General features: G+C 44.5%; 7 protein-coding genes across 24 annotated transcripts; 3 read left to right on the forward strand and 4 right to left on the reverse strand.

Moving 5' to 3' along the window:
- Window positions 1–54,625: 54,625 nt before the first annotated feature.
- CALB1 (calbindin 1) lies at window positions 54,626–79,514 on the forward strand. The gene is made up of 11 exons (XM_084849167.1): window positions 54,626–54,881; window positions 55,686–55,762; window positions 60,931–61,005; window positions 70,992–71,075; window positions 71,172–71,228; window positions 74,003–74,080; window positions 75,291–75,346; window positions 76,095–76,134; window positions 76,245–76,298; window positions 76,427–76,498; window positions 77,962–79,514. Exons 1-11 carry the CDS (start codon window positions 54,800–54,802, stop codon window positions 78,073–78,075), a joined length of 789 nt encoding a protein of 262 aa, XP_084705293.1. The 5' UTR covers window positions 54,626–54,799; the 3' UTR covers window positions 78,076–79,514.
- On the reverse strand, window positions 79,508–103,462 carry DECR1 (2,4-dienoyl-CoA reductase 1). Its single transcript, XM_084849166.1, has 10 exons — window positions 103,370–103,462; window positions 102,081–102,280; window positions 101,674–101,731; window positions 101,438–101,524; window positions 97,811–97,958; window positions 92,197–92,296; window positions 89,814–89,886; window positions 85,915–86,061; window positions 85,074–85,136; window positions 79,508–84,309 (listed from the first exon to the last, which is right to left on the reverse strand). The coding sequence occupies exons 1-10, from the start codon at window positions 103,442–103,444 to the stop codon at window positions 84,250–84,252; spliced, it is 1,011 nt and encodes a 336-aa protein (XP_084705292.1). The 5' UTR covers window positions 103,445–103,462; the 3' UTR covers window positions 79,508–84,249.
- A 4,782-nt stretch (window positions 103,463–108,244) lies between these two features.
- NBN (nibrin) lies at window positions 108,245–166,641 on the forward strand. 7 transcript variants are annotated; one of them, XM_084849170.1, is made up of 16 exons: window positions 108,245–108,371; window positions 111,447–111,580; window positions 113,635–113,783; window positions 116,806–116,965; window positions 117,902–118,005; window positions 122,495–122,612; window positions 124,016–124,206; window positions 125,719–125,816; window positions 129,307–129,460; window positions 131,086–131,367; window positions 132,031–132,484; window positions 135,114–135,200; window positions 135,783–135,938; window positions 136,707–136,820; window positions 138,536–138,585; window positions 166,536–166,641. In XM_084849170.1, exons 1-16 carry the CDS (start codon window positions 108,335–108,337, stop codon window positions 166,624–166,626), a joined length of 2,379 nt encoding a protein of 792 aa, XP_084705296.1. In that variant the 5' UTR covers window positions 108,245–108,334; the 3' UTR covers window positions 166,627–166,641. The 7 variants fall into 7 exon arrangements, with proteins under 7 accessions (XP_084705296.1, XP_084705297.1, XP_084705298.1 ...); XM_084849171.1 differs by lacking the exon at window positions 166,536–166,641 and adding an exon at window positions 145,854–148,767; XM_084849172.1 differs by lacking the exon at window positions 166,536–166,641 and adding an exon at window positions 145,854–148,767 and having other exon boundaries at window positions 135,114–135,182.
- Window positions 152,168–168,540, reverse strand: OSGIN2 (oxidative stress induced growth inhibitor family member 2). Of its 2 annotated transcripts, none has more exons than XM_084849178.1 (6): window positions 168,111–168,540; window positions 163,669–163,823; window positions 161,585–161,721; window positions 159,713–159,904; window positions 158,601–158,692; window positions 152,168–156,430 (listed from the first exon to the last, which is right to left on the reverse strand). In XM_084849178.1, exons 1-6 carry the CDS (start codon window positions 168,152–168,154, stop codon window positions 155,383–155,385), a joined length of 1,668 nt encoding a protein of 555 aa, XP_084705304.1. In that variant the 5' UTR covers window positions 168,155–168,540; the 3' UTR covers window positions 152,168–155,382. The 2 variants fall into 2 exon arrangements, with proteins under 2 accessions (XP_084705304.1, XP_084705305.1); XM_084849179.1 differs by lacking the exon at window positions 168,111–168,540 and adding an exon at window positions 167,624–167,974.
- On the forward strand, window positions 168,384–425,470 carry LOC146346798 (uncharacterized). 10 transcript variants are annotated; one of them, XM_084849181.1, is made up of 9 exons: window positions 168,384–168,674; window positions 168,819–168,889; window positions 231,252–231,325; window positions 232,769–233,018; window positions 237,443–237,630; window positions 245,592–245,888; window positions 273,761–273,817; window positions 282,781–282,819; window positions 283,995–285,213. In XM_084849181.1, exons 4-9 carry the CDS (start codon window positions 233,014–233,016, stop codon window positions 283,997–283,999), a joined length of 591 nt encoding a protein of 196 aa, XP_084705307.1. In that variant the 5' UTR covers window positions 168,384–168,674; window positions 168,819–168,889; window positions 231,252–231,325; window positions 232,769–233,013; the 3' UTR covers window positions 284,000–285,213. The 10 variants fall into 10 exon arrangements, 1 of the variants encoding a protein (XP_084705307.1); XR_014790068.1 differs by lacking the exons at window positions 231,252–231,325; window positions 232,769–233,018; window positions 237,443–237,630; window positions 245,592–245,888; window positions 283,995–285,213 and adding exons at window positions 417,510–417,576; window positions 424,686–425,470; XR_014790072.1 differs by lacking the exons at window positions 237,443–237,630; window positions 245,592–245,888; window positions 273,761–273,817; window positions 282,781–282,819; window positions 283,995–285,213 and adding an exon at window positions 242,978–243,286 and having other exon boundaries at window positions 231,255–231,325.
- Window positions 193,603–234,897, reverse strand: LOC146346799 (Y+L amino acid transporter 2-like). Its single transcript, XM_084849180.1, has 10 exons — window positions 234,818–234,897; window positions 219,699–220,220; window positions 213,454–213,579; window positions 212,270–212,414; window positions 211,941–212,064; window positions 208,918–209,021; window positions 201,246–201,342; window positions 196,852–197,001; window positions 194,806–194,989; window positions 193,603–193,972 (listed from the first exon to the last, which is right to left on the reverse strand). The coding sequence occupies exons 2-10, from the start codon at window positions 220,201–220,203 to the stop codon at window positions 193,881–193,883; spliced, it is 1,527 nt and encodes a 508-aa protein (XP_084705306.1). The 5' UTR covers window positions 220,204–220,220; window positions 234,818–234,897; the 3' UTR covers window positions 193,603–193,880.
- Window positions 238,292–287,755, reverse strand: RIPK2 (receptor interacting serine/threonine kinase 2). Of its 2 annotated transcripts, XM_084849176.1 has the most exons (12): window positions 287,695–287,755; window positions 286,722–287,571; window positions 273,601–273,754; window positions 272,696–272,851; window positions 268,765–268,922; window positions 266,116–266,165; window positions 265,363–265,524; window positions 257,167–257,252; window positions 256,907–257,002; window positions 249,352–249,442; window positions 244,958–245,125; window positions 238,292–244,027 (listed from the first exon to the last, which is right to left on the reverse strand). In XM_084849176.1, exons 2-12 carry the CDS (start codon window positions 286,949–286,951, stop codon window positions 243,687–243,689), a joined length of 1,692 nt encoding a protein of 563 aa, XP_084705302.1. In that variant the 5' UTR covers window positions 286,952–287,571; window positions 287,695–287,755; the 3' UTR covers window positions 238,292–243,686. The 2 variants fall into 2 exon arrangements, with proteins under 2 accessions (XP_084705302.1, XP_084705303.1); XM_084849177.1 differs by lacking the exon at window positions 265,363–265,524 and having other exon boundaries at window positions 286,722–287,755.
- Window positions 425,471–576,716: the final 151,246 nt, after the last annotated feature.

The following is a 576,716-nucleotide window of genomic DNA, read 5'->3' on the forward strand; positions in this document are numbered from 1 at the left end:
GGTCCTAATACAGATCCCTGTGGGACCCCACTGTTTACTTCCCTCCATTGGGAGAATTTGCCATTTATTCCCAGTCACTGCTTTCTGTTCTTTAACAAGTTACTGATCCATAAGAGGACATGTCCTCTGATTCCCATGACAACTAAGTTTGCTCAGGAGTCTTTGGTATTTGGGGTTTGTACTTGGACAAGTATTAGGACACTTACTGTTAATTAAAGTCTCAAATGAAATGGATTATTCGCAATTGCCCCCAAAGTGGACTTTTTAAAACAAAAATGCAACTATCTCAAAATAAATTACTCCTTTGTGCTCCGGGAACATGGCAAAGCACAATGGCCAACAGAGCTCTGTTTCATGCCAGAAATGGGTTTATGTTGACCCATGTATATCTGTGCTGTTTTTGAATGCCAATAAAATTGTAGCCAGAGTTTAAGCACATTACCTTTTTCCAAAGACTGAGGTTGACCAAATATCTAAGAACTTTGTGCAGTTTTCCAAGTAGCGAGTAGAATTCCATTGTAATGTCCTGAGAGCATCCCATGGGGCAAAGTCAAAACATTTGATGAGGCTTTCAGAAAGTGGGTAGAGCCAGACTGATCTCCTCCCTTCCTTGGTGCTTGATTTCGAAACATCCTTTGATCTGGACACCCTGGGGCTGGCCCAAGGTATTTTGCTGCCTCAGACAAAGGACAAGATGGCACCACCATCCCACTCCAGGTACAAAAGCCAGCCAGACTGGCAGTTGAATGTGCAACGCTGGTGATGGCACAGTGCTCTCCACTGGACCTGCAGGGCAGAAGGCTAGCTTAGGGAATGCAGGACAGGTTGCATGGCACACACAGCTTTGTCCTCTAACACCTCGCTGCGACCTCCCAGGATCTGCTGCCTGAAGTAGCTGTCTCAGTCTGCCTCATGTTACGGTTGGCCCTGATTCCTCGTGTGTGGAGACTCTCTGTAGTTACTCAGCAATGAAAGAAATGCATTCTGCAGCTCCTCAAAGGCATTTTCCTATATTCTTTCAAAGTAAGAATATGTGATCATTGTCCGGGGTTGAGCCCTGGCCTGCAAAATAGATTAAAGCTGTAATCCTCAAAACACTCAACAGGGAGCAATCCTTATCGAACACAGTGGGACTTACTTCTGAATAAATATGCATAGAATTGTGCTGCATGGCTGCAAACCTATGCACACTTTCTCACTTGTGAGTAAGTCTCAGTGAGTTTAAGTAAGCCCCATTGAACTCACTGGGACTTACTTCTCTGTAAACATGCTGTGTGCCCTCTCCTTCCTCCAGGATTGATCTCATTATTATGAGATGGTGGTCAAGGGGCCAACACATGGAGCTGGTCACACACCCGATTTGATCTTTTGCTCCAGACAGGAGAATGATCCGTGGGTGGAGGTTTTATCTGCCTCCACATTGTCATGGACAGATCACTGTCTGGTCAGGGCTGGTACCCACCTCTGCAGGGGTAGAGGACCAGTTAAGATGGTCCACCCCCGAAGGCTGATGGATCCATTGTGATTCCAAAATGCCTTGGGGGGTTTCTTGGCTGGTGCCGCCACCGGCCCTGTTGAGTCCCTGGTCTCTGTGTGGAATGAAGATCTGACCAGGGTTATTGACATAGTCATTTCTAGATGTCCTCTCCTACCTGCTTCCAAACAAGCTCCATGGTTTACAGAAGAACTGAGGGAGCTGAAGCAGCAAGGAGGATGACTAGAGAACCAATGGTGGAAAACTTGACTTGAATCTGTTGTGAGGACACAACATTGGGATCATCTGAAGACCTATGGGGTGGCGATGCGTGCAGTGAAGATAGCTTTCTACTGTACACGTATCGCATCCTCAAACCTGAACCCAGCTGAGCTGCTCAGGGTGGCTAGGGAGCTGAGTCAGCCCCCCCCCCCATACACATTGAATCCTTTCTTAGAGCCTTTGGTAGCTCACTGTGATGCCCTTAATAAGTTTTTTGTGGATAAAATCTCTCAGATATGAGCTGACTTGGATGCTGTCGTGGGGTCAGAAATCAACAATGGGGTGTCCAGCAATTCTGCTTGCATGATTAAACTAGATCATTTTCAGCTTGTGACTCTTGAATGTGGATAAGCTGCTTGGTTTGGCCAAAAAGGCAACTTGCCCTCTCGATCCCTGCCCATCCTGGCTTGTAGTCCAGGGAGGGGAGATGGTAAAGCAATTCTTGCTGAATATTATTAATGCCTCTCTAAGGGAAGGTAATTTTACATCGTGCCTGAAAGAAGCAATTGTTAGACCCCTTAGACTTCAATAATTATAGGCCAGTAAGTAATTTACCATTTTGGGGCAAGGTAATCAAGAAGGTGGTGTCCATTCAACTCCAAGAAGTCTTGGATGAAACTGATTCCCTGGACCCATTTCAGAGCAGCTTCAGAATCAGAGCAGGATACACAGTTGAGACTACCATGCTCACCTTGATGGATGATCTTCACCTGGGAATAGATGGGGAGAGTGCATCCTTGTTGATTCTTTTGGATCTCTCAGCGGCATTTGATACCATCAGCCATGGTATCCTTCTGGATTGCCTGAGGGAGTTTGGGGTCGGGGGCACTGCTCTGCAGTGGTTTTGCTCCTTTCTCTCAGGACGGATCCAGATGGTGTTGCTCGGGGATAGTTGTTCCTCGAAAAAGGAACTGTTATGTGGCTTTCCCTCAGGGCTCCATTCTATCCCCAATGCTGTTTAGTATCTACATGAAATGGCTGGGAGAGTCATCAGGAGGTTTGGAGCCGGGTGTTATCAGTAGGCTGATATCACCCGAATCTATTTTTCCATATCATCTTTATCCAAGGAAGGTATGACTCCTCTGAATGACTACCTGAAGTCGGTAATGGGCTGGATGAGGGAGAACAGGCTGAAGTTGAGTCCAGGCAAGACAGAGGTGCTCATCATGAAGGGTCCTAATTCAGGTATTGAGGTATGTCAACCAGTTCTGGATGGGGTTGCGCTCCCCCGAAGGAGCAAGTTTGTAGCTTGGGGTGCATCTTGACCCAACCCTGCTCCTGGCACCCCAGGTGGAGGCAATGGGGAGAAGTGTCTGCTATCAACTTCAGCTGATACGCCAGCTATGCCCATTCCTGGAACGTGTGGACCTGGTAACGGTGGTGTATGCACTGGTAACCTCTAGGCTTGATTTCTGTAATGTGCTGTACTTGGGGCTGCCTGTATATTTAGTTCGGAAACTTCAACTGGTACAAAGTATGGCAGCCAGGTTGGTCTCTGGGACATCCCGTGCAGACCATATTACACCAGTTTTAAAATCTTTATGCTGGCTGCCAATTTGTTTCTGAGCAAAATATAAAGTGCTGGTTCCTACCTTTACAGCCTTACATGGTCTAGGTCCAAGGTAGCTTAGGGAGCGCCTTCTCCCCCATGTCCCAGTCCGCCACCTAAGGTCCTCTGAGGGCTGTCTGCTGCGGCTGCCTAATGTGAAACTGGTAGCAACATGCAAGAGGACCTTTTTCTTTGCTGTCCCTCAGTTGATGAATGACCTGCCTGTTGAAATGCGGCTGCTGACCTCGTTGAAGGTTTTTAAGCAGCCATTAAAGACTCTGTTATTCCGGCAGGCCTTCCCTTGTTAGAACTCTTGTTCCTTTTGCTGACTTTTGTATACTGTTTTTAACCTGTGCTGTTTTAAGCTGTGCTGTTTTATGGTTGGATGTTGTTGTTGTTGTTAAATTGTTTTTAGTTCAAAGTTGTTTTTAGTTATATGTTGTTTGTATATATTGTCGGTATGTTTTTATGTAAATAGCTTTTAAACTTTGTATATTGATTTTAATGTTTTAACTTCTGTAAATTGCTCAGAGAGCTTCAGCTATGGGGCAGTATAGAAATGTAACAAACAAACAAACAAACAAATAAAGGTGACAAGGTTCCCCTTATGAACTGGACCCTCTGAGCAACCCCTTAAGGATCTCTTGCCTCCTTAAGAGTCCCACTTCTTTTTCCTTCCCCTTTCCGATAATGTGGGGTTTAAGCTGTAGGCATGGGTATGATTGACACTCTAGACAAAGGGTTTAATCACAACAGTTTACTGGTAAATTAAAGCAAGCAAATCACAGCTAAAGGTATTTACACAATAGAGCTGAGAGATACAAAAGGCACTGAGAGAAAATAAAAGTTGTAAAACGCAGGTTCCTTTACAGTAGCTGTACTTAGACTTTTCCAGGCTGCTTCTTCCTGCTCCCTCTTCAGGCTCTGGTCTCCCCAACTCTGCTCCTACTGCTCTGGTCTTTCTGACTGTCTCTTTTTATATCATTCTCCCCAAAACCAAAAATACTCTTTCAAACCCGAAGAAATGAAACTTAAGTGGGGAAATGAAACTGAAACTTAATCAGGGAAATGAAATTACTCCTCTCAGGGATAACCCCTCCCAACAAAAAACTCCAGGCTTCCAGGCCTGACCTTTTCCTTTCCTTGCCTCTCTAGGCCTCAAACTTTCACATCTGGGTTTTATTTATTTAAATGTGTGGCCATCCCTCTTCCAAAGACTTGGGGAAGATAATAAATATTTATTGGCTGCCTTTCATGGCACAAGACCTCCCTAGGCAACATATGCAATAAAACACATAAACCTTGCATGATATTAAGTGTGATAAAAACACAATAAAAACAGCAAGAACACAATAAAAACAGCAATAAAAACAACAATAAAAAGAGCAACAAAGCCATCAATAAAAACATCAATTAAAGCAGCAATCACATAATGAGAAGGCCAGAGTAAAATAATATGTTTTCAAGATCTTCTTGAAAGCCTATAGTGTTGGAGCATGGCGGACCCCCAATGGCAACTTATTTCAGAGGTGTGGGGCCACTGGAGAGAAGGTCACCTGCCTAACTGCTCTCACAGGTGGGCAAGTGAGAAAGGCCTGTCTTGCTGTTAATGTGTGGGTAGACTGATATGGGTGAAGGCAGTCCTTCAAGTAATTTGGTCCCAAACCATTTAAAGCTTTCAAGGTCAAAACCAGCACTTTAAATTGGGGTAGGAAATTCACTGGTAACCAGGGCAGCTACGGTTGCAACATTTAGGGCCGATCTACACTTACAGGTTTTTTCGCTTCCAATGAGGTTTCACCACCCGTCTTTCACACTATGCAGTACCTGCCTTGAATTGGAACTGGAATTTCCTGCTTCCATGCTCCCGATTTCAGTACCCTGATATCCCAGTATTTCCCCTTAATGTGCTCTGATTTTCCACCTTTGCTACCATATCCGGTCGTAGTCCCCTCCCCTGCCTGTCCATATATGGCGGTGTTTGTATTTCCCTCCTGTCCGATCACAGCTCTCGATGGCCCCGTGTCTTCTTCCAGCTATAAGCAAAGGGCTGGATGTGCACGTGCTTGTCTGATCTCAGAAGCTAAGCAGGGTCGGACCAGGTCACTAGTTGGATGGGCGACTGCCTGGGAATCAGGCTTCCTGCACTGAGCAGGGGGATGTTCTATCCCTTCAAATGAGACTTAGTTTTACTCCCTTCTATCCCCCGCTTCAGCTGTTTTTATTTTAATTAAGGCATTATCTGTGAAGGATCATGGCTTCTCCGTGATTTTTTTCCCCCTAATTCAGGCATGTTCTTCGAATATTCAAAAATTTGAAGATTTGAAGCTTCAAATCGATGAATTTTTGAATCTTCAAATTTTCGAATCTTCGCAGATCATGCCTGAATTAGGAAAAAAAAAATCACCGAGAAGCCACGATTCTTCGAAGATAACGCCTTAATTAAAAAACACACACACAGCGGAAGCATGGGATAGAAGGGGATAAAACTTAGTCTCATTTGAAGGGACAGAACAACCCCCTGCTCAATGCAAGAAGCCTGATTCCCAGGCGGTCGCCCATCCAACTACTGACCAGGGCCGACCCTACTTAGCTTCCAAGATCAGACAAGCGCACGCACATCAAGCCCTTTGCTTGTTGCTGAGGAAACATTGAATGCTGAGGAAGCTATGCGATCAGTAGGTGGAAGACAACATGGGGCCATCGAGAGCTGTGAGTGTGGTGGGCATGGAATCAGCAGAAACAGGAAGAGTTTCTGATCCTCCAATAAGAGCTTCCCTCTTTAAGAGCAGGAAAACAGCACAGTGCTCAAGTGTGAACCAAGCTCCCGCATTCGATGAAGCACTGCAATGGGGAAAATGGGTGAGTGTGGATAATCACATTTTAATGTGAGAGCGTTTTACCTGACAGGACACCGAATTCATTGTGATGGCAGGTGCAATGTAGATCGGCCCTTAGTCGATTACCACATTAATCTTTTTTCTTTTCTTTTTTTAAGGTTTAATCTACCAGGAAGGTGGCTCTAATAAATTAGGCATCAGATAAATTATTTCAACTGAAGAACTCACAAAAGCTCTTAAAAGAGCCATCACCTCTTATGTCACCCAGAGGTGGGAATGCCTTACCTAAAATGGACCCTGCTGTGATACATGTTTGCATCATCTAAAGCAGGGGCGGGGAACCTGTGACCCTTCAGTTGTTGTTGGACTTCAACTGCCATCAGCCCCAGCCAGCATGGTCAATAGTCAGGGATGGTGGGAGTTGCAATCCAGCAACATCTCAAACGTCACAAGTTCCCTTCGAAAATCAAGTGTTGTTTCTACTTTGGAACTGTTTTTATGCACACATGTGTGGCTTTACCCATTCATTAATCAATTAATTGACTAAAGCTCATCTTATTAATGGGCAAAGATCTTTTGAAGTGGGTGAGAGCTGTATTGGGGGGCAGGGAAGAAAACATATTTGATAAAGTATCACCTTCTGTTTTCTGTTTGTAGCAAACTGGTCTGGGTGACTATGTTGATCTAGAGGGTGTGGAAAACACTTGCTGGTATATGCAGGATCTGTTTAGGGGGAGGACCATTGTTCAGGAGTAGAGCACATATTTTGCATGCAGAAGATCCCAGGCTCAGTTCCTGGCATCTCTGGGTAAGGCTGGGAAAGACTCCTGTGTAGTGGCAAATGCTGAAGTACAGACACTCGTCATGGCAGTCCCATGGCCCCGCGCCCAAGCAGAGTCCAAAAATGCAGGCAGCTTTGTTGATTCATATCAACAAATCAATTCCAGCAGTTTTGGTCTCTACCAGGAGCAAGTCTTTTATAAAGCTATTGGGTCTTAACTACCCATTCCAGACCAAGCCTCCCCAACATACTTTGCATTACAACAGGGATTGCGAGTGGAGATGGGTTAAAAAAGATGCAGACAAACAAAGTTAGGGTTGAAAATTGGGCCACATTTATTGAAAATATCTGCAAAGGGGTACCTAGGACAGGCACCTGACTGTATCAGTGACAAGCTGGCACTTCTTGGGCGAGAACACACCCAGCCTGAAGAGTGGCATTGATCTCGCCACCCCTCCGGACTGCCCCTTCTGGGGGAGGTAGACCTTCCCCTGTCACCCCCTCCCGGTCCTGCACAACACCTGGGTGAGTGAGCAGGACTGGTCTCCCAGGCAACCCTTATCCCCCTGCCGAGCCGCACAACCCGTTCGGGGGGCCTCAGGTGTCACCTGTCACCATAAGGTGCCTCTGCATGCACACCATCCCTAATCTCTTTCTGCTTCTGCCCATCCTAGCCACCAACTAAAACATGATCTATGAGATTGGACCTAATTCACCTACAGGACGCACCCTACCCCAATAACAGTGTGAAGTAGGCAAAAAAGACTCACAGTAGAAGGCCAATTGAACTGTGAGCCAAAAATTCCTACATGGCTCCCAAAGGGGCAACCGGTAAGAAACCCACACTGCTTAAGGGAGGGTGGGAGGGAGCCATGTGAGCAAGACAGCTGAGGATGGGAGGGGGCAGAGCTTAAAGGAACTCTGCCAGCCCCTTCTGGTGTGGTGGTGCCACTGGGGGTGCACCAATGACTGACAGCCATGTCCTCTCACTAGGGATGTTGGAGAATTCTGCCATGGACTCCAGTGAGGCCAGATTCTTTAGAATCCGGCCCCCCGGAGTCCATGGGGGAATGGACTACCCCCCTGCCATCCCCCGAAATCCCCCCCAGAACGGACCTACCTGGTGTTGGCGGTGGCTCAGGCAGCAGCTCCGGCGGCAGCTCCGGAGGCGGCTCCGGGTCATCTTCCTTGCATCCCTGCCTTTTGCCGTGATAGGCTATGTAAATACTTACGTAGCCTATCACAGCTTGGCGGGGATGCAAATGGCGGCTGCTATGATGGCCGCCATTTGCGGCTGCAGCCCAGCAGTGGCTGGAAGTCCAGCTGCAGCTAGCCCTGGCTGGTGGTTCCATGGCCTTGCCGCGGAGCGAAGCCAGCCAGGGAGGATTCCAGGTGGGGGAGGGATGGCTCGCCTCCCCCCCGCCCCACAGCGGATTGCCAGCTGGAACGGGGTAAGGATTTCACACACCCCTACCTCTCACCCCACCCGCTCTCAATGCCTTTCAGCCAGACAAGGTGGCGTCAGGGTTAGGGTATTAGTTCACAGTAGAGCTGGGCACAAATGGCCTCTCCAGATTCTCCAGCCTATTTGTGAGCAGAGAAATTGGGGGGACAATTTCACCTAATTTCCCCTGTGGAGGAGAAATTCTCCCACAATTTCTCACAGATAGGGCTCACTCTTGGCAGGGGTTGTAGCGCAGCTTCTTTCCTTTCTCTTAAGGGTTTTTGGTTCATTGCAGTGCTCCTGCACGTAGCAACAGCGTAAACTGTGTTGAGGCTTCCACTTTGCTGAGGCAGAGTTTAGAATTTCTTTTGGTGCTATTTTTGAGCTTACCTAATCACTGAGCTGTGGCTGAGGGTGCTGTGTGTGTTTTCTCTCTCTATTACACATCTTTCCATTGGTCTGCAGCCTCCCAGGCCGCCTGCACTTCCTGAACTGAAAAAGCCCCATGCGAGGAATTGCCTCATGAATGTCTTCCTCGTGATGGCTTTAACTGGAGTGTGGGAAGCTGAGGAGGCTACAGGCTGCCACAGATTATTGTATGTTGATAGACACTCCTCAGCCGCGTCATAAGTAAGCACAAGAACCCCACACCCAACACATGAGAATTTCTACAAAATGTCTCCTCCTTTGAATTTCTTTTTGAACATAATTTATTTCCTATCAAAATGAATGAGAATGGTCAGAAAAAAACGTGGGAGAAATGTTCGGCACAGCACTAGTTCACAGCAGTGGGCGGAATCCAGCGAGGCACTCATTCCCCAACCGATTCTCTTCTGCCCCACTGATTGCGTTGTGCAGGTGGACCCCAATAGTTGTGGAATGGCACTTCCAGGGCAACCCAAAACAAGTGGAAACCCTTGTTTCTGGAAGAAGGCAAGTCAGCGGAGCATGCATAAGGGAGCTCCGCCGACCTGGCTCCTTCCAGAAATGAGCATTTCTGCACATTTCCGGGCTTCTCTTAGGAAGCACTAAATCATCAGGACCCACTGCTTGGGGAAGGGAATCAGTGGGGCAGAAAAGAATTGGCAGAGACATAAGCACCCTGTTGGATCCTGCCCTATATACTGTTGCTGAGAAAATCCATCCCCTCCCTGCCCAACTACTGAGAGAATTGCAGGTAAACTCAGAGGGAACAGGGAATTCTGAGCGGGGTGGGAGATGACATCAGAGTCCCTGCTAATGAAAAAGTGCTGGCACTGCTACACCACTGGTCCTGTCTCAAACCCTGGAGAGCAGCTGCCAGTCAGTGCCAACAACACTGAGCTACACCGACCAATGGTCGGACTCAAAATAAGGCACCTTCATATGATACTATACAAGAGGAGGGATTTTGACTAAGTGGTCTTTAGGATCCACCTGGCCTTCTGCATTGTAGAACTACACCTAACTCATGAATATTTGTCCTTCTATAAAAGCAAGGGTAAATGTTAAGCCAAATATAAAACAGCTCTCTGCAGAAGTTACAAACAGCCATCAGGATAGACAGTAGGACACTGCTTGTCTGTCAGAACACTGTCTGGGCTAGGGGGAAAGGTGCTTAGTTTGTTGTTGCTTGGGGGAGGGGGTTGCTTTTCGATTTCCCCAGTCAGATCATTAACTTCAACTTGAAATTCGGTTCCTCTGTGAGAAATCAAGTGTGTTTTCGCACCTTTGGCAGCAGCTGAAGCCTGAAGGAAGCTAAACGAGGGGCATAATTTAGATCGCCTTCTCAGGGCATATTTCATAGCTGTGGTGAAATTAGATCTTATCACCTGGATGCGAAGAATGTAGCCAGTGCTCCCCCACCCACCCCGAAGGTTAATCTCCCTGTCAGAAAAAAGAAAGTGCGTACATTTTAAAATGTATATATGGAAATGCAAATGTCAGAGGCTGTTGTACACATGCAACAGAATAAAGTGGCAAGAATCCTGAGTAGGGCCAGCCCAAGACCTTTTGCTGCCTGAGGCGAAGGACGAGATGGCAGCCCCCCTCCCCCGCCCTAATGCCTTATACAGAAGCTGACCTGACTGCCAATTGAATCTGCTTCTACACTGGCAACAAGGCAGCTTCCTCCAGTGCACCTGAGGGTAGCAGCCTCGCTTACGGGGTGCAGGCCAAGCTGCCACCCCAGCATCTGCTACTGGAGGCAGTTGCCTCACTCTGTCTAATGGTAGAGCCCTCCTTGATCCTGTGGTGGTAGAATTTCAGTCAAGGGAGGCTGGTGGTTCTGATTTAAGTGGGGCTGTGGATCCATTCTGGGCTTCAGTCAAAACCATCCAGAACTCTAATGGTGCTATCCAAGGTGCTGAACCCATTTTGGGAATAAGGTTCAGCTCCTTGGATAGCTGTGTTAGAGTTCTGGCTGGTTCTGACGGAAACCCAGAATGGATCCACAGCCCCACCGAAATTGGAGCCACCAGCCTCCACTGATTTCAGACTACAGGTTGGAGCAGAGCACTGGTTTTTGAGTGCTCCTCATGCAAAAACAAATTGTACATCAAAGAGAAATGTTCTAGCCCATCTCATTCCCTTTCATTGTACTTTCTATCTGTACAGTTTTTATTCACATTGATATTCAAAACTGATTTCCACCACTGATAGTTGGTGCTAGCAGTTTAATGCCGTAATACTATGCATGGTTATCTGGGAGTTAGTTCCACTGAACATCATGGAACTTGCTTTTCAAAGAAACATGCATAAGATTGTCATAGAATCATAGACTAGTAGGGTTGGAAGGGACCTACAAGACCATCGAGTCCACCCCCTTGCTCAATGCAGGAATCCAAGTCAGAGCATCCCCGACAGATAGCTGTCCAGCCTCATCCTGAATGCCTCCAGTGTGGGAGAGCCCACCACCTCCCCAGGTAATTGGTTCCATTGTCGTATTGCTCTGACACTCAGGAATTTTTTCCTGATGTTCAGCCGGAATCTGACTTCCTGTAACTTGAACCCATTATTCCGTGTCCTGCACTCTGGCATGATGGAGAAGAGATCCTGGCCTTCCTCTGTGACAACCTTTCAAATATTTGAAGAGTGCTATCATGTCTCCCCTCAGTCTTCTCTTCTCAAGGCTAAACATGCCCACTTCTTTCAGTCTCTCTTCATAGGGCTTTGTTTCCAGTCCCCTGATCATCTTCGTTGCCCTCCTCTGAAACTTCTCCAGCTTATCCGCATCCTTCTTAAAGTGTGGCACCCAGAACTGGACACAGTACTCCAGATGAGGCCTAACCAGTGCTGAGTAGAGGAAAACTAGTACTTCCCGGGATTTGGAAGCTATGCTTCTATTAATGCAGCCCCAAAAAGTATTTGCCTTTTTTGCAGCCACATCACATTGTTGGCTCATATTCAGCTTGTGATCTACAACAATTCTGAGATCCTTCTCGCTTGTAGTGTTGTTGATCCACGTATCCCCCATCTTGTAACTGTGCATTCGGTTTCTTTTTCCTAGGTGCAGAACTTGGCATTTATCCCTATTAAATTTCATTCTGTTGTTTTCTGCCCAGCACTCCAGTCTATCAAGATCACTTTGAATTTTGTTTCTGTCTTCCAAGTTATTAGCTATCCCACCCTAATTTGTGTCATCTGCAAATTTGATCAGCATTCCCTGCACCTCCTCCCCCTAGTCATTAATAAAAATGTTGAAGAGCACTGGGCCCAGGACTGAGCCCTGCGGTACCCCACTCGTTACCTCTCCCCAGTTTGAGAAGGTCCCATTGATAAGCACTCTTTGAGTCCGATTCTGTAGCCAACTGTGGATCCACCGGATCGTTGTTTCATGTAGCCAACTTTGAGCTAGTTTGCTCATCAGGATCTCATGGGGCACTTTGTCGAAAGCTTTGCTGAAGTCGAGGTATATGATGTCTACAGCATTCCCACGGTCCACAAGGGAGGTTACTTGATCAAAAAATGAGATCAGATTCATCTGGCAGGATTTGTTGTTGACAGATCCATGTTGGCTTCGAGTAATCACTGCATTGTTTTCAAGGTGCTTGCAGATGGATTACTTTATCCTCTGCTCCAGAATTTTCCCAGGGATTGATGTCAAACTGACCAGTCTGTAGTTCCCAGGTTCCTCCTTTTTACCCTTTTTGAAGAAAGGGACAACATTAGCCCTCCTCCAGTCAACTGGCACTTCCCCCGTCCTCCATGATTTCTCAAAGATAATAGACAGTGATTCTGAGAGTTCTTCTGCCAGTTCCTTTATTAATCTAGGATGCAGTTCATCTGGCCCTGGAGATTTGAACTCATTCAAATAATTAGGTGTTCCTTGACCTTATGTTCCTCAAGCTGCAATCCTGCCCCTTCAGCCTATACTTCGCCTTTGCCAGGGGGGTCATAGACCCTCTTTTGGGAGAAGACTGAGCCAAAGTAGGAATTGAGCACTTCTGCCTTTTCTTTGTCATCTGTTCTCATTTTGCCATCCTTATTTAATAGTTGAACCACCATTTCTTTCCTCTGTCTTTTACTTTGCACATAGCTGAAGAAAGCCTTTTTGTTGCTTTTAGCATCCCTCGCTAACCTCAGCTCATTCTCAGCTTTAGCCTTCCTGACGCCATCCCTGCAATTCTGTGCTACTTTCCTGTACTCTTCTTTTGTTGCTTGGCCTTCTTTCCACTTCCTATATGTGCACTTTTTTTGTTTTCAGGCCATCTCTAAGCTTTTTGTGAAGCCACATTGGCTTCTTCTGTTGTCTTCCTCCTTTTTTTCTTGTTGGAATTGTTTGTAATTGTGCCTTGAGAATTTCCTTTTTTAAAAGCTCCCACCCATCTTGGACTCCTTTTCTCATTAGAGTCGCGTCACCTGCCATGGGACCTTACTTATCATTGTCCTGAGTTTATTAAAATCAGCTTTCCTAAAACCCAGGGTACGGGTTTGGCTACACTCGGCTTTTGCTTCCTTTAGACCCATGAACTCAAGTATAACATGGCCGCTTTCCCCCAGAGTTCCTGTAACTGCTACTTTACCCACTAAGTCATCTCTGCTGGTTAGGATCAAGTCAAGGATAGCTGATCCTCTAGTTCCTTCCTCTACTTTAGGAGAGGAAGTTATCCGCTACACAAGTCAGGAATTTCCTGTAGGGCTCATGTTTTGCGGAATTTGTCTCCCAACAAATATCGGGGAAATAGAAGTCCCCCATTCCTACTACATCATGCTTCCTTGAAACATTGGCTATCTGCTTTTCAAAAGTTTCATCCTTGTCTTCTCCTTCATTGGGTGGCCGGTAGTAGACTCGGACCATCAGGTTCCTTTTATTTATTTATTTATTTATTTATTACATTTATATCCCACCTTTTTTCCTCCAAGGAACTCAAGGTGGCGTACATAATCCTCCTCCCCCTCCATTTTATTCTCACAACAACAACCCTGTGAGGTAGGTTGGGCTGAGAGTATGTGACTGGCCCAAAGTCACCCAGTGAGCTTCCATGGCCGAGTGGGGACTAGAACCCGGATCTCTCAACTCCCAGTCCAGCACTCTAGCCACTACACCATGCTGGCTCTCCACACCATGCTGGCTCTCTTTGCTGCATTTATTTTAACCCAGATGCTCTCGATGGGCATCCTCCTGTATTACACCAACACCACTCATGTGTGAATGTCCCCTTGACTGTAGGGTTTGGCTCAGGGAGGTGCCATATCAACAGCAACAAAAGCCATGATGATCTCAAAAATAAAATGTTAAGAGACATATATGCAGTTGCAATTAGTTTCTGGGACCTCCTGGTGAGTTTGTTCTTATAACTGAACATTCAGAAAAGAATCAAAGTTACAAACTGATTGCATTTTGCTCTGGATGTACTCTTGTTCTCATTCACATCCCCACCTCCTACCAGGTCAGCTACAGTAACACTAAGGTTTATGACACAGATAACAAGAACTGGAAAAAAAATCTGCAGTCTTATTAAGTCTTTTAAGAAAATATAGGAATGCTTGAATTCACACGAAGTTGAGCCAATTAACCTTATCCAGAAGCACCTACGTTGATAACCTCAACATTAAATGCAAACCACAAACATCCCCCTAATGTGCTTAGTTCATCACCCTTCCCCAATGCCCACATTTTAGGGCTTGAAAAACTGACGATGCACACACTGATTTTTAATGCCACGTCTGCCATGTTGACCTTATTATAAATGACCATTTCTCAATAATCTTTCCAAACCATCAGCAATGCATACGTTCAAACTCACCTCTTAATCAGAGTTAGAGTTGACTGCTGAATATAAATTGCAGCAACAGCTACCTAACCTAAATAAATACTTCTCCAATTAAAAGAGTTGGTGTTGGTTATCACTTAATGAGCTGCAGCTGTATATCAAAGCTTGAATAGCATGAGCAGAATTAAGGAAGAGAACCCTTAGAAATGTGTTAGGAAGTTAGAATGATGAGAGATGGGTGGATATATTAATTATTTCCAACCTAAATGGCCTGCAAGTTATACTAAAAAGAGGCAAGGGACACACATTTCTAAAAGTCATGATTTCCTTCTCTGAAAAGTTAACATTATTATGCTATGCACCATTGTAGCTGTCCAGTTTTTCCTTCAGATCCGGGATCTGTTTTCGGTTGATGGAAGGTGCATTCACCCAATTTTGGGTTTCCCGCTTCCACAGCTCACCCCCTTCAGTGGGGTCTCTGACCCTATGTGTGGCATTTTCAGGGGGCTGGAGGGGCTGCAGTGGGAAGGAGGAGGCAAGCCTTCCCCTATGTACAGCCAGTCAACCCCTGAGATCTTCCGAGGAGGCTGATCAGTCATTTCACAACCAATGGGATGTTGCCAGGTAGTGGTATGTAAGCGGGCCTTCTCATTGGTGACACCCACCCTTTGAAACACTCTCCCATTTGTAGTTCAAGAGGCAGGAACAGTGGCAAGTTTTAAACACTCCTTGAAAATGTATTTATTCCCACCTGTAATGGATTATGTTACTGCCCTATTTTATTGTAATTTTGTTGTAATTTTTAATTATTTTCTATCTTGTTTTTATATTCTTATATTATATTTTTAATGTGAACTGCTTAGGGATTTTAGTATATTAAGCAGTCTAAAAGTATTATTTATAAATACATACATACATACACAGCTGGATCCAACCCCATATGCCATGTTCACAAGCAAAGAGACTTCCCCACACTCTACTTGCCAGTCTTATCCAGCTCAGTGTCATGTAAGTTAACTTTAGGCCCATTTCTTTACATATCCTCAATAGAACGAAAAGTTCATGAAGCAAAATTAGCCTCTTTGGCTCCAGCTGTAGAACCACAGTTAAGTCTAGCCATGCCTTTCATGACACCTGGCCAATCCTATGTCTCCACAGCACTTCAACACGCATTCCTCCTTGTGAGATGGTGTTCAACAATATTGTTGGTGATTAAAAACAAGCAAAAAAAAAAACAGAAATGGAAACCCATCCATTCTTCTTATGGCTTCTGTCAGGGGTTCCTCAGCCCACTTCTTCACAGGTCTTCAAGAAGGCTCTGAAGATGCACTTGTTTTCGTTGGCCTTTCCATAGTTGTGGGCTGCAGGTTTTATTGGTGATATCTATTTTTAGTAGTATTTTACTGAATATTTATCTATTGCTTTTCAATTGTATTTTGTGTAGTCGTGTATTGTCAAGTCGTGTAAGGGTTCTACTCTTAAAGGTAGCCTAAAATCATTTTAAATAAATAAAAAATTATGGTGGCTCAACACAGCAGAGCAGGGGGCACAACAACAGCAACCCAAAGGCAATGGATGTCACTCACATGTCTACGGTTTTCAAGGTTTCATCTTCTCCCTTAGGGTCTCTGGGGGAAGGACAAACATCTCAAGCTGTGTGGGGAGATCCACGGGGACAAGTTATTTTCTACTTGGCTTAAGAACTCGGTTATTAGATCCACATGCATGTTCCTCAGACTCCGTCTTGAGCTACCAGAATGAACCAGAGTCTTCCCTCCTAATCCAAATCTGCCACCTCCAAGGCTTCACTGGCTCCACCCCATTCCAGTAGAGTCCAGCCTTTCGCCTATGAGAACCACCCCCTTAGCTCCTAGGCCCTACCCACTGTGTTTCATGGCCTCCGAATCATGAGAACTGACAAACCTTTACAGGGGGTTTTATTAGTTATTGTAAAACATACTGGAAATTTTCAATTGAAGGGTGGTAAATGTTTTAAACAAATAAATATGCTTCTGTAACTTATCCATACATATATTATCAAGAAACACTAATGAATGGCTAATGCGTACATTGCCTTGATCCCTGTATAATTTCCAGGAAGGTAAGAAAAAGTAACACCATATGAAAATTGCTATACTGTAAAATGGTTTGGTTCCAGTTTTAGTCATAACTCGTGCAGACCTATTTAAATCAATGGGACTTCAGTTAGTCATTATTAACTTAAGTCCCATTGATTTCAATGAGTCTACTTGAGGTATGACTAAATCTGGAGCCAAACCAATGTGCTTTTCCATTGTTGTTGCTGTTGTTGCTGTTGTTGATCAGTCATTTGCCAGAACCAGAACCACAACTTTGTATGCTATCATAAATCTCAATACAGGTCAAGGAGTGGCTCATAAAACTGTAAGCTCTGTTTGTGGCTAAGTAGCCCCATTTGCCACAAAGCAGGAGCTTTCTGGTCAAAGAAATATGCAGTTGCTAAAATCAGGATGCTTCTGTGCGCAAATTCTAAGGCAGAAGTCTTTGCCAGCTTTGCCACTCTAGGTCCTTTAAATGCTCTGGACTGAAGCCTTGGCCCCAAGGATGAACATGCTGAGAGAATACCTTTTGATGAAAGACCTTCCACTTATGGAAGGCTCATGGTTGAAAATTTCCTTCACGCTGCATGCTAGTTTGACTTTTAGATTTCTCCCCAAGGCAAAGATTTTCCTTCTTTCTCAAATGCTTAGAAATGTGATAATGCAGAATATACATATTACTTTGAAATTAGCCTAGATGCTTGCTGGGGAAAAATGTAGCACATAAGGCTGCATTATTTGCAGCCACCCCTAAACTTGGGGGGGGGGGATGTCTGTAGATTCTGAAGTAGTGGATTGTCATGAAGATATTCAAATCTATGGCTACAAAGGATTGCTGTGCTATTCAGTAGTGTTGCCTACTGCCTAGAGGAAGGTTTGCCTTTTATTGGTTCATCTATTGTTGAATTTATTTCATAGCATATGCATTCAGTCAGACCGTTTAGACCAGGCTTCTCCAACCTGGCACACTCCAGTTGTTTTGGACTTCAACTCCCATCAGCCCCAGCCAACATGGCCAATGGTAAGGAATGTCAGGAGCTGTAGTCCAAAACATCAGGAGGGCACCAGGTTGGAGGGCACCAGTATTCACTCTCTCAATTGATTAAACTATGGGAGCCTATGCAGTCAAACCATGTGATCTACCACAGAGTTATGGCTCTTCGATATTCTCTTCTTCTTCTTAAGGTGCCATCTCCTATCGGAGGTTAACTATCATTACAGCTATTTTTGTTTTTGACACTACTGCTCTGAATAGTTGTATAGAAGTGCAGTTGAATAATTCCCTCAAATTCTTTAACCATGATGTTCATCTTCTTCCTATTGATTTTCCCTTGTATAATAAGTTGGAGTACAGCATATACTCCAACTTATTTCACCTCAGATAATATGACCAAGGTATTGTAACTTTCTTCTCTTTATGGTCTTATTCTCTAATACCAAGCAAATGGAATACTATACAGCTCTTTTCACACACATACACACATGACATATAAGTGCCCCTTCTCTGTGGTGCCACTCCATGCGGCCGTGATTTGTGTCAATATGGTACCACTATGTAAGTGGTACTGAATATGTGGGTCTTTCCCACCTAATTACCATCTGCTCACCTTCCCAGAGGGTGTCATTCAGGTCTGAAATGACTAGTAGATAGAAGAGGGTACCCCAAATAGCAAGAAAACCATAGATAAAGTCAATGGAACTCACAGCAAGTGAGGGAAGTATTATTGCTGTTAGAAAATATCTGTACAATATATTATAATGATACATAAAAGACATAGAAAGACACATGTTGTAGCTAAAAATCACGTATATAAACTGTACAATGAATCCAGTTGTAGACAAGGTCTGAGATTATGAAACCTCCAGATTATATTCCATTTCATTACTTCATCAGAACCACCTAAGGTTATTTTATCATGGAAAGCAGCTGAAAATAACCCTCTGGCTGCTTGCATATCTCTTCCAAAGGCTTATTATCTGATGGAACTCATCTAGCACATCTTAACCAGGAGAACTCCCCCAAAGGGCTTCATTATTCCCCAGAAGCTTCAATATGAAAGTCAATTCACAAAGATGTGGAAACCTCAAAATAAATAATATAGAATAAGGCTCAGGGCTGCTGCTTTACGCAAGTGGGAAAAACACACATGATTGGCCATGTCAACACGTTCGTTGTATTCGTGGTATTCACAGACATATGGTATTTGCAGATGGCCACATGGGAGAGCACCACAGGGAAGCAGCTCCCATGCAGCCGTGTGTGTGTGGGAGCCCTTTATACTGGTTAGATTAATGCTACAAACTAGAGAATGTCTTTCACAAGTAGAACTGGGCTTCTGCATACAAAGTAGTTATGTTCCTCTGCAAGATCATTGTGCACACAAAATCAAGCTCCATCCAGAGAATCTTCCCCACATGTAGAAGTTTGCTTCACGTAGGCAATTATGCACTTATATGAGCAGTATTATCTTGTGACCCAATGTCTGCTTGAGTCTAGAGCCAAAGACAGGTAGAACATTGTGGCTTTAGCTAGTAGTACCCTACCCTTCAGGATTATAACCAAATTACCTGGCTAACCAATCCATCCATGACACTTACATCTGTTTTAAGAAAGTGGTACAATAGACACACTTAATTCTTTGGAGTAGAATCACACCCTTAAGAACTCTGATTAATTGCAAGTAGTACAATCAAAGGAAGAAAATCTCTATTGTACTGTGTTCTTTTAGACAGGTTTTTAACTCATTAGTAAAATGCATCACTGCAAGGAATGTTTATATAAGTTTGAAATAAATCGGCCAGCACAAGAAAGTTTGATTAATCTGCTCTTCATTAATTTGTATGGAAATCAGCCGTCTGAGACCCCAGCTGCATTTTCTAGAATCAGGAGTTCTGACAACATTTAATTATCCACTGACAAATGTTCCATATTTGTTTACATTTAGTCTACTCTAGGCTAAACATAATAATTGCTGTACATAGGCACAAGTCCTCGGAGAATGGGCAATTTGAAGAAAAGAGCATGTCAGGCTGAGGCCAAAAGTAAGATTCATTGGATGATTGTTAGGAATGTGAATAACTCCACAGGAGATAAGGATGTCTAACTTTATGGATGTCTACCTCTAGCAATGGAGATTCCAAATGTCAGGCATAGCTCCATCCTCCACAACCAGTAGGGAACTTTCATAGTGAAACCAAAGACTGATGAAGTTCTCCCAGTTTCTAATGTCATCAAAAACCTGCATGCACTGAGTAATTCATGCTGGCCCAAGTTGCACATAATGAGAAGCCACTGTGGTTGAATTTCCCTATGGGACCATTTTGAATATTCAAGCCACAGCATGGGCATGCCGTAGCTTGTTGTCACATGAAAACAGGAGAGAAAGGGTTGTTGGGATGGTTGACAAACCACACACAACCCTTAAAAAGCCCATGGGTTCTGGATGGCTTGTCAACCACTCCAGCAACCCAGCCTTACCCAGTTCACATGAAACAACAAGCTACGGCACACCCCCACCTGGACTCAAATATTCAAAATGGTGACCTCCTCCACAATGAGATGCCCCAAGGGGAAATTCACCCATTGTAACTTCTCGTGAAGTGCTGAGCAATTTCTACAAGTGTCTGTTTTTAATACTAACTCATGTCCCTTTGATTTCTTTCACAAAGAAAAACAAACCACAGGGAAAGCCTTGGACTTATGAATGGTCAGAAATAAGGTGTTGTTGTTTTTTAAATTACCCAATGTGATTTAAATTATCTCTATCTCTGGAGCCCTTAATTAAAAGAATCTTTTGTGTCCTGCTGTAACTAGAATGCGTGCTTTCTATCTGACATGTGGTTCATGATTTCAGTCTGTCTGGAACTGGTCTCTCCACACACCCTGGCCCCCACTCAAATGGAATGAAATACTGTCAGATAAGTCATATATGACATGTTGATTGCTTTGTGCTCACCTTGAAATCTATGCCCATTCTGGCAAGAATACTTTCACATAATTAATTATCCATATGTTATTTTCCCCTTTTCCTAAAAAATGTGTCCTAGCACAGAGAAAGCTCTGTGCTGAGGTAGAAAATGATCTCTTTAGACCCCTTGCACTTTCAACTTTATAAAATATGTCCCAGCCTCTGAGGCAACTTTCACACTATACTGAGTGCAATCCATTAGTCACTGACTATGTACAAGCCTATGAAATGAAAGGGCTGCGATCACTGTATGAACCATGTTTGATTATTGAATTCATTGATAAAATTCATTGATGGACTGGATTTCATTCATATGTCCATCCCACACCTCCATTCAGGCTTAACCAATGTTTACGAATTTTACATGTGTGACATAAGTATACGTGCGTGTGCATGCATGAACATATACCTACAGAGAGAGAGAGAGATGCACATTCCTGTTTCTGATGTTATAGTTGCTATGAGATTAGATTGCGCCAGCAACTCCTCAAGAGAGCATGGCATTGTCTTTGTATGATGACAATTTAAGGGAGACTTAAGAGACCAAAATTGCATTTGATCAAATTTACACACATCTGCTTTTTTATACAAAGTGTAATTCCAGTAATCCTATGGGCAAGCAGGTATTTCTAAGAGCAGATAGCTATTTTTCACCCATCCAATTTAGCATAGAAGCATGCACATATGAGTGTTTCCATAGCAATGCCCTGTAGATGGTTGCACTAAGTTCTACTTGCTTCCTCCCTTTCATTACTAGCAAGCTGAATGCTGTAAAAGCAGGGCTTTCAAATGGCACAGATCGTGTTTTGACATGTGATGCCATTGAGGCTGTGGCATAAAACTGCCGGCAAAGTAATACGAAATCACAGGGAATAGCTTTTAATATTTTACTTCCCCCAAACCCTTGGGAGTTTAGAAATACAGTTATTTTTTTTAAAAAAGGAATGAACTTTGGATTAGCCTTTTTTCCCCAATTAGCTGCTTGTCAGGCAGCACATCTTTCCTCAACACTGTCTGCATTACCATGTTGGGAAAAGACATTATCTTTTGCTTTTCTGTTTGTTTAGCAGCTATTCAAGGCCACAGAGCATCTGTCAAGGGAAAACGAGTAACCCTTGTTTATCCGAGTCTGTGTATCTGGCTCAGACTGTTCAATGAAAAATACCCCATGATATCTATCTGATATATATAGCATGGGCAGGTGTTTCCTATGTATATTTGTTGAATACAAATCAATAGGTTTATAATATTAAGGAAAAGGTCCATTAGTTCTCATAGTTCTCCTCTATTTAGTAGAAGGATGCGGGAGGTTGGCTGTTTAAAGTTCCAGTCTAAGGGGAAAATTATACCCAAGGTGAATTCTGAAACAACTGTGTCATACGGAAACTGATCCTTCTATGATCCTTATCTGCAGACTATGGGATATTTGTTCCATTGAACGTCACAAGGATAAGATTGGTCTAAAGTCTCAAGTTAGCTATTGACAATGGTGAAAAACCAATAAACCTGGAAGAAGGCTTTATTGGTCTTAAAAAGTAAATATGACTTATGCTCCTGCTACCTGTGTAGCAAAATGCTTTTACATGAAGGTTGTTGGTGTCTTTAAAGTCAACCTAATGCAAGTTTGGCTTTTTCAGTACGGGCACCACTTACTGTCAGCCCCTGTAAATTCTATATCAGCAACATCCATATTATGTTTCAAGGAAATTCAAGCTCTACAACACATGTGTGACAGCCAATTCAAATGTTCAGGAAGTGTGCATGGTACAAACGTTGCAGGACTCTACCATTTCAGAAGGTTGTGGTGGAACTGAAGTTCTGTTTAGAGATTCTAAGCAGGGGATTTCTATAGAAAAATCTATCTATTGGTTTGAATTTCAGTGGGTTTGGTTGCACAGTAGTCCCTCCAATATTAGCAATGATTATTTATTTATTTATTTATTTATTTATTTATTTAATGTATATCCCACCATTCTGCCAATATGGCACTCAAAAATTCAAATAACAGCACACAATCACTCAACACTCTTTCATCTTTAACTAAAGGCTACAAATGTTTGGGAGATAACATGTTCCACTCGTACTTGCACTGCAACGTGGTTTTTATCATTTTAAGGCTGCATAAGGAGTTATATTCATGTTTCACTCAAAAGGAGGGATATGGCTTGGCTCAAAAGACTAAAATATCACAAACATGCAGATGGTTTGGTACAAAAAGGTTGAAATATCATAACAATAATTCAGGTCCATCCATGTAAGCATGAATTTGTAAGTGGATCGAACAAAAACATGGCAGATTTCAAATGGCTTAATCAAAAGTATTAAAGGGGACTTAATTAGAAGCCTGCTTTCTACTCTCTGTTCTCCCCATGTTACCAATTAAACAAAAAAATCAATTGATCCCACGTGACAGAACAACATCATGGATGAATGGAATTGCTTTGGATGGTCAAGGGAGCCTTGGAATTTCAGGACCTTGTAATGACTGCTGCAAATTTCAGCCTTGCAGAAACTTGAATAATTGGGCTAACTTATCCAGAAGAACGGCTAGAGTACCTTGGTAACCATTCCATGCTATGACAAGGAAAAGCCTGTTGTACAACTTCAAATATAGCTGCTCTCACATCCTCTGGTGTATTCAGGAGGAAGAAAGGCCAGCGTCCCCACACACCCTGCTATGCCTTTGTGCAGTAGTCACTCCCTGATCACTGTGATTAGATATAACCCAAAAGTCTTGTCTATTGGGATGGGCACAATTATCTAGAAAGCATTTCCTTCTGCAAAATCAGTTTATACTGAAGAGTCTTATCCTAGCAGATAGGGTGGCCATTTACACATCACCAAAAAAAAGGGAAATGCATCAACAAGGATAAAAGAGGACACTGATTTGCATAACATTTCCATCTGCTCATTTACATGTATGCAAATTTGGAAATAAGGACTATAATTTAAATAGCAATGCAATACATCTCACCATAGTGGGGAAGGCTGTGACCAGGTGACCCGTGTGCCTGCTCAGTCTGCTATCCAAATATGCTAAGTGTGGGTGGGGAAGTTCAAGGGCCCTGCTGCTCTCCCTGCTTGTGGTTCTTTCTCTTTAAACTGGACTTGGACTGGACAACCCTTCAAACAGAGGATGCCTTCAAGCAGAGGACTATCCACTGACGGCCCTTCCATTTGAAGGGTTTCAATACAGGGTTTGAAGAGGACAATACTTAGTAGTATTGTCCTCTACTAAGTAGAACACATTGGAATCTTAGGGTAAGCTGAAGTATCTCTATGAAGAATGTAATTCTTGGAATTCTTCTCAGTCGCCACTTCATTCACCAAGCCAGTACTGAATTATTCCTTATCTCAATTTCTTGGCAGTTATCCTGTCTGGATTTTTAAGAGCATCCAAACAGGTAGGTGTACAACTTAATTGTAAGTACTTTAGGATAGGCATTGGTTTCCCATGTTCTGATTTTTTCAGTACTCCACTAAAGGTTGGGAATTAAAGTTATAATTGCTGTTGCTAATGTGAGTCTTGTTCTTCTATTTTTCCCCGGAATGTATACTAAAGATGAAAATGCTGTCCTTATTATGGAGTTGATTGTGTTTATTCATTCAAAATAAGCTTTAATTTTAAAAGAACTTTTCTCCTCTTTAATTTGAGGACTGGAGAAAACATGACTGTAAGGCCAATTCACACCTTCCTTGAAACCAAAGTATATGCTTTCAGAACGACTACATTAAACATAATGAGGCTTAGCTTGAGTTGTATATTGGGCTTTTTACTACAATTTTTATTTCAAGCTGCTTCTTCTTCTTCTTCTTCAACAGATCTTCAGGATACATCTGGACAACTCCAATCTGCAAAGGTTCAGCAAAACCAATCTAACAGCATGGATGCACACCAATCATGCAAAGGACAATCTGGCCCCCATTTTGCACCCAGAACTGCTTACTGCTGCATCACACCTAGGAACCTGGATTGGGCCTACTGCACATGCTTAGAAGCTAAGCTTGGCACATAGGCACAGGTTGATGAGATCATCAATGTGCTATTCTTTGGCTCAGGCCTAGTAAGGCCCTGCATGTTGGAGATTACAGACCCATTTTGGATCATCCATGAACTCCATTAAATCTCTTTGAGTCCTCCTCATAAAATCTGCAAGAGCAGACATCCACTAGCAGATTCAGGATATTTCTAGAAATTAGCTGCAGCCCTAACACAAATTTATCTGCATTGCTAGTGAATTTGTGATGTGATTTTTACTATCCATCAACTAGCACTCCTCTTAACACCATATACATTGGGAATAATTACTTTTGCCTGATATAATACAAGAGAGATGGGCCAGTTGTTGTTGTGACTTGTTGTTAGTTTTTGTCCAGAGTTCACAACAAATACTAGCAGTATAATGAGAGTAGAAATTTTATGTGCAAAGATTCATTATAAAGGTACTATATAAAGCATGATAATCAATCATATTGTTTTACACTGAAAATAATGCAGTGTAAAAACTGCATTTAATCCTATTAAACGTTACTTTGGAGGTGATAGGTCAATAATTTCACCTGGTGGGGACAACTCTTGCTGACCAAAATAGGAATGCATATTTAGACTCCATTACTTCATGCTTGGTTAATCTGTGGGCCACGTCTGGGAGAGCAACTGGTGTTAACCTGCCTGCTGGTGCATTGCCTGTAGTACCGGCAGTTAACTTGTTAATCTGAAGGTAAAAATAGATCTTGCACACTAAGTGAAGTTAACTGTATCTGAGTGTGGTGTAGTGGCTAGAGTGTTGGACTGGGAGCCAGGAGATCTGGGTTCTAGTCCCCACTTGGCCATGGAAGCTCACTGGGTGACTTTGGGCCAGTCACAGACTCTCAGCCCAACCCACCTCACAGGGTTCTTGTTGTGAGGCTAAAATGGAGAGTAGGAGGGTTATGTACGCCACCTTGGGTTCCTCAAAAGAGGAAAAAAAGTGGGATATAAATGTAATAATAAATAAATAAAAAATCCCCTCCTTTCTGTGTCTCTGTTTTTAAGACAGGGAATTACAGAATGCTGCAGATGGCCGCAATTTGGTTAAATGCCACAGGAATGATTTCACACATGATATAGAAAGAGATAAAGAATCATAGGGTTGGAAGAGACCTTGGGGGCCACCTAATCTAACCTCCAGCTCAACATAATGACTCACATTGTTGCAAACTAATGAGTTTATCACAGGGAATTTGATAAAGTGACTGGTAAGGGTGTGGCTCTCATTAAACTAGCCTGCATGCTTTGTGATCCACCAAGCTTTAAAAAAGGAAGCTATGTTTGGGATGGGTGAAAATTTTCTTTCAATTCATTTTTGATAAGAATTTACCAAAAACCATGATTTTTTTTTCATATTCAGGATGGAACTTGAGATTTAAAAAAAAAAATCAAATGTGGGAGAAACAGAAATGGACAGATTTGTCCATCCAGGTGCAGGGAGTGCTATGAATGCTTAGCTCTTAAAAGTCTGGTTTGAATCCCTGTGAATTCATCCATGCTAGTGCTAAACAAGGGTCTTCTTCAGCACTTTTTTTCTGACTCCTCTTTAACAGCTACATGGCAGGCAGGTACAACACAGCCCTCCCCTTGCTGAAAAGAGCTGCACCCATTGAATTTGGCCTGTGGAGATGGGTGAACATTTTGTTTCAGTTCCCTTTTTGATAAGACTGTATCAAAATTTGCAGATTTCTTCATATTCCGGATGGAAAGAATTTGAGATTTTAAAAATTCAAATGCAGGAGGAAGTGAAACTGACAGATCCATCCATCCCTAGCTGTGCTTTATGGTCCAGAAAACATGTCATTGTTTTTGAAGCCTTCAGCAGGCACCAAAATGTGGTATTTCTTGACCCTTTGGTGTTCTTCTTCCATACATGGCAGGTGGGCTATGCGCTGCTTAGTTGGTCAAAAGTTGTGATGACATCTGTATTAAATGGAGGAAATGCCATCCTGTTTTCGACAGCCAGTTCTTTAAATTTGCTGAGCCTGGTTAACGAACTGCCTGGTTTTGCATATGGATGTTGCTGTCTGCAAAACCAGGCAGTTAACTTGGCTCAGCACATTGCAAGAATTAGCTAAGATATCGTGGCGTTTCCTCAGTTTAATGCAGGCTTGCACCATTTGTGACCTACTAAGCTAAATGTGGTGCTGTCTCTACTTTATGCTGGATAATATTTACATATCACCCTCCTCCCCCAAAATGTTCAGTGGTTTTTTTATAGCCTAGTTTACAAATGGAGGTTGCCACCCTAGAAAAGGCCACTGAGAATTTTTGTTTCCATCACTGAAAGGTTGCCAATTCACACTTGCAGAAATAAAGTCTTACATATATTGATACATTGTATCTCAATACCCACTGATTTTAATATATCAGGTAGGATTGCTCTGCTGCCTGCAATCCTATTAACCACTTACCTGGAAGTAAATCCCATTGAACTCAGTGGGGCTTACTTCTGAGTAGACATGTCTAGGGTTGAACTGTTAGACTTTAAACTGAATTCAGTTCTACTGTGACGTGCATTAACAACTAACTGGATATAATTTTTCATAATTTTCAGACTTTTAAAACATTTGAACTAACTGAACTGAAGCGTTAATTGCGTTCAAAATGTTAAACTGAGTTTGTGGAAAATCAAGATGTTTCTGATTTAAAGTATCCCCCACTTAGTTCATGGTTTGGAATATGACTTCACACATTTCAAATTAGTCCATGTTTTAGCTAGATCAGCTTTTTCTTTGTCCTTGGAAGTTATTTCTACCTGAAATCAAGGTAAATGCATAAGCCAAAGGAACAACCAATCCCAGAATCCTCTCTCCTTATCCTCCATCTCTTCTTACCTGATCACTTGCTGAGAGATACAGTCTGTCTTGCCTGCCTCTGTAGGATTATAGCAGAGTGAGGGCCTTTCTGCCCAGTCATCCTCAGAAAGAATGTCCTGAGCACTTTGTTTTTAACAGGTTGCTGTTTTTTCATAAGGGAGAGGGGAGATTATCCTTTATAATTCATGTTCGAAGTGACTCTGATAGGATCTCTCCAAACTGAGTGAACGGGGAAGAAGTGGCAAATGAGATGCACTGTAAATAAGTAGAAAACAGTGCACACTAGGGCATAAAATAAAACAAAATAAAATTTTAAAATCCCTGCTTCACACTAACATGGGTGGGATCTGAACTGGCTGTGACTTCCTAGTAAAGGTAACATTTTGAGATTGGGGTTGGGCTAAATGACCTCCCATGGTCACTTTGAACTTGGTGGTCCTTATTCTAAAAGAGAGGGTTAACTAGCCTGAAACCTCCCAGACAAGTCTGGCCCAGCCACATACATTGTTAGGTAAAATTAGAGGCAATGCCAATACTGGAACCTAATAGTAGGCTGATGGCTTTTAATGGCTAGCCTTATAAACTGCATAGAATGCCTCTTCCCGGCTGCCAGCTAAGGTATGTGGTAATCAGTGGTAAATTTTGAAGTACAGGCGCTCATCATGACAGTTCCTGTAGCCACGCCCCCAAGGGAAGTCCAAAACTGCAGGCAGCTGTGTTGACCCATATCAAGAAACCATTTCTGGGAGTTTTCATCTGCTAGGAGCAGGTCTTTTGTAAAGCGAATGGATCTTAATTTCCCATTCAAGACCAAACCATGCCAAATACTTTACATTACAACAAGGCAATATATTGTTACTGAGAAAATTAATTCCCCCCTGCTACCGTAAGGATTGCAACTAAGCACAGAATAAATAGGGAATTCTGAGGGGGGTGGCAGATGACATCAACATCCCTGCTGTTAAAAGAGGGCCAGTGCTGCACCACTGGAGCTAATCCAAATGCCTTTGTGTAAAGGACAGCCAGAGAATAGCGTCAGAGAGCGAGAGAGCGCTGAGAGGGCTCTGGAAAAAAGCATCTTGAAGGTGCTGGTTATTCCCCTAGGGGTCTGATGTGGGAGCAGCAGCTTTGGGGGTGTCTCTTGGAGTGATAATCCATGCCTCTTCATCTATGCTCAACCTGTATATTTGCAAATAAACACAAACATTGCAAAATACCACTAAGCCTCCATTGAGCGTATTCCAAAGTAAAGCAAATCCAGGTAAGCAGCGCACCCCTGAGAATTCTCAGCGCTCAGAGAATTGGGGCAAGTCCAACAGTACCTTGGGGTTATGGTGGATAGCTCCATGAAATTATCAACTCCATGTGTAGCAATAGTGAAAAAGCCATGTTCCAAGTGACTGAAAATAATACAGCCAGTAACATAATGCTTTATAGAAACCAATAATGCGGCGGCAATTGTAATGCTACATTATGGTGGGACGTGGGAGAGGGCCTTCTCTGTTGTGGCACCCGGTTGTGGAATGCCTTCCCCTTGGAGACCCGACTGGTGCAGACATTGGTTTCATTTCAGCATCAAGTTAAAACATGGCTTTTCACCAAAGCCTTTGCAGGCTAATTGAATTTTGTAAAATTTCTCACTATTTTTACTGTTTTATTGTTTCAAGTTTTAAAATTGGTATTAGCTTGTTTAATATGCTTTTAGCTGTTGAAATTATTTCTTGTTTTATACTGTTTAAATTGATTTTATCTGTATGCCACCCTGAGATCTAATGATATAGGGTGGGATACATATTTTTTAAATACATAAAATAAATGCTAGGTATGGTTCTGGTCAACCCATCTCAATTTGGTTGTCATCGTGCTGGAAAAGTTGTGGGAAAGGGGTTGGAAATCCTCCTTTACAAGGAAATGCTAAAGAATTGAGGAATGTTTAATTGGGGGGGGGGACTAAGGGAAAATCATACTAAAGGTCCTTAAAATGATGAAAGGTGTAGGCTCCAGAGGGGGCAGGGAATAAAAGTCAGAATCCAGAGAGGGAGGCACTCACCAAATTCAAAATGTCAAATGTGCTCACGTGCCCAACATGTTTGCCTACCCCTGGTGCGGAATAGGGGTCAGTGGAGGCTGGTGGCTCCAATTTCAGTGGTGCTATGCATGCACACTGGGTTCAGTCAAAACCAGTCAGAACTCTAAAGGGGCTATCCAAGGGGCTGAACCCAATTTGGGGAGCAGATTCACCAGCCCACTGACATTGGAGCCACCAGCTTCCACCGGTACAGGCGGACAGCCTCCCTCTGCAAGGCCATACCTGCGGTCCTCCATGGGGCTTCTCTCCTCCCCTCCCCCAGAGATCCTCATACGGATTGCTCTTTCCCTGCTGAAATTCTTTCCATCTGTCTTCACTGCAGGAGATATAGGGCAGATACCTGTGCCTGAACTGATGTTTTCAGGAAGGGAGTCTGAGGAACTGAGGCAAATAGTGGTGACAAAAAATGAAGTTATCCGCCTTATTGATAAACTGAAAGCAAATAAATCACCAGGCCCAGTTGGTATCCATCCTAGAATTCTCAAAGAACTCAAATATGAAATTGCTGATCTTCTAACAAACATATGCAACATGTCCCTAAGATAAAACTCTATACCAGAGGAATGGAAGATGGCCAATGTAGCACCAATTTTCAAAACGGGATCCAGGGGGGATCTGGGAAATTACAGGCCAGTTAGCTTAACGTCTGTTCTGAGAAAATTTGTTGAAGGCATGACTAAAGATAAAATTAGTAAGCATATAGAAAGACAAACCCTCCTGAAAAATAATCAACATGGCTTCTGCAAAGGTAAGTCCTGTCTCATTAATCTTTCAGAGTTCTTTGAGAGTGTCAGCAAACATGTAGACAGGGGTGATCCGGTAGACATTGTTTGCTTGGACTTCCAAAAGGCTTTTGACAAAGTCCCTCACCAAAGACTCCTGAGCAAACGTAGCAGTCACGGAATAAGAGGAGAGGTCCCCTTGTGGATCAGTAACTGGTTAAAGAACAGAAAGCAGAGAGTAGGGATAAATGGTAAATTCTCCCAATGGAGGGAAGCAAATAGTGGGGTCCCACAGGGATCTGTATTAGGACCAATGCTTTTCAACTTATTCGTAAATGATCTGGAGTTAGGAGTGAGCAGTGAAGTGGCCAAGTTTGCGGATGACACCAAATTATTTAGGGTGGTTAAAACAAAAAGGGATTGTGAAGAGCTCCAAAAGGATCTCTCCAAACTGGGAGAATGGGCATCTAAATGGCAAATGTGGTTCAGTGTAAGCAAGTGTAGAGCGATGCACACTGGGGCAAAAAAATCCCAACTGCAAGTAAAACCTGATAGGATCTGAGCTAGCAGTGACCCACTAGGAAAGAGATCTTGGGGTTGTGGTGGACAGCTCAATGAAGATGTCAACTAAAAGCAACAAAAAGGCTTTCTTCAGATATGTGCATAGTAAAAGACAGAGGAAAGAAATGGTGGTTCAGCTATTAGAGAAGGATGCCAAAATGATAACAGATGACAAGGAAAAGGCAGAAGTGCTCAATTCCTACTTTGGCTCAGTCTTCTCCCGAAAGGGGGTCTATGAGTCCCCTGGCAAAGGCGAAGTACAGGCTGAAGGGGCAGGATTGAGATCGATAGGCACATGGTCAAGAAACACCTAATTACTTTGAATGAATTCAAATCTCCAGGACCAGATGAACTGCATCCTAGAGTAAAAAAAGAACTGGCGGAAGAACTCTCAGAACCACTGTCTATGATCTTTGAGAAATCATGGAGGACAGGTGAAGTGCCAGATGATTGGAGGAAGGCTAGTGTGGTCCCTATCTTCAAAAAGGGTAAAAAGGAGGAACCTGGGAACTACAGACTGGTCAGTCTGACATCGATCCCTGGGAAAATTCTGGAGCAGATTATAAAGCAACCAAAGTAGTAGTGAAGGAGGGGGGTTCGCATCAAACTGTAAACCATACCCCATTGTCAAAGGTGACAGTTGCGCCGCCCCCTGTTGAGACGGGAAGTCCCGCCCTAGCTGGAAGCTCCACGTATGTGATCAGCTGACCCGGTCATAGGACCTTCAGGGTCACCTGATGGGGGTCATGTGACCCCTCTATGAACTCACCATGCCACCATGGACCCATAGAAATTGGTATTAGAGCCCTAGGGGGCACAGGCCTGGAAATGGCCTCTGGGGCCATTTCCAAGCCATGCTTGGATTGGCCCGGCGAGGTCATGTGACCATTCTACGAACTCACCATGCCACTGTGGACCCATAGGAATTGGTTTTAGAGCCCTAGCAGGTATGGGCGCAGAGATGGCCCACGAGGCCTTTTCCAAGCCAGGCCCGGATTGGTCCTGCAGGAGTCATGTGACCCCCCTATGAACTCGCCACACCACCATGGCCCAATAGGAAGAGGTCTTAGAGACTAGCCCTGTAAGGTAAATGTGATGCTTACTCACAGGTATGTAGTGAGGCTTGTCATACCCAATGTTGACACATTCCTTGTTCTGTCCATGCACCGGCACACAGCCCAGTAAAGGTACATAAAAGTCCCCAACAATCTGGTATTCTACAATGTCTGTGTAGATGTATAAGGTGTTAAAGCCACCAGTAATGTCAGAAATTCCAGTTAACAGCCCCAATATGCAGATCAGCTCTGTACTAGGGATGTCAGAGAATTCCGCCACAGATCTCGGTGAGGCCGAATGCCAGTGCATTCGGCCCCCTGAACTCCGTGGTGGAATGGCCTGCCCCCCCCCACCCCACAGATCCCCCCCGGGACGAGACTTGCCTGGGGCAGATGTTCCGGGCAGTGGCGGCTCTGGCGGCAGCTGCGGCAGCAGTGGCTGCGGCGGCTGGTCTCCTGACCGGCTGCCGCCGCCGCCGTTTGCAGTCTTGTCGTTTTGGTTTGGGTTTTTTTTACTTAGCCGTGATAGGCTACGTAAAGACTTACGTAGCCTATCACATCCCGGTTAAAAACAAAAATAAAACGCATATGCAAATGGTAGTGGCTATGGCCGCTGCCATTTGCGTTCCTTATTTTTCACCATCTTAGTCTACGTAAATATTTACGTAGACTATTATGGCAAAAATAAACGGGAACGCAAATAGTGTAGTGGGCGCTATTTGGTTCCTTTTTGATTCACCGTTTTAGCCTACGTAAATATTTATGTAGGCTAAAACGGCAAATCAAAAAGGGACGCAAATAGCGCCCGCTACGCTATTTGTGTTCCCCTTTATTTTCGCCGTAATAGTCTATGTAAATATTTACGTAGACTAAGGTGGTGAAAAATAAGGAATGCAAATGGCAGCGGCCGTAGCTGCCACCATTTGCATACGTGGTGTTTTTTTTTACCCAGAGCCCTCAGCGGCCGGAAATCTGGCTGCAGACAGCCCTGGCCTGGGCCTGGCCAGCTGCTCCGCGGAGCCACTGCGGAGCACAGCCGGCCATCAAGGATTCCGGGGGGGAGGACCAGATCGCCTCCCCCCCCGTCGAGGATTCCGGCGGTAGGGACAGAACGCCTCCCCCCCCCCATGAACATAATCCACGGAAAGGTAAGTGACTTTCGTACATCCCTTCTCTGTACTGGCTACTACGCTATACGGTGTTGTGGCTTTAACAACAACTTTTCCAGACACCGCATCGTAGTGCATAATCGCTTCCGGGCCACTTGGTTTATCTAGTATAAGCTTGTTTATGTTTTCGACCAGATCAGGAATGCTTGCATAATAGCCACTGCGCAGAAAAAAGGTCCACTTGCTTTTCCCTTGATGAATTTCAATGTGTGCATCGCTAGAGTGTACCAGCTGTGCAGGTATTGTATCTCAACCAGACCCACTTCCCATGACCCTGGAAGGTCCAGAGATCTTGCTAGGCGTATAGTAAATGCAGAGATGGTGTTCTGTGGGAAAACCTCTGCACAGGTGTTACTAGGCAGGGTAATGTAAAACCCACTGTCACCCATCCGGTTCTGCTCTTCTATACAGATTCACAAAGATCAGAAGCGAGCACCCAACTGTTGAACTTGCTAGGCCAGCCTAACCATTTCACTAGGTGATACTTTCTCCTACCCCTACCTTTTGTAGCCAGGACTTCTTCAATCCTGTACACCCTATCCTCCGTGGCATTAACCTTCTGTAATTCTTCAGGATAGAAGGTCCCCACTACTGTGTCTCCTTCATAATCTTTTAACTGGTAGACAGGTCTCTTTGCTCTTTGGATGACTTGATCCACTATAAATAACTCTGTGGTGAAATTCTGTTCATAACCCTTTGCAAAGACACCCTTGCTTTTAGAAATCCGCACATGGTCCCCTTTTCTGAGCAGGGGTGCCTCATGTTTCCTTTTTACAGAGCTCCCATAGACTACTTTCCAAATGGCCAGGGAGTTAGACTGATTAACATCCACAGGTCTAGCTTTGATGGTTCTGTGAAAGCTATGGTTATAACTTCTTAGGAATTGTGGTAGCACGTCTATATGAGTGAAGGTATTGCTGGCTGTGAAATACCTCCACATTTTTGTTTTTACAGTTCTGTTGAACCTCAACAACCCCAGCTTTGACCTCATTATTGGAAACAAAATGGTGTACCCCATATTTTTTGATGACCCACATCCTTGATTAGGAACTCCGTTCCTTTGTCCATCTGTATTTTGATAGGCTGCCTTCCGTCTTGTGTGAAAACCACTTTAAAAGCTCCAGACACCTCCCTGCCCGTTTTGCCTTTTAGAGTGCAAGCCCAGGCATATTTAGACAGAATGTCTATCACTGTTAAATATACTTGTAACTATTGTGTAGGGATGGCAGAGAATTCCACCACGGATCTCAGGGAGGCCGAGTGCCAGTGCATTCGGCCCCCCCGAAATCTGTGGTGGAACAGCCTGCCCCCCCATGTGGATCCCCCCAGGACGAGACTTACCTGGGGTGGATCTTCCGGGCGGTGGTGGCTCCAGCGGCAGCTTCCGTGGCAGCGGCAGCTGGTCTTCCAACCGGCTGCTGCCGCCGCCATTTGCGTTCCTTATTTTGGGCCGTCTTAGTCTACGTAAATAATTACGTAGACTAAGACGGCGAAAATAAGGGGAACGCAAATAGCGTCCGCTACGCTATTTGAGTTCCCCTTATTTTCGCCGTCTTAGTCTACATAAATATTTATGTAGATTAAGATGTCAAAAATAAGGAATGCAAATGGTGGTGGCCGTAGCTGCTGCCATTTGCGTACACGGGCTTTTTTTGGCTTTTTTTTCCAGAGCCCTCTGCGGCCGAAAATCTGGCTGCGGATGGCTCTGGCCTGGCTGGGCCTGGCAGGCTGCTCCGCAGAGCTGCCGTGGAGCACAGCCAGCCGTGGAGGATTCCGGGGGGGGAGGAACAGAGTGCCTCCCCCCCGTCCAGGATTCCGGGGAGAGGGATGGAACGCCTCCCCCCCCATAAACATAATCCGTGAACAGGTAAGAGATTTTCGTACATCCCTACCGTTGTGGTATTGAGAAAATTGCTTCATGTCGACTAAATCGGCTTGCCATTGTGCATCCACTTCAGACACTATGGTCCTATTTTATTTAAAATGGATCCTGGCTGGTTTATGCAGTGTGTAAGCGTCCTGATCTGAGAGCCACTTGGTAACCTCTCTTCTGACCAGCATTTTGCTCTGTTTCTTTGCCTCCTGAAATAAGGAGTTCATTCCACCCAAACTCCCAACATCACCGGGGGTATAATAAATCTTCTTTAGGATTTCTTCATGCTGTGACATTTTGTAGGTTAACACAAGAATGGACGCATAGGGTTACTACAAAGCATTTTTATTGGTGCAAAAGAAACAACCACCATAGAAAGCATTATCTTTCTATGACCGTGTCTGGGGAAATACATGACAGGCAGGAAATGTTGACTGTTGGTGAACTCTCGACGTTCAGGTTCTCAATATCACCACACATCCCATGTTCCTGTGTAGCACAATGAAAAGCTTAGAGTCAGCAGCATGTACCCCCACCCCCGGAATTGCTCTCTAAATACTATTAAGAACAAATCTCAGAAATAAACACTCACTGGCCTCCTTTCTCTGCCACAACTTCCATCTCCTCTTCCAGATCCTCAAGGGATGTGTGGAAAGTAGACCAGGTTGTGTCAGGATCCCCCAGCTCCATTTTCTCTAAAGGCGAGGTGGCTATTTTCATAAGCACCCCGCCATCAATGTCTTCAACAGGCTTCACCTCAGTGCTATCCATACTCCAAGTGGCATGTAACTCGGTTTCAGGAAAAGTTCTTTGACCTATGGGAAATACAGCTAAAGGAAAGCTCTCTGTTACAGTCACTGTGACAACAGCTCCCTTCTCTGGTTTACTGTTTATGACTCCAGGTATCATAGGTGCAGTTTCCATCTTTCTGGGCTGAATGCACAAGGGTACCGGGGGATGAGGAAAACCCGAAGGTCCCTCAGTCACTCTTGGCCGTGCCATGTTCTTTGTGCAGAAAACGTGTCTGGGTATGATAAAAGGCTGTTGTTCTAGGGGCAAGGCTGTCCCTATTGGTCAATGGGGTTGTGGGGCGTGACCTTACAGGGCTAGGCTCTAAGACCTCTTCCTATTGGGCCATGGTGGCATGGCGACTTCGTAGAGGGGTCACATGACCCACAGGACCAATCTGGGCGTGGCTTGGAAAAGGCGCCGCAGGCCATCTCTGTGCCCAGACCCACTAGGGCTCTAAAACCAATTTCTATTGGTCCATGGCTGCGTGATGAGTTCGTAGAGGGGTCACATGACCCCACAGGACCAATCTGGGCACGGCTTGGAAAAGGCCCCGTGGGCCATTTCCGTGCCTGTGCCCTCTAGGGCTCTAAAATCAATTCCTATGGGTCCACGGTGGCATGGGGGCATACGTGGGGCTTCTGACTAGGGCGGGACTTCCCATCTCAACGGGGGGCAGCGCAACTGTCACCTTCGAAAATGGGGCATGGTTTAGAGTTTGATGCAAACCCCCCTCCTTTACTACTAACCAGTCTGTAAGCACCTTGAAAACAATGCAGTGACTACTCAAAGCCAACCTGGATTTGTCAAAAACAAATCCTGCCAAACAAATCTGATCTCATTTTTTGATCAAGTAACCTCCCTTGTAGACTGTGGGAATGCTGTAGACATCATATACCTCGACTTCAGCAAAGCTTCCGACAAAGTGCCCCATGATATCCTGATGAGCAAACTAGCTCAAAGTGGCTAGATGAAACAATGATCCAGTGGATCCACAGTTGGCTACAGAATCGAACTCAAAGAGTGCTTATCAATGGGTTCTTCTCAAACTGGGGAGAGGTAATGAACGGGGTACCACAGGGCTCAGTCCTGGGCCCAGTGCTCTTCAACATTTTTTTTAATGACTTGGAGGAGGAGGTGCAGGGAATGCTGATCAAATTTGCAGATGACACAAAATTGGGTGGGATAGCTAATACTTTGGAAGACAGAAACAAAATTCAAAGTGATCTGGATAGACGGGAGAGCTGGGCAGAAAACAACTGAATGACATTTAATAGGGATAAATGCCAAGTTCTGCACCTTGGAAAAAGAAACCAAATGTGCAATTACAAGATGGGGGATAAGTGGCTCAACAACACTACAAGCGAGAAGGATCTTGGAATTGTTGTCGATCACAAGCTGAATATGAGCCAACAATGTGATGTGGCTGCAAAAAAGGCAAATGCTATTTGGGGCTGCATTCATAGAAGCATAGTCTCAAAATCACATGAAGTAGTAGTTCCCTTCTACTCAGCACCAGTTAGGCCTCATCTGGAGTACTGTGTCCAGTTCTGGGTGCGACACTTTAAGAAGGATGCAGACAAACTGGAGAGGGTTCAGAGGAGGGCAACGAAGATGATCAGGGGACTGGCAACAAAGATCTGTGAGGAGAGACTGAAAGAACTGGGCATGTTTAGCCTTGAGAAGAGAAGTCCGAGGGGAGATATGGTAGTGTTCTTTAAGTACTAGGTACTAGGTTGTCACAGAGAGGAAGGTCAGGATCTCTTCCCGATCATCCTAGAGTGCAGGACACAGAATAATGAGCTCAAGTTACAGGAAGTCAGATTCCGGATGAACATCAGGAAAAACTTCCTTACTGTTAGAGCAATATGACAATGGAACCAATTACCTGGGGATGTAGTGGGCTCTCCCCCACTGGAGGCATTCAAGATGAAGCTGGACAGCCATCTGTCAGGGATGCTTTGTCTTGGATTCCTGCATTGAGTAGGGGGTTGGACTCAATGGTCTTATAGGCCCCTTGCAACCCTCCTGTCCTATGATTCTATGATTCTAACCCAGTGTACAGCCGCTGTAAAAAAAAAAAAAAAAAAAGGCAAACTCCATGTTAGGCATAATTAGAAAAGGAATTGAGAATAAAACTACCAATATCATACTGCCCCTATACAAATCTATGATGTGACCACACTTGGAATACTGTGTCCAGTTCTGGTCACCACACCTAAAAAAAGATATTTTAATCTGGAAAAGGTGCAGAAAAGGGCAACTAAACTGATCAAGGGGCTGGAGCAACTGTCCTATGAGAGAAAGTTACAACAGCTGGTATTGTTTAACTTGGAAAAAAGGAAGGTAAGGGGAGACATGACAGAGGTGTACAAAATTATGCATGGTGTGGAGAATGTGGATAAGGAGACATTTCCGCCCCCCCTCAAAATACTAGAACCCGGAGTCATCCCATGAAGCTGATTGGTGGGAGATTCAGGACAGATAAAAGGAAGTACTTCTTCACAGGGCACATGGTTAAACTATGGAATTTGCTACCACAGAGTTGGACAAATTCCTGGAGGAAAAGGCTATCAATGGCTACTAGTCTTGATGGCTATGTGCTACTTCCAGTACCAGAGGCAGTGAGCCTATGTGCACCAGTTGCTGGGGAACATGGGTGGGAGGGTGCTGTTGCGCTCGTGCCCTGCTTGTGGGTTTCTGGTAGGCAGCTGGTTGGCCACTGTGTGAACAGAATGCTGGACTAGATGGACCCTGGGGCTAATCCAGCATGGCTCTTCTTATGTTCTTCGTTATTTAAATTGTTATTATGTCATGTTTAATGTCCATATATTTCTGGGCCTTCTTCAGGGGTTGTACAAAAAAAGTTAACATATTAGTTAACATTTATAAGCAAAACATTTAAACATAACTTATCAAAGTTCATATACATACTATGACTGTGCCTTCCTTCTTTTTTTACTTACTTCTATACTACTTTTTTTAAGGAGCCTGCAGAGATCTCTGAAATGGTATAGGGATGAAACATATTGGGCCACTCCAAGGAATAAATCTCTAATTTTTACATCTTGGGGACTTCATCTCTCATTTTGACTGTGTGATTTTGGCTACTGTTAGAAACTGAGCATTCTCCTCCATCATGACTCTCCTTATTTTCTCAGAAATGTTAATGTTCAGGTCTGTTTCATCAAAAAATAAACAAACCTTCATTTTTTGGCCTTGGATTCAGATTCAGTTCAGCTACCGACTTCTGCTGCACTCATAGCTTTGTGCCTTAGAGAAAGTGCTGGGCATGCATCCAGGGCTGAATGTGGGAAGTCGCACCACATCTTGGAGCAGTTCCTTGCTGGATTGGGGCAAATGTGTGTGTATCTGTGCAGGCATATGGAGTGGCACCATTTATGAAATATTCCCATTAGTAACTGGAAATACTGTAGCAATAAAGGACAGTGCAGGGCAATTAATTTTGTGCCATGATGGATGAATGTGCCATTATAAGCAGCACTGCAGACATAATCTAACTGTCCAGATATAATAAGCCATAAAGATAAACTTCCTTATGAGTATGAGTACTGAGATTAAGGGACTACACCAGAAAACTGATAATGCTTGGTGACTGAGCTATAGCTTTGAGAAAACCTTCTCTGTAGCTTCTGTTTGATTTAACTTGTTACTTATATTTTCCATTCCGAGAATATAGTAAATGTCACTCTTTTCCACTAATGCACAGGGCTGTTAGCCCTGATCTTTGTTCCCAAAGGGTCCTGTTCTGCCATTACATGTGCACTACTGAACTCTCCTTTGTCCTCCTTTAAAAAATAATAATAATACATGATATATTGGGGGCAGGGGGCATTATTCTGCTGCAGGACATACAACAAATCCTGAGCTCCAGCACAGCTAAGGAAATGGAAGTGGATTACAAAATATTCAAACCTTCAGACAGGCAACGATTGCAGATGGCTGGCAGCAATAATTGGCTCCCATGTGATAAATACATCTTGTATCTGTGTACATTTGTTTGTTTAAAAGATTTATATTCTTCAGGAATAGACTTCTAGGGAAGCTCACAGCATTTTAAAAAACCCTGTGAAACACATATAACAACAACAATGGAGAAACACACAAATATCAGAGAAGTCAACCCTATTCCGCTGATGTTTATAAAGGCCGGGGAAATTACCATGGTCTTTACCTGGTACTGAAAGGGAATCAGCCCCTGGTGACAATATTCCAGAGATGGGGCACCACAGTTGAGAAGATCCTATCACTGTCACTACCCATGTAACTTCCGAGGAGGGTCTCTGATGAGGATCTCAGTGCACAGTGAAGTCTATGTGGGAAAAGGTGGTCCTTCAGGTACCCAGGTCTCAAGGCACAGAGGGCTTTAAAGGTAAGCACCAGCACTTCGAATTGTGCTTGGAAATGGACTGGAAGCCAGCGAGGCTGTTTCAAAACTAGCAGGATGGATTTATTTAATATCTATATATTGTGCATCACAATATTCATCCCAGGGTGATGAATAGCATGGTTTGCAATGTAATTTCAAACAAAACACTAATAAAACACAGAACACCCCAATTACAGGCAATAAACAAATAGCTTAATTACCTTAATACATAGTTAAAACAGCAAAGAAAATCAATTCTTTAAAATATAGCATCCACCCAATACTGTTCAATAGTACAAGCCATTACAATGCTTGAGAGAATAGAAATGCCTTAACCTGATGCCTAAAAGATAACAAGGCTAGCCCCAGCTCACGGCCAAGTGGCTGTGTTCTGAACTAATGGAAGTTTCTGAGAAATCTGAAAGCAGCTCCACATATGAGTTTCCATGGAGGCCGCTTGGACCTCCAGTGACAAATCAAACAGCATCCCAAGACTGGGACACTTATGCATCACCAAAAAAGAGGAAAGCAACCCTCCCACCTCTCCAAAAAAGGTCAAAATAGGGCAGGGATTTGCATAAAATCTGCATATTCTACTTTATATGTATAGGTGCAAATTTAGAAGTATAATTAAATTCTATATTTGGAATTTTAGAATTTAAATAGAAACACAATACATCTCACCATAGTGGGAAAGACTGTGGCCAAGCAACCTGTGTACTTTGCTCAGTCTGCTTTCCAAGTGCTAACTGCTGAAGGGCAACTCACCCTTCTTATGGTTCATCTTTATGCCAGACTTGGACCGGACAGCCCTTCAAATCTAGAACATCCTCAAATAGATAGAACATCCCTCCTCTTGATAGTCCTTCAAATAAAGGACTGTCCTCTGTACAGTAGGGCACATGGCCACCGAATCTAAATCTTCAGAGGGAGTTCACCACCTCTGTCAAGCACAACAGATAAAAAGCTGAAATTGGCTACACACGTAGTCCAAAATGTGGGTACTGCAGGGCTCAGTCATGGGCCCAGTGCTCTTCAACATTTTTATTAATGACTTGGAGGAGGAGGTGCAGGGAATGCTGATCAGATTTGCAGATGACACAAAATTGGGTGGGATAGCTAATACTTTGGAAGACAGAAACAAAATTCAAAGTGATCTTGACAGGTTGAAGTGCTGGGCAGAAAACAACAGAATGACATTTAATAGGGATAAATGCCAAGTTCTGCACCTAGGAAAAAGAAACCAAATGCACAGTTACAAGATGGGGGATACTTGGCTCAACCACACTGCAAGCGAGAAGGATCTTGGAATTGTTGCAGATCACAAGCTGAATATGAGCCAACAATGTGATGTGGCTGCAAAAAAGGCAAATGCTATTTGGGGCTGCATTCATAGAAGCATAGATTCCCAAATCCCGGGAAATACTAGTTCCCCTCTACTCAGCACTGGTTAGGCCTCATCTGGGGTACTGTGTCCAGTTCTGGGTGCCACACTTTAAGAAGAATGCAGACAAACTGGAGAGGGTTCAGAGGAGGGCAACAAAGATGATCAGGGGAATGGAAACAAAGCCCTATGAAAAGAGCCTGAAAGAACTGGGCATGTTTTGCCTTGAGAAGAGAAGACTGAGGGGATATACGATAGTGCTCTTTAAGTACTAGGTTGTCACAGAGAGAAAGGTCAGGATCTCTTCTCGATCATCCCAGAATGCAGGACACGGAATAATGGCTCAAGTGACAGGAAGCCAGATTCCAGCTGAACATCAGGAAAAACTTCCTTACTGTTAGAGCAATACAACAATGGAACCAATTACCTGGGATGTAGTGGGCTCTCCCCCACTGGAGGCATTCAAGATGAAGCTGGACAGCCATCTGTCAGGGATCCTTTGACTTGGATTGAGCAGGGGGGTTGGACTTGATGGTCTTGTAGGCCCCTTCCAACCCTACTATTCTATATTTCTATGATTCTAACCCAGTGTGCGGCCGCTGTAAAAAAAGGCAAACTCCATGTTAGGCATAATTAGAAAAGGAATTGAGAATAAAACTGCCCCTTTCAACTCTACTATTCTATGATTCTATGAAAACACCCTGATTACTAGGAAAGTCAGGCTGAAAATGGTATTTTACACCTCTTGCCAGAAACCTGTGACATAAAGACCTGGTTTAATGACAGCAGTTCATGGGTTAATTTACCCACAATTTGCCGTGGTATGTTCCAGGTGTATTCCACTGTCATTTTGAATATTCAGTCCCCAATTGGAACTTTTAGGGGTTGCTTCATGAACCCAGACACTATAGATTAATCATGTGTTAAACAACCCACAATTAACCAATGGTTTGTTGTTAGGTTAACTGTGGGTTATTTAACCCATGGTGTCTGGGTTCTGACATTATGTAGATTGGGGCTGAATATTGAAAAAGGCTGTGGAATGCACCCAGCATGTACAGTGGCAAATCATGGGTTAATTAACCCATGATTTCCCACCATTATGCATGAACAGCCCCAACATCTATTTCATAATAATAATATTCAGCATGGCCTCAGACAGCAAGTCAAGTCTCACTTCTCATAGAAGGCAGGAATAGGGAGCTTCCCTTTTGCACATGTCAATAGTTCTTGGATTATGGGTGGGTGAGTGGCAGCGGGCAGTCAGGGACAAATCAATTCTTGCAGCTGCAAGTTGGGTTTCCTAATATTTAACCATTCAAGTACACAAAGTTCCATGTTTCTATAAATCTCAGCCATCACTGCTGGAGGTTTTTGTGACTTTATTAGCTGCACCTTGAAGTCATCACACAAATTCCCATCTCTACGAGCAATCCAGTTTGTTGGCGAGCACCACTTTAAGTCTAAAGGGACATTTATTACAGCAGCACTTACAACATTGCGCTGAGTAAGTTATAAGTTCAGCAGTCTTATAAGATGAACCTATTCACCCGTGCAGCCTGTTTGCCTTAGTTATTGGTTTTTCCATATTACGCTTTATTCAGACTTTAGTCAGGTAATTTCGCTGCTTTTATGTCACACGAGTCTCTGACCTGTAATAAAGGAATTTGGAATGAGATAACCCACTTTTTTTCCACTATTCTCTGAATGCTGAGAGTATCTGTTAAAACACAGTCACACTCTATAACACTGCTTGAATGATACTTTCCCAACCAATAATTATGCTGAACTGGATTCTAACCATGCAGGAATTGTGCAGCACTGTATTGTCTTGGCAAGAGTACAATAAAGGTAAAGAGTCAGCACATTATTATTGTTACAATGGAAAACTGCATATTTCTAAGACAAGAGGCCTCTTCATTTCATTATTCCATGGATAACAGCCCTATGTTATTCTTAGCTCTCACTTCCTGGGGATCCTTAATATTTTATATTAACGGTGTTGTCCTATGCATGTTTACTCAGAAGTATGTCCCACTGTGTTCAATGGGATTTATGCCCTAGTAAAGGACTTTAGGATTGCAGTTCAAATTTATTATACTGTTGCACACACCACGAGCAGTGAGAAGTTCCAAGGGTGCAGCACTTACCTGGGTTTGGAGTGACCACTGGAGGCTTATGGAATTTTGCAGCATTTTAGTTTATTTACACATACAGCAGTTGATCGTAGGTGGAGGTCCAGCTTAACTCTAGGGTGGCCACTTATGCATCACTGAAAAAGAGAACATCCATCGCCAAAAATGAGGGTAAAAAAGAGGTCGAAGATTTGCATTGAATTTGCATATGAGAATTTATGCACTATCCAGGTGCTAATGGTTGATGGACAACTTCAAGGCCTATTCCCTTCCTTCTGCAGTTCTTTATCCTCAAATCAGTGGAGGCAGGTGGCCCCAATGTCAGTGGGGTGGTGGATCCTCTCTGGGTTTCAGTCAGAACCAACCAGAACTCTAAAGGGGCTATCCAAGGTGCTGAACCTATTGGGGGATTGGGTTCCACAACTTGGATAGCTCCTTTAGAGTTCTGACTGGTTTGGACTGAAACTGAGAGCAAATTCATAGCCTCACTGACATCAGAGCCACCAGCTTCCACTGCCTCAAAGCCTGGACTGAATCTATAAACCTTGGATTGGACAGCACTTGAAACAGAGGACACTTTCAAAAAGAGGACTGTCCTGTAGGACACATGGCCACCCTACTTAACACTCAAAAAGACAACCAAATTCTTTGCTCCCACATCAGATCTCCATAGAGAGGCATCACTGCATCCTCAAATGTGTTAAGTTACAGAGCTCAAGAACACAGATTTTTCCCCCTCTGTCCCTTTTAGCCTTAAACTGCAACTTTTGTCTCACCTGTTTTGTTTAGTTTCTGGGGTTGCTGAAAGAAGCAACCTCCAGTGATTGCCAGCATTTGATAGTTCCCATTATCTTCCTCCAAAGGAGCTCACAGCACTGTATGTGACATTACCCCACTTGATCCTCACAAAAATCCTGCAAGGCAGATTAGGCTGAGAAATTGTGACTTGCTTCAGACCACCTAGTTTGTTTCATGGCTTGCGGGTATTGATAAATGAATTGTCTGCGGCACAGAAAAAATGCATGTGTTGAATGTTGGGATGTAACAAAAAATTCATGCAAGAGCAAAAGTGGTCCATGTAGAGAGGGGGAGTGGCAGCATGTGGCATCCTCCATTTGCAGCCTCAGCTCACTTAGTTGCTTCTAAGCAGAAAGAGAAAGGGGGGGGGAGAGACATTGTGTAGTCAAATGCATTAAGAAGCTTGGAAAGGGGTGCAGAATGTAGATAGTAATGTCAACATAACAGCTGATTGGCACATCTGCATTTTGCCACTTACTGTACTTATTTCATACAGCTGCAGAGTGCAATTAACTGTGCTCCATTCAAGCTCCATGCTTTGTTGGAAATGGTGCCATGACAGTCATAACCACCCTCTAGAAATGTTATTTATTTCTTAATTAAAATATTTAAGGATCACCTTACTGCCCTGCCCCCCCCAGCAATATATAAACATTAAACATTGAAAAATACTTTATTGACATTTCATAATATAGAATTCAGTTCTCTGAATCCCTGGTTCATCATAGAGCAATTGTATGTTGTATGTATGTTTACTCAGAAGTAAGTTCCATTAACTTCAATAGAGCTTACGTCCAAGTAAGCATGCATAGGATTTTGGCCTTGGTTAATAAGGGCACAATACAAAGCATGTTTAGACAGAAAAAAGGCCTACAGCTCCCAGCATTCCCCAGCCAGAATGGCTGGCAGGGGAATGCTGGGAGTTGTAGGCCTTTTTTCTGCCTAAATATGCCTAGAATTGTACCCTTAACTAGAACCCTTTTCCTGACTATGAGTTTGATCCAGACTGTCATGCTTAGAGTAGATCCTCTTCCACTGTTCCCCAGCAATTGATATTCAGAGGTATGCTGCATCTGATCCTGGAGGTAGAGTATAGCTATTATGACTGATGCAACATTATGAGCAAAGTATACTTTGAACCAAGACATGACAAGAATCAGCATCTGTGAAGAAGCACAACTGTGCATGTGGGAGACCAAATCTTCTGAGATACACTTTGTATTTTATACTTTTTATTGCTATACAATTTGTTTTGCAGAAAGAAAGAAAGAAAGAAAGAAAGAAAGAAAGAAAGAAAGAAAGAGGTAACTGGCCACCACATTTATCTATGCAGCCATGTTACTGCTATAGTTTGGGTCCAGTTTGTCCTAATCCCTTATCGCCAGGAGATGAAAAAACCATGCTGTAGTTGCCTAGCAACCACAGGACATACTCCCCATTCACTCCTCAGAAACTTTATTGAAAGTCTGTGGGGAACAACCCATTATTTATTCTTATATATGAGGAACTGCAAAAAGTAAAAATAAATTATCACTCTCTTCCCTGTAGAAACATCATCACAAAATTCCTTTGGTCAGTTAAAGCTGTGATAGAAACCCCCATCCCTGAATTTTATTATTTATTGAATTAAAAAAAAGGATACCATTAATCAAGGAACTGAAGAGAGAGAATAAATTTAAGCATACAGGGCTAATGCAAGATAAATCTATTACATTCACTGTTGAATTAGTACACTATATAACATCAGGATATACACACATACAATTATAGTTCAGGAATGTTTCGAGAGAGACCAACCTTTTGCCCGCTCAGATCATTACAATATTATTCATTGTGTTTCTGAGCTTCAGCAACCACAAAGTAAAGGGATTTATTCCAGATGCCAGTTTTCAAACCAAGTTCCAGTTCTATACATGTTTTATGTACACGTTCAGCTTCAGTACCATGGAAACCCACACTGAAATCAGTAAGATGATTCAAAGAAAAGATACACTTTTGATTAAAATTAAGGGTTTCTCTCATGTCCCTGAATTTTACAACCTGATTTCCAGAGGTATGAAGGATGTCTAAATAACTTCTAAAGAATTCTCTGACATCAATAGTATACCTCCCTATGGGTTGTCTCCAAAGAAACAGACACCACCAGTGGATTAAATTACCCTTCCCCCTTTCAGCACCCTACATGCCCTCCAGATCTGCTCCAGAGGGTTGCTGGATCCTCTGGAACAGATTTCCAGGAACCATGCAGAAGACTTCAGGGGTCTACAAGGAGGAGGAGGGGAAAGGAAACTCCCATTACATGAGCAGAAGTCTGCTGATGTAATGTTGATTTTGGCCTTACATATCTAAATCGATGTTGAATCAAGGTCTCCCTTTTTATTTTTCTTATTGCTTTTGAGATATGTTGTCCAGTTCAAATGTATGATTTCCTGCACACAGGGTAAGTTTGCATCTATTTTAATGGATGAAGGGACACAGAAGCTTTATAATTTAGTTAATGTTTTGTCTACTTTTTCAATTGAGCCATTAATACTTATTGGTGATCTGGTATAATGTTAATTGTCTTCTAAAAATAGGTTGGTAGTTATTTCATTATGGCTGCTTTATGATAATCCATGCTGCTCAGAGACATTTTGCAGAAATCCCATGTTTTTAGATGCCAACAGATATAGTTTATGGAAGTGTTCTAATTGCTTTTTCCATTGTGAAAAGCAAGTACAACCCTCTGGAAAATAATTTTATAGAGATGTGTGTTTAATTAGTACTGCTTGCTAAAGCAGGCAGGATGCCAGGTATTTGAAACAAGGTTAGAATGCAAAAAGTTATGACTTTCAAGCTTCAAAACTTTCTTTTGCAGAAAAGAAAATGGAATGTATACCAAATTCATTAAATGCTCTAGTCCAGGGGCAGGCAACCCTTTTTGGATGGGGGCACATTTGGCAATTTGAGAAACTGCCCCAGGCACCACCACAAAATGGCAGCCATGGAAGGTGTGGCAAAGGACAAATAACCTGCCCAAAAGACTGAGCACAAGGCAGAGGTGAGGTCTCAGCCCCAACACACTAAAAAAAACTCCTTTGAACCCACAGTTTTCAGCACCAACAGAATCCTATTTCAGAGCTATCCCAGCTGCCATAAGGCAAATGGGTTATTTATTTATTTATTTATTTATTTTAAAGTGGGAGGACTAGGGTACCTTGATGGGTGCCAAGAAATCTTTGGTCCCCACAGGCATCATGTTACCTACCCCTGCTCTGGACTCGGTTAACTGAGAAATAGTTGTCAGCATCCATATATAATAACATTTCAAAGTTTACAAGATAGGGGATACTTAGCTCAACAATACTACAAGCAAGAAGGATCTTGGAATTGTTGTCGATCACAAGCTGAATATGAGCCAACAATGTGATGTGGCTGCAAAAAAGGCAAATGCTATTTGGGGCTGCATTCATAGAAGTATAGCTTCCAAATCCTGGGAAGTACTAGTTTCCCTCTACTCAGCACTGGTTAGGTCTCATCTGGAGTACTGTGTCCAGTTCTGGGCACCACACTTTAAGAAGAATGCAGACAAACTGGAGAGGGTTCAGAGGAGGGCAACGAAGATGACCAGGGGAATGGGGGAAAAGCCCTATGAGGAGAGACTGAAAGAACTGGGCATGTTTAGCCTTGAGAAGAGAAGACTGAGGGGAGATATGATAGCGCTCTTCAAGTACTTGAAAGGTTGTCACAGAGAAGAAGGCCAGCATCTCTTCTCGATCATCCCAGAGTGCAGGACACGGAATAACGGCCTCAATTTTCAGGAAGCCAGATTCCGGCTGAACATCAGGAAAAACTTCCTGACTGTTAGAGCAATACAACAATGGAACCAATTACCTAGGGAAGTAGTGGGCTCTCCCACACTGGAGGCATTCAAGCTGAAGCTGGACAGCCACGTTTCAGGGATGCTTTGTCTTGGATTCCTGCATTGAGCAGGGGGTTGGACTTGATGGCCTTGTAGGCCCCTTCCAACCCTACTATTCTATGATTCTATATTAGATTCTGTTTCAACACATCCTACTGCCAATCATTTTTATTGGATGGCCTTCCTGCAAGTTCTACTATTATAAGACACAATACTTCTGCAGACGTTAGATAATTCATGGAGCGTACCTTAATGCCTTCTTTCCACGTTAAATATTCCTAAGGCATAAAATTGTCCTAAGGTAAAAGGGTGACTTGTAGCAGTGTGATACACAGTTGATTTCACATGCATGAAAGTACCATCACAGTGTCTTCCAGAATCTATCAAATAGTAAACTGTTCTTGTTCGGCTCTGTAGTTAGATACACTGTAATTCGTTTTGGCCAATTTTAAGGTTCGCCCAAAACACACAGTAAGGGCACAATCCTATGCATGTTTAGATAATCAAAAGTCCTACAGCTCCCAGCATTCCCCAGCCAGCATGGCTGGTTGAAAAATGCTAGGAATTGTAGGACTTTTTGTGTCTAAACATGCATAGTATTGCACCCTAAGGCTGCAATACTATGGGTTCTAGACATCCCAGGGGCCACAGGGTCTCTCCCTCTGAGGCTGGAGACAGCTTTAACCTTGGAGGAGGAGATATGACTGCAGTTCCCCACCCCCTGCAGAAATGCCCCGTGTGCTACGGAAAGGCTCTGCCATCTAGGCCAGTCTGCCAGTGGAGTTCCACCCATGGATCCCCCAAAATGGGGTGGATTAATGAGTGAGGTATTGGTGGCATGGGGATGGAACAAGCCTGAATCTTAACTCCCATCATTCAATGGACATGGCCACAAACATGGAGGAAATCTACATCAGGACAGAACCTGGAGTAAGGAATTCCACTCCCATTGAGTCTAGTGAGAAAACAGTGTAACACAAAGTTTGTTCCTCCTCTACCTCCCACCATACCTTATCTGTGTTTTCCCTGCCCCCACCTAAGCTGGAAATGGTTTGGTTGCAGTGGATGTTTTATGGCCATAACTATCCCTGTGTGGAAAATTGACTACAGGATTGTTCTGTCCATGGAAGTGGACAAGTCTAAGCTTTCACTAGTTCTCTCCAGCTCAGAATCTCAGGTTTATTGCAACTGGCTAAATATATACAAAATCATCAGCATTTCCAAAAGACAACTCACTGAATGGTATTTTGGTTTCTCTAACTAACTAGAATAGAAAAATGAATGGAAGATTGTTATTGGACAATAGACTCTATATACTCAGGATAGTACTCCTACTAATTCATGGGGCATATAGCATAAAATCACAGTTGTTAGTTCTAATAACCTGGAATAACTGCCATATCCCAGCTCCAAACATACGACCACCAACACAGTACTAGTATTAAAGTACTAGCATCCAATACTGCATATAAATGCTTCTTGAAAGAGTGGGGAAATGTACTCTTTTATAAGTCTTAAATCAGCTCTATTGTAAGCACAGAAATTATCATAGAATCATAGAATAGTAGGGTTGGAAGGGGCCTATAAGACCATAGAGTCCAACCCCCTGCTCAATGCAGGAATCTAAGTCAAAGCATCCCTGACAAATGTTTAATGGTTAATGATATATATGTTAAGACAGGGGGACACAGAAAGTAGATCTCCAGATGTTTTGGACTTCATCTCCCAGCATTCCTGACCATTGACCATGCTGGTAGGGGCTTCTGGGAGTTGAAGTTTAAAACATCTGGAGATCTACTGTCTGATCACCCTTGAATTAAGAGCTAAATAGCCTAGACATTATGTTTTGCTCTCCATAGCCAATAGAATCTCTGGTGAGTGGTGCGATTTGCATCTGGGAATTGGCACCAGGGAAGGGTTAAAACCCCTCTCCCTGATCCAGACTGGACACATACCCACACCTGTGGTTGCTTTTAGCAATTAAAAAAAAAATGTATTGGGAAATGGATTTACATATCTGTGATATCACATATAGTTTGGACCTTAACTTTGGACCAAATACTACATTTGTTTCCTTAGAGTGGCAAAAGCTAGGAGACATAGGGTTGGATCCAGACTTAGTCACGCTCAGAATAGTTCCATTGAAATCAATAGATGGTTAGTCATGGTTAACTTAAATCCCACTGATTTCAATAGGTCCACTCTAAGTATGACTAAACCTGGATCCAACCCATATATTTTCTTTTTTCTATCTGTTTAATTTCAGTGCCTGTGGAATTAGATACTAGTTGAATTTATGAAGTAGCTGCCTTAAAATTTTGGTTTTTCTCCACAGGTAGGGTTAAGTGGAACTACACATGGAACATACTTCAAAATTTATTAAGCATGGAGATTTGGATTGTAGCTTAGGCACAGAAGTGATTACTTTTCCATGTAAATGTCTGTTATTTTTATGCCTATGTGAAAAACTGGTTTCAGTCCAGCAGTAGGGAACTTGTTCACCTCTTTGTATGGCTATACACAGAACATAAACATGATTTCATTGCCCATTAAAAAAGAAAGAAAATGACAATTTAAGAGTTGTAGTTTCCATTCTCAACCATTCTGGGACAGAGTTAAAGATAAAGAAAAAGATAAGAGAAAAGAAAAGAAAAGAAAAGAAAAGAAGGCAAATGGGGAGACAAGAAGGTAGTTAAGGACAATTTGAGAGCAGTGATAAGAGAGGGTCCAGAAAGTACTGGTTCATCTTTACATTTAACAAGGGAGTGATTTCAACTTTGCCACATTAAATATACCTTTACTCTCTGACTGCTGCAACATTTTTATTCGAATCTAATAACTAACACATTGTGTGTGTGTGTGTGTGTGCGCACGCAATGTGTCAATTAATTGGGGATTTTTTCCTTGAATAATCACCTGCCTTTTTAATTGATTATATTTAAATAACTGTGCTACCTTTGGGTGTATTGAAGGCATATATAACTTAATAAATAGAAACTAGCTATTGTTGCTTACAAGACTTTTTTATGGTGCTCTTTTTCATTCCTTGCTGCACTTACACCTTAGAAAAAAATGCCCTGAAAAAATTAACAAGTGTTTATCCCCAACTTGCTGCTGCAATAAGTTAATAAGCAAGAATTATCATGGTGATGTGCAACTTGTGACAAATATCATGTTCTGGGAGTTTTTCACTCCTCAGTATACCTATGATTAAGAGTAATAGATTCAAACTGACCCAGCTTTTCCTGAGTTACAGATCAAAGATCTATGGAAGACAATGTATTCATGATGTCATTTCAGAACAGTGCATTGCCCGTCACTGTACCAATGTCAACAACAAGTAAGATGACAGTGGAAACTGGTTCAGAGCTGAATTTCCACCAGGACATGCTGCTAGAAGATGAAATTCTGCACTGTACTGGGAAATTCAATATACTTGGCAGATATAAAAGGTCACCTCTTTGGAAGGGGTCTGTTTCATATAAAAAATGATGGAGATGCCAATTCTGTCATTCTTTCTCACCTTTCAGTGGTTTCTTTCACCCCCTCTAACTTTTCTCTATCTTTAAGGCATGCTGATTGGTCCCAGAAAGCCTTCTGCCAAATTTGATTACACTCTTGCATTGCCAATGCCCTTCTCTCAGGCATTGGTGGAGCACCGACTGCTACATTCCCTCCATCTCTGTGCCTCTGTGAGAACCAAGATGCCTTTAGGGGACGGCAGAGGATGAGATGGCTAGATAGCATCACCGATGCAATGAAAATGAACTTGAGCATGCTCCAGGAGAGAGCGCAGGACAGGAAGGCCTGGTGTGCTGTGGTCCATGGGGTCACCAATAGTCGGACACGACTTAACGACTGAACAACAACAACAAAAATGTGGCAAGACTTACAATGGACTTAAACCCTTGTCCACCATAATTTGCCTTGAGATTTGCCTGGGGAAATTCCTGTGTTAGGGAACTTTTGCAGTGTATGAAAAAATCTCTTCCTAGGCACCTTGCAGGGCTGGAATGACTGTTAATATATAAAAATACTCACTTATAGATTTTTGATGAGTTCACCTCATAATGATGTTTAGTTACTTTTTAAAATCATGTGTTATGCATTTAATGGAACACATATGCATCAGCCTTGAATTCCTGTTGTTTGGAAATTAGCCTGAGGATGCAAACCCAGGATCATGCCCTTTCATTCTGTATGCATTGATGAGTGGGATGTGTGTGTGTGTGTGTGTGTGTGCGCAGACAAATCCATCTTTCACTACCTTAATTATAAGTACTAAAAAGGTAGCTAATATGCATTCAGTTATTTTATTTATGCGCCCTAACTTTATGTAGACATTAGTCAGAGCTGCTAGATATAATTGGGAATATAAGAGAATGGGGTAAAGAAAGCATCAAACTAAGATAAATAATTACTTAGCAATTGTGTCCTTCTGCTAGTAGAATGGACACCACTAATGGATCACATTTCCCCTCTCTCATGCAGCTCCCCCACCCATCCATGCCCCAGACCTGGCCCAGAGGGTTAGGGGATCCTCCAGAGTAGGTTTGGGGGTTGTGCAGGGAGTTGCAGGGGGGAAGAGGTGAAGGGAAACTCTCATTGCATGAGTGGAAGGCCACTCATCTAATGTAGGATTCAGCCCATGGTGTCCTGCAATAAGTCAACATCCCAACCACAATATCCATCCAGATGTTCTACAAAACAAACTGCTTCTTTTAATTAACGAACTGCTTCTCTTAATTAACATTGCCTTCCCATATGCACCAAAGCCTTTTTTCACTGGCCAGCACACATCTACATCTACCATTATCCTCTGAAACCGAAGAATCCATTGTCCATATCTAATCGGCTGTTTCATTTTATTTGTGATATCAAATGTTTCAGGGAATGTTGTGGCCAGCTAATTTCCTGCAACAGTTTAAACAGCTGGCCAAATCCAGTAGAGGGATGGAAGAATGGAGGACCCTATTTTGCATGCTATTGGAGCTTGTTTATCAAGGTAACAATTGAAAGGACTAATTGTATCCTTGGGGTAGTTCAGCCTTCCCCAACCTGGTGCCTTCCAAATGTGTTGGACCAGGGTTCCTACTATACCAGTTAGCTTGGCCAACCATGCTGGCTGGGGGTGATGGAGCATCATAGTCCAACACATCTGGAGGACACCAGGTTGTGGAAGGTTGTGAAAGATGATCAAGAAGGTAGAGAAGAAAAACCTTGTGTACCAGTGAAGACAGAAAATGGTGTACAATAGTTATTTATTAGATGTATAGCTTGCCTAGTCATGAAGGCTTAGTGTAGGTAAATGTTCTTATTTTCATTAATCTTCATAACAACTCTGCATTGTGGGCCACTGTCAGTTCATCTGTACAAATAAGGCATTAAGGCAGATAGTTTCCCTAAGAAAACCCACAGGGTCTTCAAGGGTCTGTGACTTGGATGTCTTTAAGAGGGATTAGAATCAGCAGATGGACTCACGAACATGTCTATCAATGGCTGTTATTCTCGGTGGCTATATGGAACCTCCATGTTCAATGGCAGCATACCACTGGATTGAAATTGCTTGCTTGTGAACTGCAGCAAGAAGGGCTACTGTCTTTATATTCTGCTGGTGGGCTTCCTACAAGCATCTAGCTAGTTCATCTGGCTAGTTCAGGAGTGGGGAACACGTGGCCCACTGTCATGCTGCTGAATTCAGCAATGGCAGTAAAAAAAAAATTGGATTTTTGTTTAATGGGCACATTAGAGCTACAAAGCCCTGAACAGATCAAATTTAGTGTAGAAACAAGCTAAATTTGACTTGTTTTAGTGCTCTGTTGTGCTATTGTACTATATATATATATTTTTTAAAAAAATGTGACGGGGGGCATGGTGCTCCATGGAGTGCAACCTCCCAGGACCCCAGTACATGTCCCCTGGATCCACCTGAAGTTGCCCACGTCTGGACTAGTTAATGCGTGGCAAACAAAATGTTGGACTTCATTGGCCTTTCGTCTGGTCCAGCAGGTCTCTTCTTACGTTCCTAAGTAAAGATGAAGAGGGGGAGAGAAAGTGGCCTGGGCTCGCCTTGTCCCTTTTTCATCGGAGGAGGAGGAGGACAACACGATTGTTGTCCAGCCTGCTATTGACACTTTGGGACCCCCAGCGGTGGGGGGGCTTCCTCCTGGCTGCTCCCTTCGGCGAGAAGCCCCGGAGGGACAGCCCGCTTCCTCGCCTTTTAGGAACGGGAAAGAGCAGAAGAGGTCGAACGATGCAGAGAGGAAGCAGGAGGGAGGGACGGAGGGAAGGGGAGCTCCGGGGGAGGGGGCGTGGCTCGGCGGGCGGAGAACCCGATAAATAGAGAGCCGAGAGCGCGCCGAGGAAGACTAGTCCGGAGCCCCGGTCAGCACCGCGGACAGCGACACCCCGCCGCCGCCGCCGCCGCCGCCGCCGCCGCCTTTGTGCTTCTCTCCCCCCCATCGCACACGCGCCATGGCCGCGGCGACTTACCTGCAAGCAGCGCAAATCTCCGCTGGGCAGTTTTTCGAGATCTGGCGCCATTACGACTCTGATGGTGACTGCTGCTTTCTCCTTCTTCTCAGCCCCGTCCCGGCTTGGAATCCAACAGGAGGGTGGTGGGGTTGTGGAGGGGATGGGGGCGGCTGACACGCTAGGCGGGAGGGAGAGCCGGCAGCGAGCGGACAAGAAGACGCCTTCCCACTTCTCTTCGGCAAGCGGGAAACTTCGGCCAGCGCAAGCCACAACTTTCAAAGCTGGAGCGACGGGAACATTTGGCGGAGGCGCCAGCCGGGCACGGGGGCTATGGACCGTTCCCAGCCCCCGGGTGGTCGCTCTGGTTGCCTTGGACTGTACCTGCCTGAGAAAAGGGTCTCTCGCTTCTTGTATGAGCGCATCTAAGAGTTCAAGCGCCTCCAGACTTCATATGATGATGATACCAATCAGTGGAGGCTGGTGGCTCCGATGTCAGTGGGGCGCTGAATTCGCTCCGGGTTTCTGTCAGAACCAGTCAGAACTATCCGAGGTGCTTCGCACTGCCCCACTGACATCGGAGCCACCAGCCTCCACTGCTAATCATCTTCATCATCATCTAGAAGCAAAACAGAATGCTGGTTTTCTGGGGAGAGGATAGAACGAAAGCTTCCAATCCTATAGCTACTCCCCTGAATGTAAGCCTCATTGAACTCAACGGGACTTCGTTCTGAGTAGACATGCATAGGATTGTGTCATAAGGGTGCATAAGCATGTTGGGAAGCTTCACTGTTTGGCAACGGGTAATAAATATCTTTTTCAGCAGGAAAGGGAGAGTGAGAGAATTGTCCACAGCTGTAACAGCAACACACTCTCTTTTGTGTTACAGGCAATGGGTACATGGATGGGAAAGAGCTGCAGGATTTTATCCAGGAGTTGCAGCAGGCTCGAAAGAAAGGAGGACTGGTAGGTTAAGATCCCCCTCCCCCTCCACTGATTTATCTCATCTTAATTTAAGAAGTGTCTTGTATTGAACCCCAGTAATTGGGCGATTGCTGTCCCATATTAGACCAAAAATCTATCATATAAAGTGAAGATCTAAGTTCACAAATTGAGAAGGAATGGTGATGTCTGGGAAACCTGGGTGAGATGGAATCTAGATAATAAACAAAAAATTTTTGCACCACTCCACTTTTGTACTAGAGCAAACTATCTTTTGGTGATATTAGAGTTTTAAAAACAATGGCTCTTGATGTTTTGCTTATGAAGAAACAATTGTTTGTTTCCTTCCACAGATATCTCCCCCACCCTCTGCCCAGTATGGTTAAAAGACTGTTCAAAATTAGCTGGATGCATCCTTAATATGTGGGCTGAAATACATTTCTGCCCCTTGGTGGCCAATAAACGGATCTGCAGATTAGTTCAACTAGAGATTACATATACTAGTTTGAGATTAGGAACAGTAGGACCAAATATGGACTGGTGCAAATGACAAAAATGTTTTCTTGAAAAAAATAATAAAATGGTAATAAATCAATGTATTATTTGGAGTTAAAGATGGTAGATGTTCAGGAATTTTAAGCTAAAGCTTTTAAATGGTGTAAAACATTTTAATTGACAGTTTGCAGCTTAAAATAAGAAACATAATGTCTTAGCAGGAAAATAGTATTAGCTGAAATAGGACAAAAGATTGGTTAGTGAATAAATATAATCTTCAAAGCAACAAGATAAAATAAACTCTTGTGAGTGAAGCTAAAACTAGACCCAAATACAATGAAAATCCACTTAGATAATTCAACCATGAAAGAATTAAGAGTCTTGTGGCACCTTAAAGACTAACACATTTATGGCAAGAGCTTTCATAGACTTTAGCCTACTTCATCAGATGCAATTGATCAATTATGAAAGATATTCAGTATCCCTTGAAATAAGGCTGAAGCCACTATTTGTAAAATATTTATATATTTCCTATCAGATTATTCCAGTTTTTAAAATACATTTGAGCTGTGTGTAGAGTTATGAGTTATAACTGTAAATTTGAGCCTCATATACAATTGTGCCCAATATGCAGTCTCTAGATAATAATTCCATACACATTTTACCCTGGCAGCATAAAAACATGTTTATGATTGCTATCAAGTACCAAAAGGTGTGGTACAATAAATAATTTATAATAACTCCTATTTTATTTTGTAAATTAAGTGGTGACTGGTCTGTATCATATACCTTTTGCTCTTGTGTCTTCTGCCCTGTATTAACTCTTTCTTCTGCAATATGAGTCATTGTCAGCATACTAATATTCACAATTTATCTTTAGAACTGGGATCTATTAAATTTATTCAATTTTAATAAGTTCCTAGAAGTTTTCAACTGAAAAGAATGCCTTTTTTTTTTAAACCCACTCCTTTCTTCCCAGTTTTCCTTCTTTGAAATTGGTGTCAAACACCTACTTAAAAATTAGAGCACTTGCAAAGTAATGTATAAAATCCCTCTAGGCTTGTGTGCCACCCACAGTCTCATTTATGCCTTTTTATAGATTCTGCCTGGATGCCTGCTTGTACTTTGGAAGTGCTCAGGTGTTCTTATTCAGTTTTCCATTGACATTGCTTCTGTACAAGGCTATTTCTGGAATCTTCTGAGAAGAACAGCACCAAATTTCAGTTCTCTCACTGGATCATCCATAAATGCTTGATCCCTGTGGTCCTTTTCTGGACTGATGCATGCCAGTCCAGCAGAAGCGTCAAACCTAAGCTGATCCTTGGATCTGGAAGTCCATTTCCTAAACAAGCTTCTCATTTGTTCACTTACCCCATCTCACTGAATACGGTTTCAGTCGCTTTGAATTTCGTCTCCTTTGCCAGAATGGACATTTGGAGATATTAATCAGTTCTATGCAAGTTTTGTGGTTATGCCATTATTATCACCACCATCACAGTTTTTTTTTAAACTTGGTTCTGCATTTTGAAGTTTCACTTCCTTCCCTTTGACAACAGCACTTGATACTTCTTTACAACATAATTTTAAATTAAATCTCAATCAACAGAATTGGTAGATAAATATCTTTCTATATTTCCAGTTTTTAAAAAATACAGCTTCATTTCCCCTCACAATCTATTGTCAGATTTTTGTTGTTTTAACTGAAGTTATATTTTGGCTCAAACATGGTGGGTATGATTAAGAGGTGAAAATCAATACCACTCTGTAGGATATATATACACCATAGTGAAAGAAGTTGAAGGCTTTCCCCATGGATTTTTTTCCCTCCTCAACTCTTACCAGTCTATTAAAAAGAATAAGAAAATAATAAGAAAATAATAAATTTGCAATCCTATGCACATTTCCTAGGAATAAGCCCCAATTGAACTTGGTGGGCCTTATTTCTGAACAGACATAGGATCGGACTGCATGTATAGCAGATAAAAATATTTAAGCAGGTCTGAGTATATATGACCTTTCATAACCCAAATTTAATTAATAGGCAAAATGTGACAATACCTTGCTACCGATAGTGTATGTGCACAATCTTCCTAAATGTGCCCAGGAATAATTCCCACTGATTCCTGGGCAAAAGGATTTGCTTTCTGGGCAAGGACTTGTCTAGGAGACCTTGATTTCAGTTGTGTTTATGCCTGACTAACAAGTGCCCAGTAAAATGAACACAGCTGGTTGACAACAACTGATGTTTAATCATTAACTAGTTGCACCTCAGTAATTAGATGCAGATTAATTTCCATTATGCTTCACTTAATTCCTCTGAGAGCTGGATGCCTGTACTCCATTTCAGGTCCTTCTAAAGTACAGAGAACGCTGTAGAAGTCTCCTTTCCATAGGAAATAATCTGCATCTAATGTATGGAGGGATACAAGTGCAAGTAACTGAATGTGCTCACCATGAAATTGTTAAATGGACCATAGGTGATAAAGTGTGTTTTGTTGAACAGGACCTAATAGAATATCGCAATAGCATCTGTAGATGCCTTCCATAGTTGTGCTAATTTTATACCTGCCAGTAGCAATCTTTTTCATTTCAGTACCTTTGCGAATACTGTATTACTTATTTGCAGAGTCTAGCAGCCTGATGCTGGGCAAGATTTTTCAAAAGTCCCACTGAGTTCAGTGAGATTTACTTCCAAATTAATGTTCATAGAATTGGAATCCAAAGGCTGCAATCCTATGCACACTTACTTGGGGGAAGGCCCCTTTGAACTCAGTGGGACTTAGTTCTGAGTAAGCAGCACGTGATCAGGCTGCATGAACAGTAGAACTCAGTTGACAAACAACTGTCCTAGATACATCATTCATATTTTTAAGAACTTAAGGAGATGCTTCTCATAGCCAGGGAGTGGAAATTGGAAAGGGAGGATTCTATTTAGTGAAGGAATTTAAGAAAACACAGCATTTAGAAAAACACACACAACTCCTCCCCTTGAACAAAATTTGTAGTGATGACAAGATACATGCACGTCTCACAGTTTGGTCAATGCTGACATTCACATTGAAGGTTGACAATCCAAGGCACATTTCATGAATGTCAAAAGACTCAGAGATACCTTAGGGAATGTTGACAGTTAAATATGATTTTCAGCATTTACTGGTGTGTCTGAAAAATAGTGAAATATCAATTTTCAGACATTCATTATATGTGTCTGAGACTGTCAGCATTCACCTGTGAATGTAAACTTGCAACAAAATTTGGACAATGTAACATATACACTAACAATGGGTGGGATGAGTTCAATGGGCTATGCTTAGAGAAGGCACAACTTGAACTCAAAAAGACAAGTTAGTCATGATTAACTTAAGTCACATTGAATTTAATAGGTCTGTTCTAAGCATGGCTAAGTCTGGATACAACTCAATGAAAATAATTCTTGCTCATGGTATTTCATGAGGCAATGAGATATTATTTTCTGGTAATTTAGCCTCTTCTGGATATTTAGTAGAAAAAAGTATGGATGGCATGTGTGAGAGAGACAGAAAACGAGATGTTTAAATGTTGCTAATTTTTGTGAGGTTTCATTTTTGAAGCAAAAGTAGCCATTCTGAGGCAGCTTAAACCATCAATGGAAAACCTCTACCTTCCACTCTTTTGCACATTTTATCACACCGTTATTTTCCTGATTTGCTGCTGCTTCAGCACTACTGGGCTTTTTCTGTCTTTCATATATATATATATATATATATATATATATATATATATATATTTAACTGGCAAGGGCATTGTTGTGCGATTCTAGTCAATCAGGGAACCTGTCAAGAACATTATGACATCATGGTGCTTATAGCCAATCAAATTTGGCTATGTGATAACATCACTGAGGGCAAATGTCACGCTCCCACTGCCCTCACTCTGAATGGAAAGGAAGTTGGAATTTACTCCTGTTGCTCAGGCAACTGAGCTGATACTTTCCATCTTGTTTGGCTGTGCTCATGGTTTCATTGCCTGCTGCCGGTGCTGCATGGCAAGCTTTTTGATCAAGCATTACTCGTATATGAACAGTTGAGGTGGAATGAGGGCAGGTATGCACATTTGGATGTGGATTAATCCATCCTTACTGCATTACTTCCAATGGGATGTGCATTCAGGTGTGCACATCCCCCATTCTGCCCCAACTAGTCAAGTATGCCTGACTGGAGGAGTACTGACCCAGTTGCCTTAGCAACAAGAATATGACACTTTGTGAACTTTTTGACTCCCATTTTCAAAGAGATGCAAACATTACCCCAAAGGGGGCACCTTTAAACTCTAAGTGGTGGGAAAACTGGTCACCCAGAGTGGCTGGGTGACCAGTCAGATGGGCGATTAATAAATTTAATAAATAAATAAATAAATAAATAAATAAAACACAATAGCGAATTGTTTTTGCATTTCTGGCTGGTGAAACAAAGGAAGAATAAGGTTTTTACAAAACAACAACAACAATGAAAGATTTGTTTTTATATTTAAATGTTCATAATGTTAAGTTCAAGCAGAAGTTTGAAGAATCTGAAATGGGCTCAATCCACTTGGAAATTATTCTGTTCAACCATTCATTTCTGTAGGGATCATGCAGGAAAACTTCCTGTGATGGATTGTGCCCTTGGAGACTATTTATGTTTCCTTCAAGTAATCATCACTGTACATTACATTTATAGGACCTAACCCCAGAAATGAAAACTTTTGTGGACAAGTTTTCAAAGAGTTCTGATGGAAAAATAGGAATAGTAGAGGTAAGAGATCTTTATTTGATGCATTTGCTTACACATGTTTGTCATAGCTCTGTGATAATATGAAACTTTCTATAAATATTTGTATTATTTGATCACTTTTCTGTAAAATAAGTGCTTTCTTCATTTTATCCTCTTGGGTATATCCATTCTGATGTTATCCATGAAAAAAACAATCTGGTTCTCAGTGATATGTGATCTTGAGATGGTTTTTTAAAAATGGTGATAATTTAAAATGTCCCTTAATACAGCTAAGTCCATGGCCCTGATCCAGCTATACAAGCACTAGTCATATGCACTTACTTGTCAATCTGTAGACTTGGAAATGTCAACATTAAAGGCACTGATCACCCACTGAACAGGGGAAAGAAGGACAAAACAAATTCTTCCCTTTAGCCCTCAAGAAGATATTGGTTTGATCAGAGCTGACAGCACAGTCTTGACTGGGGAGTGATTATGGTTCCTAATAATTTATCTCAACCATGCAAGTAGTTCCAGAAGCTGGGGAGCCATATGCATAGCACCTGTTTATTCATGCGGTTCCCAATGCAATATGGCAGTCTGCTTCAGCATGTGCATTGCTCTAGCAAAATCAGAGAGCACATCTTTTCAAGAAATCCAAATGGCTGAGAATGTTTAAGTGCTTAAATATTGTTTTCTTTAGCTTGAGATTTTCTAATGGAAAAGCATAGCAAAGATGCAAGTCCTTTTTTGGTTAGACTTGCTTTTAGCCAATAGTGATAATTATGGATGATCGTGTTGTTTCATTTTTTTGGAGTTTAGTGCATAGTGCATGCTGCTTTTCTGATATGATATGGTTGCTTTTTATAATGTCAGTGGGCAAAGTTAAACCATGAAGTCCTACATATTTCAGAGATCGGAAGCACATATGTATCTTTCCTATTGAACTCAGTGCTTCGGCTTAGCTCAGTCATGCCCTATGTGGTTTTCTACATCAGCTTTTGTACATGTATGTCTAAGTCAGCATGCATAGGATTGCAGTGCAAAAATGCAGTCCTATGCATACTTACTTAGGAGTGAATCCCCCTGAACTCAGTGGCACTTACTTCCAAGTAATGATCAGGATGCAGGATGGTATGGTCATTAGTAAAACCTTTTGGTAATGCTCCATTAGCTAATTAAAAAATGAGACCAGCATGATTCATTCTTCAAATTTTACATAGATAGTCTTCCTGGCTTAAATCGCTAAGAGTGTTTAAAGGTAGTCAGTGATTTAAGCTAACAGAGCAATCCTATGGAAGAGTCTGCAGTAGTAAGTAAGGGTGCATAGAATTGCATTTTTAGGGTGCAATCCTATGGCCTCTAGACAGCAGCTAGACAGCCATAGGATTGGTCAGTTCCCACACTCCAAGGTTGGTTCCCAGAGAACTGAACTCCACCACCCTCCCCTGCTGCCTCATAGGCAATGTGGATCCACCCCCACTCCACGCTCCGAAGAGCAGCGCGGAGCAGGGGAAATGGGGCATTCCTGGGGGTGGGGCAGGGCGTTTGGAAGTGCTGGTATGACACATCCTATGTGTCGTCCGGCCTCCCCACCCCACACTCTGAGGACCCATGGCTAGATAGCCAAAATTGGCTGTCTAGCCATGAATGCAGGGCGGCTGGAGCACGGAGAAGACGTGTTCCTCCGTGCTCCTCCTGCCCTGCATTGGATAGGCAGTCACCTCTGAGTTTGGAGGTGGCTGTATATCCCCATAGGATTGCTCTTTACAGTACAATCTTATACATGTTGACTCAGATGTAAGCCTCATTGAGTTCTATGGGACTTATTCCAGGTAAATGTGCATAGGATTGCATTGTTAGTTACAGATTGACTACTTCAGTGCATTGCTTCTAAATCAGCATTTAGTCATACTCAGCAATTTATAACATGGCATGCTATGTTACCATTATATCCAGGGGGTGGGGGAGGCCAAAGAAAAGGAGCAAGAATAAGGGATTTTGTCACCTAAGGGTTGATTTCCTCCTACTATCATTGTGATCTTCTCCTCTTTATTCCCCCACCCACCACTAAGGCCTGTAGAGCTCATGCTGGCCAGGGCAAAAAGGGGGAGGGTTCCCTTTTTTAAACCCTCGGATGTCCCCTTTTAAAAATTTACCCTCCAGCAATGGGAAAATAAGTATGCCAGCTCCAACATATATTTTTACCCTTTCTGGGGGCACACTGGAGGAACAAGGGGACTCTGTATCCAGTGAATCTGTAGCCACCTCCAAGCCACTCCTTTTTAGCCCCTACCACCATTGGAACAGCAACGACAGTGGAACATTCTGGCACTGTACACAGGGAAGACGTCTGTGGATAGAGATGGAGATCTGCTGCATGGAACGGCCCCTCAGCGTCCTCCCAAGCAAGCATAGGATTGTTCCCTTTGGCTTATTTCACTGCACTTCTCTATCAGGATATTTCTGTAAAAGGAGGATCTCAGAAGCCAAGCTGTTTTGCTTCTCCTTTTATTTCATTTTTCTCCCCCTCCAAGGTGGCCTTGGAGAGCTTCCATTTTCAAAATAAAAGTAGTCTTATGGGAAGATCTTTTGGAATAATTAAGAGGCAACCTGAATTGTTTACCAAATTGTATTTTAGCAGGGCAGCTGCTTAAACTGAGGGAGATTTTAAGAGCATCTTCGATAGAGTACATTAGAATGGGACTTCCTGAGCTTTTATTCATGGCCCTCAGGCAAACGTGTAAAGTTCGACAAGGCACTCGTTCTTCTAAAAGGCTCACCTCCTTGCACTCCAGCTCATTTGTTCAAGGCACACTGGTTACACTGAAAGGGAGTTTCAAAAGCCCGTCCTTTAGCATTTCCAGATGGCAATTATGCCACGTTTGAATGATGAAAGCACATTTCTACTAGGGAAAAGGGGGAATGCTTATTGTGTTGGAAATCCTTAGAACTCCTTTTCTTTCCTTGCTTTTTTGCTTCCCTGTGGCTGGTTTTTTTTTTTTTTTTTAACACATATTAAGCATGCAAAACCAGTCCTTAATTTTAGCAATCAATGTAAAAGAGTGAAAAATAATTTCAACATAGATAAGAATTAATTATTCCCTTGGAAAATGACAAAAGTTTGCTGTCTCCTATTCCTTTCACTCAGCCCTCCCCAACCTTTAACTCAGCTTCCCTCCAGATGGGTTTGGACTACAACTCCCATCATCCCTTGCCAGCATAGCCAGTAGCCATGGGTGACTGGAGTTGTAGTCTAATACAACTGAAGAGTGCCAGGTTAGGGAAGGCTGCTTTAACTCCTGGGGTAGACCTGGGCAATGTGTGACCTGGGCAATGTTTGACCAACCAAGCTGAATCCAGCCCACCAGTCATGCACGTTGTCCATCTGATGTGTGATAACCCTGCTGTTTATCAGTTTAACTGAAGGTCCTATGGCTTGCCATATTAAGGCTGGCGTGAGTCACAAAGGGGGGACAATAAGGTTCCTGGGACTGCAAAAATGGCTGACAGGTTGTCAAGCCATAATATTTGGGGTGGCTGTGAATGGGTGGATCTCTTGTTGTGCAGTGTTCGTCTAGCAAGCGCACCCTTGCATAATATAGGAAGCTGCCATATACTGGGTCCATGTCTTTATCTATCTTGCCTAGTACCATCTACTCTGACTGGCAATGGTTCTCCAGAGTCTCGGGCAGGGGTCTTTCCCATTACCTGCCACACAATCCTTTAAACTGGATATCCCAGGGATTGAACCAGCAACCTTCTGTATGCAAAATGTGTGCTCTACCACTGCTAGTCAATTATGTTTGCAATAGAATCTTAACTCTGCTCTCTTTGCAGTCTTCTCTTGGTAATACTTGATTAAACTTTCTTTGTCAGAAATGTACAGGGACAGCCCTCCCATAAATCCCCCACCTCAGGCAGTGGAGTGGGAGGGGCAGCAAATCGCGTGTGCATGTGTGCACACACACACCTGCCCCTGACAGGAGGGCCCCCAGCTGCTGCCTCTAGAGCGCCCTGCCAGTCACTTTCCCACCGTGGCATTTGCTGCAGTGGGAGAGCGGGGCTGGCAGGGCAGTCTAGAGCGGCCTTCCTCTTGGCAACACTAATGGGTGGTCCAGAGAGCCCCGCCGGTCCCACTCTCCCACTGTGGCAAATGCTGCAGTGAGAGAGCAGCTGGCGGGGCTCTCCAGAGCAGCTCCCTCCTCTGTTTCACTCTGCTCTCAGCTACCTGCCCTCTGGCTCATGCTGAGGATCCTGAGGGCAGCTGTGTTCTCTGGAGAGCTGTGTTGGCCGAGGAAGTGGCTGGTGCGGCTCTTCAGACAGCTGGCCAGGCTGAAATGCCATGTGGGTGGGATGTCCCTGGGATTACCTGCACAGTGTACAGCAGTGGCATATGTGCTCCCTCAGGTGGTGGGAGAGCTTGCGCCGGGGCTGGAAATGTAAGCAAGGACTGCTCTCAAGGTGTACACAATAAGGGACAAAAGTGTTCGGCTGCGAGGCCTAAGGGCAGAGTCCATTCTCCAACTGGAATCGAGGCTGGGTCCAGGCTGAGTCAGAAACATGTCTGGAATAGACTCAATACTAAGTATACCGCTATAATACTTCTACTGCAACTCTGAGCTACAACTAGATAATTGGGGAAACATCCTGCATTCTCAAGTTAAAAGGTAGAACGTATCTTAAAAGTAGTCTGGGTCATTGGATTCCTTTTTCCCAAGCAGAACCGTTTATTCATTTCAGGAAATGCTGTACAAGGAGCAATTTGTGCCCTTTTTAAAAAAAAAAACACCTCGGCAATTTTTAAAACGATAACTATTCCTAACATTGGTTCGTTGATGAAGATATAATTGTACATATCAGCGCTCTCAATTCCAAGCGCTACATTTTCATATATAGTCACTAGTACAGGTAGTGAGAGATACAGACATTACTTACAGCATAATCCTATGCATATCTACTCAGAGATTAGCCCCACTGAGTTCAACTGGACGTACTCCTTGGTGCATGTGTATAGGATTGCAGCCTTAATTCAAGGGTTTGCCATCTATATGTCTCACTGAACTCAGTGTGGCCTATATACGGTACACATATGTAGCATTGGGCTGTAAGGCTGCAATTGTATGAACACTTACTTGAGTATAGGTCCCATTAAACTCAGTGGGACTTGCTTCTAAGTAAACATCGGTTCATTTATTGAAAACATTTATTGCTCAAGAAACTACAATAGCATTGAGTATTCTTGTTAGGGTTTGATTATGTATTTTGTATTTTAAAGCAAGTCACATCCACTTTGTGAGGGGTTCTACCCTGAAAAGCAATCTATAAATCTATGTAAAAATAAATAAATAAATCTTTCCTATGCTTAAAGCAATCAGTCTGAAACCCTGCTTAAAATCATGTTTACTTTCAAGGTTAGGAATGGATTGCAAGGGGATGGGATGTCTTCACGTTCTATTACAGCTGGCGGTATTTATAAGCACTACTACTTAACTTTAAGAATTAGTACCCAAATTTTGGCTAGATAGCATCACTGATGCAATGAATATGAACTTGAGCACGCTCCGGGAGAGAGCGCAGGACAGGAAGGCCTGGCGTGCTATGGTCCATGGGGTCACGAAGAGTCGGACACGACTGCACGACTGAACAACAACAACCCAAATTTGCTTTGTTCCTCTTCCCTCCCCATTGCTTTTTCTTTTGTATCATGCATTTTTAGATTTGTAAGCCTGCAGGCAAGGACTGTCCCGTTTTTTTTTTAATTGAGTGTAGGTAAGCCACTCTGGGAGCCTTTAGATCTGAAGAACAGGATAAAAATGCTTTAAACCACTCTAGGTTTGGGGCAGGGGAGTGGGGAGGACTTGGGCAAGATACTTTCAGCAAATCCCCCTCCTCTATGCCACTGTCCATTTGTTTGCCTTTCCATCTGAGCCCATTTGTCACCACCACTCAGGGAGAGAACAAGGTGCGCCGAGGTTAATGCTCATTGTCCTCACTCTTTACTGCTCACTCACCCAGAGGGGAGGTGAACAGGAGCAGCAGCAGTAGGGCTAGGAGGTTCCAGAGATTGCCTGTGGGCCCCTCCTGGGGTATGGGCCTCAGCAAGTGCCCAATAATACCAACACTTAATAAGCTAGATTGCATCTGACAGCTTCCTGTAGCCTGGTCTCTATAGATGAATAGATATATATGCTCCCTTCTCATTCCTTTTTGCTAGCCGCAGTCTTAAAAAATACAGAAAGTTTGGCCTTTATCTACCATTAAAGAAACATCCACAGAACATATATTAAGAGGGTAATCCTTCGATAAGGTGATGTATTGATGTGGAAATATACTGAGTTGGCTTATGCATGGGAGCCCATTGATTCTGGTAAAATGCAGTTTTCACCCTAATCTATGAAAGAAATACATGGAGGAAATGGAACATAACTTCAAGTTACTAGGTGAAATTTTCTGAGTGTTAAGACTTATGTTCCCTCAAACATGTGAGGGATGTGAAACGTGAAAAGCTGACATCCATTTCAAGGTCTCTTTAGGGTTAACACAATGAGAAAAGATTTCAGATTACTATTCTCTGTTGAAATTATTTAATAATAATAATAATAATAAAAAAAAACATTTCTATACTGCCCAATAGCCCAAGCTTTCTGGGCAGTTTACAAAGATTAAAAACATTAAAAATACAATATGTTGTTGTTGTTCAGTCGTTAAGTCATGTCCAAAACTTCGTGACCCCATGGACCCTAGCATGCCAGGCTTTCCTGTCCTCTGCAGTCTCCCAGAGTGTGCTCAAGTTCATATTCATTGCATCGATGATGCTATCTAGCCATCTCATCCTCTGCCGTCCCCTTCTCCTTTTGCCTTCAATCTTTCCCAGCATCAGGGTCTTTTCCAGGGAGTTTTCTCTTCACATTAGGTGGCCAAAATATTTGAGCTTCAGCTTCAGTATCTGTCCTTCCAATGAGCACTCAGGGTTGATTTCCTTTAGGATCGACTGATCTGACCTCCTTGCAGTCCAGGGGACTCGTAAGAGTCTTCTCCAGCACCACAGTTGGAAAGCATCAATTCTTCGGCGCTAAACATCATTTACACAAAAAGCACGTGAAGAGACAATATACACAAAAGAAACATATATCTAAAAGAACTTCAAACAATCTCAAAAGCAAACAACCATAACCATAAGACATTCCAGGATCGATTAAAACTTATTGTATGCTGCCGAATGCCTGGGAGAAGAGAAGGTCTTAACGTGGCGCCGAAAAGATAACAATGTTGGCTCCAGGCGGGCCTTGTCGGGGAGATCGTTCCATAATTATAATTTATCACCTAACTTTCTAGGTTTCCTGTTAAGTCCAGGGTCTTCACTGCAAGGCTTATGGGCCGCTGGTGGCTTGCAGAGACTCTAAGAGCTGCCCCTCTCTCCCTGTGCTCGATTGGACAGAGCGTCTTCCTCTCCCAACATCCACAGTGCTTGAGGCATCAGCATCTCTCTTTGCAGTGCTTAGCAATGCTGCTGCTAGTCCTTTGCTGCCAGCACCTTTGTTCTACTCTCCGCCTCCTGTGCTGCCTGCCTCCCAGGCTCAAGACACTGTGCTGCCTGAAGTGAAGAACAAGATGGCGCCCCCTCCCATTCCATGTACTAAAGCAAACTGGACTGGCAGATGAATCTTCCTTTAACATTGGTGAAGGGACAGGATCCTCCACAGCACCTGAATGCAGCAGGCTAACGTAAGAAGCACACAGCAGGCTGCATGGCACACAGGTCTTCCCTCCAATACTTTGCTGCTGCCTCCCAGCATCTGCCACCTCAGACAACTGCATCACTGCCTAATGCTAAGGCTGGCTCCGCCTCTAGGCCAGCTAGGAGCTGCCACTGTGGGCTGCCCTGCTCCTGAAAGAAAGGGACTACAATGTGAAGAGGAGTGTGTCCATGTGTCCCTCTCTTCTCTCAGTGCCCAGGAGCCACCACACTGGATCACAATTGTTCTCTCTCCCCCGACACCAGGGCATGGCACAAGAGACCCAAGACTAGTATCTTCCCAGCCTTCCCTCCCTTCCCTCTTCCTTAAAACACAAATACAGCGCAAGTCTCTGCATGTCTACTCTGAAGTAAATACAAACTGAGCTCAATGAGTCTTACTCCCAAGTAAGCATACATAGGATTGCAGCCCTAGTGCCTCACTTGTGATTGACGCTCTTACATTGGGGGAGTGGGGGGAGAAGCTGGATGCTCATTTGGGGGAAGAGGCCCAAGTGTGTGTGTATGTGGGGGGGCATTTTGCCTGTTGTGTTTTTACATCCCCCCCTTTGTTTTGTTCTGAGGGAGGAAGCTGGGGCTTGCCTTAATGGACTTCTGAGTACATGCACAGCCTTAGCGGTTGCAGTCTGTCTTGTTTTTAAAATAAAATTTATCTTACATTTTAGCTGTGGTTGGGCACAGTACGAAGGCGGCTAGGATGTTTTTGCCTTTATTTTAACTATGGAAGGTTTATGCCTCTGTTGGTTTGACAAATCATAGATCACTGTGAGTTTCTAGAGGGCTGATTTTATAGATTAATTTGTTTTAATAGTTATAAGCTGATAAAAGAAGAGATGCATGAAAGCTCATTTGCTTTGGTGTTTTATTGAAGGATGTCCAGAGTGTGTGGAGGCAGGAACACGAGGCTTTTGGTTGGCCACTGTGGGAACAGAATGCTGGGCTAGAGAGACCTTTGGTGTGATCCAGCATAACTCTTCTTATGTACTTAACATGACGCTGCTTCTTGAGTTTTTTTAATTATGGGTGTACGAACAGACGACAAGAATGCCATTAGGAACAATGGGAACTTTTTGGAAGTGTGTGTGTGTGTGTGTGTGTGAGAGAGAGAGAGAATGAATACATTAAAGGTACAATCCTTTGCATGTTTATGCAGAAAAAAGACCTACAACTCCCAGCATTCCCCAGTCAGCCATGCTGGGAGTTGTACTACTTTTTTCTGCCTAAACATATATAGGATTGCACCCTAATTCAGCCTTCCCCACACTTTCACACATCCAGTTAAAGTAAGTTTTGCATTTGATTATTCTGTGTTAATTTTAGTAGTAAATTAATGTGGCTCTCACACATTTTTTTTTTTTGCTACTTGAAAAATAATGGAGACCACTGCATTAAGTTGACCAGCTTGAACAATTCCTTTTAAAAGCATGAGTGTATTGATCGACACCCCGAATGAAAAACTGTGCTTCCAACCAACCCTTTGCAATGCTAGTCCTGCAAACACAGACATTCTATTTCTAGCACAGCTAAATGTGTTAAAGCAAGAACGTATGGATTCGGAGATGGGAGCTGAGGACAACTCAGGTCCCACTGTATTTCTTCCACAAAGCTCAAGCAAAGGCAATAAGCAAAGAAGTGGAGTTGGGATCAAATGGGGTAGGGGCAACAGGGAGCACGGTCAAAAGTGACAGAATTCTAAGCCAAAATCTCAGACAGAAGTCATTGAAGGGCAATTTTGGATATGGTACCAATGTGGGGGGCGGGAGGAACAGGAAGCACAAGAGCCTCAACACGTTCTGTTCCTTTGCATTTCTATCTTGTAACAGAATGTTCTTGGTGATGTGCAAGCTCTCACTTTGGGAACCACTGTCACACCATTTGGTGGGTGTGAAACGTGAATGTTCTCTTTAGGATGAAGTACAGGGGAAGAAGTACAAAGCACTTCCTGTCCTTCTGCATCACTCTCACCTCCAAAGCTATAGTCTGCCCCCAAAGTAATTCCATTTAAAGGAAATCTTGGAATACATCCTCCCAGACATCTCTTCACTTCTGGATCCCCAATTCAGTGCAAAAAAATTATCCTGTTTATTTCAACATGGTGTGTACAGGAGAGGATCCTGCTGGCTTCTACCCAGTATTCACAGACTATTGATAAATATCGAAGTTATTTGAGCATCTTTTTTCCATTTCGCTTGGAGCATTAATACAGTACCTCTCATTCTTATTCAGTAAACAATGGATTTAAACCAAATTTAAACTTCATCTTTTACAGCTTGCTCAGATATTGCCAACAGAAGAGAACTTCCTCTTACTCTTCAGGTGTCAGCAGCTGAAATCGAGTGAAGACTTCATGCAGGTAGTCCATAGAAATCTTTGCTTTTGCAAAATTAAATTGCCAAGACCAACGTCTCCTTTTGTTTTTGTTTTAAATGGCTAACTTTTCAAATTCCAGACATGGCGAAAGTATGATAGCGACCATAGTGGCTTCATTGATGCTGAAGAGCTTAAGGTAAGAAACTCTATATGATTATTTATCTAGATGGTATAGCCCCACCCAAAGGAATTTTTGTGGTGGTGGTGGGGAAGGTAACAAAAATAAAATAGCAAAACAAAATATATACAATATAAATTCTTTGACATTTCCCAAAGAATGTAAATGAGGCATGTGGGAAGAGGCCATCTCTAAGGTATTTGGGGTCTAAGCCATTTAAATTAGACACACACACACCCCTGTTCTAACCTCTTAATATTATTCTTTGGAGTATTGGCTGTTTGGTCCAAAATATCAAAAAGCAACAATACTCCAAAGAATAATATTAAGAGGTTAGAACAGATGTGTGTGTGTGTGTGTGTGTGTTTTGCTTCCAGCTGATAGGCATTTGCAATTCCCAAGCTCTCCAGACTTCTTGCTTAATAAAGGATTTTAAATGTCACTAAACTAGGACAATAGACTGATCTGCTGGGAAAACAAAAAGTGACTGTTTTGAAGGGCAGCAAATGAACTTACTCCCTTCCTTCAGGTTCGCTGTAAAAAATGGAGATGTGCAAATATGGGATCTGTCTTTGAAAGAGCAGACCCCACCAAAAATGACCATGGCACTTTATTCACATATTTCAAATGATCCGTTTAGGCTGCCTTAAAAGTAGAACCTTAAACTCCATGCAGGATAGCAAACTAGTTTAAATTACAGTGTTATTTCTACACAGCCAGTTGAGTTTAGGAATCAGCATTACAGCAGTGTCATGAAAACTAGGAGCTGGACTCATCTTCCTTGTTGGGTTGGCGGAACGAACACTGCTAGCAGAATGGGACTTCCATGTTCTCTCTTCCTCCCTGAAGTCCACAGCCTACCCTCCAAATCTCCCCTGGACAGTCCCCTAACCCTCTGGAGGGCATGCAGGGGTAAACACAATCCTGGGCTAATCCATTTGCTCAGCCTTGCCAATAATTGGTGTCACCGAGCACCTGCTTGCAAGGCAAGTGGAAACATTTACTCTCCCATCAACCCATCCCTCTCCCCACCAAACGAGTTGATTGGCACGAGTGCTGCTTATCTTACAGTACTGCATATACACAATTGGATTGGGTAACCTGTTTCCATTTTAAAAAGGTGCCCTCCAAATTTAAACTATAGCCTGCAACGTGGCACGGGGTGGAGTTCAGCGCTTAGAAATGGCCACCCAACTGTTTACATGCACAATTGTGCACTGACTGCAGACAATACATAGAGGCCCTGAGGCTCTGCTTACCTGGGGCTTTTCAGTGTGCCTGTTGTGGAGGGAAGGGAGCAGGGTGGGAACAAGGAAGATCCTCTTCCTTGGCAGCTGGCTGATTTCATTTACCTTCCAGCTGCACTGAGGCCTAGGCCCCACCGTGGGACCAACTGACTGCACTATGTGACTTCTGGGCCTAAGGCCTTGGAGTGGAACCTTTTCCTTCTAGTCTGCTCCTAGGGCTTAAATAGAGGTTGTGTCATAGATTAACTTCATAATGGCAGTAAGCAGAGGTGAGCTTCCCACTCTCCACTGGGGTATACCCATACGGCAGGGGTATTGAACCTCTTTCAAGACAAGGGCTGAATTCAATTTCGTAGAAGCTCTTGGGGGTTGCATTCCACTGGTGGGTGAGACAGAAGAGGCAGGGTCAAAATACCAAAAACTACCAGCATCTTTTAGCTTAAAGCTATTGTTGCCAGTAACTAAGCCTTAGGAGAGGCATTTCAACCTTTTAGAAGGGGGGGGGGGAACTGCGCAAAAGCTGGGAACCATCAGAACATCTGCAATCAGGGGAAGGGATGGGGACAAGGGGCTGTGGCCATCTGGGGAACCCTGGAGGGCCACATTGGGACTCCAGTTGGGCTGGGTTGGGCCCACAGGCCTGAAGTTCAACACCCTTGCCACAAGGGATCCCTTGCCACAAGGGATCTTGGAGTGCCACAGAACCAGGTTGCAGGGATGGCCCATGGTATTGGTTTTGCACCATAGTGGGCCAGACGTTTCTGCCACCCCTATCAAAGTTATCCTGGCATGTGGACTAGGGCAATCTTGGTCTGCAGTGGAACTGCCCAGTGTTTGGATCCTTGCGCTCTCCCATGCCAAACTCTGTGAGCTGTAACCAAGGCCGGCCCAAGATGTTTTGCTGCCTGAAGCAAAAGACAAGATGGTGCCTCACCATTCCATGTACAGAAGCCGACTGGGCTGGACATGCAGTTGAATCTTCCTTCAGCACTAGCAATCAATAGCGTCCTTCGCTGCACCTAAGAGCAGCAAGCTAGCTTAGGGACACAGGGCACGCTGAGTAGCATACACAGCTCTGTCCTCCAACACCTCACCGCCATTCTCTGCCCCTCAGCATCTGCTGGCTGAGGCAAGCATTTCACCCTGCCTAATGGTAGGGCAGGCCCTGGCTATAACCAGTAAAGTTGTGGCCATTTCTAACCCACTTACACTGATGCATAATTCTTGCTCCTGCACCCTACCCAACTCCCAAGTTGTGAGCGCAAACTACTATGGATTTCTATGCTTTACTTTTAAATAAACGTATTGCTTCATTTTTAATATGCTAATAAAATGCAGGTTTACAGTGCAACCCTGTGCATATTTACTTAGAAATAAGTCCTATTAAGTTCACTGGTAAGGGTGAATAGGATTGCAAGCCTTTATGTATTAACAGGAAATATAGAACTTGCTTTATATGTTTCAACTTGATCATGGAAATGAAGAACCCACCTTAACAAGAAACCAGATAGATTATGGCTTTCGGATATGTTCATTTTGTTTCAGAGCTTTTTGAAAGACTTATTACAGAAAGCAAATAAGCAGATCGATGATTCTAAGTTGACAGAATACACAGACATCATGGTAAGTGTAGTACCAACAACTATTTCATTCAGCAAATATAACATTCCCTGTCCCCATACTAATACATAGCATTTCTAGAAGCTTAGAATTCTCTCTTATTACCATCCCCGCCCCCATCTCTGAATGATGGACTGGTTAGCAGGCATAGGCATAGAGAGAACATGCGATACCACAAAGCCTTCAAATTATAATTGGGACAAATCTAGCAGGTACCGCTGTAATGCTGCCTTTATTCATTTCAATAGAGCTTGCCCAAGTTACGTATATTTGAGGCTATTTGGCAGCAGTGGTACTGGTAGACTGAAACCCAGGAGAGTTTCAACAACAGTTTGCCTTACATGCGTGCAAAATGGCTTTCTAGGTTGTAGTAACCAACTTGTTACATTCTTAGTGTCCCAGTTAAATTTCAACATAACCACCTTAAGAATTTGTTTTTGCAAAATAACAATGGGAAAACAGCTCTTGTGAAGGTGTATCATGGTGTGTGTGTGTATATATATATAATTAAATAGCAAATAGGTTTCATGTAATTTGGTTCCAACATTTATATATTTATATATTTTTTATTCTGGCTTTATATTGCATATACTGAATATTGGCATATGATTAAGGTGGCTCACAATTCTGAAAACAAGGCAAAATAAAACAACCTATTTAAAAATAAAAACAATGGGTTGGACCAAAAGTGCCGTTCCATGAATGAATTGAAATAAGCTTGGATCTAGTGGAGACTTTGATGAACAGAAGTGGGAAAGATGTTAGGTCCACCGATTCCTCCTGAACCATCTCCCATGCTTTCACAAAGGATTTCCTTACCTTCCAGTGCAGATTTTCAGTGAGCTGCAAGGGGAAGGGGGAACAGAGACCCAAGAACACGCTGTCCCACAAGCAGAACTCTGCTCACAGAACTCTGGATCCAATCCAATAAAAGCTAGCTATAAAAGTGGATATTAGAACAGCCAAAGGATAAAAGCACATTTAGGGAGCCTTATCCTTAAAATGCATGCTAAAATAAAACCACTTTCAATGCCCAGTGCCCACCTAAAAGTGGGCAACCAAGGGGCCAGGTGTACATCCCTTGGGAAGCCAATTCAATTGCATTGGATTGGCATATTCCCAAGAGATGAAGTGACAATGGTTTTAGTGGAATGTGTTCATTCTTTGCTAATCTTGGCAAAAATATTCACTCAATCCCCCAACAATCTTTCAGCTCAAGATGTTTGATGAAAACAATGATGGAAAGCTGGAACTGACTGAAATGGCCAGGTATGTATATTTACAGAACAAAGGAAAAAATGGAGACTAGCACCAATCAGTAGATGAAACATGAGATGGGAAAAAGACCTCACACTACTGAGGAACAATTTCCATGAACTGCAAATCCCAGTGTATTTGGGGTATAAAACCCTTCTCCTTGCGCAAACCTTTAGCAAAATATGATGTTTGTCTTCTACAAAGAAAATGCTCAAAGGGTGCAATCCTATGCATGTTTAGACAGAAGAAAGTCCTACAACTCCCAGCATTCCCCACCAAGCCATGCTGGCCAGAGAATGCTGGGAGTTGTAGGACCTTTTTCTGTCTAAACATGCATAGGATTGCACCCTAAGGGTGCAGTCTTATGCATGTTTAGACAGAAAAAAGTCCCATGACTTCCAGCATCCTTCCAGCCAGCCATGCTGGCTGGGGCATGTTGGGAGCTGTAGGACTTTTCTTTCTTTCTTTCTTTCTTTCTTTCTTTCTTTCTTTCTTTCTTTCTTTCTTTCTAAACATGCGTAGGATTGCACCCTTAGAGCATTTTTAATGTGAATATTTGAACAAGAAGCGTTGCCCCCAGAGAAGGATTTTAACATCCAAAATGCATTGAGATTTTGCATCTGCTTTTAATAAATTTTCTCAGCATCTGTTGAGGTCATCGTTCTTCAAAAGGTACGTATTTAGACCTAAGTATAGTATTCAAGTTCCTGCTATAATCTCTCGATAATTGTTCTGAACTATCCTTGTGTTTTCTCCAAAGATTGCTCCCTGTACAGGAAAATTTCCTCCTAAAATTTCAGGTATGCAACATCATACTCCAAATTTTGAACGATAGATAGATAGATAGATAGATAGATCAGTAGTGGTTTGAAAATATCTATCTAAAACCTGTCTTTCTTTTGAATATTAGGGTGTGAAAATGTGTGGAAAGGAGTTTAATAAAGCTTTTGATACATTTGATTCAGTAAGTAGACTTCTAGAAAAATATTTGTGAACCAAGCGTTCTTAAACGTTCTGTGAACTGAAACAGTTCAACAAAAAAGCAGCTGGAATGAATATTAGAAATGCTCATGTCATCTTTTTTGTTTTCAGGATGGGAATGGCTACATAGATGAAAATGAATTAGATGCTTTGCTGAAAGATCTCTGTGAAAAGAACAAAACGGTAATTCTAGTGGCTTTTATTTTCATTAGAAACTTTGTTTTAAAGGATCCCCCCCACATCTAGCCAGTTAAGATAGTAGCTGTGGAATCCATTATATTAAGATTTCTGGGTACAAAAATATACAATAAATGCAGTATCAAACAGCGGTAGTTTATTCCTAGGTTAACTTCAGCACTATACAGTGCTTCACTTTGATACTATTCACACAGCCACTTCAGTAAAATTGTTACCATCTCGCTGAGCTTTGCCTCCAGACTGAGAAGAAAAATAGTACATATCCTATGTTCCTCTTTTGAATTAAGCGTGAATTGATAATGCTGCAGTCCAACAACATCTAGAGTTGTTGGACTGCAGCAAGGGTCCAGTTGGGAGCTTGTAGGTAGGGTCTGTTATTTATTTGTTTATTTATTTATTTGCTGCTCATCTGGCTGGCTACCTGGCCACTCTAGGCGGCGTACAATACTAATAACATATTTACATAATCAACTGAACAACAACAAAAACATAACAAAACACTGCTCTAAAAAACCCTAACCCACCCCAAATGCCTGCCTGAACAGCCAGGTTTTTAAAGCCCGGCGGAAGCTCATCAAAGAGGGGTCATGGCGGAGGTCACTAGGGAGGGAATTCCGCATAGTGGGGGCCACCACAAAAAAAGGCCCTCTCCCTTGACCTCACCAGCCTAGCTGTCCTGGCTGATGGGACAGACAGAAGGCCTACCGAGGCCAATTACATTCTGTGTAATCTCATTGTTAGACACACACACCTTCGTTTCCCCCCTAAAGCACTATGTAAGCGATCACCATAGTTTCTATCATCTTACACAGCATACAAGTTACACTGTACAAGTTACACTACAGAGTAAACCCATTGTCTGGAGATGTCTGAAGTAAATTATGTGCCAAACTAGACATGGCACCATTGCTAATTTCATACATGGTTTGTGAAGTATAAGTGGAAGGTGTGTGGGGATGACAGCAATCTGGATTGGGGCCCTGGGGGCTGTTGGCCCTTTACCCCCACCCCCTCTAAAGTCCTGATCCTGATTATCCACATCCCCTATGCCTGCCCTTTACATTTTTAAAAACAATTGCATGAATGGGATCCTATCTAGTTTGGCTGTAAGGAAACTTGCTGGAATACAGTTTTCTAAAATATAATCAGATGCATTAAATGTATGCTCTTATATTAAACGTATGCTATAGACATGATAGATATGATTGATAATGTAGCCCCATCTATCCATCCGTCCGTCCACCCATCCATCTATCTATAGCACCATCGGTGTGCATGGAGCTTTCAAGAGTACAAGAGGTACTTTATTTTCATCCATACTCATACTGAATGGGCTAGGCTAGACAGCTCCTCTCCATATGGCACTATTACCTTGTGCATTCATGTTGGTAACTGGATTATAGAGCATCTTATCTTTTTTTTCTTTTTCTTTTTTTTTTTAAAAACAGGTATTAGATATTAACAACCTTGCAACATACAAGAAGAACATCATGGCCTTGTCTGACGGAGGAAAGCTTTACCGAACAGAACTTGCTCTTGTTCTCCGTGCTGGGGAAAATTAGAGCCCTTTGATCACTTCCACTTAACTAGTGATATATTATATCTTTAAAAACAACAACAATAACTGTGCACTATAAGGGAGTAGGCTTTACTTTCTTTTATACCTTGTAAATTTAAAACTGCATATAGATAATTATTAGCCAGGATATGTGGCTCATTCTTTTCAGCTTGTTTCTATACTGTTTGTAATGTACAGTTTTTGTAACTATAAGATCGATAAAGAGAATGTCTATGTTTGGGCCAGTCTGTTGATTCATTTACAAACAAAATAACATCCTAAAATGGTCATGTTTTCATGGAAAATAGCGAGAGAAGATTGTAACACTCAGCTGAGACTGTTTTTGGTTTGTAATATCCTTTTGACACTTGCTGCTACAGCTATAGCAAAAATGATCTCCATTAATTAAATGGTCCTTCTGACCATGGTGGAGAGAAGCACAGGGTCAGAATCAATGACATATTTTTCAGAATTTAGGACACAGATGGTTTGCCTGTAGCACAGTTGCCACAAGCAGTATGCACAGCAATTTTTTTGTGGCACATGTGGACAGGAACCAGGAGGGCATATGGGCCTGGCTATGGCCTACACTACATGTAGCCATCCAGATGTTTTAGTCTACAACTCCCATCATCCCTTACAATTGGCTATGTTGACTAGGGCTGCTGGGAATTGTAGGCCAAAACATCTAGAGGGCCACAAGTTGTCCGCCCTGGCCTGACTCTCCAGAACTGTACTGCTGCCTGCTGGCTCAGTCAGTAGAGTACAGGGGAAACCATCCTAAGACATGGAGGGGCTGCATACGTGTTATAAGGTGCACTGGAGTGGTACTCATTCAAACTTTGGACTTGACCTGAGGCACACTTGCCAAAAAGGCTGGCCATCACTCACTTAGGAGATACTTGAAGCTGCTGAGAAATTATCGATGAGCAAGTCCATTACTTGCAAACTATGCTAGGTGCAGTGTTTCCACTAAGAGGGAGAGGTCTGGGGCTGATGGCATACACGCATCAACAACAGAGAACTTAGCATTGCTGTAGTTACTTCAGTAGTGTTTCTTCCCACCGAGTTATCAGTTTCACAACTATCCAGTTTCCCTAGATTCACATACCAAGGTCACTACAGTGCCTCAGGATACCAAGGCTCTGAACTTCATGAGCATAAGAAGCCTTTAAGCTACCTGAATAGCCTTGCAGGCACAACAATGTTTTTTACCAGACAAATAGAGAGTCAGTCAACAAAGAGTACCATAAATTAAAGGCAGGTTGAATAAAACACAAATTGGCCTCATACTATACTTTAACTTTAGCGTTAACAAATGCTGCCGTGTCAGAGTATGACAATCCATTTTCTAAAACTATTTCCACACTTTGCAGATTATACTTCTTGCAAACTGCTGTTTTTACATCATTCTGTGTAATCTATAATTAAATTTAATATACTAAGACTACTGGTGTGACGTCTAGTTTGTCTACTTCCTATATTCTGTTATTTAGCAGGAAATAAAAGAAAAAACGTGCATTCATATAGATTGAGTCACAGCACAGTTAAGCTTGCATTTGGCCCTGGTTAATCTGCATGGCACAATCCAGCAAGAATGCCTATTTCCATGGCAGATAATTGGGATAGCCCCGCATTTTCATCAGTGCATGTTACCCATCCCATTTAAATTAATGGGACATGTTCATCATGACTGAAGTTGCAATCCTATAAACTCTTACTTGGGAGTAAGCTTCAGCACAGCAAGACATCATTCTGTTCTGAGTAAACATTAATGTGAACAAGCTGCACATCCCATCTAATTCTTTAGTCAAGACAAATTTTTGGAGGATAACAGCCACTATGGTGGCTGCTATTCAAATATATCAGCCAAAATGGGTTCATAAAGTGATTCCTTTCCTGTAAGATTTCTGGTCTACATGAACAATTGAATCAGCATTTAAAATTACATTACTTCTAGAAGAGTCAAGCCTGCGTTACATTGAGTCCCTTTGATTTAAAAAGTGAAACTAATTTTAGAAAATAGCTTTAAGGGCTTGCACTCTCTGGGATTTGATTCCTTTTTCCCTACACCCCGTTAAGTCAGCATAATTCCTACACAGATGTAGAAATGTCCCAATTTTACTCAACTGTGAGGGTGAAACCAGGACTTCTATATCCTTGTAGAATAGGAGATGCTTCTGCTCAACGTATGCTTTCTCATGAACAGGCCTGGGTTAAATTTATTCCTCTAAAATACTTACAAGGATAGTTATTTTATATAGAATTAAGGTTCATCCTGTCATATGAAGGCTAACATTAATTTCAGAAAGATACAAATGGCCTCCAACAAGCAAGTGCCTTGTGTTTCATTTCTGAAATTTGTACTAAATTAGGAGTGTCTCTTGGTGAGAAAAGGCTTAATACAACAAGGGCGCAATCCTATGCATGTTTAGACATAAGGAGGCCCTACAATTCTCAGCCTGTCATGTCAGATGGCCCATTTTGATAATTCTACTTTAAGCATAGGGATCTAATGCTTCACCGTCTCATTCACCTCTGATTTCTCTATGCAATGTAAAATATGATTGTGTATTTTAAAAGAGGAAAATGATTTGAATAACTGCCTGGAGGCGTAATTACAAATGACAAAAATGATTAAAAACTTAAGATTGTCAATGAAACCACTGATTTGTGTTTTCATACTTAACCAAAAAAAGAAAAGAGGAATCGTTCTGCTGTAAATGTTTTGTAATGTGATACCTACTTGTTAGATTGATTACAGAAGCGCAGGGTACAAAATGTTCCCATCGAAAATAACTGAAAATTAAATTTTATCTTCCTGCGTAAAAGATGCTTTAGGCCTTCCTGTCTCACAGGGATAGCAAAATTGTCAGGGTATTGCCATATCACCCCCAAAGCTGAAAATTTGGTGCATTTGTCATCTATGACAGCATGATCATTAGAGAAGTCTGAAAGTGGGACTCTTGTACATTGTTCCTGCAAACAGAGGCCAAAGGAGTAGCTGTTGATTATGGGCATGTAACACATATATGGCTACTCGCTACTTCACAAAACATGTAAGAAAGTCACCTTATTTTCACTGATGACAGGCTGCAATTCTAAACACTTACTAGGGAGTAAAACCCACTGTGGGGTTTATGTCTGAGTAAGCATGCACAGGATTGCTCCTTAAGACAACTGCCATACCCCGTCCCCCTTTTTTAAAAAGTTGACTTGCTGACTCTTAACATGCTACCACAGACTGAAGCTCACAATTCACAGTACTTGAATAAGGGCAGAAAGGAAAGGGGGCTCTTAATTAAATCCATATGGCTGACCCCTAATATTGACCATTTTAGCCAAATCATTGCCACATAACATTCTCAAACCAGTAGCTATGGGGGCAGTCACAAAAAGTAAGAGGTTCAGGCTTAAGATGGCTATGTGTCCTACTTTAAGAAGGAAGTCCTCTTTCTGAAGAGATGTCAGAGAACAGTCCTGTATTTGAAGGCATTCTCTATTTGAAGTGCTGTCCAGCCCAAGTCTAGTTTGAAGATGAACAATCATCAGAAGAGAGCACAGGGGCCTTCAAGTTGCTCATGAACAGCAGCTAAACAGCAGACTCAGCAGGCACACAGGTCACATAATCACCGTCTTCCCCACTACAGTGAAACGTATGGTATTTCTATCTAAGTTATAGCAATTATATCTAAATTTTCATCTATACATAAAAATTAGCACATGCAAATTTTTTTGTCCCATTTTGGAGATGCATTTCCTCTTTGTTGATGATGCATAAGTGGCCACCCTATTCAGGCTTCTTTTGTTGCCCCAGTAATTCAAGGACTGGGCTCTCTCTCTCAAGTAGAGGGGCTGGAAGGGACCCTCTGTCTGAGACCTGGGAGAGCTACTGCCAGCCAGAATATGGAGTACTGTGCTAGATAGAATACTAGTCGAATTCAGCCTAAGGTAGCTGCATATGGTACTTGGAACTAGTTAATTTATTTGCATTTAATGCTGCAGGAGGATCTGTCCACGGTGCAAGCTGATAAATTATGTAAGACGTTGATAAGAGACCGGACATATGCTCATGTCATTAGAGGAAGCTCATCTTGATGATTTTTCATCACTTGCACTATTTTTTTTTAAAGATTTACCATCTTAAAACATCTAGCAAACATAGGTTGGCATTAATATTCCTGTTGATGAAAATGATCAATCCTGGGTAATTGAAATGATGTTCTGGAAGGAATCTATAATTAAGCCCCTAAATGTAAGTGTCCCAATTTTCACTGCTTCTGTGTGGCTACAAATCCCACTGGTATCAATTAGAGCAGCCCAGTGCTGTGAATCTTTGGAAATCAGGCCAATGCAGATCAATTATCATTTTATCTGACTGTATTTTATGGTTACAAATTAAATTGCAAGGATGCATATCACACAGTACTTACTAGAGGTTCTGACTCATTTCATGATAGTAGAAATCCCCCCTTTAAGAACAAAATCAACTCAGAGCGCAGCCTAGATACAAGCAGAAGTGATACACTACACCACAATGGAATCTCTGTCACAGGAGACCAGGCCACCCAGTGGCAGGAGATGGGACACCTGTTGTCCTCCCCACACCTACAGGTATCTTCAGTTGCAGTGCTAGTTTTTCCCCCTGTGGGTAAATATGGTACTTTCACTTACTTAGCAGAAAGTAAATTGTGCACTCAAGGACACTGAAGTAGTCAGGGTTAAACATGCCCAATGAGCCCAGTGTAGGAGTAGAGTTTGGCCTGCTGTCAACTTTATACCAGACTGAAACCCATTTACCTTACCCCTGACAATTCAGCAGGGGGCAGCGAGAAGTGACTCTGCTCCTACTTGCATAGCTTCAGCCTGTTCGTGGTCACACTACAATGCAGCAGTCGGAACCCAGAAAAGGTCCATTAACGCAGACATTAGCAACTGCAGTTCCCAATCAAGCCTCCAAATTGCCTCCAATCTTGTACACATTACTCCCTGTCCCCCAGATACCAACCCAGAGGCAAGAGAACCGTGTGGATGTTGCTGTGGCAATGGGACTTGCTGACTCTTCTCTTCGGTAAGGCAGGGGACAGGGGTCTAGCTCAATATTCCTTCTTGAAATGGTTCTCCCTTAAATCTAGGTGCTGGCCAGCACATTAACGTGTTCCTTTTGCTTCTGCCACAATTCACAAATCTCTCAATTCAAAGACATACTCTACACATTTTAGTTAGCATAGAATTATGCCGGTGCCAACTCAGGATGGAATCTACACTTAAGTGCATTCATTTTGCTCCAGCGATTAAGCCTGCATGTTGGTTTTAAGTTGGGGAGATTGAAAGTCACACGAATTGTGTAATACCTTCAAGAGTTTATAACCAGAATGTTTTTCTTCGTTTTGTGTGTGCGCGTGAAGGTTCCACCTAGTGGCCATTTCTGCCCCAGACATCATAACACAACCGAGAAAAACAAGTGCTATCCCCCATTTATAGATTGCAGCAGTGTTTCCCAAGTTTCTTGAACTTCAGCCCTGCTTCTAAACACAATTACATTTCTTGGGCTCACTCCCCAACCTAACACCACCCTGTGTTCTACATAAGAGCACCGGTTCTTGTATGCTACAGACAATCTGTGGATTGGGACATTATCCAACACTGGGAACAGAAGAGGAAAACAAAAGATCTCTGCCACCCTCCTTAAAAGCAGAAACAGGAAAACATACATTAGATCTTCTCTGCATCCCTTCTCCCTAAGACGATAGGGAGGGCAGTGGAAATACAAAAGCTCAGCAGGAGAGCACACGCTTTGCATGTTATAGGTTTCAGGCCCAACTCTAAAGCCAGAATTAGGGCAAAATAGGAAGCCTCATTCTTAGCGTAGATTGTTAGCCAAAATTACAGAATATTGCACAGCACAAAATTATATATCAGATCAACCAAAAAATAAAATCACAAGTGCATTAACATAAACTAATGTGTGTATTTCTGTTATGATTGTTATTTGCATAGCATCTAACATTGTCCTTTATGTAAATGAAAAACATTCATTCATCTCTGGAAAGATAACATCTATGTATTTATCTACCTGGTTATGTCAGTCTTTTATTACCATCATTATTTATGTAATTTATAGATTATAGTACTTTTAGAAATATTTTCTGTATAAAAGATGCTGTTAAAAAGCAAGTTATGAGCCCTTTGTTTTCCTTATTATTTCTTCCATCATATTCCACTGTTCATTGGTAACCTAGCACAGAAAAGAAAACATTTTATTAGTTCAGATGATGACTGCAAGGTGTTTTTTTTTTAATCTTCAAGTAATCTGGCACAATCCAGCCAATGATAAACATTTTAAATCCCATTGATAGCAATAGCAGAGTTAACAATATGCTTAAATCTTTCCCCACATAATCAATGGGATTTAGACAGCAATCCTATGGTCCCTGGGAGAGTGTCCTAGGGACTACAGAATGGCTTGTAAAACCCTTTGAGGTCAGAGACATTGCTCCAACTTTGGAAGGGGGAGTTGGAGATACGACCGTAGACCCTTCCCCTGTAGCTGGCATAGAAAGAACCACCCTGGCTGTCTCTCCAAGGCTGGAAAAACAACCTCAGAGCCTCAGGAAAGGGGGCGTTTCACTAGGTGGGGAGGAGACAGGAGAGGGCAGGATACGAGTTATCCTGAGCCTCCTCCAGCCACTTTCCCTTCCCCTCTGAAGTGCCCTTGCTAGATAGGCTTAAAAGCCCATCTAGCGAAAATACAGGCGACTGGAGGATGGAGAGACTTCAGCCTGGGAGGGCATAGGAAATCTGGTAGTTCGATAAGATTGCACCATTAGAGGATTAACTTTGGCCCTAATTTCGGAAGTTCAGGCATGAGTGCTGATGCCTATGTTGTTAAAATGAGTCTGCAGATGCACAATTTTTTTTGTACATTCAGTACTTTGGCTGAATGACTGAAACACTTCGCACTGCAACATTTTGTTATACATCCCATGTGTAAGTTATTACCTTTTGTAATTCATTGAACTCTCCAGCCATAGATACATATTCACCACCATCCATTCTGATGACCTGCAGATTTAATGCACATTCATTAAGTTATTCCAGTAACACTTTGAACTGGTTTAATTCAACATCAAGTTTAAACAACATTCTACAGAAATGCAGTATGACCAAATACAAAAAGCATTTTTAACACACTAACATTCTTTGCTTTGTTGAACTGAATGAGATATGTCCAAAATACCTTCCATCAACGAATATTTTAGACAGAAGCCTCCAATCTCAGCAGGTTCTGAATACCCAGTGTCCTGCTAGGCTGCTGCCAGCAGGGTGGGAGGAGTGACAGAGGTGAGTTTCACCTCTGTTCTCCTTCCCCCCCCCTTTTTTCTCTAGATGGGCCTCTGAGCCAGTCTAGAGTAATCGTACTGCCAGAGGCAAGGCTGGAGAGGTCATAGGAAACATCATATCGTAGCCTCTCCACTGTCCTCCCACCAAAACGCTTTTTTTAGACCAATCCGAGATCCTCCGAAACCGCTTTTGTGACTTCGGAAAGCAGCTGGTGTGGGGGAGGATTGGATTCCAGAGTCACCCTTCTGAGGTCATAGCAGCGTCTACAGCCTCAGAAGGGGAAATCCAAGCAACATTCTCCAAGGGCCACAAGATTGCTTTCTAAAGAAATGAGAGAGTGATTCCCAATGAATTTTCATCAAATCCACCTAGCCCCATTGAAACGATTGGCATTAAGGTACCTTAAAGGGATCAGGTATAATTGGCGTGTGAATCAGAGTTTTCTAGCATCAGTAGCACTGAGTTTCATGCACCTGTAACTACTAGAAATGTAACTTACCGCTCCAGTAACCCAACTTGCATAATCACTACAGAGGTAGGTGGCAAGATTTGCAATCTCCTCTACAGTTCCTAGGCGGCCACAAGGAATTCTCTGGAGCATTGTTTTCTCAAATGTACCTGCTGGGTCAAGACGACTGAAAGCTCCCTAAAGAAAAATATTGAGAAAATAGTTAATTTAGCAGTCCATTGGAGACCCCCTACAAAAGTATTATACTTCATAATCAAGGTTACATAGGTTAAAGGTCTGTATATTGCAGAGAAAGGGAATGTTAAGACATTAAGTGGGGTGGAAAGTTTTCCAAAATTTCCAGTGCTTTCCCCCAGCTTTTTCCCATTTCTAAAATATTCACTGTTTTATGAAAATTAATTAGTAGAAGGCAATGAATGCCAATACAACAGTAAGCAAACTCGGCAGTTTCAAACTTGTAATTAAAAGTTTTTCAGGTGATTACTCCTGGATGTGTGTGAGAGTTCATTTATGTTTTATTGATGTTAATGGGGTAACATAAAAGCACAAATACACATAATGACCCAAACTAAAAATCAAGTTTTGAGTTCACCTGATTCTCTTTGTAGGTCAAATCAAAACCAAAACTAGAATTCTTATTTAATCTCAGACTGTAAGCAAAAGCAAAACTAAAGAACTGTAATTAACTTTTGTTTCATGTTCAGCGAACACCCAGAGCAGTGTCTCATTTCTTGAGCCTTCCAAGTGTTTGCTTAAGATTGATAGTTTTTTTAGTGCTTGGAGCACAATCACAGGGCAGGCAGCAGAGAATGTCTCCTCTCTCACAGTGGAACGGATACGGTTGCCACAAGGGTCCAAAGCCTTCCACCAGAGGCAGCTTCTTGTTCACAGAACTGGAAGGTTTTCAGTTCAGTCAAGAAAAACAGACTAACAAATGAACACACTAAGCTTGTTTTTATTTTTCAAGATCTCTTGCATTTGGAGAAGCAGTTACAAGCACAATTAGTGAAGATGAACTATGATAAGTTGCCCTTTATTTATTTATTGCATTTATACTCTGTCTTTTTTCCTCTGGCAAGGACCCCAAGGCAGCATACATTATCCTCCTCCTCCTCTCCATTTTATCCTCACAACAACAACCCTGTGAGGTGGGTTGGGCTGAGAGTGTGTGACTGGCCCAGAGTCACCCAGTGAGCTTCCATGGCCGAGTGGGGACGAGAACCCGGATCTCCCGGTTCCCAGTCCAACACTCTCGCCACGACACCACAATGGCCCTTGCCCACAGAATCATTGGTAAAATCATTCTTTAGCGGAAGAGTATGTGGTTCAAGAAGTTCTGAATCAGAACTGCCTCAATCTAAAATGGAACCAATAAGTAGTGCAGGTTATTTGACAGATAGTGACAGCAAAACAGGATGTGCCCCAATGACCTCAGCAGAAGAGCATTAACATCTGTATGACATATTAGGGTGTGCTAAAACCCACAGTTCTTTGAGTGTGCTAAAATTAGTGTGTCAACAGTTCTCAGTGCCTTCATTTTTTCCTTAGGTTTTAAAAAATTTAAGGCAAGTACATGCTATTGGGCTGTTTCAATGTTAGTGAAACACATGTCTCATTAATTTCAATCAGTCTACTCTTAATAAAACTAATATTGGCTATACCCCATCATCAAATAGAACCAATGACCTAGGGAGGTGGTGGGCTCTCCCACACTGGAGGCATTCAAGATGAAGCTGGACAGCCACTTGTCAGGGATGCTTTGACTTGGATTCCTGAATTGAGCAGGGGGTTGGACTCGATGGGTCTTGTAGGCCCCTTCTAACCCTACTATTCTATGATTCTATGATCTTTAAATGTTTACAAGAATAAAATAATAATTTCCACATAAAGCTTTGAATTTGTCTGAATATAATGTTCAATCCTACTTAGTGTGCTTTATCCATGCATCCCCCCTCCCGCCTCAACTTTTTCAGTTCATGTACTTATGGTTATTGGGGAATCAAATAAACATGGGATCCTTATTTAGTTTTGTTTACTAAATATAAGTCAGATAAAAATGCTAAATCCAATCACACTCTATTTAGAGCACTGGAAATTTTTCTGAAAGTCCCCATCACTGGAGTCAAGTGAGGAGAGAATTTGGATAAGCCCAGGATAGCAGTTATGCTGAAACAGAGCAGTTGTGAATTTAGCCAGGTTACTGCAGACTGAGTAAACACGATTACAGCCTTAATGAACCAAAAAAAAAAATTAACTGTGAAAAGATTATGCAAGGTGAGCACACACAGGAACATAACAAGAAGCAAAAAATTAGCTAAACAGAACCAACACCCATGAAAATTTGCAGGAGAAAGAATGGGGCTCAAAAAAGCATGATCCTCTGAGCCTCCCCTGCCATCCTTTCAGCTACGGTGGGGCAGTTCCCTTACCATCAAAAGGATCAAGGATGATGGTGGGAGAGGAATTGGGCATGGGGCCCCTTGTGTGGGTTCTGCTCAGGGGAGAGGTGATCTTGCTAACTTCCTACCTTGGCCTCAGTTGCTGTTATTACTTGTGCTAGGTTGACAGGAAGCAAGCAGCAGCCTTTATTTTATTTTTATTTACTTTATTTTCCTTCAGCCACCCAAATCTCCCAGGCTCAGCTGGCTGAGTCCCAGCATCTAGGTTGTATCCAATGTTAATCATACTTAGAGTAACCCACTGAAATGAATGGGACTTAAGCTAGACTAACATTGTTTCTCTCTTTTACAGCAATATTCCCCTGGCGGAATAAGGACAATGTGGAATCTCACCCCCAACAACTTTTGGGTTTGGTGGTGATGGTAGCGGTCATTCCAATCCCATGGTATGTTTTTTTTTTTTTTTTTAATAAGGGTAGAGGTCTCTATCACCAAAGTCTTTCTTTTATCCTGCTCTCCTTCCTCCATATTGCTTAGGACCCAGGAATGCCCACATACTGCTTTCTCACTTGACTGGTACATAGAATGGTCGTTGATTACTGATCCCTTAGATAAAATATAAGCAACCTTTGAGATTATAAACAGGAAAGATGTTGTAGGCCTTCAGAATTTTGATTTTTGTTACTGAGAATGTGGGAGGGGGCCATGGCTCAGTGGTAGAGCACTAGCTTTGCATGCAGAAGGTCTCAGGTTCGATCCCCAGCATCTCCAGGTAGGGCAGGAAAAATTCCTTCCTGAAACCCTAGAGAGCAGCTGCCAGTCAGTGTTGACAATACTGGGCTAGATGGACCAAGGGTTTGACTCAGTAGAAGGCAGCTTATGTACCTATTCTCCCCCAAGACCTGAGTTCGATCCCAGCGGAAGCTGGGTCTTGGGTAGCCGGCTCAGGTCGACTCAGCCTTCCATCCTTCTGTGGTCGGTAAAATCAGTACCCAACTTGCTGGGGGAAAGGTGGTCACAACTGGGGAAGGCAATGGCAAACCACCCCGCTACAGTCTGCCATGAAAACGCCAGCGCAAGCAGCGTCCCTCTAGGAGTCAGCAATGACTCGGTGCTTGCACAGGAGGAACCTTTCCTTTCAAGCCAAATGCAGCTATACTAGTAAGTGCCACAAAAGCTTGAAGTTAGAAACTGGCTGGGTTCGCACAACTGGGGAAGGAAAATAAGCCATTGTAGCTTATTTTCCTGCCCTGCGTGTGCCAGTCACACACCACATAATTACCATAATTATCTTCACCGGGTAGGGTTTGTTGTGTTGTTTCAACCCGGCGAGGGTGTGTGTGGTAGGGGTGGGTTACAAACTTCTTTTCCTTCCCCAGTTGTGCGAACCCAGTCACTGAATATACGTGCATCTAAGTTCTATTTAAATCCATGCGATCTGCCTCCCAAGTATTGTATTTAGGCCCAGAGAACCAGTCACTAAAGTCAGTCTCATGTCAAAGGTAATTCCTTAATGGCTAAAACCTGTACCTTTGTCTTTATCGGACCTGGTTGAATCACATTGAATCTCATGCCGTATCTGCCCCATTCAGCTGCAAGAGACCTAGAAATTCATTAATGGAAGTATTCAGCGTATACAAATGGTAAACAAACCAGAAAACATAGATGTTAAAGCTTGCCTGACACACACACTGCTGTCTTTTCAGTGCCAGGCTAAGACGTTTCTGTTCTCTCAGGCTTTTGAAGTATTTATTTTTACTGTTCAAATAAATTATTTTAGGCCCAGTTGTGTGGGGTTTTAACTCTTGTAACTGATGGTGAATTTAGTTTTTGCATCTGTATTATTTTATGCTCTGTCAATATGTTTATTGGTTTTATATTGTTGTTTTTATTGTGATTTTATTGCATTTACTGTTTTTAAATGTATTGTACAATGCCTAGAGAAACCAATCTTATTACACATTTAATAAATTAAATATAAACATACATATATGTACACTTTGGGCTTGAAGACATTATGTTTTCTGTTTATTGCAGTATTTTGCAGATTTCAGGATGGATTCCGAGTAATGTGTGTACTATGCATCTTCTCTAGACAGCCACCTATTTTCAAGTAATGAGGGTGACCTATGTTGAAATCCCAGAACTTCTAAAGTGATGCATGGAAGTGGACCAATAATACAAAACCAGCTGATCTTTTGTCATGAGAAAAAACAATTCATAACATATTCCTGGGTGATCCTCCTTCATGCTGACTTATACAGCTCGGGGCCTATTATTCTGAGATTCTGTATGTCCTTTCAACAGAGAATCAAAGGTTTTCAATCACTGACAGATTGAAACTCATTTGTTTATTACTACCCACCATGTAGCATCGAACCATATAGGGAAAAAGCAACAAAGACATTACATATAAATAGGTGGAGACACTAAAGTTTATAAGAATTTATATCTACGCTGATGGGGTCTGAGGTGGCAGTAACTGAAGAGGAAAGGGATCTTGGGGTTGTGGTGGATACTGTGATGAACTACGACAAACCAGCGTGTGGCTTCTGTGAAAATGACAAATTCCGCGTTGGGGATTATTAGGAGGGGAATAGAAAATATACAAAATTATGGTGCAACCACTTGAAATACTATGTATTCTGGTCACTGCACCTCAAAAAGGATAGTGTAGAGTTAGAAAAGGTGTACAAAAGTGCAACCAAAATGATCAAGGGGCTATCACAAGATGTAATGATGTCCACCAATTTGGATGGATTTAAAAGGCGGTTGGACAAATACATGTAGGATTAGGCTATCAGTGGCTCCTAGTGATTTATGGCTGTATATTCCCTCCAGGATCAGAGGCAGTATGCCTCTCCATACCAGTTGCTAGGAAAGACAAGCAGGAGGGTGCTACTGTACTCATGTCCAGATTGTGACTTCTCATACACATCTGACTGGCCACTGTGGGAACCAATTGCTGGAGTAGATAGGCCTCTGGACTGATCCAGCGCGGCTCTTCTTCTGTCCTTTGCCGGATTAGACAAAACCCCAACACAGGATTAAATCCAGTGCCACGCAAGCGCACCTCCCCTTGCTCTGCTCCCCCCTGCAGCTCCCTGTGCCATCCCAAATTTGCTCCAGACTCTGGAGCAGACTTGCAGGGCACACTGGGGTCTGCAGGGGGGAGGGAAAACCTGTTTTGCCTGTGGCTTCTGTTCTGCTGGTTCCAAAAGAGCCAGCCAGATGGTTCTGGAAGCTCACAAGCAGAACATGAAGTCAACTGACATCATTTGTTGTGTATCCCCAGACTCTGGTACTTGGGGGCATACCACCTCTGAACACAGTGAAGCCCAATTAGCAGGCTACAACCCTACCATGTACCCTGTGCAGGTGAGTTTTCTGAACACACCTCAATGGGAGAAAGCCCCCTCCTACCCAGTACTGATGTTATCGCATGTAAACGAAGAACAGTAGTCAAGTTCCTTCAGGATGAACTTCTTTAAAAAATAAATTGCCTCTACTGGGCTGGCCAATGAGAATGTATTTATCTGTTTATCTAAAGAATGCCTTTCAAAACATTTTTCTCAAGGCAGCTTACAATCAAATTAAAAACATTTAAAATAACGTATTTAAAAGAAACAAAATATTTTTAAAAGGTAGAAAAATATCTCTGTCCAGCAAACCAACTCACAATCAAATTAATCACAATAATATTTCAAAACAATTGAATGGGGCACTATGAGTTTAAAATCAGACTGACCTACTTCACCTGAAGTGGGGTTAAAATTTTAAGAAGTCTTTGACATTTGCCTTAAAAAAAAACAAGACATGAGCCAAACTTTCCTCGTGAGGGAAGGAGCTACGTTGGTATGGGTAGAATAAGAATAACACACATTGTAACCTTAAGGAGTGACAAAATACGCACTTGCACAGGGCTTCTACACCTGCTTTGGCGGAAGCACTTGGTGACACAAACCCAGATCCACTTTCTGCATAGATTGTTGTAATGGCCAGAAAAGCTGCTCCTGAAAGATTCAGAAAAATAAAAGTTAAGAACAAGTGATAGCTCTGACCCTACTACTGCTAATCTACCTTTCCTTACGTATCTCGCAGAAACAGGAATTAGGAGCGTTTATGATTCAAACCCCCAAACCTAAGATCCAGTCGGAAAGATAATCAGAGTTTGAAAACCTATATACCTTCCTGCATTCATATAGGCAGGTAAAAAACAACAAATCTATTTCAATTCTCTTCCTTGTGGGAGTTTAGAAGCCTATCATAAAAAAGCATCATCAGTTTAACACCAGACCTTAAAGAGATCTGACCAGGAATTCATGCACACCCTTAATATGGGCAACAGAGATCTGGGATCATTATTTGTAATGCCCTGCTAACTGTATAATACAGGAACATAGGCAGCTGCGTTATACTGAGTTAGACCATTGGTCCATCTTCCCCAGTATTGTTAACACTAACCTTGCCATCACGGCCCCCTGTCTGCCTGTCTTCCTCTTGCCCATCCCGCACTTGCCAAAGGCCTCTCCACCCACTCACGCGCCAAAGCCCCCACCCTGCTAGCCCATCCTCCCTCCACTCTGATTTATTTTTTTTTTACCCAGGGTGGAGGGCAGTGGCAGCTCTGGCTCCTCTTCACCTGGCCTGGCCAGCCCTGCTGGCAAAGTGCCACGGCAGCTGGCCGGCCAAATTCAGGCCCCCATGTGCGTGTTTTTAAAAGGTTTTTTGAAACTTATCTTCTGAGCAGCAGTGATCTGATCAAATCAGATGCTGCCTTTGGGAGGCAGACTTGGCCAATGAGGGGACAGGAGTGATGTAAAGACTGCCCTGTGCCTTCATTGGCCATGTCACCCCTAAAAGGCAGCATCTGCTTGGTTCAGATTGCTGCCACTCAAATGTAAATATATTTTTTTCTTTTAAAATGGGGTGTTGCGGGGCCACCCATGGTGCTTCCCTTTGTCAACAGGGTTGACTGGGAGGACAAGAAGGAGGGCGGTGGCAGCTGCGGCAGGACAGGGGAGGGCCCTTACAAGCCTCTATGCCCTTGGCAGCTGCCGGTCCATGCCAACCGCTGATGCTGGGCCTAGGCAGTGGCTCTCCAGAGTTTCCAGCTGGAGTTTTTCCAGCCCTAACTGGAGATGCCAGGGATTGAACCTGGGACCTTCTTCATACAAAGCATGCGCTCTACTTCCAATTACGTATCATATATCAAGTGATTAAACAAATTAATTTGTATTTGCATTTTCCTCTTGCATTGGCAGGAATAGCTACAGCTCAGCTTCAAAATTTGCCCAAATCTAGTCAAAGGGATAGATAAATAGTATATCGCTTTGACAATAATTGGTCAATAAAAATGTATGGAACTTTATACATGGACTTCACCAGACGGTCGACACCGAAATCAGATTGACTACATCCTTTGTAGCCAAAGGTGGCGGACATCTATGCAGTTGGTAAAAACAAGACCTGGAGCTGATTGTAGTTCAGAACACAAACTTCTTATTGCACAGTTTAGAATCAGACTAAAGAGAATAGGGAAGACCCACAGATCAGGTAGACAGGAGCTCACTCATATTCCTCATGAATATGCAGTGGAGGTAAAGAATAGATTTAAGGGACTAGATTTAGTAGATAGGGTCCCGGAAGAACTATTGACAGAAGTTCGCAACATTGTTCAGGAGGCGGCAACAAACAACGTCCCAAAGAAAAAGAAAACCAAGAAGGCAAGATGGCTGTCTGCTGAGACACTGGAAGCAGCCCAAGAAAGAAGGAAAGCAAAAGGCAACAGTGATAGGGGGAGGTATGCCCGATTAAATGCAAAATTCCAGAGGTTAGCCAGAAGAGGAATTATTTTTAAACAAGCAATGCGCGGAAGCGGAAGAATAGAATAGGAAGGACAAGAGACCTCTTCCAGAAAATTAGAAACATCGGAGGTAATGTCCAGGCAAAGATGGGCATGATCAAAAACAAAGATGGCAAGGACCTAACAGAAGCAGAAGAGATCAAGAAAAGGTGTCAAGAATATACGGAAGATCTGTATAGGAAGGATAATAATATCGGGGATAGATTTAATGGTGTGGTCAGTGAGCTAGAACCAGACATCCTGAAGAGTGAGGTGGAATGGGCCTTAAGAAGCATTGCTAATAACAAGGCAGCAGGAGATGACGGTATCCCAGCTGAACTGTTTAAAATCTTGCAAGATGATGCTGTCAAGGTGATGCATGCCATATGCCAGCAAATTTGGAAAACACAAGAATGGCCACCAGATTGGAAAAGATCAACTTATATCTCCATACCAAAAAAAGGAAGCACCAAAGAATGTTCAAACTATCGAACAGTGGCACTTATTTCACATGCCAGTAAGGTAATGCTCAAGATCTTGCAAGGTAGACTCCAGCAATTCATGAAACAATAATTGCCAGATGTACAAGCTGGGTTTAGAAAAGGCAGAGGAACTAGTGACCAAGTTGCCAATATCCGCTGAATAATGGAGAAAGCCAGGGAGTTTCAGAAAAACATCTATTTCTGTTTTATTGACTATTCTAAAGCCTTTGACTGTGTGGATAATAACAAATTGTGGCAAGTTCTTGGTGGTATGGGGATACCAAGTCATCTTGTCTGCCTCCTGAGGAATCTGTATAACGACCAAGTAGTAACGGTAAGAACAGACCACGGATCAACGGACTGGTTTAAGATTGGGAAAGGAGTACGGCAGGGTTGTATACTCTCACCCTACCTATTCAACCTGTATGCAGAACACATCATGCGATGTGTTGGGCTTGATGAAGCCAAGGCTGGAGTTAAAATCACTGGAAGAAACATTAACAATCTCAGATATGCAGATGACACCACTTTGATGTCTGAAAGTGAGGAGGAGCTGAGGAACCTCATGACGAAGGTGAAAGAAGAAAGTGCAAAAGCTGGGTTGCAGTTAAACCTCAAAAAAACCAAGATTATGGCAACCAGCTTGATTGATAACTGGCAAATAGAGGGAGAAAATGTGGAGGCAGTGACAGACTTTGTCTTTATAGGCGCAAAAATTACTGCAGACGCTGACTGCAGCCAGGAAATCAGAAGACGTTTACTTCTTGGGAGGACAGCAATGACAAATCTTGATAAAATAGTTAAGAGCAGAGACATCACACTGACAACAAAGGTCTGCATAGTTAAAGCAATGGTATTCCCCGTAGTAACCTATGGCTGCAAGAGCTGGACCATAAGGAAGGCTGAGCGAAGGAAGATAGATGCTTTTGAACTGTGGTGCTGGAGGAAAATTCTGAGAGTGCCTTGGACTGCAAGAAGATCAAACCAGTCCATACTGCAGGAAATAAAGCCAGACTGCTCACTTGAGGGAAGGATATTAAAGGCAAAACTGAAGTACTTTGGCCACATCATGAGAAGACAGGATACCCTGAAGAAGATGCTGATGCTAGGGAAAGTGGAAGGCAAAAGGAAGAGGGGCCGACCAAGGGCAAGATGGATGGATGATATTCTGGAGGTCATGGACTCGACCTTGGGGGAGCTGGGGGTGGCGACGGCCAACAGGAAGCTCTGGCGTGGGCTGGTCCATGAAGTCACAAAGAGTCGGGAGTGACTGAACGAATAAACAACAACAAAAAATGTATGGAAGCTGTGGAGTTAAACAGTAGCTATTACTTTCAATAGAAAGAGAAAAGCCGGATTCAAAATAATTTATTTAATCACTTGATATACGACGGCTTAATCACAAATGACATTTAGTACAATTAGCAGGGTGTTACAAATAAGGAATCTAAGTTCTCTGGGCTTCATCCAACATTGCATGGGCAGACGTCTGCTTGAGCAATGGAACTTTACCAGTCTCTCTTCCTCCTTGTAGCCCCTGTACTCCTGAGTCTTCTTTGGAGAGTACCCCAGTGCTCTGGAGAAGATTGGGGTTGGGGGGAGGTTGCAAGGATGAAGGGGAATCCATTTCACTGGTAGATATCATTCCGACAGAGGATGAACAACAATTAGATGTCACCCTCTGTGCTGCTATTTTTAAAATCCATGTTTCCCACATGGTATGCAACTGTAATTTAATGCTTCAGGAGATCTGTAAAAGTGATACAAACTGTCACTCTACCTTATGTTGAGACTGTGAAAAGCCATGCTTGGTTCTTATGCCATTTGAAAAACCAGAGTTCAAACATTTGCACAATGTTTGTGCAAATTTGCACAAGTTACACAAGGGTAACAGTTGACAAGCACAATCAATAATCTAAATGTGACAGTGGCTATAAGGCGGCTGCCTAAAAGCCCTTAAACACGGAAGCCTACATTGTATACATTCCATGCAACCAGCATTATGTTTAAAAATAAGCTCTTGCACCTGCATTAGCCCATACGTGTACAGCTTTTCTACAATGGTTACATACATCCCAAGCAATGGCTGCACTTGTGTGCAGATACTCCATGACATATATCACTGGGACACCCAGCTATGTTCACATAACAACTGTGTTAAAAGAACTGCACTGGCTGCCTGTTAGCTACTGAGCCACATATAAGGTTATGCTATTGTCATACAAGGCTCTAAACAACTTGGGACCAGGATACCTAGCAGATCACCTCTCTTATATATATCTAGGCAACATCTAAGATCATTAGAGGAGGCCTTGCTGGCCATTCCAGAACAAAAGGAATGTCGCCATGAAGAACGCTGATGGCAGGCCTTCTCTGTACTCACCCTCTGGAAAACCCTCCGCTGTGCAGTTTGGGAGGCAGAAAATGTGGCATCTTTCAAACGTCTCCTGAAAATGCACTTGTTCCCAGGCTTGCCCTGGGCTGCAATTAAATTAATAATGCTTCCTGTATTGTTTTTATTGTATCTAATTGTTTTTAATGTTGTGTTTTTAATATTGTATTTTCAATGTGATTTTACTATTTATATGTGAACCGCTTAGGGATTTTATTATATTTAGCAGTATATAACTATCACAAATAAATAAACAAACAAACAAACAAATGAGCCAGTGCACAGCCTAAGAGCAGTTCTTCCCTGCTTCTTCGCAAGTTGTGACCTGGCAGGCAGGGAATGCTCTCTTTTTCCATTCCATCCCTGAACTACCTTCTTCCAAGGCTGGAAGCTAGAGAGGCCTTCCTCAACTTTCACAAACCTTTTTGCCAACTTATTATTTATTTCATTTACAATATTTATATCCCGCTCCACTTCAAAGATTCAAAGCAGTGAACAACAAGATCAAAGAGTAAAACCCCATAATTAAAACAATTAAAATGTTTTAAAAGAACAGATTCTGAACTTAATAAACTGCAGCTGGTCACTCAGGGAAGGCCTCTCAAAATAGCAATGTCTTCAGGAGGTGCCAAAAACAACACAATTATCAGGCCCATCTATGCAATGATGAAATATACTATTAAAACAAAGCAGAGATTTCTAGGAGTCTAATAAGGCTGCAAATAACTAACAACAACACTCAGACAATTTTTGTTGTCCATGTTGGTATTCGGCAACACGAGGTCAAGCTTTGTCAATATGAACTCACCTTTTTGTGCTCTTATCAGTTCTTTCCCAATTCCTAGAGTTACATAAGCAGTACCATTAAGAACAATATCAGTGATTGTTTTCCATGCATTTGCAGAAAGACGTTCAGAAGGAGAGATAAAATTTCCAGCTGCATTATTTATTATAACCTGAAATGGAGAAAAGAAAGCTTACATCCATATTGAAATTGGTCTTCAGCACATTTAAGATACTTGCTGATGATTTCAGAGATTCCAGCAGACGTTTAGGCAAAAGAAGAGAGAAAAAAGAACATTAGCTACAACAACAGCAACTGCAAAAACAAGAACAGCAGTATAGAGAAAAAGGAAGTGTAAAATCACCAGGTAAAAATTCCGATTTTAAAAGCTCATATGTATTTTGTATACCCAACTGAATGCAGAGTTCCAGAGAATAGCAAGGAGAGACAAGAAGGCCTTCTTAAATGAACAATGCAAAGAAATCGAGAAAAGACTAGAGATCCCTTCAAGAAAATTGGAGATCTCAAGGGAACGTTTTGTGCAAAGACGAGCATGATAAAGGACAATGAAGGCAGGGACCTAACAGAAGCAGATGAGATTAAGAAGAGGTGGAAAGAATACACAGAAGAACTATACAGGAAAGATCTGAATGTCCCTCATAGCCATGATAGTGCGGTCACTGAACTTGAGCCGGACATCCTAGAGAGTGAAGTCAAGTGGGCCTTAGGAAGCATTAGTAACAACAAAGCTAGCGGAGATGACAGTATTCCAGCTGAGCTCTTTAAAATCCTAAAAGATGATGCTGTTAAAGTGCTGCATTCAATATGCCAACCAATTTGGAACACTCAGCAATGGCCGCAAGACTGGAAAAGGTCAGTTTACATTCCAGTTCCAAAGAAGGGCAACGCCAAAGAGTGTTCAAACTACCGCACAATTGCGCTCATTTCACATGCCAGCAAGGTGATGCTCAAAATCCTACAAGCTAGGCTTCAGCAGTATGCGAACCGAGAACTACTGGCAGTACAAGCTGGGTTTCGAAGAGGCAGAGGAACTAGAGATCAAGTCGCCAACATTCGCTGGATCATGGAGAAAGCAAGAGAATTCCAGAAAAACATCTATTTCTGCTTCATTGACTACGCTAAAGCCTTTGATTGTGTGGATCACAACAAACTGTGGCAAATTCTGAAAGTGATGGGAGTACCAGACCACCTTACCTGTCTCCTGAGAAACCTGTACGAGGGTCAAGAAGCAACAGTAAGAACCAGACATGGAACAACTGTGTGGTTCAAAATTGGGAAAGGAGTACGACAAGGCTGCATATTGTCACCCTGCTTATTTAACTTATATGCAGAGTACATCATGAGAAATGCCGGGTTGGATGAATCACAGGTCGGAATTAAGATTGCTGGGAGAATTATCAACAACCTCCGATATGCAGACGATACCACCCTAATGGCAGAAAGCGAAGAGGATTTAAAGAGCCTCTTGTTGAGGGTGAAAGAGGAGAGTGCAAAAGCTGGTTTGAAACTCAACATTACAAAAACTAAGATCATGGCATCTGGCCCTATCACTTCCTGGCATATAGAAGGGGAAGAAATGGAAGCAGTGACAGATGTTACTTTCTTGGGCTCCAAGATCACCGCAGACGGTGACTGTAGCCATGAAAGTAAAAGACGCTTACTCCTTGGGAGGAAAGCTATGGCAAACCTAGATAGCATAGTAAGAAGCAGAGACATCACCTTGCCGACAAAGGTCTGTCTAATCAAAGCTATGGTTTTCCCAGTAGCAACGTATGGCTGTGAGAGCTGGACTATAAGGAAGGCTGAGCGCCGAAGAATTGATGCTTTCGAACTGTGGTGCTGGAGAAGACTCTTATGAGTCCCCTGGACTGCAAGGAGGTCAAATCAGTCAATCCTAAAGGAAATCAAACCTGAGTGCTCCTTGGAAGGACAGATACTGAAGCTGAAGCTCAAATATTGTGGCCACCTAATGCGAAGAGAAAACTCCCTGGAAAAGACCCTGATGCTGGGAAAGACTGAAGGCAAAAGGAGATGGCTAGAGAGCATCACCGATGCCATGAATATAGACTTGAGCACACTCTGGGAGAGAGCGCAGGACAGGAAGGCCTGGCGTGCTGCGGTCCATGGGGTCACGAAGAGTCGGACACGACTGAACAACAAATGTATTTTGTACCCATTTCAGTACATGAGTTTCCAACTGGAAACTCGAGCCACATTAAAACACACGCACATACACAAGACCAAGCAGTGCAAGTCAGCTATAACTGCAGCAGAAGTCAACCTCAGAACACTTCTGCACAATCCTCCTCTGAAAGTTTACCTAATGAAATCCCAGAACATGAAAATATAGATGGCTGCTGACTTTATATTTACCTCCTTTTGCATGTAACAGGTGAAGCATAAGAGAGTGAATGAATGCTCCATCTAAGAAAAAGGAGGCAATACAGAGCTCCTGTCTACTACTTACACTTTTTTTAAGAAGCTAATTTAAAGTGCAATCCTATGCATGCTTAGAGAGGAAAAAAGTCATGCAACTCCCAGCATTCCCCAGCCAGCCATACAAAAAAGTTGTAGGACTTTTTTTCTGGCTAACTATGCATAGGATTGCACCCTTAAACAACTGTAAACTGGAAGTGGGACCTGCAACGAAAGGTTGCAGTGTGGAGCGCTCCTGTTCAGAGTTCCAGCCAACCAGTCATACCCTCCTCAAGGATACTCCATTCTATTTCTCCTCCCCCTGGTCTTCCATTTCTCCCCCTCCCCAGCCCAACAGTTAGTCAGCAATCCATGCCCACTTAGCATGTTCATTCCTCATTGGGCTGTTTGGGGTTCCCCATCTCTTGCCTTAGTGGATTTTTTTTCTAAATATTTTTTGTACTTCTGCAAATTGTTGGATTCCCTTGAGTCTGCTGATACCTTCCTCTAGTGCATGGATGATGCTGTTTTGGCTTCATAAGGAGTGACACTCAGATAAGTGAATTATGTGTGTGTGTGTGTGTGTGTGTGTGTGTGAGAGAGAGAGAGAGAGAGAGAGAGAGAGAATGAATGTATAGCCATGCTGGATCTGACTAAAGGCCTATCCAGTATTCTGTTTCCAAAGTGGTCAACCAATGCCTACAGGAAACCCACAAATAGGACATGAGTGCAATAGCACCCTATGATCAGTGTGAAGTAAGACATATTGGCTGGTTCACACATAATGCTAACTCATGGTTCATTTAACCCATGGTTTGTTGTCTGGCAGACGATTGAACAAACCATGGTTTATTTTCTCAATCCCTGGAGTTTGTTTCCCTACTCCTTCACCCACTCCCTCCCTATATCTCAAATGCTTTGTGGCGCTGTAATACTGGCATGTAGAGCAGCTGGGTTTTGTTTTGTTTTTTTACCACTCCTGCCCGCTGCCTCTGTAGCCTGGCAAAACAACCCATAAACAAACTAAGGTTCTGCGTTTGTTTTTATGGGCATTATCAATTGCTATAGACATGAGAGTGAATATTACTTCTGAAATATAACATATCACAGAGTTGTTTTCAATTGATGAGTTTTCTTGCCTTACAGACTATTTTCTTTTTGTATACAATGCGGGATATTTCCAACAATGATGAATCATACTTTCAGGGTACTTACACTGGGATGTCCAGCCACATCAATTAACTGAGAAATTGCATTGCTAACGGATTTTGGATCTCTCACATCACACTGAACTGCATGAACCTGTGTAATAAAATATCATCAGTATCACCTCTACCAGCAAAAAATGAAGTAAATGCAACTTTCTGAACAGGAGCTGTTTTATGTATGCATAAAATTCTTACATTCAAAGATCATGTTTATAAACATTGATAGCAATTGTTAAGCAATACCTTATTTCCTGTTTGAGAAGAAATTTCTTCTGCAGTTTCTTTTAATACATCAAGTTTCCTGCGAATAGTTATACATTATACCAGAGTTTCCACTTATACCATCTTGACTTCAATTTAATATAACAGATTAGAAGATTTTTGATTGCAAGCAATAAAAACCGGTTATAATATATTTTATACAATACTGCTGTGAAATGCTTAATTGATTCTTCATATAGTTCAGTCTGAATGCATCCTAAGTGTCAGTTCACAACACTGACGACTGAACTTGGATTTGTCGTGAACAGGGGCTGCAATTGTATAACAGAGATGAATGATTGCAGTGTGGACACATGAAAGCATCCTGAGAGATGTATTCTTAACTTAAAAAGCCAATATTTTGTAAAATGCAAAACTGATGTATTTACCGGCTTGCTATTACACACACTGCTCCCAAATTAGAAAGAGCAGTTGTCATTCCTTTTCCAAGGCCAGTACCGCCACCCGTGATAAAGGCCACTTTTCCATGAAAAGCATCAGGTGGCAACATCAGTTTCTGAAGAGGTGAAAAGAAGCCAGCTTGAGATTTGTCACCTTGATACATTACTTTTGTTCCATGGCTTAAATGCTGAAAAGGGAAAAGGAGATCATTATTTGTATATCTTTATTTATATAAATTATTTATATTTTTTCAGGTAACATAGCCTAAAGATAATTCACTACTAACTGTAAGAAACCCACAGTGGTCTAACTATAAGAAACTCACAAGAGACAATAATAATTTTTTAAAAACCCATTTGTACAGCACTTTCCAGTGTTCAAAACGTTTCACATGTTGTAATCTTTACAGATGGGGGGGACTGAGGCTGAGAGAGTGGTTCACCTAAGGCCACCTGGTGAGTTCATGACAGAGGAGATATTCAACCCTGGGACTTCCTGATTTGTAGCTCAGTCCCTTAGTCACTACACCAACCTTCCCTAACCTGGTGCCCTCCAGATATTTTGGACTTCAAGATAGCATGACCAATGGTCAGGTATCCTGGGAACTGTAGTCCAAAATATCTGGAGGGCACCAGGTTGAGAACGGCTGCACTATAATATACCAGCTCTCTATGTACAAATGCAACATTCCTATAAGACATTTTTGTGTATGAGCAAATAAGATGCCATCTCAAAATCTATAATGCAGCTTTGGAAAACCACTTAAAAAAAAAGAGAGAATTGTCATTCCCAAACATTGGGTTCAAGGTTCACATTCAAGCAGTCTTGTACTAGGCATGTCTATTGAGTAGTGAATCCCATTTATGGCACAGGCTTCAAACTAATTACTTTGGATTATGAGTAACTGAGCATAACAGTCTGAAGCTGTTCAAAGATTGCGACCTTCAGCGTTGACACCAATGCCCACGGAAACACATGAACATCACTCCAATGAGCTTTGGAATCTGGAGGACAACGGAAGCGATAGGTGATTAACTTATACTTAGCAACACTGGATCCAAAGAGCTGCACGGACTTCTACCAGGCGCTTGCGCTGTCATGGAATTTTAGACTTTTAATAAATGTGAGTGGCTGACATCATCCCCGTCCCCGTGCCTTATCATAATCTGTTTTGGAAAGCCCCTTTAGCGTTCCATGCAACATTACATGGGTGGCGTTGCTGTTCACTCTCTGCAATTTTATCTATGCTGTGTCCGAATGTGGAGGAACACCTCACCCGCACAGACGCAAGCAGCAGCCGCGGGACTAGCCCGGTCCGTGACCCGCACCTCACAGCCCTCGCCGCCGCCATCTTCCGCCCTTCAGACTCAGGCTGACCAGAGGAGGCGCGGCAAAAGACGGCGCCCCTGCCGCTCCTCCCCCGAGCCCAGTTGCAGGGGCAGACCCTAAGCCCACCCCACGCTCTGGCCGCGCCCCCTGCGGCAGAGCCACGCCCCCGAGCCGTGGGTTTCGCGGAGGCCGCGCCCCCTTTCCCGGAAGGCCAGGTCAGCACAGCCAAGGCGGCGGTGATACCAGTGAAGGCTGGTGGATCCGATTTCGGTGGGGCTGCGCTCCCATTCTGGGTTTCAGTCCGAGCCAGCCAGCGCTCTAAAGAAGCTATCCAAGGTGCCAAAACTATCTTGGGGATAGGGCTCAGCATCTTTAGAGTCCTGGCTGGTTCGGACTGAAGCCCAGCATGGATGCACAGCCCCACCGAAATTGGCGCCACCAGCCTCCACCGGGTGATATAGTACGGCTGCAGTTGCCTGCAGATCTTCTTCAGAGCATACCGGGAGCCAAGTGCTCCCCAGGATCGGAAGTCCTGAAGTGCCTTTTTCAAACGTTGTTGTTGTTCAGTCGTTAAGTCGTGTCCGACTCTTCGTGACCCCGTGGGCCATAGCACGCCAGGCCTTCCTTTCAAACATTAGCAATAGTGCAAACGTATGGAGCCCCTTCATGGATCACTGCCTTGTTGTGGCGAAGGGGCTTGCATAACTCAGTGAAGCCATAAGCTATGCCGTGCAGGGCCACCCAAGACGGACAGGTCATGGCAGAGAGTTCTGACAAAATGTGGTCCACTGGAGAAGGAAATGGCAACCCACTCCAGTATTCTTGCCAAGAAAACCCCATGGAACGTATCACAAGGCTAAAAGATATGACGCCGGAAGATGAGCCCCTCAGGTCGGAAGGTGTCCAATATGCTACTGGGGAAGAGCAGAGGGTATTTCCAAGTAGCGCCAGAAAGAGTGAAGCGGCTGGGCCAAACCCGAAAGGACACTCAGCTGTGGATGTGTCTGGTGGTGAAAAGAAAATCCGATGCTGTAAAGAACAATATTGTTTAGGAACCTGGAATGTCAGATCAATGAATCAAGGTAAGCTGGAGGTGGTCAAACATGAGATGCCAAGATTGAACATCGACATCTTGGGAATCAGCGAACTAAAATGGACAGGCATGGGTGAATTTAATTCAGGTGACCATCATATCTACTATTGTGGGCAAGAATCCCTTAGAAGAAATGGAGTAGCACTCATAGTCAACAAAAGGGTGGGAAAAGCAGTAGTGGGGTACAATCTTAAAAATGATAGAATGATCTCAGTACGAATCCAAGGCAAACCATTCAACATCACAGTAATTCAAGTCTATGCCCCAACCACTGAGGCCGAAGAAGCTGAGGTTGATCAGTTCTATGAAGACCTACAACACCTTCTAGAACTAACACCAAAAAAAGATGTCCTCTTCATCATAGGGGATTGGAATGCTAAAGTAGGAAGTCAAGAAATCACCGGGATAACAGGCAGACATGGCCTTGGTGTACAAAATGAAGCAGGACAAAAGCTAATAGAGTTTTGCCAAGAGAACATGCTGATCATAGCAAACACTCTTTTCCAACAGCACAAGAGGCGACTCTACACATGGACGTCACCAGATGGTCAATATCGAAATCAGATTGATTATGTCCTTTGCAGCCAAAGATGGAGAAGCTCCATACAGTCAGTAAAAACAAGACCTGGAGCTGACTGTGGCTCAGATCATGAGCTGCTTCTTGCAAAATTTCGGCTTAAATTGAAGAACCTCGGGAAAACCACTAAACTGTTCAGGTATGACCTAAATCATATCCCTGATGAATATACAGTGGAGGTGAGGAATAGATTTCAGGGATTAGACCTGATAGACAGAGTGCCTGAGGAACTATGGACGGAGGTCCGTAACATTGTTCAGGAGGCAGCAACGAAATCCATCCCAAAGAAAAAGAAATGCAAGAAAGCCAAGTGGCTGTCTGATGAGGCTTTACAAGTAGCTCACGAAAGAAGGGAAGCGAAAAGCAAGGGAGAAAGGGGAAGATATACCCAACTGAATGCAGAGTTCCAGAGAATAGCAAGGAGAGACAAGAAGGCCTTCTTAAATGAACAATGCAAAGAAATCGAGGAAAACAACAGAATGGGAAAGACTAGAGATCTCTTCAAGAAAATTGGAGATCTCAAGGGAACGTTTTGTGCAAAGACGGGCATGATAAAGGACAAAGAAGGCAGGGACCTAACAGAAGCAGATGAGATTAAGAAGAGGTGGAAAGAATACACAGAAGAACTATACAGGAAAGATCTGAATGTCCCTGATAGCCATGAGAGTGCGGTCACTGAACTTGAGCCGGACATCCTAGAGAGTGAAGTCAAGTGGGCCTTAGGAAGCATTAGTAACAACAAAGCTAGCGGAGATGACAGTATTCCAGCCGAGCTATTTAAAATCCTAAAAGATGATGCTGTTAAAGTGCTGCATTCAATATGCCAACAAATCTGGAACACTCAACAGTGGCCACAAGACTGGAAAAGGTCAGTTTACATTCCAATTCCAAAGAAGGGCAACGCCAAAGAGTGTTCAAACTACCGCACCATTGTGCTCATTTCACATGCCAGCAAGGTGATGCTCAAAATCCTACAAGCTAGGCTTCAGCAGTATGCGAACCGAGAACTACCGGAAGTACAAGCTGGGTTTCGAAGAGGCAGAGGAACTAGAGATCAAATCGCCAACATTCGCTGGATCATGGAGAAAGCAAGAGAATTCCAGAAAAACGTCTATTTCTGCTTCATTGACTATGCTAAAGCCTTTGATTGTGTGGATCACAACAAACTGTGGCAAATTCTTAAAGTGATGGGAGTACCAGACCACCTTACCTGTCTCCTGAGAAACCTGTACGAGGGTCAAGAAGCAACAGTAAGAACCAGACATGGAACAACCGATTGGTTCAAAATTGGGAAAGGAGTACGACAAGGCTGCATATTGTCACCCTGCTTATTTAACTTATATGCAGAGTACATCATGAGAAATGCCGGGTTGGATGAATCAGAGGTCGGAATTAAGATTGCTGGGAGAATTATCAACAACCTCCGATATGCAGACGATACCACCCTAATGGCAGAAAGCGAAGAGGATCTAAAGAGCCTCTTGTTGAGGGTGAAAGAGGAGAGTGCAAAAGCTGGTTTGAAACTCAACATTAAAAAAACTAAGATCATGGCATCTGGCCCCATCACTTCCTGGCATATAGAAGGGGAAGAAATGGAAGCAGTGACAGATTTTACTTTCTTGGGCTCCAAGATCACCGCAGATGGTGACTGTAGCCATGAAATTAAAAGACGCTTGCTCCTTGGGAGGAAAGCTATGGCCAACCTAGACAGCATAGTAAGAAGCAGAGACATCACCTTGCCGACAAAGGTCCGTCTAATCAAAGCTATGGTTTTCCCAGTAGTAATGTATGGCTGTGAGAGCTGGACTATAAGGAAGGCTGAGCGCCGAAGAATTGATGCTTTCGAACTGTGGTGCTGGAGAAGACTCTTACGAGTCCCCTGGACTGCAAGGAGGTCAAATCAGTCCATCCTAAAGGAAATCAACCCTGAGTGCTCATTGGAAGGACAGATAATGAAGCTGAAGCTCCAATATTTTGGCCACCTAATGCAAAGAGAAAACTCCCTGGAAAAGACCCTGATGCTGGGAAAGACTGAAGGCAAAAGGAGAAGGGGATGGCAGAGGATGAGATGGCTAGATAGCATCACGGATGCAATGAATATGAACTTGAGCACGCTCCGGGAGAGAGCACAGGACAGGAAGGCCTGGCGTGCTATGGTCCATGGGGTCACGAAGAGTCGGACACGACTGAACGACTGAACAACAAACGTATGGAGAGCAGCCGTGCCTCTGAGCGTGTACAGAGTGCTGTCTTTCCTATCCCACCGAGTATCCATCACCCACCCCTCCTTTAACCCAGATTCGATTGCTGCCGGGCAAACTAGAAGGCAAATGCACTGGAGCTTGTCCGTTGAATTGCGAAAGTATGACACACATTAATAGTGCAATGCTATACATGTCTACTTAGAACTAAGCCCCTTTCTGTTCAATGGGACTTGCTCCTAGGTAAGTGCACATAGGATCGCAGCCTTTTTTTTTAACCTATCCACACGATTTTGGAAACTTATTTATTTATTTATTTATTTATTACATTTATATCCCACCTTTTTTCCTCCAAGGAACTCAAGGTGGCGTACATAATCCTCCTCCTCTCCATTTTATCCTCACAACAACAACCCTGTGAGGTAGGTTGGGCTGAGAGTCTGTGACTGGCCCAAAGTCACCCAGTGAGCTTCCATGGCCGAGTGGGGACTAGAACCTGGATCTCCCAGCTCCCAGTCCAGCACTCTAGCCACTACACCATGCTGGCTCTCAGCCACTTTTGAGTGTAGGCTTGAAATCTTAGACTAAAACATAGGGCTGGTTTCTGGTTTCGACAGAATTTTTTCCCCCCGCGGTGGAGAGAGACCCCGAAATTGCCTACTCATATAAGGAGGTACCCCTCACCATTTTTAGCTCTGTTCTCTCTGGAGAATTTCCTACCACAACCGTGTTTTTTTTTTAAAGCTACGCATGCGCACAATGTTAGGCGCTTGAGGAATTTCCCCCCTCGCTATCCGTAGGCGGCACTGCTCTCCCCGTCCGGATTCTCGCGGTGCGTCATGAACCTGATATCTACGGCCTCGAAGAGCAATGATTCGCGCAGCGCGCATGCGTGCCGGCCGGGAGGCGGGAGGAGGAGGAGCCAAGCTGCTGTGTTGCTCGTTGGTTGCTGAGCTGAAGGAAAGAAGAGCGTCGGGAAGCCGCTTCGCGAAAGGCTGGAAAAGCGAGGCAGGGCGGGGGAGCCGCCGCCGCCAACTCAGGATGTGGAAGCTGGTTCCAGCAGCCGAGCCTGGCCCAGGTGAGGGAGGATGGGAGTGGGCGTGTTCTTTGCGTCCGGTCTCACTCCGGTTTGACGCCTCTTTCCTCTGCCGCGGTTGCGAGTTGGTTGGCACAGCCTGGGCTAATCCCGGACGTTGATCCGGATGAGGAAATGGCAGTAGGGAAGCGGTGGGATTCACGCTGTACGCGAAACCCCAGAGATGCGTGCACGTCCAGCGGTTGGGTTCACACGTGGCATGCGCCTTACTTGTTTTTCCACCGGTGATGACCGGCAGCTGCCTGTCTACACCGGCTACGTTTAACACACACACACACACACACACACACGCGTACCGTTTTTCACAGTGGTGAAACTCAACGGTGGTGTGACGTGATCCCGCAGTCTGTGGTGCATGTCCTAATTCTTGTCACCGTGTCACTTCAGACTGATGAAGGATCACGGCGTTGAATGCTCCTCCATAAGGAACATTTTTGTGCAGGTAGAAAATGAGATGCCCGTGGGGAAAGAGCTAGTCTGTCGCCTTCACCCTCATATGCAAGCCTTCCACGTGCAAGGATGTGACGTTTCGTTTGTGTGGGAAACATCTAAAAATGTGCTTCCACCAGGAATTTGAAGAGGTATGGCTCAGAGAAAAGGTTTTACTGTCAAAGAGTTCGCGTGTGTGAACTAGCTTCTGCACTGCTAAATGGTGTTTGAGGGGAAAATGTTGGTGAGTTATATTTAGGTTGGAGGGCAAATGTTCATAGGTAGCTAGAAAGGGGGAGTTTTTAAGGCTGCCGTCTTGTGTATGTGTAGTTGGGATTAATAGGCGCTACTGAATTCTGTGGGACTTTATTCCCAGGTAATAGATCTAGGCTGAGTAAGAGCACAGCAAGTATGAAGGCAATTGCGACTGGGTTGCAGTAGAAGAAAGGTGACCTACATTTTCGAGCCCAGTTCAAGGTGCTGTTTTTGATCTATAAAGCTTTACACAGCTTGGGATAGAAATACTTGATGGAGTGCTTGTCCCTTAGGCTATGATCTTCATTTGAGGTGCTCCTCCTGGTGTGCCTCCTCTGAGGGAGGTTTTGGAGGATCTTAACAGAGTGGTGGTCCCCTGATTATGGAACACTTTCCCCAATAAGGTCCTCCTGGCACCATCATCGTCATCCTTTCGGTGCCAGGTTAAGGCTTTCCTTCACTGCCAGGTATTTGACAACATATTTTAACCAGTCCTGGGATGTTTATTGCAGATTTTTTAAACATTGCTTTTGTATTAAATGGTGTTTCTATTATGTTTTACATTATGTTTTTAAGGTTTTAATCTTTTGTAAACTGCCCAGAGAGCTTTGGCTATTAGGCAGTATAGAAATCTAATTAAAAAAATGAATAATGAGAGAGGTTGGGGACCGGTGGGAAAGAAGAAACATGGTTTGATAAACGCCTGCCTCTACTTGATCAATATTATGGTGTTATGGTCTCTCCCTGAAACAAGTGGATTCATTTATGGGTGCTTTTGAGGCTGCTTGTCTTTAATCTATATGCTTCTGGTTCTAGATAAGTAGCTGTGTTAGTCTGTTACATTAAAAACAACAAAGCCTTGTGATATCTCAAACATTAACACATTTATAATGGTATAAGGCTTTTGTGGACTAGAGTCTATTTCAGCAGATGCATGAAAACTTGTACCGTGATACATGTTAACTTTTAAGGTGTCACTACTCTCTGTAATACTGATTCAGTAGGATAGAGATCCCTTGAATACTCATAGGTGTTCCACACATTGCGGGTTTTCTGTGTGAAAGTTGCTTTTGTGTAGGAGATTACATGAAACCAGTGTATTGATTATCGTATATGGCAATAGTACATGTGGTGCTTTTGCTGCAAGTACAGCTGGTGTCCATGCACTGAAGAACTAAGATCGTTATGGTTTTCCAGTAGTGTATATAAAGCAGCCTTCCCCATTCTGGTGCTCTCTAAATAAGTTGGACTGCAATTCCCATTCTTCCCAGCCAGCATGATCGGAGTTGCAGTCCAACACATCCGGAGAGCACCAGGCTGGGGAAGACTGGTGTAGGTCATGAAAGATGATCAAGAAGCGAACAAACCTCCTGCACCCACACTTTGGCCCTCCCTTTGCACAAACTAGGAAACAAACCAGGAAGCCGCAGTTAATTCTAGCTTCCTGTTACATTTGAACCAGAAAACTATGGCTAACGGCTTTCAAACAGGCCAGGATATTAATCCATTGTTTAGAGTTGGGTTAGTATCCTGGCTTGTTTGAAAGCCAGTAGCCACAGTTTCCTGGTTTGGACTTAACAGGAAGCCTTAACTCCAGCTTCTTGGCTTGTTTCCCTGCTCATGTAAAGGGAGGAGCAAACCAGTTGTGTAGGGATGCATAAGGCTCATTCATCTCTTGGCTTATGAAGCCAAGATATTCTTGTCCGAATACTGCCATTGTGTTAGGTGGATTTTTTTTTAATTTCCTGCTCTTGTCTTTTAGAAACTGGTAGAGGAAACCAAGATTGTAAGCAATTCTTGGGCTACATTACATTAAATTTAATGTGTGGCATTTTGCCCCAAATAAAAAAGCACTGTACATCTCAAACAAAACCAAGGATCTAAATGGCAAGTGATACCAGTATAAAATCACATTAACCATCCTTCCAATTTGCTCTTTCTGTGCTTATAAAGCAAAATTATTTAATGAGCCCAACATTGGTAAATATTTGTCAGCTTCTGTGTTATTTTCCTTTAAAGTGTGAAGTTGTTGCTGCCTTGGGGATGTTTACTGAAAGGCAAGAAATAAATAACCAACAAAATAGCCAAATCTCTATCCTCTGATGTTGGGGTGCAAAAGGGCATTTCAGCAGCAATCTAGTAGTGAGAGCCATATCAATATATGAAGTCAAATAAATGTGGCTAATGCCTATTCATACAGTTTTCATGAGATGTCAAATTCTAATCCATAGACAACTTTTATTCAGCTGTACTCTAACATGTAAATGTTCAGGTTAATTTGTGTAGCAGTTTTCCCACTACATTTTCTAACTCTGGAGGGTAGTATTTTTCTTGTTTTAGAAGATTTCAAATTAAGATATTTTCCAATTTCAGGACAGCCTTATTGGCTTTTAGTTGGTGTGGAGTATGTCGTTGGACGTAAGAATTGTGCCATTTTAATTCAAGATGATCAATCAATCAGCCGAAGTCATGCAGTTCTTTCTGTTAAACATCTGCAAACGAACCTTGTAAGTAACCCACATACAACTTTATGAATGAATTGGGGAATACCTCTTGTGCCAACCACAGCCGCATTGTGCAGTTCCAGAACACACAGTGCCTCCTCAATCAAGTTGCAGTACCTGGAAAAGGGTGTAAACTGCTCCCTCAGTACTAGGTTTCCAAATTATTTTTATACTGATATGTCAGTATATATAACTGATATGTATATATAGCAGATTACCAGAACTACACAGTGACCTGGTTTATATGACAAGATCAATTCACCCATGGGGGCTTCATGATGGCCACCATTCTGCGTATGCTGCAGCTTGTCATGTCATGTGAACTCAGCTAGGGTGGGTTGTTGGTGTAGTTAACCAGCCACCCACAATACATGGACTGTTTTAGGGTTATGGGTGGTTGGTTAACCATGCCAACAACCCACCTTTGCCAAGCTTGCACCACATGACAAGCTGTGACGTGCCCCTGCCATGGCATGCATATGCAAAATGGCAGTGAGCGTGCATCAAAAAGCCCTGCAGGTGAATTAACCCATGGTGGCGTATCGTGACTTGTGAACAGGCCCACTGGTTTTATTTGGATGCAATACTACACCTCCAGTGTCTCCATGAGATCAGATCAGAAGCATGCATTTCCATTTTCAACTAAATGCAGTTTGTTATGCCTGAACCAGGACAAACTGTGGCTAATTTTAAGTACAGTTTGTCTGAACCAGTCAACTCTGATCTATGGTTTATGATCCTGTCTTGCTCAGATAAACCATAACTAAAATGAACCACAGTTTTAGGTTTTGTCAACACAACAAAGGCCCTGTTCAGATGTGCATGGTGGGAGGGTGGTTAGGGTAACTACAGAGAGGGAAGGGTAGTAAAACTACCATGCATATGCCCATCACACAACTGGGAACTACGTGGCACCGTGTAGTTCCCGTAACCATGTCCCTCCATAGTTACCTTAACCATCCTCCTGCTTCTAGTGATCCCAGTGGCCCGTGCAAAGCGAAAACACACGTGCCAGTTTTTCCCATGTGCCTGCGACCATAGAGACACTCTGTGTCAGCTAGAGCATCACTGGAAGTAGCAGACACTCACAGACGCTTTAGGCTGCCATCTCTATGGCTGCAGCCTGTAAACCCTCCAGAGCCCATTTGAAGCACCGAGGAGCACGAGAGATGTCACAGTAATCCACCTTGGAGGCCCTTAATGCTGCTGCAGGGGCGTGGTTAGCTGGGGTGGTTCTGGAATCACAGTCAGTGGGTTTTTCTTCACCTACACGACATGCGAAGCCACCGTGGTTAGCACAAATCCCCTAACCATCATGGCTTTGTGTTATGTGTGAACAAGTCCAAACTGTGGTTTGTCAGTTGAAAACCGAAGCAGATTCTCCTGATTTCCTCCTTGTGGCCATGCCAGACAAGCAGAAAGAGAGTGGGGAACATGCTCATGCACGTAACACAAAACTATGATTTAGCTTTATGTTTGAACTAGGCCTTCCAGTTTAACAGGATTTTATTTTGAATGTGTTTTACTTAAGCATTTGTATGTCTAACGAATAAGGTGCTAATCAAAGAATTAATGCTAGAAGCAATAGAGACAAAGTATTGTTTGACATGTCTGATGGTAAAAGATCACAAAAGCGATGTATATACCACAGCATAACATTTTAAAGGAAATTTTATACTGTACAATTAAAGCATATTCAACTTTTGGACCATTTGCAAGAAAAAGCAAAATCTTCATAGTAAATGCCCAGCAACTAAAATCTGACTCACTTTAATGATTACTGCAGAATAATAGTCTGCTGTTGCATGCTTCTGAACTGTTGAAACAAATTAATGTGTGTGGATATAGAGGGAATTCATACATGGTTCTCTGAATAGTAACTTTTTGAATGATAGGGAAAAGATATTGAGCATACAAAGCTACAGCACATTCAGTGTGTTGCTAAGGAGATTATTTACTTTTTACTGTGCAGTAAAATGAAGGTGGCATTGCCAGCTTAAAATCTGGGTAGCTGCTTTTGATATCTGAAATGTTATGTTTTGAATTATCATTTTCAGAGTCAATCCTCTTCGTTTCCTGAGTTAACATTAAAAGACACCTCTAAATATGGTACCTTTGTCAATGAAGAAAAACTGCCAAATGGTATTGCCAAAACATTGAAATCAGGTGACAGAGTCACTTTTGGAGTCTTTGAAAGCAAGTATAGGTATGATCAATTTCTGCTAAAGGAAAACTCATGAGTTTGGGTTATACTTTGAAAGTCATGGAGTATTTCTAAGGAAGAATTAAAAATGGAAAAAAAATGTAATTCTTAACCGTGAATCTTACAAAGGCTGTGAAATCCCTTGTGAACAGCAAAAACTCACAGTTGCTAAGCTCTTAAAATATCTTGGATAACTGAAGCTGCAATCATATGCAGGCTACTCAAAAGTATGTCCTACTAACTTCGCTAGGACTTGGACCAAAGTAAGCCTTACTAGGAAGCAAGGCCCTATAATCTCAGTGGGGCTTACTTCTTAGTAAACATATTTAGGAGCAGACTGTTTATTAACTGGTACTTGACTTTCTCTATAATGGACCTTTATTGTGAGCTTTTTGAGATCTTGTTTTGGAATATGAAATTGGCACAATAAAAAGTTGAGAGGTTTTCTTCCTATTTTTTTTAATTCTCTTACAAGCAGATACTCTTCACATTAGAAATAACAGAAATTATACAGTTTATTTCTGGAAAAGACACTCCTTGTGTACATACTTTAAAGACTGTGACGTTAGTGATGACCACCAACTCGGATGGTTTAAAAACGGGATTACTCAAATTCATGGAGGATAAAGCTATCAGCAGCTGCTTGTCATGATGGCTATATATAACCTCCAGTAAGAGAGGCAGTATGCCTCTGAATACCAGTTGCTGGGGAGCATGAGTTTGAGAGCGTTATTGTACTCATGTCCTACTTCCAGGCTCCTTCCGGGTAGCTGGTTGGCCACTGTGGAAACAGAATACTGGACTAGATAGGCCTTTGATCTGATCCAGCATGGCTTTTTTACGTTCTTAATGTATTTTGTTAAATAATATCTTCTTATATACATTCAGGAACTATGGGTTGGATCCAGCAAAAGCCTCTTGTGGATAGAAGGGCTCCTTCCATCAGTGGTAGGCTTTTGATTTAGTAGAGCTTTTCTACTGGCTGAATGGGGGGCAGGGGGAGGTGATATTCACCTACTCAGCCTTGCCATGCAGCCCTCTATGCCCCCCGAAAATCTGCTGTAGAGGATTAGAGGACCTACCAGGAGTGGGGAGGTGGCACTGGCAGCTGCAGAGCGAGGGGGGAAATCAGCAAAGGTCTCCTTCCCACCATTTCCACCAGCAGCAGCATTCTGAATGGGAAACCACTCAGAGACACTCCTGCTGGCAGAATGAAAACTCCGGATCCAACCCAATGAAAAATATATATTTTGTACTGCCAGACTAAATTTTGAAATGTCTGTCAAGGAAGACTGAATTTTTCATCTTTCTTGCCTAGTCCTCTTCTCCCCATACACTTTGCTTACACATTGACAATATTATCATCCATGTGACTTTGGCTTTATCTTTGACACCTCTCTCTCCTTTGTTCCCCGTATTTAGTCTCGGAACCAAGTTGTGTTCCTTCTCCTTTTACAGCATTGTGAAAATGTCTCTTTCTCTCTGTCACCTCTGCAAAAACTTTTGTCCATAATTGCTCATCTCTCACCTACACAACTGCTATCTTTTTCTCTCTGGTTTTCCATTGCCTTAACTTGGTCCTCTCACTAGGATGCCAAAATCATTCACCTCTCTCATCACCCTGATCACATGACACCTTGACCTTAAATCCCTGTACTAGCTTCCTGTCACCTCACAGATCCAACACAAACACCTTGCCCTTATTTTTATAGTTGTCCATAGTCCTGCCCTACCTTATCTCTCCGCTCTTATTTCCTGATACATCCCTGCCAGTGTCATGTGCCCAGTCCTTCAGGCACACATTCTAGCATTGTGACACAAGACACCACAAATCAGTGAGACTCTTTTATTGTAGCAAATCCCACTTTAAAAGCTTAATGGTTACACTCTTCAGAAATTATATAGCTGATGGTAATTCCATGTAATTCCAGAACAGTCAGAAGCTATATAACTATAACTGTGTCAGAGATCCATACAACTTGGTTTCCCTGTTGCAGTCTCTTTGGGTCAGAATACAGGGCAAGGTGATTGGAAGATTCCTGACGTAATTCATCCCAGGCAATTCAAGACAAGGGTTTCTAAATACAGGGCAAGGGGCTAAGAAAATTCCTCAAGAGGCTCAGATGGTAGTAAGTCCAAACAAGATTTTGGACAGTAAAGATGAGAATGTTCCTAGCAAAGGCTCCCAGCGTGGGCATCAGCTTAAAAGTAAAGGTGTGGCTGTGATAGCCGTCTTCCTAAACAACTAACTGACAAGGGATTTTAGCCCATTAACAAGGCTCCTGCCCAAACAGGGCATCTCCATTCTGCTCTTCAGCTGTGACTCCTCAACCTGTGACACCTCCTAACCCCGCCACCTCTTCTGTTAGGTTCTCACAGAGAAGCTGCTAGCTTCCTTCCCCGCCAAGGCCAAAGCCAGCAGCTGGACAGGAGTAATTTAACTCCTACCTGCTTACCTCTGAGAACACTGACAGAGATAAGCTCGCACTGATTCTTACATTCCACAGGCTGAATAGGCCCAAACCCTTCTGGACCATTTCTGATCAGATTCTGGCTATAAACTAGAGTTGGCACTGGAGTTGGGCCACAACAGCCACTGATCTTTATTCCTCCAGCTATAATGCCCTCTACTGTCTGAATTCTCCTGCTCCCTCAAAAGACTGCCCTTTTTTCCTTGGTGCCCTGTATGTTTGGAGCTGCCTCTGAGGACACCTGTGTGATGCCACCTCTCATATCTCACCTTTTGGTGAAGCTTTTGGCTCAACCTTCTAGTTCCCATGCCCTACTAACTAAGTAGGCACATGTAACTAAGCCTAAGCACATGCGATTGAAGTGAACACATATTTCTTGCCTGTTTATTCCTGCCTCATCTTCCTTTGTTGTTTCCCCTGTGTTGAAGGTTAGATTGTAAGCTCCTCAGGGCAAGGACCTGTCCTCTTGTACTCCATAAAGTGCTATGTACACTGATGGTGCTATACAAATAATAGATAATGATATTATTCATGCTTTTTCTTGTACTTTTCAGAGTAGAATATGAGCCCTTGGTTGTGTGCTCTTCATGCTTAGATGTTTCACAGAAAAGTGTTTTAAATAAAAATATTCTGCAGCTGGGAGGCCATGTAGTGAACGAGTGGAAAGAAGAATGCACTCATCTTGTTATGGTCTCAGTCAAAATTACTGTGAAAGTAAGTTTTGTGTGTGGGTGCTTATATGCAAACATAACATGGATTTTTCTGAATGGTTTATTACAATAACATGGTCTCTAGCAGTAAGTGTAACAACTTTTATGTGTTTCTTCCCCATCAGTTCACTTTTATATTTGATTTTAAAACTGAGGCTTCTTGGCAGCAGGCACTGGAGTATTGTAACATCTTTTTGTGAGGCATCAGGTTTGGTTCTGCATAGGGAAAGATGGCTTACAATGCAATCTCCTACAAGTTCACTATGTTCGCTGGGGCTTACTTCTAGATGTGGGCTTGGGATGGCAGCCTTAGACAGCCAGCGAAATAAATAGCCTGTTACACGAGTAGCCATTGTGGAGTGGAATAAGGAAGGAAGAGGGGGGGAAACCTAATGTTTTTAACATACCAGGAGCTGCTTGTTTTAATGAACAATTTGAAAGAAAGACAATTGGAACAAAGCTAGGATATGAGATACTACAAATATTTAGAATTTAAAGAAATCATGCATTATTTTAATAAAGAGTTTCAAGTGTAGGAATGAGATGAAAGGTCAGATTGTATTGGGTCAGCAAGGAAGCCAGGGAGAAATGTTGTAGAGCACAGGAGTAAGGGAGGTGAGAGATTCAGAGTTGGGTAGAAGCTGAGGGATTTGTGGATATCAGAGGCAGAGCTGTTGTAGTGGGAGAGTTAAAGTATGCTGCTAAGAGGAAATAATAAAGCAGTGAGAAAGGTAGCCATTCAGTGGTAGTAAATGTGCATTAAAATACTTTTATACTGCGGTGCCTGCTCCTGTAGAGCCTTTGTGAAAGAGAATACCACTAACCAGTGAATGGTGGGGGGACCGGGGGGTGGGATTAAGGATGTGAAGAGTGAAATAAAACCAGAATACTGATTTTGTACTATTGTGAATTATGCTAGTAATTTTTGTTTTATTTGTAGACAATATGTGCATTGATTTGCGGTCGACCAATTATGAAGCCAGAGTATTTTGTTGAATTAATCAAAGCCATTCAGGTGAAGCAACAGTTACCATCACCAGAAAGGTAATCAGCTATATAATAAATCGTTTAAAAATTATGGTGTAATAACTATATTTTGGGTTATGACACTCTACTACGTAGCTCGTGCCAAAACTACACAAGGCTTTAAAGACTCCTGAAATATGCTCTGCTCAAATATAACCATCAAGTCATGCATGCTCACCAAGATGTATAGACCGTGCGTTGTAGGTAGGGCTGTGCACTGCTTTGGCCCGAGGCCCAAACACCAAGTTGAAGCGGGCCGCTTTGGGTCACTTTGTGCCCCTTCCGAGGCAAAGTGGAGGGGGCACAAATCGACCCAGATTGGGTCGGGAGCTCACCGCAGCACTCGGTGCGCTTCAGAGCTTCAGCCCCAGCCCCCCCCCCCCCCGACGCTGCCAGGTCTTTACCTGAGCTGCCTTCTCCTCATTGCCACTGCCTTCTCTGCCGCCGCTGCACTACCGCCTTCGCCACCACTGCTGCTGTCTTCGCCGCTGCTGCTGTCTTCGCCGCTGCTGCTGTTGTCTTCGCCGCTGCCATCTCTTGAGGCCTGGACGCGTGGCAACTCGTCTTCTTCCAGGGAGTCACCATTTTTAAAAATGGCAACTCCCTGAAAGATGACGAGTCACCGTGTATCCAGGCCTCAGGAGACGGCGGTGAAGGCGGTGGCAGAGATGGCTGCGGTGGCAGCAGAAGAGGAGGCAGTTCAGGTAAGGACCTGGGGCGTTGTGCGGAGGTGTTGTGCGGGACCCCGAAGCGGGGTTTGCCATCTGAACCCTGCTTCGGGTTCTGGGCTGAGGCGGGTTGGGGGCCCCCCGAATCTGCCTGAGTCAGATCGGGGGGTCCCTGCACAGCCCTAGTTGTAGGTATCCATGCTGCAGTGAAATTTCATATGTCAAGGTAGATGATGTCAAATGTTATTACATATTCAATACATTTTTAATGCATATAAACATTTGTTTTTTTAACTGTAGCAGAAACTCATTCCACATCCTTGTAAAATTCTGTTGCTGTTATTGTTTCCCTAAGAAAGGGCATGAAGAACTACTTCTGGCCCAGTGCTGTATATTGAACAGTAGCAGTGGTCCCTACAGCGCCCTGCTTCTCAAAGTGGAGAGCAATAACACATAAAAATACAATTTAAAACAGTGACAATAATGATAATGAGACATCAGTGATCCAGCAACAGAGATTGAAACATATCACCTAGTATGCTTAAGGATTAAAACCCGAAGAAAAAAATCCTCACTGCACTCCTTCATGAATTGATCTCTTGGATTTGGCAGGTCCCAGGTGATGGGAAGTTCTACAAATGTCAGGCTAATGAAAAAGGCATTCTTGCCCCCCGTAGAAATAGTACCTGAAACAGTTTTTCATTGCAGGGCTTCAGTGAGCAGGGTAGTATAATCTCTTTTTATTATTACTTGCATGTCCATTATTATTGATAATGGACGTACAGGTATTTAAAGATAAGAACCTGCACCTTGAATTTTAGCGAGAAACAAACTAGTAACCAGCAGAGCTCTTGAAAAAAATGAGCTATAGTATCTTGGTGGCTAACAGCTTGGCAGTTTAGATTTGAAGTGGCCGTTCCCCACTGGAGGATTGGAGACTGAGGGGAGATATGATAGCGCTCTTCAAGTACTTGAAAGGTTGTCACAGAAAGGAAGGCCAGGATCTCTTCTCGATCATCCCAGAGTGCAGGACACGGAATAATGGGCTCAAGTTACAGGAAGCCAGATTCCAGCTGAACATCAGGAGAACTTCCTGACTGCTAAAGCAGTATGACAATGGAACCAATTATCTAGCGAGGTGGTGGGCTGTCCCAGACTGGAGGCATTCAAGACGAAGCTGGACATCCATCTGTCAGGGATGCTTTGACTTGGATCCCTGCGTTGAGCAGGGGGTTGGACTCAATGGTCTTGTAGGCCCCTTCCAACCCTACTGTTCTATGATTCTATGAGTGATGCTAACCTCTTTAAACGAGGCGGTTATACAGCCCAGATCCAGAAGATTGCAACAATTACTGTCCCCTCGCAAATGTCCCCATTTTGGGCAAAGTGCTCAAGTGGGTGGTGGCAGTTCAGTTTCAGGTGCTTTTGAATACAATGGATTAATTCTAGACCCATCTCAACCCAGTTTAAAACCTGGTTTTGGCACTGAAACAGTTTTAGTTGCACTGATAGATGACCTCTGCTGGAAGAAACAGGGGAAGTGCAACACTGTTGATTCTTTTGATACCATCAACCATAGTATCCTTCTGGATGGTGCCTTTGGGTTGAGAGTGGGAGGTGTGATGATACAGTGATCTGGTTTGCATGTAACAGCAAGCCACTGTGAGTGAATTTCCCCATGGGGCTTGCCATTTTGCATTTTGCGAATTCAAGCCATGGTGGCAGTGCCGCAGTTTGTTGTTACATGCGATCCTGGTGAGGGTAGGTGGTTAGGGTGGTTAACAAGCCACTCAGAATCCATGGTCTGTTTTAGGGTTGCGGATGGCTTGTTAACCACCCCAACGACCCACCTTTGCTGGGTTTGCATGTAATGATAAGCTGTGGCATGTTGATGACAATCCACTCGAAAAGCCTAGGCAACCTCTCCCAGTAGTTTCATCTAAATAGGATAGACTCTTGTGAAACTCCACAAGAAAGCTGTAATAAGGAAGAGTGATCTCCCAGTACCATCTTTTGTAATCTTCCAGTGAGAAAGGAGCAGAAAAACAGGGCTCCCCTGCTAAACTGTACAGATGACACAGAAGGATACCATGATTGACAGATAGTATTGAGAGGCTTGGAGGTCCAAGAAAACAAGAACATTCATACTCCCACTGCCTCTCAATGAAGGTTGTCAGACAGGGTGACTAAGACAGACTGTGTCCCAAATCCTTGCCAGAAGCTGGATTGAAAAAGGCAGATCATCCATACAGTCCAGGAGTATCTGGATGTGCTCAGCCTATTCCTTTGGGTAAAAAAGGAAGATTACATGCTAGTCTATAATTTCCCAAATCATGAAGACCCAGGGAATGATTCTTAACAATGACCTTAACTATTGCCTCTTTCAGGCTTGATGGAACAAAGCCTTCCCTCAGTGAAGTGGATTAAATGCAGTTATATGCTAAATATATTTTTAATCTGCAATGTGTGTTCTGCCCCTGAGATCTGGCTATATGAGTTCTTGAGAAACTGCAAGGTATCCTTAGATGTTATAAGAACTGTTATCTGCTTCATTTTCACTGGTTGCTATAGAGATCTCTATGGTAATATATTCAAAGTGGTGCTTCTACTCTTGGGAACATGTACACTAAGAAAACACGGCTTTCAAATTATATAATTAATGCTTGCTTCAGTAAAATAACATTGTCCAGAATACAGCTCAATTTCCAGTTTGAGATGAGGTGGTTCTTAGTTTATTCATCAGCAGAAAAACATTCTCTTAAATTTTCTGAAATGGAGTTAGCAGAACACAGGATATATTGGTAGTTGTCCGGGTGATTTCGGTAGATCATCAGTGGCTTCTGGCTCCCAGTTGTTTAACAATAGCAAGAACTGAAATGCTTCCCCTCACCCCTAAATTAGAATACTTGGGGGTAAACTAGGAGTGCATTTTTCTGTGAAGGGAGTTGTGAGCTTGGCTGTGGTACTGATCACAAATTCTTGGGCTGAACATTTATTCAGAGGCAATCCTGTTTCTTCATTCTTAGCGTGGACTGAGCCATTATTTTGTGCCTGATTTTGGTTGATGGATCTTAGGGTTCTAGTAAGCAACAAAGCACATTCCACATAAGCTTTAGGTCTGCCCACTCCTGTTCTAAAACATATACTGTTATGATGTTTGATCTAGAATTAAAACTAACATTTATATTTTGTCTCGAGAGGACCTGCAACTTTTGAACTGTGCTGAAATGCTTCTGCATTTCTGTTTTTTTATTTTGTCTATCACTTGAACCCATTAACTGATTTTTGCAGACATATTATGCACAGTGGGTAGGTCATATAAAAAGACTGCTTTTGTGGTCTTTTAAGACTCTTGGTAATAGATCATATTATAAATATAGTAGTTGTCTCTGCGTTTGTCAAAGGCTCACTTTAACAACATGCACTGAGCAAGAGAGAAGTGCTGGACAGAAATTATAAGGAGCACTCAGGTGCCTTACAGTCAGTAATGCCTGGGCTATAGCACATGACCCCCAGTGGGATGGGGAAGAGAAGCAGGGCTTTATTGCTGAGCCCACATGCAGGGGACATGACCTAGGTTTTTACAATATAAGTGTATTATACAAACTAGATGGTGGTGACAAAATAAAATATATCCAAGCTAAGGGAAGTCTGAGGACTGGGGAGGAAAAAAATCAACTTCTTGTTGTTCAGTTATAAACATGCTCATAATAGTGGCTACATAAAAATTCATTTCATGTCTTCCAATTATTTTATTTTAAGCAACATAGAAATGGAAGCCAGCTAATAGAACTTTAATATATAAGTTACATTTTTACTGCTGTTTCCTCCATTTGCAGGTTTTATCCTCCAATTGATGAGCCAAGTATAAAGAGCAAAAAATTAGATCTGGCCATCTGTCCTGGAAGAAAAACCATCTTCAGAGGGAAAACGTTTGTGTTTTTGACTGCTAAGCAGGTAACTGGCTCTGTATCTACTGTTCAAGACTTGACAAAAATAATTCTAAGATACTTTCATTTACCGAGGTTAAAGTGCAGATTAATTGTAGTCATTAGCCCTCTTTACCCATTATTCACATGGAGCTCCTGCATGTTTATAGTGAGAAGCGGGGCTGTGTGGCTGGCCTGCCCACTCAGTGTCCATAGGTAACTACAGAGAGCATTCACCTGTTCACACACTAGGACCCCAGATTACATGGTCCACCCACCTATGTGCGGATGCCCATTCTCAGGATGTGGATGTCAAGGGAGTGAAGCCAGGAAGGGCATGAAGTTGTGGGTGGGCCAGCACTGTGGCCCTGCTACCTGTTGTGCAAGTGGAGCCCCTGCATGTGCTTAACGTGGACAGCGGGTTATTGGTATCCTTGACTGTTGCATATTAAAATGGATGGGAAACCATGTTTAATCTGTGTTCCTTCTGAAGTTAGATAATTAATCTGATTTCTTGGCAGATTACTGCAGACATACAGCATTTGTAATCCAGGTGAAGAGTTCTTGCATTCATCAGAACTCTGAACTTGACCTTTCAGTCAATTTTGTACTTTTTATTTATTTAGAGACATCTGTTGAGCTACATTCATATAAGCAAAGGCAAACGGACATACAGGTATTAAAAGCGAGTAGAAAACTGACTGAAAGACCATTGTCTGAAGGGCTTGTTCTCTTGCTTCTGTGTGCCGAGAGATCAGAAGTGGGTGTTGGGCTTGCAGGCTTCTTCCCATGTTTTCCCCTTTCCCATTAACGTGAGTACAATGCATCCTCAAATTAGGTGATTCTGCATTTTATTAGACTACAGAAGCCCCCTGACTCTTTTTCCTGTTCAGATAAAGGAGTCCAGATCACAGGTTGTATATGGTATGTTATCTTTGTAGAAGTATAATGTGATAAATTAGAGAGAAGAAAACTTTCAAGTAATTAATCATCGCTCTTGTAATATTCTGTGTGTATAACTTCCATTTATTGAGGCATGGGGAGTCCTCCACTGTGGTTGCTTTACTTTTTAAATTCTGAAATGATCTCTCTCTGTATCTATATCTATATCTCTATCTATATCTATATATATATAGAGAGAGAGAGAGCATTTCAGAATTTAAAAAGTAAAGCAACCACAGTGGAGGACTCCCCAAGCCTCAATAAATGGAAGATAGATAGATATAGATATGGATATAGATATAGATAGATAGATAGATAGATAGATATAGTGATACAGATATAGAGAGATCATTTCATAATATATCATTCATACATATATATATATATATATATATATATATATATATATATATATATATATAAGAGAAAGATGCCACAGTAATGTAAGCTGTGTTCTTTAAATTGTATGGGTTTTGTATTTAATTTTAGCATGCAAAACTGAGTCCAGCAATTAAACTTGGAGGAGGAGAAGCAAAGCTGATGACAGAGGAAACAGAGGATGTTTGTTCTTTGATAGCATCTGATGTTTGTGTCATTGAAGTAGGATTCACAAACTCTCAGGCATCGATTTCTGACTTGGAGAGGAAGTGGATTGATATAATCACAGCTGCCTTGCAAAGGTGTAGTAGTATCCTCTATGACTAAAATATGATGACTGAGATCTTAATAACTGGATGCTGTCAAGGTTGTTTTGGGGAAGAAGGAGCTACAAAATCATTGCAATAATACAAATTGGGGCTGAAACATAAGTGGTGTATATCTAGTCTTAAAGTACACAGATTTTATCACATGCCAGATGTTGTTGCATTTGAACTAGAATAAGATAATTTTCATTGCATCAAACCATGTGCACTGGTGAATTCCTAAAAGTTTTTGCTCTAGTTTAATAGGATTTCAGTGAGATTCTTCTGGGTTAACCCTTTGGGATCAAATGTACCCTGACAGTGCTGAGAAAACATCATAAAACTTTAAGTGTTCCACAACTCCATGTCCCAAGTATTCTTCAGCCATGATGAGATTTGAATTGCCATTTGGTGTTCTAATGCTCCCCACTGTTAAATGTAGGGGAAAATTGATGTGTTTATTCTCACAGCTTTTGTGAGCAATTCTACCACTATTAGGATGTTAATCCATGGTTTGTTGTTGGGTTAACTGCTGGATCATTTAGCCCCTTAACCCATTGGTCTGGATTTGGACATCATGCTCCACAATCTACAAAGGAGCCAAATCATGGGCTGTAGAGTAAAAGCACCTGCTCGTCGCTGCTTATGCATGACAACCCATCCGTTTTTAAACCGATGGGTTGTCGTTATATGCAAACAGGCCTATTGTTTGGAAGCTAACAACTTACAATTGTACAAGTATCCCCCCAAAATTTGTTCTTCCAGGTAATTCACTACTCATGATTATTTCAGTTTTATACTTCTATAACTGTTAAATGTGGATTATGTACATTTATAGCACAATGTGCTTTGTGTTTTAAAAAACGGTGGCGTCTGTTAGACCCCCGCACACTAGTAGGTGTTACATACTTTATATTGTGGGGTATTATTGATCCCAGTGACTTCTTTGCAACTATATTGTTTTACTTAAAGAGGCAAATTCTCAATCAAGATGTATTTTCCCCTTTTCAAATGGTGTCATGTTTAATACCATCCCCCAGGTGTTTTATTTTGATAGCTTTCTTAGGATACTTTTGACCCACAAACCAGATTGGTAGAGTAAAAAGTTTCTGTTGATTGAGGGTTTAAGCAGTTTGGGAATGGTGCCTTAAATTCACAGATGGGAGCTCTTCGGTATTCTGGAAATAAGACTGTGGGCAGGAAATAGTACAATGTAATAAAATTAAGTGTTTCATTGTCACATTCCCTTGGACTTGTCTATGCTGCTAGCACATAATGGCTGGAATTGAGGAGGACTTGCGCATACACATGTAATTCCCTTCAAAGGGATGACCTGAAAAAACCCAGTGTGCTTTTTGCATGCTGTGTGCTGCCCTCTGGGTTCTGGCTGAACTATTTTGCATCCTGCATGGAGATCAGTGATTTTGCTGTAACTTTTAAATGCAAATTTTCTGAGGGTATTGTTCAGTGAGTGATTTTCTTTTTCTGACTGTATTTTATTTCTAATAGGAAGAAATATAGGACAATTTCAGAGGCAGAAATCGGTTTAGCAGTTATTTTTGCATCTACAAACAGATACTGTAATCCTCAAGCTTTACTTGATGCAGGTAAAAAAAATATTGCCTCTTACGTCTGTAGTCTTTAGTTTAAGGGGCTGCATTCAGCAGATAGCTCTAAAGATGGTGCATGTTGTATAAAGTGCTTCCTTATAGAATAATACAGTCATATGTTATTGATGAGCTTTTATCATACGAGTCATGCTGCATCCGAGCAAAGGTCCATCTAGTCCAGCTTTCTGCTCACATGGTGGCCAACCAATGGAAACCCACAATTAGTAGTGAGTGCAAGAGCACCCTCCCATGTTGCTGGTCATGTTCTCCAGCAACTGCTGTATATGGGCAATTGTTGTACATAGGCATACTGCCTCTGATACTGGAAATAGCATATAGCCATCAGGGCTAGTAGCCATGGATAGCCTTATCCTCCATAAATTTGTCAATCATTTTGTTTGTAGATCTTATAGATTTAGAATACTAAGACTTCAACTGGAAAAGTAAAAATCATCTAGGTTTCAGTATCTGGTTTCAAACAACAAATCAACTGAATATCACCTTTGCCCATTTTCAGTTTTTTTCTGACAACTCTTTCCGTTCTTGTGTGTACACTGTCACCTCCCCGCCGCCGCTCTTCTTGTGAAGGCATACATTGGAGCTAGTATGATGTAGTGGTTAAGAAACGGAGCTGTGATCCAGAAAATCTCTGGTTCTAATCTCATACCTGTGAGGAACTCACTAGAGGTGATACCCAAAGCTGCCCTTGTGCTAGCAGGAACAACTGCTTTTGCAACGGGAAGCTAGCGCTGGAAACTAGCCCAAACTAGCATTTATGAAACAGAACCAGAGCTCACAGAAGGGAGCTCACATTTCTAGGAAGCTCTGTCTTCTCATTACACCAGCGGTCGTTCCTGCTAGTGCAAGCCAATGAGCGCTGGCAGACCGCCAGACTTAGCACCCCTTTCCCTGATCTGATCTGCAAAATGGGGATAATTATTTCTTTATTACATTTGTATGCCACTCTCTGGGCAGTTCACAACCATTAAAAACATAAAAATACAAGATATAAAATACAATATAAACATGTAAAAGTTTAAAACTGTAGTGCAAAAAATAAAAATAACCAAATAAAACCTAGCAGCAGTGCAAAGATTTAAAATACAGAACCAAAGGTAAAACAGAAACTGAAAAAACTAAAATGCCTGGGAAAATAAAAAGGTCTTCACCTGGTCCTGGAAGGCGCACAATGTAGGTGCAAACCTCTCTGGGAAGCTCATTCCACAATCGGGGTGCCACAGCAGAAAAGGCTCTCTTCTTGGTAGCCACTCATCTCTCTTCCTCTGGTGTGGGCTCCTAGAGAAGGACTGCTGAAGATGATCTTAGGGTCATAATACTGACTGACCTTACAGGATTAATGCAAGGATGACTGTGATAATGTACGTGAAGCACTTTCAACATTTGAAATGAACAATGGAAATGGTAAGTATATTTAAGACCACAGAACATATGTATAGGTGAAAAAGTACTTATTTTTTCAACTGACCTGGGCTGTTCTCCAGTGGTTTTCAAGATGTGTTGAAGCTAAACACATTAGGGGCTAAAGCAGGGGCTAAAGCTTGCTTCCTAATTCTTGAGTGAGATCCCCTTTTGGGGATTTCACTGATCCATTGCTTGCCATGAATGTTTGCATCAACTGCTTTTTCATTGGACCTTAGCATATCTAGTTATTTGAAGTGGATGCGAATCAGTAGAAGAGAACACCAGGGGTACTTCACAATGCATTCCTTCATGATTCATGAAGGAATGATGAGATCTAGACCCTTGTATGGCTTTGCCCTCATACTGTGCCAAACTGATACATAGCCTCAATAACAAGAAAGATCCTAATGGATTGTTGTTATGCAGGCCACCTTAAAACAGCCAGACAAGATTAAAGAATATTTGGAAGCATCCCTGTAATCTAGGTTGCTCTCTTAAGGAAACTCAAGGTGTTGAAATGGCCAGCCCCACTGTACGCCCTGCCCCCAGTATATCACAAACTGTCTCTGGAACTTCTGTGTTTTGAAAACGGTTTAACTTGCAGCGCATTTGGTTTGCTGTCTTGGAAAGGGTGAGCCAAATGCCCCATAAGGTATGGGGAACTAACCACAGATATATCTGGATTGTGGCCCTTCTTGGCTTTTGATTTCTGTATTCAATTTATATCTTGAAGCAGGCTTAACAGCCTCAGGGTGGCTGGCAGCAACTAAAATCTCATTATTGCAATAAAATGCACACATTTTAACCTGTGAGGTAGATTAGGTTGGAAAAAAAGTGATAACCCGGTAAGCTTCAAGCATGAATAGGGATTTGAACATGGATCTCCCCAGGCCTAAGGGTGCTTCCAGATGAGGCTTTTATTGTGAAATTACACTGCCTCATTCACAGAATTTTATTTGGGAGGGTCCATTTGTAATCTTCTCGTGTTTTCCCACCACTTCTTCTGTTTTTTTTTTTTTTCTTGTCACCAAAATTCGGTTAAGGTGTGAAGGATCGAATAGCAGCACAGTGCCTTTTGATTGGTAGCACTAGGAGCCCATTCCTTGCTCATGATTTAAAGGAGCAGGGTATGAAATCATGGAGCCCTCGCCTTTTGCATCCAAATTCCCTCCAGCTTTACTCATGTTTAGTTGTTACGACTACACTGAAAATGCTAATGCAGGTTCATTCCTAACCAGGGTTTAAACCTGTTTCCAAATCTTAGTTAGGTTAACGTTAACCATAGTTAAGGGGGAGTGTGTGTGTGTGTGTGTGTGTGTGTAGAGAGAGAGAGAGAGAGAGAAGAGGCCATGATCCTGTGACCTGCTTCCTATTTATTAAGTATGGTTAAGCAATGGGTAGTGTTACTTTGGTACTGGCATTTAGTTTTAGGGTGCTCACCTATTGTGTAATGTTCACTTGGTGCAACAGAATTTTAAAGAAGTAAGAGCAGATACTGGGCCAGTTCGCACGACATGGCCAGTTCATCAAGTGTTATTTGACCCATGATGAGCTGTGGCGTGTGCTGGGTGCATGTGTCCTCCACTTTGAATATGCAGTGCATGGCTGGCTGGAGAATGCTAGAAGTTGCAGGAATTTTTTTCTGTCTAAACATTTTAAGGATTGCACCCGAAGTTACATTGCAAAGTATTAGTATTTAAGATGCAAAATGGGAGTTTAAAAAAATAGTTTGTCTGAAATGGCATGCTTTAAATAGTTTTAATATACTAATAGGTTGACCTTAAACAACTTGTTCTATTTCATAATATTTGTGTCGCAGAGTCAATTGTGATGCTGAAACTAAACTTCCAGCTCCCATATAAAAGGTTAAGTATATCCAAGAGAGAGTCGAGAGATTTGAGGATATGAGAAAACCTTTTGCATAGATCAGGCATATATGTAATATGTTGTATAACTTAAGACAACTACAAGATTGATTTAGATATTTTATGTTGTGCCTTGGAACAGTGATAAAAATAGCATACATGGTTTGAAATCCTCACATTCATTCTTTCTTGACGTTAAGTTGCAGATATTAAACCTGCTACTTCAGCATCAGTTGTTCAAGGACCAAGCCTTTCTCAGAGTGCAGTAGTAGATGAAACTGTAATGCCTACTGCAGTAGGTGACATCACTGCATATGTAGCTGACACAGAAATGGACCAACTGATGGACACATGGTAAATTACTGTTGGGATCTCTTTTGAGTTGCTGTTTATAAAAATGATTTCATGACCAAGCTACCATTAGTGTGACTATGATGCCTTTATTTTCAAATGGAAGCTTCCATTGGGCACCCGGAAGTGGATGGACAGATTCTTCAGCTTCCTGCCTAAGCTAGAGACATCTTGTTTATGGGGATACTCTCACTACTGCACCTGCCGTAGTGAACATAGTTTGTGGGGATTTTTCAATGAGTTAAAAAATTGCAATATCTGGGCACTTATTTATATCTCTGTCGCTCTATAGCATAAGCTGTACTGGCGCTGCTTTCAGGGGGGAGATTTACCTGAGGAACTCATGTATAAGCAGGACTGTATACTTAAAAAAAGGACATAAAGTTCTGTGCCAAGGCAACTCTAATTTATGTACATCGAGAGAACCGAATTCCATAATCTATATACATTTGCATGTATATATATTTTGGATTATTTACTCTGCTTTTGGTATTCATGGAGCAGGGTACTGAAGACTCACTGTTTGACTGGTGGAAATCTTACAGAGCTATCATCAGGCAGTAGTCATGTTGACTTTTAAAAATGGAAGCTGAGACTCTCAGGATGCTGAACTAGCACTGGCTACAATGGCAGCGATTGTACTATATCCATCTGATGCAGGACGGTGGGGTATGAATGATGAAATAAGTAGAACTGTTTTATGAACTGCTTTGAGTGTATTGTGCACAGAAAAGTAGTATACAAATGAAGTGACTAAGGGCACAATCCTGTGTATGTTTATACAGAGTAAAGGCCTACAATTCCCAGCATTGCCCAGCTAAACATGCTGGCTGGGGAATGCTGGGAGTTGTAGGCCTTTACTCTGTATAAACATGCATAAGATTATGCCCTAAAGTGTGTTTATGTAAAATGTCATCATTACAGTCTTGTGGATGTACTGCTGTATGTTAAAATTCTGTATGTAGGCTGCCGTATCTAAAAACATTAGCTAGACTTGTTTATTACAACGGGTTAACTTTAACATCTCAATCCTATGCATGTTTACTCAGAGGTAAGTCCAGGTTTAGTTGAATGGGGCTTACTCCCAAGATAAATGTGTGTGGGATTTCAGCTTCCGTTTTAATAATTATTACTTATGTATTATTTATTACATTTATATCCCGCCTTTTTTCCTCAAGGAACCCAAGGCGACATACATAATCCTCCCCCTCTCCATTTTATCCTCACAACAACAACCCTGTGAGGTAGCTTGGGCTGAGAGCCTGTGACTGGTAGGGATGGCAGAGAATTCCGCCACAGATCCCAATGAGGCTGGATTCCAAAGAACCTGGCCTCCGGAGTCTGTGGCGGAACGGAGCACTTACCTCCACCTCCCTCCGGAATCTGTCTGGGCCGGCTTCTCTGCGTGGCGATCCCATGGAGCTGGCTGCCAGCTCCGCATCACTGGCGATACGGCCAGCCGCCACTGCCGTGCTGTATCGCTGGCTGAGTGAGGGCTAACTCTGGACGCAAATGGCATAGTGGGTGCCATGTGCAGCCGTAAAGCTGTTAGATTAACATAAATGCAGCCGTAAATGGAACTGACTTCGTATTTCCTGCTGACCGGATACTTTTTCCTGTTTATACAGTATGGAAATAACAGGAGAGAAGGCAAATAAAGAAACTCATGTAAGGGATCAAAGAAGAAAAACCCATCAACATGATATAAGTACCGTGAAGGAAACTCCTGCAGGATCTGGCACTGCGAACATAGGGGGAGCATTGCCAAGGCTGAACACAAGGCTTGGGAGTGATCAGAGCAGCCTATCATTCTCCCCCTCTAAAATTTCAGGGCATGGCGGAAATATGGAGAGATCACAGCAACAAACAAATTCAATTAAAAATTACTTCCAGGCAGCTACTAAAAAAAGGTATGCTTACATAAATCTCTTACATCTGGGTATATACTGAATGGGTGTTATTTTCCCACTAATGTTTAGTTTTGGGAGAAGAAACAGGAAGCACTAGTCATTGTTTTATAAATCTGTTTCTGTAACAGCAAACTTAGCTCTCAAAGAACTAGGGTTCCTCAAATATTCCAGCTTCATCGTTACTGAAAATATGGGAAATCCTCATTTGAAATCCATCCTGATAACACATGAGGTCCCAAAAGCTTTGCCCAGGTAACATTGTAGAACTGATGAGCATGTAAAGTACATCTTAATTATATAATGATCACATGGAGTGCCCTGCAAGTTTGCTTAAGTATAAAGCTAACTTCTGATGATTGTACAGGATAGAGCCATCACAACAAAGCCCCTTTGAGAGTAGTGAAACTAACATGCACTGTTAAATGCTTGTTACATTTTATTTCTCATACTATTTGGTTTATGTTTGAGTGTGACCAGTGGGCTGGATCCAGCCTAAATCATAACTAACTTGTCCCATTGATTCCAGTGGGACTAAACCATGACCTAGTCTGGATTCAACTGAACGTGTCTGGATTCATATCCAGTTACCAGCATTAGAAGTTAACATACATGTGTTTGTGGTCTACCTATCTAAAGAGAGAAATGCCTTTTTTCTGTTCTAAGGGAAAGGAACGAGGATGGAGAAACATCAGTATCTAAATATGCAAAGACAGAGGGGAAATCATCACAGGCTTCCTGTCATACTCAACCTGTAACTTCCTTGCTGTGGGAAGACAATGCTGCAGAAAGATCTCAAAGGGGGCAGTGTGCCTTGCACCAGAAAATAGATGAGTCATATAGAGACACAAGTAGGAAGTCTGAAATAGAGACTAGAAAAATGGAAAAAACTGCTACTGAAAGTATCCCTGGTAGAAAGTCTGCATCAAAAAAGAGAAAAGAATTGGATGACTCGCTAGAAGATGAAGCTTCATTGGAGGTTGTCTTTGCGAGCCAAGAACTGGATTGGGAAGAGGGCATAAGAGATGAAGGTGAAGAAAGTGCTCAGGGTTCCAAGAAGAAAAGAAAACTGGAAAATAAAGGCAGGACTTCAACAGACGTGGAGGCCCAGAGACGCTTGGTAATTGTTCTTTTGTTTTTTTGGCACTCTGATATACACGTTGGGGCCTTCAAATTGGAACAGAACCGTGTGTGCGTGTGCAGAACCACATGTGTGCAGCATCTCACAATATTGGGCTATTACCATAAAGTTGAAATAATTATTTTGAAATTACATCAAGGATGGAAAGAAACATTAAATAGTGTATACCATTTTACAGGTGGGATGATGATATGAGTATATCTGTATGCAGACTTATTGAATTTTAGAGGGTGAGCTTTATAGACCTGCTCTTCAGATATGTGTTTTTTAAGTCAGGCTGCAACATTTTGCTGATGAATCAGCTAGATGAACATAAATCTTTGGAATAATTTAAAAGGTCCTCCTGGTAAATCAAGCAGTAGAATTAAAAAAAAATAATATAAGCACTTAAAAAAACAACGTGGCTATGGCATGTGCCATCTCAGAAGAGGTGTACCACCTTCTGTCTCATAGAGAAGGCCTCATCTGAGTAGGTGCATGCTGTGACATGAGCATTCACCATCTAATTACAAAAATAACTTTTTATAAATCACGCAGATTTAGTCATATGACAGTAATTAGTTGACACTCTTGCTAAAAATAAGTGAGTCAAATCTAATTGAATCAAGGGAGGGGCATTCCATTTGGGTAAAGGGTTCAGACCTCTTATGTCTAAACACTTGAATCGGTTGCATAGATGTCATTTTAAATAGAGTCAGTTCATTGGTGGATTTCAAAATACGTAGTATTTTTCAGCAGTGGTCAAGTATTTAGTTAAACTACCGCAAAAGGCTTTTCTGCGCAAGAGCATTGTTGGCTTCATGGAATTTGATAATACTTTACCCAGAGTCTCAATTCTAATCTTGAATTGAGGTATTGACACTTACATAGCAGGTAGATAAAGAAAAAAGGGCAGCCCCAGGAAGCGAACTATGCTTCAGATTATGACCATGCCCCTAGCCTTAATGCCCCTAGCCTTAATGCTCCTAGCCTTAATGCTCCTAATTCAGAATTTTACAGAAGCTCCAGTGTTCTCACAGAACTGGAAAAAGACCTCAAACTGATTCCTGAAGGAGCATTTATTGGAACAAATACTATGTGAATCTCCTGTGAGAAATAGAGCTTGGGAAGAATGAGCTTCTTAAAATGGTAGAGCCCACAGAAAACATTTTGTCAAAATGCACTGAGCAATGTTGTATACAAATAATTTTCTCCTTCCAGCACAATATTGACATTTACCTCTCTCTCTCTCTCTCTCTCTCTCTCTCTCTCTCTCTTTCTTTCTTTGCTTTGGCTGTTCTTGGTGCTGCTCTCACTTTTTTGCCTATTCACATACCCGTTCTCACACATATAGATTCACTTGCTTTAATCAAGGGGGAGTTTCACACATGTCATGCCTTTGCACAGGCCCTTCCGTTGAAACGTAGGGAAGCCATTGTGCATGGCAGCTGTCTGTGCTTATTGAGTGTTGAACTGCTGTTTTGTCCCGGTTTCCACCAATTTTAATAGGTTTGAATTATATGGCTTTTCTTTGAAGGTGGTATGTCTACTTAATGGGGGAAATGTGTGGGAACAGAGGTTTATTTTTCTTCATAATGTTTATATGGAAGTGCAGTAACTAGTGTATCTAACATTACAAAAGTACTCCAGTGCACAATTCCAAGCATTTACGTTGTACTGAAATAATGAGTTTTAGTGAAAAATATTTTAGTGGAAAAAAATGACCTGTACTTTGAAGTATGAAGTCCTCTTTTTCTGGTGTCATAATTATTTCTCTGAATAATTTCCCAGTATTATCTTATGCTTCTTTGTGTAGACTTTGTACATCCAACTCTGTTGTGCTGTTGGAATAAATCAGCTGCCCTGTTATGCACACTACAGCAATGTTGCTAATTAATGAAAGTTATCATTCCTGCTTTATCTTTTGAGTTGCACCCTTGATGATCGTAAGCCCCTGAACATCCAGTGCAGGGCAAGGGGGAGCGGAGGAGGCAATCTTCGCTAGGTGGGTTTTTTTGCCCATCTATGTGGGGTGGTTTGAGGGAGAGGAAGGAGGCTGGAGAAGCCTCAGTATAACTCTTATCCTGGCCTCTCCGGTCTCCTCCTCCTCTTCACTGCCCACCAGAGCACCCCCTTCTCCAAGGTTGAGCTCCCGACCTCGGAGAGCGGCTGGCTCGGTTCTTTCTGCACCGGCTGTGAGGGGGAGGGGGTGGAGGTCTGATTCCCCCTCCGAGGTTGGAGCACTATCTCCGACCTCGGATCGGGGAATCTGAAATATCCTATGGCCCCTCAGATGCTGTCCATAGTGCTCCCTAAAGCTCTTTAAGTATCTCACTTGGGAAGCTAAGAACAAATTCTGTTTTAGCATCATGTAACCATAAATGAATTACGCTGCATAGAAGGCTTCTTCCACCTGGTTTCTTTCTCTAGTCTGGGAAATACCACATACTTTGGCTGTTACTCAAATAAAGAGGAAATAAGAAACAGATCTTCCCTGAAGGACACAAGAATCAAGTAGATGCTAGAGTTGATTCAATCATCTTCTAACCATATAATCCTACTGTAGTGGTGTAGAGTATTTTTTTTCTACATGTTTACACACCTCTCCGCATCTTTTTTTGTCAAACAGCAAGAAAATGAGCAGTCCCTTCCAGCATTAAACCAGAAACAAGAGATAAAAGAAGAACCACCAGAATCTGTAAGAAATGAATCAAATGTAAGAAATGCCTTCATAATTTTAGCAAAAGGTGATATAGAAGGGAGATGCATTCTTTTAAATTAAAACAATATTCAGATATCAAGGAAGGCAAACCTTAAGTTTTTTTTAAAAAAATTACTGAAAGTATAGTATTGGGTAACTTTAAAGGGATGCAACTGATTTGTTAGCATTATATTTGTCTTTCCCTTTCTTCTCTTTCTTGCAATTACCCACACAAACTATCAGAATGTAATTGTTCTGTGAGAGTAAGATGCACGACTCTGGAATAGACCCATTTTTCATCTTTCTTTTTGAAAGACAGTGGTAAGAAGATTTAAACAAATAGTGTTGTTGTGCACAAAGAGAATGAATGACTTGGTGGTATGAGATGAATAAATTGATGCACATGTTTCATAGTTTATGAAATGGCTATAGGGTGTTGCATGTCATATGAGTTTTCCCTGATGAAACATATTTGGTTAGAATATTTTGGACAAGACTTAGAATATAGTCTCAGAAAATGGATGTCTAAGTAAGAGAAATTTTGCTAGAATGACCTTTGTAAGTGCACTCTCATTCTTTTTCCCTCTTGTGAATAAGAATCCTGATAAAAGTGCAAGTGACTCTACCAATCTACCCAGCAGACTTTTGCTGACTGAATTTAGATCATTGGTTGTTAGTCAACCAAGGAAAGATGGTCATTGTGCTGCTAATACAGATTATGGGCATCTGAACAACTTCAAAAAATTTAAAAAGGTTGGTATGTGTTCTCAACTGTCATGAGAGTATGTCATTCAGAGTATGAATAAACTATAAGAATGTTTGCTAAATCAGATGTTCTTCCTGTGTGTGTGTGTGTGTGTATGTTTTTAAATTTAAAGATTTACTGTACAGCCTCCGATTCGAGAGGTAGCTGTGATAGTCTGTTTCAATGATCTTGAGTGTCTTGTGGTACCTTAAGTCCTTAAAATGCTCCAAGGCTCTCTGTTGTTTTTAGTAGAACCTCAGCAATGCAAGTAATGGATTGACGTGCTAACCAGCTAACCCTGTTTCTGCTGCTGACTATGGACAGTGGGGCTTTCTTTCATTCATTATAGAAATCAGCACTGTTGTGTAAGGGTGAATGTGTGATCTGGGTGTGTGTGGGGGAAATCAAAGATAGAATCCCTTTTGTTTACCATCTAAATCTCTTCCTGAAGACTTTGCTGCCAGGCTGCAGTGAGGGCAGACTTCAGTATGTTGATACTCATTTGAATTTGATGTTTTTTCAAATGCTTGAAACTTACCGATCCTCTCCACAGGGTCGGAGGGCCTTCCTTAACAGTGGGGGCTGTGTCATATGGGTCTTCAGTGGGAAGGGGGAATAACCCACTTGTATTTAGGAGAGGGGGCTGACTTACTGGAGAGTGTTTTTGGGGAGGAGGGGAGAGAGAGATCAGTTGTACAAGCTACCTTCCACTCGGGGAACTTTGTACACAATCTAGTGTGTGTTTGTTCTCAAAAGATAAATATTCTGTTTGACAGGTAGCTTATCCTGGAGCAGGACAGCTTCCACACATTATTGGGGGATCAGATCTGATAGCTCATCATGCTAGAAAGAATTCTGAGATGGAAGAATGGTTGAGGCAAGAAGTGGAGGTAAGGAACACTAACAATTGCTAAAGCAATTAATACATTATTTTCATCTAAAACGCATAGCTTTTTTTTTGCAGTACAAAACTGAGTTTGCCTATTTTCTTTGTGCATTTTGCCCCTAGCAATACCATTTTAATTGCTGTAATACCCATTGGCTCAGTTCAGATAATCCTCCAAACTATGGCTTGAAGGATTGTGAAAGATTTGTTGCAAGCCTTGGCTTATGCACTCCCTCCTCACTTTCCCTCCTCCGTTGTGTGCGAGCGCAATGCAATTTACATTAGTGGTAGTATCGCACTGGATAGTGCCCAATGGTTTGCCACAAAATTATAATCACCTCCTCTCTTGCACAAAAGACAGGGAAAGGGGAGGAGGTGAGCACAGGAACCTGACATCACCACAGTTCTTTCTCATAAAGACAAACCATTCTTTGGTTTGTCACTATGGCTCAGTGCAGGCTGTCTCTTGTGTCTGTGTAACCATTGGCTATCCAGCTTCAAAACAGTGTGGTTCAGGCTGAATTAAAAGTGTCTGTATGTGTGTGCTTATGCATGTGTGAACATTTTATACTGTGGTCCCAGAATTTTACCAGAAGTTTGCAAAAAAAAGAGAGAGGAAAAATACCTCAATTCTAGGGTGTTGTATATGCAGTTACCAGAATTGCGCTTTAGTTCTGCGCCCAAAGCTTAAAACAAATTCTAACATGAAAGCTATTCACATTGTTGGCTCTTTTTGTAAAATACGTTGCCTAGTTTTAGTTGTAGGATGTTAACATTTATTTTGGGGCATGCAGCTGTCCTGTGCCGTAGGCACAAAATTCAATATGCTAAAAATTTCTGCTTGCATGTTATTTTTTTTTAATTGCTAGCCTTCGTGGAAAGGTGTTAGCTTATAGCTCTTTGAAGGGTTAAGGCTGACGTACAAATGAACTGAGTGCTTGTGAGGGTTCTTTCACACGTTTTCTTGTAAGCTGCTTTGGAGTCTTAAGTAGAAAAGCCACATATAAAGTCTTAATGTTAAAGTGTTTCAAATGTAAATAGATCAACAGCCAAGAGAAGATACTAGGAAAAGGTAGTATAACACACATTGACTCATTGGTGTATACGACAGGGTGACATGTTCATCTTGCACGCCGTTTTACTTGGTGTTTCCAAACTTTCTTAATATTGCTTATTGTGATGTTCTTATGGGAAATAGTAAGTATCTGGACATTCTTCTGTAGATACCTGTAATGGGTGAGGGTCCCCCAGAAAGCCATGTATGTAGTCTCCAGCACTGGCACACCTTGCTGTTCCTTTCTGTACATAGCAGTTCATTGGGCGGAGTGCACTTGGAGCCAAGTCACAGTCCTGATCAGGAGCGATGGGTTGGTGTTTCTTACTTTAGGTAGCCAGGTCTGCAGTGGTCATGGGGGATTATGGAAAATCAGACAGACAGCTCGCAAGCTGCCTCTGCCTGATTTTTCCACTCTCTGTGCAGCCACCCCCCATATGCCAAGCGTTTCCTTAGGGCCCCCTGGACACTCAGGAAAGGCTTTTGGGGAACATAGGCTGCAGTAGGAAGGAGGGGATGGGGAATTCCCCTTGTGTGAGCATCCATGCGCTTGCACAGAATTGGAATACTAGTTAATTGTTTATGAATGAATGCATCCGTTTAATGTTTGTATGGAAAATTTCATCCTTGGTAGAGATTCTTAAAGGAACATTTTATTTTTCCAGGAACAGAGTCGCTATGCAAGAGAGGAGTCACTCGCAGATGATCTCTTCAGGTGAGGGCTTTATTTTCAGTAATGGACTCAACAGCCTTATATTGTGTGAGATAATGCTTCAGTATTCTTCTGAGGTTTGCTCTAACTGCATGGTCTTCCCTCCACACAAAAAACTACAGGACTGACATAGGCAGCTTTTAAATATATAACTAAGTAATTATAACAAATTGATAGCTGACTTTTCAGTGCAGACCAAAACCGGGTCTAAGAAGCTAGGACAGAGAGAGATTTCTGCCCCATCCATGCTTGGGAGGAAGGCCCCACATTTTTCCTTTCACTAGTCACTAATCCCTTTATTTTTGCTGCCATTTGCAAACTTTTTTGATGTTGGATGACTATGGGCAGTAAGACTTTGGCCACATGGTGGGTACCCTTGCAGCCCTCAGAAATCTGGGAAAGCAGTACAGGTGGTAATGGCTGTTCAAGGTGTGGCAGTAGACGGGCTACCTAGGTGAAAACCCATTCTGTTCAGAGAGTGTTAAAGTGGTCACCATAAAGCAAATTGTCATGCTATTCCATCCTGAATTGTGCATGGGCAATGAGCACAGAACTCATCTTGGAGAAGATTGTGTCAAGGCAGTTTGATCAGCAACAAAATATGTTTGAATGATGGCTATGCGTCTGTTGTTGTTGTTGTTCAGTCGTTCAGTCGTGTCCGAATCTTCGTGACCCCATGGACCATAGCACACCAGGCCTTCCTGTCCTGCGCTCTCTCCTGGAGCGTGCTCAAGTTCATATTCATTGCATCCGTGATGCTATCTAGCCATCTCATCCCCTGCCGTCCCCTTCTCCTTTTGCCTTCAGTCTTTCCCAGCATCAGGGTCTTTTCCAGGGAGTTTTCTCTTTGCATTAGGTGGCCAAAATATTGGAGCTTCAGCTTCAGTATCTGTCCTTCCAATGAGCAGTCAGGGTTGATTTCCTTTAGGATGGACTGATTTGACCTCCTTGCAGTCCAGGGGACTCGTAACAGTCTTCTCCAGCACCACAGTTCGAAAGCATCAATTCTTCGGCGCTCAGCCTTCCTTATAGTCCAGCTCTCACAGCCATACATTACTACTGGGAAAACCATAGCTTTGATTAGACGGACCTTTGTCGGCAAGGTGATGCCTCTGCTTCTTACTGTGCTGTCTAGGTTTGCCATAGCTTTCCTCCCAAGGAGCAAGCATCTTTTAATTTCATGGCTACAGTCACCGTCTGCGGTGATCTTGGAGCCCAAGAAGGTAAAATCTGTCACTGCTTCCATTTCTTCCCCTTCTATATGCCAGGAAGTGATAGGGCCAGATGCCATGATCTTAGTTTTTTTAATGTTGAGTTTCAAACCAGCTTTTGCACTCTCCTCTTTCACCCTCAACAAGAGGCTCTTTAGATCCTCTTCACTTTCTGCCATTAGGGTGGTATCATCTGCATATCGGAGGTTGTTGATAATTCTCCCAGCAACCTTAATTCCGACCTCTGATTCATCCAACCCGGCATTTCTCATGATGTACTCTGCATATAAGTTAAATAAGCAGGGTGACAATATGCAGCCTTGTCGTACTCCTTTCCCAATTTTGAACCAATCGGTTGTTCCATGTCTGGTTCTTACTGTTGCTTCTTGACCCTCGTACAGGTTTCTCAGGAGACAGGTAAGGTGGTCTGGTACTCCCATCACTTTAAGAATTTGCCACAGTTTGTTGTGATCCACACAATCAAAGGCTTTAGCGTAGTCAATGAAGCAGAAATAGACATTTTTCTGGAATTCTCTTGCTTTCTCCATGATGCAGCGAATGTTGGCGATTTGATCTCTAGTTCCTCTGCCTCTTCGAAACCCAGCTTGTACTTCCAGTAGTTCTCGGTTCGCATACTGCTGAAGCCTAGCTTGTAGGATTTTGAGCATCACCTTGCTGGCATATGAAATGAGCGCAATTGTGCGGTAGTTTGAACACTCTTTGGCGTTGCCCTTCTTTGGAATTGGAATGTAAACTGACCTTTTCCAGTCTTGTGGCCACTGTTGAGTGTTCCAGATTTGTTGGCATATTGAATGCAGCACTTTAACAGCATCATCTTTTAGGATTTTAAATAACTCAGCTGGAATACTGTCATCTCCGCTAGCTTTGTTGTTACTAATGCTTCCTAAGGCCCACTTGACTTCACTCTCTAGGATGTCCGGCTGAAGTTCAGTGACCGCACTGTCATGGCTATCAGGGACATTCAGATCTTTCCTGTATAGTTCTTCTGTGTATTCTTTCCACCTCTTCTTAATCTCATCTGCTTCTGTTAGGTCCCTGCCTTCTTTGTCCTTCATCATGCCCGTCTTTGCACAAAACGTTCCCTTGAGATCTCCAATTTTCTTGAAGAGATCTCTAGTCTTTCCCATTCTGTTGTTTTCCTCGATTTCTTTGCATTGTTCATTTAAGAAGGCCTTCTTGTCTCTCCTTGCTATTCTCTGGAACTCTGCATTCAGTTGGGTATATCTTCCCCTTTCTCCCTTGCTTTTCGCTGCCCTTCTTTCGTGAGCTACTTGTAAAGCCTCATCAGACAGCCACTTTGCTTTCTTGCATTTCTTTTTCTTTGGGATGGATTTCGTTGCTGCCTCCTGAACAATGTTACGGACCTCCGTCCATAGTTCCTCAGGCACTCTGTCTATCAGGTCTAATCCATGAAATCTATTCCTCACCTCCACTGTATATTCAGAAGGGATATCATTTAGGTCATACCTGAACGGTTTAGTGGTTTTCCCGAGGTTTTTCAATTTAAGCCGAAATTTTGCAAGAAGCAGCTCATGATCTGAGCCACAGTCAGCTCCAGGTCTTGTTTTTGCTGACTGTATGGAGCTTCTCCATCTTTGGCTGCAAAGGACATAATCAATCTGATTTCGATATTGACCATCTGGTGATGTCCATGTGTAGAGTCGCATCTGTAGCCTTCACTATATGACCTAAAATTCCTTATGGTGACCTAAATGTAATAGGACCCAGCTACAACCTTTTGGTCTTTGATTTGCTAGGATGTAAAGCACAAATTTAGTTTTCTTAATGAAACTTCTCTGTAAGAATTGGATGGTAAGTGTGATCTTCATTAGCTGTTTGCTTTTCTTAGAATTACAGCTTGTACTGCTACTTTAGATACATCCAGCCTGGTTGCAAGAAATTTTTTCAGCTTTATTGTACATCCTACTTCAATTCATTGGCAAATGTATACTGTTTGGACAGCTTTCCACCTAAGTTTCTTTTCCCCCTATAAATCATTCAGAGATCTTAAAGGGGACATTTTTGTATACCCACGTCTATTTGTGACATGCACATTACTCTACCAAGCTACTTACAGATTTTTAGAATAAAAACTTGCAAGCTGACTTGCATATGCTTGGCATGGCACTGAACATATAAATTCTTCCTATGGTCTAATGTTGTCTTCAGGGACTTAGCAGGAGCTCTCCTATGACTGAAAATCATAGCTTGGGAAATGGCCTTCAGAACAAGTTTAGCAAGAAAGAAAACATTAGTTACATATAGCTAATTCTCTGATATAGCACAATTTTAAGCATCCCCCTCTCCTTTGCAAGGACTGCTCTATGGTGATTAGGTTTCATATATTTTGAGGAAAAACACGCTTGCAAGGGGTAATACAGATTATTAAGGGTCTGAGAAATGTAAGATGCATAAATGAGTCCGAGCTTTCCTAATAATAGTGGCCTGTAATAATGCATTGCTTGTAAAGTGATGGTAAGACTTGGTTCACAGCTTGTGAGGTTTTCTTGTTTTAAGCAAAAGGCTTTCTTAGTGAAAGTTTAATGGAAGTTAAAACTGCCCAGACGTTCAGTAACAACAAGCTATTCATGTGTCAAAAGCAAAGCAATTAGACTCCCCCAACCCCAAAATCTGGGGTGGTTGGTTGGCTTGAATTGAGAGACAAAGAGATAGTGATCTGACTTCCAAATATGCATACCCTTATTGATTGAAATAACTCTATGGGAAATTCTCAGACTGAGTTAAGGCAGGAGACCTGGTGGGTGGGAGAAAAGAGAACATATTTTTTTTAAATCCTTCCACCAAGCTTGAGGAAACTGTCATAACTTCCTGCTGGATAAAATCTTCAGTAATAAATAGTCTTTTGCTACATACAGCAGCAGCAGAACAGAGAAATTGTCTGTCTATAGATCTTGTGTCAATAATAAACCTCTAATAACAAGGTCAAGCTATGGTAAATGGTTCATAGTCTGCACTGTGAACCATATGAATTCAGTGGTGAGACAGGCTCCTATCATCACATGAATTTAGAGACCAGTGCTTTAGGTAGCCTCACATACCCACGGTTCTCTCTGTGAAATGCTTTCATGATCTGGAGGGTGGGGGTGGGGTGTCTGTCAAGGTTCTACTTATGACCTGGACACTCTGAGCAACTCCTTAAGGATTTCTTGCCTCCTTAAGAGTCACACCTTCCTTTTTTTTAAACTTCTCTTTCTCAGTAACATGGGGTTTAGGCTGTAGACATGGGGTAACTGACACTCTAGACACAAGGTTTAACCACAACAGTTTACTAGTAGATTTAAAGCAAACAAATTACAACTAAAGGTATTTCACAATAGAGATGAGTGATACAAAAGGAATTAAAAGAAACCTAAAATACTACTTCAAACTTGAAGAAATGAAATTTAACTGGAGAAATGAAACTACTCCTCTTAGGGTTACTTCCTCCCAACAGAAAAGTCCAGGCCTCTAGGCCTGACCATTTTTCTCTTTGCCTCTGTAGGCCTCAAACCTTCACAGGGTCTAACCATCAGTATCTGAAGAACTGGTTAGGCCTCATCTGGAGTACTGTGTCCAGTTCTGGGCACCACATTTTAAGAAGGATGCTCACAAACTGGAGAGGGTTCAGAGGAGGGCAACAAAGATGATCAGGGGACTGGAAAGAAAGCCCTGTGAGGAGAGACTGAAAGAACTGGGCATGAACTCTTCCTTGAGAAGAGAAGACTGAGGGGAGATACGATAGCGCTGTTCATACTTGAAAGGTTGTCGCAGAGACGAAGGCCAGGATCTCTTCTCGATCATCCCGGAGTGCAGGTCACGGAATCATGGGCTCAAGTGACAGGAAGCCAGATTCCGGCTGAACATCAGGAAAAACTGCCTGGCTGTTAGAGCAATACAACAATGGAACCAGTTAACTATTGGTGTTGAATGGGGTACAGCTACGCTTGAAAGACCAGGTCCACAGCCTGGGGGTCATTTTGGACTCCCAGCTGTCCATGGAGGCTCAGGTGTCAGCTGTGAGCTGGACAGCGCTGTATCAACTCCATCTGGTATGGCGGCTGCGCCCCTTCCTTCCCGATCATCTGCTCCCATCGGTAGTACATGCCCTGGTCTCCTCTCGTTTAGACTACTGTAACGTGCTCTACGTGGAGTTACCCTTGAAGACGGTTCGGAAGCTGCAGCTGGTACAGAACGCGGCGGCTTGCCTGATTTAAGGCATCTGCCGGCAAGATCACATCACTCCAGTGCTGAAGGAGTTGCACTGGTTACCAGTTGTTTTCCGGGCCAAATTCAAGGTGTTGGTTTTGACCTTTAAAACCCTATATGGTTCTGGCCCAGCCTATCTTAAGGAGCATCTCCAGCAACACCAGACAGGCCGCTTAACAAGATCAGCCTCAGATGGCCTTCTCTCTGTCCCATCAGCCAGGACAGCTAGACTGGTGGGGACGAGGGAAAGGGCCTTTTCTGTGGTGGCCCCCACTCTGTGGAACTCCCTCCTTAAGGAACTCCATCATGCCCCGTCTTTAATGAGCTTCCGCCGTGCATTAAAAACGTGGTTGTTCAAGCAGGCATTTGGGGTGGGTTAGGGTATTTTAGAAAATGTTTTTATTGTAGAATTTTATTGTTTTAAACTGTTTTATTATATGTTGTACATCGCCCAGAGTGGCTGGGTGACCAGCCAGATGGGCAATTAATAAATTTAATTAATTAATTACCTAGGGAGGTGGTGGGCTCTCCCACACTGGAGGCATTCAAGACGAGGCTGGACAGCCATCTGTTGGGGATGCTGTCACTTGGATTCCTGCACTGAGCAGGGGGTTGGACTTGATGGCCTTGTAGGCCCCTTCCAACACTACTATTCTATGATTCTATGATTAACTGCCTATCAACTCAGATCAGCATCAGACAACTTGCCCATGTGCTCAGATGAGCATCAGATGCCCTGTTCTGTGTTCCCCTGCCATCTGAGTTGTGGGTGATGTGCGGGCACTAGAGGCAGAGCCTTTTCATTCATCATGATACTTAAACTACGTAAGGCCCTCCCATGAGAACCCCAAGTGGCCTCATCACTGCTTACATTTTGGCAGTGAAGATGTGGCTGTTTCAACAGAGGTTTGTGTTGTATACTGACTGATTTGAGATTCAATGGCTCCTTTATAGTTTTATTACATTTATAGCTCTCCTTCCTTCTAAGGAGGCCTGTAAGGTTCTCCCCACTCCCACCCTTGTGACCTCACAACAATCCTGTGAGGTAGGTTAGGCCGAGAGAGTGACCCAATTCACACATCACAGTGGTAATTCCTGGGTTGTTTGACCCAAAAATTATGCACTCCACTCATCTCCACAATCCATTTCCACTTTTATTTAACAACACAGGAATGCATGTTCCTGGGTTATTTCGTGACATGTGAACCCAGAAACTCTGGGATGTTTATGGGTTAACCAACAATTGCCCATGGTTTGTTGGTGGGTTAACTCTGGGTTCTTTAACTTATAAACAACATAGCGTTTCTGGGTTCACACATCACAAAACAACCCAGGATTGGGGCATTCTTGGATTGTTAATTAAAAGTGGCGATGGCTTGCGCATGGCTCACATGGTCCACTCGTCCCCACAGTACCTGGGTTAAACAACCCAGGAATTGCTGCCATGTTGTGTGAACTGGGTCAGTGACTGGCCTAAGATCACCCAGTCAGCTTCATGCCTGTGTAGGAATTTGAACCTGCTTCTTCCCAATTCTAATCTAGCACTCACTGCATCACCATATGAGCTCATTTAATACTTTTTGTGGGTTTTGTCATTTTATTGCTGTTGTATCATTCTTATTTGTTAGCCACTTTGAGGGTTATATTTTAAATAAATAAGCTGGGCAGTTTAGTACATGTGAATGTATTTCCCATTTACCTTTGGGTTTCAAAACCTTTCTTTCTTTCTTTCTTTCTTTCTTTCTTTCTTTCTTTCTTTCTTTCTTTCTTTCCTTCCTTCCTTCCTTCCTTCCTTCCTTCCTTCCTTCCTTCCTTCCTTTTCTCACTTTACAGGTATGATCCCCATATAAAAAGAAGATAGTTGTGCCTCAAACTAGATGTATCCCAGAAGAAAATCTTTCCTTACCTGTATGCAGCATCCAAGAGCATCCTTCACGTTGATCATACCTCCTGAAAATGTGATTTTCATGCAAGAAAGGACTCAACAGTACTTCAAACTAGTTACAGCTAGTGATGGATCCAAAAATTATCCGACCACATCTCAGAAGTGTAATCCAGGCAGTTTTTGTAATATTCACCTTAGTATGAAAGAAGCATTGAAATCCAGGTCAAAGAGAAACTTAATCCCCTCATCCATGAATCCCTAAACACACATCTTCAAGCCCCCTCCTACCCTCTTACCTTTTTTTGCTATTCTGGCAGTGGAGGAGAGGGATCTCCTCCCCCCCCCCCCCACACACACACACGACTGGTGCACTGCTATGGCTGCATTCCAGATGCAAGGTGTTGTGGGAAATGTAGTTTTCCCAGTATACTGACCTATGTCAGTGGCACTGGGAAAATGACATTATGCAGTTTTCCTTTCTCCTGCAATGCAGCTCTACCATCTAGAGATTAGAGAGAGAAGGGGAGACCATCTTCATTTTCCCTGCCATGGTCAGAGCAGCAAGAGAGTTAAGTGGCGGTAGTGGGGGTTATTGGATGCCCATGGAAGGGTCAGACCCAGTGACATCAGGGATGCTGTAGGGTCCAAAATAGGCCTGGAATTGTGTTTGAAAGAGCCCAGTTCTCTTCAGAATTCTGGGATAACAGTTTGGTGAGGGATTTTAAATCCCAGTTCTGAGCCTGGTTTCCCATCACTAAGTACAGCGTGTACCTTAAAGCCATTTTCCAGCTGCATTTTAGGACCATTGTTCTATATCCAAGCCTTTGTTTTTATAAAAGGAAATTAGTGGAAGATCACGCTGTTTCTTTTTAAAAGGACACTTGTTTTAGCTGTTTTTTGGTCTGATTTGTAGAATGAGGACTATCAACATTTTTTAAAAGGATGACATGGAATTTGTAGCATGGATCCAGTACTTCTGATTTCTGTATCATTTTGCATCACTTCACTCAAATTGGCTTTGGTCCTTTTAGTAAATTAAACTTTATTAGGCTCCAGAATCTATACGAATGGGGAATATTTTATTTGCTTCTCATAATCTTGTTGCTAACGATATAATATCATAGGGATTGGGGAAAGAGGAGCCATGGGGGTAGGATATGTTCAAATAGTCTTATTTTGTGGGCTTCCAAGACGTTTCTGTCTTTTATCCGTGTGCTGTGCCATACTATAGGCCCAAATCTATCGTATTCCTCTGTATACCTAAGGAAAGTGAAGCAGGTGCTTTTCCTCCACTGTATCTCATCCATGTTCAGGAGTCAAACAAGTTCGGAGTATCACTCTGAGAAGCCCTGGTATACACCCCATGTCTGCATTGCTACAAGTTTGCCTGAGAACATGAATATCCTGTTGGATTAGCCAGATTGCAACTGGAGACTCCCTTTTTAAAAGTCTGAGGGCTCATGCTTATAAAGACTAAACATTTGTTCCATACTCCCTTTCAGTTCTGCCTCCAGAAACTGTTGGTAATCATTTGTGTAGTAGCCCAAGGAATGTTTTATGAGGGAATTTTTTCCTGAAAGTTCCCATTCGGGACACTCCTTTTCTCTGGACAGAAAGGAAAACAGGACTTTGGGTTTCAGGTGTCTGGTGTTTTCTCCCTTAATTTCTCCCTTAAAATAAGTGTATCGCCTATGTTTTCTTTCTCCTTGGTGTCACGTCAAATTACAGAGACTTCTTGCTTATCCAGTATTTTTCTCCAAGCTGCATGACCACCATATACATTTGAATATACACAAGCAGATGAAAGGGATATACATATCCAAAACTATGAGCACAGGTACCATGGTTGCCTGAGGCTACTGGTTACATGTACACCATGTGTTGAGATACACATTTCTTTCCATGTTATGGAACTTGGCATAGGGTGGGCAAACCCATCTTCCCATAACTTAAGAGGGGGCATTCTTATATCTCTTTAAGGTGGTAGTTGGAAAATTGACATTATGTATCGAGTTTTCTTTTGCGGTGGGCTTCTACTGGAACATGATCTTATTCACAGCTAATTGTCTTATTCTGACCACTGATGGAAAAATAAATTTGGGTAAATTCCATGTCAAAATGTTTATAGAGAATCCTGTTGTGTGGGGTTTAAGAGCCTTAAAGTCAGCAGAATTTTCATATTACTACTGAGAGATATCTATTAATTCTGTACAAATATATGGCTGCTGCATTTGCTGAATATACACAAGCAGATGGTTAGTTGTACCTGTGATGTAAAATGTGTGTCAAGCCTAGGAAGATTTCTTTCAACATTGTGAAGGAAATTTTAGTGTCTTCTTCCTTCCCCAGTGAAAGGCAGGTTTTCTGAAAGTATTACCCATTCATTACCACTATAATCAGATTTTTCATTTTGTTTTATTATAGTTTCCTGCTTGGGGTAATGATTAGTGAGAACACTCAAAGTGATAATCCGTTTTTATACAAGTTGACAGTATCTACATACGTAGAATATTTTGACAGGAAACCCTAGCATTCATCTAATCTTTCTTTCTCCAGCCCTAAAGTAATAACTGCTAATTTCCTAGATCTCATGCATCCAAAATTGTATATGCAGTAGAAGTACTGCTGCCATTAAAAAAATACATAAATTTGTTTGTAGCCCTTGTTTTGAATAGAACCAGAAATAAAACAGTGTTAGCAAAAAGCCCCAGAGTTCAGCAACAGGAGCTGTTTATAACAATGCATGACTATTAGGAATGTTACCCTACCCTTATTTCTACTACACCACTCCCCTTGCTAGTCATTACCTCACTAGTCAACCAATGTCTATTTCAAAATAAAGTGCATCAAGCACCATTATACAAAATAAGCCAGATAAACTGAATTGAGTTGCATAATTTATTAGCACAGCATTCCTTGCAGAAATAGCTAAATCTCTTCCAATTTGTCAACATCTTGAATTGTGGCATGCACAGTTCTCCTGCATGTGTCCTTGACCCACTGAGTGAAGTGCTAGTACCATATTCAAGTCTGGAAAGGCTACATTTTGGTCCACAAGTATCTATGCCATTTCATGAGTATTGTGGCAGATAGCTGATTTTAAAACAATTGTAAAATAACCATTATAAGCAAATCCCAGCCAACAACAGAAAACCTGGGGCACCATGCCAGTTATCCAATTTGTCAGAGTTGATTGGAATTAGGAAGTATATGTGGTACAGTCTTCTGAGCAACTGTGTTCCCTCCGAAAATATATGGAGAATTATTTGAAAGCACCCCCACAGCAAGCTTGAATCGGTTCGACTCCAACCTACTTGATTTTAAGTCTTTTATACTGCTTTGAACAAGCACTTCCGATAACCTCAGTAAGCATAACCATCCCTTCAAATCACTTGAGCAATTGATTTGTGGAAACAAGTTACTATTTAGTAGGCATTGCCATCTTAAACATTTTTCATTAGGCATCATATTTGTCTGGGGAGCTTGTTTTGTAAGACATTAAGGCTGCAATCCTATAGTATGCACACTTGCCTGAGAGTAAGCACCACTGAACTCAATGGGACTTGCTTCTGAGCAGACACATATAGGATTGTACTGCCAACCCCTTAAAACTGGTAAGATATAATTTGTATATAGATTATTGCACTTGGAATAGATGCTCCATCAGCCCAGTGCAATGAAACGTCTTTAGCTGCTTCCCCAAGTAAATCCTCAGGTGCATGCTGGGAACTAGGGTACAGCTATCCTGCTTTAAACCCCTAAAACTGGTATCAAAAAATGGAGAAGGGTTAAATTGTTCTTCTTGGCTTGTGGGCTATTAGTCTTTAGAATGAAGACTAAGCAGGCATCACAAAATTCTCCATTTGTTCCTAGGCAAAATTAGGCCTTTTGGTGGTACAACTATGCTGCATGGGGCAAAGGAATAGTGCTGGTCCTCGCATCAGCTTTGAGATCTGTGCATCCAATCATAGCTGTTTCCTCACTAAAGAGGTTCAGGCAGTGGGAGGAGAGAGAATTCTTGAACCAAGCCCACTCATACCATGGGTGGGAAATCATAGAATAGTAGGGTTGGAACGGGCCTACAAGACCATCGAGTCCAACCCCCTGCTCAATGCAAGAATCCAAGTCAGAGCATCCCTGGCAGATGGCTTGTCTTGTCTTGAATGCCTCCAGTGTGGGAGAGTCCACCACCTCCCTAGGTGATTGGTTCCATTGTCGTATTGCTCTAACAGGAAGTTTTTCCTGATGTTCAGCCGGAATCTGGCTTCCTGTCACTTGAGCCCATGATTCCATGTCCTGCATTGTGGGATGATGGTGAAGAGATCCTGCCCTTCTTCTCTGTGACAACCTTTCAAGTACTTAAAGAGCACTATCCTATCTCCCCTCAGTCTTCTCAAGGCTAAACATGCCCAGTTCTTTCAGTCTCTCTTCATAGGGCTTTGTTTCCAGTTCCCTGATCATCTTCGTTGCCCTCCTCCGAAACCCTCTCTAGTTTGTCCGCATCCTTCTTAAAGTGCGGTGCCCAGAACTGGACACAGTACTCAAGATGAGGCCTAACCAGTGCTGAGTAGAAGGGAACTAGTACTTCCCGGGATTTGGAAACTATGCTTCTATGAATGCAGCCCAAAAAAGCATTTGCCTTTTTTGCAGCCACATCATATTGTTGGCTCATATTCAGCTTGTAATCTACAACAATTCCAAGATCCTTCTCGCTTGTAGTATTGTTGAGCCAAGTATCTCCCATCTTGTAACTGTGCATTTGGTTTCTTTTTCCTAGGTGCAGAACTTGGCATTTATCCCTATTCAATTTCATTCTATTTTCTGACCAGCGCTCCAGCCTATCAAGATCGCTTTGAATTCTGTTTCTGTCTTCCAGGGTATTAGCTATCCCACCCAATTTTGTGTCATCTGCAAATTTGATCAGCATTCCCTGCACCTCCTCCTCCAAGTCATTAATAAAAACATTGAAGAGCACTGGGCCCAGGACTGAGCCCTGCAGTACCCTGCTCATTACCTCTCCCGTTCGAGAAGATCCCATTGATAAGCACTCTTTGAGTCCGATTCTGTAGCCAACTGGGGATCCACCTGAGAGTCATTTCATCTAGCCCACTTTGAGCTAGTTTGCGAATTAGTATATCATGGGGCACTTTGTGGAAAGCTTTGCTGAAGTTGAGGTATATTATGTCCAGAGCATTCCCACAGTCTACAAGGGAGGTTACTTGATCAAAAAATGAGATCAGATTAGTCTGGCAGGATTTGTTCTTAACAAATCCATGTTGGCTTCGCATAATCACTGCATTGTTTTCAAGGTGCTTCCAGATGGATTGCTTTATCATCTGCTCCAGAATTTTCCCAGGGATTGATGTCAGACTGACTGGTCTGTAGTTCCCAAGTTCCTCCTTTTTGCAGATAGGGGCAACATTAGCCCTCCTCCAATTATTTGGCACTTCACCCATCCTCCATGATTTCTCAAAGAGAATAGACAGTGGTTCTGAGAGTTCTTCTGCGAGTTCCTTTATAACTCTAGGGTGCAGTTCATCTGGCCCTGGAGATCTGAACTTATTCAAAGTACTTAGGTGTTCCTTGACCATATGCCTATCGATCTCAAGCTGCAATCCTGCCCCTTCAGCCTGTACTTCGCCTCTGCCAGGGGGCTCATATACTCTTTCAAATTTCTCTGCACATTTTGAGTCAGATAACCTTTAAATGCTCTCTTAAAAGGAATATATAAGTTGCATAATCTTTGTTGCTAGAGGTAAGTAGGTATAGCTTTTTAGCCAAGTTTCTCTATCTAGGGGGTTTAAAGATGTCATTTTGTCCTTCAGGTATAATTGGGTCTCAAGACACACATGTAACTTTCATTATCACACAATTTAAATTAATGCTACAGGATTGCCTCTAAGGAATTAGCTGCAATTAGAATGAGGAATGTCAATTCGTAAAGCCAAATCCTTCTAAAAATACCATAGGCAATCAACAGTTTTTCTGACCAATTTAATTCTCACTTGCTTAAAAACACTTCAGTAATTTCGTGATACCACTTCAGTCAGTAAAAAGGATTTGAGCCTTGTCTCAACATTTACCTTCACTCTGCATTTAATTTTATAGTGAAGCACTTTAGCAAAAGAGAGCTTAGCATAGCATCTGGATGGCACTCAAAGTTCTAGGTTGAGAAGTACCAACATTAGAGGTTAATGAAGCTCATGTAACACAACTCTTTTGGCTGCGTAATGAGTCGCAAAACAGCTGATAGCATAATAGTCAAAAAAGCTCTTAGTTCTTTATTTGTGAATGTTAACCTCATTCCAGTTACCACTTCATCAGCCCTGCCTCAAGATATATACATAGGTTGAGCATACCAACTACTTTAGTCAGTGCAAAACTTCAGTCATCATGCCAACACTGCAAGGCAGATTTGCTAGTGTAAAGGATTGTGCTAAAGATGTTAAACTCTATGGAAAATGTAGCCACAAGGACATTCTATTATAGGCTTAAGCTGGGTTGTTCTATACATTCTGCCTCTATGTACTGTAAAAGCAGAGAAATTGATGTCTGCTGTAGAATTCCAAAGTCCAAGAATCTCAGCTTTCCTACGAAATAAAACATGGAAGCCATGGCTCTTTGAACCACATCCTCCAGGACATCATGGCCATGTTTGCAAATACACAAAATAATTGGAACTTTTTCCACCGGGCTGCACCATCTTATGCAGCCTGGACATACTAGAATGGCAAATGGCCACAATACAGAAAACTAGGAAAGTAACTTCCACCTGCGTACACACAAGAGCCTTTGTGCATTTAAGTGGCACACTAAATTGTTGCCAATCCAGGCATGATCTCAAATTTAGTCCTGATTTGGTTGAACGTTCACAACTACCACAGAAGTTACTAAGGGTCACTATCCCGCTTACCTGAAAAGGCAGTGTTGTGACTACTTCATGTTTAATTGTTTTAACATGGTATATTTTAGTAAAACAACTGAAACCAGTAACTTGGGTGGCTTTCATAAGCCGATATAAAAATGGTTTGTACTTTATTGTAAAGGTTAATGAAACAAAGCAGCACAACTACATTCAGACCCTGTGGGCGTTTCTGACCGTGTTAATGTACATTCGTGCTGTGTTTTTAAGAACGTTTGTTTGGTTCCTAAACCTTTCTGTGCCAACGAAGTGCTTAGAAGAGGGAGAATTAAGCACTCTGCAGAACTTCAAGCAGATGTTGCAAAAATTAGCTTCCTTATGCTTTGTATTTATTAAATTATTTCACAATACTTTAAAAAGGCAATTTGTGGCCTTAAAATGCACAGTGGCTATGATCCAGATGCATACATGCATTGGGGCTTCTTTGAACAGATGCACATCTACCAAACCTCTAATTGGGTTTTAAGCTCCGCAGGTTTAAAAAGTGATCTGCTACTTGGAAGGGGCCTTTGCAAAAAAGAAAATGGTCCAGTGAACCCAGATGTATACAAAATCTGTTTTGTACAGCGAGTTGCCGCTTTGGCTTAAAATGAATTTGACTTATGTGTGCATCTAAGGCTGAAAACCTGAGTTTGCAAGCATAACTTTAATAGCTCTAATTCCAAGTGATAGGCACAAAGTGTAGGCACCCAGAGAGGGAGACACTGTGTGTGCGTGAGGGAGAGAAAGGCAGCTCTTAGGAATGCCATGCTTTTATTTAAAATCTGTTGGCAAACCCTGAAGTTCCCTTTATGAACTTGATTTTTCATTTTTACTGTTCAGTGCCTGAAATGGAAAGCAGGCAGATTTGCACATGAAAAAAAGTGTGCCCTCAGGAGTAGCAAACGTTTTTTTAATCCCACATGCAACCTGGAGGCAGAGCTACTGCCTTATGTACTCTACAAGGAAAGAAAAACTCTTTGAAGAAAAAAAAAATCTGAATGCGAGTAAATGTCTTCCCTTCTTAGTAATAGTTAACAATCCTAGTCCCTTAGATATAACGCATTAGAACTGAATTGTCATTCCCCCACACTTTTTCTCATACTTGCTCAATTGTTAGCAAATAAGTTCTCTTTAGTGAATTAACTCCCCACATTTAAAAATGGGGGGGGAGCCTACGGGGGAAACAAAGTTAACTACTAAAGGAAGAGTGGGGGCAGGGGCGGGGAGAGAAATCTGCTACACAAGCAGACCCAACATGTATGCAGAGGAATTTTGTGGGCAAATCCAATGAAAGTTAAGTATACTTAAAACCCATTAAAATGAATGGGGTTTTAGAACTTAACTATGATTATTCAAAATATTGAGGGATGGGGAATGTGTGGCCCTCCAGATGTTGTTGGACTGCAATTTCCAACATCCCTCACTATTGGCTATACTGGCTAGGGCTGATGGGAGTTGCACTCCAACAACATCTGGGGGGGCACACTTTCCTCACCACCACATACTATCTTTGTGGTTTCTTTTGCTGTAGCTCCCATCATTAAGGATCCACTTTTGCTGCCTCGTTGTAGATCTACAGTAATGAAAATGAAATAAAATACAGACGGTTCCCTGTCTGCACATGCGTCTTTGTATCATGATTTGTGTGTTGAAATCTCAGAACTAACTTTCTCCGAGTTGTGCTGTGTGTGCTCAGTCAGGACCTTAGTCAGACCCCAGTGCTAGTTCTCTTTCAGACATGAGAGATTAGGCACTTCTTAAAGGCTGAGATCTTTGTGACACTAAGTGAGCAAGACTGCCATGTTGGGTTTTATTACAAAGATCTTTTACAAGAAAGTGTACCGTGACTGAGGAGACTACAAGATAAAACTCTCTGCTTCCAAGACCATTAATGCTTCGAGTACTAAATTCATTATGATATCCTTCATAATGATGCTGTGGTAAGTGCACTTACAGCAGCACTTTGTTTTACACCACTATCGTAGAGGCTAAATCACTGCACCATTCCTTTGATATGGATGTCTGCATATTTATGACAACTGCTTCCAATTATCAATGGAGGATAAATATGGGGTATAATTCAATCTCTGCTAGCAAAAATCTTTATTTTACAGGCCATTTAAAAAGTGCTAAGTTTTATATAGTTGCCACTATGACCACCATAAAATAAACAGACTGCTGCAAATAAACTGCTCTATATTTGCTTTAATTTATATTAAGGAGAAGTTTCTATTGTTAGATCTTGTTCTAGTTTTGTATAGTAAAACAATTAGCTCGTGGGCAAAAACTCTTGCTCAAGAGGTAAATACGTTCTCATTAGGGTATTAAACCAAAGCAAATTGACACGAGTTATCATGATTTACTGCTGCTTTAACTGGAAGCAACTCCAGAAAAACACAATATTTTCCTATTTTGCAAAGGCTGGAATACTGTATCATCCTCCTCTACGAGGCAATGCAAGCATGAAGAACTGGTCTGTATAACAAAGAAGGCTGTCAATAACTTTAGATGTTAATGGGCCACTTATTAGTGTATGCCTGTAGTCCCTTAGAGCGACGTCTATGGCTGTTGCTTTAGGGCACTCCATCGCCTTCTCTTTCAACTAGGAGTTGATGATGGTTCTTCGGCTTTGTAACCAAATGTCGTGTAATACCCAGTGCCCCTCCTTTTAAAAAGCGTACAAAATTGTCTCCAACCAGTGGACCTACTGCAAAAAGATTGGGTTCCTTTGTGCACTCATATGTATATGGGTCGATTTCAATAGGGTTACCCTTGCACGTAATTGGTTCATTTGGATGATGGCCTATGCCCTGGCCTTGGTCCTTTAGGAAGCATAGGTTAGGATGAGAACCTATTAATACTAAGGCTACAGAGAACTTTAAAATCTTCTTCAATCCAGAGGCACTCTGAAGGACACACTTCATGTCTGGCTGAAATGAAACTACGCGATGTTCAGGAAAACTAGTATAAGCAGGATGCAAATTATAGTCCGTAGTAACTGACTGTGTACACATCATATGGTAGACTTTATGGTATTCTGGGTAAAGCTTTTTAGGCAACTGTTTGAAGATTAAGCTTGGGTCAGTAACCCTCCTCCGAAATGTATGAATTACAGGGATGTTGTTGTTATAAGCACACAGAACTGCATCAGCTGCTGTGAGTCCACCACCTATGATTAAGACAGGGTCTGCTTTCCCACGTAATAGTCCTTTGTCTATGGTAGCTCCAAAATCAGATATGGAATGGAGCACAAAGGGAAGGTCTTCTCCTTCAACTTGGAGTCGGCCAGGAGCATCAAAAGTTCCAGTGGCAAGAGCCACATTCTCAGCAAACAAACAGAATGGCACATGAGAGCCATCTGCTGCCCTCTGATAACCTCTGATTTCCCAGTTTCTCTTTATCAGTGTAGTCTGCCCACCTTGCTCCTCCAGTTGCAAATGCTGTGGCAAAACATCTGCACTCGCTTGGATTTCATCTTCATGGTCCTGTTCTCGGTAAAGCCTTGACACAGATGTTACGTAGGTGTTTTCTCTGAAGTTCTTCTGTAAGCCCATGACTTTAACATAGTGCTTGTAGTAGCTAGCGATTTCTTCTGGCAGAACCCTATCACACTTTATATTTCTGAAACAAGATCAGAACTCTAGTTATTCATTGTTTAATTTTCACATTCATAACAGAAGCATTTCCCTCAGCTCAAATGTGACTGTACTGGCACTTTCAGGTCAGATTCTAAAGAAAAGGTTTTCAGCTTTTGTTATTAGAACAGTGCCCTTTTTCTTTATTCCTTGAAATGTTTCCACTATATGAAAATATTTGAGTTTATAACTGTTAAGGCTTATAAAAATGAGGGGCCAGCTGACACTTTTGTAATGAAATGTAACTTCAAGAGCAAAGTTCTGAATAAGATTAATTTAACAATAGCTCCTATTTATAAAGCATTACTATTTCAGTGCAATCTTGAAAATACTGTGTTGGGAAATGGTCTGGCTAAACCAAAGGGCCTGTTGCTGCAATATAATCTACTACCAAATGTAATTGCTAACCAATGTTTCAGATATTAGACAGTGGCTCTCAAGGCATGAGGTGGACTTTCCAAGACATGGACAATTGCAAAGAATGGCTCAAACTCCTTTCTAACCTTTCAGTATATGCGCACATCGACTCACCCCATCTCATAATGAAATAAAACAGGACTTCTATCACCGCTCCTCACATTAAATCAGGGTGCACAACCTTTTTGGCCCCAAGGGACACATTGGGCACTGGCACATGTGCGTACACACAGGGTGGGGGAAGCTGCTTTGGAGGTCCTCCTCTCCTTGTGACCCCAAGACGCAGCACAGAAGTAGCTATGTTGGCTGCTGTGGGGGTCTCTGGGAGAGTACTAGGCTTTAGCCACCTCCTATCCCAGTGACCCTGAGAACATCGCTGCTTTCAACAAGAACACAATTTACTATCAGCAATCCACCATCGTGCTTTAAATTGGTGGGCACTTACTTGTACCTTTGTTAAGTAGACTCCTCAATGTAGGTTTATACTGCTCCATATATTCTTCTATTTTCTCATCTTGAAGAGGCACCTAGAAGCTGGTTCATTCTCTAGGTATTCTTAGGGACCCTAGTGTTAGTTCCCAATGTAAGTGTATATCTTTTCTGTCTTTCAATTTCTAAAAATGTATTTTAATATTTAATCAATATTATTATTTGACCACTAACTGTATATTGGTTGCGACATGCCTGAGTGCCAACTGGCATTTTAAAAATACTAAAGTGCTTGTGATAATAATTTAAAAAGCCTTGTGTTCAAAATACAAGGGCAATTCTAAACAGGGATGGTTTCATTCAAAATGGTTCAGTGCCAGCAGAAAACCTGAGGCTTTAAAGATTTAAGGCCACAGATGAATTCATTTTCAATGAATTTTCATACAGTCTGTAAGCTCATTTGTGAACAGTGTTCATTAACATGTGCAAAATCTGGTAGAAGCAATTACACTGTCATCTGTACACAGGCATACAGTGGTGTGATATGATACTTTATGTAACTTACATTTTCAGAGAAAGTTTAAAAATTACAAAAGCATATCTATAATAGCTTGAGTCATGACATTTTTTATATGCGATTTCCAAAATGGGCATTTCCAGTTTCTAATGTATAAAGAATAAAAAAGGCAAGTGGACAACAGATGAACCTGAATGTATACATCCTCATGATAAGCTTATAGGTTGATAAACAAGATTACAACTGGTAATCTTTAAGAAGAGGTAAAGAAACAAGCATGTCATTTTTAAGCAGCAACTCTCCTTCTAAAAGCATATGTTTAATGATCAAAGAAAAAGGTATCCAAAAAGCATCAAGCTGCTGTACATGATTCAAGAATTGTCAGAAGCACTTAGCCTATTTTTGCCCAGATTTATCACTGAATTCTCCACAGCAGAGATCAATGTGAAGACTAGGTGAGCTTTTCAAACATGGGTTGGGAAGCATTTGGTGGCTGGTCTCCTGTGTCCTGTTTCTTCCATCAGCACTTTGCCTCCCACTAGCCTTGAAAGACGCATGCTTGATTATCTCATTTATGAACTATAGAAAATGATTTATACAATAAACCAAACTCAAGTGTCACTACAGTGGCCCATTGTTCACATGAGGTTAACATTATTTAATTACCTATACAACAGCTGCTTGTGCTTCTGAGAAATGTCTCACAGAAAACATAGAAGCATTTGACTTCTCCATCCACTGGCAGCAGCAATTTCCCCCATATCAATCCCTGTAAGAATGTTATTGTCCTCACCTTCGCTTAGTAGCAGCCCAGTCTTTAAATGTGTATCCGGGTAATTCCATCCAGTCTCCAAAGCTGATGGTCAGCATAGAACCTTCCATAGACTATAAAAAATAAAATCATGACAGGACAATGTATTCAAAATATTGCTTAAGGTCATGTCATTCAATTTATCCAGTAACAAAAATTAAAAAAAAACAGAAATTGTGAAGAGTCATTTCAGAACAACAAACTGGAAAAAAAATAATGCCACGCATCATTATCTATGGGCCAATCTATATGCTATATTATCTGCCTGGTGGAAGGCTTCCATATGGTGACTCTCCTTATTGGAGCTGTAATGTGTGAATCTTCAAGACAGCATGGAGTTTCTACTGCTACGATCTGTTGCTAGTAGGGGAACTCTAGGCATTACAGACCCAGAGAGAAAAATTACTACTAGGAAACCTCCTGCCAGAAGTTGATGAAGGGCTGTTGCTCAGCTTTAAGCTCTGCCTATGGCTCTCATAGTTCTAGCTGTTCATCACTCATTTTGCCAACTACTCAGTCCCTGCACAATATTTTATTACTAAGAATGTCCCGAGCTGATTGTGCAAGATGATAGTTGTTTATGGTAAAAGGTTTTCAGCCCCCAACAGTAGGTTGTGGTAAATGCTCTGTGCTATATTATCACTGGATAGCTATCAACAGCTACTGGTCCAAATAACCAGATGACTGACAACCTCATTATCAGGATGTGTCTAAGAGCTGTACCTTTTAGAAAAATACAGTCCTGTGGAAAATGTAACAAGGGAAAAGTAATGCATATCTATTTCCTAGAAAAAGTAAGCACAAAAAGGCAAGCCTCTGAAAAAGAGTACACTGAAAAAGAATACAAATTTTTAAAAAGAGCTATGCAATTTGTCTTGTTATATTTTCATTGATTTAAAAAAATATTGGTATATTGACTGAAAATATTAGATACTACACATGATACAGCCTCCAAATATAAACTTCCTCAAATGGGAATACACCACAGGAGTTGCAACCAATCAGGAACCCTGTATGGTATGGACCCATAGCTGATGTGTAACCTGAAGTTCTCTGATTAAATCTGATTCTAAATAGCAGAAAGTTTTCCTCACATGCCAAGCCCCACCAGGTGGTCCTTTGCCAAGCACTATGTGGGGGATATAATGATGAGGTTCTAGTTTCCAGTGAAGAACAGGTGGATAGTTAAATCCAAAGTCAGCATCAGGATGAAGCAGTGTGTCAAAAAGAACTGCGACAGGATTTGAAGAGCGTCCTTCTAGGCCTTCAGCCAAGTACTCTAAGTCCTGAATTGAAAAGACAGATTTAAATGGCCATACAACTTTCCCTTAGAATGTAAAATGATGTCAAGTAATAGCAATTTCACTTCCCTTGCCCATCATTCTCTCTGCCCCCATGGTATATGAATCTCCTCACAAGTTCCATGCATGTTCTTATCAGGATTACTGATTAGTGCCTTGCTTCACTCTCTGTCTAAGGCAGAGGTGGGCAACTTTGGGGGGTCCAGGGGCTACTTTCCACCCTCCTGGACCCCCATGCGGGCATGACTTCCACCCAAATTTGTTAGTGCAGTGGCAGCAGCGAAAAAGCCCAGTGGATTGCTGCCAAATTTCAGCAGAGACTTAAAAGGGACATATTTAGCTTGTTCTGAAGCTAAATTTGCCCCTTTTAAGCCTCCGTAGCAGTTTACCACTGAAATTCTTCCACAAACTACCTATTATTTTGCCACCATGCTGGCATATTTCAACAGTGCAACACTGAGGACTGCACCAGAGGGAGTGTGGGGGGCATGCGGCCCACATGTCACCTGCCCCTGGTCTACAGATATAGGATTGACCAGCTTGTTTCTCAGCTTGGCCAGTCTGTCAGGAGATGTCCTGACTTTGTGCTAGTTGTTGACTGGTTTTTACCTCCCGAGTTTCCTGACTGCAATGGGAACAAGTCAACTTCATTGTGCCAGTAGGCTTTTCCCCAGAGACTTCCAGCTCAAACTCTTAGGAACTATTTTAACAGACTCAAGGTTTTAGCTATATTCTACATATGAGGGATAGATAACATGTTGCTCAAATTTAATGAGTGGGCAGTCTCTTTTCAGAAGCTTTGGGAAGGTCTTATCTTGTATTCAGTGGGACCCGTAATACCCCAAACCATTTTTAGTGGTAAGCTTATCTCTGTATCATATCACCGACAAAGTAGTATACTAAATCCCACTAACTTAGGTCACTTTAAAAACCAGTTAAATGAATTAATGGAGCATTTAAACAAATTCATGGAGTGTAATAAGCATTTATTAGCCATGATGCTGAAAAAACTGAACCTCTGTATTCAGAGATAGTACACTTCTCATTACCAGGTTTTGGACAAATATTAGAGAGAGCTATTATGCTCTGCGTTGGTAGGCCAGTGCTAAAGACAAATTGCTAGACTAGATGGATTTTGGGGCAGTTCTTAAGTTTTTTAATGTATGGGGTTTGTCATCAAACATGACTGGCACTTTGCATCCCCAAGTCCTATTTTACACTTACTGAAAACGTGAGGAAAGCATAATATTCTGCTTCTACCATGGTTTTTACCAGAAAGTTGAATGTAAGTTTTTTCAGGCTGAGTATGTAATGCTCTTTTCTCCCAGTACTGATATACAGTTAAGGGCTGGATGTGCCTGATCTTGTCTGATCTCGGAAGCTAAGCAGGGTCAGGCCTGGTTAGTACTTGGATGGAAAACCGCCTGGGAATCAGGCTTCCTGCATTGAGCAGGGGGTTGGACTTGATGGTCTTGTAGGCCCCTTCCAACCCTATGGTTCTATGTCTATGTACTCAACAGGCACTTCAAATTGTGCTCAGAAATAGTCTGGAATCCAATGAAGGTGTTTAAATAGATAATTTCATAAGTAAGGAGATAAAATGTTTTGCCTGTTTTTGAATGGTGAACATATTAAGAAACTGAATACAAGGTTAGTAGGACTTGCCTGATCAACAAGAGAAAGATGACTAGCTTCTTTTAATTTATTATGCAAAATAGGATTTGGATGTTCAGCTTCAGGAGACAAATATGGCCTGTATCCAGACAGCATGTAAGACAGGCAAATTCCTGAAGGTCCATTACCTGTTTTGTTTTTTTAAAAAAAATTCACAAAAGATTTACTAAAGCTTAAAATTACGTTTTATAATCTAGCCCAAAGTAATGACCATGATTGAGCCAAAAGTAAGCACTTTTAAGCCCCACTGATTTCAGTGTGAGAATTAAATTTATACTTATTTCCTTCCCTTGGAAAACAATGGGGCTTAATAATGCTTAACTTTGGTTAGACTCACTGGGCTCTTTCAGACGATCAGTGGGAGAAACAATGCAGTGTTGATTGTTTTCATTGCTCCTGCGACCACTGGTAGCATGACCAGGATTACCCTAATTAGCTGTGGGTTGTAGGGTGGGTGACAATGCACTATGCTCATGCCACGTTTGGATGACAAGGTACCTGTGGCATGGGTAATTAGGGTAATCCCAATTGTGTGAGTGGCATGCATGGGAGTGGGGAAACAACTGACACTGCATTGTTTCCCCCACTGCTCATCCAAACCCAAACTCTAACTGTCAGAGTATACCCAATATTTTTGCAATTATATCCTAGAACATCCTTTGCCAAATATATTGGCTGAGTTCTGATCACTGAATTACATTTGCCAATAAAATAAAGCTATTTCTAATCAGTACCAACAATGATCAGTTTATTGGTTGCTACATTTTCTAGCAGTGCTAGGAAGAAGTAAACAAAGTTCCTTGGACCACACATATTTGGCTAGATGCTTAGGAAAAGTTTGATTTTTATCACTAGAGTGGAGCCAGAAATCTAACATGGGGCTTGTTTGGGTTTTACAGACTTTTGTAACAAGAACCAAAGAACAAGTTCCCCGTGATATTAGATATATAGAATTAGGTTCTATTTTACAACAGAATACAGTTTCCATACTTTTGTATTTCATTATTAATATGACAATTAATGTAATTCTTAGGCAGTATCCAACAGGGCCACTCCACCTCCATTAGTTCCACTGCACCCACGGGACCCATTGCTTGCGCAACAGGGCTTTTGTGCTTCTAAAAATAACCCCGGATATGAGCGGAAACACTTGTTTCCAGATTGGGACAGGTCAGCGGAGCTCCCTTTTATGAGCTCCACTGCCCTGCCTGTTCCAGAAACAAGCGTTTTAGCTTGTTTGGGGTTATTTTTAGAACCGCAAAAGCTCTCTTGCGCAAGTGGTGAATCCCGTGAGCACACAAGCACAATAGGATACTACCCATTGTTTTGAACTTGTAATTTAATTTTCATCTGTTTTACTTATATGGGTTGGACCCAGAGTACTATTTATCAGTGTCACTCATGCTGGGGGCAGGGAATCTATTTTCACCATTCCTTCTTCACCCTACAACCCCCTGTGCCTCCTGAAAAGCTGCTCTGGAGGTCTGGGGAACCCTCTGGAGCAACAAGAGAAGCAATGCGGGAGGCTGCAGGAAGATGGGAGAACTGGCAAGGAACATCTTCCCACCCTTTCCTCCAGCAGGGAGCCTATATTGGACCTTGGTGCCTTCCATAAATGGAAGGAGCCCTTCCGTTCATGGAATGGCCAATCTGGATCCAATGCAGTGTTGCTTTTTTTCAAACTAGGTTAGTTATTTTAAATGGGAGGCACTGGGACAGCTGCTCCTTCACTGGCTGGTGGATGTGGCCAGGTTGCACATAATGGGTAGACAGACCCCAAGGAGCTAGGTTTGGCAGGAAAGGGGTACAATTTTGCAATTCCCAATTACTACAGAACATCATTTCCCCAATTACTTGGAGTAAACTATTATAGTTCAAAAACCTTTTCTAACAGTATTTAATCATAGTATACCAGTATAATAGGATAACGAGGACTTTCAGTTAACAATTGTATCACAATTTAATTAGCAGTCTAACATAGGGCAATGTTTTCAAAGATTTACTACATTTTAAATAGATTTCATAATTCAGATTCTTAATCATATGAGTGCTGAATATTTCTGAGAATAACTCACCTATTACTACTACTGGCAAAGTCAGCGGTGGGTCCACAGGTAGAGTGTTTTCTTCTAGTAAGGGCATTGTTTTAACATTTGTCCCAAGGTTATTGCCAAAATACTGTACTAAGGAATTCAAAAAGCGTCCTTCAGTTTCAGGGCTACAGTAGTTTCTATTCAAAGGGAAATAAATCAGTTCATCATTATAATACATTATTAATAACATTAACTTAATGTCAAGTCATTGCCTTGAGGGTATATAACCACAGAAAACCTGTCAACATTAAGTAAAATACATACTAAGTAGTTAATGTACAGCTTTTCCTGAGTGGATACTACTATTTTATTACCCTACAAGGAAAAAATAATATTTTTTGTCCATACAAGTTTTCAGTGACATACGGATTTCTTCTGCTATAAACTGCCTGATATCATTTCCAAAATTAATGAGTACCAGGCCATACATCTAAATCTGATAAATATCTGCACGACTTGGGGGTGGGTAAATTAAAGAAGTAATGTATATGGCTTGTCCTTCTGTGAATAGAAGGGCTCCTTCCATTTGCAGAAGTGTCCTTAATTCATCGTGGGAGGGAGCACCAAGGACTGAAGGGGAAATTGGCAAAAAAATTGCCAGCCCCCTTTCTTCCAGCAAAAGCCTTGACCTCTGCCAGATCAAACACTCTTCCGCAAATGGAAGGAGTCCTTCCATTCATAGAAGAAAGAGCAAGTCTGGATCCACTCACAGTCTGTGGATCCAAGCCAAAGAGTTATGAATCAGAAAGTATGCATTCATTTCAAAATACACTTTTAATCTCTTAAAAGGGTAAGCCACTGCATCATCTGAGTGCAATCCAAACACTTTCTCAGGAACTTGCATTCAGATGTACTGTTCTCCCTCACTCCTCCTACAGCCCAGGAATCTACCAGCTCTGGGCCACCTCCATGCTAATGTTTAAGTAGACATTTCTAGTTCTAGGGCTGCTTGTTCACAGCCCTAGAATCAGCATGCAGCACGTGTCATCCTCAAGCATTGTCCATTGTCCTCTCCTGGGTATCAATTCAAGCAAGCTGGCCCAGAATATAGTTGCTTGCCTCTCTGCCACCCAAAATCACACAGGTGTCATTCAAGCATAAAACACATTTATCTGCAGCTACATGCACAGAGCAAATTTAGGACCAAGTTTAGGTCAACTCCTAAGGAGGTGCATAGATGTACATGTGAACACATGAACTTCCATAGTGAAAATAACGGAAACCATATTGGAACTGTTTCTGTGCTATTAGCCATTAGGTCATAAACAACTTGAGAAAATATATTAATCTATTTTATTACAAAATACTTCTCAGCACAACTCCACAGGTTACTCATCCTGCTTTCATTTTCTTTAGGAGGAAACGATATTGCACAGACTCGTACATGTCTAGAGCAGTTGGATTTAACTAAAATAAGAGGAAAGTGCAAAGAGAACAGTTGTTCTCTACCAAAATAATGATGCTTTCTCTTGTTTATTTCTCATAGCTTCTCAAGCTGCATCTGTGCATTTACTTCAGGATCCCAGTGCCAAACACTGTTAATTATCATCCCTGATTATTGCAATCATCTTTTAGAATGCAAGTACTCATCTGCACAAAAAAGATGCCCTCAATGAATACTTGAAACTTAGACACTGAAACAATTAGAACAACTATAAACCAAAGCAAGCTGTTACTTTGCATAATTTTCTTCCATTCTTCACCTTGTATTCTACAGTTTTACATTAAAAAGTCAAAGAAAAGGGTAAGCAAGTATTTATGAGTTTCTTGGAAGCAACTGGTTGGCCACTACAGACTACAGGATACAGGGCTACATGGGCCTGATCCAGCAGGGCTCTTCTTATGTTCTTATGATTAACATCAGTTTTAAAATCCAACATTAATAACACTGGGTTGGATCCAGACATAGACCCAGACATTGGATCCACATCAGACCCATCGAAATCAATGGATCTTAAGCCATGACTAACTTAACTCCTACTGATTTCAATGGGTCTGCTTAATATGACTAAAACTAGATCTAACCCATTTTGTCTACATTACACCAGTTGCTATTACCACTGCACATTTATGTTCACAACTCTAGAGAAAATGTATATATATTTAAAATACATACAGTCATGTAACACATCGGTTTAACTGTTTAAGTATAATTGCCTATTCCAAGTTGTGAGTGAGACAGCACTATAACAAATATGCCAGCACTGAGTTTACACTAAATGCCAGCAGGAATTACAGCAGAGGCAAAACTGCAAAGGCTTCACCGGATCTCACAATAGAAATGGTTGTATATTCATCTTAGGTGCTACCAGCTACTAAAGAGACATCTGGAATATCCCTCAAAACATCCAAACTCAGCAAGCCATGATGAGAGATCCATCATGGATCTAACTCTACCTGTTACTTAGCCACTATTTTTAAATTTCTATACATAGGGATTGTACTGGGCAATTAAAAGAAGGAAGGAAATATTTTAGGTAAAAAAAGCCCTACATTATTTATAAAAATCACATAGTACATTATACCATGTACCAAACTGGAGGGGTAGCCTATAGCTTAGAAGGCAGAAACAGGATTCAAGATTATCTTGCCAAACACACAATTACCAATCAGTAGACTAGTGTGTAACATGTGCAAATGAAATTTCAACTGTGTGCATCATACAATTAACCTGCTGGGATTGGCTATGGATCCCTACCATTGGCACACACAGTGGCAAATATGCATTTGCTGTTGAGTATGTATGAAACTGCCCTATGGTTTTGAAGTTAGTTTAATGAAAAAAAAAATTCACGCTATTATTTAGATCCATTAAGTTGTACTTATTTTCATTTTACTGTCATGTCAAGTTTATCAGGTGGACACCATAATACTGTATTCCAGAATACTTGCTGCAATTCTACACAGACACAAAAGACAGGGGACAGAAATGGTTATTAGTGCACAGCTTTGATGAATGAGGTAAAGACTGTGAAGCACTTCAAGCCACCAACACGACCACAGAGTTCTGCCAGCAAAGTAAGTAAAATAACTTTTGGCCCTACGACCAGATATCTTGTATGTCAAGCATCCCTGATAATTGCTTGAGCAATATTTTCCTGAAGGCTTCCTCTCCTACCATTTTATCCCATTACAGAAAATAAAACATGACTTTATCATCCTTTGTCCGCCTCCCGCACCAAAAATCTATAAATGCAGCCTTTAAATGTAATAATTAATCAACATCCAACCTAGGAATGGGATGGATTTTCTCCCCCTGCCCCCTCCAAAATTAAGAACATGCCTGAGTACCCAGTCCATATATATAGTGTCCCTTAGTTCATGAAGCTGCAGCATTGCAGCTAAGCAAATCTGGGTGATCAAGTACTGGATGACAGACAGTAGGCCACTCTGGTACCCCATGATTAAGTTCCACCTTAAGAATTTTCAGAAGAATTCTGAACTTTCAGAGAAGAAATGTTCAGAGGAATTTTCAGAGGTGAAGTGGGCTCTAGACTATGAAAGCATATGCCATAATAAATGTTTTAAGGTGCCACAAGCCTCTTTGTCGTTGTTTCTGCTCATGGAAGAACGGACAGAAATATAATTCACAAAAAAATATGACACCCACCCACATGCACACATACCTATTATGTGCGTGTGTAATATATGTATACATTGCAACACATGTCTCTCTTTATGTGAGCAGAGAGTCAAACATGGTTGATCGTTATACGTCTTTTAAATGTTCACACACACACACACACACACACACACACATCTTGGCCATTAGGAGATGCACCGCAGCCATCATTAACAGAAATGTGCACCTCGGTGTTCAGTCATGCCGGCCACATGACCACGGAAGCGTCCTCGGACAGCGCTGGCTCTTCGGCTTAGAAACGGGGATGAGCACCGCACCCAAGAGTCGGACACGACTGGTTGGGGACACCTTTACCTTTAATGTTTCCGAAGACGGCAATGGCGCGTGTGTACGCGGAGGAGGGGGTGCCGCTTTCCCCGACCCCGCTCCGTCTGTTCTGAAGAATTCAGCCAACCAGACATCCACCTTACACACGGCCGCCTCGGTTTCCTCTCACGCCGCAACACTCGCCACCCAGGTCTGCCTCTCTCTCTCTCTCTCTCTCTCGCGCGCGCGCCCGCCCGCCCTTAAGGCTCTTCTGCACGCCTCGCGCTCCCCCGGCTCCGTTCAGCGCGCCCGCCTCCCTTCACTCCTCCAGCGCCGGCCGGCCTCGGCGCGGCGGGTTCCTGCATCCCGTCAGCTGGGGGCTCCCGCGGCTGGAGGAGCGGGGAGAGGAGGAGGGGCCGGAAGGGGAAAGGATGGAGGCTGCCGCGGCCGCTTCTCCCCCTTTCCCCCACAAACCCATTTCCCGCCGGCCGGCCTCGTAGCAGCGGGAAGCGAAACGAGGCTGTCGTCAAGTTACCTGAAGTGGCTGGCCAGGGAGCAGCGGCAGCACCAAACCGTCATGAGGGATTACGGGGGAAGCAGCGGCGGCGGCAGGTCACCGGGCGGCATCGAGAGATGGAGAAATTGCTGCCGCCGCTGCCTCGTCCTCCTGCCGCCGCCGCACTGGGGGCCGCTGTTGGCCGGGTCTTTCTCCTCCCTCCCGCCTTCTCGCTTCTCCCGAGGCGCTAGGCCAGCCGCGCGGGAGGGAGGAGCCTCCGCGTGGCACCGGCAGCGGGGGAGGAGGGGAGACGCGCTCGGCGGGGCGGGCGGCGCGCGTGGCCGCCGCCGCCGCCCCCCGCACGGTCATCGCCCTCAGCCGGGGGCCTCTGCTGAGGCCGCGGAGGACCGAGGCACCTCGCACGGTCACCCGCTGAGGCGCACCATTCCAAGCATTTGAATTACGTTCTGGGCGGGAGACGGTTGGCTTCGCGCGCGCACAAACGCGAGCGCACCGACCAAAGCTGAGAGGCCGCGAGGGGCCCGAGCCGTTGGATGAAACCGTCCGCACACAGGACTCGAAGGCGCCCTTACTTGTTCCAGGGTTAGTACTAGTCGCAGGCCGAGTTCCCCACCGGCGGCCACAGGCGACTCTTTACTTTTCCTGCCCCATGTTTGTTGGATGTCACAACCGTGGCTGAAATTTTAACACGCTTCTTCCCCCCCCCCCCCTTGTCTCCCTTTGTAGACCATACAGACAAGATTCGGACGGATGTGGACAAATAACGGAAGAGGAGCAGGGAGGCATTTTTAGGACAAGTGAGAGCTGAAATAGTTTGGGAGCTGGGAGATGCGGGTTGTTGGAGTGACAGAGTCAGAACGTGGTATAGTGGCTAGAGTGTTGGACTGGAAGTCTGGAGATCTGGATTGTAGAGCCCACTCAGCCATAGAGGCTCACTGGGTGACTTTGGGCCAGTCACACACTCTCAGCCCAACCTACCTCACAGGGTTCTTGTTGCGAGGATAAAATGGAGAGGAGGAGGAGGATAATGTAAGCCGCCTTGGGTTCCTTGCAAGAGGAAAAAAGGCGGGATATAAATGCAATAATAAATAAACACACACCCTGGATGACAGTACAACCTTATCCTTGTCGTCTGCAGGTACATCACCCTTATGGTGATGCTCCTGCACTGCCCTCTGAATCCCGCTGAATGTTGTCTGCCTGACACCTTGTGCCTGATTATTGGCTGTAAGTGTTAAGTGAAAGGAACATTTAGCTCCGCTGCATGTGTGCTCAGAAATCAAAAGAATGTGCTATGTGTTTAGTAGGGTGCAGCTTCATCCCAATTGTGTTATATGGTTGTGTAAGAGAAGAGACAAGTAGTGTGCTGCAGGGTTTTGCTAGGGCGAGTGTTGTTCAGTATCTTATACATAACTTGGACAAAGGAGTAGAGACAGATAACACCAAACTGGGAGGTGATAGGCTGTACCTTAGAAGACAGAAACAGAATTCAAGATTATCCTGAATACATGATGGAGTGTCTCTCCCGTTACGATCCTACCTATGCTCTACGATCAACATCTGAGGCCCTCTTCCAAGTGCCTCCTCTGGGGGAGGTTTGGAGGATGCCAACAAAGAGGGCCTTTTCGGTGGTGGTCCCTTGATTGTGGAATGCTCTTCCCAGCAGGGCCCACCTGGTGCCAGATTGTCATCTTTTCAGCACCAGATCAAGACTTTCCCTCTCTTTTGAGGCATTTGATGGTGTATGATGGGCTTTTTAATGCATCAGATGAATTGCTTGGTTTTCCCTGGTTTTTTAGTTGTTTATAGGGTTGTGGTATTTTAGTAGAAATTGGTTTTAGCTGTTTAAAAAAAAATCTTGTTGTAAATAACTTTGAGCCTTTTTAAAAGAGAGAGGTGACTTAAGAAACCCAATAAATGGTAATCATTGTAATCTTGACAGGATTGAGAACTGGGCCCGAACTAACAAGCTAAAACCGACAATGGAACCAATTATCTAGGGAGGTGGTGGGCTCTCCCACACGGGAGGCATTCAAGACGAGGCTGGACAGCCATCTGTCAGGGATGCTCTGACTTGGATTCCTGCATTGAGCAGGGGGTTGACTCGATGGCATTGTGGGCCCCTTCCAACCCTACTATTCTATGATTCTACGAATGTAAAGGTCTGCATTTAGGCAAGAAAAAATCAGATGCACAATGGAAGATGGGTGATACCTGGCTTGTGACCAATACATGTGAAAACTGAAAAGGGTTGGGGGGTTTAGTAGACTATCAGCTAAATATCAGCCATCAGCGCAATGCAGCAATTAGAAAGGCTAATGCATGTCTAGTGTCATGAAAAGTAATTGTTCCGCTCTGCTCTGCTTTGGTCAGACCTTCCCTGGAGTACTGAGCTCAGTTCTGGGCACCACAGTTTAAGAAGGATATCAGCAAACTGGAACACGCCCAGAGGAGGGAACACAGATTGTGAGGGGCGCAGAGACTAAATCCTAAGAGGAAATATTAAAGGAGTTGAGTATATTTAGCCTATAGACGAGACAATGAAGAGGGAATATGATAACCTAAATTGAATATTAATTGACATGTAAAATAGACAAGACAGAGGGGCTGCTGGTCAGGAAGGAGATAGACTCTGGAACACGGATTTTGATTGTTTTGGATGGTGTAATACTCCCCTTGAAGATCCAATTTTGCAGTCTGGTGGTTTTCCTGGTATTCGCCTTGGGCCTTGATGGTGACCAGGAATGCCTTTGCCCAGATTAAGCTGGTACACGAGCTACACCTATTCCTGAAGAAGTGAGATCTGGCTATAATTATACATGCCTTAGTTATTATTGCATTGCATCCTACCTGGGGCTATGTTTTAAGTGTCTTTGGAAAGCTCAGTTGGTCCAGAATGCAGTGGCAAGGATGTTAGTGGGCCCATGGGACCATATCCTGCATTGCCTGCACTGTTTGTTTCCATGCACATTCAAAGTGTTATTACCTTGAAATGGCTTAGATCCGAGATACCTAAAAGAATGTCACCTCACCAGCCTGCCTACTTACTGCCTAAGATGTGGCAGACAGGCCCTTCTCTGTGGGCTTAACTACACACTATGTTAAATATGTAGCGTGCAGCTGATCCTCAACATTTTGTTTGTACTTTGTAACTGCAGACAGATAGGGGAGGTTTCAGCCTTCCCACTCAGCCACTTTTTTCTCCAAAATGCCCCACCACCACCATCACTACTACAGGGATTAAAAGAAGAAGAAATAAATCTTCATTGGTGCTAGTGGCGGGCTCTCTTGTTCTTATCCTCCGTGGTGTGGTGGTAGTGGGTGGGTTTTGGTGGAAAAGTGGCTGGATGGGAAGAGTTAAACCTCCCCTACCTGTGTGTGGTAGTCCCAATATGAATCAGGTCTTCATGTGCTTACACTGATGTAAGCAAAATGGTGAGGATCAGCTGCACAGTATGTATTTTACATAGCAAGCCTATGGTGGAAGCATGGTTGGCAGTGACTAAGGAGAGGGCCTTCTCTGGTGGCACACAAATTGTGGAATACCTTGCCCTATGATAGCTCCCTCTCTTGGTGTTTTCTGCCAGCTAGTAAAGGCCTCTCTCTTCTGGAAAGCTTTTTGCCTTGCTGAGTTGTTTTTATCTTTCCACTTCTGTTGTATTTTATTGATGTGATTTTATTGTGAAATTGTAATTTTAATTGATGTAGGACACCATGCAGGCATCACTAAGGTGAGATAAAACAATTCTTCTGTATAAACGGATGATGGAGAAAAATTATTTTCTGTTGCACCAGAATAGGGCCCAAACCTACACATTCAGATGACAAAAAAGCGGATTTCAGTTAAACATTAGGAAGAACGTCCTGATGGTACAAGTTGTTTAACAGTAGAACAGACTGCTTCAGAAGGCAGTGGATTCCTCCATTAGACATTTTTAAGCAGAGGCTGGATGGCCACCAATCAGAGATGCTATAAGAATTTCCTACATAAACAGGAGGTTGACTTTGAGGTCCCTTTTTAAGAGGAACTACATTCAGGATGAGGGTTGTGTTCCCACCTCTCACCATTCCTGGGTCTAGCACCTTCCATGGGCAATTGCAAGTTGCTCAGCTTTGGCAGTCCTCTGATCATCTAAACACACACTAACATAGAGATAGTCACAAAAATCGTACCCGTTGCAGAAACGTTAACTATTCTGATGTTGCCAAACCAACTTGAAATGATCAAGGTAGTTCTAGAGGCCTCCCTAAAAGTTCCCAGATCATTTGTTGTTGTTTTGGATGGTAAGTGAGGAGACCCAGGTTCATCAATAAGAAGGTTGTTGTGATAAAATGGAAGTTTGGGGGGAAGAATGCTGGACTTCCACCATGGGCAGTATCCAATACTGCCCGTGCACTTCTGCTGCTTGTGTTGCACTAGCGGGATCCACCACCAGCATAACAGAAAGCTAGCGCTTCCTAGAGTAACCTTGGACATGAACCAAAATACTAGTTTCCAGAAGGGGAAACCAAGAGGGAATTATTAGAATTTCCTCTTCTACACAACTATTAAAGGGGAAGGAGCCCTGTCCTCTTTTGCATCTGGGCACCCTGGCAGTAGTAACTGAAAGGACAGGTGCTTATAATATACATATCCACATGAACAATCTTTTAGGCTCAGGTTGTTATTTTAAGAGTGCAAGCTACCTCTCCCCTTTAGCAATGTCCTACATTCAAGAAGATTCTCAGGAATTGGGTAGGTTCACTGGATTTCATACAAGAAACCAATCCTATAAGCGCCATTGCAATTTTAAAAGAAAACTGATGTGGCTCCAAGTCACATCATTACCATAATCTGTAGTTAGGCCCCCAACATCAATTTCGCTAACATTTTCACTTCTGGTAGAAATACCAAGTCGCTAGGTTATACATTCAAATGTATGGAGATGTAAAAGTTTCCATTTAGCATTGATAGTGAGCTTAAAAAAAAAAAGCTCCACCCAGGTGACAAAAATTATTTAGATGCTCAATTATTTAGAAACCAGTGCCAGTTCTTTACAACTTTCCTGGACCACCTGGGGATCAGTGATAAAACATGGGCTAACTGCACTAGTTGTATTATTTTTAGTGACAGGGATCTCCAGAATTGATGGGACTAGAAGGGTTGATAGGACCAAACTGAAAAAAAGCATTCCCTGATCAATCAGTCTGTATGTGAAGCTGTCTTTCTGGGCTCACCAGTAGCTCTTGCAGAGTTGATTGCACCAGAACTCTAGATGGCCTGTGCATATTGCATGAAAGAATATGTAACATTGCATTAAAAAGGACTAGAAGGACATAAGCTTCTTATTAACAGAGAGAGAGGTGGGTTTAGCAAAGCCACAAGTTCTTAGATTAGCCCCTGATTCTATAACTAGAAGAGATGCGGCCAAGTTGCTTTCAGTATGAACCTGATACTCCTTCTCAGGGTATGGCTGGGTCCCTAAGTTTTGTTGAGCAATAGAGGCATGAAAGAACAGAACTGTCTTCTATTTTTATTTATAGTTTAGTTTTGACATTGTGGGGTTATAGTTCCTTATTTGCTAAAGCCAAGAGGCACCACTGAGCAAGCAAGGGAACAGGAGGTTCATCAAGAGGCCACAAAAATTAGCTTGCAGAAAAGGATTTGTTTACATTTTGATGCCAGGAAGTCTGCAACTTGCAAGAGGTAGTTTCCTTTCTGCAAAAATGTTTGTAAGGAGCTCATTGGAAGAAATTGTAGGCAAAGGTGAGCCTTCTTGATTGGTCAAGAGGTACAAAAGTACCAGCCAGCTTTAACTTACAAAAGCTGAGGCCGCCAGAGTTTTTAGAATGTAAAGTAGGAGTGGGCAACACATGGGATGCAGGTGGCCCGAGCTGCCCCCCCAAATGGTAAGTATATGTTTAAAAGGCATCAGGACATTTTGACCCCTTTGACACTCTGTAGCTGCTGTTTTTATTTTATTTTTGTAATTTTAATGTTGGTGCTGCAGGGAGGAGGAGGTACAGCCTGCAGGGAAGGCAGGGGCTAGGGGGCAAAAATGATTCCAGTTTACCCCTGATGTAGAGGAAGGCAGAAATGGAGAGAAAGGCTGAAAGGAAAGAAGAATCAGAAAGAGAAAGACAACAAGATAGCTACTTTGGGGGCGAAACAGAATGCTTAGAAAAGCTGAGAATTCTGACAGTAAGATATTTATGGGAAGAACTTAGAGAAAATAGGGACACAGTATAGTTAGTAATTAGCTGGATGTGTTTACCCTGATATTTGTCCTACCGTTTTGCTCTTACGGTTTTGGTTTGTGTGTGTGTGTGTGTGTGTGTGTGCTGTAACCATTCAGATGTCAAAACCTTTTTCCTCTTAATATTTTTTCAGTAAACTTAACAAAAAATTGTTGTTTAAACTTTGTGGTCTCCTTGTTTGGATTATCCACCCCAGTCCTAAAAGCCAAACACCACACTACTTAAGAGAGCAGTCCCATGGTCCCTGAGGAGCGTCTCAGGGACCATAAGCTGTAGACACTGCTGCTAAGACTTCGGGAGAGAGACTCCAAAATTTGATCCCTCCCCCCACCCCCTCACAGCTGCTGCAGAAAGAACCGGGGCGCCTGCTTTCTGAGGTCACAAAACCAGCCTCGGAGGACCTTGTAGAGGTCTGAAAGGGGGCATTCTAGGGGGAGGGGAGGGGAGAGGCCAGGTTACGAAGAATCATACGAAGAACCTCTCCAGCCTCAGGTCCGCCCTCGCCAGCATGCCTCCTCTAAAGAAAAAAAAACAGGAGGATGGAGAGGTAAAAATCACCTCCATCACACCTCCTGCCCTGCTGGCAGCAGCCTGGTAGGCCACTGGATACTCAGAAGCTTCCAAGTTCAGAGGCTTCCATCTAATAGGGGTGCAGTCCATAAGATTGCAAGCCTGTTGGTGGAGACAGTTGTTGAAAATAAAGATTTCCACCTGGTGGCAACAGAAAAATGCCAGGAAGGGAAGAACAAGCAGAAGTGGTGCACTCTTTGGCCTGGTCTGCCTTTCACTCACAGGCCAAGGCATCGTTTGTCCTGTGACATAGGGTTAAAGGGACTGGTACAAGGCTAGTAATCTTGTAGGGGCCCATCCTAACAGTGTTAAAATCACATGTGCTTGAGCCATTCTTAAAACATGTGAATATTGTAGTGGCCAGCATCCAAGGGCTTCTAGCTGAACCACTGCAGCACAATGGGAATGGGCTGTTATCCATTTTATTTAAAAATAAAGGATGATGGAATTAAAATAAATGTTTTACAAAGCTATATTCAGGATGATAAAACACAAGTCATGGGAATATAAATGCTCCTCTGATGGAGAATAATTCCATTATTCTACTATCCCTCATAGTACAGTTTATCCTTTTGTTCTACCCCCCCCCCCCCTGTGTTTGATTTCCTGGCATATGTGCTAGAGGATTATTAGTTTCAATGTCTAATTGTTCCTTTCCTAATGCTGTAAACAGAACAGCAACATTTTAGTTTGCCATGCAAGTTCCTGTGGGATATGCTGTGCTCAGTGAATTCCTCTGCATTTGTTCATCTTTATATCACACTGAATGTAAGAGACAAAGCAATAGGACTTAAAGTATTAAGATTTGGGTAAAATGTTCAAAAGTACCTAAAGGTACTTTTCAAACTGACCCACAATTAGCTTACAATTAAATTTGCAGCCCACTGTTTAAACATCACAGTTGTACAATATTCTTTGGGTATAATCCTTTGCCTACTTACCTGGGATAAGCCCCATTGAACTCAATGGGACTCACTTTTGTAAAATTCTAAAATACGTTGTACTTGGAATAGTTGTTAATCCCTAAAAATCAGAGTATTTAGTCCCAACTCTTAACACCTTTGCTTTACATTCCATTTGTTTCAGGAGAATTAAGACTCATACTAAGTTTTATTTGAGTAATTCATGAAAATAAGACTTATAGTCCTAATCTATTGTCTGCTGTTCAAGTACAAAGGTGAATATTATCTTCATAAGAACATAAAAAGAGCCATGCTGGATCAGATCCAGGGTCCATCTAGTCCAGCATTCTGTTCACACAGTGACCAACCAGCTGTTGACTGGGAACCCACAAGCAGGGCATGAGCACAGCAGCACCCTTCCACCCATATTTGCCAGCAACTGGCGTACATAGGCTCACTGCCTCTGGTACTGGAGGTAGCACATAGCCATCAGGACTAGTAGCCATCGATAGCCCTCTCCTCCATGAATTTGTCCAATCCCCTTTTAAAGCCGTCCATATTGGTGGCCATCGCTACATCTGTGGTAGCGAATTCCATAATTTAACTCCGGGCTGTGTGAAGAAGTACTTCCTTTTATCTATCCTGAATCTCCCACCAATCAGCTTCATAGGATGATCCCGGGTTCTACTATTTTGAGAGAGGGAGAAAAATGGCTCCCTATCCACGTTCTCCATACCATGCATAATTTTGTAGACCTCTTGTCATGTCTCCGCTTACCTGCCTTTTTTCCAAGTTAAACAATCCCAGCTGTTGTAACCTTCTGTCATAGGGGAGATATTCCAGCCCCTCGATCATTTTAGTTGTCCCTTTCTGCACTTTTTCCAGCTATACAATGTCTTTTTTTAGGTGTGGTGACCAGAACTGCACACAGTATTCCAAGTGTGGGTGCACCACAGATTTGTATAGGGGCAGTATGATTTTGTTGTTGTTCAGTCGTTCAGTCGTGTCCGACTCTTCATGACCCCATGGACCATAGCACGCCAGGCCTTCCTGTCCTGCGCTCTCTCCCGGAGCGTGCTCAAGTTGGCAGTATGATACTGGCAGTTTTATTCTCAATTCCTTTTCTAATTATGCATAACATGGAGTTTGCCCTTTTTTACAGTGGCTGCACACTAGGTTGACATCTTCATTGAGCTGTCTACCACAACCCCAAGATCTCTTTCCTGGTCGGTCACCGTTAGCTCAGATCCCATCAGGCTATATTAGAAGTTGGGATTTTTTGCCTCAGTGTGCATCACTTTACACTTGCTTACATTGAACCACATTTGCCATTTAGATGTCCATTCTCCCAGTTTGGAGATATCCTTTTGGAGCTCTTCACAATCCCTTTTTGTTTTAACCACCCTAAATAATTTGGTATCATCCACAGACTTGGCCACTTCACTGCTCGCTCCTAATTCCAGATTATTTATGAATAAGCTGAAAAGCATTGGTCCTAATACAGATCCCTGTGGGACCCCACTATTCCCTCCATTGGGAGAATTTACTATGTATCCCTACTCTCTGCTTTCTATTATTTAACCAGTTTCTGATCCATAAGAGGACCTCTCCTCTTATTCCATGGCTGCTAAATTTGCTCAGAAGTCTTTGGTGAGGGACTTTGTCAAAAGCCTTTTGGAAGTCCAAGTAAACACTGTCTACCAGATCACCCCTGTCTACATGTTATTGACATTCTCAAAGAATTCTGAAAGGTTAGTGAGACAGGACTTACCTTCGCAGAAGCCATGTTGATTCCTTTTCAGCAGGGCTTGTCCTTCTACATGCTTACTAATTTTATCTTTAATAAAGCTTTCAACCAATTTACCTGGAACAGACATTAAGCTAACCGGCCTGTAATTTCCCAGATCCTCCCTGGATCCCTTTTTGAAAATTGGTGTTAGATTGGCCTTCTTCCAGTCTTCTTGTATAGAGGCTGATCTTAGGGACATGTTGCATATTTTGGTTAGAAGATCTGCAATTTCATATTTGGGTTCTTTGAGAACTCTAGGATGGATACCAACTGGGCCCAGTAATTTATTTGCTTTTAGAATAGAGCATAAGGTTCAAAAAGTGCCTGCAACAAAAGTTTGCAGTATGGAGTGCTCCTGTTCAGGGTGCCAGCCAACCAGCCATGTCCTTTTCCTGGATACTCCATTCTATTCTCTTCCCCCTAGTTTGTCATCCCCCCACCCAACAGATACTCAGCATTCAGTGGTCACTGAGCCCCCATAGGGCTGTTTGTGGGGTTCCCCCACTTTTTTTCTAAATCTTTTTTGTACTTCAAATCTTGAAGTTCCTCAAGCCTGCTGATGCCTCCCTTTTGTGTGTGGATGGTGCTGTTTTGGCTGCAAAAGGATTGGCACTTGGAGAATCAATATATAGGGAATGAGGAGCTATGGTATTGTCACCTTGCTCTGGGGCTCCTTGTACTGGAGTTAGGGCTAATGTTTGAGTAACTTGGCTGATATGCAAGAAAGGAAACCTGTGCCAGTCCTGCTGCATTCCCACTTCCAGGGCTGGACTGGGGTTTGCTGCAGCTGTGGGGAGCTGGGTGCAAGGGATCACTTATCTTGCCTAGCCATGCCCTATGCTATTCTTTAATGTGTTCTAGTGTTGAAGCAATAGAGTGACCGCTTGTACCGCCATATTCCACTCAGCACTCTACACAACAATAGACTGGCTTATGGAATGGTGATTGCACATTCCTAGTAACATTATTTTGGTTTTAATGCTGAGAAAACGTACTAGCTCTGCAAGCTTTCGATACCATCGACCATGGTATCCTTCTGGATAGGTTGTCTGGGTTAGGAGTTGGAGGCACTGCACTACAGTGGTTCGGCTCCTACTTGGATGGCCGATTCCAGAAGGTGGTGCTGGGGGATTATTGCTCTGTGCCATGGCAATTATGCCACGGGTTCCACAGGGCTCTATTTTATCCCCCATGCTGTTTAACATCTACATGAAACCGCTGGGGGAGGTTATCCGGAGGTGTGGGCTGAGGTGCCATCAATATGCCGATGACACCCAGCTCTACCTCTCTTTCTCATCAAACCCAGGTGAGGCAGTGGCTGTTCTGAATCAGTGCCTGGGCACGGTAATGGACTGGATGAGGGCTAATAAACTGGAACTCAATCCAGACAAGACGGAGGTACTGTTAGTGGGTGGTTCGTCTGCCCGGCTAGGTGATATTCAACCTGTTCTGGAGGGGGTTGCACTCCCCCTAAAGGATCAGGTTCGTAGTTTGGGGGTGCTCTTGGATCCAGAACTGTCACTTGAGGCACAGGTGAACTCAGTGGCACGGAGCACTTTTTATCAGCTTAGGCTGGTATACCAACTATGCCCTTATCTGGACAGAGATAGCCTAGCTACAGTTATCCATGCTCTGATAACTTCTCGTCTGGATTACTGCAATGCGTTATATGTGGGGCTGCCTTTGAAAACGGTCCGGAAACTTCAGCTGGTCCAAAATAGGGCAGCAAGATTGTTAACAGGGACTGGGCAGCAAGCTCATATTACGCCAGTACTTTTCCAGCTGCACTGGCTGCCAGTCGATTTCCGGGCCCGATTCAAAGTGCTGGTGTTAACATTCAAAGCCCTTAACGGCTTGGGGCCAGGTTACCTGAAGGATCGCCTCCTCCCATATGTGCCTTCCCGGACCTTAAGATCATCCTCAGCGGTCCTTCTCCGTGAGCCCCTGCCAAGGGAAGTGAGGCGGGTGGCTACTAGGAGGAGGGCTTTTTCTGCTGTGGCACCCCGGCTCTGGAATGAGCTCCCTAGTGAAGTTCGCCTGGCGCCTACATTGTATTCCTTTCGGCGCCAGGTGAAGACCTTTTTATTTTCCCAGGCATTTTAGCATTTTAGCTTTCTAAATTTTTATCTTTGCTGTTTTAAATCTGTATTTTAAACTCTTGCACTGCTGCTAGGTTTTATTGTGGTTGTATTGTTATATTGTGGTTTCAATGTTCTATATATTTTAAATTGTTTTATTGTGTGTTGTTTGGTTTTAATTTTTGTGAACCGCCCAGAGAGCTTCGGCTATTGGGCGGTATAGAAATTAAATAAATAAAACCTTGGACAGCGGTGGTGGCGGGAGGAGCATATGAGCCCTGCATTGAGTAACCATGGCTAATTTGTTGCATGATAAAATGGTTATATGGAAAGGCCTCACATTATTAAAAAAAATTAACCCACCCATTTACCCCCTAAAGCAGTTGCATGAATTGGCCTTTAGTTACATAAAAACAAGCACACCTGGTTAAAAATAGAAATGAACACTGTCTGCCATTCCATAAACAAATCCCTTCCGCTACAGATGAGACATTTTTCCAGCTGCAAAAATAGATGCCTTTATTTACCTTTCAATAACAGTAGAAAGCTCAAAACAATTGCTTTCTCTGCACAGGCACTCCTTTTTAATTGGTAAGCATTTTTTATTCTTTTAAAGTTGATAATTTTCAATTCTCTTGATTAATACAACATAAATGACTGAATAATTGCACCATCTTAGGATCAAAGGACTGTTCATCTAACAAATATGGGTCATAGGGGTTTATACACTGTTCCCCTTCTACCCCCCTCCTCTAGCTCTCATGTACCTGGTAGGTCTTTCACTGAGCCCACCTGTCTTGCAGTGCTGCTATTTAATGCCAGATCAATCCGCAATAAGACCACACTCGTTCATGATTTAATAGTGGATGAGAGGGCCGGCCTGGTGTGTATTACTGAGTCCTGGGTGGGTGAGCTGCGTGGGGTCAACCTGACCCCACCTGGTGCAGCACCAACATAGGTTGTGGGGATGGGGAGTTGCCATGGTTCATAGTAGCTCCATCTCTCTAACCAGGAAACCACTCCACCTTGGAGCAGGCCTTGAGGGGTTCCACCTGGTGTTGGGCCATAGAGACAGACTGGGGATGCTGCTGATGTACTGCCCACCCTGCTGCCCAGCATCCTTCCTGACTGAGCTGGGAGAGGCGGTCGCAAGTGTGGTGTTGGAGGAATCCAGGATGGTGGTTCTGGGTGACTTCAACTTCCATGCTGAGGAAGTGAGGCTATCTCTGGAGTTCCAGCTCAGAACTTCATGGCCTCCATGACAACCATGAGGCTGTCTCAGTATGTCATGGGCCCAACACATGAAGCAGGGCATACCCTTGATTTGGTTTTTGCTCCAAGTTGTGAGATAGGTGGTCTGAAGATTGAGGGGGAGGTCCAAGTAACCCCATTGTCATGGTCAGACCATTTCTTAGTGAGATTTGAACTTACGGTGTTACTTTCCTCCTGCAGGGGTGGGGGACCTATTCAGATGGTCCCCCCCAGGAGACTGACGGAATCCAATGGATTTCTGAATGCTCTTCGGGATTTTCCAGTGGAGAGAGCTGGTGATCCATCCAAGGCCCTAGCCGTACTGTGGAACAGTGAGATGTGGAGGGCCATCAGCTTGATTGCACCTGAGTGCCCTCTCTGGCACTGTTGAGCCCATTCTGCTCCCTGGTGTGCTGCGGTCAATGAAACAGGCTGGACGTCGGCTAGGGTGCAAATGGCACAAGACTCGAAGCAAAGATGACTGAACATGCTCTAGAACAGTGGTCTCCAAAGTGGGATGCGTGCACCTCAGGAGGTGTGCAAGATGATCCATTGGGGTGCGTGAGCCGCATAATAATTGAGCAACCTTCTGCTACCCCGATGAGCTTCCATTGTGTGCAATGATGTCAGCAGCAGAGGCAGCAGGTTGGGACAGGAGCCAAGAGGGAAGCTCCATGGCATTTCTCTCTCAGCTCCAGTCTTATCCTGCCTCTGCTGCAGCCACTGAGAGCAACTGTGCCAGTCTCTGCCAGGCACAGCAGAGCAAGGCTCGGTTGCTTGCTTGGCCACAGCACTGGAGCAGCTGCCATCCTGCCAAAGGAGAGCAAATTTGTTCCAAATTTGCTGATCTTTTCTGTGATGACAAGTAGTTGTACATAGTATGCTACCTAGCAGATATTTTTGAAAAAAAATAAACACACTTAATCAGTCCCTTCAAGGTAAAGGTGACATTTTAACAATGAGTGAGAAAGTAACTTCTTTTCAAAAGAAATTCGTACTATGGAGAGAGCATTTTGAAAACGGATGTTTGGAAATGTTTCCATCGGTGTGTGATTTTGTTGCCAACAACGATGCAAGTTTGTCCCCTATAAAAACTCTCATATCTGCACACTTTAAAAATTTGGAAACGGAATTTCCTAACCTGTTTAAAAATCTTCCAAACCAAGAGTTTCAGTGGGTTTTGAACCCATTTGTTAAAAATATATAAATACAACACTTTCTGATTAGTCTGCAAGAACAAGTGATTGACATCAGGAAAGAGGGGGGGGGGTTTACTCGCTGAATTTCAACGAAAACCTTTGCGTAAACCTTTGGTGGATGGGATTGAAAAATGAGTATCATGCTTTAGTAAGCACAGCCAAAGATGCACTTCTTCCATTTGGATCTACGTATCTTTGTGAGGCGTCTTTTTCAGATATGAAAGCCATAAAAACCAAGTATCAAAATAAACTGAACTTAGAACCAGACCTTTGAATTGCTGTATCACAAAGTGTTGAACCAAGATTTTCAAAAATAATGAAGCATATTCATTCACATTGCCCTCACTAAAAAATATTATTAATATTATAGTGAGATCCAAAAGGTTTTTTTGTATTGTTAATAAATAAAATAAATTATTTTAAAAATCCTGTTTATTTCATCTTTATCTCCTTTTTATTCATAGCACAGTAGTACATATATATCATTTATAAATAAATATACATATATTGGGGGGGTGCTCAAAAACTTTGACTGAGGGGGTGCATGATCAAAAAAGTTCAGAGACCACTGCTCTAGAGCACATAATCATGGCTATTGCATGGTTGTGTGGGCAGCAAAGAAGGCTTATTTTGCTGCCTCCATTGCATCCTCAGGTAGCCATCCAGTGGAGCTCTTCCAGGTGGTTTGGGGCTGTTAACATCTTCCCCAGTAAATGGGGCCCTGGCCAAGTCAAGGACCAGCTGTGACCTCTTTGCACTGCACTTTGAGGACAAAATCACTTGTCTCTGCAGCAAACTTGGTGCTGTTGTTGGTGCAGATGCCACCACACCAAATTTTGTGGGATCAGTTCCAGTTGTTGTGGCCTGATGATGTGGACAAGGTGCTTGCAGCAATGTGACCAACTACGTGCCCTCCCGATCCCTGTCCCTCCTGGCTAAGCTACCCAAGGGGGTATGACTGAGTGGGTCCAGGGAGTGATAAAAGCTTCCCTACAAGAAGGGATGGTCCCTGCTATCTGTAAGGAGGCAGTAGTGCGACCACTTCTGAAGAAGCCCACTGTGGACCCAGTAGTATTAGACAACTACTGCCCAGTCGCAAATGCCCCTTTTTTAGGGAAGGTACTTGAGAAGGTTGTGGTGGAGCAACTGTAGGCACTCTTGGAGGATACTGATTATCTAGACGAATTCCAGTCTGGTTTTCGATCTGGTTACAGGTTCTGAATCAGCCTGGGTCACCCTGATGGATGAACTTTATTGAAAGAGGGACAGGGGGAGTGCAACCTTGTTAATTCTACTTGATCTCTCATTGGTTTTTGATACCATCAATCATGGCATCTTCCTGGATTGACTCCATGGGATGGGTATCGAAGGCACTGTGCTACAGTGGTTCCAGTCCTACCTATGGGGCTGATTTCAGAGAGTAACACTGGGTGACTTTTCCTCGGCCCATTGGCAATTGAGCTATGGGTTCTCCAGGGCACCTTGTCCCCAGTGTTGTTTAACATCTATATGAAGCTGCTTGCAGGGGTCATTAGGGGATTTGGAGTTCCCACCCTGCATTTTTCGCTAGATAGGCTTTTTTGCCTGTCTAGCAATGGCATTTGGGGGGGGGGAGGCTGGAAAGGCTTCAGGATAGCTCGTATCCTGGCCTCTCCAGTCCCTTTGCCCACCCACTGAAAAGCCCCTTTCCCCCCTCTCCAAGGATGCTTTTCTGGTCTCAGAGGGCAGCTGGCATGGTTCTTTCCACACTGGCTGCAAGGTATTCTCTGACTCCTGCTTCCAAGGTCAGAGCACTGTCCTTTAATGTATTGTTTTAATCACTTTCAATTATGCCTGTAAGCTGCCTTGAGTGCCATTTTTTTGGTAGAAAGGTGGGGTATAAATCAAATAAATAAAAAATAAAACTTGTAAAGTTTTAAATGTTGTACATGAGCTCAGGTTCCTTTGTGCAGAGAGATAACTTATAAATATGATCAATGAATAACAAATATGTCTTATTTTAATCACTTAATAAAGGTCAATTTATTGGACAATGGAACCAAAGGACAATGGAACCAATTACCTAGGGAGGTGGTGGGCTCTCCCACACTGGAGGCATTCAAGATGAAGCTGGACGGCCATCTGTCAGGGATGCTTTGACTTGGATTCCTGCATTGAACAGGGGGTTGACTCGATGGTCTTATAGGCCCCTTCCAACCCTACTATTTTATGATTCTATGAAATTATACATTTCTGTCACCGCAAATCCTGATCTGAACACATTGGTAGGTGTCCCCAAAAAATATGCCATGCTCTGATTTCATGACGGCTTTAAAAGGGGACTAGACAAATTAATGGACACTAGTTTATCCATGGCCATTAGTCATTATGGCTATATGGAACCTTCAGATACAGAGGCAGGAAAACCAGTTACTTGGTAGCAACAGGTGGAGAGGACTATTGCCTTCAAGCCCTGCTTGTAGACTTCCTGGAGCAATTTGGTTGACCACCATGGGAAACAGGATATGAGGGACTATCTCAGATCCTTCTGGCAGAAGACAGAAAATTCTGGGTTATTCAACACTTATATAAAGGAAGTGCAATACAAAGTTCTTAGTAGGTGGTACAATACTCTTGCAAGGCTTCACCGAATACATCCAAATTATGATCAATATTTTTGGAAGGGGTGTGGTCACATTGGTTCATATTTTCGTCTTTGGTGGGAATGTTCTACAATAGAGGAGTTTTGGAACATGGTTGCTGATTACTGTCAGGAATTTCTTCATGTTACACCACTGGTAACATGTAAAGCAATGCTGCGTCATCTGTTTGAACTTAATGATCCTGGATTCCTGCAAAAAGATGTTCTTAAGCAATTGTATACAGCTGCAATGTTATGTATGGCATATAATTGGAAATCTCCAAAGCAACCACCTAAAGAGCAGTGGATTCATAAAATTTGGGAGACTATGAATATGTATAAACTTAGGCAAGTGCAAGGAATCCTAACTTCAAGAATGATATTATGGCACCATGGTTTCCATTAATTTCCTATATTGAGGCACTTCAAACTTGATAAAGTTCCAACAAGGTACAGTTGCCTATATTTTTTTCTTATTAATACGCACAAACACACAGAATGTCGTACACTTGCTTTGATTAGGTACTGAGCTCCTACTTAGGTTGTTTTATTGTAGATTTTCCATAAGCATATCAGCTATAGACTAAAGATTTATAATTAGCCAATTCCTTTGTTTCTTTAGTAATTTTCATTTATTATTATGTACGTTCTTTTTGTTGCCTTTATTTTGTGAACCTTATTTCGAAATAAAATACAATTTCATGATAAAGGCAATTCTGGGCTACTGTTGACATTCCTGGAATCCCTCCATCCACTGAGTCTTTCAGCTAGAGAGCTTTGGGTTCAAAGAGAAGAATTCCCGACTTGTAGACTTGTACAGTTGACTGCATATATACTATCCTTTAAGAAACCTATGGTCAGGAACTGGGAGCATGATAAATCGGCCTGGCTGTCAGCTACTAAAGACTTCAGAAGAGAGCTGAATGTTGCACCAGTGTTACTGTTCTCCAGCTCTGGCAGTTGACTGTTCCAGTAAGTCAGTCACTATTACTTGAAACACCAAATTACATGTTAGTGACTTCAGAAAACAAGCCACCAATGTGGGGAGGGAGGATGATCCAGATTGGGGCTGTGGGGGAGAGAGTTTAATCTTTTGCCCGCATGCCAATTCTCTGACTGAAATCGCCCCGCCAAAGGTGCTATCTGGCCTCTTAGGAAAAACTTACAGGCTGTTGACTCAGCTGATCTGCCAGTCTAGGCCTAGAACCCACTTTATTCCCAGTAACCATGGCCTCCATCCAGCTGCCTCTTGATGGAGATCCATATTGCCAGATGTTCAGCCTAAAACTTCACCCAGCAACTTCAGCCAGTTTCCTTTGCTGCTGAGGAGGACCCCCCCCCCCAACTCAAAAGACTTCTGTGTAGTCGGGAGACTGATGTAACAGGTTTTATAAGTGATATGAAATAGTTTACTGCTAGTGATAAATGCCAACTTTTAAAAAACCAGGACTTATATCTCCTTTCCCAGACCTAGCATTGTTTTTTTCCAGTGGGAACAGTGGGATGAGCGGTTTGAACATGTTTGCACTGTTGCTATGTTTTTATCCCTTGACACCTTTAGCAAAAGCACCTAAATGATCTGCCCACCTAAATATAACAACATTTACAAGCATTGAGTTGTATCAATCTGTAATCAAACAGCCTTGGTTTATTTACCAAAGAATCCTGTGGTTGTTTTAAGTTGTGTCTTCTGTCCATACCCACTTAGCTATAAGCAGGATCAATGCTGCAGAAGTACACTTGACTTTAACAAATTTACTTTTTATTACAAGAAGAAAATAGGTGGAAATGAATAGTAAGATTTTCCACATCTGTTAATGGATAGCTGAAAAGGTGCATTTAGAAGAGAAGAGTGTGATGATCACTAGCCCGCTACTTTTCTGGCTATCATTTGAAAAAGATCTGTTTACTGTTAACAGACACGATAGTAACTTATGTCCAGAATGGTGAATAAAGGTAGCAGGACTCTGAATGTTTTGTTACAAAATAAAATCAGATACTTTGTCTTCCACATACTTTTTAAAGAAACTAGCAGAATAAGGATTCTAAGACAGAAAGGTAGTAATGTCAAAGACACATCTGCTCCACATGATGCAGGGCATTCAGTCAGGCAAAGGACCATCAAATTCAGTCCTTGGAGGAGTGAGATGGGAGGAACATCAGTGGGGACAGCTGCAATGACCTAATGGGAACTGGGTCTGAGTAGAGGGATTGTTGTTGTTGTTGTTCAGTCGTGTCCGACTCTTCGTGACCCCATGGACCATAGCACGCCAGGCCTTCCTGTCCTGCGCTCTCTCCCGGAGCGTGCTCAAGTTCATATTCATTGCATCCGTGATGCTATCTAGCCATCTCATCCTCTGCCGTCCCCTTCTCCTTTTGCCTTCAGTCTTTCCCAGCATCAGGGTCTTTTCCAGGGAGTTTTCTCTTCGCATTAGGTGGCCAAAATATTGGAGCTTCAGCTTCATTATCTGTCCTTCCAAAGAGCAGTCAGGGTTGATTTCCTTTAGGATGGACTGATTTGACCTCCTTGCAGTCCAGGGGACTCGTAAGAGTCTTCTCCAGCACCACAGTTCGAAAGCATCAATTCTTCGGTGCTCAGCCTTCCTTAGAGTCCAGCTCTCACAGCCATACATTACTACTGGGAAAACCATAGCTTTGATTAGACGGACCTTTGTCGGCAAGGTGATGTCTCTGCTTCTTACTATGCTGTGTAGGTTTGCCATAGCTTTCCTCCCAAGGAGCAAGCGTCTTTTAATTTCATGGCTACAGTCACCGTCTGCGGTGATCTTGGAGCCCAAGAAAGTAAAATCTGTCACTGCTTCCATTTCTTCCCCTTCTATATGCCAGGAAGTGATAGGAACAGATGCCATGATCTTAGTTTTTTTAATGTTGAGTTTCAAACCAGCTTTTGCACTCTCCTCTTTCACCCTCAACAAGAGGCTCTTGAGATCCTCTTCGCTTTCTGCCATTAGGGTGGTATCGTCTGCATATCGGAGGTTGTTGATATTTCTCCCGGCAATCTTAATTCCGACCTGTGATTCATCCAACCCAGTGTTTCTCATGATGTACTCTGCATATAAGTTAAATAAGCAGGGTGACAATATGCAGCCTTGTCATACTCCTTTCCCAATTTTGAACCAATCGGTTGTTCCATCTCTGGTTCTTACTGTTGCTTCTTGACCCTCGTACAGGTTTCTCAGGAGACAGGTAAGGTGGTCTGGTACTCCCATCACTTTAAGAATTTGCCACAGTTTGTTGTGATCCACACAATCAAAGGCTTTAGCGTAGTCAATGAAGCAGAAATAGACGTTTTTCTGGCATTCTCTTGCTTTCTCCATGATCCAGCGAATGTTGGCGATTTGATCTCTAGTTCCTCTGCCTCTTCTAAACCCAGCTTGTACTTCCGGTAGTTGAGTAGAGGGATATGGTATTCCAAAGCAATGCCTGGCGTTGGAGGGGGTAGATGCAGCACCAATGTAATTGTAGTTTATTTTTTAATGTAAATTACTTGGGGATCCTCACAACGCTATAAGGAAGGTCAGTATTATCTCCACATAATACGGTATTCAGCTTCATATGGCGTCTTATGGAATCATAGAGTAATGCTGCAATTTCAAGCACACTTAATAGGGAGTAAACAGCACTGAACATGATGGAACCTATTCCTGAGTAAATGTGCATAGGATCAAAATGTTAGAAGGGAAAATCAGTTAGGGAATACTGAAAATATGGGCTTCAAAATAAACATGGTTTAGCCTTTTCTGTCATGTCACAGAGGAAGGCACAGTGCTTGTTCAACTTCTTAGTGGCCTTATTACTTTGCTTCCTGTCCCATCTCCTTGCAGCTCTGAAAGTCCCACTGGAAACATGAACTGAAAATGGTATCTCAATATTTTAGGAACGATTACATGTGAAACACAGCTGTTGGTGGTAAATCGATGTGAAGCAGGCATCAACATTTTCTCAAGCTGACACTTTACTCACTTTACTTTTATTCTCATTACCATGTAAGATACAAAAAACAAGGTAACAGTGAATGGAGAGTTTCAAGGTGAGAATATGCCCTTTATTTTCTGAATTCACACATTTGTTTAACCTTCCAGTATCTTTCTTAAAATGCTAACTAGGTTTTTCTGAGTATAATATACAAATGATTTATAAATATCAATCACCATTGGATGTAAGCCCTTTCTGAATGCTCTCTTTTGCAACAGAATGGCTTCACAGTCCCACCCTAGAATATCACAAATGATAATTTGTTACTACAGTGCCACTCTACAATTGGTTCTGTCAGTATCTGGACTTTTCCCAGTTCTCACTCTGCCAGTATTTGCCTTTCATCTCTTCCCAGAAGCCTACTTATCCTGTATTACGAAGGAAATGTTCACCCGCTTGCCAGCTTTTTGAGGGAGGTCTTTCCCAAATAATTACTCAACGTTCCCTATTCCCACACTCCAGTGTTACTCTAAGAACAACTAAAATAAACTTTTCGGCAGTGTTATTATTCTAACTTTTTCCATTGTATAATCTTTGGCTCTAGGTAAAGAACATCAGTGTTCATTTTACCTAGGTTTAGCATATTCCCTGGCCTTTCTACTCAGCAAGGACTCTTTGTTCTTCAAAACATGGGTACATAAAAGAAATTGACCTCTGTCAACTCTCCTCAGTCTCCCTGACAGGAGAAGGGTTAGGGAGCTGAGGAATAGCTTCAGAATATACAGTTGGTACAGTAATAACAGGCAGGTTAATCCAAGTAAGGGTTGCAATCTTATGCAGAGTAAATGTACAGATAGCACCACCAAAGGGCAAAATGCTTCAGTTTCAGGGGAGATTTTTGACAGGAAAATAGCGGGGGGGGGGGTGTTAACCTTTCCTTCTCCTGCACTGTGGTCCTGATTCAGATCAGGGCCATTAGCAGGTACTTTTTTATTAAGAAAGATGTGCCCAGTCCTAAGCATAATACTAACATAACATTAATATGGCCATTGATTTCAACTAACTGAATAGGCTTGGCTGCTAATCCTCACACCTTTCAAAATGAAGGAGAAACAATCTAGTAAAATTAAGCACTGTCATATTCATCTCAGTGGGAGAGAGGATGCTTCGAGACTTGTTTTAATTGTGTAATTGTCCCATCTTGTTCACAGGATTTTACGGGGACCCAGACAGTGTCATCTTCCATTTGTAACCTGCCTATTACCTCTCTCTTTTTTCTTACTGCAGAGAATCCATTAAAGAGGGAAACATGGAATAGTGCAGAATGTCCTTTGATTGCTAAGGCTGGGAACCATCCATCTGGAAGCACCTTTAAGCGTGTGCTTAAATCTCTCCCAGTGAAACTAATTGGATTGAAAAGTGCTGAATTGTAACTGGACTATGCCCCACAATTCGTATACATTATTATTAATAGTAAACAAAGCAAAACAACTCCCCCAAGCACCTGTTTACAACACTGAATCAGATCTAACCCTCTAGGTGTATTTCTCCCACCTCTTGGATCCATATTCTCCTCAGGAATGGATTGAAGGAATACATTTTGTCATAAAGGGATACTCATATGGCACTGAGGAGAAAATGCATTGTGGTGGTGGTGGTGGGGACCTTGGCTTGAAGAAACAAAGGAATACTCACATACCCACCTAGAAAGTTTGAGGACCACACAGCAGCACAAACTCTCTGCAAGTAGACAGGAAAAAACCCTAATTCTCTAGCTGCCTACATCTGGCCTGAGGTTTTGCTATAAAGCAAGAAGCTTCCTTAACAGGCCAGACTAAGATACTAAAGATAAAGGGCCAATATCCAGCCTAAAGTGTTCCTGAGGTGATTGGTACCGTACCTGGGAGTGCTGTGATTATTTTAATTAGGTTTGTATCTGGACTGATTTAGGTACTCTGGGACTGCATACTGTTTACTCCACTGATTGCTTTCACTGCGGTTGAGAGATATTAAAGCGATTTACTTTAAACTACTACACCTTCCATTTTGGGCCTGGGACATTGTCATTTTCCCCAATCTAATCGAATCTGTGAAGCCAGAAGCAGAGCTGAAGCAGAGCTGGTGATCCAATGGTAGAGGAAGTAAAGTTACACCTCAGCTACCATTGGATGGAATATTGTTGTCAAATAACAAATTTTCTCTGAACATGCAAATATTCAGGGAACATTCACCAACAAATTTGTAAAGGAGAATTTTGAAGAGAATTTTTGGAAGCCAATTCATATTGGCTCTTTGAGGAGAAAAAAACGAATGTGACCCTTGGGTTGCATGTGCTTTGGCACACCTGTTTCTGATGGTTTTAGGCAAAACAGGCAAAAGAAATTCCATTTATCTTAGACCCCAAGTTTATTTAAAATGGAAGAATATTTAACAGACCGTCATCCTCTACTGTAACACAGCACACATCTGCTTGTAATATAAAATCCTTTGACTGGAAGGAGAAAAATGTTGAGTGTTTTATGTTTTGTGTGCTTACTACACACAGTTGTTTATTCAGAAGAGAAACTGGTAGTAATTTGGTATAGATAGTTATCACTTACAGTCTTAGGAAATCCTTTATCTGTGCCAGTATAGAGATACGCCGGAAGTACAAGCTGGGTTTTGAAGAGGCAGAGGAACTAGAGATCAAATCGCCAACATTCGCTGGATCATGGAGAAAGCAAGAGAATTCCAGAAAAACGTCTATTTCTGCTTCATTGACTATGCTAAAGCCTTTGATTGTGTGGATCACAACAAACTGTGGCAAATTCTTAAAGTGATGGGAGTACCAGACCACCTTACCTGTCTCCTGAGAAACCTGTACGAGGGTCAAGAAGCAACAGTAAAAACCGGACATGGAACAACCGATTGGTTCAAAATTGGGAAAGGAGTATGACAAGGCTGCATATTGTCGCCCTGCTTATTTAACTTATATGCAGAGTACATCATGAGAAACACTGGGTTGGATGAATCACAGGTCGGAATTAAGATTGCCGGGAGAAATATCAACAACCTCCGATATGCAGACGATACCACCCTAATGGCAGAAAGCGAAGAGGATCTAAAGAGCCTCTTGTGGAGGGTGAAAGTGGAGAGTGCAAAAGCTGGTTTGAAACTCAACATTAAAAAAACGAAGATCATGGCATCTGGCCCCATCACTTCCTGGCATATAGAAGGGGAAGAAATGGAAGCTGTGACAGATTTTACTTTCTTGGGCTCCAAGATCACTGCAGACGGTGACTGTAGCCATGAAATTAAAAGATGCTTGCTCCTTGGGAGGAAAGCTATGGCAAACCTAGACAGCACAGTAAGAAGCAGAGACATCACCTTGCCGACAAAGGTCCGTCTAATCAAAGCTATGGTTTTCCCAGTAGTAACGTATGGCTGTGAGAGCTGGACTATAAGGAAGGCTGAGCACCGAAGAATTGATGCTTTCGAACTGTGGTGCTGGAGAAGACTCTTACGAGTCCCCTGGACTGCAAAGAGGTCAAATCAGTCCATCCTAAAGGAAATCAACCCTGAGTGCTCATTGGAAGGACAGATACTGAAGCTGAAGCTCAAATATTTTGGCCACCTAATGCGAAGAGAAAACTCTCTGGAAAAGACCCTGATGCTGGGAAAGACTGAAGGCAAAAGGAGAAGGGGATGGCAGAGGATGAGATGGCTAGATAGCATCACCGATGCAATGAATACGAACTTGAGCACGCTCCGGGAGAGAGCTCAGGACAGGAAGGCCTGGCATGCTATGGTCCATGGGGTCACGAAGAGTCGGACACAACTGAACGACTGAACAAGCTGAAAAGGCATCCTATGCCTGCCATGTAGGCAGACATCAAGCTCCTTCCCACTTGTAATATAAAATGTTAGAAGTATTATAAATCCTGAATACAGAATTGCTTCCATAATAGAACTCCTGTGCTACTTCAGCTCTTACAACTCTGCTGAAGGAGGTGCTGTCTGTCCACAGGTCACTTTGCAAGGGAATAAGGCAAGATGGAGGTGTAACAGTGCCAATGGCAGTGCTGAATCTGACGATTAGGTATATAAGTGCAAGTGCAAAAGCATAGGATGTCTTCTTGCTGCACTACTGGTATCCATCCACTGATTTCTGTGACTCATTACCACAGTCCTGTACCCCATAGATCCAGACTGCAAGATTACTACTTATAGTATAAAATAAATCTGCACCCTCTCTCTGTAACAGACTTAGGGTTGGATCCAGACTTAGTCATATTGAAGAATAGACCCATTGAAAGCAACGGGACTGAAGTAAATCATGACCAACTTGAGGCCCATTTATTTCAATGGGTCTACTCTAAATATGACTAAATCAGGAACCAGCCCTTACAGCGCAATCCTAAACATGGGCAGTATCCAGCGATGGCTGTGCACCAGCAGGACTCGCCACCAGCGCAATGAAAAGCGAACACTTTCTAAAGCAACTGGAAATGAGACAAAATGCTCACTTCTGGAACAGAATAGATTAGTGCAGATTGCAGAAGTTAGCTCGGCTGACCTGTTCCTCCCGGGAAACGGACATTTCAGCTTGTTTCTGAGTTTGATCCAAGAAGTAGTAGCTTCCTGTTGCACTGGTGGTGGATGCCATAGCTGCAACACAATTGGCAGAGAGGCAGCGTTAGATACTGCCCCATGTCTCCTGAGAAGTAAGTCCTATTGAATTCAATGGGGCTTACTCCCAGGTAAGTGAGTATAGGCTTGCAGCCATAGAGCACCTTAGAACTAAGTTTATCATGTAAGCATTTTCATGCACCCTTTGGGAAAGGGGTTGAGGTTGGAAATGTGTATATTTTTAATTTTTCCTCTTGACATCATTTTACAGTTTCCTTCCTTCTACTTCCAACTGGTAACTTTGAGTCACTTTTATAATTAGCTTTAAAAAACGTAGCATTTATTAAGTGCTTTTTATATATATATAATGCACTTTGTATTCTTTAAAACAGTGTATAATTACCAGCTATTAAATCCGCATGAAGAAGTCTTCACAAACTGGTAATTGGGCAAAGGAAAGTCTAATAATGTAGCAGGGATTAAGAAACATCAAAATGATGCACAGTACAGTTGTGCATGCCTTGGTATATGGCCCAAGAGCACAAAGGAGTAGTTCCAGCTACATGAATGCTTCAATGTGGAAACTGACAAAATGATTCTACTTGGCTTTGGTTTCTGATGTCTCTCTTTCAATGTCGAGGTCTGTCAGACAGCAATAGAGCAGCATCTGAACATCCTTTGTGGTTGTAGCTGCAAGATAAAATAGACAAAGTGATGACATCAAGTGATAACTCCCTTGTCACGCATGGCACTTCAGCATAATGTTAAAAGCCTCATTATCATGGCAGTCTTTCTGGTTATTAGAACAATTTGGCTATTGCAAAGAGTGTTGATATAATACAGGGGTGGGCAACATTTATTCTGTTGAGGGCCATATTTCTTCATGGATAATATCTCAGGAGCCCGCATGTTGGCAACAGGTAGGGCAGAAACCAGATATGGGCAAGACAGGAGTAAAAAGTGGGTAGGTCACCCCTTTTCCATTTCTACTGCTCCTTTTCTCTCTCTTTCTACCACTCCTGTTTCCCTCTCTTTCTGCCATCTCCTTCTATCTCTTTCTGCCATTTCTATCTCTCCTATCCCACCCAGGAGCTGCCAGGGAAGGGACAAATCACTCTTTCTAAAGCTCTGAACTGATCACATGCATAGGGCTTTTGGAATGAGGCTGAGGGCCGCATGAAGTTGGGCTGAGGGCCACACGCGGCCGTAGAGCCACAGGTTGCCCACCCCTGGTATAATGAGACATACCAGTATCACTAGATGACTAGTAACAGTTGGAATAAACATTTTTAATCTAGTTGTTGTTTCAATCATTTTCACATACAATATATGTATATGGCAGCCTTCCCCAGCCTAGTGCCCTCCTGGCCATTGGCTATGCTGACTGGGAATGATGGGAGTTGTGATCCCACACATCTGGAGGACATCAGGCTGTGGAAGGCATACAGGAATATTTTAAAACACTAATGAAATGACAGAAGAGGATATACATTTTTAAAATAAATAAAATCTGTGTTTCTTACCAGAAAGCCACTGAAGATACCGAGGTCTCTTTTCAACTGGTAAATAGACTCCCAAAAAATAAGCAGGAATTCCAGAGAGTGCTATACCAATTCCAATAATGGAATTTATTGTATCACTGTAGAGTGGAACTATAATTAGGAAAAGGGTGCATATGCAGTATATAATGGGGAAGAAGAGGCTGAGCTGCAAATACAAAAAGATGAATTCAAGTGAAAGGAAATATTGCAGAAAAATTGTTGCATGATATCACACCCCAAACCCCACTATTTTATGCAAGCATTCCTATAGCTGCTGACTTGCTTTGCAGTATATTAGTTTCTGTTAGACACAAGAAAGACTATTCATTTAGGGCCCAATCCTATGCATTTTTAGACAGAAAAAAATCCTGCAACTCCCAGCATTCCCCAGCCAGTCACTAGTATTTATCTAGTGTATGAATACAGTCAGTGACTAGCAGCCGTGATACCTAAATGGAACTTACATGTATCTGATCACAAAATTTTGAGGATAAATGTTGAAGAGGCCACCATGTCTTATTTTTATGTCACAAAATTGCAAGATAAACATAGGGAAAATTATATACCTGGTAGAAGACCATCCTAGTGAAATTTCCTAAGTGGATAACTTCTTGGGTTTTCAGTGTCTGAAACACATTGGGCAGTATCCAATACTGCTGCTGCACTTCCACTCTTTCCATTGCACCAGCAGGACCCACTGCTAGCCCAGTGGGGACTTAGCAATGCCTAAAGCAAGCCCAGAAATGAGGAGAAACATTTCCAGATCAGGACAGGTCAGTGGAGTTCCCTTCTATGAGCTCGGCTGACCAGTCCCATTCCAGAAATGAGTGGTGGCTCCCTTTCCCGCGGTCGGGACTCAGACCTCAGGGAATCGAGGAAAAGGGTGTGTTGGAGGCAGGCCAGAGGTGGGTATGGGAGAGACTGTGGATCCAATAGCCTCTCAGCCCCCAGCCCCAGCAGAATGAACAAGTTAGATGGGCCACTGAACCTGTCTAACAAAAAATACTTAGACAAAGATGGAGAGGCAAAAATAGCCTCCATCGCTCTTCCCGCCCTGCTGGCAAGAGCCCACCCAGGCTTTGGACGGATGGGCTCTGATCTTGTCATTTGGCTAGACTCCCATAGGATTGCTCTCTAAGAAGCTACATTTGTTTGCTTTTTGCTTAGAGCAGAGACTGGCAGAAAGTAGATCAGGATCTACTGATAGATCTCCAGATGATTTACAGTAAGTCAGGCAGGGTTTCTGGCTACCCATGGTTTAACAATAGCAACAACAAAAGCCTTATTTCTTTCCAAAATTAGGCTGCTGGAATCAAGAAAGCTTAGGGGAAAATGGGAGTAGATTTGTACATGAAAAGAATTGTGTGCAAGTTCCAGTTCTGGCACCCTTGTTCCACAATTCAATGTCCACCTACCTAAGCCACTATTTTTCTCCTTTCTCCAACTGGTGGGCCTCGGGGTTCTAGTGAAAAGCCAAGTAGATCCTGCAAGCCTAAAGTCTGCCCATCCCTCACTTGGAGAACAGAAGATCTGTTTCTGCCCCATAATTCCTTTGAAGTTGTTGATTCCTTGCTGTTGCCACACCTGGCAAGCCAAGGTCAAGTCCCTCCCCAACTTATGTAAATTCTAGGGAGGGGAAATTAAAAATAAAAATAATTCAGTGGTTGGTTCACTAGCAATCACCACAGCATTCCCAACGGTGCCAGGTAGCACAGTGATGGCAGCAGCACTAATTTCAAAGCAGCTTCCAAACGATACATAAATACACTTTTGGCTCAAAAAATGTATACAGCATGGTCAGACACTCTCCAGGAAATGTGACTCTGGCCCCAATCCTGAACTGTATTCTGTAGGTGGAAGATGGATATCAGAAAGATCTGTTTAGTTTCCTCTTCAGTTTAAAGGGATTTTAATCAGGAGAAAATATGACTTTACAGTAGAAGTGTCTGTACGTTCTTAATGAAAAGCTATAATGCACATGCACACACACACTCACAAATTTAAGCTTTAATTCTGTTATTTACTTACTTTAATGGGCCTTGGCATATCTGGCTGGGTATATCTTAAATATATTAGTCCTGCAATGGATAACCCAACAAAGAACCAATAGCTGAAGCAATAGTAATTAATCAGGAGAAAGACATCTTCCACAAGAAGATAAATCAAAGTCATTAAACCCTACAGAGAAATAAAACAAAAAAGAGAAGTATAAAGGCAAGGAGGGAAAATCTAAGTAGATATTTTAAATACAGGCTTAATAATAGACTATACACAACAAATGCCTTGCCTAAAAAACCTGCTTGATTGTTTTTTCCCCCCTCCTTGGCCACAATTTGTTTCCTTTTCCTACTGTTGTATGACAATCTGTGATATGGCTATAATTACCCCAATCCAGCAACATCAATCAGTAGACAGAAGCATGCTCCAGATCCAGGTCCACTTGCTAGATCAGAATCTGCATGCACAACAGGTTGCTGTACATGCAGATGCCTTAGCTAGATGCCTACATCCGGCAGACAGGGCTGTATGCATAGTTCATTGCTCTTGATCAGCAGCTGCATATACAGTGCCCAACAGATGGGGCTTGGATGCGGATGTGCATCGAGATACAATCTAGCTGATGTGATCCCCTTCAGAACTGTATGGTAGGGAGGGGAAATGCATACCTGTCTAAAAGCTACTGTACACCCTTATTAATGGGTGTGTTACTACTTGTGAACCCTGGGAAAATTCTGGAGCAGATAATAAAGCGATCGGTCTGTAAGCACATTGAAAACAATGCAGTGATTACTCGAAGCCAACCTGGATTTGTCAAGAACAAATCCTGCCAGACTAATCTGATCTCATTTTTTGATCAGGTAACCTCCCTTGTGGACTGTGGGAATGCTGTAGACATAATATATCTCGACTTCAGCAGAGCTTTCGACAAAGTGCCCCATGCTGTCCTGATTAGCAAACTAGCTAAAACTGGGCTAGATGAAATAACTATCAAGTGGATCCACAGTTGGCTACAGAATCGGACTCAAAGAGGGCTTATCAATGGGATCATCTCAAACTGGGGAGAGGTAACCAGCGGGGTACTGCAGGGCTCAGTCCTGGGCCTAGTGCTCATCAACATTTTTATTAATGACTTGGATGAGAAGGTGCAGGGAATGCTGGTCAAATTTTCAGATGACACAAAATTGGGCAGGATAGCTAATACCCTGGAAGCCAGAAACAAAATTCAAAGTGATCTTGATAGGCTGGAGTGCTGGGCTGAAAACAACAGAATGAAATTTAATAGGGATAAATGCCACGTTCTGCACCTAGGAAAAAGAAACCAAATGCACAGTTACAAGATGGGGGATACTTGGCTCAACAATACTACAAGCCAGAAGTATCTTGGAATTGTTATAGATCACAAGCTGAATATGAGTCAACAATGTGATGTGGCTGCAAAAAAAGCAAATGCTATTTTGGGCTGCATTCATAGAAGTATAGTTTCCAAATCACATGAAGTACTAGTTCCCCTCTACTCAGCACTGGTTAGGCCACATCTTGAGTACTGTGTCCAGTTCTGGACACCACACTTTAAGAAGGATGCAGACAAACTGGAGAGTGTTCAGAGGAGGGCAACAAAGATGATCAGGGGACTGGAAACAAAGCCCTATGAGGAGAGACTGAAAGAACTGGGCATGTTTAGCCTTGAGAAGAGAAGGCTGAGGGAAGAGATGATAGCGCTCTTCAAGTACTTGAAAGGTTGTCACAGAGAGGAAGGCCAGGATCTCTTCTCGGTCATCCCAGAGTGCAGGACACAGAATCATGGGCTCAAGTGACAGGAAGCCGGATTCCGGCTGAACATCAGGAAAAACTTCCTGACTGTTAGAGCAATATGACGATGGAACCCATTACCTAGGGAAGTAGTGGGCTCTCCCACACTGGAGGTGTTCAAGACGAGGCTGGACAGCCATCTGTCAGGGATGCTTTGACTTGGATTCTTGCATTGAGCAGGGGGTTGGACTCGATGGCCTTGTAGGCCCCTTCCAACCCTACTATTCTATGATTCTATGAACATAACAAGGCACTCTGCCTTAGCCTTCATCTGAGGGCTAAACAACATTCTACACTAATTTTTCTGCACCTCCCAGAGAGCTTCAGCTATTGGGAAGTATAGAAATGTAATACATTAAAAATGCGTAGCTTGTAGCTGATCCTATTTTTTACTTTAGTGTAAGTGCATGGGGCCCTGAATCAGATTTCAACTACCGCATGCAGGTAGGGAAGTTTTAAACCTTTCTACCCAGCTGCTTGCCCCCCTCTCCTGGACACAGGGGATAAAGAAAAAAAATTGCAAGTTTTCTCCAAGGGAAGGGAAGTGATTTTTTTCTTTCTTTAGCTCCTGCAATTGAGAGTGGGGGATGGGAGGGGGAAGTTTTACCCCCTTTTACCTGTGTGCGGTGATCCCAATCCAGATTGGGGGCCCTGCGTGCTTACACTAAAGTATAAAAACAGTTAGGATCCACTTCACTCTACACGTTTAGTGTGCAATCCTATATGGATTATCCACAGCCTCGGAACTCGGAGTCTGCGGAGCGTCCAATGCAGGGCGGGAGGACAGCAGAGGCGATTCACCTCTGCACTCCAGCTGCTCTGAATTTCTGCTAGATGAGTGATTTCCCCCATCTAGTGGTGATGCTTCGGAGGAGGAGGGAAGGAGGCTGGGGTGGGCATAGGATATGTCACATCACAGCCGCTCCGGTCTCTTCCCTCCCTGCCCATGGGAACACCCCCTTTTCCCCATCTCCACGCACCGTTTTCTGAGTGCGGAGAGGTAGCCGTCACAGTCCTCTCTGTGCCAGCTGGGAGGGGGAGCGGGGGGGGGAGTACGGTTTCCTGCCTCCAACCTTGGAGCCAGGAAACTGAACTATCATATGCCCACTCTGATGCTGTTTGGGAGATATAGGATTGCTCCCTTCATGTCACTTAGCCCTCAGTTGCCCTGGGACTGCAGAACTGAAAAGAGCACACAATGCCTTCTGCCATTGGCCAGGAGACTCAGAAAGGCTGCACATCCTATGTCCCACGAAGAACATGGCCAGGGGATGACAAGCCTGGCCATACCCATCAGCCAGAGAAGGAGCAGGTTGCCTCCCTCCTCCCTGCCAGAAAGAACACTCAGCCCACCCAGTTACCCTCAGACTGTCAAACCAAAGGGAAACACCTCCCTGGCCCCATTCCATTAGCCAGAAAACTAAGAACTGCTGGATTGTGTATCTGTGAGGTATGGAGTTTTTTGTATTATTATAAGCTGTTTCTTGTAAGCCATCTTGAGAATCATTTGATTGAAAGGCAGGGTGTAAATCTACTAACTAACTAACTAACTAACTGCTAACTAACTTAGGCTGTAATCCTATCTATACACACTTACCTGGGAGTAATTCCCATTGAACTCAATGGGGCTTACTTCTGATTTGGCATATATAGAATTGTGCTTTAACTAACTAAATAGGTTTAGGGCTTCCCCACATTAATGGAAAATCCTGCTGCCTTATCAAGGCTTTCTGCTCCCAGACTCTTTGTGGGATCACATTACAAGGGCGGGCACGGGTGACCATGTTGGTTCGAAATGAAACTTTCTGTTTTGGCACTTTTCCTATGTTTTCCTTTAGATACCGCCATCTAGTGGCTGAAATATAGTGCTACGGCAGCATTGCACGCTACCAATTCTGCGTATATTTTTTAAAGACCTGATTTAGTCTGTTTTTTTTCAGCAAGGAAATACCTGAAAAAGCACAGGAGGGGCCCTGGATGTCGATGACATCATGTAATAGACCAGCAAACTTCCATGAGTGGCCAATCATGAGCATGTAATAAATTGCTGGTGTAGAGAAGCCCTCAATTAGCACAGGTTCTATTTGCTTGGCTCAGTTTGTGAGCCTTTCTACATGAGACATTTATTGTGTGCTTGTGATTCCACAGTCATGGTAGTTTGCGGGTGCTTTACACAATGTCATTATTCTCCAGGGTCTCTCCCGTGCTTTGCAACCATTTTAGCGTCTGCGTTTTTTTCCTAACAAGGAAAGTTTGGTATATCCCTGAATGGCTGCTTGAAACCCTAGTGTATTTGCCCAAATCCACTATACCAAACCGCCACCTAGTGGTTCTCTAATGGAACATATAGAAAAGCAGAGAAAGAAAACCCGCAGAAAAAGACATGTGTAAAGGAGCTGATCTTAATCCCACAAAGAATCTGGAAGCAGAAACCTCAATAAAGTGTGGGGTAAAAAGCATCATGTAGAAAAGCCCTATGAAGCATTAGCGAGAACTGAGCATATAATTAATGTAAGTTTCAAAACAAACACAATATAAATGTAGGTGTGCATATAAATATATCCATGTTAAAGTCCCAGCACTTTGTTTTCTTATGCCTTGCAATTACTTACGTTAAAAAGAAGAGCAGGAACAGGTGTGAAACATTTTACATGAATCAAACTCAGGCTATTAGGGAGGTGTCCTTCTCGGGCTCCAACATAAAAAAGCCTAGCACAAGGTGAACAAAGTCTTATCAGTGGACAATCTGATTATATCCTGAAGTGACACCATGATGTCAATTAAATAAAACCACGAGCAGCAAAATGTTAATACAGAAGAGCTAAAGGCTCTGAAAAGTCTGATGATTAAAATTCCCAGGAAAATAAGTCTTCATCTGGTGCTGAAAAGACCATAGCATGAGCACCAGGCAAGCCTCTTTTGGGAGGGTATTCTACAACTTGGGTGCTGCCACCAAAAAGGCCTTCTCTCTGGTAGCCACTAGGGCTGTGAAGGAGCTGCTCCAACTCGGAAGTCACTTTGTGGCTTCTCCGATCCAACTCGGAAGCCGCTTTGTGGCTCCTGAGGTGGGCCCGATCCAACTTGGCAGATTCGGGGGTGCCCTGGCCCACTTCGGCCCCAAACCCGAAGCAGGATTTGGATGGTGAACCCCACTTTGGGTCCCCCCTTGATGCCCCCACACAACCCCCCAGCTCCTTACCTGGGCCACCTCCTCCTCTGCCGCTGCGCCGCTGCCTTCTCCATTGCACCACCGCCTTCTTCTTCTTCTTCGCTGCCATCTTCTTCTTTGCTGCCACCACCTTCGCCATCTTCATCTTCTTCGCCACTGCCATCTCCTGAGGCCTGGACGCACAGCAACTGGTCTTCTTCCAGGGAGTTGCCATTTTAAAAATGGTGACCTCCTGGAAGTTCCAGGAAGTTGCCATTTTAAAAATGGCAACTTCCTGGAAGAAGATCAGTCACCGCACATCCAGGCCTCAGGAGATGGTGGTGAAGGCGGCAGAGAAGGTGGTGGCATGGCAGCAGAGAAGGCGGCTCAGGTAAGGACCTGGAGGCACCGGGGGGCAGGCTGGGCTGGGGGCTGAAACTCTGAAGTGTACCGAGCGCTTCAGTGAGCCCCCGACCCGCTCCGGGCTGCTTTGTGCCCCCTCCGCTTCGCCTTGGAGGGGCACAAAGTGGCCCGAAGCGGTGGCCCGCTTTGCCTCGGGGTTTGGGCCTCAGGCCTAAGCGGTGCACAGCTCTAGTAGCCACCCATTGCACCCTGAACTAGAGATAATCATAAGGTCTGGGTGAGTATATGTTGTTATAGTATTCCCCCCGCCCCCTGGATTTAAGGTGGGATATAAACAGGATAAAACAAACAAATAAATAAAATATATGTGGGTGGAGTACTATCTTTTGGTAACCTGGCCTCAACCATTTAGGTCTTTAAACATTAATACTAGCACTTTTAGTTGGGCTGGGGAAGTGACTGGTAGCCAGTGCAGATGGAAAAATTCTAGCTTAATAAGACATCCACACTACAATCTTTCCTTATAGATAGCAATGGCTATGGGCTGATTCATAAGGAATGGATGCCACTGTTTAAGCATGATGTACGAATAATATGTGTAATTTAACTTTGCCCGTGTTTCATGGGCAGGATGGAGGAATAAAGCAACATGCCCATACGTCTCAGCAAGACGCTTTACAATATTGGGTTGTATCCAATGTTAGTCTAACTTAAATCCCATTCATTTCAATGGGTCTGCTCTAAGTAGGAGTACCATTGGATATAGCCCATTGTAAGATGGCAGGGGGTGCATTTCTTTTCATTCCACAACTTGTTACACCAGCAGAGCAAAGGGCCACTATCTCTTTCCAACGCCACCCCCTCCTATTGGTGCAGGGAATCCTTTGTAATAGATAATGATGAAAAGGCAATAGCTTATTCTGTTCACCCTTCTTATACTGGACACAATTTGCTCAGACCACCAGTATGCTTGGTGTAAGTCGAGTTACGCATGGCAATAAAGGATTTGTGAAAGTGGATGACTAAAACAGACCACCAGGTGGCAATGTGTTTCCGAATACTTTCCTCTCTCATATTGATTCTATGCTGCTGACCAACCACTGTTGGAGTACAGAATGACCACCGTGTTATTAAAAATTTGCAATGGAGTATTTACCACTGAAAATATCTAAGGCTATTTGCCATATTTCTTCAACCCGTCAGAAACCTCCTGTGGCATGAGTGACTGAAAAGTTCTGAACACGTTTTTCTTGAAAACACCTTTCTAATTTCATGGAAAGATTGATAAATCTCTCAGTCGGGCAGCTGCTTTTCATCTCTTCTTTGTGGTTCTGAGGGAATGTAGAGTTGCTTCTGGAGTATCATCCAAGAATACATGCATGAGCCGAAATATATATTGTGTAGGAAGCAAAGGCGCACACCACACAGCTCTACACAGCCCCTAGACTAAGGATGCAGCAGCCTTCTGTACCGTCCTGAGCTCAGCTAGCAAAATCAGAGTTCCAGCTCCTTTTAGGACTGAGACGTGAATCCCTAACCCTACAGAAAGTATCGCCTTGAACGTCTCACTTAAGTAACAGGTTGCTGCAACAGCCATGCCCAAACACACAAAATACAGATGATTAGGATCCATTCTGAAGCTGATGTACATGTGTTGCCACTTGTGCAAATAAGTGAGATGTTCAAGACAGGAGTTCCAGTCTTGTGATGACCCCTATCGCCAGGTGGAGCAGCTTGGCAAGAAAAGGTCTCCCCATGCCAGATATCTTTTTTATGCCAGTCCAAGCAGCAACCATGAATAATGGATGATATTCCTAAAAAGCTTCCAGAGTAATTTGTTGCCATCGTGCCAGAGGATAAACATTAGCCTGAAAGGGCCGGGGAGATACACTTTTGACTAGGATGCAGGGTTAATTAGTATTGCCCAAATTGGCTTTGAGTGTATTGTCATACAGCCAGAGGCATTTTCAGGGCATGAAAAGAATTGTAATGTTTTCTACTTAAAACTGGCTAAAAGTGAATCATTCCTTTTTTGTTCAGTGCTGGCCCAAGACACTGTTCTGCTTGAGGCAAAGTACAAAACCCCCTCCCCAAACCCAATTGTGCTGCCTTCCCAAACTCAATTCCATTTTCAGAAACTAACCAGTCTAGCAATTGAGGCTCTCTTCACACCTTTTTTTTTTTTTTTCCCAGCAGGCTCATTCTTCTTTAATCACTGCTTTTCATGGGAACTTTAAACAACAACGCTGCTCTCCTGCTACTGTCTCACAACTTCCCTTCCCTCTTCACATACTCTTCTGAGAAAGGGGAAAACCCAGCATTTTCTGTGCTTGCAATTGAAATCGCCATTTCCCCCCTGTGTATTTCCCCTTTAGTGCTTTGTCCCACTTTGTGTGGGCATGTGCTAGGCGTGTTGCTGGGAGGTGTCGAATAACATTTTCATGACAACAGATCGGGGGGGGGGGGCAGGTCACTGACCATGCTTCCAGTGACTGTTTCTGTCTCTCTCCCATTCTACTATGGGCGCTTGAAGTGTAAAGTGGTTAACCATCCCAAATGCTTCTCCAAGATCCCCTGAACACAGCAATGCTTACTTCTGAGTAAACTCATTGGCTGTAAGGCTTTTCTATCCTGGGAGTAAGTGCCACTGATATCTGTGTGGCTTGCTTCTGAGTAGGCATACTTATGAGTGCACTTTAAGTCTACTTAGAGTAGCAGTCAAGGTCTCCCACCCCCTTCAATGCATTTACTTTGAATCTCCCCCTCCCATTGACTTCACTGACTGCTTCTTCTCCCTTTTGCTCACCAGATTGATGGGCTTTTTTCCTCCCAGGGTGGATGGGGGAGTCTCCCTTCTCAGCCATGCAAAGGAAAGGCTTGACAGTTAGGATTTCAATGGGTATTAAGAGTGCCTTTTCTCCTCCCCTGAATAAATTCATCAGGCAGAGCTTGGAATGGTCATTTTTAATGGTTTCCTTTTGGGGTGTGGAGTTGTTTTAGATAAGGCAGTAATGCTGAGGTGGTTTTCCATAGTACTCCCTCTCACCTAGCCAGCCGCTATCTCTTCTCCTAGTCCACCTTGTAAGGTTGTTGGGAAGCCAGAATAAGGGGGAAGAGCAACAACAGGGGTGGGGGAGAGAAAGCTAGCCACTATCTCTTCTCGTAGCCCACCTTGCAGGGTCATTGGGAAGCCCACATAAGGGGGAAAGGCAACAATAGCATGGGGTGGGGGGAAGCAAGCCAGGTCTAATGAAGAAGGTGTCCCCCATGAAGCAGTTGCCGGGGGGTGGAGGCTACTAGGGATGGCTTGATGCATTGACTGTATACAAGTCTGTTTGTGGATTTCTTACTTCTGTAGTTCAGTATACCCTTCAGACTCAGTAGTGCAAGCAATATATTGCATTTAATTCCATCACACACTGACATATTTAGCAGAGAAAAACTAGCAGCGCCAGCAACCTCGGGGTAAGCCACTGAGAAGACTCTCTCTCCCTTGCCACAAAGTTAGAGGAAGGAGGGGGGCAAGGGACCAGTTCCCATAGCCCACTATCCCGGTCACTAGAAGGGCTTCCAACTTCCCTCCTGCTGTGGAGGAGTGGAGGGACGGGAGGAGCCATGAATCATGTTACAGGAACCAATCATCAGGGGAGGGGAGGGGCATGGGGCCAGCAGCCCCCTTCTGTCCTGATTGTTCCATGCAGCTCCGCCCAGCCATGAAAAGGTATAGAGCAGAGGGACACACTATGAGAGATGCCTGTATACAGGGCCAGTGTAAATCCCGGAAACAATCTGGAATCAAAAGGAATGGTTTGTAGTGGGATAAAATGCCAGGTGTGAAGAGAGCCTGAATCAACACTAGTAAGGGAACAGCATTCTCCACTTCACCCAAGGGGAGAAGGCTAGCTTTGGGGGCTCAGGGTAGGCTGTATGGTATATATAGCTCTAGCACCTCACTTCTGCTCCCTGCCCCCTGGCATCTGCTGCCTAATGTGACTGCTTCACTTTGCCTAATGGTAGAGCCAGCCTGCTTTTGTGATGCAATTAGTCTCTCTGGGCTAATTTTAGATGGTGTGAACTGGTCTTCATAAGAACAGAAGTGCCCTGTTTGATCGGACCAGAGAACCCATCTGGTCCAGCATTCTGTTTCCCAAGCACCAAGCAAATGGCTCTTCAAAGCCCACCATCAGGGCATGAAGGCTGTAGCACCCCTCCCCCCACACACTGGGCCAGTTTGCGTGATCATGGAGCTAGCACAGCTTATTTTCCCTCCCCACATGTGCTGGGTTTATGACAACCCGTGCCCGGTGAGGGTAGTTATGCCAGTTAGGCAGCTCATGACTGGCATGTGCGGGGAGGGAAAATAATTTGCCGTGGCTTGTTTTCCCTCCATGATCATGCGAACCTGGTCACTGTTGCCCTCCAGGAATTGCCATTTAGAATTGTACTGCCTCTAAACATGGAGGTTCCATTTAGCTCTGGTGAATAAGAGTCATTAAAGGTGCAATCTTATGGGGATAGTTGGCCGCCTCCAAACTCGGAGGTGATCGACTATCCAATGCAGGGTGGGTGGAGTGTGGAGAGGATCTTCTCTTCCATGCTCTGGCCACCCTGCATTTGCGGCTAGATGGCCGATTTCACCTGTCTAGCTGGGGCGCCTCAGAGTGTGTGTGTGTGTGTGTGGGGGGAGGACATCCCCTCCCCTCCCTGCGTCCAGGAACCCCTTTATCCCGCTCTGTGCTGCTGTTCCAAGTGTGGAGCTGGGGACAAACTGCACCGCCTACAAAGTGGTGGTGTGTGTGCGGGGGAGCGACGGAGAAGCAGTTTTCTGGGAACTGAGCTTGGAGTGCTGATTCCAAGCTTGGTTCCCAGAAAATGAAAAATCCTGTGGCTGTCTAGCTGCTGTCTAGCGGCCATAGGATTGTGTCCTAAAAAGCTGCTTGGTTTCAAACGAGGACTGATCTTCCATGCTAGGTGTGTGGAGAGTGCCAGTGTTCATAGCTTGTTTGCTTTAGTACACACATGCTCCTCTTTGACCATATTTATATTCATTTGGGGGTATCTTGCCGAACTGGTAGGGAGCAATACTTTTGGGAAAATAGGGTGCTTCCAGATAGAGGGCTCCTAGAGTCATCACCCAGAAGGCATTGTGCAGCAATTCTGTCTCACCACCCATCCTTAACCTTAGCAGATTTTCCACAGCAAAAAAAAAGATGGAAAAAGCAGTGGGAAAACACGGGACAGTCATGAGTGGAAGATGTCATCGTCTGGACACACACCCCCTATAAAATTCCATGAAAAAAGCAGGGCAATGGCACTCTACAAGCCTTGTCTGGGAGCACCCAAAGGGATGACATTGGTAACTCATACTTTGGAATCCTAAAAGTTAAGACAAATATGCATTGCATCCTCAAATAATTTACTTCTGTACACGTGTGCAAATAAATTAAACCTAATATCATCATCATTATAAAGCAGGAGTGGGCAGAAGTCAGGCTTGAGGGATCTAATTTGTTTTTTTACTAGCACCCTGAGATCCATCAACCAGAGCCAGGTCCAAAATAGTAGCTCAAGAACAGGGTACCTCTGAGCATACACTCAGCCCAGAAATTTGTGATCAGTGCCAGAATCAAGCTCTCAAGTCCTTACAGCCACAAATCCACTCCTGGTTTCCCCCCAAGCCTTCTTTTTCAGCAATCTAATTAGAAGGAAGTGTTTTTGTTGTTGCTATTTTAGACAATTGAGAGTCAAAAACGCTTCCCAATTGACTGAGAATCACCCAGAGATCTACCAGTTGATCCTAATTTACCTTCCGCCCACCCCTGTTAGAAAGTGCCTAAAATTAGCTAGGCTCATCATAAAATTCCAGATATAGCGGTTGACTCTGGATGCTTCCAGACATGGCTTTTACTGTGCAATTGCACTGACTTATTCACTGTATTTTATGGGAAATCCAGATGATAGTGTCTTCCATTGGTAGCCCTCCCGTGTTTTCCCACCTCTTCTTCCAGCCTTTTTCTTACCAGAAAAAAAAAAACCATTAAGGAAAAAAGATGGAATAGCTAGCTGCACAAGGCCATTTCAGTGTTGGTTCTGAGTCCTCCATCTAGATGCACCCCCCGTTAACACTCCTGGAGGGTGAAATCCCATGTGGATAGGCAGCTGCCTCAGCCTATCCAATCTAACTCAGAGGTGACCGCCTATCCAATGCAGGGTGGGCGGAGTGTGGAGGGGATCTTTGCTTCCGTGCTCCAGCCGCCCTGCATTTGCGGCTAAACAGATTATTTCGGCTGTCTAGCCCCAGTGGTTTGGAGTGAGGGGGTGGTGGTGGTGGCTGGACACTGCATAGGAAGCATTGTACCGGCCCTTCCAAGGTCCCCTTCCTCCTGCTCTGTGCTGCTGTTATGAGTGTGGAGTCTGGGACGATCCATGCTGCCTATGAGGGGGGGGAGGCGGTTTTCTGGGAACCGACCTCAAAGTGTGGGCTCTGAAGCCGGTTCCTGAAAACCAAATAATCCTATGGCTGTCCAGCTGCTGTCTAGCAGCCATAGGATTGTACCCTAAGTAACATTATACTGTATGTTGCTGCCATTTTAAAAATCTTGCTGATGTGGTTGGGGGGGGGATCAAAATCTTCTAACCATGTAGCTTAGAAGGGAAAGAATGACAAAATAAGGTTTACTAAATAGCAGTATGATGCATTATTCAGTGAAATTACTTATTACAAAATGCTACTGACTTCATCTGCACAGTGCAAGCTTCTTAATGTCTCATACCTGGAAGCTGCGATAATTGATGAGTTTAATCCTCCATAACAAGACATAGCCACTGCAATAGGAATGATCCACTTAGCATGGCTAAGAGTTTCATTACCAAACGTCTGCAATAGGGAAAAAAGAAAGAAAGAAAGAAAGAAAGAGAGAGAGAGAGAGAGAGAGAGAGAAAGAGAGAGAGAAAGAAAGAAAGAAAGAAAAAGAAAGAAAGAAAGAAAGAAAAGGCTCATTCAGTTCATTTCACAATGTCAGCCAACTGTCATGGAAATTTACAGCTCAAGCACAAAGTCATTCTAGGCCATTTTTGGCAACAATGATCACCATCATCTTGAAAAAGCTTTTGAAAAGCCAAGCGAATAATATTTTAGTTATCCATCACAATACGGCTAAATTGCCAGTGAATGAGTGTTAGGGAGTGATTAAAAAGGGGTCTGGAGGCAGGTCGATGACAAGAGTAACTCATCATTGGTAAACAGGCAGAGCAACAGAGTGTGGACAGACGCTCCAAAAGTAAATGGGCCACCAATTCCAAAGCCCTGCTGGGCTCATGCTGCCAGAATGGAAGAGAGAGAATAGTGCAGGGAATCTGCTCATGCCATGTCCCCACCACATCTTCCATTCTGCCAGTGTGAGCAGGATGCAAGGATTGGGATGCAAGCAATGGGAAGGAAATTATTTACAGCAGCACCAGGGCTGTGAAAAATCTCTCTCCCCGCTGCTCATGTTTGGGGCATTTGGGGGGACTGGGAGAGTTTTGGGCTTTGGATCCTGCAGTTCCAAAGCCTCCCTCGATCCATACATGCCATGCCCCCAATTCACCCATTTATTTAACCTCTCCTGACAATGGAGTATGTGTTCTACTCACAAGTGCATAGACAAATATGACTTATAGCCTTGTGTTAATTTGTTGGCTTAAAAAAACACATTTGAATATTTAGCAAAGATACTAGGGGTAATCTCTGAAGACAGACTGCCACAGCTGCCTATCTAGTTCCCAGTTTGTCAGTTCTTGACCACTGCTCCTGCACATATATAGCTCCCAGCTATACCTGACAAATATGTCAATTTCTGCCCCCCCCACAACGCCCCCCCCAAGCTTCAGAAGCCAGAAGACGCATGAGAGTATGTCCTATTTGCATAATTGACTCTCTTAGTACTAACTGAGAGCCAGTGTGGTGTAGTGGCTAGAGTGCTGGACTGGGAGTCGGGAGATCCGGGTTCTAGCCCCCACTTGGCCATGGAAGCTCACTGGGTGACTTTGGGCCAGTCACAGACTCTCAGCCCAACCCACCTCACAGGGTGGTTGTGAAGATAAAATGGATGAGGAGGATGAGGAGGATTATGTACGCCGCCTTGAGTTCCTTGGAGGAAAAAAGGCAGAATATAAATGTAATAAATAAATAAATAAATAAATAATAACTGGCAATTTTGCTTCAAAATTATACTCATCACAAATTGATGAGTATAATTGAAAACATCTGTTGCTATATGCATAAATTGCCATTCTAGGTGTGTAACCAAAACATCCTAGATTGTCTTCTAATCAAACTGGGTAACCCTCAATTTGATGTCCAGTTCTCGATACTGGCTCCAAATCTAAACTATTATTAGGATTTACAACCCATGCCAAAGAGTTAAGTGAAGGCTAACTGATAATTCATATCTTTATGGTTGCCTGAAACCAGCAATCACAGGTCCACCACATTCAGCCTCTGCCTAATATTCTGAATTCCATTGCCAAGGAATGTTCCTTGCCCATTATTGAAACAGTGGGAGACCTAAGACTATACAGGGAAGTGTGGGTGCATGAAGGCTAAGCTGCAAGCAAGCATAATATGTAAGACTGTACACTGGGCAGTATCCAACACTGCTGCTCTGTTTACGCCATTGTTAGTGCTGGTGTAAGTAACCTCTAACACAATGTCAATACCATACGTGAGCATGACGGGTTTCCTTGGAAAACCTGTCACATCAGCATATGCTCTCGGCATTGTACTAGAGGCCGCTGATGCTCGCATTACACCAATTACGTAAGTGGAATGGCAGCACTAGATGCCACCCAATGTATTTACCGCTTAGATGGAGCCAGGACAGAAGCATTGTTAGCTTTTAGCATAGCCAACAAGGGGATGCCATTGGGTTCTTCCAGACTGAGGGTTCCTAGAGCTACCAGTTACTGTGCAGCTATTCCATCCTCTTTTCTCCTTAATGGATATTCCACAGTAAGAAAAATGATAGAAGCAGTTGGAAAACTCTGGAGGATTGTGAGTGGGGAGATCATATTTACCTACATCCCCTGTAAAATTCTGTGAATGAGGCAGGGCAATGGTGTGAGAAAAGCCTCATCTGGAAGTACCCATTGTTTCTGAGGTGATTTAAGAAGGTTGGGCCATGAGAGGAGATGCAACCTACACACACACACACACACACACACAAATGCAGTTCCTGCACTTCTTCCTTATTTGGCCTGTAACTTATCCAGTTCTCCTCACCCATCATGTATGACCCTTCATCATTTGTTTTCATTAATCCACTTTTGCCTAGGCTCTGGATCAGTGTGATTACCAGCAGGCAAGCTCCCTGCCTTTTGTATTGTGTATCTGTTCTTGAGGAGAATTTAACAGTGCTGTGTAATGGTTAGAGGGTTGGACTGGGACTTGGGAGATGTGGGTTCTAGTCCGCACTCATCCATGAAGCTCAGTGGGTGATTTTGAGCCAGCTACTGACTCTCAGCCTAACCTACCTCACAGGGATGTTGTGAAGATAAAATGGAGAGGAGGACGATTTAAGCCTCCTTGAGTTCCTTGCAAGAGGAAAAAAGGTGGGGATATAAATGTAATAAATAATAATAATAGTAATAATAAATAAATAAATATCATCTTCTCCTTGGCTTAAGGAAGTTTACTGCAGGATAGTTTGAGAACCCTGATCAATTGGTGGTTTAGACTGATCGAAAGATATTCATGGGGTGCTTTCCCTAGCGCTAGACATCAGATGCCACTAACTACTTATGATTTGCAACGTACCACTGCCACAGCATCACTTGCTAACAGAGCAGGCATGTCCAGCACGACATAGTAGGCCACATTCGTCAGCAGGTAAATGATAGTTACTATAGGCATTGAAATTGCGATGGAAAGTGGCAAGTTCCTGCAGAAGGATATCAAACAGATTGGCACATTATTTGTGACAGAGTGAATGGTAAACCAAAAGGGGGAAATATAAAAAATGAATTCCACAGCCATTTGTATATGCAGCTGTCCACATGTAAGTAAATATGGAAATGAGTTGTTGATACCTACATAAAAAGTAAGCACCTAAAGCAAGAATTGCCTTATATGAGACATGCATATACCTTTCTGGGTTTTTCATTTCTTCAGTGACGAAATTCAGTGTATCCCATCCAGAGTAGGAAAAGAGGGCCGAGTAAAGAGCAAATGCAATTAATCCGGGATCAGTAGTTGAACCTTCAAATGGCTCCTTGAGGTTTTCTGTTTTTCCTGTGGAAATGTCAGAAGCCTGTGATTATGTACATCTATGCACACAGGCAATCTATATGTGGGTTACACGAACTAGGGGCACAATCGGAATGTTCAGTTTTTGAAGATGATGCATAAAAGTCACTTCCTATTCCTTTTACCATGGGTCGACTCATAGCTTAGCTCCATTGCATCTCTTGCACATTAAATTCTTTAGGCAAATGGTGTATTCATATGGATGGCCTAATATCACAGAACGAAAGACCCAGAAGATCACAGTTCAGCATCTGTGAAGAGAGATACTCAGCTTTGGAGCACCTTCTGTATGTTGAATTAGGCCTGCAGTCTTCCACGAGGTTTCTCTTATGGAGTTACACTGCTCACACAAGTACACCACTCCCATCAGAAGTTAAATGTGCAACAAAGCCAGCAAAGGTAACACATGAACTGGTGGCTCCATATCAAAAATGCACATGAGAATCTGGACTTAGAAAGGACTTGGATTTTCTAGGATCATTACTGTAGTAGTTTAGTACAGAAAGTGGCTCCAGCAAAGCTGTTTGTTCTGTGCCCATCTTTGCCAAAAGGCATTTTTGAATGATGTCTGAAGAAATAGAGATGACCAAAGATTTTATCCATCACATGAAACTTTGATTCCAGGATGCAGATATAGGCCATCTATAGTATAATTTCTTCATCAATAGGATTATTTTGGAGCAAGCATTTTGGGCACTGCAGCCATAGGGCTCATTCACATTATCATTTTGGTCACTATTTGTTCTCTACTTGATCAACCACAGGTATGCAGGCACATGATCTCTCAGAGAACTGTATAATGGGAATTGGCAGTTCATAATATACCAGCACAGATATCCATGACTGTGAAAAGTGTTGCAGGGTGGTTCATGTTATATTTTTGGCATAACCCACCCAAGGATGGTTCACATGAAGGAAAAAAACAACAACAACCAGCCAAGAATTATGGAATGATCTGGACCATAGCCTCCACTATATGCTGTTTGATTTTGTTAGTATTTTCTCATAGTAAGTATGTTCTTACCTTGGCTAATTTTATAAAGACCCACAGCTATTACCACAATAAGGGCCATAACTTTTGCATATGTGAAAAGATCTTGAACTCTGGTTCCCCACTTCACATTGACACAGTTAATAAATGTCAGGGAGCCTAATAAGAAAACAGGATACAAACAAGATAAGCGCAGTTAGCTGTACTTCATTAGAATACAGGTTACTTTACTTTTCTTTTTTAACAAAATCAGTTGAATGTAATAAGGACTTAAAGGGGTGGGCAGGGGAATCAGAGTTATCCAAATGCTTACCAAAAATGATTTTACAAGAAAGGCAATTGTTTAAACCAAAGTGAGGCATGCCTGTTTCATGCATGATGCTGCCTCCTGGTGGAAAGCAAGAATGAAGAGATACTGGAACAAAAGACAGTCTTCAGTAAGGAAATCATTGATTTGTAGATTAGCTGCTTTCTGGAGAATTTGTACTTTCTAAATCTGCATTTTCTAAGCATGCCTGAACAGACTCACCAACTCTAGAGGGAAAGAACACTTAACATTAGGGCTCTGGATAGGGGTGAATGCTCCTTCCTTGTTCTCCTCAACCTCTCAGCAGCTTTTGATACCATTGACCACGGTATCCTCCTGGACCGCCTGGAGGGGTTGGGCATTGGAGCCACCGTATTGCGGTGGTTCCGGTCCTTCCTCTCTGGCAGGTACCAGAGGGTAGCACTGGGAGAGGAGGTTTCAGACCCGTGGCCACTTACTTGTGGGGTGCCACAGGGTTCCATCCTCTCCCCGATGCTATTTAACATCTATGTGAAGCCGCTGGGGGCTATCATCAGGAGGTTTGGGGTGCAGTGTCATCAATATGCGGATGACACGCAGCTCTACCTCTCATTCAAATCTTCACCAAGGTTGGCTGTAGAATCTCTTTTCAAATGTCTGGAGATGGTGAGTGGCTGGATGGGGAGGAATAAGCTGAAGCTGAACCCTGACAAGACCGAGGTACTTTTGGTGGGAGACAAGAGAAGGCTGGGGGATGTTGACCTGGTGTTGAATGGGGTATGGCTACCCTTGAAAGACCAGGTCCGCAGCTTGGGGGTCATTTTGGACTCCCAGCTGTCCATGGAGGCTCAGGTGTCAGCTGTGAGCCGGACAGCGCTGTATCAACTCCATCTGATACGGCGGCTGCGCCCCTTCCTTCCCGACCATCTGCTCCCATCGGTAGTACATGCCCTGGTCTCCTCTCGTTTAGACTACTGTAATGCGCTCTACGTGGGGTTACCCTTGAAGACGGTTCGGAAACTGCAGCTGGTACAGAACGCGGTAGCCCGCCTGATTAAAGGCAGCCGCCGGCAAGATCACATCACTCCAGTGCTGAAGGAGTTGCACTGGTTACCAGTTGTTTTCCGGGCCAAATTCAAGGTGTTGGTTTTGACCTTTAAAACCCTATATGGTTCCGGCCCAGCCTATCTTAAGGAGCGCCTCCAGCAGCACCAGACAGGCCGCTTAACAAGATCAGCCTCGGATGGCCTTCTCTCTGTCCCATCAGCCAGGACAGCTAGACCGGTGGGGATGAGGGAGAGGGCCTTTTCTGTGGTGGCCCCCACTCTGTGGAACTCCCTCCCTAGGGAACTCCGTCATGCCCCTTCTTTAATGAGTTTCCGTCGTGCATTAAAAACGTGGTTGTTCAGACAGGCATTTGGGGTGGGTTAGGGTATTTTAGAAAATGTTTTTATTGTAGAATTTTATTGTTTTAAACTGTTTTATTGTATGTTGTACATCTCCCAGAGTGGCTGGGTGACCAGCCAGATGGGCGATTAATAAATTTAATAATAATAATAATAACAATAACAATAACAACAACATTAGGAAATGAGATAAACCTATGGCAGATTTCATGCACACCTGGCAGATAAAAACTGCAATAAAATTAACAGTTTGGGGGAAAATGATTATATCTCTCATAAATCAGATGATTGGATCAGATACCCTATCAATGTTCCCCTTATGTATATACTATAATTAAGAATGCAGCACAACTAGAGCATATGAACTTAGTAGGGAATTTAATAACAGCTGCAAAAATTCCAGTTGTGGCAAACTGGAGGTCAACTAGTCTACCAAAAGAAGAATAGTTGAAAAAGGCTTCACATAAAGCTCTTTCATCTAAACTACCAGAAATGGTTTGCATATGAGAAAGTAGACAAAAAAAAGAGAAGTTTTAGTGTGTTTTCATCAAGTATATGAATCAAAAATGTAATATTGATATAAACAATTATAAAGCTTTTTTGCTGTTGATATAACTATGACAACATTATAAGAAACTCTAGGAAACAGAAGTAATCGAAATTAGGGAGCAATGCTATGGCCACTAGACGCTGTCTAGAGGGCCATAGGATATGCTGTTTTCCAGGAACCGACATCAGAGCCTGTGCTCTGAGGTCGGTTCCCAGAAAACTGACCTCCCCCCTCTTCCGCACCCCATCCTCCATGCTCAGAAGATGAGCGTGGAGCGACTGAAAAGGGGCATTCTGGGGGGCGTTCTAGGGCAGGGAGAGCAGAGCTGCACGTATGACACATCCAATGTGTCGTATGGCAGCTTCCTCTCCTGGTCGGCCCCCCTGCAGCTAGACAGCCGAAAATGGCTGTCTAGTGAAAAATGATCCCCCCATACCTCTCCTGCCTTGCTTTGGATAGGTGGTTGCCTCCAAGTTCAGAGGCGGCTACCTATCTTGACAGGATTGCTCCCTTAGTATGCTTGTCTCGAATTTTTATTCTCTTCTGTTGCTTATTCTGTAGAAATACATATATGATGGCAAATATGATGTGGATATATGTCTTAAGATGGTTGTTGTTATTACCACCCTTAGGTAAGACAACATTTTAATTTATACTAAAGAAGAACTTAGATTTCTAACGCAGTCCTCTGCTGTGTCCTAGTTGATAGAGCTACATTTGGAAGTAAGCCTAACTGAGCACAGTAGGAATTATTTCTGTGTAAACATGCATAGGATCGCACTATTGAGCTCAAGTCATATCTCTGGCAAAGACTAAATGCATGGGCTGGGAGAAGCTGTTCTTTCTTAGCCCCAAGTTCCCATCTTTAAGATAGAAATGATAAATGACCTAACAAGGCTGTTGTGATGCAAATCTCCATTTGCGCAAATCATGGCTGATACAAAAAATATATATGCAAAAAGTCCCCGGAGTTTGGGGAAAACCCATGGCTCAACTTACAAATGCAAGCTTAGTCGAACACAGCCTAGAATTCTGGCGAGCCCAAAAAGAGCCAGATTTCCCTGAGACAGACATCCCTAGCCGTGATGCATCTATCAGAATCAACAACAGCTTTATAGCAGCACTACAGGTGCATATATGCTATTATTTACAAATTTAGGGTCACAATGGGATTGCCAAGCTGTCAGTGTTTTATGGATTTGATCAGTAAAACCATGTTCTGTACACCAGAGGGCTGTGGGCTGTAAAACCAGATTCTGACAGGCTCCAACAAACCTACACTTGTTTTGCACCAACCTGCCAGATTCCTTGAGGATCCAAGCCTAATTCAATAGGTTTTGCCCTAGCTTCAACTGTCCTGGCACTGACCCCTGGCTTCACTCAGAGGATCAGAACTATTATTTTTTTTAAAAAAAAAATCCAAGTAAAATCTGAAAACATTAAACTGTGCTTTCAACTGGGCAAACAAGAGTGTAGAACAAATAACATAAAACTGGGTATTTGAGGGAAGTATTTGGGGGATTTGATTTTTTTGGTTTTTAGTTTATAACTCCAGAGATGAGGACAAAGTCAATAGATGCTCATTCTTTTAGTGCCCTTGAACATTCAGAGACAAAGTTACAATTTGCTGTGAAATAGCTTGGCTTTTAGGGATAAGCAGCATACTTAGTGCTGAAGATCATATGTGCTTCATTTACCTACAGAGTATAATATTGAACAGATGCTTTGGTGAATATGTAGTAGCCTTTCTTAGAACTATCATCCATCCATCCATCCATCCATCCATCCATCCATCCGGCTTGAGATTAGACAGGGCATCCGGTTTGAGATTAGATAGATTAGATAGTTAGAGGAAGTGTTTTTAAAAACTAGCACTTTGTAACAGAGATACCAGTGTACTGCTAAGGTTCAATGATGGAAATGAATGCATGCAAAATAGAAAATTAAAATGCCTTTTGGACACAGTGGATAGAGAGCTGGATTTGGTTTTGCAGGATGAAGGATCAATTTTGCATTATGTGATCTTTGGAAATACACAAGCTCCCAACATCATTTCTTCTATAAAATAAGATGGGAGGAAACAGCAGTCTAGTCATAAGTTCATGGTGATAAAATGGTGTTACACTGAGACAATACAGACTTTCTCTTGATTTTGGAAGATCAACATGATCCAGTTTGAGAATGTATAACTGAAATGTAGTTGCATATCTCAGAAATAGCTGCTGTATATATACTTAATGCTAAGACACACATGTGAGCAGTTGGGCTATGCACAAAGTAGAATCCCCCCCACTCCAAATAAGAACATAAAAGTTGCCTTGCTGGATCAGACCAATACCTATCTATTCCAGCATTCTGTTATGAACAGCAGACACTAATATGTCTGGAAGCTCACAAGCAAGATATGAAGGTGATGTTTATCTCCAATAGCTCGCTTGCTGTTTATGTCCAACATCTGACAGTGGAGGCTGGGGGCTCCAATTTTGGTGGGGGCGTAAATCCATTCTGGGTTTCAATTCGAACTAGCCATAACTCTAAAGGAGCTATCTAAGGTGCAGCACCCTATCCCCCAAATAGGGTCAGTACTTTGGATAGCTCCTTTAGAGTTCTGGCTGGTTCTGACTGAAACCAAGAATGAATTCAGATGCCCACCAAAATCGAAGCCACCAGCCTCCACTGGGTAATCACTTGAGACAAAAAAGCATAACTCTACAACAGGGGTGGCCACCCTAAGAACATAAGAAGAGCCCTGCGGGATCAGACCAGGGCCCACCTCGTTCAGCATTCTGTTCACACAGTGGCCAACCAACTGCCCAAGGGAAACCCACAAGCAGGACATGAGTGCATCACCACCCTCCTGCCCAGGTTCCCAGGCAACCTCTGGGGGCCGCATTGTCACCACTGCCAAAATTGCCCCCCACATTCAGTGGCATGCCAGTGGCAAAAAAGCAGCAATTTTGCTTCTAAACAAGGTGCACACAGAGCACGTAACTTGTTTGGAAGCAAATTCGTGCTTCTGGGAAAGTCCCACAAGCGTGACTCTGCTCCCAAACGAGGTATGAACTGCCCACATGCCTTGTTTTGAAGAAAAATCATCGCTTCTTTTGCTGCTGCTCCTGCATGCAGCTCATAGAAAATGTGTTGCCCACCCTTGCTCTACAATTTCAGGAGCTATCTGGTCCATGCTGTCTACAATGTCTAACTCTCCAGAGTCTCAGGCAGTGGAGGCTGGTGGCTCCGATGTCAGTGGGGCGGTGGATCCACTCCAGGTTTCAGTCAGAATCGGTCAGAACTCTAAGAGAGCTGTCCAAGGTGCTGTAGAGTTCTGATCTATAGCTGGAGTGGATTCATTGCCCCAGTGACACTGGAGCCACCAGCCTCCACTGGTCTCAGGAAGCGGTCTTCCTTTCAGTGGTTCTGTCAGGATTTGGGGCAGAATTCCCAGGCCTTTTTGAGCAGAAGGAGCACCCCCAAACACAGCCAGGCTGATTTACCACACTTTGAAGAAAGTGAAGTAATTACCATCTAAAGAGACCATTAAGACCAGGATCTAAAATTACAGAACTGCACCAGGTAAGCTATCAGCTCTTTTTTCCCCCGTTTCATTTCTTTCCCAGCCATGTAATTAACAAAGATGTCAGAAATGCCTTAATATTTAAGTTTTTCATCCTTGGGCCGAGTCCGTTGAGCCAATGCAGTGGTGGGCAACTTATGGTACTCCAGATGTTTTGGCCTACCACCCCCATGATCCCTCATCATTGGCTATGGGCTGGTGAGAGTTGTAGGCCAAAACATCTGGAGAGCCACAAGTTGCCCACCCCTGGGCTAAAGGGAATCTAGAGCTGTTTCTGATGAAGTGCCACGTTCTTGGTAGAAAGGCAGCGTACAAATCATATCAATCTATCAATCTAATGGCAGAAGCCTGCACTTTTTCTGCCCACCTTTCCCCCAAAAGATGAATAAAACTGTTGTTTGTGTTCTGAACCTGTGCAATCAAATTAAAATTGTTGCATTGACTGGCTACAGCTTTACTTACAGATGCAGGCAGCCGCAATCAGCCTCACGGCTCCATAGGGTGGTTCACAGAATGGAAATATCGGCTGAACAATATAATTAGCAAAAGTGATGGCTATGACGGCCTGAGTTGTTGGCTCAATGATGAGCAAAGAAGACCATAGTCTGATAAAGGCTATAAAGCCTCCAAAAGCTTCTAGTATATAGGCATAGCTTGCACCTGATTTAATTATGGATGTCCCCAGTTCAGCGTAACACAATGCTCCAAACAATGAAAAGATCCCACCAAGGGCCCAGAGAAGGAGCGAGAGTCCGTATGAGCCACTGTACATCAACACACCCTTGGGAGAGACAAATATCCCAGAGCCGATCATGTTCCCTACTATTAAAGAAATGCCATTAAGCAAGGTGATTTCTTGTTTCATTTGCATTTTTTCCTTCTTGTTCTCTGCCACTGAGTCCAATTCATGTAATCCATTCTTGGGTATATTCCTTTTATTGCAACATGCTGTCCAAGGGCCTGTCATCTTCAGTTAATCATTACCTGGAAGTGAGAAAGAGAGAATCTTTTGTCTCCAAAAACAAATGGCACAGTAACAAAGGACAGGGATAGAAACAGACAACCAGGAACCCTGTTGTAGCTCTTTAACTGCATGGGAGCTGCAGCAATGTGGATGGCTGTTGGTGTCGTCTCTGGCTGCACATAGGGATGTCAGAGAATTTCGCCACGAATCTCGGGGAGGCTGAATGCCAGCGCATTCGGCCCCCCAAAATCGGTGGTGAAACAGTCTGCCCCCCCGCACCCCCCCCGGGATTGGACTTACCTTGGGCAAATCTCCCTGGCAGCGGCAGCGGCTCCGGTGGCGGTTCGGCGGCGGCGGCGGGTCTTCCGACCCACTGCCGCCGCCGCCATTTCCAGTAAAAAACAAAAACAAAACAAACGTGATAGGCTACATAAATCTTTACGTAGCCTATCACGGCTGAGTAAAAAAAAACAACCCCCCCCGCACGTACGCAAATGGCAGCGCCCATGGGCGCCACCATTTGCGTTCCTTATTTTGGCACGTCTATTCTACGTAAACATTTATGTAGACTACGGCAAAAATAAGGGGAACACAAATAGCGTAGACGCTACGCTATTTGCGTTCCCCTTATTTTCGCCGTAGTCTACGTAAATGTTTACGTAGACTAGACGTGCCAAAATAAGGAATGCAAATGGCGGCGCCCATGGGCACCGCCATTTATGTAGGCGTGGGTTTTTTTTGTTTTTGTTTTACTCAGCCGTGATAGGCTACATAAAGATTTGCGTAGCCTATCACGGCTGACTGAGGGACGCAAACGGCGGCGGCTACGGCCGCCACCATTTGCGTTCCCGGCCGGCCAGGATTTGCGGCGGGAAGGACGGGGCGCCTCCCCCCGGCCAGAATTTCAGGGGGGAGGGACAGGGCGCCTCCCCCCCACCAGAATTTCGGGGGGGAGGGAGCGCCTCCCCGTCACCGCGAATCAATTTCGTCATAAGGTAAGTGACTTTCGTACATCCCTAGCAGCACAAGGAGTCCCAAGGTGCTATTGCAGAATTTACCAAGCAGCCAGAGGCTACATGCAGCTGCCTCTTCATGCAGTTGGTTCTGCCAAGCAGTAAGCAACTACTGCAGCTTTCTCCAACCCGGCACCCTCCAGCTGCGGGGGACTACATATCCCATCACCCCAGCCAGGCCATGCTGGCTGGGTAAGATGGGGGTTGTAGTCCATCACATCTGGAGAGCAGCAGGTTGAGGAAGGCTGAACGACTGTGAGATTCTTAGTGTCTGTTTCCACCTTAAGGATGAGCCAGTGATGAGGGTTCACACTGCAAACAGTGAGCGAGCACTTAGCCATCAACAACAGTAATGTTTATGAACTTTAAAGTAGCTTTGCATCTTTATACAGGTAATCCAGCAGGTGAGTGTACAGGCTACTATTACTAATAGTAGTAATAGGAGCTACTATTAGAATAAGCAAGCAGTGTGTGTTGGGGGGCAGGAGGAGGAATTCTCAAGCAAGTTCTCGTCACGTTTAGAAAGTGGATTCTGAAGTCATTCAAATTCTGCAACTTTGCCAAATTATAAATATGTGCAAAATTTCATTCCTGCTGTGTTAAAGGCCAACCCATATTGTCAATCTATCCCATGTTTCAGTCAGTGTAAGGTTCCTCCCACTGGACTGGCTAGCAGGGAAGCAGGAACCAACAGACTTTTCTCTGGGGTCCCTCATTGGCCAGCACTCCTTTCTCACCTCAAAACGAGGAACACAGGCAACGGTGGTAACAGTGTTGAACAAGGGATGCGAAAGATTAAATATTCCCCTTGGGGGGAGGCAAAGCACATAGGGAGAACCTGCGTTCTGGTCTTTCCAATGGTTCCTGTTTTTCCAGTGCCAGCACCAGAGCTGCCCAGAAGGCAACAAATGGCAACTGGAGCCATTTGTACAGGTCCCTGCAAACCCCGCCCCCCAGCTTCATCTGCTGTGTGTTCCATTGGCCCCTGCCCAGGCCTTGCCACATTGCTCCCCAGAATTCCTTGTACTTTCTTGAAAGTAAACTCTTTCTCCCTAACTTCCTTTGCCATGGGAATGAGCAGAGAAAGCCTTCAAGAAATATGAACAAATTCTTGCATATGATCCATAGTTTTGTACACACGGTGAGCTTTTCTAAATGAGGCTCTTAATCAAGTGTATCTACTTTCGGTTTCGTCACAGAATTGATATCTGAGCACTACATGAGGAGCATTGCCTTTTCTGCTACATAACCTCTAGGTGGCAGGGTGGTATAGTGGACTAGCACAAATGCACAAGAGAAAATTTTATTTATTTATTCATTCATTCATTCATTCATTTCATTTCTATACCACCCAATAGCTGGAGCTCTCTGGGCGGTTCACAAAAATTAAAACCAAAGAGCACACAATAAAACAATACAAAATCTATAAAACATTAAAACCACAGTAAACAATACAACCAGAATAAAACCAGAATAAAACCTAGCAACAATGCAGGGATTTAAAATACAGATTTAAAACAGCAAAGCTAAAAGTCTAAAGAGCTAAAATGTTAAAATGCCTGGGAAAATAAAAAGGTCTTCACCTGTTGCTGGAAAGAATACAATGTAGGTGCCAGGCAAACCTCACTAGGGAGCTCATTCCAGAGCCGGGGTGCCACAGCAGAAAAAGCCCTCCTCCTAGTAGCCACCCGCCTCACTTCCCTTGGCAGGGACTCTCGGAGAAGGGCCGCTGACAATGATCTTAAGGTCTGGACAGGCACATATGGGAGGAGGCGATCCTTCAGGTAACCTGGCCCCAAGCCATTAAGGGCTTTGAATGTTAACACCAGCACTTTGAATTGGGCCTGGAAATGGACTGGCAGCCAGCACAGCTGGAAAAGTACTGGCATAATATGAGCTCGTTGGCCAGTCTCTGTTAACAGTCTTGCTGCCCTATTTTGGACCAGCTGAAGTTTTCAGACCGTTTTCAAAGGCAGCCCCACATAAAACGCATTGCAGTAATCCAGACAAGAAGTTATGAGAGCATGGATAACTGTAGCTAGGCTATCTCTGTCCAGATAAGGGCGTAGTTGGTATACCAGCCTAAGCTGATAAAAAGTGCTCCATGCCACTGAGTTCACCTGTGCCTCAAGTGACAGTTCTGGATCCAAGAGCACCCCCAAACTACGAACCTGATCCTTTAGGGGGAGTGCAACCCCCTCCAGAACAGGTTGAATATCACCTAGCCGGGCAGACGAACCACCCACTAACAGTACCTCTGTCTTGTCTGGATTGAGTTTCAGTTTATTAGCCCTCATCCAGTCCATTACCGTGCCCAGGCACTGATTCAGAACAGCCACTGCCTCACCTGGGTTTGATGAGAAAGGGAGGTAGAGCTGGGTGTCATCGGCATATTGATGGCACCTCAGCCCACACCTCCGGATAACCTCCCCCAGCAGTTTCATGTAGATGTTAAACAGCATGGGGGATAAAATAGAGCCCTGTGGAACCCCATGGCATAATTGCCATGGCGCAGAGCAATAATCTCCCAGCACCACCTTCTGGAATCAGCCATCCAAGTAGGAGCCGAACCACTGCAGTGCAGTGCCTCCAACTCCCAACCCAGACAACCTATCCAGAAGGATACCATGGTCGATGGTATTGAAAGTCGCTGAGATGTCCAGGAGAATCAATAGGGTTACACTCCCCCTGTCCCTCTCCCGGAAGAGGTCATCCCACAGGGTGACCAAGGCAGTTTTCGTTCCAAAACCAGGCCTGAAGCCTGATTGAAATGGATCTAGATAATCCGTTTCATTCAAGAGTGCCTGGAGCTGTCCTGCAACCACCCGTTCAAGCACTTTGCCCAAGAAGGGGATGTTTGCCACTGGCCTATAATTGTTAACATCCTCCGGGTCCAGGTTAGGCTTTTTCAGGAGTGGTCTGATTACTGCCTCTTTTAAAGAGGCCAGCACCACTCCCTCTCTCAAGGAGGAATTTACAACCTCCTGGACCAGCTGCCCACAGGAAACCCACAAGCAGCACCCTCCCACTCATGTTCCACAGCAACTGGTGTACATAGGCATACTGCCTCTGACACTGGAGGTAGCATATGGCCTTCAGGACTAGTAGCCATTGATAGCCTAATCCTCCATGAATTTGTCTAACCCACTTTTGAAGCCATCCAAATTAGTGGCCATCACTACATCTTGTGGATGCAAATGCCATAGTTTAAGTATGTGCTGTGTGAAAAAGTACTTCTTTTATCTATCCTGATAATTGCACTTTCTTTCGCTTTCACAATTAAATGTTGCGTTTTCCCTGCTCTCAAAAAGCTCGTTGAAAGTGCTGGTTAGACACAGAAGTGAAACTGGAGAGTCATGACATCAACTGAAGAATGTATAAACAACCATGAGTAGGGAATGACAGGAGCACAATAAATGCCTCATGTAGAGAAGCCCAGTATTGGGTCCATGTAGTGGTGTGGCAGGGCCCAAACATGACATTCATCCTAGGCTCCAAAAACAATCTGGGCAGCATTAGTCCCCCCCCCACACACACACACACGTTACAAGTGAGGATGTCCACAGTCTTAAAGAAATGTGATCATAGGTGACTTTTTTTCTTTTTTTTAAAACAGGAAAGGTTGTGTGAAGGAGTGATGGCAGGACCTCCTTAGGGATGGCTGTGCAGTGCCTAAGGCAGCTTTACTAAGCCATAAGTAACTTTCCCTATGAGGGAAGGTTACAACAGCTGGGATTGTTCAGCTTGGACAAAAGGCAAGTAAGGGGACACATGACAGAGGTGTACAAAATTATGCACAGTGTGGAGGAAGTGGATAGGGAGACATTTTTCTCCCTCTCTCATAATACTAGAACCGGGGTCATCCCATGAATGGTGGGAGATTCAGGATAGATAAAAGAAGTACTTTTTCACACAGCACATACTTAAACTATGGCATTTGCATCCACAAGATGTAGTGATGGCCACTAATTTGGATGGCTTCAAAAGTGGGTTAGACAAATTCATGGAGGATTAGGCTATCAATGGCTACTAGTCCTGATGGTCATATGCTACCTCCAGTGTCAGAGGCAGTATGCCTATGTACACCAGTTGCTGTGGAACATGAGTGGGAGAGTGCTGCTTGTGGGTTTCCTGTGGGCATCTGGTTGGCCACTATGTGAACAGAATGCTGGACTAGATGATCTGGCATGGCTCTTATGTTCTATGTTCTTAAGTGTCTATTCCAGTCTTCTCCAAGCTGGTGCCTTCCAGATGCTTCGGACTTTAATTCCCATCACCCCTATCCCAGCATAACCAAACATCAGGAAACCTGGGAATTGTAATCCAAAACATCTGGAGGGCACCAGGTTGGGGAAAGCTGGGCTGAGGGATGCCACTCTGAACAGTGGTGGGTGGAAGAGGGGAGAAGATGGGTGGCCATGTGTCCTATTTTACAGAGGACATTCATCTCTTTGAAAGGCTGTCAGAGGACAGTCCTCAATTTGAGGGCATTCTCTGTTTGATGGGCTGTCGGGTCCAAGTCTGGTTTAAAGAAAAAGAACAAAGAAGAAGAGCAGGGTTCTTGAAGTTGCCCATCAGCAGATAGCACTTGGATAACAGAAACACGGGTCACCTTTGTGAACAGGCACTAGATCACCTGGTCACAGTGTCCCCCAATATGGTGAAATGTATGGGATTTCTATAAAAATTATGGGTACATTTCTAAATTTTGCAGCTATGCATGTAAGTTAGCATATGCAAATTGGTGTCCTATTTTGACCCCTGTTTTGGTAATGCATTTCCTTTTCTTAGTGATGCATAAGTGATCACTCTAGGGAGAAGTCAGAGGCCTCTGAATATATTATTTTCCCCATTCACCAGCATTTCAAAAGAACTGTTTCTAGTAAACATAAAGGATTTACTTAGGGCACAATACTATGCCTATTTAGACAGAAAAAACTCCTACAACTCCCAGTATTCCCCAGCCAGAATGCTGTGAGTTGTAGGACTTTTTTCTGTTTAAACAGACATAGGATCGTGCTCTTAGTCGGTGTATTATAAAGATCATGTGAACTGAATTAAGTAACAATTTGGGTGATGAACAGGGAAAAAAGTACAGAACAGAAGAGGCCATGATATCACAGTATCTTTATATTTAGGCATTTATTTGATATTATGGAACTGAGGAATAAACAAATATGAATCGGGTTTCTCCTTATTGCTTGGAGAAGAGCAGCGGTAAAGCTAGGGCTAGACTTTGAGGCCCAAGTACAGGGCTCACCAGTTCAGCCCCCCCCCCCCCCCAATAGCCACTCAGACAGTGGCAGGTTATGAGGGCAGCAGCAAACAGGGCTGGTGTCAATACCTGGGTTAGCACGGGCAAGGCAGGACCTACTGGGCTTTCCTCTTCTGTTGTTTTTTGTTGGGTGGGTGGAGGGCATTTCAAGTGTAGACACACCCAGCATTCCTAGACAGAGAACATGCTTTATGGGATTTCGTTTGAAATTAAAAACTTCTTAGTTGTTCACGATTAATTATTGCTAGGAGCCTGAACAATAATGGATCATCTGTGTGGCTTAGCTATTACTGACTATTGTATAATATGTGTAGCATTTGGCTTTGGAACAGTTTGTTCTGAGCAAAATGGCTGTAGAACGGGCTGCCCATGGTTTCCCCAGTCCTGCTTTTCATTCTCCCTTCATATCACACAATATTCATGTGAACCTTTCGTACAGCGCTCACTTTATTTTATTCATGTATTTTTATGCCACTCCTCAGTCAAAAAGGCTCCCAGAGTGACTTACATATAGTCAATTAAACTAGACAGAACCTGCCTGCAGGCTCACAATCTAAAAAGACACTACACACAAGGAAAAAGGAATGGGGAGGGAAGAGGGGAAAATTAACTCTTTTATCAGGGCTGGTGGAGAGGCCCTGCTCTCCCTCTCATCTCCCTCAGCTCAGCCTGCTAGAATGGCCGGTGGTGGTAAAGTATCTCATTCCCAGTCAGTTACAGATGCTATACACTCCAAGTTTGCAATGAGTGTTTACAAATTGTGAGAACTGCCATCCTATAAAAGTTCAGGGTTTGTGGACATGGACCCAATTTTTCCTTTAACTCAGGAGGCTACAAGTCTATCCCTAAACACAGATACTTACCTAAAGTAGAGATAAGCAAAATTCTACTTGTAGCCTACTACTGGTGAGCCATAGTGACAAAGGGCAACTACTTGATTTATCTCGGTATCAATGTAATGCACTGCATAATGACTTCAGTCCAGTGCTCTGGTGCAGGGGTGAGAATTCTGATTTGAACAGGTAGTTCTAATCCTTCACCTGTAAGTAGGGATGTACGAAAGTCACTTACCTTTCGCGGATTATGTTGATGGGGGGGGAGACGTTCCGTCCCTCCCCCCGGAATCCTCCGCGGCCAGCTGTGCTCCGCCTCCGCGGCAGCTCCACGGAGCAGCCGGCCAGGCCCAGGCCCAGCCAGGCCAGAGCCATCTGCAGCCGGATTTCTGGCTGCGGAGGGCTCTGGGAAAAACAAACAAACCTCCTACGCAAAAGGCGGCGGCTACGGCCGCCGCCATTTGCGTTCCTTAGTTTGGGCCGTCTTAGTCTACGTAAATATTTACGTAGACTAAGACGGCGAAAATAAGGGGAACGCAAATAGCGTAGCGGACACTATTTGCGTTCCCCTTATTTTCACCGTCTTAGTCTACGTAAATATTTACGTAGACTAAGACGGCCCAAACTAAGGAACGCAAATGGCGGTGGCTGTAGCCGCCGCCATTTCCGTATGCCTTTTTTTTTTTACCCAGTCGTTTTAGGCTACGTAAAAACTTACGTAGCCTATCACGACTCTGTAAAAAAAAACAAAAAAACCTGCAAATGGCGGCGGCGGCAGCCGGTCGGAAGACCAGCCGCCACCACCAAAGCCACTGCCGGAGCCGCCACCGGAACTGCCACCGCCCGGAAGATCCGCCCCAGGTAAGTCTCATCCCAGGGGGGATCTGCGGGGGGGCGGGGGGGTGGCAGGCCGTTCTGCCACAGATTTCGGGGGGCCAAATGCACTGGCATTCGGCCTCACCGTGATCCGTGGCGGAATTCTCTGCCATCCCTACCTGTAAGGGATTCCTCATTTGTTTTGATGACAGAGCTAGTGACGTGCGTAAAGGGATACATTTGTGAATCTGTCCTCCATTGGAATGAAGAAGTCAGGATATTCAAGAGCTCTAGGTATCCACCACAGTTTATATTACATTCTAGATCAGGATAAATCTCTAGAACACGGTTGTCAGAATACTTGCAAATAGGAGCTTCCCTCACAGTTTGTCAGCATAGAAGTAGCACAAGACAGGATCAAATTGCCCTGTTGCGTTCTCTTTTCCAACTTCAAGCTTGATAGTTTGAAGGAACTGCAGTTACTCTGTTTGCAGTAAATATTTCTGTGTGATAAAATGAAGTTTACTGTTGTCATCTCTGTTTTTACACATTTGTCTCTCTGGGTGTCATCCCGAAGCCCTTTGAAACCAAAGGAAATCCAGTGATCAACATTTATAACCACGTTGGCCCCTCGACATGAAAAAAGTGTGAAAGAAAGGACATTTTGCTGCTCAGGTCATGCAGTTAAAGTCTTCAAGGATCATTGCATTCTTATGGGAGGAATGCAAACAAGCCAAAGAAGTCTAATTCAAATGAGTAACTGATCATTGATGGCACAACTTTGCCCATGTTTCTTGGAGACTACTCAAAAGAGTTAAGCAACATGGTCAAAATGTTCAGCTATACAGGGCTTCAGTCTCTTCAGCGTTACACTGACATGGAGGGAAATGGATTATCTGACCATGTTATTGGGCTAAAATGTTGGACAGCTGTTTTGATACCTTAGAATGGTGGAGAACAAATTGGATCAGAGTGATCCTTCCAAAAGTGTGTGGAATATTTGCTGGGTGAAAATGCGAGATAGTATGTTATCGATCAGTTATTTTAACACTTTTTCCCCCTTACAGAAGTCTGAGGGTGTCTAAATATTGCTCCTGAATCTACCTGCCAAGGTTTTGGCAGTGGTTGGAGGTGTGATTGCACAGCCAAGGCTAGAGTGCCAACTGCACCCGTTCGTGCACCCATGTCTGATCTGGCCATGGTCATGCATACCTTAGTTCCATCTTGTTTGGACTACTGTAACATGCTGTAGGCAGGGCTGCCTTTGAAAACTGTTTGGAAACATCAGCTGGTGCAGAATTCTGCGGCCAGACTGTTGACTGGGGCTGGTTACATGCAACTCCCTTGTTACAACTTGGATGAGGAGGAGCAGAGAATGCTTATCAAATTTGCGGACGACACAAAATTGGGCGGGATAGCTAATACCCTGGAAGACAGAAACAGAATTCAAAGTGATCTTGATAGGCTGGTGGAAAACAACATAATGAGATTTAATAGGGAGAAATGCCAAGTTCTGCCCCTAGGAAAAAGAAACCAGATGCACAGTTACAAGATGGGGGGTACTTGGCTCAACAATACTACAAGAGAGAAGGATCTTGGAAATGTGGTAGAGCACAAGCTGAATATGAGCCAACAATGCGATGTGGCTGCAAAAAAGGCAAATGATATTTTGGGCTGCATTAATAGAAGTATAGCTTCCAAATCACGTGAAGTACTAGTTCCCCTCTACTCAGCACTGGTTAGGCCTCATCTTGAGTACTGTGTCCAGTTCTGCGTGCCACACTTTAAGAAGGATGCAGACAAACTGGAGAGGGTTCAGAGGAGTGCGATGAAGATGATCAGGGGACTGGAAACAAAGCCCTGTGAGGAGAGACTGACAGAACTGGGCATGTTTAGCCTTGAGAAGAGAAGACTGAGGGGAGATATGATAGCACTCTTCAAGTACTTGAAAGGCTGTCACAGAGAGGAAGGCCAGGATCTCTTCTTGATCATCCCAGAGTGCGGGACACGGAATAATGGGCTCAAGTGACAGGAAGCCGGATTCCAGTTGAACATCAGGAAAAATTTCCTGACTGTTAGAGCAATACGACAATGGAACCAATTCCCTAGGGAGGTGGTGGGCTCTCCCATAGTGGAGGCATTCAAGATGAAGCTGGACAGCCATCTGCCAGGGTTGCTTTGACTTAGATTCCTGCATTGAGCAGGGGGTTGGACTCGATAGTTTTATAGGCCCCTTCCAACCCTACTATTCTATGATTCTATGATTCTACCAGTCTGTTTCCAGACACAATTCAAAGTGCTGGTTATGATCTATAGTGCACTATACGGCTTGGGACCAGGCTATCTGAAAGACCACCTTCTCTCATATGAGCCTGCCCAGGTTTTAAGATATTTGAGGGAGGCCCTTCTTTCAGTGCCTCTGCCTTCAGAGACATGTTTGGTAGTGATGCAACAGAGGGCGTTTTTGGTGGTTGCTCCTATGATGTGGAACTCCCTGCCAAGGGAGGCTAGATTGGCTCCCTTTCTGCTGTCCTTCCACTGTTTTTATTCATGCAGGCCTTTGGCATGTAAGCTAGTCTGTTGGGCTGGGTGCTGTTTTTATTCTGTTATTGTTGTGTTTTTAATTGTGTTTTAAATAGATAAAACAAAAATGGAATTGTTGTATTATTGTTTTAATCAAGTTTTATTTTAATTTTGTTTTTCGTTCCTATGATTGTAAGTTACCTTGAATGGCATTTTCTTGGTAGAAAGGTAGGGTATAATTGAACAAATAAATGGAGGCATGTTGAGTCAAAGAATCCACTTTTGTCAATGTTAAACATCCCTTGAGAATTCTAGATCCCTAAAATTATTTATTTTGCACTTTAATGAATAATTGTACATATATTTTTGTTCATACAGTCAATGAACAGAGCGACCCAGAACAAGTTGCAAAAATATTAAACCGGTGCCAAGTTATTCCTAAAATCTTTTTTATATCTAAAATGGGAAAAAAGGAATGTAAGTTCAAAAGGAATTAATTTTCTGGCAGTCTCAATGCATGTTATATAATGTATTAAAATGGCAACTTTATTATAACTGTATGAATATACAATGAGTTTTTTTTTATCAAAGTAGGAAGGACTACACCTCTGCAATTCCTCTGGAATGTTGATAATATATAATCCAAACAAAAGGAAAACCTGGAGGTATGTTATGGGTTCACATAAAATGGCCACAAACTGGTAAAAACTATACTTCAAGGGGGAAAAGTTAAACTGCTGTATATAAGCCATTTCATATCCACTGTTTTTGACATTTGGCTGTTGTATAGCTCCCAACATGCAGATCCTCTCTGCAAAATGTCATGGGGACAAATTGTCTTGGTTTTATAATGATTAGGATATCATCTGCTACAAGATGAAGAATTCAGAATTCCATAGTAGTCTGAACTATTTTCACATCAGCATCACATACAATGTTCAGGCATATTTTTCTTAACTTAGGCAGCCTATGGGAAATGCTGTCAAGAGACTGTTGTCTCAGTCTTCTGGCAGAAAACACAGGATGTGACCTCTCCTTCTGGTGTGGTCATATTGCACCTTATGGGAGTTAAGATAGCTCCAAGAGGCATAGGCGATGAGTGGAGATGACTTAAGGCTCCTTCACACTGAGCTTTTATCCTGCGATTGAGATTGCTCCTTCACGGAGGTTTGGGGGCTCTTTACATGACATCGTGACCATTCAAGGCCTCTCCTGCACTAAATGCCCTTTGTCCCGTTTTTAAATAGATCGCTGATCATGGGCTATCAAATTACCCCTTTGTGTTCCGCTTCAGTTTCCTCCACGAAAAGAGTAAAAGCAGCAAGAAGAGAAGCAAGATCAAGGAAAGATAATGGAAGACTCAGATGCGGGGAGAAGGAGGGGGAAGGGGGTGGGGGAAAGGAAGCATGTGAGAAAGGGAGTCGTCGTGATCCTGCATTTAAAACGGAAGCAGAAAGCCCCGTTTTAAATGCAGAATTTTAGGCTGGTGTAGAGATGATCTTATCGTTATTCTGCTAGATAGTGGGTGTCAGGTCTTCATGAAAGCACGAAACAAGAGGATAAACATGCCATTTTCTTGGTGGAGGACTAAGATATACTGAGAGCTGAGTTGCTCTCTGCAAGTATCCCATTGTGCTTGTGGTCACCCTAGAAATCTGATGGGACCGCAGTATCTGCTGGAGTGTTAATGCTGTGAACCACTGTCTATGCTCAACCTATATATTTCAAAATAAATGCAAATATTACAAAATGCCACTAAGCCTCCTGTGACCAATCCATCATGGGAAACCTTGAAACCTCATTATTTGGAGAATTTGGGTGCACATAACAATATTACAAAAAATGCATGTCAGTATTACAGGCTTTTATGTCTTTGGTACAGAAGTTTCAGTGTTTCCCGCCTCTCATCTGAGCATCCACTCCATATCCATGGACACAGTTAGAGTGTGTATTTCTGTGTAATAGGAGGATGGGGCAGGGAGAGTGGGAATCTAGTCTTATGAGTAGAAGAAAAAAAATAGCATGGCTTTGCTAGAGATTGAAAATGAGAGGCATACAAAGGCATTGCTGATTATTTTGTAAAGCCTATCTCATGATTTCCTGAACAGGTTTGGTAATCGTGATGACCAAAATGCAAAGCTCTCATGCCTCTAATAGTTGAATAGAAGAGACCATTTCAGCAGGTACAGCTCGTCTTACCCCTGCATGACTTGGCAATTCTCCCTTAAACTCAGCTACTAAAAGTAGGGGAGCCTCCTTCTCCTTTGCATCTGGCACTTGTGCCTATTCTACTGTTGGGATTGTCAGCTCAGACAGACAGACTCTGGCCAGCTGCACCTCAGGATGATGCTGAATGAGGTGGGTGCAATGCTCATTTCCTCAGTGTGCCTGCTCAATCTGTTGTCCTAAGTATCGGTGGGCAACGTCAAGGTCCTTGCTCTCCCTCCATATGCTTCTTTGATTTTAAACCAGACTTGGACTGTACAGCCCATCAAATGGAGGACACCTTCAAACAGAGGACTATCATCTGTAAAGTAGTACACCTGGCCAAAGTGGAGCCCAAATGGCAACCACCATCACCACCACTAGCCCGCAAAGGCCAGTACTTTAAATAGTCTTATTACAACATTCAGACACCAAATCCTGCCTTCAATTATCTCAGTGATGGGGAGCTTCTAGGGTGTGGGGCATCCCCACCTGGCTTGCAGCATCCCCCCACCCCAGGGTGGCCAGGTATCCTATTTTACAGATGCCAGTCCTCCATTGAAGAGATGTCAAAGGACAGTCCTCTGCTTGAAGGCATCCTCTATTTGAAGGGCTGTCCAGTCCATGTCTGGTTTAAAGATAAACAGCCATCAGAACGGAAAACAGCACCTTGCCCATCAATGGTTAGCACCTGGACAGCAGACTGAGTTGTCACCTGGTCAGTCCTCTTCACCATGCTGTGATATAATGTATAGCTAATGAAATTATAGTAACTGTTTCTAAATGTGCATCTGGTTTAACGCTAAAGAATCATTAGCAGGGAGAGTAGGGGCCTTGACGCTGCAAACAGATTACCTGCTCACACTCTTTCTTGCTATGGTGAGATGTATTATTTTTCTATTTAAATTATAGTAATTGTTTCTAAATGTGCATCTATACATATAAATTAGCATTTGCAAATTCGATGAAAATCTGTATCCTATTTTGTCCTCTTTTTTGGTGATGTATTTCCTCTTTGGGGATGATGCGACAGTGCCCCCCTGCACCCCTCTCCCATTAGGAATTAGGTTTTTTGAAAAGCTTCCATTGGTACCAAAGAAGCTGACTGTTTATCTGAATCAAAGTTCTTGTTTCAATTAAACTGGTAGGGAAATTAAGGGTGCCATAGCCACAAATGTTTGCTGGGTACTTCAGATCACTCTCTGTATAATTGTTATAAATTGGCACTGGCACCCAAGAGAAGTTTGTCTGAGGTAACCACCACTTAAAATAGTCATTTGCTCCAAGAGTGAACAGAGGTGAATCATCAACTTTAGCTTCTTTTCCTCATTTTTGACTTGTTTCAGATTAAAGAATTAACCAATGACCATGCATATCCATCAGAAGAGAGTACTCTAGAATAATTTATCTTGTAAACACACACACACACACACACACACACACACACTTAATGTTGATGCAATAGTTGACTGGTAAATATTTGGCAAAAACAGCTGCATTAAATCAGGCATGGCATCAGCTATAGCACTGGAAATTCAGTTGTGTTTGCTTGTATCAAACTTCAAAACACAGCTGTTGAGCATGCTCAAACGCAAGCTCGAAGAGGAGTGTTTATTAGATGAACACATGCCAAATCAGGAATAAGCCAAACGTACAAAACAAGCCTTGACGTTATGAGGAAATACCTTCCCCCAAAGCCATTGTACTAAGCCAACCCCCCCAAACGCCATCCACAAAGCATGTTAATATCTGTTCATTGTCCAGTGCATAATAAGTAGAATATCCCTCCTAAAAATGGTATGAAAACAAGTTCTTATGCTTTTTGTTTGTCTACAACGTTCAGAAGGTTCCTATTTTTTTTTTAAATCAACACATGGTTTACCCTTCCAAATAACCCACCCATCTCTAATGTACAACTTTTGATAATATCAAAAGGAGAATGGTATTCTTACCTGCAACTGGTAATAAATATTGAAAAGGGAACTGTTAAGGCTTACCCTTGTATTACCGATGTCTTGCTTCGTTTGGCGAGAAGGCTGCTGTAAATTCAGGAATGGAACAGTGAGCTCAGACACTAAGTAAGTAAGCAAGCAGCTGTCTGATGAGGAATGGAAAGTGATATGAATATGAATGGCCCTCTCTCTCTCTCTCTCTGCTATTTGTGTCTCCATAGCAGGGAAACCAAAATCAACCCATAGAGCAAATTTGTTTTCCCCCAAACAGCTCAAGTTTACTAATGAGCAGCAAACTGTCAGGGCTACAGCCAAGCCCCTTGCTTTCAGCATTTCTTAGAAATGCACTCTGTTTGCTAAAAACAAAGGAAATTGCCTACTCAGTTCACGGTTTATTTTTAAATTCCAATAATTTTACATTACCACCATTTATTTATTGAATTTATTAACTGACCATCTGGCTGGTCACCCAGCCACTCTAAATACATTGATTTAATGTAACATGCCTCGCTTCTGAAAAGGTTGCAATGGGATAGTAGGTTGCAATGGGATAGTTTACAAAGGGTATCAGTTTTCAGAGCAGTAAGTAGAATTTTGGCCCAAACGGGCATTATTTTAAATCTGTGTCTAGCAACTAGGTTCCCCTCCCCCCCTGGAGTAAGTGTAAGGGCCACAATCCAGATCAGTTTTCAGAGCAATTAATAGAATTTAGGACCAAAACGGAGGCTTTTAAGGGTAGGGAGACTTTTATGATCTGGATTGGCCCCCGACAACTAAAGTAAAAACAAAAGAAAAGGCACAGCTGTTAGATGCAGATTTACAGTAATGTCTGTTTTGGCTTTGAGGATAGAGCTAATTGTGGGTAGAATGCAACGACATAAAAGAATTCATTCATGAGTTACTAATTCAGCCAAGCTACACGGAGAGGTCAACATTAGGCTGGTCTCATGACATAATCAGAGATCACAGGGTAAGATTGCAATGGGAGTGTGACATCCTGATTCCAAAGGAAGTACGTGGAAAGCACCATAGAAATCAGTGGGATGTAGGCTGTAATCCTACGCACACCTTCCTGGGAGTAAGTCCCATAGGGCTGAACTGTTCGTTCCATGAATTCATTGTTCATGATACAGCAAAAATCAGTAAGCCCACCTCCACATCCAGGTATACTTTCCAAGTGCTTTATTGATCCATGTGTCTATTCCCCAAACTGGTGCTCTCCAGATGTTTTGAACTCCCACCAGTCTCAGCTAGCAATGGTCAGGAATGCTGGGAGTTGTAGTCCAAAACATCTGGGGGGCACCACCTTGGGGAAGGCTGGTCTATTCCATCAAGTAGGACAGACCTGAAACTTCCTAAGAACAACATACTCCCCTGAAAGGGCAAAATAAACCAAGATGTCCTATGCTTGAATTTTGGCCCTGCTTTTCATTACCTGTTTCTGTTCTCCTGGACTGACCAGCAACCATGTCTGAGGGCCGCTATTAACCATTATGGTACCTGGCAAGCAGATGTCTCAACAAACTTTATTATCGCACAAGTAGCAACCAGGGAAAGGGAAAATCAGGAGGACATTAATCTGCTGGAACCTCCCTCCTCAGCCCTGCTGATACTCCAGGGGCAAGACACAGACCCCTCAACTCTGGTGCGGTGTGGTGGTGGAGGAATACACACTGCACTCCCTTCCCAGTGTTCATGCCCTATTGTGACGACAGCAGACAGGAACCACAAAGGTGGGAAGGTGATGGGGAGGGTCCCCATTCCCCACTAGTCCACATAGATGACAAATGAGCAGAATGGGCTATCCAGTATTGATGACTTGTTTGCTGTGCTTACTGATAGGCTACCTGCTTTCCCCCCTCGGCACGCTTCCAGTGTCCCCAGGTAGTGTGCTTCGTACCAGCACAGGCGATGCTATCTGAACATGTTCTTGGATTAATTTTCAAAACGCCATGCAAACCAAAGGAAGACTTACCAGGGTCCACTGACGAGATGTCCTCCACAGCTAGAAGGTCTCCTCCGTGTTTAGAATGTGCTTGCTGGAGCCCAATGAAGCAAAGTACAATACAGCCAGAGAAGGTGAACAGGAAAACAGCCCCAGTCAAGTGTTCTGTGAGCAGCGGCTTAAGAAGTTAATGAGTGTAAGAACTATGAGGCAGTCAAAACAAAGAGGCCAGGGTTAAGGAATGAATTTGTGTTCCTAAAGTCAAAGAACAGGTGGAAGGAGCTTACTGAGCATGGCATAGCCATGGGGATATGACAGAGGCCCTCCCACCCCCTGAATGTCTGCTGATTATTTTCCCAGCAGTTGCTGCTATCCCCCTCCCCCACTTCCACCATCTACTTCATGCATCCCAACTGCTGGTTTTATCATCATACCAGAAGTAAATAGGGACAGGAAGAGCAAGTCATTTGGCTAATTCCCACAAGTCAGATACATGTGGTATCTCATCCTCTGTTTTTCTCCCCCCTCTCTTGGATTGCTCCCAGAGGAGGCATTTATTTATTTCAGATTTTTTTTAAAAAAAATATCCCAAAGCTGTTCACAAGTTCAAATCCTGAAAAAATGCCATAAAACCAATCGATAAACCAGTAATTGAACAATGGAATATCTCATTAACACAGCACGGGAGAGCTGCCAGTGCTAACAGTCAGGAAAATGTCCGGGCAAACGGATGTATCTGAAGTGGTCAGCAGAAATACTCCACACCACCTAAGATCTTGTGTGGAGATCATTCCACATGGTGGGCATCACAGTGGGGAAGACCCTCCTCTGCACCCCAATGAAGTGAACATCAGTAGGCCGCAGTGTGGTAAGCAAGGCCTCGCCCTCAGAATGGAGAGACTTGGCGGACGATATGTGGAAGGTGGTCTTTTGTGGCATCATTGCCCTGCCTCATTCATGGAATTTTATATGGGGGTCAGATGTTGTGGTCTTCCATTCATAGCCCTCCCATGTTTTCCTGCTGGTTCCTTCTTTTTTCTTAAGGATCGTCTCCACATATATCTGCCCAGACACTAAGATAATTTCAGAGGCCCTTCTCTGGGTACCCCCACCAAATGAGGTGATGTGAATGGCTACTGAGGGCCTTTTCAGTGGTGGTGCCTCAGGTGTGGAATGCCCTCCCCAAAGAAGCAAGCCTGGGTCCTACATTGTGGTATTTTCGGTGTCAGCTGAAGGCCTTTTTCCCCCAGGCTTTTTAGTTTGGCAGTTTTTTAAAATTGTGTTAATGCATTTTTAAATCTTTGCACTACTGCTGCCTTTTACCCTGGTTTTTACTTTGGTTTTATTCCGTTTTAAACGTAAGGTTTTTATGTTATGTTTTGCTATTTGATTGTATTTAACGGTTATATGTTTCAGTTTGTGAACTGCTCAGAGAGCTTTGACTATTGGGTGGTATAGAAATTTAGTAAGTAAATAAATACAAAACTTCTTACCACAGAAAATCTGTTAAGGAAAGAAAGATGGAATAGCTGCACAATGCCTTTATTGATTGATCGGCCCACCTTTCAGGGCAGAAGCCCTCCCAAGGCGGCGTACAACAAAAAAATACATAGAAACAATAAAAGCTAACAATAAAAGCAACAATTAAAACCAACAATTATGCTAACAGCAGCAACAGTAGCAGTCATATCAATAGAAGGCCAAGGTAAAATATGTTTTCAAGGCCTTCTTAAAAGTCTGCAATGACCGAGCATGGCAGACCTCCGATGCCAGCTTGTTCCAAAGGTGTGGGGCCACTGCAGAAAAGGCCCTCTCACATGTGTTCACCCACCTGACTGCTCTCACGGGTAGGCAAATGAGAAGGGCCTCTCTGATCTTAAAGTATGGGCAGGCTGATATGGGTGTAGGCGGTCCTTCAAGTAACTTGGTCCCAAACCGTTTAAGGCTTTAAAGGTCAAAACCAGCACTTTGAATCGGAAACGCACCGGTAACCACTGCAGCTGGCGCAGTATAGGCATTATATGATCGAATTGCCTCGCCCCCACCAATACTCTGGCGGCCACATTCTGCACAAGCTGGAGTTTCTGAAGTGTCTTCAAAGGCCTCAAAGGTAACATTCTCTTACCATGTTCCATCAATGTGTGAGAAAAGGGAGTGGTCCAGCCCTGCCCCCCTTGATTGTCACATCTGTTGCCCTGTACTTGTGGAGGGTGATGGTTTGGAGAGAGGCTCGTGTACCTCCAGCGGCTTCCCATGCCATTAAGAACCCTGGAAAACCCATGTTCTGGTTTGTGTGGAAAGTCTCCATGGATACAGGAGTCTCTACTCTTCAGACAGTCACCCTCCACAAGTAGGGATGGTTGTCGTGGGGAAATCCAGCCATTTGGGGCTTGCCAGATTTCCCTGGAGCCCTCGGCTTGGCTTGCATTTGTGACCCGAGCCAGGGACTTTTCCCCAAAATCTGCTAAGTTTTGTGGTCTTTTTTCTCTCTTAAAATCAGCGTTTATACAAGCATTTATGTTGATTCATGATACTTAGAATTGGCTGCCTCACTCTGCCTAATGGTAGGCTCAGTCTTGGCAAGCACACACAAAATGTCTTGTGACATCTTAGAGACCAGGGGTCGGCAACCTCCCCCCGCCAAGCCATCTGGGGCTACACCCCTGCCCCTGGCTACCACATTGCCAAATTTGCTGCCCAAATTTGGCAGCGCAGCACTCTGCTGGCAATGCTCCCTGCAATTTCATTGTAAAATAGTGCTCGCAGGGAGTGCACACCATGTTTTATAGGAAAATCACTGGGCTTTTTGTTGCTGCCACAGCAAATTCAGCAGTGGCATCGGGGGGGGGGGGGTTGACAGGGGAACACATAAAACATGGGGGGTGCAGCCCATGGGCCATGTGTTGCCCACCCGTTAAAGACCACTTTGGCACAATTTGCACAAATTACAGCCGCAATTATGCTTAGTTGTGGAAACTGTGGGCACAATTTGTGCAAGTTAAGCATATTTATGGACAAAATTTGCATAACTTATGTAAATTACTGCCGGAACATGCATAAATGCTGATTTTGAGTGGAAAAACACCTGAAAATCTGCAAGCTGACCCAACTCGATACAGATCGAGTCAGGCCAGCTCATCTGTAAGCGAGCCAGAGTCTGGGGGTCCTAGCTGCTAGAAGGAATTCCTCCAACATCCCTATCCACAAGTCGAGGGTGATGAACCTGAGGAAGGAGAGGGGTGGTCCCTCTTCTCACGTGTTTGCCTTATTCAGGTACAGAATGCCTGAATAGGGCTTCTGTGTGCATGTGATCACTGAAATGCTTTCAAGTGATTGTCTACCCAACTCTTTTATCAAGCCCTGTCTTAATAGCCTCTGAGTCAAAGCAGAAATGGAGTCAAAGTACTTAAGGCTTCTGCAGACCATGGTCCACTTTCAAGCCCAATCCTGACATTTAAAATAAAAAGCTGAACATTGCAGGCTATGGGCAGTACCCAGTGGGTGTTTACAGCCCTGCCAATTCTCTTGTGCTCTGCAGATCCTGTTGTGCAAGCAGATCCTACTGCTTGTGCCACAGAGATTTAATGCTTCCCAGAATCATAGAGTTTCTGGATTTGGAGACAGATCACCGGAGCTCCCTGATGTGAGCTCTGCCAACTTGCCCTGTTCCAGAAAAGAGAGCTTTCACTTATTTCCAGTTGCCCCGGAAGCTAAATCTCCATTATGCAAGCAGTGGGAGCTGCTTGCAGATGGGAATTGGAGGGGCGCAAGAGAATTGTTGGGGGCATAGGGGCCCATTGGATACTGCCATCTGTTTATTATTTAGTAAATTTATGTCTGAGTTTTTGACTAAAGTCCTCAAAGTGGCTTCAATATTTATAAAATACAGCAGCTACAGAAAGAACCACATCTCAAAAAACAAAACTGAACACCACAACCAGCTCCCCTTGAGCAGGAGTTGATGTTCCTTCCCACAGGGCAGTTGATGTCAGTAGGCCTTGGTAGGGGCAGAGGTGGGAAAGTCCAACTGGAGGCAGGTCTTGACGTTCTCTTTGTCTGCTCCTGTCTCCCCCGTTCCTTCTTCCTTCCCCCACGGCAGTTGTCAGATAGCTCTGGGAGGCGCAGTCCTGATGTTCATTAGATAGCTAAGAGAAACATACTGAAAGTTCCTCCACATAGATGTGCACGCATGCGCGTGCGCAAACACACTCACAGCAGTTTGTTGGGGCAAAAACCATCATATTGCTAAATGGCAGCTTCCTCTCCATTTAGCTAAAAGTACTCATATCTGAAACAAACAAGACATACTTGAAACCAATAAACCAAATTAAATGTTGTTGCACTCAAAATGGTCTGAAGATCTGAGAGGAAAAAAATTGAACAAGATTTTAAAATTTAGGATTAGCGGGGGATTTTCCATATGTTTATCACGGCTATCAAAGAAGCTTACCCTGCTATGTTCAGCTTTTTATTCTAAATATTCAGGTCAGACGCTAATTTCACTGGACTATGAAGTTTCAGCCACAAAATTACAGGAAATCATAAAATATTCATACATGTAAAACACATCAATACTGTTTGTTTTTAAATCCATGACAGAATAATCATTTGAGAGGGCTCATTGCTTGAATGCCATTTCCATTTCTGAGAAATTCTATTCCTTCTGAATCAGAGTAATGGCTATGCTATTTTAAGCCAGTAATAAATGAGAGGATGAAGGAAGACCAAGTGATACCGTGTAATTGGACCTGCTTGTGTTGGATAATGTGTGCAAGAGTTCAGGTTTGGCATAGCTATTCTCACCCGATGTGACCCTATGCACACAAAGGGTACTTACTGGGAAGGGAAAGGTATCCTGCATCCAGCACTGGATTGGAGCTGCGCATGCATGCACGTGCACCTAACAGATAGGACAGCCATTTATGAATTGTCAAAAAAGAAAAGAGGAAATGCATCCCCCCCCCCCCAAAAAGGACAAAAAAGGCAATTATTTTTATAAAACTTGCATGTGCTAATGTTCATGTTAAACTGTAGTCGTTGTGGCCTTTATGAGCCCAGAAAAAGAACACACTGTGGATTTTCCCTAGAATTAAATAGAAGCAACTTGCACAATGCTCTTACGTTTTTTTTTAAAGCAGAGGTACTGAGCCTCTTTTAGGCCAAATTCCATTTTCAGAGCAGCTCTTGGGGGCCACATTCCAGGAGGGCTGAAGGCAAAAGGGATGGGGCCAAGATACCAAACATACTTGCATGTAGTAGCTTAAAGCTCTTCCTGCCAGTAATGAAGCCCGAGGAGACAAATTTCAGCTAGTGCTGTGCTGAAAATTTCTCCTGCATTTTTTTTGACCATTCTCGTTCAATTTGATAAAAAAGAAATTGCTTTTGAAGAGAAATTCAAAGGAGAGGAAATTTCAGGGAAATTCTCATGGGTTGGATTTGGGCTTACCTTACTTGTGAGGTGGCTGAGGAGTGTGCATGAGTGTCCTGTCACTGTACAGTAATCTCTGTGGCGGCCTGCGGCCTCCTTGGCTTCCTGCACTTCAGTTAAAGCCATCATGAAGCAATTCCTCCCATGGGGCTTTTTCAGTTCAGGAATGGCAGGTGGCCTGGGAGGCTGCAGAGCAATGGAAAGATGCGTAACAGAGAGAGAGAAAACACACACGGCACCCTCAGCCACCTCACAGTGATTAGCCAAGCTCAAAAAGACCACCAAAAGCAATTCAAAACTCTGCCTCAGAAAGTGGAAGCCCCAACACAGTTGATGTTGTTGCCACCTACAGAAGCAGTGCAATAAACCAAAAACCCTCAGGTAGAAGAATTAAGCTGTGCTACAACCCCTGCCAATAGGGAGCCCTATCTGTGAGAAAACATTTGGAGAATTTCTCCTCCCCTAGGAGAAATTCGGTGAAATTGTCCCCCCAATTTCTCTGCCTGAAAATAGGCTGGAGAAGTTTGAGAGGGCATTTGCGCATAGCTCTCATTTCAGCCTTTTAGAATGGGGAAAAGCTGCACAAAAGCTGGGAAACCACCAAATGATTGAGGCCAGACGTTCTGCATCCGTTTTAGAGTAATGGTTTTCATACTGTGTATTGAGCAATGCTGGGATTTTTTTTAGATATTTATAGGAAGTTCTTCAAGGAAAAAACCACTAACAGCAAGCAAGCTTCCTTAAAAGACAGCTTACCCACAACTCCTGATCTTTTCTTACACCACAGAGCCATGGAGGATATAATCCAGGATGTGTTCCCAATGGTCCAACAGGCCTAGTCAGCGCTCCACATGTACCCATCATGTACTTCAGAACATGCTTGATCATCTCCTGCCATGCCCAGGAATGCTAGTGCAGAGGGGCAGAGGTTCCTATCGCAGAACAAGTCAAAGCAGTAAGGGTTCCACTTGAGGGAGAAGGCTTGAAAACCACTGTTTTAGAGCAATCCCGCCAACATGCTCTTCTTTGTCAAAGACATTTGACTTACAGGAGAGAGACGGCATAGAAAGACAGTAAAGCCACACATATTTTCCATAATATGTTGTATTTTCCTTATTTTTATAGATCCACGAAATACATGTGTATCCATCAACTTGAGGAAACTCCAAGTGTGTGGTGTAAAAATCGTTTATAAAATCTTAAAAATGACAAGCATGTCATCTAATACTTTCACTTACCAGAACCCCCCCCGCCGACTTCAGTCTAGAGCACCCTTCCCCAACCTGGCTCTTTCCAGATGTTCTGAACTTCAACTTCCATCAGCTCCGGCCAGCATGGACAATAGTCAGGACTGCTGGGAGTTGTAGCCCAAAACTTCTGGAAGGCACCAAGTTGGGAAGGGCTGTTCTAGGTTGGTGCAGCAGAAACATAAAGTGACATTTGAGAAACAAGAATCCAACTTTTAAGAAAACACTGCGAGTTCTTTATGCTGGCGTTTATAAATTCAAAGATGTGGGCCTATACACAGGAGATATATTTGGATATGGCTGAAGTCCCAGCTGTTTATTGTCTTTCAGTTTCTGCACTATAACCCTAGCAACTTCCTCTCCTTGGCTATCAGTAGTATCAAGTAGTTGCCTGACTTTTGAGGTCCTTGTAGGTTTGGTGCTGATAAGTTCATAATCCTCTTTCATGATTAAATCCCGTGAAAGGAGGGCATCCAAGGTCTGGTTAAGACAAGCCTCAGTCATCTGGTTGACTATTTCCTCTCTTTTACTTTGGATCCACTGGTGTGCTACAGCCATATCCTGTTGTTGCAGAGTCCTCAGTAAAAAATCTAATCAAGGAAAAAAAAAAAAAAGAGTTGACACAGATCTGAAAATACATAAACTGCACCAAAGTAAGTTAAACTACTTGAGAGAGAATTGCCCATTTGTCTGAATTTTAAAATACTAGAATTATTTACCTCATTTGAAACTACCTGCTTTATAGCTTACCCCCATTTATGCTGCAATCCTACACACATTTACCTGGGAATAAGCCCCACTGAACTCAATGGGCTTACTTCTGAGCAGGTATGCCTGTGATCGCACTGTTAAGAGTTCTATGCTTAAATGAATAACATTTCCATCTGTTTATTTGCCACATCCTCAAAGAAGTAACAAACAGAAATCCTAGCTGTTAACATAAAAAGCATTTTTTCCTTCCTTTCACAGCTATATTTCTTGTGTCTCACCTTTTTCATTTTCTCCTTTTTCCTGCCCCATTTTGCTTTATATTCCCTTTTTTGTGGAATACGTTAAATATAATGTGGTAAAGTAACATCAGAACACTTAGTGTAATAATCACCGGCATTATTGTTTAACAGGATTCACAAACCAATTATTCTACAGTGATATGTAGCCTAGTCCAATCTACAGTTCTTCAGAATACGAAGTATGGATAAATGGCAACGATAGAAAGATTCATATTCTGGCCTACTCCACAACGTAAAGAACTTTATAAGAATTGTACAGTGTGCATTCACAAGGAAGCGTCACCAGGGGAAAATTGCATAGCTAGATTTTCTAGTCATAAATGACCACATAAATTCATTCACAGGAGCATAATCAAACATGCAACACGGGTAATGCATGTGAATTTGCACGAGTTGCATCATTTCCCAGACTCAATTTAGATACATTGCACAGCATACTGTATTACAATATCCTGCTAATAAATACTTAAACTATCATATGGGTGGGATGCAGAGACACCACCTGTGTACCTGATTTAGATCCTGATGGCTGCAGCATGCATGGCATGGAATTTGATGAATTAGAACTATTTGTGGTGGATGAGGAAGAGCTCTGTCGAGATGCAGAAGGCTCAATATTTGGAGGCAGCAAGATGCAGCTAACCAGCGAATGTGGCACACCCAAAGAGTCATCACTACCTTTAATGAAGAAGAAAAAAGTATGCTGAATTGGACTTCACACCAAACTAAAAACAACCACACAAAACAAAACAAACCCAGAACCAACACGTTATTTTGCATGTAATGACCAGGATCCCACCCAAAACCATTTTAGCTGTTCCTAAAAGCTTGGATGCACACAGGATAAGTTTTGACACTTTTTCTTAGCTGACCAAACCAACCCTTAAAAATATAGCAACAAAACAACTGGGCTGGGCTTACTGGTAATAATAAATATAAACAGAACAAAATCTAATAAAATATTTTATCTACGTAGTTAATACACACATACACAAATAATATTTGCTGTTGGTTATTTTTGGTACGATTAGGCCTTTATAACACAGCAATGTTGTATTCTCCCTTACTGGCTTGATGCAAGTTTCTTTACAGCACAATAACGGTGTATTCTTTCTTATTGTTTTATGAATATGTTTTTGTATAGGTAGGAGGAATGACGGATGGAATCAGCAGGCCTCAAACACAGCTGGTCTTTATTTATCACACAAAGAAGTACTTAGCAGAAGCTCGATTTACGGCTGCATTTACCTTAAACTAAGGCCTTTATGGCCGCAAATGGCGTCCTGGACGCCCACGGTCAAGTCCCCTTCAGCCAGCGATATGGCATGGCGGCACTTTGGAGCTGGCCGGAATCACCGCAGAGCGGAGCCGGCCGAAGACAATTCTGGGGGGAGGAACGGATCGCCTCCCCCCTGCGGGTGGATTCCCCATGGACCGGAAGGTAGGGAATCCGCCCATCCCTACTCCAGAGGCCCCCTAAGGCCAGGTGCTGGCACTGGTCCTGGGCATCTAGAATGCCTTAACAGGAAGGTTATTGTGGAGGAAGTCATCATTTAAAAAACAACAGCAATACCACTGAACGTTCCACTGGGAATGATGCTGCATCATGACATAGCGTCATTCCCATTTAGGCATTCTGTAGGACAGCGACAGCCACTGGGTTGCTGACTGGAGCTCAGCCCCCACTTCAAGTGGCATCAAACCTTTCCTTCTTTCTAAAAGGAAGAAAAACTTAAGGAACTCTTCAGGAACTCTTTTGGTGGCTGGGTAAACCCTGACCCCGCCCCCCAGAATGTATCAGATTTACCTTGCTAGACAGGGTTCATCTAAGCTCTTCTCCCCTTTCCCTCCTGACAAAAAACCAAAGTTGCTGGAAAAAGTTGGGCCAAACCTTTGGCTAAGCTCCTCTATTGCCATCAATGGCTCTGCCAGAATGGGTGATGAGATACTGAAATCCGTTGAAGATGCATGGAGTTATGTCAAGTAGATATGTGTGTTTTTTTTAGTGTGACCACAGCCCGTAAATTGAGGGGCTCACCAAGGATGACCCAAGGCATTTTGCTGCCCTACGCTGGGTTGCACATAATCTGGGAGGTGTGACCCAGGACCTCTTTCCATGTTACAGAGGAGGCTGGGGTATAATTCTGGAATTATACAGCTGTGCCCAGTCACAGTAGGGCTATTGGGGCGGGGGCAGAGCCCTCCTAGTCAAACTCCCCAGAGACAAGAAAGAATACCCATTTCCCCCTGCAAACACCTGCATGCACAGTTTCCTTTTCTCCTCTTCTCTTTCCTCTTCTCTCCTTGTTTCCCACCACAGGCCTTGATAAACTGAGCATGCCCAAGCTTCAGAGCAAAGCTGGGCATACCTCCTCCTGCTTGCATTATCCTCCTCCCACTCCTCCTCCTCCTCAGGGCAGTGTTGCTGGGAAGCAGGCACAGAATGCCTTCAGGCATGGCAGTGGACTGCAATGCCCTGTCTGGATGCCATATATGGACATACTCCGGCTCCTGGTTGTTGTCCTTCAGTTGCAGGGATTAAAGCTAGAAATGGGCAATAAGGAGCCTGCCCATAGCCAATCTCCGGTGTTTATTTTTGGAATGCTGTGAGCAGAACAGAGGAAGAAAGCAAACTGGGCAGGGCTGTTCTTTGCCAAGAGCAGAGCACTTTCAAGCAGCTCAGCAGGGCAAGGGAGGCTCCACTTTTGTGAACTACCAGCTAACTGTGTGTGTTTGTGTGTGGGTGTGTGTGCACATGTCTCTCTGTGTGTGTGTGTGTGTGTGTGTGTATATATATACAGTACTGTGCAAAAGTCTTAGGCCACCACCAGCTTTGTTGTTTTAGCAAAGTTTTAATGACCATCCGTAATTATTTTCCGGTCTCTGTATTAAGATACAAACAGAAAATACAGGAAATACATACAGGCAAAAGTCAGTATTTAGTGTGACCTCCCTTGGCTCTATGCACATCTTGAACTCTTTTGGGGAGACTATCCTGAAGTTTTCTGAAGTAATCTTCTGGTATATTATACCAGGCTTCTTTCAGCACTTCCCAGAGTTCTTCTTTAGATGTAGGTTGTCTTTTATTTCTTTCCCTGTCCAGGTAATCCCATACTGCCTCTATAATATTCAGGTCTGGACTCTGTGGAGGCCAGTCCATGACTGTCGGTGTTTTATCAGCTGTTTTCCTCACTAAATATGATTTCACTGCATTAGCAGTGTGCTTGGGATCGTTATCATGCTGAAAAATGAAACCATTCCCAATCAGGCGCTTTCCAGAAGGAACGGCATGATGAATTAAAACCTGTCTGTACTTTTCAGCATTCATGATCCCATCAATAAGGACAAGATCGCCAACACCACTGGCAGAAATACAGCCCCAAACCAGGACAGACCCTCCACCATGTTTCACTGAAGGCCGCAAGCACTCATTCGTCCATCTCTCTCCAACTCTTCTTCTCACATACTGTCGACGATTGGACCCCAAAATTTCAAACTTGGATTCATCACTCCATAATACTCTTTTCCACTGATCCTCATTCCAATCTTTGTGAGCTTTAGCATATCTTAGCCTTTTCACCCGGTTCCCCTTCCGCAAAAGTGGTTTCTTGGCTGCAACCCTTCCATGGAGACCATTCCTGGCCAGGCGCCTGCTGTTACTCTAGTGTAAGGGGAGGTCACACTAAATACTTGCCACTTTAGCCTATGGAAACCGTTTTTTCTGATTTGTTTTCTATTGTTGAATACTGCATATAAATTTCCTGTATTTTCTGGTTGTATTCTAATGAAGAGACTGAGAAATAATTATATATGGTCATTATACCATTGCTAAAACAACAAATCTAATGGTGGCCTAAGACTTTTGCACAGTACTGTATGTATATCTGTCTGTCTGCCTGAGAGAATGAATATGAATGAGTGACTGGTCTGCCAGTGCTGTGGCCTGTGCCAGCCATCCACCCAGCTTGAATCCAGACCCTTAGCAGACAGGAACATCAGCCAGAAGGCAGGGTTTTTTGTTTTTTTAAGGCTTCTTGGGCTCTTTATTTTCTTTTTAAGGCATGAGGTGATCTCTGGGCTCAGTAACATTTCTTGGGGTAGTCTCTGAACTCTTCAACATTTATTGTAAGGCTTGGGGTGGTCTCTGGGCTCTATAATCTTTTTCTTAAGGCTTGGGGTGGGCTCTAATATTTCTTTTAAGGCTTGTGGGACTCTGTAATCTTTTCTTTACGGCTTGTAGTGGGCTCTGTACTATTCTGTTTTAGGGCAGGTGGGGTGCTCTGTAATCTTGCACTGCCTGTTATTTCAGGCCCAGGTTTTCAATTTGTTTCACTCAAAGGAGTATAAGAATTTTAAAAAAAGTCACCTTCTATGCAAGATAAACAGCTAGAATGAAGACCAAACTGGCTTGCTCAGAGGTAGACAGACAGGACAAACCTGCTGTATTATGATCCCTAAACTTTCCCCTTAAAACTTCCATTCCTTGTTCAACCAGTTTGTATCCTTTTATACATTACTTTGTGCCCACACCTGTCCTATAAAACATAATGAACTAATGATCTTTCCTGCTACACTTAATTAGTTTGACTCTGTAGACAGACAGACCTATTTAACTTTATTTATTATTTAAAACATATTTATTTGGCACCCATATGCTAGCCTGGAAACAGCCTAAACAGAACACCGAAGATTGTAGGATGCTTGCTTTCTATCTAAGCAACCTGTCCTGGCTAATGTGTTATCAATCCAACCCTTCCTTCTCCCTTCACTTTGGTCCAAACCCTTCTATTAACATTCATTGGACCAGAAAAGCACCACCTAGCTGCTCCATACTTAAAGTTGCCACCACATTAATACCCAATTACCATGAATCAAAACTGTACTAAGTCAAGGCCATCCCATACCTTCCGAAAGGACGTTGCTCTGTTTTGACGTATCCTGGAGAACACTTTGTAGAAGTCGTCTGTCATTTTGGGATGCAGAGTCACAGGCTTCCTGAGATGAACATAATCACATAGGAAATGGATTAAACAGTGATGGTTATATCACTTTCCTCCTCCTCCATCCTGAAGTTTTCCCTCTGCTCTAAGTAGCAGGCAATGGGAACTTTCAGTGGTTATCGTGGGCATGATGTGTGTGTGTGTGTGTGGGGGGGGTGTCTTTGCACAGCAAAGCTCTGACTTTCAGAATGTGTCTTTGGGGCAGAGGGTGGACATGGTTCAGGCCTAAGAAAGCTGTTGCATTGGATTGTAGGTGTCACACACACATACAATCACACCCTTCTACTCCACAATGATTAGGTGCCAAAAAAAGCTTATTGGCCAAACAACACAAATTCCTTATTTGATTCAAGCAAGATACTTTTCATGATGGACAGAATATGGCCTTTTCTACATGAGGCTTTTAACCTGAATCTTTACCAAGGCTTCTGTTTCCGGATTCTTTGCAGGATTAAGATTGGCTCCTTTACATGTGTTTTTCCCTGGAGGGTTTCTTTCTCTGCCGCTCTGTATGTTTCATTACACAACCACTAGATGGTGCTGTGGTACAGTGGAATTATGCAAATATACAATGGTCTCCATCCGGCAATTCTACATCATACCACACTTTCCTCGATCTAAAAAAAGCTGGGGTAATGGCTGAAAAGAGTGGGAGAAGCCCTGGAAAATGACGACGTCGCGTAAAGGACGAATTACCATGAGTGAGCAATCATGAGTGCACAATAAAAGCCTCATATAGAAAGTCTCTATATAGCATTAGCTCCAAGCAATGAATGGATATTCTTTTTAAATCACCGAAAACCTAAAGGTCCATCACAAGTCTTCATGTTTCTGCAAAAAAAGTATTTCTAGCACCTGGAGCTTTGATCTTTCAGTAGTATTCCCTGCATTCTCTGGGGATAGACCCTTCTGTTTTTTTGTAAAGTTAATTCAGAATGGTCATTCCTTAGTTCTATACTCCCAAACACCAATGCAGATTCAAATTCTCACTTAACCCATAAGTAGGAACTGAATGTGAGGCCAGATTGACATTTCCCCTCCCTTTAGAGACATTTTTGTTCCTCTCTCAAAATACTAGAACCCAGGGTCATCCTATGAAGCTGATTGGTGGGAGATTCAGGACAGAGAAAAGGAAGTACGTCTTCACACTGTGCATAGCTAAACTATGGAATTTGCTACCACAAGATCTAGTGATCTTGGTTTCCCGCCTCCCAGCTGAGCAGAGCAGAGCAGAGCAAGCTGCTCCAGCTGGTCCAGGGACTACAGAAGCAGGCAAGCTCCCAGAGAGCGAGCGACCAGAGCGAGCGAACAGGGGGAGCAAACAGGAGTTGGCCAGGGGAGTTGCAGTGGTTGAAGAGACAAAGGAGACAGAGGCTAAGAGGTAAGTGGGTTGCAGGAAGCCCAGGGCGCTGCCCTTTATCCTTCTGACTGGCTGTGAGCTCACCAGGAGCTTCTGAGAGCTCCAACTGAATTGGAGGGGTGTGGCCTGAGTACTCCCAGCAGCTGACTGGGCGGGAAGCTTCAGTCTGTTTCCCGCCTCCCAGCTGAGCAGAGCAGAGCAGAGCAGAGCAAGCTGCTCCAGCTGGTCCAGGGACTACAGAAGCAGGCAAGCTCCCAGAGAGCGAGCGAACAGAGCGAGCGAACAGGGGGAGCAAACAGGAGTTGGCCAGGGGAGTTGCAGTGGTTGAAGAGACAAAGGAGACAAAGGAGACAGAGGCTAAGAGCACACACTTTCACACCAGTGGGACTCTGCTTTTAACCTCTACTGAGTAGAGGAGCAGGCACAGGCTAGTCTAGAACAATCACAAAGCTAGACACAAAAAGGGAAAAGAGGCTATGGAAGGACAAGACTCTCCAGTGGTGGTGACCTGCAAGGTGTGTGCAATGTTTGTTTTCTTGCCTGAGAACAACATGGCCTACACCTGCAACAAGTGCAAGTTGATCACGCTGCTGGAGGAAAAAGTAAGTGGACTGGAGCGGCGACTGTCAACCCTCCGGGGAATAAGAGAACACGAAGAGTTCTTGGACAGAATGGGGGAACTACAGCAGCAAAGGGCAGACCAGAAGCTTGAAGAGCAACAGCAAGATGAGGCAGTGGGAAATGCTGAGGTGAAGAAAAATGGAGTAGAGGATACTCCTTGGAAAACGGTGACAGTTAGGAGAAGAAGAACTAGACGCCACTCTGCACCAGTGGAAGCGGTGGAGCTGTGGAACCGATTCCAGGTACTTGCAGATGAGACTGGAGGACAGCCTGCAGAGGAAGAATCACAGGGGAACCTGCATGAGAGTGAGCAAGAGGCTAAAGGTCAGTCAAACAGAGGCGATGAAACCCAGGCCTACAAGAAGAAGAAGAGAAGAGTGGTAGTAGTGGGAGACTCCTTGCTGCGTGGGATCGAGACCCAAGTATGTCGCGAAGACCCGTGGACTCGCCAGGTATGTTGTCTCCCGGGAGGACAGATTAGAGACGTGACTGAAAGGTTGCCTGCACTCATAAAGCCCACTGACAGGTATCCCTTTCTTCTCATCCATGTGGGAACAAATGATACCGCCAAGCGGAGCTACGAAGAGATCACGTCAGACTTTGAAGCTTTGGGAAGGAAACTCAAGAACTTTGGGGCCCAGATCGTTTTCTCATCCATCCTTCCAGTAGTTAGAAGAGGGATAGAAAGGGAACGAAAAATACTCCGGGTGAATGACTGGCTACGAAGGTGGTGCCGACGAGAGAGATTTGGATTCTGGGACCACGGGCTATACTTCCTGGAAGATGGGCTGTTGGCTAGGGATGGGTTGCACCTCACAAAGGCTGGGAAGAATGTGTTTGGCCACAGCATGAAGAACTTCATCAGGAGGGCTTTAAACTGAATCCTACGGGGAAGGGAGATGTAATGTTGGGGGTAACAATGGACGTAGGCGCATGCACTGCAATGGAGAGAACAGCGCTGATAGCGCCCAATAATAGTCTTCAGACACATGTAGGAAGAAAGCCAGACTATGAAGCACATGGTCTTCGATGTCTATATACTAATGCCCAGAGTATGGGAAACAAACAGAACGAACTTGAACTCTTAATACAGGAGGGAAATTATGACTTGATAGGTATAACTGAGACTTGGTGGGATGACTCTCATGACTGGAATACAGCAGTTGAAGGATATAACTTGTTCAAAAAGAACAGGAGGAACAGAAAGGGAGGCGGGGTTGCACTGTATGTGAAAAATACATATCTCTGCACAGAAATACAGGAGGAGGAGCTTGGTAGCCCCATCGAGAGCATCGGGGTTGAAATAAATGGAGCAAAGAATAAAAGGAACCTGGTGGTCGGAGTCTACTACCGGCCACCCAATCAAGGAGAAGCCAAGGATGAAACTTTTGAAAAGCAAATAGCCAATGTTTTAAGGAAGCATGATGTAGTAGTAATGGGGGACTTCAATTTCCCCGATATTTGTTGGGAGACAAATTCTGCAAAACATGGCCCCTCCAGGAAATTCCTGACTTGTGTGGCGGATAACTTCCTCCTACAGAAAGTAGAGGAAGGAACTAGAGGATCGGCTATCCTTGACTTGATCCTAACCAACAGAGATGACTTAGTGGATAAAGTAGCAGTTACAGGAACTCTGGGGGAAAGCGACCATGTTGTACTTGAGTTCTTGGTTCTAAGGGAAGCAAAAGCCGAGTGTACTCAAACGCGTACCCTGGATTTTAGGAAAGCTGATTTTAATAAACTCAGAACAATGATCAGTAAGGTCCCATGGCAAGCAATGCTAGCGAGAAAAGGAGTCCAAGATGGGTGGGAACTTTTAAAAAAGGAAATTCTCAAGGCACAATCACAAACAATTCCAACAAGAAGAAAAGGTGGAAGACAACAGAAGAAGCCAATGTGGCTTCACAAAAAGCTTAGGGATGACCTGAAAACAAAAAAGGACACATATAGGAAGTGGAAAGAAGGCCAAGTAACAAAGGAAGAGTACAGGCAGGTAGCACAGAATTGCAGGGATGGCGTCAGGAAGGCTAAAGCGGAGAACGAGGTGAGGTTAGCGAGGGATGCTAAAAACAACAAAAAGGCTTTCTTCAGCTACGTGCATAGTAAAAGGCAGAGGAAAGAAATGGTTGTTCAGCTATTAAATAAGGATGGCAAAATGATAACAGAGGACAAAGAAAAGGCAGAGGTGCTCAATTCCTACTTTGGCTCAGTCTTCTCCCAAAAGAGGGTCTATGACCCCCCTGGGAAAGGCGAAGTACAGGCTGAAGGGGCAGGATTGCAGCTTGAGATCGACAGGCATATGGTCAAGGAACACCTCATTACTTTGAATGAGTTCAAATCTCCAGGGCCAGATGAACTGCATCCTAGAGTCATAAAGGAACTGGCAGAAGAGCTCTCAGAACCGCTGTCTATTCTCTTTGAGAAATCATGGAGGACCGGGGAAGTGCCAGATGACTGGAGGAGGGCTAACGTTGTCCCTATCTTCAAAAAGGGTAAAAAGGAGGAACCTGGGAACTACAGACCAGTCAGTCTGACATCAATCCCTGGGAAAATTCTGGAGCAGATCATAAAGCAATCCATCTGGAAGCACCTTGACAACAATGCAGTGATTACTCGAAGCCAACATGGATTTGTCAAAAACAAGTCCTGCCAGACAAATCTGATCTCATTTTTTGATCAAGTCACCTCCCTTGTAGACCGTGGGAATGCTGTAGACATCATATACCTCGACTTCAGCAAAGCTTTCGACAAAGTGCCCCATGGTATCCTGATGAGCAAACTAGCTCGAAGTGGGCTAGATGAAACAACGATCCGGTGGATCCACAGTTGGCTACAGAATCGGACTCAAAGAGTGCTTATCAATGGGACCTTCTCAAGCTGGGGAGAGGTAACGAGTGGGGTACCGCAGGGCTCAGTCCTGGGCCCAGTGCTCTTCAATATTTTTATTAATGACTTGGAGGAGGAGGTGCAGGGAATGCTGATCAAATTTGCAGATGACACAAAATTGGGAGGGATAGCTAATACTTTGGAAGACAGAAACAAAATTCAAAGTGATCTGGATAGACTGGAGTGCTGGGCAGAAAACAACAGAATGGCATTTAATAGGGACAAATGCCAAGTTCTGCACCTAGGAAAAAGAAACCAAATGCACAGTTACAAGATGGGGGATACGTGGCTCAACCACACTACGAGCGAGAAGGATCTTGGAATTGTCGTCGATCACAAGCTGAATATGAGCCAACAATGTGATGTGGCTGCAAAAAAGGCAAATGCTATTTTGGGCTGCATTCATAGAAGCATCGCTTCCAAATCCCGGGAAGTACTAGTTCCCCTCTACTCAGCACTGGTTAGGCCTCATCTGGAGTACTGTGTCCAGTTCTGGGCACCACACTTTAAGAAGGATGCAGACAAGCTGGAGAGGGTTCAAAGGAGGGCAACAAAGATGATCAGGGGACTGGAAACAAAGCCCTATGAAGAGAGACTGAAAGAACTGGGCATGTTTAGCCTTGAGAAGAGAAGACTGAGGGGAGATATGATAGCGCTCTTCAAGTACTTGAAAGGTTGTCACAGAGAAGAAGGCCAGGATCTCTTCTTGATCATCCCAGAGTGCAGGACACGGAATAATGGGCTCAAGTTACAGGAAGCCAGATTCCGACTGAACATCAGGAAAAACTTCCTGAGTGTCAGAGCAATACGGCAATGGAACCAATTACCTGGGGAGGTGGTGGGCTCTCCCACACTGGAGGCCTTCAAGACGAGGCTGGACAGCCATTTGTCAGGGATGCTCTGACTTGGATTCCTGCATTGAGCAGGGGGTTGGACTCGATGGCCTTGTAGGCCCCTTCCAACCCTACTATTCTATGATTCTATGATGGCCACCAGTTTGGATGGCTTTAAAAGGTGGTTGGACAAATTCCTGGAGGAAAAGGCTATGAATGGTTACTAGTCCTGATGGCTATGTGCCACCTCCAGTACTAGAAGCAGTGAGTACACCAGTTGCTGGGGAACAGGGGTGGGAGGGTGCTGTTGCGCTCATGCCTTGCTTGTGGGTTCGACAGCTGGTTGGCCACTGTGTGAACAGGATGCTGAACTAGATGGACCCTTGGTCTGATCCAGCAGGGCTCCTCTTATGTTCTTTAATGGGACCATTTGTTCCACTGGAAGGTGAGAGAGAATACTGGCAACTTTCAGGGCAAAATGGGGACAGACATGCCCTCTCTTCCCCGAGAACACCCATGTGAATGACACCATGTCATGTCATAGCATCGTTCTCATGGGGCGTTCCGTCCCACATTAGAAAGGGAATGTTGCTGGGTCGCTAAGGGCAGCCTAGTCGTCGTCTGAAATTACAGTGGATCTTTTTTTCCTGTAAAAAAAGGAAAGGAAAGGAAAAGGAACCCTCAGCAGCCTTATCTTTAAAGGTAAGCCCAACCCTACCTAAAAATTCTGAGATTCCTGCCTGCAATGATTAATCTAATTCTTGGGGGTGGGGATGCCCCCCCCCCATCCAAAAAGAACGAAGTCCAGACCGAATAATTTGGCATAGCACTAGTTGAATAACTTAAAAGGCACAATAAATTCAGCTTTTTGCACTTTTTGAGTTTGGGAACATAAAACGCTGCCTCATTCTGAGTCAGACCACTAGCAGACACCTAGTTCAGCGCTGTCTACGCTGACTGGCAGCAGGAATCTTTCTCATCCCTACCCGGAGGTGCCAAAGATTGAACGTGGGGCCTTCAACATGCAAATCATGTGCTCTACAACTGAGTTTGGGCCCTGTGCATGATAGAATGATCGAAGGGGTAACTAAACCATTTTAAGGGCGCAATCCTATGGACTGCGGCCTCATCGCTTGAAAGCCCCTGACCTCAGAGGTCTCAGACATTCTACGCCCTGCTGGGCTGAAGCCAGCAGGGTGGGAGAAGCAGCAGAAGCAATCTTTGCCTCACCATCCTCTGAACTTTTCAGTCCACCTAGCAAGGGCGCTTCAGAGGGGGAGGGAAGCAGGCTGGAGGAGGGTCAGGATGAATGGCACCCTGGCCTCTCCAGTCTCCTCTCCTACCTGCTCAGCAGAACACCCCCTTTATCCCTTCTCTGAGGTCGGTTTTCCACCCTTGGAGAGGAAGCTGGTGTGGTTCTCCACATCGGCTGTGAGGGGATGGAGGGGCAGATCTACGACTCCCCTTCTGAGGCCAGAGCACTGTCTTCAGCCTCGGAGGGGGGAACCCAAGCCATACTATGGTCCCTGGAACACTTGCCCAGGGACCACAGGACTGCTCTCTACGTGATCCTGAGAATATGTTTTTTAAACAGACAGCTTCGGCTACTGGGCAGTACAGAAATATAATAAATAAATATCTCAACACAATGAAGGAAGATAAAGCATGTGAAGTACTTTAGAGTTTTCGAAGTATCATATAAATGACAAGAATGATGATAATTATAAGACAACAACAGCAATAGAAAAGGTTGTGTTACCTCCTGTTGGCTAGGATGTACTGGTATATTTAGAGATATTGATTCATCACTGGACATGCTGCTAGGCAAGCGAACACATCGCCAGTCGTACTGAGACTGAAAGAGACATTAGCAGGCTTGTATCAATCAGGGGTGCACCACAGCTATATAGGCAGAGGTATACAACTTCCTTGCTTCAGTTACATGGTGATCATGTTCCTTTTTATGGACAGATAATTCTCAGTTGTGTATTTTCATATTATGTTATAATGAATACTTACTTTGGCTTTCTTTAACTCTATCACTGCTTGAAGCATAAGGATCTCATCAAAGGTTCTCAGTACAGGTTCAAGCTCTATTAAGCATCCTAAACAACAACAACAACAGGATACTCAGTTCTAGAGCATTAGTAGTCACTGAACTATGAAATCACATTTATGAAAAAGAGACACATCCTCCATAAAGCCTGTTTTAAGGATATCGCTCTCCCTGCTTCAAAAACCTCCTCTGAACTAGTCAATCCCTGATAAACAATAGGCATACTTGCATCTGGTAGAAATAAAAGACCCCACACAATTGTTTAAAAACTTGGGTCAACATTCAACGTGAAGTGCTGCTTTTAGGTACACCCATTTTCATGAATCAGTATTAAGGGATCCACCAACCCAGCCGTGCCAATGTGTTCCTTTCGCTTTAGCACAGGTAATATTGCCACACAACCATCTCCAAAGCTTCTGCAAATAGGGCCGTAGTGAACTTCCCCCAAATTGGTTGCTCACTAACTTGGAGGCGGCGGCGGTGGCGAGGGGATTTCAGGCCCAAAATGTTTCAGGGTGGGTATGTTCTGGAGGGGGCGCTTGTCGTGGTGTTGGGCAGGGCCTGCTGTCCTCCTTCTTTAGCTGATGAAGAGGCGCAAGCTCTGTTGGTCATTTTAGCAGGAGCAGAATAAGTCAGGCCAGGCTCTAGCTACTACTGCCATGCTTCTATCCACTCAAAGGCTTGGTGGTTTTTAGACAGTTAAGGAACAGAATAAGAAAAGAAGGGGGGAGAATGGGAAGCCGCCTCTGCCATACTATGCCCCCCCCCAAAAAAATATTTCAGGGACTCCACCCAATGCAAATTCGAAACAGCTGCCCCAGTTTAACCCCTGCAAATTAAGAGCCCTGCAAGCCTGCGTTGGGCCACATCAATACAGCCCATACTGAAACTGATCAGAGCAGCCCCAACACCTCCTTATTTGGCCCACATCCAGAGAGTAAAGGAAGATGGCACCAGGGGCCTGCTGTTTCCTTCTGGAAACTGATGTGATTGCTCTGGCCAATCAGATTTTAATGGAATATATTACTTGTCCCACCCCCTTTGGAATGGAGGTGTCTGGAGAAGTCTCTATCTGAATCTGGACCTTCTAGGTCCATGTGGTCAGTAGCCTGAGGTAGAAGCCACAGCCCAAATTATTACACTGTTGACAAGGCAAAGAACAAAAGGCCTAGTTTTTACAGCAGCCTTCCTACTATTTATAGCACTCTTCCCCAACCTGGGGTCCCACCAGATGTTGTGGGCTACAACTCCAATCATCCCCAGGTAGTATGGCCATGGGTCAGGGATGATAAGAGCTGGAACCCAGTATCACCTGGAGGGAACTTGGCTGGGGAATGCTGATTTATAGGCTCCATACAGTGATTTGTCAGTGACTTGGTTCTCACATAACAAGAAGCTACCGTAGGTGAATTCCCCTGCATGGCTTCTTCTTGCGGTGCCCATTTAAAAAATTTGGGCATGGTGGGGGCACGCCATAGCTTCTCGTTACATGTGAACCCGGCAAGGGTGGGCTGTTGGGGTGGTTGACAAGCCAACCACACAACCCATGGGCTGTTTTAGGGTTGACTCAAAGAAACGATGGCGATTCAGGAAACTAAACTTTTCAACTTTTACATAGACTATTGCCAAATCAAAGGAAGCAGGAGTGCAATAGAGACCAGTTATTTCCACATTTAACAAAAGACAGCAGACAAGGCTTTTGCTTGAAAGCACAAATAAGTTGCAATAGAACCATTACTACATATTTTGGAGGAGGGGACCAGGAAAAAGTATCGTTATTGGAAGGTTAAAAAGGTACATATCTTAGTCAAATATTACATGCAGGACTAAAATAAAAATAAAATAAAAGGGGCAAAGCAGAAGTATATTAAAATATAAGAGGTAGCCAACTAAATATTAGTGCTGTGCAGAATCCTGCCCCCTATTTTCAGGAACTTTTTCTCTCCCTGTGAAAGAGGCATTCTTTTTCTGCCTCTTTCACAGGGAGGGGAAATTTTGGAGAACTTTCTCCTTGGGAAGGGGGACAGGGTTTCCACATACCTATTTTAAGTGTCGGTGATTCTTGAGGGGTCTTCTTTCTATTTTTTAAAAACAAAACACCCCCTGCACTTGCAGGAGCCCAGGACTCTTCTCCATCTGTGAGTTCTTCCTGAATGCCTATTGGAGAGGGAGAGGTCACATGGCCTCCTGGGAGTTCAGAAAGAACTGCTGGGCTGGAGAAGAGTCTTGGGCTCCTGAAAGTGTATGGGGTGTTTTAAAAAAATAAAAAATAGACAGAAGCCCCCCCAAGAATTGCCTGCACTCAAAAAGGTATGTGGAAATCCTGTTTCCCTCCCCAAGGAGAAAATTCTCTGAAATTCTCACCTCTCCCAGCCAATTTTGCCAGAATTTGTGCTCCCCCCATGCCAAAAATGGAAGAATTGAAATTTTTGGCACAGCACTACTAAATACACTTACATTGAGAAATGAGGAAGATTACACTGACTGTATAACTTTAAACCAGGGGAGTAGAACCTTAGGCCCAAATGCCAAATCTGGCCTGCCTAGAGACCCAATCTGGTTGTTCTGGGGTTCCTAGATAACCATGCCTCCTTCTGCAGGCCCTATTCCCTTCCCCTGACCACTGATCGTTTGATGGTTCCCAGCTTTGTGGAGCTTTGCCCCATTCTAAGAGGATGAAATGCCTCTCCTAAGGCTTAGTGACCTGCAGTAAAAGCTTTAAGCTAAAAGATGCTGGATTTTTGGCGCCAGCCCTTTTGTCTTTGGCCCAGCCCCCTTTTGCTTTCAGCCCTGCACACCACCAGAACATGGAGCCTTTCTACTGTGCACTCGTGACTGCTCACTCACGGTGGCTTGTGGGTGCTTTACATGACATTGTAATCCTCCAGGGCCTCTCCCATGCTTAGCAACTGTTACTGCATTTCTTTATACGTTCATATCACAAGGAAAGTCTGGTATTTTTCTCAATGGTGTTATAGAAGCCTCGTGTAATTGCACAATTCTGCTACACCAAAGTGCCACCTAGTGGTTGTGTAATGAAATGTATAGAAAGGCAGAGAGAAAAAACGCGGGGGAAAAAACGCATGTAAAGGAGCCCAGCTTAATCCCGCAAAGAATCTGGGAGCAGAAGCCTTGGTAAAGGTGCGGGTTAAAAGCCTCATGTAGAAAAGCCAATGGTCCTTTCGAGCTTCTCTGAAATGGAATTCAGCCCTTGGGCTGAAAGAAGTTCAACAGCCCTACTTTAAACCAGTATCCTTGATATAACTTTTATATTATTTTTATATGTTCATCATTTTAACCTGCACTTACCAATGCATTATGCACCCAGCTCCATACAATAGAGAAGAAACTGTTCCAACTTTTAAAAGCTTAGCCAATTCATGAGCCTTGCTTATGTGTGAAGTTGGGGCTGGGTGAATCTTGATATTGTTCTTTCCAAAAATGTATTTGATTTCAAAATGTTCCATAATATTAAAGGGAAAAAATCCAGTCATACTGGACTTTGATACCTGCTTGCTCAAACAATGGGCAGAGTTGCCAGGGGTGTTCAACCTTTAACAGACTACATTAACAGTGCTTGCATGTTATAAAAATATCTTCCACCTTAAGCTGAAAAAAGACAAGATCTTAAAAGCAAGACACTGACCTGGCTCACACATAACAGATGCTGAATTCTGGGTTGTCATGTGTAAACGCAGTGGTGCTAACAAACCATAGTTTGTTAACAATGAATAACCCAGAAAGAGAGCCCATGGGTTGGGAACTCTGGGTTGTTTAAACCGTGAGTTGTTGTTACACGTGAACCCAGAACTGGTTTTGAACCCAGAACTGGTATTGTTTCACCAGGCTACAGAGGTGGCAGGTAAGGGTGGTAAAACCCCCCCCACAGCCACTGTACGGCAGTGCCGCAAAGGCAACCCAGGGACTGAGAAAACAAAAACTGGTTTGTTTGATCATCTGTCAGATAAACCCTGGGTGGGCAACAGACTATCGGTTAATAAAGCATGGGTTGGTATTATGTGCAAACCACGTCACTGTGTGCAACCCCAAGTTTTAATTCCTCCCCTTAATTAAAATAAATGTCTGTACACATAGGAGTTCTATGTAATATTTGATGTGACCTCAAATACAATTCAATATGAAGGCTCTTGTTGCAATGTTAAATGACAGTTATGTACCTTCAGAAATATTTCAATGAATACTTCTGTAGCATAAAGCCCAAAGGATGAACCAGAAAGTCCTCACTTCAAAACCTTGTTTCGGTAACAAACACTCTAGGAGGCCTTAGACAAGCCAGTATGTCATAGCCTAGAGTAAGGAAAAAATAATAGTGACCTGTCTTTCTAATGTGAAAGATAGGCATTCAAGATAGGCTTCAAAAGGCCTTGAAACCACACTGGTCTATTACACGCTGTTTCTTGAAATGTCAAAACAGGATTATCTTTCAACAAATCCATAATTTGCAAGAACAGAAACTGATACCAAAAAGTGAGATATGCCCCAGCAATTCTGCAGAAGAAATCTGAATTCACATACAATGATTCTATACTATTCTAATTCTAGAATACTGAGACATTAGTGGTGACAGAGCTGGGCTCAGCTGACTTTTTAATATATACTATACTAATAAAAGATACTCTAGATTATAATCTCATTATTACTCTCCATTTCAAAAGTATGATTATTACATGATACAAGTCTCTGTACAACATCCTGAATCCAAACACCAAAACATCTACTTGACACAGACTTTTTCAAGGTTAAGCATTTTGATGCCCAGGCATCTCCCATTCTTCAAATTAGAAATGTTATAGGGAGTTTGATCCAGCTTGTTGTAGGAAGCTGCATTTAAAGAGGTTTGAATGCCAAAGTGGTATATAAATGTTAAATATTATTATTAGCAATAAAAACAGTTCTATCCCAATCCTATGTATGATGGAGGAGACTTGTAACGGTCCTTTTCCTGCATCTTTACTTTTCTTTTTTGATCTTTTGTCTTCTACTTCCTCTGTTTCTGTCTTTTCTTTTCACTTTCCCTAGCAGCCTTGCTTTCCCATCTGTAAAATGGGAATAACAGTGATTATTGCCTCATTCAGGTATTAGGACACATGAGGAGGAAAATTGCTTCATTTAGTGAAGCCTCAATTAACAGATTATCTTAAACTTTCCACCTGCAATTGCAAGAGCAACACTGCAGAATAGAAATAGGTCCATTCACTGGGTGGGGATTAACACAGCCCATGGGAATCATGGACTAGAACTGTGATACATATAGATTAGGTGTGGCCAACCAATGCTTGATACACTTCCAGAATTGCCTTCTAGGTTGAACAATCTACTAGGGGATCAAGGCGGTGGTGAACGCCTCCCTTGAGGAGGGAGTGATGCCATCAGCCCTCAAGGAGGCAGTGATAAGACCGCTCTTAAAGAAGCCCTCCTTGGATCCTCAAGTTCTGAACAACTTTCGCCCAGTCTCAAATCTGCCATTTTTGGGCAAGGTGATTGAGCGGGTGGTGGCGGTGCAGTTGAAGGCACACTTGGAAGAAACTGATTATCTAGACCCATTTCAGTCGGGCTTCAGGCCTGGGCATGGGACAGAAACGGCCTTGGTCGCCTTGGTGGATGATATGAGGAGGGCTCTGGATAGGGGTGAATGCTCCTTCCTTGTTCTCCTCGACCTCTCAGCGGCTTTTGATACCGTTGACCACGGTATCCTCCTGGACCGCCTGGAGGGGTTGGGCATTGGAGACACTGTATTGCGGTGGTTCCGGTCCTTCCTCTCCGGCAGGTACCAGAGGGTAGCACTGGGAGAGGAGGTTTCGGACTCGTGGCCACTTACTTGTGGGGTGCCACAGGGTTCCATCCTCTCCCCGATGCTATTTAACATCTATGTGAAGCCACTGGGGGCTATCATCAGGAGGTTTGGGGTGCAGTGTCATCAATATGCGGATGACACGCAGCTCTACCTCTCATTCAAATCTTCACCAAGGTTGGCCGTAGAATCCCTGTCCAAATGTCTGGAGACGGTGAGTGGCTGGATGGGGAGGAATAAGCTGAAGCTCAACCCTGACAAGACCGAGGTACTTTTGGTGGGAGACAAGAGGAGGCTGGGGGATGTTGACCTGGTGTTGAATGGGGTACAGCTACCCTTGAAAGCCCAGGTCCGCAGCCTGGGGGTCATTTTGGACTCCCAGCTGTCCATGGAGGCTCAGGTGTCAGCTGTGAGCCGGACAGCGCTGTATCAACTCCATCTGATACGGCGGCTGCACCCCTTCCTTCCCGACCATCTGCTCCCATCGGTAGCACATGCCCTGGTCTCCTCTTGTTTAGACTACTGTAATGCGCTCTACGTGGGGTTACCCTTGAAGACGGTGCGGAAACTGCAGCTGGTACAGAACGCGGCGGCTCGCCTGATTAAAGGCAGCCGCCGGCGAGATCACATCACTCCAGTGCTGAAGGAGTTGCACTGGTTACCAGTTGTTTTCCGGGCCAAATTCAAGGTGTTGATTTTGACCTTTAAAACCCTATATGGTTCCGGCCCAGCCTATCTTAAGGAGCGCCTCCAGCAGCACCAGACAGGCCGCTTAACAAGATCAGCCTCGGATGGCCTTCTCTCTGTCCCATCAGCCAGGACAGCTAGACCGGTGGGGATGAGGGAGAGGGCCTTTTCTGTGGTGGCCCCCACTCTGTGGAACTCCCTCCCTAGGGAACTCCGTCATGCCCCCTCTTTAATGAGCTTCCGTCGTGCATTAAAAACGTGGTTGTTCAGGCAGGCATTTGGGGTGGGTTAGGGTATTTTTTTTTAAAAAAAAAATTATGGTAAAATTTTATTGTTTTAAATTGTTTTATGGTGTGTTGTACATCGCCCAGAGTGGCTGGGTGACCAGTCAGATGGGCGATTAATAAATTTAATAAATAAATAAATAAATCTACTAAGCACACTGATGATGTACACCTTCCATTCACTTCAATTTATTTATTTAAAACATTTGCATCCCTCCCTATATCATTAAGATCTCAGGGTGGTGTACAGATAAAAACTATTTAAACAGTATAAAACAATAATTTAAACAGCTAAAAACATATTAAACCATTAAACAAGCTAATACTAATTTAAAAATCTAAAACAACAAAACAGCTAAAACAGTATGCAACTTTAGGGAATTCAATTAGCCCTCAAAGGCTTTGGTGAAAGGCCATGTTTTAACTTGGTGCTGAAATGAAACCAATGTCTACACTAATCAGGTCTCCAAGAGGAAGGCATTCCACAACCGAGGTGCCACAGCAAAGATAGCCCTCTCCCATGTCCCACCATAGTGTATGGTGGGACACAGAGGAGGGCCCCTCCAACAGATCTCAATCCTTGGGCAGGCATATATAGGGGGAGACGCTCCCACAAATATCAAGGTCCCACACCACTTAGGGCTTTAAATGTCATTACCAGAACCTTGAATTCTTACCGGAAGCATATTGGCAGCCAGTGCAATTCCTTTAAAACTGGTGTTACATGATCTTTATGACACGTTCCGCTCAGCAGTCTAGCTGCTGCATTTTGCACTAGCTGTAACTTCCAAGTCATCTTCAAGGGCAGCCCCATGTAAAGTGCATTGCAGTAGTCTAATCAGGAAGTTAACAGCACGTGCCTTACTGTGGCTAGGTTATCCCTGTCCACGAAAGGGTGTAGCTGGCGGATCAGCAGAAGCTGGCCCCAAGTACTCCGGGCCACGAAGTCCACCTGGGGCTCCAGTTGCAGGGATGGATCTAGGAGTACTCCCAAGTTATGCACCTGCTCCTTCAGGGGGAGTGCAAACCCATCCAATTGGGCTCACATAGGGGCCAACAGGTATGCTTTGAACAGAATGAAATGAACAGACATTGTGCACAGTGGAGACTGGTGGCTCTGATGTCAGTGGGGAAGTAAATCCACTCCAGGTTTCAGTCAGAACCAGTCAGAACTCTAAAAGAGCTATCCAAGGTGCTTTGCATCTTGGCTTCATACCTTGGATAGTTTTAGAGTTCAGATTAGTTCTGACTGAAACCCGGCGTGGATTCACCACCCCACTGACGTTGGAGCCACAGGCCTCCACTGATTATGCAGCAGCAGAGTTTAGAGATACCTGCCAAGCTCCTGACCCTGTCATGTCAAATGGGAAACTCACTGGAAAAAGAAGGCCTTTCGTCTGGATTTTGCGCCCAGCCAGATTCCATTAATGACAGCATCAACCCTCGGTGAGGAATGTCAAGGGAAAAATATTCTTCACTTGTGTCCGGACGCTTTCCTTGTGACACGCTATACATAATCTGCAAGGGGTTTATAACATCTGTCAAAGTAGATATTATGCACTTATTAGAAATACATGTATTTCTTATCCAGTAGTGAAAACACAGGTGAATGCAGCGATAATACTTGGCATTTTAGATTATATTATGGGTGCTTCCAGAGGGACGGCCCCTAGCACTACCGATCAAAAGTCATCGTGCCACTATTCTGTCTTTCCCTCTTTATAACGGATTTTCTGTGGTAACAAAAAAGATGGAAGAAGTGTTGGGAACCTTGGGAGGGTTACAGATGGAAGACATCATCTGGAGCCCTTGTAAAATTCCATGCTTGAGGCAGGGTGATTGCACAATAAAATCCACATCTGGAAACACCCTCCACTGCTAGCAAAGCTCTTCTTTGTTAATCTGACAAAGCACACCACCTACCCTACCTCCCAAATTTTCATAGCATCATTTATTTAATTGAAAGACAAAAGGGGGAAATTACAAGCCCAAAGGGGGAAAGAACGATTTTTTTTTTAAGTTACAGTTTGCATTTTTTCAATCGCCCAACTTTCCACACTTGCTGCATGTTAGCCCAAGCGTGGCTCCTACATAGAATTCTACAGTGACACTAAAGAAAAGAGTCTGACCTTCAAACGGCTGTTTTCTTGACATCACTTCCCACATAATAATGGCATAACTGTTCAAAGCAAAAACACACATTAATGTAAATCAGTTCCATATTTTCTGCCAAGATAAAATAACCTCCATAAAATGCAAATAATTCATTGAATATATCTGTTCTAATACTGGTTGGCTCAAGTGCCTCTGGCATATTAACAAGGCAATCATGCTGCAGGTAGCAGGGAAGTCCTAAGGTGGATGATCTGCCTTATCCAAAGCCTGTCAGACTTATGCTGGCAAGGTGGAGGAGAGGGAGGGGAAACATGGTCCTCCCTCCCTTCCTGTTCAGACTGTTGTGGTTTTATAATCTCCCCTACCATTGCAATCAATGGGAGGGAAATAATGTATGCCAGTTCCAAGGCCACTGTATATTTCCTCCGGTGACATGGCTGTGGCTGGAGACGAGGAGAGCTTTGGATCCTGTGGATACAAAGCCTCCCCCAATCTGCCCAAGACATCCCCCAAACTCCCCTGCCCCTTTTGCCTCTGCTGACATTGTAGCAATAGGGGCTGCAGAGATTTCTGTGTGGACTGGGGGAGGCATCTAAGGTCAGATCTCCCTTTCTGAGGGTGGACTTAGAATCACAGAAAAGTAGGGTTGGAAGGGGCCTATAAGACCATCGAGTCCAACCCCCTGCTCAATGCAGGAATCCAAGTCAAAGCATCCCTGACAGATGACTGTCCAGCCTCATCTTGAATGCCTCCAGTGTGGGAGAGCCCACTACCTCCCTAGGTCATTGGTTCCATCGTCGTATGGTTCCATCGTCATATTGCTCTAGCAGTCAGGAAGTTTTTCCTGATGTTCAGCCGGAATCTGGCTTCCTGTCACTTGAGCCCATTATTCCGTGTCCTGCACTCTGGGATGATGGAGAAGAGATCCTGGCCTTCCTCTCTGGAACAACCTTTCAAGTATTTGAAGAGAGCTATCATATTTCCCCTCAGTCTTCTCTTCTTCTCTTCCAGACCTTGGAAGCAGTTATCCTATGACCTCTAGAATGCCTTCTGAGGGACCACAGAACTGCAGCCTAAAGGAATGAATATTCTTAGGCTCTCTTGGGGACAATGCAGATGCGGGGGGGGGGGGGTTGTTCAGAAGATACTTTAAGAGCAGTCTTATTGGCTGTGTTCTGACATCATGATGAACCACAGTGAGCCTTGCGCTTAACACTGGCCCCTCCCCTCTCCTCATCCAGTGAAGCCACGAGGAAGAGTTTCACTTTTGATTAACCAGAGCTTGTCATTTCATCTGTACCTGATAAACTGTTAATCTGAACTATGGTTTGTTTGAAACAAGCCAAATTACAACCATGGGTTATGAAACTGGCTTCTTTCAACAAACCACAGTTAAGATCAGGATTCGAGCTCAACTCTAAACTGCAGTTAGTCTAAAATGGAGGCGAATGCTTCTGAACACATCCTCATGGCCGCAGCAGAGGAGGAAAGGGAACCACATGAGCCTGAGGCTCACCAAAGTTAATTCCTGTCCTGTTAACCAGGAATTATCATGATGTCTGGATACAGCCATTGTGAACACATGCGTATGGAAAATATTTGGAGAGCCCCCATGTTGAGACCTTGGGCTCTTGGAGGTAACTCATTTTGATGTAATGTTTTGATGTTTGTATGCTTACAAAAGCAGCACTTCGGTTATGGGACAAGGGACCCCTCATGAAATCCACAAGCGTCCAGTGGAAACCCCAGGCTCCAATGTCAGTGGGGAGCTTGGATAGCTCCTTTAGAGTGCTGACTGGTTCTGACTGAAATCTGGAGCGGATCCACCTCCCCCCGATATTGGAGCCACCAGCTTCCACTGCAAGCTGCATTTCCTTGACTTCCAGTAAACCTAGCCAAATTGTGCCCCTGTAAACTTCTAAGATGAGAGAGACAAGGGGACTGTCACAAAAAGCAAGGAGGCTGGGTGGCCTCTCCCCATATCCGCCTCCTCACTCGAGCAGTACTTATAAGAGGGCATACCATTGGAAATGACACTCAGTGGCCTATAGCACAACAGCAAAGATACATATGTGTGTGTGTGTGTGTGTGTACCTGCAGCTCAATGGCGAACTCAACTGTTCAAATGTACATGTCACAGAAGGCCTTAAAGCCAATTCAGACATGCATTCTCAATAGCTTCCCTCATGGAAGCCATCACTGCATGTTGCAAATCATCTACTGAGGAACGTGCACGTGTGAATCAAGCCTTATAGGGACTTTAAAAGACATTTTGAAAACTTAGAGCAGTCTTGCCACTGGAAATTGGCTGCAGTGGCAAGGTGCAAAAACTGTTACTGAGTGAATTTGTTCGTAGCCTTTCAACGGGAGTGGAGGGGATATTCAAGATGACACACAATAGAATAAAAGCACCAAAATAAACATGTGATTTAAAAACTGGGTAAGTTTAGTCTCCAAACAGACACAGGTATATTGGCTTTATCTTTCAGACAGGAGTCAAAAGTTATTCCATGCAAATTTGAGACTGATATGGTAAGAGCTTATAACCTCAGATTCCAATGTGTCTGGTACACTATATTTGCAATGACCAATATAGGAGGAGTAAAACAAATATACAACACATGAATGTGCCCGTTCTTAATCCCATAATAAAATTTAAATACCTATATATATCATGCTTTACACTTGCACGTGATTTTTGATTGCAATCATAATCTTCCGGCGGCATGTAGATGATAGTCCCTCCTTCAGGCATTGATTTCTCACTTCGAGATAGTGACATGGATACCATGCGCCATTTTGACAAGCCAAAATCTGCAATCTGGAAGGAGGGGAGAAGAGTGGAAACTCAGGTCAACCTTACAATATCATTAGAGCCCATCGTGTCGGTTCAGATACACTGGGTTGGATCCAAAGGTTTTGTTCCATAAACAAAAGCAACTTCCGCTCACAGAAGGGGTCCTTCCACAAGCGGAAGCCTCTTTCATTCTCGAACAAAACCTTTGGATCCAACTAATTATTTCAAAAGAGGGTAGGAAGGAAGATCTGCTGGAAGAGGGGGAGAGGAAGGACCCAGAAAAGCAAAACAAACATGTATTTGAGAGAAGCAAAACCTTGGTGCTCGCATTTTTAAAAAAATACGTGATAATTTTCAAAGCACACCAAACGGTATAATGTGGTGTGTGTTTTTAAATTCCTGAGCACTAGTATGTGTTGCTTCTCCTTTTTCTTTATGATGCCCCCTGCATGTCCTCTTGTGAAAAACCTAGAACACTCAAGAGCAGGGCTGGCTAGACTTCAGGCTTGCCAGATCTACTAAAGTCTGGCTGGGAATACTGGGAGTTGTAGGACTTTCTTCTGTCTAAACATGCATAGAATTGCACCCTAGGTTTTTTTTTTACTAAAACCCTGAGATCTAGCAGGTGCAAAATAGTGGTGGTGGGCTGGGGAGAGAAGGACATTCACTAAGAATTATGGAACAGGGTGTGCCTGAGCAACATGCTCAGCCTAGGAATTGGTTGTAGTGCCAGAACTGAGCTTGTGGTCCTTTTACATACAAATCCACTCTCAAATTCCCCTAAGCTTTCTCCATTTCAGCAGCCTAGTTCAGGCACAAAACTCCACCATATTTTGTTTTTGCTATTGTTAAACAACAGGGAGTCAGAAACGCTTCCTAATTTACTGAAAATCACCCAGGGATCTACCAATAGATCCCAATCTACCTTCTGCTCAGCCCTACTCTAGAGACTGACACATGGGACTGTGCTTCTCCTGTTGTACACACACTGAACAATACAAAACACTCCAAATCAAACAAGCCCTCATGTCGCATTCCTAGGGCAAGAGACATGCTATTGGCATTATTGTAGGTCATATGCATGGCTAAACAGTCCTAATTCCTCCTACCACTGTCCAAGCAATGCCTTCATTTCCCTCTACCCTGAACTGTACATGTAGCGCTGAATGCAGCCATCATGGTTTTATACAACTAGCTTGAAGCTCCAAAAACAAATTCTGTAAGACCAGGAAGCTATATTATTAAGGCTTCTGAGCTGATCATGTTATCAGCTCCAAATAATGGTTTGTCTATTCCATCCATCTTAAAGTCGACTATAAGCCACAGTGAATTTTACATTTCTGCAGGTTCATATAATGGCCAAAACACATCCCAAGTGCGGCAGAATTCATTTTTTTAAAAGGATAAAATCTGGCCTCAAATATCTTTTAACGATATTGAAACCACCAAGCTGCTAGTAATAGCTAACCATTCTCAAAGAGGAGGATTTAAAAGAAACAGTTTCAAGTTGTCTAATGCCTTTCTACAAATAGCAATAAGGAAATTACAACAGTAAACAAACACCAGTTTCCATTTGTTGATTTAGGAAGCCCTGATTAAATCACTCACTCCTCTCAGAAATTTCCTCCTCCCCTACCTATGTAGTTAGTTTTGGACTCAACTCAACTGCTTATTTGGGAATGTTCTGCAGACCCAATGGAAACACTGACTGCAATCATGACATAACCAGCCTATGAACTGGTCCCTTAGATCAGGGGTCCCCAACCCCCAGTCCGCGGACCGGTCCCGGTCTGTGGCCTGTTAGGAACCGGACCGCAGTAGGGGTGTGGGAACCCCCCTTACCTTGGGTCCACCGGGGGGGGGGGGACGATCTGCCCCCCCCTCCCCGGAATCCTAGCTGGCCCTGGCTGGCTCTGCTCCGTGTCTTCCGGCCACTGGGACGCAAATGGCGTCCCTGTTCTTCAAGTAATAGGCTACATAAATCTTTATGTAGCTGATTACTTGAAGAACAGGGATGCAAATGGCGGACGCCATTTGCCTCCCAGCGGCCAGAAGTCCGCCAGCAGCTGGAGCCGGCCAGGGCCGGCGAGGATTCCAGGGGGGGAGGGACGGATTGCTTCCCCCCCCCGCGGAACCAAGGTAAGGGGGGTTCCCACACCCCTACTGCGGCCCGCTCCCATCCCCCCACCCCGGTCCATGGAAAAATTGTTTTCCACGAGACCGGTCCCTGGTCCCAAAAAGGTTGGGGACTGCTGCCTTAGATCATCAGACCAATGTTCTCAAAAAGCAACCCCCAACTGCTATTTTGCAGCTTTCCCTGGTCTATTTTGCAATGTCTTGTTTCCCTACCTGATATTAAGATCCAATCTCCTAAATTTAAGCGTAGTGGATAAAGAAGCTCACGTGGGATATTCCATTTGCTTTCTCTGCAAGATCACGTGAACATGTCTCTGCATTAATCAAGGGAAACATGCTTCATTTTCCCCAAAGACCCGTGGATGTTCTGACATACAAATTATCATGTAAAGATGACGGATCACAAACTTAGTGTTATGTTGGAGCTAGGCCTAAATGTAGTTGCTGTATATGACAATTTTAAGTTTCCTTTCTATGTTTTTCTTTAATTTGCAATATTTCTGTGGCAAAACTACAAGGAGGCAAGTTTTAAAAGCCTTTAGGCGTGTCCTCATGCAGTTAAACTCTCACTGTAACTGTTGTAAAAATCTTACTCAGCAAGTGGCACAATTCATGTATGCTTGTGCCCCTGCTCTACATTTTACACAGCTTTCTCACTTCCCTTTTCAACCAGATATTTAGTGCAAAGCAACATTATTTTCTGCATGCATGTAAAATCTTAACACTGAACTCAGTTCCACCCACCCAAGTCCAAACTCAACAGAGGAAACCAATAATACAATGAAAAGGTTGGGTTCTTTTTAGAAGCCTATGGGCCCGATCCTATGAAGATAGTCAGCAGCGTCTGAACTTGGAGGCTGCTGAGTATCCAGTGCAAGGTGGCTGAAGTGCGAAGGAGATCTTCGCCTCCACTCTCCTGCTGCCCGGTGTTTCTGCTAGACGGGCGATTTTGGCACTTCAGAGGGGGAGCGTTAAGAGGCTGGGGAGGCCATAGGAAATGTCCTATAGCCGATGCCCCAGTTTCCTCCCCTCCCTGCCCCCGGGAACGCCCCACTCCATTTCCGAGTGCGGAGACGTAGCCAGAACCATGCTGGCTCTGAGCGGGAGGGGGCGGGGAACGCAGTTTCTGGGCTCCGAGGTCAGAGCCCTGTTTTCAACCTCAGAGACCAGAAACTGAACAAGCCTATGTCCCCCCAGATGCTCTCTAGGGAACACAGGATGACTCCCTCCATTGCATTATACTGCTTAACATATAGTCAAATCAAAGAACCTTTACAAATTCTTAGACATTAAAGGCAAACGTGTTGGTGCTTCCACCGCTGGCCCAGAAAGTGAGTATTTGAAAAAAGGGATAGCGAACAAGCTTTCTTGTACATAGTGGCAGTGTTAGGATCACAATTTTTCATTTCTCATAAAAAACCAAATAGGTTTCTAGAAAAAAAGAATGTAGAGAATGCTTGGTGAAATCTCAGGAGGCATTTAGGGCTTAGCAATACCTTCTAGTGCTCAGAAGGGCAGGGCCTCATTCTCCCTCATAATCACTGACCCCATGCATTTGTCAATTCTCATTTCCCTTGCATGTAACCCTTCCCCTTTTCTGCGGAATTCCACATATACACTGCAGAAGAGCACAGGTGCCTAAACGCAAGAGCACACCCTACCTTAACATGAAAATCACTGTCAAGTAAAATATTCTGGGTCTTCAAATCATGGTGTAAGAGTGGAGGACTCATGTTGTGAAGATAGTTTACTCCCAAGCCAATTTCATAAAGAATGCGAAACCTTAGTGACCAAGCAAGGTCAGGATATACATTTTTCTATTTTAAAAAGAGAAGAAAAAGAGATTTAACATACACTCACATACTTTGTTTATTTGAATTTATAACCAAGCCAATATAAGGTTGCGCAACTAAAACTACTCCGTATCCCCGACCACTGATAAAATGCTGGCGCAAATAAAGAAGTTTTGCATTGATTCTGGACAGTAGTGACCACAGATTCAGCAGCCTTGTAGAGCAGGGGTGGGTAACTCTGGGCCATTTCCCCACCCCCAAAGATTCCCCCCAAGAGTCTCAGTCTGTGGGATGCGCCAAAATTTTTTTAAAATTTTTTTTGCATGCAGCCCACCCTACTTTAGAGGCAGGTGTTCTGTAATGCTACAGATGTCTTTTTTTTTTTTTTTTTTTGTAGTGGGCATCACATGAATTCAGGCAGTGGTGAGGGCCATATGCTGTCCAGCCCTGCTTTAGGGGGTTAGATGACCCCCCCCCATACACACACACACACATTCAGGGTGGAAATGGGATCAGCCCCACTAGATGCACCAAACTTGCCTGCTTTCAATGTAGGCCCCTTTCAGACTTACACTGGCCACAGGAGGAAAGTGGTCAGCCGGCGTGGTCTTACTCCTCCCTCATGATTCAGTGAACTGGGGCAAGGGTTTATCTGACCAGCCCTTAAGAGCAACTTCCCTTTCATTTCCCCACCCTCTTTGAAAAGGCTTCATTTAAAAATTAACATTGCTTATGGGTTCAAAAATCATGCTACTAATACTGTTCATACTTACGCCATGTAAAAGTTGGTTCAGTGACCCATTTGGCATATATTCCGTCACAATGCCCAGAAATTCGGGTTCATTGCATATTCCCAAAATTGGCAGAATATAACTGAACCTTGCTTGGTGTAAAATTTCAGCTTCTTTTAAGAGATTGTCTCTCTCACTACAGGAACAGAAGACAAAATAAAACCAGTTTTACTCATACAGCATTGGAGCCTAGAAATAGGTAAGTGAAATTCTTAAACTTCTTTATTGTTGTAAGAAATGTAAACTCTCAGTGCAAGTGGACAATTAACATACCTTGAAAAGCATACACTGCTCTGGTTCACACATAAGGCTAAGCTGTGGTGTGGATGTTGATGTCTGGCTTGTCATTGTGCCTGAACCCATCACCACAAATGAACTAGCTATAAACCACAAATAGATTTTGCTTCATGCAGTGGTAGACCAAGGCATCAACAGCAGATCTTGAAAGCCAGTGTGGTGTAGTGGTTAGAGTGTTGGACTGGGACTCAGGAGTTCCAGGTTCTAGTCACCACTTGGCTGTGAAGCTCACTGGGTGACTTTGGGCTAGTCACTGACTCTCAGCCTAACCTACCTCACAGGGTTGTTGCAAGGGTAAAATGGAGAGGAAGATCATGTAAACCACATTGGGTTCCTTGGAAGAGGAAAAAAATGGTGGGATATAAATGCTGTTGTTGTTATTATCAAAATCCTACAAGCTAGGCTTCAGCAGTATGTGAACCGAGAACTACCAGAAGTACAAGCTGGGTTTCGAAGAGGCAGAGGAACTAGAGATCAAATCGCCAACATTCGCTGGATCATGGAGAAAGCAAGAGAATTCCAGAAAAATGTCTATTTCTGCTTCATTGACTACACTAAAGCCTTTGATTGTGTGGATCACAACAAACTCTGGCAAATTCTGAAAGAGATGGGAGTACCAGACGAACTTACCCATCTCCTGAGAAACTTGTACAAGGGTCAAGAAGCAACAGTAAGAACGGGAATTGGAACAACCGATTGGTTCAAAATTAGGGAAGGAGTATGACAAGGCTGCATATTGTTGCCCTGCTTATTTAACTTATATGCAGAGTACATCATGAGAAATGCTGGGTTGGATGAATCACAGGTTGGAATTAAGATTTCCGGGAGAATTATCAACAACCTCAGAAACGCAGACGATACCACCCTAATGGCAGAAAGCGAAGAGGATCTAAAGAGCCTCTTGTTGAGGGTGAAAGAGGAGAGTGCAAAAGCTGGTTTGAAACTCAACATTACAAAAACGAAGATCATGGCATCTGGCCCCATCACTTCCTGGCATATAGAAGGGGAAGAAATGGAAGCAGTGACAGATTTTATTTTCTTGGGCTCCAAGATCACCACAGACGGTGACTGTAGCCATGAAATTAAAAGACGCTTGCTCCTGGGGAGGAAAGCTATGGCAAACCTAGACAGCATAGTAAGGAGCAGAGACATCACCTTGCCGACAAAGGTCCGTCTAATCAAAGCTATGGTTTTCCCAGTAGCAACATATGCCTGTGAGAGCTGGACTATAAGGAAGGCTGAGCGCCGAAGAATTGATGCTTTCGAACTGTGGTGCTGGAGAAGACTCTTACGAGTCCCCTGGGCTGCAAGGAGGTCAAATCAGTCCATCCTAAAGGAAATCAACCCTGAGTGCTCATTGGAAGGACAGATACTGAAGCTGAAGCTCAAATATGTTGGCCACCTAATGCGAAGAGAAAATTCCCTGGAAAAGACCCTGATGCTGGGAAAGATTGAAGGCAAAAGGAGAAGGGGATAGCAGAGGATGAGATGGCTACATAACATCACCTCATATTTATTAGTGGCCCCAGACGGTTCCAGTCCTGTTGGCACGGGGGCACGGAGTTAGAGGAAGTGAGAGTTTCACTAGCTCTCTGACTTATCTGGTTTAGGTTTGTCTAGAAAGCTTTCATTTGAGTGATTTTCATAAGGGTATGGCCTTCTTCGTGTGCTTTATCTCATTAATTCTGACAATGCTGTAACGTACGCTATCATTGTCAGAACAGACGGCGGACTGAGACCAAGAGGTAGTGGCTTGCCTAAAACCACCCAATGCATTCATGACTAAACTTATGATTTAAAGTGGGGTTTCCCCAACCCACAGCTCATGTACTTCGCAACTGCAAAACACTTGTTCATTAGGATGTTGCAAAAAAGCAGACACATGACTGACTCACACATCCAGTGCTCATCTTTCAGTATCATGTCTGAAGGAGGGCTTAACTCTCTCTTGTGGAAAGTTAAGTTAGCTGCATCCATTTCAGGTGCCCAGATATTTCACTGCACAGAAATGTCCGGAGTTCCCCTTTTACAGCAGAGGCGCAATAAGTGGATGCGTGAGTCATCCATGTTGCTCCCTTACCACTTCTCCATAATGACCAGCACTATTCTCAGAATTCAGCTTTGGTGTTAACTGTTTAGCAGGTGTCCCTGCTAAACTGTTGTTAGGGTTTTCATCCTTTGACACCTTGCCAGGAACCTATGAGCCAGTGTGCTCTAGCATCTGTAGCAAGGTATCTATGATATCAAGGAATGCTAAGTCCTAAACGTCTAATATTAGGGAGGGCTTACGTCTGTCTATAATGCAGGTACAAGACCTACAGTGGCTAGAATGCACACCCCACTCCTCTCCCATGGTCTATCCTGCATTAAGGTTGGGACTTGTAGGACTTTTTTTCTGTCTAAACATGCATAGAATTGCACCCTAAAATACATAAAACAAACTACCAAATGTAATATTCCATGCAGTGTTACCATTCTTTCTTCACTGTGTTAGCTCATAACACATATAGCTCCCTTTCCCCCCGACCCTCGCCAAACACTTGGAAGTCTTAGATTCTTTTCTTCCGCTGCCTGGCAACCACTAACAGGCATATCTCTGTAGGTTTTGGCTCCATTCGTATTCCAACAAACAAAACATCCTTGATGGCAAAATGCCATTTTAGTGTTGCTAGACTGAACAAACAACATGACATCACCTGAGTGAATCATCCACTCAGAGTGGGTTGATTTAGATTAAGGAGACTAGATTTAGATAAAGTTCCTCACTGGCGGCACCACATATATTTTCTAAACAACTGTGCATACTAACTTATTTCCAAAGATGAAGCTGTATTAGTAGCAACAAAAACGACAGAGCCTTGTAGCACCTTAAATACTATCAACTCTGTTGTGGCATAAGCTTTTGTGGATGCATGGAGTGTTACCTCCAGAGAGAGAGAGAAAGAGAGAGAGACAGACAGACATGTACACACACGGTTGAGGATGAGGTGAAGTAAAAAGTGAGATAGGAGGGAAAGGAAATGCAGAAAGTACAGACAGTAACAATTACCTTATTAAAAGTGGCCACTCACACAACAGTTGATAGCGGTAACACAGATATTCTGGCACTGGTAAACTAACACACGTAGTGTGGCTTAGGGGAAAAAAACCTTTATCCCAATTCAGACTACAGGAGACAGATCTGAACCTCTTGATGAGCTGTAATTCAGCAGTTTCACATTGTAGTTTACTAACTCGTTCATCTCTAATTCAACAGAGCATTTTTACTATCTAGGAAGGGATGCTTTTTTCTAAGTTTGCTTTCTGTTAAATGTCTGCCCCTCTTCCTGTATTATATAACTGTCCTGCTTTCCCTCAATTTCATCTCCAATCTAGAAAGATGAGCTAACCATCACAAACTTTTGCTCACTGTAGCCCATCTATCTGCACATGTATCTTTGCCCGCCTAGAGTGCCATTTTTGGTAGAAAGGTTGGGTACAAATAAAATAGACAACTTAGAGCCCCAATACCTTCCAGAAGCATGAGCTGGTTCCTAGGAAGTTTATTGTCATTAGATGAAAAGGATTTTTCTTTATTTGTTAAAGTAGAGGAAATATTCATAATTCAAGAGCAATTTGCAGAGTTCCAGTAGTTAAGGACTATACAAGGCGAGTGGGACCTGCAACAATATAATACAGTGTGGAGTACTCCTATTCAGGTTTCCATCCAGTCAGGACGCTCCATTTCATTTCCACCCACCCCCCGCCCAAATGTGCACCTAGCATTCTGTGCCAATTGAGCACACTAAGCGCTCCATCATCACTGGGCTGTATTGGAGTCTCTCCCCCTGCCACACACGGGGTTTCTTTTCCTAAAGTTTTTTTTTTTTAATACTTTTGCAAATTTTGTGGTGCCATTTTGGCTACATAAGGATTCACATTCAGAGAATGAGTCCGTTATTAGTATATATAAGATCACACCAAGGGACACAGTGAATGATCCTACTGGTGATATACACAATGGCATTTCCTGGAGCCAGGGGCTGGATTGCCAGACTGTGGCCCACTTAAAAAAACCCCAAAAAACCATAACAACAAAACAGCTTTATGACCCATTGACTGGGTTCACACAGCACGCTAACCACACTCAGTGGTTGAGTCTGGGTTGTTGTTGAACCATGGGCTGTTTGTTGAACTGTGGATTAGCGTGTTGTCTGAAGCCAGGACATTTTCTGCAGGGTGGCTCATTAACCATGCACTGGCTTATTTTTCTCAAACATGCCACCTTCAGAACCCATGGTTTGTTGTTGGGTTGTTCAGGGTGGTTAACAAGACACACTGCATACTTAACAAGCAATGCTGTGGAAAATGTCCTGAGTTCAGACAACATACTAACCCATGGTTCAACAACAACCCACACTCAACCACTGAGTGTGAGTTAGTGTGTTGTGTGAACCCAGTCACTATGTCAGGCTTACAACTCCCAGTACTCCTGACCTGACCAATGACCATGCTGGCTGAGGCTGATGGGAGTTGAAATCTAAAAAATCTGGAGGGCACTAGGTTGAGGAGTTAAACACACTTTATGTGTTTAACTTTATCTATTTTATGTGTATAAAAATAGGGGCAGTTTAAACACATAGATACTGCAAGGAGGTCAAATCAGTCAATCCTAAAGGAAAACTGCAAGGAGGTCAAATCTGTCGATCCTAAAGGAAATCAACCCTGACTGCTCATTGGAAGGACAGATACTGAAGCTGAAGCTCAAATATTTTGGCCACCTAATGCGAAGAGAAAACTCCCTGGAAAAGACCCTGATGCTGGGAAAGATTGAAGGCAAAAGGAGAAGGGGACGGCAGAGGATGAGATCATAGAATAGTAGGGTTGGAAGGGGCCTACAAGGCCATCGAGTCCAACCCCCTGCTCAATGCAGGAATCCAAGTCAGAGCATCCCTGACAAATGGCTGTCCAGCCTCGTCTTGAAGGCCTTCAGTGTGGGAGAGCCCACCACCTCCCCAGGTAATTGGTTCCATAGATGGTTAAATAGCATCACCGATGCAATGAATATGGACTTGAGCACACTCCAGGAGAGAGCGCAGGACAGGAAGGCCTGGCGTGCGGTCCATGGGGTCACGAAGAGTCAGACACGACTTAACAACTGAACAACAACAAAACGCATAAAGCAAAACAATTTGTTTTAAAGTAGCCTTTGATTTGATATATTTCATAGGAGGCCACCAATTCAATTTTAAGCAATTAGAACTGCAGCCTTCACACACACACACACTGAGATTTCATTTTAAACCAGACTGCTTATAAATATTTTTCAACTAAATCTAAAATTTTATGAATTTAAAACTAAAAAGAATTTAAACATGCCATTTAAATAAAAATCCATTAAAAAAGAAAGAACATTTCTATATGTACTTCAGTACCTTTCTGAGGCACATAAAGCATTGGAATCCATCTGCCCACTTAATCCCAGTCATTATCCATGCTGCCACCACAGTTAAAATAGAATCTTGCAAGGCAAGTCCATACTCACCACACCCAGCAACATTGTGCGTATTTACCAGTACATAGTCCAGGGCAGTCTGTCACTCTTAGGGCTTAAGTTGGCTCCTGGGATGCCGCAGGGGGATTCTGCGACCTCCTCAAGAGCTTCATGATAGCCCTTGCTCAGTAGAGCTGTGTCACAGCAATGGCAGGGAGCAACTGATCCGACAGCAGTATCAGCTGCTGTTTCTCGCCAGTGGTGGGACCAGTTCCCACTACAAGCACCGGTGAATCAGTTGCATTCTTGCACTAGAACCCTTATTTATCTATTGCCATTTATATACACTACCCTTTTGAAAGTACAGGTTTGACAGGCCCTTGCCCCAAGGGTCTTCCAATCCAAGAGTAGACACAAGAGAAGCTCCAGCTGAAGGAAGGGAAATGGAGACAGGGTGAACTAGGGAAGAATATGAGGTTAATTCAGTTACATGTGCTTTGGCCTTGTTACAGTAGGCACGAGTGGGCAAGTTGTGGCCCTGCAGATGTTTTGGCGTACAACCCCTAACAGCCCTAACCAACATAGCTAATGGGTATTATTAATATTATTAACATTTCTAAACCATCCAATAGCTAAAGCTCTCTGGGTAGTTTACAAAGATTAAAAACATTAAAAACACAGTATAGAGATTAAAACCATTTACATAAAAAACACATGAACAGACAACATGCACAACAGAAACATATATCTAATAACTTCAAACAAACCATCTCAAAAACATACAACCATAACCATAAGACATTCCAGGATTGATTCAAAACTTACCATATGCTGCCAAATGCCTGGGAGAAGAGGAAGGTTTTAACTTGGCACCAAAAAGATAACAATGTTGGTGCCAGGTGGGCCTCGTCAGGGAGACCATTCCACATAATTTGGGGGCCACCACCGAGAAGACCCTCTCCCTTGTCGCCGTCTTCCGAGCTTCCCTTGGTGTAGGAAGCCGGAGGAGGGCCTTAGATGTTGAGCGTAGTGTATGGATAGGTTCATGTCGGGAGAGGCGCTCCATCAGGTATTGAGGTCCCAAGCCACGTAAGGGAGTTACAAGCTAAAACGGCTGGAAGTCCACAGATTGCCCACCCCTGCAGCAGGGCATGGGATTTAAGAGGCTGTTTATTTAATTTATTATTACATTTACATCCTGTCTTTTTTCCACTTGCAAGGAACCCAAGGTGGCTTACATGATCCTCCTCCTCTCAGTTTTATCCTCACAACAGCCCTGTGAGGTAGGTTAGGCTGAGAGTCAGTGACTGGTCCAAAGTCATCCAGTGAGTTTCATGGCCAAGTGGGGACTAGAACCCAGATCTCGCGAGTCTCAGAACAACACTTTAACCATTATACCACTTGCCGGCTTTCAATAGCTTGTTCCAACATCTTGATGGAAAAGGTGTGTTTTAAGGAGGGATATGAAGGACTAAGCAAGATGTTCTCATGGAGGTGTTGTAAGAGACAGCTCCAGGTATAAGGAGCACCAAAGGGTATAGTCTTTTGTGGAAGCAGGAGAGCTTTGGATGGCTAAGGGTAGGGTACTCTCATAGTGCCACAGAGGTCTGGGGCACAAGTACTTGAAACGAAGACAGGGCTCTTGTAGTTGCATAGAAGAGGAAATTTAAACAGATGTCGCCGTTCTCCACTCCATATCACAGTTATTGAAAACTACGCTACAGTTCTGCCTTCCTTTGCATCTCCTCATGGTAGTCAGAAGTGGTTTTACAACTGCCACAGAGTTAGATTGCACTTCCTAAAAGTATGGTTTTATTTTTACTGTGTGTTTGCAGAAGTCTAGAGGCCCCTGCCTGAAGTTTCTAAGTGTACATGTTGCGCTATATATATTTTAACGATGTAAGAAGTGGTCTAGCTAGATGGTGTTGCACAACACAGAGAGTAAAAGCCTGGCATAAATACACATAAATGATCATTATTAGGATTGCAACATATTAAATGGTTAACCAGTTAGATTTTTTTAAAAAATCTACTGAAAAGCTACACTCAGTAAATCAGCAGCAATTAAAAGCACACACAATGCCTGCTGCTGATTAATCATGGGGCTTATAAATGCTTATAAAAACTGAAGACAGCAAGTACCATCTTAAAAAGACAACGGACAGTCTTTGGTGCTAGGGAGAGCAATCTTATGGACCTAGACAGAGTCTAGGAAGCCACAGAATACTTCGGATTCCTGGATCTGAGGTCGGACACAGCGCCCCAGGAGACTCAGTTCCCTGGCCCCTCCCCCTTGCAGCTGGTGCAGAGAACTGCGCTGGCTGCCTCTCCAATGTTGCAAAGGTGACCTCAAGAGGACAGAAAGGGGGCATGCTGGTGGGTGGGGAGGGACTGGGCAAGCGGGAATATGAGCTATCCCCAGCTTCCTTCCCTCCCTGATGCATCAGCTAGACGGGCACAAAAGCCCGTCTAGCTAAAATGCAGAGCAGGAGCAATGTGGAAGTGAAGATCACCTCTGCCACTCCTCCCACTTTGCATTGGAAGTCTGTAAGCCTCTGAGTTCAGATGCTTATGGCCATCCCCATAGGAGTGCACCCTTAAAGACTAACACATTTATTCTAGCATAAACTTGCTTATGCCTGAATAAGGGCGCAATCCTAACTAGATAGGTGGCTGCCTCCAAACTTGGAGGCGACCGCCTATCCAAAACAAGGCAGGAGAGGAACAGGGGGGATCGTGGGGGGATCGTTCCCTCCGCGCCTTTCCTGCCTTGCTGTTTTTCGCTAGACAGCCGTTTTTGGCTGTCTAGCAGTGGAGGCCTGACCAGGAGAGGAAGCTGCCGTATGACACATTGGATATGTTGTACGCACAACTCCGCTCTCCCTGCCCTGGAATGCCCCTTCGCAGTCACTCTGCGCTCCTCTTACGAACACATTCTCCATGCTGCCTCAGAGGTCAGTTTTCTGGGAAACGACCTCTGAGCATGGGCTCCAAGGCTGGTTCATGGAAAAGAGCATATCCTATGGCCCTCTAGACAGTGTCTAGTGGCCATAGGATTGCTCCCTAAATGTGTTAGTTTTTAAGGTAACACAAGACTTTTTGTTTATTACATTGCTATACCGCCCAATAGCCGAAGCGCTCTGCGCAGTTCACAACAATTAAAACCACAAAATACAATTGTAAAATACAATAAAAACTTTAAAAGTTGAAAGCTACAGTATAAAAGCAGAACCAAAATAAAACCTAGCAGCAATACAGATATTTAAAATAAACAACAGATTTAAAACAACAGAACTAACAACAGAACTTGCTGTTTTTGCTGCAACAGACTAACTCAGCTACCTCTCTGGAAATCATCTTAAAAGAGGCATTTTTTTCTTCTCTCACACTAGGAAGGAAAGACTCTCAGATGAGACCTGCTAGAACGATGTGTAAGTTAATAATACTTCTTGCTTCAGAAATATTTTTACCCATGTGCAAATTTAATTGATAAATTAACCACATGATTAATTGATTGAAATAACTTTAATCAGGCTGCAGTCCTAATATTTACTCAGCATTTTTTAAAAAGATATGTAACTGATCATTCAGAGTATTCATTTCACCCTTATATGCACCAGGCTACCCATAACCTTTGCTGTAATTGCACTGCTGGATAGTTAGCACCTTAGAAGCCAACAGGAGCAGTGATTCTCATTTTACTGTGAAACTCAGTGACTAACTAGGCTTATTAACTTGAATGGAATTACCGGGGGTGATTAAGGTAGGAACCAGAAAAATCATTAAGGGTATGAGCGTCAGTGCTCAGTTTCTCACCAACACCAAGGTGGACCAATTGAGATTAAAACTGAATACAGGAGATCTTTGCACATGTCTTCTAAGTTCAGCAACATCTAGTTCATTAGAATAGCTTCTGTTTATAAGCATTCCATTCAGAATCAGTTTTCCCCTGGTTTTCGCTCTTACATCGCTTAAAAACCTATTCAACCAGTCAACATTATTCTTAGTCCTAATTGTAGATAATTTCTTTTTGCCCTCCCTTTTCTAGACTACCTCTTAGCATACCAAAATTTATTTCCTATCCCTGTCAGAGTAGAGGGCAGTAGAGGCAAAAGAGAAGTTGAAAAGAGGAGCCGGTTCACAAGTCACACTAAACCACTGTGGGTGAATTAGCCCTCACATAACCCACTCTGCCTGGGTTCACCCACTGCGCCTTGCATATTAAAAATGGTGGCCGGCGTGTGCTGCAATCCCCTATGGTTTAAATAAGACAGGCCACGGTGGGCTGATTTTATTCTAAGCCACAATCCAAAGTGGCTATTTCAGCATGTGAAAGGGTGCATGCAACTAAGGCTCCTTAAGTTTCACAGCTGCAGCTGCAGCACTCAATAGTGCAAGTCATTTGAAAATGAAACCACAATCCAGCAAAAGTAGCTGTGACTAAGACCCATTTTGAAATCAGTGAAACTCAAGGTAGTTGCAGCTAATTCCCATTGAAGTCAATGAAACTCAAGCTGTTGGAACCAAGTTCTTCCATTGTTTTCAGCAGAATTTCAACTAACTTTTGCTAGATTGTGACCCTCATATTTTCCCAACTCTCTTTCAGATTAGTTCTGGTTTGAGTGTTCTCGTTCTTGTTCTCTCAAGACCACAGAACCTGCTTGGACTAACCACACTGTTCATGTGAGATTTTGTGAGCAGGCCTACCAAGCCATAAAACAGCAGTAACACATTTGAAAGTTACTGAAGTAAAGAGTTCCAGAAGATACAGAGCGCTAAATAATTATAAGGTCTCTTCCCAACAGTGTTTTAAACTGAGGGATTAAGACAAATTCCCTGTCAGTTTAACTTGCAATAGCTAAGAAGTATGTAAACCACAGATTAGAAATGCATGCATATGACAATACTCGAGGAGCACAAATCAGACTGCAATCCTATACCCAGTTACCTTGGAGTAAGTCCCACTGAACTTGATTGGGTCTTACTTCTGATCTACTTGAGCAGGATCTACTCACAGATCTCTAGGGGAATTGAAATAGATCGCCAAGGGTTACTGACTCCCAACTGTTAAACAGCAGCAACAATAGAAAGGCTCCCCCCTGATCCCCACTTCTAAATTAGGCTGCCGAGAGGGAAAAAGGCTGGGCATGAAAACCAGAAGTGGATTTTTCTATGACAGGTTCTGGTACTGAAAACAGAATTCCTGGGTTGAGCACGTACTCAGAGGCACCCTTGTTCTTTAATTCTAGGTGTATGTCCCTCACCCCTCACTATTCTGCACCTGGCTCCAGCTGGTGGTTGTCATGCTTCTAATAAACACAAAGTAGGTCCTTCAGGCCTTAAGTCTGCCCAACCCTGTACTTGAGTATACATTGTTGCATCTTAACCACAGCCTACTCAGAAGGCTTTCCACTGACATTAATGGGATTTATGGTCAAGTAAGCATGCAATGGCAAACCACCCCACTATAGTTTGCCATGAAAACGCCAGCACAAGCGGCGTCCCTCTAGGAGTCAGTAATAACTCGGTGCTTGCACAGGAGGAACCTTTTTTTTTTTCTCTTAAGCATGCAATCCTATGCATGTTTAGACAGAAAACGTCCTACAACTCCCTGCATTCCCCAGCCAGACATGCTGTCTAAAAATACATAAGATTGTGCCCTAACAGTGTTTAGGTTTGGACCCCAATCCTACACAAATTTACTCAAAAGTAAGTACCACTGTCTTCAATAGGGTACACTCCTGAACCTGCAATCATATATGCACTTACGCAAGAGTAAATTCTATTGGAAAGCATGACATATGAGTAAACATTGATAGAAATGCTCTGTGTTGCACAATTTTGTTTCCACTTTGAAGCTACAACCCTATACCCACTTACCTTACCCACTGAACTGAATAACACTTAATTCTGAGTAGACATGCATAGGTTTGTACTATTAATCTCTTATTTCCTTTTGCAGCCTTCCCCAACCTGGTGCCCTCCAGATATGTTGGGCTACAACTCCCAGCATTCCCAGCTGGCCATGTTGTGCTGGGGATGCTGGGACTTGTAGTCCAACATATCTGGAGGACACCAGGTGGGGAAAGCTGCCCTAAAGCTCTTCGGAAAGGGGGCAAGGAGGAACAACTTTTAAAAACAATCCCTAAAAACAGCACGCAAAATCCATTCCAATGTAAACCAAAGACAAGGTTATGACTCCAAAGGAAATGCTGCAGATTATTTTTTTCATCCTAATTCCAGCAGCTTGGGAAAGACAGTATTCACAAGGATTGCCATGGGAGAGGGCTTGTGGTCCTTACCATAAAAAATGGAGTAAGAGGAGACCTAAGGGTTCAATAGTGGCAAAAGAATGGCTGCAGCAGCGAGTCAGTCCCCCAACCTCGGACCCACCAGATGTGCTGGATTACAACTCCGATCACACTGACTGGGGATGATGAGAATTGTAGTCCAGCATATCTAGAGAGCTTCAGGTTGGGGAAGGCTGGTTCCCAGCATTGGCTTAAGCTCCAAAACAACATTTCTTTAAATCTGTACCTAGCAGCTACATCTTTTTTCTTTCCTTCATTTTTTTATGGCTGTGAGAGCTGGACTATAAGGAAGGCTGAGCGCCGAAGAATTGATGCTTTCGAACTGTGGTGCTGGAGAAGACTCTTCAGAGTCCCCTGGACTGCAAGGAGGTCAAATCAGTCCATACTAAAGGAAATCAACCCTGAGTGCTCATTGGAAGGACAGATACTGAAGCTGAAGCTCCAATATTTTGGCCACCTAATGCGAAGAGAAAACTCTCTGGAAAAGACGCTGATGCTGGGAAAGACTGAAGGCAAAAGGAGAAGGGGACGGCAGAGGATGAGATGGCTAGATAGCATCACCGATGCAACGAATATGAACTTGAGCACACTCTGGGAGAGAGCGCAGGGCAGGAAGGCCTGGCGTGCTATGGTCCATGGGGTCACGACTGAACAACAACAAAAGGCACCGGGGGGCGGAGCGGAGAGGTGATTCAGATCAGGACTCTAGCGTGGGGGTAGGGTGGCTTTTAAGATCCAGATCCGAGGCATTGCACCTACCGTACAGTAAAAATGTAACAGAAAAAAGCAGTCGCTGGAAAACAAAGATGTAATGTAATGTCTATTTCGGCCCTTAGACTGGAGTCCTGGGTTCAAATCCCCGTGCAGCCATTATGTTCTGAGCAGAAAAGGAAGGAGTGGGAGGCCCATACTTTTTACCCTTTGGAGAAAGGGCAAGCCAGAAACGTGGCAAGGCGTCCAGATTTCACAGCTGCAGATGGAGAACCCCTAGCGGATAGTCTCCCCCGCCCCACAGCCGTTACCTGTCCAGCAAGGGTCCCTGCAGACACTTGACAGCCACCGGGATCCGCCAGTCCGCATGCCGCGCTGAGGACACGGTGCCATACGCGCCCCGGCTGATGAAGCGCAGGTCCGGCAGCTTGTTGGAGGAGATGGCGGGGAGCGTGTAGCTGAAGCTGCGCGGGAGGCAGCTGCCGCCTCTCGGGTCGCCGGTGGCTCCGCCGTTCGTCCTCATGCCGGCGCCAGCAGCCATCAAACCAGGGCAGCTCTCCGGCCTGGGCGAAGAAGGGCGCGCCTGCCGGCAGTCCCTGGGCGCGCCCGGTGGAAGGGAGCCCCCTTCCTTTGCCGCGGAGGCCTCTTCCTGTCCACCGGGGCGATGGCGCAAGACCACCCCCGGCGTCCCCGAGCAGGCGGGGCGCCCCTCTTTAGCGCGGCGGCTCGAGCGGCCCCCAAGAACCTCTGCCGAGAGGAGCCGCCTCTCTTCGCATTACATCACCTGCTCTCCCAGCGGCCCTGAGTCATCGCAGTTCCCTTCTCCCTGCCGGCGCGCGACTCACCGGCCGCTCCCCCGAATTCTACCGCGTCCAGCCCTCCCTCGGCTTTGACCCCCGACTTCTACATTGACCAACCGCTCTCGCCATTGTCTCCACCGCTCAGCTCTCCTCGCACATTCCTCCTAGAGCCACCCCGCCCCGCCCCGCCCCGCCCCAGTCCAGGCTGGTGGAGTCTTCGCACGATTCCCTTCCGCGCCCTCGCCCCAGAGCCTCTCCCTTCCGATCTTCGGTGTCAAAGGGCCAAGAAGATCCCAGGCAGGTTTCGACGGGGGGACGGACGCCTCTCTCAGAGATCTCCACGCCGGGCACGGAGAACAACCTATTGGCACAAGCAAGAGAGCGTTCCAGCCAGGCCTCGGGTTTCTTTTACGCCCCAGCCCGGAGCTCGTCCGATCTATTTACGGAAGGAAGAATATCAGAAGGTGATGGGAATTGCACGCACAACATAAATGCCAGTAAGTGTCACGATCGATCCCTCTCGGTGGCTATCCACGCGCGTCAGTGGCGACTGGGCCAGAGGCACGAAGTCCAGGACGGCCCCGCCTTAGCGCGGGGCAGGACAACGCTCTCCAGCCTCCTCCTCCTCCCAGGCTCCTGCCGAAGTGGAGAGAGGGGGAGGCGCTGGCTTCGCTCCAGAAGACTCCGCCCACTTATTGCGGGAAAGCGGCAGCTGGGCGGTCCGGAAAATCTGGCTCGTCCTGTGATGTAGACAAATGCTGTGGGCCTGCACGTGGGCAGGAAAGTGAACGTCTTCCTTCTTTGCTCGGCACTTCGGAACTGGGAGTCGTTCGCGAGGGCGCCCTTCTACTCCGCATGGCTTTAATTCGGAGTAACTCACTGAAATAAGGGCCCCGCCGAGTTCAGTAGGACATATTACCAGCTCGTGTAGGATTGCAGTTTAAAGAAGGCAGCCCGGTCCGATAAGCCTTGTTGTTGTTGTTCAGTCGCTCAGTCGTGTCCGGCTCTTCGTGACCCCATGGACCATGGCACGCCAGGCCTTCCTGTCCTGCGCTCTCTCCCGGAGCGTGCTCAGGTTCATATTCATTGCATCGGTGATGCTATCTAGCCATCTCATCCTCTGCTGTCCCCTTCTCCTTTTGCCTTCAGTCTTTCCCAGCATCAGGGTCTTTTCCAGAGAGTTTTCTCTTCGCATTAGGTGGCCAAAATATTTGAGCTTCAGCTTCAGTATCTGTCCTTCCAATGAGCACTCAGATAAGCCTTACTTGGGAATAAACCCCATTGCATTCAGTGGGATTTACTTCTGCGTGCATAAGATTGGGCTGCGGAACTAATAGTGCAAACCTATATATGACTACTCAGAAATAAGTTCAAAGCGACTTATTGCAGGTAAATTCCGAAATCCACGGCCAGGCAAAATTTTAATTAGGACCAACCAAATATGCACAAAATTGTAGGCAAGCTTTGGAGATCTCCAGACCGCTTAATCAGGCGAGATATTACAAAAAGCACGTGTGTTAGGAGGCGACGGGTGCGGGGGGAGGCTGACTTGATATTGAAGTCATGAACTGCAAAGGCAGTTTTAAGAGGGAGAGTAGACATGCATCACATTAGACTGCAAAAGTGGCAACTATAAGTGCAATCCTACACAATATGCCTACTCAGAAATGAGTAGAATATTGTATAGGATTGCACTTTTAGTTGCCACTTCTGCACACTAATGTTATGAGTTCAGCGTAAGTTGCTTCCAAGTTCAGAGTCCATACAAGGGTAACCTAACTTTTGTGACATAGACGTGGCACATTTTTGCCTCAAGGTTTGTTTTTATATCTTGTTCCTTTAAACTGAAAAACAAACCGCCTCCTCACATCTGGGATTTCGCTCTAGTTCAAAACGATCAAGGCACCACGTTGGACAGAGCCGTCCGCTGCTGTGCAGTGTTTTGTTCCCTTGCTGCGACTGGTTTTGATCACGTGCCCATACCAAGCGAGGGAGGAAGGCAAGGCCAGCTTCCCGATAACGCCCAAGTCAGACTTGGCTTTCTGGGGTGGGGCTGGGAGGGGGGTGAATGGCAGTTAGCCCTTCGTCTCTCTTACAAAGACAGGGAAAAATAGACCTAACACCCTAATCTTTAATTTGGGATATTCTTAATGGAAAGATTATTCCTTCGTTCCTAGTGCAGGAAGCATTTACAGGCCATTAAAAAAAGTTTGAAAAGTAAAATAAAAATGACATTTCTCTCCCACAGAGTTATTTGCTGTATGTCTTTATGGGACTTTCTAGACAGATGGCTCCTAACACTACCAGCCAAAAGGCATTGCACAGATATTCTGTCTTTGCTTGTTAACCTTTTTTTTGTGGTAAGAAAAACGGTGGAAGAAGTGGTGGGAAAACACAGGATGGTTAGAAATGGGAGATGTCATTGTCTGGACCCCTTCTGAAACTGAGGCAGGGTGAGTGCACAGTAAAAGCCTCTCCTGAAAGGACCTTATTATGTTGTGGTTCTCTGACAGAGCAGTTAAGAGACCCATATATTTTGTGTGTGTGTGTGTGTGTGTGTGTGTGTGTTTGAGAGAGAAAGATCAGTTACAAACATCTGCTGCACTCATGTCCTGCTTGTCTGTTTCCTGTGGGCAGCTGGTTGGCCACCGTGTGAACAGAGTGCTGGACTAGGTAGACCCTTGGTCTGATCCAGCAGGGCTCTTCTGATGTTCTTATGTTATCAAAAATGTAAGACAGATACTGGTCTGAGTCTCTCAACTATATGTTTGCAGTCAACATTCCCCTACTTGTGATCAGGAAACCTGATAAGACAAGGAACTTTTGTAAGAGCATTCAGCAGAATATGCTTACAGACACCTTTCAGATCTTCATGCTAAGCATACAAAGGTCTCTAGGAGCTAGGGATGTCAGAGAAATCTGCAGCAGATTCGAATGCGTTCAGATTTCTATGAATCCGACTTGCAGATTCCTCAGACTTGCAGACCAGTTTTCCACTTTGGGGTGGAATTAGTGCTAATTTGCATGAATTAATGCAAAAGTACGCATTAGCGCTAATGCGCACTTATGCCAATCCGCATTAGTGCTAATGTGAATTAGCACAAGCAGAACAAAATTCTGGTTAAAAAAATCCAATTCTGTCAATGTGTGGAATGAAAGACAAATGACAATCCATGAAACACAGATGGAACAGATTTAACAAAATCTATACATCCCCACTAGGAGTAACTAGGCATGTGGGGGACAATGGGGGGAGGGCTTGCATGCATACCCACGTCCCCTCCTCAGTTTTAGTTTTTGCACGTGGCAGGCAAACACCTGCAGAGGGCTTGTGATTCAGAACACTCTGTTTCTGTTCATGCTGCCTAAGCTTGCATTGGCTTTTGCACCACTTCCTCCTGTTCATAGCAAGTTTGCAAGATACCAGGCAGATGGGGCAGCAGAGCTGGCAGGATTGGGCTCCTTTTTGCTGCCCTGTGCTCTTTTTCCAACCCAGCCTTGATCAGCAGAGCTGATACAGTTGCCTGTAAAAAAAATTCTGGTGGTGTGGTAACATCCTCTGACCTGAAATATGACTCCGTCTGAGAGCCACACAAACCATCATGGCACTTGCCTTTCCTACATTTTTACTACTCTGATGTAACACATTTGTACACTGGACTAAAAATCTACATTTTAAGAACCATGGGCACAACATACATTTCTTAATAGTTCTGCACTGTACTCTGTGGAGCTATTTCACATGTTATTAAAGGGGCTCAGGAGTTAAGGACAGTCGCAAAAAAAGAAGAAGGTTCTGCCATTATAAGCCTCAAAATTGTACTGCTTATAAAAATGACACCTGTTGAGCTAATAACTTAAAACCTGGCTTCCATTATATTCTTTGGGTATACACCCAAAAATATAGAATGCAGCAAACAAAACAGATATCATATTTGAAAACACATTTATTGTTTAGGACTCAGGGAAACCGTCTTTCCTTAGACTAGTGGCGTGCAAATAGTCCAGGGTTGATGTTTCATCAGTGGGAGCTGATGACAGATGTTCTCCTGACAGCTGGGCATCTCCGTCTAGCTTTTGGAATGTAATACTCATCACACTTTGGGAAGCTAAAATTCTCCAGCTATAGGGAGGGTGCAGTGGTATAGTGATACATTTTGAAGTACAGGTTCTCATCATGACAGTCCCCATAACCACACCTCCAAGGAGAGTCCAAAAATTCAGGCAGCTGTGTTAATCCATATCAACAAACTGGTTTTAACAGTTTTCATCTTCGCCAGGAGCAGGGCTTGGGGGAGGGGTGTTAAAGCTAATGGGTCTAATTTGCCCATTCAAGATCAAGCCACCCCGAAATATTTTGCATTACAATGGGGAACGAACAATATATTGTTGCTTGGAAATTAATTTCTTCCCAGCTACTGTGAGGATCGCAGCTTAGCTCAGATGGAACAGGGAAGTTTAGGGACGGGTGGTGGTTGTAGACGCCCTCAGCGTCCCTGAGGCGAAGGACAAGATGGCGGCCCCTCTCATTCCATGTATAAAAGCCGACTGGACTGCCAGTTGAATCTTTGAGTCTGGCAATGGGACAGCATCCTGCAGCACACCTGAAGGCGGCAGGTTAGCTTAGGTGGTCAGGGCAGGCTGCATGGTCCAGAGCGCTCTTCTCTAACACCTTGCTGCCGCCTCCCAGCATCTGCCTCCTGAGGCAGATGCCTCACTGTCTCTAATGGTAGGACCAGTCCTGTGTGCATATCTGTGAATGGATGAATGTATATGTGCATGTCTTCATTGTGTGTGTGCCTATATATGCAGGAGAAGAACGTGTGTGTGTGTGTGTGTGTGTGTGTGTGTATGGGGGGCGGGAAGGGTGAGTGTGTGTGTGGCTCTGCCTCTCCTGGCTCCACCCACTGTCACCCCCACCCACCAGTGCAGCCCCTGAAAGATTCCCTATCCACTGTACAATTGCTCTCTGAGAATGTGGTACAGGGTTAGTGGCTATGTCGCCTGCTGAAGGATGGCATTTGTGTCCACCATGCCTTTCTAGTAAATTTGTAAATAAAGCAGCTGAACGTGTGAGGTGGGTTTTGCTCCCCTTCCCCACATGCTCATTTTGATATAAAAAGTCAATCCCGTCCCCACTTTATAGCCAGCCAGGCAAGCTATGTCTAAACAGGGGTGCAATTAGGTAATTTTAGTTAATTAGGTAATTAACTGTGGACTTAATGGTCTTTCAGGCTCCCTTCTTTTTAGCTGCCAGTGGGTATTCCTTCATTGACTACGAGATGTGGTAAGCCAGCCCCACTGCATTTGGGGGCCCTCCTGCTTATTCTGTTGAGTGGGGGCTTGGATGTCTCCGCAAATGGCATCACTCTTAATTAATGCACACATCTCTGGTTTGGCCTTCAGAGGCAAACCTGGCTGTGTTTCTGTCAGGGGCATTGCTATACCTGGGCCCCTGTGGCCCGAGCCCCAAATTTATTTCCCAGAGCCCTGGATCTGTTCCACACCAAATATCCATTGGTGTCAATGGAGGTTTCTTCTTCTTCTCAGAGTAATTGCCATGCAGGGGGCAGTTTTCAAGGAGTATTGCAGCTGGGAAGGGAACTCTTCCTTCCCTACCCACCAGCGCAGCCCTCCACCTGTAAAAGTGCCCTCTTCTGCCCTTCTGGAGGATCAGTGTAATCAATGGGCTTTTAAAGAAATTGTTAGAATTACAGTTGCAAAAAGAGGAATATCTGAATGAATCCCACTACGGCCTCAACAAAAATGACCACAATAGTTACCATTAGCTGCAACTGCAGGAATTGGGGGATAGGGAAGAGAGAATCATAAGTTGTTATAGGTCAGAGTGTTGGTGAAGAAGATCAAAAGAGAAGTGACTTTGCCATTCAGTTAAACAAGTAGGACCTGTAACAAAGTGTTGTCATCTGAGCAATCCCATTCCATGTTTTAGCCAGCCATGCTCTCTTCCAGGAAACTCTATTCCATTCCCCTCACCCCTGGTTTTTCACCACCGCACTGCAACATTCAACCAGTGTTCTGTGGCCACTGACCCTGCTCAATCCATACTGGGCTGTTTTGGGTCAGCATCCCCCCCCCACACACATACATCTTTAAGAGGGTTTTTTTTCCCCTAAAGTGTTCTTTTCTTTCTCTTTTTTGAACTTCTGAAAACTTTGGGGTTCCCCCCAAATTTGATGATACAGCCCCCTTCACATGGATAGTTCCATTTTGGCTACATACAGATCTACACTTGGAGAATGGAGTTTGAGATTCATTGGCAATGAGTTAACATCTATAATTTATGCCACTGGGTACCTCGACCTGACATACAGCGAGAAACAAATTGCTGATAATGTCAAAGAAATGGGAGAATAGAGGGAATTCCCATGGTACGAGTGGCTAACTACTTTGCTTCACACTGGGAAATTCCAGAACAATTCCCACAGATAATTTGGGAAAGTCCTGTGTCACAATTAGCATTTTATTTGGCATTCTCCTAGGTAACTGGAAAGGCAACAGAACTGTACAGCCAGGCTTTGGTTACAAGCAGCATGATATAAACTCTACTTTTTAAAATGTCAGCAATAAAAATGTCTTTTTATGTCAGCAAAGTAAAAGCAGCTGAATGAAAGTGAAATCTCCTGGCAGTTCTCTAGGATTTTATTATTATATTAATTTCAAATACGATGTGGCATTATGCAACATGTATACATTGCTAGTATTTCCAGGTGATATATCTGAAAATATACCAGGATTCTGGTAGTCTGATCACATACTTCAAGGCTAGGCAGAAACACTGGGAAATCCCCTTGCTACCCCACCCCTCCAGCTTAGCAAGTTTTCAACAGGAAGAAGGAAATAGTTTGGTAACCAAGGTACTTTAAAGAAGTACTGCAAATACTCTGAGATTCTGTGAACTTATCACTTAGTATAGAAAAATGCTCCATGCTGTGGCATGGGGCACTTGGTTTCATTTCATGTATTTTATTTCTGTACTGCCCAATGGGCAAAGCTCTTTGGGCCATTTACAAAATATACAACCCAAATATAACATAATAAAATGATAAAGTAAACTCTTGAGCATATAGAATTTTAAAATAATTTATTTTAAATTATTAAAATAAACAAAACAGCAAAACAGCTAGAGAACAGTTAGAATAGAATACCAGGACGCGATAAAACAACTGACATTAAAAGCCCCATCGTATGCCATAAAATGCCTGGGAGTGAAGAAGTGTCTTAACCTGGCACTGAAAAGGTGACAATGTTGGCGCCGGGTGGACCTTAGAGGGAAGAGGATTCCACAAATGGGGGGCCACCACCAAGAGGGGCTACCAGTGTGGTGCAGCCAGTTACGAGGAACCATCATTTCAATTGTATATTTTGTGTGCAAAGTGTCTTACACTCCATATATTGTAACTTACCCATTCTCTGATCAAAGCATATCCTACAGCCTCCCACCACCCAGATGTGTTGGACTCCTCCTCCCATCACCCCCAGTCAGCAATCAACTGTCAGCAGGGACGGGGTTAATGGGAGTTTTGGTCAAAAACTAAACTCACATTTAGGCATCAGCATGGGGAAGGGTGATACAGTCAGGGCCAGAAATACTGGAACAAGGATACTGTTTTGGCAGTTGGCCTCTGTACACCACCACATTGAAGTTGAAAGGAAACACACCCAGATGGGAGTGAAGTCAGGACTTTCAGCTGTAATTCAAGAGTTTGACAAAAGTGGGGCACTAACCATTCAGGAAGTACAGCCAGTGGCATACACACGCACCCATCGTTGGTGGCTCATAAGTAATGGAACAAACCAACATCATTTCAAACTTAAGGATTTCCTTTAAGACCTGGATGAAAATCCTTTGCAGTCAATGACTGCCTGAGGTCTGGAACCCATGGACATGAGCAAATGCTGAGTTTCCTTCCTCAAGATGCTTTGCCAGGCCTTTACTGCAGCTGCCTTCAGCTGCTGCTTGTTTGTGGGTCTTTCTGCCTTCAGTCTTATTTTCAGTAAGTGAAAGGCATGCTCTATTGGGTTGAGATCAGGTGACTGACTTGGCCATTGAAGAACATCCCACTTTGCCTTGAGAAACTCTTGGGTAGCTTTTGCTGTATGTTTGGGGTCATTATCCATCTGCAATATGAAGCAGCGTCCTATCAGTTTGGCAGCATTTGGCTGAATCTGAGCAGAAAGTATAGCCCTACACACTTCAGAATTCATCCTGCTGCTTTTATCAGCAGTCAGGTCATCAATAAACACCGGTGACCTGGTTCCATTGGCAGCCATACATGCCCATGCCATAACACTGCCTCCACCATGTTTGACAGATGATGTGGTATGCTTTGGATCATGAGCTGTTCCTTTCCTTCTCTATACTTTTCTCTTCCCATCATTCTGGTACAAGTTAATCTTGGTTTCATCAGTCCAAAGAATCTTATTCCAGAACTGGGCAGGCTTTTTTAGGTGTTTGCTGGCAAAGGCTAATCTGGCCTTTGGGTTCTTGAGCGTTACCAGTGGTTTGCATGTTGTTGTGAAGCCTCTGTATTTACATTCATAAAGCCGTCTCTTGACTGTAGATGTTGACAATGACATGCCTACCTCCGCAAGAGGGTTCTTGACCTGGCTAGATGTTGTGAAAGGGTTCCTCTTCACCATGAGCAGAATTCTGTGGTCATCCACTTTAGTTGTCTTCCGTGGTCTGCCAGGCCTTTTGCTGTTGCTGAGCTTGCCAGTTAGTTCCTTCTTTTTCAGGATGTTCCAAACTGTTGTACTGGCCACTCCCAGTGTTTTTGCTATCTCTCTGATGGGTTTATTTTGTTTCCTCAGCCCAATGATGGCCTCCTTCACTCGCACGGACACCTCTTTGGACCTCATTTTGGGATTTCCAGTGAACAGCTGCCAAATGCAAATATAACACTCAGAACCACCTCCAGGCCTTTCATCTGTTTGATTAGTCATGGGGTACCCAGGAAACGGGCCACACCTGGCCATGCAGCTGCTTGTCAGCCATTCCTTCCATTACTTATGAGCTACCAACGATGGGTGTGTGTGTATGCCACTGGCTGTCCTTCCTGAATGGTTAGTGCCCCACTTTTGTCAAACCCCTTGAATTACAGCTGAAAGTCCTGCCTTCGCTCCCATCTGGGTGTGTTTCCTTTCAACTTCAATGTGGTGGTGTACAGAGGCCAACTGCCAAAACAGTTATCCTTGTTCCAATATGTCTGGCCCTGACTGTATGTACTAATAGTGAACTCATGTCTTGAGTGCAGATTTTTATGTTGCCAAAACAGAACCATCAGTGCACAAGAGGAGGCTTGAGGGAACCAGGAAGCTTGAAAGAACCAGAGGGTTTGCAGAAGTAGAAAAATAATTAGGGCCCCATCTACATGGAGACGCTTTCTGAGGTGATTCCGTTTAAAAGTGGATTTTCATGAACTTGGATTTGCTCCTCCTGCAGCACACATAGCCGGTAAAGTGGTGTATACATTAAAAAACAACCCATTTTTGTGGGGCAAATGGCACCTGAAACCGTATTAGTTCAGGGTTGTGTGGGCAGAGTCCTGCAAGTAGAATGGAATGTCATCAACTATTTCTGCATAGGTGTGGTGAGTGGAGAAAGTAAAAAAAAAAGGTTATCCCTAAAGTAATTCCCAATTCCCCCCAACTCTCTCCAGTGCTGAGTAAATACAATTGAAGACAATGTGATTTACTTCCAAGCAGATGTATAAACAAAAGGCAAAGCAATTCCCAACTCCCCACCCCTTATGCGCAGGTCCACTGCATTGGATAAGCAAAGATTCATAACACAAGGCCAAGCAATTCCCAACCTTCCACCCCTCTCTCCGTTCCCTTGCTGAGTAAATCCAATTGAAGACAAAGTGAATTACTTCTGAGTAGACACGTTTAGCCAACTCCTCTCCTCATGTCCATCTTTTGATGATGCAACTTTCCTTTCCGCCTATCTGTGCTACTCCCCGCCAGCTAGCACCGAAGTCAGTATCGCTAGTTGAGGTCACACAGATTCTCAAACTGCACTGAAGCTGGCACAACGGAAAAATCCAACACAAAATGACTTTGGAAAAATGCAGGTTTTATGGCATGAAAGCTCGTGGTTGCTGTGGAGAGGGGGGAACATCATGTGCCACGACCATGTGTGAGGTGCGGTAGCACCAAAGTAATTTTTCCATGTAGATCCATTGGGGGGGGGGGACCTAAAGTGGAGAAACTCCCCAAACAGCTCAATAAGGAATGAGCGTGCTCAGGGGTCACTGAATGATGTCTGTTGCGGGGGGGGGGGGGGTTGCATGGAAAATGGGAGGGGCAATGGAGAATCCTGGAAAAGGGCATAGAACCCTGAACAGAAGTATTCCTTCCTGCAACATTTTGTTGCAGGTCCTACTTGCCATTCTTTATTTCCATTTCATACACACAGATCTGAGACTGGAATAGTGATTAAAAAAAACAAAACTCAACAAGGTTCTATAAAGAGTGTTCAGTTGAGGTGTGGTGTAGCTCAGTGGTAGACCACCTGCTTTGCATGCAGATGGTCCCAGGTTTAATCCCTTGCCTCTCCAGATAGGTCTGGAAAATTGCCCTGCCTGAAACCCTGGAGAGCTGCTACCAGTCTGTGTCAACAGTGCAGGGCTAGATGGACCAATGGGCTGACAGAGTTTAAGACTATGAGCTCCATTCAGTTCTGTTACGCAAACCACATTTCTGTGCTCAGAGTTCTTTAATTCTAAGTGTATGTCTTTTGCATTAGGCTGGAAGAAAGTAGAACATTCCTGGCTACACGCCCAGCCAATTTGTGCTCAGCATCAGAGCTGGGTTTTGCCACCTTCTCTGGTCCAGCTCTCAATTAAGTCATTGTTTCAGGTTGGTCTTGTGGCAGGATGTTCCCCGCAGGTTAGAAATGTCTAGTTACATAATAAGTATCTCTGGTTAAAGGTAGCCAGACTACAAAAGACTCCAGGCTGTCAGAGTAGACAATTCAGAGCTAGAACTAGGGATGGGAGAATCAATGAGTCCTGAGTTTGTTGAGGTTCTCCAAGTCCCACCTCGAAGCTTGATTTGCCTCATCCCTGTTCTCAAACAAGAGCTTGGGGCAGGGGGAGGTATTTCTCAAACAGGAAAATGGTGCATTTTCATGCACCCAAATGCATACTCCCCTAACCCCATTATTAAACTAATAAAATGTGCATTTTTAAAAAATAAGGCACATTTTTAAAGTGTGCATTTTTCTAACAAATGCATTTTTCAAATGTAATCACAAGAGTGGCATTGGGTGAGCTTTGCCTGAAAAATGCTCTCCTGTTTGGGGGTGCCAGTGGGTCAAATTCTGTTCAAGTATGAATCAAAACAAAATTCTCATACATCCCTACCTAGTACGACAGTACTACCCTAAGCTAAAATGACTGATGGTTTGTCATTTTCAGCTCAGCACTCCAGCCTATGAATATCACTTTGAATTTTGTTTCTGTCTTCCAGGGTATTAGCTATCCCGCCCAATTTTGTGTCATCTGTAGATCTGATAAGCAATCCCTGCACCTCCTCCTCCAAGTCATTAATAAAAATGTTGAAGAGCACTGGGCCCAGGACTGAGCCCTGCGGTACCCCGCTCGTTACCTCTCCCCAGTTTGAAGTATCAGAAACCTAAAGTTTTCTTTTGGCTCACAGCAGGGAACTATTTTTGAAAGGAGGCTTTGATTACCTAAGAGGTATGCACATAGCTATCACTCACTGTGATGACATATTCTCGTAAAAGGTTTAGCGTTAAATTGGAAGCATGTCTTTGTAAGGCAAATGAAAGTGGCATAGAAAGATTTTCTAATGGAGAAGAGTTGCATTATTTATCCAAAGAACCAAGATGTTAATAGTGGGCAGCCATTAGCAGCAGGACTCATTTGTAGATCAGCCCCTTGGGCACTACGGCAGTGGCCTTCCTCTTCCCCTTTCATCCTGACGTCTATAAATGTTCTTAATAAAGCCGAAAGAGAGTGAGAAGAGAAAGCTGGTTTAAGATAAAATGTACACTCTAGCCCTGGGATGAGGCAACACGTGGCCCATGGGCCATATACGAGAGGCCCTGGCTTTTTGTGTGGTCCCCACTGACGTGCTGCTGCTGAACCTGCCACTGTGGGAGCAGCAAAAAAGCAGCAATTTTGCTTTAAAATGAGGCATGTGGGAGCATGTGCCTTGTTTGGAAGCAGAATCGCACTCCTGGGAGCACAATTTCTCTTCCAAACAAGGTAGGTGCACCCCATGCACTGTGTTTTAAAGCAAAATTGCTGCTGGGGAGGGGCAATGCTGACATGCAGATGAGGTGCTGGGGGCAGGGGTGTAGCCCATGGTGGGGCCTGGTGGGAGCATGCAGCCCCCTGGCACCCAGACACTGCCCACCCCTGTTCTAGGCAATACAGTTTAAAAAATGATTTCTATTATAGATATGAGAAAAGCAGCCCCTTATATTATATGCAAAAGCATCACAAGCCTGCCTCTTGCCCGCATGCACACTTGCCCAAAAGTGTAATGCACCTGTATTTCTGCACCTTTTACTCCCAGGAGTTAGATCACAGGTGGAGAGTATTGCAATATTCTTGTATGTTTTGGTTGCCATCTTGTGGTAAAATGTGAGTATGATGTTTTTAATGATCAGGGCGGCCATCCAAACACGTTATGTTTTTAATGATCAGGGTTGCCATCCAAACACGTTATGTTTGGCTGGGGACAGAAAACTTTACAACTTCTGTAACACCCCCCCACCCCGGATTAGAAGTTGCGTAGTCCTGGGGTTTGTGCTTAGGACAAGCTGTCCTGAAGCAACTTCATTTCTGTTCAGTCCAGATTTCTCCTTTATAATCCTTCCTGATCAAGGGTGTTCTGTATGCTGCGATCTGCCAACATAGTCATCTCAATAGGAGGCTAGAGTGTCATATGATCCTTTTGTATCATATCTATCTTACAAATCAACACGCCGTCAAGTATTCCTATTGTTAAGATTAAAGTCTTGTAGTCCGCGGTGGTGTCTCCATGAGCTCCAAGCCGGCTGCATTTGGAGGTCATTAGGGGTGTATGGCATCATGGCCATCCAGCAGCCACCCCAGAGTTTATCAGGGAAAAACCAGATTTCCTGAGACTGCTTAATGTCTGATTCTTTTCCTTAAGATGGCCAATGTAACACCAGTTTTCAAAAAGGGATCCAGCAGGGATCTGGGAAATTACAGGCGCGTCAGCTTAACATCTGTTCCGGGTAATTTGGTTGAAGGCATTATTAAAGATAAAATTAGTAAGCATATAGAAGGACAAGCCCTGCTGAAAAGGAATCAACACAGCTTCTGCAAAGGTAAGTCCTGTCTCACCTTTTAGAGTTGTTTGAGAGTGTCAGTAAACATGTAGACAGGGGTGATCCCATAGACATTGTTTACTTGGATAATTAGGGGTGTACGAAACCCTGCTTACCTGGCTCCGCCAGGTTCTGCTGGGGGGGGTGCTCTGTCTCTCCCCCTGGAATCCTCACCGGGGGGGAGGCAATCCGGTCCTCCCCCCAGAATCCTCGAAAGCTGGCTGTGCTCCACGGCGGCTCCGCGGAGCAGTTGGCCAGGGCCAGGCCAGGGCCGTCTGCAGCCGGATTTCCGGCTGCGGAGGGCTCTGGGTAAGGAAAATTTACATAGACTAAATATTTACGTAGACTAAGACGAAGAAAAATAAGGAATGCAAATGGTGGCGGCTGTAGCCGCCGCCATTTGCGTATGCTTTTTTTTTTTTTTACCCAGATGTTTTAGGCTACGTAAAAACTTACGTAGCCTATCACGTCTCTGTAAAAAAAAAGACAAGACAAGACTGCAAATGGAGGAAGCGGCAGCCGGTCAGAAGACCAGCCGCTGCCGAAGCCGCTGCCGAAGCTGCTGCCACCGCCTGGAACATCTGCCCCAGGTAAGTCTCGTCCCGGGGGGGGGATCCCCAGGGGTGGCGGGGGGTGGCAGACCATTCCGCCACGGAATTTGGGGGGCCAAATGCACTGGCATTCAGCCTCACCGAGATCCGTGACGGAATTCTCTGACATCCCTACTTGGACTTCCAAAAGGCTTTTGACAAAGTCCCTTACCAAAGACTCCTGAGCAAACTTAGCAGTCACGGAATAAGAGGAGAGGTCCTCTTATGGATCAGTAACTGGTTAAAGAACAGAAAGCAGAGAGTAGGAATACATGGTAAATTCTCCCAATGGAGGGAATAGTGGAGTCCCACAGGGATCTTTATTAGGACCAATGCTTTTCAACTTATTCATAAATGACCTGGAGTTAGGAGTGAGCAGTGAAGTGGCCAAGTTTGCGGATGACACCAAATTATTTAGGGTGGTTAAAACAAAAAGGGATTGTGAAGAGCTCCAAAAGGATCTCTCCAAACTGGGAGAATGGACATCTAAATGGCGAATGTGGTTCAGTGTAAGCAAGTGTAAAGTGTTGCACGTTGGGGCAAAAAATCCCAACTTCTAGTATAGCTTGATGAGATCTGAGCTAGCGGTGACCGACCAGGAAAGAGAGCTTGGGGTTGTGGTGGACAGCTCAATGAAGATGTCAACCCAGTGTGGCTCCTGTAAAAAAGGCAAACTCCATGTTAGGCATAATTAGAAAAGGAATTGAGAATAAAACTGCCAGTATCATACTGCCCCTATACAAATCTATGGTGCACCCACACTTGGAATACTGTGTCCAGTTCTGGTCACCACATCTAAAAAACGGTATTGTAGAGCTGGAAAAAGTGCAGAAAGGGACAACTAAAATGATCAAGGGGCTGGAGCATTTCCCTTATGAGAGAAGGTTACAACAGCTGGGATTGTTTAGCTTGGAAAAAAGGAAGGTAAGGGGAGACATGATAGAGGTTTACAAAATTATCCATGGTGTGGAGAATGTGGATAGGGAGACATTTTTTCCCCTCTCTCAAAATACTAGAACCCGGGGTCATCCCATGAAGCTGATTGGTGGGAGATTCAGGACAGATAAAATGAAGTACTTCTTCACACAGCCCGGAGTTAAACTATGGAATAGCTACCACAGGATGTAGTGATGGCCACCAGTTTGGATGGCTTTAAAAGAGGGTTGGACAAAGTCCTGGAGGAAAAAGCTATCAGTGGCTACTAGTCCTGATGGTTATGTACTACCTCCAGTACCAGAGGCAGTGAGCCTATGTACACCAGTTGCTGGGGAACATGGGTGGGCGGGTGCTGTTGTGCTCATGCCCTGCTTGAGCATTCCCAGCCAGCAGCTGTTTGGCCACTGTGTGAACAGAATGCTGGACTAGATGGACCCTGGGTCTGATCCAGCATGGCTCTTCTTATGTTCTTATGATGGTGAAGGCAGTGATGATGGGCTGTAGGGCATGTTGCCTTTCTGTGCCTGCGCCGTTTTGGGTCCTCACCGTTTTCTGCCTGCAGCATTCTGAACAAGGTGGCACAGCAGCAGGGCAGCAGGTCGGCAGAGTGGCATCCCAGCCTTCCAATGCTGCTGTGCATTCCCGGTGAGTAAACAGCTGAGGAAATGACAGAGACTGTCAAAAACACTCAACAGGGTGATGGGGGGCCCGGGGAGATCAGGAGGGGGGCTGTCTGCATGTCACTCTCCATCCACCAGTAAAGTGCAAGGGGAGGGAAAGGGGCAAGAACCAGGGAGGAATTATCGCTACACCCTGAGCACGTGCAATACTTCTGTGCGGAAAGGTGGCAATGCCTCTGGGTGGCAACACCACCCCTATGAAAAGGAAAGAAATGAAAAATAATGTGACAGGGAAAGCCATCTAAAGAGAATGACCCAGTCCTGCAGTGATTCTGGATGGGGAAAGAACTGGCATTGATGTGGAATTCTCCACCCATGTGATGTAGCCCCCTGTGTAGAATTAATATTATACTGGTGCCTTTGAAATATAACCTGGAGAACAACTGTACAAAGGCTAAACCGTAGATGGCATTTGTGCACGTTCACTGATCGCCAGGATAAACCTTTGAAGACTGTATAGAGAATTATTGTCAGCACTAAGTTCAGCCACTTGATGTCACTGTAGTCACAAATTCTCTGAACGGGTGAAAAAAAGAATGGAAATTTATCTCTCATTTATGATGCCACTGTATTAATATGCACTTGAATGCAACATTTTCAGTTAGTCTTATCTCTATTCATAACCATTTTAAGAATAAATTGGCCTTGTTTGAAGCCATTCTCATCACATCTTTACTTTTGAAAATGGTTCAAGTGCTTGTTGAACTTAGTGCTTCTTGGTTGCCATTTTTAATTCATTCATCTCCCTTAACTGTTTTTTGAAACATCAATTATTGTTACAGTTATTAAAATGCTCTCAGTCGCAGAGCTGCTTCCAAAGTTTATTTTATGGCGAACTGCAAGACCCTTGCCAAGTTAGTGTCACTTTGGAACTGTTAGAGGATGCATGTCAGTTTCATATTAGCCCTATTCAGGCATTCAGATTACTCATACATTGAGGGAAGAATGGGGATGTTAACTCACCAGTCCTCCTTCGCATTCCTTGTCATCCTCCAAAAGTTGGGAGCATACATCCATGATAGGAAGACTTCTCTACTCATGGAGGGTCACCATGCAGTTTGGAACCCTGGAAAATCAGGGTTCTAAATCATGCAGGGAGCCTATGGGCAATCCATTCGTGCTAAACACATTGTGCTAGTGGAAATGAACACGAGTGCAACAAGATGATAGCGTTTTCTAGAGCAACCCTGGAAACTCACCCAAACAAGCACTTCTGGAATGGGATGAGTCAGCAGAGCACCCTTCTGCAAGCAGTAGTTTGGGCTAGTTTCTGGTTGCGCTAACAAGTGCTAGCTTCCCATTGCACTAGTGTTTGTTTCTGCTAGCACCACAGGAGGAATGGCTACTGTCCTACATATGTTTACCTCCAACTTGTGGAGGGCCACAATGACAATGGCGGAGAGGGCGAACTTTGTTCATTTGTCCCCATTCGCCCTCATCGCATGAGAAATACGAATGCCTGAATAGGGCTATTGGCTTAATGTCAAGATGGAAATTGAAATTAAATTGACATTTGTCTAACCATTCAAATGTGTATCTTAAGACAAGGGCCCTAAGTCCTCTGTCTGCAAATAACAATAACAACAACAACAACAGTGCAAGCCCATGATCCACTTACGCTAGTTGGAGGACCATAGGAATCTGGAGAGTGTTTTTCTGTTTCCATACCATTGACCATGATATCCTTCTGAACCATCTGGCAGGGGTTTGGGGTAAGGGGCACTGGTTTGCAGTGGTTTCATTCCTATTGGTCTAGTAGATGCCAGAAGCAAATGCTGGGAAACTGCTGCTCTGCCCCATGACAGTTTTCCTGAGAGGTGCTGCAAAGTTCCTCCTTCATCCCACGCTGTTCAGTGGCTATGTAAAACAACTGGGGGAGGTCATACAATGACTGGGAGTTTAGTTATACTGCGTTATCTCTTTTCTTTTCCTTGAGCCTCACTGAGGTGATGGGGTCTCTGAACCAGTGTTTGGAATCAGTAATGAGCTGGATAAGGGGCAATAGAAGTTCAACTCAAACAAGACTAAGGCGTTTATGAGCAGGCCAGTTGAATTAGGAGTAGGCAGTAATATGCAACTGCATGTCCTCTGAAAGATCAAGCTACCAGGCTGGGAATGTTCCTGCGTCTGACTCTATTGCTTTATGGTCAAGTAACATCTGTGGCTAGAAATTTGCAGAAATTTTGGTTACAATTTGTGCAAATAGAGATTTGCAAAATTGTAGCCAACACCTCTCCCCCCACCAAATGCGAAAAGTCCCTGGAGTTTGGGGAAAACCTGTGGCTCAGCTCACAAATGCAAGCTGAGTCAGGCATGCCATGGAACTGCATCGAGCCCCCAAAGGGCTAGATTTCTGAGTGATGGACATCCCTAGTTGTAATTAGGGAAAAACAGACTGTGCAAAATCTATTCTGTGTTTTGCAGATTGTCAGATGCCTTTCATTTTGTCATCCACCCATTGACGGAATCAGATTTTTTTAGTTTCCAAATTTGTGCAAATTTGCATGTGTGAAAATGCACAAATTCCCCGCAAATTCGCATTTTCACACTTTAGCCTATAGGGCAAGTGGACGTTTTTGGTCAGGCCTTTTTTTATTTTTGCATATTTTTCTATGACAAAAATTGTGCAAAATTTGGGAAAGTTAGCAAAACGGTCTGGCAGTGCATGGAATCCACCCGACAGGGGGGAAGCTTGTCCACTGCAGAATCCGTGGGTTGGAGTCATAAAAATCCAAACTCATTTGGTTCCATTGTGGATTTCTCCAACATCCCTAGTTGTAATGCAAAGTATTTTGGGGTGGCTTGGCCTTGGATAGGTAATTAGGATCCATTAGCTTTACAAACAGCATATATAATAAACATAAAGTGTGTGTGTGTGTGTGTGTGTGTGTGTGTATGAAAGAGAGAGAGAGAGAGAGAGAGAGAGAGAGAGAGATGGTCAAGAGAGCAGCCTGCATTTTGGTGGGGAGGGGTCTCTTCTTGGGGGCATGGCTAAGGCGACTGTCTTGATGAGCACCTGCGCTTCAGAACTGACCTCTATACCACTGGTTTCCCCCACCTCCACCCCCATAAGTGTCCCCTGAACCTGGGCGGACCTGTTGTGGATGCCCACAGCTCACAGAAACTCAGTGGGTGGCCATCAAATCCGGGCCATTTCCCATAGTGGCTGTTTGCTTCCAAGGGAACTTCATGTGGCGTGGCCAGCAATTGGGAACTTTTTAGAAAAGGGGTGATGACCTTTTCACCAAAGCCTTTCTAGCCTAGCCTACTACCTATGGATTCAATAACAAACACTCAGCTGGGATTTGTTCCTGTTCAGTTCTGTTACCTCAGGACCTGTCTCCTTCTGTTGTTCTTGATTGTTTAGACTGAGGGTTTTTAAATGTAATTTTAATGGCGAGTTTATTGCAGTTTAATTTGATTGCGTTATTCTTGTAAGCTACTATTGGAATCAGCTGCTGAAGGAATAAAAATAGAAGGAAATAAAGAGACATTTTGATGGTGCCAGCTGCCGTTTGAGTTTTTGTTTTGTTTTTAATTTGAAATTTTGCATGCAGACAGTCCCAGATTCAGTCCTTAGCATCTCCAGTTAAAGAGCTCAAGGATAATAAGTCTTTCAATGGCTACTAGTCATGATGGCGACATATAGGCTCAAGTTACAGGAAGCCAGATTCTGGCTGAACATCAGGAAAAGCGTCCTGACTGTTAGAGCAATACGACAATAGAACCAATTACCTAGAAAGGTAGTGGGCTCTCCCAACACTGGAGGCATTCAATATGAGGCTGGACAGCCATCTGTCAGGGATGCTCTGACTTGGATTCCTGCACTGAGCAGGGGGTTGGACTCCATGGTCTTACAGGCCTCTTCCAACCCTACTATTCTATGATTCTATATTTCCTCCAGCATCAGAGTATGCCTCTGAATGCCAGTGGCTGGGGAACATGAGCAGGAGGGTGCTATTCCCCTCATGTCCTTCTTGTGGGCTTGCCATTGGGGCAGGTGGTAGGCCATTGTGATCACAGAATGCTGGACTAGATAGGCCTTTAGTCTGATCCAGTATGGCTCTTCTTATGTTCTGAAGACATACAGTGGCAGCCATAGAGGCTGTGGCTCCGATGTCAGTGGGGCGGTGAATCTGCTCTGGGTTTCAGTCAGAACCAGTCAGAACTCTACAGGAGCTAAGCACATTAGATAGGTCCTTTAGAGTTCTGACTGAAACCTAGAGTCGATGCACTGCCCCACTGACATTGAAGCCACCAGCCTCCACTGGGTGGCAGGACTAGAAAAGGATCTGTGCTTGAGACCTTGGAGAGGGACTACCTGATTGGACCAGTATTGGGCTAGGTCAGGGATGGGGAACCTCTGACCTGCGGGCTAAATTTGGCTCACCAGGCTGGCCCATCTGGCCTCTGGGTAGGGATGTATGAAAGTTACTTACCGTTTCGCAGATCTTCTTCATGGTGGGAGGGGGAGGCGCTCTGTCCCTCCCCTCAGAATCCTCGACGGGGGGGGAGGATCTCAATCCCTCCCCCCGGAGTCCTGCCCAGCTGGCTCCGCTCTGTGGGGATTCCACAGAGCCGCCAGCCGGCTCCGCCAACAGCCGGACATCCGGCCACTGGGTAGCAGGGGCACAAATGACGGCTGCTGTAGCCGCCGCCATTTGCGTCCCTGTATTCAACCGTGATAGGCTACATAAAGACTTACGTAGCCTATCACGTCGGGTTACAAAAACAAAACAAAACACGTGTTCGCAAATGGCGGCGGCTACGGCGGCCGCCATTTGCGTTCCTTATTTTTCGCCATCTTAGTCTACGTAAATATTTATGTAGACTATTACGGCGAAAATAAAGGGGAATGCAAATAGCGTAGTGGGCGCTATTTGTGTTCCTTTTTGAGTTGCCATTTTAGCCTACGTAAATATTTACGTAGACTAAGATGGCAAAAAATAAGGAACGCTGGAATATGGAATATGGACCTTTCAGGGGGAAGCAGTTGCTTTAATTTAGTTCCACTTTCCATTCTTTTCGCTTAAGAGTTGTTTTGCCCAGGCAGGGACCAGAAGAAGCTCTGTTTGCCTGAGTTCTAATAAACTTTTCTACTGGGCGTTTGTGGAATTATTACTTGGCCAACCAGCATTGGTTCATATGACTCAAGGAACTGATTATTCATATTCCACCTAACATTGTCTGGTCATGCACAACTGATGCACGAGAATTAAAATGCATGTTACCATTATGTCAATGCTGATTTAGCTTTGGTTTGCATCAGTGGATTTTGATGCTGTTGTTGTTGGTGCTTCCAGTGACACATGCACAATGCGCCATGCCTTTCTGGCAAGCGAGCAACAACTAAGTTACTGACATAATGCCCATGCAAGTAACTTTGTATAAGTCAGGATCTCTATGTAATTTATTATAGTGTTACATTTTCAGCCATGAGACTGATATTTTATGTATGTTTTAAAATTCATTTAGAATTATATAACAGTCTCATTTGCTGAGTACCAGAATCTCTATGTCTGGAAGCCATAAGTTAGCCAAGATTTGTACGACTCTGGCTTTTCTCCCCGTCTTCATCCAAGGTTTCAGTAAAATAGGAGAACCTCCAATACATTGTTATGATAGTTATTATTGCTGTAAACTGCTAAGTGGTTTCACTGTTCATTTTTGGAATGCAACATATTAGACCAAGTAGGCATTCAATGTATGAAAAACCCCACCCCCCAACACTCCATAATGTTAAGTCTTTCCTAAGCCAGTATATTGTTTGACTTCTATATGCAGAAGTCTTGGAAACTGAACCAAGTCAGGTCAAATTCTGCCTCTTTAAGCAGAGATTCTACAGCTGGGTAAACATTGGGTTGGATCTAATGAAGTGTGGCTGGACTTGTGTTCACAGGACAGGGCTTCCCTGCCTCCGCTCTCCTGCTGCAGCCCCCTGCAATTCTATCCCCAAAGCTGCTCCTCAGAGCTGGGATATCTTCCAGAGCTATTGATGTAGTGTGTATCTGGGAGGGGCGTGGTGAGGCTTGGGAGAGTGAGCCCTTGTATGAGCCAAAGTGATGATCTGTTTGTGCAGGGCGTGACCGGATCTAAGCCAAAGTAAATCTTGAGAGATCTGTAATAATAGTAATAATAGAAATAGTAGTAATAATAATAATACCACACCTATTTGCATACTTTCCTTCTTTGTTTGTTTCTTACATTTATTTATTTTACCAAATTTTCACTGTTAGGGCCAAGTACATATTATATGAAAAAGTGTGTAACATTGTTCCAACGTTTGTTTTCCCCTTTTTCAAATTGAAAAGCAACCTCTAGATGCTGTGACAGGGGAGAGCAGAAGGGTGTGCAGCTGAGCACGAAGCTAGGGGGAGAAGAAAGTGGGTTACTTGACCCATTCCCACTGGCCATTTTCCACTCAAAATAATCTCTCTCCACCCCCACTCCAGATGCTTCGCTAGAAACACAGGGAACATCAACACTCAAAGAAACTAGAATGTATCTGTAACAGAAGGATGAGTGGACAAATGATTGACAGCAGGGACCATATAGAATGATGGATGGAGTTAGAGTCAGAAGTGGGAGTAGGATCTGGGACAGTTAGTTGGTTAGGGGGGAGAGACAGACAGAGAGAGAGAGAGAGAGAGAGAGAGAGCGCAACAGAGAGAGAGAGAGAGAGTCTTATTTGGGTGTTAAAAAAATACTTTACCTAAACATGCAAGCAGGGAGCAGGGCTGCACCACATAAGCCCCACCCACAATATTACACACGTTGCATACCCCCTGGCCCAGCACCAGCACATCTGCAGGGAGCAAATCTACACAGAGACACCTGGGGGCTCCTATGTAATGCATGCAGTGTGGGATAAGCTATCTTTTGATGCTGATAGAGCTTTAGTTGGGAGCTGACAGGGATCCTTTCTACATGAGGCTTTTATTGTTTGCTCATGATTGCTCACTCATGGTAGTTTATGGGTCTTTTATATAATGTCATCATCCTCCAGGGCCTCTCCTGTGCTTTTCCATCATTATCATAGTTTTTTTTTCTTCATGGGGAAAGTGTAGTATTCTTTTCTGAATGACCTCTACAACGCCATAGGAATTTCAGGTTATTGTTCAATTTTGCTATACCCCACAGCATTACCTAGTGGTTGTAAAATGGAGAATATAGAAAGGCAGAGAAAGAACAATCCTGAGGAAAAAACAGTGTAAAAGAGCAGATCTTAATCCCGCAAAGAAACCGGAAGTAAAAGCTTCAGTAAAGGTGTGGGTTAAAAGCTTCACGTAGAAACCCCCAGTGTTAGGTGATTAGAAGACAGGAAGTGAAGTTAGTGAGATCAGAGACATTAGGATAGGTTATGAGAATTTATTTTTATTTATCAGGCACTATTTGCTCTGGATGTTATGTTTTATAAATAAACTTTAACTACCTGTGTTCTGGTCTGGGTGGATTCTAAGGCTGGCGTATCTCACCCCACATGCTGGCTTTGATATATACAGTTAAGTATATGATTCATTCATTTATTTATTTGATTTGTACCCCATCTTCCTACCAAGAAAAATGGCAATCAAGACAGCTCGCAATCATAAATAAAACATGATTAAAACAGTAATAAAACAAATGCATTAAAACACAATTAAAAATACAACAATAACAGAATAAAAACAAGATCCAACCCAACAGACCCACTTACATGTCAAAGGCCTGCTTGAATGAAAATGGCTTTGCTTGCTGGCAGAAGGATAGCAGAGAGCGAGCCAACCTACCCTCCACCAGCAGGGAGTTCCATAGCCTGGGAGTGGCTACTGAGAAGGCCCTCTTTTGCATTGCCACCAAACACACCTCTGAAGGTGGCGGTCTTGAAAGAAGGGCCTCTCCTGAAGAGCGTAAGAACTGGGCAGGTTTGTATGGGAGAAGGCCATCTTTCAGGTGGCCTGGTCCTAAGCTGTATAGGGCTTAATAGGTCTTAACCAGTATTTTGAATTCTGCCCAGAAACAGACAGGTAGCCAGTGAAGCTGTTCTAACAGGGGATTCACATGCTTTCTGTAACTGGCCCTGGTCAACATTCTGGCCACAGCATTCTGGACCAGGTGAAGTGTCTGAACAGTTTTTGATGACAGTCCCACATAGAGGGGATAAAAGGGAGAGTCCAACTGCTCTCTGTAAATCAATAGGTGGTGGCAGCAGGTTACTTTGGAGGATATCAGGGAAGTCTGGACTCACTGGACCAACCAAGGGAGTTACCTAGTGACCCCTAGGGAGTGGAGCCATGTAAGGGACCCCTAGACATGATGCATTTATTTATTTACTTACTTACTTACATACTTACTTACTTACTTACACTATTTATAAACTGCTGTAATACGCAGAAAAGATTCCCAAATGGTGAACAGCAAAGAAAAAAGAATCAATACAAAAGAACACAAATGAAATAAAATCAAGTTATACCAATAAAACTGTGGGTGGTTGTTCAGGAAAAGCTTGTTTAAATAAAAATGTCTTCAGCAGATGCCACAAACTAGGGATGGCGGAGAATTTCTCCCCGAAACTTCGGGGGGCCGAGCGCCAACGTGTTCGGCCTCCCGAACAAGTTTCGGGGAGAAATCCTCCGAACCCCCCCGCCCCCCGCACCGCCCCCCCGGGACGGGACTTACCTTCACCGAATGTCCCTCCCAGTGGCGGGTCCGGCCGGCGGTTCGGCGGGTGTTCGAGCGGGGCGGGAGCGGCAGCCAGTCTTTCGACCGGCTGCCGCCGCCGCCATTGCAATCAAAGAAAAAAAAAAAACGCCCCCTGATAGGCTACGTGACGATTCACGTAGCCTATCACGGCTAGATTTGCAAAGTCAGCCGTGATAAGCTACGTCAATCGTCACGTAGCCTATCACGGGTGACTTTAAAAAAAAAAAAAAGCGCGTCCGGATAATGGCAGCCCCCATAGGGAGCCGCCATTCCCGTTCCTTATTTGGTCGCTGTAGTCTACGTAAATGTTTACATAGACTACGGCAAAAATAAGGGCAACGCTATTTGCGTTGCCCTTATTTTCGCCGTAGTCTACGTAAACATTTACGTAGACTACAGTGACTAAATAAGGAACGCGAATGGCGGCCTCCTATGGGGGCCGCCATTAGTGTACGCGCTTTTTTTTTTTTTTTTAAGTCACCCGTGATAGGCTACGTGACGATTGACGTAGCCTATCACGGCTGACTTTGCAGATCTAGCCGTGATAGGCTACGTGAATCGTCACGTAGCCTATCAGGGGGCGTTTTTTTTTTTAAAAAAAAAACTTTCGCGTTCGCGGCCGGGCGAGGCGGGAAGCCTCCTCCCCGGCCTGAATTTCGGCCTGGGCGAGGCGGGAAGCCTCCTCCCCGGCCTGAATTTTGGCCGGGGCGAGGCGGGAAGCCTCCCCCCGGCCTGAATTTCGGGCGAGGCGGGAAGCCTCCCCCTCCGGCCTGAACTTCACAGGGGGAGCAGCGAAGCGCCTCCCCCCCACCGCGAACGTCTTTCGACGACAGGTAAGGGACTTTCGTCCACCCCTACCACAAACAAAGCCATACTGGCACTTTCACCGAGTGTTCTGAGGACTGTATCAAGAGGAAGGCTTAAAAGAGATGAATTACTGCGGCCTCCACCAAGCTGGTGTACACTAGATGTGCTGAGCTGCAGCTCCCATTGCACTTGTCTCCTGCTTGTGGGTTTCCTCTGAGCAGCTGGTTGGCCAGTGTGTGAACAGAATGCTGGACTAGATGGACCCCTGGTTTGACCCAGGACAGCACCTCTTATGTTCTTATGATTGGAGGTTGGGAGAAAGGGGGTGGGGCCAGGGGAAGAGGGCATGGCCAGCTCAGGATTCCAGGCAGGCCAGATTTGGCCGCCCAGCTGGAAGTCCTACACCTCTGCTGTATCTGGATAGGCCCTTTTAACATCCCAATGAATGGGTAGAGGATGGGAACATAATTGGGGGTTCATGCCCATCGGGGCAGGACCAGCAGGCATGGCCCATTTCCCTTTCCATGTGTTAGGTACACACACACGTGTGGGTGGGTGTGTGTGCACGCTTATCTGAACAGCCCTAATTTTATCCTCTTTCTCTCTTAAAAAAAGAGTATCTTGCAATATTGGCACATAGCTGAAGGAAACCCTATGTGTGGTGAAAGCCCCATCTTTGTTTACAAGGGTTTTTCTACATGATGCTGTTAATTCACTGTATCTACTTCCAGTTTTGCCACAGAACTGAGATCTGAGCACTATGCGAAGAGCGCTTCCTTTCCTGCTTTCCCACTATATAACCTCTAGGTGGCACTGTGGTATAATGGAATAGCACAAATACACAAGGGGTAAAAGCATTTTCTTTCACTTTCAGAAATAATACCTCATTTTCCCTGCTCTAAAAAAACTTGCCAGAAGTGCTCTTTAGACACAGAAATGAAACTGGAGGGTCATGATCTCATCTAAAAAAACTGCAAACAACTGTGAGTAGGGAATGATGACCACACAATAAATGCCTTGGGTAGAAAAGCTCCAAGAGAAGCAAAAACACATCCTCATATTGACCAAGGCCAGCAGAGCAACAGTGCTCCACCGGGACATGTTCCTTGTACAGGAGGTATATCATATATGCTATTTGGGGGTATTTTTACAGAAATAGTCCTGTAAAATAGTGTTGCTGCACCTTTAAGGGACAGTTTCCTGTTTGTTTGGATCTGGTAGGGTGACCATGTGGCCTACTTTACAAAGGATAGACCTTTGTTTGAAGGGCTGTCCAGTCCCAGTCTGGATTAAAGATTATGAACCGTAAGAAGCAGGGGCCTTGAAGTTGCCCATCCACAGCCCCTGGACAACAGACTGAGCGGGCACACAGTCTTCCCTGCTCAGGACTGGGACCATGTTGCATAAGAAGGGATTTTTTTTAACCTTTCTCCGCTACATCATGGTCCTAATGAAAATCTCTTCCCCCCATCCCTGTTGCTCTTTTCTGCAAGAAGGAAGCTCTGTTCAGAGCAGTAGTTTGGGCATTCTTTTGTTTGCTTTGCACACATTCCTGTGGCAACAAACAGTCTTGTGGCACCTGAAAGACATGGAAGTTTTTGTCATAACCAGTGGAGGCCAGTGGCTCCAATGTCAGTGGGGCGGTAAATTCGCTCCGGGTTTCAGTCAGAACTAGTCAGAACTCTAAAGGAGCTATCCAAGGTGTGAAGTAACATGGCTACTCCTTTGGAAAATGTTCCAATGGTCACAGAGGGATCCAAAATGGTCTTTGTTACTTGTGCACTGCATTGATGGAGTTATACTGTTGCTTTGTTGTTTATTTGGTCAGTCGCTTCCGACTCTTTGTGACTTCATGGACCAGCCCACGCCAGAGCTTCCTGTCGGCCGTCGCCACCCCCCAGCTCCCCCAAGGTCGCATTTATACTGTTGCAGACTTACTATAAAGGATTTTTATCAAAAAAATTTTTTTTGGATAAAAGCCATTCCCACACTTTGAAAGTAGATATGAATACACATAATAAATACATTTTATTATTGTATTTAATTGCTTTTTGAAGATGGAATACTACATGTACGCTTCCTTTAGACTGACCATTCTATGGATTCAACATAGGATAAACTCGGGAATTTTATTAGTGAATATTTTACAAAACTGTTTATAGACACCCTTCAATGCATTGTCTTGAATTACAGTGCAATTGTAAAAGTTGAAATTCCTTGAGGACTCATGAGCGCCCATTTTTAAGGTTTAGCTCTTTTTTCTTTTTATGGGATAAGCTGCACATATGGCTTGTGTCATTCCTCTTAATTATTATTGTAATAGGCTGTATTGATATTTGCAGTATTTGTATGGATCTTCAGGCAAGGAGTGTTTGTGCAATGTGACATTTCAATCAAAATTATGATTCTGCTCCTGAAGACCAGAACCAGGTCAAATTGTTGTTGTTTCTATTATTATTATTATTATTATTATTATTATTATTATTATTATTATTATTTCAATGTATGAGTCGCCCTATAGCTGAAGCTCTCAGTGTGACATACATACTAAAAATAAATTATTTTTTTTAAAAAATTAAAACATATTAACATAATTTAAAAGCAGCAAGAATATTGATTGATTGATTGATTGCATTTATATCCTGCCTTTTTTCCTCTTGCAAGGAACCCAAGGCGGCAAATAATTCAAAATAGTTTTAAAAAGAGGTGACTATCAAAGCAGCTAAAATATAGAAAAGGATGGTTTTAAAATATAGAAAAGGATGGACACTCCTTCCCTTAGTGGTGGGTGGGTGGGGGGAAGAGACCCCATATCTCAGCAGTGGAGCACATACTTTATGTGTAAAACAACCTTCCTGATTGTGGCGCCCCCAAGATGTTTCAGACTTCCATTAGCTCCAGCCAGCATGGCCAATGGTCAGGGATGATGGGAATTGTAGTCCAGAGGGCACCACATTGGGGAAGACTGTTGTAAAAAATCCCAAGTTCAATCCTTGGCATCTCCAGTTAAAGAGAACAGGTAGGAGATGATAGGAAAGATCCGAGAGCTGCTGAGACTCAGAGCAGACAAACCTAGGTGAAATGGACAAATACTCTGACTTGAAGGCAGCTTTCTGTATTCCAGTTTAGCTAAAGGGTTGACAAGTAAAATTCCTACTGGCAGCAAGTAGAAACATAAGAACAGAAGAGCCCTGCTGGATCAGACCAAGGGTCCATCTAGTCCAGCATTCTGTTCACACAGTGGCCAGCCACCTGCCCATGGGAAGACAGCAGTGCACAGCAGTCTCCTGTCCGTGTTCTGCAGCAACTGGTGTACATATGCACATTGCCTCTGATACTGGAGGTAGCTTATAGCCACAGGACTAGTAGCCATTGATAGTTTTATCCTCCATGAATTTGTCCAATCTCCTTTTAAAGCCATCCAAATTGGTGGCCATCACTACACCTTCTGGAAGAGAATGCCATAGTTTAATTATGCACTAAGTGAAGAGAGCTTCTTCTTGTCACAGCAATACAATATTTTACACCTATTGAAAATAATTTACACAGTAGCCTCAGAAAACATGGCGACTTTGGCCTTCTAGCATCCTGAAGATAGATACTACTTGGAGGGATGCTCAGGAGAGGGGAACAAATCATAGCATTTTGAGTATCAGGCTTCCAATGAAGTCCAAGAGTATTTATAGCAGCTCCTAGCACACTGAAAATTACCATGGCAGCAGTTCTGTCCTTAAGGAGCTGAAAATTATATAGATTATAAATAGTCTGTGGAGTAAGATTATCTGTGCTGAAATCAAAATGCCTACAGAAGCAGGTCAGTCTGATTTGAACAGATGCTAGTCTGACAGCTAATGGAGCAGGAGGCATTGTTAAATCAGTCTTACTTGTAAATCTCAGCATTTGAGAAGCCTTGCTTCAACTTTCACATTAAAATGTATTTTTCATCTCCCCTCCCCTTAATAGGTGCAAGGGTCAAGCTGATGTGTGAACTTCAAGTTCAAATTCATAAAAGCGGGCCAGGAACCAGAAGTCATGTAACAAAGTAGATGTCTGGCCCAAAGAGCAAGTAAGGAGTGAAGGATAAACAAGGATGCAGGGTCAAACAGCGAGCCAGAAATCAGGCCTGAAGAATTACCAAGCCTGCAGGAAGTTCACTCCAGAGCTCAGGAAGAACTTGCTTCTCCAGCAAGGCTCAATTGCAACAGGAAGTTCCCTTATATCCCTTCCTGTCCAGGCATCCAATCGCCTGAAGGTAATTCACGAAATGCACCGTCGTATGCATGTTTAGACAGTGCACAGTCTAAGTGCACCATCTATGTATGCTGGCTGGGGAACGCATAGGACTTTTTTTCTATCTAAACATGCATAGGATTATGCCCAAAGCAAATGCTACCTGCAGTTCAGTGGTTCACCACATGGGACAGCTGCACACAAATCCAGCAACTCCTGCCATTTTGTCTGCTGCTTTTCTATATTTTACAATATGATTAAAAAAAAATTAACTACCTTGACTTGGGCTCTCAGACGTGGTGCACATGGGAATCAATGTGCTTGTTGACACCTTTCTTGGCACCCACCATGTTTCCCCTCCTGATTTTTATTTTATTTCCTAAGATTCTTAAGAAGCACCACTTTGGGGAGGGGGTCAGCAGGCAGATGGGGGATGGGGGACTTCAGCCAGTGGGATGGTTGAGAGGGCAAGGAGGTGGGTGGGGGGCTTTGGCAAGTGGGGGGCAGCTTAAGAGGACAAGCAGGGGGCTTTGGTGGACGGGCGGCGGGGCCCATTGGCAGCACTATGCCGATGGCCCACTACAGTCTGGCACCCGCCCTCCTTGTGATGATAGGATAATGTTTAAAATTCTTAAGGTAAAAGGACCCAATGTTCACCTGGTGGAGCTTTTCTATCTTCCATGGTTGTTTATCCCTCCACATTGGCCATCCTAATTATCCCTAGACAGTTACTCAGTTACTCGTACCTTGCTATGCTCTCACATCATCTCTTGAATTCTACAATAATTCAGTTATCAAATTCAGAATATAGCATGCAACTAAGGATTGTCCTGTATAACATAAGAAGCCTATAACAAGATCCAATCTCTACAATGAGGCCATTTATTCCTTTGAAAAACAGTATTATTTGGAAAAACAGGAGATATGCTTTCTTGAGTTATCACCAAATTTTCATGGTAGCTTTTTGTTGTTGTTGTTGTTGCAATATTACATTTCCTTGCACAGTGATTTACAGTACTAACATCCTCTGTATTGACATAAAATATTGACCAAGGTTGGCGTTGCACATATTGTTCTGGAGTTGGATATAAAGTATTTTGTATCCCATCATCAATGTCTTTCCCTCTGGCTTTATGCACTGTGATTAGTTTGAGGTTGGATAATATGTCACACCTCAGGATTTCAACGTTAGCCCTTGTAGATCCTCCTTAGTTCTTGAAATGCTACAATGTGTTACAGAAATCTGTTATGGCACCATAAAGTGCCTTTGATTTATGACCTGCGGATGTAGCTGTGTGTTATTACTTTTGACTTATCTCTTTCCATTGTTTCTTGGAAGTCTGGCTAAATTTATGGGAGGAAGTCATGCTTGCTTTCATAATTTCAGTGCCCCTTTCACATTTTTGTGCTTGCATTTTAAATCCATTAGTTTCTTATTACTTTGTCAAAGGTGCAGTTTTCATTTGCAGCTACAAAATTTCATTGGACAAAGGTCAGCTCCAGCAGTGCACATCAACCCTCCATTTCAGTTGTATGTGCAGCATGCTCATGTATTAAGTGAGGCGGCATAGCGGCTGTGGTAGGGAAGGTGCTGGAATGAGGTTGTTTGGATATGGTGACACTCAAGGGGGTGTCACCAAATTGCCCTAGAGAGAAATGGACAGCTTCTAGGGCAGATACAAGCAGCTCCTCCCGCTGAATCTCTTGGTTGGTTTGAGAAAATGATTACCAATCCACTATATATGACAACAGTCTACCTTTTGATCAAATGAAGTCCAATACAGCTTACAACTAGGGATGTACAGACTGTGTAAAATCTGTTCCATCTGTGTTTTGCAGGTTGTCAGGCATGTTTCGTTCCATCATCTGCCCATCGACAGAATCAGATTTTTTTTAGTTCCTGAACTTGTGCAAATTCGCATGTGCAAAAATGCATAAATCAACACAAAATGCCAAATCCCCACAAAATATGCATTTTCACACTTTAGCCTATGGGGGAAATGTGCATTTTCAGCTGTTAATTTTTTTTGCATATTTTTCTATGATGAAATTTGCGCAAAATTCCCAAAGGTTAGAAAAATGGCCCATAAGTCTGCAGAATCCATCCAACAGGGGAAAAGCCGGTCCACTGTAGAATCTGTGGGTCGGATTCATAAAAGTCCAGAAACATTTGGTTCCATTGCAGATTTTTCCAACATCTCAACTTACAACAGGTTAAAACAATGCAAAACTACCCACCAACCTTTGCTCCTCTGGCTGGTGGCAGAGTGACTTCCTGCTTACTTCTGCAGTTCTAGGGCATCTGGAAGTTAGAGCAAAGTTGCTTCTGGCTAAGAATGGGGAAAACAAGCTCCCTGCAACTGCTCTCTGGCTGATGGCTGGGATCAAGCCAGTCTCCTTGCTGCGTGGGTGAGGGTACCACATCCTAGTGGCCCGTGTTCATCTTCTTGGTGGGCAACTGGCATTATTGACTAGGGATGCATCAGTAAACAGTCCTCTGCCCATCAGGGCATCTAACAGGACAGTCCAACAATGTGCTGGCCAAAACAAAAAGTGGACAGGATCAGGTGCCTGACCCCTGCACAAGTGATGTAGCACAACAACTAGAACACAGTAGTAGTATGGCAAGACCTGAGAGCACAGCGTTGATGGTGCTACTTCACTGTGTAAGGTCTTGCATGAGTCAGATGGAAGGGAGAATATAGTGGGGCTGGGGCTGGGGCTGGGGCTGTCATGGACCAGCAAAGCCCAAACACAGCAAAAGAGTGTGCCCACACTCCTTTTCACCCTTCTCTTCCTCTAGCCTATTTCACTGCCACCAGGTGGAAATCTTTATTTCTCTGGGTGTATCCAGCCTCAAAACTCTCTTGATCTCAAGTATCTACTTCAGGTAGTGTGGAGGTTAGTTGTTAGACATGGGGGTGGGTAACCCCCGAAAGAGGCCACAACATTTCAAATAATAAAGTTTAAATTTCACTGGAGAAAAATGTTAATAGAAATAAGTTTTAAAATCTGAATGGACACACACACACACACACACACACACACTATGGTAATGAAATAACCAGAGATAAATGCATGGTGAGGTAAACTCGCTAGATTGTGCCTATATTTTATCCAGGTCCCTTGTCCAAGCAATATCTTACTGTCATTGGTCCAGCTTTGCCAATCAGTTCTCCAGTTCCAGCAGCTCTGACTCTTTCTTTCTTCTAAGAGTCTGGTCTTCTCTCTGTCTCTGTCTCTCTCTCTCTCCCCCCCCCCTTCTCTCTGCCCATGGCTTTTATCGTCAAAAGTTAGTTTTTCCTCTCCCCAACTCCAACCAATCAGAAGGGTAGTTTCTTCATTTCTGCCAGCTAAATTTCCCAAGTTAAAACTTCTCTCACTTACTCTTCCTCTGACCTTCTGTTGAAGTTTATCATCTCCTGCTTCCTGAGCAAAAAATTCCTGACCCCTATCTTCTATCTCAATGCTTGACCTCTAAACTACTAACAGTTTGTCTGCAATGACTTGAGCACACAGATAAAATACTGAAGTCCACAGTATTCTAAAATAAACTCCATAGTATTCTAAAATAAACTAAATGTATTTAATAAACAAAATACAAAAATGGAGGACGATCCTGTTCCTTCACAGGAGCAGATGACTGGCAAAACTACGCAAAGTGTTGTTTACAGTAGGAGATGTGATGCACCCGATAATGTGCTTTGCATCTGCTCATGCTTCTTTACTGACCCACTGCAAAAGCTTTGGGGGTGGCAAACCGGTGTGCTGTAGTGATGAGAAAGTTGGAGTAGGACTGCGGAGACCTGTTTCTCCAGTCCGCGTCTCACCATGAAACCCACTGGGTGACTTGAGGTCAGTATTGCCGAACTTACTTCACAGGATTGCTGTGAGGATAAAGTGGAGAGGAGAAGGATCATGTATGCCACCTTGGGCTCCTTGAAGGAAAAGGTGGAATATAAATGTAACAAATAAACAACCAGAAACACATAGAAACATTGGTTTGTACTTGTATACTGTAGTTTTAAACATTTACATTTTACATTGTATTTTATGAGGTATTTTGTGGTTTTAATTGTTGTGAACTTTGGCTATTGAACAGTATAGAAATGTCATAAATAATTAAATAAATAAATAAATAAATGAAATATAGAGAATACAAAATTATATCAAGATTCTGGTTTTATTCTGTTTTAGATTTTATTTTCATGTTTTATTTTATGGTTTTAAGTTTTACCTGTAAACTGCCTAGAAAGCTTTTGTTTATTGGGTAGTATATAAGTATTGTAATGCTTCCTAAGGCCCACTTGACTTCACTCTCGAGGATGTCCGGCTCAAGTTCAGTGACCGCACTATCATGGCTATCAGGGACATTCAGATCTTTCCTGTATAGTTCTTCTGTGTATTCTTTCCACCTCTTCTTAATCTCATCTGCTTCTGTTAGGTCCCTGCCTTCTTTGTCCTTTATCATGCCCGTCTTTGCATAAAACGTTCCCTTGAGATCTCCGATTTCCTTGAAAAGATCTCTAGTCTTTCCCATTCTATGGTTTTCCTCGATTTCTTTGCATTGTTCATTTAAGAAGGCCTTCTTGTCTCTCCTTGCCATTCTCTGGAACTCTGCATTCAGTTGGATATATCTTCCCCTTTCTCCCTTGCTTTTCACTTCCCTTCTTTCCTCAGCTACTTGTAAAGCCTCATCAGACAGCCACTTGGCTTTCTTGCATTTCTTTTTCTTTGATTGGATTTCGTTGCTGCCTCCTGAGCAATGTTATGGACCTCCGCCCATAGTTCCTCAGGCACTCTGTCTATCAGGTCTAATCCCTGAAATCTATTCCTCACCTCCACTGTATATTCATCAGGGATATGATTGAGGTCATACCTGAATGGTTTAGTGGTTTTCCCTGCGTTCTTCAATTTAAGCCAAAATTTTGCAAGAAGCAGCTCATGATCTGAGCCACAGTCAGCTCCAGGTCTTGTTTTGACTGACTGTATAGAGCTTCTCCATCTTTGGCTGCAAAGGACATAATCAATCTGATTTCGATACTGACCATCTGGTGATGTCCATGTGTAGAGTCGTCTCTTGTGCTGTTGGAAAAGAGTGTTTGCTATGATCAGCGTGTTCTCTTGGCAAAACTCTCTTAGCCTTTGTCCTGCTTCATTTTGTACACCAAGGCCATGCCTGCCTGTTATCCCAGTGATTTCTTGACTTCCTACTTTAGCTTTCCAATCCCCTATGATGAAGAGGACATCTTTTTTTGGTGTTAGTTCTCGAAGGTGTTGTAGGTCTTCATAGAACCGATCAACCTCAGCTTCTTCGGCATCAGTGGCTGGGGCACAGACTTGAATTACTGTGATGTTGAATGGTTTGCCTTAATGTATGGCTGTGAGAGCTGGACTATAAGGAAGGCTGAGCGCCGAAGAATCGATGCTTTCGAACTGTGGTGCTGGAGAAGACTCTTACGAGTCCCCTGGACTGCAGGGAGGTCAAATCAGTCAATCCTAAAGGAAATCAACCCTGAGTGCTCATTGGAAGGACAGATACTGAAGCTGAAGCTCCAATATTTTGGCCACCTAATGCGAAGAGAAAACTCTCTGGAAAAGACCCTGATGCTGGGAAAGACTGAAGGCAAAAGGAGAAGGGGACGGCAGAGGATGAGATGGCTATATAGCATCACCGATGCAATGAATATGAACTTGAGCACGCTCCGGGAGAGAGCGCAGGACAGGAAGGCCTGGCGTGCTATGGTCCATGGGGTCACGAAGAGTCGGACACGACTGAACAACAACAACAAATATAAGTATTGTAAACAAACTGGAGATGCGAGGCACTGAGCTTTCTGCATGCAAAGCCAAAGGAAGTGAGATGGGGTAAGTAGTAAAGCTACTTAGTAAAGCTACTAAGAGGAGGGCCTTCTCTGTTGTGGCACCATGGTTGTGGAATGAGTTCACCTGGTGCCTACATTTTGGTCTTTTCAGTTCCAGGTGAAGACCTTCTTTTGCCATGTTATATTTTATGGCTTTAGTTGTTGTGAATCGTCCAGAGAGCTTTGGCTACTGGGTGGAATAGAATGTAATACATACATACATACATAAATGTGCTCCCCCACTGAGCTATGGTCCTTCCATACCTGGAAGTATGGAACATGCAGTACCAAAAGATTTGACATCAGTGCAACATGGATGTGGCCACACTGTTTTACCACAAGGTGAATGTGGTATTTCAAAGAAAGGTATGTCAAAATATGATTCTGCTTACTAATTGAATCCCTTGTTCCCAGTTTCCTGATCCCTCTTGCCCCCTTGATTATTTTTGTACACCTCATCATTTAATATTTTCCCGAGGCTTCACTTCACTTGTTCTATAACTTTTCTTCAGCAGTTCAGCTATTTTTTTTCTGTTCCCCCCTCCCTGTTCTCTGTCTTTATTGTGTCTCCCCACAAATATTTGTTCTTTTTTCATTATCTCCCTTTCCCAGTATTTGTTGGACTTTACAATCAGTTGCTTGTTCAGCTGCTCTTGTTCAAAATTATTTCTCATTTCTCTTTATATTTAATGTCAACATTTGTGACACTTCTTTGTGCTTTCCTGTGACTCATACATCATTTTGTTCCCATTCATCTGCAAATGGCTGCAGGATGTGTCCCTGTGGACTGTTGCTAGGTTTGGGAAGATAGCACACGGTCATCTTATTAATGCATGTTGTCCTATTTTAATTGGTAGACACAAGACAAGGAAAGTGTTCAGTGCATCACACAGTATTGTTTTCTGCCTCAGGCTTATTTTGGTTTATTGGCTAGATAATTCTGCTTGATGTCACACATGGGGGTGACAGCAGACAGTAAGTAGTGTACTTATTCATGGAGTGGCAATGCCAGCCACATAGGGATGCTGGAGAAATCTGCCACGAGCTCAAATGAGGCTGGATTCCACAGAATCCAACCTCCAGGGTCCCCAGTGCGTCCAGAGGAGTTCCCACGGGGCGGCTCTCCAGATTCCTAAAAAGCACTATACTTATCTCAGGAAAGTTACAGCTGTAAATGGAGTATTATACGCCATTTACATCCGTAAAGCACTTACTTTTACCGTAAGTAAACAGCTGCAATTTATGTAAAAGTAAGTGCTTTATAGCTGCAAATGGCATAAAATATGCCATTTATGGCTGTAATTTTCTTGCGATAGGCTAATGGCAGCTGCCATTAGCATATCACATTTTTTAGAAAGCCAGAGAGCCACTCCGGCAGATGTGGCAGGGCTCCAGAAGACTCCACTGGGCCCCAAGTGGCCCAAATTGCCCCTCAGTAGACCACCCCTGGATTGGACAGTGGGGAGGTTTATACATCCCTACTGCCACACCAGTTATTGATAACCAGATGAGCTCAGTATATTTGTATCTTTCCTCTTCTTTAATATATTTGGGGAAGGCTCTGCTCTTTACTTTCCATGTGACAAGGATACGGTCTTCTTGGTTCTGGCATGGATTTTGTGGTACAAGTCTCCCCAGGGATGTCCACTTTGTAGCCTTTATATGCTGTTACAGCACCTGGGATTGTGTAGCTTAGAAAAAAAGGCAAATAAGGGAAGACATGATAGAGGTGTACACAATTACGCATGGTGTGGAGAAAGTGGATAGGGAGACATTTTTCTCCCTCTCTCATAATACTGGAATCCAATGGGGTCATCCTATGAAGCTGATTGGTGGGAGATTCAGGACAGATTAAAGGAAGTACTTCTTCACACAGCACATGGCTAAACTATGGAATTCAGTTCCACAAGATGTAGTGATGGCCACCACTTTGGATGGCCTTAAAAGGGGCTTGGACAAAAATGCGTGGAGGATAAAGTTATCAATGGCTACTAGTCCTGATGGCTATATGCTACCTCCAGTATCAGAGGCAGTATGCCTATGTACACCAGTTGCTGGGGAACAGGGGTAGGAGGGTGCTGTTTCACTCATGTCCTGCTTGTGGGTTTCCCGTGTGAACAGAATGCTGGACTAGATAGACCCTTGGTCTGATCTAGCATGGCCCTTCTTATGTTCTTTTGTTCTGTTAGAAACATTTATTTAAACATTTTATTGCTGGCAGTGGTTATTTGTGCTAGAGAGATGGTATTGGTGTGTTGTTAGCATTTGATGAAATAATGTTTTTCTGGGTTTTTTAGTGTATGTTTTTGCTTCGCGTATCACTTGAATAAAAGTGAATTAGGTGACTACATGTGTGTGTACATACACATGTATATATGCACTTCTGATTGGGGATCATTGCACAGGAGAGACGGAGATTGTACAAGGAGGCTGAAATGCTTCTTCAGTGCTTTCTGGATGCTCCCATTTCTAACATCTGACCTGTGTGCCCATGCCTTCTCTTATCTGGGGATTATGCGATTTGACAGTGTAATCCACCAAAGGTCACTACAACAGATAATGGTATATACAGAATTAGCAGATGTGCTGATGAGTCTTATTAGTGCGGTTGATGTTGTTAGATCTAGTAATAATGTTGACAGAATGGATGAAAGGACATAGCTGTTGCTTGGTTTGTTGCAGTGTTTAGTGGTCTCTGCTTCTCCTGAGATAGCTACTGCTAGGGCTGCTGGCAAGTGGGAATTTCAAACCACTAGGCACTCAAGGAAACTTGCGTCTTCATTGGCCTGCTGCTAGTTCCACCCTCTTTCCCCTTCTAAACTAGTGAGTAGGGTCAGTGGTGCAATGAGGCAATTTTTGACTCTGGACCTAATGGCCTTATGGGAAGGTTCCCTCCTGTGGAGGGTGGCAGCTTCTATGTCAGTGGGGCGGTGAATCCGCTCTGGGTTTCAGTCAGAACCACTCAGAACTCTTAAGGAGCTATCCAAGGTGCTGAACCCAGTTTGGGGATAGGGTTCAGCACTTTAGATGGCTCCTTTGGAGTTCTGACTGCCTGTGACCAAAACCCAGAGCGGATGTCCCGCCCCACTGACACAGGAGCCACCAGCCTCCACTGGCCCCCTCTGTAGATGGTCATAGAATCATAGAATCATAGGGTTGGAGGGGGCTTACAAGACCATTGAGTCCAAGCCCCTGCTCAGTGCAGGAAGCCTGATTCCCAGGCGGTCTCCCATCCAAGTACTAACCAGGGCTGACCCTGCTTAGCTACTAAGACCAGATGAGATCGGGTGCATCCAGCCCTTTGCTCACCTATTACTTCACTTACTTCAAAATGTAAGCTTCACCGAAGGGGGCAGTCCTGTTCATTCTGCTGAGTGGGTAACTGGACCTCTGCTTCAAGGTCTTTTCCCCTGGCACCACTGGGTGGGGTGAGGAGATCCAGGCCTTCCCAGATGGCTGGGACACTATGCCCCAGGAGCCCTCCAAGCTGATTATATGTGCACTTCTGTCTGTGTCTAGGCATCTGTGGGCATAAGGGGAAGGGAGGAAAGGATACACATCCTGCAGAAGGAGCTAGGATATTACCAAATCTTGCCTGCACCATCTCACCTCCAAAAAGATCTCTTGGTGTTGCATTCCCCACTGAAGCTGCCAAGTCTTTGAGACATCAGCACATTTTGCTAATGCTTCATACCCCATTAACCCGCAATGTCTGTGCAGTGGTCTGTTCAGAGACTTCATTTTTGATAAACTTTGCTAATTGTATATTTTGCCAAGCAAGCTGTATAAAGCTAAGAGCTGAGTAAAAGTTTCACTTCTTGTCCAGAATAATAAAAGAAGACAAAAGAAAGAAACTGGAGCCCAAATGTTAGATTTTAGTTATGTCTTGTGTGGGCCAATGTCAAACCGGTAGTGGTGAATACTCTGTTATGAAATAGAGATATGCTGATATTTCACCTCCATTAAGAACAGGGTTGAGAGAGTGTGGTTATTGCTCTATTTGCTCTCAGGGTCATACTATACATTGTGCAAAGATCCATGCAACATTACTGTAATGGCCCTTTTAAAATAGAAACCTCCATTTGTGGAGTGGCAATTGGGATTTGAGAGGTGCCAAGGGGCATGGTATATGTACTTAACCCCTTTCCTACCCACCATTTCCCCACTCCAAATTGCACCCCAAGCAGCTTTTCCCCCCATGGGATCATATGTCTGGAAGTGGCTGTTGTTTTAAAAGGGTCAATAGGTTAATATGGCGTTTATCTGCACTTATTATCTAATTTAGCCTGTAGCCTGATACATAATCTTGTTGAAATTAGTATTCAGGTTTAAGACCATTTGGCCATGGGTTATAGTGGGACTGAAAACATTTGTTTAGTTGTATCTCACTGTGATTCCCATTTAATATTGTGTTGACATAGTAATGGTACATCAGTCTACCTAGGGTGCAATCCTATGTATGTTTAGACCGAAAAAAGTCTGGCTGGGGCATGCTGGGAGTTGTAGGACTTTTTTCTAGGGCTTTTTCTGTCTCAACGTACATAGGATTGCACCCTTAATTGCTTGTTCAATTAATCTTGGGGCTAGTTCACACATCATATCTATCACTTGATAAATACAACATCAAGTGATGTCTTCTGTAGGTAAATGGGCCATTATGGATAGACATTTGTATCACCTCACCTCACCACAAGCACAATAGTTTTCAGTGGAATCAGTTCATTTATCCAGCTGCCACTCATCAACATGTACAATAATGGGAGAGAAACTGAGTGATGTACCTGGATGTTTGACCCCATGTTTGACAGAGTGGCAATGCGGTAACAGCTACCTAACTGAACCCCTCTGTTTAAGAGGCAGGACTCTTCACTCCCTAGAGTTGATCACACATTCCCAACTAAATTTTACTAGTGGAAATGGAATTGCCCCATGTTTTGATAAACCCCAAGTAACTCCTTGATATTCACATGGTTCCAGACATGCAAATAACCATGCAGTATCCCAGTGAGCGGTGTGTAATTTTATCTTGTCCAGGTGATAAGACAGATAAAGTCTCCATCATGCCAAGTCTTCAGATCCTTACTTAAAAGTAGATTTCTATGGCATCTGAGAGTAAGGACACTTTCCGATGTTACTCTTTGTCAGCATGGACATTCCGGGTCCTTCTGAATGGTTAGGAGGTGTTTCTCAGCAATTCTGTAGAGTTTCAGCCTTCCGGGTTACCCCTGCCTTCACCTCAAGGCATGCCCTACCAGTGAAACTGGTATGAATGAAATTGACACACACCAAACTATTTAATAGCCATGTTGATCCTGATCTTAAGGCACCAGTCTTAAATAACATCTGAAGTTGATGTATGTCATTCCTGCGCTGAGCAGGGGGTTGGACTCGATGGCCTTGTAGGTCCCTTCCAACCCTACTATTCTGTGATTCTAGGATTCTATGTGTGCTGAAGAGAATATACTCTGAATCCTGGCTTCATTCCTATTATGAAAATTTTTCTGAAACTGACATTTGTGGTTCAGATATTAATCCAATAGGACACACATGAATCCTCAGAAAAATATATGTCTGTTTTTGTGCTGTTTCCTAAAATCTCCCAGACAGCAGTAGATGTCACTGCAGTCAACAAGGAATATATACAAGAAGAAACAGTGGTATGTCTCAAAAAGCAATGTAACATTATTGCCTAGAGGCCAAATGGAAAAGTTTTTCTTGCTCATGCCAGTCCCTCAGATAGAGGGAGGTGTCTCAAAGAATCCTGGAACTGCCACCACAGACTAGATGTCTTTGAATTATATTGATGCTCCATGGAGAGATATAGTGGAGGCTGGTGACTCCAATGTCAGTGGGGTGATAAATCTGCTCCAGGTTTCAATCAGAACCTGTCAGAACTCTAATGGAGCTATCCAAGGTGTGGAGCTCTGACTGGTTCTGACTGAAACCAGGAGCGGATTCACCAACCCACTGACATCGGAGTCACCAGCCTCCACTAGACAGGCAATGCTTAGGGAAGTAGGATATCCCTGCTAATTAGATTTGTTTCATACAATTATCAAAACTAACCAGGCAACACCTCCCCACAACAAACAACCCAGGTAAGCTTGCTTAAAATTAACATCTTCAGCCAATTGAAAGTGGTATTAATTATTCAAAATAAGCCTCACAAGATCAGTTGCTTGCACATCTGCTAAATGGACATGATCATGCATTTCAGCTTCAGAGAAAAGAGCGAGGCTTTTCAAACCAGTGTGTAAAATAGACAATGAGCTCTTTCACGCAACAGCCTGGCATCGAGATGCCGCACTCTCTCTCGCAGCTTATTCTGAACTGGGAACATAGCTTCAATTGAGCAAAGGGCTCACAGGTCAGCAGTCGGTCCACACCCACAATGTCGCTCCCATACATGCCAGGACTCATTCTAAAGTAGATGTGTTGCAGGAGATCTCTCACTGGATCGCCTGAATCATAGAATCACAGGGATGGAAGGGGCCTACAAGACCATCGAGTCCAACCCCCTGCTCAATGCAGGAAGCCTGATTCCCAGGCGGTCTCCCATCCAAGTACTAACCAGGGCTGACCCTGCTTAGCTTCCGAGATCAGGTGAGATCAGGTGCATCCAGCCCTTTGCCCAACACTCACCCCCCCCCCAACAAAGCAGCCATGGTGGGGGGAGTTGAACTGGACAGGGGCAGTGGTGTTGGGAGAAGGGGACATCGCCCTTTTTCTCTATGCTGTTTTCCCCCTGACACTGCTACTAGTCTGTCTGGGGAAAAGGCGGGGGTCTGTATTGCATTTGTCCCCCATTTCCCCCCCCCCAACACACACAGTGGGGCACAGAGCTGTTTACGATGATGCAGGGAGAAAGAATTGAACACTTCCCCCCTTGACCAGCTCTTCTGATCCAATTCCTCCTTCGCCCCAATCCACATCTCCTTTTAAAGCATTTGCTTTTAAAAGAGAAATTCTATCACAGATCCTCATAGCCCAAGGATGGCGAATGTGTCCCCGCTCCCGATGTTCTTGGACCGCAACTCCCATAATCCCTTGCCTTTGGGTGTGCGAGCTAGGGCTGATGAGAGTTGCAGTCCAGCAACTTCTGGAGAGCCCGATGTTCCCCGCACTTGCCAACAAGGGACAATGTCATTGCTCCTCCTCAGTGTGCGCGTGCTCTCTTGCGGTTGCAGTCAGTGGAAGCTGATGGCTCAGATGTCAGTGGGGCGGTGAATCCGCTCTGGGTTTCAGTCAGAACCAGACCCAGTAAAACTCTAAAGAAACTATCCAAGATGCTGAACCTAGTTTGGGGATAGGGTTTAGCACCTGGGGCAGCTCCTTTAGAGTTCTGGCTGGTTCTGACTGAAACCCAGAGCGGTTTCACTGCCCCACTGACATTGGACTCACCAGTTTCCACTGGTTGCAGTCTGCTGCTTAAATGGTTTTCCTTCTGCTAGAGGTCAAAGGCCCTCAGGCCTGAGAACCTAGCATCCCGCATGCTCTCAGACCATCAGGAGCAGGATACCCTGTCGATGTTTACGCTGAGTTCAAGGCTACAGTCCTGTGCCCACTTTCCTAGGAGTAAGCGCCATTGAACCCAGTGGGACTGACTTCTGAGTAGAGAAGTATAGGATTGCTTTGGAAAGAGCCCTTAGGGCCTTGGCTTGGAAGAAAGAAGTTAAGGTGCATAAGTGCAAAGATCTTGCTGTTATGATCAACGCAGGGGGCCAGATCCCTACTCAACATGCATTGTAGGCATGGGAGTGAGTTGTCTTCGCCCTTCACCACATGTCAAGAACACCTGATCTCTGCCGCCTGTTGTAAGCTGTATAAGTAAAGTGTAACTTATGCCTGTTATATTATTGTTTGGGTTTGCATTGTTTAAGGTAACCCAGGAAAGAGGATTTACGGACTGAAGAAGCAACATCTAGGTAGTGGAGTTTGTGTGTATGATTTTAGGAGGGGTAGAACAGGTAGGGAACTTAGGAAGAGGCATTGATTAATAATAATAATGTATAACTTTTCATGTTTGAAATAAATATTTATTTTTAAAAATCCAAATTCCCATGTGTTGATTGGTTTTACACTACCTTAATTATATCTATTTCCTGGTTACTTCTCCTGCAGTGGGTTGAGAGAACCATTTGAGCATATTGAGTTTCTCTGGAACCCAGAGAGGGTAAAAGAGCTGAAGCTTGTGGGGCAGCGGGTACAGCTGTCCCAAAGTGAAAGCAGGCGTGCCTGAGGGGTCTGGTTCTCAGTTTCTGAGCAGGAGGCTGGGGAAAGGTGGAACCTTGGGCGGGAACGTCACATACAGCCTTATCTGGAAAGAACATTCCAGTTCTGGTCTGACTCCACCCACTCAGGCTGGCCATTGGCTCCTTCCTGAGAGGAAGGAGTATAAGGAGACTTCCTGTTTCACTGGTTCTTTGCTTGAGTAGCAAGGTTTCCTTGACCTCTGATGTGCCTCTGGGTTTCTAGTCATTCTCTGGTCCTCATTCTTAGCTTGTTCTCTGGTCCTACGGCTGGTTTTGTTGTTCACTCCTGGTCACTCCTGACTTGTTCTACAATCATGCCTGTAGTTTGTCCTCTTAACTTGACTACTCAGCAACCAGGGCTCCTGGTTCACTGCATTCCACGGTCTGTGGCCCAGGTACTTCCCTATCAGTAAATAGGGAATCCAATCACTCCTCTTTTGCGGTGGATGGATGACAGGGGTGGACCTTATGGACTTTTAGGAAGGTGTGAATGTACACACCCTGCCACGTGTTGAACATGTTGTGGAGAGTGAGCTGAGCCTACCGTTTACTCCCCCTGCCAGTGACTTGTCACTGTAAATCCTCTCTTCAGGTGTGCAACAGGAGAGCGGAGTTGCCACAGCCCAGCATTCTCACCTGTGTCTTGGCTTTTGCTGTGCTGAGATGCATGGGACATCCCCATTCATATTACTTTAGCAATCCTCAGCTCAGGGTTGGGGGATTTTCAGTGGCAATGAAGACTGTTTCTCGGCCAGCTGTTGGCTTACAACACAAAACTGTGTTGCAACGTTGCCTGTTCAGAAATAGTGATTGTTGTTACATGAACTCCTAAGGCTGTGTATGGCTCCATGATTATGAACTCCCAATATGTGTATAAATGAGCAGCTGTCTCAATGGTATCCCTTAATTTGATGCATGTCAACACAATTCTACAAAACAATGAATCTGACTAAAATGCATAATACCTCTATTTTTATGTCATTTTTGAGACATTTATACTGCTACTTGGAAAAGAAATGGCCAGGAGTTCATAATCACCAGAGGGCTGCTCTTTCCAAAGCAAGAATGCAAACTGCACGCCTTTGCATTGGGGTCAGTGGATCTTCAAGACAAACATCTTCCAGCATTCAGCTCTCTGACTTACTATGTCAATGGTCTGAAGAAAACCAAACAGGTCTCATTACTGTGCATCTGTCAGAGTGCATGACAACACAGTTCTAGAAGAACAGGCTTTGATTCTGTTTGCAGTGGCTTGACAGTCTCAGTTCAAGAAGTGAATTTAGGCTGGATGTACTGTATTTGTTTTATTATATTTCTAGAATGCTTAATACAATAAAATACCTAAGTGGTTCACATACTAATATTGTATATGGAATACAATATAAAAATAATATAAGAACTATATAAAATAATTAAAAACATTACAGCAAAGACAGCAACAAAACAGAGTAGTGTCAGAGTCCTTTCCAGGTCAGGGAAAGCCTGGGTAAGCAAATATGCTTTTAAGAGGGATTTGAAGTTTGCCACACTTTCTGCCTTTGAACCATGTGTGGGAGCATGTTCCAGAGGATGGGTGCCACTACTGAGAAGGCACACTTATGTGCTATTACTTGGCGACTTTCTATTGATTGTGGGACAACCAACATGGCCCCATATGAAGATCTTGGGGGATGACTGGGTGTATATAGGGGAAGATGGTCAGCTAGCTATATTAAGCTGCTTTATACTAAACCAGATCATTGGTCCATCAAGCGCAACTAGAGATGTACGAACTCCCCACTGTACAGTCCGGGCCGGGGGGATCCACTGCAGGGCAATTCAGGCCATGTGGGGCTCTGCAGAGTCCTCTGGAGCCCTGCCACATCCATTGGAGTTGGTAGAATGGCTCTTCGGCTTTCTAAAAAATGTGATATGCTAATAGCGGCTACCATTAGCCTATCGCAGGAGAATTATAGCCGTAAATGGTGTATCTTATGTCATTTGCGGCTGCAAAGCACTTTTACCTAAATTGCAGCTGTTTACGCCATTTATGGCTCTAACTTTTCTGAGATAAGCTAAGGCAGCTGCCATTAGTGTATCACATTTTTTAGGAAGCTGGAGAGCTGCCCCACGGGGAATCCTCCAGACCCAAAGGTAAGTGTGGTCCACTCTTTGGAATCTGGCCTCATTCGAGTCTGCAGCAGATTTCTCCAGCATCCCTAAGCCCAACTTTGTCTTCTCTGACTGGCAGTAGCTCTCCAGGTGTCTTTCCCATCAACTGCTACCTGATCCTTTTTACTCATACTAAGGATTAAACCTGGGACGTTCTGTATGCAAAGCAAATGGTCCATCGCTGAGCTATGATTCATTTAAGAATGGCCAATTTGGGGCTAATTTATCCTAAATGCCTCTGATCAGGGACAGCTTTAGGCCTGATGTAGCAAGGAGCATCTGTGCTGCCCCCTTCATTTGTTCCACTTTTAAATATCTTTTCTCTCTTTTCTCGCTTTTTTTTGTGCATTTGTAGCCCAGTTCAAAATTTTGATGTATGATTTATCCCAGTTATATAAGATGATAAATTTGAACACTAGGATCTGTAAATCTGTGGGGGTTTCCATGTTACTGTTGGTACTATTTTTTCTCTCAACAGTTGAGTGGATAGTGGAGTAGACAGACCGGCAGCTGCCCCTTGAGCTCAGCACCCCCCAAAACCAGTGCCATAGACAGTCCTCTCAATCAGCTGCCCCCTAAATACAATACGCTGTGCCTGAGCTCCAAGCTGCCTGAATCTTGGGGACACAGGCATGCTAAAGCAAGTACTGTAGCTGGCAGCATTTATTTTAATTTCGTCTATTTACCATATTTATATGCTGCCTTCATTGATGTATGTTTTCTTGGTTTTGTAAGCTACCCAGAATAAAATACAATGCTAAAATATAATACAATATAAATACAATATTTAAAATATACAATATATCATACAACACAAAACATAAAAATATAATGCAATATAAAACAGTAAAATTCAACTTTCCTTTATAGTAGAAAGGAAAAATGAGACCAATTACCAGCGTAGAGTTTAGACCTTTAAAAGCTTTTTAAAAACGAAAACACATCTTTGTTCAAAATAGGGCTGTACACAGACACCCCCCCCCCCCGATTCACTTCAGATTGATTTGGACCCAATCCACTTTGCTTCAGATTCAGATCTGGATCCGAAACAAGATTCGGAAATCTGAATTATTCTGATTTTACATTTTCCCATTGATTTGCATTGGAAAACAGAAACGGCCATAACTTTTTCAGTTTTTATGATAAATACATGAAATGTGGAGACCTGGCAGCCCCCATGGAGGTGATTCAAGATGCCAAATTTTAGTCAGTTTGCCCAGTAGCTTTCATGGTAGGTACATGTAAAGTTTGCTTTTTTCAACAAAAACTCTGAAAGCAAAGAGCTATAACTTTTCACTGTTCCCACAGAAATGCATGAAATCTAGGCACTTGGTAGCCCCAGTGCAGCTGACTGAACCTGCCAAACATCAGAGAGTTTGGCCAAGTAGTTTTTGTGCTAGGCACAGGTAAAATGTGCTATTCTCAGAAACTCAAACCAAATGTCATAAAGGGATAATCAGAGAAATTAGGTGTTTAACAGATGATTAGGAGGCGGTCACTATCCCTAATATCTGGTGTAGGTTCATTTAAAGTGCAATAACTCCTCTCCCCTAGTACTCCTTTCCTATCCAGCTTCACAGTGGATGACTTCAGGCATGTTTGGCTGAATGGAATACACATTGCCTGGGGAAACAGGCTGGAGGGAAGGCAGGCTGGCAGAGTAGTTTTTGTGCTATGTGCTTTTTTCAACAAAAACTCTCAAAGCAAAGAGCTATAACTTTTCACTGGTTGCACAGAAGGGTCCCAGCAGCACCTTGCCCACTTCAACCCTTCCCAAGACTGGGGAAGACGCCTCATATTGGGCTTGCTTTGCCACACAGTGTAGTATTAAATTTAAATAATATATGTTAATGTGTATAGTGCTTTGCCCACTATATTTTGAAATATGGACTTGCGTGTAGTGCTTTGCCACACACTGTTTGCTTGGCCACAACACAAGTGTGCACGCGCGCATGCGCGCACACACACACAAGAGTAAAACAAAAGCAAATACAGAACTACCTACAAGCAGAGGTAGGGTGGGGGAAGGAGTACAGTACACTATCTATAATCCTAACATAAAAGGGGTTTTACTTTTATTTTTTTAGGGAACAGATACAGAGTTCAAAAATGGGAAGGAATACAGGAATTGAGAAGGGCGGGGTGGGGGGGAGCCAAAGAACAAGGAAAGGAAAGTACCGTGTGTGTGTGTGTGTGTGTGTGTGTGTGTGTGTATTAATAAAGAATCAGAAAGAAAGAAAGAAAGCAAGCAAGCAAGCAAGCAAGCTAATAAGAATGGTTGAACTGAGAAAGGCGGGGTGGGGGAAGCAAAAGAACAAGGAAACTAAAGTACTTTTAATTTTTGTGTGTGTTTTTTAATAAATAATCTAAAAAAGAAAGAAAGGGAAGACTAATAGGAATAGCTGAATTGAGAAGGGCTTGGTGGGAAGGAAGAAGAATGACAAAGCTGCAGTAAAACACACAGATCTAGCTAACCAACTCTCTCTCAGAGTGAAATGAAATAGGCTGATCTCTAATATATGCAGTATTCCCCCCACCCTCCTCCACCACCACTGTCACTGATTGGAGACTGCTGGGTTAAGTTCAGCCCTAATTTGGCAGCTAGAGTTGCCATTTGCCAAGGCTCACCATTTCTCCACTCTCCCTCCCCCCTCCCACATCCTCCTCCTCCCTGATCTTTTGCAAGTTGATACGTTTTAGAGACAGGCTGTCCGGGCTTCAGAATTGCTTCAAATCTCTGAGGCAGATCAAAGCGCTTCAGGGGTAACCCACTTTGCTTCGGACCACCCCAGGGCTGTGCTGAACCACTTCAAAGCTCAATGAGGCACCCCTGAAGCAGCCTGATTTACTTCGGTATTCAGATTCAGCTCCAAAGCAGTGCACAGCCCTAGGTCAAAAGCTGGGGAAAAAAGATCTTCACCTGGCACTGAAAAAACAATGAAGAAGGAGCCCCGCAAGTGCCTCTGGGAAGATTGTTTCATAGCTGGGGTGCCAGTGCTGAGAAGGCCTGCTCCCTTGTAGCCAGCTGCCTCACTTCATGCCAGGGTCACATGGAGCCTTCCCACTGTAGTAAACCACATTCAGGTTGTTGGACTGGGACTTGGGAGATCCAGGTTCTAGTCCCCACACAGCCATAGAATCATAGAATAGAAGGGATGGAAGGGGCCTACAAGGCCATCGAGTCCAACCCCCTGTTCAATGCAGGAATCCATTCAGAGCATCCCTGACAGATGGCTGTCCAGCCTCGTCTTGAAGGCCTCCAGTGTGGGAGAGCCCACTACCTCCCTAGGTAATGGGTTCCATTGTTGTACTGCTCTAAGAGTCAGGAAGTTTTTCCTAATGTTCAGCCAGAATCTGGCTTCCTGTCACTTGAGCCCGTTATTCCATGTCCTGCACTCTGGGATGATCGAGAAGAGATCCTGGCCTTCCTCTCTGTGACAATCTTTCAAGTACTTGAAGAGCGCTATCATATCTCCCCTCGGTCTTCTCTTCTCAAGGCTAAACATGCCCAGTTCTTCCAGTCTCTCTTCATAGGGCTTTGTTTCCAGTCCCCTGATCATCTTTGTTGCCCTCCTCTGAACCCTCTCCAGTTTGTCTGCATCCTTCTTAAAATGTGGCACGCAGAACTGGACACAGTACTCCAGATGAGGCCTAACCAGTGCTGAGTAGAGGGGAACTAGTACTTCCTGGGATTTGGAAGCTATGCTTCTATGAATGCAGCCCAAAATAGCATTTGCCTTTTTTGCAGTCACATCACATTATTGGCTCATATTCAGCTTGTGATCGACAACAATTCCAAGATCCTTCTCGCTTGTAGTGTTGTTGAGTCACGTATCCCCCATCCTGTAACTGCACATTTGGTTTCTTTTTCCTAGGTGCAGAACTTGGCATTTATCCCTATTAAATTTCATTCTGTTGTTTTCTGCCCAATGCTCCAGTCTATCAAGATCACTCTGAATTTTGTTTCTGTCTTCCAAAGTATTAGCTATCCCGTCCAATTTTGTGTCATCTGCAGATTTGATCAGCATTCCCTGCACCTCCTCCTCCAAGCCATTAATAACAATGTTGAAGAGCACTGGGCCCAGGACTGAGCCCTGCGGTACCCTGCTCATTACCTCTCCCCAGTTTGAGAAGATCCCATTGATAAGCACTCTTTAAGTTTGATTCTGTAGCCAACTGTGGATCCACCGGATCTTTGTTTCATCTAGCCCACTTTGAGCTAGTTTGCTCATCAGGATATCATGGGGCACTTTGTGGAAAGCTTTGCTGAAGTTGAGGTTCAGTAAGACTGATGATATGATATTGAAATGTAAGGTTGTCTGTTAAACTGTAAGATTGTTAAGGTTATAGATATAGTTTTTAAAATAGAATGGCATCGGAGCTGGGGGGGTATTGGTGTTTAAACTTAATTCTTTAAAGGGGAGGGAGAGGGGGAGAGAGGGGGAAAGAATCTTCTTTTTTCTTCACTTCCTTTTCTCCGCCCTTTTCCTTTTTTCTTTTTCCTTCTCTCTTTGTTATATTGTGGTGTCCTCATCAGAATATTGTATTGTTGGGAAATTGTAGTATTGATCAGGTTGTTGGTTGGTAATTTTGGTGTTGTTTTTATTTATGTTTTTATAAATAAAAACATAAAAATTTATGTTTTTTATAAATAAAAATAAAAATGAGATCAGATTTGTCTGGCAGGATTTGTTCTTGACAAATCCATGTTGGCTTCGAGTAATCCCTGCATTGTTGTCAAGGTGCTTCCAGATGGATTGCTTTATGATCTGCTCCAGAATTTTCCCAGGGATGGATGTCAGACTGACTGGTCTGTAGTTCCCAGGTTCCTCCTTTTTACCCTTTTTGAAGATAGGGGCAACGTTAGCCCTCCTCCAGTCATGTGAAGCCATGAAGCTCACTGGGTGACTTTGGGCCAGTCACAGACCCTCAGCCTAACCTACCTTGCAGGGTTGTTGTGAGGATAATATGGAGAGGAGGAGGACTACGTGAGCCGCCTTGTTTTCCTTGTGAGAGGAAACCAGGTGAGATATAAATGTAACAAACAAATAATAATAAAATCTAGGTTTTTTTTTTTAATTGTTTACTCAGGTGGCAAAAAGATTTGAGGCCAATCCTAAATCTGTTGTGACTACGAGCTTTTCTACATGAGGCATTTATTGTGTGTTTGTGAGTCTCTACTCACCATTGTTTATGGGTTCTTTAGACAACATCATGAGCCTCCAGTTTCATTACTGTTTTTTCAGAGCACTTTTACTTTTCTTTTCTTTTTTAGAATGGGGAAAATGGGGTATTATTTCTGAAAGCACTGTTTCTACTTGTGCATTTGCGCTATTCTTTTATAACACAGCTCCACCTAGAGGCTGTGTGGAAAAGCGGGAAAAGAAAATCTGTTTGTGTAGAGCTCGGATCACAATTTTGCGATGAAACTGAAAGGTGATACGGCCATTAGCAGGCTCAAGTAGAAAAGCTCTACAAGCAGCTGCGCCATCATCTGCCTTATGGACAAAGCACCCACTATGATCTTGCTGAACATTTTATGTATTTATTTTAAAATGTATTTCATGATGGAGTAGGGTGGCCACCTATGAATCGCCAAAAAAGAGGAAACGCGCCACTCCAAAAAGGGGAATAAGTGATTTGCATAAAATTAGAATGTACTAATCTATATGTATAAATGCAAATTAAAAATACTTAATAGAATTCAAAAAGAAATGCAGTACATCCCACAAAGGTGTGGGAAACTCTGTGCCTACCTGTTCAGTCTGCTGTCTTGCCGCTAATTCTTGATGGGCAAAATTCTTATTATGGCACTTTATCTTTAAACCAGAATTGAACAGGACACCTGTTCACCTTATTTGAAAGTGTCCTTCAAACAGAGGACACCTTCAAATATGGTTGTCTGGCAGTCTTTCAAACAGAGGACTGTCCTTCGTAAAAGAAAAAGAAAAAAAGACACAGGGCCACCCTATGATGGAAAACAGACTGCAAGAACAGACTGCAAGGAGCTCTTTAAAGCTGAAATGCGGACTGCAGTGCTGCTCATTATATTCTGCTCTAGCTCCTCTCTAGATTGTGTACTGAAATGACAGAGGGAACTGGGGCTCTGTTTGGACACACGAGGTACATGTGACATTCAGCAGACTCAGCTGGTTTCCTTCTGTAACCTTTCCTAGCAGCAACATAAAAAGTATCCTTGGCATGTTTGGTGGAGAGCTAAAAAAGCATTCCCTCTACCCTCCCAGAGGCTGAAATGGTTTTCAGTCTTTTTTCAAATTACTTCTGACATTAAACTTTGCCCTTGTTCAAGCTCAGGCTAACAACGCATCCATCTTACTGAAGTCTAATAGTACAGTTTGGATGGGATTTTGCGACTTGAAAAACACCAAGAATCACAATTTAGATGTGGTAAAGTAGTTTTCGTATATATATTCACTGGAGCCTTCAGCTGGAAGAATAAGACATTGGTTCTGATCCAAGACTGACTCCAATGGCAATTGGATGCATGGCAGCTTGTAGAACATCCTGCGGAGACTGGCTTCCTTATTTGGTTGCCGCTGTGTTTAGGATTAAGCATTTTGGCATGCCTCTGTGTGTGTGTGTGTGTGTGTGTGTGTGCGCTTGGAGTGTTTATCATGGTGCAGAAAAAAGTGTAATCCTTTAAGTCTGCAATCTGGCACACATACATATCTGGAAGCAAGTCCCATTGCACTCAAAGGGGCTTACTTCTGAGTAGGGAATGTGTGGATTTTGTAAAATCAGTTCCATCTGCATTTCATGGATTGTCAGTTGCCTTTTGTTCCATCATTTGCTCATTGATGGAATTGGACTTTTTCTAATTTCACAACTTTGCACTTGTGAAAATGTGCAAAGCCCCCCCCCAAATGTGCAAGCCCCCTCCCCGATACTCATTTTCATGTCTTAATCTATGGAGGAAATGTGCATTTTCAGCCAGTTTTCTATTTTATGTATTTTTTCTATGACTAAATTTGCGTAAAATTCTGGAGAGTGAAAAAACCAGTCTGCAAGTCTGTGGAATCCATGCAACTCACGAAAAACCAGTCAACTGTGGGATCCGTGGGTTGGATACATAGAAACTCGAACTCATTTCATTCCATTGCATATTTCTCCAGCATCCCTACTTCTGAGTAGACATGTCTAGGCTTGCGGAGACAGTGACTGCAGCTGTGCACAACCAGCAGAGAGTTGGAAAGTGCCAACATTTAAGTCATTTTCCATTTGCTACTGTATGTCCTGTGGTCCTGATTTTGGCCCCCAAACCATTAATGATGAAAAATGGTAAAATGTGAGGCAATAAGAGAGCAATACTATGTCCACTAGACACTGTCTAGATTGCCTTAGGATTTTTTGTTTTCTGGAAACCAAGGTTGTCCAACCCTGGTTTCCAGAAACCACTCTCCCTGCACCCTCCCCTGCCCCCTTGTAGCCAGCATAGTTCTTTTCATGCCACCACTGTCTCTGCACTCATAAACAGAGCATGGAGAGGGCAAAAAGGGGGCAGTCCTGGGGCGGGGAGGGGAGAAGACCGCAGAAGCCACTTTGGACAGCTTCCTATCAGGTCTGTGGGCCCTTTCCCTCCCACTCCCCGAAGCCACAGCTAGATGTGCGAAAATGTGCATCTAGGCGCAAATTCAGGGCAGCTGGAGCACCGAGGGGAGCATCTCCTCCATGCTCCACCTGACCAGCATTGGACAGGCATCAGCCTCCAAGTTCGTGGCAAGTTAAAAGCCTCGTGTCAAAAAGCCCTGACTCTCTGAGTTCCAGTTGCTGGGGAAAAAACAGGAGAGGGCTATCCCATAAGCATCTGGTTGGCAAGGACTGGATGGACCATTACTCTGGCCTCTTCTTAGGCTGTTATTCCCCTCACCACTGAAACCAGTTTATATGAGATGGTAAGGTAGTTCTTAAGTTACCTTCTAAACCACTTGAATGACCCCCCCCCCGCAAGGTGGTGGTGGTAGTGGGATGGTAAAAACAAATAACCTCATCTAATAAAGGAGATACAAAGGAGGCCTTGCTGGTCATTCCAAAATGGAAGTAATGTCGACATGAAGAACCCTGATAGCAGGCCTTCCAATTAGTGGCCCCCACCAGCTGGAAAACCCTCCCCCATGCAGTTTGGGAGGCAGAAAATGTGGCATTTTTCGGACACCTCCTAAAAATGCACCTTTTTATCCAGGCTTTCCCTGGGCTGTATCTGCTGTTGGGTTTTACTTTGGTTTTACATGCTACTTTTAAACTCTAAATTTTATATTATGTTTTATCATGTTGTATTTTATGGTTTTAATTGTTGCGAACTGCTCAAGGGCTCAAGGAGCCTCGGCTGTTGGGCAGTATAGAAATGTAATATAAATAAATAAATAGTGCACAGGGAGTTTCTGTGCATGAATTCCCTTGCTGAGTTGGGAACCCTCACTATTGACTGAATGTACAATGATGTACCCCCTTCATGGATCACTGCCTTGTTGTGGCGAAGGGGCTTGCGTAACTCAGTGAAGCCATAAGCTATGCCGCGCAGGGCCACCCAAGACGGACAGGTCATGGCAGAGGGTTCTGACAAAATGTGGTCCACTGGAGAAGGAAATGGCAACCCACTCCAGTATTCTTGCCAAGAAAACCCCATGGAACGTATCACAAGGCTAAAAGATATGACGCCGGAAGATGAGCCCCTCAGGTCGGAAGGTGTCCAATATGCTACTGGGGAAGAGCAGAGGGTATTTCCAAGTAGCGCCAGAAAGAGTGAAGCGGCTGGGCCAAACCCGAAAGGACACTCAGCTGTGGATGTGTCTGGCGGTGAAAAGAAAATCCGATGCTGTAAAGAACAATATTGTTTAGGAACCTGGAATGTCAGATCAATGAATCAAGGTAAGCTGGAGGTGGTCAAACATGAGATGGCAAGATTGAACATCGACATCTTGGGAATCAGCGAACTAAAATGGACAGGCATGGGTGAATTTAATTCAGGTGACCATCATATCTACTATTGTGGGCAAGAATCCCTTAGAAGAAATGGAGTAGCACTCATAGTCAACAAAAGGGTGGGAAAAGCAGTACTGGGGTACAATCTTAAAAATGATAGAATGATCTCAGTACGAATCCAAGGCAAACCATTCAACATCACAGTAATTCAAGTCTATGCCCCAACCACTGAGGCCGAAGAAGCTGAGGTTGATCGGTTCTATGAAGACCTACAACACCTTCTAGAACTAACACCCCAAAAAGATGTCCTCTTCATCATAGGGGATTGGAATGCTAAAGTAGGAAGTCAAGAAATCACCGGGATAACAGGCAGGCATGGCCTTGGTGTACCAAATGAAGCAGGACAAAAGCTAATAGAGTTTTGCCAAGAGAACATGCTGATCATAGCAAACACTCTTTTCCAACAGCATAAGAGGCGACTCTACACATGGACGTCACCAGATGGTCAATATCGAAATCAGATTGATTATGTCCTTTGCAGCCAAAGATGGAGAAGCTCCATACAGTCAGTAAAAACAAGACCTGGAGCTGACTGTGGCTCAGATCATGAGCTGCTTCTTGCAAAATTTCGGCTTAAATTGAAGAACGTCGGGAAAACCACTAAACCGTTCAGGTATGACCTCAGTCATATCCCTTCTGAATATACAGTGGAGGTGAGGAATAGATTTCAGGGATTAGACCTGATAGACAGAGTGCCTGAGGAACTATGGACGGAGGTCCGTAACATTGTTCAGGAGGCAGCAACAAAATCCGTCCCAAAGAAAAAGAAATGCAAGAAAGCCAAGTGGCTGTCTGATGAGGCTTTACAAGTAGCTCACAAAAGAAGGGAAGCGAAAAGCAAGGGAGAAAGGGGAAGATATACCCAACTGAATGCAGAGTTCCAGAGAATAGCAAGGAGAGACAAGAAGGCCTTCTTAAATGAACAATGCAAAGAAATCGAGGAAAACAACAGAATGGGAAAGACTAGAGATCTCTTCAAGAAAATTGGAGATCTCAAGGGAACGTTTTGTGCAAAGACGGGCATGATCAAGGACAAAGAAGGCAGGGACCTAACAGAAGCAGATGAGATTAAGAAGAGGTGGCAAGAATACACAGAAGAACTATACAGGAAAGATCTGAATGTCCCTGATAGCCATGATAGTGCGGTCACTGAACTTGAGCCGGACATCCTCGAGAGTGAAGTCAAGTGGGCCTTAGGAAGCATTAGTAACAACAAAGCTAGCAGAGATGACAGTATTCCAGCCGAGCTATTTAAAATCCTAAAAGATGATGCTGTTATAGTGCTGCATTCAATATGCCAACAAATCTGGAACACTCAACAGTGGCCACAAGACTGGAAAAGGTCAGTTTACATTCCAATTCCAAAGAAGGGCAACGCCAAAGAGTGTTCAAACTACCGCACAATTGCGCTCATTTCACATGCCAGCAAGGTGATGCTCAAAATCCTACAAGCTAGGCTTCAGCAGTATGCGAACCGAGAACTACCGGAAGTACAAGCTGGGTTTAGAAGAGGCAGAGGAACTAGAGATCAAATCGCCAACATTCGCTGGATCATGGAGAAAGCAAGAGAATTCCAGAAAAACGTCTATTTCTGCTTCATTGACTACGCTAAAGCCTTTGATTGTGTGGATCACAACAAACTGTGGCAAATTCTGAAAGTGATGGGAGTACCAGACCACCTTACCCGTCTCCTGAGAAACCTGTACGAGGGTCAAGAAGCAACAGTAAGAACCAGACATGGAACAACCAAATGGTTCAAAATTGGGAAAGGAGTACGACAAGGCTGCATATTGTCACCCTGCTTATTTAACTTATATGCAGAGTACATCATGAGAAATGCCGGGTTGGATGAATCAGAGGTCGGAATTAAGATTGCCGGGAGAATTATCAACAACCTCCGATATGCAGACGATACCACCCTAATGGCAGAAAGCGAAGAGGATCTCAAGAGCCTCTTGTTGAGGGTGAAAGAGGAGAGTGCAAAAGCTGGTTTGAAACTCAACATTAAAAAAACTAAGATCATGGCATCTGGCCCTATCACTTCCTGGCATATAGAAGGGGAAGAAATGGAAGCAGTGACAGATTTTACTTTCTTGGGCTCCAAGATCACCGCAGACGGTGACTGTAGCCATGAAATTAAAAGACGCTTGCTCCTTGGGAGAAAAGCTATGGCAAACCTAGACAGCATAGTAAGAAGCAGAGACATCACCTTGCCGACAAAGGTCCGTCTAATCAAAGCTATGGTTTTCCCAGTAGTAATGTATGGCTGTGAGAGCTGGACTATAAGGAAGGCTGAGCGCCGAAGAATTGATGCTTTCGAACTGTGGTGCTGGAGAAGACTCTTATGAGTCCCCTGGACTGCAAGGAGGTCAAATCAGTCCATCCTAAAGGAAATCAACCCTGAGTGCTCATTGGAAGGACAGATAATGAAGCTGAAGCTCCAATATTTTGGCCACCTAATGCGAAGAGAAAACTCCCTGGAAAAGACCCTGATGCTGGGAAAGACTGAAGGCAAAAGGAGAAGGGGACGGCAGAGGATGAGATGGCTAGATAGCATCACGGATGCAATGAATATGAACTTGAGCACGCTCCGGGAGAGAGCGCAGGACAGGAAGGCCTGGCGTGCTATGGTCCATGGGGTCACGAAGAGTCGGACACGACTGAACGACTGAACAACAACAACAACAATGATGTACATTCGCATATGAGGAAATACTAACCCCATTTGTTCTATGTGCTGTGGAGGGGAGGGCACATTTCCACCCACGCTGCAATTCAAGCAAGAATGTGTTCTCCCTGCCAGTATCTGAGGCTGTATGTACCTGGACTGAAGTAATGGGGTTGATTTAAATAAGCATTTTAACCAGCCTTGCCCAACTTTGTGCTTTCCAGATGTGTTGGATTACAACTACCATCACCCCCAGCCTGCAGTCTGGGGTGATGGGAGCTGTAGTCCAACATGTCTGGAGGGTGCCAGGTTGGGGAAAGGCTAGTTCAAAGGGTGTGTGGGTGCTTTGGATCCCTGCTTGCAGTTGTTAAAACAAGAATAGATAGATGAACACAGCATTACAGAATTACATGATTAACCATGAAGTAAACAGGAAGGGAATGTGTTTGACCCTCTGTTCATGGAAAGCAGAGAAAAAATATATACTGGCAACACGAGGAACAGAAATTAATCTTTCTTATGGCTTTCTATTGTACAGAATACAGAGGCCTGCATTTAATATTTTATTCACAGCACAAAGTGAGACGAGTTTTCAGCTACAATTGCAACACATGAGCTGAACATGCCTTGCAATTTTACGTGATGTCCCACTTGCTGAACTGACTTTTCTCATGACTTACAGCACAATCCTGTGGTCCCTCAGAGGGCATCCCAGGGATCATAGGATGGTGCAAATTCCACACAACCACCCTGGGCTGTAGCGACAGCTACAACCTTGAGGAGGGGGAAAAAAATCTGAGCAGGGATTCCCTCCTCCCAGCTGCCACGGAAAGCTGTGTGGTTACTCTTCCACAGTCACTGCTGTGACTTCAGGGAGGGAAGAAAGGGGGCATGATGATGGATGGGGAGAGGAGAGATGTGGATCCACTAGATTCACAAGCCTCTCCATTGCCTGACCTGCCACAGCAAGGTAAGTCAGCTAGATGGGCTGAGACGCCTCTCTAGCTGAAAGGGGAATAGGAGCTGAAAGCACCTCCATTGTCCCACCTGCCCTGCTCGGCTCTTGCTGGCAGAGGTTTGGATGGGCCAAGTCTGTCTAAAGAGCACTGATGTGGTAGGATTGTGCCCTTAGAGGTCACAACAGCCTAAGGGGTGCTAGTAGCAGCTATGACACCATTGGCATTGATCTGGAAACCTCAACAAGCCCAAAATGGGTCTAGTGTGTTACCAAGAACTGGCCATCAAAATTACCTGTGAATTCCTGTACAGAATGAGTGAGAACATTTATAATACTGAATCTCTGCAATGGGTTTGTAATTCTCTTCAAAAAGGGGTCAGCCCGTTAGTGACAAATGGCGGTAGCCCTGATATGGAGCAGAATCCTGCAACAAGCTCAGATGCAAACTCTGTCCTCATATCTACTCAGTCACTATTAAAGCACCTTATAATGTTATTCAAAACATCCGGGGCTCACTCACCTGCTCATCTTCTGATGTGATATATGCCACCTATGTAGAATTTCAGTAGTAATACCCTATTTTAGGGATGTCGGAGAAATCTGCAATGGAACCAAATGAGTTTGGAATTTCATGAATCTGACACAGTTCCTACAGTGGACCAGTGTTTCCCGTCAGGTGGATTCTGCGGAAATGTGGAACAATTTTCTAACATTTGGGAATTTTGCACAAATTTCATTGTAGGAAAATATGCAAAATAAAAAAAACCTGGCCAAAAATGCACCCCCCCCCCCCGCCAACATGTGAAAATGCCCATTCTGGGTAATATGCACATTTTTGCACAGGTGAAATTGTGAATTTGCACAAATTCAGGAAAAAAATCCGATTCTGTTGTTCAGACAATGGAACAAAAGGCACGTGACAATCTGCGAAACACAGACAGAACAGATTTTCCACAATCTGTACATCCCTAGTGCTATTGCAATTCTACCTATTTGTCCTACAAAGGACAAACTGACCAGTCTATACAAAACAATAAATGAACACAACTTTGCCATCAGAATGAGCAATATTTAGAAACCAGCAAGAGAACATTTCACTCTCTCAGGACACTGCCTTGCTCACCATAGGGCGGGTAGTCTTGAACAAAGGCACATCAAAGGGAGAATCCAGCATGAAAGTTCTGAACTAAGACTTATCAAGAAGTTCAGTTCTATCATTTGTAGTCTGACTCGAGATTATGGGTTGTTGTTGTGGTTGTTGCTGTTTTAAATCACACTGCATATGTTACTTATCAATGCCAGGATGTTGATCAACGCTATTGTGAATAGTCACTGTAATGATTTACACATATGTAAGCTTTAACATAATTATAATTGCCTCTATTTCTTGCATGTCATTCTTCTCTGACCTCACAGAGGTCCATTATGTCACCGCCCTCTTTCATTGTCATTCTCACTGTACCAATTTTAATTAATTATTATTTTATATTCTTTTTATATTGTATTATATATACATTTTAATGTGAAACACTTATAGGTTTAAATAGATTAAACAGTACAGAAGAATGCTCTAGGTCCTGAAAACTTATGCCATAAATGTGTTAGTTTTTAAGTTTCTTTGTTATTCTTACAGATAACGGGACATTAGTTTATTGCCTTGAGGGAGTGCCTAAAGGATGGTGCTATAGGAAGTGCATGGTAGCTTTAAAAAATGTGCATGCAATATGCATGGTGTAGTTATACATAGTAATAAGGAAGGGTCAGTTTGTATGTATTAGCCAAGGACTTGCTGGAAGCAATTTCATATTTTGTAAAAGGCCCATGTCTTGGTATACGCTAGCTGGGTTATAGAATGGCACTGAATAAGGTAGCAAAATGAATATTACTGTGTATGTTTGCAAGTAAATGGTCTAGTCTTAAGATAAGAGGATCATATATTTATGAAAAAGTGTATAGCAAGGTTCCTAATAGCTTTTTGTGTTCTAATGGCCTTTTGTAAGAAGGGCTTATTCATTAAGCTTTAAGATGTGATTATTTTCAGACACCTAATTATTGCATATCTCAATGTTCTTTCAACAAATATAGCCTGATAAGCCATTGAAATGTTTAAATCCTTTGTTTATGGTGGTTATTATACTTCTAGGGGAGATCATGATCCGTTGTCTGAAAAACAGGGAGGCTAAAAGGTCAGGCAATGGGAATACAGGGTGACTTACCTATGGGCTTCTCAGCCAAGAGTTTACTGACCACTGCCATAGCCATTTGTGAATCTCAGCATTCCATAATCCAGTTCAACAGGGGGCATTGTGGGAATCTGAGCAGCTCACATGGGTGAGCACCACTGTGTGAATCCTTGTAAGCGGAATTAAGCTGGGTGCATCTGGGGGAGCATCTGGGTGGGAAGATGTAACCCCCATCCACCCATGTGCAGTGATCCTGATCTGGATTGGGACCCACAGGCTTACACTAAAGTAAAAAAAGATGAAGTTAGGATCAGTGACACCCTATGCATTTAATGTAGCGTGTAGTGTAGGCTGGCACACAGGCCATCTGCTGCCAGTTACCCTGTGGTCCTCCAAAGGGAAAAAAAGTCAGCCAGAATGGGGCAGCAAGCAGCAGCAGGACTGAACATTATGGGCAGTGTGGACCCAAACCCTGATTTCCCCAACTGAAGGCCAACTAATGGTAAACTGTCCCCCCAACTCACCCCTTGTGCTGCAATTAGGGTTTTAAAAAGCTTCCATTGGCAGAGGGTTGGTCTGGGCTGAGGATGGGGGCCCTGGTGGGCCAGGCAACATTTGGCCCATGGGATGCCTGTTCCTCACCCCTGCTCCAACCACAAAAGCTCCCCGGCTCTCACCCTGTTATGCCCCTTTCACATTTCAAGGAATCGTTCAATATCCAGAGCCATTTTGTCCCCAGAGCTGCAGCAATGTTGATGTAGTAATAGCCAGTGCTGTAGATGGGGGCAAGAGGGGGCAAGAGGGGGCAATCCCCCTCCCCAAAAGACTCCCACCCCGACTGGGGGCAGAGGTAGATGTCTGGAGGTATTGCTGCTGAACAAGAACATGAACGTCCTGTATGTTCCTCTCCTAACAGCTCATGTTTGTAAGGAAACTGAGAATCTACCTAACCCTTTCTTTACCTGCTCCTCTAATCCCCCGCCCCGCCCACCACTCCTGTTGCCACTGTAGAAGCGGCGTTTGAGGAAAGAGTCACGCTCCACATATTCCGGCTCCTCCTTTCTCACTGTCAAGAGCCTTCTTCCTTTCCCCTAAGTAATTTCAGCAGCTGAGGTAGCACCGTACTGGAGAGGAGTATTTTCCCTGTTCTGTCTCCTGCCGAAACATTTGAAACTGACAACTTGTTAAGCTGCTTCTGTGCTTGTTGAGAAATGATCCCTTTGTGTAAATTGGTTCACCTGATAGCGCTCCTTCACTTTCTGTAGTCTAATGTAACGAGACCACGGGAAATAGGCCCCTTTAGAAACAAGGGACATGTGTCGCAGGAGCAGTTGCATAGGCGAAAAGGGGACAGCTAGTAAAACTCAGGAGGGAATGACGTTTGACATTTGATTGTGATTGTGTCAAGCAGAGCTCCTTGGCAGAGGAGACTTTAGTGAGTTGTCAGAGTTCTTTGTATTCATTTGTTCATTTTCTCTTGTCTGAAGCTGGGGGTCTTTTTGTGGCCCCCATCTTTGCCCCAGGCACTGCCACAATGCCAAATTTGCTGCTGAAATTTGGTGGTACAGCCACAGGAGCAAATAAAAGCAGCAATTCCTCTTTAAGATGAGGTACATAGAGAGGCTTCAGGGAATGTGATTTTGCTCCCCACGTGCCTTGGTTTAAATAGAAGACGCTGCTTTTTTGTCGCTGCTCCGCTTTGGTGGCAGTGGGGAAGTTACCCCCGCAGTGGGTATATATATATGTGTGTGTGTGTGTATGAGCCCCGGGAAGTTGCCCACCAACCTCTCAAGCCAAGGATGGGGAACATTTGGCCCTCTAGATGTTGTTGGACTACAGCTCCATCATTCCTGACCATTGGGGCCTAATGGGAGTTGGAGTCCAACAATATTTGGAGAGCCACCACTTCCCCGCTCCTGTTTTAGATTTGATGGGATTATTTGGTATTGCTGCCTCCTGTTAGAAAAGCAGCTAGCAGAGAAAAACAAAACAAAAAGGCAAAGCAGAGTGAGAGTTCACCAGTCCCACATGCACACAAGGCTAAAAAAAAAAGAGACCACACCCTTCTTTTGTGAAGAAAAGGTAAAATGGTTTACTCACAGTTTCTTGCATATAGAAATGCAGGTACAGTGTGTAGCTTCAGACAAAGTTGTTCAGTTCTTTGTGTTCTATAACACTGGCAGGAGAAAGCGAGAGCAAACATATGTGCTCCCAGTAATGGAGAAGGTCAGAGAGAGAGAGAGGGGAGGAGGAAGGGGAAGAGCAGGAAACCACACTGTAGGCTGTAGACATCCTAAGGCTAGTTAATCCCATGCATTAACTAGCTAACTACAATAATGCCCCCTTCCTGTAACTTGCAGATGAGGTTACAGTATTCTCAACAGGATTGGTATGTAACAGATAGGGCCTGCCCAAGATATTTTGCTATCTGACATGAAGGATATGATGATGCCTCCAATTCCAGGTACAGAAGCTGGTCACTGGGCTGGCAGCTGAATCAAACTTCCACACTGGCAAGAGGACAGTGTCCTCCACTGTACCTGAAAGCAGCAGGCTAGCTTAAGGGGTGAAGGGCAGGCTGCATGGCACACACAGTTCTGACCTCCAACCCCTCACCGCCACTCTCTGCTGTCCCCCAGCATCCACTGCCTGAGGAAGCCACTGCACTCTGCCTAGGGCTGGCCCTGGTAACAGCCATGCAGTTCAATCCTAAGCGTGTGTACTCACAATCAAGTCCCAGGGAAAAAATTAAGATAGGTAGAATTTCATAAGCATCCTTCGCCCTGAGCCTTTGTGCGGGGTGGAGGATGCTATAAATTCACTCAGACAAACAAACACCATCCAGAATGTCACTATCGTTAAAAGGTCAACTGTACCTGCTGTACTATCTACTGCAGTGATCTCAGTTAGCTCTTCAATGAAACACCCTGCTGCTGTATTTCAGTTGTACTGTTACAAGGTTGATGCAGTTAGATTCACCCTTTTGTATTAGACTTGCTAGCGCAGCAGTATTCTGTTATTGTATTCTTCAAAATGTCCTTTTCCAGCCTACTTGACAGATAGGCTGCAAGAGATTGAAAAAGGCTGAGTTCAATTCCATGAGCAAAAGGTAACAGCCACCAAGAAAAAAGACCTTTTTCCCCTTGGCTCTGATGTGTTATTATTTTCATTACAGTATTGATTGTAGCATTCATGCTGCCTATACCCAGGGCACCAAACTTGGCCATGTTTTCCCCATTTACCACTGAAGCAACGGCAAAGCATTGATACTAGCCCTGTTCAGGCATTCTGTACCTGAGCAGGGCAATGTGTGAGGAGAGGGAGTGCTTCAACTCCCCCCTCCTTTGTTGCATTTTGTCTCTCTCTATTAATGGAGGGAGACTGTTTGAGGAAGAGAACCCCCTGTATCCATGATCCAGAATGCAGATTTTCCTTTGTTGTTGGTCATGTGGAGAGCCTTCACAGATACAGGAGGCTCTCCTCGTTAGACAGGTGCCTTCTATGAGTAGAGGACGATAAAATGTGATGGAGAGGGGTGGAGCTGGAGCACATCCTTTCTTCATGTGTTGCCTTATTCAGGTAAAGAATGCCTGAATAGGGCTGCTGTGCTGAAAACCCCACATTCTTCAACCGGAAAATGCAAGCTTGACAATTGGTAACAATTTATGCACACTTTTCAGGACTTTTCACAATGATGTGTGTAGTGCATATTCTGTCTTTACAGATCAGGCTTATGAATGTTTACGAGGAAGGAAGTCTGACTAAGTTCAATGGGAATTATTCCCAAGGTGCTTCCAGACAAGGCTTTTATCACACCATCACCCAGCCACATTCATGCAATTCAATGGTGGGGCGGCGTGGGGAAGAGACTAGACATCATTGTTTTCCACTTGTAACCCTTCCATGTTTTCCCACCACTTCTTCTGTCTTTATTTTTTTCTTATCACAGAAAATCCATTCAGTAGAAAAAGATGGAATAGTTGCACAATGCCTTCTAACTGGTAGTGCTAAAAGCTCACCATCTGGTAATGGTACAATTGTGCATAAAGTAGAATCCCTAATTTTTGCTATTTTATTTTGAAGTATCTGTCTGTTTGTACTTTCTGTTTATCTGTGTAATTTGGGCCTTTTCACTCCTGATGAAGTTTGATCTCATGGCATTTGTCCCTCCCTGCATGGGTGGGGGACCCACTAAAATGCTCTACCCTCAGAGACGTATGGAATCTGATGGATTCCTGATTGCTCTGGGGGATTTTCCGGTAACTAGAGCTGGTGATCCTGTTGAGTGTGATCCTTTGTCTCACTATGATCCTTGCTCTGGGGGATTTTCCGGTAAATTGAGCTGGTGATCCTGTTGAGTGTGATCCTTTGTCTCACTATGATCCTTGCTCTGGGGGATTTTCCGGTAACTAGAGCTGGTGATCCTGTTGAGTGTGATCCTTTGTCTCACTATGATCCTTGCTCTGGGGGACTTTCCGGTAACTAGAGCTGGTGATCCTGTTGAGTGTGATCCTTTGTCTCACTATGATCCTTGCTCTGGGGGATTTTCCGGTAACTAGAGCTGGTGATCCTGTTGAGTGTGATCCTTTGTCTCACTATGATCCTTGCTCTGGGGGATTTTCCACTAACCAGAGCTGGTGACCCTGTTGAGTGTGATCCTTTGTCTCACTATGATCCTTGCTCTGGGGGATTTTCCGGTAACCAGAGCTGGTGATCCTGTAGAGTGTGATCCTTTGTCTCACTATGATCCTTGCTCTGGGGGATTTTCCACTAACCAGAGCTGGTGACCCTGTTGAGTGTGATCCTTTGTCTCACTATGATCCTTGCTCTGGGGGATTTTCCGGTAACCAGAGCTGGTGATCCTGTAGAGTGTGATCCTTTGTCTCACTATGATCCTTGCTCTGGGGGATTTTCCAGTAACCAGAGCTGGTGATCCTGTTGAGTGTGATCCTTTGTCTCACTATGATCCTTGCTCTGGGGGATTTTCCAGTAACCAGAGCTGGTGATCCTGTTGAGTGTGATCCTTTGTCTCACTATGATCCTTGCTCTGGGGGATTTTCCAGTAACCAGAGCTGGTGATCCTGTTGAGTGTGATCCTTTGTCTCACTATGATCCTAGCTCTGGGGGATTTTCCAGTAACCAGAGCTGGTGATCCTGTTGAGTGTGATCCTTTGTCTCACTATGATCCTTGCTCTGGGGGATTTTCCACTAACCAGAGCTGGTGATCCTGTTGAGTGTGATCCTTTGTCTCACTATGATCCTTGCTCTTGGGGATTTTCCACTAACCAGAGCTGGTGATCCTGTTGAGTGTGATCCTTTGTCTCACTATGATCCTTGCTCTGGGGGATTTTCCAGTAACCAGAGCTGGTGATCCTGTTGAGTGTGATCCTTTGTCTCGCTATGATCCTTGCTCTGGGGGATTTTCCAGTAACCAGAGCTGGTGATCCTGTAGAGTGTGATCCTTTGTCTCACTATGATCCTTGCTCTGGGGGACTTTCCAGTAACCAGAGCTGGTGATCCTGTAGAGTGTGATCCTTTGTCTCACTATGATCCTTGCTCTGGGGGATTTTCCACTAACCAGAGCTGGTGATCCTGTAGAGTGTGATCCTTTGTCTCACTATGATCCTTGCTCTGGGGGATTTTCCACTAACCAGAGCTGGTGATCCTGTAGAGTGTGATCCTTTGTCTCACTATGATCCTTGCTCTGGGGGATTTTCCACTAACCAGAGCTGGTGATCCTGTTGAGTGTGATCCTTTGTCTCACTATGATCCTTGCTCTGGGGGATTTTCCACTAACCAGAGCTGGTGATCCTGTTGAGTGTGATCCTTTGTCTCACTATGATCCTTGCTCTGGGGGACTTTCCACTAACCAGAGCTGGTGATCCTGTTGAGTGTGATCCTTTGTCTCACTATGATCCTTGCTCTGGGGGATTTTCCACTAACCAGAGCTGGTGATCCTGTTGAGTGTGATCCTTTGTCTCACTATGATCCTTGCTCTGGGGGATTTTCCACTAACCAGAGCTGGTGACCCTGTTGAGTGTGATCCTTTGTCTCACTATGATCCTTGCTCTGGGGGATTTTCCACTAACCAGAGCTGGTGACCCTGTTGAGTGTGATCCTTTGTCTCACTATGATCCTTGCTCTGGGGGATTTTCCACTAACCAGAGCTGGTGACCCTGTTGAGTGTGATCCTTTGTCTCACTATGATCCTTGCTCTGGGGGATTTTCCACTAACCAGAGCTGGTGACCCTGTTGAGTGTGATCCTTTGTCTCACTATGATCCTTGCTCTGGGGGATTTTCCACTAACCAGAGCTGGTGACCCTGTTGAGTGTGATCCTTTGTCACACTATGATCCTTGCTCTGGGGGATTTTCCACTAACCAGAGCTGGTGACCCTGTTGAGTGTGATCCTTTGTCTCACTATGATCCTTGCTCTGGGGGATTTTCCAGTAACCAGAGCTGGTGACCCTGTTGAGTGTGATCCTTTGTCTCACTATGATCCTTGCTCTGGGGGATTTTCCAGTAACCAGAGCTGGTGACCCTGTTGAGTGTGATCCTTTGTCTCACTATGATCCTTGCTCTGGGGGATTTTCCACTAACCAGAGCTGGTGACCCTGTTGAGTGTGATCCTTTGTCTCACTATGATCCTTGCTCTGGGGGATTTTCCACTAACCAGAGCTGGTGACCCTGTTGAGTGTGATCCTTTGTCTCACTATGATCCTTGCTCTGGGGGATTTTCCACTAACCAGAGCTGGTGACCCTGTTGAGTGTGATCCTTTGTCTCACTATGATCCTTGCTCTGGGGGATTTTCCACTAACCAGAGCTGGTGACCCTGTTGAGTGTGATCCTTTGTCTCACTATGATCCTTGCTCTGGGGGATTTTCCACTAACCAGAGCTGGTGATCCTGTTGAGTGTGATCCTTTGTCTCACTATGATCCTTGCTCTGGGGGATTTTCCACTAACCAGAGCTGGTGATCCTGTTGAGTGTGATCCTTTGTCTCACTATGATCCTTGCTCTGGGGGATTTTCCACTAACCAGAGCTCGTGACCCTGCTGAGTGTGATCCTTTGTCTCACTATGATCCTTGCTCTGGGGGATTTTCCACTAACCAGAGCTCGTGACCCTGCTGAGTGTGATCCTTTGTCTCACTATGATCCTTGCTCTGGGGGATTTTCCACTAACCAGAGCTCGTGAACCTGTTGAGTGTGATCCTTTGTCTCACTATGATCCTTGCTCTGGGGGATTTTCCACTAACCAGAGCTCGTGAACCTGTTGAGTGTGATCCTTTGTCTCACTATGATCCTTGCTCTGGGGGATTTTCCAGTAACCAGAGCTGGTGATCCCGTTGAGTGTGATCCTTTGTCTCACTATGATCCTTGCTCGGGGGGATTTTCCAGTAACCAGAGCTGGTGATCCTGTTGAGTGTGATCCTTTGTCTCACTATGATCCTTGCTCGGGGGGATTTTCCAGTAACCAGAGCTGGTGATCCCGTTGAGTGTGATCCTTTGTCTCACTATGATCCTTGCTCGGGGGGACTTTCCAGTAACCAGAGCTGGTGATCCCGTTGAGTGTGATCCTTTGTCTCACTATGATCCTTGCTCGGGGGGACTTTCCAGTAACCAGAGCTGGTGATCCCGTTGAGTGTGATCCTTTGTCTCACTATGATCCTTGCTCGGGGGGACTTTCCAGTAACCAGAGCTGGTGATCCCGTTGAGTGTGATCCTTTGTCTCACTATGATCCTTGCTCTGGGGGACTTTCCAGTAACCAGAGCTGGTGATCCCGTTGAGTGTGATCCTTTGTCTCACTATGATCCTTGCTCTGGGGGACTTTCCAGTAACCAGAGCTGGTGATCCTGTAGAGTGTGATCCTTTGTCTCACTATGATCCTTGCTCTGGGGGATTTTCCAGTAACCAGAGCTGGTGATCCTGTAGAGTGTGATCCTTTGTCTCACTATGATCCTTGCTCTGGGGGATTTTCCAGTAACCAGAGCTGGTGATCCTGTAGAGTGTGATCCTTTGTCTCACTATGATCCTTGCTCTGGGGGATTTTCCAGTAACCAGAGCTGGTGATCCTGTAGAGTGTGATCCTTTGTCTCACTATGATCCTTGCTCTGGGGGATTTTCCAGTAACCAGAGCTGGTGACCCTGTTGAGTGTGATCCTTTGTCTCACTATGATCCTTGCTCTGGGGGATTTTCCAGTAACCAGAGCTGGTGACCCTGTTGAGTGTGATCCTTTGTCTCACTATGATCCTTGCTCTGGGGGATTTTCCAGTAACCAGAGCTGGTGATCCTGTTGAGTGTGATCCTTTGTCTCACTATGATCCTTGCTCTGGGGGATTTTCCAGTAACCAGAGCTGGTGACCCTGTTGAGTGTGATCCTTTGTCTCACTATGATCCTTGCTCTGGGGGATTTTCCACTAACCAGAGCTGGTGACCCTGTTGAGTGTGATCCTTTGTCTCACTATGATCCTTGCTCTGGGGGATTTTCCACTAACCAGAGCTGGTGACCCTGTTGAGTGTGATCCTTTGTCTCACTATGATCCTTGCTCTGGGGGATTTTCCACTAACCAGAGCTGGTGACCCTGTTGAGTGTGATCCTTTGTCTCACTATGATCCTTGCTCTGGGGGATTTTCCACTAACCAGAGCTGGTGACCCTGTTGAGTGTGATCCTTTGTCTCACTATGATCCTTGCTCTGGGGGATTTTCCACTAACCAGAGCTGGTGACCCTGTTGAGTGTGATCCTTTGCCTCACTATGATCCTTGCTCTGGGGGATTTTCCACTAACCAGAGCTGGTGACCCTGTTGAGTGTGATCCTTTGTCTCACTATGATCCTTGCTCTGGGGGATTTTCCAGTAACCAGAGCTGGTGACCCTGTTGAGTGTGATCCTTTGTCTCACTATGATCCTTGCTCTGGGGGATTTTCCAGTAACCAGAGCTGGTGACCCTGTTGAGTGTGATCCTTTGTCTCACTATGATCCTTGCTCTGGGGGATTTTCCAGTAACCAGAGCTGGTGATCCTGTAGAGTGTGATCCTTTGTCTCACTATGATCCTTGCTCTGGGGGATTTTCCAGTAACCAGAGCTGGTGATCCTGTAGAGTGTGATCCTTTGTCTCACTATGATCCTTGCTCTGGGGGATTTTCCAGTAACCAGAGCTGGTGATCCTGTAGAGTGTGATCCTTTGTCTCACTATGATCCTTGCTCTGGGAGATTTTCCAGTAACCAGAGCTGGTGACCCTGTTGAGTGTGATCCTTTGTCTCACTATGATCCTTGCTCTGGGGGATTTTCCAGTAACCAGAGCTGGTGACCCTGTTGAGTGTGATCCTTTGTCTCACTATGATCCTTGCTCTGGGGGATTTTCCAGTAACCAGAGCTGGTGATCCTGTTGAGTGTGATCCTTTGTCTCACTATGATCCTTGCTCTGGGGGATTTTCCAGTAACCAGAGCTGGTGACCCTGTTGAGTGTGATCCTTTGTCTCACTATGATCCTTGCTCTGGGGGATTTTCCACTAACCAGAGCTGGTGACCCTGTTGAGTGTGATCCTTTGTCTCACTATGATCCTTGCTCTGGGGGATTTTCCACTAACCAGAGCTGGTGACCCTGTTGAGTGTGATCCTTTGTCTCACTATGATCCTTGCTCTGGGGGATTTTCCACTAACCAGAGCTGGTGACCCTGTTGAGTGTGATCCTTTGTCTCACTATGATCCTTGCTCTGGGGGATTTTCCACTAACCAGAGCTGGTGACCCTGTTGAGTGTGATCCTTTGTCTCACTATGATCCTTGCTCTGGGGGATTTTCCACTAACCAGAGCTGGTGACCCTGTTGAGTGTGATCCTTTGCCTCACTATGATCCTTGCTCTGGGGGATTTTCCACTAACCAGAGCTGGTGACCCTGTTGAGTGTGATCCTTTGTCTCACTATGATCCTTGCTCTGGGGGATTTTCCAGTAACCAGAGCTGGTGACCCTGTTGAGTGTGATCCTTTGTCTCACTATGATCCTTGCTCTGGGGGATTTTCCAGTAACCAGAGCTGGTGACCCTGTTGAGTGTGATCCTTTGTCTCACTATGATCCTTGCTCTGGGGGATTTTCCAGTAACCAGAGCTGGTGACCCTGTTGAGTGTGATCCTTTGTCTCACTATGATCCTTGCTCTGGGGGATTTTCCAGTAACCAGAGCTGGTGACCCTGTTGAGTGTGATCCTTTGTCTCACTATGATCCTTGCTCTGGGGGATTTTCCAGTAACCAGAGCTGGTGACCCTGTTGAGTGTGATCCTTTGTCTCACTATGATCCTTGCTCTGGGGGATTTTCCAGTAACCAGAGCTGGTGATCCTGTTGAGTGTGATCCTTTGTCTCACTATGATCCTTGCTCTGGGGGATTTTCCACTAACCAGAGCTGGTGATCCTGTTGAGTGTGATCCTTTGTCTCACTATGATCCTTGCTCTGGGGGATTTTCCACTAACCAGAGCTCATGACCCTGCTGAGTGTGATCCTTTGTCTCACTATGATCCTTGCTCTGGGGGATTTTCCACTAACCAGAGCTGGTGACCCTGTTGAGTGTGATCCTTTGTCTCACTATGATCCTTGCTCTGGGGGATTTTCCACTAACCAGAGCTGGTGACCCTGTTGAGTGTGATCCTTTGTCTCACTATGATCCTTGCTCTGGGGGATTTTCCAGTAACCAGAGCTGGTGATCCCGTTGAGTGTGATCCTTTGTCTCACTATGATCCTTGCTCGGGGGGATTTTCCAGTAACCAGAGCTGGTGATCCTGTTGAGTGTGATCCTTTGTCTCACTATGATCCTTGCTCGGGGGGATTTTCCAGTAACCAGAGCTGGTGATCCCGTTGAGTGTGATCCTTTGTCTCACTATGATCCTTGCTCGGGGGGACTTTCCAGTAACCAGAGCTGGTGATCCCGTTGAGTGTGATCCTTTGTCTCACTATGATCCTTGCTCGGGGGGACTTTCCAGTAACCAGAGCTGGTGATCCCGTTGAGTGTGATCCTTTGTCTCACTATGATCCTTGCTCGGGGGGACTTTCCAGTAACCAGAGCTGGTGATCCCGTTGAGTGTGATCCTTTGTCTCACTATGATCCTTGCTCTGGGGGACTTTCCAGTAACCAGAGCTGGTGATCCTGTAGAGTGTGATCCTTTGTCTCACTATGATCCTTGCTCTGGGGGACTTTCCAGTAACCAGAGCTGGTGATCCTGTAGAGTGTGATCCTTTGTCTCACTATGATCCTTGCTCTGGGGGATTTTCCAGTAACCAGAGCTGGTGATCCTGTAGAGTGTGATCCTTTGTCTCACTATGATCCTTGCTCTGGGGGATTTTCCAGTAACCAGAGCTGGTGATCCTGTAGAGTGTGATCCTTTGTCTCACTATGATCCTTGCTCTGGGGGATTTTCCAGTAACCAGAGCTGGTGACCCTGTTGAGTGTGATCCTTTGTCTCACTATGATCCTTGCTCTGGGGGATTTTCCAGTAACCAGAGCTGGTGACCCTGTTGAGTGTGATCCTTTGTCTCACTATGATCCTTGCTCTGGGGGATTTTCCAGTAACCAGAGCTGGTGACCCTGTTGAGTGTGATCCTTTGTCTCACTATGATCCTTGCTCTGGGGGATTTTCCAGTAACCAGAGCTGGTGATCCTGTAGAGTGTGATCCTTTGTCTCACTATGATCCTTGCTCTGGGGGATTTTCCAGTAACCAGAGCTGGTGATCCTGTTGAGTGTGATCCTTTGTCTCACTATGATCCTTGCTCTGGGGGATTTTCCAGTAACCAGAGCTGGTGATCCTGTTGAGTGTGATCCTTTGTCTCACTATGATCCTTGCTCTGGGGGATTTTCCAGTAACCAGAGCTGGTGATCCTGTTGAGTGTGATCCTTTGTCTCACTATGATCCTTGCTCTGGGGGATTTTCCAGTAACCAGAGCTGGTGATCCTGTTGAGTGTGATCCTTTGTCTCACTATGATCCTTGCTCTGGGGGATTTTCCAGTAAGCAGAGCTGGTGATCCTGTTGAGTGTGATCCTTTGTCTCACTATGATCCTTGCTCTGGGGGATTTTCCACTAAGCAGAGCTGGTGATCCTGTAGAGTGTGATCCTTTGTCTCACTATGATCCTTGCTCTGGGGGATTTTCCACTAAGCAGAGCTGGTGATCCTGTTGAGTGTGATCCTTTGTCTCACTATGATCCTTGCTCTGGGGGATTTTCCACTAAGCAGAGCTGGTGATCCTGTTGAGTGTGATCCTTTGTCTCACTATGATCCTTGCTCTGGGGGATTTTCCACTAAGCAGAGCTGGTGATCCTGTTGAGTGTGATCCTTTGTCTCACTATGATCCTTGCTCTGGGGGATTTTCCAGTAACCAGAGCTGGTGATCCTGTTGAGTGTGATCCTTTGTCTCACTATGATCCTTGCTCTGGGGGATTTTCCAGTAACCAGAGCTGGTGATCCCGTTGAGTGTGATCCTTTGTCTCACTATGATCCTTGCTCTGGGGGATTTTCCAGTAACCAGAGCTGGTGATCCCGTTGAGTGTGATCCTTTGTCTCACTATGATCCTTGCTCTGGGGGATTTTCCAGTAACCAGAGCTGGTGATCCCGTTGAGTGTGATCCTTTGTCTCACTATGATCCTTGCTCTGGGGGATTTTCCAGTAACCAGAGCTGGTGATCCCGTTGAGTGTGATCCTTTGTCTCACTATGATCCTTGCTCTGGGGGATTTTCCAGTAACCAGAGCTGGTGATCCCGTTGAGTGTGATCCTTTGTCTCACTATGATCCTTGCTCTGGGGGATTTTCCAGTAACCAGAGCTGGTGATCCCGTTGAGTGTGATCCTTTGTCTCACTATGATCCTTGCTCTGGGGGATTTTCCAGTAACCAGAGCTGGTGATCCCGTTGAGTGTGATCCTTTGTCTCACTATGATCCTTGCTCTGGGGGATTTTCCAGTAACCAGAGCTGGTGATCCCGTTGAGTGTGATCCTTTGTCTCACTATGATCCTTGCTCTGGGGGATTTTCCAGTAGCAGAGCTGGTGATCCCGTTGAGAGTGATCCTTTGTCTCACTATGATCCTTGCTCTGGGGGATTTTCCAGTAGCAGAGCTGGTGATCCCGTTGAGAGTGATCCTTTGTCTCACTATGATCCTTGCTCTGGGGGATTTTCCAGTAACCAGAGCTGGTGATCCTGTAGAGTGTGATCCTTTGTCTCACTATGATCCTTGCTCTGGGGGATTTTCCACTAAGCAGAGCTGGTGATCCTGTAGAGTGTGATCCTTTGTCTCACTATGATCCTTGCTCTGGGGGATTTTCCAGTAACCAGAGCTGGTGATCCTGTTGAGTGTGATCCTTTGTCTCACTATGATCCTTGCTCTGGGGGATTTTCCACTAAGCAGAGCTGGTGACCCTGTTGAGTGTGATCCTTTGTCTCACTATGATCCTTGCTCTGGGGGATTTTCCAGTAACCAGAGCTGGTGATCCTGTTGAGTGTGATCCTTTGTCTCACTATGATCCTTGCTCTGGGGGATTTTCCAGTAACCAGAGCTGGTGATCCTGTTGAGTGTGATCCTTTGTCTCACTATGATCCTTGCTCTGGGGGATTTTCCAGTAACCAGAGCTGGTGATCCCGTTGAGTGTGATCCTTTGTCTCACTATGATCCTTGCTCTGGGGGATTTTCCAGTAACCAGAGCTGGTGATCCCGTTGAGTGTGATCCTTTGTCTCACTATGATCCTTGCTCTGGGGGATTTTCCAGTAACCAGAGCTGGTGATCCCGTTGAGTGTGATCCTTTGTCTCACTATGATCCTTGCTCTGGGGGATTTTCCAGTAGCAGAGCTGGTGATCCCGTTGAGTGTGATCCTTTGTCTCACTATGATCCTTGCTCTGGGGGATTTTCCAGTAGCAGAGCTGGTGATCCCGTTGAGAGTGATCCTTTGTCTCACTATGATCCTTGCTCTGGGGGATTTTCCAGTAACCAGAGCTGGTGATCCCGTTGAGTGTGATCCTTTGTCTCACTATGATCCTTGCTCTGGGGGATTTTCCAGTAACCAGAGCTGGTGATCCCGTTGAGTGTGATCCTTTGTCTCACTATGATCCTTGCTCTGGGGGATTTTCCAGTAACCAGAGCTGGTGATCCCGTTGAATGTGATCCTTTGTCTCACTATGATCCTTGCTCTGGGGGATTTTCCAGTAACCAGAGCTGGTGATCCCGTTGAGTGTGATCCTTTGTCTCACTATGATCCTTGCTCTGGGAGATTTTCCAGTAACCAGAGCTGGTGATCCCGTTGAGTGTGATCCTTTGTCTCACTATGATCCTTGCTCTGGGGGATTTTCCAGTAACCAGAGCTGGTGATCCCGTTGAGTGTGATCCTTTGTCTCACTATGATCCTTGCTCTGGGGGATTTTCCAGTAACCAGAGCTGGTGATCCCGTTGAGTGTGATCCTTTGTCTCACTATGATCCTTGCTCTGGGGGATTTTCCAGTAACCAGAGCTGGTGATCCTGTTGAGTGTGATCCTTTGTCTCACTATGATCCTTGCTCTGGGGGATTTTCCAGTAACCAGAGCTGGTGACCCTGTTGAGTGTGATCCTTTGTCTCACTATGATCCTTGCTCTGGGGGATTTTCCAGTAACCAGAGCTGGTGACCCTGTTGAGTGTGATCCTTTGTCTCACTATGATCCTTGCTCTGGGGGATTTTCCACTAACCAGAGCTGGTGACCCTGTTGAGTGTGATCCTTTGTCTCACTATGATCCTTGCTCTGGGGGATTTTCCACTAACCAGAGCTGGTGACCCTGTTGAGTGTGATCCTTTGTCTCACTATGATCCTTGCTCTGGGGGATTTTCCACTAACCAGAGCTGGTGACCCTGTTGAGTGTGATCCTTTGTCTCACTATGATCCTTGCTCTGGGGGATTTTCCACTAACCAGAGCTGGTGACCCTGTTGAGTGTGATCCTTTGTCTCACTATGATCCTTGCTCTGGGGGATTTTCCACTAACCAGAGCTGGTGACCCTGTTGAGTGTGATCCTTTGTCTCACTATGATCCTTGCTCTGGGGGATTTTCCACTAACCAGAGCTGGTGACCCTGTTGAGTGTGATCCTTTGTCTCACTATGATCCTTGCTCTGGGGGATTTTCCACTAACCAGAGCTGGTGACCCTGTTGAGTGTGATCCTTTGTCTCACTATGATCCTTGCTCTGGGGGATTTTCCACTAACCAGAGCTGGTGACCCTGTTGAGTGTGATCCTTTGTCTCACTATGATCCTTGCTCTGGGGGATTTTCCACTAACCAGAGCTGGTGACCCTGTTGAGTGTGATCCTTTGTCTCACTATGATCCTTGCTCTGGGGGATTTTCCACTAACCAGAGCTGGTGACCCTGTTGAGTGTGATCCTTTGTCTCACTATGATCCTTGCTCTGGGGGATTTTCCACTAACCAGAGCTGGTGACCCTGTTGAGTGTGATCCTTTGTCTCACTATGATCCTTGCTCTGGGGGATTTTCCACTAACCAGAGCTGGTGACCCTGTTGAGTGTGATCCTTTGTCTCACTATGATCCTTGCTCTGGGGGATTTTCCACTAACCAGAGCTGGTGACCCTGTTGAGTGTGATCCTTTGTCTCACTATGATCCTTGCTCTGGGGGATTTTCCACTAACCAGAGCTGGTGACCCTGTTGAGTGTGATCCTTTGTCTCACTATGATCCTTGCTCTGGGGGATTTTCCACTAACCAGAGCTGGTGACCCTGTTGAGTGTGATCCTTTGTCTCACTATGATCCTTGCTCTGGGGGATTTTCCACTAACCAGAGCTGGTGACCCTCTTGAGTGTGATCCTTTGTCTCACTATGATCCTTGCTCTGGGGGATTTTCCACTAACCAGAGCTGGTGACCCTGTTGAGTGTGATCCTTTGTCTCACTATGATCCTTGCTCTGGGGGATTTCCCACTAACCAGAGCTGGTGACCCTGTTGAGTGTGATCCTTTGTCTCACTATGATCCTTGCTCTGGGGGATTTCCCACTAACCAGAGCTGGTGATCCTGTTGAGTGTGATCCTTTGTCTCACTATGATCCTTGCTCTGGGGGATTTTCCACTAACCAGAGCTGGTGATCCCGTTGAGTGTGATCCTTTGTCTCACTATGATCCTTGCTCTGGGGGATTTTCCACTAACCAGAGCTCGTGACCCTGCTGAGTGTGATCCTTTGTCTCACTATGATCCTTGCTCTGGGGGATTTTCCACTAACCAGAGCTCGTGACCCTGCTGAGTGTGATCCTTTGTCTCACTATGATCCTTGCTCTGGGGGATTTTCCACTAACCAGAGCTCATGAACCTGTTGAGTGTGATCCTTTGTCTCACTATGATCCTTGCTCGGGGGGATTTTCCACTAACCAGAGCTCATGAACCTGTTGAGTGTGATCCTTTGTCTCACTATGATCCTTGCTCTGGGGGATTTTCCAGTAACCAGAGCTGGTGATCCCGTTGAGTGTGATCCTTTGTCTCACTATGATCCTTGCTCGGGGGGATTTTCCAGTAACCAGAGCTGGTGATCCTGTTGAGTGTGATCCTTTGTCTCACTATGATCCTTGCTCGGGGGGATTTTCCAGTAACCAGAGCTGGTGATCCCGTTGAGTGTGATCCTTTGTCTCACTATGATCCTTGCTCTGGGGGACTTTCCAGTAACCAGAGCTGGTGATCCCGTTGAGTGTGATCCTTTGTCTCACTATGATCCTTGCTCTGGCGGACTTTCCAGTAACCAGAGCTGGTGATCCCGTTGCGTGTGATCCTTTGTCTCACTATGATCCTTGCTCTGGGGGATTTTCCAGTAACCAGAGCTGGTGATCCTGTAGAGTGTGATCCTTTGTCTCACTATGATCCTTGCTCTGGGGGATTTTCCAGTAACCAGAGCTGGTGATCCTGTAGAGTGTGATCCTTTGTCTCACTATGATCCTTGCTCTGGGGGATTTTCCAGTAACCAGAGCTGGTGATCCTGTTGAGTGTGATCCTTTGTCTCACTATGATCCTAGCTCTGGGGGATTTTCCACTAACCAGAGCTGGTGATCCTGTTGAGTGTGATCCTTTGTCTCACTATGATCCTAGCTCTGGGGGATTTTCCACTAACCAGAGCTGGTGATCCTGTTGAGTGTGATCCTTTGTCTCACTATGATCCTTGCTCTGGGGGATTTTCCACTAACCAGAGCTGGTGATCCTGTTGAGTGTGATCCTTTGTCTCACTATGATCCTTGCTCTGGGGGATTTTCCAGTAACCAGAGCTGGTGATCCTGTTGAGTGTGATCCTTTGTCTCGCTATGATCCTTGCTCTGGGGGATTTTCCAGTAACCAGAGCTGGTGATCCTGTAGAGTGTGATCCTTTGTCTCACTATGATCCTTGCTCTGGGGGACTTTCCAGTAACCAGAGCTGGTGATCCTGTAGAGTGTGATCCTTTGTCTCACTATGATCCTTGCTCTGGGGGACTTTCCAGTAACCAGAGCTGGTGATCCTGTTGAGTGTGATCCTTTGTCTCACTATGATCCTTGCTCTGGGGGATTTTCCACTAACCAGAGCTGGTGATCCTGTAGAGTGTGATCCTTTGTCTCACTATGATCCTTGCTCTGGGGGATTTTCCACTAACCAGAGCTGGTGATCCTGTTGAGTGTGATCCTTTGTCTCACTATGATCCTTGCTCTGGGGGACTTTCCACTAACCAGAGCTGGTGATCCTGTTGAGTGTGATCCTTTGTCTCACTATGATCCTTGCTCTGGGGGATTTTCCACTAACCAGAGCTGGTGATCCTGTTGAGTGTGATCCTTTGTCTCACTATGATCCTTGCTCTGGGGGATTTTCCACTAACCAGAGCTGGTGACCCTGTTGAGTGTGATCCTTTGTCTCACTATGATCCTTGCTCTGGGGGATTTTCCACTAACCAGAGCTGGTGACCCTGTTGAGTGTGATCCTTTGTCTCACTATGATCCTTGCTCTGGGGGATTTTCCACTAACCAGAGCTGGTGACCCTGTTGAGTGTGATCCTTTGTCTCACTATGATCCTTGCTCTGGGGGATTTTCCACTAACCAGAGCTGGTGACCCTGTTGAGTGTGATCCTTTGTCACACTATGATCCTTGCTCTGGGGGATTTTCCACTAACCAGAGCTGGTGACCCTGTTGAGTGTGATCCTTTGTCTCACTATGATCCTTGCTCTGGGGGATTTTCCACTAACCAGAGCTGGTGACCCTGTTGAGTGTGATCCTTTGTCTCACTATGATCCTTGCTCTGGGGGATTTTCCACTAACCAGAGCTGGTGACCCTGTTGAGTGTGATCCTTTGTCTCACTATGATCCTTGCTCTGGGGGATTTTCCAGTAACCAGAGCTGGTGACCCTGTTGAGTGTGATCCTTTGTCTCACTATGATCCTTGCTCTGGGGGATTTTCCAGTAACCAGAGCTGGTGACCCTGTTGAGTGTGATCCTTTGTCTCACTATGATCCTTGCTCTGGGGGATTTTCCAGTAACCAGAGCTGGTGACCCTGTTGAGTGTGATCCTTTGTCTCACTATGATCCTTGCTCTGGGGGATTTTCCACTAACCAGAGCTGGTGACCCTGTTGAGTGTGATCCTTTGTCTCACTATGATCCTTGCTCTGGGGGATTTTCCACTAACCAGAGCTGGTGACCCTGTTGAGTGTGATCCTTTGTCTCACTATGATCCTTGCTCTGGGGGATTTTCCACTAACCAGAGCTGGTGACCCTGTTGAGTGTGATCCTTTGTCTCACTATGATCCTTGCTCTGGGGGATTTTCCACTAACCAGAGCTGGTGACCCTGTTGAGTGTGATCCTTTGTCTCACTATGATCCTTGCTCTGGGGGATTTTCCACTAACCAGAGCTGGTGACCCTGTTGAGTGTGATCCTTTGTCTCACTATGATCCTTGCTCTGGGGGATTTTCCACTAACCAGAGCTGGTGATCCTGTTGAGTGTGATCCTTTGTCTCACTATGATCCTTGCTCTGGGGGATTTTCCACTAACCAGAGCTGGTGATCCTGTTGAGTGTGATCCTTTGTCTCACTATGATCCTTGCTCTGGGGGATTTTCCACTAACCAGAGCTCGTGACCCTGCTGAGTGTGATCCTTTGTCTCACTATGATCCTTGCTCTGGGGGATTTTCCACTAACCAGAGCTCGTGAACCTGTTGAGTGTGATCCTTTGTCTCACTATGATCCTTGCTCTGGGGGATTTTCCACTAACCAGAGCTCGTGAACCTGTTGAGTGTGATCCTTTGTCTCACTATGATCCTTGCTCGGGGGGATTTTCCAGTAACCAGAGCTGGTGATCCCGTTGAGTGTGATCCTTTGTCTCACTATGATCCTTGCTCGGGGGGATTTTCCAGTAACCAGAGCTGGTGATCCTGTTGAGTGTGATCCTTTGTCTCACTATGATCCTTGCTCGGGGGGATTTTCCAGTAACCAGAGCTGGTGATCCCGTTGAGTGTGATCCTTTGTCTCACTATGATCCTTGCTCGGCGGGACTTTCCAGTAACCAGAGCTGGTGATCCCGTTGAGTGTGATCCTTTGTCTCACTATGATCCTTGCTCGGGGGGACTTTCCAGTAACCAGAGCTGGTGATCCCGTTGAGTGTGATCCTTTGTCTCACTATGATCCTTGCTCTGGGGGACTTTCCAGTAACCAGAGCTGGTGATCCCGATGAGTGTGATCCTTTGTCTCACTATGATCCTTGCTCTGGGGGACTTTCCAGTAACCAGAGCTGGTGATCCTGTAGAGTGTGATCCTTTGTCTCACTATGATCCTTGCTCTGGGGGATTTTCCAGTAACCAGAGCTGGTGATCCTGTAGAGTGTGATCCTTTGTCTCACTATGATCCTTGCTCTGGGGGATTTTCCAGTAACCAGAGCTGGTGATCCTGTAGAGTGTGATCCTTTGTCTCACTATGATCCTTGCTCTGGGGGATTTTCCAGTAACCAGAGCTGGTGACCCTGTTGAGTGTGATCCTTTGTCTCACTATGATCCTTGCTCTGGGGGATTTTCCAGTAACCAGAGCTGGTGACCCTGTTGAGTGTGATCCTTTGTCTCACTATGATCCTTGCTCTGGGGGATTTTCCAGTAACCAGAGCTGGTGACCCTGTTGAGTGTGATCCTTTGTCTCACTATGATCCTTGCTCTGGGGGATTTTCCAGTAACCAGAGCTGGTGACCCTGTTGAGTGTGATCCTTTGTCTCACTATGATCCTTGCTCTGGGGGATTTTCCACTAACCAGAGCTGGTGACCCTGTTGAGTGTGATCCTTTGTCTCACTATGATCCTTGCTCTGGGGGATTTTCCACTAACCAGAGCTGGTGACCCTGTTGAGTGTGATCCTTTGTCTCACTATGATCCTTGCTCTGGGGGATTTTCCACTAACCAGAGCTGGTGACCCTGTTGAGTGTGATCCTTTGTCTCACTATGATCCTTGCTCTGGGGGATTTTCCACTAACCAGAGCTGGTGACCCTGTTGAGTGTGATCCTTTGTCTCACTATGATCCTTGCTCTGGGGGATTTTCCACTAACCAGAGCTGGTGACCCTGTTGAGTGTGATCCTTTGCCTCACTATGATCCTTGCTCTGGGGGATTTTCCACTAACCAGAGCTGGTGACCCTGTTGAGTGTGATCCTTTGTCTCACTATGATCCTTGCTCTGGGGGATTTTCCAGTAACCAGAGCTGGTGACCCTGTTGAGTGTGATCCTTTGTCTCACTATGATCCTTGCTCTGGGGGATTTTCCAGTAACCAGAGCTGGTGACCCTGTTGAGTGTGATCCTTTGTCTCACTATGATCCTTGCTCTGGGGGATTTTCCAGTAACCAGAGCTGGTGACCCTGTTGAGTGTGATCCTTTGTCTCACTATGATCCTTGCTCTGGGGGATTTTCCAGTAACCAGAGCTGGTGACCCTGTTGAGTGTGATCCTTTGTCTCACTATGATCCTTGCTCTGGGGGATTTTCCAGTAACCAGAGCTGGTGACCCTGTTGAGTGTGATCCTTTGTCTCACTATGATCCTTGCTCTGGGGGATTTTCCAGTAACCAGAGCTGGTGATCCTGTTGAGTGTGATCCTTTGTCTCACTATGATCCTTGCTCTGGGGGATTTTCCACTAACCAGAGCTGGTGATCCTGTTGAGTGTGATCCTTTGTCTCACTATGATCCTTGCTCTGGGGGATTTTCCACTAACCAGAGCTCGTGACCCTGCTGAGTGTGATCCTTTGTCTCACTATGATCCTTGCTCTGGGGGATTTTCCACTAACCAGAGCTCGTGAACCTGTTGAGTGTGATCCTTTGTCTCACTATGATCCTTGCTCTGGGGGATTTTCCACTAACCAGAGCTCGTGAACCTGTTGAGTGTGATCCTTTGTCTCACTATGATCCTTGCTCGGGGGGATTTTCCAGTAACCAGAGCTGGTGATCCCGTTGAGTGTGATCCTTTGTCTCACTATGATCCTTGCTCGGGGGGATTTTCCAGTAACCAGAGCTGGTGATCCTGTTGAGTGTGATCCTTTGTCTCACTATGATCCTTGCTCGGGGGGATTTTCCAGTAACCAGAGCTGGTGATCCCGTTGAGTGTGATCCTTTGTCTCACTATGATCCTTGCTCGGGGGGACTTTCCAGTAACCAGAGCTGGTGATCCCGTTGAGTGTGATCCTTTGTCTCACTATGATCCTTGCTCGGGGGGACTTTCCAGTAACCAGAGCTGGTGATCCCGTTGAGTGTGATCCTTTGTCTCACTATGATCCTTGCTCTGGGGGACTTTCCAGTAACCAGAGCTGGTGATCCCGATGAGTGTGATCCTTTGTCTCACTATGATCCTTGCTCTGGGGGACTTTCCAGTAACCAGAGCTGGTGATCCTGTAGAGTGTGATCCTTTGTCTCACTATGATCCTTGCTCTGGGGGATTTTCCAGTAACCAGAGCTGGTGATCCTGTAGAGTGTGATCCTTTGTCTCACTATGATCCTTGCTCTGGGGGATTTTCCAGTAACCAGAGCTGGTGATCCTGTAGAGTGTGATCCTTTGTCTCACTATGATCCTTGCTCTGGGGGATTTTCCAGTAACCAGAGCTGGTGACCCTGTTGAGTGTGATCCTTTGTCTCACTATGATCCTTGCTCTGGGGGATTTTCCAGTAACCAGAGCTGGTGACCCTGTTGAGTGTGATCCTTTGTCTCACTATGATCCTTGCTCTGGGGGATTTTCCAGTAACCAGAGCTGGTGACCCTGTTGAGTGTGATCCTTTGTCTCACTATGATCCTTGCTCTGGGGGATTTTCCAGTAACCAGAGCTGGTGACCCTGTTGAGTGTGATCCTTTGTCTCACTATGATCCTTGCTCTGGGGGATTTTCCACTAACCAGAGCTGGTGACCCTGTTGAGTGTGATCCTTTGTCTCACTATGATCCTTGCTCTGGGGGATTTTCCACTAACCAGAGCTGGTGACCCTGTTGAGTGTGATCCTTTGTCTCACTATGATCCTTGCTCTGGGGGATTTTCCACTAACCAGAGCTGGTGACCCTGTTGAGTGTGATCCTTTGTCTCACTATGATCCTTGCTCTGGGGGATTTTCCACTAACCAGAGCTGGTGACCCTGTTGAGTGTGATCCTTTGTCTCACTATGATCCTTGCTCTGGGGGATTTTCCACTAACCAGAGCTGGTGACCCTGTTGAGTGTGATCCTTTGCCTCACTATGATCCTTGCTCTGGGGGATTTTCCACTAACCAGAGCTGGTGACCCTGTTGAGTGTGATCCTTTGTCTCACTATGATCCTTGCTCTGGGGGATTTTCCAGTAACCAGAGCTGGTGACCCTGTTGAGTGTGATCCTTTGTCTCACTATGATCCTTGCTCTGGGGGATTTTCCAGTAACCAGAGCTGGTGACCCTGTTGAGTGTGATCCTTTGTCTCACTATGATCCTTGCTCTGGGGGATTTTCCAGTAACCAGAGCTGGTGACCCTGTTGAGTGTGATCCTTTGTCTCACTATGATCCTTGCTCTGGGGGATTTTCCAGTAACCAGAGCTGGTGACCCTGTTGAGTGTGATCCTTTGTCTCACTATGATCCTTGCTCTGGGGGATTTTCCAGTAACCAGAGCTGGTGACCCTGTTGAGTGTGATCCTTTGTCTCACTATGATCCTTGCTCTGGGGGATTTTCCAGTAACCAGAGCTGGTGATCCTGTTGAGTGTGATCCTTTGTCTCACTATGATCCTTGCTCTGGGGGATTTTCCAGTAACCAGAGCTGGTGATCCTGTTGAGTGTGATCCTTTGTCTCACTATGATCCTTGCTCTGGGGGATTTTCCACTAACCAGAGCTGGTGATCCTGTTGAGTGTGATCCTTTGTCTCACTATGATCCTTGCTCTGGGGGATTTTCCACTAACCAGAGCTGGTGACCCTGCTGAGTGTGATCCTTTGTCTCACTATGATCCTTGCTCTGGGGGATTTTCCACTAACCAGAGCTGGTGACCCTGTTGAGTGTGATCCTTTGTCTCACTATGATCCTTGCTCTGGGGGATTTTCCACTAACCAGAGCTCGTGAACCTGTTGAGTGTGATCCTTTGTCTCACTATGATCCTTGCTCTGGGGGATTTTCCAGTAACCAGAGCTGGTGATCCCATTGAGTGTGATCCTTTGTCTCACTATGATCCTTGCTCGGGGGGATTTTCCAGTAACCAGAGCTGGTGATCCTGTTGAGTGTGATCCTTTGTCTCACTATGATCCTTGCTCGGGGGGACTTTCCAGTAACCAGAGCTGGTGATCCCGTTGAGTGTGATCCTTTGTCTCACTATGATCCTTGCTCGGGGGGACTTTCCAGTAACCAGAGCTGGTGATCCCGTTGAGTGTGATCCTTTGTCTCACTATGATCCTTGCTCGGGGGGACTTTCCAGTAACCAGAGCTGGTGATCCCGTTGAGTGTGATCCTTTGTCTCACTATGATCCTTGCTCTGGGGGACTTTCCAGTAACCAGAGCTGGTGATCCCGTTGAGTGTGATCCTTTGTCTCACTATGATCCTTGCTCTGGGGGACTTTCCAGTAACCAGAGCTGGTGATCCTGTAGAGTGTGATCCTTTGTCTCACTATGATCCTTGCTCTGGGGGATTTTCCAGTAACCAGAGCTGGTGATCCTGTAGAGTGTGATCCTTTGTCTCACTATGATCCTTGCTCTGGGGGATTTTCCAGTAACCAGAGCTGGTGATCCTGTAGAGTGTGATCCTTTGTCTCACTATGATCCTTGCTCTGGGGGATTTTCCAGTAACCAGAGCTGGTGATCCTGTAGAGTGTGATCCTTTGTCTCACTATGATCCTTGCTCTGGGGGATTTTCCAGTAACCAGAGCTGGTGACCCTGTTGAGTGTGATCCTTTGTCTCACTATGATCCTTGCTCTGGGGGATTTTCCAGTAACCAGAGCTGGTGACCCTGTTGAGTGTGATCCTTTGTCTCACTATGATCCTTGCTCTGGGGGATTTTCCAGTAACCAGAGCTGGTGATCCTGTAGAGTGTGATCCTTTGTCTCACTATGATCCTTGCTCTGGGGGATTTTCCAGTAACCAGAGCTGGTGATCCTGTAGAGTGTGATCCTTTGTCTCACTATGATCCTTGCTCTGGGGGATTTTCCAGTAACCAGAGCTGGTGATCCTGTTGAGTGTGATCCTTTGTCTCACTATGATCCTTGCTCTGGGGGATTTTCCAGTAACCAGAGCTGGTGATCCTGTTGAGTGTGATCCTTTGTCTCACTATGATCCTTGCTCTGGGGGATTTTCCAGTAACCAGAGCTGGTGATCCTGTTGAGTGTGATCCTTTGTCTCACTATGATCCTTGCTCTGGGGGATTTTCCAGTAACCAGAGCTGGTGATCCTGTTGAGTGTGATCCTTTGTCTCACTATGATCCTTGCTCTGGGGGATTTTCCAGTAAGCAGAGCTGGTGATCCTGTTGAGTGTGATCCTTTGTCTCACTATGATCCTTGCTCTGGGGGATTTTCCAGTAACCAGAGCTGGTGATCCTGTTGAGTGTGATCCTTTGTCTCACTATGATCCTTGCTCTGGGGGATTTTCCACTAAGCAGAGCTGGTGATCCTGTAGAGTGTGATCCTTTGTCTCACTATGATCCTTGCTCTGGGGGATTTTCCAGTAACCAGAGCTGGTGATCCTGTTGAGTGTGATCCTTTGTCTCACTATGATCCTTGCTCTGGGGGATTTTCCACTAAGCAGAGCTGGTGATCCTGTTGAGTGTGATCCTTTGTCTCACTATGATCCTTGCTCTGGGGGATTTTCCACTAAGCAGAGCTGGTGATCCTGTTGAGTGTGATCCTTTGTCTCACTATGATCCTTGCTCTGGGGGATTTTCCAGTAACCAGAGCTGGTGATCCTGTTGAGTGTGATCCTTTGTCTCACTATGATCCTTGCTCTGGGGGATTTTCCAGTAACCAGAGCTGGTGATCCCGTTGAGTGTGATCCTTTGTCTCACTATGATCCTTGCTCTGGGGGATTTTCCAGTAACCAGAGCTGGTGATCCCGTTGAGTGTGATCCTTTGTCTCACTATGATCCTTGCTCTGGGGGATTTTCCAGTAACCAGAGCTGGTGATCCCGTTGAGTGTGATCCTTTGTCTCACTATGATCCTTGCTCTGGGGGATTTTCCAGTAACCAGAGCTGGTGATCCCGTTGAGTGTGATCCTTTGTCTCACTATGATCCTTGCTCTGGGGGATTTTCCAGTAACCAGAGCTGGTGATCCCGTTGAGTGTGATCCTTTGTCTCACTATGATCCTTGCTCTGGGGGATTTTCCAGTAACCAGAGCTGGTGATCCCGTTGAGTGTGATCCTTTGTCTCACTATGATCCTTGCTCTGGGGGATTTTCCAGTAACCAGAGCTGGTGATCCCGTTGAGTGTGATCCTTTGTCTCACTATGATCCTTGCTCTGGGGGATTTTCCAGTAGCAGAGCTGGTGATCCCGTTGAGTGTGATCCTTTGTCTCACTATGATCCTTGCTCTGGGGGATTTTCCAGTAGCAGAGCTGGTGATCCCGTTGAGAGTGATCCTTTGTCTCACTATGATCCTTGCTCTGGGGGATTTTCCAGTAACCAGAGCTGGTGATCCCATTGAGTGTGATCCTTTGTCTCACTATGATCCTTGCTCTGGGGGATTTTCCACTAAGCAGAGCTGGTGATCCTGTAGAGTGTGATCCTTTGTCTCACTATGATCCTTGCTCTGGGGGATTTTCCAGTAACCAGAGCTGGTGATCCTGTTGAGTGTGATCCTTTGTCTCACTATGATCCTTGCTCTGGGGGATTTTCCACTAAGCAGAGCTGGTGATCCTGTTGAGTGTGATCCTTTGTCTCACTATGATCCTTGCTCTGGGGGATTTTCCACTAAGCAGAGCTGGTGATCCTGTTGAGTGTGATCCTTTGTCTCACTATGATCCTTGCTCTGGGGGATTTTCCAGTAACCAGAGCTGGTGATCCTGTTGAGTGTGATCCTTTGTCTCACTATGATCCTTGCTCTGGGGGATTTTCCAGTAACCAGAGCTGGTGATCCCGTTGAGTGTGATCCTTTGTCTCACTATGATCCTTGCTCTGGGGGATTTTCCAGTAACCAGAGCTGGTGATCCCGTTGAGTGTGATCCTTTGTCTCACTATGATCCTTGCTCTGGGGGATTTTCCAGTAACCAGAGCTGGTGATCCCGTTGAGTGTGATCCTTTGTCTCACTATGATCCTTGCTCTGGGGGATTTTCCAGTAACCAGAGCTGGTGATCCCGTTGAGTGTGATCCTTTGTCTCACTATGATCCTTGCTCTGGGGGATTTTCCAGTAACCAGAGCTGGTGATCCCGTTGAGTGTGATCCTTTGTCTCACTATGATCCTTGCTCTGGGGGATTTTCCAGTAACCAGAGCTGGTGATCCCGTTGAGTGTGATCCTTTGTCTCACTATGATCCTTGCTCTGGGGGATTTTCCAGTAACCAGAGCTGGTGATCCCGTTGAGTGTGATCCTTTGTCTCACTATGATCCTTGCTCTGGGGGATTTTCCAGTAGCAGAGCTGGTGATCCCGTTGAGTGTGATCCTTTGTCTCACTATGATCCTTGCTCTGGGGGATTTTCCAGTAGCAGAGCTGGTGATCCCGTTGAGAGTGATCCTTTGTCTCACTATGATCCTTGCTCTGGGGGATTTTCCAGTAACCAGAGCTGGTGATCCCATTGAGTGTGATCCTTTGTCTCACTATGATCCTTGCTCTGGGGGATTTTCCAGTAACCAGAGCTGGTGATCCCGTTGAGTGTGATCCTTTGTCTCACTATGATCCTTGCTCTGGGGGATTTTCCAGTAACCAGAGCTGGTGATCCCGTTGAGTGTGATCCTTTGTCTCACTATGATCCTTGCTCTGGGGGATTTTCCAGTAACCAGAGCTGGTGATCCCGTTGAGTGTGATCCTTTGTCTCACTATGATCCTTGCTCTGGGAGATTTTCCAGTAACCAGAGCTGGTGATCCCGTTGAGTGTGATCCTTTGTCTCACTATGATCCTTGCTCTGGGGGATTTTCCAGTAACCAGAGCTGGTGATCCCGTTGAGTGTGATCCTTTGTCTCACTATGATCCTTGCTCTGGGGGATTTTCCAGTAACCAGAGCTGGTGATCCCGTTGAGTGTGATCCTTTGTCTCACTATGATCCTTGCTCTGGGGGATTTTCCAGTAACCAGAGCTGGTGATCCTGTTGAGTGTGATCCTTTGTCTCACTATGATCCTTGCTCTGGGGGATTTTCCAGTAACCAGAGCTGGTGACCCTGTTGAGTGTGATCCTTTGTCTCACTATGATCCTTGCTCTGGGGGATTTTCCAGTAACCAGAGCTGGTGACCCTGTTGAGTGTGATCCTTTGTCTCACTATGATCCTTGCTCTGGGGGATTTTCCAGTAACCAGAGCTGGTGACCCTGTTGAGTGTGATCCTTTGTCTCACTATGATCCTTGCTCTGGGGGATTTTCCAGTAACCAGAGCTGGTGACCCTGTTGAGTGTGATCCTTTGTCTCACTATGATCCTTGCTCTGGGGGATTTTCCACTAACCAGAGCTGGTGACCCTGTTGAGTGTGATCCTTTGTCTCACTATGATCCTTGCTCTGGGGGATTTTCCACTAACCAGAGCTGGTGACCCTGTTGAGTGTGATCCTTTGTCTCACTATGATCCTTGCTCTGGGGGATTTTCCACTAACCAGAGCTGGTGACCCTGTTGAGTGTGATCCTTTGTCTCACTATGATCCTTGCTCTGGGGGATTTTCCACTAACCAGAGCTGGTGACCCTGTTGAGTGTGATCCTTTGTCTCACTATGATCCTTGCTCTGGGGGATTTTCCACTAACCAGAGCTGGTGACCCTGTTGAGTGTGATCCTTTGCCTCACTATGATCCTTGCTCTGGGGGATTTTCCACTAACCAGAGCTGGTGACCCTGTTGAGTGTGATCCTTTGTCTCACTATGATCCTTGCTCTGGGGGATTTTCCAGTAACCAGAGCTGGTGACCCTGTTGAGTGTGATCCTTTGTCTCACTATGATCCTTGCTCTGGGGGATTTTCCAGTAACCAGAGCTGGTGACCCTGTTGAGTGTGATCCTTTGTCTCACTATGATCCTTGCTCTGGGGGATTTTCCAGTAACCAGAGCTGGTGACCCTGTTGAGTGTGATCCTTTGTCTCACTATGATCCTTGCTCTGGGGGATTTTCCAGTAACCAGAGCTGGTGACCCTGTTGAGTGTGATCCTTTGTCTCACTATGATCCTTGCTCTGGGGGATTTTCCAGTAACCAGAGCTGGTGACCCTGTTGAGTGTGATCCTTTGTCTCACTATGATCCTTGCTCTGGGGGATTTTCCAGTAACCAGAGCTGGTGATCCTGTTGAGTGTGATCCTTTGTCTCACTATGATCCTTGCTCTGGGGGATTTTCCAGTAACCAGAGCTGGTGATCCTGTTGAGTGTGATCCTTTGTCTCACTATGATCCTTGCTCTGGGGGATTTTCCACTAACCAGAGCTGGTGATCCTGTTGAGTGTGATCCTTTGTCTCACTATGATCCTTGCTCTGGGGGATTTTCCACTAACCAGAGCTGGTGACCCTGCTGAGTGTGATCCTTTGTCTCACTATGATCCTTGCTCTGGGGGATTTTCCACTAACCAGAGCTGGTGACCCTGTTGAGTGTGATCCTTTGTCTCACTATGATCCTTGCTCTGGGGGATTTTCCACTAACCAGAGCTCGTGAACCTGTTGAGTGTGATCCTTTGTCTCACTATGATCCTTGCTCTGGGGGATTTTCCAGTAACCAGAGCTGGTGATCCCATTGAGTGTGATCCTTTGTCTCACTATGATCCTTGCTCGGGGGGATTTTCCAGTAACCAGAGCTGGTGATCCTGTTGAGTGTGATCCTTTGTCTCACTATGATCCTTGCTCGGGGGGACTTTCCAGTAACCAGAGCTGGTGATCCCGTTGAGTGTGATCCTTTGTCTCACTATGATCCTTGCTCGGGGGGACTTTCCAGTAACCAGAGCTGGTGATCCCGTTGAGTGTGATCCTTTGTCTCACTATGATCCTTGCTCGGGGGGACTTTCCAGTAACCAGAGCTGGTGATCCCGTTGAGTGTGATCCTTTGTCTCACTATGATCCTTGCTCTGGGGGACTTTCCAGTAACCAGAGCTGGTGATCCCGTTGAGTGTGATCCTTTGTCTCACTATGATCCTTGCTCTGGGGGACTTTCCAGTAACCAGAGCTGGTGATCCTGTAGAGTGTGATCCTTTGTCTCACTATGATCCTTGCTCTGGGGGATTTTCCAGTAACCAGAGCTGGTGATCCTGTAGAGTGTGATCCTTTGTCTCACTATGATCCTTGCTCTGGGGGATTTTCCAGTAACCAGAGCTGGTGATCCTGTAGAGTGTGATCCTTTGTCTCACTATGATCCTTGCTCTGGGGGATTTTCCAGTAACCAGAGCTGGTGATCCTGTAGAGTGTGATCCTTTGTCTCACTATGATCCTTGCTCTGGGGGATTTTCCAGTAACCAGAGCTGGTGACCCTGTTGAGTGTGATCCTTTGTCTCACTATGATCCTTGCTCTGGGGGATTTTCCAGTAACCAGAGCTGGTGACCCTGTTGAGTGTGATCCTTTGTCTCACTATGATCCTTGCTCTGGGGGATTTTCCAGTAACCAGAGCTGGTGATCCTGTAGAGTGTGATCCTTTGTCTCACTATGATCCTTGCTCTGGGGGATTTTCCAGTAACCAGAGCTGGTGATCCTGTAGAGTGTGATCCTTTGTCTCACTATGATCCTTGCTCTGGGGGATTTTCCAGTAACCAGAGCTGGTGATCCTGTTGAGTGTGATCCTTTGTCTCACTATGATCCTTGCTCTGGGGGATTTTCCAGTAACCAGAGCTGGTGATCCTGTTGAGTGTGATCCTTTGTCTCACTATGATCCTTGCTCTGGGGGATTTTCCAGTAACCAGAGCTGGTGATCCTGTTGAGTGTGATCCTTTGTCTCACTATGATCCTTGCTCTGGGGGATTTTCCAGTAACCAGAGCTGGTGATCCTGTTGAGTGTGATCCTTTGTCTCACTATGATCCTTGCTCTGGGGGATTTTCCAGTAAGCAGAGCTGGTGATCCTGTTGAGTGTGATCCTTTGTCTCACTATGATCCTTGCTCTGGGGGATTTTCCAGTAACCAGAGCTGGTGATCCTGTTGAGTGTGATCCTTTGTCTCACTATGATCCTTGCTCTGGGGGATTTTCCACTAAGCAGAGCTGGTGATCCTGTAGAGTGTGATCCTTTGTCTCACTATGATCCTTGCTCTGGGGGATTTTCCAGTAACCAGAGCTGGTGATCCTGTTGAGTGTGATCCTTTGTCTCACTATGATCCTTGCTCTGGGGGATTTTCCACTAAGCAGAGCTGGTGATCCTGTTGAGTGTGATCCTTTGTCTCACTATGATCCTTGCTCTGGGGGATTTTCCACTAAGCAGAGCTGGTGATCCTGTTGAGTGTGATCCTTTGTCTCACTATGATCCTTGCTCTGGGGGATTTTCCAGTAACCAGAGCTGGTGATCCTGTTGAGTGTGATCCTTTGTCTCACTATGATCCTTGCTCTGGGGGATTTTCCAGTAACCAGAGCTGGTGATCCCGTTGAGTGTGATCCTTTGTCTCACTATGATCCTTGCTCTGGGGGATTTTCCAGTAACCAGAGCTGGTGATCCCGTTGAGTGTGATCCTTTGTCTCACTATGATCCTTGCTCTGGGGGATTTTCCAGTAACCAGAGCTGGTGATCCCGTTGAGTGTGATCCTTTGTCTCACTATGATCCTTGCTCTGGGGGATTTTCCAGTAACCAGAGCTGGTGATCCCGTTGAGTGTGATCCTTTGTCTCACTATGATCCTTGCTCTGGGGGATTTTCCAGTAACCAGAGCTGGTGATCCCGTTGAGTGTGATCCTTTGTCTCACTATGATCCTTGCTCTGGGGGATTTTCCAGTAACCAGAGCTGGTGATCCCGTTGAGTGTGATCCTTTGTCTCACTATGATCCTTGCTCTGGGGGATTTTCCAGTAACCAGAGCTGGTGATCCCGTTGAGTGTGATCCTTTGTCTCACTATGATCCTTGCTCTGGGGGATTTTCCAGTAGCAGAGCTGGTGATCCCGTTGAGTGTGATCCTTTGTCTCACTATGATCCTTGCTCTGGGGGATTTTCCAGTAGCAGAGCTGGTGATCCCGTTGAGAGTGATCCTTTGTCTCACTATGATCCTTGCTCTGGGGGATTTTCCAGTAACCAGAGCTGGTGATCCCATTGAGTGTGATCCTTTGTCTCACTATGATCCTTGCTCTGGGGGATTTTCCACTAAGCAGAGCTGGTGATCCTGTAGAGTGTGATCCTTTGTCTCACTATGATCCTTGCTCTGGGGGATTTTCCAGTAACCAGAGCTGGTGATCCTGTTGAGTGTGATCCTTTGTCTCACTATGATCCTTGCTCTGGGGGATTTTCCACTAAGCAGAGCTGGTGATCCTGTTGAGTGTGATCCTTTGTCTCACTATGATCCTTGCTCTGGGGGATTTTCCACTAAGCAGAGCTGGTGATCCTGTTGAGTGTGATCCTTTGTCTCACTATGATCCTTGCTCTGGGGGATTTTCCAGTAACCAGAGCTGGTGATCCTGTTGAGTGTGATCCTTTGTCTCACTATGATCCTTGCTCTGGGGGATTTTCCAGTAACCAGAGCTGGTGATCCCGTTGAGTGTGATCCTTTGTCTCACTATGATCCTTGCTCTGGGGGATTTTCCAGTAACCAGAGCTGGTGATCCCGTTGAGTGTGATCCTTTGTCTCACTATGATCCTTGCTCTGGGGGATTTTCCAGTAACCAGAGCTGGTGATCCCGTTGAGTGTGATCCTTTGTCTCACTATGATCCTTGCTCTGGGGGATTTTCCAGTAACCAGAGCTGGTGATCCCGTTGAGTGTGATCCTTTGTCTCACTATGATCCTTGCTCTGGGGGATTTTCCAGTAACCAGAGCTGGTGATCCCGTTGAGTGTGATCCTTTGTCTCACTATGATCCTTGCTCTGGGGGATTTTCCAGTAACCAGAGCTGGTGATCCCGTTGAGTGTGATCCTTTGTCTCACTATGATCCTTGCTCTGGGGGATTTTCCAGTAACCAGAGCTGGTGATCCCGTTGAGTGTGATCCTTTGTCTCACTATGATCCTTGCTCTGGGGGATTTTCCAGTAGCAGAGCTGGTGATCCCGTTGAGTGTGATCCTTTGTCTCACTATGATCCTTGCTCTGGGGGATTTTCCAGTAGCAGAGCTGGTGATCCCGTTGAGAGTGATCCTTTGTCTCACTATGATCCTTGCTCTGGGGGATTTTCCAGTAACCAGAGCTGGTGATCCCATTGAGTGTGATCCTTTGTCTCACTATGATCCTTGCTCTGGGGGATTTTCCAGTAACCAGAGCTGGTGATCCCGTTGAGTGTGATCCTTTGTCTCACTATGATCCTTGCTCTGGGGGATTTTCCAGTAACCAGAGCTGGTGATCCCGTTGAGTGTGATCCTTTGTCTCACTATGATCCTTGCTCTGGGGGATTTTCCAGTAACCAGAGCTGGTGATCCCGTTGAGTGTGATCCTTTGTCTCACTATGATCCTTGCTCTGGGAGATTTTCCAGTAACCAGAGCTGGTGATCCCGTTGAGTGTGATCCTTTGTCTCACTATGATCCTTGCTCTGGGGGATTTTCCAGTAACCAGAGCTGGTGATCCCGTTGAGTGTGATCCTTTGTCTCACTATGATCCTTGCTCTGGGGGATTTTCCAGTAACCAGAGCTGGTGATCCCGTTGAGTGTGATCCTTTGTCTCACTATGATCCTTGCTCTGGGGGATTTTCCAGTAACCAGAGCTGGTGATCCTGTTGAGTGTGATCCTTTGTCTCACTATGATCCTTGCTCTGGGGGATTTTCCAGTAACCAGAGCTGGTGACCCTGTTGAGTGTGATCCTTTGTCTCACTATGATCCTTGCTCTGGGGGATTTTCCAGTAACCAGAGCTGGTGACCCTGTTGAGTGTGATCCTTTGTCTCACTATGATCCTTGCTCTGGGGGATTTTCCACTAACCAGAGCTGGTGACCCTGTTGAGTGTGATCCTTTGTCTCACTATGATCCTTGCTCTGGGGGATTTTCCACTAACCAGAGCTGGTGACCCTGTTGAGTGTGATCCTTTGTCTCACTATGATCCTTGCTCTGGGGGATTTTCCACTAACCAGAGCTGGTGACCCTGTTGAGTGTGATCCTTTGTCTCACTATGATCCTTGCTCTGGGGGATTTTCCAGTAACCAGAGCTGGTGACCCTGTTGAGTGTGATCCTTTGTCTCACTATGATCCTTGCTCTGGGGGATTTTCCACTAACCAGAGCTGGTGACCCTGTTGAGTGTTATCCTTTGTCTCACTATGATCCTTGCTCTGGGGGATTTTCCACTAACCAGAGCTGGTGACCCTGTTGAGTGTGATCCTTTGTCTCACTATGATCCTTGCTCTGGGGGATTTTCCACTAACCAGAGCTGGTGACCCTGTTGAGTGTGATCCTTTGTCTCACTATGATCCTTGCTCTGGGGGATTTTCCACTAACCAGAGCTGGTGACCCTGTTGAGTGTGATCCTTTGTCTCACTATGATCCTTGCTCTGGGGGATTTTCCACTAACCAGAGCTGGTGACCCTGTTGAGTGTGATCCTTTGTCTCACTATGATCCTTGCTCTGGGGGATTTTCCACTAACCAGAGCTGGTGACCCTGTTGAGTGTGATCCTTTGTCTCACTATGATCCTTGCTCTGGGGGATTTTCCACTAACCAGAGCTGGTGACCCTGTTGAGTGTGATCCTTTGTCTCACTATGATCCTTGCTCTGGGGGATTTTCCAGTAACCAGAGCTGGTGACCCTGTTGAGTGTGATCCTTTGTCTCACTATGATCCTTGCTCTGGGGGATTTTCCACTAACCAGAGCTGGTGACCCTGTTGAGTGTGATCCTTTGTCTCACTATGATCCTTGCTCTGGGGGATTTTCCACTAACCAGAGCTGGTGACCCTGTTGAGTGTGATCCTTTGTCTCACTATGATCCTTGCTCTGGGGGATTTTCCACTAACCAGAGCTGGTGACCCTGTTGAGTGTGATCCTTTGTCTCACTATGATCCTTGCTCTGGGGGATTTTCCACTAACCAGAGCTGGTGACCCTGTTGAGTGTGATCCTTTGTCTCACTATGATCCTTGCTCTGGGGGATTTCCCACTAACCAGAGCTGGTGATCCTGTTGAGTGTGATCCTTTGTCTCACTATGATCCTTGCTCTGGGGGATTTTCCACTAACCAGAGCTGGTGATCCTGTTGAGTGTGATCCTTTGTCTCACTATGATCCTTGCTCTGGGGGATTTTCCACTAACCAGAGCTGGTGATCCCGTTGAGTGTGATCCTTTGTCTCACTATGATCCTTGCTCTGGGGGATTTTCCACTAACCAGAGCTCGTGACCCTGCTGAGTGTGATCCTTTGTCTCACTATGATCCTTGCTCTGGGGGATTTTCCACTAACCAGAGCTCGTGACCCTACTGAGTGTGATCCTTTGTCTCACTATGATCCTTGCTCTGGGGGATTTTCCACTAACCAGAGCTGGTGACCCTGTTGAGTGTGATCCTTTGTCTCACTATGATCCTTGCTCGGGGGGATTTTCCACTAACCAGAGCTCATGAACCTGTTGAGTGTGATCCTTTGTCTCACTATGATCCTTGCTCTGGGGGATTTTCCAGTAACCAGAGCTGGTGATCCCGTTGAGTGTGATCCTTTGTCTCACTATGATCCTTGCTCGGGGGGATTTTCCAGTAACCAGAGCTGGTGATCCTGTTGAGTGTGATCCTTTGTCTCACTATGATCCTTGCTCGGGGGGATTTTCCAGTAACCAGAGCTGGTGATCCCGTTGAGTGTGATCCTTTGTCTCACTATGATCCTTGCTCGGGGGGACTTTCCAGTAACCAGAGCTGGTGATCCCGTTGAGTGTGATCCTTTGTCTCACTATGATCCTTGCTCTGGGGGACTTTCCAGTAACCAGAGCTGGTGATCCCGTTGCGTGTGATCCTTTGTCTCACTATGATCCTTGCTCTGGCGGACTTTCCAGTAACCAGAGCTGGTGATCCTGTAGAGTGTGATCCTTTGTCTCACTATGATCCTTGCTCTGGGGGATTTTCCAGTAACCAGAGCTGGTGATCCTGTAGAGTGTGATCCTTTGTCTCACTATGATCCTTGCTCTGGGGGATTTTCCAGTAACCAGAGCTGGTGATCCTGTAGAGTGTGATCCTTTGTCTCACTATGATCCTTGCTCTGGGGGATTTTCCAGTAACCAGAGCTGGTGATCCTGTAGAGTGTGATCCTTTGTCTCACTATGATCCTTGCTCTGGGGGATTTTCCACTAACCAGAGCTGGTGATCCTGTAGAGTGTGATCCTTTGTCTCACTATGATCCTTGCTCTGGGGGATTTTCCAGTAACCAGAGCTGGTGATCCTGTAGAGTGTGATCCTTTGTCTCACTATGATCCTTGCTCTGGGGGATTTTCCAGTAACCAGAGCTGGTGATCCTGTTGAGTGTGATCCTTTGTCTCACTATGGTCCTTGCTCTGGGGGATTTTCCAGTAACCAGAGCTGGTGATCCTGTTGAGTGTGATCCTTTGTCTCACTATGATCCTTGCTCTGGGGGATTTTCCACTAACCAGAGCTGGTGATCCTGTAGAGTGTGATCCTTTGTCTCACTATGATCCTTGCTCTGGGGGATTTTCCACTAACCAGAGCTGGTGATCCTGTAGAGTGTGATCCTTTGTCTCACTATGATCCTTGCTCTGGGGGATTTTCCACTAACCAGAGCTGGTGATCCTGTTGAGTGTGATCCTTTGTCTCACTATGATCCTTGCTCTGGGGGATTTTCCACTAAGCAGAGCTGGTGATCCTGTTGAGTGTGATCCTTTGTCTCACTATGATCCTTGCTCTGGGGGATTTTCCACTAACCAGAGCTGGTGATCCTGTTGAGTGTGATCCTTTGTCTCACTATGATCCTTGCTCTGGGGGATTTTCCACTAAGCAGAGCTGGTGATCCTGTTGAGTGTGATCCTTTGTCTCACTATGATCCTTGCTCTGGGGGATTTTCCACTAAGCAGAGCTGGTGATCCTGTTGAGTGTGATCCTTTGTCTCACTATGATCCTTGCTCTGGGGGATTTTCCACTAAGCAGAGCTGGTGATCCTGTTGAGTGTGATCCTTTGTCTCACTATGATCCTTGCTCTGGGGGATTTTCCACTAAGCAGAGCTGGTGATCCTGTTGAGTGTGATCCTTTGTCTCACTATGATCCTTGCTCTGGGGGATTTTCCAGTAACCAGAGCTGGTGATCCTGTTGAGTGTGATCCTTTGTCTCACTATGATCCTAGCTCTGGGGGATTTTCCACTAAGCTGAGCTGGTGATCCTGTTGAGTGTGATCCTTTGTCTCACTATGATCCTTGCTCTGGGGGATTTTCCAGTAACCAGAGCTGGTGATCCTGTTGAGTGTGATCCTTTGTCTCACTATGATCCTTGCTCTGGGGGATTTTCCAGTAACCAGAGCTGGTGATCCCGTTGAGTGTGATCCTTTGTCTCACTATGATCCTTGCTCTGGGGGATTTTCCAGTAACCAGAGCTGGTGATCCCGTTGAGTGTGATCCTTTGTCTCACTATGATCATTGCTCTGGGGGATTTTCCAGTAACCAGAGCTGGTGATCCCGTTGAGTGTGATCCTTTGTCTCACTATGATCCTTGCTCTGGGGGATTTTCCAGTAACCAGAGCTGGTGATCCCGTTGAGTGTGATCCTTTGTCTCACTATGATCCTTGCTCTGGGGGATTTTCCAGTAACCAGAGCTGGTGATCCCGTTGAGTGTGATCCTTTGTCTCACTATGATCCTTGCTCTGGGGGATTTTCCAGTAACCAGAGCTGGTGATCCCGTTGAGTGTGATCCTTTGTCTCACTATGATCCTTGCTCTGGGGGATTTTCCAGTAACCAGAGCTGGTGATCCCGTTGAGTGTGATCCTTTGTCTCACTATGATCCTTGCTCTGGGGGATTTTCCAGTAACCAGAGCTGGTGATCCCGTTGAGTGTGATCCTTTGTCTCACTATGATCCTTGCTCTGGGGGATTTTCCAGTAACCAGAGCTGGTGATCCTGTTGAGTGTGATCCTTTGTCTCACTATGATCCTTGCTCTGGGGGATTTTCCAGTAACCAGAGCTGGTGATCCTGTTGAGTGTGATCCTTTGTCTCACTATGATCCTTGCTCTGGGGGATTTTCCAGTAACCAGAGCTGGTGATCCCGTTGAGTGTGATCCTTTGTCTCACTATGATCCTTGCTCTGGGGGATTTTCCAGTAATCAGAGTTGGTGATCCCGTTGAGTGTGATCCTTTGTCTCACTATGATCCTTGCTCTGGGGGATTTTCCACTAACCAGAGCTGGTGACCCTGTTGAGTGTGATCCTTTGTCTCACTATGATCCTTGCTCTGGGGGATTTTCCACTAACCAGAGCTGGTGACCCTGTTGAGTGTGATCCTTTGTCTCACTATGATCCTTGCTCTGGGGGATTTTCCAGTAACCAGAGCTGGTGATCCCGTTGAGTGTGATCCTTTGTCTCACTATGATCCTTGCTCTGGGGGATTTTCCAGTAACCAGAGCTGGTGATCCCGTTGAGTGTGATCCTTTGTCTCACTATGATCCTTGCTCTGGGGGATTTTCCAGTAACCAGAGCTGGTGATCCCGTTGAGTGTGATCCTTTGTCTCACTATGATCCTTGCTCTGGGGGATTTTCCAGTAACCAGAGCTGGTGATCCCGTTGAGTGTGATCCTTTGTCTCACTATGATCCTTGCTCTGGGGGATTTTCCACTAACCAGAGCTGGTGATCCCGTTGAGTGTGATCCTTTGTCTCACTATGATCCTTGCTCTGGGGGATTTTCCACTAACCAGAGCTGGTGATCCTGTTGAGTGTGATCCTTTGTCTCACTATGATCCTTGCTCTGGGGGATTTTCCAGTAACCAGAGCTGGTGATCCCGTTGAGTGTGATCCTTTGTCTCACTATGATCCTTGCTCTGGGGGATTTTCCAGTAACCAGAGCTGGTGATCCCGTTGAGTGTGATCCTTTGTCTCACTATGATCCTTGCTCTGGGGGATTTTCCACTAACCAGAGCTGGTGACCCTGTTGAGTGTGATCCTTTGTCTCACTATGATCCTTGCTCTGGGGGATTTTCCACTAACCAGAGCTGGTGATCCCGTTGAGTGTGATCCTTTGTCTCACTATGATCCTTGCTCTGGGGGATTTTCCAGTAACCAGAGCTGGTGATCCTGTTGAGTGTGATCCTTTGTCTCACTATGATCCTTGCTCTGGGGGATTTTCCAGTAACCAGAGCTGGTGATCCCGTTGAGTGTGATCCTTTGTCTCACTATGATCCTTGCTCTGGGGGATTTTCCAGTAACCAGAGCTGGTGATCCCGTTGAGTGTGATCCTTTGTCTCACTATGATCCTTGCTCTGGGGGATTTTCCACTAACCAGAGCTGGTGACCCTGTTGAGTGTGATCCTTTGTCTCACTATGATCCTTGCTCTGGGGGATTTTCCACTAACCAGAGCTGGTGACCCTGTTGAGTGTGATCCTTTGTCTCACTATGATCCTTGCTCTGGGGGATTTTCCACTAACCAGAGCTGGTGATCCCGTTGAGTGTGATCCTTTGTCTCACTATGATCCTTGCTCTGGGGGATTTTCCAGTAACCAGAGCTGGTGATCCTGTTGAGTGTGATCCTTTGTCTCACTATGATCCTTGCTCTGGGGGATTTTCCAGTAACCAGAGCTGGTGATCCCGTTGAGGGTGATCCTTTGTCTCACTATGATCCTTGCTCTGGGGGATTTTCCAGTAACCAGAGCTGGTGATCCCGTTGAGTGTGATCCTTTGTCTCACTATGATCCTTGCTCTGGAGGATTTTCCAGTAACCAGAGCTGGTGATCCCGTTGAGTGTGATCCTTTGTCTCACTATGATCCTTGCTCTGGGGGATTTTCCAGTAACCAGAGCTGGTGATCCTGTTGAGTGTGATCCTTTGTCTCACTATGATCCTTGCTCTGGGGGATTTTCCAGTAACCAGAGCTGGTGATCCCGTTGAGTGTGATCCTTTGTCTCACTATGATCCTTGCTCTGGGGGATTTTCCAGTAACCAGAGCTGGTGATCCCGTTGAGTGTGATCCTTTGTCTCACTATGATCCTTGCTCTGGGGGATTTTCCACTAACCAGAGCTGGTGACCCTGTTGAGTGTGATCCTTTGTCTCACCATGATCCTTGCTCGGGAGGATTTTCCACTAACCAGAGCTGGTGACCCTGTTGAGTGTGATCCTTTGTCTCACTATGATCCTTGCTCTGGGGGATTTTCCACTAACCAGAGCTGGTGACCCTGTTGAGTGTGATCCTTTGTCTCACTATGATCCTTGCTCTGGGGGATTTTCCACTAACCAGAGCTGGTGACCCTGTTGAGTGTGATCCTTTGTCTCACTATGATCCTTGCTCTGGGGGATTTTCCAGTAACCAGAGCTGGTGACCCTGTTGAGTGTGATCCTTTGTCTCACTATGATCCTTGCTCTGGGGGATTTTCCACTAACCAGAGCTGGTGACCCTGTTGAGTGTGATCCTTTGTCTCACTATGATCCTTGCTCTGGGGGATTTTCCACTAACCAGAGCTGGTGACCCTGTTGAGTGTGATCCTTTGTCTCACTATGATCCTTGCTCTGGGGGATTTTCCACTAACCAGAGCTGGTGACCCTGTTGAGTGTGATCCTTTGTCTCACTATGATCCTTGCTCTGGGGGATTTTCCACTAACCAGAGCTGGTGACCCTGTTGAGTGTGATCCTTTGTCTCACTATGATCCTTGCTCTGGGGGATTTTCCAGTAACCAGAGCTGGTGACCCTGTTGAGTGTGATCCTTTGTCTCACTATGATCCTTGCTCTGGGGGATTTTCCAGTAACCAGAGCTGGTGACCCTGTTGAGTGTGATCCTTTGTCTCACTATGATCCTTGCTCTGGGGGATTTTCCAGTAACCAGAGCTGGTGATCCCGTTGAGTGTGATCCTTTGTCTCACTATGATCCTTGCTCTGGGGGATTTTCCAGTAACCAGAGCTGGTGACCCTGTAGAGTGTGATCCTTTGTCTCACTATGATCCTTGCTCTGGGGGATTTTCCACTAACCAGAGCTGGTGACCCTGTTGAGTGTGATCCTTTGTCTCACTATGATCCTAGCTCTGGGGGATTTTCCACTAACCAGAGCTGGTGACCCTGTTGAGTGTGATCCTTTGTCTCACTATGATCCTTGCTCTGGGGGATTTTCCACTAACCAGAGCTGGTGACCCTGTTGAGTGTGATCCTTTGTCTCACTATGATCCTTGCTCTGGGGGATTTTCCACTAACCAGAGCTGGTGACCCTGTTGAGTGTGATCCTTTGTCTCACTATGATCCTTGCTCTGGGGGATTTTCCAGTAGCAGAGCTGGTGACCCTGTTGAGTGTGATCCTTTGTCTCACTATGATCCTTGCTCTGGGGGATTTTCCAGTAACCAGAGCTGGTGACCCTGTTGAGTGTGATCCTTTGTCTCACTATGATCCTTGCTCTGGGGGATTTTCCAGTAACCAGAGCTGGTGACCCTGTTGAGTGTGATCCTTTGTCTCACTATGATCCTTGCTCTGGGGGACTTTCCAGTAACCAGAGCTGGTGACCCTGTTGAGTGTGATCCTTTGTCTCACTATGATCCTTGCTCTGGGGGATTTTCCAGTAACCAGAGCTGGTGACCCTGTTGAGTGTGATCCTTTGTCTCACTATGATCCTTGCTCTGGGGGATTTTCCAGTAACCAGAGCTGGTGACCCTGTAGAGTGTGATCCTTTGTCTCACTATGATCCTTGCTCTGGGGGATTTTCCACTAACCAGAGCTGGTGACCCTGTAGAGTGTGATCCTTTGTCTCACTATGATCCTTGCTCTGGGGGATTTTCCACTAACCAGAGCTGGTGATCCTGTAGAGTGTGATCCTTTGTCTCACTATGATCCTTGCTCTGGGGGATTTTCCACTAACCAGAGCTGGTGATCCTGTTGAGTGTGATCCTTTGTCTCACTATGATCCTTGCTCTGGGGGATTTTCCACTAACCAGAGCTGGTGATCCCGTTGAGTGTGATCCTTTGTCTCACTATGATCCTTGCTCTGGGGGATTTTCCACTAACCAGAGCTGGTGATCCTGTTGAGTGTGATCCTTTGTCTCACTATGATCCTTGCTCTGGGGGATTTTCCAGTAACCAGAGCTGGTGACCCTGTTGAGTGTGATCCTTTGTCTCACTATGATCCTTGCTCTGGGGGATTTTCCACTAACCAGAGCTGGTGACCCTGTTGAGTGTGATCCTTTGTCTCACTATGATCCTTGCTCTGGGGGATTTTCCAGTAACCAGAGCTGGTGATCCCGTTGAGTGTGATCCTTTGTCTCACTATGATCCTTGCTCTGGGGGATTTTCCAGTAACCAGAGCTGGTGATCCCGTTGAGTGTGATCCTTTGTCTCACTATGATCCTTGCTCTGGGGGATTTTCCAGTAACCAGAGCTGGTGATCCCGTTGAGTGTGATCCTTTGTCTCACTATGATCCTTGCTCTGGGGGATTTTCCAGTAACCAGAGCTGGTGATCCCGTTGAGTGTGATCCTTTGTCTCACTATGATCCTTGCTCTGGGGGATTTTCCAGTAACCAGAGCTGGTGACCCTGTTGAGTGTGATCCTTTGTCTCACTATGATCCTTGCTCTGGGGGATTTTCCAGTAACCAGAGCTGGTGATCCTGTTGAGTGTGATCCTTTGTCTCACTATGATCCTTGCTCTGGGGGATTTTCCAGTAACCAGAGCTGGTGATCCCGTTGAGTGTGATCCTTTGTCTCACTATGATCCTTGCTCTGGGGGATTTTCCAGTAACCAGAGCTGGTGATCCCGTTGAGTGTGATCCTTTGTCTCACTATGATCCTTGCTCTGGGGGATTTTCCACTAACCAGAGCTGGTGACCCTGTTGAGTGTGATCCTTTGTCTCACTATGATCCTTGCTCTGGGGGATTTTCCACTAACCAGAGCTGGTGATCCCGTTGAGTGTGATCCTTTGTCTCACTATGATCCTTGCTCTGGGGGATTTTCCAGTAACCAGAGCTGGTGATCCTGTTGAGTGTGATCCTTTGTCTCACTATGATCCTTGCTCTGGGGGATTTTCCAGTAACCAGAGCTGGTGATCCCGTTGAGTGTGATCCTTTGTCTCACTATGATCCTTGCTCTGGGGGATTTTCCAGTAACCAGAGCTGGTGATCCTGTTGAGTGTGATCCTTTGTCTCACTATGATCCTTGCTCTGGGGGATTTTCCACTAACCAGAGCTGGTGACCCTGTTGAGTGTGATCCTTTGTCTCACTATGATCCTTGCTCTGGGGGATTTTCCACTAACCAGAGCTGGTGACCCTGTTGAGTGTGATCCTTTGTCTCACTATGATCCTTGCTCTGGGGGATTTTCCACTAACCAGAGCTGGTGATCCCGTTGAGTGTGATCCTTTGTCTCACTATGATCCTTGCTCTGGGGGATTTTCCAGTAACCAGAGCTGGTGATCCTGTTGAGTGTGATCCTTTGTCTCACTATGATCCTTGCTCTGGGGGATTTTCCAGTAACCAGAGCTGGTGATCCCGTTGAGTGTGATCCTTTGTCTCACTATGATCCTTGCTCTGGGGGATTTTCCAGTAACCAGAGCTGGTGATCCCGTTGAGTGTGATCCTTTGTCTCACTATGATCCTTGCTCTGGAGGATTTTCCAGTAACCAGAGCTGGTGATCCTGTTGAGTGTGATCCTTTGTCTCACTATGATCCTTGCTCTGGGGGATTTTCCAGTAACCAGAGCTGGTGATCCTGTTGAGTGTGATCCTTTGTCTCACTATGATCCTTGCTCTGGGGGATTTTCCAGTAACCAGAGCTGGTGATCCCGTTGAGTGTGATCCTTTGTCTCACTATGATCCTTGCTCTGGGGGATTTTCCAGTAACCAGAGCTGGTGATCCCGTTGAGTGTGATCCTTTGTCTCACTATGATCCTTGCTCTGGGGGATTTTCCACTAACCAGAGCTGGTGACCCTGTTGAGTGTGATCCTTTGTCTCACTATGATCCTTGCTCTGGGGGATTTTCCACTAACCAGAGCTGGTGACCCTGTTGAGTGTGATCCTTTGTCTCACTATGATCCTTGCTCTGGGGGATTTTCCACTAACCAGAGCTGGTGACCCTGTTGAGTGTGATCCTTTGTCTCACTATGATCCTTGCTCTGGGGGATTTTCCACTAACCAGAGCTGGTGACCCTGTTGAGTGTGATCCTTTGTCTCACTATGATCCTTGCTCTGGGGGATTTTCCAGTAACCAGAGCTGGTGACCCTGTTGAGTGTGGTCCTTTGTCTCACTATGATCCTTGCTCTGGGGGATTTTCCACTAACCAGAGCTGGTGACCCTGTTGAGTGTGATCCTTTGTCTCACTATGATCCTTGCTCTGGGGGATTTTCCACTAACCAGAGCTGGTGACCCTGTTGAGTGTGATCCTTTGTCTCACTATGATCCTTGCTCTGGGGGATTTTCCACTAACCAGAGCTGGTGACCCTGTTGAGTGTGATCCTTTGTCTCACTATGATCCTTGCTCTGGGGGATTTTCCAGTAACCAGAGCTGGTGACCCTGTTGAGTGTGATCCTTTGTCTCACTATGATCCTTGCTCTGGGGGATTTTCCAGTAACCAGAGCTGGTGACCCTGTTGAGTGTGATCCTTTGTCTCACTATGATCCTTGCTCTGGGGGATTTTCCAGTAACCAGAGCTGGTGACCCTGTTGAGTGTGATCCTTTGTCTCACTATGATCCTTGCTCTGGGGGATTTTCCAGTAACCAGAGCTGGTGATCCCGTTGAGTGTGATCCTTTGTCTCACTATGATCCTTGCTCTGGGGGATTTTCCAGTAACCAGAGCTGGTGACCCTGTTGAGTGTGATCCTTTGTCTCACTATGATCCTTGCTCTGGGGGATTTTCCACTAACCAGAGCTGGTGACCCCGTTGAGTGTGATCCTTTGTCTCACTATGATCCTAGCTCTGGGGGATTTTCCACTAACCAGAGCTGGTGACCCTGTTGAGTGTGATCCTTTGTCTCACTATGATCCTTGCTCTGGGGGATTTTCCAGTAACCAGAGCTGGTGACCCTGTTGAGTGTGATCCTTTGTCTCACTATGATCCTTGCTCTGGGGGATTTTCCACTAACCAGAGCTGGTGACCCTGTTGAGTGTGATCCTTTGTCTCACTATGATCCTTGCTCTGGGGGATTTTCCACTAACCAGAGCTGGTGACCCTGTTGAGTGTGATCCTTTGTCTCACTATGATCCTTGCTCTGGGGGATTTTCCAGTAACCAGAGCTGGTGACCCTGTTGAGTGTGATCCTTTGTCTCACTATGATCCTTGCTCTGGGGGATTTTCCAGTAACCAGAGCTGGTGACCCTGTTGAGTGTGATCCTTTGTCTCACTATGATCCTTGCTCTGGGGGACTTTCCAGTAACCAGAGCTGGTGACCCTGTTGAGTGTGATCCTTTGTCTCACTATGATCCTTGCTCTGGGGGATTTTCCAGTAACCAGAGCTGGTGACCCTGTTGAGTGTGATCCTTTGTCTCACTATGATCCTTGCTCTGGGGGATTTTCCAGTAACCAGAGCTGGTGACCCTGTAAAGTGTGATCCTTTGTCTCACTATGATCCTTGCTCTGGGGGATTTTCCAGTAACCAGAGCTGGTGACCCTGTAGAGTGTGATCCTTTGTCTCACTATGATCCTTGCTCTGGGGGATTTTCCAGTAACCAGAGCTGGTGATCCCGTTGAGTGTGATCCTTTGTCTCACTATGATCCTTGCTCTGGGGGATTTTCCAGTAACCAGAGCTGGTGATCCCGTTGAGTGTGATCCTTTGTCTCACTATGATCCTTGCTCTGGGGGATTTTCCAGTAACCAGAGCTGGTGACCCTGTTGAGTCTGATCCTTTGTCTCACTATGATCTTTGCTCTGGGGGATTTTCCAGTAACCAGAGCTGGTGATCCCGTTGAGTGTGATCCTTTGTCTCACTATGATCCTAGCTCTGGGGGATTTTCCAGTAACCAGAGCTGGTGATCCTGTTGAGTGTGATCCTTTGTCTCACTATGATCCTTGCTCTGGGGGATTTTGCAGTAACCAGAGCTGGTGATCCCGTAGAGTGTGATCCTTTGTCTCACTATGATCCTAGCTCTGGGGGATTTTCCACTAACCAGAGCTGGTGATCCCGTAGAGTGTGATCCTTTGTCTCACTATGATCCTTGCTCTGGGGGATTTTCCACTAACCAGAGCTGGTGATCCCGTAGAGTGTGATCCTTTGTCTCACTATGATCCTTGCTCTGGGGGATTTTCCAGTAACCAGAGCTGGTGATCCCGTTGAGTGTGATCCTTTGTCTCACTATGATCCTTGCTCTGGGGGATTTTCCACTAACCAGAGCTGGTGATCCTGTAGAGTGTGATCCTTTGTCTCACTATGATCCTTGCTCTGGGGGATTTTCCACTAACCAGAGCTGGTGATCCTGTTGAGTGTGATCCTTTGTCTCACTATGATCCTTGCTCTGGGGGATTTTCCACTAACCAGAGCTGGTGACCCTGTTGAGTGTGATCCTTTGTCTCACTATGATCCTTGCTCTGGGGGATTTTCCACTAACCAGAGCTGGTGACCCTGTTGAGTGTGATCCTTTGTCTCACTATGATCCTTGCTCTGGGGGATTTTCCACTAACCAGAGCTGGTGATCCTGCTGGTGATCCTTTCTCTCAGCATGGAATGATGAAATGCATCGGGCTGTCAACAGGATTGCTCCTGAGTGCCATGTCTGACACTGCGGAACTCACCGCCACGCCCCCCCATTTTTCAGGAGAGTTCCGAGCAGTGATACAGCCCAGATGACAGCTAGAGCACAAGTGGCATAAGCCTTGCTGCTGAGCTGATTGAGGACAAGACAAGTAAGAGCACATAATCTTGCTTATGCTGTGGCAGTGAGGGCAGTAAAAAAGGCTTACTTTGCTGCCTCTATTGCATCCTTGAATAGCCACCCAACAGAGCTATTCCAGGTGGTTCAGGGTTATTAACAGCTACTCCAGAGAATGGTATGTTGGAACCCTTGGAGGCCTGTTTTAACTCTTTTGCCAGGTACTTAGATGTTAAAATCAGTCATTCGCAATATGATCTTAGGACTGCTACTATAACAGGTCCTGGTGAGGTGCTGAATGTTCCATCTTGTCCAGTTTCCTGGGATCAGATCCTGCTCTTGCAGTCTGAGGATGTGGACAAGATGTTTGCATCAGTTTGACCAATCACATGCTGTCATGACCCTTGCCCATCATGGCTGATTCTTTGAACTAGCGGAGGAGGGTTGACCAGATGGGTCCAGGGAGTGGTAAATGCATCGCTGCATGAGGGAATGGTGGCTGCTGCCCTTAAAGAGGCAGTGGTGTGATCTCTTCTGGAAAAGCCTTCATTGGATCCAGAAAGTTCTAATCATTGGAGGCTAGTGGCTCAATTTCAGTGGGGATGTGATTCCATTCTGGGTTTCAGTCAGAACCAGCCAGAACTCTAAAGGAGCTATCCAAGGTATTGCAACAATTTAGGGGAGAGGGTTCAGCACCATGGATAGGCCCTTTAGAGCTCTGGCTGGTTCTGACTAAAACCCAGAATGGAATTATAGCCCCACCAAAATCAGAGCCACTAGCCTCCACTGGTTATAACAACTATCACCCAAGCACTAATTCCACCCTTTTGGACAAGATGCATGAGAGGATGGTGGCAACCCAACTGGAGGCGTTCTTGCAGGATACTGATTATCTAGACACATTTCAGCCTGGATTTTGGCCTAGATATGAGGCAGAATTGACTTTGATCACCCTGATGAATGACCTTTATCAGGAGAGGGACCAAGGGAGTGCAACCTTGTCAGTCTTATTTAGGGATATATGACAATTCAGTTTTTGACAGATTTTACCAGTTTGGCCCTGGTAGATTTAATTCTTCCCCCCCTCTTTAGCATTGACCCAGTCTGTAACAAGTTGAACAAGGATTTCAGATTCTTTAAAATGGCAGTGGCGATTTGCACAGATGGGATCGTGGTTCTCCCCACCCCTTCCTGGCTCTCTAAATTTCCACAAATGGGATGATTTGTTTTGGGGTCTTTAACTTTGTACAAATGGGGTCATATATTTTTTTTTTTACATTTTTAATTGGCGGTCTTTCGCAAGTCCGCCCATGTGCTATGTATTCCTGTTGTAAAAATTCTTGTCAGTTTTATCCTCTCAGCACACTACTTCATTTAGTCCAGCAGAGCCATATTCTGTACTTGTCAAAGAACTTGTCAATTTCATCTTCCACTTTGGGGCTTGCCTTTCTTTTTGTTTAAAGGGAGGCTGCTTCACGTTACAGGCACACACACGCCGCTTCCAAAGCACCTTCTCAGAGCAGTGAGAGGGATTGCTAAACATACACAGATGTAATGGCAAAGCAGTTACGGGGGGCAGGGGGAACTGTGCCAATTTCAAGCAGAGCAGTAACATGGAGGTGAAAAGGTGGGGGGTCAATATCTCCCCCTTGGTAGTGTCATCCTCTGGCTATTAAGTCTTGAACTGACACTTGGCAGCGTCCTCCCTCTTTTCAACACTTTCCTGAGTCCCAAGGAAGTTGGGATAGGGGAGATAGGGCCCCTCTCATCTTGTCTCCTTTTCAGAAGAATTACTGCTGGGGTTACTTCAGCTGCCATTCTCCCTCATCTTACTCAGCCTCAGGATGCCCCCCCTTTTAGAAATCATGAAGAAAGCACACCAGAGAGTGTCCTGAACACTTTCACAATATTTTTAAATTTTTTGCAAATTAAATTTTAATTCTAGATTTTGCAAGCACGCAGGAGCGAATGACAGCTGCTAGAAGAGAAGGCAGGATGAAACGGACAAGAACACTGAAGGCTGCTCCAAAGCGCTTGAAGCAAAACCTTATGTTTTACAAGGACATTGACATTTTGTTTCAAGCATTTCAAGCAGGCCTCAGTGTTCTCGTCAATTTCATCCTGCCTTCTCTTCCAGCAGCTGTCACTCACTCTTGTGCAATTTTTTTTAAGGCGCTGAGAAGGTGCGTTGAGAGTGGGTGTGTTTGTAATGTGAAGCAGCCTTCCTTTAAACAAAAAGGTGTTCACTAGCAAGGCAAGGCCCGAAGTGGAGGATGAAACTGACAAATTCTTTTAATTTAATTTTATGTATTTATGTATTTATTTATTACATTTCTATACCGCCCAGTAGACGAAGATGTCTGGGCGGTTCACAAAAATTAAAAACACAAAATACAGCATCAGATACAATATAAAATATAAAAGCTTAAAACTACAGTATAAAGAAGTTCAGAAGTACAGCTTATAGCTCTGCTGGGCTAAACAAAGTAGTGTGTGGAGAGAATGAAACTGACAGTGATTTTTACAATGGGAATACTTATGGGATAGGCGGACTGGCAGAAGACCACCACCAATAATAATAAAAATAACAACCCCATTTACACAAATTTGAAGACCTGAAAGCCCCCAGCCCATTTGTACAAATTTAAAGACCCCCCCAAATGTGCAAAAGAGACAGACATAAGGGGGAAAATTCAACTACAGTCCGCTGCAGGTTCTTGGAATGGAAGCACTGTGACATACCACTGGGTTTCAACAGAACGGAATTCTCAGTGTTGCACATCCCTGCTCTTATTTGAACTCTCAGTAGCATCCTGGACTGGCTCAGTGGATTGGGAACTGGGGGCTCCGTTTTAGAGTGGTTCCACTCCTATCTGCAGGGTAGGGTCCGGAGAATAGCATTGGGTGGCTGTACCTTGGCCCCCTGTCAATTATGTTGTGGAGCGCCCAAGCTACCATTTTGTCTACAATGCTATAAAATATATATATGAAGCTGGTGGGTGCAGTCATTAGGCATTTTGGGGAAAGGCACCGCCAGTATGGTGATGAGACTCAGCTCTATTTCCCCATTACATCTGAATCAGGAGGGGCTGTGCATGACCTGGACTAGTGCGTAGATGCAGTGGTGGACTGGATGAGGACCAATTAGCTCAAGTTGAATCCTGATAAGATGGAGGCACTGTGGGTGAGTGGTTCCCATTTCTGGGAATTAGGGAGTTTCCCTGTTCTGCATGATGTTGCACTCCCCATGAAATAATGGAAATGCAGTTTGGTGGGGGGTGCTCCTAGATTCCTTTTGGCATTAGAATGCCAAGTGACTTCTCTAGCCTTTTACCAACTTTGGCTGGTACATCAACTGCACCTGTTCCTGGACAGGGATAGCTGAACCACGTCTGTGCATCCACTGGTAACCTCAAGACTGGACTACTGTAATGCTCTCTATGTGGGGCTGCCCTTGAAACTGGTTCAGAAGATGCAGTTAGTGCAGAATGCCGTAGTAAGGCTGTTGAATGGAATGCTTTGCCATGCACTTTTAACACCTGTGCTGAAAGAGTTGCACTGGCTGCCAGTTTGCTACCGACCCAGATTCAAGGTATTATTATTTCCACATACAGCCCTAAACAACATAGGGCCAGATTACATGAAAGATTGTCTCCCCCTATCGAGACCCATTAGATGATCATGATCTTCAGGGGAGGCCTTGCTGTATGTGCCACACCCTGAAGAGTCCCATCTGGCAGCAACACAGCAATGGGCCTTCTCTATGGTGGCACCCTCCCTCTGGAAGGATCCCCCCTCTGCGATACGTTAGGCTCTCATCATCATGTACTTTTGAGGTTTACTAAAATCTTCCTTGTTTACCTTGGCTTACCCCAATCTTACCTAAATGTTGTTCTGCTTTTAATTATGCATTGTTTTGTAATATGTTGTGAACGGCTTTGGGATTTTAAAAATGGGAAGAGGTATATAAATATTCTAAAATAAATAAATAAATAAATAAATAAATAAGTAAGTAAGTAAGAAAGTAAGTAAATAATAAGATTGGGATGGCCTGGCTTGGGAAAGTTTGCCCTGAAAACATTGCAGAAGGAATGTGCAGAAGAGTGGCTGGGAGCCATCATAGGAACACTGGAAGCTGCCTGATGCTGAGCCAGACCATTGGTCCTTCCAACCCAGTATTGTTGACACCGACTGGCAGCGGCTCTCCAGGTTTCAGGTGGGATTCTTTGCTAGACCTACCTGGAGATGCCAGGGATTGAACCTGGGATCTTCTGCATGCAAGACAGGTGCTCTGTGCTGAGCTATGGCCCCTCCGCACTATCCTGCTTGTGCATCTCCCATGGCATCTGACTGGCCAATGCTGGGCTAGATGGAGCATGGTATGATAGAGCAAGACTAATCCTACATTTCACATCCTGTCTTGAAACCCCCTTTTTCTGCCAGACCTCCAGCTTATTCTCTTAATCTTCATTTCCAGCTGTAAGCAAAACTTTTTTTTGTACCTTGCTTTTCCTTTCTTCCCTCTGTTGTTCTCATCTCTTTTTGACTGTCTCTGTGGCCTGTGTATCACTCTAAGATGCCATGCACGCTGATCAGTGAGCATCTCCCCGCTATCTCAGCGCTATGCTTAGGCAGTGAAAGGGGGACACTTTTTTCACATTTTTGGGTGGGGGTCTTTCTGGAGAAATTCTGAAAGATGTCTTTCAGGAGTGAGGGACATAAGGTTGTTGTTGTTGTTTAGCAGAGAGTAGCAGTCAGAGGCTTCTCCTTTTTCTTTCTTTTCAACCTGTATTCTTTCTTCTTGTTGTTCAAATAGTTTTTGCTGCTGATGTTCTTTGTTTTTGTTTTTTTAAGGGCTTCCGTAATTGCTATGTGAAACTCAGGGATTCACAACACTATGCTAATGAGATGTTGCTGTTAGAGATGGTCCTGGGAGGGGAGTTCAAAGTCCTCAACTTTCCTCTCAGGTGCCTGAGGGCTGACTACACTTGTGAACAAAATGTGCTCTACATGCTTTCAGAAGCACCTTTCTCTATTTCCACTAGGTCATACATTCCAGGATTGAGAGTTGCCTTTTGATCAGCTTGCTTGTTTTCTTTCCTAGAGCACCAGTGGGTTCAGTATACTGACTTCTCCCTCCCTCCCTCCCTCTCATACAAACACACCAGTTAGCTCCCACTGTTCTTCCTTTTACCCTCCCTGGGTAAATCTTTGTGATTCTTCCTCTCTCCTTCCCCCGCCCCACTGCTTCACATTGCAATCTATCTGTCTGTGTCTCTGTGTCTCTGTGTGTCTGTGTGTCTGTCTCTCAATAATGCACATTAGCTGGGTCTTTTCTTTGAAATTTTGCTGGAGAAGAGACTGTTCCTGAGCATAAACAGAGTGTGTGTGCATGCGTGTGTGCACATGTACACACACTGTGGAGGACATATCCTGGCTGGGGTTAATGGGAGTTGGAGTCTAACTCCTCTCATTCTGGGAACACCTCCTCCTCCCTCTGGGGCTTGTATCTGATTCTAGATGCAGTTGTGGGTTGAGATATTTGTCTGGATTGAAGAGAGAATCCTAGCTGACCCCCAGAAAAGGAGGGAGAGAAGGAACTTTGTGTCCTAGCCCAAACTGCCAGGGTGCACAATGGCTCTCCCACCCCCGAGCTAGGCTACAGCTTATGGAACATAATGTGAAGTAATGTTAAATAGGAAAGGGTGCCTTTGAACATGTCCAAAATGCCTTTTCCCCAGCACGATAGAGTTACTACTAGGACTGTGCACAGACCCCCAATCTGCTTTGGATGCCACTTCGGATCATTCAAAGCAACCCTGAAGCTACTCAGACCAATTTGGATCTCTTCTGATCCAACTTGGATCCGAATCTGAAGCGAGATTCGGAATGGTGATAACTTTTTTAGTTTTTAAGATACAGGCATGACATTTGGTGACCTCTCCACACCCCTGGAGAGGAGGCCACCTGCAAAATTTCAGACAGTTTAGCCCAGCAGGTTTTGTACTAGGCAGAGTTGAAAACTGATGTTTTCCACAGAAACTCTTAAAGCAAAGAGCTGTAACTTCTCCCTGTTTCCACACATACACATGACACCTTGGCATCTCCCAGCCCCCCTCCAGGGCATTGCACCTGCCAAAGCCCAGGCAGTTTGGCCTACCAGCTTGTGTGATAGGAGCTGGTGAAATCTGAGGTTTTCCAAGGAATCTCAGAAAGCAAAGAGCCGTAACTTCTCCCTGTTTCCACGGATGTGTGTGAAACCTGGGCCCCTCACAGCCCCCCTTGGGGACATCCCACTTGCCAAATTCCAGGCACTTTGGCCCACTGGCTTGTGTGCAAGGTGAAGGTGAAATTTGTTTTTTTCCAGGAAAACTCCCAAAACAAAGATCTGTAACTTCTCCCCACCTTTGCCTCTGCCAACACCCCGAAGATGCCTCATATTGCACCGAATTGCTTTGCCACACAGTGGACTGTTCTTGGAATAAGAAGGTAATTAATATAAATACTATGTGTCTCGTGCTTTTTCAACACTGCCTTGAAATTTGGATGTATAGTGTTGCACAACCTAGCATGCACACACACATGGACACAGACACACAAGAGATAAAGAAAAGCAGAACTACCTAAGCGAATGATGGGTGTCTTATATATGTGTGTATATATATATATATATATATATATATATATTATAGAAGACAGGATAACTTCAAGAAATACAGGGTGATAGCGCAGTTGATTAGATAACAGCCAAATCAAACCCTAATTAAAAAACAACAACACCTTTAATTTCTGTTTTGGGAGGATCAACACAGAGAAGACACAGATGGTTCACTTCAGCACGGGGGTGGGGGGACAAACACTACACACATAGGCTGCTATAATATGTCTTTCTTTAAGGATTTAGAAAGAAAGAAAAAACAGAATGCTTGAATATGACTTAAAGGGGAGGGCATGCCCAGAAGTCAATGTTTGTTTTTAAAATTCTAAATAAGAGTGGTTCGTAAAAATCTAACAGAGACACAGTTGACTGACAAAAATTACAAGAAAATAGAACGGAGAAAGAAGAAGTAAGGCTCGACGTTACACGACAAACACAGCCTTTTCTGGAGTCCAAAATCGAGATAAACAAACAAACACAGGAATGGTGGGGGAGGGGGAGCATGACAGTAACTTGCAAAGAAAAGCTATGCTAGTTTGAAAAAATATGGAAAGGAGAGATTAATCTAATCAAATACAAATAACAATTGAGTTGGAGGTACAAAGATATAGGAGAGAGTGGCTGGAAGAGGTGCTGGAGAAGACACCGTCCCAATGAGGATGGACGATCAAGGAATGAGAGAAGGGAACGCTCCCAGTAAAACCAGGCTGTTTCCTTTTAATTTAAATTCTGAGGAAAGCCTAATGGCGATCAAAATTGAATAAATTGAAGGAACAACTTCTAGGAATGCAGACACACACACACGCACAAACTATCATCTACCCACATCAGCCCTCTCTCCCAAAGACACAGCTAGCGCAATGACTGAACGCAGCCTTTTGCCGAAGTATATACCCCCTTCCTTACATGCTCTCTCTGACTGGAGACTGCTAGTGTCGGTTCTGGCTGCGGGTTCCTATTCGCCAAAGCACGCTCCATCCTCCTCCACACTTGCTTTCCTGCATCCCCACATCTCCCCCCCTTCCTCCTCCTCCTCCTCCTCCTCCTCCTCATGCCCCTCATGTGAGCATTGAGAATTTGATACATTTTGGAGACAGCCTGTCTGGACTGCTGAGGCATTCAGTAGAGCTCCGAATATGCGAGGCGGAGGAGGTGCTTCGTGGGGGAGGGGGCACTTCTCCCCGGGGCGCCTCGGTACAGCTCTGAACTGCCTCATATCACAAGGCTTTTGCTCCAAAACAGCTCACTACGCCTCGTTATTCGGACTTCGTAACGAGGCAGTGCACAGCCCTAGTTACTACAATCTTCACTGCCACTGAGCCCTTAAAATAAATGCAGATTCTCCATGTCCCTTCCTCCATTGCCAAACCCCCTTCTGAATAAAATGGATTATTCTAGATCAGGAGTGAATTCTAGATAGGTTTGAGCCACAGGCCTTTTGTATTTGGAAGTAAGCTCCCTGTATCTTTAAGAAGATCATGGTTACTGGTGTGGGGGGGAACTACTGAGCTCATCCTTGGTCTCCCCCATGAAATGTTGACTGAATACAGTAGGGCTGTGCACCACTTCAGCCTGAAGCTCGAGCACTGAGTCAAAGCAGGGCTCTTTGGGCCACTTCGGGCCACCTTTGAGGTGAAGCAGAGTGGGCATGAAGCGGCCCAAAGTGAAGCAGGTTGGTCGAAAGCGCTTCGGTGTGCTTCAGGGCAATCCGAAAGCCCAGCTGCCATGCTGCTGCCACTGCTGCTGCCCAGCCCCCACCTTCTTACCTGTGTCCTCTGGATGTGCACTGGCAGCTGTCTTGTTGTTCTGGAGGGGGGGAGCCATTTTTAAAATGGCAACTCCCTGTATTTCTGAAAGACAGGGAGTTGCCATTTTAAAAATGGCTCCGCCCCCTCCAGGACAAGAAGACAGTTGCTGGCAGGCATCCAGAGGGCCTAGGAGCTGGTGGCGGCAGTGGTTCCCCAGTGGCACTGGCAATGGGGGCTCCCCCAGCATTGGCTCCCCCACCAGCACTGGCAGCAACTCTCCTGATGGCAGTGGCAGCAGTGGCAGAGGCTCCTCTGGTGGCACTGGCAGTGGCGGCTCACCCCAGCAGTGCTGGTGGCAGTGGCAGCTCCCCTGGTGATGGCTCGCCTGGTGGCACCCTCCCCCAGAATAAGGGCCCAGGTAAGTTGCTGAGGGCTGGGCGGCATGTTGGGGCTGGAGGTGGGGGAAGCGGGATTCAGATTTCTGAATCCTGCTTTGGCTTCATAGGCCGAAGCGAGCTGGGGTCCCTCCGAATCAGCCCAAGCCAAATTGGGGCCACCTCAGAAGCCCTGAAGCGGCCTCCAAGTCAGATCAGGGGGTCCATGCACAGCCCTAGGATATGGTAACAGAACAACCTGAATAGGGCTAAGGTTGACATGGGAAGCAAGTGCTTTAGTTAGGCTCCTCTTTCTGCAGGAACCAGACCTCTAATTTGAGAACATCACATTGTTGCAGAAGCAGATGAGGGAGACTTGATGGCCACTTTCTCCAAACTTCCTTAACCTCTCCCAAACAAAATAATGTGTTGTAAAAACAAGAAAGAGAATGTTTGGCCCCTGAGAGCAAAAGAGTGTGGAAGTGCTACACCTTGATAATTAGAAGCCCTTCCTTGATGCCTTTAAATTGGGGGTGTTGAATGGGGGGCTACTTGTGAATCACCAAAAAAGAGGTCGTGCATCACCAAAAAGAGGACAAAAGAGTGATCTATTTGCATATAATTTGCATATGCTAATTTATATGCGTAGAAGCAAATTTAGAAATAATTATTGCAATTTAAGAGGAAATACAGAACATCTCCCCATAGCATGGAAGACTGTGACCAGGCAACCTGTGTGCCTTGCTCAGTCTGCTGTCCAGTTGCTGTTGATGGGCAATTTCAAGGCCCCTGTTGCTCTCCCTTCTGATGGTTCTTTATCTTTAAACCAGACTGGACAGCCCTTCAAATACAGGGTGCCTTAAAAATAGAGGACATCCCTCTGGCATCCCTCCAAACAGATGACTGTCCTCTGAAAAGGGGACAAATGGCCACCTGAATCTTTCAGCTGAAGGTGTGAAGCTAATTTTGGAGAAGCTCTCATGGGCTACATTCCAATGGTGGGAGGGAGCCAAAGGCAAAATAGGGCAGGTCCAGAAATCCCAGAAATCCCAGTATATTTTAACTTAAGGACACAATCCTATGCATGCTTAGACAGAAAAAAGCTCTACAGCTCCCAGCATTCCCCAATCAGCCATGCTGGCTGGGGAATGTTGGGAGTTGTACGACTTTTTTCTGTCTAAACTAGTGCTGTGCCGAACATTTCTCTCACATTTCTTTCGACCATTCTCCTTCAATTTGATAGAAAAGAAATGGCTTTTGAAAAGAAAGTCAAAGGAGAAGAAATTTTGGAGAAATTCTCATGGGTTGGGTTTGGGGTTCTTGGGATTACCTTATTCAGGAGGTGATGGAGGACCATCCATGGGTGTCCTGTCTGTCATTGTACAATAATTTCTGTGGCCACCTGTAGCCTCCTCAGCTTCCCGCGCTTCAGTTAAAGCCATCATGAGGAAGCTGTCATGAGGCAATTCCTCCCATGGGTTTTTTTCAGTTTGGGAAGTGCAAGTGGCCTGGGAGGTTGCAGGGCAGTGGAGAGATGTGCAATAGAGAGAGAGAAAACACACATGGCACCCTCGGCCACCTCGCAGTGATTAGCTAAGCTCAAAAATACCACCAAAGGAAATTCAAAATTCTGCTTCAGAAAAGTGGAAGCCTCAACACAGTAGATGCTGTTTCCACCTACAGAAGCAGTGCAATAAACCAAAAACCCTTAGGACAAAAGAAAGAAGCTGTGCTACAACCCCTGCCAAGGGTGAGCCCTATCTGTGAGAAATTGTGGGAGAACTTCTCCTCCGCAGGGGAAATTAGGTGAAATTGTCCCCCCCAATTTCTCTGCTCACAAATAGGCTGGAGAATTGTGAGAGGCCATTTGTGCACAGCTCTAGCGTAAGCATGCATAAGATTGCATCCTCAAGCTCTTATTTTAAGCTTCAAAGGGATGGGGCCTGGGGAAGGGGGCCTGGCCATCTGGGGAACTCTGGAGGGACAGATTGGGACTCCACGTGGACTGGATTTGGCCTGTAGCCCTGAGGTTCAACATTCCTCCTTTAAATGAACTGTAGATGGTGTGTGTGTGTGTGTGTGTGTGAGAGAGAGAGAGAGAGAGAGAGAGAGAGAAAGAAAGTTTAAGATCAGAGCAAGCATGTGCAATTGTCCTTCTTGCTAGTGTGCGTGTGTGTGTGTGTAATTATTGTAAGGTCTTTCCCTGCTGTCTGTAATAAAGCCCAACATGAGGATTTCAAAGGAACACTAACAATAATTAGAGTAGAATTCAAAGAATGGTTTAACCCCCCCCACATTTGTTAACAACTGTTTCTGAGGTTGGAGACTGCTATTTCCTAACATTGAGAAATTACTCTGTCTGGTTGCTAGGTGCCCATCAACCTGCAGGAAAACTGTATTCACATCAATCACTGCGCGTGTTTAAATTTAGAAAGACCAGCATGGCAGTGAGGGGCGGGGGCGGGGACACACACTAGTCTTCTGCTGAAATATTTTCCATTAAGGTAGCATGGTTATAGCCAGGGTCTGTAGCCAAAGTAATGACAGACAGATTGGCTTGGGCTGTGTACAGACAATGGATCAATGGTGCTCCTTGCCCTGAATCCCCATAGGCTTTTGGTTCTAGGGGATACACAGACCTATTTTATGTTACGTTATCCTTGTCAGGAACCCAGCGCTCGCACTGCAATTGGCACCTATTGGTTAAATGCAGGGCATCCAGCCGAGCCAGTACCTCTCATGTTCTGTGTATGTGGTTGAGCAACTATCCTGGGCACCTATTGGATAGGGCCTGAAACATTACTGACAACAAGGCAACCACTTTCTCGACTGTCCTGTGCATTTTTGTGGGTTTTCCAGTGTCTTCCAGGGTGAGCACTTAATAGGAAGCTGCTGCGTACTAAGTCAGGCCATTGAGCTATACAGTCCAATATTGTCTACTTTGACTAGCATCAGCTCTGAGGTCTCAGGCAGCGGTCTTTCCCAGCCTGTGTAATTGATGACATGGAAGCAGATTTCCCCACTGCCTGTGCTCCAGGTAGTGTTGTTGCCAAATTTTGAACTGGCCCATGTAGCTGTCCTGTTAACAGCAGTTTGATCTGCAGCAATTTGAAGGTGATCATGTTCACCTCCATGCTATGAAATGCTTCACTTGATAATTTCTGTGTATGAAACCAATATTAATAGTGTAAGAGGAAGAAAGGTGGTTTTTTTTTGGGGGGGGGGTAGTTGGTAACCCTGGTTTAATGACTTCCTTGCTCCTTGGTTCTAGACTGATTGGAGCTGTTCTCCTACAATTGCCCCTTATATTTTAAATATCGCAGCCCAGTTTAAGATCTTCCGCCCCTTGCTTTGTCTGTGTCTTTGCTAGGTGAGTTCTTAGATCTGTTTTCAAATATCCTTGGAGTTGAAGATTGTTCTCTACCTTTGTTTGCAGACATAGTGAGATAAGTCTGTGGAAGTACAGGAATGTGAGCAGTCCATTAGAAGTATAAAAAGGGTATATTGGGTATTCTGTGAGCATAGACATGAGGTGTATTGGCCTCTGACTCCAGGGAACAAACTATATCGGGATTGGCCCCCACCAATCTGTCACATAATGCCTAGATATCATGTAGCCTAAGCAGGATCAGCTACTCCGAGTTGTAACTTAAAGCACCAACCTTTGCTGGTTGCAGGCTCCATATAAGAGGCATACTATGAGCAGACAAGATGGCAGCCTATCCAAGATGATAGACATGCCTCCTGATTGTGCTGCCTGCTGGGACTGTAAAAACAGGAGTGCTTTTAAGCATCTGCCGCTTTAGCGACTGTATCTGAAGGATCTATGGAACTCAGGTTACACCTTATTTAGCAAAAACTCTTGTTCCACGTCTACTGGATGCCACAACGTCTCTTCAATAAGGGTTTGTCTAAGCTGACTAATTGCTGGAAGTGTAATACAGTGAATGCTTCTTTTAACCGTATGTTTTGGCAATGCCCAATAGTTAACTCTTTTTGGGAGGAGGTTATTAGATGGATAAACCTTGTATTGGAACACCTTTTAATATTTACTGATGTAGATTTATATATGTATGTATGTATTGCTTTTCTATACCACCCCATAGTTGAAGCTCTTTGTGTGGTTTACAACAGTTAAAACATTAAATACGATATAAAAAGTTTAAAAGCCATTTACAAAAAAGCACACAAAAGCACACAAACAATATACACAAACAACATATAATTAAAAACAATATTGAACTATCAGACATAACTAAAGACACGTTCAGGACATCATGTGCTGCCAAATGCCTGGGAAAAGAGGTAGGTTTTAACCTGGTGCCAAAAAGATAATAATGTTGGTGCCAGGTGGACCTCATCAGTGAGCTTGTTCCACAGATGGGGGGCCACCACTGAGAAGGCCCTCTCCCTCATTGCTGACTTCCGAGCTTACCTTGGAGGAGGCACTTGGAGGAGGGCATTAGATGCTGAACATAGTGTATGGGTAGGTTCATTTTGAGAGAGGTGTGCCATCAGGTATTGTGGTCCCAAGCCATGTAGGGTTAGCTGTATAGGTTAAAACCAGCACCTTGAATTGAGCTCGGAAGCATATAGGTAGCCAGTGCAAGCGGGCCAGAGTCGGTCTTATATGTTTGAACCTTCTGGTCCCTGTTAACAATCTGGCTGCTGCATTTTGCACAAGCTGCAGCTTCCAAACTGTCTTCAAAGGCAGCCCCACGTAGAGTGCACTGCAGTAATCTAATTTGGAGGTTACCAGAGCATAGACAGCTGAAGCTAGGTTATCCCTGTCTAGATAGGGGCATAGCTGGGCCACCAACCGAGCAGGTAGAAGGCACCATCTGAGCCTCAAGTGACAAACATGGTTCCAGGAGGACCCCCAAGCTATGGATCTGCTCCTTCAGGGGAAGTGCAGCGCCATCCAGAACAGGTTGAACACCCTCCATCTGGTCAGCAGAACCACCCACCAACAGCATCTCAGTCTTGTCTGGATTGAGTTTCAGTTCATTAGCCCTCATCCAGTCCATTATCGCAGGCAGGCACTGATTCAGCACATCCACAGCCTCACCTGAAGAAGATGAAAAGGAGAAATAGAGCTGCGTGTCATCAGCGTACTGATGACAATGCACTCTGAAACTCCAGATGACTGCGCTCAATGGTTTCATGTAGATGTTGAACAGCATGGGGGACAAAACTGACCCCTATGGAACCCCATATTGGAGAATCCACGGGGCCTAGCAGTGTTCCCCAAGCATCACCTGCTGGAGCTGACCCTCCAAGTAGGAGTGAAACCACTGCAATGCAGAGCCTCCCACTCCCAGCTCAGAGAGCCATCCCAGAAGGATACCATGGTCGATGGTATCAAAAGCCGCTAAAAGATCAAGGAGAATCAACAGGGTCACACTCCCCCAGTCTTTCTCCTGACATAGGTCATCATACAGGGCGACCAAGGCTGTTTCTGTGCCAAAACCTGGTCTGAACCCAGATTGAAATGGATCCAGATAATTGGTCTCATCCAAGAGTGCCTGGAGCTGGTTGGCAAACACTTGCTCAAGGACCTTGCCCAGGAATGGAACATTTGCAACCGGCCTATCATTATTAAGGTTTTCCGGGTCTAGGGAGGATTTCTTCAGGAGCAGTCTCACCACCGCCTCTTTCAGGCAGCCTGGGACCACCCCCTCTCACAAGGAGGCATTAATCACCTCCCTGGTCCAGCCGGCTGTTCCTTCCCTGCTAGTTTTTATTAGCCAAGAAGGGCAAGGATCCAATATAGAAGTGGTTGTATGAACCTGTCCAAGCACCTTGTCCATGTCCTCGAGCTGTACTAACTGAAACTCAATCAAGAAAACAGGACAAGACTGTGCTCTGGATACCTCACCAGATTCACCTGTAGTAATACTGGAGTCTAAGTCCCGGAAGATGCAAGATATTTTATTCTGGAAGTGCCTAGCCAGTGCATTACAGCAGGCCTCAGATGGTTCCGTAGTGTCCTTAGGGCCAGAATGTAAAAGGACCCGGGCAACCCTAAAAACAATATACACATGTAGTGGCATATAGACGATTGAACAGAGGCAGTGAAATATTTCTTCCTTGCTCTCTTACTGCCTTTGAATGTACCTGGCCATAGGCACGCACCAGAGTTCTATTGTATCCACTAGGAGTTTTTCTCCATCTGCACTCAAGCCGTCTCCTATTTTGTTTCATAACTCTCAGCTCCGGGGTGTACCATGGAGCTGTACAAGCTCTACTCTGGAGAGGGCGCTCAGGAGCAATTGTGTCAACTGCCTGGGTCATTTCTGCTTTCCACAGATCGAACAGGGCTTCAATAGGAATGCCAGCCATATCAGCCAGACCCCCCCACCCCGAGCTCTCTGGAAATCATCCAGATCCATTAGTCTCTGGGGGCAGACCATTTTAATAGGTCCCCACCCTTGCAGAGGGGAAAAGCTGCTGTAGGTCTACACCTAAGCAGGCAGTGATTTGACCATGACAAAGGGACTAGTACAATGTCTCCCACCTTCAGAGCACCATCTCCATGTCCAGTTGAGAAAACCAGGTCTAGAGTATGCCCCACTACATGTGTTGGGCCAATGACGTGTTGGGACTGTCCCATGGCTGTCATGGAGACCTTGAAAGCCCAAGCTGCCCCAGGCAAGTTGCCCTCAGTGTGAATGTTGACATCCCCCAGAACCAACAGTCTGGAGGATCTCAGCAGCACACCTGAGACCTCCTCTATCAGCTCACCTAGGGAGTCTGTTGAGCAGCGGGGTGGGCGGTACACCAACAGAATCTCTAATCTGTCCTGCTGACCCAACACAAGGTACAAACACTCCAGATCAGTGGTCACAAGGACAGGGAGCCTGCAGAGGGAGATGGAATTCCTATAGACCACAGCAACCCCCACTCCCTGGCCCTCAGGTCTTCCCTGATGCTGAACCAAGTACCCCGGTGGGCAGAGCTGGGAGAGACTGACTCCTCCCTGCTCACCCACCCAGGTCTCGGATATAGTACATGCCAGATCAGCTGTCTCATCCACTATTAAGTCATGGACTGGGTGGGGGGGCTTATTCTGAGCCAATCTGGCATTTAAAAGCAGCATCTGGAGACCAGAAGGCAGGCCGATAAGGCAACCACTAAACCTGTGGGTGCAGGGAAGATGGGAACATGGCACGGCCATTAACTGTGTGGGCCGTATTCCTCTTGCCTGGCAAGTCCTCCTCACAATGCCATATCTCCCTCTACCCATCAATACACTGATTGGCCCTCCCCTCAGGTCCCCCCAATTGGCCCAACATCCTCCCTCCCAGGCACATACACAGGCCACCAGAAAGCCAGGCAGAAGAATAGGGTCCAGGTCTGGAATCACTCACAGCTAGGTGGTCTCTGGCACCTCCAACAGCAGGCAGCCTTTACAGCTGGAGTCAGGTTGGGGCCCTGCCCTCCCAGGCCAGGTGGAAACAGGCAGGTAGAGGAACAGGGTCCAGGTCCTGCAGGGCTCATAGCTGGATGGTCTCTCCTCTTAAATATCCTCTTAGATGCCCTCTTAATTTCCTGGAAGTTAACACACAGTCAACACAACTGGATTCTCTGTGCCCTTTTCACAGCTAAAAGACTAATATTACAACATTGGAAGGATAAATGCTCATCTCCTGTAATGCCATGGATTGAGGACCTAACAACACTTTTAACATTTGAATGGGTGGCATATAGATACCACCTTCAAATGTACACTTATTTGGATATCTGGTCTGCTTTTGTTGAAGGTTATGTATAATTCTTAGAAAGCTGTATTTTCATACACACACACACACACACACACTTCATAGGCATGCACTGAAATTGATATATTCAAACTTATGTAGCTACATTTTTCCCTTTCCTCTTTTTTGTTTTGTTTTGTTGAAAAATTAAAATAAAAATAATTATATAAGAAGCACCTAACAGGCCCCAATACATGGCTGGTGGCTGAATTCACCATAGGGGAGGCCAGCCCACTAGTTGAGGAAGCCTGTGAGCCATAGAGCTGATACAAACACTAAATGCTATTGCTGGGGAAACAGTGGGCCTACTACTGGCTCCACTTGGAGCAATGAAAGCTTGCAGAAGCAAAATCTACAGTGGCAGCTCTTGTGATGAGATTATTGGAAACAGGCATGATAATCCCTACTTCAGATGATAGAACTTCTGACACCAGAACTGCTTTGGCTGACGTGGTTAGGGATGTCTGTCGCTAGGAAATCCAGTTCTTTTTTGGTTCGATGGAGTTCTGTGGGTGTACAACTTGCTTTGTGCCTGCGAGCTGAGCTGCGGGCTATTCCCTGAACTCTGGGAACCTTTTAACGCAGAGTTTTTTTAAGAACCTTTTTGGAAGGTTCTTCAATTTGCACAAATTTCTGAGCAATTTGCACAAATTACAGCAAAATTTGTGCAAATTATGGCCAAATTTGCACAGATTCACTGCAATTTGTGTAATTTGCACAAATTCGGCCATACTTTGGGGGTGCTCTGCAATTTGTGCTGAGAAATTTGCACAAATTGCAGAACCCCCTCTCCCCCCAAACGCACATATCAAGTTACGTGCCACAGCAGGAACCGAAACAAAGTCTGGGCGGGGAGGGGGCTCATTGAATCCCCCCCCCTGGATTTCTCCAACATCCCTACATATGGTGGAGACTACGAACGTAAAGGAGGTTTTTCTTGTTCGTATTAAGTGATGGCCATTATAGAAGGTGGCACTGAATGCTAACGACATGTATAACTGCAGTTATGCACAATACCTCTAAACGTTTAGGGTAGAATTGCTCCTGTGTTCTGCCTGTGTTGCCAAAGACCCTTCTGAAATCTTGCATCATGGGATGACCTGCCATTTAATGTCAGATCAGGCTTCATGCATTCATGCTTGGTTTGGTGTTACACTGACTTCTGCAAAGGGATTATATATATATATTTTCCCCAAGAGCAGAACCTAAGATGGGGAATTAAACATACTGATCATTACACTTTTTCCTGTTTTACAGTAATCATCAGCATCAAAAACAAAACAACCACCACCTTTGACATTTACAACTCCCAATCCACACATCACTGAAGAATTTTAAAAGGCATTTATTCTGATTAGCAGAATAATAAAATGTTTACTGTAAGGTTACATGGGATCTCTCCACCCCCACCCCAGACAATCTCAAAGTGCTACATTTGATTTGGGTCACTAGAAGGGGCATTATTCAACTGTAATTAAATGATAGATACAGGAAGTCTGGCTTTCTATATCTGATGAGAGGTAGAAACCATGTGTGGTTTGTCATGACTCCCCAGAAGTCCATGATAACGGTTAGCAGAAGCAATTCATTGCCAAGCTAACCCATGTGATTTTGTTAGACATTGCAAACGGAGGCTTTCTGTGCTTTGCCCTTATTTTATTCCATAGGCACAAATGACATTCTTTGCCATGGGGTTCGTATAAGCAGAGAGATGGGAATATGGAAGCCAGTGATTGCAGTGATTCCAGTTGTTCTGGAATAGTTTAACTGAAGACCGTAGGATTACTTGGAAGTAAGGCAAATTAGAATTAGACAAATGTAGTATATTAGTCTTTCTTTTAAGGCGGAGTGGGCTGGGAGCACATCGCCCCCCCCGGAACCCACCGGGGGCTGCCCCCACCTTCCACGCTGCTGAAATCACCTCTGCTGCATTTGCTGCTGCTGTGGTGGCAAATACTACAGTGATTTTGCAGGGAAACGAGGCATGTGGGGAGCGCACCCCTTGTTTCCAAGCAGAACTGCACTTCCAGGAGGCCTCCAGGAGCACGATTCTGCTTGCAAATGAGGCATACTGTCTCGACATTTTCCTTGAAAAAAAATTGCTGTGCTTTTCTTTTTGCTACCGCAGCAGCAAATTTGGCAACAGTGGGGGTGGTCCAAAAATGGAGACCACATGTGGCCTGTGTGTTACCTACTCCTGCTTTAAGGTAACATTTATGCACAGCTCCAGAAGCTTTGGTATCCACCATTTTTTCTAGAAGTCAACAGATCAGTGCTCAAAGGGTTGATGGTGGAATGGAATGGGGTGCTGTCCCATTTCTTTTTAGGAGGACTTTTATTAATTAATTAATAACACAACGTAGTGTAACGTATTTATTTATTAATAACTGAGTCAGGCCTAGCTGTCCAGCTTCATTTCTGCACCCTCCCATTTTGAGCACTCCCACATCAGGTTATTAATCCCCCCACAAAACAGTGAGGACTGATTTTAAAGCATCTCGCCCCCTCTTCTCACCAGTACACCCACCCTCAGTATCCCTCCCAATAAGCCCTTCTCTCATCACTGGCTCTGAAAATTTGTCCCAAATAAAAAATAGAGTCATTCAGGAATGCCTGTATCAGACCTGCCAGCCTGCACTCGGCAGCGTTGCCTGAAGATGGGAAGATGTTTTATACCAAGTCAGACCATTGGTTCATCTACCCCAGTATTGCCTATTTGAACTGGCAGCAGCTCTCCGGGGACTCAGGCAGGGGTATTTACGACCCCCAGCTACCTGATGGTAGCCTACCCCAGTATTGCCTATTTGAACTGGCAGCAGCTCTCCGGGGACTCAGGCAGGGGTATTTACGACCCCCAGCTACCTGATGGTAGCCTACCCCAGTATTGCCTATTTGAACTGGCAGCAGCTCTCCGGGGACTCAGGCAGGGGTATTTACGACCCCCAGCTACCTGATGGTTTTGACTGGATGTGCCAGGGATTGAACCGGCGTTCTTCTGCATGCTGAACACGTGCTCTACCACTCAGTTATGGTCCCTCCCCACAATGTTGGAATTAAGCCGGTAGTTCTTCTAATCTAGTTGCATCATGGTGTTGTGAGATGAAACACCATATTGCACATCATTTTGTGTTACATTTCATCCCAGATCTCAGTCTTGTTGGAATAATAATAATAATATAATATAGAAAAGTCCCCATCAGCTCTGGGGAGCCCATAGAGGCTTCAATAAAGGAAGTACTCTCGGAGCAGGGCAAGCAAGCAAGATGTCATGATTTAGGTTAGGAAACGTAACTTGCAGCTACCTTGGCAAAAAACATTTTGTGGTGCCCTCCTGCAGTTTACAGCTATCATTTGCTATTTGGAGACAGCCATTTGAAGGAAGGCAGTGTTTCCAACTTTTCAATGCACGTCTGAGGATGGATTTGCACTCAGAGCGGTAGCCTGCTTGATTCAGAAGGATGCATAACTCTTTGCCAGCAGGGGTGAACCACATTTTGCAAGAGAAGTTCTACTTTATAGTCCTCCGTTTCTTCCTTGCAATCAATTACCAGAAAGCAGAGAAGCCGGGGTCATATGGCCAAGACACGAAACTCAGCTACAGGACATACATATGCCTTTCCAACTTAAACACACACACAGAGACGCACACCTACCTGCTGAATATTATTATGCTGATTTATTTCAAAATGAAATCTTTTTTAAAAAAATGTACTTCTTTTGATGGGTTTGGGAGAAAATACTAACACTTCCCTAAGTAGCTTGTTCATCTTAGATCCTTTCTGGATTTCCTGTATTCAGCATCTATACAGGTGAAGGAATGAAGGACTTCATATTCCTTATATGAAGGAATTACTTTGCTAGAAGTCCAGATCTTGTATGAGTAACATATACAATTTTAATATGTAGTCTCATTCACTAACAAGCTAAATGCTGACTGTATTATCAGACATATTGCAGCTGTCCAGAAAGCTGGGGGAAATTGAATGTTCTCCTATCTTCTTATGATGAAGGTTATGTGTTTTGCCAGTGCAGTTCCCATAATCATGCTTGACCTCAGACCTACTGAAAAATCTGAAACATTCTCAGTTGTTCTGTTGGCTTAATAAAAGTCCATGTCTGTCTTTTACCACTGTGCTGATATAATACTGAATACCAAGCAACCTATTAGAGACAGTTGCTAGGGCATTGAGAAGAATCCAGTGTGAACTCTATAGTCAAATTTTAAACTAAATAGAGGAAAGACAAGCTAATCTGAAGCATTTTGGGAAGCATTTCCTAGTTCCTGGCTTTGGGCTCATAGTTTAATCTAGTCAGATTCCACATCACTATTGTTTGTCTTCAGTGGTGTGTGTGTGTGTGTGTCTGTCATTCAATATCTTAGTAAGAACTTCCTCACCCAAATATCTACTGGTGTTTGTTAGTTCTGAATTGTTCAAAGCAGATTGGAAGTTTGTAAATGGAGATGGGGAGTGTCCTTAGTTAACAAATGGTGATTTATTTCCATATAACCTTGCATTGTTATTGTCTGAATATGGTCGTCCACTAAAATTGTAGAGATGGGCAACCTGCAGCCCTAGAACCACACATGGCCCTTAGTCTAATTTCATGTGTCCCTCAGCCTGATTTCAAAAGTTCTCTGCAGTTCGAAACTCCAGCAAGAGCAACCTGTGTGTTCCCTCCCCCAGCCCCTTACAACAGCCTGCCGGGCAGGGAGGCAGAGAGTGAGAGAACAAGCAGAGCTGGCCTGACATTTTGCTGCCTGAGGTGAACAACAAGATGGCACCCATTCCCATTCCATATACAAAACCAACTGGATTGGCCGATGAATCTGACTTCAGCACTGCTGATGGGACAATATCCCTCACTGCACCTGAAGGCAGCAGGCTAACCTAGGAGGCCCAGAGCAAACTGCATGGCACTCTCTGCTCTGACACCTTGCTGCCATCTCCCAGCATCTGCCACCTGAGGTGACCGCCTCACTCTGCCTAACGTTAGGGCCGGCCCTGAAAGAGAGAGAGAGAGAGAGAGGGGATGGCTCCACCCACTTTTGGCTTGGGACCCACCCACTATCAGCATGCGCCTTCTGACAGATTATGCCTAAGGGAATTTGATCCTTGACAAAAAAAAGGTTCTCCACCTGACCTAAAGAGACATTTCTCAGCCCATTATTAGTCTTCCCATTGGCATTTAGGATGCTTGCTTAAGGTACCAGATTTCCAGGTAGTGCTGGCCCACTCACAGTGGAGGCCGGTGTCTCTGATTTTGGTGGGGCATTCTGGGTTTCAGTCAGAACCAGCCAGAATGCTAAAGGAGCTATCCAAGGTGCTGAACCCCACCCCCCATAATTGGTTTATTACCCTGGATAGCTTTTTTAGAGTTCTGGATGGCTCTGGCTAAAACCCAGAATAGATTCACAGACTTACCAAAATCAGAGCCACTGGCCTCCACTGTCCACCCATAATAATATACATCCAGTTGCCAGGTCACAGCTATAGTTGTGCTGAATGTGAACATTTTCAGTACCAATGCAGTGCCTTCAGGGAGTCTAAATGTCCCCCCCACTTTTCACTGACTAGCAGCTGCTTTGGGCCCCCCGCCCTCCTCCAAAATGTCGTTGGTCTCAAATGGTATTTGTTCCGGATAACTTCAAAATAAAGAGGGTGATCGCTTGCTGAATGTCCAACAGTGAAATGGACAAGGAATATTTCAAGCAGAGAAGACAGAAATACTGTTATAATTCCTGTAACGGAAGTCATTCCTAGCAACAAGTTGAGGCATACTGTCTGTTCCGTGGTTTAATTCAATTGAGGTCAACAAGACAAAGACCACAGAATGATCTCTTGCACAGCCAGCTAATCTTTGTGATACAGTATTGGCTTATTTGGGAGAAAGAAATCTGGAACTGTCTTTTACCACTAGGCTGGTTAGCATTCACTCCTGAGCTCAAAGCAGGAAGACAGATGAATAGATTGCACCAATGACCCTGGTCCTACATTTGTCCTTCTTAGTCACGTGCACCATCAAGTCAGCACAGAAAGCCATCTTATACCGAATTAGACCCCTGCCTATCTAGCTCAGTGGTGTCTATGCTGATTGGCAGTGGTTCACCTGGCTTTTAGACAGGAGTCTTTCCCAGCACTTCCTGGAGATGCCGAGGATTGAACCTGGACTTCTTGCATGCACACTATGTGCTCTACCACTGAGCTATGGCCCTTCACTTTTTTCCTTGGAACAAGCTCAGGAGAAAGGATTCTGACCATATGTACTATTGGGATGGATGCATTAAAATAGCCATACTAAAGTGCAAGCCCTCCCAATTATCTTATCTCCTGCAATAAAGGTCATGGTGCTTTTCCTCCTAAAGTTGTTTCCTATTTGAAAGTGTTTCTAAAGGTCCAAATATTGTACCACAACCCCCACCTCCTCCTCCTCCAACAGCAGCAGCAACAACAAAAATAAGCCCATAGATGTATATAATTTCTTGAAGGACCTAGATGGGGTGTGTGTGTGTTCCTACATTTTTTAAATTAATACTACATCAGTGTTTATATGCAAGCAATTTCTATATTGCCTAAGGTCTCAATCAATTGTAATTAGGCTGTATGGCATCTATCCCTTGAAGCTCCTAAGGAAAATGACCCTTCTCAAAATTCTAATAATGAAAAGGATTATAGAGTATATAGTATATTCTATACACAATATAATGGCTCTGTTGAAACATTTATCTTCATCGCTTCTTTATAATGGTGGTAAGTCCTATCTTTTGAATGGGTGCAGAAATGTCATAGATATTTTTGAATGGGTGCAGAAATGTCATAGTAACAATCTGTCATGCTTCTCTTTCTAGATATACTGCATGGAAGTTGAGATCTATTGTGTATATTTTACTGGCATAAGACCATTTGGAAAAGAAGGTATGGTTGATGCCCATTTCCTTTTGAAAACTATAGGTACAATGGTAAAGAATGGCTGGAGACCAGACCAGAGAGGAGACCAGATCCATACCAGGGTGTGAAACAAAGAGAATTGGCTTACTCTCCTGAACCGCATAATAGCAATCGGTGAATTAGGCTGAGTGGTCATATGTCCTACTTTACAGAGGACAGCCCTGTATTTGAAGCCATCCTCTGTTTGAAGGTCTGCTCAGTCCAAGGCCCACTTAAAGAACCATCAGAAGGGAGAGCAGCAGGGGTCTTGAAGTTGCCCATCAGCACTTAGCACCTGGACAGCAGACTGAGCAGGCACATGGGTCGCCCGGTCACAGTCATCCCCACTATGGCGAGAAGTTCTGTATTTCTATTTAAATTAAGGGACTAATTTCTACATTTGAATCCATACATATAAATTAGCATATGCAAACTTTGTGCAAACCTGTGTTCTCTTTTGGGGTGATGAGATGGGAGACCCATTCCCGCTCCATCCAACTGGCTTGTTTCCCTTACCTGAACAGATGTGTCTGTGACTCACTTGACCAAGACAGAAAATAGCATCTGTATGGACAGACCCCACTCAGCAACAGATGTGTAAATCTCAGCTGAGTGTGCTGGGCTTCAAGAAGTAACTGATATGGGTTGTGGTCCCTGAAGCACCCCTCAAGCTCAATAACACAAAGTGGCACCACAAAATATATATTTATTGCTCAAACTGTATTAGTTTGAGCAATAACAAGACTTTGAAATAATAAAACAAGCAAAACACATTTCTAAATACAATGCTATTAGGATGATTAGAAGCATAACAGAAATAGTAGCTAGCATATTTCTTCATAAAATTAAAGTTCTATTCCTCTCAACCAGCAAAGCAGTCATCATTAAGATCTTATAGTTACCTACCTGACAAGCATGGTCGGCAGAGCTTAAGCAATCATGTTTGATAGACTTCTTGTTCTTCCAGGATCTCTCTCCCAAACAGATCAAACCTTTGCCTTTATAAGCCCCGTGTTGATGTCCTCATCCTAAGTTTCGCACCTCATCATATCACTCCTCCTAGTTCTACCATCTAACCCTAATAGGGCCACCTCCCAATGCAGCCAGGTTTACCATTGACTTCAGAAGCTCTGTAATGATGGTCTCTCTCCTAAGCCAAGCAGCTTTTTGCTTTGGTGGAGCTGGTTAACCAACCCACCTGTGGCAATTCTCTTTGCCCCATTTCCAAGAACACTTTCCAATACTCGCAGTTAGCTGATTGCTCTGTTGCTAATCATTTACAGTTAGCATGCACAGATGATTATGACTAGCACTCCTATGAAATACAAGGAATTCTTACCAACAATACACGTTCCATTCATACTTTGTAACAGTGATGTGTGTCCTCTTTTTGCCAATGTGTAACTGGCTACTCTAGAATTAGGCAAGGATTTTACAAAATAGGTATGAGATGTTGCATTTCAGAGAATCAGACCATTGGCTCATCTAGCTAGTTCTCTCTATCCTGACTTACAGGAGCTCTCCAGGTGTCAGGGTTGGATCGAAGCCTAGAGAGCCCCAAAGCAGTTCTGATTCTGAGGAAGGGATAGAAACCATGGGAGAGGAGCCCGCGCTCTGTTCAGAGGAGCAGCCAGGGGGATAGCCCCTCTTGGTACACATTCCGCAGAGTGATAGTGACACTGGCAGGGAGAGGGAGGTGCAACAGCAGCTTCTGGACGCTAGGTGTCAGCGCAGCGTCAAGCGGGAGATGGTGGGTGCTGAGAGGAGGCGCTCAGCCTACTTGGCGTGACGGCAACAGCGGCGCCCCGATGCTCCATGGGAAAGGGGTGGACTCTCTCCTCCTAGCCCATAAGTTCAGAGGTTTCCTGCCTTCCCTTCCAAATGGAGATCAACTGATTCCTAAGGTTAGAACCCCCGAGAAGGCAGCTCTCTTAAGTCTCACTCATAGGAGCAAGCAATTAGCATCTGTAAGCGTCATTAGGTTGAATGGAAGTAAAGCCTTGGAAAAGGGCCCTATTGTCTGCGTGTTGATTCTGGCTACCTGAGGATTTCAGAAGGCAGCAGGGGTGACCTCCTGACACCAAGGTCACAGGCAGAGACCTTCCACAGGCTTTCTTCCTGAGGTCTCCTTTAAGTAGACAAGGCAAAGATTCAACCAGTTGACTCTTGAACACATCCACCTGATCAGCCGCCTTTGGTACTGTGATATTTGGGGCACATTTTCTCCTCTCCAGGCACCGTGGCCCCCAGATCTTGAGGTGGCAGCAGTGGGGAAATGCTTCCAAAGGGCACCACACATGTACATTCCGTGCAGGCTTTCTACATCTGAGATGGCAGAGGGCTGCATTCCAGATGACTGTGCTTCAGAACTCGCAGCAGGTCACTGTGACACAGGCAGCTAGTCTGGAAAATAATGTTGATGTTTTCACAGTTTGGTGGCAAGCGGCCTGGGAGTGATCAATTTCAAGATCCCGCATATTGCTGTGGAATCTGCATCTGTGCAGGAATGATAGCCCTTCTAATCAAGGTCTGACTAACTTGCAAAAATGATCTTTATACACCACTGCTCTGGCTTCCCAATTTAAGAATAGAAAAGGAACATTTCAAGCTCCAAGCATTTTACACATCCAGTCATATGCCCTAACATTATTTCCTATTAGACCATTTTAACATCTCATGATGAATTATATCTGCAGCAGTGTATTAGGATAACTAAGATGGGAGTGAGCCTTCTCTGATCAACTAGCTGGTACAACTCAACGTCTTCCTTTAAAACAGCTTCAGTCTGAAGATGGCTATAATCCTAAAAAGATTTAATCCTAAACAGGTCATTTTATTTATTATTTACTTAACTGCTGATTTCTGAGCTATTTTTATCTGAGATTTAATGAACTTTTATTGATTTTATATGTTTTGATATAAACACATATAAGCAATGTTATAAATGGTTGTCTTTGTATGCAATCCTATGGTCCACGGGCAGGGTGTCCCAGGGGCCATAGGATATTGCAGACCTCCCTCTCCATAGGTGAGAGAGGCAGGTCCACTCTCAGAAAGGGAGATCCATTTGTGGAGATGGAGGTCCACCTTTGACTGGTGGTGGAAAGCTCTGCTCCCATGGGTGCCTTGCCAGTGGTGCATCACTACCACCATGGTTGGCCTACTGGTGGTGCTCCATGGGCGGTAAGTGCAAAAAGGGGCTGTTCTAGATGCCTGTAAGGGACAGACTGGGGAGACTTTTGGTCCACTGGATTCAAAGCCCCCTCATTTCCAGACATGTCCTCGGAGTGGGTGGAAAACTAAGCCCTGGAGCTGGTGTAGTTATTTCCCAAGGGGAAATTAAAAAAAAAAGAACAAAAAGCCAGGAAGGAAAAAAGGGGAAAGGTAAAAAGACATCCTCACCTCCTGTTCTGGCCTGTGTGAGGTCAGCAGAGCTTAGGAAGTGATGGTTCCTCCATCACAGACTCACACACCTTCTTTGACCTCCATAGGACTGCTTTGCCCATTTTGTCAGCCATATTAGAAGCTTCAGCTGGAAGGCAGCCTTAAAAACATTTAAAACAAAACAAAACAAAATCATTCTAATTCTTTCATTTGTTTTAGAAGGAGAGAACTGAATGTATGTACATTTCATGTGTGTATTTTTGGTCCATAAATCAGCCCCCTTTATATTATGACTGATGCACATGAAAACCCCACTGGGATTATTACGAGATCAATGTGCAATTGGAACAAATAATTGAGGACCCGTAGTGGGATTCATCAAGTTTTGGCTATTTAGGACCTTAAAACTAGATCAATTTCCAAGATTTTCTTCTTTCTGTAAAACTATCATGTTCAAATACATGACATGGCCATGGTTCTGAATGATGGTCTTAATTCTGATTTACTGGAAAGCAATAACAAATATGCTAATTTCAGTTCCTTTGCATATTGATATAAATGCATTGAAGAAGAGGAAGAATATATACTGTATTTGCTTTGTTACCTGTTCAGCTAAAGCAGGGCCAGGCATCTTGTAGTCTTTCAGAACATCCCATCATTCCTCACCATTTGCTATGTTGGCTGAGGCTGTTGGGAGTTGCAGGCCAAAACATCTGGAGGGCCACAAGTTCCCCATCCCTGAGCTAAAGGAGATATGGACACAATTTAACTATATGTTATCCAGGTGAAACTGATGTAGCGGTGGTCCATTAAATGGGTCAGATGTACTCGATTCAGAAGTAAAGTCAATAAATTATGCATTGTATCCTAAGAACAAATACATCAATGTATTATTTTTTAAATGAGCTCTGAACAAATATTAAACCAAAATTTTGCTACTGGCATTCGAAGCCTGTATGTTACAAAAGAGCAATTCAATTAAGTCAGTAGGTTGCTTTGTAACTGCCTGCAGCCAAGGTATCCTATGGCTTATTTTAGACATTGGTCCCATTGGCGCAATAGCCCTGTCAAAGCCTATTTGTTTGAGGTTTTTCATCTAGGTCTTGGGAAGAGTCATCAAGGCAAGTAAGGCTGTGCAGGCATAAGAACCTTCCTTTAGTCTGAGATAATTATCTGTTTTACAAAAAGAGCGACTGCAGAGAAGGAAGACTTAATGTTTTCTGATATTATTTTTGGACCTTAATGTTGGGGTTAGCGTGCTCACAGGTGTTCAAGTTGTCATTTACATAGGATTGTTGATCTTCCACAAACAATGGCAGTATGCCTTGGAATATCAGATGCTGATGAGGACAAACAGCATGGAAGAAACTGTTTGTGAGAATCTGGAGGCAGTTTGCTGACTGTTCTTGTTTAACAAGCTCAGCTTTCCCCAGCATAGGTTCCTCCAGATGTTTTGGACTACAGCACCCATCAGCCCCATCCAGCATGGCCAATAGTCAGGGATGATGGGAGTTGTTGTCCTGACTGACATTGGAACAAAGCTGAAGTAGATGGAACTCGTTTGGGTGCAGAAAAGTAAATTTGATGTTCTTATCAGCAGGGCATAGGAGTGGTATATTAAGCAATCCATTATGGCGGCAGGGAAAACTGTAGTGAAAGCCATGTCAAAAGGTAGGCAGAAGATCAACGCTAGTTAAGAAACCCACAGGATGAAGAAATATGGCAAGGCAAGGGGAGGCTGGAATAGGGAAAAGAGGGTGACCAGGCAGGTGAGTGGGTACATTAGGCAGTATCTAACTGTGTCATTCCATTAGCGCAAATGACATTGCGCTAGTGGAAACTAGGTTGTGAACTATGCACAAGAGAAGAATCCAACTAAAGCTGCATCTGCGCAACTGTGGTCATGCAAGGATTTTTGCATTATGCTTGTGCAACGCGTTGTGCAACCCCTTGTGAGACCGGTTGCACATTTTGCTTGAGTTACACAACTGCTTGCATCCATTGTGCAATATGTTGTGCAACCAGTTGAACAACTGCTTTGCATCCATTTGCGCAACTCAGTGTGCAACTGGTTGTTCCACTGCTTGCACAATTGTTTGCGCAAGAGCAATGGGCAACCACTTGCACAATGGAAAGATTCAGCAGAGCTCCACTAACACTATTTGAGTTTGTGGAATGTCACCATTGGATATTGCCCAGTCAGCAGGTGATTGTTCCTCACTGGATAGCCCTACCTGTGTAATGTATAGTATGGACCTGCCAGGCATGCTTGAGATTTTCCAGGGTCTGCTGCTTGCACTGGATCAAAGTACAGCTGGAATGTGCCTATGTAGATCCTACCCCAAATGTTACTGGCTCAGTACTCTGTCCATAAGTTGCTCATAATTGTGAGCAAGTACAGATGTCTCTGAAAATGATACTGGATTTAGTGATGAGGCTTAATGAGGTGCTTTATGGATGAGATTCAACATTAACTTTACATTTCCTGGCTTTTGTTGATTTTGTCACAACCTTAACATTTTTTGGACTACAGAATCATTAAGTTAACCCCCATGCCACCCCTGCTGCATTCTAAACAAGATTTATTATGCTACGGTGAGATAAATCTTGGTTTTAGATATGAGTAATAGCATGATTTATTTCCAAAGCAGCTGAAGGGTCAAAGAGATAGATCTGAATGAAAAATAATACTGGTTAATGCAAATATGCAGAGTTTTTCCAACTACTTAAGGAAAACCACATTCAGTATCAAGAATGAATAAATCAAGCTCCCAGTCCAGATTTGTACTCTCTTATACTTTACTTAGTACAACACAGAATGAAAACTGCAGTTGAAGAGCTTTTTCAGGACTGATGAACAAGAATGCTTTTTTTTGCCCATTTGATAAAAACACACCCACCCATCACTGGGCATATCCTCATATTGAGAAATGTAATGTGTGAATAGAGAGAGAGTGAAACAGTTCCCAATTCATATTTAAATTGGCACTTTCTTGTTTAGCTGATCAAAAAAGATGGTTGATATATAATACTAATGAACATGTGAGTTTGTGGAAGAAAAGAACTTTCCTCCATTTTTGTATTTAGTATGGGTTTTATATATTATTGGTTTAAATCTCTCTCTCTCTCTCTCTCTCTGGTGATGCCCATGTGTAGAGTCGCCTCTTGTGCTGTTGGAAAAGAGTGTTTGCTATGATCAGCGTGTTCTCTTGGCAAAACTCTCTTAGCCTTTGTCCTGCTTCATTTTGTACACCAAGGCCATGCCTGCCTGTTATATCGGTTATTTCTTGACTTCCTACTTTGGCATTCCAATCCCCTATGATGAAGAGGACATCTTTTTTTGGTGTTAGTTATAGAAGGTGTTGTAGGTCTTCATAGAACCGATCAACCTCAGCTTCTTCGGCCTCAGTGGTTGGGGCACTTGAATTACTGTGATGTTGAATGGTTTGCCTTGGATTAGTACTGAGATCATTCTATCATTTTTAAGATTGTACCCCAGTACTGCTTTTCCCACCCTTTTGTTGACTATGAGTGCTACTCCATTTCTTCTAAGGGATTCTTGCCCACAGTAGTAGATATAATGGTCACCTGAATTAAATTCACCCATGCTTGTCCATTTTAGTTTGCTGATTCCCATGATGTCGATGTTCAATCTTGCCATCTCATGTTTGACCACCTCCAGCTTACCTTGATTCATTGATCTTACATTCCAGGTTCCTAAACAATATTGTTCTTTACAGCATCGGACTTTCTTTTCACCACCAGACACATCCACAACTGACTGTCCTTTTGGCTTTGGCCCAGCTGCTTCACTCTTTCTGGAGCTACTTGGAAATTCGCTTTGCTCTTCCCCAGTAGTATATTGGACACCTTCCGACCTGAGGGGCTCATCTTCTGGCATCATATCTTTTAGCCTTGTGATATGTTCCATGGGGTTTTCTTGGCAAGAATACTGGAGTGGGTTGCCATTTCCTTCTCCAGTGGACCACATTTTGTCAGAACTCTCCACCATGACCTGTCCGTCTTGGGTGGCCCTGCACGGCATAGCTTATGGCTTCACTGAGTTACGCAAGCCCCTTCGCACAACAAGGCAGTGATCCATGAAGGGGTTGGTTGGAGTTAGGGAGGGGAAAAAAAACCCATTTTAAGATACAAATGCTTGGCAGAAAAGGGAAAAGCTTCAGAGAAACAGAGAGAGAGAGAGAGAAGGTAAGAAGCTCAGAGTCCTAGAGGAAAGAAAGAGTCAGAGCTGCTGGAACTGAAGAACTGGTGCAATGAGTGCTGGATGCATGACAGTAAGATATTGCTTGGATAAGGGACCAGGATAAAATAGCAACAGAGTCCAGTTAAGGTTAGCTGGATGCATTTATTCCTGGTTGTTTTATTACCCTATTGCTTATATGGGTTTTTGTGTGTGTGCTGTGAGTGTATCCATGCAGATTTGAAAACTTCTGTATTAATATTTTTCTCCAAATAAACTTCTAAATGTTGTTATTTGAAGCTTTGTGGTCTCTTTTTTCTTGTGGGTTACCCACCCTTCATCTAATAGGGCAAGGCCCGCCTGGCACCAACATTGTTATCTTTTCGGTGCCAGGTTAAGACCTTTCTCTTCTCCCAGGCATTCGGCAGTATATGATAAGTGTTTAATCGGTCCTGGAATGTCTTAGGGTTATGGTTGTTTGTTTTTGAGATTGATTGTTTGAAGTTGTTTTAGATATATGTTTCTTTTGTGTATATTGTCTGTTCATGTGTTTTTATGTAAATGGTTTTATTGATTGATTGAAGTTGTTTTAGATATATGTTTCTTTTGTGTATATTGTCTGTTCATGTGTTTTTATGTAAATGGTTTTTAATCTCTGTATATTGTATTTTTAATGTTTTCAGTCTTTGTAAACCGCCCAGAGAGCTCCGGCTATTGGGCAGTATAGAAATATAATAAACAAACAAACAAATAAATAATAGCCAGCCCCCACAACACCTGGGGTAGATACCTGGGACCCAGAGTTTTAAGGCTGGTTTGGTGGAGGCAGCCAGAAGGCGGGCGGGGGGGGACCTCTACCTGGTGGCAGAGCAAAAGGCTATAGGAACGGTAGGATAAAAAGGAGTGGGGACACACTCTTCTTCCTGTTCTCCCTTGCACTTGTGGAAAAGGGTGTTGCTGGTCCTTGACAGGGTGAATGAACCCTTGTGCCAGGAGCTACTGGGAGGGGTGGATAGCTGCCCTGCGCAGTGAGCTACTTTGCTGCAGGTGGTGGCTTCTCAGTGAAGTACCCACAGGCCATGGGTGGCAATAAAGTGCCTGGCTGAGGAGGAGCATTTGGTCACAGCACAGCTTGATCTGCACTGTGGTGGGTGGGAGGGAGAAGGACAAGAGGGATTTGTTTGGGGGTATATATTGGGGCAGGTGCAAGGGCCCTAAATGCAAGGGCCAGTTGTTGCCCATCTTAAGTGAATAATAGCTTTTGTACTGAGATTCATCCCTACACCTGCCAAAAGTCACGGGGTTCTCCCCTCACCCCACCTGCAGATCTGTCCCCAAACACTTCCCCTTTATCTTCACAACAACCTTGTGAGGTAGGTTAGGCTGAGATAGAGAGTGACTATCTGGCCCAAGATCAGTCCAGTGGGCTTCATGACTGAGAAGGGATTCAACCCAGGCCTCCCCAGTCCTACTGCAACACTCTAACCCAGCTTTATCCAACCTGGTGCCTGATCTGTTGGACTGCCATTGCCATCATTCCCAGCCAACATGGCAGGCACCAAGCTGGGACTGGCTGCTCTGACCACTACACCGTGCTGCCTCCTTCTCTTTGTGCATGCACACATGCTTGATGAATTGGCTTGCACCCATGGTTCAGAGTAATCCCATAGCAAAGGAACTAGAATCGCCTTTCCTTTTTATCAGTTTCTCTCCTCCCTCCTGTTCAGATTTGCCACTGCTTAAGAATGTAAGAAGAGCCATGCAGGATCAGACCAAAAGCCTATCTAGTCCATCATTCTGTTCCTATAGTGGCCAGCCAGATGCCTATGGGAAGCAGACAAGTACTTCTGACAAAATAGTTTCTATTCTTCTTCTCTTTGAGACGTTCCTTTTTTGAAAAACAGTACTTCACTGGTATTCTCTCTGCCTTCTCACCAGTGCTTTTTCCCTTGAAGAATATCAGAAGCAAGAAGCCAGATGGAGAGTCATCGAGGCTACTGGATCATCACTTGAAAGAACATTCGCAGAAGGAATTGGCCATGAGCAGGAAACGACATGCATTCTTGGAAGAGCGAATTCCTACTCATGAAAGATTCTGGTGTCTCTGCAAGTAGTTGTCTGAAACCACCAGCTCAATATACTGCTGTGGTTCAAGGCAAGCTGGGTGCTAGGGGACAGATATGATACTATCGAAAAAATATCTGTGTTGCCTTCATGTTGCACGAACTCCTTGAATCCCGTGAGAAGCTCTCTTTTCCCACCTAAAATACAGTTTGGTGTTGGACTAGAACTCCCACCATCCCCATCCCCAGGCCCAAGGGAAAGGCTGTCTGGGGATGATGAGAGTTGTAGTCCAGTACATCTGGAGGGTGCCTGGTTGGGGAAGGCCAGACTCGGGTATTACAGTCAGTGGAGGCTGGTGGCTTTGGTGTCAGTGGGACTGTGAATCCTCTCTGGGCTTCAGTCAGGACCAATCATAATTCTAAAGGAGCTATCCAAGGTACTGAACCCATTTGGGGGGTAGGGTTCAGCACCTTGGATGGTTCCTTTAGATTCTGACTGAAACTCAGAGCGGATTCACATCCCCACTGACATCGGAGCCACCAGCCTCCACTGATTACAGTTGAAGCTATAGTTAAAATAAGTCTGCATCAGCGCCTCTTGTTGGATTCGGTTCTTCCCTCACGCTTTCTCCATAATGAAGCCCTTATCCTTCCAAAAAGCAGCATTTTCCATTTAAGCCAAAGCACGTGGTGAGGGGGCTCCTTGTTTTAATGCAAAATTGATCTCCAGGAAGCCCCAGGGGAAGCATAGTTTTGTATTACAAAAAGGCGCACACTCCCCACTGACAGTCAACCAGCTCCAAGCTGGAACTAACCACAACGTGGGATACCATACCGTATTCGTATTGCCTAAATAATGCATCTGTTAAATCACTTAGGATTTCCAAACAATAAAAATGTATATGGTGTGGATATGCCATGCCTTTTGAGCTCTGCTTTCTGTTAGCATTCCATATTCCCTATGACATTGTTTTTTAAAGGTTAATGTTAAGAAGAAGAAAAAAGAACAACACTCTTGTTTGTTGCAAAGTTGTCTGCTAATGACCTTTGCTTTCTGGGATCTTGGAGTTAAGGACAAGGGGTGGATGAATTGTTTCCTAATTGGCCGCTTCTTGTACACTTCAGGAAATGTATCCAGGCAGGGTTGACTGTTGACCCAACCCGAGTGGACAGGATAAGAGCAAGAATGACTGTTGGCTTGTCCCACTATGGGACAAGCTTTCATGATCTCAATGAAATACTTAGTTCATTCTGCCAGACTTTTGTTGCAACCTGATTATATATATATATATATTCATTCTGTAGTCTCATAATTGCTATGCTGGTGCTATAAGCTTAGTAATGCCTGTGAGTGAAATGTTTGGGTGTTCCTACATTTAACACTAAAATCTCTGACCTCCCTGCTTCCAGTTCCATTCCAATAACATAATAGTCATGAATAATGATTTGCCCTGACTTTTGCTAACATGGTACCATATTAATCTCAGCACGTAGAATGGCCAGATAAATAAATGAATCTAATTGCCTGTGACCTCACTTAGAATCACTGGTGTAGTAAAAGTTGGACTTCCTTATCCTTCGGTAAAGCAGCTGGATGCTAATTAACACATGGCAGAACAAACAGCGACATGCATGGGCATTAGCCAAAACATAAAGAGTTGCAATGAGGATAGTAAATAATATCTCCCTTGACAGAGTCCAAAACCTGATTATAAACTCTTTTCTGCTCAGGCACTTCTTCATTCTGTCTCTTCTTTCTGTTAGTCCCACTTAAGGAAATCTGTTTTTCTTTTTGACCTTTATGCTCTAACTGTGCCGAGTCATTTATCCCAATTAGCTTAGTGCTGTATCCAGTTTCAATATATGGGCATTGCACAGCAATGAAACCCATGTGGTCACTAATAAATTACATTGCTCATGGATCCTGCATCCTCCAGCCGTGTCTGACTAATTTCGTGTGCATATGTGTTAATGCTCAGTGCAAAACCTGTCTCCAATAGTCATTAATGCAATGAATAGCCCAAATAGACAGCACGGATTCTCAGACATCAGCTTGCAACCAAATGGAAGCCTTGTGGAATCAGTTTTTCTTTGCACAGCTAAGATTGAAAAGCATAGGTTGGTGTTGGGCCTGCATATGAAATATGTAAGTAAAATGTGTTCAGTGACACAGTTGGGATGCCCAGCATTTGTTCATTTATTTATTATATTTTGTTCTCTTGTTCTTTCTCCAAGTAGCTTAGATGTCTTTAAGGAGAGAGAAGGAAGTGGAAAAGACAGCTTAATGTTTTTTTGGATGTTGTTACACTTTTCCCCAGTATTTTAGAATAGGACCATAGGGCTTTTCTACATGAGGCATTTATCATGCACTTGTCATTCCATACTCATGGTTGTTTATGGGTTCTTTAGATGATGTCATGACTCTCCAGTTTCACTTCTGTGTCTAATCAGCACTTTCAGCACATTGTTTTAGAGCAGGGAAAATGTGGCATTTAATTGTGAAAGTGAAAGAAAGCATGATTTCCTCTTACATTATTCTACTATACCACTGTGCCACCTAGAGGTTATGTAGCCAAAAAACAGGAAAGGAAACACTCCTCATATCTCAATTCTGTGATGAAACCAAAAGTAGATACAGCAGATTAACGGCAGATTAACATCCTCATGTAGAAAAGCTCATAGAATCAAAGAACTGGATCGGGCCATGTAGGCTATTTAGTCCAAGCACCTGCTCAATGAAGGAAATCCAGTACTAGAGCATCCCTAACAAATGGCTGTCCAGTCTCTGCTTCAAGACCTCCAGTGGTGGGGGAGAGAGAGACCACCACTCTTCTAGGTAATTGGTTCCATTGTTGAAGTGCTCTTACTATCATGTTTCTCCTAATGTTCAACTGAAATCTGCCCTCCTGTAATTAATTAATTAATTTTATTTACAACATTTATAGATCACTCCACATCTAGACAGATTCCAGAACATGAACAGTGAAAGATTAAGAAGAAAAGAAGATCAAAGAATAAAACTCTACATTAAAAATTATTATTTTAAAAAATCAGAATATGAATAAAAACTGCAGCTGGTCAGTCAAGGAAGGCTTCCTGAAATAAAGATGTTTTCAGGAAGCATGGGAAAGAACACTGTTGGTGCCTGCCTGACCTCCAGAGGCAGGGAGTTCCATAGAAAGGGGGCCATCACACTGAAGGGTCTTTGCCAGGTGGACTCTGATTGGGGCACAGGTCCATGCAGAACCACCAGGAGCATGCCCTCCGATTAGATCTAACTTAAGCCCATTAGATCTAGCCCTGACTAGATCTAACTTAAGCCTGTTAGATCTAAGCAGGGCTGGGCCAAGACATTTTGCTGGCTGGGGTGAAAGTCAGGATGATGGCCCCCCTCATTCCAACTTCAGAAGCCAGCCAGATTAGCAGTTAAACCTTACTTTGACACTAGTGATGGGACAGCATCTTCCACTGTACGTGATGACAGCAAGCTAGTTTACAGGGTGCAAGGCAGGCCATGCGACCCACACAGCCCTGTCTGCCATCACAGGGGAACAGCCAGGGGATTGCTGCTGTTGCGTCCTCCACACCACCCAGTATCTGCCACCTGAAGCAGCCACTTCACTCTGCCTAATATCAGGGCTGGCCCTGGATCTAGTTCTGCCCTCTGGGGCAGCAGAGACCAACCCTTTGTCCTTTTCTATGTGATAGCCCTTCAGGGATTTGAAGGATCAAGGTCAGGGGAAGAGAGAGGTGATCCTCTTTATATGGCATGTGGGCAAGAGGCACAGCAGTCTTTCATGGGGTGATGGAATTGTGTTGAGGGCATGTTTACTCTGGGTGCATTCAGACCCAGCCTCTCAAATAGCAACAGTTTACTCCAGAAATAACTTTAGCAGTAAAGTACTCTTTCTTGGTAGGTGCAAGTATCGTAAAGTGAATAGCACCTGTTTACTCCTCACTCCCCATGCAGTGAATTCAGAAGAGTCTGAAGTACTTTAGCGCTGAAGTTACTGCTTGAGTGAACTTTCTGCTCTTTTAGAGTGTGGGTATGAACAACTGTAGGTGCACTGTAGGTTTCCTGCACTTTTAACATCACAGTAGTCCATCTTCTTCTATCAGACCTTGCAAAAATGGACAACCAGAGTAGCAATCAGAAATCCATTGGGGTGCATTCTGAAGACCGTGAGCGGTATGTGAGATTGTGAGGGTATGAAGAGACAGAAGCTTTAAAGGAATGGCTTTTTCCCTACACTAAAAACACATTTCTATGAATGGAAAGGCGTGTGTGTGTGTGTGTATAATGTTAGTCTGGCTGATGTCATTGCATAAACACGGAATTTAAAAAAAAAAAAAGTCTTGTAAAATACTCCTGAACCTTGCTTTTCTATTATGGCCTAGCATATTTATATCTCAGCTGAATTCTAATCTAACCTCTCCCACTATAGACACCTCTCCAAGTGGCTATTATGGAGGCATGAAAAAGCAGTCTTAGGTAAGTGGCCTGGAGGGTACCAATAAGATTTTAAAGTAGAAGTATGACAAACTAGAACACTGCCCATATTTTATACACTAGATTAGAGCTGTGCACCTCTTTGCTCCAAAGCCAAAGTGAAGCGGGCTGATTCAGAGGTGCCTCGTCGTGATACGAAGCAGATCAGACCAATGCCGAGGCACCCTGAACTGAAGTGGGTCACCTACAAGGCACCTCGATCCTTCTCATATATTCAGAGCGGTTCTTATCCCTTTTGAGCAACTCAGACAGGTTCCAAAATGTATCAACTTCTGTTCTGATCACATGGAGGGGCAGGAGGAGGAGGAGGGAGGGGGGAAGGGAGTATGCTTTGGCAAGTGGGAACTCTAGGGCTCTAGTGCGTTCATGCACTCATTGCAGTTTGTTCTTCCTTAGCCATTCAACTCTGTCTTTCCTAGATGTGTACAAAACAAACATTTAGCTAGCTTCTTTTGGGCTTGTTCCTTCGCTCACTCCCCACTGTTCCATTGTTCATTGTGTGAGGTGGTCGGTTGAGATGGTTTGTTTTTTAAGTTTGGCACTCAGTGCAGCTGCCTTGTTCTATTCCTTCCTCCTAGTTGTTCATTCTTTATTCAGCTCTGTCTTTCAAAGATTTTTAAAAACAAATGTTTACTACTAGTTAGCTAGCTTGTTCCTCGCTTTTTCCTTCGCTCCCTCCCTCTCTCCCCCACCCCTGCCATTCCATTGTTCATTGCGCAAGGTGGTCAGTTGGGGACTCTGGAGAGGGCTGTGTTTGTTTTTTAAGTTTGGCCCTCACTGCTGTTTGTTCTGTTCCTTTTCTTTGTCCATTCAACTCTGTCTTTCCTAGATTTTTAAAAATGAACATTTACTTCTGGGCTTTTTCCTCCATCCCCCCCTGCCCTTTTAAATTATTATTATTCAACCATTTAGTTTTTTCTTTCTTTCTAAATTCTAAAATAAAGAAATATTACTATAGCAACCTACCCGTCCCTTGCATTATTGTTTGGCTCCCTCCCTCATTCCAAAGAGAACTGTTCCTTTTCCGGCTTGATCCTCCCAAAACATAAAGAAAAGTTTTTTTCTACTCTTTGCTTGCTCTTGGCTCTTATCCCCTCCACTACCCTCATGTATTTCTTGAACTTTACATGTCTTCCTCAAAAGAAAAGAAAATATAAAATAAATTAAAAAAACATTTTATTTGCTTATGTAGTTTTGTATTTGCTTTTCTTTTGCTTGTGCGTGTGTGTGTGTGTGTGTGTGTTGTGGTCAAGCAAAGCAATACGTCCAAATTGCAATACATTGGGCAAAGCAGTAGACATATATTATATATTATTCCAATAATACTCCACTGTGTGGCAAAACAAGCTAGACCAATATGAGGCATCTTTGGGGTCTTGGCAGGGGCAGAGGTGGGTGAAGTGCTGCTGTCACTAGCAGCACTATTAGGCAAGCTGGCTCTCTTCTAGTCTGGATAGTGCATCCCAGTGCAGTAGGGCAGCAAAGTGTGGAGGCCAGTTGCAGTGCCTGGTGGTCACTGTACAAGGAGACTGGTGGAGGCAGCAGCAGTAGTTGCAGCCTTGCCCAAAGTGGAGCAGCATCTCCTTCTGTAGTGGAAGAGGGGAGCCCACTGAAGGACATTAGGTCTGAGGTCTCTGATGTCCTCAGCACAAGAGTGGTGCACTTTTTCCAGTTTCAAGTCCCAATGAGTGCTGCACTGTCAGTCCCTCCCCACTACCCTCTGGCATGTAGGGAGTTTTCTTTCTGTATCTGTCTTTCATTTGCTCTTGCTGTTTGCCACAGGGAGGTAGAGCCCTAGTCACCTCTCAGTGTCATCCTCTATTACGGAATATGCCCTCTTGGCAGGCTTGACTTGGTTTGTTTCCACCTTTCTAGCCACATGCTGCTCTTCCCTAGAGAATATGCCCTGGTGTTGTCTGGTTTGAGGTCCCAGGCTGCTCTTCCCTACACGACATGCCCTAGTGGGCAACGCATTGTACTTTGGTTCATTCATTCCCCTCCCTCCCTCCCTCCCTCCCTCCCTCCCTTTCTTTCTTTCTTTCTTTTGTAGATCCTTCATTTAGAAAACTGATCAAAACTTCCCTGCACCTAGCATAAAACCCAGTGGGCCAAACTGCCTGAACTTTGGCAGATGGTATGCTCTTGAGGGGGGCTGAGAGAGGCCCAGATGTCACACACTACTGTGGAAACAGTAAAAAGTTATAGCTCTTTGCTTTGAGAGTTGAGTGCAAAATATCAAATTTTAACTCCACCTAGCACAAAAGTCACTGGGCCAAACTATCTGAAATTTGACAGGTTGAGTCCCCTCCAGGGGTGCTAAGAGGTCCCCAGATTTCATGTCTGTATTATGAAAAACTGGAAAAGTTATGGCCGTTTGTGTTTCCCCATGTATATCAATGGGAAAATACCAAAAACAAGTGGTCCGGATATCCGAATCTCACTTTGGATCCGAATCAGAGTCGAAGCGGACAGCGTCCAAATCAGTCCGAAGTGGAGCGGGACCACTTCAGAAGATCTGAAGCGGCATCTGAAGTGGTGTGTGTGTGTGTGTGTGTGGGGGGGCTGTGCACAGCCCTACACTAGATTATATAGCTTTGTTTCATTGTGCCCCCCAACCCTCTCGACTGGTCAGTAAGTTCAGATATATACTTAGTTTCTTGATCAATCCATGTTTATTTCACCAATAAAGAACATAAGTATAGTCACTCAATCATAGATGAATATACACAGTAGGATATATCATATAGTTATCAAAGTACTTGGCTTCACATGGTTTCTTTTCAGAAATTATCAATGCAACAACAAGAATATTTTGAGCACGTAAACTATTTTATGGTCCTCAGGAAAGGCACATGTTTTAAGTACTGGAAAACAGCTGTTTAAAAGATAAATTTGAAGTAGTCTCTTAGGCCAGTTTATTGGAGTTGTGGAGCAAAATTTAAACAACCCTTAGGAGAAGCCGCCTGACAAGGTACGTACAAATTCATGTTAAAAGGAACGCAAGTATAACATAGCAACACAAAAGCAGGTATTGTGAGAACAAGTCTAACAGTGCTAAGTAGTGTTTAGGGTTATAGTTTCTGCCTATTACAGACAAAATGGAAATTTCTGCTGAGTTGTATATGTGCCTGAAACCCTTTTAATGGCTGTATGTCTAGGGGAAGATATAGCTAAGAGAAAGAAAGGAATAAAAGACATATAAATCCCCCACATCTTAAATGGATGTTTGCAGAAATATATATCTGTATTTCATTATCAGCTGCTTTACCTACAATGCCATGTCTGTTCCCCCCTTTCAAAATGTGTTAAGAGAGACCAATCTTCCAGAGTTGTTGTGAAGACAAGATAAAGAGGGCTGCAACATACTTGGAAAATTAGAAGCTAATGGTTTGGTGACTTGAGTGGAAGGGCATGAAAATAAATGGTTGGTAAATTCCTTGCAACAAATAATCCTATATTTCCATATGCCTTTCTGATGCCTGAAAATAATGGCATGGCATATCTACAAAACATTGTTTACCAGAAAAATCTTGAAATGTGTTTATAAACCGGATGAATGTTATCTCCATCCAATAAAAGCAGAAACTGAAGTGCACAGAATGGTGATCAGTATGGCGTTTTTGTTTTGTATTTGAAGAACCATCATTTTAGGCTAGCATAACTTTGAAAATTAAGATTTCACATGCCGTTTGAGGGCAGAAGAGTAATGCTGTTGCCCAGCTGAGTTGACAGGAGGAAGGCCAGTAACTGCAAAAGTTTATTTAATATGGATACTTCCCCTATTGTTATATCCATGTATCTCATTGTGGAATAATAGATTCAGTGCCAGGGGGACCTGGGTTCAAATTTGTATTCCGCTATGAAGCTTACTTGATATCTTGGGCCACTCACTATCTCTCTGCCTAACCTACCTCCAAAGGTTGAGAGGATGAATAAATAAAATCCATGGATGCTGATCTGACCTCAGAAGTCACCTTTGAAGGAGGAGGAGGATTGGAATTCCACAGCAAACCACACTCCCACAGAAGATGTGGGGCACCCAGCAATCTCATCCTGAGCCCTTGGTTCCCGACCCTCCTCCCACGGCTTTCTGGAGCATAGCTGGTGATGGACTCAGTGGGAGACAGAGTCATCATTCGAGTGCCCACCTAGCTGCCAGAAGACCCTTTTACCCAAGGTCTACTCAGGAATAAGGGTCTACACAGGAGGAGGGTGAAGTCCCAGCTGCAACTGCTGAACCAGGAAGAGAGGTAGCTGACGGCATGTATATACATCCTTAGTTTCTTCCCAGACTTTTTCTGGGTTAACAGCTGAGCTGTTAACCACCAGCTCCTTCCCAGGGCAGAGGCAAATGTAAAGGTGGAATCAACAAGTGTGAATGGTTGTATCCTGACTTTGCTAGCCCAACGTCTACCTTAATGGCTGAGATAACAACTTCAGAGAGTTTCCTTGCTCTGGAAAGGGAATGGCTTTCTCAGTTTTGCTCTGCTTACAAGGTTACACAGGAGGGCTGGCCTAAGATGGTAGAGCGAATGGTGCCGTTCTCCCCAAGCAGAGGTGGAGCCACCAAAAGACTGGACTCTACTAGTGTTCTCCTATAAGGAACTGTTGTCACAGCAAAGAACTGCAGTCAACTGAGGCTTAAGAAGGCTGGTAGAGTCTGGTCTTTTGGTGGCTCCACCTCTGCCAGCTGACTATTTCTGTAGCCATAAGAACATAGGAAAAGCCATGCTGAATCAGACCAAGGGTCCATAAAGTCCAGCATTTGGTTCACACAGTGGCCAACCAGTTGCCTAGTCTCATCCTCCTGCATTGCTGAGGGGCAGGAGAAACTGCAAGGGAGTCAACCTCAGGATCAGAAGATGGGAGAGCTCTGCCCTCAAGCTGGGAAGGTTTGGAAGTGGGGTGACTTATGACCCATCTGAATCAAGTCCACCTTGGGGTAATGCAGAGCTTCAAAACCAGGGAAGATGACAATTATAGTCCAAAACATTGGGAGGGCAACAGGTTGCCCATCCCTTGGCTAATGTCATCTTAATGAGAGCTCAGCTTAGTAAAACGTTAGAGAAATAGTGAGGTGAAGGGCAAGTGTGCTCATTGGCTTCAGGGTATAGCATTTATCTGATGAGGGAAATGAAAAGGGAGGCAAGCATTGGATACCCTGCCAGTTGTGCTTTCCTAGTATAAAAGCAAGCAACCAGTCACCTCAGCTTGCTGAACAAGCTGACGTGTTGACAGATTGTTAATATGGTAATGATTCATTATATATTATGTTCCCTTTTAAGTCGCTCAACATTCCAGAGGAATTATCTCTACTCGCCCGCCACTGTTTGTGAAAGAAAACACAAACCAGGGAGCAAGAAGAAACAAGAGAGAATTTAATGATTTTCTTAGTCATGAAAGCATATTGTCTCTGAACACAGTTTCTTTCTGGCCTATCAGCTATTGTGAGTAGTCATCTGAAAGAAGTCTAATCAGCAAAATAAGCTTCTTTAACAGGGCACATAATTAACTCACACAGTAAATGCAAAACTGCTAATCCACAAGTAGATTTAGAGTTGAGTGAAACACTTTCTTTTCCCCCCCAAGGCATTTTAGATATATTTCTTAGGAAAGCTCTAGATATCGCTATATCTGCTAGTCTGGATAATTCTTGGAAGCAAAAATTATAGGCCCAATCTAGTGAAGGAGATACATGTGCTGTGTGCACAAGCAGGAGTGCACATGCTTATCCCCTGTTGGATCGGGAATCATGAAGATGATGTCGTCTTAAAGGTCTTCAGAAGCTTCCAGTTCATTTTAGGACACAATACAAAGTGGTGGTTTTTAACCTGTAAAAGGAGCAGACAACTTGTGGCCCGCTATATACTTTGGCCTATAATGCCCATCATCCCTCACCATTGGCTGTGCTGGCTAGGGCTGATGGGAGTTGTAGGCCAAAACATATGGAAGCCTACAAGTTGCTCACCCCTGCCCTAAACGGCCTGGGACTGGGATAATTATAGGACTATCAGCTCTCATAAACTAAGATCTTTGCCTGAGGCCTTCTCTAGGTTGTACCACCTTCATAGGCAAATGGCTACAGGTGAGAAGGCCTTTTTTTTTGTGGTCTCCAAGCAAATTTGCCTGGTACTGCCATTACTATTGTTTAGATGTAATGCTAAATATTGTTTAGACAGCAGGCAAAGTCCATCCTGTTTACCTGTACTAAGTTTTAATGGTTTAATTTGCTTCTCAGTGTTGTTTGCTGTACTTGTTTCTTGCTTCCCTTGTTAATGGGTTGTTTGTTTAAAGATTTATTGTTTTGTTATTGTTTTAACTGAATGTGTAAGCTGCCTTGGAGCTTTTAGCAGAAAGTCAGCAGAAAATTCTTTTAAACAGACATGTTTTCATATCTCTGGAGCTGGCCAACAGCCATGTCAAACATCAGTTTCCTTATTCTTTTGTAAATGTTGATGGGTATTATGCAAAATTGCATAATAAGTTATGATTGCAAACTTCTTGTTGATAGCCCAACCTCTCCAACTGAGCAATCCTATGGGGGAGGAGATGGAGGAACCAAAATAGAGGAACTGCCTCTTCCAATGTCCTGTCACTTCATGCCAGCAAGGCAGAAGGGGGTGGGGTAAGGCATGGGTCCCCCCCCCACTTTCTATTTGGCTGATGATGGCCACATCTGCCACCCTTCTTGTCACCTCTGACCTTAACTGCAATCCTCACATTAAGTTGGGGGAAATGGGTTTTCCCAGCAACAATACATAGTTGTAAGCTATCCCTGTTGCAATGCGAAGTATTTTGAGGTGGACTGGTCTTGAATGGGCAAATAAGGCCCACTGGCTTTACCAAAGACCTGCTCCTGTTGGAGATGAAAACTGCTAGAACTGGTTGCTATGGATCAACACCACTGGCTGAATGCTTGGTCTCTGCTTGGGGGGCATGGTTATGGGGACTGTCAGGATGATGCCTGCTCTTCAGAATTTACCACTACACCACTTCCCATGGGGCAAAAGGAGCTTCATAGGCAGACACAGCTGTCTAGCAACCACCTGAGCAGGTAGCAGGTAGGGTCACACAGGAGCAGCAAGAACTTGGACAGCTCCAAGGTGATCACTTGCAGCAACCACAGCCCCCTTCTGATGTTATCTGCATGGAGGGGCCCCCATATGATGGCTGGCTTTAAGTAATGTGTCACACTTAAGGTCTGAATCAGATAGGATCAGGAGGGGCACACTCCAACCCCCAGGATCAGGCACATCACTTGACCCATCCCCTGGATGACCACACATTAGTGTGGACATCTGCTGAGAGCAACCCTATATGTGATCTGGACTCCCCATTGCATGGCGGTCCTGATTGCATAGAAGCATCTGTGTGAGTAGCTATTCAAGCATAGGCTTCCTCCTGTGTCGACACGTGGACATCCAGAGCATGGGGCCAGTGGCTTGTCTGGCACACACATGGTCCTGCCCCCAGAAATCACATGGATCCCCCTTAACACAGATAACTCATGAAGAGGGCTGAGGTATGGCCCCCACTGAGCTCTTGTTGCCTGTCTTGACCTGGCTACCTATTCCAGGTTCTCTCCCCTCTAGGATGGATAATGATGTGTCCCTTCCACACAAACTTTTTTAGTCAGTGATTTGGATCTAGGAGACCTAAGCACAAGGGGCCCAATCCAAATTGGGACCCCAGCATGAAGGGGGTAGGGGGGGAAACTAACCCTTTTCCTCCATAATGGGGTTCCAGTCTGGATCTGAGCCCCTGCAATTAATTAATATATTATTACATTCATAGCCAACCCTTTTTCCTCTTGCAAGGAACCCACATCATGCGACATGCTGGGCTTGATGAATCCAAGGCTGGAGTTAAAATCGCTGGAAGAAACATTAACAGTCTCAGATATGCAGATGATACCACTTTGATGGCTGAAAGGAGGAGCTGAGGAACCTTATGAGACGAAGGTGAAAGAAGAAAGTGCAAAAGCTGGGTTGCAGTTAAACCTCAAAAAAACCAAGATTATGGCAACCAGCTTGATTGATAACTGGAAAATAGAGGGAGAAAACATGGAGGCAGTGACAGACTTTGTCTTTCTAAGTTCAAAGAGTAGTGCAGACGCTGACTGCAGCCAGGAAATCAGAAGACGTTTACTTCTTGGGAGGAGAGCAATGACAAATCTTGATAAAATAGTTAAGAACAGAGACATCACACTGACAACAAAGGTTCACATAGTTAAAGCAGTGATATTCCCTGTAGTAACCTATGGCTGCGAAAGCTGGACCATAAGGAAGGCTGAGCGAAGGAAGATACATGCTTTTGAACTGTGGTTTTGGAGGAAAATTCTGAGAGTGCCTTGGACTGCAAGAAGATCAAACCAGTCCGTACTCCAGGAAATAAAGCCATACTGCTCACTTGAGGGAATGATACTAAAGGCAAAACTGAAGTACTTTGGCCACATCATGAGAAGACAGGATACCCTGGAGAAGGTGCTGATGCTAGGGAAAGTGGAAGGCAAAAGGAAGAGGGGCCGACCAAGGGCAAGGTGGATGGATGATATTCTGGAGGTGACAGACTAGACCTTGGGGGAGCTGGGGGTGGCAACAGCCGACAGGAAGCTCTGGTGTGGGCTTGTCCATGAAGTCACGAAGAGTCGGAAGCAACTGAACGAATAAACAACAACAACAAGGAACCCAAGGCAGCTTACATAGTCTTCCTCCTCTCTGTTTTATTTTCACAATGACCCTGTCAGGTAGGTTAGGCTGAGAGTCAGTCATAGGCCCAAAGTCACCCAGTGAGCTTCATGACTGAGTGGGGACTAGAACCTGGATCTCCTGAGCCCCAGTCCAACACTCTAACCACTACATCACACTGTCCTTATAAATAGCTATCACTAATTTATATCACTAAATAGCCATCCCTTTGCTTTACTTTCAGGCATTTCAACCTTTCAGAATGTGAAGAAAAATGCACAAAAAACAGGAAACCAAATGATTGGTGGACAGGGAAAGGGGGCTGGGGCTGGGAGAAAGGGGAGTGGCTGTTCGGTGAAACCCAGAGGGCCGGAGTGGGATCCCAGGTGGGCCAGACCTGGGCCATGACCCTGAGGTTTGACATCCCTGGTCTACCCTAAGTGCCCTGTCTTGTTTAGTCTAACTGGAAGCTGTTCTTTGGGGACTCGGACAAAGATTTTTTTTTTCTGCTCCTGCAACTTGAGAGAAGTCAGGGATCTGATTTGGGACCTCCTGCATACAAAACATGTGCTCCGTCACTGAGGAATGATCCACCCAAAGTTTAGGAGTGCACCTCCTGAGGTACACAAGGGCCTCAGTTTGCTGTGAATGGCCTGGAATGTAACAGCCCACCCAGCTTAGCAGCAAAGGGAAGATAGGGCTACATTCCAGTCTTATGTAGGGATGCTGGAGAATTCCGCCACGGACACCAGTGAGCCTGGATTCTTTAGAATCTGGCCCCCCAGAGTCTGTGGTGGAACGGACTACCCCCCCACCCCCCAAAATCCCCGGAACGGACCTACCTGGTGGCGGCTTTGGCAGCGGCTCTGGGTCATCTTCTGGGCTGCTGTGGCCACAAATGGCGGCCAGCGTATCCCTGCCAATCTGTGATAGGCTACATAAGTATCTATGTAGCCTATCATGGCAAAAGGCAGGGACGCAAATGGTGTGGTGGCTGCCATTTGCGTCCCTGCCTTTTGCCATGATAGGCTACATAGATACTTATGTAGCCTACCATGGCTTGTCAGGGACGCAAATGGTGGCTGGTGTAGCGGCTGCCATTTGCGGCCACAGCCCGGCTGCGGCCAGAAATCCAGCTGCAGCTAGCCCTGGCCGGCAGCTCCATGGCATTGCCATGGAGCAGAGCCAGCCAGGGAGGATTCCGGGGGGGAGGGATCGCCTCCCCTCTCCCGCAGACCTCAGCGGACCTCAGTAAGTGGGGTTTCGTACACCCCTAGTCTTATGAGGAGGTCAACCACATCCTACTGCCCAAGTACAAAGGGAGCCAGACCACAGCCGCAGCACACTGAAGGTGCATCAAGAAGCACCGTGGACAGCCCCTTTAGAGTTCTGAGTGGTTCTGGCTGAAACGTGGAGTGTATTCACTGCCCCACTGACATCGGAGCCACCAGCCTCCACTGCCACAACATTAGATGACCTGATATTTGGATGCATCTAATGTTTGGCCTGAAATAAGCCTATTGACCATGTAGAATATATGTTTTTGGTGCCATACACCTATCCTAGAAAACCAGTTATTAGTTTTTGTCAGCAAATATACATGCTTTATGGCACCTTTCTGCTTTTCCAACAAGCTGTATAAACATTGTTATTGCATTACAGTGGGAGAGTTATATAATGTGTTTACATTTGATAAGTATTATCTAATTTTAAACTGTAATTATATGCTGGCTTTCAGCATTTTTAAAGTAGGAGGTACTGTGTGCCATAAAGCTTTAATAGGATGTAAAATGCTTCATTAAGCATTATCTAACATGTCGAGGACAAAATGCAGGCTAAAGATGTTCTACTTCAAATTTTTATTCTCCTTTCCTCAAGCATCATATGTTTAATTACACTCCCCAGTGATTAATTTCCACACTTAAATGAAAGCAGAAAATGAAGTTCTACACTTGGATCATTAACGCATTGCAGAGTTCGAAGAAAGAGTAGAGGAGCCCAATGTCTCTGCAGACAGAAAGTGGCCAGTGCAAAAGCAATCATGGGCAAAGGGTTTGGCTGGACCACTTCCGGCTGCCATCGATTCCCCCCTCCCACACACACACACACAACACCCAGTAAAGACCAGGGTCTGGTTTTATTCTGCTGTTAAACTTGCAAAGGTTTTCTATTATGTGTATCGTATTTTATGGTTTTAATTGTTGTGAACCACCCAGACATCTCTGGATATTGGGTGGTATAGAAATGTAATAAACAAGCAAACTTAGCAATTTTTAAAAATCGACACTCAAGATCAATCTGTGTTGTGAGATTATCCATTGGGAACCCTTGTTTCAGAGAAGCCCTATTCAAGCATTGTACCTGAATCGAGCAAACATGTGAGGAGAGGGAGTGTTCCAGCCCTGCTTCCTCCATGCATAGAGGGCACATTTGTCGCCCTCTACTCCTGGAGGGTGACGATCTGAAGGAGAGCCTCCTATATCTGTGGTAACTCTCCATGCAAACCAGAATGCTGGGAAATCTGCATTCTGGCTTGTTTGGAGAGCTTCCGTGGATACAGGAAGCTCTCTTCTTCAGACAGTTGAGCTCCACAAGTAGAGGGCAATAGAAACACAAGAGGAGGGAGCGGGGCTGGAGTGTTCCCTCTCATCGCATTTTTTTCTCTATTCAGGTATAATGCCTGGTTTTATTGGAGGCGTGGGGAGAGAAGGAGAAAGTCCAAACTGAAAGTCCTGCTTCCCCTCCTCCTCTCACAGCATCATCACGAGCCACTTCACCTCAGGAAAACCCTTGGGAGCAGCCCAATTGTCCCCCCCCCCCGTGATTTTCTCCTCTCACATCAGTCAGTAGTGCCGAGTGGTGGGCAGAAAGTGTGACTGTGTGACCCATTTGGGAGCCCTTGGGGGCAAAAGGGGGAAGAAATCTATTCACCCCTTTGCCATCTGTTTTGCAATCGCTGTCTGTTTTGCAGGAGCTGAGGCAGCAATGATAGCTCAGCTCTTCTTTGGTGGCCATCATTCTCCCCTGCCCTATCCCATAATGCCTTTGTGAGTAATGTTACATCATTAGCATTGTGGAGGAAATGGCGGCCGCAAGTGAGGGCTACCATTTTGTACCCAGGAAATTATGCCTTCAGTGGATAATGCTAAGGAATGATGTCACATCACTCATAAGGCCGTTCTGAGGAGGAAATGATGACATTCTGTCTCATGGAGGCATTATAGGTGAACAAAGTGCAGCTAGCAGCTGGCGGCTACTGAGAGGAACAACTCTGCCTAATGGATTAATTTTCTCAGCCTCTGAAATTTCCTTCTCTGGAAAAATGGCCAAAATGGCCCCTCATTTTAACGCCCATGAATGAAGTGGCAAAATGGGAGGGGGTATTCTGGCTTAGCCCTGACAATGATTCTAGGTACGTCTGCTATCCCTCATACCTAACCTAGTTTAAAGAGGTGCAGGATTCCCTCCTCCTTTCTCCCTCATCTGCTCATTCTGTTCTACAGCATTCTTACACCAGTACACCCAAAAGGAGGAAGACAGTCCCGACTCTGTTAGAATAGTGATGGCAGAAGATCACACACACACACACACACACACACACACACACACTGTGCCAGGTAAACATTTATTTGTTCTTAGGATTGTTAAAGCAGTTGCTGTTCACAGTTGCCTTTTACACTGATGGCATCAAATTGATCAATCAATTAATCGTTCGATCTATAACAGTAAAGCAGACAAAATCCTCTCTCTCCCCATTCATACATTCTCCTACTCATCATCTTCCTTTGGAATTGCCTGCCATACTAGGAACTGCTACTGCACTGCCCAACTTAGTTCTGTACTGAGTAACCCCAAATTCTCATATAGTTGTGTTGTGGTTGTTGTTGTTCAGTCGCTAAGGCGTGTCCGACTCTTCGCGACCCCATGGACCACAGCATGCCAGGCCTTCCTGTCCTCCGCTCTCTCCCGGGGTGTGCTCAAGTTTATTTTATTTTATTTATTCCCAGAGTGTGCTCAAGTTTATTTATTTTATTTTATTTTATTTATTTCATTTCTATACCGCCCAATAGCCGAAGTTCATATTCATTGCATCGGTGATGCTATCTAGCCATCTCATCCTCTGCCGTCCCCTTCTCCTTTTGCCTTCAATCTTTCCCAGCATCTATTCGCCCTATACGGAATACACATATTGGTTCTCGTACATGCATGGGGCAGGAATGCATATGGCTGAATTGTATAGTATGGCTCCATTCCTTGGCCCTAGCTAGGATTCCAGAAGACTTTGATTCCACATTAGTCCATCGAAGTCCATTCCAAGTTAGCCCATCCAAGCTCTCTCTCTCTCTCTCTCTTTCTCTCTCTCTCTCTCTCCCCCCCCACCCCTGCATTTATATACCCCCCCCAACTGGCAGATGACCTGGGTGCAATTCACAGTCATAATCCCCCCTAAAACAACAATAGAGTAACAACCAAAACAATACAACAATAAATATAGTAAAATATTTAAAATTTCTTTAAAATATTAAAGAGCCAGCAGTAAAGTGAATAATAGAGCAACAGATTAAAGATTTTACTGAACTGGGAGGACAGAGGGAGCTGTGTATGTAATCAGAGGCACTGACCAGTGGTTGCTGCTTTTTGAAACCTTCAAGTCTACTATTTCTGAGGATCCCCTTACACAGAACACAACAAAGACCACCCTGCTCATGGTGGTCAGTTTTTCTCCTGCTTGTGATGAGCTATCTGAATTGTTTGCTGTGAGGAGAAGACTCTTCAGGGCCATATGCTGTTGCTTCATCCACATTGAGAGGGTTTGCTGCAGCACGTAAAATGGTGGCTTTTGTGACAGAGAACAGGCAAATGGAGGTATAAAAATATTTTTGTATCATATGTTCATTCCAAAGCTCTCTGGAATATAAAAATAGCCATTATGGTTGTGAAACCTGGATAAATCAAAAAACAAAACAAAATGGACAGTCCAGATTTACGTGGACTCTCCCCACCCACAAATTATATTGAAAATGATGATCGCTTAGTTGCCCTTGGATCATGAATCTAGCCTTCTTTGCCAAACACCTCTGTTGATGTCCCTGGTGTTTGGGCTAAGTGTGTTCACAAGATTTCAACTAGTCATCTTCCTTCCTGAGTTTAATTCACATGCCGAGTAATTTATTCTCATCTGGAATAGTTCACACAAATGCTTGTGATAGGTTCAGTCCCAAATGGGGTTGTAACATCGCACCAGATCGAAGAACTCTTAATAAGAAAGTAGCTGTCACTTACCAGGGATGCTTCATTTTAGGTTTGCTGATTTGCCGTTTCCATGGTCACAAATGGCATGTGTGCCTAGCCTGACTCCGCATGATTGAGGGAAAGAAAAGCCTTGGTTTCAAGCATGTCTAGATTAAAAGAAAACACACCTTAAATACTAAGTTCTGACCAATGTCACATTGACAGTGCAATCCCATACATTTCTTCTCAAAAGTGAGCCCCATTGAGTTCAGTGGGGTTTACTTCCATGTAAATCTGTATAGGATTGCAACATTAGCATCTTAAGCTAACAGCCTGATCCTAAGAACATTCACTCTGAAGCATGCTTTTAATGAGGTTTACTTCTTAGTAAGTGCACTTGGGGTTGCAGGCAGCCTCTGTCCATCTACTAGGCGAGTTCTCACTTCTGTTTCTTTTCAAACACAGTTCCTAAATAAAATAACTTGTTTCCCATAGTCCTTTGTTTTGCACTGGGTGTTCAGAAACCCTTGCTTAGCCCAACAAAATACTTCAGCTGCTTAGAAACACAGTATTCTTTCTTTATTACAGAGAAGAAGTAAGTGCTATCTTGGAAAGCCATTTGTATTAAATAAAGTGTGCCTAAAACTCATTTCCTTCCTGACAGTTGGATCCCTTCCAGTTAATTCCAGTGTGTATAAAACAACAGTGGATGGTGGCAGCTACCTAGATTTGGGTAGCCTCCTTTCATATGATCAGCTGTAGATAGCTCTGTGGTTCCTTTGTGGCTTTGGCCCTAAGAGTAAACAGAAAATGAATTCAGACAACTGTTATGTACTCCTTTACTCTTCTATAGGGGTTTTTATTTTGCAATCACAGTATAATAAAGTCTATGGAGGACTAGTCATCTGAAGGGGACCAATGGATGACTGGACCACAGAGTCAACACACGGGAGTCCTACAGTGCAATTACAAAAATCTAGTAACCAGAATCTGTCCTAGGAGTTTCACTACCTGATAAAACAGCCCCCCCCCCCAATAATGGTGACAAATGTTACTTTTATGCTCACTTTGGTGACACATATGCTAACAAATGCTACTTCCATTCTCATTCCAGAAATTGTATAAATGACACCACAAAAGGAACATGTCCACTGGCTATGGTCTGGTTTCTGACATGTTAATGTCAATTTTATGCAGATCATGTTAGTCATGAAAATATGCACATATATTGTGAACCTCTGGCTTCGGCTGAATTTCCAATGTGCTGAATATATTGAATTCCAATGAACAGTTCTTTGCGATGAACAAGTTGCTCCTTCCTGTAATAAGCAATGTCGGGGATAGAAATGCAACTGAATATGAATGCATAACAAGGCACAGTTTGACATCACCCAGAGCTATTGAGATATGAATCTTTAAACCCAATCTCCTTATTTTCCACCCACCCCTTGCAACACCTTTCTGGACCACTTTTGTCTGTTGCCTTTCTCCCCCTCTTCCAGCCAGATCCTATGAGCTGTTGTACTAAGCTGCCCCATCCTGAAATAAGCATATCCAGATGTAAGCATATTGAGTACAAGGGCAGCATGATTAAGGTTGTGGCACTGGCAAGTTCAGGCACACAGGCCCGGCCCTCTGCTCTACGCAGCCACTACAGATGTCCAGGCAGGCAGTCCACTAAGCTATGACAGTGGGCACTAGATAGGGAGGATAGGATGAGTGCCAGTAGGGGGGTCACGAAGTGTAACTTTCCCAGGGCTCTCCAAAACTAGGAGCCAGACCTAACACAGGGCAATATCCATCCAAAGCAGGGCTGTGCATGGACCCCCTGATTCACTTTGGATGCCACTTTGGATCCTCTGAAGTGACCCCTATCCCCCTCAGATCGATTCGGACCCTCTCCCCTTTGACTCAGATCTGAATTCAAAGCGAGATTCGGATATCCGGATCTTCCATTTTTGGCTTTTCCCATTGACTTGCATGGGAAAACACAAACAGTCATAACTTTTTTAGTTTTTATGATACATGCATGAAATCTGGGGAACTCTCTGCCCCATGGAGAGGAGGCCACCTGAAAAATTTCAGGCAGTTTGGCCCAGTGGATTTTGTGCTAGGCAGAGTTAAAATCTGATGTTTTCCACAGAAACTCTCAAAGCAAAGAGCTGTAACTTCTCTGTTTCCTTGCATGCATGTGAAACCTGGGCTCCTCCCAGCCCCCCTTGAAGGCATCCCACACACCAAAATCCAGGCAGTTTGGCCTACTGATTTGGGTGCAAGACGCTGATGAATTTTGATTTTTTTCCACAAAAATTCCCAAAGAAAAGAGCCATAACTTCTCCCTGTTTCCACAGACATGCATGACATCTGGGCCCCTTCCAGCCCCCCTCGAGGGCATCGCCTGCCAAAGTCCAGGCAATTTGGCCCACTGGCTTGTGTGCTACGTGCAGGTTGAATGTGATATTTCCAGGAACTCAGACTAAACTCAGAAGGGAAAGTATATTGAAGCAGAGGTCACTATCCCTAATCTCTGCTGCTGGTTTCTTTAAAGTGCAAAACAACCCTTATTCAGAAGAATAACTGGGTCAGCCTCTCTATGGGTGAATACACACATTACCTGGCAGGCAGGCTGGAAGAGGTTTTTTTTTAATCTGCTTTTGTTTATTTCTAACACACACTAAATGAGTATTTTGAATGTATCTTGAATGAACACAGTCAGTGCCTATCCCAGAAGTGCCACTGATTTTTGAATGCTGGAAACCTCCACCTGGTGGACCCATATTCCCCCCCCCCATCTCCTCCATGGTGGCCTGCCTAAGCCTCTTGGGGGTGAGAGATGGAGAGCTTGCAGGAGTTCCGGCAGCACTACCAGCCCTCTGCTTGCCCCTGCTGCTCGCCTGCTGGGACGTGGGGGCCTCTTCCCCAAGCAAGACCAATTGGCGCTGCCTCCTTAAGTGCAGGAGCAGGCTGTTGGTGTTGTAGCGTCCTGGCTGTTTCCCTGTACTCAGAGACGCCTTGCAGTGGCAGCAGATGGCAGTGCTGGGATCCGCTCCCAACTCAAAGTGGTCCCACGCAATGCTGCCCTGATGTTTTGGTGGAGGAGACACAGACTGCCTGCCTTGAGTCTGGGGGGTCACCACACGAGCAGGGGGAACAATGGAAGAGGGGCCGGGTGCTGGAGCCCCTGCCTGCTGCTCCTCCTCCAACACCCCCTGGAGGATCTCCTCCTCTTCACCCTCCACGATGCTGAGGACATCAGACACCTCTGAACTAATGTCCATCAGTGGGCTCCCCTCTTCCACTACAGAAGGAGATGCTGCTCCACCCTGGGCAAGAGTGTGACTACTGCAGCTGCCCACACTAACCTCCTCAAACAGTGACCCCTGAGCACTGCAACTGGCCTCTGTGCTCTGCTGCCCTACGGCACCGGGACGCACTATCTGGACTAGGGGACAGACAGCAGGCCTAACGGTGCTGCTAGCGACAGCAGCACCTTGCCCACCTCTGCCACGGCCAACACCCCAAAGATGCCTCTTATTGCATTGCATTGCTTTGCCACACAGTGGAGTGTTATCGGAATAAGAAGGTAATTAATATAAATACTATAGCCTCGTGCTTTTTCCACATTGCCTTGAAATTTGGACGTATAGTGTTGGTGGAACAACGACCTAGCACGCACACACACATTGACACAGACACACAAGAGATAAAGAAAAGCCGAACTACCTAAGCAAATGACGGGTGTCTTTAATTTATTGTTTTATATTTCATGTTATTTTATGGAAGGCAGGATAACTTCAAGAAATACAGGACAACAGCACAGGCGATAAGAGCAAAATCAAACAATAATTAAAAAACCCTTCTTTAATTTCTGTTTTAAATTAAATCTCTGTGTTGGGAGAATCAAAACAGAGAAGACCTAGGCGGTTCACTCCAGCAAGGCGGCCGGGGGACGATGACAAAACACTACACACATAGCTGCTATGCCTTTCTTTAAGGATAAAGAAAGAAAGAATTAAATGCTTGAATATGACTTAAAGGGGCAGGGGGGAGAGAAGGAACATGCCCAGAAGTCAATGTTTGCTTTTAAAAATCTGTGTGTGTGTGTGGGGTGCTTCACCCTGGGGTGCCTTGATACTGCTCTTATCATCTCGTATCACAAGGATTTTGCTCTGAATAAGCCCACTTTGCCTTGTTATTTGGGCTTCGTAACGAGGCGGTGCACAGCCCTAATCCAAAGTCAGATAGTTTTAAGCCCCTTTAAAGCTCCTTGGTAGATGAGATATATGCTTAACTCTTCCCCACTGAAATCCACTAGATTTAGAAGTGCTCAGCATAAGCTGGAGGGAGCCCAAATTCTTTATGATTGATCAACCTGGTTAGTTCAATCCTTTTCTCTTTTAAATTGGTCTTCTTGAATGAAATCCTAGATGCATTTTGGCTCATGTGACTCTTTCCTAAGGGTGATTGAAACAATGTTCATCTTCACTATGTCTCCCAGTGATATCAATGGCCGTCTTGCATGGCATTTGATGAAACAATAGGGAACATGCAAGTTGGAGTTGGCAGGAACAAAGATGTGCTAACCGTTCCTTGTAACGAGGCTGAGAACTGAAGAGCTCCATGGCAAGTGGCTGTCGGGAGGTTGCCCCTGCCGCCTTCTGAAATCCCCAGGTAGCCAGAATCAACACGCAGACAATAGGGCTCTTTTCCACAGCTTTATTCCCATTCAACCTAATGACGCTTACAGATGCTAATTGCTTGATCCTACAAGTGAGACTTAAGAGAGCTGCCTACTCGGGGGTTCTAACCTTAGGAATCTGTTGATCTCCATTTGGAGGGGAAGGTGGGAAACCTCTGAACTTATGGGCTAGGAGGAGAGAGTCCACCCTTTTCCCATGGGGCATCAGGGCGCTGCTGTTGCCATCGCGCCAAGCGCCTCCTTTCAGCGCCCGTCATCTCCTGCTTGATGCTGCGCTGGCTCCTAGCATCCAGAAACTGCTGTTGCGCCTCCCTCTCCCTGCCAGGTCACTATCACTCTCAGGAATATGTACCGGGAGGCTCCTCTGAACAGCACGTGGGCTCCTCTCCTGCAGTTTATATCTCTTTCTATCTCTTCCTCAGAATCAGAACTGCTTTGGGGCTCTCTGGGCTCCGATCCAACCCTGACATCAGCTCTGTGCCATTTGGCAGGCACCAGATTGCAGTGGAAGCTGATGGCTCCCATTTCAGTGGGGCTGTGGATCCATTCTGGGTTTCAGTCAGAACTAGCCAGAACTCTGAAGGAGCTATCCAAGGTGCTGAATTCATTTTGGGGCTGGGGTCAGGACCTTGGATAGCTCCTTTAGAATTCTGGCTGGTTCTGACTGAAACCCAGAATGGCTTCACAGCCCCACCGAAATCAGAGTCGTTGGCCTCCACTGGGACGGGGCAGTGTAATTACGATGGCGGTGCTGGTGAGCTCAGGCATGTGGGTCTGGAGCCTTGCTCAGTGCCACCAGCCTGCCCCCAGTCTTGCTCAGGAACCTGGTGGCATTAGTAGCTGTTGTCTGGCATCAGAGGTGGTACAGCTGCAGTAGGGTGGCCATGCATCCTCTTTTATAGAGGACAGTCCTGCATTTGAAGGGCTGCCAGAGGACTGTCCTCTATTTTCAAAGAGTCCTCTGTTTGAAGGGCTGCCCAGTCCAAGTCTGGTGTGAAGACAAAGAGCCCTCAGAAGGGAGAGCAACCAGGGCCTTGAAGTTGCCCATCGACAGCACCAGGACAGCAGACTGGGCAAGGCACACAGGTCACCTGGTCACAGTCTTGTGTGCTGTGGTGAGGTGCAGTGTATTTCTATTTAAATTACAAGAAGTATTTCTAATGTGCATCTGTACATAAATTAGCATATGCAAATTTGATGCAAATAGGCATCCTCTTTTGTTCTCTTTTCTTGGTATTGCAAGTCCTCTTTTTCTGTGATTCGCAAGTGGCCATCCTAGTTCTGGGTCTGAGCACTGCTATCTTTAATGTTGGCCAACATATCAGGAGCAAGGCAAGGCTAATTAAGATGACAAGGCCAACAACTGTAGGCATGTCATGCAGGCCTGGAACTCTGCTCAGTGCTGTTGCCAGGCTTGGCCATCCCAACAGTCCTGGTCATCCAGCTGAGCCATATCAATGACAGTGGGTCTGGCCAGAGCCCCAGTATTTGTCCGAGTATACTGTCTGCTGGTTCCAGGCCTGCTGTGTAGGATGTTGCCTTACAATGAGTCAGATCATTGTTCTATCCAACTCAGTACTTTCCACACTAATTGGTCGCAGCTCTCCGGGGTTTCAGAGAGGAGTCTTTCCAAGCCCTAACCAGCAATGGCATGCTTTGAACCTGGGACTTTCTGCATGCAAAGTATGTGCTCAGCAAGGTGGCCATGTGTCCTCTTTTACAGAGGACAGTCCTGTATTTGAAGGACTGCCAGAGGAGCATCCTCTGTTTGGAGGTGTCCTCTATTTGAAACACTGTCCTGTTCAATTCGTTCAATGAAGAACCATAATAAGAACTGTTGCCCACTAACAGTTAGCACCTGGGCTAATTATTTCTAAATGTGCAGCGATACATATAAATTAGCATATGCAAATGTTATGCAAATAGGAGACCCTTTTTTTGTCCTCTTTTTTGGTGAAGCATTTCCTCTTTCTGGGCAATTCATAAGTGGCTGTAACTCCGCAACTGAATTATGACACCTCCCCATCACTAGAGAGGAAGAGCTACATCCCTCTGTGTGAGACACCCATTTGTGAAAGGGAGTATAGTGTGCCATGTAAAACCATAGGCCTAAACCTTTCCCTGCCCATCGATCAAGTCATGCTTAAATGCCCCAGTAGAACACTATGTGTTATTTTGGTACTCCACACATGGAAAGAATAGAAAAGGGGGAAGAAGAAGGGGCACACTTTGAAAATCTTCACTACTTTTTATGCTCTGCAGAAATTTGCAGTTTCTGATACAACACAGTGGGATCAAACTTGTCAGCATGCATTAGCTAAGAGCAGGGATGTCAGGGAATTCTGCAGTGGAATAAAATGAGTTCTGATTTCTATGAATCCAACCTGCAGTTTCCACAGCGGCCTGGGTTTTCCTGAGTTGCACAGATTCCATGGACTCATGGATTGGTTTTTTCTTTTTTTTAACTTTCTAGAATTTTACACAAATTTAGGCATAGAAAAATACAAAAAATTAAAAATGGCCAAAAATGCACATTTCCCCCATGGGCTAAACCATGAAAATGTGCATTTTGGGGGGATTTGTGCATTTTGGGAGGGATTTGAGGATTTGCGGAAGTGTGGATTTGCGGAAGTGTGGATTTGCATAAGTTTGGGAAATTGGAAAAAATACGATTCCACCAATGAGCGGATGACAGGACAAAAGTCACCTGACAATCCATGAAACACAGACAGAATGGATTTTACAAAATTCATACATCCCTAGCTAAGAGAATATCCTTTGTAAAAACTGGTTTCAGCTTGATTTTCGTAAACTAGCCTATGTACGTAGGTATACTTTTCTCTTCTTTCCCTTTTAGGTTTTCTGATACTTTTTTTCTCAGATGTGTGCTGCTTTTTATCTTTCCCGAATGAATCTTTAATATGTCTTATCCCTCCCCTGCTCCATTGTCGTTCTGTCAGCTTTCCTTAACTTATTCCACATTTCTCCAGTCCAATTTTTTATAGTGGTGATGCTGCCCTTTATATTACTAGTATCCATTTTCTACAGTCTAGTCAAACTTCTAATCTTTATACTATACTAATTACATCTTTTACATTCTGCCACTCTAACAGAGACATACTAGCCTCTTTCCAGTTGCTAGCTTCAAAACAGCCATATAGCTATAACACCCCCCTCCTTATTTCTTTCTACACATAACTTATGCAATCATAGAATAAACCACATTGACTTGTGTTCTCCAGTCTCTACTCACTAATTCATTTCTTTTTCTTTGCAAACTTTCCAGTCTTTTTGTTTGAAAAAAGACAGAAGTTAGTGGTGGAGGGGGGTGGAAGTGGTTGCAGTGAAACATTTGTTCATCTCCAACACATTGGAATAAATGCTTCCCAGCCTCTTCTTTGGCCTTGCTAGCAGTCCAGCATATTCTGTGAGGAAGGAATCCTGGCTTACACCTCACTCACATTCAAAACCATGCTTCCTTCCTCCATATTCCCAGTGATCCCTTCCCAGTCTATATGTATATAATTTAACCCTCATCACAGTCGCTACCCTGGCATTGTTACAAACTTCCTTCATCTGCACACAAGCATTTCCTGGTCTGCCTTCTATTCCCCACCAAAAGGTTTCTGCACATATTCATGGATCCATTTCCCCACCCCCACCCCCACCCGCACCCCCACCCATATCTGATCCTTCAACTTTACTCCAAATGGCCTATGCAGTCCTGGCTTAATCTCTCTCTCTCTCTCTCTCTCTCTCTCTCTCTTCTCGCCACCCCCAGGCTTCAGTGGGCTCCCTGCGGCAGATATCTCATTTTAACCAATCCCTGCCATTCCAATTAAACCAATGTTTTCCCCAGCATATGTTTCCAATTCCGCAGCATTGGTAAGACACATTTATCCCACTCTTCTTTGTCTCCTTTCTTCACTTTAAGCTGTAGCAGTTCCTAGAGAGAACTATCACCTTTGTATCTAGACAGGCTTTCTTTATACTCTGCCATCCTTCTTCTATGACTGTTCTGTGTTTTGATGGGTTAGGGTCACTGCCAGCCTCATCCATTTTCTCTCTATTAGCTCTGTTCAGGTATTACTCAAGGGAATAGGGTTCCATGGCAAAGTTCCTTAAAATGGTGGCTTTTCCTTCTTGTTACCAAGTTCTTCTGAAAGAGCCAAGTTGCTTTTGATCCTGAGAAATTTCATAAGCAATAGGAACTTGGGGCTGCCCTCGAAGACAGTTCAGAAGGTGCGATTGGTTCAAAATGCACTGGCCAAGATTTTAATTGGAATGGCTCATTGTCATTGGGAACATGTATTGCCAGTTTTGAAAGATCTTCCCTGGCTACCAGTTTATTTCCAGGTCCAGTTCAAGCTACTAGTTTTGACCTTTAAAGCCCTTCATGGATTGGGACCCAGGTAACTTAAGAACCACCTGCTCCTGTATCAACCTGCCTGAAAATTAAGATCTTCCACTGAGACTGTCTGTAGAGTATCCATTAGAGATATGGCAGGTGGCAACAAAGGAGAGGGCTTTTTCATCTGTGGGTCTAGGCTGTGAAACACCTCAGCAAAGAGCATCACCTGGAAGCAACTTTGCTATCTTTCAGGAGCCAGATTAAGACATTTTTATTCTCCCAGGTATTTTAGAATCTCATATTTTAGAACAGGGATGAAGAACTCATGGCCTGCAGGCCTCCAAGCCCCACCCCCAGGAGGAATCCCATCTGGAGGGAATTCCTGCTGTTATATGAGATTCCCCTTTTCCTCCCAGTGGGAAGGCACCCTAACCTTAACATTTAGGATCTTGTATTTTAAAAATGTGTTGCTAGAATTTTTTTTCACTCTACTGTTTTATGGTTTGAGCATTTTGAATTTTATTTGTTATACATAAAATCATGACTGTTGTTTACCATAGTCATTATAATTGTGTTTTAAATTGTATACAAATAACTTAATTAAAAGAAATATACTTTTCAAAATGTGGAGAATGATGGTAGGGTCAGGTGTATGCCCCTATTTCATAAGTTTCACATATTATACTGCCCATGTGCAATCCTAGGCATGTCTACTCAGAATTAAGTCCCATTGAGTGCAATAGGATTTACTTCCAGGTAAGTGTGTATAGGATTGCAGCCTTAGCATTGCTAGATTGGCTATTGTATGATCCAGTCTGCATACACCAGGAGGTCCAGTTAAAGTAGAATGTTGCTCTTCAGCCAAGCACAGATACCAAATGGTAAATTTGACTGTTTTGATGTGTATCACTGCAATGCGAAAATACATGCTACCACTGCTTCTCAGGGCATGTAGATTAGCTCATCATGAGTGTGTGTTTAGTGAAGATAGTAAGGATGAGGGAGAATTTAATTCAGTTCACATTTTTATGTGAATGTACCAAATTTTCAGTTCCTGAATCAATATACCAGCCTTCCCCAACCTGGTGCCCTCCAGATGTGTTGGATTGCAACTCCCATCATTCTGAGCCATGATAGCAGTGGGAATGAAGGCAGTTACTGTCCAACACATCTGGGGAGCACTGGATTTGGGAAGGCTGCCAAATACAAAGCAGAATGTACTTATCTGGCGTTTGCACTTCTCCGGATTTTGCGATGCATACGATGTGTACAAAAATGCATAGATTAGGTGAAAGTGTGGACAAAAATGTGTGGATTAGTGAAAGAAACATATCCTCCAAAAGCATTATATAAAGGAAAACTGCTAGTCAAAAATGTGTATATTATACAAACCTGTGTACAAAAATGTGTGTATTGGGAGAAATGCATACACAAATGCATACAAATTTCTGTGCAGAAATGCAAACCGATGGGGAAGTAGGATGGGATGAACTGAAGGCTAGACAAATGAGAAACTGAGAGAAACCAGAAATGACAGAGTCACCCATCCGTAGTAGACAGACAGGAAACAACCAGGTGCTACCAAATTGCAAAATGGGACCGCAGTGGTTGGGGGTATATTGGAAGTGTACCTGTAATTGTTTATGAATTGAGTATTTTAATCCTGACTTTTAATACTTTGGCATGTAAACTGCTTAGAGATTTCATTATATCCAATAGTATACCGATATTAATTAATTAAGTTTATTTGTTGTTGTTCAGTCGTTCAGTCGTGTCCGACTCTTCGTGACCCCATGGACCATAGCATGCCAGGCCCTCCTGTCCTGCGCTCTCTCCCGGAGTGTGCTCAAGTCCATATTCATTGCATTGGTGATGCTATCTAGCCATCTCAACCTCTGTCGTCCCTTTCTCCTTTTGCCTTCAGTCTTTCCAGCATCAGGGTCTTTTCCAGAGAGTTTACTCTTCGCATTAGGTGGCCAAAATATTTGAGCTTCAGCTTCAGTATCTGTCCTTCCAATGAGCACTCAGGGTTGATTTCCTTTAGGATGGACTGATTTGACCTCCTTGCAGCCCAGGGGACTCGTAAGAGTCTTCTCCAGCACCACAGTTCGAAAGCATCAATTCTTCGGCGCTCAGCCTTCCTTATAGTCCAACTCTCACAGCCATACATTACTACTGGGAAAACCATAGCTTTGATTAGACGGACCTTTGTCGGCAAGGTGATGTCTCTGCTTCTTCCTATGCTGTCTAGGTTTGCCATAGCTTTCCTCCCAAGGAGCAAGGTCTTTTAATTTCATGGCTACAGTCACCATCTGCGGTGATCTTGGAGCCCAAGAAAGTAAAATCTGTCACTGCTTCCATTTCCTTCTCCTTAACAAAAAGTATCCACTCCATAGCAATATCATTTTTGCACATTTGAGCAGAGGCAACTGTGGCTTTACTGCAAATTTAACAAGCTGTATGGAAGTTTCACCTCGGAACCTGCAAGACAGGCTGTGTTTTGTGCATTTTGAGCTCCATGTGATGGTAGATACCCTGGGAGAGGTTTATTCAGATTTTGGAATTCAACCCGAATTTCTTTGCAAGTATTCTCTAATCTGATTTATAAAGGAGCCTGTAGCATTCTACAGCTGCAATAAAAGATATTGAAAACGGCAGGCTGTTCATCTGCTGAAATCAATGCACGCTGAGGGAGATGTGCGCCTCCCCAGAAGCGCTCAGTATATTACAAGATCAGACCAAGTTCCCATGAATAGAATACAGATGTGCTGTGTAAATACTATCGAGTTCACTTTGCTAACTCCCTTTGCCAATCCTTTACACAAACATCAGACAACAAAAGAATACTTCTCACAGTAGTCAACATGATGAGAAGATACATGTAGATATGGGACAAATTGATTAACCTTAACAGGAAATCCTGCTTGAGGCCATATTAACCAAACTGCATACTCCAAGTGACCACAGATCCAGCAATGCTATGCTTAGGTATATTAACAGATGCAGTATAGCCAAGACTTGTGAAGTAGTACCCACCAAAGGCCAATGATGCTACAGCTGTTCTGACACTTCTGGGCCATCAACAGCTCCATATTTGCAGCATGCAGTCCTTTCTACCCCTAGCAATATCCTTCAGCCTCCAGTAAAGATATGGGTTTACTTCCATCCTCACTGGCTGCTTGATGTCAGTGGCCACGTTCTTACTACCTTCAGCCCCATGTACCCCTGCATGCATCACCACTGACAGGTAATACTGCTCTGCTACAAGCGACTGAAATTCATTTGAAGTAGGGCTGCAACCTTTCATCAATTAATCCGTTCGATTACAGAGGAGGTACTGCCTCGTTTGAGATGGCACTTGCTGTGATGTACAGACACGCATACACACACTTTCTCTAAAAATGAAGAACTGTGTCTTTTTTTTTTTTTAAAAAAAAAGAGTTTAAAAGCACAACACTCTGTATGTCTACTCAGAAGTAAGTCCCATTGAATTCAGTGGGGCTTAGGACACAATCCTATGCATGTTTAGACAGAAAAAAGGCCTACAGCTCCCAGCATGTCCCAGCCAGTTGTTGTAGGCCTTTTCCTGTCTAAACATGCGTAGGATGGTATCTTCACTATCTGGAAAGCATGCATAGGATTATAGTCTTAGTCATATGCACATTTGTGCAGATTAAATTGATTACAGGTCATTTGATTAATAACTTCAGATTTGCTTAGTTGGGTGGCACGAATACTCTAATTTGGAGTATTGAATCATTTGGGGGGTGCCATCATCATTTGGGGGTGCCATCATCAGTGCAATTGTTTGGGGGGTGCCATCATTCATGATTCAGGAAACTGGAAATGAACCAGAGGACAGTAATAGGGACAGAAAGGTGGCAGGGACAATTGATAGCAGGGACAATCGATGGCACCAATGATGGCACCATCATTTGGGGGTTGCTATCATCGGTGCAATCATTTGGGGGGTACCATCATTCAAGATGCCATGATTCAGGAAACTGGAAATGATCCAGAGGACAGTGATAGCAGGAACTGAAAGGTCTAGATCAGGCTTCACAAACCCAGTGCCCTCCAGATGTGTTGGATGACCATTCCCATCATCCACAGCCAGCATAGAGATGGTGGTAGTTGTAGTCCAACACATCTGGAGTACACCAGGTTGGGGCAGGTTCATCTAGACCCTAAGCCAGCAACTGATTTTTAAGAGAGATCATATTTTGAACTGAGAGAAGCTGAAGGGCCAGCAATATTGGTGCTGCCCACTGACTCACTTGTGAGCTAGGACCTGTCAAAAGACTCTTCAGTCCTCTCCTCTTAAATAAATATGACCAGCTGCAGATGCTTAGACAGAGCCCCCACAAAGCCCTTCAAACTAGCATGTGAGGAAGGATCTGGCTTGTGTAGAAAGGTCTGACTTGTGCCTCATGAGAACTATTCATGCTTAAGTGAGAAAGTGCAATTTGGCACATAATGCATCACAACATTTATTTAATCATCTCTCTCTCTCTCTCTCTCTCTTTGTGGGGTTGAAGATCTGGTTCAATTTGTGGTTAGCCTCTACCGGTTCAGGGAAGGGCAGCTTTACTTCAAGCATTAGTTAGTATTCTATAGACTTCTTGCCATGATGATGACTCATGTATTGCAACCTTGCTGCCATGCATAAAATATCATGAAAATGTACATCTGCTCTGTCTCTCCCCCACTCCACTTTCTTTGTTTCTAAAGTGCTGAGTCCTGCTAATTCCACTCCCCCCCCCCAAGGGATATTGCATTTGAGAAGTCTTGCCAATTTTACTGAAATGATATCAAAGTTATATTATGTCTTAATGAAACAAGTATAGTGGGCTGATTGATTTATAGAGCAATTTTTTGCATCATTACCTAACTTGATTATGTACAAATGCTTTTTTTTTTTTTTTTAACATTCATGACTGCAATATCCTGGGCATCATTGGTGTGTGTGTGTGTGTGTGTGTGTGTTTACATGTTTGCTTCAGGCTTTGTCATCTTAGTGCACAGGACTGAAAAGGATGAAGAGTTTGAGCTAAACTGAGCCTAAGTCATGCAATGCTGTTGATTGGCCTTTTAAAACATTGTAATGGCCTTTTGTAAGGAAGAAAGACAAATACATTTCCCTTTCTGCTATGACTAATCTCTATCAATGGTGCATAAAAGTAAACTTCAAGCTAGCTTCTGAATAAATAGGCTATGCATTTCTGAGTTACTTTCCCCAGTTAAATAGTCTGATATTTCTAAAAAGCATTTATATGGAGATTGGAATGTACTCAAAACTCAAGCAGGCAAGGGAGTCTCAAGTGGATCCAGGCTGGGTGAACAGTATATTGCAAGGGGTGTGTGTGGGTGTGTGGGCTTACAAAAGAACCTAAGGATCACCTTGCTGGATCAAACCACTGCTCCTCTTTCCAAAACTGGCCAGTCAGATTTATTTGCTTGTTCATTTAGAATCTTTTTATGCTGCCCTTTATCATAGAATGGTAAAAACAACAAATATCTAACTGTGATGGAGAGCCCACAAAGTTTCAGATAACAAGATTTAAATTTTTACTGAAGAAAAATGTTAATGGGAAAGAGTTTTAAAATCTGAATGGACACACACACATCGCAAAAAACCATATAAGCATTAGGGTCATAAAACAACCAGGGATAAATGCATCCAGCTACCCTTACTAGACTGTGTCCCTATTTATTCCAGGTCCTTCATCCAAACAGTATCTTACTGTCATTGGTCAAGTGCTCTTTGCCAGTGTTCCAGGTGCAGCAACTCTGACTGTTTCTTTCATCCAGGACTCTGGCCTTCTTTTATTTCTTCTCTCTCTTCTAATTCTCTGCCTCTGGATTTTATCTTTTAAAATTATTACTTTTTTCTCCACAGTTACAACCAATTAGGGGGGTATTTTTGTTTGTTTATTTCATTCATTTTTGGAAACTAAGTTTCTGTTTCCTGAGTTGAAACTTTTCTCTCTCTCTTCCTCTGACCTTCTGTTGAACTTCATAATCTTCTGCTTTTCCATCACAACTTCTTAACCTCTCCATTCTAACTAAACCTTTTTTGACTGCTAAACTATTAACGTTTTTTGGCTGAAACTGACTAGCACACACACAGCATAAGATTTAACTCCAGAATCGCTTAAAACGAAATTAAATACAAAAAAAGAAAGACAATTCTGTTCCTTAGTGCTAAGAGTACAGTCCTATATGATTGACATTCATTATATGGAGGGCTCTGATCTTGGAGCCCTCTGTCTATCCTAAGCCCTGCCAGCAAGAGACGGGCAGGGTGGGAGGAGTGACAGAGGCTTTTACAGCTTCTCAGTCCTCCTTTGTTGTATTTTAAACAAGACAGGGCTCTGATCCTATCTAGCTCACTACCCAGCTGGGAGCAGACACAGAGGCTGGGAAGGTTGTGGATCTGGTAGATTTACAGCCTCTCCTCTCCCTGCCCACTGGCATAACCCCTTCCCATCCTCTTCCAAGGTCACAATCCCAATTTTAGAAAAGGAGCTACCATGGAACTTTCTGTAGTGGCTGGGAGGGATGGAAATCTGAGCAGGGATTTTCCCCTTTCAGGCAGTAGCTCTGTTTACAGCCTCAGAGGTTAAAATCCCCAGTATCCTATGGTCTCTCAGTCATTGTCTAGGGGCCATAAGATTGTTCTGTAAGTATATGTTTGAAAAGTTACAAGCAGATAGATAAAACAGCAGTTAAAAACAAACTGTAAAATGTATCAGGATGAATTACAAAAGTGCTGGCCATGCCCGACATGATGTGGGTTTTCCAGCCCCAGTATCCATGGGTTAGACATGGACATTGGAGCACCACACTTATGTCATCTGAAGAGTGCTTTGAGGGCTACCAATATCTATCCTATTATAGACATTCCTATACCACTCTTCAGTAGAAATTCCCAAGGTAGCATACATAAAATGAAAACACACACAATCCAAATACAGAACCATCATGAAACACTAAAGACCAAAAGGCAGCAAGATCTTAACATCTAGATAAATAACTATCGGCATGGTTAAAAGGCCTGCAAAAACAAACAAACCTTTGCCTGTTGCCAAAAGCATAGCAAAGTAGGTGCCAAGGGCAGTGAGGTGGTGGACCTCTCTGGGGAGAGCATTCTATAACTGGGGTACCACTGCTGAGAAAGCCCCCTCCCTGGCTACCAGCCACCTCACCATGGAGAGCTGTCTACAGAATGTTAGGGTGTCTATGTATGGATCACCTAAACAAATAAATAAATAAATAGGAAAGGCAACACCAAGAAAGAGGACAGAAGAGGGCACAGATTTGGATAGAATTTGCATGTGCTAATTGGAGTGTATAGCTGCAAATTTAGAAATAATTGCTGTAATAAAAAGAGAAATATGGTACATCTCACCACAGTGGTGCCTGCTATGTGCCTGCTCAGAATGCTGTCCAGGTGGTAATTGTGGATGGACAACTCCAAGGCCCCTGCTGCTCCCCCATCTTATGGTTTTTCATGTTTAAACAAGAGTTGGGCTGGGCAGCCCTTCAAAGAGAGGATGCCTCCAGAGGACCGACCTCTGACAGCCCTTCAGTTAGAGTGCTGTTTTTTGTAACGTATTATACATGGCTACACTACTGAAGATCTTAATGTACAGGTAGGCACATACAAAGACAGATGGTTCTATCTAGTGATTCTGCTGAATTTCATAATTAGCCAGCTTCCTGGTCAAAACTTGTCCCTTTGTAATGCTCACCTGTGTAGCAAGCCTGGATCAATGTATTACAAATTTGCTACTAAGTTTGGAATTGACTGCAAGCTTCAGAGCATGTGCAGTAAAGTAGTACACAGATCCCCCTCCCAAATTTTCAGTTTTCCCCCCAACCTAACCCCCCCCCAATGTACTCGAAGCATTCTCCTTAGCTGCTTCCCTCACTATTGCTGTCATTGTCTGACTCTGCGAAGAGGAGGAGGAGAAGAAGGAGGACTATAGGAGTCCATCTTCATACTGACAATCAATGACAGTGAGTAAACATAACATGACATGATCACAGAAGCAGGCCACGTGAAAACAACCAATCAGAAAGGGGGCATAATGTGGTGTCACATGACTTCATGCCTTACTACATGATTCCAAACTACAGCTTCCAACCTTGATATTGCTCATACACAAAAACTTATATGCACTAGGGATGTTGGAGAAATCCTCATCAGAATCAAATGAGTTCAGATTTTCATGAATCTGACCAGTGGATTCCACAGCAGATCAGTTTTCCCCCTGTCAGGTGGATTCCATGGACTTGCGGACTAGTTTTCTAATTTTCCTGAATTTTGCACAAATTTGGGTCATAGAAAAATATGCAAAATAAAAAAAAATCTGTCCAAATGTGCATTTCCCCCATAGGCTAAAGCGTGAAAATGTGCATGGGGGGGGGGGATTTGCACATTTCTGCATGTGCGAATTTGCACAAATTCAGAAACACCCCCCCCATATCGTTGATGGATGGATGATGGAACAAAAGGCACCTGACTATTCACAAAATACAGATGGAGCATATTTTACACAATCCATACATCCCTAATATACATGGAATTAGATTTTGTATTAAAGGAGAACTGTTATTTGAGCTCACATGGACAAATCTGTTACTTTCTGAGTAAATAACAAATCCACTCAAGGTAAGTAAGTTCAGCCATCACTAGCCCTATCTTGCTCCTATGCATTCTGGGTATCCTTTCCCTTTTCTTCCATTGCTTAACCAATCTCACAGGCCTCAGTGGAAAGGCCATGCTGTTTATTCCTTGTTTAAAAGAAGATGCATACCGAACCAATATGCCACAAGAAGCAGCTTAATAAGGAGATCACAGCAAGTGGCCTGAAAGTGAGATAGTGATAGTCCTCACTATCAAAGTTTCTTTCTTTCTTTCTTTCTTTCTTTCTTTCTTTCTTTCTTTCTTTCTTTCTCTTCCCAGAGAGAGAAAGAGAAAGAAAGAAACTTCGATAGTGAGGACACAGATGTCTCATTGTGTACATTGTGCAGGCCTGTTGCTTAGGGACTCTCTCAGTGCCAATAGGATGATTCAATTGTCACTGCCTAAAAAATAAACAAATCTGCTGACATTCTTTTCATACAGCAAATTCCACCCCCCCCCAAAAAAACAAAAACACAAAAACAAAGTAAAAATTCTGAAACAGCAGAAATCTCTTCTTGCCAAACAAAGTGCAACTTAGAAAGTGAATCCTGTATAGAATTCTGTAGGGATGTGCGAACTCACCCCTGTCAGGTTCTCCAGATGCCCACCCAGCCCCTGCCCCCATTCGCTGGTCCCTGGACGGCACTTGAGCCCCTCCCATGCTCAGTGAGCAGCCCACACTTGCCACGGTGGCCTCGTCGAGTTCCGCGGTCACTATTTTTTTTTGAAAAATGAAATGGCAATCGCAAAAATGCGCATGTTTTTGTATGCATGAAAATGCACATTTTGCAAAGGTGCATATTTGTGTGCACGTGCAAAAATGTGCATTTTTTTGAAAAATGTGCATTTTGCACATACGCAAATATGTGTATGTGCAAAACACGCATTTTTGTATACAAAAATATGCGCATTTGCAAAAATGCGCATTTTCCCATGTGCACAAAAATTCTCATTTTTGTGTTCATCATTTTATTTCTCAAAAAATGGTGACAGAGAAGCTCAGTGAGGCCACCAGGGTGAGTGCAGGCCATTCTCCAAGCGGGGGCAGGGGGCGGGCAGGGGCAGGGGCTCAGCGAGCAGGGCTTGGGGATGTGGCTGGGGCAGGGGTGGTTATGCCGGATTCCTGGACTGGATTCCTGGACTGAATCAGGCTCCAGTGCCCTCCCTGGAATATTCTGTGGTGGAGAGTTTCCAGGAGCAGCAATAGCTCTTGTCTAATTGCCTCCATACAGCAACCCTGAAATTATTGTTTTTTGGGCTGGCAGCTACTACCAGTGAGATCTGTGTTTAAATGCCCACTCATCTATGAAACTGACTGCATGAACTTTGGGCCAGTCACTAACTCTCAGCCTAGCCTACCTTCACAGGGTTGCTGTCAGGATAAAGGGCGAGTGGGGCAGGAAGAACCATGTATGTCACCTTGAGCAATGCAAGCAATACGTACGTACATACATACATGGCATTCCCATCAAAGGGATACCTAAATCATAGCAATCACATAGGCTATCTCCTCCAGAGTAGGCCATTATGCCTGGAAGTGTATTAGAGTTCAGCTCAAAGCAGTTTGAGAAGTCCACAGCCTTTATAACATGAACATCAACAGACCAAATAAATAGTGTAGTATGGCTGAAGGGAGTGGCTGGCTTTGCATGTGAATTTAACAGAGTATGTGGTTTTCTGTATATATGGTATTGCTATATACCACCACATATATAGATACATATTTGAACTAGAGCTAAACTACATTTTGTGGGTGGACATTTCTGGTGTGAAAAAGAGAATCTCAGGGACCCCAAATGTTCTCTGAACATTTCTTTTTTGCACTGGTGTGGCCTGCTCTGTGCTCTCCCTCTTGCGAACTACTTCGGTGTCATTTTTAAAGAAGGGTCTTTCCCTTGCTGACTGCATGATACAGCCAATCAGGAATAGGGATGGTGGAGAATTCCGCCACGGATTTCAGTGACGCCGAATGCACTGGCATTCGGCCCCCCGAAACCCATGGTGGAATGGCCTCCCACCCCCTGCCCCCCCCACAGAATCCCCCCCCCCCGGGACGAAGCTTACCTGGGGCGGATGTTCCGGTAGCGGCAGCAGCGGCAGCTGGTCTCTCGGCCGGCTGCTGTGGACTCAAATGGCGGCCACCACGCCATTTGCGTAGCTGCCTTTGCCGTGATAGGCTACGTAAATATTTATGTAGCCTATCACAGCAAAAAACACACACAAAAAACCGCATACGCAAATGGCGGCGGCTATGGTGGCCGCCATTTGTGTTCCCTATTTTTCGCCGTTTTAGCCTACGTAAATATTTACGTAAGCTATTATGGCGAAAAAAAGGGGAAAACAAATAGCATAGTGGGCGCTATTTGCGTTCCTTTCCCCCCTCGCCGTAATAGCTTATGTAAATATTTACGTAGGCTAAAACGGCAAAAAAAAAAAAAGAATGCAAATGGCGCCCGCTACGCTATTTGTGTTCCCCTTTTTTTCGCTGCAATAGCTTATGTAAATATTTACGAAGGCTAAAACTGCGAAAAAAAGGGAATGCAAATGGTGGCCGCTGTAGCTGCCGCCATTTGTGTATGTGGTTTTCCCCCCCCCAGAAGGCTGCCCAGCGGCCGGATGTCTGGCTGCGGGCAGCCCCGGCCGGTGGCTCTGCAGAATCTCTGTGGAGTAGAGCCGGCCGGATCAGGATTTTGGGGGGAGGTGTGGAGCGCCTCCCCCCCACCGCGAATCACCCAGTCGAAAGGGTAAGTGACTTTAATACATCTGTAATCAGGAAGCACATAGGTAGCATGCTGATGTCATTGTACCATGCAGACAATAAGATTTGGATACACAATGGCATAATGAAATCAGACCGAGAATAGCAAGCATTACCCTCACTTTGAATAGTCTTCTTGTTGATGCCATAGTCAATTACATTTTGTTTATGTGATGATATCATGAAACCAAACTAGAGTGAGAGCAGTGCTTCCTGCTCCTGTTTGCAGCCTCCCAGTTGCCTGGGGGCCTGCTGCTTTTTGGGGGGGGTGGTCAACCCTTGTTTGACCTGGGCATTTCCAATAACACCCTTGTTGATAATCTATTGATATATCACAATATTGCATACTGATTGAATGGAAATTCCATCTTTTCTGAGATATTATTGCCCCTTTAATACCTTTAGGATTTGCCAGCCCAATCACTCCATACCTTACTAGAGGAATGTGTCACTCAGCCCCACACTTCTCCAGTAATGTCTGTAGGACACAATCATGTGGAAATGGTTCTTCCCATGCCTGTATATCCCAGGGGGAGAACCACATTGGCATCTTCGTGCCATTTGTTCTGACTACATAAATGTTTGCTACAAACAGAGTGGGAAGCAGCCATTTGCAAGCAGATTCCATGTAACTCAAGTCTCATGTGAGTCAAGTTACCTGTATTATGTGATCTTGAACATGACCCCTAGCATATTTTGAACTGATACTATTACAGTATAAACCACCCTTCCCTTTTTTGGTGTCCCCCCATCAGCTCAATCCAGCATGGCCACTGTTCAGGGATAATGGGAGTTGTTGTCCATCCACATCTGGAGGGCCACAACTTGAGGAAGGCTGGTGTAAACTAAAATTTCTGATGGCCTTCTCCCAAGAGTACAAATTTGTTAAGTACAATTTCTGTAGCAACTTGGCGTGGCATGTCCATTTTTATTCCTACGGCTCCTGCTGCACTATCCATACTGTTTATGATTTCTTTATTAGCGTCCCCACTCAACTGCAGTGCTGTCACTTCTGTTCCCCCTTTATAATGTCTGTTTAAATAATCCTCATTTTCCAAGATTTTATGGCCAATTATTTTAGGTACATCTTATCGCATAAGACGGGTAACACTTCTACATTCTTCTCAGTGGAAACGACCTATTGCTACTTTGTACTTAAATCTGATAATTGGTGGTTAACTAAATTAATTACATAAAAATCCATCATTTTAAAGGTTACATACCTGCACTGCCATAATTTCTTACTTCTTGTGATAACCATTACTTCTTTTAAGACTGCCCTTCATAAACAACTGTAACCTCCCAATAAGTATCTCTTGCTTCACCTGAGAGATTGTAGTGCCAAGGAAATAAACTCCATAATTGGAATATGAATGGGCTTGGGTTTGCTATACCTGCATCACAATGATTATAGCAAGTGCAACAGGCTAATACTGGTTTTCCTTCTTGAGATATTAAAGTCAATTGAAAGTCACTAGGAATTAGGTTATTTGGAGCTCTACAGTGTTAACAAGCATTCAGGCATTTTCCACATGGCTCATTTCTGTAAGAACCCACTTGACTTTGGAAAAGGCTGTGGAAGTTTCATCTGTTAAATGGCAAGCGTAATTACTGCCTGCAGTGGGCAATTATCAATTAGTGGGTGTTGTGGATGGAGAGGGAAGAGTTAACCTTCACACATACTGTGACCCCCCCCCACACACACACTCACCCCCCACCCGCAATTCATACCTTAAAAAAAAAACTTCTATTGACATCAATAGAAGCCCCCATTATTGCTGGGGGAGGGGGGTGGCAGCAAGAAGGGAAGGGAGTTGGGGACGGAAATGGGGAAAGAGAGAGAGTGGGGGAGAAGAGAGAGAGTGGTGGGGAAGAGAGAGAATGAGGAATAGAGGGAGAAAAGGAGAGAAAGAGAAATGGAGAGAGGGGGAAGAGAGGGAATGGATATGTGTGTGAGAATGCGTGTGTGTGTTTGTGTGTGCAAGGTGGCTCTGGCCACAACCACTTTGTCCTGGCCTTGCCCACCCTTGGCATGTACCCCCAGCATCTTTTGCCCAATGTAAAGTGGGCTTTGGGGCGGGGGAAGCTTCCTCAGCTACATTCTAAAGAGTTCTTTCGAGCCCAATCCTCCATGCCACCCCTGCTGCCTTCAGTTCCTTGGCCATATCATTTGGAGGAATTTTTGTTTGTTTGATCTGTACACTTGATATCTGATCCCCACAATTCTGGTGGCACCCTTGCTGTTTTGCTTGATGCCTAGTCCTGCTGGATTTTTTTGTGTTCCTTATCCTGCCCACATTTATGACCACTCATCTCATCTTGCAGCAATAACAAAGAATCAAGAAGCCTTGAATAATCTCTCTCATGGGCTATTTAAATGTCAGACATACCTTTTTATTATCATAAGCAGTATTTAGAATGCTATTCAAACAGTGTAGCTTTGTAAGCTCTTTCAGGCAGGGACCTGTCTTTTGCTTGTTACTCTGTAAAGTTATATTGTGGATTGTTATGGGATCAGTTGTATCTTGATCCATGTGTAGAGGAGAGACCAGGCCCAATAGAGTTCCCTACTGCTGTTTGCCTTTCCCTTCCTATGACCTACCAGCTGGATCTCTTTAAATCTTTATTTTTCCTAGCTGCCTCCCAAAGAGGCTTAAAACCCTCTGGATCTCTTATACTTTTAGGTAGTGTGGGGTTTAGCTCCTAGGCATGGGGTGGGTATCCCAACAATAAAAGAGACCACAAGGTTTGAATAACAAAATATTAAAAGTTTACTGGAAAAGTATTATTATTAAGAAAAAGGGTTTAACATCTGGATGGTTATAACACTAACACACAGAGAGAGAGAGAGAGAGAGAGCGAGAGCGAGAGCGAGCGAGCACAAAAGCATAAGAAAATAACCAGGGTTAAACGCATCTAGCTAATCCTAATTAGACAGCCCCTGTTTTATCCAAGTTCTTCCCATCAATATTTTACTGTCAGAATTTTCAGCTTTCCCAAGCAGCTTTCTTTCTTGGTCTTATTTCTTCTCTCCTTCCAGCCTACCAACATCTTTTCTGATCCTTCCTTCTAATTTTTCTCCATCCTCACTCTCTAAAAATTATCTCTTTGGCTCCACCCTTTTATATGTTAAAGCTAGCCTTGCAACACTGACCAGCCTGACCAATCTTGTAACTCTGACAAATCAGGAGGGCTTAACTTTGCCCTAAATTCCTTCTTCTGAGTTTTTGTACACATAAAACAGCTTCTAAAAGTGAAACCTATTTTTTTATTCAGAGCAGACTTTTTGGCACCACAAAGCTGATCAATGCTCCTGGCCTCTAGTTGAACCTCCTGTTCCCTCCCTTGTTCTGTAGACTTACGGGTACTGTCATCCTTCAGTGGCCTGGACTTCTGACTGTTTGGTTTGGGCAAATACAGGAAGGAAATTAACTCTATACCATCCAAAAACTACATACAAAATTATAAGACGGTTCTGTTCCTTCACATGGACCTTCCTTTCCCTGGGCAGAGAAAGAGGCTGGTCCCCAAATGCCTCCTCATTACTAGGGTGCAAACCCCCAGCACCATCCCGGTTCTGCCTTTGGTGCTCCAACTGTGGTGGGATGGGACATGGGAGGGAAGGAGCATGTGTAGGCTGGACAGGGAGTAGATTGAGGGAGGCTTTGAATCAGGGGTGTTCAACATGAGGCCCACAGGCCAAATCTGGCCCACATGGGTTCCCAGTCAAGCCCTCTGGGGTTCCTCAGATGGCCACGTCTCCTTCCTCTGGCCCCACCCCTTTTCCCCAACCACTTGGGGGATTCCTGGCTTTGTGCAGTTCTTGCCACCTCTAAAAGATTGAAATGCCTCTCCAAAGGCTTAGTTACTGGCAGTAAGCACTTTAAGCTGAAATAGGCTGGCATTTGGTGTATGTTGGCCCCACCCCTTTTGGCTTTGGCTCCACCCACCACTGGAATGCAGCCCCCAAGAACTTCCCCAATGCTGAACTTGGCTCTTTGGCTGAAAGAGGCTGGGTAGCCCTCCCATTCCCCTGACATGCTCCCAATAAGGGAGGGAGAATACTTCAGCCCTGGAGCTACTGGGTTTATCTTCCCTCCAACTTTCCATCCACCTTCAACCCTTGCCAGTGGGAGGCTGGCAGTGCTTTGGAAGTGGTGGTTTCTCAGCTGCAGATTCTCCCTCCACTGCCCTTATGGGATAGCTCTGTTAGAGAGCAATCCCATGCAACCCTCCCCAAGACTAGGGGTGTATGAAACCCCGCTTACCTGGCTCCGCCGGGTTCCACAGGTGAGGGGAGGCGCTCTGTCCCTCCCCCTTGAATCCTCGCCGGAGGGGGAGGTGCTCCGTGCCTCCCCCTGGAATCCTGGCCAGCCGGCTCCATTCCGCAGCCAAGCCGCAGAGCTGCCAGCCAGCTCTGGCCACCTGCAGCCGGACATCCAGCCACTGGGCAGCCCTGCATGGACGCAAATGGTGGCTGTCATAGCCGCCATCATTTGCGTCCTTGTAATGAGCTGTGATAGGCTATGTAAATATTTACATAGCCTATTACGGCAGGGGGAAAACCCCAGCATACGCAAATGGTGGTAGCTGCCGCCATTTGCATAGGCTGGGTTTTTTCCCCCTTGCTGTGATAGGCTACGTAAATATTTACGTAGCCTATCACAACAGGGGGGAAAAATCCCCAGCGTACGCAAATGGCGGTGGCTACCGCCATTTGCGTAGGCTGGGGTTCCCCCCCCCCCACCGTGATAGGCTACGTAAATACTTACGAAGCCTATCACGGCCTCCGCAGGGACGCAAATGGCCTATCATGGCTGAAGAAGGAGGAAGCGAATGGCGGCCACAGGACGGCCGCCATTTGCACAGCAGCGCGGACGGGAGCAGGTAAATGCTCCGTTTCATGCACCTTTCATGGGGGGGGCGGCAGGCACATTGTCCTGCATGCCTTTCCTGGGTTGGGGGGGCAGGGGCTTCATTCTGCGATGGTTTTCGGGGGGCCGAATGCACTGGCATCCGGCCTCACCGAGATATGTTGCGGAATTCTCTGACATCCCTACCCAAGACAGCATCTGGGGGGCATAGGATAGGTCAGTCTCCTGGCTCCAAGCTCAGAGTCAGGGAACTGCACTCCCCACCCCTTCCCCAACCTCCACATAGCCGGCACAGAGAAAACCATGCCAGAAAACATGCCATGCCATGTCAGTCTCAGAAAACAGAGTGTGGAGATAGGAAAAAGGGGGTGTTCCCAGGGGCAGGGGAGGACACTGGGGCAGCTGCCTTATGCCATTTCCTATGGCCACCCCAGCTTCCTTCCCCCCCCTCCAAGGCATCATGGCTAGACAGGCGAGATCACCCATCTAGCAGAACTGCAGGGTGGCTGGAGCATGGAGCCACTGCTTTCCTTCCACCCTGCATTGGATACTCAGCAGACTACATGTCCACAGGCTGCTGACTATCTGGATAGGATTGCACCCTTAGTTAGTCAGACAGATAGTTAGCTGTATCCCACTTAACGTGAGGGTTCAGAGTTGCTAACTGGAGCGTCGAATAAAATAGACAGGCTCACAACAGGCTCATGAAAGAAGAATTGAAGACTGCAATCCCGTACTCATTTCCTTTTGAGTAAGCCTCAGTGAACTCAGGAGGACTCATTTCTAAGTAGTCATGTGTAGGATTATGCTGTTAGACCTTAGTTCTTGCCTTTCTTCTTTAAAAATAAATAAATAAAACAAATGGAATTCATATGAAGGATAGTTGCTTCCCCACTTCTTGAATAACAGACTTTTAAGTTTATGAATACATTTTATGTTGCATTCCTTAATTAAATTTGCTCCATATAGACATCTCTGAATCCCATCCAACATATGCTTGCTGATCAGCCAGCAAAAGCATTTTGATCAGGTTTTCGTAATACGCTTACAGTGATATTAGATTAGGATCTTTGTTTCTGAAATAATCCTCTCATTGAAGTGCAACCCTTGTATATTTTACAGCAGAACACTGAAATATTATGGATACTGAGATTTCTCATGAGAAAACTGTTACTGTTGTCTAGGTAAAAGGAGACACTAGGGATGTTGCAAATGTTCATTTCCTGCTTCGTGTTGGACGATTGTCTCTCTGTTCGGCTCCCCGAACTGAAGTTCACGAACCCTTCCTCACCTGCCCCTGCTCCACTCCATTTGAGAGATTCCCACGAAGTCTCGGGCGCTATGGCAATCCTGTTCGCCAGCTCCCCCCAGCTCTCACTGATCGTCTGTTCGGCAAATGGCTTTGGCGGCTATCCCTTCAGTTTTGCACATTTGCCCTTCTTCTTTTCACATTTGCCCCCGATGTGTGCATCTGCATATATGTGCATTTTTGGAGCAGGAAAAAAAAGCGCAGGTGCCAGGGCCCTTTTGATTTTGCGCATTCAATGAATTGAGAAATGACACAGCCACAGAGAGATCCAGAAAAAGATGAAAGCAAGCAACCCCCTTCCTACCTGAATGACGGTTGTTTCATTCAGACTGAAATGGGCCATTGCCCTCAATTTCTGAGTAACAATTAGAAAGTACTATTCTTTCACAGTGGCAATTCGAGATAGCCACTGCAAGGAGATGTGCTATTATATTGCAAATGTCTCCTAAAACTTAGAATTTAATTCCAACATTTGAGAGAATATGTTCCCAAGCAGAACAAACAGAAAGAAAATATAGTTCCTTCCTTCATAAATCAGATGAGAGCGAGCTAGCCCAAGAGGGAAGTAAATAATAGTTTTACTGTGTGCTTTTTGGTTGTAATTTCTGTGAACGGCAGCCCAGAGAGCTTCGGCTATTGGGCGGAATAGAAATGCAATACCCAAATAAATAGATAAATAAATACATACATACATAATACAAGGGGCAGTGTGGTCTTGGTCTCTTGGTTGTGTGGTGTCATTTTGTGTGTTTGAGTTTTGGCTTGGCCGGGTTGACCACTGGGCTGTGAGAGAACCAAAAGGACAGCCCAAGAAATATGCCCATGATGGTGATACCACTGTCACACTAGCAGGAATATACTAGATATACTATATATACCTGAAGAAACGGGAAGTTCCTTTTCCAGCTGCCACAGGCGTGGTGCTATACCTACGTAATTCTTTTCACCTCCTCCTTGCCAGTCATGCAGACTGGAAATGCGCACAAACCTCATTTTCAGCAATTATGCTTCCGGGATCAGTGCTGGAGAAATGCTCACATACCTGATTTTACATATTTCTGCTTCTTGCATTTCTGTGTGACTGTCGCAGTGTGGAAGCCATCAGAACCCCGCCCCCCAAAACAAAGGTCACCATGTCTCATAGGAAACAGCTGGAAGACCTTCATGAGTAGGAAGAATTGACGGGCAGGGCAGGAGTTTCTTGTGGCCCATTGAATGTGCAGTGCCTTTTTAAAAAGCTCTCCTTTCCCCCCCTCATTTTCTCATTATGATTTAACTGGAGCTGTACCTAGCAGAGTACTGTTGTGTATCTCAGAAAGATAATGCATTCCTGAAAGAAGGAAGATTGCAGGGGACCTATAGCAGTGGCTGAGTCCTTTCAGGACAATGTGTAGTTTGCATCAGGGCCAGGACAAGATGTGGTTGCATCAATAACTATTGGGCAAGCAATCACACATAGAATGTACCTGGATTGTTCAAGGTACATAGGAGAAGGGGGAATGAGTGTTAATTAGGGAATAGGAAGAACTAACCAGTTTTCCCACACACCAGAGGCCACCCACTGTTATGATAAGACACAGTCCTGTATTTGGTTGGTAGTACAATAGATAGTGCTGAGAACTATCCTACTGCAGCTGCGTTGGGAGGCAGCATGGAACTCTTTGCATGGCATTTTCTCTCTCAAGTCAACATGCTCAGAGGCAGCACTTCCAACTAACTGTATTTTTACAAGGGGCAATTCCTCCACGTTTGCATGAAGAATACACTACACAATGGAGAGTGTGCATGTTAGGGGGGGACGACATGCTACTTGAACACATGAGACAACAAGTAATACCATAGCCATAACACAGCCTGCACATATGCTAATTGCAGAATGGGGAAACCAAAAGGGACTGCAGTTGTGTACAATTGTGTACCTCAAGCAGAGATATTGCTTGGTAGGAACAGAAGTGGGAAAGGCACATCTTCCATTCAGACACTGCAGCATGCCTAAATAAGTCCCCCTCCCCCCTTCCCTTTCCACAGCCAGGCATATGAATGAATCTGACTGACTAGTCTGTAGACATTCAGTTATATCCCCAGCCCCCAGGCAGTCACCTAAAGAGACTGAATGAGGTACTGAGTCACCTGCCCCTGCTTGTCCTTTATCATGGAAATGCATTCTTAAAACAAGGGAGAGGTGAGTGGGTCTTCCCACATTCTGGCTAATGAACCAAAAAAAAAAAAGTGTGCTGATTGAGAGAAGTGGTCAAAGCCGCCTTCCACCAGCTTCCGTGGAAGCCTCACTCTTGCAAGGGGACTTTGGCTCTTTCAAATCCTTCTTCTTTTGTTATTTATTACAGTTCTATGCTGCCTTTTCCCCTCCTTAAACAACCCGAGGTGGCATACATAAATCTCCTCCTCTCCATTTTATCCTCACAACAACCACCCTGTGAGGTCAGTTGGGCTGAGTGTCTGTGATTGGCCCAAAGTCATCCAGTGAGCTTCCATGGCTGAGTGGGGACCAGAAGTTCTAGAACCTGGGTCTCCTGACTCCTAGTCCAACACAGTCATCTCTCTCTCTCTGCATCAACATAATTTCTTCCAGAGATCAACCTTTAATTTCAGAAAGCCTCATCCTATCTAGCAGCCTTCTTTCCAGGAAACTCATTCTGAAGATGGACGGAGCTACTGCTGCTTTTTCCTCTCTGAGCTCCCTCCAAATGTCCCTGATTTACCAGGGGTTTGCCCCATATAACCCAGTCCAGTGCCTGTCCCAGTGAAGCCCCATCCCTCCTCCTCAAAGACTGTTGAAGAGAGGTTGCCACATCACAGTGGCACATTTTCTGAAGTTTACAAAGACTCAAATAAGTTGCCTTCTGGGGGAATTAGCAAATGTAGCCTGAAGCTCCCCCCCCCCCAAGGAAAGTAGAGGTGGAGAGGAAGCTACAATTTGTAACAGCAGCATCCTCCAAACAAAAGCATAAAGCAATAAGCCCTCCTGCAGATAGGACAGGAATTCATGCAAAAAAATAAATAAATTCCCATGTCTGCTAATCTGTGATAGCAGCACTGAAGTGACCAGACCCCAGCATGTAATTGTGCATGTTCTCAGACAACAAAAGACTCAAGTGCTCAGCATTAGCAAAACAAAGGAGAGGAGAGGAGCAGCAGGCAGAATCAATGAGTGAGTCATCCTGCTAATGGTTTACAGAATGAAAAATGGTGGAGAGCCAGGACCTACAGGAGAAGCCGCCACCACCGGGGAAAAGGCATGCCTGCTGCTGCTGGGCCTGCTGCTACTGCCGCTGTGGCTGCCGCCGCCACCAACACCAGGCCTTCCCTGCGGTCTTCTGCCTGGCAGACTGCTAGTCCCTGCAGGACCAGGCCCCCAGGTACTGAGCCAGCTGTGCTGCTTCCACCTGCCCCTTCCTGGAGGGGCTACATAAGCTGGGTGGCTGAGGTGGCCTGGGAGAGTCAGGGCCTGCAGGAGAAGCTGCCACCACCAGGGAAGAGGTGTGCTTGCTGCTGCTGCCGCCACCACTGCCGCCACCATCACAACTGTGGACTCCTGCCTGGCATTATTTTTAAGGGGATTTTTTAGTTGTTGTTGTTGCTTTTTTTTAAATTTCTGGGGGACTCTGTTGTGTTTTTAGGGGTGGGTAGCCTGCCTGATTGGCGGGAGCAAGGGGGCATGTGTCCACCAGATGGAGGCAGTGGGGGGAGTGCTGGGGGACAGAACAGACCAAGGCTGGGCAGCAGGCACTGGTGGAGTGCTAGGGGCAGGTCATGCCAGGTAAGGGGAACAAGGGAGAGATGTGTAGTATCTGTCCCCTGCTCTGGGCCTGTCCAGAGCCAAAGGATGGCTGGGGGAGGCAGGACTCCATCTTCTGGCCTTCATTTGCTGCTCTGCAATGCCAGGTCTGCTACCCAGAAAACCTCCCTCATCCATTACATGATCCTGGATGAGGGTGCAGACCTGGCATGTATTACGGAGACCTGGCTGGCCGAGGCTGCTGCTCCAACTCTTGCAGCCATGTGTCCAGCTGGATTTTCGTATGCACAGCAGCTGAGGGCTGGGGATCGGGGAGGGGGAGTGGCTGTTATCTACCGGGAGTCCTTGGTCTTCACCAGACCCCCTCTCTGGGAGACCAAGGTTGCTGAGTGCATGTACTGGAGGTTGGGCCCGAAGGGCAGTCTGGGGATTCTGCTCGTGTACTGTCCACCCCGCTGCACGGCTGACTCCCTGGCCGAGGTGCTTGAGGTGGTCTCTGATGTGTGTGTACAGTCCCTAACTTATTGGTGTTGGGGGACTTCAACGTACATTCAGAGGCTATCCTCACAGGAGCACCTTGGGACTTCATGGAGACCATGGCTTCCTGGGAGCTGCATCATATTCTAACTGGGCCCACCCATGTAGCCGGTCATGCACTAGACCTTGTGTTTGTTTCTGGAGAAGCGGGGAGTGATCTGGAAGTCGGGGGGATATCCAACACCCCCTTGTCATGGTCAGATCACTATCTGGTGACATTAAGCTTCTCGGTTCCACAACCCCTCCGCAGGGGTGGAGGACCCATTAAAATGGTCCGCCCCAGGCGTCTTATGGATCTGAATGGATTCCTGAACGTGCTTGGGGATTCTCTGGAGTACGCCAACGGCCTCTCGGTCGAGGCCCTGGTGGGTGGCTGGAATGCCGCAATCACTGGGACCTTAGATCGGGTGGCCCCGAAATGCCCTCTCCCCCTGAACAGGGCTCGGACTGCACCATGGTTCAGTCTGCAGTTATGAGCTCTGAAACAGGAGGTGAGATGGCTAGAGCGCTGGTGGCGGAAGTCTCGCTCCAAAGACGATCAGACACGGGCTAGAGCTGTATCTTCAGCCTATCACGTGGCGGTGAAGGCAGCAAAAAAGGAATGTTATGCTGCCTCTATCGTGTCTGCAGAGGCTGTTCCAAGTGGTCTGGAGCCTTGTCGGTCCTGTGGCTCCGGAACCACTAGATCTAGGGTTGGCGGAGAATTTCTCCCCGAAACTTCGGGGGGCTGAGCGCCAACATGTTCGGCCCCCCGAACAAGTTTCGGGGAGAAATTCTCCACCCCCCCGCCCCCCGCCCCCCCCCTGGGACAGGACTTACCTTTGCCGGATGTCCCTCCCGGCGTCGGGTCCCGGCGGCGGTTCGTCGGGTCTTCGTCAGGGGCAGGGGCGGCAGCCGATCTTTCGACCGGCTGCCACCGCCGCCATTCCAATAAAACTAAAAAAAAAAAGCCCCCGTGATAGGCTACGTGACGATTAACGTAGCCTATCACAGCTAGATTTGCAAAGTCAGCCGTAATAGGCTACGCAAATTGTCACGTAGCCTATCACGGGTGACTTTTTTTTTTAAAAAAAAGCGCGTACGGATAATGGCGGCCCCCATAGGGAGCCGCCATTCCTGTTCCTTATTTGGTCGCTGTAGTCTACGTAAAGATGACGTAGACTACGGCAAAAATAAGGGCAACGCTATTTGCGTTGCCCTTATTTTCGCCATAGTCTACGTAAAGATTTACGTAGACTGCAGCGACCAAATAAGGAATGCGAATGGCAGCTCCCTATGGGGGCCGCCATTTGCGTACGCGCTTTTTTTTTTTTAAGTCACCCGTGATAGGCTACATGACGATTTACATAGCCTATCATGGCTGACTTTGCAGATCTAGCCATGATAGGCTACGTTAATCGTCACGTAGCCTATCACGGGGACGTTTTTTTTTTTTTTTTTTAACTTTTAATTTCGTGGCCGGGCGAGGCGAGGCGCCTCCTCCCCAGCCTGAATTTCGGCCGGGCGAGGCGGGAAGCCTCCCCCCCTGGCCTGAATTTCGGCCGGGCGAGGTGGGAAGCCTCCCCCCCCAGCCTGAACTTCGGGGGGAGAGCAGCGAAGCGCCTCCCCCCCACCGCGAAAAGCTGCGAGACCAGGTAAGTGGGTTTCGTGCACCCCTAACTGGAGCATTCTAAGGCCTCCTGTGAGGCCTTGGCAAGGCACTTTGCAGATAAAATCGATCGGATAAGGAGTGTTACTCTGCATGCTGTGGATACAGTTAGTGAGCAGGACACAGTGAGCACACTGGTTTTGTGGGATAGGTTCCAGCTTCTTCCTTCTGATGAAGTGGACAAGGTGCTTTCATCTGTAAGGCCGACCACCTGCTTACTTGATCCTTGCCCATCTTGGCTCATTATGGGCTGCAGAGAGAGACTGGGTGAGGGGATCAGGGCGGTGGTGAATGCCTCCCTTGAGGAGGGAGTGATGCCATCAGCTCTTAAGGAGGCAGTGATAAGACCGCTCTTAAAGAAGCCCTCCTTGGATCCCCAAGTTCTGAACAACTTTTGCCCAGTCTCAAATCTGCCGTTTTTGCGCAAGGTGATTGAGCGGGTGGTGGCGATGCAGTTGAAGGCACACTTGGATGAAGCCGATTATCTAGATGCATTTCAGTAGGGCTTCAGGCTTGGGCATGGGACAGAAACGGCCTTGGTCGCCTTGGTGGATGATATGAGGAGGGCTCTGGATAGAGGTGAATGCTCCTTCTTTGTTCTCCTCGACCTCTCAGCGGCTTTTGATACCGTTGACCACGGTATCCTCCTGGACCGCCTGGAGGGATTGGGCATTGGAGACACCGTATTGCGGTGGTTCCGGTCCTTCCTCTCCAGCAGGTACCAGAGGGTAGCACTGGGAGAGGAGGTTTCGGACCCGTGGCCACTTACTTGTGGGGTGCCACAGGGTTCCATCCTCTCCCTGATGCTATTTAACATCTATGTGAAGGCGCTGGGGGCTATCGTCAGGAGGTTTGGGGTGCGGTGTCATCAGTATGCGGATGACACGCAGCTCTACCTCTTGTTCAAATCTTCACCAAGGTTGGCCGTAGAATCCCTGTCCAAATGTCTGGAGATGGTGAGTTGCTGGATGGGGAGGAATAAGCTGAAGCTCAACCCTGACAAGACCAAGGTACTTTTGGTGGGAGACAAGAGGAGGCTGGGGGATGTTGACCTGGTGTTGAATGGGGTACGGCTACCCTTGAAACACCAGGTCTGCAGCCTGGGGGTCATTTTGGACTCCCAGCTGTCCATGGAGGCTCAGGTGTCAGCTGTGAGCCGTACAGCGCTGTATCAACTCCGTCTGATATGGCCGCTGCACCCCTTCCTTTTTGACCATCTGCTCCCATCGGTAGTACATGCCCTGATCTCCTCTAGTTTAGACTACTGTAATGTGGTCTATGTGGGGTTAACCTTAAAGATCGTTCGGAAGCTGCCGCTGTTACAGAATGCGGTGGCTCGCCTGATTAAAGGCAGCCGCCGGCTAGATCACATCACTCCAGTGCTGAAGGTGTTGCACTGGTTACCAGTTGTTTTCCGGGCCAAATTCAAGGTGTTGGTTTTGACCTTTAAAACCCTATATGGTTCTGGCCCAGCCTATCTTAAGGAGCGCCTCCAGCAACACCAGACAGGCCACTTAACAAGATCAGCCTCAGATGGCCTTCTGTCTGTCCCATCAGCCAGGACAGCTGGACTGGTGGGGATGAGGGAGAGGGCCTTTTCTGTGGTGGCCCCCACTCTGTGGAACTCCCTCCCTAGGGAACTCTGCCATGCCCCCTCTTTAATGAGCTTCCGCCGTGCATTAAAAATGTGGTTGTTCAGGCAGGCATTTGGGATGGGTTAGGGTATTTTAGAAAATATTTTTATTGTAGAATTTTATTGATTTAACCTGTTTTATTATATGCTGTACATCGCCCAGAGTGGCTGGGTGACCAGCCAGATGGGCGATTAATAAATTTAATAAATAAAATAAAATAAACTACACAGAAAGATTATTGCTCAACTGGGAAGCACAGGGGCCTGCCCAATACACATCATCAGCTTAGTCTTTTTGCTTGGGGGATGGGTGTCTCTGTCAGCAGCAGGGCAGGATCTCAATACTGTATACAAATGTTGCGCAGATGTAGCTGAATGTGCGCATTTCAGAGATTTAAAAGTGTGCAAATTCAAGGCTTTGTGTGCAAACTTGCCCTTTTTTGTGCAAAAGGGTTCCTGAGTCAACCCCCGCCCCCCGCGAAGCCGCTAACGGTTCGTGGGACGATCGACAGTGACTGCCAATTGCTTGCATGCCTTGACGAAGGGGAGGAGAGGTGAGCAGGGTGGGGGGTTCTCACATCCCTAGGAGACACATGCTTCAAAACTCTGCACTGATGTCTTGTGCTTTTTAGCAAATAGGAAATTAAAAATATTTTTGGTAATACTGTTCTATTCCTGTTTATCTGTAGAGCACTTCCAAAACTCAGGCTGCAATCATATGCACAGTTATGTGATACATTATGTGATAGTAAGCTTTGCTGAATGGAGTGGAACTTTCTTCTGAGCAAACATGGATAGGATTGTACTGTCATAAACACATCCCACAGTTCTGTGCAGCTGGCTGTCCCCAGCATGGTCCAGCAGGTTAATTACAATCCAGTATTTAAAAACAATTAGATTTTTAGCTGGCTGCAGAAGTGTTTGATTACATTGTTAAAGCAATCAGCAATGTGGGAAGGGAATGGGCTAGGAGAGAAATTAAAAGAAATGCTCGCAACAAACACTTAGAAAATTACAATTATGGTATTTTGCAGTAATTGTTTTAATGAAGAAAACTTAGCAGGAAAATTCACAAGATGCAACTGCCCCCCCCTCCGCCACCAGTTTTCTTCAGTCCATCTGGGCTTTAGAATTTCTTCAGTTTTGGTTATTAGACTGAGAACTTCTGAATCCAGAATCATAGAGTCGGAAGGGATCTTGTAGGTCATCTCGTCCTACCCTCTGTTCAGTGTAGGAAATCCAGAGTTGGAACATCCCCCAACAAATGGCTGTCCAGCCTGTGCATGAAGACCTCCAGCATTGGAGGCCCACCACACTTCTAGGTCACTGTGTCCATTGTCAAGCTCCTCTTACCATCAGGACTTTTCTCCCAATGTCCAGCTGAAAGCTACTGTCCTGTAACTTAAACTCATGAGATCAGGGATGGGGAAATGGTGACCATCCAGATATTGTTAAGAACATAATGACATAAGAAGAGCCCTGCTGGATCAGACCAAGGATCCTTCTAATCCAGCATTCTGTTCACACAGTAGCCAACCAGCTACCCACATGTGTGCAACAGCACCCTCCCTGCCCATGTTCCCCAGCAATTGGTGTACATAGGCATACTGCCTCTGCTACTGGAGGCAGCACATATCCCTCAAGCCCAGTAGCCATTGATAGCCTTCTCCAAGAATTTGTCTAACCCCCTTTTAAAGCCAGCCAAATTGGTGGCCATCACTACATCTTGTGGTAGTCAATTCCATAGTTTAACTATGTGCTACAACTCTAATAATCTCTGACCAGTGACCATGATGACTGGAGCTGATGGAGTCCAACAACATTGGAGGGCCAGAGGTCCTCCTCCCATCTAGTCTTGCCCTCTGGGGAATGCTCATATGAATGGGATGAAAAATGCATATCCAACCAAACTTGACCCACAAAGTCAACTTGAATTGACAAATTTCTGGAATAATTACCAGGATCATCCAACCATTCATGTTATACTATCTAGTCTATTTTAAGCTTCAGGTGTATTACCAGCATGATCTGATACGCTTCTACTCAGAAGTATGTCTCAGGGAGTTCAATGGAGCTTACTCCCAGGTAAGTGGGCATAGGATTTCATCAAAAAATACATTAACATTGAAATCTAGAAAAAGAAAATGTGTTTTACACTTCCGAAAATAAAATGCACAAATGGTTTCACTCTTAAATGCTTTATCGTTTTCCAAAATGTACATTTTGCTCAATAACCCTGGACATAAATTCAGTGAAAAATAATATATAATTTAAAAAGACATCTTAAAAAAGTGATTTGGAAGACCTCCAAAGGAGAAGTGTTCAAAAGCTAGACAGAAAAACATCTTCTTACACTCTTTCTATTCTTGACTGATTCATGAAACTACTGACATAAAGAGCTGGCTATAGGAATCCAGATGAACTACATGGAGAGGCATGCAATCCAAAACTATTTACAGATAAAAACTGGCATATGGTAATAGGGACAGCAGCTACTGGATATATTTCCACTACCCAAGGAGGTAGGCTTCCATACTTTATAGCACCTGCGTTCTCTAGTCAGCCCTTAAAGATAGTTCAATGTTAAGCACATTGCACCTGTGTGTGTATCCTTGAGCAAAGGAGAAAATAAGGTGGTTGACAGGTTCCAATCTAGTTACAATGCTTTGAGATCCTACCTTTTCTCAGCATAGATCTGAGCGCAGTGTAAATAGTTTCCCAGTACTTTTTGTACTGCTTGTCTCCTGCAGATTTAGCAGTAACAAATATTACAGTGTCTATAGTTGAAAAGTGGGTGCGCCAAATTGCTGGCAAATGGAATGAAACATAAATGTGAATAACATTAACAATACTACTGGCCATTGTTAGGGCAATAGTGCAGACATGCAACAGCTTCTAATTATTATCATTATCTATGCCTATGAAACTGGGAAGAGACCTGTCAGGTATGCTGCAGTAATTTTCTTGTCTGTTGAATCTTGTGCTTGAATCTTACCATTACAGCTTCTGGATTAATTTCTCATGAACAGCATCCAAATGATACATTTGCATAACCCCCATTGGGGCAAAGACTGGAGACATCAGTTATATCAAATTATCTCAGGGGCCTTTAGCACTATCATTTATATGATGCCTTGAGAATTGGAGGAATTAATGATACATTGCAGTCTACCTATCAGTCTGCAAATCCTGTTGATAAAGTTGTGCTCTGCTTAACTCTTCGCTGGTGGTATTGTCTACCTTCCAGCTGACTGTATGTAATGTTCAGTTTGGATGTACCATTTTGCTTTAATGAGTTTGATTGGTGGATAGGGGGTTGACCAGTTGAAGTTAATCAATAGCATTCTCCTACTAATTTGCTTAATAACCTATGAAATATGCAGAAGGCCTTGGATCCAAAGTGCCCCATAGGTAAGTGGAAGATGCTCTCGCTTGAAGGGGGTGGGGGAATCACCCATTTCTCCCAATTCCATACCTCCCCAGCGAAGGTCCTGTGCCATACTGTAGACTGGAATGCCCAGTGGTAACAATATTTTTACTGTTACAATGTATGCCTCCTCTCTCATACATTTCCATTTTCCCAATTAAGGATCAAATTTAATTTGACTCCTCAGGCCTCATGTGTTTGCTCCTCTTTTCTTTTTTGTGTCTGGTTTTGACATTATCCTCCAGCTTTCGTTATTACTGTGTAATTGTTTTGAAATGTAGTTATTGTTAGGAGCTGTTGCAGATGTTCCCCTAATACAAACTAAATGAATATAGAATTAAATTACTAGCCCAAGGATTGTCCAATAAGCTGTAAAACTACTAAATTACTTTCTCCTGTTAAACAAGTTAAAGTGCAAAGTTGGAGGGGAGTTTAGTGGGCAGAATTTCTTACTTGATACCTTGGCCCATTGAGCTGACAAACTTTTGTTATTTAATGACTGATCTGGGGAAGATCAGTACGGCTGCAGTCCTAAACTAGGGAGTCCATGGAAACTTTTTAGAGCTGCCATGATCATGAAGATTTCAGCAGGTATCCAACCCATGGAGTAACAGTTCATTAGAGCTGAGCTGAAAATGTTAGAAATTTCTTTTCAACCATTTGTTGGGTGGGTGTGGAATGAAACCCTCCCAAAATATAATTTTGTAGGAGCGGGAGAGAAATTTCTCTGAAAGGGTTTGCCTGTTTCCTTATTTAACCTTATGAGGTGGCCAAGAGTTTTCTGTTTTCTTCCTTTTTTAATTTTTTTTTTAAAAAGCCCTGTGCCACTCAGAGTGGCATGAGGCTCTCTTCACAGGTTCCCACTAGCCACACTTCCCGAAATGCCTAGAGAGAAACACCGCATCATGTCACATCATGCTTAAGGCATTCTGGGAATTGTGGCCAACAGGAAGCAGTGTGAAAAACTCTCCACAGCTTCCCATCAGCCGCATTTCCTGGAATGCCTTGGGAGTGATGTGACATAACTTCACATTGTGTGACTCCCAAGTCATTCGTGGAAATGTGGCTGATGGGAAGCTGTGGACAGAGCCTCGCGCCACTGTGACTGGTTTAAAAAGCAAGGGGAATCTCGTTCCTTGGCCACCTTGGATTCATGCACTCTCCTTTCCCCTCCCCTTCTTTGGTGCATGTCAGAGGAGAAGGTTGGAAGCTTTGGTTTTTAAACAAACTAAAGTTTCTGGTTACATTCCAAGTCATGGAACTTTGGTTAGTTTAAACCAGGGGCCAATCTTCATGGGTGATTTACTGTGGAAGGGGAGCACTTTGAGGTTGTTTGTGGCACATGATGTTATTACCAATCTACAGCAAAACCATTGCTTCCCTCTGGAAAAGGCACAGTTTCTCAAAGTCCTTTTGTTGTTGTTCAGTCGTTAAGTTGTGTCTGACTCTTCGTGACCCCATGGACCATAGCATGCCAGGCCTTCCTGTCCTGCGCTCTCTCCCGGAGCGTGCTCAAGTTCATATTCATTGCATCGGTGATGCTATCTAGCCATCTCATCCTCTGCCATCCCCTTGTCCTTTTGCCTTCAGTCTTTCCCAGCATCAGGGTCTTTTCCAGGGAGTTTTCTCTTCGCTTTAGGTGGCCAACATATTTGAGCTTCAGCTTCATTATCTGTCCTTCCAATGAGCAGTCAGGGTTGATTTCCTTTAGGATGGACTGATTTGACCTCCTTGCAGTCCAGGGGACTCGTAAGAGTCTTCTCCAGCACCACAGTTCGAAAGCATCGATTCTTCAGCACTCAGCCTTCTGTATAGTCCAGCTGTCACAGCCATACGTTACTACTGGGAAAACCATAGCTTTGATTAGACGGACCTTTGTCGGCAAGGTGATGTCTCTGATTCTTACTATGCTGCCTAGGTTTGCCATAGCTTTCCTCCCAAGGAGCAAGCGTCTTTTAATTTCATGGCTACAGTCACTGTCTGTGGTGATCTTGGAGCTCAAGAAAATGACGTCTGTCACTGCTTCCATTTCTTCCCCTTCCATATGCCAGGAAGTGATGGGGCCAAATGCCATGATCTTTTTTTTTTGTAATGCTGAGTTTCAAACTAGCTTTTGCACTCTCCAATTTCACCCTCAACAAGAGGCTCTTTAGATCCTCTTCGCTTTCTGCTATTAGGGTGGTGTCATCTGCGTATCAGAGGTTGTTGATAATTCTCCCGGCAGTCTTAATTCCGACCTGTGATTCATCCAACCCGGTGTTTCTCATGATGTACTCTGCATATAAGTTAAATAAGCAGGGCGACAATATGCAGCCTTGTCGTACTCCTTTCCCAATTTTGAACCATTTGGTTGTTCCATGTCTGGTTCTTACTGTTGCTTCTTGGCCCTCGTACAGGTTTCTCAGGAGACAGGTAAGGTGGTCTGGTACTCCCATCTCTTTCAGAATTTGCCACAATTTGTTGTGATTCACACAATCAAAGGCTTTAGCATAGTCAATGAAGCAGAAATAGACGTTCTTCTGGAATTCACTTGCTTTCTCCATGATCCAGTGAATGTGGGCGATTTGATCTCTAGTACCTCTGCCTTTTCGAAACCCAGCTTGTACTTCCGGTACTTCTTGGTTCACATACTGCTGAAGCCTAGCTTGTAGGATTTTGAGCATCACCTTGCTGGCATGTGAAATGAGTGCAATTGTGCGGTAGTTTGAACACTCTTTGGCGTTGCCCTTCTTTGGAATTGGAATGTAAACTGACCTTTTCCAGTCTTGTGGCCACTGTTGAGTGTTCCAAATTTGTTGGCATATTGAGTGCAGCACTTTAACAGCATCATCTTTTAGGATTTTAAATAGCTCGGCTGGAATACTGTCATCTCCGCTAGCTTTGTTGTTACTAATGCTTCCTAAGGCCCAGTTGACTTCACTCTCAACGATGTTCGGCTCATAGTTCAGTGAGCGCACTATCATGGCTATCAGGGAAATTCAGATCTTTCCTATGTAGTTCTTCTGTATATATTTTCCACCTCTTCTTAATCTCATCTGCTTCTGTTAGGTCCCTGCCTTTTTTTGTCCTTTATCATGCCCGTCTTTGCACAAAACGTTCCCTTGAGATCTCCAATTTTCTTGAAGAGATCTCTAGTCTTTCCCATTCTGTTGTTTTCCTCGATTTCTTTGCATTGTTCATTTAAGAAGGCCTTCTTGTCTCTCCTTGCTATTCTCTGGAACTCTGCATTCAGTTGGTTATATCTTCCCCTTTCTCCCTTGCTTTTTGCTTCCCTTCTTTCCTCAGATACTTTGAAAGCCTCATCAGACAGCCACTTGGCTTTCTTGCATTTCTTTTTCTTTGGGATGGATTTCGTTGCTGCCTCCTGAACAATGTTATGGACCTCTGTCCATAGTTCCTCAGGCACTCTGTCTATCAGGTCTAATCCCTTAAATCTATTCATCACCTCCACTGTATATTCATCAGGGATATGATTGAGGTCATACCTGAACAGTTTAGTGGTTTTCCCTACGTTCTTCAATTTAAGCCAAAATTTTGCAAGAAGCAGCTCATGATCTGAGCCACAGTCAGCTCCAGGTCTTGTTTTGACTGACTGTATAGAGCTTCTCCATCTTTGGCTGCAAAGGACATAATCAATCTGATTTCGATATTGACCATCTGGTGATGTCCATGTGTAGAGTCGCCTCTTGTGCTGTTGGAAAAGAGTGTTTGCTCTTTTCAGTGTGTTCTCTTGGCAAAACTCTCTTAGCCTTTGTCCTGCTTCATTTTGTACACCAAGGCCATGCTTGCCTGTTATCCCTGTGATTTCTTGACTTCCTACTTTAGCATTCCAATCCCCTATGATGAAAAGGACATCTTTTTTTGGTGTTAGTTCTAGAAGGTGTTGTAAGTCTTCATAGAACTGATCAACCTCAGCTTCTTTGGCCTCAGTGGTTGGGGCATAGACTTGAATTACTGTGATGTTGAATGGTTTGCCTTGGATTCGTACTGAGATCATTCTATCATTTTTGAGATTGTACCCCAGTACTACTTTTCCCACCCTTTTAGTGACTATGAGTGCTACTCCATTTCTTCTAAGGGATTCTTGCCCACAGCAGTAGATATAATGGTCACGTGAATTAAATTTGCCCATGCTTGTCCATTTTAGTTCGCTGATTCCCAAGATGTCGATGTTCTTGCCATCTCATGTTTGACCACCTCCAGCTTATCTTCTTGATTCATTGATCTTACATTCCAGGTTCCTAAACAATATTGTTCTTTACAGCATCAGACTTTGTTTTCACCACCAGACACATCCACAGCTGAGTGTCCTTTTGGCTTTGGCCCATCCGCTTCACTCTTTCTGGCGCTACTTGGAAATACCATCTGCTCTTCCCCAGTAGTATATTGGACACTGTCTGACCTGAGGGGCTCATCTTCCGGCGTCATCTCTTTTAGCCTTGTGATACGTTCCATGGGGTTTTCTTGGCAGGAATACTGGAGTGGGTTGCCATTTCCTTCTCCAGTGGACATTTTGTCAGAACTCTCCACCATGACCTGTCCATCTTGGGTGGCCCTGCACGGAATAGCTTATGGCTTCACTGAGTTACGCAAGCCCCTTCGCCACAACAAGGCAGTGATCCATGAAGGGGGAAAGTCCTTTTATTGCGTCTTTTTTCTAAAATGCAGCTCCCACATGGTTTTGCCACAGTGTGCCATGTCCGCCCGCATTAAATTCTGGGTGTGCCTCTGTGACCTGGCAGTGATGTGGCCAAGGGGGTGGGCTGCCTCATTCCCGCTTGTTTCCCCAATGGAAGTAGTTTTTCCCATTGAGAAAATCCCCGGGAACACAGCAGCGACTCCTCACATTACTGCAGTAGTGGGGACACTTATTCACCTTAGTTAGCCTGCTTTTAATTTTTAATGTATTCCCCCTTCTGTGCTTGTTTACTCAGAAGTAAGAAATAAATCTTACTCCCCCATAGTGAATCTTTAACATAACCTAGTGCATATAGACCCACAGTATATCGTTAAAGCTTTAAAGGGTGAAAGCGAGCGCTAAAGCATTTAAAGAGCTTTAACCCTTTAATGCTTTAGCACTTTAGCGATATACCATAGCTCCGTATGGATTGGAATATGTTAAAGATTCACTGCAGGGGATTGAGATTTATTTCTTACTTCCAAGTAAACATGCAAAGAATGGGGGAGGGGAGGCTTTACAGAGACTCTCATCCAGGATTGGGATATGTTAAAGATTCACGATTTTAACAGTTTAAGAGTTTAACGCTTTAGTGATATGAGAGTCTTGTTTCTATGGAGAAAGACTGGCAAGCACATTTGCTGGTGGGATGTAGGGAAACTTCCACACAAAAGGCTCTGTGCCTTTTCTCTGGATGCTTGTTATCCCTTACAATACATTTCCTGTCCCTCAGCAGGGGCAAGAGGTGAGGTGGGGACTTAGCCTCTCATACGTGGTTGACCCTGCCCACCCCTCCCCAAAGTAAGGCAGATAAGAGTGTAGTGTGACCTGTGAAAGCCAATGGTTTGGGAGGGGTGTAGTCCACTTTTTTCAGCTTAGTACGCTACTGATGGACCAAAGCCGATTTCAAGAAAAAGCAGAGAAAAGCTGAAAGTGATTCTCAATGCATTTCCGTGAAGACCCTCCCCAGGGGCCAAATTCCATTAGAATAAGCTCTTGGAGGCTGCATTCCAGTAGCGCGCAGAGCCGAAGACAAAACTGAGTGGGGGCAAAGGCAAAGGGGCAGGGCCACATTACCAAAAATATCAGCCTATTTTAGTTTAAATCACTTAGGGCACAATCCTATGCAAGTTTTGACAGAAAAAAGGCCTACAACTCTCAGCATTCCCTAGCCAGCTGGGAGTTGTAGGACTTCATTTCTGTCTAAACATGCATAGGATTGTGCCCTTAGAGAGCGATCCTATGCCTGTTTAGACATAAAACATCCTACAAATCCCAGCATTGCATCCCCCCCCCCCCCGTCTAAAGAGGCATGGGATTGCGCCCTTACTGTCAGTAACTGAGCCTTAGGAGAGGTATTTCATCCTTTTAGAATGGGGAAAAGTGCCCAGAAGTCAGGAAACCACCCAACAATTGGTGGTCAGGGGAAAGGGGACATGGTCCTCTGGGGAACCCCAGAGGTCCAGAATGAGAACCCAGGTGGGCTGACTTTGGCCCCGAGGCCTGAGGTTCTGCACCTCTGGTTTAAACTACAGTTAGTGAACAGGCCAGGTTCATAAAACATTGTTTGATCCTAGTTTGTTTGAACTAACCAGAGGTTAAACTAACCAGAGTTCCCAAAGTTTGGAAGTAAGGGGGAACTCTGGTTAGCATGCTAAAGGAGGAAGGGCAGGAGGACTGTGTGAGCTCAGAGCTTGCTGAAACCTGATTCTTTAATGCTAAACTTTAATCTAGGATTGCATCAGAATGAGTCAGAGTCTGATGATTAAAGGGATGAAAAGGATGCCATTGCAAAAGGAGCATGTAGCTTGTGTATCCCATATTGTGAGAGACGTTAATCAGTTAAGAAAAGAACAATGGAAAGTCTGAACAATTGGGACTTTGCAAAGGCACTGAAGGTTAAGTAGAATTGCAACCCAACATGAAAACAGATTTGCGATGCTTCTCAGAAGGAGGCTCAGTTGAAATTTTTGCAGGTGCACATGAGCCTTGGTTCTGCAACGTACATAACCATCATTGACCTGGTGAGCTATTTTGAAAATGGAGTATTTTGAAATGGGGGTTTCCACTGGCAGTGAGTAGAGATGTGAAGCAAAAGTTCTGGCTACTTGGAATTAGCATCCAGCATTCTATTCCTAGCTGACGTATTTCTTTTACATGAAGGGGCATTAAAAGAAGGGAGATGAGGGTGGAATTGGACGTTACAAAGTGACATTGCTTACAAAAGTGCATAGATCAGGAGAAACAAGCACAACAATTAGTATGAATTTTCATTGATAAAATACACATGGCTTCCTTGTCACATTTACCTTGGCCCTATGATACACACCAAATGGAATGCCTAGTGTGGTACTGCTTATTTCAAATACTGTGTGCACAGCATATATATGCACCATGTTCTAGAAATGTATGATTAGCCATTCACCCTCTTAGCACTGTCGGTTTTAGGTCTGCAGAAGTGAGCTGGTTTTTGAAAGTGCATTTGCGACTCAAGTTGCTCAAAATAGGATGCAAGCTTGCTTTTGAAAATGTAGCAACGAATGCCGTTAAGAGCGATAGGCCCAAAGCTGGCTTAACTTATATACCATGCAGGGAAGTAATGAGAAGGTTGTTCTAGGCATTAAGTCAGGATTTGGTCAGTACCTCCAGAAAGAGGGGGGTGGGTGGGGTGGGAAGCAGCAATAGAATAATTATATTCGAAGCACTGTTGCATTATGGCACCATCTGCCAATGCTGATTCTTTATGAATAGAGTTCTGTCAGCATTTTAGCATCAGGGCTTATAACTGAATCTTGAGACAGAGAAATCACTTGAGGCAGAAACGTGCCATTCGGAATTTCTTTTTGGAATAGCAATGGGGTTGAATAGGGGGCAGACAGGCTGTTGTGATGGGTTTTACAAAAAGAATGGGATACAAAATTACACTTGAAACCTTAAGCAAAAATCATATTACTGATGCTATATGTGAATGAATAGGTATTCTTCCTAAAAGAGCTGGTATTATGATGCAAAAGCTATGGTGAAAGGCCTGCTTTGTATGTTATGCCCATTGATATTCAGGGATTTGTTAACAAAATTCATGTTAGTTTTTCCCACATGTAGACTGGAAATGGATAGGGATGTACGAAAATTCTGCCACGGATCTCGGGGAGGCCGAATGCCAGCGCATTCAGCCCCCTGAAATCGGTGGTGGAACGGCCTGCCACCCCGCCCCCCGGGACGAGACTTACCTGGGGCGGATCTTCCTGGCGGCGGCGGCTCCGGCGGTGGCTGCGGCAGTGGCTGCAGCGGCGGTTCGGTGGCGGCGGCTGTGGTGGCCGGTCTTCTGACCGGCTGCCGCTGCCACCATTTCCAGTTAAAAAAAAAAAAAAGACGTGATAGGCTACGTAAAGATTTACATAGCCTATCACAGCTAGGTTTTAAAAAAAACACCATGATAGGCTATGTAAATCTTTATGTAGCCTATCACGTTCCTTATTTTGGCACGTCTTAGTCTACGTAAACATTTACGTAGACTAAGACAGCGAAAATAAGGGGAACGCAAATAGCGTAGCGTCCAGTAAGGAACGCAAATGGCGGCGGCCATGGCCGCCGCCATTTGCGTACGCATGTTATTATTTTTTTTTTAGGTCAGCTGTGATAGGCTACGTAAACATTTACGTAGCCTATCACGGCTGACTGCAGGGACGCAAACGGCGGCGGCTACGGCCGCTGCCATTTGCGTCCCTGCTAGCCAGCAGCTGGATGTCCGGCTGCTGGCGGAGCCGGCCGGCGGCTCTGCAAAATCCCTGCAGAGCACAGCCGGCTGGCCAGGATTCTGGGGGGGAGGGGGGAGGAATGGAGCGCCTCCCCCCCCGGCAAGGATTCCGGGAGGGAGGGACAGAATGCCTCGCCTCCAACCATAAACAGAATCCGCAAAAGGTAAGTGACTTTCGTACATCCCTAGAAATGGAACAGAATAGGGGATGGAATTTGTTCTGGAGTCCATTTCAAGCATTTCATCTGCAGCCAACACATGCTCCAATTCTACCTCATCCAATGCAACTATTTTTGCCCATATATTTCATTATTTTATTTATTTGAAACATTCGTATACTGCCCTTCTGTTTGCCCTTGCAGTGGGCTTCCAGAATTTAGAGGTGCCGAGATAATGATAAGCCAGATCCAGGCTTGCTTACAAGGAGACTTTATTGAGTACTTACACCACACAGGTGTACCCAGTGGTTGGATCAGACAGCTTCTATGAACCCAGAGCCAAGGGGTACAAGGGGTCTTATACCACACATGTTAGCAGTGAGGCAGCATGACAGAAGCAAGCGTTAATTAGCGTTCACCTGCAACTTTCCCAGCATAGGTAACAGCCCCACGTCAGAGGAGAATCAATCAGAACTTTCCCAGAACAGGCACCTGTAGCTCAGCATAAACAGATCCTCACTTCTCAGGTGCATCCTAGGCCCTGATAAGATTTAGAGCTCATTAGCATGGAATGTGCTGAGATGGCAATATCGACCTTTGACTCATCTCACAAGCTCAGAGGCCCACTAGCAAGGAAACTGCATTTAATAACGAGTCAAAGCAAAGAGCATTATGGATCTCTAAGTCTCTCTAAAACGACTAGTTACTCAGGTTACAAGCCCAAGGCCTTACACCTTCATCCAAAAGATTTTGGAATAGTAAACAGCAAATATCAATAATGAGATATTTATATTGTAAAACACTAAAACATACAATAAAACCATAAAATTAGGAATAAAGAGAGGTAGCAACTAATAACATACAACATGCTAAGGCATTTCGCGGAGTAAGAGGCCTAGGAAACATGGCACCAAAAATATTGCAATGTAGGCATCAGGCACACCTCTTTAGGAAGGGCATTCCAATGCTGGGGTGCCACCACTGAAAAAACCTTTTCTCCATTTCTTAACCATAATCCTGGCACAAAATTAATGGGTGTTGTATTGGAGGTCGGGGCTGAGGAGGCAGCTCTATCTCATCTGTGGTTTTGCTCCAACCCTCTCCAGAGATACATAGGTCAGCAGGAGAAACTGGCTGAACTCAGCTTTTGCTCATTTGCACATCTCTGTTGTTAATTTAATAAGGCAAGATGGCAGGGGAGGCTGGTGGATCCGATTTTGGTGGGGTGGAGATTCTATTCTGGGTTTTACTTGCAACCAGCCAGGAGTCTAAAGGGGCTATCCAAGGTGCTGGACCCTATCCTCCCAAAGGGTCCAGCACCATGGATAGCTCCTTTAGACTCTTGGATAGTTGTAAGTAGAACTCAGAATGGAATCTCAACCCCACCAAAATCAGATCCACCAGCCTCCCTTGCAAGATGAGTTTAACTACTGACCTGATACCCAGATACCAAAGAAGTTATCCATGTACAGAAATAAGCAGAATGAGAAAGGAAGAAGCTCAAACGCCCTCATGAGTAGAGGTGGGAATGGGAATGTCTTTGGGCGCAGTCTGACCCTCTCAGACTGGCACATGCATGAAATGAGACACAGCACAGAGGACTGAGAGGGGAAGGGGTCTCTCCTTGTACCTGACAGGATAGACAGACCCTTTCCCTCCCCTGAGTTGGGATGTGCCAGGAAAGATGGGCATGGCCTGTCTCTAACTGCCCTTCACAAAGTGAGAGACTCTTCCCTACTCCAAGGTCTCTGTGCTGTGCAGAGCCAGAGGCTGGTTCTTACCAGAACTGCAGATATATTCCTCAGTGGTGACCCAGTAGCTACATTTATGGATCCCTGTTTATTAGCATGTTAGACTTCTATCATTCTGTATCAGCAGCAGTGCTGACTCCAGGCTTTTGAGGGCCCATGGACAAGACAACCTCTATCGGCCCCCTCCCTCAGCGAGCCTACCTTCTCATCACCATTGTCACCAGCTGCTATTGCTCCTCCTCCTCTTTCTCATCATTGCTACCGCTTGCTTGCTTGACAGGCAGGGAGCAAGTAGGAAGTGGCATCTGCTGCTCCTCCTTCCTTCTCACCACCACCGTTATCTGGACCAGAGCAAGAGGAAGGTGAACAAGCAGGTTGCAAAGGTGAACAGGAGGAGCAAGGCCAGGGTCTTGTCAATGGGCCCCTGCCAGGGTGTGGGCCCTCAGCAGATGCCCAACCATGCATATCCTTGACGCTGGCTGTGACCAGCAAATCGAATCCACTCACATTTAGACAGAGGCTATAGGTAAATTACTTTCTCCAGTAGATATGCGGCCACTTGCTGCATGAATCAATTTCACTCACATTATTGTTTTTCTATTGTGATATTTACGAATCATCTCTCTAAGAAAAGTACTTTGATCTGAGGTGATAGCATACTGGGGCCGGACAAGTCCACTAAACCTGAAGCACCTAGAGAGCCCCATCATAATGAATCGTTCTGTGGTTTGGATCCAGAGCTCTGGAAGAAATCCTGACGGTGGCACTGTTCTACAAATGGTTGCACAAGTGCTAATGGACAACTTTGCACCACTTCAGCTTCATAATGCAAACATGGATCTTGAGATGTTCTGCAAGACCTTTTACATGAGAGTGTACAACACCTTGTACTAGCAGGACTTGTGCTAACTGAAGCACATTATTAGCTTTCAATTCTCTTTTCTCACACAAAGATCTTGTGCTAAGATGGGAAAAGCACTTCCACTCATGGAACAGGACTTCTGCTTGTGAAAGGGCACCTTAGGTTCAGACTCTAGATCTATAGCTGGCTAGCTATGACAGCAAGAATTCCTTTCATTCATCTGTGATCCCCTCCTGGTGCTGGATGTACACATGAGAGCAGTGGCATCCATCAAACCACTTGCATGACTTCCTGTACACTCTTGAAAGATTACAGAGTTGGATTCCTGACTTGGATTCCTGCACTGAGCAGGGGGTTGGACTCAGTGGCCTTGTAGGCTCCTTCCAACTCTACTATTCTATGATTCTATGAGTTTTGCCAGCGGATTAAGTCCATTTAAATACCATGCAGAGACAATTCACAGTAATTTGCCATGCCCACTTCTCTGTGTGCTGTCAAATGCTGCCTTCCCCTCATACTAATGGTGTCACCTCCTCCAATGATTGTGCAGTGTTTTCTGCTTACAGCATGCAATAATCGAGCCTGCAATTAAAGGAACAATCCATAGGCACCAAACCCGCAAGCCTTTCTTGTATCATTACTGCCCTGACATCAGTCTCATGTTTTGCAGTTGTTACAATAGCGCAGTGGGAACCATGCAAAAAACAGCCCTCGTTGCTCTTAATGCGAAGTGGACAGGCCTCTTTGTTCCTTCATGCAAGTTAAACCTGGTTTATATAGCTCCATCTCATTCTCTTCAGGTCATGTTTGCAGGGGGGGAAAGTAAAAAAAGAAAAAAATGCACAAACTGAGATTGGGTAAACAGTCTTATTTCACCATCGCCTGCTGTTAGAGTTATTTTAGAGGCTATCTCCTGCAGCTGCTCTAGGGGAGCCAGGCTGGATCCATTTCTAGGAAATGGTAATTACTTGCTCAAGTATTTTACTCAGAACAGCACTGCTGTTATTCTCTGTCGAGTGACAGAAACCAATTAAGATAGCATATATCGCTCTGTGAAGGACTGACCTGATTTTAATCTGTTCCTTCTTCTCCTTTCCCAGCCTTTGTGGAGTCGAAGAAGGCGAATATGTCTGTTAAAGCCAGAAAAGTTTTGAAGTAGTAATATCATCTGTAATGTCACTGAGGGTATTTTTTCTGGCCATGTTTTCCTGTTTTAATTCTCATGGAAATGACTTCTAATAACACAAACTGGCAAGCGATGTGTTGATGATTGGAAGGCCTCTTTGAGTGAGTGGTTTTCAAGCTTATCAGGTAACACTGCCTCTCCTCGCTTTTTAGCAGCAGCCTGACATGTAGGCCTGGTTCAGATGTCACCACCAAATTATAGTTTGGTTGTTGTGAAGGAGCTTGGAGTTTTTGTGCTCCCTCCCTCCCTCCCTCCCTTCCCTTCCTCTCCCCCTTCCCTTCCTCTCCCTTTTCTCCTCATGTGCTCTAGTCCTCCTATTGCATCATGATTTAAGGTAACTATAGTTTGCCATGTACAAGTTGAGCGAACTATGGTGACAGCAAATCACAAGCCCTATTCAGCCACCCCCCTCCTCATATTATCACTGTGTAAGGGGGAGACCAGAGATGAGTCTGTTGGCTCCACACCCTCCATCGCACACCTCTTGGTAAGGTAAACCTGTTCAGTGGAGCATCTTCTCTACCCATGGAGGCTCCCTGTCTTCTAAATCACACAGGGGGACTCCCCAAATAGAGGAGTTTCCCCACTGAGGAAATTCACTTTCCCACCAAGTGAAAGGTGCTGGGGACAGGCCTGTTGATATGACAGAGGAGGCAGGGCTGGCATAGCCGTCCTCACATTCCCCCTTATTGCACAGGGGACATAAGACCTGAAGAGCTCAATAGTTTGCCTCCAAACCAGAACTAGGGAAATGCAAGGAAAGGACACCTCAGTGGTGCATAGGAGGCAATTTATTGCCCAAAGCAATTCAAGTGTTAACTCTTCCTCAGTGCCAAATCTGATTCAGTGCCTTCAAAGAGAAACCAAAATTGTCTTCCACACCATCTCAGAATAAAAGATAAATTTAGTGTTCTCTTTGAAAATACCCGAGGAAGAACTTTAATACTTGGTGCATGTTGGGAAATAAATGGTCTTATTTATTTAATTTCTATGCCGCCCAATAGCCAACGCTCTCTGGGCAATTCACAAAAATTAAAACCATGAGGTACAACACAAATCAATATAAAATATGAAAACTTAAAACTACAATATAAAAGTACAACCAGAATAATATCTAGCAGCACACTCTTCTGCACACTCTTGAGGTCTGTTCGTCTTTTGCTCCTGCAACTGGTACCTTCTCTTCTTCCACATCAAAATTGGAAACCAATTCTGGATATTCAGTTCTGGTTTGGAGGCAAACTATAGGCAGTATCCAAGTCTGTCATTCTGTTAGCACAAATGATGTTGTGCTAGTGGAAATTAGGTTCCAAACTATGCATGAGAGAAGAGTCCAACTAAAGTTATATTTGCGCAACTGGTTGTGAATTATACTTGTGCAACCTGTTGTGTGATACATTGTGCAAATGGTTGTGCAAGCGTAATGGGCAACCCCTTGATCAATGGAAAGATTCACTGGAGTTCTGCTACTGTTATTTCAGTTTGTGGAATTCACCATGGCCTATGCAAATGAGACAAAGTAGCTGTACTTTGTCTCATTTGGTCAGCATAGCAAACTATAGTTACCATGGAATAGGAAGTGAGGGAAGGAATTGGAGTGTGAAAGGAGAGGAAGAAGGAGGGAAGCAATGTGAAGGAATGTTCAGTTTACTTCTGTTTTAAAGATAAAGAAGCCTAAGAAGGGACTGCTGAGGCCTTCAATTTAAGTTGCCTGTCCACAGTTAGCACCTGGAGAGCAGACTGTGCAGCCACATAGCCCACCGGGTCACAGACTTCCCCACTATGATGAGATACATTGTATTTCTATTTAAATCATAGTAACTATTTTTAAATTTGTATCTGTACTGATAAATTGCATAAATTTTGTGCAAACCTGTGCCTTCTTTTGTCCTCTTTTCTGATGATGCATAAATGGCCACCCTAGGAGGGAACGGATAAGCCTGAAGTAGGGATGTTGGAGGAACCCATTTGGAGGGTGGAGCTTTCATCAGCTTGGCCCCTTGGACTTCGGCTCACTTCCCCCTGAGCTGCCCCGACTTGATCTGCATTGAGTCAGGCCAGCTCCCAGCTTTTTCTGTTTAAAAAAAATAAAAAATAAAATACATAAATAGAAATATGCACAAATTGTGAGGTGCAATTTGCATGATTTATGCACAGTTTGGCTGCAATTTGTGCAAATTGCAGGTGCAATTTGTGCAAACTGCACAATTTGCAGCTGAAATCCACATAATTTACACACATTGAGACTGAAATTTGCATAAATCATGCAAATTGCACCCTACAATCTGCACACATGTCTATTTATGTAAATTTAAAACAACGGAAGAAGTCCCCAGAATTTGGGAAAAGCCCCGTGTCTTGGCCTACAAATGCGAGCCTCGGTGTGTGCTCCTCGGGAGACCGTTGAGCCAAAAAAGGGCTGGATTCTGCAGTGACAGACATCCCTAGCCTGAAGGCTGTTCATAACAGCTGAACTTTAGATTGACTGTGATGTCTGAGCTTCACCACAGCAACAAAGCAGGTGACGCTTTTCCTGGCATGAAGATCATCAGTGGAAAATGATTGTGTTAGTAGAGAAGCAGATGAGTGAAGTGCATATTTGGGTAGGTAAAAGACACCCCAGCCCAAAGAAACCTGTGAGAAAAGCTGATGCAGAACTAAATGAATGCATCTACATCTGACGCCTCTCTCGCACTGTAGCACAAGCATTGCTTCATCAGGGCCAGTGCATTGAGACATTTGAATCAATTTATGGGCAGTAATTGTTAGAGCAGTGCTGAATGCAACAGGTTTGCATAGTGCTTTCTTTTTAGTGCTCTATGTATTAACATCGTGCATGGATTAAAGCACACACAAAAACAATTATATGATAATTTGTTTTATTGTTTGCTTTTTTTTACAGACATGTAGCTATAATTTTATAAGATATGTTGGCTTCTTTTCAGTAGGAGGAAAATGGGAAAGAATAGAAAATTACTAGGACCAAGGATGAAATACACTCATTTCGGTATTTATAATAAAAATGTCATTCTTACACTTTTTGCTGGCTTATTTGAGCCATTTCTTTTTCTCTCTGATCCCTGCAGAAATTCAATAAAACTTTCTCAGCCACATTACCCATCTCTGGCTGCAGCTTCCATTCTGTGTGTGTGTGTGTGTGTGTGTGTGTGTGTGTGTGTGTATTAAGTGAAGAAGCTGGGATCTGCATCAGGCTTGCTGGGAGGAAGCTAAAGTTAAAGCCCTGCCTGCCCCTCAGTTCAATCCTGATCCAGTCAGATGGCCATTTCCTCACTGCTAATACCAGCAGGGGAAACAGCTATGTCTGCACCGGGATCACTTGCAGGAGGGAAGCGCCCTTTAACCTTGCCCTTCTCCCAGCAATCCTGAAGCAGATTGCTGTTTTCCCACAATGAGGAAACGGCAATCTGTATGAGGATTGCTGGGAGGTGGAGAGGCTGGACCCACTCCACCCTGCCCCCCAGCCAGGGTAGGCATAGTTGGGCACCTGCTGAGGGCTCACACCCAGCAGATGCCCACTGACAAGAGCCCACTGGAGTTGCAACCTGCTTGTTTACCTGCCTCTCACTCTGGCCCAGACAATGGTAGTGGTGAAGAGGAGGAGCAGTAGATGCCATGGCCTCCTTGCCCACTGGGTCTCTGCCTGCCAAGCAAGCAAGCGGCAGCAGTGATGAGAAAGAGGATGAGGAGAAATAGCAGCTGGAGACAATGATGGTGAGAAGGTAGACTCACTGAAGGAGGGGGCCTACTGAGGGTTTGCTGTCCAAGGGCCCTCAAAAACTGCCCCCAGAAATCTGAATTCAATGATATGTCCCCTCCACCCCAGCAGATGTCTGATCACCTGGGTAGCAGGGGGAAAGTGGGAAGGGCATCTTTTGGTTTTGCAGGCCACACAGGGAACAGCCAAGGGCTACATGTGGCTTTTGGGCCATGATTTGCGCATATGTGATCTAAACCAAGAGCTGTTAAGTGTTGACACTTCCAATTGGATCTTTTGTCAACCTGCATTAAGCTTCATTAGCACCCAAGTGCCGTTTTAAGAGTCAGTGAGGTGTGTGCGCGCGTGTGTGTGCATATAACCATTGACTTAATAGAAAAAGGGAACCCTGTGCTTTCTTTGGAAAACAGCTTATACACCACCAAATTGCACTTGCCTTATGTGCTAATGGTGTGATGCTACCAATTATTATTTTTCTGAACATACAATCAGTTCTGATTAAATCAGGTCTGTTCATTCAGGTGTCATTTCCACATCTCTGAATGAAAAAGAATTTTGCAAGGTCGCTTATTCCAAAGTAAATCTTTATTGCATTAGCTTAGCTGCCATCACAGGCTCTGTATCTTGCTGCTCATGGGCCTTCCCAGCTTGTATGTGAAGATGCTTGCTTAGGCTTATTCTCCCCCCATCTTTGGGTGAAGATAATCCAAACTATCCCATCCCAGAAGCAAAGTTATGTCCAAAGCATCAATATAATGGAGACCCCAGCATGGCTGGTGTCAGCAGCCGACATCCTTTTTAACCCCCTTCTCACACCATCCAAACAAGGATTAGACAAATTCATGAAAGATGAAGCGATCAGTGCCTCCCCTGCTGCCTCCTGACTGTTTCTGGAAGTGATGGGCAACCTCACCCCAATGAATATGTAACAAATTCAGCTATGTCATCCTGGATGAGAGTTCTCCTTTAATTCGAGACCGCATTCTCTGTGTACGAGTTTTTGTGCATGCACAATATCAGATTGCATCTTGAGAGCTGTAGTTTGGAATCACAGAATGAGTCATGACGCCACACATCACTGCATTATATATCCTTTCCTGACCGGTTGTTTCCACATGGCCTTCTTATGCAATGTCTACTTGTTGTCACCAATAGATATATGGAGGAGAGACAATGGTGCTGCCGAGTGCCATCATCACATTTCCACCTGAAAGAAAAGAGCTGAACCAGTGAACTCAGTTCTTGAACAGAAATGCCATAGTTCCAATGCAGACTGCGCATGCTCCAAAGCTCACTTTCAGTTCCAAAATTAATAATGGATTCATAAAACAGCAATCCAAGCTTTCTACAAAGGAGAACATTAAACGCATGAGTTTTGACGAACAAGCCGACTAATTATGCAATTCAGTGGCATCACTATTTTTTTGGTAAGGGACAGCTTTCCAGTCCTTCACCCTTGATTTCTTGTAGCAGTGAACATCAGTTCTTGCCCACACCCCATTGCATTGCTCACTGCTGGACAGTTGACTGGAGAAATAAAAGGGATCTATTTCTTTCAGGCTTTTCAGCATTATACATTCAATATCCTTTTCCAATATGTTTTTCCGTATCCACTATCCATTAATTACTAAAGAGTTGTATCAGTTCAATGATTAATCAATCATTGAATGTTTTGGCCAGTCACTTGGGTCACAACAATATAGTGATCGCTAGATACTATTAATAATAATCGATTTTCCGCCCTTCACCCTTACTAGAGAATACAGGAAAAGCAAACAGTAATGTGCATTAGGTGCAAAATTCAGTGGGCTTACTTTTGCATTACTGGACTCAAGTAAAGCCATCATTATCTTCACCCTGGACTGCCAGCCCCTCACTGCTTTGCTAAGCACTTTGTCAGATGTTCGTAACTAATGCTTGGTTCATTTTTCCTCTGTGAAGAACAAACAGCTTCACTGTTCATTTTTCAAAGGTGACAAATGATCCAGGTATTTCATAACAAGTTATGGCCGGACAAAGTGGTGTGTTTCTCACCTACAATAGAGGCAATTCCACATCCCTTTAGAAAATAGTTGGCAGGTAAATACAATGGATCATTGTGAGGTCAGAATCCTGCTGGACTGAATATATTATTTTACCTTTAAGAAAATGGTTTTACCTTCATTTACCTTCTGAAAGCTGTCAAACTCCAATAAACTGTTGTCAGCTTTAATACATCTTACTGACATCTTCAGTACAATAATGTTTGATAGGTGAAAATTAAGTGGAAACTGATTCCAGCTGAATAGCTGAAAACAAACAAAGAAACCATCAATGCATATTTCTACAAAAGTAACCCATTGCATAGTTCTTTGCAAATTCATTACACTGACTGGTCCCTCAAACTCTCCCAGTCTGGATAGATTAAAAACAGTTTAAAGACTACCTCTTGTCATACCTGACCCAGACCCGATCCAGGATGGTGCAACCTCAGATGAAGAGCCCAACGCCATAAAGTCTGCATAGTCTATGCCTCCCATAACTCCAGTGCTAGTCCAGACACCCTTGACATCTCTGGAGAGGCTACAACAGGCCCATCAGTAGCAAAAGGCCTGGAAGGACCTACTCGTGGGGTCCCCAACTCACATGCAGTAACCACTTTGCCTGTGGAGTCAGAGGAAAAGGTTGAAGTGCCAATGTCAGAAGGTGCAGGCACAGGCAACCACCTGTTGACAGAGTGCATGTTTCAAGAACCAGGCTCCTCAGCAGAAAGGGGCTCATCAGGAGTAAAGGGGTCCTTGGGAGTAGGGAACATTGGAGGCTGGTTAATTGACTCCAACTGAGTCTACATAAAACCAGGCTACATAAACTCCCAGCTGAGGTCTATTAGCTTCTGGAACAACACAGGTCCTCAGCTCTGTGCCACCCAGCTTCTTGAGCTTGCTTCCTATCCTGACCACCCTCCTGTGCTACTGACCTCTGGATCCCAGCTACTACCTTACTCCTGGAAAACTTTCTGCTCTACTGGGTTTGACCTTGGTTTTGCAGAATGACTCTGGTATTGGACTCCCTTACTGTGTTCGACCTCAGATTCTCCTGGAAACCTTGCCTTTGTGAATTGCCCTGATACTGTGACTCTTTGGGCCTTGGCCTGGCTGTCTTCTGTCCTGTGGCATAGCTTCCCTTTCACCTCCTAGTCAGGAGCCAAGGGAGGCCTAGGCTGGACACCTCCCCTGATTTGCCTCCTTTTTACTTCCTCTGGTCTATTCCAGTTTCCACTTTATTGAGGTGGTTTCCTAAGCAATGTCAGTTAAATTAAACTGTCCATGAAGTGCACTGTGTTGACCAGAGTAAACAAACACACCTCCACTTCCATGGTGATGGGCCTGGCAGGGAGAAGGCCTTTCTGGCTCCTCTTCTTCCACCTCAGGGTTGAGGGAGCCCTTTGCAAAGGGTCTTTTGGTGAGGTTACTGGCATAAAAACATAATGACCTAGTTCTAGCTAGTCCAGCATTCTATTCCCACAGTGGCCAAACTGTGGGAAACCCACAGGCTTCCCAGGGGCCATTGGTTGGACCACAGTGTCCTATAGGAAACCCACAAGCAGGACATGAGTGCAACAGCACTGCACCACATGTTGTTCCCCAGCAGCTGGTTTTCAGAGGCACACCGCCTCTGATACTGGAGGTAACATACCAGCATTATACCTAGTACCCACTGATAGCTTTATCCCCCGTGAGGATACTTGGATGGTGGTGGTTGCAGCAGCTCTGTGATGTCCACTAGATTGCTGTGAATTGCCCACCATTTTAATAACCCACAATGGCCTCAACTCCATGGCATTACAGGTCATTAAGGGGGGGGGCAGTCACACTACTAGACATCCAGTACAGTGGGGACCAAGGCTGGCTACAATGCCAGTCATGCTCCGCCCAAATGTTCTTGTGGAAAACTTCTAGAACATTGTTTAGGTAACCTGTGAAATCACTGGTCAGTTTCAGGTGCCACCAAGATCCCTTTAGGTTGGGGGTCAGTTATCTGCTTCCTGCATTCCCCAGAAGTGCAGGCAGATAAGAAAGGATGCAAATACCATAGACCAGAATTTTCCTGGTCTTGAGATTCAGATGACTCCAGAGAGCCAATACTGAGCTATGGAGAATCATCTGTCTTCTATCCCACTCCAAAATCTGCTGCATTCCATCAGTTTGGCCATCTCCTTGCTGAGGAAAGCCATGAAGTTTCCTCATACAGACAGCTTGCTTGTTTTGCACCACCGCAAGCAGGACAGGGCTCTAGGGAATTAGTCAGGGTCAGTACCAAAGCAAGGTCAGAAGGCAAGAGTCTAAACACTGCTACACAGATATCATTCCAGAACTCTGTGCCTAGAACCGAAAGCTTTTAAGACTGAGCCTTCAGAGCCCCACCCAGGGCACAGCTGCAGGCCATCAGTGCTACCTGAGGAATGGCCTATTCATGAGCTGAGCCTTGTTTGTGAGTATATCTTTACTCATGAGGAGTCATTATTCTTCAGGTGGGCACTTCTGCATCTGACAACTGGCTCACCCTGAACCTTTAGATGCCTGCACTCCCTGGGACTTGATGGCTGCTTGGCATTTGCATTTGAGTCTGAGAGAGGGCAAACTACATAATGAGGGGAAGGGACCCTCCCCTGAGGGTCCAGGATCCCCATGATCTTCCTCAGGGTCCCTTGACACAGGTAGTTCCTCTGACATGTTTGGCTCAGGAAGCCTCCTCTGAAGAGGAGTCCTGCAGAGGAGGCATGACATGTTTGCTTTTTGGCCCTTCTGTTCCATCTCCCCAGCTAGACTATGCCAGCAGTCAGACCTGGTTTTCTCACCAGTACACATTGCATTGCTATTCAGACCCTCCTGCAAATGTTCAGAGTTGCGAGATCTCCTGCTTCCTTTTAGAGGCATTTGGATTTTTTAAGCAATCACAACACAACCTTCCAAATTCTGTGGGAACAAAGCGTAGCTCCAATTTTTGTTCCTGATTTGGGTCATTGGCTCTAGCCATGTTGTGTGACTCACCACTTGTTATCATATGCAGGACCATTTGGCTGAAACTGTATACTTCATTGCATCACAATTGTATAGTAATATAGCACTTAATCTATTCATAATGCTGGAAATCACATGAATGAGCTGGGGCAGCAACACTCAACACAAATTTTGTGAGCTCATTGGCAGCAAATTGAGATTCCCCATAGAGCTGGGCTATTCCACGGTCAGTCAATATTTTATTTTCTGAAACTGGAGGTTACCCAAAAAAGGAATAAGCGAACCTGGGAAACTAAAATCCAAGTGAGATTTGGCACAACAGATCCAAGATGTATGAAACAAGCTAGAGTGTGGATCAAAACCCGTAGCATTATTTTTCCTATGAGAGTTCTAGGCATTGACAACAAGGTGTAGCAGCCCTCTTGATTAACTTTATGGAAGCAAATGTGGAGAGGCAAGATGGGTGGCCCTCTGCCCTTTCATTGACACAGCGTGTGCTTTTTGACAATTCATCACTGCTCTGCTGTTTCCTTCGCTCACATATTTTCCATTCATATGTAAAAAACTTTTGGGTGAAGCCACAGCCTCTGGGACCCCCGGGCACACCCCTTACCTTTCCCTGAGGGGTGGTGGTGGAATTTGTTGACGCGAAACGGTATTCTCCCCTCACATAATCCTCTCTCTAGCCCAGAAACAAAGCTACATAGAGGTGGACACATTATGTACACCTCATCTCAGTGAAGCTACAGCCACTGGCACCCAGTGGGATGGCCCCTGTCATGGTGTACCTAGGGGTGCTGGAGAAATTCAAGATGGATTAAAATGAGCTTCAATTTCTAAGAATCCAACCTGCGGAATCTGCTGCAGGGTGCCCTCCTCAGGCCATGCGGAGTCCGTGGACTTCCAGGTGATTTGCTTACTTTCCCGAAATTTACGCATATAAATCTGTAGAAAAATACATAAGTTTCTGCTGAGGAAACGTCAAATGGAATGGGGGAAAATACACTAAATGTTACGTACTGAGGTAAATTATGTAAATACTTACATAAATATTTACGTAATTATTTGTGTATTTTTCTGCATGACAAAAAAAAAAAATCACATCTGTCTGTGGGCAGACAATGGAACAAAAGGCGTCTAGCAATCCGCAAAACACAGATGGAGTGGATTTTACACAGTTGGTACATCAACCCTGACTGCTCATTGGAAGGACAGATACTGAAGGTGAAGCTCAAATATTTTGGCCACCTAATGCGAAGAGAAAACTCCCTGGAAAAGACCCTGAAGCTGGGAAAGATTGAAGGCAAAAGGAGAAGGGGACGGCAGAGGATGAGATGGCTAGATAGCATTACCGATGCAATTAATATGAACTTGAGCACACTCCGGGAGAGAGCAGAGGACAGGAAAGCCTGGCATGCTATGGTCCATGGGGTCATGAAGAGCTGGACACAACTTAATGACTGAACAACAACAACAACCCTAGGTGTACCCCTGAGGGACGAGTCTGCCCTTTCCATTCCCCTGAGGGGGCTCCCCACAGCAGAGGGAAGGGGCAAGCATATAGCTATATCTGTTAGCCTACAAATCTCTCCTGGCTTCAAAATGTGTGGATTGCAAAGCTCTGTGCTAATTATGGAAGTCTGTCTCTAGTGGCTGAAGATGTTACTGGAAGCTGCAACCACATGGGTACATTTAAATTAATTAAAATGAATGCATTTAAAAACAAATAAAGTAACTCCAAGGTGGAAACCCATGCCATGTTTCAGGTGTCTAGGTTTTATGGTCTTGGTGCTACGATGCTGACGGATAGATAGACAGACAGACAACATAAACACACATCCTCTTCTACTACTACTACTACTACTACTACTACTATTATTATTATTATTATTATTATTGATAATGAGTGCTTAAATTGCACCTGGAAACAGATTGGTAACCAATGCAATTCAAATGACCCTGGAATAATTTGCTCTGAGAACTGGATCCTGAGCAGCATCATGACTGCCACATTTTGCACTAGCTGAAGTTTTTGAACACTTTTAAAGAGCAGCTTCATATAATGGTTGTATTAACTAGACAGATTTTGGAGCTAGTCTTTCCCTGGCTGAAGTCCAATCTGACAAGAGGAAGGTGATACTGTGTGCAAAGGTGATACTTCTGTGCTTCATTTTCTGTTCGCTTGCCTCTGTCTAGCCATACAAGGATATCAGACCAGCTCTGGAGTTTTTTGTGAGATTCAGTGGCAAGAGACAAGTAAGGAAAGTGTGTGTGTGTGTGTGTGTGTGTGTGTGTAACAAACATAGTGATACTTAAAAGTACCCACAAATTATGAAAAGCACACCACAATTCGCTTTGGTTTAGTTTAAGGTATTGAAACAGAAGGCATGTCTAGTATCTAATTAGCTGACACAATGAAAGCTTATTAATCATGCTGTTTTAGCATTTAACACAGGACTTGGTTGCACATTGGATTTGGTATCACTTGGATTTTGAAACTATAGGAGTGCACAGCTGGTTAGCACAGCCATGCAGCAACAAACATTTAGGAGGTTTTGCATGAATGTTTGATAACTAAAAAATGCAATCACAGATTTAGAGAAAGCAAATTCTGAACTGTAATACGTGAACAATTGCCTAAACTGGGAAAACTAGATTTAAAAAGAGAGATTGTTCTTTGCACTAAGCAGCTTGGCCATCCCAGACATGTCATTCACAAGGAAAATGTTATGGATTCTCCAGTTACAAACTTAGGCCTTACTTATGTGAAGTTTTGTTGGGGTTGTCATAGAGTTGTCACAGAATCATAGGGTTGGAAGGGGCCTACAAGACCATCGAGTCCAACCCCCTGCTCAGTGCAGGAAGCCTGATTCCCAGGAGGTCTCCCATCCAAGTACTAACCAGGGCTGACCGTGCTTCGTGTAGTGGGTTAACTTTTCTGCTGAAAAGGAGGCACAACAGTGCCCCAGTTAATCACCCAGGACAATAATACAATGCCACAAAATGCATGCTCAGAACAAAGGAGAGAAGACAGATGTGCACCATGGTATTTCTTTGCTGCACTCCCATCATCCCTGACCCAGTCTCCATGACAGAAAGCATCAAACACAGAGAGCAAGGAACATATCTTTTATCAATGAAATGAAATGTATGATACAAACAGAGACTGAGGAAAGTGGGAAGGTCCATTCCAGGAGAGTTTCAGGATGTCCAAAGGAGTGAAGGTCTGGTGGCAGTTTTGATGATGGTGAAATGTTTTTGAGGCTCAGTGGAAGGGAGTTTAAAACTCAGTCTTAAAATGTGTTTTAGTTGAAAATAAAAATCTACTCTGAAGACTATTGATCTCAACTTTGGGAACCCTTTCTGGTCTTAAAAAAAAATACTTTAAATAAAGTCTAAATCCTCTAGACAGTGACCCTCTAAACACCGGGGAGATGTTTTACATACAAATTAAACAAGACAGAGGCATAGGCAGAAAGACCTAATTTATAGAACTCCATTAATATAAATCCACAGCACAATAACACTGACAGATAATTATACTTGTTTAGATAAAGCAGACCATTTTATTAGTTAGATTTGTCTTGCTCAAAGAACCCTGTGTCTTTGCTGCTTCCTTGGTCACTCAAACATTACATGAAACCAATTAACCCGATACTCCTTAGCTTTCAATTTCAGTCCATTTTTACCCATATGTAAATCTATGAAAATTTAATTAGGGCACAATCCTATGCATGTTTAGACAGAAAAAAGTCCCACAACTCCCAGCATACCCCAGCCAAAATGGCTGGCTGAGGCAATGCTGGGAATTGTAGGACTTTTTTCTATCTAAACATGCATAGGATTGCACCCATGATAGATTAACTGGCTACCAGTGGAATCCTATGCATGTCTACTCAAATTAAGCTCCATTGAGTTCAATGGGTTTTATTCTTATGTAACTGTGTATAACAGGGTGGGGAACATGAGGCTGTCCAGATGTTATAGGACTGCATCTTCTATCAGCCCTAGCCAGCAGAACAAATAGAGGGATGATGGAAGTTGCAGTCCAACAACATTTAGAGGGCTCACATATTCCTTCTCTTTGATATATAGGATTGCAATCTAAAATTAATATTTTTACTTAATTAAAATGTATCTAGGGCACAATCCTATTGGGATAGACGGCTGCCTCTGATCTCGGAGGTGAGCACCTATCCAATGCAGGGCAGGAGCAGCATGGAGGGGATCTTTTCCGCGCTTCAGCTACCCTGCATTCGCGGCTAGACAGCTGAATTCGGCTGTCTAGCCACGGGAAGTCAGAGAGGGGTGGCAGACGCCAGATGATGCATAGGAAGTATTGGAAAGGCACTTCCGTCCTCCCCGCCCTGGCATGCCCCCAGGAATGCCACATTTTTGCTGCCCTGCACTGCTCTTATGAGCGGGGAGCGCAGGGCCAATCTGCACTGCCTATGAGGCAGCACAGGAGGAGGTGGAGGTCAGTTCTCAGGGAACCGACCTATCCTATGGCCATCTAGCCATTGACTAGCAGCCATAGGATTGCGCCCTTAATTGGGTTGCAACACTGGTTGTTATACAATATATGGAGACATAGGCAGGGCAGGGCTCATCTTGTCAGGCTTAGGGAGGGAGATTGATAACAATAAGATCCATAAATTCTGTCAGAGCTGGAATCAACATATTAATTAATGGAATGGTGTTTTTTATGGAAATATTGTTTAGAAAATGCTGTTATTATACAATCAGTATTAAGCACACTGTTGAGATTCTGGTTATAGCAATATATGCTTCTTGTGTGATGTGTGTTAATGATTATAATAACTAATTATATATATATATATATATATATATATATATATATAATATCTGTGTGTGTGTGTGTGTATATATATATATATGTATATATAATTTTTATCCCATCCTATACTCAATGAGTTCAGGCAGCACACAAGAGTCCCACCCCAGCTCTTTTATCCTCCCTAGAACCCTCTGATGTAGGCTAGGCTGAGAGGGAGTGACTGGCCTGAAATCACTCAGACTGCAACCCTCGCAGGTCCCTGGGAGGGTGCCATAGGATTTAGAAGATCTCCTTCTCTACCCGACAGACGGAGCGGGTCATAAGCCACAAAGATCTGCCTTTACAAGCCTCCCTCTTGCGAGCATGGAGACCTCCGCTGCCTGCGCTGCTCCACCATTGCTGTTCCAACAGTGGTAATGGGAAAGGGGGGTGGGGGCGGCATTCCAGGGGCTGGAGGCTTTGGATCAGTGGAGGCAGGTGGCTCTGATGTCTGTGGGGTGGTGAATCCACTCCAGGTTTCAGTCAGAACCAGTCAGAACTCTAAAGGAGCTATCCAAGAGTTCTGACTGGTTCTGTCTGAAACCCGGAGCAGATTCACCGCCTCACTGACATCAGAGCCACCAGCCTCTACTGCTTTGGGTCTGCTAGACCCAAAGCCCTCTCTTTCTCCTGACATGCCCTCAGATAATGTCATCCTTGGGGCCTGAAAACGTACTGTCCTGTGATTGTTACCAAAGGCAGAGAAAGTCATGGAGAGGGGACAGCTGAGAAAAAGAAGACAAAAATAACAACAAAACACAAACTCCAGCAGAACACTGCACCACCTTCTGCTTTGCCCTGTTAGCAAACTTTATGGCTCAGCAGGTATCTGAATCCTAGTTCAGTTGGTTCAATGTAAACAAGCTAGGAGAGAAACCATCTTAACTTAAACTGGATAGTAGTTTGTATGTGAAGAAAAATGTTCTGAAAATATTCAAGGGAACAGCTGAGTATAAACAAGTTGTTAATCTTTCTCTTTAGCTGAAAACAGTGTCCATTTCCCACAGTTAAATGGCACACTATTAAATAGATACCTAGTTTTCAAGAATATATGGCAAAATAAATGTCCAATCCAGAACAAATGTACTTCGGACTCTAATTAGTGAATATACAGAGCTCTTCCAGGGATAATGGAGTTAGAAAATACAGTAAATACATATACACAAGAGGAAATTTGTGCCTCATGCTTATGTTATGGAAGTGTGAATTACCCATTCTGGATTGACACAATAAAAAATTGGTTTTGTATAGATTGACAAAGCAAATGTTTGGGGTTGTTTGTTTTTAGTGACCAGTTTTTCTATGGTGTGGTGATGTGGAAGGAAAGCTGTCATTCTTGGAACGAAATGATCTGAGTTTGTTGACAGAAGTTCATTTTTTGTAAACTGCAAATCTGACAGTTAGCTTTGTTGTCACTGTCATTTTCTATTCTTACAAAAAAATGACATAATATCTTTGTGCAACAGTTGAGCAACAGCTTTGATTCCAGTTGCCATGACAACCATGGGGAAACCATAGAAGCAGAGTAAAGACAGAGAGTCCATTAGCCAAAGGTTATCAAAAGGAAAAAGAAATGACCACCATTGTCAGATGCTAAGAAAGTTTTTATAGCAATTTGGGTGGAATAAGAATGTTTACAGGGAAGGGGAAATCCACCTAACAAGTGCAATGTAAGATAAATTCAAAAAATATCCAGGATCTAATAAAAGTCTCACATAAAGCTGAAATGCAGTCCAAGAAATATTATTATAAAATGGTGAGCTGGGATTAGAATACTGAGGTGCCATTGCTTATTTTGATATTATGCTACATATAAATCAAACAGAGAGCATGAACTCCAAGCAAGTTGCTCAAAAGAGAAGGAATATTTCATCCAATCAAATATGATTAATTTGCATGAAATTGCATTCACCATCTAACTATGACCTACTTCTCACAAACAATGGATGAAGTAGTAAACGAATTTCTCAACTGCAGCACTTCAGACTGCAGGTGGGGGTAGAGATGGATGAGAAATGTGTTCTGGTCACAATTGAATGCGAATTAAAAAAATTCTCACTTCCTGAATCTACACATGAACTGGAATGCAGTGATACAGAGATATTTGCACTTTCCTGAATTGTGTAATGCAGTTCACAAAATGAAAACTGAGTACATAAAATCCATATAATAGGGGAAAATGCACAAAGATGCATATATTAGGGACACGTGTGCACTAAGCAACATTATGTTAGGGGAAATCACTTGCACGCGTGCGCACACACACACACATATTTAAAAGTGCATACCAAAATATGTATATTTATAAAAGCGCATACCAAAATGTGTACATTTAGATAAATGCACATGAAAATACATATGAATGGGAAGGAAATGAGAGAGAGAGAGAGAGAGAGAGAGAAGGGGAGAAAGAGACAGGGGAAATGTGTGTATGAATGGATTGACGGATGTGACAGGATGTGTGTTTAAGTGAAAGAGAGAGAAAGAATGTGGGTTGGAAGGATGATTCATTAATGGGATGTGTGCTTGTGTATGTGTGTGTAAGAGAGAGCAAGAGCGAGAGAGAGAGAGAGAGAGAGATGAGTAGCTCTGACCCTGCCTAGGGATGGATGGACCTGTCGATTGTGGTTCTCTCTATTTCTCATTTTTCCAATCTTAAATTCAGCTCAATTTGAACTTTTAACATTTCTCCAGTCCTAAGTTTGTTTCATCCCAAACTTTGAGAATTTTTTTAAAAAGTTGCATGAATATTCATAGAATCATAGAATCATAGAATAGTAGGGTTGGAAGGGGCCTACAAGGCCATCGAGTCCAACCCCCTGCTCAATGCAGGAATCCAAGTCAGAGCATCCCTGACAGATGGCTGTCCAGCCTCGTCTTGAAGGCCTCCAGTGTGGGAGAGCCCACCAGCTCCCTAGGGAATTGGTTCCATTGTCAGATTTTTCTAAGAGGAAGTATTTCCTAATGTTCAGCCGGAATCTGGCTTCCTGTAACTTAAGCCCATTATTCCGTGTCCTGCACTCTGGGATGATCAAGAAGAGATCCTGGCCTTCATGTTCATTTTTTGAATACATTTGTCTTAATACATGAATTTTTGTATGCATTTTTGCCTAATATACACATTTTGGCAACCTGATTTCCTAATATAATGCATTTTTGAAGCTTATTTCTCACCAATATATGCATTTTTGTATGCACTTTTAACACTGTCCCTTTCCCTTTCACATTTGTTTAAAACAATGAATATTGTGCTGGTGACCAAGACCTGTAAAAATGTGCTCTCTTTACTCAGGACAGTATCCAACTCTGCTGCATGCTAGTAGAAATGAATACTAGTGCAATGCAACACTATCACTTCCTATTGCAACTGGAAACTAACCCAAATTAGTACTTCCAGAATGGGATAAGTCAGCAGAGCTCGTGGAAGCGGGCTCTGCCAACCTGTCCTGTTCCAGAAGTGGTAATTTGATCTAGTTTCTGAGGTTCACTTCCGCTACTGCAATGTGCTTAGTGCTGGCATACTGCCAACACTGGATACTGCCCACAAAAATACATTCCGCTGGGTCCAAAGTACACATTCTTGGGCATCACATTCTTCAGTACCCTAAGCTAATCACATCCTTGTTCTTTAGCAGCCTAAAACCTAGGGCTGTGCACTGCTTGGCTTGAAACCCAAACTCTGAGCAGAAGCAGGCCGCTTCAGGCCACTTCTGGGGCATGAAGTGATATGAAATGGGTCAGGTCACTCTGAAGCACTTCAGCACACTTCAGCATGACCCGGAAGCTGAGCCATGCTGCCGCCACTGCCCAGCCCCCAGCTTCTTACCTGGGCCCTCAGGATGTGTGCCAGCAGCTGTCTTCTTATTCCAGGTAGTCACCGTTTTATAAATGGTGACTCCCTGGAACAAGAAGATGGCTGCCAGCATGTGTCCTGTGGGTCTGGGAGCTGCAGCAGCAGCAGCGGGCCAAGAAGACAGCTGCCAGGTAAGGAGCTGGAGCTTGCGCATGCATGTTGTGGGGCATCGAGGGGGGTGGAAGCGGGCTTTGGCCATCTGAATCCTAGTTCAGCTCCAGAGGCTGAAGTGGGTCCCCTCCTACCTGAATCAGTCCGAAGTGAATCGGGCCTGCCTCAGAAGCCCTGAAGTGGCCTCCAAGGAGGATTGAGGGGTCCCTGCACAGCCTTACTAAAACACTTTACCTCATTTACTAGGCAAAAGCAGTTGTAGTGAACACAGATCAGAGAGTTTGTGTTGTGTTGTCTAGGCAACCAAAATAAAGCTAGTTTCTGCTAGCTTTTACTTCCTTGAGGGCTGGCATCAAGGGTAGCCATGGCTGGGCACCTTTTGAGGGCCCACACCCCAGCAAGGGCCTGCTGACAAAAGTCCCTAGGAGTTGCTCCTCTTCTTCATTACTGGAACCTGCTTGTTCCCCTGCCCATCACTCTGACCAAGACAATGGTAGTGGTAAAAAGGAGGAACAGTAGATGCCAGTGCCCACTTGCTCACTGGCTCTCCGCCTGGTAAGCAAGCAAGTAATAGCAAGGATGAGAAAGAGGATGAGTAACAATAGCAGCTGGTGACAATCATGGTGAGAAGGTAGACAAACTGAAGGAGGGGGCTCAGGGAGTGAGTCTTGCCCAACATATGGAGAACCTGGGTGTTGGAGTGTTGGCCTCTGGGGCAAACCCCACTCCTTATCCCCAGATGTGGAAGATCACCCCTCACCACTGGGTAATCCTTCCCTTGCCTTCCACTAGCACAAATAAATTATACCCCTTTATTTAACTTACACTTTTCCCCTTAAAGTAACTGCCCTCAGGTATGAAACAAAACAGATCAGAGGTGCCCCCCACAAAGATATATAGTATTTTATTAAAAAAAGGAGAAAGCTTATTATTTCAAGGATGTGGTTACTGTTCTAAAACAGGGTGTCTACACAGTTACTCTTACCACCACTCAGGTGTTAGAAGCCCCAGATCCTATCCCTAACCAACCTTAAGCCAATTCCCCTCTCAAGCTCCACCTCAGTTAATTCACTGCCCTAACACAAGGGCTTGAGTGGCAGTCTTCTTTCTGGTCCAGCAGCTGCTCCATCTCCAGACCACCACCACTAGCTGTCTCCCAGGCTTTGGCTCTTCCTGGAGCCAGCACTGACTTCTTTGTTTGTTGTGCCCTCAGACACCATATTTTGCCCAGTAAAAGCATCAAAATGTCTAGGAATTCATTTAAAGAGAGAAAGGTTGGTCTGACTGATTCTCTAAAACACTTCTGTTTGAGTTCATGATCCAAACTCTGGAAGAATCAATGCTTCTAGCCAGCTGTAGATTGAACATATGGAAAGCTGACACAGACCTGAAAAAGAGTGATCTCTCCATCACTAAAAATGCCACAACATGGGTGCCAGGCAAGTGTCTGGGAGGACATTCCACAGCCAGAATGCCATCAGTGAAAATGCTCCCTCCCTCCCTCCCTCCCTCCCTCCCTCCCTCAGATGCCCATCACACCTCATATGGAGGGGGCACCCAAACCATATGTTTGAGGAGCTTCTGAGGAATTATTGCTTGCACCAACTCAGGAGCTATATCATTGCAACAATAGTATTCTGGCATTGGGAGGAACACAGACCTTGGTGAAATTCCTGTTCATTCTATCTTATTTATTTATTTATTAAATTTATTAATCGCCCATCTGACTGGTCACCCAGCCACTCTGGGCGATGTACAACCCACCATAAAACAATTTAAAACAATAAAATTTTACCATAATTTTTTTTTTTAAATACCCTAACCCACCCCAAATGCCTGCCTGAACAACCACGTTTTTAATGCACGATGGAAGCTCATTAAAGAGGGGGCATGACGGAGTTCCCTAGGGAGGGAGTTCCACAGAGTGGGGGCCACCACAGAGAAGGCCCTCTCCCTCGTCCCCACCAGTCTAGCTGTCCTGGCTGATGGGACAGAGAGAAGGCCATCCGAGGCTGATCTTGTTAAGCGGCCTGTCTGGTGTTGCTGGAGGCGCTCCTTAAGATAGGCTGGGCCGGAACCATATAGGGTTTTAAAGGTCAAAACCAACACCTTGAATTTGGCCCGGAAAACAACTGGTAACCAGTGCAACTCCTTCAGCACTGGAGTGATGTGATCTAGCCGGCGGCTGCCTTTAATCAGGCGAACCGCCGCGTTCTGTACCAGCTGCAGTTTCCGAACCGTCTTCAAGGGTAACCCCACGTAGAGCGCATTACAGTAGTCTAAACGAGAGGAGACCAGGGCATGTACTACCGATGGGAGCAGATGGTCGGGAAGGTAGGGGCGCAGCCGCCGTATCAGATGGAGTTGATACAGCACTGTCCGGCTCACAGCTGACACCTGAGCCTCCATGGACAGCTGGGAGTCCAAAATGACCCCCAGGCTGCGGACCTGGTCTTTCAAGGGTAGCCGTACCCCATTCAACACCAGGTCAACATCCCCCAGCCTCCTCTTGTCTCCCACCAAAAGTACCTCGGTCTTGTCAGGGTTGAGCTTCAGCTTATTCCTCCCCATCCAGCCACTCACCGTCTCCAGACATTTGGACAGGGATTCTACGGCCAACCTTGGTGAAGATTTGAATGAGAGGTAGAGCTGCGTGTCATCCGCATATTGATGACACTGCACCCCAAACCTCCTGATGATAGCCCCCAGTGGCTTCACATAGATGTTAAATAGCATCGGGGAGAGGATGGAACCCTGTGGCACCCCACAAGTAAGTGGCCACGGGTCCGAAACCTCCTCTCCCAGTGCTACCCTCTGGTACCTGCTGGAGAGGAAGGACTGGAACCACCGCAATACAGTGTCTCCAATGCCCAACCCCTCCAGGCGGTCCAGGAGGATACCGTGGTCAACGGTATCAAAAGCCGCTGAGAGGTCGAGGAGAACAAGGAAGGAGCATTCACCCCTATCCAGAGCCCTCCTCATATCATCCACCAAGGCGACCAAGGCCGTTTCTGTCCCATGCCCAGGCCTGAAGCCCAACTGAAATGGGTCTAGATAATCAGTTTCTTCCAAGTGTGCCTTCAACTGCACTGCCACCACCCGCTCAATCACCTTGCCCAAAAATGGCAGATTTGAGACTGGGCGAAAGTTGTTCAGAACTTGAGGATCCAAGGAGGGCTTCTTTAAGAGCGGTCTTATCACTGCCTCCTTGAGGGCTGATGGCATCACTCCCTCCTCAAGGGAGGCGTTCACCACCGCCTTGATCCCCTCACCCAGTCTCTCTCTGCAGCTCATAATGAGCCAAGATGGGCAAGGATCAAGTAAGCAGGTGGTCGGCCTTACAGATGAAAGCACCTTGTCCACTTCATCAGGAGGAAGAAGCTGGAATCGATCCCACAAAACCGGTTTGCCACAGGCCGCCTCTTGCTCACTAACTGTATCCACAGTGTGCAGAGTAACACACCTAATCTGATCAATTTTATCTGCAAAGTGCCTTGCCAAAGCCTCACAGGAGGCCTTAGAATGCTCCAGTGGTTCCGGAGCCACAGGACCGACCAGGCTCCGGACCACTTGGAACAGCCTCCTGGGGCAGCACTCTGCAGACGCGATGGAGGCAGCATAATATTCCTTTTTTGCTGCCTTCACCGCCACGTGATAGGCTGAAGATACAGCTCTAGCCCGTGTCTGATCGTCTTTGGAGCGAGACTTCCGCCACCGGCGCTCTAGCCGTCTCACCTCCTGTTTCAGAGCTCGTAACCGCGGATTGAACCATGGTGCAGTCCGAGCCCTGTTCAGGGGGAGAGGGCGTTTCGGAGCCACCCGATCTAATGCCCCAGTAATTGCGGCATTCCAGCCACCCACCAGGGTCTCGACCGAGTGGCCGTTGGCATGCCACGGCCACTGGAATCAAGCTGGAATCTTGTGTTCCAGCTGACCCTCCTTTTGCTGGCAAACTATGAAGCAGTTAATTAAATAGTCAGTGACTGTTCTGTGTGTGTTGATTTACAATATTAGGAGGGCCACAAAATCCTTACTTTGTCCAGCTCAGCCAATTTCAAAGTGGCTTCCTTTAATCTTCATTTACAGGAATTTCACTGTAGCTCCTGCTAATATTTATGGCAAGCTGCCCACTGCACTGATGGGTTGCTGTGCTGTGGGGGAGAAGTAATATGGACTTAGCACTCTTGATTTTCCGAGCCCCACTGGAAGCTGGGGGCATTTAGATACAAGAGACAACACTTGTCCTATGCTGAAACAGCTTTTGCTAGGATTTATTTCACAAACTGCTTGTTTCCAGAATTCCATCCAATGCAATGCATATCATATAGCGTCGTAAATTAAAAACAACAACAAATTCTTTTAATTTTTGTTTTTGTTTTGTTTTATATGAGATTTGCCAAGCCACTTAGGGTGCGATCCTATGCATGTTTAGACAGCAAAATGTCTTACAACTTCCAGCATTCCAGAATGGAGCTGTGGGACTTTTTTCTGTCTAAATGTGCGTAGGATTTCATCTTTAATTGGCTGTTTACAGTGAGAAAAAATCAGCTTAAGATCACCGTGTAACACATGTTATTATTTTTCTTTCAGGCCCAAAATTATTTTATTTATGCCATTTTTATCCCACCTTTCCTCTAGGAACCTTGGGTGGCATATACGGTTCTCTTTCTTGCCCTTATATTATCCTTACAGTGAGGTAGTTTAGGGCAAAAGGTAGTGATGGGACCAGGTCACGCATTGAGTTTCATAGATATGTAGATATTTGAACCAGTTCTCCCCAGGACGCATCCATCTGTCTAACCATTATACTAAAAGGTAAAGGTAAAGGTGTCCCCAACCAGTCGTGTCCAACTCTAGGGTGCGGTGCTCATCCCCGTTTCTAAGCCGAAGAGCCAGCGCTGTCCAAAGACGCATCCGTGGTCATGTGGCCGGCATGACTGAACACCGAAGTGCACGGAACACTGTTACCTTTCCCACCAAGGCGGTACCTATTTATCTACTTGCAATTTCTTGCTTTCGAACTGCTAGGTTGGCAGAAGCTGGGACTGAAGACGGGAGCTCACTCCGTCACGCAGCACTCAGGTCTCGAACTGCTGACCTGCTGACCTTCCAGTCTGCAGTTCAGCATCTTAACCACTCTACAGTTGCTCTAATAGTATGCGTGGTCCAGCGGTTGAATATCTAGTATCCATTGTGATATGGGTGTATGTAATAATTAATGCCCCTTCATGGATCACTGCCTTGTTGTGGCGAAGGAGCTTGCGTAACTCAGTGAAGCCATAAGCTATGCCGTGCAGGGCCACCCAAGACGGACAGGTCATGGCAGAGAGTTCTGACAAAATGTGGTCCACTGGAGAAGGAAATGGCAACCCACTCCAGTATTCTTGCCAAGAAAACCCCATGAAACGTATCACAAGGCTAAAAGAGATGACGCTGGAAGATGAGCCCCTCAGGTCGGAAGGTGTCCAGTATACTACTGAGGAAGAGCAGAGGGTATTTCCAAGTAGCGCCAGAAAGAGTGAAGCGGCTGGGCCAAAGCTGAAAGGACACTCAGCTGTGGATGTGTCTGGTGGTGAAAAGAAAATCCAATGCTGTAAAGAACAATATTGTCTAGGAACCCAGAATGTAAGATCAATGAATCAAGGTAAGCTGGAGGTAGTCAAACATGAGATGGCAAGACTGAACATTGACATCTTGGGAATCAGCGAACTAAAATGGACAGGCATGGGCGAATTTAATTCAGGTGACCATCATATCTACTACTGTGGGCAAGAATCCCATAGAAGAAATGGAGTAGCACTCATAGTCAACAAAAGGGTGGGAAAAGCAGTACTGGGGTACAATCTTAAAAATGATAGAATGATCTCAGTACGAATCCAAGGCAAACCATTCAACATCACAGTAATTCAAGTCTATGCCCCAACCACTGAGGCCGAAGAAGCTGAGGTTGATCGGTTCTATGAAGACCTACAACAACTTCTAGAACTAACACCAAAAAAAGATGTCCTCTTCATCATAGGGCATTGGAATGCTAAAGTAGGAAGTCAAGAAATCACCGAGATAACAGGCAAGCATGGCCTTGGTGTACAAAATGAAGCAGGACAAAGGCTAAGAGAGTTTTGCCAAGAGAACACGCTGATCATAGCAAACACTCTTTTCCAACAGCACAAGAGACAACTCTACACATGGACATCACTAGATGGTCAATATCGAAATCAGATTGATTATGTCCTTTGCAGCCAAAGATGGAGAAGTTCTATACAGTCAGTAAAAACAAGACCTGGAGCTGACTGTGGCTCAGATCATGAGCTGCTTCCTGCAAAATTTCAGCTGAAATTGAAGAACGTAGGGAAAACCACTAAACCATTCAGGTATGACCTAAATCATATCCCTGATGAATATACAGTGGAGGTGAGGAATAGATTTCAGGGATTAGACCTGATAGACAGAGTGCCTGAGGAACTATGACGGAGGTCCGTAACATTGTTCAGGAGGCAGCAACGAAATCCAATCAAAGAAAAAGAAATGCAAGAAAGCCAAGTGGCTGTCTGATGAGGCTTTACAAGTAGCTGAGGAAAGAAGGGAAGTGAAAAGCAAGGGAGAAAGGGGAAGATATATCCAACTGAATGCAGAGTTCCAGAGAATAGCAAGGAGAGACAAGAAGGCCTTCTTAAATGAACAATGCAAAGAAATCGAGGAAAACAACAGAATGGGAAAGACTAGAGATCTCTTCAAGAAAATTGGAGATCTCAAGGGAACGTTTTGTGCAAAGACGGGCATGATAAAGGACAAAGAAGGCAGGGACCTAACAGAAGCAGATGAGATTAAGAAGAGGTGGAAAGAATACACAGAAGAACTATACAGGAAAGATCTGAATGTCCCTGATAGCCATGATAGTGCGGTCACTGAACTTGAGCCGGATATCCTCGAGAGTGAAGTCAAGTGGGCCTTAGGAAGCATTACTAACAACAAAGCTAGTGGAGATGACAGTATTCCAGCCGAGCTATTTAAAATCCTACAAGATGATGCTGTTAAAGTGCTGCACTCAATATGCCAACAAATTTGGAACACTCAACAGTGGCCACAAGACTGGAAAAGGTCAGTTTACATTCCAATTCCAAAGAAGGGCAATGCCAAAGAGTGTTCAAACTACCGCACAATTGCACTCATTTCACATGCCAGCAAGGTTATGCTCAAAATCCTACAAGCTAGGCTTCAGCAGTATGCGAACCGAGAACTACCGGAAGTACAAGCTGGGTTTGAAAGAGGCAGAGGAACTAGAGATCAAATTGCCAACTTTCGCTGGATCATGGAGAAAGCAAGAGAATTCCAGAAAAATGTCTATTTCTGCTTCATTGACTACACTAAAGCCTTTGATTGTGTGGATCACAACAAACTGTGACAAATTCTTAAAGAGATGGGGGTACCAGACCACCTTACCTGTCTCCTGAGAAACCTGTACGAGGGTCAAGAAGCAACAGTAAGAACCAGACATGGAACAAACAATTGGTTCCAAATTGGGAAAGGAGTATGACAAGGCTGCATATTGTCACCCTGCTTATTTAATTTATATGCAGAGTACATCATGAGAAACGCCAGGTTGGATGAATCACAGGTCGGAATTAAGATTGCTGGGAGAATTATCAACAACCTGCGATATGCAGATGATACCACCCTAATGGCAGAAAGTGAAGAGGATCTAAAGAGCCTCTTGTTGAGGGTGAAAGGGGAGAGTGCAAAGGCTGGTTTGAAATTCAACATTAAAAAAACTAAGATAATGGCATCTGGCCCCATCACTTCCTGGCATATAGAAGGGGAAGAAATGGAAGCAGTGACAGATTTTACTTGCTTGGGCTCCAAGATCACCGCAGATGGTGACTGTAGCCATGAAATTAAAAGACGCTTGCTCTTTGGGAGGAAAGCTATGGCAAACCTAGACAGCATCGTAAGAAGCAGAGACATCACCTTGCCGACAAAGGTCCGTCTAATCAAAGCTATGGTTTTCCCAGTAACAACGTATGGCTGTGACAGCTGGACTATAAGGAAGGCTGAGCGCCGAAGAATTGATGCTTTTGAACTGTGGTGCTGGAGAAGACTCTTACGAGTCCCCTGGACTGCAAGGAGGTCAAATCAGTCCATTCTAAAGGAAATCAACCCTGAGTGCTCATTGGAAGGACAGATAATGAAGCTGAAGCTCAAATATTTTGGCCACCTAATGCGAAGAGAAAACTCCCTGGAAAAGACGCTGATGCTGGGAAAGACTGAAGGCAAAAGGAGAAGGGGACGGCAGATAGCATCACCGATGCAATGAATATGAACTTGAGCACGCTCCGGGAGAGAGCGCAGGACAGGAAGGCCTGGCGTGCTATGGTCCATGGGGTCACGAAGAGTCGGACACGACTGAACAACTGAACAACAACAACAATAATTAATGTGCTTATCAAGGAATTAAACTATTCAGCCATTTTGTGTTTGTTCTCAGATATAAAATGGTTTCTTTCCATGTTGACATTGGGTTATTTGGTGTTTAGAAGCTGTTCTTGCCAGGGTCATAGAAGGTAAAATGGGTCAGCCCAGGAAACAGAAACCTTTTATTTTCAATTGTATTAAACTTACAAAAAAAGTTTTTTTTTAAAAAAAATATTACATTTATATCCCACCTTTTTCTCTCTTGCAAGGACATATGGTGGCTCACATGGTCCTCCTCCTCCTGAGGTAAGTTAGACTGAGAGTCAGTGACTGGCCCAAAGTCACCCCGTGAGCTTCATGGCTGAGTGGGGACTAGAATCTGGACCTCCTGAGTCCCAGTCCAACACTCTAACCACTGCTCCACACACAAACACACTACAGCAGGTGGGTGGGCTGTGGGGAGAGCAATTCTGCTTGGAAATAAGATGCATGGGGAGCATGCACCTTGTTTTCCAGCTGAAGCACTGAGAATGCAACCATGCAGCTGTTTCCAGTTGCAGCACTGCCACTTTCAGTTTGCTGTGGCAGAGGAGGGTTGTGGCCCCTAGAAGGCTGTGGGAATCCAATGCAGCGCTTCAACCTTCTGAAGTTTCCCACCCCTGATCTAAATTAACAGACTATTAAAACCCAATAACCAATATATTAATATATAATATATGAATAAAAATTAAAGGGGGGATGGAGAAAAACAATCATATGCGCGCGTGCGCACATGCGCGCGCACACACACACACAGCAAACAACTCAATGAACTTAGACCAAACAGGTTTGCCATGCCCTTGAAAAAGACTTAATTCAAATGTTGATGGAGAGAGCTTGCTTAAAGGAAACACAAGCAGACAATAAGGGATGCAAAAAAGGATTCTGAGGAGTATATCTCCAATAATACTCGGACCAACAATAACCAATTCTTTAAATATACCAGAAGTAGGAAACTGGCTAAAGAGGTAGTTGGACTGCTGGATGACATGAGAGTTGTCATCCTACTAAAGCAGGATAAGGGGATTTCAGAGAAGCTGAAAGAATCCTTTACATGTGTCTTCACTGCAGAAGATAGGGGGCAGATAGTGAACTGAACTGATAGTTTCAGGAAGGGCATGTGAGGCAAATCATGATGACAAGTTCTAGACCTTACTGACAAATTGAAACCAAACAAATCACCAGGTCCAGATGGTATCCAGAGGAAGGGGCCATTTAGCAAAAGGGGAGCAATGTCAAGCAATAATGGACAGAGAGATCTTGGTGGTGCCCCTCCCCCCAGCAGAGATGTGGACCTTGGCAAGTACACAACTGTGCTGATCCCTGATCTTGGTACAGTCCCTAAGTAGATATAATAGAATGGGAGAGAGAAATGTGAAAAGGACCTGAAGTGTGGCTCAAGGAAGGACCACAAGGTAGGAAAAGAAAAACCCTTTAAAGAGTCAAAAAGTTGCCCCACTGTACACCAGCACTGAAAAACAACATAAGGTGATGCCCAGACAATCTGACAGTCAGTTTTGGATATGGAACCATGACTTCTAGGTCAGTGAAGGTACATTATGGGAAGGAAAGTGTATGCTTCTTTCTTGGCAGCTTTCTGTGCCTCCCCTGGGAGTCCCAGCTTACAATTCAATGAGCATTGAACTGAACACAATATGGAAAGGTAATTGGTTTCTAATGAGCCTCATATGCAAAACAAAGTAAGAACAATTTATTCTATGATTAATAATTCCATTGATTTGCTCAGCACCATCAGTGCTCATGGCATTTTACATTACATCATAAGCAAAAAGATGAATACACACAGGGTCCCTGACAATGTTGGAAATGCATGAAATCCCATTTCCATATCCAGTTGCTATATGTCTGATGTATCCATCATGAATAGTTATTTTAAAGGACCCATTTCAAGGAGGCACATGATAAACTAAGCATCTATTGCAAGGTCCCTGTTTGTTCTTAAAGGTAGAGGTCAAACGGCCATCTGTAATATTTGGTTTACTATAGCAGGAAAGATGCTTAGTTGCTCTTTACTCGGTCCCTGCATAATGCCCAAGACTCTCTCTATGGCTGAGTAATACAATGGTTTTGTGAAGGTTAATTGTGGAAAATTAATAGGATTTGCTGTGGCGATTTGCAACACCACACTTCGATGAAAGAAATGATAACGTCATCTCATCGGCTGCAATTGCGGCTGTGCCCTGTTATATCCTATCACCTATTGTGAAAAGACACAAAGAAGGCCTACAAGGGAAAAGGACAGTGTGTGACTGTAAATCATCTACAGCAGAGGAAAACAGTTATTTTTCTGAGGAGGTTAAATGTGCTACGCCACAACAGCAGAGCTACAGTTCTGCACTTTGAAGCCTTCCAAGGTCACCTGTCTCACTACAAGAGTGCATGAATGCAGGTATCTCTGTGTTGTTGTCACATAATGGCTACCTTGCTGCAAAGGTGGATAGGTGTAGACGGCATGTAGGCGTTCTTCAGTGTTAGCTTGAGAATGGCAGAACTGTGTGCATCTTATAGGCATGACAGTTAGGAGATCAGCGCACAGACAGAAACATAAATGGAAAGAAACACAGGACCTTCGCAGACAATGGTTTCTCATTTGCATGGGGAATAATTTGTACCTCTTAGCACTAGCTCCGCCCAGCACCAGTAGTTCTCTATTACTGGTCCGCCCCCCTCCCCACACACACATGTAAGAGAAACTAACCTTGCTGCTAGGGGATAGCTAGGTGTTGGGCATGGGTGTGAGAGAAGAGTTTTTCCTAGCATGTTGTGGGGAGACAGAGAATTCAGCATTCGAGTGTGACAGTGCAAGTCTCCAAAGATTTCAGTGTGCATGTGTGTCTGGGGCAATCCCAAGAAAATCAAAAGAAAAAAAAAGTGAGGGATTTGAAGTCTCAACATGGCATAAGTCGGAGGAGAAGGAACTTGGGCTTTTTCCTGTGATGTCATAAGACCCATAAGAGCCTCGTGTGGCACAGAGTGGTAGGCGGCAGTATTGCAACTGAAACTCTCCCCAAGACCTGAGTTCGATCCCAGCAGAAGCTGGGTCCTGGGTAGCCGGCTCAGGTCGACTCAGCCCTCCATCCTTCCGAGGTCAGTAAAATGAGTACCCAGCTTGCTGGGGGAAAGGTAGTCATGACTGGGAAAGGCAATGGCAAACCACTCCGCTATAGTCTGCCATGAAAACGCCAGCGTAAGCGGCGTCCCTCTAAGGGTCAGCAATGACCCGGTGCTTGCACAAGAGGAACCTTTCCATAAGACCCATGTCCATGACACAAATGCCACGAAGGGTCAAATCACTTGTTACTTTAAAGACTGAGCTTGCATCAATGGAGACTGGTGGCTGCATTTTCGGTGGGGCTATGATTCCATTCTGGGTTTCAGTCAAAACAAGCCAGAACTCTAAGGTAGTTATCCAAGGTCCTGAACCCATTTTGGGAATAGAGTTCTGGCTGCACTAGGTAGCACAGCGATGCCATTTTTGCTTTTTTTCTTAAAAGTAAGCACAGGGGACCTAATCCACATCAGAAGTTTCATATGGGGTGTGGGTAGGGAGACTTTACATTGCCAAAAAGGCAATGTAAATTGCAGGTACATGGAGGTTTAGCTGGAAACAAAACATTAATTGGTTGCAAAAGGCTGTGCCCATTAGCATTCTCCCAGCTGCCTTGATTTTAAACGTGCATATGCCATGGTGAACAGTACAGGTCACAACCTTTACTGATTTTTTAACGTCTCCAGGAATGGCTTGCAATATAATGGAAAGAAGGACGATCTTTCAGGATAGGGCTTTTTTGGCCGTGAAGTATTGGCCCCCTTCTTTGAGCCCTGTCTTGGGAAGAACATGATAGCCAAGGTGTTCAAGGAAGGCATTGTGGGGAAGTCATGGACTCTGGGCTGGTTGGAGAAGGGCAGCTACCACCACAGTGGCAACTGAAAGAAAGAAAGAAAGAAAGAAAGAAAGAAAGAAAGAAAGAAAGGGGAAAGTCTCTGTCATTGCTGCTGCTTTTTAGGTAAAACTGCCCACTTTTCTGAAAATTTCATAATTTTTGTGTTTCCACACAATTTGAATAACCATTGCAGATCTCCTTGTTATCTTAAGTATTAATAAAGTTATGTCTCTACTTAACCCAATAAACACAAAAAGAGGGATAGCACCACAAATGCCCCTCCCCATGGGGGAGGAAACTCCAGATGCTACTAGCAAATTAATTTTTAGTCTTGGCCCAAAGTCCATAGCATCTGCAGTTTCCTCCCTGATTCTTTTTGCCTATTTCACCCAATGACAAGTGTCTTGCCTCTTTATTCTGGGCATGGAGACAACTGTATTTTATTGGTGCATTTTTTAAAAAACAAAACACCCCAACAACTAAAGATATATCTGTATATATCACACAGCTGTAACCCTATTAGAGAGCAATCCCATCTCCCCTAGACAGCATCTGAGGGACATAGGATTGTTCAGTTTCTTAGATCCACTCTCAGAGAGAGCTTTCTGAGCTTGGAGCCAGGAAACTGTGTTTCCCTCCCCCCCCCCCCTCATAGCCAGTGTGGCGAGAACCACACCAGCTAATTCTCTGCACTTGGAAAACAAAGGACAGAGACAGGGGTAAGGGGGCATTTCTGGGGATGGGGAGGGGAGGAGACTGGGGCAACAGCCATACAATACATCCTATGGCTGCCCCAGCCTCCATTCCTTCCCCTCCCCAAAGCCTCCACTAGCTGAAATGCAGAGCAGAGGTTGCAATGCGCCTCCCGCTCTGCATAGGATGTGCATGAGCCTACGAGTCTGGAGGCTTACGGGCAGCCAGGATGTCTCACATGGGGGTGTCTGGCTTTTGTGAAATCTGTCCTGTGTGTGTTTTGTGGATTGTGTGATGTCATTCATTTTGGCATCTGTTCACAGACGGATTTGAATTTTTCCATTATGCGGAAAAATACACAAATAATTCCATAAAGGGGTTCACAACAATTTACGCAATTTATGCTAGTAAGTAACATTTAGCGTATTATCCCCCATTCCATTCAACTTTTCCCCATGTATATTTACCAGTCTCAGCAGAAACTTGCATATTTTCGTATGAATAAATTTGGGTAAATATCGGGAAAATATATATTTTTTAAAAAAATCCGAAAGTCCACAGACTCCGCACAGCCAGAAGAGGCTGGCCTGGTCCACAGCAGATTCTGCAGGTCAGATTGTTAGAAATCCAAACTCATTTAGGTCCATCTCAAATTTCTCCAGCATCCCTAGTATCACTACGGATTGTGTTCTTAATATTTCACACATGTGTAGGGCAGGCACTCACATGTTTAAGAAGGTGCTGCTAGCCACATCCTGACATCATATGCCCAGGCCATCTCTTCCCCTGACATCCATGCTCAATGTGCAGATGTTGGGGTCAGAGCAAACCCAGGCACCTGATGTTGGAGGTGAGGCCAGGAGTATGGCCCTGCTCTCCTCCATGTTTAAATGAAAGTGTTTTCATGTGTAAACACTTGAATAGGGCTTTTAAGAACATTCTGTTTCTTCTGTCCACACATGTTGTATTTTCAGTTTACACTGATCTCCAGTAATTTTTCATGACAGATGAGGGCATAAGGAGCTGCCATATCCTAAAATAATCTTATTTTCATTTTTAAAAGTATATGCCACTTTTCAAATATTTTCTCCCAAAGACATTTCTGCCAATAATGTTTGCTATGATTAGCAATAGATCTCCAAGATCTAAAGCAGAGATCTTTTCCAGAGATCTTTTCACTGGAGATCTGATTAACTGGAAACTAGGGATGTATGGACTGTGTAAAATCTGCTCCGTCTGTGTCTCGTGGATTGTCAGGTGCCTTTTGTTCCATCATCTGCTCACAGATGGATGAAAATTATTATTATTTTGTCATGCAGAAAATATGCAAATAATTATGTAAGAAGTTTCTTAACAATTTACATCATTTACCTTGTTGTTGTTGTTCAGTCATTCAGTCGTGTACGACTCTTCGTGACCCCATGGACCATAGCACGCCAGGCCTTCCTGTCCTCCGCTCTCTCCCGGAGCGTGCTCAAGTCCATATTTATTGCATCAGTGATTCTATCTAGCCATCTCATCCTCTGCCGTCCCCTTCTCCTTTTGCTTTCAGTCTTTCCCAGCATCAGGGTCTTTTCCAGAGAGTTTTCTCTTCGCATTAGGTGGCCAAAATATTTGAGCTTCAGCTTCAGTATCTGTCCTTCCAATGAGCACTCAGGGTTGATTTCCTTTAGGATGGACTGATGTGACCTCCTTGCAGTCCAGGGGACTCGTAAGAGTCTTCTCCAGCACCACAGTTCGAAAGCATCAATTCTTCGGCGCCCAGCCTCCCTTATAGTCCAGCTCTCACAGCCATATGTTACTACTGGGAAAACCATAGCTGTGATTAGATGGACCTTTGTTGGCAAGGTGATGTCTCTGCTTCTTACTATGCTGTCTAGGTTTGTCATAGCTTTCCTCCCAAAGAGCAAGCGTCTTTTAATTTCATGGCTACTGTCACTGGTGATCTTGGAGCCCAAGAAAATAAAATCTGTCACTGCTTCCATTTCTTCCCCTTCCATATGCCAGGAAGTGATGGGGCCAGATGCCATGATCTTAGTTTTTTTAATGTTGAGTTTCAAACCAGCTTTTGCACTCTCCTCTTTCACCCTCAACAAGAGGCTTTTTAGATCTTCTTCGCTTTCTGCCATTAGGGTGGTATTGTCTGCGTATCTGAGGTTGTTGATAATTCTCCCGGCAGTCTTAATTCCGACCTGTGATTCATCCAACCTGGCGTTTCTCATGATGTACTCTGCATATAAATTAAATAAGCAGGGTGACAATATGCAGCCTTGTCATACTCCTTTCCCAATTTGGAACCAATCGGTTGTTCCATGTCTGGTTCTTACTGTTGCTTCTTGACCCTCGTACAGGTTTCTCAGGAGACAGGTAAGGTGGTCTGGTACTCCCATCTCTTTCAGAATTTGCCACATTTTGTTGTGATCCACACAATCAAAGGCTTTAGCGTAGTCAATGAAGCAGAAATAGACGTTTTTCTGGAATTCTCTTGCTTTCTCCATGATCCAGCGAAAGTTGGCAATTTGATCTCTAGTTCCTCTGCCTCTTCAAAACCCAGCTTGTACTTCCGGTAGTTCTCGGTTCGCATACTGCTGAAGTCTAGCTTGTAGGATTTTGAGCATAACCTTGCTGGCATGTGAAATGAGTGCAATTGTGCGGTAGTTTGAACACTCTTTGGCATTGCCCTTCTTTGGAATTGGAATGTAAACTGACCTTTTCCAGTCTTGCGGCCACTGTTGAGTGTTCCAAATTTGTTGGCATATTGAGTGCAGCACTTTAACAGCATCATCTTTTAGGATTTTAAATAGCTCAGCTGGAAGACTGTCATCTCCACTAGCTTTGTTGTTAGTAATGCTTCCTAAGGCCCACTTGACTTCACTTTCTAGGATATCCGGCTCAAGTTCAGTGACCACACTATCATGGCTATCAGGGACTAGGGATATACGAAAGTCACTTACCTTTTAATGAAATTTGATTCAAGGTGGGGGGGAGGCGCTCTGTCCCTCCCCCCCCAAATTCTGGCCGGGAGGAGGCACTCCGTCCCTCCCCCCCAAAATTCTGGCCAGGGGGGGAGGCGCTCCGTCCCTCCCCCCCCGAATCCTGGCCGGCCGGGTCCGCAGATGGCAGCAGCCGTAGCCATCGCCATTTGCGTCCCTGCAGTCAGCCGTGATAGGCTACGTAAATGTTTACGTAGCCTATCATGGCTGATTAAAAACAAACAAACAAACAAAACACGTATGCAAATGGGCGTCGACATTTGTGTTCCTTATTTTGGTACGTCTAGTCTACGTAAACATTTACGTAGACTACGGCAAAAATAAGGGGAACGCAAATAGCGTAGATGCTACGCTATTTGCGTTCCCCTTATTTTCACCATCTTAGTCTACGTAAATGTTTACGTAGACTAAGACGTGTCAAAATAAGGAACGCAAATGGCGGCGCCCATGGGCACTCCCATTTGCATACGCACATTTTTTTTTCTTTTAAATCAGCCGTGATAGGCTACGTAAACATTTACGTAGCCTATCATGGTATTTTTTAAAAATCTAGCTGTGATAGGCTACGTAAATCTTTACGTAGCCTATCACGGTTTTTTGTTTTGTTTTGTTTTTTTACTGGAAATGGTGGTGGCGGCAGCCAGTTGGAAGTCTGGCCGCCGCCGCCGTCGCCGCACCACCACTGCACTGCTGCCGGAGCCACCGCCGCCAGGAAGATTCGCCCATGGTAAGTCCCGTCCCGGTGGGGGGCGGGGGGTGGCAGACTGTTTCGCCACTGATTTCAGGGGCATTTGCATTCGGCCTCCCCGAGATTTGTGGCAAAATTCTCTGACATCCCTATCAGGGACATTCTGATCTTTCCTGTATAATTCTTCTGTGTATTCTTTCCACCTCTTCTTAATCTCATCTGCTTCTGTTAGGTCCCTGCCTTCTTTGTCCTTTATCATGCCCGTCTTTGCACAAAACGTTACCTTGAGATCTCCAATTTTCTTGAAGAGATCTCTAGTCTTTCCCATTCTGTTGTTTTCCTCGATTTCTTTGCATTGTTCATTTAAGAAGGCCTTCTTGTCTCTCCTTGCTATTATCTGGAACTCTGCATTCAGTTAGATATATCTTCCCCTTTCTCCCTTGCTTTTTGCTTCCCTTCTTTCCTCAGCTTCTTGTAAAGCCTCCTCAGACAGCCACTTTGCTTTCTTGCATTTCTTTTTCTTGGGGATGGATTTCGTTGCTGCCTCCTGAACAATGTTACAGACCTCCGTCCATAGTTCCTCAGGCACTCTGTCTATCAGGTCTAATCCCTGAAATCTATTCCTCACCTCCACTGTATATTCATCAGGGATATGATTGAGGTCATACCTGAATGGTTCAGTGGTTTTCCCTACGTTCTTCAATTTAAGTCGAAATTTTGCAAGAAGCAGCTCATGATCTGAGCCACAGTCAGCTCCAGGTCTTGTTTTGACTGACTGTATGGAGCTTCTCCATCTTTGGCTGCAAAGGACATAATCAATCTGATTTCGATATTGACCACCTGGTGATGTTCATGTGTAGCACTCTTGTGCTGTTGGAATAATTTACCTTAGTACGTAACATTTAGCATATTGTCCCTCATTCCATTCAACTTTTCTTCACTTGTGTATTTTCCTATGAATAATTATGTGTAAATTTTGGGAAAGTAAAACAAATCATCCAAAAGTTCATGGACTCTGCGCGGCCTGAGGGAGTCACTCCTCAGTGGATTCTGCAGGTTGGATTCTTAGAAATAGGGATGGCGGAGAATTTCTCCACGAATCTCCGGGAGGCTGAATGCCAATGCATTCGGCCCCCCGAAATTGGTGGGGAAATTCTCCGCTGGCCCCCCCCCCAGGATGGGACTTACTTCCTTTGAATGTCCCTCTTGACGGCGGGTCCCGGCAGTGTTTCGGCGGCGTTTCGGCGGGGGCAGGGGCGGCAGCCGGTCTTCTGACTGGCTGCCGCCGCCGCCATTGCAAAATAAAAAAGTAAAGTAAAAAACAAACAAACACACACCTGTGATAGGCTACGTAACGATTTATGTAGCCTATCACGGCTAGATTTCCAAAGTCAGCCGTGATAGGCTATGTAAATTGTCACGTAGCCTATCACGGGTGACTTTGAAAAAAAAAAGCGCGTACGCAAATGGCGGCACCCATGGGGCGCCGCCATTTGCGTTCCTTAGTTTGGCACTTCTAGTCTACGTAACGATTTACGTAGACTACGGCGAAAATAAGGGCAACGCAAATAGCGTTCCCTTATTTTCGCCATAGTCTACGTAAATTGTCACGTAGACTAGAAGTGCCAAACTAAGGAATGCAAATGGCGGCGCCCCATGGGCGCCGCCATTTGCGTACATGCTTTTTTTTTTCAAAGTCACCCGTGATAGGCTACGTGATGATTTACGTAGCCTATCATGGCTGACTTTGGAAATCTAGCCATGATAGGCTACGTAAATTGTTACGTAGCCTATCACAGGTGTTTTTTTTTTTTTACTTTACTTTTTTTTTCACGGCCGGGGAGATGGGGCGCTCCCCCCCGGCCTGAATTTCGGCGGGGCGGGGCGCCTCCCCCCCCTCACCTGAACTTCGGGGGGAGAACCGAACTGCATCCCCCCCACCGCGAAGCAAGCTGCGGGACCAGGTAAGTCCCTTTCGTCCATCCCTAGAAATCAGAGCTCATTTTAGTCCATCTCAAAATTTCTTCAGCATCCCTACTGGAATCTTGATGCATGCAAACCATCTGCCGTTGTCCTCAAAGTGGACAATAGTGGAACCAGCAATGGCTGACCTGTTGACATAATCTTGATGAGTCTCTCATACATACTTTGGCTAGATGTTCTGTTGAATTTAAATTTGGTGTTAAGGCACTAAACTTAGAAGCAAGAAAAGCTCCAACACAGACAGACACCCGGGGAGACTAATAAGGGTACAGTAGACCACAGTAGGTGTAGCTACAATTTCAGTTAGAAAAATTAAGTGGATTTTATTAATCAAAGATGCAAAAAACTGCAGGAGAGTTTTCTGTATCGACACAGGAAAGTTGGTTACACAAACATATCCAGCCGTGATCTTTGTTTGGCCTTTTCCAGGCTAACTTCTGCAACAATGAGTCATGCTCATTTTCTGCTAGAGGACAAGAAGAAAGCAAGATCGTAATTAGGAAAATCACCCTTTGTTTCTGTGCAGCAGTAGAGCTAGAAGCCAATTAAAAAGGCGTCATGGCACTTTATGTAGGCAGATAGTGGGAGTTGGCATTACTTTGCTGAGTGAATGGCAGATCCTTTTTCCAATCACCCGGTCATTTTGGAAGAACAGATGTTTCCCTTCTGAAAACAGTAATATATAGGGCAGATGCAGGCAAGCTACTTCTGTCCAGATGTTTTGGACTACAACTCACATGATCTCTAACCATTGGCCATGCTGGCTGGGGCAGATGAGAGTCATAGTCTAAAACATCTGGATGGCACTAGCTTCAGTTCCCCATCTGTGAAATGGGACTATTGGCTTACATTACATAAGAACATACGAAGTTCAGACAAAACGCCTTTCTAATCCAGCTTCCTGTGTCCTACAGTAGCCAACAGCCATGGAAAATTCACAGGTAGGACCCAAGGGCAACAACCCTCTCCTGCTGTATGTTTCCCAGCAACTGCTATCCAGAGGCATATTGCCTCTGATCTTGGAGGTAGCATACAACCATCCTGACCAATAGCACATGCCATGTGAGGGTGAAGCTGAAGAAGTTTACAAAGCAAGAGGCAAATTAAAGTTGCTATAGAAATTATCAACAGGAGAGAGCAAACTATGCACACAGGTACAATTCTTATGTCAAACATAGGAAGCTACTTTATACTGTACCAGATTAGACAATTTGTCTGTATAGCCCAGTAGCAGGGCCAGCCCTCCCATTGGGCAGAGTGAGGCGGTTGCCTCAGGGGGCAGATGTTCAGAGACAGCAGCAAGGGGTTGGAGGAGAGAGCTGTGTGCCATGTGGCCTGCCCAGCACTCTCTAAACTAGCCTGATGCCTTCAGGCGTAGTGGAGGATGCTGTCAGATCAATGCTGAAGACAGGTTCAACTGCTAGTCCAGCTGGCGTTTGTACATAGAATGGGAGGGGCACCATCTTGTTCTTTGCCTCAGACAGCAAAATGTCTTGGGCTGGCTCTGACCAAAATTGTCTGCTCCTGGGATCTACAGTGTGATGCTGCCCATCCACAAAAATGTGCCCATGGACACCTCTTTTCAAACCCACCAGGTTCCCTATCTCTCCTGATTTTTAAAAAATTATTATTATTATTACATTATATTTATTTATTTATTTACATTTTTCTCCCGTCTTTTTTCCTCCTTAAGGAACCCAAGGCAGCACACATAATCCTCCTCCTCCTCCATTTTATCCTCACAACAACAACAACCCTGTGAGGTAAAGGGGAGACTGGCATGCTGAAAAGCACAGTGCTGGCCTCCAGTGCCATCTTCATGTCCAAGAATGCCTCTGGGACCTGTGTGGCCCTCAGAGACTTTCCTAGAGAAGAAAAATGGTGGATGGCTGCAGTCCAGAGTTCCGTTCTGAAGTGAGCCCAGCCACCCAGAAAAGAAAAAGGAAAAGGTAAGCTGGGGAGGTTGTAGGGCATGTTATAGGGAGCAGGGATGTGTGCTTTGCTTGTGCTGTGTGTGTGTGTGTGTGTGTTAGCTGGTTTGTTTGTTCGTCTTGGCATGGTGTTTGTTTTGCCTGGGTTTGTGTGTGGCTGTGTTTCTCTGAACATCACCAGTTTGCCTTCTGTTGTGCTTTGTGGGAGCAAATATGTGACTTGTCAATTGGGGCTCGAACCCCAGTTCTGCTTTGTACTCAGTTTCTTGGCCAGATTACTTGTCTCTGAGTCTCATCAGTTTGCCTTGTGTGCAATGGGTGCTGGAACAAAATACTGTGGGCTCAAATGAGTGGTTCTGTGGTTTGGAACTCAGACTCTACCTCTGCCTTGTACTTAGGTTCTTGGGCAAGATACTTTTCTTTTAGTCTTGCTAGCTTACCTTCTTGTTGCCATGCCCACAATGGCAGCCATTTTGAGAATGTGCTAGACCTCCCATGGCAGCCATTTTGTGAGAGTACCCCATGGCATTCTCTAAAAATTCCAAATGTGCCCATTTACTCAAAAGGGTTGGTGACCTCTGGTCCATTCTGAATGGCAGCCTCTCTCCAGAGACCCAAGGATATCTCTTCTATCACCTGTTTCCTGTTGTTTTTACCTGGAGGACTCAACTCGGGACCTTCTGCATGCAAAGCATTAGCTCTACCACTGACTTATGGTCCCTCCCAATACCTGACATGATGCCTGTTAATAATGTTACTGTTTATTGTTACTGGAATATTAGGGCAGAATCCAACAGAGTGCTTACGCCCCTGCCGATTCCCTTCTGCCCCACCAATTCGCTTCTGCAAGTTGTAGGTTCTGCCAATTCCGTTGCACAAGCAGGACCTACCACTTATGTAAGGAAGATTTAGCACTTCCTAGAGGAAGCCCTAAAATGAGCAGAAATGCTTGTTTCTGGAAGGAGGCAGGTCAGTAGAGCTCCCTTATGTGAGATTCACTGACCGGGCTCCTTCCAGAAATGAGCATTTCTGCTTGTTTTGGGTTGCCCCAGAAGCGCTAAATTGCTGTTATGTAAGTGATGGAGGCCACTTGTGCAATAGAATTGTGCAACAGCCATGAGAGAATCAGTGGGGGCATGAGCACCCCATTGGATTCTGCCCTTATATCATCACAAAGATTAGGAAGTGTTAGGAGGATGAACTCAGAAATATTGTTAGGTATAAACCATCATTTTCTGAAGTCCCATCCAGCTGATGAAAGTGCTACACTTTGAAGCTTCTGCAGACACTTTTGGTTTTCATCTTTACATTTGTCTTTTCATGCTTGGGAGTTTCAAAAATTGCAATGCAATAGTTTAATTTAAATATTGCCTTGCCTTTGATCCTGCAGTCTAATTTGAATTCAAGCAGCAGTTGAAAGCAGAAGCTATCATACCCCAAATATAAAGTGAATAAGGAAATGTGAATTGTACAGTAACTTAGATTTTTAAAACAGAGTTTTGCCATCATTTGAGGTTTGCCTTAATGCATTTTATTACTGATGATCAGATCCTGCTATTCTTTAAGACAGTAACGGATTTGGCCAATAACTAAAGCATAACATTCTGAAAAATAGATAATAAGACATTCAGAAAAACATTCTTTCAAGCTATTACAAGTAGCAGCAATGTTGTCAAAGCATTTAAGAACCCTACAGTAGAGGTAAATTATTTTGAAATATTGCTTGCATCTCTGTGCCAAGTCCATTTGCAAAGTGTGCCTGACAGAAGGATGAAGATCATTAGATTTCTGCTCCATGGCCCATGGAACTACTTCAGTGTTTCCTGAATATGCAGCCTATTCTATACACACACATCCCACACATTAATGTCCTAGTGGCATATTTACTCAAGATTTGTAATGCTAGCAGAGGTATAGCAAACCATTAATCAAAGGTGTCTTTCATGCTTAGAGGAAGGCAGATCTGTCTGAAGCTTTAATCTGTTCAAGTTTCACCTACACTTCACATTTTTCCCTTCCGAACTTTCTGAAGGAGAAAACAGTTATTTCCCACACTCACAAATGAACAAACAGAGCAATGAAATTTCTAGAACGTGTGACCTGATCCTTCTCTCTCTACCTTCTATTAGGGATGTCAGAGAAATCCGCTGCGGACTCAAATGAGGCCGGATTCTTTGGAATCTGGCCTCAGGAATCTGCAGCGGGTCGGGACCACTTACCTCTGCTCCAGGAGGACTGGAGGCGGAACGGCACTTGGCTGCTTCTTCCAGCCAGAGCCGTTCGCCTCCTCCCTGTTCCTGCCGATTGCCTTTAAAAAAGAAAGTCTTTTTTAAAAAAGGAGGCGATCCGGGAGGATGTGCCCATAGACTTATATGCAAATAGAGTCATGAATCTTGCATATAAGTCTATGTGTCCATAGGCTTATATGCAAGATTCACCACTCTATTTTGCGTATAAGTCTATGGGCACATGCGATCAGCAGGATCTGCCCACAGACTTATATGCAAAATAGAGTGGTGAATCTTGCGTATAAGCCTGTGGACACATAGACTTATATGCAAGATTCATGAGTCTGTTTATATACAAGTCTATGGGCACATCCTCCTGATCGCCATTTTTTAAAAAACAAACATTTTTTTTAAAGGCAATTGGCAGGGACAGGGAGGTGGTAGACAGCTGTGGTTGGTAGGAGGGAAGGTAAGCGCCCCCAAGCCATCCCCCCCCCCGGAATCCAAGCAGAGCGGAACTGCTTTGGAGGATTCGGGGGGGGGGAGGAATGGATTGCCTCCCCCCTCCACGGATTCCCCACCAGAACAGACAGTGGGGAATCCATACACCCCTACCTTCTATATACTTTGCAAAACTGATAAACATCTGACACATCCAGGGCTGGCCCTTCCATGAAGCATGGTGCAACACCTGCATCAGGCATCTGATAAACAGGCATCTGATAAACACCCGCATCAGGCATCGGATAAACACCCGCATCAGGCATCTGATAAACATCTGACACATCCGGGGCTGGCCCTTCCATGAAGCATGGTGCAACACCCGCATCAGGCAGTGGAGCAAGAGGAACTCACTGTGCCCCCCCCCCCCCGAGATGGCCTGCCACCACCGCTGCCCCACCACTTCCAGCGGGTGCTCTGGAGACCCCTGCCAGCTGCTGTCCAGCTGTGGCATGCCACAGCAAGAGAGTGGCAAGCAGAGCTCTCTAGAGCAGCTGCCTGCCCTGTGTTTGCCTTTTTGCACGAAGAGCCCCACAGCTGCTTCATCCAGCTGCACAGCTCTCCATGTGATGATGAGGCAAAGAGAAGGTGGGAAGTGGCAACAGCAAAGGTAAGGGTGTGCAAGACAGGGGAAGGGGGTGAGTTGTGTGTGATGCGGCATTGGAGGGAAAGGGCAAGATGTGGCAATAGCAGTGCATCTTCTTTCCTACTTCAGGCAGAGAGAGAGAGAGAAATTGCGCTAGGGCTGGACACATCAATTTATATCTAACTCCCCCATTCCATCTTTTAAAACTTTTCAGTGTTCTCATTACAAGTTACGTATGGAATATCACACATTATCTGGCTTCATTGCAAGACACCACACACTAAGGGTGATTGGGTGGTAGATGACTGGGTCTATCCTAAACAAAGCAAATATCCATGTAGCACAGTGCATGAGTGAGCCAAGGACATCCCTGTCACATCCCCCAGTCTCTCAATACCCCTTCTGACTTCAACGAGGACTCAGAAGCAAAGGAGACTCCCTCCATTAACTTGACTCCTGCTATGCTAGGGACTTCCAGGCCAAAAGATGAGGCTCTACCTGACTCCTTGGATGCAGTGGACACCCCCCCCCATTACAGCTTTCACCACCCCCACCCTGTAGAAGCCAGTGGCTATGAAATCATACAATGTCCCTTGAAGAAGCAAGCCATTTCTCTGAGATAGCAGGGCTAACTGCAGGTTGGCCATTATAAGATTGGTTTATAATGATTCCTGATTTAAGAAGTGGGGAGCATATACTATAGATAGGTAGATCAGTGGAGGCTGGACCCCTCTAAAGGAACTATCCAAGGGGCTGGACCATATCCCCAAAATAGGTCCAGCACCTTGGATAGCTCTTTTAAAGTTCTGGCTGGTTCTGACTGAAAGCCAGAATGGATTCACAGCCCCACTGAAATAGGAGCCACCAGTCTCCACTGAGATAGATGGACACACACACACATGTATACTCAAACATATATTTATTATTATTCCATACACACCCAATAAAGCTCAGGCTTTCTGGATATTCACTGAAACTGCAACTTATGTGCAATAAGTTGCAAGGCAGTTAATGAGCTACTTCTCAAGAACAGAATATACACAAAGAAAAGACCTCAGCTCACCCTTTCCTAGCCCTCATCCTCCTCCATTTTGTTCCATAAGAGTAGTTTTAGAACAAAGCTTACTCTTCCAGCGGTGGTTAAACATTTTGCCTTTTTCAATTCCAGCCTCTTACAAGGTACCTGAGAGCAAGTCATGCATATAATGTGGTAAAATATCTGAACTCTGCATTTAAATTCAAATCAGATAAGCTTCCAAATAAATACAACATTTGTATTCTTCGTATGCTGAGCGAATGGATGGAGAAGAGGTGAGGGCCTGCGATACAAATCCTAGTTAATTATTGTGATTTGTCTAGACTTCTTTTTAGACCTGAGAATCATGAAAGCTGTAGTCTTCATTATATTTGGAGCAACTGTCTTAGCTGACATTTGTAAGTCATGGAAACATTAATTTAGAATGTCAACAGAGGCTGTGGTTTCCTGTGCATGGAAGGGAACTAGGAATGCTTGAGGACTAAAGTGTGGATCAGCAATCATAAGTGGCAATGCTGGACCAGGTTTCTGAGGGCCTTTGGGCAAGACACCCTGAATGGGCCCCCTCCCTCAGCGAGCCTACCTTCTCACCACCATTGTCACCTGCTGCTATTGCTCCTCATCCTCTTTCTCATCATTGTTACTACCACTCAGTTTCTTGACAGGGAGAGAGCCAGGGGCAAATAAGCAGTGGCATCTACTGCTCCTCCTTCTCACCACTATCATTATCGGGAGCAGAGTGAGAGGCAGGTGAGCAAACAGCTAGTAACGGTGAAGAGGACGGCCAACTGCAGGAGGCTCTTGTTAGTGGGCACCTGCTAGGATGTAGGTCCTCGACAGGTACCCAGCCATGCCTGCACCTGATGCTGGCCCTGCTAAGTGGGTGGGGAATAAGATACACAGCTCCAGGCTGGCTTGGGGGGGCATCTTGGGGCCTCCCTAGCAAACAAAGGGGCCTTGGATCCAACCGATCTAAGTCTGCCTCTGTCTCACCTATGCACAACTTGAATGCCCATTTTGGGGCCTACCTCTGCCTTCACCTGGCAGAAACCTCACTGAGGGCAGATTTACACTGACAGAGTTTTCTGAAATCATAATTGGGGCTTTGGGGGTGTAGAGGTGCCCTCCACAGCTCCAGTGGAAGGGACCTCTGTTTCATCCTAACCCCTCTCAGACAGCTGTCTGATGGGTTAGGATTGCTCTGCTACTTGCCTCCTTGAATGTTCCAACACATTTTTTTGGTTCAAAAGGTTATCAAAATACATTTTAAAATGTGCATTCTGAGAGAAAATATATTTAGAAATATGTATTTTGAGAGGAAAATGTTTTTTAGAAATGTCTTTTTTGAGAAAAAAATGTTTAAACATCCTTGTTTAAATACATATTTGAACATGAATTTTCATGGTGACTTTAAAAGAAGAAAGAATGCACATTAAGGTGGTCACTTACTCATCACCAAAAAAGAGGACACATATTTGCATAACTGTACCTATGCTAATTTCTATGTATAGATACAAATTTAGAAATAATTACCATAATTTAAATAGAATTGCAATCCATCTCACCATTGTGGGGACAACTGTGACAAGGTGACCTGAATGCCTGATCAGTCTGCTTCTTGGGTGCTAACTGTTGATGGCCAACTTAGGAAATAGGAAGCTGCCTTATACAGAGTCAGACCCTGGGTCCATTTAGCCCAGTATTGTCAACACTTACTGGCAGCGGCTCTCCAGGGTTTCAGGCAGGATTCTTTCCTAGCCCCACCTGGAGATGTTGGGGATCGAACCTAGGACCTTCTGCATGAAAAGCAGGTGCTCTACAACTGAGCTAAAACCCCTCAAGGACCCTCCCTGCTCTCTTTTTTCTCTTTAAACTGGACTTAGACTGGGCAGCCCATCAAATAGAGGACACCATCAAATAGAAGGCTTTTCTCTGACAGCCCTTCAAAGAGAGCACTGTCTTCTGTGATGTGGAACACATCGCTACCCTAATGCAGATTAATGTGGAAATGGAATGGGATGAGCTTATGGGTGAACACATGCACAAGCGCCATGGACCAAAAATAGACTGATTTGTCCATCCATACAGAAAACCCTTAGTAAAGCCATGAATAGGAAAGCAATAGCATTTTAGCAAATCAGACTAAGATGCATTGTCAACTCATTGTGGGATGTTGCTAAAAAGACCAGCCTCACAACAAACATGGTTTTACATTCAAATTGAGAAATCCTGCACGAACATCTTGGATTGTCTATGCGCATTTGCACACTGCCATTTCGAATGGCTAATTCCATTATACTTTTAACCATCAGTGTTAAAACTCTTATCAATGACCCAAGGACAGCTTTCTTTCTTTTTATTCTCAGATGTATTATTCCCAAAGAATTAAGTAAAGATGAAGCATCTTGTACTTTTGTGTTTGGAAACTTGCCAGAGTATGATGTTTTGCAGCTGCTCTTGGATTCCTAGCAGGTGGAAGATTTGAAATTTTCTTTGGTGACCTGAGATCCTTTGAATTCCATCCAAATGGACAACATGTACCACCCCACTGTGTGAATTGGAGCTCTCCTTCAGATCGCTGTGTGATGTGAATTATGTCACCATTGAAAATGCACATGAGGCAGTAAGCAAACAAAGAGATTTTAAAAAGAGCGTAAAGCAAGTGATTCTTCTATCACAGTGGTCAAATCTCATATTGCATAGTAATGTTTTAATAATAAAATGGCAGATCCAGATTAGAAAACAATACGAAATGTATTTTATTTAATCACTCCATACTTTTAACGATTAAATAATGAAATGTACACCAAGTGACTACCTCACCACCACCTCTATTGGGCCACTGCCTGGCATTGCAACCACCAGCTGCCACCACCACTGAAACCCAGGTTGTCAGTGGGGCAGGGAGGGGGGATTACTGGCATTGTTCCAAGGGTCCACTCCAGCCTGGCACAGAGACACCTATTAATAGATCTGTGCACCACTTTGATCCAAAGCCTGAATAATGAGATGAAGCTGGCTGATTCAGAGGTGCCTTGTCTGGCTATGAAGCAGATCAGAACAGAACTGAGGCACTCCGAACTGAAGCGGGTCACCTACGAGGCGCCTTGGTCTGCCTCGCATATTCGGAGCTCTTCTTATGCCTTCTGAACAGCCCAGACAGGCTGTCTCCAAAATGTATCAACTTGTGAAAGATCACGAGGAGTGGGATTTGGAGATGGGAGGGGGGAAGGCAAGAGGAGGCCGAGGTACTAAATATATCAATTTGAGAGAGATCTAGCCACCAGGAGGAGGAGGAGGAGGAGGAAGAGGGAGCTTTGCTGTGAGTCAGCCTTCATTTGCTCATTGTGAGAGAGGTGGTGTTACTGGAGAGGAGAGTTGTAGAAGCTAGAGCAGTGGTCTCTAAAGTGGGATGCACGCACCCCAGGGAGGGTACAAGATGATCCATCAGGGTGCACAAGCTGCCTGGTAATTGAGTAGCCCCCCACTGCCCTGATGAGCTGCCATTGTGTGTAATGATGGTGGTGGTGACAGCAGCAGCAGGATGGGATGGGATGGGAGCCAAGATGGAAGCTCCATGGCATTTCTCTCTCAGCTCCAGTCCTATCTTGCCTCTGCTGCAGCCACTGAGAGCAACTGTGCCAGTCTCTGCCAGGCACAGCGGAGGAAGCCTTAATCCTCCCCACTCTCCTTTGGCAGAACAAAGCTGAGAAGAAAGCATGTGCTATGACAGCTATATTAGTGTCCCCACCCAGCCCCAACCTTCCATAATAGGTTCACCATTCATTCTTTTTGTTTGTTCATTTAAAAATCCAGAAAATTTCACTGTAGTTGCTTATCTCCCCCCCAACAACCTTTTCATTTCTTTCTCAACCATTAGTTTGCCATTTCTTTGATTCTGTCTAGATTGTCTGTCTGTCTGTCTGTCTGTCTATCTATCTATCTATCTATCTATCTATCTATCTATCTATCTATCTATCTATCTATCATCTATCTATCTATCTATCTATCTATCTATCTATCTATCTATCTATCCTTTCCTTGTTCTTGGCTCCCCTGCACCTCCCCTTCTCAACTCCTGTATCCCTTCCCTTCCCATTTTTGCTCTCTTTTCCCTAAAAAAAAAGAAAAGAAAAAACCCTTCTCTTCTGTTAGGATTATAGTTAGTTCCCCCACCTTGCTTATAGTTTAGTGTTTACTTTTATTTTGCATGTGTGTGCGTGTGTGCGTGTGCACGTGTGTGCTTGTGCTGTGTGGACAAGCAAACAGTGAGTGTCAAAGGAGTACACACACAGCCCACACTTCCAAAAATAGTGGGCAAAGCACTACACACATTAACAGCTGTTATTTAAATAGTATAATACTACACTGTGTGTTGCAAAGCAAGCCAGCCCAATATGAGGCATCTTCGAGGTCTTGGCAGGGGCAGAGGTGGGCGAGGTGCTGCTGTGCCCTCCTGGCAGGGTTGCTGTGTTGCTTCCTGCCTCTGTCAGTCCAGCAGACAACTGTCGTTGCTCTTCTTTAAGGTCAGTGTGCCTGCCTGGCAGGGTTGCTGTCTTTGTTTGCTTCCTGCCTGCCAGCCAGTGTTTTCCCAGGCAATTCAGCCAAAGAGACCCTGAGGTTATTGCCTGTGAATAGGAAAGTAGTACTATTTGCACTTCAAAGAAACCTACAGCAGACTTTATGGATAGTGACCTCCTCACCGCTTGAACACCTAACTTGATTATCATTATCCCTTTATGAACTTTGGTTTGAGCTTCTGAGAACAGCACATTTTACTTGCACCTTGCACAAAAACTAGTGGTCCAAACTGTCTGAGTTTTGGCAGGTGGGATGCCCTCCAGGGGGGCTGAGAGGGGCCCAGATTTCAAGCGCTTCTGTGGAAACAGTGAAAAGTTATACCTCTTTGAGGGTTTTTGTGGAAAAAATCAAATTCTAACTCCATCTAGAACAAAAATTACTTGGCCACACTGTCTCAAATTTGGCAGGTGGAGCCCCCTCTGGGGCCTGAGAGTTCCCCAGATTTCATGTATGTATCATAAAAACTGAAAAAGTTATGGCTGTTTGTGTTTTCCCATGCAAGTCAAAGGGGAAACACCCAAAATGAGTGATCTGGGCATCTGAATCTTGCTTTGGATCCAGATCCGAGTGGAGAGGGTCCAAATTGGTCCAAAGTGGAGTGGGGCTACTTCAAAAGATGTGAAGCAGCATCCAAAGTGGAGTGGGGGGTCCGTGTCCAGCCCTACTTATTAAGGCTGTCAGCCCTATAGCAAAAGATAATACTATTAATCAATAACAGCAGTTGTGAGGCTGAGGAATTTGTCTCTGTTCAAAATGTGGAATATGTGAAACTGATTGCATAGTAATCACTTAGCTAGAAGCAAGCAAAGGATTAGCCAGAAGCAAGTGCTAACATGATAGGTTTCCAACACATCACAGGCCTGCTTCCTGTTTGGGTTGTCTTGTGTTTCCCAAATTCCTGATAACTGAATCACAATATTTTTCAGAATTAAATTCAGAGGCACACAAGTAGGGGTGTACGGATTCCTCACCATCCATTCTGGTGGGGAATCCACCCCGGGTGGGGAGGCAATCTGTCCCCCCCCCCCCGAATCCTCCAGAGTGGCTCCGCTCCACGAGGATTCTGCGGAGCCACCCGGCTTAAGGGCTGCATACCTGCTGGACCTGTCCCATTCTCCTCTGCAACAATCACCATTTTTTTAAAAACAAATGGTGATCAGCAGGATGTGCCCATAGACTTATACGCAAACTAGAGCCATGTCCATAGACTTATATGCAAGATTCATGGCTCTAGTTTGCGTATAAGTCTATGGGCACATCCTGCCGATCGCCATTTTTTTTTAAAAAAAATGTCGATCGGCGCAGAGGCAAATGGGATGGGTCCAGGAGCAAGCAGCCAGATCTGTTCCACATGGAATCCACCTGGAATGGAGGTAAGTGGGGCCGATCTGCTGCAGATTCCGGAGGCCAGATTCCAATAGGGATGTTAGAGAATTCCTCAATGGATCTCAGTGAGGCCGAATGCCAGTGCATTCGGCCCCCCGAAATCCGTGGTGGAACGAAGCCCCCCGCCCCCCCACCCCACGAAAGGCACAAAATGGGACACCTACCTGCTACCATTCACGCTGATTTGCAAGAGGAAGGAGTTTTAGGTGGCAGTGATTAGTCCCCCCTGCAATAACATCTCACCTTCCCACTCCTGAAAATTGATGAGAGCAGGTTTCACTCCGAATGTGAGCCAAGAGGTTCTTATCTGGGAACCTTTTGTGCACCACTGTGATAAATGCACTTCACCATGCCCACTCTGGGAAGCCATAGAATTACTTGGCCTTAGAGGTAGGAATCAGTGATAATTTCAGTTCAGTTCAGGTTTGATAAGAATTTACCAAAATTTGCAAAGTTCTCCATTTTCGGGACAAAACAAACTTGACATTAAAAATAACTGAATATAGGGGAAACTGAAATGGACAGATTGGTCCATCCAGCCCAGTGCTTTGGTTGTTAGTAGTGATGGGCGGAAAGCTTACCTGCCATTCCGCGGGGAGGTCCATGGGGGGGGGAGGTGATCTATTCCTCCCCCTTGGAATCCTCTTTGGCTGGCTCCACTATGCAGTGATTCCACAGAGCCGCCGGCTGGCTCTGAAGTGCCAGCGATACGGCCGCCATGCTGTATCGCTGGCTGAAGGGAGGGAAGTGACTGTGGATGCAAATGGCGTCCAGGACACTATTTGCGGCTGTAAAGGCCTTAGTTTAAGGTAAATGCAGCTGTAAATGGCTGCATTTACCTTAAGCTAAGGCCTTTACAGCCACAAATGGTGTCCTGGACGCCATTTGGGTCCATGCTTTTTATTAACGTGATAGGCTACGCAAATATTTGTGTAGCCTATAACATTAATAAAAAGCATGGACGCAAATGGCATCCAGGACACCATTTGCGGCCATAAAGGCCTTAGTTTAAGGTAAATGCAGCCATTTACAGCTGGATCTTTGGCTTCCTGCATAGTTCCTTGTCCTTCTCCATGATTAGCCAAAGCAGACTAAAGAGAATAGGAAAGACCCACAGTTCAGTTAGATATGAGCTCACTAATATTCCTAATGAATATGCAGTGGAGATGAAGAATAGATTTAAGGGACTAAATTTAGTAGATAGGGTCCTGGAAGAACTATGGACAGAAGTTCGCAACATTGTTCAGGAGGCGGCAACAAAAAACGTCCCAAAGAAAAAGAAAACCAAGAAGGCAAGATGGCTCTCTGCTAAGACACTGGAAGCAGCCCAAGAAAGGAGGAAAGCAAAAGGCAACAGTGATAGGGGGAGATATGCCCAATTAAATGCAAAATTCCAGAGGTTAGCCAGAAAAGATAAGGAATTATTTTTAAACAAGCAATGCGTGGAAGTGGAAGAAGATAACAGAATAGGAAGGACAAGAGACCTCTTCCAAAAAATTAGAAACATCGGAGGTAAATTCCAGGCAAAAATGGGTATGATCAAAAACAAAGATGGCAAGGACCTAACAGAAGCAGAAGAGATCAAGAAAAAGTGTCAAGAATATACGGAAGATCTGTATAGGAAGGATAATAATATCGGGGATAGGTTTGATGGTGTGGTCAGTGAGCTAGAGTCAGACATCCTGAAGAGTGAGGTTGAATGGGCCTTAAGAAGCATTGCTAATAACAAGGCAGCAGGAGACGACGGTATCCCAGCTGAACTGTTTAAAATCATGCTAGATGATGCTGTCAAGGTAGGGATGTACGAAAATCACTTACCTGTTCGCGGATGATGCTGATGGTGGGGGGGGAGGTGCTCTGTCCCTCCCCCCGGAATCCTGGATGAGGGGGAGGCGCTCCGTTCCTCCCCCCCGGAATCCTCCTTGGCCGCTGTGCTCCATGGTGGCTCCACGGAACAGCTGGCCAGGCCCAGCCAGGCCAGAGCTGTCCGCAGCCGGATTTCTGGCCGCGGAAGGCTCTGGGGAAAAACAACAACAACCGCCATTTGCGTTCCCGATTTTTGATGTCTTAATCTATGTAAATATTTACGTAGACTAAGACGGCGAAAATAAGGGGAACGCAAATAGCGTAGTGGACGTTATTTGCGTTCCCCTTATTTTCGCCATCTTAGTCTACATAATGATTTACATAGACTAAGATGGCCCAAAATAAGGAATGCAAATGGTGGTGGCTATAGCCGCCACCATTTGCGTACGCGGTTGTTTTTTTTCCCCCCAGAGCCCTCCGTTCAATAAAACAGAAATATATGTTAAAAAAAGGCGTATGCAAATGGCGGCAGCCGTAGCCACCGCCATTTGCATACGCTTTTTTTTTTTTTTACCCAGACGTTTTAGGCTATGTAAAAACTTACGTAGCCTATCACGTCGGTGTAAAAAAAAAACCAAAAAACCTGCAAATGGCGGCGGCGGCAGCCGTTCGGAAGACCAGCCGCCACAGCCACCACCGCCGCAGCCGCTGCTGGAGCCGCCACCACCCGGAAGATCCGCCCCAGGTAAGTCTTGTCCCGGGGGGATCTGTGGGGGGTGGCGGGTTGTGGTGGCAGATTTCGGGGGGGCAAATGCACTGGCATTTGGCCTCCCCGAGATCCGTGGCGGAATTCTCTGCCATCACTATGTCAAGGTGATGCATGCCATATGCCAGCAAATTTGGAAAACACAAGAATGGCCAACAGATTGGAAAAAATCAACCTATATCCCCATATGAAAAAAGGGAAGCACCAAAGAATGTTCAAACTATCGAACAGTGGCACTTATTTCACATGCCAGTAAGGTAATGCTCATCTTGCAAGGTAGACTCCAGCAATTCATGGAACGAGAATTGCCAGATGTACAAGCTGGGTTTAGAAAAGGCAGAGGAACTAGAGATCAAATTGCCAATATCCACTGGATAATGGAGAAAGCCAGGGAGTTTCAGAAAAACATCTATTTCTGTTTTATTGACTATTCTAAAGCCTTTGACTGTGTGGATCATAACAAATTGTGGCAAGTTCTTGGTGGTATGGGGATACCAAGTCCTCTTGTCTGCCTCCTGAGGAATCTGTATAATGACCAAGTAGGTAAGAACAGACCACGGAACAACGGACTGGTTTAAGATTGGGAAAGGAGTATGGCAGGGTTGTATACTCTCACCCTATCTATTCAACCTGTACGCAGAACACATCATGCGACGTGCTGGGCTTGATGAAGCCAAGGCTGCTGGAGTTAAAATTGCTGGAAGAAACATTAACAATCTCAGATATGCAGATGATACCACTTTGATGGCTGATATTAATCAACCAGCTTGATTAATAACTGGCAAATAGAGGGAGAAAACGTGGAGGCAGTGACAGACTTTGTCTTACTAGGAGCAAAAATTATTGCAGACGCTGACTGCAGCCAGGAAATCAGAAGGCGTTTACTTCTTGGGAGGACAGCAATGACAAATCTTGATAAAACAGTGAAGAGCAGAGACATCACACTGACAACAAAGGTCCGCATAGTTAAAGCAATGATATTCCCCATAGTAACCTATGGCTGCGAGAGCTGGAACATAAGGAAGGCTGAGCAAAGGAAGATTGATGCTTTTGAACTGTTGTGCTGGAGGAAAATTCTGAGAGTGCCTCGGACTGCAAGAAGATCAAACCTGTCCATACTCCAGGAAATAAAGCCAGACTGCTCACTTGAGGGAATGATATTAAAGGCAAAACTGAAGTATTTTGGCCACATCATGAGAAGACAGGATACCCTGGAGAAGATCCTGATGCTAGGGAAAGTGGAAGGCAAAAGGAAGAGGGGCTGACCAAGGGCAAGATGGATGGATGATATTCTGGAGGTGACAGACTCGACCTTGGGGGAGCTGGGGGTGGCGACGGCCTACAGGAAGCTCTGGCGTGGGCTGGTCCATGAAGTCATGAAGAGTCGGAAGTGACTGACCGAATAAACAACATATAGATAGATAGATAGATAGATAGATAGATAGAATGTACACAGGTTGCAGAGTTCAATTGGTTTTATGCGTTCCCTGGGCCAAGGGAAAAATAAATCTCTTTGCATCCTTCCCAACTTTTTAAATCCTGACCAGCAGTCCCAATGTGTCTCATGGGCATCATGTTTAGTGAATCCATCATTCTGGTATGTGAAAGTAGGGTTGATGTTTCTGTAGTGTTAAACTAGACCAATTGGCTTAATCACCACCCCTCCAGTTTATCATCAATAGGTTGGTTGACTCTAAAAGTTAACTTAAAGTTATGCTTGAGTCAATATCAGATATAAATGGGGTCTGACAATAAATCAATACTTCTATTTATCAGCACAGACTCTCTGTTTCCCCCAGGCTTTAAAATTTTGGACAAACAAAAATTCAGCCACTATACCCCAAAGATGGACAGCACAAGTGTGCTCCTGAAATCACTGGCTTGCTAGTTATCCCACCAATATTAAGGGTGAATTCCATATAAGTCAGGCACATGAAAAGTACCCTTAGTCATGTTAGGAACCCTTAGTCATGTTGAACTATATATTCTTCAAGAAGTACATAGGAACTGCCTTACTGGACTATGCCAACAAATAATCTTATCTAGTTGCCTACTGGTCCTGGATTGGCTAGAAGGAAGAACAGAACAGGGATGTGAGAAACTGTTGAAAAACAAGCCAATGTGTTTAATTGTGTTCTAATATATTTGCTTATTTTGTTTTTAGCAGTGATTGTAAATCACCTTGAGTGCCATTTCTGATAGAAAGTCAGGGCACAAAAATGAATAAATAAATAGCAAGCAACTAAAAGAATTGCATATTCTTTCCATGTTTTCCAGCTGTTACTCCATTCCTGTTTATGTGTTGTTTTTCCTGTATTGAATTTTAGATTGTGAGTTCCATGGGGCAAGGTTCTAATTTCTTGTACTGTGCAAAGCACCACACACACTGATGGTGTGTTTGGGAGGGGCCATGGCTCAGTGGTAGAGCACATGCTTTGCACACAGAAGATCCCTGGGTCAATCCCTGGTATCTCCAGATAGGGCTGAACAACCCCAGCCTGAACCTCTAGAGATCCATTGGTAGTCAGTGTCAACAGTACTCTACTCAGCACAGGTTAGGCCTCATGTGGAGTATTGTGTCCAGTTCTGGGAACCACACTTTAAGAAGGATGCAGACAAGCTGAAGAGGATTCAGAGGAGGGCAACAAAGATGATTGGGGGACTGGAAACAAAGCCCTATGAAGAGAGGCGGAAAGAACTGGGCATGTTTAGACTTGAGAAGAGAAGATCTGAGGGGAGATATGATAGCGCTCTTCAAGTACTTGAAAGGTTGTCACAGAGAAGAAGGCCAGCATCTCTTCTCGATCATCCCAGAATGCAGGACATGGAATAATGGGCTCAAGTGACAGGAAGCCAGATTCCGGCTGAACATCAGGAAAAACTTCCTGACTGTAAGAGCAATACGACAATGGAACCAATTCCCTAGGGAGGTGGTGGGCTCTCCCACACTGGAGGCCTTCAAGACGAGGCTGGACAGCCACCTGTCAGGGATGCTCTGACTTGGATTCCTGCACTGAGCAGGGGGTTGTGATCGATGGTCTTGTAGGCCCCTTCCAACCCTACTGTTCTATGCTTCTATAATTCTATGACCAATGGCCTGACTCAGTATAGGGCAGCTTCCTATGATCCTGTGGTGCATCATAGTAATCAGGAGGTGCCAACTGTGATGTGTTGTTGTTGTTGTTGTTGTTTAGTCATTCAGTCGTGTCCGACTCTTCATGACCCCATGGACCATAGCATGCCAGGCCTTCCTGTCCTGCGCTCTCTCCCGGAGCGTGCTCAAGTTCATGTGATGTGTTTTAGGTGCCTGTTAAAGACCCATCTCTTTACCCAAGCCTACCCTAAAAGATTCTGCTGCCCAGGTAGTTGGCTTATTAATAGTCAGGCTATACGCTTAAGTTTTAAATATTTTAAACATTTTAAACATTTTAAACATTTTAACTGCTGCATTTTTGTTTTTACTATGATGTATTTTAATCTCTGATTCTGTAAACCACTTAGAGATGTCTTTAGATACTGTATACATAGATTAAATGATGATGGTGCTGATGATAATGATGGGTTGAATTCAGAGTAGACCCACTGAAAGCAAGAGGACATAAATTAGGCATAGCTGACAAGTCCCATGTATTTCAGTGGGTCTGCTTTAAGTGTGACTAAATCTGGGTCCAACGCATGAATAACAGTGGAGGAATTATATGCCAATTTCATTTTCCCAAACCTTAAGGAATAGATTTCTGCAGGAAATCCATTGCGTATATTGATATTCATCCAGTTCAATATGCACTTCATTCTTTATTGCTTTCCCAGTTGTCCCTTATGTTGTGTGTGTGTGTGTCTGTGTGTACATGCTTTCAATTACATGACCTACATACATGACATTTCATTGCATCCTATGCTGAACAACTTCCCAATGGATTACACCCCGAAACTGATATGGTAAATCTGCTGCATAGCTAGTATATAGATTCATATAGAGCATGCTATATTTAATTCAAAGGTGTTAAAGCTGGCTGTTATTCAACAGTAACATACCATATTGATCAGTTGCCCAGTCTGAAATGCTGTAAACTGAAATGCTGGGGGGGGGGGGGAAAGGAAAAAAAAAAGCCTGGCCATACATATTTTGCAGACCATCAGCACTTGACTACCATTTAATTCCTGATGCAGTACACTTCCTTTAATCATGTTTTTTTCCTCTGAAATACCATATATACACATCAAAATTAATTCTTGTCTGGGAACTCATCTTCAGATTCTACCATGTAATTGCCAAAAACAGTTCTGCTCACAGTTGATTTCTGCTTGCTAATTAATTAGGGAAAGTCACAGGAAATACCAGCAAAGTATTGGGGGGGGGGACTTAATGAATGAGTCTATTAATTTAAGAAGATTTAGCAATTATGCATTCTCTAATATTGATTTCCACTAAATCTTATCTTGGAATTAAACAGATTGATACTAAATCCCTCCCCCCCACAGTTCCACTACAATAGATCTAATGAATACATTGGCTGACTGCATTTCTCCAGCACTGCAGCCATTTAGGGATAAATGGTGCAATATAAAACAGCAAGTTATAATTGAAATTAAAGAAGGAAAAGGAAACAGATGCAGGCTAGATTTCAGGGAGTGGAACCGAAGATATTTTAAGTTTTCCACAGGATTGTTGCTGAGATAATGTATTGTAATAAGACTGGTGTGTGTGTGTGTGTGTGTGTGTGTGTTAGTCTGAATGATAAGGAGCTTCCCACCGCACCCAAGCCCTGTGAATCTGTGGCTCTGAAGAGAATGACTACTAGAATCAGTGGTCCACCTAGGTAATTTTGCACTCTGGACTTAATGGTCTTATGGGGGGCGGGGGCTGTGTAACTTCATGTGTAACTTCAGTTGTGAAGCACACAATTAATCTCTCTCCCCCACAACTGCCATTCCATGCTTTAAGGGTGCAATCCTATGCAAGTTTAGACGGAAAAAGGCCTACAGCTCCCAGCATGCACCCTAAAGCTACTTCTACATTGCTAATACGTTAGAGCAAAACCAAACAGTTTGCCAACCCTGATTAGAAAGTATTACTCTGAGCGTGTGAAGTTTCACATTTAATTTTTTAAAAAATCACCATATCATCATGACTACAGCAATACAGTGGGATTTGCTTTGGCTGCACTGATGATAAACACATTTACTTGGGAATAAGCGGCATTTTGTTGGAGAAATTAGTAACATACTTTAAAGTAAAAAATAATAAAATGAGCATCTGTGATCATGTATATGTCCAGCTGGCTACTACAACTATATAAAATGTTGGGGTTTTGTTTTTTTTGTTTAGTAAGAAGAAAGGATACTGCAGTGAGTAGCATCCATCCTGTCATGCACATTCTGGGCCCGTTTGCCACTGCCCCCATCGCTTCTGGGTGGTCATATGGGGACCCCCTGGTCTTCTGGATTTTGACCCCAAGGTCCAACCCAAGTGGACCACTGGCTAGGATGGGTTAAACCAGTTGGGCAGGATTGGCCTGGCAGATTCCCTACAGTTATGCAGATTAGCAGAGTGGCGGTTGTCCCCAGAGATGCCCTTAGACTGACTATACAGAAGGGGGCTTGCCTTTCTCTTCCCCCCTTTCCAAGGAATGTGCTAATTGAGTCTGAGATGAGAACAATAGAAGCAAGTTAAGTATATGTGTGTGTAACAGTCAGTCTGGGGTGGAACTGGATTGAAAAGGAGCCAGAGAGCTGATTTTGCTCTCTGCAGAAAATCCTGTGTCATCATGGAATACCCTAAACTTCTGACAGGGAGCAGGAATTTGTGAAGTGTTAATGCTTTGGACTCTCATCTTATGCTCAGTCATATGTGTGTGTGTGTGTATGTATACACACACACACACACAGTATATGTGTGCGCATGTGTGCGCGTGCACAAATAAACTTTTTATCACAGAAAAGCCATAATTCTCCAGTGACCTTTTCGGATGCAGTTTCTAAGGAAACTGAACCCTAAATGCTGGAACCCCTGAAACGTCTCAGCACTACAAAGTGGGGTATGTTCACATAACAGTATGTTAAATACTTTAAACACTCTTAGGGCACAATCCTATGCATGTTTAGACAGAAAAAAGTCCTACAGCATAGCTGGCTGGGGAATGCTAGGAGTTGCAGGACTTTTTTCTGTCTAAATGTGTATCGCATTATGCCCTTAAGTGCTATACACTTAACATACATTGTAAGCCACCTTGAACTGTGAAAAGGTGGCCTAGAAATCTTTTAAATAAGTTATTATTATCCACATCTCTGACAATTTGTAGGGTGAAAAGCTTACGTAAAAAAGATGCCATATTGCAATGGATACGATGCCTGATTTTTAAAGGGAATGAAATTTGAAAAGGAAGTGTGGTTTAATAGAGAATGTTCCCGAGGTGTCTTTTTTTGTCTGTGATTACAATGATTATAATTTAACACATTTTCTACAAAACTGAGAGTAGCTAAGCTGGACCATGGGTTGGCTGGCCATAGTTTGGAAGCAGTTCCAAGCAGTGGAGGCTGGTGGCTCCGATGTCTGTGAGACTGTAAATCTGCTCTGGGTTTCAGTGAGAACTATAAATGAGCTATCCAAAGCACTGAACCAGTGCTGAACCTATTTTGAGGATAGGGTTCAACATCTTGGATAGCTCCATTAGAGTTCTGACTGAAACCCATAGTGGATTCATAGCCCCACTGACGTTGGACCACAGCCACAGGCCCTCTGCCTCATGTCAGGGGCAGAGGAGCCTCCAGCGGGGTAGCAGAAGTGATGGCTGGTCTTTGTCTGAGATGGGTAGCAGTGGCATCATCTTGCCTTCGTCATGAACAGAGCAGCTGTGTTGCTGGGACCCTTACACCAAGTCTTATGCACAGTTGCACCAGCACAATGGCTCATGGGATCAAGCTCTAAGGTTGGCTTTAAGCAAAACGTATTTCTTGTGTGCAATCCTATGCACACTTACCTGGGAACTCAACAGGACTTCCTTCTAAGAAGACATAGATAAGGCTGCATGTTGTTATTTACAGGGGGTTGGATCTAGACCTAGAGAGCAGTCCTAACGCCCTGACGTTGCCTACCAGAGGGGACTAGGATTTGGCAGGGGTGCCGCTCCGCCAGTGGGAGAGGACCTCTACCATTGTGCAGGCTCCCATTGCACTCATGGATAGCTCCACAGGCAAAAAGCTACCGGCAGTGGAATTCCCATTTGCCACCAGTAGTAACAAGTGTAGGGTCCATAAATAGACCATTCCAGGGGCAGATTAGGGGCAGGGGAGAGCTAGGTATGGATCTTCTCCCTGAAGAGATTCCTGTCCATTGCTTTCGAGGGGGGGGGGATTTAAGCTGAAAAGATGTATTGGGTTGAAAAGCCTGCAAAACTACTCACCACCTTATGCTCTGGTCCATGCAAATCGGCAGGCTTCAGATGAGGCAGTAAATCAGCCTCACTGCTCCACCCTGGATTGCTCTGGTCATCATTCTTGGAGCAGATCCATTGAAATCAGTTATGGCCAACTTGAGTCCCAATGTTTTCAATGAGTCTCCTCCAAGTATAACTGGATCCTCCAACCAAGTAAATTCTCGGTTGGCCTTTAACAATGTAACAATTTGTTAAAGGCAAGAATATGCTCTAAGCACATTGATGAAGAAAGCAATCCTGACATCTTTTGAGGAACCCCCCCCCACACAATGACTTATTTTTCAGTGCAAAAAAGGTTGATTTCATCAGCATTTCAGCTGAAAAGAAAATACTACTTCTTCAAAATGTCTTTTTACCCCCCAACCAAGACTTATTGCTCCAGATATTGAATTCTATTTGTTATTTTTAAAGCTTCTGACTATTTTATCTGCCTGAAAGCTGAATGCAATATTCACAAATATTGCAAAATGCTTTCACTGCTTCTTAGGATGCCATCATTTACTTTGGATAAAACAGCCATTATTCAAGTGAAGGAAATAATATTGTGTGCAGGTAAGAGATCAGTATTCTTTGTCTTTGTGTTTAAAGTTGTAAAGAGAGAGAGGGGATGGTGGTGGTTTCTGAAATTACATGTTTCTTTGACTGTTATAAGCCTTCACATGTGCTCTTGTCATTCAAAATGGATATCATACTCTCTTGGGTGTTTTTATACAGCTACAATACAGCAGCAGTGACTGTCATTTTCCAAGTAACGTGACATTTAGGATACTTTTCAAGAATGTACTGTACGTGAGGTTAGCCCCCCCCGCAATGTTTTGAATGTCATACTAAATACTATTTATAGCACCGACAATGTTGTACAGACTAGGAATGTAGCCTTTTGCTGTGGTACACAGGAAACTGACATGCACATCAATTGGCAAAGCTGGACTACTTATGAAGCAGGCTGAGATACCAAAAAAGAAGGAGAAGAAAGCCATCACAAAGAAAATATGCAGCCTGGTACATTCCCCAGCTTCTGCAGTATGTGAGTTATCTCTGTGCATCAGGGAGCTTGCTGCCTTTAATTTGAATCGAGACACACCAGGGCTCATTGCTCTTTTGAAATGGGACATTTCTGTCCTGGAGAATGTGAAATAATACTAAAGAGAGTGTGACGGAACGTCTGCAGAGTGCATTTCCTTTGCCCATGAATAACCTCAAGGAAGATTCAAAGCCACCCACCCCTTAAGAACATAAGAACCTAGGAAGAGCAATGCTGGATCAGAACAAGGGTCCATCCAGTCCAGCATTCTGTGCACACAGTGACAACCAGTTGCCCATGGGAAACCTACAAGCAGGGCATGAGTGCAACAGCACCTTCCCACCCAAGTTCCCCAACAACTGACGTATATAGATACACTACCTCTGATAATGATATACACATATTATTTTCCTAATGTAATGCGTTTTAACCTTATTTCCCCTAATTTATGCAAGTCTGTGCATTTTTTTAAAATTGGAGAACTCCACTGAAAAATTTGTTTGTTGTTGTTTATTCGGTCAGTCGCTTCCGACTCTTCATGACTTCATGGACCAGCCCCTGCCAGAGCTTCCTGTCGGCCGTCGCCACCCCCAGCTAGAGAATTTCAAAGCAGAACTGAATTGTGGTTTGCATAGCACAAAGGTCAGCAACATGGTGCCTTTGGATGCAGTGGTGCATGCCAAGACATAACAGTGCCCACCAAGACCCCTTCCTTATCCCCTCGCCCCCTTCCTCACCCTCAACCCCTTTCTCTCTCACCAGCATTTCTTCCTACCCCTGCAGCCAGGAAGCGGAAAGTCAGTGGTGGCATGCCAATAATGACAATGGAGGTGGGGGGGGGAGGGAAGTGGGTGAGGCATCAGTGCAGAAGCAGCAGTGATGGCAAGAGAGCAAGTGAGCAGGTGAGAGGACACAAAAGCATGCAAGAGGGTGGGAGAAGTCTAAGCAGACAGTGGGTGGGGAGGAGGTGGTGGGAGTGAGCGAGCAAAGGGACGAGGCAGCAGAAGCAGTGGGTGGGTGGGGGAGAAGGAAATCCAGAGGCTGCGGTTGCAACAGGGAAGGAGGGAGAGGGAGGAAATCTAAAGGAGGCAGCAAAAGTGGCAGCAAGGGGAAAGGAAAATGGTGGCAGGCAGCAGAAGGGGAGAGAGAAAGAAGAAGAATCATAGACTCATAGAAAAGTAGGGTTGGAAAGGGGCTATTAGACCATAGAGTCCACCCCCTGCTCAGTGCAGGAATCCAAGTCAAAGCATCCCTGAAACGTGGCTGTCCAGCCTCATCTTGAACGCCTACAGGGTGGGAGAGCCCACCACCTCCCTAGGTCATTGGCTTCATTGTCGTATTGCTGTAACAGTCAGGACGTTTTTCCTGACGTTCAGCCGGAATCTGGCTTCCTGTCACTTGAGCCCATTATTCCGTGTCTTGCACTCTGGGATGATCGAGAAGAGATGCTGGCCTTCCTCTCTGTGGCAACCTTTCAACTCAAATATGTGAAGAGCGCTAGCATATTTTCCCCCAGTCTTCTCTTCTCAAGTCTAAACATGCCCAGTTCTTTCAGTCTCTCTTTCCAGTTTCCAGTCCCCTCATCATCTTCATTGCCTTCCTCTGAACCCTTTTCCAGTTTGTCTGCATCCTTCTTAAAGTGTGGTTCCCAGAACTGGACACAATACTCCAGATGAGGCCTAACCAGTGCTGAGTAGAGTACTTAAGATATTTGGAAGCTATGCTTCTATTAATGCAGGCCAAAATAGCATTTGCCTTTTTTGCAGCCACATCACATTGTTGGCTCATATTCAGCTTGTGATCTACTACAATTCCAAGATCCTTCTCATTTGTAGAGTTGCTGAGCCAAGTATCCCCCATCTTGTAACTGTGCATTTGGTTTCTTTTTCCTAGGTACAGATAGGGATATTGGAGAATTCTGCCACAGACTCCAGTGAGACCGGATTCTTTCCACCCCCTGAAATCCCCCCCGGAATGGACCTACCTGGTGGCGGTGCCAGAGGTGGCTCTGGCGGCGGCTCCGGTGGCGGTTCTGGGTCGTCTTCCGGCCGCTGCCAGGCTGCTGCGGCCGCAAATGGCGGCCATCAGAGCGGCCGCCATTTGCATCCCTGCCAAGCCATGATAGGCTATGTAGCTATCTATGTAGGCTATCACAGCAAAAGGCAGGGATGTAAATGGCGGCCGCTACACCATTTGCATCCCTGCCTTTTGCCATGATAGGCTATGTAGATACTTACGTAGCCTATCACGGCTTGGCAGGGATGCAAATGGCAGCCGCTGCTGGCTGCCATTTGCGGCCCCAGCCTGGCTGCATCTGGCCCTGGCCGGCAGCTCTGCGGCCTTGCCGTGGAGCTGAGCCAGCCGGGGAGGATTCCAGGGGGAGGGACAGATCACCTCCCCCCCAGGGGACCCCAGCTCACCGGACCGGATCACCTCCCCCCTCCCACAGACCCCAGCAGATGGAGGTAAGTGGGGTTTTATACACCCCTAGGTACAGAACTTGGCATTTATCCCTATTCAAATTCATTCTGTTGTTTTCTGCCCAGTGCTCCAATCTATCAAGATCACTTTGAATTTTGTTTCTGTCTTCCAAGGTATTAGTGATCCCACCCAATTTTGTGTCATCTGCAAATTTGATCAGCATTCCCTACACCTCCTCCTCCAACAAGTCATTAATAGAAATGTTGAAGAGCACTTGGCCCAGGACTGAGCCCTGTGGTACCCCGCTTGTTACTTCTCCCAAGTTTGAGGAGATACCATTGATAAGCACTCTTTGAGTCCAATTCTGTAGCCAACTGTGGATCCACAGGATTATTGTTTCATCTAGCCCACTTAGAGCTAGTTTGCTCATCAGGATATCATAGGGCACTGTGTTGAAAGCTTTGCTGAAGTCGAGGTATATGATGTCCACAGCATTCCCACGGTCCACAAGGGAGGTTACCTGATCAAAAAATGAGATCAGATTCGTCTTGCATGATTTGTTTTTGACAAATCCGTGTTGGCTTCGAGTCATCACTGCATTGTTTTCAAGGTGCTTACAGACTGATTGCTTTATCATCTGCTCCAGAATTTTCCCAGGGATTGATGTCAGACTGCCTGGTCTGTAGTTCCCAGGTTCCTCCTTTCCCCCCTTTTTGAAGATAGGGACAACGTTAGCCCTCCTCCAGTCATCTGGCACTTCACCTGTCCTCCATGATTTCTCAAAGAGAATAGACAGTGGTTCTGAGAGTTCTTCTGCGAGTTCCTTTATTACTCTAGGATGCAGTTCATCTGGCCCTGGAGATCTGAACTCATTCAAAGTAATTAGGTGTTCTTTGACCATATGCCTATCAATCTCAAGCTGCAATCCTGCCCCTTCAGCCTGTACTGGCCTTTGCCAGGGGGGCCATAGACCCCCTTTTGGAAGAAGACTGAGCCAAAGTAGGAATTGAGCACTTCTGCCTTTTCTTTGTCATCTGTTATCATTTTGCCAGTCTTATTTAATAGTTGAACCACCATTCCTTTCCTCTGTCTTTTACTGTGCATGCATCTGAAGAAAGCCTGTTTGTTGCTTTTAGCATCCCTTGCTAGCTTTAGCCTTCCTGACGCCGTCCCTGCAATTCTGTGCTACCTCCCTGTACTCTTCCTTTGTTGCTTGGCCTTCCTTCCACTTCCTATATGTGTCCTTTTTTGTTTTCAGGTCATCTCTAAGCTTTTTGTGAAGCCACATTGGCGTCTTCTGTTGTCTTCCGCCTTTTTTTCTTGTTGTAATTGTGCCTTGAGAATTTCCTTTTTTAAAAACTCCCACCCATCTTGGACTCCTTTTCTCATTAGAGTCGCTTGCCATGGGACCTTACTGATCCTTGTTCTGAGTTTATTAAAATTGGCTTTCCTAAAATCCAGGGTATGTGTTGGCTATACTCGGCTTTTGCTAGGGATGGTGGAGAATTCCACCACGGATTCCAGTGAGGCCGAATGCACTGGCATTTGGTCACCCGGAATCCATGGCAGAACGCGGAACCCCCCGGGACGAAGCTTACCTGCGGCGGATGCGACGGCTTTGGTGGCGGCTTTAGTGGCGGCGTGACAGCGGCGGCGGGGCGGCAGCGAAAGGTGCGGCGGCGGGGGCAGCGGAAGAGGCGGTGGGACAAGGGGCGGCAGCGCGGGCGGCGGCGGGGGCGGCAGGTGTGGTGGCTGCGGGGGTGGCGGAAGAGGCAGCGGCAGCAGAAGGGGCAGCGGTGGGGGCGGTAGGTGCGGCAGTGGGGGTGGTGGGGGCAAAGGGGGCAGGGGCTGGGGCTGGGGCGGTGGGGGTGGAGGCAGAAGGTGCGGCAGCGGCAGGCGGCGGAAGGGGCAGCGGAAGGGGCAGTGGCGGCAGGTGTGGCGGCGGTGGAAGGTGTGGCAGCGGGGGCGGCGGGGGCAGGGGCGGCAGTGGGGGTGGCAGCAGCCGCTGCTGGGCGCAGCAAACACAAATGGCGGCTACAGCAGCCACCATTTGCGTTCGCTATTTTTAGCCGTTCTAGCCTACGTAAATATTTACGTAGGCTAGAACAGCTAAAAATAACGAACGCAAATGGCGGCGGCCATAGCCGCCGTCATTTGCGTATGCATTTTTTTTTTACTTTGCATTTTTACTTTGCCATTTGCGTATGCATTTTTTTTTTTTTTAATATTTACATAGCCTATCACAGTTAAGTACAGGGACGCAAATGGCGGCAGCTATGGCCGCCACCATTTGCGTCCCTGCTGCCCAGCGGCCGGATGTCCGGCTGTGGGTGGAGCCGGCCGGCGGCTCTGCAGAATCCCCGCGGAGAGAAGCCAGCCGGGCAGGATTCTGGGGGGAGGCACGGAGCGCCTCCTCCCCACCGCGAGGCAGATCCGCGAAACGGTAAGTGACATTTGTACATCCCTAGCTTTTGCTTCCTTTAGAACCAAGAACTCAAATTTAACATGGTCGCTTTCCCCCAGAGTTCCTGTAACTGCTACTTTATCCACTAAGTCATCTCTGTTGGTTAGGATCAAGTCAAGGATAGCTGATCCTCTAGTTCCTTCCTCTACTTTCTGTAGGAGGAAGTTATCCACCACGCAAGCCAGGAATTTCCTGGAGGGAAAATGTTTTGCAGAGTTTGTCTCCCAACAAATATCAGGGAAATTGAAGTCCCCCATTACTACTACATCATGCTTCCTTGAAACATTGGCAATTGGCTTTTCAAAAGTTTCATCCTCATCTTCTCCTTGATTGGGTGGCTGGTAGTAGACTCCGACCACCAGGTTCCTTTTATTCTTTGTTCCATTTATTTTGTTCCAGATGCTGTCGATGGGGCTACCAAGCTCATTCTCCTGTATTTCTGTGTAGAGATATGTATTTTTCACATATAGTGCAACTCCACTTCCCTTTCTGATCCTTCTGTTCTTTTTGAACCAGTTATATCCTTCAATTGCTGTATTCCAGTCATGAGAGTCATCCCACCAAATCTCAGTGACACCTATCAAGTAATAATTTCCCTCCTGTATTAAGAGTTCAGGTTTGTTCTGTTTGTTTCTCTGGGCATTAGCATATAGACATCAAAGACCATGTGCTTCATAGTCTGGCTTTCTTCCTACATGTTTGTGAAGACTATTATTGGACACTAATAGAGCTGTTCTCTCCATTGCAGTGCATGAGCCGTCATCTATTGTTACCCCCAACTTACATCTCCCTTCCCTGTAGGATTCAGTTTAAAGCCCTCCTGATGAAGTTCTTCATGCTGCGGCCAAACACATTCTTCCCAGCCTTTGTGAGGTGTGTGCAACCCATCTCTTGCCAACTTCTGCCTTTTCTTTGTCATCTGTTATCATTTTGCCAGTCTTATTTAATAGTTGAACCACCATTCCTTTCCTCTGTCTTTTACTATGCACATATCTGAAGAAAGCCTTTTTGTTGCTTTAAGCGTCCCTCGCTAACCTCAGGTCATTCTCAGCTTTAGCCTTACTGACGCCATCCCTGCAATTCTGTGCTACCTGCCTGTACTCTTCCTTTGGAGCTTGGCCTTCCCTCCACTTCCTATATGTGTCCTTTTTTTGTTTTCAGGTCAACTCTAAGCTTTTTGTGAAACCACACTGGCTTCTTCTGTTGTCTTCCACCTTTTTTCCTTCTTGGAATGGTTTGTAATTGTGCCTTGAGAATTTCCTTTTTTAAAAACTCCCACCCAGCTTGGACTCCTTTTCTCATTAGAATTACTTGCCATGGGACCTTACTTATCATTGTTCTGAGTTTATTAAAATCAGCTTTCCTAAAATTCAGGGTACATGTTTGGCTACACTCGGCTAGGGTTGGCGGAGAATTTCTCCCCGAAACTTTGGGGGGCCGAGCGCCAACGTGTTCGGCCCCCCGAACAAGTTTCGGGGAGAAATTCTCCGCACCCCCCCCGGGACGGGACTTACCTTTGGCGAATGTCCCTCCCGGTGGCAGGTCCGGCTGGCAGTTCGCCGGGTCTTCGTCCAGGGCGGGAGCAGCAGCCGGTCTTTCGACCGGCTGCCACCGCCGCCATTCCAATAAAAGAAAAAAAAACAAAAACGCCCCCGTGATAGGCTACGTGACGATTAACGTAGCCTATCATGGCTAGATTTGCAAAGTCAGCCATGATAGGCTACGTAAATTGTCACGTAGCCTATCATGGGTGACTTTAAAAAAAAAAAGCGCATACGGATAATGGCGGCCCCCATAGGGAGCTGCCATTCCCGTTCCTTATTTGGTCGCTGTAGTCTACGTAAATCTTTACGTAGACTACGGCGAAAATAAGGGCAACGCTATTTGCGTTGCCCTTATTTTCGCCGTAGTCTACGTAAAGATTTACGTAGACTACAGCGACCAAATAAGGAATGCGAATGGCAGCTCCCTATGGGGGCCGCCATTTGCGTACGCGCTTTTTTTTTTTTTAAAGTCACCCGTGATAGGCTACATGACGATTTACGTAGCCTATCATGGCTGACTTTGCAGATCTAGCCGTGATAGGCTACGTTAATCGTCACGTAGCCTATCACGGGGGCGTTTTTGTTTTTTTTAAACTTTTTAGTTTGCGGCCTGGTGAGGCGAGGCGCCTCCTCCCCGGCCTGAATTTCGGCCGGGCGAGGCGGGAAGCCTCCCCCCCGGCCTGAATTTCGGCCGGGCGAGGCGGGAAGCCTCCCCCCCCGGCCTGAACTTTGCAGGGGGAGCAGCGAAGCGCCTCCCCCCCACTGTGAAAAGTTGCAAGACCGGGTAAGTGACTTTCGTGCAGCCCTACACTCGGCTTTTGCTTCCTTTAGAACCAAGAACTCAAGTATAACATGGTCGCTTTCCCCCAGAGTTCCTGTAACTGCTACTTTATCCACTAAGTCATCTCTGTTGGTTAGGATCAAGTCAAGGATATCGATCCTCTAGTTCCTTCCTCCACTTTCTGTAGGAGGAAGTTATCCATCATGTAAGTCAGGAATTTCCTGGAGGGGCCATATTTTGCAGAGTTTGTCTCCCAAGAAATATCAGGGAAATTGAAGTCCCCCATTACTTCTACATCATGCTTCCTTGAAACATTGGCCATTTGCTTTTCAAAAGTTCCATCCTTGTCTTCTCCTCGATTGGCTGGCTGGTAGTAGACCCCAACCACCATGTTCCTTTTATTCTTTGCTGCGTTTATTTTAACCCAGATGCTCTCAATGGGGCTACCAAGCTCATCCTCCTGTAAGAAGAAAGGAGAGGTGGGGGATGTTAGGGGTAAATACATTTGGAGAAGGAGGAGGAGTACAAGAAAAAAGAGAATCCTAGCAAAAGGGGGTTAGAAAAGTGAGAATCCCAACAAGGGGGCTAGAAAAGAGAGCATCCAGCAAGAGTGGCATGAAAAGAGAGAATCCCAGCAAAGGGGAGGGGGGCAAGAAAAGAGAGAATTCCAGAAATAAATGCATGTGGGCCAAAATGACTGCAGGACAAATGAGCCCTTGGGCACAAATTGAAGACAAGTGAAAAGACTGCCTACCCCTGGTGTAGTGTTTCAAAAGTTCAAAATTGGGTAAGTCCACATTAAAAACGCTCACATTTAGGTAAGTCCACATTAAAATGCAAATGAAATGAATTTCTCTCCCATCCCTGCACACAGCCTTCCCAGCTCTCCTCTTCAGGTAATCCACTCAGATGCATCCCCCTTGTGGCACACTGGGTGGAGGCGGTGGTGGGGGTGGCGGCGGTGGTGGCGGTGGGGGTTAAATCTCCCTACCCAGCAGATTATGATGGGGATGAAAATGCCCCCCCATCAGCTGATTTTTATGGATCAGCTAAAAGGCCGCTGGCTGAAAATTGTCCTCCCTGCTGAGCGGCATGAAAAGGAGCTCCTTTTGTGTCTGCATTGTACTCTGATCAGCTGCTGATCAGAGACAACAGCTTTTCCCTCCTGTGGGTTCTTTTTCTTGCCACTCAGCACAGAAAGGCAGTGAACTGCCCAGGGTGATCTCTCCCTTCATTGGCAGTTCACTGCCTTTCCCTGCTGAGCTGATCAGAGATAACACCATTTCTCCATTTCTGAGGAAAGGGGCAGCACCTGGGAGATAGCAACATGCCCTGTGGGCCTTATCTGGCCTTTGGGCTGGAGATGCCCCATGCCTGACAAAGTGGATGCAATCAGGGCCAGCTAGGCATGGTTGGGCACCTGTCAAGGGCCCACATTCCAGCAGGAGCCCAGTGACAAGTGTCCCCTGCGTTGCTCCTCCTCTTCACCATTGCAACCTGCTTGCTCATTTGCCTCTTGTTCTGGCCCAGATAATGGTAGTGGTGAGAAGGAAGGTGCTGGAAGTAATGACCCAAATCCTTGTAACACAGCTAGAGTGCTTTGGCTCTTGGGTGGTACAGAAATGTAGCAAATGAATCTCTCCCTGTCAAGCAAGCAGGTGGTAGAAGCAATGTTGAGAAAAATGAGGAAGAGCGATATCAGCAGAAGGAACAGTGGTGAGAAGATAGACTCATTGAAGAAGGAGGCCTATTGAGGGTGTTTTACCCAAGGACTCTCAAAAACCTTGTGCTGGATGCTATCACCCAAATAATGCTGCATTTTAGCCTCTATTCCTTTCCACTTTGCTCTTGTGGTTTTCTCATGGAACTCCACAGAATATTTCCACACAAGAAGAGCTTGGTTGATGGCATCTGTCATCATGCTGCTGCTGCTGTCTCCTGTACTTGACAAGTCCATCTGCAGATGAAAGGGATATTGAGAGGGCAAGTGACTGTGCATCCTGCCAAAATTATACTGAAGTTCTAGTGCTCAGATTGCTGTGTAGAGATATGGTCAATTGGACATATTCTGAGACATATCATGATCTTGTTGGAACATACATTAGGTATGAGCATATTAGGGACATCTAATATACTTGGTAGAAATTCAAAATATGAAGATCCTGATAGTAAGGGAAGATGATAGGCGGCTTTCCCTTGGGACCTCCTAAGTGACAATGCTGAAACCAAGACATAGCCCCAAGTCCCTTGTAGGTTTCCACCATGATACTGGGACAATAGAGATCAAAGCTGAGCCATTCCAGACCTGGCTTAAAATCCTAAGAAACACCGACACCAGCCCATAACTGTATGTAGCTATGGCAAGAGGAAGAAGGGGAGGATACATTGGGGCAGCTGTATCATGCAAGCTTCAGTAATTTTCAAAGGCTGGAGCTTATAACCCCCAAGCTCTGTAGACTTTTTTTTTTAAGGATGTAAAAAGTAAGCACCAATAGATGGAAGCTTTCTGTATGCACATTTAATTTGAAATTAATGGAACTGTTGCGGCCTCTTATATTAATAATTAAATATACAAATATGTCTATTGGTGCTGAACGTAACAGCCCTATAAACACTATCTGTAAAATCTAAAGCTGTTAAAATTTAATTGGATAGAATTTTAGTTAAGGCCTAACTTCTAAATATAGAGGGATTAAATTTGGCTACAGGATGGCCTCATGGTTTCTAGGAAGAAGGTGGGTTTTTTTGTTTTGTTTTTGTTTTAAAGGCCCACTGGGCAAGACTAAGATAGGGATGGTGCAGGCCAAAGATGTATGAAACTGACAGGTAGTAAGTAGCAGGGGGTAGGGGAAGGTTGTGGCTGGTCAGCACAGGTCCGAGGAAGGAATCTGGGGGTGTGGGGAGGCAGGAGGACAGCAAGGGTGAGATTTGGTGACAATTCAAAATCTATAAGAATCTAGCACTTTCCTGATCTTTATGAACTTATTGCAACCACAGGAAGAATGGTACGCAGTTAAGATTTAGTTTGTATGGCTTCTGTAAAACACATTGTGGAAATTTCTGGGCACCGAGGGCTCAAATAGGCAAGGCAATAATAATATTGGCAGTTGTGTGATTATGACGATGCCAACGATGATGATTTTGTTAAAATATTTACTTATTTATGTATTGCATTTATATCCCACCTTTTTTCCTCCTTAAGAAACCCAGAGCAGCATTCATAATCCTCCTCCTCCCCAGTTTATTCTCCCAACAACAACCCTGTGAGGTAGGTTGGGTTGAGAGTCTGTGACTGGCCCAAAGTCACCCGTGAGCTTCCATGGCTGAGTGGGGACTAGAACCCAGAACTCCTGGCTCCCAGTCCAACATTCACACCACTTCACCACACTGGCAGTCATGGGGGGTGGGACTGAACTCTTTGCTGCCACTGTAGTCCTAATCTGGGTCTCCCCCCCCCAGCCCCCAATGGCTGCTTTTTACTGAACAAAACACAATCATGCAGCTGCCAGTTGTATTATTATATTGTCACACTTGTGTAATGACCTGAAATGCAAAAGGGATTACAAAGAAATATATTATTGCATAAATACTGTACACTAAGGCAACCTTGCCAAAACATTTTACCATAATAGGAGGAAAATTGTGACCGCTGATCTTTAATTTCTCTTCATTTCCCCGCTTCTTGTACAGTTAAAAAAATATCATGGTAAATAGGATGCTCCATCTTTTGTTTCAAAACTTCTGATGAGTTTCAGTGCTGTGATTCATACACTGTAATTACCATCCAACATAAAAGGTCAATTTGCTATGCAAATTGGCTAAAAAGGAAGTAGGAAATGTTAATATGTTGTCAATACTCATCTACCCTGTAGAGAGCAAACCTTGCCTTTTAAAATGATCCTATTTTTTAAAGGAGGGTGATGACACAAGAGCTGAGCCCATCTGAATTGGAAGTTCATGAAACAGGAGACAAAAATTAGTAATAAATTTTCTTTCTTTCTTTCTTTCTTTCTTTCTTTCTTTCTTTCTTTCTTTCTCTGTCTGTCTGTCTGTCTGTCTGTCTGTTCATTCATTTCTACCCTGCCTTTTAACAAAAAAGTGCATATGGTGGCAGGGGGGTTGCCAGGAAAAGGTCAGTATCCTATTCCTACACATTGGGGCAAAAACAGGAAATGAAAAGGGAAAGCAGAACATAGTGCCCCCCGCCCTCTAATGCGGGGGTCCCCAACCATTTTGCATCTGTGGGCACATTTGGAATTTTGAGCGACTGTCGTGGGTGCTCCCACAAAATCCATAAAACAGCTGCCATGGTGGGAGTGGCCAGCCACAGAACACCCATTCCCCAGAAGGCAAACTGGTGAGACTGAAACAAAAGTAACATGTCCAAGATCCTAAGAACAAGGCAGAGGTGGGGTCTGAGCTCCAAAACACAAAACCACTCCTTTGAACACAAATGAAGATGATGCTGGAGGGCAGAACTTCACTTTGCAGCATGCCAGCATCCCTCATAATAAATTAATAGGCAATAAAATGCTAAGAAATTAAGATATAATTTCATTAAGAAATAAAATAAAACTCAAGAGAGCCAGGGAGCCTGGTGGGCACCAAGAGAAGTATCTGCGGGCACATTTGCACCTATGGGTACCACACTGGAGATGCCCATCCTAATGTATTCCTTTTTAGGAACAACATCCTATGTGAAGCACTCTTTATAGTTACCTCCAGAAGCCATGAGGGTAGGTTGGGGAGCAACCCCAGCCGGAAGAACGCTTCTGTACATGTCATTGTTAGGGATGGATGGGCCACCCTGTGCCTGCCCCATCCCACCTCGCTCCACCCTGCCCTCACCAGACCCCCAGCACTTACCCAACCCAGGCGAGCATTTCAGGGCAAGCTGCTGGGCGGTTTGCAGGGTGCTCAGCAGTGGCGCACAGGCATCCACTCCCTCGTCAAGTGCCCTTGGGCACTCAAATGGCTGCTCGTTCTTTTCCATAAGTATCCCATCCATGCAAATGGGGCCTTAAAGGTCCAAGGTCCTCCCCATTACAGGCATAAATGCCTTTGAAGGCCCCCATTTGCATATATATGGGATACTTATGGAAAAGAACAAGCAGCCATTTGAGTGCCCAATGGCGCTCATTGAAGGAGCAGACCCCAGCACACTTGCCCAGCTCGGCATGCGCCGAGTCAGGCAGGGGCTGGAGTCACTGAACTGGCATTCAGGGGGCCAAGCTGGCAATATATCACCAGGCTTCGAGCCCCAACTGGGTGCCCACGCCATCCCTAATCATCGTTATTTGACCTTATGAGTTTGGTTGTTCACAGTTATTGCTTCTAGCTTGAGGGCACTCTCAGGGCCATTTCAAATATTATACAGAAGCAAACACAGGCCTTTGCTTCTTACTCAAGGGTTATGTAATATAAGGGAGAGACATAGTAGGACCAAAACAGATTTTGGCAAGAAATACTCATATTGCAATTAGAGGCATTGCCATCGTCATGTTAAGGCTGCAGTCCTATGTGTATGTTGTAAGTAAGTAGTACCACTGGAATCGAGGGGCTTCTGAGTAGATACATGGAAATGATTGGGCTGCATAACACCTAAAAATCTGATACAGGGCTGTATCCAATGCTGTCACAGCACTATCATAAACCAAGACAACCCCCCCACCCCGAATCAATGCTTTTTCCCATTGCCTAGCAAATAGTAATGATGTTGCACTAGTGTTCATTTACACTAGCTAGCATGACATTAGTGCTAGCACTGTGACAGCACTGGATACTGCCCAATGCCTCCTAAATGGACTATCTATCTATCTATCTATCTATCTATCTATCTATCCATCCATCCATCTATCTATCTAGTTATGTGTTCATACAAGAAACTGAACTACCCTGTCTAGCAAGAAGGTGTGCCACTGGGAAAAACAATGGTTTCCTTGATTTCTAGGGCTAAAGCATGGGAGAATCATAGAATAGTAGGATTGGAAGGGGCCTAAAAGACCATCGAGTCCAACCCCCTGCTCAATGCAGGAATCCAATCAGAGCATCCCTGACAGATGGCTGTCCGGCCTCAACTTGAATGCCTCCAGTGTGGGAGAGCCCACTACCTCCCTAGGTCATTGGTTCCATTGTCGTATTGCTCTAACAGTCAGGAAGTTTCTCCTGATGTTCAGCCAGAATCTGGCTTCCTGTAACTTGAGCCCATGATTCCGTGTTCTGCACTCTGGGATGATCAAGAAGAGATCCCATCCTTCCTCTCTGTGACAACCTTTCAAGTACTTGAAGAGCGCTATCATCTCTCCCCTCAGTCTTCTCTTCTCAAGGCTAAACATGCCCAGTTCTTTCCATCTCTCTTCATAGGGCTTTGTTGCCAGTCCCCTGATCATCTTTGTTGCCTTCCTCTGAACCCTTCTCCAGAACTTACAACTGTGTGAACAGATGGGAGAACCAAACCATCCTCTTCCAAATGGAGAAGGGGAGCAACTAGGTTGGCATCATGGCAAACGACAGACTGTCCTTTATTTGCATCTTCCTTTTCCTAACTCACGGTCAAGTGTCCACTCATTTTCAGTCAGAGCTGTTTAAGGGATGACCTACTTTGTGATAATTTCTCATGAAAGAGCAAAACCCTTTCCTGAAATCTTCTTCCGTCTACCCCAGATGGTTTAATATCAGAACATGGTGGAGGCCTTGGGGAGCGTATGTGACCCAGAAAATCTCCTAATCAAGCAGGCAATGAAGCACATCATATTACTGTATGTCTTGTCTCCTTAGAAAGTGGGCCGGGGTGGGGGGGCATGGACAACCACATTTATAAAACTGATTTGAGAATGCCAAGGCTGACAAAAGGTTAGGCAAATCTTTTAAGACTCAAGTCATAAAAAATAGGGTACATCTTAATTCTTCTCCTATCTCAAATGGTAATTTTGTAGTGTTCTTGACCTGTGTATTTGCATTCCCCTACAACAACAAGCATTCAAACACCTCATTTGAATATGTCTAATGTCATGGGCATTTTTTCGGCATCTTAAATCCAAAGCTCACCTTGTTTATTTTTACCTTTCTTCTCAGGCCTACGCATTTTTAAATCCCTGAGCCTTCTCAACAAGTGAACGTCTGTCCATTGATCAGATGGACGAGAATGGTGTACATTGCAAAATAAAATCCAGAGAGACTGATGTGTGTTCACTGCTGTAGCAGAAGTATTTTACTATGTTGTTTATACAGAAAAATATTTAGGCTACACTCACACAAAGCGTTACACATGGTTTCATAGGACTGCAGCCCAGTATGAAAGATAACTTAATTGTTACAGTCTATATGGCTTGTTGTTTTAAGTTGTTGTTTTCAGTTGTTGTATCCCTCCTCGATGGCTTTTTAGCAAATAAGGCAGTATAAGAATGTTAATAATATATAAACAAACAAACAGTCCAAGTCAACTGGTAGAAATGTACAACATTCATGTTGTAGTATCAGTGGCAGGTGGTGATGTGATTTCCTTGGCAAAGCCACTGTTAGCTGTGGCATGAGATAGAAAAGGAAATCCCCTTCCTCTCTTATCTTTTGGTGTGGGGAGGTGGCTGTCACATTCCCTTGGCCCCCTCTTTCCTCATGCACACACACAAGAAGAGAGGCTTCAGTCTCATGCCTTTAATTCACTATCAGCAGGTTCATTACAGATGCAAATCCCCGAAGACTCTCAGGCTACAAAGGAATGGCAACAGGGGATCCAAATGGGAGCTACGATGTTGCCAGCAGTTTGAAACATGACTTGCTGGTTAGAATAACTTAGGGAGGGATGCCCCTCCCTTCTGATGATGCTCCCCTACATTGACCCTCATGCCTCGCCAACCGGGTCAACCGTCTGAGCTCCACCTCTAACTTTTCCCTCTTCGCTCTGCGCTGCAGTCCAGCATCCCTCAGGTCACACCCCGCACTCTCCTCCTCCTCCTCCTCCTGGGTTCCCACAGAGGAGGGAAAGGCTGGGCCTGAAGCTCCCCCCCCAGCTTCAGGCCCAGCCATCTGGGTGCTAGCATCCTGAGAAGCACACCTTTCTGAGCTCGCTTGGGAGGATGCCTCCCCCAGTTCTGGCTGTTTCCCTTCTGACTCTGAACTGCTAACTATCTCCACACGCTCAGAATCAATCCTGACAGTGGCAATGGCGATGTGTAAGTGGGGGCGAGGGTGGTGCTGCAGCCTGCACCATGCATGCTCACCATTGCTGCGGGGCTCGTTGCCCCAGTGCAAGTGCAGGCTGCTGATACCAGCAGGTTGTCTATCCATTCAGCAAGCATGGGCTTACAGTGCTGGCTCTGACAGACTGAAAGGGAAAGGCAGGAATCCCTCTCCCCCCGCTGCTGCCCCTAGTGGTTTTGCCTACCCCCCCCCACCTTGGAGACAGCCAGCCCATCTGCTGTCTGCAGTGCAGAGGAGATACAATGGAAGTGCCCCATCCAAATGCATGTGCATCCAAACATCCTCATCCAGATTGCATATACACCCCCTGAAGCAGCAAGGTAACCCACGCGTGCGTTTTGGTTTCAACGTGCAGCTCTCCTCAGCCAGATGGGGCTCAAGCAGGAGAATTAGACCAAATGGATCGTCAGATCTGTCTGTACCACCATTTCAGTTTGGTCCAGTTCTCCTGCTTGAGCTTTTGTTTTTTTGACAGGGTAGATTAACTATAGTCCTATGTAGACATTCATGTCATGCCCTCCTGGGGGACTCTTCCTCATTGGACAAAGATTGCTTACCAGACCAGTCCAGGACCTAGAGGGGGAGATCCAGGGAAGGCATGACAGTTCAGCCTGTCCATGTCAAGGCTAAAAGTGGGGATGGGGACTTGGGTGCACGTGCAAACCCTGCCTCTTAACATCCACCCACCCCATCCACTCAGTCCTCGACCTTGCCATGTTGTTCAAGAAGGGTTCCCAATGACACAGAGGCTTCCACTCACACTGAAGTCAATGCAAGTAGAAGTCCCCTTCAGTTCTTCCCCCTCTACATGAGAAGGACAGGGTAGGGATGTTTGGGGTGAGGCTTGTGTGCACACCCACATCCCCCCCCCACACACTTTTAGTCCTCAGGTGAACAGGCTGAACACCTGCATAGGGAGGGCTGGCCCTTCCTTTAGGCAGAGTGAGGCAGCCACCTCAGGCAGCAGATGCTAAAGGATGCAGAATGGATAGTGCTGTATGTGCCATGTGACCTGCCCTTCACCCCTAATTCTAACCCTGCTGCCCTCAGATGCAATGAAGGACACCGCCCTGCTTCCTGTGATGAAATAGGTAACTGCCAATCTCGTCAGCTTGTGTACATGGAATTGGGCTGGGGGTGGGGGAGAGGTGCCATTTTGTTCCTTGCCTCAAGGAGCAACATGTTTTGGGCCAGCCCTGTGCATAGGGCTTATGTGGTGGTTTTACCTACATCAGTTGTGAATTGTGAGAAATGTGTGCCTCCCCTCCCCTCCCTTTCAAAGAAAAATCTAGTTTGAATGACTTGCCACCTTTCATCACCTGAGGCTACACTCAGATAGAATATTCACCATGCAAAACTGACATTTAAATTGACATTTTAAAAGTAACATAAGAACCAGGGTTTAGTAATCCCTCCATATATATATATATATATATATATATATATATATATACATATATATATACACACACGTACATACATACATACATACATAACATAGAGTACATAGAATCATAGGCTTGGAAGGGGCCTACAAGACCACCAAGTCCAACCCCCTGCTCAGTGCAGGAAGCCTGATTCCCAGGCGGTCTCCCATCCAAGTACTAACCAGGGCTGACCCTGCTTAGCTTCTGAGATCAGGCTCAGTTCACCTCTTAAGGAGAGAGATATATAGTAAACAACCTTTCAGTCATACAGCTTTTAGAATCATTTCACAAAACAGAACTTTCGGTTATTATGCTGGCAATCCAAAACATACTTGCTGGGGAGTCAATAGTGCTTACCTCTGAGTAAATATAAATAAGATTGGGATGAACAACTTTTCATGCAGAATCTGAAACCAAGGTAATGGACTGCAGCTCTTTATTGTGGTTCATTTGTTACACATAGATGGATAGTGAAAGCAGAGCTGGTAATGATTTTAAATAAACAAATGTATATCCTGCCTTAGTTCAGGGGAAGGAACTCTCCCAAGGCAGCTTACAACAATTTAAAAATGAAAAGGATAGTTTCCACATAATTAAAATAAATGAAAATAACACAGAAAAATGGCAGCACCTAACGTACCAGCTCACATTTTAAAAAATATGAAACAATGAGCAAAGCAAAGACACTTTCAGGGTCATAGCAAGCCACTTTATAACGCGCCCCGCCACTGGTCCATCTAGCTTAGTATTGTCAACACTGACTGGCAGTGGCTCTCCATGGTTTCAGACAGGAATCTTTCCCAGCCCTACCAGGAAATGGCAGGGACTGCACCTGCTACTTCCTTCATGCAAAGCAGGTGGTCTACTACTTTATGTGCTTAGCTGAGGAGCCAATGGAGTGCTCTGCTACTGAGCTACATCCTTTCCCCTTAAATTTGTTTCATTTAAAGGTAAGGGCTGAAGAAGCTATGCTTCTTCACATTCTCATTCTCTCTAGGGAGAGAATTCCACAGCTGTTGGGCCACCTCTGAAAAGGACCTGTCAGGAAAGGTGTTTTTTTTAATAATATTAACACATGGCATGGGGCATCCAGATTAGATTACTGTAACACATCTAATTTTAAGTGTCTTTGATATGTGATTGGAAACATCATCTGGTGTAAGATGCAGCACCCAGAATTTTGATAGGAGCATATTTTTCTGTTTATAGAACACCATCACTGTACCAGCTTCACTGAATCCTGATTAATTTCTGAATCTGAGTGCTGGTTTTGGCCTTGAGTCCTAAACAGCTGGGGACCTGGACACCATACAAATCTAGCACAGAGGAGGGCAACCTCTAGCCATGGCCCCAATCCTGTCTGTGGAGGGTTAAACACCCTCTGTGGGTCCTGCCTCCCCTCCCCAAGCCTCTGGGGAGAGGAATCCCCATGGTATCTCCAATTGGAAATAATGAAAGGATTCTCCTCTGTGCAACTCATCCTCCATCAGAAATTGGAGATAAGTGAGGGATTCTTCCGTACCACTTGGCCAGGGCTTTCAGGACCCAGCTCTTGCAAGCCTTGGCCAAATCCCTTCCTGCAGTGCTTGATGCCCTGATCAGGATGCGAGCAGCGGGGGAAGTTGCAGTCTGACTTAGCTGAGATTGCAGGAGCCAGGTCCTGCAAATCCCAGCTCAGTCAGACTCCTTTTTTTCACCCCAGTTGTGCCCCATTTGGTATAAGAGTGGGGCAGGAAGGAGCTGTCCTAAATTACTCAAGTTGGGTGATAAACAGCAGCTAGAGGTAGTCATTAAACAGTCAAAGGTCAAGAAGCCGAAAGTATCAGTCCGAAGCCAAGGAAAACAAAATCAGATATAGGGTCGAGCTGAAGAATAATTGGAGTCATTCTGGGTTTGAGAATATCAGAGCTGGGTCCAGGAGCTGGCAGGAACATTTTCTTCTATGGAGGAGCACCAACCATTGCTTCCAGCACCTAAGCAGGGTTTGAGGCTTGTCTTTTATGCAGAGGCTGATTGATACGTGAGGCCGGCTGGGCTGAGCTGCCTTCCGCCTGCCCATGTGCTGAGCCCCTCCCCAAACACTCTTGGATTAAGGCATTCTGTGTTCTCCTCCATCCCAAATGGAGCCACTTGACTTGGTTGGCACTTGCAAGACCTGGATCCTGCAAGCACTAGCTGAGTTCCTTCCTGTGCAGAGAGAGGCACATGAGCAGGGCAGAAGGAGGTATTCCTGCAAGTACCAGCTGAGTTGCTTTCTGCTCAGGAAAAAGTGAGTGCCACAACACCAGTGATGTCACAGGAGGGGGCAGGGGTTTGGGGTGGGAGCCCTCCCCCTTTTGACATCATCCAGTGGAGCTGTGGAACCGATTCCAGGTACTTGAGGATGAGAATGGAGGACAGCCTGCAGAGGAAGAATTACAGGGGAACCTGCTTGAGAGTGAGCAAGAGGCTGAAGGCCAGTCAAGCAGAGGTGATGAAACCAAGGCCTACAACAAGAAGAAGATAAGAGTAGTAGTAGTGGGAGACTTCCTTCCTGCATGGGATCGAAACCCAAGTATGCCGCAAAGACCCATGGACTCGCCAGGTATGTTGTCTTCCGGGAGGACAGATTAGAGACATGACTGAAAGGTTGCCTGCACTCATAAAGCCTATTGACAGGTATCCCTTTCTTCTCATCCATGTGGGAACAAATGATACCGCCAAGCGGAGCTGCAAAGAAATCACGTCAGACTTTGAAGCTTTGGGAAGGAAACTCAAGAACTTTGGGGCCCAGATAGTTTTCTCATCCATCCTTCCAGTAGTTAGAAGAGGGATAGAAATGGAAAGAAAAATACTCCAGGTGAATGACTGGCTATGAAGGTGGTGCTGGCGCGAGAGATTTGGATTCTGGGACCACGGGCTATACTTCCTGGAAGATGGGCTGTTGGCATGGGTTGCACCTCACAAAGTCTGGGAAGAATGTGTTTGGCCACAGCATGAATCAGGAGGGCTTTAAACTGAAACCTATGGGGAAGGGAGACGTAAAGTTGGGGGTAACAATGGATGAAGGCTCATGCACCGCAATGGAGAGAACAGCTCTAATAGCACCCAATAATAGTCTTCATACACATGTAGGAAGAAAGCCAGACCATGAAGCACATGGTCTTCGATGTCTATATACTAATGCCCAGAGTATGGGAAATAAACAGAATGAACTTGAACTCTCAATACAAGAGGGAAATTATGACTTGATAGGTATAACTGAGACTTGGTGGGATGACTCTCATGACTGGAATACAGCAATTGAAGGACCTAACTTGTTCAAAAAGAACAGGAGGAACAGAAAGGGAAGTGTGGTTGCACTGTATGTGAAAAATACATATCTCTGCACAGAAATACAGGAGGATGAGCTTGGTAGCCCCATTGAAAGCATCTGGATCAAAATAAATGGAGCAAAGAATAAAAGGAACCTGGTGGTCGGAGTCTACTACCAGCCACCCAATCAAGGAGAAGACAAGGATGAAACTTTTGAAAAGCCAATTGCCAATGTTTCAAGGAAGCATGATGTAGTAGTAATGGGGGACTTCAATTTCCCTGATATTTGTTGGGAGACAAACCTGCAAAACATGACCCCTCCAGGAAATTCCTGACTTGTAGGCCCCTTCCAACCCTACTATTCTATGATTCTATGATCCAGTCTTGGCCTTGGTCCAGGGGGCAATCAACTTACATGGAAACATAAGGATTTTCCTATGCAGACTGGCCACACCTTCTGAGGGAAGGGCCAGCATTGTGCCAGATACCAGGGGTGGGACCAGGAACACAGTCCTGCTCCCAGTAATTGTGCCAATGACTTGGGACCAGGTTACCTGAAAGATTGCCTCCTCCCATATATACCTACCCAGAGACAGGATGCTCTTTGAGAACCTGATCCATGTGCTCCAGGAAAGTGAATTGAGGTAGATGCCTAATAAAGAGAGGGCCTTCATGGTGGTGACACCCCAGCTCTCACCCCCTGGAGGAACAAGGCAGCAGCCACCACACAAACACTCCCACCCTCATCGACCCCTGCTCTTTCTCCCCTTCATGCACTGCTGCAAGCCAGGCAGGCAACACTGCAATCTGGGGTTATTTTGTCATGGATCCCCCTTGTTCTGTGAAATAGAAACTCAGTGGCTCTGTGCTGTTCAGTCTCGATACCAAACAGGGCCACGTGCAAACAAAACAGATGTTTTTCCATATCTGAACAAACCCACCAACCCACCACAGTATACAGAAGTATATACATTTTAAAAGGAGGGCTCCAAAGAGGCACCCCCTGCCCCAATCCATGAGAACAATGCATGTATACTGCCCTCATGCTGCTTTGGGATCCTGACAGAATGAGGGAAGTGTCCAGGTGCAAGGGAACCATCCCTTAGTGGTGCCCAACATCTGCATAGGGATGGTAGGATGAGCAAAGTTTGAGCTCATTGAAGTTCTCATGTTTTCACCTCAATGCTCAGTTTCCCTCATTTTCATTCCCAAATGCAAGCATCTTCTATGTTTCAAATGGGAAAAATGCACATTTCTAAAAGTACCCATCCAAATGCACTCCCCATTGATTAAAGCATGAAGATGTGTCCCCTTTG

Source organism: Heloderma suspectum, chromosome 4, assembly GCF_057233095.1.
Source record: "Heloderma suspectum isolate Gila_16-S chromosome 4, 16-S_ref, whole genome shotgun sequence".
Taxonomy (NCBI): domain Eukaryota; kingdom Metazoa; phylum Chordata; class Lepidosauria; order Squamata; family Helodermatidae; genus Heloderma; species Heloderma suspectum.

Coding starts and splice junctions, on each gene's coding strand:
- CALB1 (XM_084849167.1), top strand. CDS start 54,800: ATGGCCGCGGCGACTTACCTGCAAGCAGCGCAAATCTCCGCTGGGCAG. Junction 54,882..55,685: donor GCGCCATTACGACTCTGATG/GTGACTGCTGCT, acceptor TTTGTGTTACAG/GCAATGGGTACATGGATGGG. Junction 61,006..70,991: donor GAAAAATAGGAATAGTAGAG/GTAAGAGATCTT, acceptor CATCTTTTACAG/CTTGCTCAGATATTGCCAAC.
- DECR1 (XM_084849166.1), bottom strand. CDS start 103,444: ATGGCGGCGGCGAGGGCTGTGAGGTGCGGGTCACGGACCGGGCTAGTC. Junction 101,525..101,673: donor CTTCTCAAACAGGAAATAAG/GTATTGCTTAAC, acceptor TTTATTACACAG/GTTCATGCAGTTCAGTGTGA. Junction 85,137..85,914: donor CAAGTTGGGTTACTGGAGCG/GTAAGTTACATT, acceptor TTAAATCTGCAG/GTCATCAGAATGGATGGTGG.
- NBN (XM_084849168.1), top strand. CDS start 108,335: ATGTGGAAGCTGGTTCCAGCAGCCGAGCCTGGCCCAG. Junction 129,461..131,085: donor GACCAACTGATGGACACATG/GTAAATTACTGT, acceptor CTGTTTATACAG/TATGGAAATAACAGGAGAGA. Junction 136,821..138,535: donor GGTTGAGGCAAGAAGTGGAG/GTAAGGAACACT, acceptor TTATTTTTCCAG/GAACAGAGTCGCTATGCAAG.
- OSGIN2 (XM_084849178.1), bottom strand. CDS start 168,154: ATGACGGTTTGGTGCTGCCGCTGCTCCCTGGCCAGCCACTTCAG. Junction 163,824..168,110: donor TCCCTGGCCAGCCACTTCAG/GTAACTTGACGA, acceptor CCCTTTGAATAG/AAACTACTGTAGCCCTGAAA. Junction 158,693..159,712: donor CACCTGGTGGGGCTTGGCAT/GTGAGGAAAACT, acceptor TATTTTTTATAG/TCTATGGAAGGTTCTATGCT.
- LOC146346799 (XM_084849180.1), bottom strand. CDS start 220,203: ATGACAGGCCCTTGGACAGCATGTTGCAATAAAAGGAATATACCCAAG. Junction 209,022..211,940: donor CAAGTGATGCTGTGGCAGTG/GTACGTTGCAAA, acceptor TCCCTATTGCAG/ACGTTTGGTAATGAAACTCT. Junction 193,973..194,805: donor GTATCTTCAGTGGCTTTCTG/GTAAGAAACACA, acceptor TTTATCTTGCAG/CTACAACCACAAAGGATGTT.
- LOC146346798 (XM_084849181.1), top strand. Junction 237,631..245,591: donor CATCAGTAGGCCGCAGTGTG/GTAAGCAAGGCC, acceptor GTTTTTGTATAG/GTAGGAGGAATGACGGATGG. Junction 273,818..282,780: donor GCATTGGAGCCTAGAAATAG/GTAAGTGAAATT, acceptor CTCTCACACTAG/GAAGGAAAGACTCTCAGATG.
- RIPK2 (XM_084849176.1), bottom strand. CDS start 286,951: ATGGCTGCTGGCGCCGGCATGAGGACGAACGGCGGAGCCACCGGCGAC. Junction 266,166..268,764: donor GTAAAGCATGATATATATAG/GTATTTAAATTT, acceptor TGCTTTGAACAG/TTATGCCATTATTATGTGGG. Junction 245,126..249,351: donor GAGCAACGTCCTTTCGGAAG/GTATGGGATGGC, acceptor TCTTCATTAAAG/GTAGTGATGACTCTTTGGGT.